Genomic DNA, 576,716 nt, shown 5'->3' on the forward strand with positions numbered 1-576,716 from the left:
GTGTGTGTGTGTGTGTGTGTGTGTGTGTGTGTAATAAAAATCTAGCCAAAAGTGTCTGTTTTCTCTGCTGTAGTAAACAGCTGGAAGTCTGATCGAGTCTGCGTCAAAGCTATAGCACAACCTTCCTTCCTCCTACACAGGAAATTGCATTTCCCACTTTCTGCCAAGCAGAGGAGTGAGGTGGGTGGGGCTGTGAGCCTGGGGGAGGAGGGTGGTTCTAAGCAGAAACATCGTATTACACACGAATACAGAAAAAAGAAAAGGGAATCCTGAGCTGAAGCTCTTTACTTCGGGAGACATTTAACTGTTTTTTTTATGGAGACTGCTGGTCTGGAAAATGAAGATCTCTTCTGTGGTCATAGTTCTCCTGACTAAAGCGTTCATTGGAGGTGAGCAACTTTTCTATTTGGTTGACTGGGTTAAAATGGAAAATAGTGTTTTTAGGTCATGATAGGAAATTTGGCAATTACCTTGAAGAGTTATGTGTTGATGGAGAGAGAGAGAGAGAGAGAGAGAGAGAGAGAGAGAGAGAGAGAGAGAGAGAGAGACAGCAAGAGAGAGAGAGAGAGAGAGAGAGAGAGAGAGAGGAGAGGATGTCACAATAAAAGATTGGGAAAACGTTCGTGAAATGAGTAAGTGTTAGAAAACACATTCCACATGACATGCATTTGAATCAGCAAATAATGTGTTTTCCCTCATCATTTTGTTAAAAACAAAATTTTCTCTGGTTTGTGTGACTTTTTCATAAGATGCAGCGTAATACTTTAGCTAAATAAATATATCTAGCAAATTATAGATTCTATCTAGAGATGAATAGTTCCCTTCTTAGTGGCTTGATGGCTTTGTGTGTCATAGAAATATGCTTACTGCAAATGGAAAGTTATGAAATTACTTGAAAAACCAGATGTTGCTTTTGTCATGAAACAGGCCATAAAGTCGGGTCCTTAATATTTCTTCCACTTAAAATGGACATATGCTTGCACTTGAGCCAAACACCACATTCAGATGTCTCATCCACAAACATGAACACAGTAGGAAAGAGATAATTGGGAACACCTTCCTAATATTGAGTTGCACCACCTTTTGCCTTCAGAACAGCTTCAATTCGTCAGGACATGAACTCTACAAGGTGTCGAAAGCGTTCCACAGGGATGCTGGACCATGTTGACTCCAATTCTTCCCACAGTTGTGTCAAGTTGGCTGGATGTCCCTTGGTTGGTGGACCATTCTTGATACACACGGGAAACTGTTGAGTGTGACAAACCCAGCTCAAGCTGGTGTGCCTGGATCCAACTACTATATCCCATTCAAAGGCTCTGAAAGGCACACATACACAATCCATGTCTCAGTTGTCTCAAGGCTTAAACATCCTTCTTTAACCTATCCCATCCCCTTGATCTACACTAATTGAAGTGGAATTGAAGGTGACATCAATAAGGGATCATAGCTTTCACCTGGATTCACCTGGTCAGTCTATGTCTTGGAAAGAGCCAGTGTTCCTTATGTTTTGTCTACTCAGTGTTTATTTACTGTACATACCCTTTGTGTACTATATATTTCAGAAGTGTGCCAGGCCATCAACATCACTGTCACCCCCTTCCCGTTTACGGTGGCCCAGGAGGGCGAGAACGTCACCCTGACCTGCCAGGTGTCCCAGAGACGTCGCTCCAGCAGCCTGCCCGTAGTCAAATGGACATTCCTGCCGGAACGTTCTTCAAGCGACAAAGAGTTCCTCATCGCCAGGGTCAACATGAGAAAGGCCAGGTTCTATGGGGACTATACAAAGAGCTTCCCCTGGCCTAAGTTGAAGCTGACAGTGGTCAAGCAGGGGAAGATTTTCGACCTGCTCATTATGAACATCTCAGTGGAGGACCGCGGACTCTACATATGCCGGGTGCAGGAGTTCAAGAAGCACCAGAACCGATGGAAGGCATCAACAAACTGTACGGCCGCCACCGAGCTTAGAGGTAACTATGGCTTTAGGTGTAGCACTGTCTGTGGTGCAGTAGAATAGAAATCATGCAGTTGGTGGTGGTAGTAGTAGTAGTAGTAGCAGCAGTAGCAGTAGCAGTAGCAGTAGTAGTAGTAGTAGTAGTAGTAGTAGTAGTACAGTGGTATAAGTAGTAATAGTAGCAGTAATAGTAGTAGTAGTAGTACAGTGGTATTAGTAGTAGCAGTAGTATCAGTGGTGGTAGCAGTAGTAGAAGTACATTTACATTGATATTTTAGTTATTTAGCAGACGCTCTTATCCAGAGCGACTTACAGTTAGTGCATTCATCTTAAGATAGCTAGGTGGGACAACCACATATCTCAGGCATAGTAAGTACATTTTTCCTCAATAAAGTAGCTATCAGCAAAGTCAGTGCAAGTAGTAGCAGTAGTATTAGTAGTAGTAGAAGTAGTAGTGTAGTACAGTGGAAATATTAGTAGTAGCAGTAGCGGTAGTAGTAGTAGTAGTAGTAGTAGTAGTAGTAGTAGTAGTAGTAGTAGTAGTAGTAGTAGTAGTAGTAGTAGTAGTAGTAGTAGTAGTAGCAGCAGTAATATTAGTAGTAGCAGTAGCAGGAGTAATAGCAATAGCAGTAGCAGTTGTAGTAGTAGCAGTTTTAAGACGGTGCCGGAGAACAATGCTGACGTATTCTGTATTCCGAACTAATTGTTTTTTTTGTTTGTTTCTTTGCGATGTTTGTAACTTAGTTTTCAACTTATTTTGCACATAATGTTGCTGCTACAGTCTCTTATGACCGAAAATAACTTCTGCACATCAGAACTGCGATTACTCACCACGGACTGCCAGAATCCTTTTTTCCCCCTTCATTTGCATGAAGAGAAGGTTGGAGAAAAAGGGGCCAGAGGGCAGGCTGCCTTCTGAGAATTTGTAGGCGATCGAATAAACCCCCACTTCCTTCCATTCTGCTAGCAAACGTGCAATCTTTGGAAAATAAAATCGATGACCTGCGCGGAAGATTAAACTACCAATGGGACATTCAAAACTGCAATGTCTTATGCTTCACGGACTCATGGCTGAACGACGACATTATCAACATACAGCTGTCTGGTTATACGCTTTATCGGCAGGATAGAACAGCCGTGCCTGGTAAGGCAAGGGGCAATGGACTATGTATTTTTGTAAATAACAGCTGGTGCACAATATCTAAGGAAGTCTCAAGGTTTTGCTCGAGAGTATCTCATGATAAGCTGTAGACCACAATATCTACCAAGAGAATTTTCATCTGTGTTTTTCGTAGCTGTCTACATACCAGCACAGACTGATGCTGGCACTAAGACTGCACTCATAAGCAAACAGGAAACACTCACCCAGAGGCGACGCTCCTAGTAGCCGGGGACTTTAATGCAGGGAAACTTAAATCCATCTTACCAAATTTCTATCAGCATGTTAAATGTGCAACCAGAGGGAAAAAACTCTGGACCACCTTTACTCCACACACAGAGACGCATACAAAACTCCCTCACCCTCCATTTGACAAAACTGACCATAATTCTATCCTCCTAATTCCTGCTACCAAGCAAAAATTAAAGCATTAAGCACAAGTGACTCGATCAATAAAAAAAAGTGGTCAGATGAAGCAGATGCTAAGCTAGAGGACTGTTTTGGTAGCACAGGAGTACACCACATCAGTCATTGGCTTCATCAATAAGTGCACCGATGACATCATCCCCACAGTGACTGTACGTACATACCCCAACCAAAAGCCATGGATTACAGGCAACATCCGCACTGAGCTAAAGGCTAGAGCTTCCGCTTTCAAGGAGCGTTTCACTGACATTTTCAACCTCGCCTTGTCCGAGTCTGTAATACCAGTATTTTTCAAGCAGACCACCATAGTCCATGTGCCCAAGAACACTAAGTTGACCTGCCTAAATTACTACCCATCTGTAGCACTCTCGTCTGTAGCCATGAAATGCTTTGAAAGGCTGGTCATGGCTCACATCAACATCATTATCCCAGAAACCCTAGACCCACTCCAACTTGCATACCACCCTAACAGGTCCACATCTGATGTAATCTCTATTGCACTCCACACTGCCCTTTCTCACCTGGACAAAAGGAACACCTATGTGAGAATGCTATTCATTGACTATAGCTCAGCGTTCAACACCATAATGCACTCAAAACTCATCATTAAGCTAAGGACCCTGGGACTAAACAACTCCCTCTGCAGCTGGATCAGTGATAGGCCTGATCACCGACAATGACAAGAGAGGTCAGAGACCTGGCCATGTGGTGCCAGGACAACAACCTCTCCCTCAACGTGATAGACTACAGGAAAAAGAGGACCGAGCATGCCCCCATTCTCATCGACAGGGCTGTAGTGGAGCAGGTTGAGAGCAGTTTGACCGCAAGGCACTACAGAGGTTAGTGCCTACAGCCCAGTGCATCACTGGGGCCAAGTTTCCTGCCATCCAGGACCTCTATACCAAGCAGTGTCAGAGGAAGGCCCTAAAAATAGTCAAAGACTCCAGCCACCCTAGTCATAGACTGTTCTCTCTGCTACCACACGGCAAGCGGTACCGGAGTGCCAAGTCTAGGTCCAAGAGGCTTCTAAACAGCTTCTACCCCCAAGCCATAAGACTCCTGAACAATTAATCAAATGGCTACCCAGACTATTTGCATTGCCCCCCCCCCCCCCACCCCCCCACCCACCCATATTTTACACCGCTGCTACTCTCTGTTGTTATTATCTATGCATAGCCACTTTAATAACTCTACCTACATGTACATATTAACTAACCGGTACCCCCACATATTGACTCTGTACCGGTACCCCCCTGTATATGGTCTTTCTATTGTTATTTTACTGCTGCTCTTTAATTACTTGTTACTTTTATTTCTTATTCTTATTCATGTTGATTTTTGTATTTTTTTAACTGCATTGTTGGTTAGGGCTTGTAAGTAAGAATTTCACTGTAAGGTTGTATTTGGCACATGTGACTAATACAATTTGACTTGATTTGATTAGTAGTAATAGTAGTAGTACAGTGCTATTATTAGTAGTAGTAGTAGTAGCAACAGTACAAGTAGTAGTAGTAGCAGCAGCAGTAGTAGTAGTATCAGTAGTAGCAAGAGCAGTAGCAGTAGCAGTAGCAGTAGTAGTAGCAGTAGCAGAAGTAGTAGTAGCAGTAGTAGTAGTAGCAATAGCAGTAGTACTGTAGTAGTAGCAGTAGTAGTGTAGTAGTAGCAGCAGCAGTAGAAGTGTAGTAGTAGTATCAGTATCAGTAGCAGTAGTAGTGTAGTAGTAGTAGTAATATCAGTAGCCACAGTAGTAATGCATTAGCAGTATCAGTAGCAGAGGTAGTAGTAGTAGTAGCAGTAGCAGCAGTAGTAGTAGTAGCAGTATTAGTAGTAGCAGTAGTATCAGTAGTAGTAGTAATAGTAGCAGTAGCAGTAGCAGTAGCAGCAGCAGTAGTGTTATTATCAGTGCTAGTAGTATTAGTAGTAGTAGTAGCAGTATCAGTAGTAGTGTAGCAGTAGTAGTAGCAGTAGCAGTAGCAGTAGCAGTAGTAGTGTAGTAGTTGTTGTTGTTGTAGTATTAGTAGTATTGGTAATAATAGTAGTAGTATTAGTAATAATAATAGTAGTAGTAGCAGCAGTAGCAGGAATAGTAGTATTAGTTGTAGCAGCAGTAGTAGTGTAGTAGTAGTAGCATTAGTAGTAGTAGTAGTTGTTGTAGTAGTAGTAGTAGTAGTAGTAGTAGCAGTAGTAGTAGTAGTAGTATAGGTAGTAATAGTAGCAGTGGTGGTAGTAGTATTGGTAGTAGCAGCAGTAGTGGGGTAGTAGTAGCAGTAGCAGTAGCAGTAGTAGTGTAGTAGTAGTAGTAATAGTAGCAGGAGTAGTAGTATTGGTAGTAGGAGCAGCAGTAGTGTAGTAATATTAGTAGTTGTAGTAGCAAAATTATTAGTATTAGTAGTTGCAGTAGCAGTAGTAGTGTAGTACAGTGGAAACATTCAAAGTAGTAGTTGTAGAAGCAGGAGTACAGTGCTAATGATAGCTGGAACCAGAACTGGCTGACCTAGTTTCGTGTTTCATTGATCATGAGAAGGATGAGATTGTGTCATGTGTAAAGGTCATGTTTTCATTGTGGTAATGAGTTCCATGGTTTTGAACAAGCTTGGAAAGAAGTGATACATGAGAGAGTATCTTGTCTTCTCTAAAGCTGATGTCAGCCCTTCTGTTCTGCCAGTTCGATGCACAACATTCTGTGAAAGAATCTAAGCAATATACACTGTAGCACAGCAGATGTAGCACAGCAGATGTAGCAAAGCAGATGTAGCAAAGCAGATGTAGTAAAGTAGATATAACAAAGCAGATGTAGTAAAGTAGATATAACAAAGCAGATGTAGTAAAGTAGATATAACAAAGCAGATGTAGTAAAGTGGATATAACAAAGCAGATGTAGTAATGCAGATATAGCAAAGCAGATGTAGTAATGCAGATATAGCAAAGCAGATGTAGTAATGGAGATATAGCAAAGCAGATGTAGTAAAGTAGATATAACAAAGCAGATGTAGAAAAAGTGGATATAACAAAGCAGATGTAGCAAAGCAGATGTAGCAAAGCAGATGTAGTAAAGTAGATATAACAAAGCAGATGTAGTAAAGTAGATATAACAAAGCAGATGTAGTAAAGTAGATATAACAAAGCAGATGTAGCAAAGCAGATGTAGCAAAGCAGATGTAGTAAAGTAGATATAACAAAGCAGATGTAGTAAAGTAGATATAACAAAGCAGATGTAGTAAAGTAGATATAACAAAGCAGATGTAGTAAAATAGATATAACAAAGCAGATGTAGTAAAATAGATATAACAAAGCAGATGTAGTAAAATAGATATAACAAAGCAGATGTAGCACACAGATGTAGCACAGCAGATGTAGTAAAGTAGATATAACAAAGCAGGTGTAGCAAAGTAGATGTAGCAAAACAGATGTAGTAGATGTAAGTAGATGTAGCAAAGCAGATGTAGTAGATGTAAGTAGATGTAGCAAAGCAGATGCAGCTAAGCAGATGCATCCTTTCTTTCTAAGCTACTACTTTGAGTAAATTGAAACTTAACCAGTTTTTTCCATGAAATCATTTGTGCCGGCTGTGACATTTGACTGTCCTGTCTGAGCCCAGGCAGACAGACTGGCGGAACAGCTGAGGTAAGGGAACACTGGCACCATCACCACCAAACACATTTTGACTTTGGCTATAGCCAGGATTTTCCCTGCGTATTATACACACATACAATTGTGGCTAGAAGTGAGTGAACTTGACAGTGAGAGAACAAGAGATAGTTGTATTATGAGACTGCCCAAAGTTGGTTGCCTAGACAACTGCATAGTAATGTGTAAACACACTCATTTTGCATTTACAGAGAGACTTTCAGGAGCAATTAGGGTTATGTGTCAACGGATTGTTTCACTCCACAGCTAGTTTGAAATGTCGCCAACGGTGCTATCGAATTAGATCCTATAGCTCATTTGGCTCATGTTAGGGCTGGGAATTGCCAGGGACCACAACATGTAGGTGCCGATACAATATGCATTGTGATTCTCCCGATTCTCCCTATTCTACATGTGTTGCAATTTGATACTGTGATTTTATTGCGATTTCATGTTCCAAACATATTGCTCACTGTTTGGGGGGGGTCCAAATAGTCTGGGTAGCCATTTGATTAGCTATTCAGGAGTCTTATGGTTTGGGGATAGAAGCTGTTTAGAAGCCTCTTGGACCTAGACTTGGCACTCCGGTACTGCTTGCCATGCAGAAACAGAGAGAACAGTAAATGACTAGGGTAGCTGGAGTCTTTGACCATTTTTAGGGCCTTCCTCTGACACCGCCTGGTATAGAGGTCCTAGATGGCTGGAAGCTTGGCCCCGGTGATGCACTGGGCCGTACGCATTACCTTCTGTAGTGCCTTGCGGTCGGAGGCAGAGCAGTAACCATATCAGGCAATGATGCAACCCGACCCAGGATGCTCTCGATGGTGCAGCTGTAAAACCTTTTGAGGATCTGAGGACCCATGCCAAATATTTTCAGTCTCCAGAGGGGGAATAGCTTTTGTCATGCCCTCTTCACGACAAAATCTTGGTGTGCTTGGACCATAATAGTTTGTTGGTGATGTGGACGCCAAGGAACTTGAAGCTCTCAACCTGCTCCAATACAGCCCCGTTGATGAGAATGGGGGTGCTCTGTCCTCCTTTTCCTGTAGTCCACGATCATCTCCTTTGTCTTGATCACTTTGAGGGAGAGGTTGTTGTCCTTGCACCACACGGTCAGGTCTCTGACCTCCTCCCTTTAGGCTGTCTCGTTGTTGTCGGTGATCAGGCCTACCACTGTTGTGTCATCAGCTAACTTAAGGATGGTGTTGGAGTCGTGCCTGGCCGTGCAGTCATGAGTGAACAGGGACGACAGGAGGGGACTGAACACGCACCCTTGAGGGGCCCCCGTGTTGAGGATCAGCGTGGTGGATGTGTTGTTACCTACCCTTACAACCTGGGGGCGGCCCGTCAGGAAGTCCAGGATCAAGTTGCAGAGGGAGGTGTTTAGCCCAGGGTCCTTAGCTTACTGATGAGCTTTGAGGGCACTATTATGCTGAACGCTGAGCTGTAGTCAATGAATCACATTCTCACATAGGTGTTCCTTTTGTGCAGGTGTGAAAGGGCAGTGTGGAGTGCAATATAGATTGCATCATCTGTCTATCTGTTGGTGCGGTATGCAAATTGGAGTGGGTCTAGGGTGTCTGGGATAATGGTGTTGATGTGAGCCATGACCAGGGTTTCAAAGCATTTCATGGCTACAGATGTGAGTGCTATGGGTCGATAGTCATTTTGGCAGGTTACCTTAGTGTTCTTGGGGACAGTATGGCACTATGGTGGTCTGCTTGAAACATGTTGGTATTACAGACTCAGACAGGGAGAGTTTGAAAATGTCGGTGGCGACACTTACCAGTTGGTCAGCGCACGCTCGGGGCCTCACGCGGTGAAAGATGGTGATGCAAAGAAGATGGATAAAAGTGAAGAAAGAGGATGTTAAAGGGAAGGATGTTTTGAAGGTTTTTGTGATGAGGACTTTTGTATGGATCATCACTGCATACTGGTATTAATTTCTTTTTTTCTTCTTCTTTACATTTGATGAATACTCTGACGTAGCCCAAAGTGACCCATTGAATTGGTCTATTGATTGCTGAAGACAGTATTTATCCCAGAATGCAAATCTGTCTTAGGGATGCTATTCATTCGATCTGTGTACCGTCACTGTGTGAGGATATAATGAGAGACTTCCTATCAAAAATAAAGGGGGAGCACATATGAATGGAATCAATTGAACAGTGAGAGACATTTCTTTGGCTCCAAGCAGTGCTGCAGATTCAGATTATTCATAGTATTCCAGAATGTGCAGCTGGCCTTTTGGCTCAGTGCATATTCATAATGTCCTATTGAAGTCATACTATCTGATTCATGGCAAAGAAGAGTCTTCTGCACCACGATACTGATTTCTGAAGGCCACTATCAAGTATATCCGGGACTCAATCAATCAGACTTGGGAACCAAGAACACATGATCGAGTGTAACTTCACCTAGATTGGAACATAGAATTTACAGTAAAAAAAAATGTGTGGCAAAAGAAGTACATGGCAAACACAACTACAGCAAATACTGAGCCAAGACTCATAGCTCGCTGTCATCTACCTCAGACTAATGTTTCAAAATAGTTGAATGTAGGCCATAATTATGGTCGGCACAGACAACGCAAGTGCTGCTGGTTTAGCATCAAGGGAAATACTCTAGAGGTAAACCCAGCGTAAGGGTCAGTGCTATCCGGGTTCCTTGGAACATCCCTACTCCAAACCTGACGCTAACCTTAACCATAACTCTTACCTAACCCTAACCTTAACCCTTACCTTGACCATTTTGCATTTCAACTTCAACGTGGTAGTCCCAATGATCTTGGATGGCACAGACCCAGTTGAAACCCTGTGGACAGGCTAACGTGCAGCACACCCAGACACCCAGCCAGGCTTCAGCCCAGTAACCCTGGAGATCTGGTGGCTAGCTAAGCTAAGGATGGCTGCTATGTGTGACAGAGGCTGTTGTCAGCTGCTCGCGGTTTAGAGTATTTCAGGACGACTCGGTGGGTGTTAGCTACCACTAGCAAGTGATTCAGGAAGAGGATCCAGAGGAGAGGATAACCTCAATGCTGTCGTCCTACGCCGAGCCACGTACAATTAGATGTATTGCAAATGTATAATCAGGCAGGACAGTTGACACACTGATGATCGTGGACTGTCCCTGCTTTCCTTTCAGTGCATGTCCTACCAGCGACCACGGCCAAGGAGAGTCTGTGGAGCCTGTTTGAAGGTAAGAACGTGACTCTCTGGTTCTCTGCATTGTACTTGACTAAAATAGCGCAACAACAATAAATAGGTCATAAATGGCAAAGATATTTCTGCATAAGTGACTAACAACTGAGACATGAGTCTTCAGGGTTGTACGATATTATGACTGTGACTAATCTGGTCGGTTTTGTGTGTTTCAGACGTGTACCTGTGCGCTGTGCTGATCTGCTCTGTGGGACTGGTGTGCATGTGCATGTTCACCGTGGCGGTGACCTGCCAATATGTTCAGAGGAAGAAGAAGTTAAAAGGTGAGTAAACACTCTATCCCTGCTCCTTCCCATCCAACACTGAAAGCACTCATCTGGGCCACATTACCAGATCATTTAAAGATAATGGACTCTGATATGTAAAGCCAAGGCATGCTTTTGATGACACGGCAGAATGTTTTTTTGCCCCTCATGTGCTTATGTTTTATCTCATTGCCTCATAGACAACTACCATTTGGTCAAGAGCCTACAGAACAGGTAAGTTTCATCATTCAAACTCAAGTAACTATGACTTATACTGTACTTTAGCCACTATGGTACACACAGACTCTTTTCATTCATGACCGCGATGGCTACTTACATTTCCCTGCTCTAATTCTGCTGTAAACATGCCTGTCTGCTGTCTGCAGTTCAGGGGAGACGGTGACCAGTCTAGTCAGTGTGTCTCCTGCTCTGCCCAAAAAGCAGAGGAGGTACAGGAGGAAACGAAGCAAAGCCCAGTCAGAGATACCACCAGAGATACCAGTTAAAGGTAAACAGACAGTCTCTCAACAACATCATACATCTGTATCACATTTTCCCTTACCCAAGCATGTATGTTTACTTAGAAGCCTATCTTCATACGCACAGTTGGGTATGTGGTCTGGGGGAGGGAATGTGGCTAAAGTAATCATCAAGCATAAAGGAGTTCTGAACATTCTCTTTCCTGATGCTAGAGATGTTGTGAATTATCTATGAAATATTGCTTTACTTGCCACTACCTTTTGAGCCCATATATGGATCAACTGTACCGTACGTGCGGGCATAGATAAACTGGAAATAGAGCAAAGCAACTTCTATATCAGTCTTTGTGATATCAGGGTGCTACCAGAAAAAGTTTATGGTCAACTAATCAAGTAAGACAGTGGATTTGAAGAAAGTAACGTCTATTCTTGATGATCATATTTTTGTTTCCCCTGGAGATGAATTGGCTGATGTTGGGCAGTTTTAAAGTGTTGCATCTGTCTCACAAGGAGTTCATGTCATGTCGTAGTAGTCTGAATGCCAACACATGTCAAACGTTGTATGTCTGTTCTACTCTGCTTTGACGCCTGTGTCCAAATCATCACTAATAAACGACAGGACGGGCACGTAAACATTGCAGACGGGGAACATTTTGCTTCTGGGTTTGGGTTTTAGGGGGGAAATGTTTCTTGTGACACAGACAATGTGTTCCCTATCTGCATAAAGTATGTATTCATTGTATTCTTCCACAGCACCCATAGCAAACAAAATCCCCAAACCCAAACTTTTAAAGGTACAGCCGATGAAAGTGGTCTTGGTAAGTGCTCTGGGGTAACTCCTGGTTCATACATACAATTTCAAAGGCAACAAGTTATTTCAGTAGAGGGCTGTCCAGAAATCTAAAATCTAATCTAAGTTTTACTTAATTTGATTTGTGTGAATATGTGACTGTTATCCCGAGGTCATTTTGTTCAGTATCAAATGATAAAAGACACAAGGTGAATAACGAGTATGCTTCTTCACCCGTTTAATCTTTCTCCTTGTCCCCTGCAGCCAAAGATTGCAGAAGAGAGCCTGACATATGCAGAGTTGGAGCTGGTCAAGCCCCTGCCGGACAACAAAGCCTCGTGCACAAGCACTGTGTACGCCCAAATCCTCTTTGAGGAGAGACAAGTATGAGAAACACACCACTTTTAGCCGAAGCTCATGTACAAAATGTTATATTTATGATCAGCATTATTGTTTTATATTATATTGAGTTTTATTTTTCTTACAAAGCCAAAATGAGATGAGATACAAACAGGTTTTCTATACTGTGTTGAATTTTTATTTTACAATTGACTTCTTTTTTTGTTGTTTACCTCCCAAAACATCTGCATGATGTCTGTCATCTTCTGCTATGTTATTACAGCAATACTGCAGCTGCAAAGGTTGACATTAAGGCAACAATTAGACGCCTGCCCATTTGTGTTATCTATGTTATCACGCAGCTCTTTCAACTGATGCCAAAGTCAACGGGCTCTTGGCGACACACTTGTACCCAGAGCTGTGATCACCTGTGACAGAGCAGTTTAACTGACTACAAACGAAAGGCCTTGTTTGGCTTGACTTGTATCACCAGGGTTTTCCTCTCACCTTACGATTACAAAGCACATGATTACTTAAGTTTTTTATTTTATTTTTTACTCCTGGTAAGAACAACACCAATGACCAAATGCCGTTTCTTTATCTCTCAAGATCTGCACAACAGCGGAGATTTTGTCTTCTGTTTTTTTTTTTTTTACTTTTCCGTGAATGTAAGTGTGTGTAAAAATGCTTAGTATGTTTAATGACCCCTTGGAAAACCGAGCAAAACAACAGTATTTTTTTCTCCCCCAGTGAACTTGAAATGCCAGACATCCAGGCACCATAACCATTCCCCATCCACCAGTTCTCTCTCTCATATATGAAGATCTATACATAGACTAATAATCACCAGAGTGCATTGAGACAATTCCATATAGGAAAAACAAATCCTTCCCACATCCATTGACAACAACGAAATCTTTCTATATCTATCTACACACATCTACACAATGGTTCAAAGTAACCTTCCTGGGGTGAGAAAAACGTCTTAAAACCTTTTTAAACTGTGAAAATTGAAGTCTCTTCCAAACCACGTTTGACTTAATGTGGAGGCCACTGCGTGAACCTCTAACTAGAACCATGTGTGAACGCTGAACTCTGCACTTTCCTCTGCACTTTTCCTTTGCCATTCGTTTCACCCGGAGAGTGCCGTCGCCCGCACTCATCAACAGTACTCTCCATTCCAGTTGGAGCGCCTCTGTTATTTGTTTTTGTCATTTGAAAATGACATCGTCGCTGTCTGATGAAAATCTCATAACTACATTTTTGCCAATTTAAATGTTTTTTTCATTTATTGAAAGCAATATGTCCCCTCAATGTACTCTAAACATTTCATGACTCTAGGACCAAGAAAATGTATTCAAAATAGCTTCTGAAGTTTCATAATTGTATGTTCATTAATGGGAAAATATGGTCATTTTTTCATTTACTGAAAAGTTTCTGTTTTGGAGATGAGGGTTCATCAGACAGCGACGATATATGTGTGTGTGTATAATGTATCATATGTGCTGTATAAACATAAAGTGGATGTACATGGTCAGTTGTTAATGGCATGTTGCTTTCTTTCAAACCTCAGGATATCACTTCAGTGAAAAGTCAATGATTATTCATGACATGTTATAAGGAAACGGGAAATTGAACAAGCAGCAGGTAAAAGATATGTTGTAGTTTGATCATACCTCCATGTGTGCTTAATTGAGGGAAATGGAGGGTGGGGTAAGGAGTGTCTCCTCTTGTGAAGGAGGAACTGTAATGAGAGAGAGAGAGAGAGAGAGAGAGAGAGAGAGAGAGAGAGAGAGAGAGAGAGAGAGAGAGAGAGAGAAGTGTGACAGGCCCAGACAGGTTGACAGAGGGAGCAAACAGAGTGACTTTAAATAGACACAAACAGTCTGCCTCCCCGCCCTGCACACAGATTAAACTACAGAGGCCAGTGAAAAATATGTGAGAAGCATATTTGTCTGTGTGTCACAGAGGGGGTCAGATCTCAAGTCTCCAGACATCACAAAGTTTCTGAATTGCAGTGTACAGTAAACATAGTGTAGCTGTTGCCTACATATATCCTGTGTGGTAAGAGAAATAGGTACCATGACTGTCAAAGTACCAGTCTGACATCTCTGACTCAGACTCAATAAGCTATAGGAAATAAATGGTTTAGGCTATTTAACCATGTCATGTCTCACTGCAAATTACCCACTGGCTCTGTTAAACACTCATTGTGTTCAAAGAGTGTTTAGGTCATTGGCTTACACTAAAAGTGTTGGGCCGTAACTAATGAAAACAGTTTGGTAACTGATCCCCTCTGGTCCCATGCTGATGACATCAGTCCTTAGTGACACACTATGAACGAACCATTACATTTTAACAGAATACAGAAGAGTACTATTTTCATTGAAGATGTTCTTCTGTATCGACAGAGTTGTTTCTTTTTCCACAATCACATCTGTAAGCAATGACACAGTATCCAACTTGTCTCACCACCAAGCCCTTCCATTTTCCTATACATAATAGCACCATTAGACACATTATATAACTTTTCCAAGTATAATTATTATTGATACTCAGTCAAGTACCTTTGAAGTAGCTCCAGAAACATGTATACAAGGAAGGGCTCTTTAAATGTAATCTTTAGACTGTATGACAGGGTTGTATTGAGTCAGAGGAGAACAAAACCACATCCATTCAGGACTTGAATAAACAGAACGACATGTTTCTGCCCATTCTTGACAGTTTTCCTAAACATGATGTCCAACAAACTCATCCCTTGAATAGGCTACATGGCTAATTTTGCTATCTTTGAAAGGAATTACAATACCAAAACAAAACAGCTCCGCAGTCAAAGACATGCCAAGAAAAGAAATGAGAATTGTACAGAAATACTCTGTGAGTATCATCAGACAATTAGTCACTTGGGGCCTTAAATATTTAACACATGATGAAAACTCTGTACCTAGTGACCCTACCAAGTTTCAGGTAAGACCCAAGTGCAGACTGTGTTGAAGTAACAATGTTTCTTGCAACAACAAGGGCAGTCAAACGACAGGTCAAGGCAGGCAGGGATCGATAATCCAGAGTAGTGGCAAAGGTACAGGACGGCAGGAGGATACTTGGTAGACTGGGGTGGCGGGGAGTCCAAGATGTCTTTAGCGGGAACCCAGCTCCTCTCCTCTGGGCCATAACAGTCAACCAGGTACTGCTCCGTGGACGAACCTTCAGGATGCGTCTCACAGTGTATGCTGGCTGGCTACCGATGACACAGGGGGGAGGGATGGGCCTAGAAACAGAAGACAAGGGGCAGTCAGACATGGTTTTGACTCTAGACCAAGCCAAGTTAAGGAAAATACGGAGGGTACGGGGCAACAGATGACAAAACAGCAGAGAGGCTAATGATCTTGGAGCGGGGAGGAAAAGTCTCAGCTTCCGGGGATGTAGCCGCGGCACTACAGTGGCGTGCCAGCGCCTCAGACTTGACCTTCTTGGATACCGGTCGGTGCAGCGGAAGCTTAGTAGCCCCTTACTGAACCCCTCCCAGAGGTCCTGGTACTCTGTGGAGCTGGCGGAGTGGTCCGGGGCAGGCAGAGCTGACTTCAGGCAATGAGTGTGGCAGGACTCCAGCCCACGATGGCACCAGTAGCCCAGGCAACCAGCAGGAATTTGATTGTCTCGCTGTGGTTCCGACACTCGTAGGTTGACGGGGGGTCTGGTGGGTGACCCGGCCTATAGAGCGCCTGTACAGCGCTCTAACACCCATGGGAATGGAGAGGGGTTGAGTGGGGATGCCCAGCTCGGACTCCAGGTTAACGTCCATGAGACTCACATCGGCCCCCGAGTCAATGAATACCTGGAGAGACTTGGACTGGTCACCCCACCGCAGGATGGCACAGAGAGGGGGGCGAGTAAGGGGAGACGGACATTATTCTTTAAGGCCCACCATAGTACTCACTCCAACAAATGAGCTAGGTCTCTTGAAGGGACAGGTCGATACAGACAACTCTGGGTCTCAAGTCTGCGTACGCGTTCGGCTGGAGATAGCCTGGCCCTGCAGAGCTGCATCGGCTCGGGAAGATGTGAATTGGACAGTTTCCGGAGGCTATTGGAGAACACGGGGAAGCTCAGATGGGGGCTGGAGGGGGGTGGAGACAAGTCAGGTGAAACAGATCAGGGAGAGACATACCCAATAGGGCAGTTACACAATAACAGAGGAAGAAAACCGATAGGCTGTAACATACACTGTCAGCTGGCACAGGGTTGGGAGTAGGAAAGCTAGACCGGACAGAACGGACTTCCTGCTAACAAGGGTGTGAACACGAATGGCTGTGTTCACACAGGTAGCCCAATTCCGATATTTTTCCCACTAATTGGTCTTTTGACCAATTATGGTCTTTTGACCAATTAGGTCAGATTCTTTCACAACAGATATTTTTTCAGAGCTGATGTCAAAAGACCAATTCGTGAAAGAAGTATCATATTTGGGCTACCTGTCTAAATGCAGCCGTTGTGTCCAGCAATTCAACCTCAGCACTTGGCCAATGTATGATTGATTGCTGAGTGTCAGTGTTTGACATTGTCAGCTACTGGAGGGTTTTCTTGAAATAAACAATAAGTAGAATCAGTGTGTATGAGTAGAATAAACCCATTAAAAAACTACATGAATAGGTTAGTTAAAACCCCAGTTAAGGAAATGCAGGTATGTGTGTTTATACTCAACTGGTTGTCTGGCTGTTACAGAGGAATCATCACCTGTCAAGTAAAGCAGAGCTCTTTTTACAGGGGAGGATGACAGAGTGAACACAGGTAAACAAGAGGCCCTTGTGATGTGCTGTCCTCCTGGGGACCAGAAACAGGATCCCATTGAAAGACACAATGACCTGGGGGATCTGTCTAGCTTGGTCTCTGTCTGTGGAAACCCAAAAAACCTGTGGACAATCCCCCCACCCACCCCCCCCTCATCCTCTTTCCCTCTCTCAATTCATTTCAATTTAAGGGCTTTGTTGGCATGGAAAACATATGTTAACATTGCCAGAGCAAGTGAAATAGAAAATAAACAAAAGTGAAATAAACAATAAAAACTTACAAATAACATAACACTCACAAAAGTTCCAAAAGAATAAAGAAAAACATAAATGTCATGTTAATCAAATCAAATCAAATGTATTTATAAAGCCCTTCGTACATCAGCTGATATCTCAAAGTGCTGTACAGAAACACAGCCTAAAACCCCAAACAGCAAGCAATGCAGGTGTAGAAGCACGGTGGCTAGGAAAAACTCCCTAGAAAGGCCAAAACCTAGGAAGAAACCTAAATAGGAACCAGGCTATGTGGGGTGGCCAGTCCTCTTCTGGCTGTGCCGGGTGGAGATTATAACAGAACATGGCCAAGATGTTCAAATGTTCATAAATGACCAGCATGGTCAAATAATAATAATCGCAGGCAGAACAGTTGAAACTGGAGCAGCAGCAAGGCCAGGTGGACTGGGGACAACAAGGAGTCATCGTGCAAGGTAGTCCTGAGGCATGGTCCTAGGGCTCAGGTCCTCTGAGAGAAAGAAAGAGAGAAAGAGAGAATTAGAGAGAGCATACTTAAATTCACACAGGACACCGGATAGGACAGGAGAAGTACTCCAGATATAACAAACTAACCCTAGCCCCCCGACACAAACTACTGCAGCATAAATACTGGAGGCTGAGACAGGAGGGGTCAGGAGACACTGTGGCCCCATCCAATGATACCCCCGGACAGGGCCAAACAGGAAGGATATAACCCCACCCACTTTGCCAAAGCACAGCCCCCACACCACTAGAGGGATATCTTCAACCACCAACTTACCATCCTGAGACAAGGCCGAGTATAGCCCACAAATGTCTCCGCCACAGCACAACCCAAAGGGGGGTGCCAACCCAGACAGGACGATCACATCAGTGACTCAACCCACTCAAGTGACTTACCCCTCCTAGGGACGGCATGAAAGAGCACCAGTAAGCCAGTGACTCAGCCCCTGTAATAGGGTTAGAGGCAGAGAATCCCAGTGGAAAGAAGGGAACTGGCCAGGCAGAGACAGCAAGGGCGGTTTGTTGCTCCAGAGCCTTTCTGTTCACCTTCACACTCCTGACTTAAAGGTTGAGACCGAGTTTGCGTCTCTCACATGGGTAGGCAGACCATTCCATAAAAATGGAGCTCTATAGGAGAAAGCCCTGCCTCCAGCTGTTTGCTTAGAAATTCTAGGGACAATTAGGAGGCCTGCGTCTTGTGACCGTAGCGTACGTGTAGGTATGTGCGGCCGGACCAAATCAGAGAGATAGGTAGGAGCAAGCCCATGAAATGCTTTGTAGGTTAGCAGTAAAACCTTGAAATCAGCCTTTGCCTTGACAGGAAGCCAGTGTAGGGAGGCTAGCACTGGAGTAATATGATCAACTTTTTTGGTTCTTGTCAGGATTCTAGCAGCCGTATTTAGCACTAACTGACGTTTATTTAGTGCTTTATCCAGGTAGCCGGAAAATAGAGCATTGCAGTAGTCTAACCTAGAAGTAACAAGAGCATGGATTCATTTTTCTGCATCATTTTTGGACAGAAAGTTTCTGATTTTTGCAATGTTACGTAGATGGAAAAAAGATGTCCTTGAAACAGTCTTGATATGTTCATCAAAAGAGAGGTCAGGGTCCAGAGTAACGCCAAGGTCCTTCACAGTTTTATTTGAGACGACTGCACAACCATTAAGATTAATTGTCAGATTCAACAGAAGATCTCTTTGTTTCTTGGGACCGAGAACAAGCATCTCTGTTTTGTCCGGGTTTAAAAGTAGAAAGTTTGCAGCCATCCACTTACTTATGTCTGTAACACAGGCTTCTAGCGAGGGCAATTTTGGGGCTTCACCATGTTTCATTGAAATGTACAGCTGTGTGTCATCCGCATAGCAGTGAAAGTTAACATTATGTTCTCGAATGACATCCCCAAGAGGTAAAATATATAGTGAAAAAAATAGTGGTTCTAAAACGGAACCTTGAGGAACACCGAAATTTACAGTTGATTTGTCAGAGGACAAACCATTCACAGAGACAAAGGCCAGAACTTGTCCGTGTAGACAAATTTGGGGTTCCAATCTCTCCAAAAGAATGTGGTGATCGATGGTATCAAAAGCAGAACTAAGGTCTAGGAGCACAAGAACAGATGCAGAGCCTTGATGCAGAGCCCCTCAGAGGAGGAAGGCTTTTGTATACTTGTTTGTCTTCAGCGCTGGACAGAAAATTTTTGAAGCTCTGATAGTTTGGCGCCTCAGTCCAGATAGGCGCCAGAGCCCCTCAGTCCAGAGGCGCCAGAGCCCCTCAGTCCAGAGGACGCCAGAGCCCCTCAGTCCAGAGGCGCCAGAGCCCCTCAGTCCAGAAAAATAGGCGCCAGAGCCCCTCAGTCCAGAGGTCGCCAGCGACACTCAGTCCAGAGGCGCCAGAGCTTCTCTGTCCAGCGCTGCCAGAGCCTTCCTCCTCTCCAGCATTGCCGGAGTCTCCCGCCTGTCCGGCGCTGTCAGAGTTGTCCGTCTGCCCAGCGCCATCTGAGCTGTTCGTCTGTCCACGCTGTCAGAGCCTACCTCCTCTCCAGCGCAGCCAGAGTCTCCCGCCTGTCCGGCGCTGCCAGAGCTCCCACCCCTCAGTCCAGAGGCGCCAGAGCCCCTCATTCCAGAGGCGCCAGAGCCCCTCATTCCAGAGGCACCAGAGACCCTCATTCCAGAGGCGCCAGAGCCCCTCATTCCAGAGGCGCCAGAGCCCCTCATTCCAGAGGCGCCAGAGCTCCTCAGTCCAGCGCTGCCAGAGCCTTCCTCTTCAGCGTTGCCGGAGCTTCCCGTCTGCCCTGCGCCGCCTGAGCTATCCGTCTGCCCAGCGCCGCCTGAGCTACCCGTCTGCCCAGCGCCGCCTGAGCTACCCATCTGCCCAGCGCCGTCTGAGCTACCCGTCTGCCCAGCGCCATCAGAATCGCCAGTCTGCCCAGCACCGCCTGAGCCACCCGTCTGCCCAGCGCCGCCAGTGCCGCCAGTCTGCCCAGCGCCGCCAGTGTCGCCAGTCTGCCCAGCGCCGCTAGTGCCGCCAGTCTGCAAGGAGCCGCCAGTGCCGCCAGTCTGCCAGGAGCCGCCAGTGCCGCCAGTCTGCTAGGAGCCGCCAGTGCCGCTAGTCTGCCAGGAGCCGCCAGTGCCGCAAGTCTGCCAGGAGTCGCCAGTGCCGCCAGTCTGCCAGGAGCCGCCAGTGCCGCCAGTCTGCCAGGAGCCGCCAGTGCCGCCAGTCTGCCAGGAGCCGCCAGTCAGCCAGGATCCGCCCGAGCCGCCAGTCAGCCAGGATCCTCCATTCAGCCAGGATCCGCCAGTCAGCCAGGATCTGCCGGAACTGCCAGTCAGCCAGGATCTACCAGAGCCGTCAGTCAGCCAGGATCCGCCAGTCTGCCAGGATCCGCCATTCAGCCAGGATCCGCCAGTCAGCCAGGATCTGCCAGATCCATCAACCTGCCTGAGCTTCCTCTCCGTCCCGAGCTTCCTCTCGGTCCTGAGCTACCCTCGGTCCCGAGCTACCCCTCGGTCCTGAACTTCCTCAGTCATGAGGCACCCCACAGTCCATGTGGGCCCTTTGTTGGGCTTAGTAGGCCTGGGTCGGCGGCAAGGGTCGCCAATCAAGGGACGCGAAGGAGGTGGACAGAGACTATGTTGGAAAAGGGTCCACGTCCAGCGCCAGAGCCGCCACCGTGGACAGACGCCCACCCAGACCCTCCCCTATGGATTTAGGTGGCGTCCGGGAGTCCGCTCCTTTGGGGGGGGTACTGTCACGCCCTGGCCTTAGTATTCTGTGTTTTCGTTATTATTTTGGTCAGGCCAGGGTGTGACATGGGGATTTATGTGGTTTGTTTTGTCTGGGGTTGTTTGTATTTATGGGATTGTGGTTAGAGCCGCACTCTAGGTAAGTCTACGGTTGCCTAGAGTGGTTCTCAATCAGAGGCAGGTGATTTTTGTCCTCTGACGTCCTTGGGTAGACAGAGGGATTCTGGAAGGACATCAAGGAATCTTTGTGTTGTCTGTGAATTTATAGCACGACTTTTGATGCTCCTTGGTTGGGGTCTGAGCAGATTATTTGTTGTGATTGCAAACGTAATAAAATGATGGTCCGATAGTCCAGGATTATGAGGAAAAACATTAAGATCCACAACATTTATTCCATGGGACAAAACTAGGTCCAGAGTATGACTGTGACAGTGAGTAGGTCCAGAGACATTTTGGACAAAACCCACTGAGTCGATGATGCCTCCGAAAGCCTTTTGGAGTGGGTCTGTGGACTTTTCCATGTGAATATTAAAGTCACCAAAAATGGCTTATGATTAGAATATTATCTGCTATGACTACAAGGTCCGATAGGAATTCAGGGAACTCAATGAGGAACACTGTATATGGCCCAGGAGGCCTGTAAACAGTAGCTATAAAAAGTGATTGAGTCGGCCGCATAGATTTCATGACTAGAAGTTCAAAAGACGAAAAGGTCATTTTATTTTATTTTATTTATTTATTTATTGTAAATTGAAATTTGCTATCGTAAATGTTAGCAACACCTCCGCCTTTGCGGGATGCACGGGGGATATGGTCACTAGTGTAGCCAGGAGGTGAGGCCTCTAACACAGTAAATTCACCAGGCTTAGCCATGTTTCAGTCAGGCCAATCACATCAAGATTATGATCAGTGATTAGTTCATTGACTATAATTGCCTTTGAAGTAAGGGATCTAACATTAAGTAGCCCTATTTTGAGATGTGAGGTATCATGATCTGTTTCAATAATGACAGAAATGGAGGAGGTCTTTATCCTAGTGAGATGGCTAAGGCGAACACCGCCATGTTTAATTTTGCCCAACCTAGGTCGAGGCACAGACATGGTCTCAATGGGGATAGCTGAGCTGACTACACTGACTGTGCTAGTGGCAGACTCCACTATGCTGCCAGGGTGACTAACAGCCTGCTGTCTGGCCTGCAACCTATTTCATTGTGGAGCTAGGGGAGTTAGAGCCCTGTCTATGTTGGTAGATAAGATGAGAGCACCCCTCCAGCTAGGATGGAGTCCGTCACTCCTCAGCAGGTCAGGCTTGGTCCTGTTTGTGTGTGAGTCCCAGAAAGAGGGCCAATTATCTACAAATTCTATATTTTGGGAGGGGCAGAAAACAGTTTTCAACCAGCGATTGAGTTGTGAGACTCTGCTGTAGAGCTCATCACTCCCCCTAACTGGGAGGGGGCCAGAGACAATTACTCGATGCCGACACATCTTTCTAGCTAATTAAATCTATATACAGTGTTGTAATGATGTGAAAATTGTTCAATTACAAAAGTGAAAATAAATAAACAAATATAGGTTTTTATTTACAATGGTGTTAGTTCTTCACTGGTTGCTCTTTTCTAATGGCAAAAGGTCACAAATCTTGCTGCTGTGATTGCACACTGTGGTATTTCACCCAATAGATATGGGAGAATATTTTCACATTCTTTGTGGGTCTGTGTAATCTGAGGGAAATATGTGTCTCTAATATGGTCACACATTTGGCAGGAGGTTAGGAAGTGCAGCTTCGTTTCCACCTCATTTTGTGGGCAATGTGCACATAGCCTGTCTTCTCTTGAGAGCCAGGTCTGCCTTCGGCGGCCTTTCTCAATAGCAAGGCTATGCACACAGTACATAGTCAAAGATTTCCTTAATGTTGGGTCAGTCACAGTGGTCAGGTTTTCTGCCACTGTGTACTCTCTGTTTAGGGCCAAATAGCATTCTAGTTTGCTCTGTTTTTTTTGTAAATTCTTTCCAATGTGTCAAGTGATTATCTTTTTGTTTTCTCCTAATTTGGTTGGGTCTAATTGTGTTGCTGTCCTGGGGCTCTGTGGGGTGAGTTTGTATTTGTGAACAGAGCCCCAGGACCAGCTTGCTTAGGAGGCTCTTCTCCATGTTCATCTCTCTGTAGGTAATGGCTTTGTTATGGAAGGTTTGGGAATCACTTCCTTTTCGGTGGTTGTAGAATTTAACGTCTCTTTTCGGGATTTTGATAATTAGTGGGTATTGCCCTAATTCTGCTCTGTATGCATTATTTGGTATTTTACATTGTACACAGAGGGTATTTTTGCAATTTGTATTCATGATCCTGGCAACTGGCCCTTTTTTGGAACACCATTTCTCTCTCTCTCTCTCTCTCTCTCTCTGCAGATCATCAAGCGTAATCTATCCAGCCTATTCAAAGGTTCACAAGGTGCAGTGGGCCTCGCTCAATTAAGTAGGTCAGTACGTCTGTCTGTCTTCATGACATGCATACATTTGCATATGGTCTATGTTAAATTCAGGCACTGAAGCGAAGTTGGTACTGTCTAACTGACGAGGGTAAACTATACCCTTACATTTTATTGACACCAGATTCAGTTTAAGTATTTACAAGCACCAGAGACGTTATTACTTTTCATAACATTTTTTATTAAAAAATCCTTCAGATTACATTTCTATCAACAATGACCTCCAAATATTTCATATACATGCAAATAAGACTGACCATAGATTTAGAATGTATCGATTTACAGCAGTGAGTGACATCATAAATACCTGTTCCATTCTTAGAACCATTCTCAGTAGAATACCAAATCATGGAATGGTAAGAATTCTACACGAATCTGTGCTGCTGAAGTTTTGGATCAAGGTAACATTCATTTATTTTCCATCATTTATTTTCCATCACGGTGCCATCTATTGGTGCTAAATGATACTGACTGAGATTAGTGTATCTTGAATGTGTTATGAAATACCCATCTGGCTAAAAATACACTTGTTGACAGGGTTGAGTAATGTCACTATAAGGTATGTGTGTGGCTTTAAGGTATGTTATGAACCATGTGACAGATTTCATAACACTGATTGGGCGAAGTCTGAGATGTGGGTCATAGTCTATGCTATTTACAAACATGGGAAGGGGACCAGATTGAAGGGGACAAGTTCATTTATATGCCCGACTTTTGACTGCGTCTTGATGTCTTTAAGTTGAATTACATTACTCTCTTAGGGCTCAATCTCTTTATCTCCAAGTAAAAGAAAACATGTTGTTTTTGCTTTTCTATTCCTGTAGGATGAGGGCCCACTTAGGTACTTATATGTACATGGAAGTAAATGTAGCAGTAAATGACTTAAGAAATATGAGAATATAACACGAAAATAGTCTAAGATTTTCCACCATTTATGTCTCAACATGACATGCTTATTTGTGCTTATTTCTTCTGAGTTTCAACTGTATGCTAACTGTGTACAGAATGTATACAGTAAGGTATTAACAGCAACAACAGTACACTAGCTCTTTCCCTGTAGGCCTCAGACCTAGTTATAAACCAAATTCAGTTGCTTGGTTACAAAGAAAAACGTGACAAAGCTTGCAGCACTCACAGTGTACCCAGACCAGGCTGACAGTTAAACACAGGGCCTCAGCTGCGTCCACTTAAAAACGTCGGAGCAATGCACTTCCTGGTTTTTATTTACATGGCTCTCGGTGGCTCTTATGTATAATTCACAGCCAGGGAGATGGAATGATCCTTGACAAACACGGCCGTAGCTTGGGAGAGTATTCCTGTGTCTTCGCTCTGGAGATTGCACCCTCTCTGGCTCTGCACTGATCTGGGGGTGGTGGACTGACTCCAATGCTGGTAAGAAACAAAATATCATATTTTTCTTCTATTCTATAAGTTCAGAACAAGTGAAACTTGATTAAAAGTCATATAGTTGATTCTAGTGTTGATGTCAGTGTTGTAAGAGGTTAGGTTAAATAGGGGGAATGTGAGAATCGGTGAAACTTATTTATAATTGTTCATTTAAAGACAAGCTATATAGTCAAATCAATGACTATTCACTCTTTTATTCTACTGAAAGGTGGGATTGAGAGTTGTTGTGGTCAACGTGCATGTTCATTCTCTGCTACAGTGGCAAACAGCCGGCTGTGTCATGTCCTTAGCTGTAATGTGATGAGCTTAGTTACATTGAGACAAGTCTATTGCCATGGATACAAGGGATTATGACAATATCTATTACATCAAGTTCTGGTTCTACTAGTAATTCCATTGTTCTACTGTCTACTTCATGTGTAAAGGAGAAATGAACAGCTTTGTTACGTTCCTTGAAGTAGTTAGGACCATAGAAAACTGAATAACATATTGATGGAACAGGTTAAAGCTTAACCAAGGAAACCACCTTTAATCCAACTTGTTAAACACTAAACTCATAACAAGTTGCACCTCCTTTATTTATTCAAGCACTATGGCCAAGGGCAACAAGCAGTCAAAAGAGCCCAAAGGCCGGAAGATCACCCTGAAGATGGCAAAGCTGGCACTGAAGCTGACCGTGGACGGCAAACGTCGGCTGGACCTCAGCAACATGGAGATCGCCAGCTTTCCCAAGTGCATCCTGAAGCTGTGTGATGTGGATGAGCTGGACCTGAGCCGCAACATGCTCAAGAAGATCCCTGACTCCATCGACAAGTTCGTCAACCTCCGCTGGCTGGATCTCCACAGCAACCAGCTGGACCACGTTCCGGAAGCTATCGGGCACCTCCAGAACCTATACAGCCTCAACCTGTGTAACAACCTACTGAGCAGTATAGGACTCCCCAACGAGATCGGCCTCCTGCAGAAGCTGAGGAGCCTCAACCTGGGCATGAACCTCCTTGAAAGCATCCCATCCTCCATTGCAGCCCTCAAGGAGCTGCGCCACCTGGGTCTGTTCAACAACCACCTGACCCGGGTGCCCGAGTGCCTCCGCAACCTGCCCCACCTTGAGAGCATCAACCTGAAGTGTAACCCAATCCCCTCGGGGGATGACAAAGGCATAGACCCCATCCAGAGGGTAGAATGTCTGTACCTGGTGAGGGAGAGCTGCCTGTGTGCCTCCTGCCTCAAGAAGGTCAAAGACGCCAGGCAGAGGTTGGACAGCAGGCTAAGCAGAGCCCCTGCTCATGGGAGGTCCATCTTCGCCGGCCTGATCACACCCAACTCGGTGGCGCAGGAGGACCAGGCCACCTGGAGGTGATTGAGGAACCAGGATTGTGACTAGATGGAGTACAGCTATGACCGGAAGTGACTTTTCATGGCAGGTTAGGATAGCCTCTAAGCTAACCCTAACCCTTTTCCTAACCTTAACCTAATACTCCTAACCCGATACATTATTTATCCTAATCTGCTGCGTAAGTTCTCCTAACCTGCTACAAAAAAAGTTACTTCCCGGGAAGCTCAATTCCACCAAGACAGAACCAGGAACCAGGTCCTCCATGATCATCAAAAGGTCACCAAGGACAGATTATTTAGTATGAGAACAGTCCAGGTGCTCCATTGCAATAGCTGCTTATTACAAACAATGTATATTAAGCATATCAGTAATTCTGGTAGACAAAAACATTACAGAGGTTAGTCATACATCCGTAACCACAGCTTTTTATAAGTGTTCTACTCTACTACCCTCTAGAGTTTGAACTACTGTAATGTTCTTCAACAAACTACTAGAAGAAAACCTGCCTTAGCTTCACTATACAGTATTCTCATTTGGTGTATTCTAAATCATTTCACATGTTTCTGTTAATAAATATGATTTCATTCTCATTCTTTATCTGATTATCTGTCTCCTCTGTTCCAGTAAGGAATCACACTAGGCCCAAGACAACAACATCCCAGACATAGTTTTTATTTTGTATTTTACCAGGTAAGTTGACTGAGAACACATTCTCATTTTCATCAACAACCTGGAGAATAGTTACAGGGGAGAGGAGGGGGGATGAATCAGACAATTGGAAACCTAGGAAAAAAAATATACATTACCAGTCAAAGGTTTTGGTGGTATACAGAAAATAGCTAAGTCCATTTTATGGCAAGGACAACTCAAATAAGCAAAGAGAAATGACAGCCTATCATTACTTTAAGAGATGGAGGTCAGTCAATATGGAACATTTCAAGAACTTCTTCAAGTGCAGTTGCAAAAACCATCAAGCTCTATGATGAAACTGGCTCTCGTGAGGACCACCACAGGAAAGGAAGACCCAGAGTTACCTTGTGCTGCAGAGGATACGTTCATTAGAGTTACCAGCCTCAGAAATTGCAGCCCAAATAAATGCTTCACAGAGTTCAAGTAACAGACACATCTCAACATCAACTGTTCAGAGGAGACTGCAAGAATCAGGGCTTCATGGTTGAATTGCTACAAAGAAACAACTACTAAAGGACACCAACTAGAAGAAGAGACTTGCATGGGCCAAGAAACACAAGAAATAGACAGTAAACCAGTGGAAATCTGTCCTTTGGTCTGATGAGTCCAAATTTGAGATTTTTGGTTCCAACAGTCGTGGGAACTCCTTCAAGATTGTTGGAAAAGCATTCCAGGTAAAGCTGGTTGAGAGAATGCCAAGAGTGTGTAAAGCTGTCATCAAGGCAAAGGCTACCTTGAAGAATCTAAAATCTAGAATATATTTTGTTTTGTTAAACACTTTTTTTCCCGACATGATTCCATTTGTGTTATTTCATAGTTTTGATGCCTTCACTATTACATTGTAGAAAATAGTAAAAAAATTAAGAAAAACCCTTGAATGAGTAGGTGTGTCCAGTCTTTGGACTGGTACTTTATGTTTGGCTTGACAATGACAGTGAAGTAGGCAAAAGCACAAACTGATCTGGGACCAGGCTGGCAAAGACTGCCAACACATTTCTGCACCAACAGTGACGGCTTGATAAGGTCTGTGCACACACCTCAGTGGAACAGCCTTGCTATTACCTATCTTCCATTTTAATAAACCCTTGAGACACAAGGTCATCACCATCTCCAACATTACACCGTATTTACCATACGGCTGCCTGGGGCTGATGCTGACCGGAGAAGTGCTGAGTCAACAAGAAGATAAAGACGCTAAATCGATAGATTAACTAGTTAGCCAACAGAAACTACACAGTATTGATCTGACCATTATAAGATCTGGTCACTATCAATGTTAAGAGGCGGTATCTTATAAGATCCTCCTTTCTGTGTTCTGTCCATGCAGCCTTGTCACAGGTGAGCAGTCTAACATGCTTTGCTTTACACACTGCTCACCACTGTGTCAGCGCTATAGGAAATCAATGCACCAGTACACACAGACACACACACATGCACACACTCACTCCGTCAGTCAGGCTGGCAGAATGCAGTGGAGCAGAAGCCGTGTGTGTGTGTGTGTGTGTGTGTGTGTGTGTGTGTGTGTGTGTGTGTGTGTGTGTGTGTGTGTGTGTGTGTGTGTGTGTGTGTGTGTGTGTGTGTGTGTGTGTGTGTGTGATGGACTTTAACACTCATCATTCAGACATACGTGGCAGCCAGTGCATACTCTGCTGTCAGAATGTTCCCCATCACATCCATTAGCAGATGAAATGATGGCCCTTGCTAATTGCCAGTGACAGGGTAATGGGGGTTTAGGCATTGTGTCGGGGAGAACGGGGGCTGCAGGGGCACATGGGAATCAACTTTGTCTCTACAGACGTTACAGGTTTGAACTAATAAGCCCCAATTGGATTTTTCACTGGTCAATTATGACTGTAGAATGAACTCAGCGTGGTTGGAGTCCACCTCCCACATCAAATTATTACCACAGATGTCTGTATCTGGTATAACTGAGTATATAGTATTAAATATTTAGAAGAAGATTAAAGAATGACTGGCACTGGAATAGCCCAAACAGTGGTTATAGGTTTTCATTTTCAAATTCAATTGCATCATTCATTACAGTAAGGGCCCACCCCAGATGTGACCCAGATTTCCATTCATCGCATCCTAAATAATTGTCAGTATAACAACAATCTGTGAAGTAATTTAGTCTATACCTGTTTGGAAACGACCCATTCATTTCTTTAGATGCCAGATATTTAATGAAGTGTAAATCCCCAGCATTCCGACTAACGCTACATTGAATATAATGAATACTATGTTTGGCACAGTGTCAACCATTAAAAAAATCCTCACTGTAGAAACAAACGGTGTAGATCTGCAAAGCTATCTGTCAATACAGTCACTGCCAAACACCCCCATAAGAATGGATGGCTGATTCTTGAACACACTGCAAATCAATAAGTCATTCTAAATCATCACACCTTTAACAGACAGCCAAGACAATCTCACAACAACTACCACACGTATCCATTATCAAAATGTACTTAGGTAAAAACTATTCATATCAGAGGAGGCTGGTGGGGGGAGCTATAGGAGGACAGGCTCATTGTATGGCTGGAATGGAATGAATGGAACAGGTCAAACATGTGGTTTCCATATGTTTGATGTGTTTGATACCCTTCCATTTATTCCATCCCAGCCATTCCAGTGAGCCAATCCTCCTATAGCTCCTCCCACCAGCCTCCTCTGATGAATATTTAACTTGAGAGCAAAGCTCTGGATTCCCATTTGTAGACAGCAGTAGCGCCAGTCAGCATATTCCAATTCAGTACAAGGACATGCATTGACACAAGAAGGCTACATGTGTATTATAAACTGGGTGGTTCTAGCCCTGAATTCTGATTGGTTGACAGCAGTGGTATATCAGACAGTATACCACAGGTATGAAAAAACATATTTTTACTGCTCTAATTACATTGGTAGCCAGTTTATAATAGCATTAAGGCACCTCAGGGTTTGTGGTATATGGCCAATATACCACACTCCCTAAGGCCTTATTGCTTAATTACTGTACAGCATTGTTAGCAGGTTTTCACACAGCTAGTGCTAAGCCATGATATTTCCCATTTCAAACAATCCATCTTAAACCACTAAACAACAATACAACATGTGATGCACCTCTGAAATAGACATAGGAGCCCATATTTCATGAGCAGCCCAGTGGTTATGACTGAACAAAAACAGCAGTGCCCAGCCCAACCCTAACCATAGTCCTATACGCTATCCATGGTGGTGAGGTTTTTATTGCTGTCTCATTTTGGGCTTGTGCTAGGGTGTGTGTTGCCCTCCCCCCTCTGGGTTCTGTAATAAGAGCATCTGTGGTCTACAGGGCAGTGCTGATTCAATTGCAATGGAGGATTTAAAGCTATTATCCTCCATACGGGAAGAGGAGCATGAAGAGGGGGAGAAGAGGAGGAGGAGGATGAAGAGAAGAAGTGAAGGATATCTGGGCTGCTGCTGCCTGACTGAGGGACATATTCTTAGAGAAATGCGGAAATAAGGGAGAGAGAGGGAGGGATGGAGGGAGAGAGACAATATTCAGAGATCTGGAGATGAGAGAGGCAGAGAGAGATAATATACAGAGATCAAAATATGTGAGGCAGAGCGAGATAGAGATCTAGAGATGAGAGAAGCAGAGAGAGATAATATACAGAGATCTAGAGATGACAAAGGCAGAGATAATATACAGAGATCTAGAGACAAGAGGCAGAGAGAGATAATATACAGAGATCTAGAGACGTGAGAGGCATAGAGAGATCATATACAGAGATCTAGAGATGAGAGGCAGGGAGAGATAATATATAGAGCTCTAGAGATGATAGAGGCAGAGACTCGAGAAAGAAAAGGAAGAACACAGAGGGAGAAGAAGAGAGAAAGTGAGAAAATGACAGAACATCTGTGAAAAACAGGGAAGCACACAGCTGTAGCCAATTAAGATGGTAGCTGCCAGCCAGCGAGAGGAAGAGTGAGAGGACGAGAGAGGGAAGACAGCAGCTCTACTCCTCGTGTGTTTCAGCCTCAGTGAAGCCTGCGCTTGGAAGGACATTCTGATCACACACAGGCATTTACCTGTCAGTGTGGTGTAGTAAGAGTGGGATGAGATCCCCCTCCCTCCACCCTCCCTACCACCGTGGTCACCCTGGCGATGAATAATGCAGTCGGGATGGGTGGAGGCCACTGAGCGTGTGCGAGGAGGAGGAATCCCTCCCCCTCAGCCTCAGCCCCCTAGCCTGCTGTTGCTGCTGCTGCTGTTGCCTACTGCAGAACGTCAGTGGTAGAGAGGAGAGAAGACAGGAGAGGCAGGACAGAGGAGAGGATGGTGTGTTGAGAAAGAGTGATAGAGAGCAAGAGGGGTGGGGTGCCGGACGGACTGACGGATGAACATGCCCAGTGTGGTATTCCTGCGATGACAGCTATGCTGAGTCCCAAGATTAGACAGACCAGGAGAGGTGAGAGAGCCGAGCGCGTTGTATTTTTCTCTACCACTACTACCTAACCATACTAGTACTACTACCACTACATATCTGAATGGAGCATATGGGCGGTACACACAGGTCGTTCTACTACGATGCTGTCAATGACATCATCATCTCCTGTTTCATCTTGATAATGCTGATCTGATGCTTGTCTGTCAATTGCTGCTTTTGATACATTGAATGGTGAACGTCAAAATGATGCAGGTGTGTTTAAATAGTGAATGTGAAAGGTGAATATCACTAGATATAGGGATAGGTCACTTTGTTATCTTTGTTCTGTTATTCTCTCTAAAGTAAGATTGAGAGTGTACGAGAAACGAAATGGATTAATTAAATAGATTCAATTAGCTTTGTGGTTCTAAGATACACACATTCTCTGCATAGATGTTGTAATTGGAATGTGATTGCTTCCTTTTATTCATTCAACAAAACACATGAAGAAATTCGATTTCAATTCCTGGAAATCTATTTCCTGGTCCATGGAAACCTCATTAAATAGCCCACATCGCAGCCCACATCGCAGCTGTTTCCTTCTTCTCCCTCACCATGTTTTTTTGGAATGAGAGATCCCACTACTGTACTATATTACACATCATGGACAGTACTGACAGCTAAGCTACAGGCACAGTAGTACACCCACACACACAGCATAGATAAGTACACCCCCCCACCCCCACCCCACCCACCCCCAATCCGAGTGGAGCCTGCCACAGTTTCTCCGGCAACGCAAACACTCCACTAATTCTCAATGGGTTAATACATTCATCCACCGCAGAGGAGTCAGTGGAAATGATGCACCTGTAACTCTACCAGCCCCTTCCCAGGCATCATAAATCACACAGCAACCAGATTCACGAAATAGAATTTCTCAAAATGGATTCCATGCTTGGAGAAAAAGAGCCAGGTAATTTGTCTTGTGGCTAATAAGTCTACCCATTGTGACGGGTTAATGGATAGCTATTCTTCGATGTGGAGAGGAGACACATACATCTATACCGTGTGATGATGAATACACAGCTCAAAAGTGCATTAAAAATAGCGACTGGATATCATAGGCTATAGTACGCGTGTGTGCAATGCAATCATGCAGTCAAAATTGTCTAGGGTCATGATGACTATCTCTGGGTTGAGTTTTCACCCACGTTGAAACATCACACTGTAAGGTAGGTATGAGATCAACAGGAAAACGGACACATTTAGTCTATGCCATTACTATGGATCAGAGCCATGTATTTAGCTAACGTGGCTGCATCATAATGCTCATTCTAGACATGATATTCCTCATGTAATGTTAATGGGGAGACAACATGGCTGCCATAGAATGTTGTAGTGTCATGTAAATGCATCATAACGCTCATTCTAGACATGATATTCCTCATGTAATGTTAATGGGGAGACAACATGGCTGCCATAGAATGTTGTAGTGTCATGTAAATGCATCATAACGCTCATTCTAAACATGATATTCCTCATGTAATGTTAATGGGGAGACAACATGGCTGCCATAGAATGTTGTAGTGTCATGTAAATGCATCAAAACGCTCATTCTAGACATGATATTCCTCATGTAATGTTAATGGGGAGACAACATGGCTGCCATAGAATGTTGTGGTGTCATGTAAATGCATCATAACGCTCATTCTAGACATGATATTCCTCATGTAATGTTAATATGAAGCCAACATGGCTGCCATAGAATGTTGTGGTGTCATGTAAATGCATCATAACGCTCATTCTAGACATGATATTCCTCATGTAATGTTAATGGGGAGACAACATGGCTGCCATAGAATGTTGTGGTGTCATGTAAATGCATCATAACGCTCATTCTAGACATGATATTCCTCATGTAATGTTAATAGGAAGCCAACATGGCTGCCATAGAATGCTGTGGTGTCATGTAAATGCATGTCTCAACTCTCCAAATACATGGCTCTGCTATGGATTAAATCATACAATGTGTAATTACTATGGGTTAGACATATATAGCATACGCTAGTAGCAGCACATTGAAACATGCTAAATAAACAGATTATACAGAGCACATATTCGCTGGCGCTTTTAGACATTAGCTCATTGATTGATGGTATTATTGAAGCTCACACACAATGTAAATGACTCATGATAAACATCCTTGGCAGACTATTCTCTGGGGTCAGGGGGTACATGATACATAGAATCAAGATGGTGGACCACCAATCTACTACTTGTTCATTGAAGAGAACTATAGATCATATGGAGGGGATAGCATGTGTGGGTTTGAATCCCAGGGCTACTGGGAGAGTGAATCATCCATTTGCTTAACTTTAAACATGAAAAGACCTAGTATGAACGCACACTCAATGAATTGCTAGTATTTTGTGAAAATGTTCACTTTGAACCACAGTCCCAATGTTACAGATTGAGTGAGACCACATTGTAGCTACACCCATGTCAACCCTATGGAAGGTATGAATCACTGTGAGGAGAAATGTCCAAACTGGCTCAGTGTAGCGTTTGGCCTACAAACACACACACACACACACACACACACACACACACACACACACACACACACACACACACACACACACACACACACACACACACACACACACACACACTGACTCAGATAATTGGGCAGTGTATTCCAAAGCGCCCACGGATTGCAACAGCTGGTGCGAACTACAGTACATTACATTACTATGGCAACATTTACAAATCATTCCTTCAGTCCTCTTGGACCCAGTTGGTTTATTCCTGTGGAGACAAATTTGAAAAGACAGTGTGGAAACTGGAAAACAAAACTCATGAGGTTTCCCCCAAATGTCCATATAGAAAACCCACAACGCCACTGTGTCCTGAAACACCACTGATGAAATACATCTGTCCAGAATGACAGAATAATGACTACAGTAGTGAAAGACCTTCTCCTAATAGTTCCAATTAAGACAATATTGCTCTTGTTCGATAATTCTTCGATATTGGGTTCTATTCAATCCGCATCGCAGAAGTTTCGCTTTACAGAATGATTGAAATTTAAAGGCAATGTTCCCACTTCGGCGGAGACTGTATTCACGGTAAACTCTGCATATGCCAGCTCAATCGGAAATGACCTTAACATTTCTTGCTCGGAATCTGTAACGCTTCAGCATTGAACAGATTTACTAGAGCCCATTGTATCTCACAATAAACCAATTCAAATTAATTCTCACAATAAACCAATTCATATTAATTCTCTCAATAAACCAATTCAAACAGAAGACCTCAAACAACACTCTACTAAACATGCTTATAGTCCCTGCAGGACTCTTGAGTGTACAGTATGCACTTACTCTAATAAGGCTTCCAGGGTAGAACACAGGGCTGAGTGGGGCCAGCAGTGCAGCCAGACACGTTGACGGAGGCAGAGAGGGATGGTTGTAGACAGAAAGAGAGAGATGGTTCATGTGATATACGGCCCCTGTTCCTCTTGTGAGTTTAACCGATTAGGAATGGAGCCAGGCAACGTTGGAGGTAGGAGTAGAGGGTGGAGTGATGACCAGGCTATAGTGGCCATGCTATGTTGTGCCACAGCCAAGCCCACAACCACAGAGTATAGTACACAATGACTGTAAATGAATGGACCGTTTGAACTATCAGTTCATTCCAATGAAACATGGTTGGTGGTGCCCGGGGATATGTCGGGAAGTGTCTCTTCGGGGTGTCTGCATCTATACCATAGCATTCCCCATCCTTAAGGTCAGGAGTTTTCTTTGACCATGTGAGAAACTCCTGGCCCCCCATCCCATATAGCAAGAAGAAGAAGAAGCAGAAGGAGAATAAGAGAGAAATAACAGAACAAACATTGATTTTCATCCCCCCTTCCGCCTCCAAGCCATCTGGGCATTGATCCTGAGTGTGTCACACAGGATGCTGGATTGATTCTTATAAATTATACATGATAATCAAATAGTTTTGTCTTGTTTGCCTTGCTGCTGTTTGGCTCCGTGAGATGTGTTGCTGAGTGGTTATTCTCTCAGGATTGTCTCTAGAAGCTGTATTCAGGGTTTAGTTGATTTGGGGAAATGGCATGATCAAAGCATGCTGTTTCCCACTAGTAATCACCAGATGTTACTGTCTGCACAGGCTGTACTGTATTCAAATCAAGTTTTATTGGTCACATACACATATTTAGCAGATGTTATAGCAAAATGCTTGTATTTGAGTTTAATAGAAATAACACCAAAAAAAGACAAATACTGCAAAGCTGCTTAGGTGCTAGAAGCAGAACTGCCATGTCTCTCAGCACCATCTTCTCTCTGAGAAAAATATTGAGTAATATTGAGTGATTCCTGTCATTTTTAATGTAGCTCATTTCATCAATTGCGTTGAATATAGAACAGATTGAAACTGATACAGGATGAGGGACAGCACGTGACTCCAGAGCCTCCTGACATGAACTGCATCTGAAACGGTCCTTGACTGAGCTCACATTACACTAAAACCCAGAGACAATCCCAGGAGGCCTTGTTATCTCAGTTCAAACAGGTTCCTGGTTCTATTGGTCTGCCAGAACTGACAATAACTCTCTACCAGGGGCTTTACATTAATCACTTATATCACCTGAGGCCTCTCATTTTTCCCTGTGCCGAGTGGGTCTCCAGCCACCGGGAGGAAGGGGGGCCTCAGCCTCAGCTCCAGGGCAGGACATGGTGTGTGTGGTATGTGCCTCACCATGGCAACCCTGGAGCGCACACACACTGTGTGTATGTGCCTGTCTCCCTGCTGCTTAAATGTGTATTTGTATTCATGTTTGTATGTGTATCTCCACTCTCCAGCCCGGTCCAAGAGCATGGTGATGGGAGATGTGTCCCGGGGCCCAATCCGCCCGTCCTCCCCCAGTCTCCAGGAGGGGGCTCTGAAAGCTGGCTGGCTGAAGAAACAGAGGAGCATCATGAAGAACTGGCAGCTGAGATGGTTTGTCCTGCGCTCCGACCAGCTTTTCTTCTACAAAGAGGAGGAGGAGACCAAGCCACAGGTACTGAACGTTCACACCTAAGCTCTTCTTCACGTTCTTACAGAGGTTAGCTGACATCCTTTATTTGGTTGAATGTGGGACCTTACTATAAAGCCAACGTCGCAGGTTCAGATCCTCTCCACAAATACTTTGCATGTCTGCTGTGGTTTTTCCATCCATTCCTTAGACACACAGGTCAAATGGCCAACAGAAAATAAAGATCTTTCTATACCATGACCTAGCCTGGATGGATTACATTGTCATCATGCCCTGCCTAGGAGGAAAATCAGGATAAAACATCATTTTAATACCGTCACTCAGTGTTGGTCATGAGTCATGACATCTGTTGGTTGACACTTTTTAATCACAGGTTGTCCATAGTCATCCAGCCAGAACTGATTTCTCTACACACACACCTCCCTGTGCAGTATTCAGGATGTGTGCGAGTGTCGATCTGGACGCTTTCCCCCCATCTAATCAATAGGAATCGGAGCAGGGCACTGCATAGGCACATGACACATCAAGGTCTCACACTGAGATGAAAGGAAATTATAATTGGAGGAAGGACATTTGCACAAAAGCGATCTATAGCCATTTCTCATCATGCAGAGCAGGTCATTAAGGAATGGATTGGTGTTAGAGCCAGAGAGTTTACTCCAAGACACATTCTGAAGGAAGAATAATCTCAGATCTTGAGTTACATTTTAGTTCTTCTCATTCATTCGTTCCCACCAGCAGTATTCAAGCTACATTGTAGCTTGGGAGATGTGCTTCTGGGCTGCTAGCCCTGCGCCAACGCTCTACCAATTTGTTGCCATGGCGACTAATGTGGTGACAGCTTGGCCTCTAGTTTGGCCATTTGGAAGATCGCAGCCTGTTTGATGTGGGATAGTGCCAGCTCCAGACTGGTAGGATGAGACCAATTTTCCTTCTGCGTAGTCTCTAATTAACAGGCCTTGATTAACAGGCCTTGTTAAATTACTATTGATCTGCATTTGATAATGTGTACATCTTCATCATTGGATAGATTAAAGAGATCAATATAAATAACGAGATCTTCGGTCTATTTTCTACCCTAATATTCTCATCATGATTTAATCAATATTTGTGATTTAATCGATTAGAGTCTCACTGAGGTATCATTAATCTTTGGTTTCAAATTGATCTATTCCCAAATGCTGCTGATTCCTGTGTTCCAGTTAAGTCCTTCTCGGTTTGTTCGTTCCAGGGCTGCATACCCCTGCAGGGCTGTCAGGTGAATGAGCTCACCGCCAACTCAGAAGAACCAGGGAGACATCTTTTTGAAATCGTTCCAGGTGAGGTGATCCATCAACACCAAACCCTCTCCTATTCTCACAAAAAAAATACATGTGCTGTCAAAGTCAGGCATCAACGCACAGAGCTGATATTTAACATTGCAGTTTTCTCAATACCGCTGTAGGCCAGCAGGGGGCAATGCTGATGTTTAACAACGGTGTCTGGTGTAGAGAATGTAGATGTAGGACACATACAGTACACACTACTGACTGGTAGATGAGCTTGCACTCAATGCACTGTGCAATTATATGACCAGCTAAGAATTGCTTTCGAAATCCTGTGGATGGTAATCTCTCTCATAACATAATTTCCAAACTAAGACTCCAGAATCAGAACTAATCTCTAAGAACACATTAATACCTCAGGGAGAAAAGAGAATCTCCTAGCCTTGTCCAGGCTTATCGACCCCAATACCTGAGTCTCGTGTCTATCAGGAGTCTGTTACTGTTGACATCCATACACAGACAATACACAGCGTTGCCTGGGGGCAAGTGTGCTGGAAAGACCCTACTCAATCAGCTCTTCAAGCTTTTGGTTGCTCTCAATAAGGCCAAATGATCATTTTCAATGAAAGTCACTCAGCGTATGCGAGTTAGCTACATCACTCAGTAAAGGGTATTTGCTAGGTGGTTTTTCCCACTGTTTATTGTTATCGGCGGGCCAGTGGGTCCCTGTGTGTTTTATTTATGCTGAGTAAATATTGCAGGAGAGTGTGACCCCAATCAGCCAAGTGTGGATGGGCCAGGCAGGCAGCACACAGTCAGACAAAGCCATTTCTGAAGACCATTAAAACAGTGTGACAGTGAGAATGGAAAGGGGATTGAATTTCAATCTGGTCTGTGCACTTTACATATCTTTCACTCCCAAACCCAACTCACCCCCTCCATACCGCCTACATCTAATGTTTACAAGATATTCAATCCTCAGGCCCTTGTTTCGTTTTTTTATCCCCCTTTGTTGTATTCTTAATCAGCTTAAATGAAAGCCCTTTTCGCTTCTCAGCTTTGTAATGAACAGCCACTGAGGGCTTAGGTTGACTTTCGCACTACGATAAAGATCCACTCTAGCACTTTAGGAAGAGGGGTTGGGAAACAGGGGATCATGGTAAACAAGTATTACTGTAAGGCTTCAACAGAGGCGCAGGGAAGCTTTCTGTACACTTCTTACAGTGGGTCCACAGGGAATAATACATTGACCCATATCAGCGAAATGTCTCCATACAGTATGGAGTCAGATCCACTTTGGACCGATGGTCCTATGTCCTCATTCATACTATCCATTTCAACACTGGTTCTGGCACAGAGCAGTGCCTGCAATTCGTTTAACAATTTGGCTTTTGACTGCAGGGGGTTAGAGAGCCCATAACTCCTGAGGCTACTGTCGGTATGGTGTTCATAGCACGTTTGATGAATTTCTCTTAGCACCTTTCGTTTTCTGTTACTGCGTCGCGTCATCCTTTCAGAGCAAGGCTGGGCAATAAGGGTGTTCCTGGGTCTCAGTTCACTGACTCTATGCATGAGCTCTGGCAATAAACACCCTTGCAGCTCGTGTTTGTTGTGGACACCTTAAAGGTCCTTGCGCTGTACAAACGAAAGAGAGGCAAAAGCCCCTGCAAACTGCGACTAACTCATCAAGGGTACAAGTAGCTGGATTTTCTTTGCGGTCCAAAATTTGGCAGGTGACGATACATTGATACATGATACATCTCCACTCATTTCCACAAGAACTTCTACATTGATAGACATCCTGTATGACCAAATTAACCTCTCTGATAGCATTTCTTCTGTCCTCATATCCACGGGTTTTATTAACCTCGTTTGGGAGGCCTCACACCTTTTCAAAGTAAAATATCCTGCTTATTTTAACTGTAAAATCCTTGGGACTTAGAAAGTAAGCAATGAATGAAAGCACAGCCAAATCCAACAATCCATTTTGGTTCAACTGAAAGTATACGGCTATGACTGAAAGCCAGTCAGATTATGACTGAAAATCAGATTAAGGAACAGTTGTAATAATCTGTGGTTTTTAAATGCTGTCTGTGCTTAAGGGAGCTACTCAAGGCTAAACTTCCCTTTGTGTTGGTCTCTAGCCATAAAGCCAGCTTGGAAACAACAGACAGGAAAGGATGGTCCACTAACACACACACACACACACACACACACACACACACACACACACACACACACACACACACACACACACACACACACACACACACACACACACTAAAGCACAAGCCTGGGTAAACGTGACTACTTCAGCTAATTCCTTATTGCAGGCTACTTGTTTAGCCAGTGCATGTGCAAACACACACACACACACACACACACACACACACACACTTGGAGCCTGTCCCCTGCCCCCAGCTCTCCCACAGAGTATTTAACTAAGTTCAGCCTTATCAAATATCTGTTTGTCTATCCCCTTCCCCCACACGTGCAACATCCATGGGTTTTATAAAGCACACCGGTAACAGTTCTAGACAAATGGACAGTCCTCCTCTCTAAAGACTTACAGTACTTCTGCTCTGAGTTCAGCTTGCTGTCAGTGCTGAATGTCTGTCTGATCATTCCTTGCAGACCAGGCTGACTCGGAATAGGGATAGACTACAACAAGATCCTTATAAGTCTCTATAGTTAATTGCTGTGTGAAATGACGTGATTCTGATTGGTTTATGACCTTGTTTACTTGAGTAATGTAACCCAGGTTGGAAAAGTAGACAATATTAATGCATACCTACATGTCATCTGAGCTTCAGTGTGAGCTCTTCTTACTTGATATGCATAAACTGTCAGCAACTACAACAATGGTTCACTTCATGACCCCAGATAGTGTTGCGTAAGAAATGGAAACGAGCTAAGTGCTGGGTTTAAGTCCCATGTTTACGGATGGAAACAAGCAAAGTGCTGGGTTTAAGTCCCACGTCTATGGATGGAAACAAGCTAAGTGCTGGGTTTAAGTCCCATGTCTATGGATGGTAACGAGCTAAGTGCTGGGTTTAAGTCCCACGTCTATGGATGGAAACGAGCAAAATATTGGGATTAAGTCCCATGTCTATGAAAGGAAATGAGCTAAGTGCTGGGTTTGAGTCCCATGTCTCTGAGCAGCATGCTGGAATTAATACAGGCCATTTATCAAACGTTTTTATCGAAAGCGACTTACAGTCATGCTTACAGTACCAGTCAAAGGTTTGGACACACCTACTCATTCAAGGGTTTTCTTTATTTTTTACAATTTTCTACATTGTAAAATAATAATGAAGACACCAAAACTATGAAATAATATATATGGAATCATGTAGTAATCAAAAAAGTGTTAAACAAATCAAAATATATTTTATATTTCAGATTCTTCAAAGTAGCCACACGTTGCCTTGATGACAGCTTTGCACACTCTTGGCATTCTCTCAACCAGCTTCATGTCTTTGCCTTGTTAAAAGTTAATTTGTGGAATTTATTTCCTTCTTAATGTGTTTGAGCCAATCAGTTGTTTTGTGACAAGGTAAGGGTGGTATACAGAAGATACCCTATTTTGTAAAAGACCAAGTCCATATTATGGCAAGAACAGCTGAAATAAGCAAAAAGAAATGACATGAACGTCAGTCGATCCAGTAAATTTCAAGAACTTTGAAAGTTTCTTCAAGTGCAGTCGCAAAAACTATCAAGCACTGTGATGAAACTGGTTCTCATGAGGACTGCCACAGGAAAGGAAGACCCAAAGTTCATTAGAGTTACCAGCCTCAGAAATTGCAGCCCAAATAAATGCTTCACAGAATTCAAGTAACAGACACATCTCAACATCAACTGTTCAGAGGAGACCGTGTGAACCAGGCCGTAATGGTCGAATTACTGCAAAGAAACCACTTCTAAAGGACACCAATAATAAGAAGAGACTTGTTTGGACCAAGAATCACGAGCAATAGACATTAGACCGGTGGAAACATGTCCTTTTGTCTGATGTCCAAATTGGACATTTTTGTGAGACGCAGAGTAGGTGAACGTATGATTTCCACATGTGTGGTTCTCAATGTGAAGCATGGAGGAGGAGGTGTGGGGGTTTGTGGGTGCTTTACTGGTGACACTGTCAGTGATTTATATAGAATTCTAGGCACACTTAACCAGCATGGCTGCCACATAATTCTACAGTGATACACCATCCCATCTGGTTTGTGCTTAGTGGGACTATAATTTGTTTTTCAACAGGACAATGACCCAAACACACCTCCAGGCTGTGTAAGGGCTATTCGACCGAGGAGAGAGATGGAGTGCAGCATCAGATGACCTGGCCTCCACAATCACCAAACCTCAACCCAATTGAGATGGTTTGGAATGAGTTGGACCGCAGGGTGAAGGAAAAGCAGCCAACAAGTGCTCAGCAAATGTGGGAACTCCTTCAAGACTGTTGGAAAAGCATTGCTCATGAAGCTGGTTGAGAGAATGCCAAAAGTATGCAAACCTGTCATCAAGGCAAAGGGTGGCTACTTTGAAGAATCTCAAATATAAAATATATTTTAATTTGTTTAACACTTTTTTGTGTATGGGCTAGTAGGACAAACTAGCCTACATCATCGTGTGATCCAACAACATGATTACATTGATACAGTACATTGCGGTTTAGACTCATACTACAGATCACCATCACAAAGCCGGCCAGCCAGAGGCTTCCCAATTGATTAGCAGGGTCTGTTTGTTTTCTGTGTGGGGACGGTGGAGGTTTGTTTGGTAAGGAAAGGAAGAGCAGCCCATCTTCCTGTCGCTCCACGCACAGCTGCACACAGCCAGGGAGGGAGAGCAAGGCAAGGCAACACAAGGAGAGCTTAGCTCTTCCTCTGGGACCTGCCTCTCCATAGGGGGGCTAGGGGATAGAGGGATTTGCTGCTGCCCATGTTAGTGAATGAGGGACCGTGTGAACGGATGAAAAATAAGAAGGGACTTGTTTTTGAGGTTTTTGTTTTTCCTGGCATCGAGCATGCCTTATTGGCACCGTCTGCCCAGTATTACCTGTTTGTGGATAAATATATACAACCTCCAGGAGGGCAGTGTGTACGTTCATGCCCCAGCTGTAGCACTGTCAGCTCCCCTCAGTGAAACATGGGAATGGGGCTGGCCTGCTGTAAGCCCACCGGGCTCAAACAGGAACACCTGCAAGGTAATGCTAGCTGCCTTTTTAGAGTTATATTTGGAAAATGTCATTTCATTTCATTTGAGTACATGTAATGTGCTGTAATTACAATGTACATTGAACAGCTATGGGTGGTTGAAGCCTAGTCTCATAGATTAGATGTAACATACTGTAGTAAATGTAAATCTGTGACACCCAAATTAGTATGATATGTTAGGTTTGGTATGGTTACATAAGACAGAACGTTACCTAAGGCATAAATTAAAGGAGGGTGGTTGGGTTGGACGTGAACGTCTAGCAACCCAAAGGTCATCAAGGACAATTTTAGCAACTATTTACTACTTTTTAGCTACTTTGCAACAACTTAGCATGTTAGCTAACCCTTCCCCTAACCTTAACCATTTTACCTAACTACTAACTCTAAACTTAACCCTAATCGTATCCCCTAACCCTAATCCCTAGCCTAGCTAACTAAAGCTACAATTCGTGACATAGCATACGTATTGCAAAATCGTAACATATTGTACGAATTGCAATTTGTAACATATCATGCGAATTGTAATTCGTAACATATCCTACGAAATGGATGATGGACATCCACAAATTAATACATACCACACGAAACGTAACATATCATACTAAATGGAGTGTTTCGGATTTACATACAGATCCATAGGAAATGCTATGAGACCAGTTTGGCGGTTGAGATTAATCTGTCTGTTGTGGATTTCACTTGTTTTGTCCATAGTGCAGTCTGTCATACCCCGACAGAAGGTGTACTTAGTAGGGGCACTAGAGGGGTTCAAAGAAGTGTTATCTTAAGTTCGTGGCTCTGTTGTTGTATAACATACTACAGTCAGGTTTTGTGAAGAGTCTTTCATTTCACTTGAAGGGTAAGCTTTTCTGATTATCCAACAAAGGTTGGACAATCACAATGGTCAACAGGAGTTAATCCACTCCCAATCCTCAGAATAATTCCCAGGCCAATTATTAACACTGACCACACACACATACCGTACACACACAACACCACTGCTTACCATTTACTGCAGTCAGTTAACTAAGCTCACACAGTAAAATCAGCGATAAGAAGAAATGTAATTTTCGCAGTAAAACCCATCCTTCATCTTCCACTAAGGATCCATTCATCCACAAGCACAGTTGGCAGTCTGACATTTACCAACCTGAGGGAATCATTATCATCAAAAAATGACCTTCACTGCAGTTTTCTGTGGAACATGAAGTGTCCTTTTCAAAATACCAGCCCTTCACTGTACTCTGTAGGAGTGAGACTTACTTTCATTAAATCCCAGAGCTCTTGTCTCCAAATCAAATCTTTTTACTTTCTTTCTTCAAACAGAGGATTTTCTTAGATTTGTTGACAGTCTGCCTGTCCTTGACTGATTTAGTGAAGCTGTCTTATCCGCCTGGCGGTGGGCTGGAGGGGAACTATTGGCTGTGTTCAGGCTCCTCTATGTCTGCGTCGGCAAGACATCTTTATCACTTGCTTGATTTCTCTCTTTCCCGTTGGCTAGGCAACCTGGTGGGAAGGGATCCATCTGGTCGACACTGTTATTAATGACAGGAACTGGGTCTGAAAAGCTTTGGCTTTCCTATCAGACCACATAAAGGAACAGCTTATTGAAGAAGTGCTTTTCAGGCTGTAGCGATATCAAGTCCTATGTTTTAGAACCGAAAGTGGCCAATAAAGACAAGACGGTTAGAAGGTATATTTGGTACAAGACAGTAGAAGGTATTATATTTGGTGAATGATATGATCATCTCCTACAGTGGGAGTCCATTTATTCTCTGCTTTATTGAAGTTCATATCAGGTGGCAGCAGCTAGCTGGGCATTATTGCTTTATTCCTGTCTGGTATATGAGTAAGTTGTTTTGAAGCAGAAGACAAGTGGGAACTACAGTATACCTTCACAGAACCAATATTCCACCAGTCAAATGATAGGATCGTAATGCAATATTTTATGAAGGCAAGGGAATTCTCATTACTTTTTACTCGGGCATAAGGGGTTTCAACTGATTCTAATACTATAGTAATATGGTAGCAATGCACTAACAGGAATTCCATCTATAGATGCTCTTAACTTGATCACACTTCTGTCGCAGAGAATTTTCGTGCTGCATCAGGAAATTCAAATGAGCCTTGTGAGTGGCTGAAAATTAGCAGTTCTCTTTCTCTCCATGCAGAGGTAGTCGAATCACTAGGATCAGGCTTACTATTAAAATCATATTCTCTCTCGATTGCACAAACTCTAGGCCTAGGCCCTGTTACTGCAACATTCAAATGTACAAACATTTATCTACAATTCAGCCATACACATCAACAACCGTTGTTTTATATAGAGTAATAACACAAGATAGACATTGGTCTCCACCAGACTACGGCGTACAAATGTCTAGTGTATCCTAAGGTTACAAATTAACTGTCAAAATTGAGTTCAATTGTGGCCTGGGATGGTTTAGCGGTTAGGGACGCTGCCTTCAGTGCGCACATATAGGCCTACAGTGTCACGCAGATACGATTCCGGCCCGTGCCCTTCTGGCACAAATAAATGAATCCCCTGATTGACTTGATGTAGTTACACATTTCAAATGTGGACAGTCCATGGTTGTTTTCCCCCTGATCTTGATAAGAAATTACACTTTTGGATAACGTAAATAGGAAACTATTAACAAATAAAATAATAACAGTCAGTAAGCTACACCAATGTTAATTTCAATTCATACGAATTGTCAAGTAAATTGCCACAGTAGATTTTGTGTGGTAACCAAGGAAATACTTTACAGAATACTTGTCAAATAGATAAATTGCCCTTAGTCTGTTAAAAAAGGATTAAGTTGTTGCGATGACAATACCAACCATAGGGCGAACATACAGTACATGACCAAAAGTATGTGGACACATGCTCACCGAACATCTCATTCCAAAATCATGGGCTATAACAACCTCCATTCTTCTGGAAAGGCTTTCCAGCTAGATGTTGGAACATTGCTGTGGGGATTGCTTCCATTCAGCCACGAGCATTAGTGAGGTTGGGCAGTGATGTTGGGCGATTACTAAAGAAGAACACGTTTCCACTACTCCAGAGTCCAATGGTGGAGAGCTTTACATCACTCCAGCTGACGCTTAGCTGAAATAGCCATATCCACAAATTGAAGGGGCGTCCACATACTTTTGTATATATAGTGTATCTTGAAAGACTTGGGTTGCAACAGGACACAAATATCATATTTTAGGGAGCGGTAAGGAGGTGACCAATAATAAGATAATAATAATTGAGATCAACTGTGCAGGTGAATTCATCGTGTATTGATGGTTTTGAGGCAGAATTTCGAGGCAGGGCGTCAATATTGGCATGTCCCAATGCCATGTATACTGAGTAGAGTCTATCTGCAGATCGCATACTACATGCCACACCCACTGTATGCCGCGAGGGTATCATTTATCTGAAAAGCCTGGAAGGGATGAGATCGCCAAGCCTATGGGTTTGTAGCTTCAACCCTGCAGCACACACACACACTTACACAGACCAACTGATTATTGGGCTGCTGAATGTTTTGTCTTTCCTTTTTGGTTTGTTTGTTCTTTTCCATATTATGTCTATCTCTGATAAACTGACCAGGAAAGGGATGAAAATAGCCCATATGTCATGTTCTGACCTTTATTTCCTTTGTTTTGTCATTATTTAGTATGGTCAGGGCGTGAGTTGGGATGGGCAGTCTGTTTGTTTTTCTATGATTTGGGGATTTCTATGTTTCGGCCTAGTATGGTTCTCAATCAGAGGCAGGTGTCATTAGTTGTCTCTGATTGAGAATCATACTTAGGTAGCCTGGGTTTCACTGTTTGTTTGTGGGTGTTTGTTTCCGTGTGTGTTTTTCACCACACGGTACTGTTTTGGGTTTCGTTCGTTCCACATTCATTGTTTTTGTATTTCAGTCGTGTTCATATGTAGTATTTCTTATTAAAAGAACCATGGACACTTACTATGCAGCATATTGGTCCTCTGATCCTTCTCGCCTCTCCTCTTCGGAAGAAGAGGAGGAAATCCCTTACACCATATTACTAAGGTTCATTGTCACGTTCTGACCTTTATTTCCTTTGTTTTTTCTTTATTTAGTATGGTCAGAGCATGATTTGGGGTGGACAGTCTGTGTGTTTTTCTATGTTTTTCCATTTCTATGTTTGGCCTGATATGGTTCTCAATCAGAGGCAGCTGTTTATCGTTGTCCCTGATTGAGAACCATATTTAGGTAGCCTGGGTTTCAATGTTGGTTTGTGGGTGTTTGTTTCGGTGTGTGTGTGTTTGTCGCCACATGGTACTGTTTCGGTTTGGTTATTTCACGTATTTGTTTATTGTTTTTGTATATCATAGTGTTCAGTGCTTTTCTTATTAAAATCGTCATGATCATCTTACTCCTCTTCAGACGAAGAGGAGGAAATCTGCCGTTACAGAACCACCCACCAAACAAGGACCAAGCAGCGAGGTAACAGGCAGCAGCAGGAGGAGCAGCACGATAAGGAGGAATGGACATGGGCGGATATTCTAGATGGCAAGGGTTGCTACACATGGGAGGAGATCCTGGCTGGAAGGGATTGCCTCCCATGGGAACATGTGGAGGCAGCCAGGAGAGCGGATGCAGCAGCTAAAGGGAGCCAGCGCCTTGAGGGAACACGGCTGGCAAGGAAGCCCGATAGCCAGCCCCAAAAATCTATTGGGTGGGGGCACACGGGGAGTGTGGCTAAGGCAGGTAGGAGACCTGCGCCAACTCCCCGTGCTTATCGTGGAGAGAGAGGGCGTTGTACCGGGCAGGCACCGTGTTATGCGGTGGAGCGCACGGTGTCCCCGGTGCGTGTGCATAGCCCGGTGCGGTACATTCCAGCTCCTCGTATCGGCCGGGCTAGAGTGGACATCGAGCCAAGTGTCATGGAGCCGGCTCTATGCATCTGGTCTCCAGTGCGTCTCCTCGGGCCGGCATACATGGCACCAGCCTTACGCATGTTGTCCCTGGTTCGCCAGCACAGCCCAGTGCGGGCTATTCCACCTCGCCGCACTGGCCTGGCTACAGGGAGCATTCAACCAGGTAAGGTTGGGCAGGCTCGTTGCTCCAGATCTCCAGTGCGCCTTCTCGGTCCGGTCTCTCCGGTGCCATCTCCACGCACCAGCCCTCCGGTGGCAGCCCCCCGCACCAGGCTTCCTGTGCGTCTCCAGAGCCCAGTACTCCCTGTTCCTGCTCCTCGCACTCACCCTGAGGTGCGTGTCCTCGGCCCAGTAACACCAGTGCCGGCATCACGCACCAGGCCACCAGTGCGCCTTCAGGGTCCAGTACTCCCCGTTCCTGCTCCTCGTACTTGCCCTGAGGTGTGTGTCCCCAGCCCGGTACCAACAGTGACGGCACCACGCACCAGGCCTACAGTGCGCATCGTCTGTCCTGAGCCGCCAGAGTCTCCCGTCTGTCCTGAGCCGCCAGAGTCTCCCGTCTGTCCTGAGCCGCCAGAGTCTCCCGTCTGTCCTGAGCCGCCAGAGTCTCCCGTCTGTCCTGAGCCGCCAGAGTCTCCCATCTGTCCTGAGCCGCCAGAGTCTCCCGTCTGTCCTGAGCCGCCAGACTCTCCCGTCTGTCCTGAGCCGCCAGACTCTCCCGTCTGTCCCTGAGCCGCCAGAGTCTCCCGTCTGTCCTGAGCCGCCAGAGTCTCCCGTCTGTCCTGAGCCGCCAGAGTCTCCCTGTCCTGTCCTGAGCCGCCAGAGTCTCCCGTCTGTCCTGAGCCGCCAGAGTCTCCCGTCTGTCCTGAGCCGCCAGAGTCTCCCGTCTGTCCTGAGCCGCCAGAGTCTCCCGTCTGTCCTGAGCCGCCAGAGTCTCCCGTCTGTCCTGAGCCGCCAGAGCCGCCCGTCTGTCCTATGCCGCCAGAGCCGCCCGTCTGTCCTGAGCCGCCAGAGCCGCCCGTCTGTCCTGAGCCGCCAGCCAGCCAGGAGCCGCCAGAGCCGCCAGCCAGGAGCCGCCAGAGCCGCCAGCCAGCCAGGAGACGCAAGCCAGCCAGAAGCCGCCAGAGCCGTCAATCAGCCAGGAGCTGTCACGTTCTGACCATAGTTCTTTTGTATTTTCTTTGTTTTAGTGTGGTCAGGGCGTGAGTTCGGTGGGCAGTCTATGTTTTTTGTTTCTATGGGTGGTTTCTTGTTTGGCCTGATATGGTTCTCAATCAGAGGCAGGTGTTAGTCATTGTCTCTGATTGGGAACCATATTTAGGTAGCCTGTTTTCTGTTGGGGTTTGTGGGTGGTTGTTTTCAGTCTTTGTGTGTCTGCACCAGATAGAACTGTTTCGGTTGTCACTTTTGTTGTTTTGTAATTTGAAGTGTTCAGTTTTTTGATTATTATTAAATTAAGATAAACCCTAACCACGCTGTGCTTTGGTCCTCTCCTCTATCTCCAGACGACAACCGTTACATTCATGAAATCAATAACTTGCTGACAATAGATAACATCCATATATTAGCCATGTCAGAGACTCACTTAGATAATTCATTTGATGATACAGCAGTAGCAATACAAGGATACACAGTTGAAGTCAGAAGTTTACATACACCTTAGCCAAATACATTTTAACTCTGTTTTTCACAATTCCTGACAATTAATCCTAGTAAAAATATTCCCTGTTTTAGATCAGTTAGGATCACCATTTTATTTTAAAAATGTGAAATGTCAGAATAATAGTAGAGAGAATTATTTCTTTCTTTATTTCTTCCATCACATTCCCAGTGGGTCAGACGTTTACATACACTCAATTAGTATTTGGTAGCATTGCCTTTAAATTGTTTAACTCAAACGTTTCAGGTAGCCTTCCACAAGCTTCCCACAATAAGTTGGGTGAATTTTGGCCAATTCCTCCTGACAGCGCTGGTGTAACTGAGTCAGGATTGTAGGCATCCTTGCTCGCACACGCTTTTTCAGTTCTGCCCACAAGTTTTCTATAGGATAGAGGTCATGGCTTTGTGATGGCCACTCCAATAGCTTGACTTTGTTGTCCTTATGCCATTTTGCTACAACTTTGGAAGTATGCTTGGGGTCATTGTCCATTTGGAAGACACATTTGTGACCCAGCTTTAACTTCCTTTTGATTTTCCCATGATGTCAGATTCTGCGCTTGATGATTTTATGAAATTGCTTCTTCCAATTATTGATAAACATGGTTGAAAGAGATGGGGCAAAAGGAGTGGGACTTACTGCAAATCGTGAAGTTATGTGACTAAACTCAACAAATAGAAGAAGAAACTGTATTATGAAGCCAAGATCTATGACATGAAGAATGATGAAAAAAAACTTTGGAGTACTTTAAATGGTAATATGGGCAAATTCAACTACATCTTTCATCGAATCAGAAACCATTTGGTTTTGTCAATTATTTTTATGATTACTTAATTAATGGCAAAGTGGGTAAGCTTAAGCAGGAAATGCCAACAACGAACAGTGAGCCATCATATTCGTGCATTTAAAAAATTATTATGAAAGAAAAGCATTGTAAGTTTGAATTTTGTAAAGTTAGTGTGGGAGAGGTGGAGGTATTATTGTTATCGATCAATAATGACAAACCTCCTGGCACTGACAACTTAGATGGAAAGCTACTGAGGATGGTAGCTGCTATAGCCACTCCTATCTGTCATATCTTTAATCTGAGCCTAGAGGAAAGTGTTTGTCCTCAGGCCTGGAGGGAAGCCAAAGTCATTCCACTACACAAGAGTGGTAAAGTGGCCTTTATTGGTTCTAACAACAGGCCTATCAGCTTGCTGCCAGCTTATAGCAAACTGTTGTAAAAAAAATGGAAGCTTCTCTAATGTCAAACATGTAAAATGTGGTGTACCGCAGGGCAGCTCTCTAGGCCCTCCTCTCTTTTCTCTTTTTGCCAATGACCTGCCACTGGCATTAAACAAAGTCTGTGTGTCCATGTATGCTGATGATTCAATCCTAAATACACTACCGTTCAAAAGTTTGGGGTCACTTGTTTTTGAAAAAAAAAAAAAAACAATTGTCCATTAAAAAATAACATTAAATTGATCAGAAATACAGTGTAGACATGGTTAATGTTGTAAATGACTATTGTAGCTGGAAACGGCAGATTTGTTATGGAATATATACACATAGGCGTACAGGGGCCCATTATCAGCAACCATCACTCCTGTGTTCCAATGGCACGTTGTGTTAGCTAATCCAAGTTCATCATTTTAAAGGCTAATTGATCATTAGAAAACCCTATTGCAATTATGTTACTGAAACTGTTGTTCTGATTAAAGAAGCAAAACAACTGGCCTTCTTTAGACTAGTTGAGTGTCTGGAGCATCAGAATTTGTGGGTTCGATTACAGTTTGAAATGACTAGAATCAAATAACTTTCTTCTGAAACTCATCAGTCTATTCTTGTTCTGAGAAAGGAAGGCTATTCCATGCGAGAAATTGTCAAGAAACTGAAGATCTCATACAACACTGTGGACTACTCACCTCACAGAAGAGCGCAAAACCCTCAAATGCTGATGCTCCAGATACTCAACTAGTCTAAAGAAGGCCAGTACCCGCAAAACACCAGTCTCAACGTCAACAGTGAGGAGGCGACTTCTAGTCAGAGTTGCAAAGAAAAAGCCATATCTCAGACTGGCCAATAAAAAGAAAAGATTAAGATGGGTAAAAGAACAACGACACTGGACAGAGGTACTCTGCATAGAAGGCCAGCATCCCGGAGTAGATTTTGCGGGGACTATTTAATGTTAACAACTCGTAAAAAACTCACTCATCCAATCTTTACACCTCTGTTCACGCACAACGTGCCAGATACATTCTTAAAGCAACAGTGTTCAGTACTCAACTGAGCTATGACACCATATTACTGAAAACAACATTTTTCATAGTCAACTTACACACAGCACTGCCAGCCAGTAACACTTACCCCACCATACATCAGGGGTATTTTCACAGTCCACAGGTCCAGAACAAATTCAAGGACACATGCAGTATTATTCAGAGCCAAGATTGCATGGAACTCCCTTCCATCTCATATAGTGCAAGTGAACAGCAAACCTGGGTCGAAAAAACAAACAAAGCAACAACTCACGGCACAACACCTCTCCCACATGTGACCTTCATGTTGTGTGTTTGTATTGACATGCAAACTCAGCAAAAAAAGAAACGTCCCTTTTCCAGGACCCTGTCTTTCAAAGATAATTCATAAAAATCCAAATAACTTCACAGATCCTTATTGTAAAGGGTTTAAACACTGTTTCTCATGCTTGTTCAATGAACCATAAACAATTAATGAACATGCACCTGTGGATCGGTCGTTAAGACACTAACAGCTTACAGACGGTAGGCAATTAAGGTCACAGTTATGAAAAATTAGGTCACTAAAGAGGCCTTTTTACCGAGGCATGAGGACTTCAGGTGTGGCCAGGGCAATAAATTGCCATGTCTGTACTGTGAGACATCTAAGACAGCGCTACAGGGAGACAGGACGGACAGCTGATCGTCCTCGCAGTGGCAGACCACGTGTAACAACACCTGCACAGGATCGGTACATCCGAACATCACGCCTGCGGGATGGGTACAGGATGGCAACAACAACTGCCCGAGTTATACCAGGAATGCACAATCTACATTTCGGTCCTGACTGTCCACAATAGGCTGAGAGAGGCTGGACTGAGGGCTTGTAGGCCTGTTGTAAGGCAGGTCCTCACCAGGCATCACAGGCAACAATGTTGCCTATGGGTACAAACCCACCAACGAGTTGAGGTTTTGTCTCACCAGGGGTGATGGTCGGATTTGCGTTTATCGTCGAAGGAATGAGCGTTACACCGAGGCCTGTACTCTGGAGAGGGATCAATTTGGAGGTGGAGTGTCCGTCATGGTCTGGGGCGGTGTGTCACAGTATCATCGGACTGAGCTTGCTGTCATTGCTGGCAATCTCAACCCTGTGCATTACAGGGAAGACATTAACCTCCCTCATGTGGTACCCATCTTGCAGGCTCATCCTGACATGACCCTCCAGCATGACAATGCCACCAGTCATACTGCTCGTTCTCTGGGTGATTTCCTGCAAGACAGGAATGTCAGTGTTCTGCCATGGCCAGCGAAGAGCCCGGATCTCAATCCCATTGAGCACGTCTGGGACCTGTTGGATCAGAGGGTGAGGGCTAGGGCCATTCCCCACAGAAATTTCCGGGAACTTGCAGGTACCTTGGTGGAAGAGTGGGGTAACATCTCACAGCAAGAACTGGCAAATTTGGTGCAGTTCATGAGGAGGAGATGCAGTGCAGTACTTAATGCAGCTAGTGGCCACACCAGATATTGACTGTTACTTTTGATTTGATCAGTGACACATTATTCAACTTCTGTTAGTCAGGTGTCTGTGGAACTTGTTCAGTGTATGTCTCAGTTGTTGAATCTTGTTGTGTTCATATAAATATTTATACATTTGCTGAAAATAAACACAGTGAGAGGACGTTTATTTTTTTTGCTGGGTTTATGTGTAACTGATAGATGTGCACACATTCCCCCCAGAAAGTGTTTTTAAATGTATGTAAACTGTAAAGTATTTTGTCTGTAATGTATTTTTCGTTGTATATCGGACCCCAGTAATACTAGCTTTTGCCTTTGGCGTTAGGTAGCCTAGTGGTTCGAGCATTGGGACAGTAACCGGAAGGTTGCTGGATCAAATCCCCGAGCTGACAAGGTAAAAATCTGTCATTTACCCCTGTTCGCCGGAGGCGTGGATGTCGATTTTGGCAGCCCCCTGCACCTCTCTGATTCAGAGGGGTTTGGTTAAATGCGGAAGACACGTTAGGTATAGGGAGCCTAATCAAATAAAAAATAGAATCCCTTAACACCTTGCGACGCAGCGAAAGTTATTTTAAAAAACATCTGAATTAATGGCGGACAAGATGTCCCCGCTTGGGATACCATTTTCCAGAAGAAAAATAAATCATTTTGCGAAATGTAAGTATAACGTTTGTTTATTCATAAAATTATGTTTTTTAAAAATCAACAAATTACTTTCATATGAATGTTTTATTAAAATTCTGAGTCACTGGTATTTATCCGCTTGTTGCCAAGTTAGCGAGCTAACACGTCAATTCAACATCTATTCCATGTTCAAAGTAATTTACTTGAAGTGACGTGTAAACAACGTTGATTCAACCAGTGTGTGACCAGATGGGGCGGACATGATAATTAGCTAGCTGGATCTCATCCTGCTTATCGTATGTTTAGATATGAACAACTAAACTAACTAATCGTAGATTCAGCAATGGGTCAATTGTGAAGAATCTGACCGTTTTTAAGTCATGAATTGGTGAACTTGCTAGCCAGTTAAAGACATGTTGCAAATATTTTTAAAATATTTTCAGGAACTAAAGTGGGCAACTGATCCCGTTTCACTCCATTGCATTGGCTTGGCAGAAGAAAACAGTCCTGCCCGACTCGTTTGGAGGTAAAACATTTTAACAACATTTGTTCATTGTGTATTGTTCAGTCTAGGCTTGCTAGCCAGCCAAGTTATTTGTGCGTTTTGTTGACGAGTCTGTTTTGCTAGCTAGCTGTATGCAGTGTCTGTTTACCTAGCTAACGTTTTCTTGCCACATTCCCTTCCCCTATCGTGTTGCACCATTGGGGTTGGTGTTACTAGTTAAAAATTAGAAGCTAAGTTATTCTACTCTTACTGTAAACAACTTGACCAAGCCTAAAAAATATGCAAAACTGTTAACAACGATTGCACATTAATAAAGGTAGTTGTGGCTTCATCAACTTGAACCAGTAACGTTACTGAAATTTGAGCAGTGAGGTTAATTACTCCCACCTTGTCTCTGCTTGTTCCAGGATGAAGGATCCCACCATGACACCCTGCAGATGTAAATAACTTGTTGTGAACTTCCCAGGCACCAGGATAATCACCATATCCCAGGATCATATTCAGGAGGGTTACATCACAATGTTAGTTAGATAGAAATAGATTCACCCGTGTTATTGTGTACCATGCAGATTTGTTAGGACATTGTAATTTATGAAGCTCGTTCTAAGATACAGATGTGATGTCTGACCCAGGGGAATGCACTGAACAAGTCTTCGATTTCGACCACAATTAGTTGAATTAGGTGTTAGTGAAGGGCTGGAACTAAAAATAATATATATATATATATATATATATAATATAATATACTCTGGTCCTGTCTATTTAAAAAAACAAAAACAAAACAAAAACACTGTGGCTGAACAAGTTTATGACTGTTGGAGGTTAATCTCCTTGAAATCCCTCACTTGGTAATTATTTATTTTGTACAATGGACTGTGTTTTAAGGATTCATGCACTGATACAGGAAAACCAATAAAAAAGTTAACATTTATTTAAAATTACAATTGTTGATGTCTCGTGTTTCTGGTTTTGAGGCTTGGGCATCTAAAGTTTCTGGTGACTGCATCTGTCTAATCCACTGCAAGGAGAGAAAGGCATCAGTCATATTACAATTCTGTATTCATTTAATTGAATATATATTTCTATTTGATATACATTTACATAATTATTTTGGACATGTTGTCCTTTATCACATGCCAGTATATGTTTTGTATACAATGCATTTAGCTTACATTAGGATGGAATAGCCTAGGCCTTCTTATCTAGTTAGAATGCATCATATCACCTTTTCAATATTAGTTATCAACTAATATAAATCTTGGAAATCAATGTCATTTAATAATATGCACGGGTGTGATAGTTATATGAATTACTCACAATGCAAGCCTACTCATTAGAGAAGTACATTATCAGCTCTAATGCAATATTAGCTTCACAGTGAAACCACTATTCTGGCTATTAATCATTCTTAAACAGTCAGCTAAATAACATATTTTACTATCTCAAATTGTAGCCTGTATAATATCATGCAGGCAAGCTTACAATGATGGAGCAGCAGACCAAGCAATATGCGAGAGGACGCTATTCCAAAGGATAATTATTCTGGTCGGTGTCAACTTCATTCATTAACAGGTACTGAGGAGATGGATTCTGTTACTTGTTTATTTGTGTCATATTTCCATTTTGAGATGATGACGAGATTGCTAGCACTAGTTGCTCACACTAGTGTCACACTTCGCAGCCGATGAGAGAGAGGAAGGACAGCTGTGAAAATAATAGCTGGAAAATTAGTCGGAAGCACAGTAGCATTTGGATGCATTTTAATAATGTAGAGAATGTTAGAGCACAGTGTAGAATTTGCCAAAACAAAATCTCATATAAGCCGGTTCTACGCACAACCTACACCGGCATATGCAAACTGTGCACCCAACTGTGGAGCTAGCTGTAGCGGAGCTTCGAGAGACTTGCGGGCCTGCTAGTGATAGTGGTGGAGCCAGCACCTCCACGTATCCACTCAGTCAAGTAGGCCTACTCTGCGACCCACAGCAACGCAGTCTTCTATGGACCAGTTTATGCCAAAGTCTGTAGCAAAACAAGAGCAAATTGATATTGCATATTGACTAAAATGATTTCCAGCCATTTTCGATCGTGGAGGACAAGTTTTAGAAATTATTATAGCAATAGTCTAAATCCAATGTACACAATTCCAAGCAGGAAAAACCTTTCAAAATCACTTATTCCATAACTGTACGAGAGCATACAGGCTTCAGTGCGGGAAATAGTCCAAAAAGCCACTGCAGTTTGTCTTACCACTGACTGCTGGACATCAAGGGTAACCACTTCTTACATGTCACCTCATTGAAGATTTGTTGATGTCTAGCTGTCTTCTGGACTGCTTTGAGTTCAGCGACAGACACACCTCAGAGAACTTGGCAGAGGAACTGTTGAGAATGGCAAGTAGATGGAAAAGTAGTCTGTTGTGTTAGCGACAATGAAGCTAACATAACCAAAGCCATGAAAAAATGTTAATGGACCCATCATCCATGTCTTGCCCACACAATCAACCTGTTTGTAAGATATGCTCTGAAGGTGATGAAGCCCACTGTGGACAAAGTGAAAGCAGCTGTGGAATACTTCCACAAGAGCACAGTAGTTGCTGAAAAACTAAAGTTTACACAATGCCAGATGGGGATGCCTGAGCTGAGGCCTAAACAAGACTACACTACAAGGTGGAATTCAACATTTTATTTGTTGAAGCAGTTTCTTGAGTCAAATGATGCCATTGTCAATGCACCTGTTGATGCTCTGACCCAAGAGGAATGGAAGGTGGTGGAGGAGGTGTATGGAGTCCTGGAACCCTTTGAGTCCTTTGAGCAGGTCACTGTGGAGATCAGTGGAGACAGGTACAATAAACAGTTATTACTACATCATTATTTAGTATTATATATGTATATGAGCAGTAGATGAGAATGTAGTATCAGTAGACAAAACATGAACCTGAACTAACAAGTTACTGTTTTCTCTTCTCAGCTATGTGACAGCCTCAAAAATGATACTCCCGTGTAAGGGTCTGCAGCGAATCACAGAGAGAAGCAAATGTAACCAACCACAGGACATGTGACAGAGTTCATGGACACCCTATGTTCATCAATGGACAGAAAATTCCACGGAATAGAATATAATCACGTGCTATCAGAAACTGCTGCACTTGACCCCAGGTTTAATAAGTTAGCCTTCAGTGATGCCACAGCGATTGATGAGGCTCTTCAAAGAATAACCTCAGCAGCAGGGAGGAACAGCCCAAGCAGTCAGCTGGCTCAGGCACCAGGGCAACAGGAAGAAGAGGGATCAGATGGAGCAGAAGCACCAGCAGTAGTGCCACAAACGTCTGCTGTTTGGATGCTGTTTGACGAGAGAGCAACTGGGGATGCAGCACAAAGGAATCCCTCAGCAGATGCCATAATGGAGGTCCGATCCTATTTGGAGGAGCCCCTCCTCCAAGATCTGCAGATCCATTGAACTGGTGGAAGAACAAGGCCTCTGTCTACCCATGGCTTACTAAAGTCATGACAGAGAGACTTTGCATAGTGGCCACATCCGTTCCCTCTAAAGAAGAGAGAGAAAATAGGGAACAGTTTGATGTATTAAGTCGGATGCTGCAGTTTTACACATTGTTATTTATTTGTATTTGATATGGTGCAATATTCTATTATTATGTTGTTCAGATTGTATTCATTTTGAATTGTTACATTTATATGCACTTTGTTCATAAACATTAAAAGTTATATTTTAAATGCAAATGTTTAATAGCATTCTTTTATCATAACAAACCAATGCATTTTTAAATACATTTGTGGTTAAGTATGATTTAATCATTTAATTAGAATTGTTTTAACACCGATCATAGTCAAACTATCGCAGACTGTTTGATTTGAAAAAATAAAAAACATTTTTTTTTAAGAGCCGTTTGGGAGCCAAAAGAGCCGTATCTTTTTGGTGACCTGAGCGGAACGAGCCGGCTCACTGAAAATAGCCGGATTGCCCATCACTAGCTCACACTGCTACAGTGGCTACAATGTGACTGTAAACGTTTCGCGCTCGGTGGAATTTAAATGCGTTATCACGTGATGCGGCCTTTGACTCGTTGCAAGTGGCAGTAACCTACTGGAAAAGTGCTACCTACTAAAGGTAGGTGCTTTTGGGGGCAGGTAGGCAGTATGTACTTAGCTGCTTTTGGGTTGGTTAAACAATAACAATAGGCTACACCAACATTGGTTTCCAGTCATACAAAGTGTAAAAATGATTGCACAGCACTGGCCGCGAGCCTTTAATGATTGGCTTTGAAGTGTGCTGCTCAGAAAACTGCCCTATGCCATTTCACAATACTTTAGCAAGCCATGAGAATACTTGATGGTATGAGGTCGGTTGTTTTGCAGCGTTTTGCAAACCATAGGTATTGTACTGCATTGTGCAGCCTACAAACACCACTTCCAGCTGCCCCCTGACAGCGATTCTACATTTTCGATATTCATTCAAATCATTCTGTGCGGGATTATTTTTCTTAAGCGACGAAATTGGTCATATTAAGATCCGACATCTGTACTTCATCAACATAATATTAAGTACCATATATGAAGTACTGACTGAATGAAATGACTGCATGTGGTAATAATGATGAAAATAATGATGACTAAAGAATTTCAGCTAGGTACTAGAATACAACACTGTATCTACACTCTTTCAAAAAGTGCTATCTAGAACCTAAAATGGTTCTTTGGCTGTCCCCATAGTATAACCGTTTGAGGACCCCTTTTTGGTTCCAGGTAGAACCCTTTTGGTTCCAGGTAAATCCCTTTCCACCGAGGGTTCAACATGGAACCAAAAAGGGTTCTCCTATGGGGAAAGCCGAAGAACCCTTTTGGAACCCTTTTTTCTAAGAGTGTAGGGGTCACATGAGTACACAGCAACTGGTCTGCTCAGTGATAAAGGTGTGAGTTTGCTGAGCTAGGTGACAAAGGCCTATAACTTTGAGGCACTGCTGTTTTCTATTTGGTTTTCCTTCCTGAAGCTAAATGCTATTGAGTAACATGGCAAGAGATACCATAACATATAACGACCACAATAAAATGACATCTCAATAATTATATCTGATTAATCACTTAAATGTGACAATTAGGGTCAATCAATTGAGACACGTCGTCTATATCGGTATTTCAATCATTCTGATACGTTTGGAGCTGTCACTGTATGCTAAACAAATCAACTCCACCATCTAGTGGTACTAACGGCAGTTACAACGTTATTTACTGATAGGTCTGAGATGAGATGAGGGCAGATGATAATTAGCTTGATTTGCTGAAAATCAAATCAGAATTTTAATTTAGACAATTCGATTTTTGAGGAGTCGGAGGTTGTTGACCAGTCACAATATCTCATACTGTAGCCTAGTACAGGGGTGGGATCTTGAAGGACACCATCTCCCCCTGTAGAGCTGTGGTATGGGGGAAAACATGGGAGGATATTGAAGTGGCTGCTGGACTCATCAACCTTAACATCAGTCCAGTCTTCCTCAAGATTGGAGTCTGGCAAAAACATGTACTTTTCAAAGACTAATTCCACTCATCTCTCTCTCCCCATCTCCCTCTTTCTCGCTCTCTCCATCTCTCGTTTATTCTCTTTCTCTCTCCATCTATCTATCCATCTTCTTTCTTTCTCTCCATTTCTCTCTCTTCATCTCTCTCTCTCTTTGCTCTTTTTCGTTCTCTCTCTTTCTCGCTCAGGTGGTCCAGGAGGAGAAAAGGACCGTGCTGCGCTCAGTCATGAGGCCTTTCTGCTCATGGCCAACTCTCAGAGTGACATGGATGACTGGGTCAAGGCCATAAGACGTGTCATCTGGGCACCCTTTGGAGGAGGTAAACTAGCCTGGCATTCCAAATCATTTTGCTCGGTTTCACGATTGTTTTTGCTTTGTTCAGGCTGGTTTAGCCGGGCTAGAGGTAAACTGCTTTGCCCAGAATTATATTACTCGACAGAATGATTACAAAATGCACTCTAAATCTCAGTAAAAGCATATTCTGGTACGGGCTCACATTATGCTCTTTGTATATGTCACTCAAACGTCTTTGTCTAGTGCTTTATGGGGTCAGTGGTTTGACAGACAGAAGATCATTTTATGACGTACTGTGCATTTTAAAAGTATTCAGACCCCTTGACTTTTTCCACATTTTATTACGTTACAGCCTTGTTCTAAAATTGATTAAATAAATAAAAAATCTTGGTCAATCACACACAATACCCCCATAATGACAAAGCAAAAACATTTAAAAAAAAAAAAAACAGAAATACCTTATTTACATAAGTATTCAGACCCTTTGCTGTGAGACTTGAAATTGAGCTCAGGTGCATCCTGTTTCCATTGATCATCCTTGAGATACTTCTACAAATGTATTTAAATTAAATTGATTGGACATGATTTGGAAAGGACCACACCTGTCTATATAAGGTCCCACAGTTGACAGTACATGTCAAAGTAAAAAACAAGCCATGAGGTTGAAGGAATTGTCCGTAAAGCTTTGAGACAGGATTGTGTCGAGGATCAGATCTGGGGTAGGGTTAGCACAAAATGTATGTAGCATTGAAGGTCCCCAAGAACACAGTGGCTTCCATCATTCTTAAATGGAAGTTTGGAACCACCAAGACTCTTCCGAGAGCTGGCCGCCTGGCCAAACTGAGCAATCATGGGGAGAAGGGCCTTGTTCAGGGAGGTGACCAAGAACCCGATGGTCACTTTGACAGAGCTCCAGAGTTCCTATGTGGAGATGGGAGAACCTTCCAGAAGGACAACCATCTCTGCAGCACTTCACCAATCAGGCCTTTGTGGTAGAGTGGTCAGACGGAAGCCACTCCTCAGTAAAAGGCACATGACAGCCCACTTGGAGATTGCCAAAAGGCACCTAAAGGACTGTCAGACCATGAGAAACAAGATTCTCTGGTCTGGTGAAACCAAGATTGAACTCTTTGTCCTGAATGCCAAGCATCACAGTGAAGCATGGTGGTGGCAGCATCATCTGAATGTCCTTGAGTGGCCCAGCCAGAGCAGGAACTTGAACCCAATCAAACATCTCTGGAGACACCTGAAAATGGCGGTGCAAAGATGCTCCCCATCCAACCTGACAGAGCTTGAGAGGATCTGTGTGCCAAGCTTTGAATGTCATACCCAAGAAGACTCAAGGGTTGTAATCACTGCCAAAGGAGCCACAACAAAGTACAGAGTAAAGAGCCTGGATACTTATGTAAATGTGATATTTTTTAAATATATTTTTAAAATACATTTGCAAAAATCTCTAAAATGTTTTTGTCATTATGTAATATATTTTAGAATAATGCTGTAATTAACCAAATGTGGAAAAAGACAAGGGGTCTGAATACATTCCGAATGCACTGTATGTTCAGAATAGAATAAAAGGTCCTACCAGAGCTTCATTTCCTCACTAGTCTGTCTTTACACCCTGTACAGTTGCTAACGTTGCACTGGAGGCTAGTCTACTGTATGCTACTATCCTTGACATGTGTCCAGAAATATAACTAGGCTAGGTTGTGTGGAGGCAGCTGGATGTACAGATATTATGTTACGAAAAGGACGTTATAAATAGGAGGATCACAGTATGTCTGTGATCATTGCTGTAACTTTAAACCAACCAACTCTCTGGAACTGGAAGGGAGGCACTGTATTGCAGCCAGTACTTGTGGCTTCATACATTACATTTTAAAAGGAGCATGCAATGCCGAAGATCACCCTTCTTTAGCCTGACATGTCTAATTCATGTAAATAGGGCCTAAACTTGAAACGGTTGGCTATCATTTTACATCAGGAGGATATACACGAGATTGCTGATAACAGCAGGATTTCATCTGTACAGTATTTGAGGCTTATTGACACGTTTTGTATTGGCCCCTGAATGTCCTGTTGCACTGGAGTGTATTTCGTTTCCATCGTCTCAAATTTACATGGCTGCAGGAATGCTTTCCAAGTTCACGCTCTCCATCAAGAATAGAATTGTTGCCAATTTATAGAACTGTCGTTAACAGGAATACTGCTGGCAGAACACGTGACGCTTCCATGTCTGTTATTTAAATGTTTCTGTGCTGACTATCTGCCACCAAACCTTTCATCTTTTGCCCACTTCTGCTCGGACACTGCGCTATTACCAACGTCTATAGATGTGTCATTACGGTCATTACGTGTTATTAGAAAACCAGTCATCTCGAGTGCACGCGCCAGACTGGATTGAATTACTTCGACCGTCGCTGCTTGGTAAATGTGGCTTTGGCATGTATGAAAAGCACGCTCTGACTCTGTGTAGCACTTGCTCGGTGACGTACCACGACTACTCTGATCTGTCAGTGTCTAGCGGTTGTGACTGTGTTGAGAGGCGGCGTTGCGCACAATCAGGTGAGATGCGGTGCGCGATTGATCGATGTAGATGTGAAGACTGTCTGAACTGTTTTTCCTTCATCTCCGTTTCTCCTTTATTTAATTAGCATTTTGTGTTTACTGTTCATCCAACTACTGAATGTTGACAAACTGCATATTGGTATTCCTGAAGATAACTTTCCATTGATTTGTCATTTTAATATGTTAAAACTTTTTAAATTGAATGAATGACAACCATCATAAAATAGTGAAATACAGAACCCTCTACTGTATGTAAACCATGTTTTTTGCCTGCAGGGATATTTGGCCAGCATTTAGAAGACACAGTCCAGTATGAGAAGAAATTTGGGCACCGCCTGGCACCTCTTCTGGTGGAGCAGTGTGTGGACTTCATAAAGGAACGAGGTCTGGATGAGGAGGGCCTCTTTCGGATGCCAGGGCAGGCTAACCTGGTAAAGGATCTACAGGAAGCCTTTGACTGTGGGGATAAGCCTCTGTTTGACAGGTAGATCTGCATTCGCTGATATTGAATGGCAAAAAGTGCTGACTTGCTATTTGTTCAGCTGGATGTAGAAGTGATGGCCACAGTAATGGTGGCAGTGGTCAATTATTGACAGTCAAATAAAATGAAATGTTATTTAGTCATGTTATTAGTGCTGAATACAACAGGTGTGGGTGGACCTTAGCGTGAAATACTTACTTACAAGCCCTTAAAAAAAGTTACAACATTTGGTAAATAAATGAAAGGAAAAATAGTAACACAATAAAATAACAATAGCAAGGCTACATACAGTGGGTACTGGTAATGTGCAGGGGTACGGGTCAGTCAAGGTAATTGAGGTATGTGCATGTAAGTAGGGGTAAAGTGACTATACATAGATAATAAACAGATAGTAGCAGTTTGTGTGTGTGTGTGTGTGTGTGTGTGTGTGTGTGTGTGTGTGTGTGTGTGTGTGTGTGTGTGTAGTATTTGTGAGTTTGTGGTTAGATTCCAGTGAGTGTATATCGAGCCTGTGCAAGAGAGTCAGTGCAAAAATAAGGGTATCCATTTGATTAATGGCTGTTCAGCCGTCTTGTGGCTTGGGGTAGAAAATGTTCAGGAGTCTTTTGGTCCCAGACTTGGCGCTCCGTTACTGCTTGTAATGCGGTTGCAGAGAGAACAGTCGACCCATCGTCGTGGGTGATCAGGCATATTACCGTCGTGTTGGAGTCTTGTGTGGCCTTGCAGTCATAGGTGAACAGGCAGTACAGGAGGGGACTAAGCACACACCCTTGATGGGCCTCCGTGTTGGGGGTCAGTGTGGAGGATGTGTTGCTGCCTACCCTCACCACCTGGGGGCGGCCCATCAGGAAATCCAGGATCCAGGTTCAAAGGGATGTGTTCAGTCCCAGGGTCTTTAGCTTAGTGATGAGCTTGGAGGGCACTATGGTGTTGAACGCTGAACAGCATTCTCATGTAGGTGTTCCTTTTGTCCAGTTGGGAGAGGGCAGTGTGAAGTGCAATAGAGATTGCATCATCTGTGGATCCGTTTGGGCAGTATGTGAATTGGAGTGGGTCCAGGATTTCTGGTATGATGGTGTTGATGTGAGCCATGACCAGCCTTTCAAAGTATTTCATGGCTACCGATGTGAGTGCTACGGGGCGGTAGTCATTTAGGCAGGTTACCTTGGTGTTCTAGGGCACAAGGACTATGGTGGTCTATTTGAAACATGTAGGCATTACAGACTGAGTCAGGGAGAGGTTGAAAATGTCAATGAAGACAGATGGTCAGTGCCTGCTCTGAGTACGCATCCTGTACTGTGATAGTGTATACACACGAGGCTGGTGAGGGGAGAACGGCTCATAACAACGACTGGAATGAAGTGAATGGAATGGTATCAAACATAAGTAAACCATGTGTACGATGTTTTGACTTCATTCCATTACTGCCATTACTATGAGCCCGTCCTCCCCAATTAAGATGCCACCCAGCCGCCTGTGAAACACACAATAAATCCCTCTACTGTTGGCCACTAAGGCTATAGCACTTGCTATTGGACTGATTCATGCAGTTAGTAGACCACTCTAGATAACTATTTTGTACCCTCTTGCAGTAACACTGACGTCCACACGGTGGCGTCCCTGCTGAAGCTCTACCTCCGTGAACTGCCTGAGCCTGTGGTCCCTTTCTCCAAGTATGAGGACTTCCTCTCCTGTGCTCAGCTGCTGGCCAAAGACGTGGAGGAGGTAAGAGACACTTCTCTGCACTAGTTCCAGTTCATGTTAGTATTCACACTATGACACCGAAGCCAAAGAACAGAACTGCTCTGTCATTCGATAGAAGCCAGTGTTCAAGTACATGTTGTCTATGTGAAGAAACAAGTGATGGTGATACTGTATGTTCTCATCTCATCTTTTAGGGTGTACAGGAGCTGGTCAAGCAAGTGAGCAATCTTCCTCCCGCCAACTACAATCTCCTGAAGTATATATGCATGTACGTCCACAAAGATACAACTCCTTCTTTTGAAGATCTCAAATATCTCATTTTACCACGGTGCCATTTTCATATCATTTTAATTCCATCCCACCGTGCCATGCCTTCCTTTGTAGGTTTCTTGACGAGGTCCAGTCTCACGCAAACAAAAACAAGATGAGTGTACAGAACCTGGCCACCGTATTTGGACCAAATATCCTCCGACCTAAAATGGAGGACCCAGTGGCTATTATGGAAGGTGTGAACTCTCATTCCTTTTATATTATACTGATATTAATAGGCACTGTATTAATCATATGAGACATTCCTAATAGTTTTTTTATACAACTGTCTGGGAGGTATGAGGCAGAGTAGATATAGTACATTAGCCTATGGAAAGCAGAGTACAGAGAAACGTCACTATTGCATGTTATCTATTCATGACTCATCTTGTCTATCTCTAGTTCATAAAACATGTCAAATCTAAAGTAGAGCAGCGCTGTACAGTATAGTTCCTTATTGTTTTTTTTTATTTCCTGTTAAGGGACCTCCCTAGTCCAAAGCCTCATGACCGTACTGATCAGTGAACATAACCGTCTGTACTCGGGGAGGGGGGAGCTGGAGGTCCCTGTTCCCCAGCCAGAGGTGACCCTCCAGGGCCAAAGGCTCCAGCAGCACAGCATCGGTGGCTGGATCTCTGAGGAGGACCTCCAGAACTGTCCCACCAACCCCAACGAGGACCTCGCCTGCAGCAGCGCCTCTTCATTGGACGCAAAGCTCTGTGCTGCCACCACCCCTCCACCTAGACTTGCTCCTTCAGGGAAGGGGGAGCCAGTGGTCAGCCCCAGCAAGCAGACCAAGAACCTTCCCTCCTGGAAGTACTCCTTCAAGGGCACCTCAACGCCACGGCCCCCTCCTCAGGCCGACGTCACCACCGTGTCCCCCAGTGGCAACTGGCTGATGAACGGGCTGTCCTCTCTGAGGAGCCACAGGCGCACCTCCTCGGGGGAGCGTGTCAGGGACTCCACCGGCTTTTCCCAGAGACTGTCCACCTACGACAACGTCACGTCTTCCTCCAGCATGGGCAGTGGCCCTAGTGTAGCCAGCACGCCTTGGTCTACCTCCTCCTGTGACATCTCCGCATCCGACTCAGGCAGCGAGCCCTCAGGGCTTAACTGTGGTAATGGGAAGGGTCTAGAGGAGTGCCAATGGCAGGAGCTAGCCTCACCCCAGGGCACGGGCCAGGGTCAGAGGGGAGGCTGGGTGGAGGAGAGAGTTGGAGATAGGGTCTCAGAGCAAGAGCAGGACAGTAGTGAAGCCATGGAGCTGTGTGTTAGCAGTGCAGGCTGCAGTGACAACGGGAACACCATAGCCAATATGGTGGTGCCGTCCATCGTGACGCCAGAAGACCTTGATGGAGGCCCCAAAGCACTTACCAGCCTGGTGGAGGGTCTAAAGGATGAGCTGAGGAAACAGAAGGTGGCCTACGAGACCAGGATCAAAAGGTAAGTCTGCAAGGTTATTTATTGTACTATGGGGGTTCATAAGTCAGATTTTTGAAAGAAACCTCTGAGAAACAGTTCATGTGAGCATAACAACCAAATATGCACTGTCTGAGTAGATTGATTCCGAGTGTCCCAAAAAATCAAAGGACTAGAGTCCTTAGAGACCCCTCTAAAATACTCAATATTGCTATAAATCTGTCAACAATCTTTCTCGGGTTACATGTATTGAGGAGCACCAGCTCTACATTTGTGTAAATCAACATATGTGTGTGTATTGACCCCTGCAGGCTGGAGGAGTCCAGTGCGGCGCTGTGTGCTCAGATGGAGCGTCTGGAGCAGGAGATGGAGCAGGAGAGAAAAAAGCAGCGGATGCTGGAGATCAAGCTCCGTAACTCAGAGCGAGCCCGTCACGACGCAGAGAACCGGAACCGGCTCCTGGAGAAGGAAATGGAGGACTTCTTCTCCACTCTGGGGGACCTGGCTCTGGGAGCAAGGACTAGTGACATTTAATAGCCCTGGTCATAGACCTCTATAGTCTCTTCCCACAGCTGAGTGCCATGAGTCTGGCAAGCGAGACTGACAACTACATGGACTCAGTGAATAATACTGCATGTTGTCCAACGCAGGCAGCTGCGTCTCTCAATGTTTCCTCAGGCCTCAAAGTGTGCCTATGACTACCATGAGTATCTATCTGGATGGAATTCCGTGTCGTTTGGTGACAAAGCCTCGGTCCTTGGTTTACTCTGGTCAACTCTGTCAGTATACTTTTAATGTAAATCAAAGGGTTTCGACTGCTATCATTATGACTATACAATAATCCCTGCTGTGTTAATCATATGCTGCCTACAACAGTACACAATATGCAAATACAACATTACCAAAGCTGGACTCTGCTAAGGACCAGGGTTGAAGCCACCATGTTGGTTTGGGGCACATGAAGCTGACTACTGCCCTCAAAGGAACAATGAAGAAGTGTGCTGGCTGTGCCTTTGCAGACTTTTTGAATTCAATAAAATAAAATGTTGCGTGCTTTTCCAGAGGTGTAGTTAGTCAATTACTGTCAATACTCGCATGGTACATGTATTGCTTAACTTTATCACTACTCCAAATTTGTTGAAGAGCCACATGACATCCTCAGAGTCACTTGCAGTAAGATGACAATCGCGGAGGTGCATAAAGATGGCGGCCCCCATGTACTTGCCGCGAATACCTCGTTTGATAAGTTCGCTGTATTGCTCTCCTGTTCTCCAGTGTTGTCGTTAGCACAGTATACATGATCCCAATTCTCGCTCCAAGACGGCGATTTAAAAACAAAGAAGTACAATGTTCTGATTTATTGGCGTGTTCAACCATGTCGCATATCCAGAATGTAACTTAGTGGTAAAACAATGAAGTCAAACCTGAATTCTGACATCTTTATGCACCGCCATTAATTGAACATTTTGAAAAATGGTGTATACTTTAGTGAATGTAACTGTGTTGTTGATCAAGCCAGCCCTGTAAATTGAGCCTAAACTAATTCTTAAAACATTGATATAGATTTGAATGGATAACAATTATATACATTTCCCAGAACATTCTCATGTGAGCGTTGCATGTGGTGAAACTGTTGATAGAATCCCCTTTTTCAGCAAATGATTACTGCTACTGCATAGAAATGTCTTGAGGCTTGAACACGAAACATGATTTGGTTCTTGAAGACCACTATAAGCAGTATAATAATGTGCATTCATTAAGGTAATGTGACTATTTTTTGTTTTGTTTTTACATTTTATACAGACCCTTTTCATATGCTGTTCACGAGGTTGTGTTTTGAAAGACGACCGTTATAGACAAGCGTCTAGTGTTCGCCCTGTCGATGATTGCAGTTGAAATGTGTATCTCTTAAAACAAACTTAGGCTGAATGTTTCTTATGTCTTTGATTAAAGATTTTAGTTGCTTATTTATTATGAATCTACACACTTGTAATGAATGGCATTATGGCAATCTAAGTGAATAAAGATGACAGGTGTCATTTCGTGACTGATACCTTATGTATGGGTCAGCAAGCTTGTGTTCAGTGCATCTTCTACTTAGTTCAGTGTCTTACTCACAATTCCAACACATTATACCACATATTAAGATCAAGCTCAAAAGAAAGACCTACAAATGCATGAGTCAAATTTTGTTTCTTTTATTTGCAGTACATGTTTGTTTTTTAAGTTGGCATCATCAGATCCCAGTGTTTTTATTCCAGTAGTGTACTTTTCATTGGCTGCGGTCAGGATGCAGAGCCAGAAATGTTTAACTAGTTGCATAACAAACCAGCACCTTATATATGAGTTTGTTTTTAGGCATTATTTATCTTTAACATTTTTTCCTTTATCATTATTTGGCCTTATCCCAATCAAAATCTATTGGCCATGTATGATATAACCGCCTCTGGCCATAGATTAAGGACTGGTTTAGGGCTGATTACGTAACATCATAGATTAAAAGTCACAAGGAATCATCCTTATTCATAAAAAAGGAAAACATGGATTGACAGTACCAAACATTTCTCTACCTTCAGAAAAATACAAAGTAACAGGCTAGATCCATCACTTAGTTTACTACTAGCATAATTTGCAGAAGGTATTGCACATGAACTGTAAAAACAAGGGGGGAAAAGAGGGGGGGGTGACATTTACATAAACAATTCTCTTTACATCTAGGTGAAGTACACACCGTACACAACTAGAAGTTTCCTAACATTGACAATATTACACTTTCAAATAAATAAATAACGGAATCTGTATTCACATGTCTTCGATAGCTAATCATGTGGGCAACTAGGTATCCAAGAACTTGTAGAAATTGAGTGTGAGGTAGTTCATCAAAGCCTACTTAAAAATCACAATTACAATTTTGAGAGATGTGATAGAAAAGCAAAAAGCCACAGAAAGTCAAACAATTCTGAATGTGTCCCTAATAATGCTGGGTTAAGAAACAGAAGAGCACTTAAAATAACAAAAAAAGTCATCATAATTATGAATTATAACACAGCTACTATAATAATGGTTACATGTGATTGGCTGTTATTCTGCATACCTTCCCCTTCGACAACACACTACATGGTATTTTACATTCTGAAACTCCATAATTTAGCACAGGCATTCTTCAACGCCACCGCATAACAGCTACACTGCCACAGCCACCATTCAGCGCAAATACATTTGGCTTAATATTGAGGAAATGAGGCAAAACAGTATGATAATTTTCCCCCTAAAATCATCAAGCACATTCTCATTATGCAAAGTAAAGCCGCAAACCATACGCACCTACCAGTCATTGTAATTTTTTAAAACGTATTTTACTTTGATGAAAGACCTACTTTGATAAAACTGCCCCCCTTTTGAAAAAAATTCTAATGTATGAGCTAAAATAATCAGAAGCATACATCATCCTCTTGACAGAACATTGACCGTAAAGTTGGAGACTTACCAATCCCAAGAAAATGTACAATACATTAACGATAAACGCCTCAAATGTGATTGACTTATTTGTGGAAACTACTGTAGTCATTATCAGGAACCGTTATTGACCTCGACACAACAGGACTACTCATCCTCTTCCGAGATACTCAGGAATGAATGCTTGACAAACTACAGGCACTTTTTCCTTTTAAACACTAAATTACACATTTTAAAAAAACACTAAGGACACCATTATTGCATACAGTTCAGAATCACTGATTCACTTGGGTTTTGAGGTGGTTCTGTAGCTATTGTGTGGTGTACTAAGCATAGGGTGACATTTATTTAGTGCATGCATACGTACAAGTTCTGCAAAGGGTTCAGCAAATTATCTTCTCTGAGATCCAGCTTATTACTTATGTATTGTACACTCATTGTCCAATTTGAAATGTTCAATACACTGCAAACTGCCTGCACACTTATATTACATGAATAACAAGAGCACAGATTAGGAACCTTGTTTCTTTAAATAGTTTGTTTCTGCGCTTTAAGCCTGCAGAATGTCCATCCCTCCAAAGACAACCAACATCACCACATACACAAGCCCTCTCTTTTACGTCCCTGTTTTGGACTCAATCGAAACACATTCTTCATATACCTTCAACCGTCTCAAGTCATGTATTCTAACTAGTAACATCCTATTTCTCACAAAGCTCTTCAGCATACTGCCACGTTTCTCAGTCCTAGCGTTCAACATAGGTTTACTCTTTCTTTGACAGTGGGGCTGTAGAAAAGAATCACTGGAGAATAACTGACCAGTGTAGAGGAAGCAGTGCCTTCAGCACTGACAAACAAAGAAAATGATCAAAAGCTCCTTAGTTTCCTTTCTTGGCCTATCTGCGCCATTTCCGTCATATACTGTAACACCCATAACATTGGAAAAGAAAATTCAGACAAAAATTCAACAACAAAAAAGAAATACTAAATGTCTTCTCTTACCAAAAGAGAAAATGGTTCAGGAATCTAACAGCATTTTGAGATATTTTAAGACTAAACTAATGAGAAAAGAAAAAAAGAAAGCGGTTTGATAAACTGTTTTGTTTTTTCAAGGAGGTAGTGACTCACGAGGAAAACTGTTGTTTTTTGTTTTTTTTACAAATAAATCTAAAGTATATCTCAAAATCCAACCCAATGGATATGCATTAAACAATATTCTATATGAAAGAGATTAGAATAGACAAAGAAATAATACTATTCAGAAGGGGAGTACTAAAATCATAAATGTATCAATTAAATGACGGTTAGAATGGCTCACTGCAAACTAAATTTGAAAAAAATATATTCACCATAAAATCTGTACAAACTCATTCTACATTGATATGGCCAGTTGAAACAGCAGTAGCTTATATAGAAGTAGCTGAAACTAAAAACAAAGATACAAAATGAAAGCATGTAAAACTCTTTTACAGACGTTCTCAAACTATCACCATTGGCCAAAACTGCAGCGTAGTGAAATCATAAAGTTCCTAGTTTAAAAATAAATTGATATTACAGCATGGACTAAAAAATATTAATAAAATGTAATAAAAATTACTCTGTAGTAGTACTTTAAGGAAAAAAACTTTTTAAAACTTTTTTTTTTTTTTTTTACAAACAAACAAACATCGAAACTGGCCTAAACTCTACACCATTGAAGGCAAGCGGAGGGACTGGTGGGACAGGGACCAGGGCAGGGTGATGGTCATCTGCAGCAGCCCAGCGGGTCCGTGTTAGAGGCCGTCTCCAGGCTGCTGTCTGTGTCCGAGGCCAGGGTGGGGTCGGTGGACATGGAGGACACATCGTTGGCGGACGAGGACGACGCAGAAGGGTGCTGCTGGAAGCTGCTGCTCACTGCTGCACCTGTGCTACATGTATGGAGAAACAGATAGGGGGTATCAAGTCAGACTTAAACCACCTCTGGTTAGGCAGAAATAGGAAAGGTTCTTCATTAAGAGCTGGAATAGAAGTCAACTACGGGCAGAGAGACAGTGCCAGTCTACATTTGTTGCTCCCACACATAGTACTCTAGAACCAGGAGATTTCTCTGACCATAAGACCTGACCAGGAACAGCTCTGGGCCCTAGTTATAGAGTATAACTATCAGAGTTTGAGTGCTAGTTTAGAGAAAACTCTCTAAACTAACCTAAAGAAGCTGGCTGTCCCCGGATCACTCCATTCTTTGTTCTCTCCTCCCAGTCCTGGACCTCCATGTATATCAAATCTGCAATGGATCACAAGATTTAGTAAAAATAGTGACTACAGTTGAACTTCTGGTAACTACACCAAAACCCCCAGGTTTTCCAGAAATTCTTGTCAGAAGATTCCTAGAATTAAGAGGGAACAAGTAGGCTATTTAGGTATCTTCCAACTGGAATTTCTGGAAAACCTGTGAATCTCAAGAATTTTGCAACCCTAAACATGAGACATAAACCTAAGAAGAACATGACAGACAGGAACATTGCTAGCATGATATGACACGGGAGTCCACACTTTTGAATAGAGCCAATAAACAGGGCTCTGCTAGACTCGGGTGTGAATGCCCTGTCGTCATTATCACGCTCCCAGAGGACGCAGGGTTAGATCACCAGACCAGGTTTAGATTAGACAGATAGGGAGGGGTAGGATGCACCATAAACACATCTCACTTTAGACAGCCATTTTTTTTAGGACAGACAGACAGACAAAGGGCAAAACCTGCATAAAACTCAAATATTAACATTGAATGTCCCACAAGAACATCTTGAGATGTAGATTCTTAGTAGAATAATGTGCAATTGTAATGTAACATAGTGGAAAATGTAAACATGCTCAAAGTGTATGAATCAAACCATGGGTAAGGAAAATGGCTTCTCTCGCTCTCTACTGTACCTTTCCACTCCTCCACCGTGTGCTCCCTCTCATCCAGCTGCTTGTCTGTGATCAGTGGTGGGGGCTGCAAGAGGAACAGGACAGGGCACAGTGTACTTTAAGTGAGGTGACATGGGGACTGTTGGCCTTCTCTTCACTTGGCTGAGTCACAATCAAATTTGATACATTTGCGCAAGGTGCTGCACTGCAGCCAAATCTACACGTCTCAAGGCCGATTTTGTCCGTTGTGAGGAATGCTTGGATGCGAGTGACTGAGTGGAGTGCAACATCTCATTCTCCACCCCCGCACTTTACGGTAGCCGGGGTCTGATTGGTTGACAGAGGAAAAACGGCAAGTGCACTCTCGGTGATGACGACCTGGCTGTCAATGGATGTCAAATCCAGAGCCCCTGCTTAAACAGTCAGGGAGTTTTATGATCTGATCCGGGCTAAGCTTTTCCCAGGCAGGCAACCTCACAGGGCTTTCATCATTTTGCGTGTGGCTGTTTTGACGTTCCCTCTTATTGTGAATCACCACTCAATGTGTATTTCGAGGCATATGCGCGCATAAAAAATAAAAACACACACACAGTAGATCTGAAGAGTCATGTTATTATCTAACGTAAGAGTAGGTCATTAACACAAGAACCACCCCTCCACACCCACATAATGGGCCAGTAAGTGCTTACCGCCTCCACTTCAGTTGGATCATACCACACGTTGATGTAGGGGTGCTGGAGAGCCTCGCTCACAGAGATCCGTTTGGATGCATCTATTACCAGCATCTTCGATAATAGGTCTCTGGCTTGACTTGCTGCAAGACAATTGAGACAAATAGAGAAATTAATGGCGTGAGCAAATTCCCCTTTCATTCCCTCGGCTGACATTCACTGTGCTGATAAATGAGTGTAGTGGGCCAGAATAGAGTCCCTTAGTCAAAATTGATCCAAATCAAAGCAGAGTAAGGCTTCAAACCACTACACAAAATACTATTCATGATCAGACTACTTTCCGTGGAATTTCCAATTGATCACATAAGTCGGACTCGATTAGTTAGTGCATATCAGAGACAGTGTTAGGCACATATTATACTTATATTCAGCAAATAACTGACTACTATATATGGGATATTCTAGTCATACAGACATGTATGAGACATTTTGCATCTCACAATGACACACCATACTGCAGTTTCCATGCTTGGAGTGTCCCCCAGTGGCGTGTGCTCTCCCTGCTTACCTTTCAGTTTGTTGTGCTCTGAGTCGGCTGGGAAGAGGACGTCGGGGAAGAGCTTCTCGAAGGTATAGCCGGCATAGCGGGGTCTGTTTTCCACATAAGTCCTCACTGACTGGTTGAGCTTCATCAGGAACTCCTGACTTGGAGTCCCCAGCTGCTCGATCACCTTGTTCCACTGATCAATATCTGACGCTCCAACATGTAAGAAAAACGCTGCAAAGGGCTTTTCAGAGGTGGAATATTGCCAAGGTTTGTGCTTGTAGTTGGGATAAAGGAGGAGGATGACAGACACTGGACACAGAGGCAAATTTCTTTCACTGTTGACTTTGTAGAACAACTGTGATTGAGGAACCAAGGGAAACCTGTTCGATCGCCTCTTCTCCAGTGAGACGGACACAAAGAAGACTGAAAACAGCCTCGGCGTGGGACTGTGTAATGGAGGTGAAGTGATCAGAACACTTTTCCCTTGAGTTGAAATGGCCGCCGACAGGTACAAACCCTTTCACATATACCCAACCCAGTGGAAAGTAATTTGGATGGAGTGAAAGGTCGCTGGTTTCAAATCCCTAAGCAGACGAGGTGAAAAATCTGTCGATGTGCCCTTGAGCAAGGGACTTAACCCTAATCAATCCTGTAACTCGCTCTGGTTAAGAGCATCTGCTAAATGACTAACATGTAAATGCAGTACAATACGCTGACCACCAGACACACACACACAAACAAACACATTTGTATACACACACACACACACAAATATTCACACACACAATGGAGGGACGACGAGGGTCCAGGGAAGGATACGATCTGTGCCTGGGAACAACACACTACCTCGGACCATTTCTGCCATGATGCAGCCAATAGACCAGACATCAACTGAAAAATGGAATGACAACCAAATTAGCATGCAGAACTCAAAGCAATGCAAAAAAAAATCAGATGAAAAATCATAAAACAAGGAAGTAAGTACGATGCAGACAAGGTGATGTGTGTGAATACCAACATAGAAAATGAAGGCATGCCAACTCTCATGTCAAACCGCTGTCAGTGTCCGACTAGGCAGTGCATCATGATAAGGTGAGGATTTTTTGCCTCACTATCTGGCATACTACTAAACAAAGTGGAAGTGGGCCAAAGAACTGCCTACATTGGCTTTCTTTTTTTACATTGGCCACATAGCATTGGCTTTCGGCTAGCAAGACACTGACACTCGAGGCCTGCAGAAACTGTATTATGACAGCAGAAATACATAAAACCCTCAAGATTTTTTACTATCAGTTTAATAGACCAAGGCCAATTTTTGATCATTGATAAAAGATCGACCAGTCAATCATTGATATTAGATATTCTGTTAGGACAGGGTCCATTTCTTATTTTCTGCCAAAATGGCTGCTTATCTTTGAAGAAGAACATCAAACAATATGATTTAAAAGGGTATGTTTTGCAATTGTGTTGGTAAAAAAATGAAAGCGCAAAACACTGTCGAATTCCATTTCAGGAGCTTGTTGCATAAGTCGGAAGTGCATCAAGCTACAGCACTGGGTGCTTTGTGGGATAGAGGGAAGGTGTGGGGGGGGGGGGAGTGGAGGTGTCAGGCATATCAGAAGAGAAATAGAATTTTGACAGTTGTTCTTTGACATGATCCATTGTAACAAGCCTTCAAAAATAAACTCTTGACATTTTTTTCAAATGCAGAACTGAACTGCTTCAAGCAGCACAAGGATACAATCCCTTCCTGGAAAAAGGATTTTGTGGCGAACCATTTCTGCCATAATGCAGCCCACAGCCCATATATCCACTAAATATGTGTAGCATAGAAAGGAGGAGAAGAAGAAAGGCAAAGCAACAAGTCAGCAGGAAAGTTCGGGTCGTTTTTAGACACTGCAGGGATGCCCATATTTTCAGGCAGTTTTTTTCCTCGTAATTAATCTTTGAATTTTATCACAGCGAGTCCAATGATTCGGAGATATCAAGCCCCATCACATCTGCACATTCTTGCAGTAAACGTTAATTGCTAAAGGCAAGCCAAACTAGGAACTGGATCACACTGACATCTAGTCCAGCTGCGCCCTCTCTGGACAGCCTCCTAGAAAACACAAGCACTACACCTACTGTGCACTGGCTCTCTATGCAGCAGGAAAGGAACCCACAACGCATAGCCAGGCGTGCCACCTACCCCTCTGACTGCGACACTGACACGGGAGGGGGGGTGTGGCTGTGAAGGTGGGTGTGTCTCAGGACCTTGTGGGCGGGGCATGCGACAAACAGTGTTCTGCAGCACACACAGCTCCGATTGGACGATCCCTCGGTCGCTCACTCACCGTTGGCCTGGTAACCCATGCCCAATATGACTTCAGGGGCGCGGTAGTAGCGGGTCACCACATACGGGGTCATCAGGAGTCCCGTGGCCGCTGTCCTGGCCAATCCAAAGTCCAGGATCTTCAGCGTGCAGTCAGACTTTACCACAATGTTGCTGGGTTTCAGATCCTGAGGTTGGGGGACAGGAGGGGGATACGCTTTAGAGATGGATAACTCTCTACCGATGCTTGAGTTCCATTCACACCACACCAGGCCAATGAAATTTATTTGTATTTATTTTATTCTCCAAAGGTGATTGTAAGAGAAGGGACAACTTTAGGAATACACAGGAGGACTGGGTCATATTAAGGTTGCTTGGCCAGGCAAGGTGTGGTAGTGTGTGCCCACCCTGTGTATGATGCCCGCGGCGTGAAGGTGCTTGATGCCACACAGCATCTGGTAGAGCAGATAGGACAGCCGCTCGTGGTCCAGCTCCATCTGAATCACCTGGCACAGGTTGGCATCCATCAGCTCCATCACAATATACCTGGGGACAGATACAGAGGAGAAGGAAGGGAGGGTGGATGACATTACACAGAAAGGTTTGCAAGTAAACACGTATACACTCACAAACGTATGCATACACAGGCAGACGCGCACAGATACACCCACACACATGAAAGAATATGAGCAGAGTGCACACATCTCACGCTCTCACACACACCAGGGCTTCAGACTGTGACCATTAGATTAGTTGAGTATCTGGAGCATCAGCATTTGTGGGTTCGATTACAGGCTCAAAATGGCCAGAAACAATCACCTTTCTTCTGAAACTTGTCTATTCTTGTTCTGAGAAATGAAAGCTATTCCATGTGAGAAATTGCAAAGAAACTGTAGATCTCATACAACGCTGTGTACTACTCCCTTCACAGAACAGCAAACCAGAATAGAGGAGTGGGAGGCCCAGGTGCATAACTGAGCAAGAGGACAAGTACATTAGAGTGTCTAGTTTGAGAAACAGACACCTCAAGTCCTCAACTGGCAGCTTCATTAAATAGTACCCGCAAAACACTGGTCTCAACCTCAAAAGTGAAGAGGTGACTCGGGGATGCTGGCCTTTTTCTTTGCATGGTTGGAAAGAAAAAGCCATATCTCAGACTGGCCAATAAAATGAAAGATTAAGATGGGCAAAAGAACACAGACAGACAAATCTAAGTTTGAGGTGTTCGGATCTCAAAGAAGAACATTCGTGAGATGCATAAAAAATGAAAAGATGCTGGAAGATATGCCATCTGTCAAGCATGGTGGAGGCAATGTGATGGTCTGGGGGTGCTTTGGTTGTGGTAAAGTGGGAGATTTGTACAGGGTAAAGGGGATCTTGAAGAAGGAAGGCTATCACTCCATTTTGCAATGCCATACCCTGTGGACGGCGCTTAATTGGAGCCAATTTCCTCCAACAACAGGACAATTTTTAAATTGTAATTTTATTTAACCAGGCAAGTCAGTTAAATTCTTATTTTTTTATATTTTCAATGGCGGCCTAGGAACAGTGGGTTAACTGCCTGTTCAGGGATAGAACGACAGATTTGTACCTTGTCAGCTCGGGGATTTGAACATGAAACCATTTGGTTACTAGTCCAACGCTCTAATCACTAGGCTACCCTGCCATCCCAAAGTACAGCTCCAAACTATGCAATATCTATTTAGGGAAGAAGCAGTAAGCTGGTATTCTGTCTATAATGGAGTGGCCAGCACAGTCACCGGGTCTCAACCCTATTGAGCTGTTGTGGGAGCAGCCTGACCGTAGGGTACTTAAGAAATGCCCATCAAGCCAATCCAACTTGTGGGAGGTGCTTCAGGAAGCATGGGGTGAAATCTCTTCAGATTACCACAACAAATTGACAACTAGACTGCCAAAGGACTGCAAGGCTGTAATTGTCAAAGGATTCTTTGACGAAAGCAAAGTTTGAAGGATACAATTATTATTTAAATTAAAAATCATTATTTATAATCTTGTCAACATCTTGACTATATTACCTATTCATTTTGCAACCCATTTCATGTATGTTTTCATGGAAAACAAGGAAATGTCTCATTTTTGACCCCAAACTTCTAAACGGTAGTGTGTATATATAAATAATGCGCTCTTTGAGAAGTAACAATCAAATAACAGCTAGTCAGGGAGAATCTAAAATAAACAAATGTTCACGGTCATTCAGGCCACATGTCCATTGATTTTGTTATAATGTTTGAGCAGAGGAACACAGCATTAGCCATGGCAAAATACATAGAATTGCAGGAAATTATCTTAAAACTGCTAAAGTGTTTCTCAGCTTGATGCCAAACTGTGTAGATTAAAAACTGCAAGTTACACTTCCTCTTCCAATAAACTGTGGGGAGGTCAAAATAATAACGGTCAACCAAATCTATTCATTTTAAAATGTTGATTACTTGTACTTGCCATTATCATTCACCCAATGATAAGACAAGATGTGATTCCTTTTTTTTTTTGTTGCTAAGATATGATGGTGGTCCCTCGGTCACTGGTTTTGGCTGGGCAAGAATAGTTTGAAAAACCCTGGTCTATTACACTTCTTAATAAAGCATCGTAAATGACTCAAATGTATTCTATTGTGTGATGCTGCAGGATACATACACGCACACAGGAGTGGGCTGCTCCTCCGTCATAGTGAAACGGGCTGTTTACCCCCCAGCCATGATGTTCATTTTTCTTTTTAGATCCAAATCAGAAAGACAGAGATTCTCAAAGTACCTCCCTCCGCTCTGAGAATGAATCACATTTCCTCCCATGCACTACAATGTACTAACCCTTCAGTTATCCCACAATAGACCCTGGTCCCCACTACACTGTACAAAAAAACACACATCCAAAATATACTGTTGGCCATTTCAGCACTACAGCCTACCAGGGAACAGAGATTATACAGCATTGCAATTTACCCTTATTGATTTTATAAGCAAAGGCGACGATGACGTTACTTACACATCTTGAAATTCTTCCAGTGTCTTCTGTGGCGTGAACACATTTAATAGGCCAATGATCTGTGGAGATATAAGATGCATCAGTGCATCATAGTTCTGTGAGCAGCGTATGTAGGAACATTACATTTCATGCTGACAATATGCTGCCTAAGGGCGCGCTAAAACTACAGAAGGGTTCTTGCGAAAATGAATAACACCACATCAAATAGACAATGACATTTTAGAAAAATGGAAACATCAAGAATTCATATAAGAGCTACAAGAGGATCGCAACATTCTAGAATGATCTGTGATGATCTTACATTTTGGTTCAATTGTACAAGAGAAAATGCTTTCACAACTTTCTATTCTATAATTTGGGGCAACTCCCTTTTCTACTTGCTGTTCCCTTTTTTCTCTCAGACACACAGATTCAGAGAGGTAAATAGCTTACGTTCTTATGGTTGACACATTTCATGAGCACCAGTTCTCTGTAAGCTCTTTTGGCATGGGTCTGGTTCTGGAAAGGCCGGCTGAGTTTTTTAATTGCCACATTTCTTTCAAGGTTGTGGTCATACGCTGAGCTGGAAACACAAAAATACAAATGTACGTCCATACTTTATGATGCATCTGAAGAAGGCTAGCATTAAATATTTTTTTTTTTAATGAAAGATGAGTTTTGTTCCATATTTCCCACATCATAGATCAATATCAGGGTCCAAATTATTGAAGTGTAATACTGGACCAATGGCAAACATATAGCATATGAACAAACTTAAAGCAGTTAATAACGTATCATAGTGACTTCCAATGCCATTTCAACCTACAGCAGCTAATAACGTATCATATTGACTTCCAATGCCATTTCAAGCTACAGCAGCTAATAACGCATCATAGTGACTTCCAATGCCATTTCAACCTACAGCAGCTAATAACGCATCAATATGACTTCCAATGCCATTTCAACCTACAGCAGCTAATAACGCATCATAGTGACTTCCAATGCCATTTCAACCTACAGCAATAACGCTAAATATTTCAACCTACAGCAGCTAATCATAGTGACTTCCAATGCCATTTCAACCTACAGCAGCTAATAAGGTATCATAGTGCCTTCCAATGCCATTTCAACCTACAGCAGCTAATAACGTATCATAGTGACTTCCAATGCCATTTCAACCTACAGCAGCTAATAACGTATCATAGTGACTTCCAATGCCATTTCAACCTACAGCAGCTCATTTTTTATTTTTTTTATTTTACCTTTATTTTACTAGGCAAGTCAGTTAGGAACAAATTCTTATTTTCAATGAAGGCCTAGGAACAGTGGGTTAACTGCCTGTTCAGGGGCAGAACGACAGATTTGTACCTTGTCAGCTCGGGGATTCGAACTTGCAACCTTTTGGTTACTAGTCCAACGCTCTAACCACTAGGCTACCCTGCCACTAATAACTTATCATAGTGACTTCCAATGCCATTTCAACCTACAGCAGCTAATAACGCATCATAGTGACTTCCAATACCATTTCAATCTACAGCAGCTAATAACGTATGAATCACATTGACTTCCAATACCATTCCAATAGCTGGCAAATTGTTATATTTTATAGTATGATTCAGACGAGATGTTCTTTCCCAAAGTAACACATACAGTTCTAACATAGCCACTGGAAAATGAGCATTGGGCTACAGGGCATCTCTTTTCCTTTCCAATTCACAGCTCGATCTACTCACCAGACAATCCCTTGTGCTCCGGAGCCTATGGGTCTTAAATTCTGGTAGCGCTTCAAAACCGTAAAAGTGGAATCCCCGACATCTAAACTGTAATACTCCTTTTCACGCTTATTCCGATTCATGATGAAATCTGGACAAAGTGTGTGTTTTGGGCATCCAAGTGGGACTTCTGTCTCAAGACCTAAGACAGAGGGAGAAGAAACAGAAAGATAAAAAAGCAATTAGCATATTATCAGCTTATTACCTGGACCTTCCAAGTCATAGCTGTCAATCTATGGGAGTACGATTGACAGAGGCTGCATTGTGTGTCAAAATTCATGAGGGGAAATTATTCAGTATATGAGAGAAATCAAGTCCTCCCTGAATAGCGATGACATTTGGGTCATCTAGGCTAGCGAGGGTATACTGCGTTACACATACAGTTAATATAAAAAGGTTTAAATGCATTAAAATACATTATAGTTCTGGGTTTATAGGATTAGCTGGTATTTTATATCCCATCATAAATCAATATACTGTACAAATTCATTCCAGGATTTGAATCACAGCTTTCAAAAATGTAAAACCAGAGCACTGCAGAGCAAAACATCAGCCCAGCAAACTGTCTGGTACCACCAATCAATTGTGGTCTAAACAGGGACCAATGTTTCAGCCACAATTGTGTTAGCCTAAGCTGGCTAAACCTTCAGCTCAAAAAATCCATTGCATACATCCTGCTTCTACAGCTTTAAAAACATCTCCAATATCAGAAAACAGAGAGGCATTTCCTGGGGGTTGTGGCAGTGCTTTGCTAGCATTTGAAATAGGGCTGTGTAGATACCAGTGTCGCAATACGTTTCCATGGCAAACATTAAAACAAAGCAGACCACACTGTGGTCCTTTAAAAACCTGCTGTATGTCAAATACTGTGTGGAGAGGCAGGGAAAATAAATAAATGTGACTCTGGATGACACTAAAAGTATGTTAATTTCTAACATTAGGGCTGTTTTGCTAAAGAAGTTAAATCCACTTTGTGTTTTGTTTCCTTGCCACAATAGTAACGAGTCGTCCGGGCTCGATTTTAACATAGAAAATGTAAAACAAACACAATGTCTTTAGATGATTGTTCGGGCGAGATATTGGCCAGCGCTAGAAAAGTTAATCACTAGCTTATAGAGAAATCCCACAGCTATCACAACAAGAGGGACTAGTACCACTGTCCGAAGTCCATTTGAGCATGCAGAAATGTATATTTAAGACTCATTGTTCAGGCAAATGGAAGGAAGTATTGAGGCAGAGAGAGAAAAGGAGAGCGGGAGGGAGCGCTGGATTTGATAAGGAGCTAGAAGAAGAAATCATTAGTCAAATCTAGAACATTTGTGCTGAGGACATTTTCACTGGCTGATGGCTGCACGGTCAACAGACCATGACTTGACCTCCATACTCCTATACAGCCACCCCCTTCCCCTTTTCCACATGAAGGGGCGTTCAGCAGGGTTTTTTCATCCCGGTTGAAAGGCATGTCAACGGCCTGAAGCCCTGCTATGAGATAGAGGGACTAAAACAGGGTTTGGAGAAGCCTGAACAGAATGCTTTGCCAAATTCAAAATGAAATCATTTCCATGCAGTCGCTCCATCCAATTGTGTGCTCTGGAGCAGAATGAATGGCGGTGTGAACAACAGGATGACCATAGCAATACAGTCGGATTAAATTGAATGATATGCGTGTAATTTTATTAAAACAACATGAATGACACTCTTTTTTCCCCACCACATTATCACCGGAATGTGAGCATTTTTATGACATGTCAGTTGGTCTTTAGATGTGAAACTTAGATGAGTGCTGCTTCAAATCACAGAGAATCTGAGAGAATATGTGATCAGAGGGAGGCAGAGAACCATAGCAATGAAGCACGTCGTCACGCTACATCATCTGATGCTGTTTCAAGGTCTCTCACTAATCACACATTCACGGTGTGGGGCATTTCAGTAAAATGGGGGCCATTTCATTTCAAGGAATAAATTAAATGCATAACTGGAAGAAAGCTGAACATGAAAATGGGTTGTTCAGCTTTCAAACCATTCAGGGCCATACATGACTCTCTTTCATAGAGCAATGCCCAGCTGGGGTCTACATCTAACCTAATTTAATATGACTTCTCACATTATCTATGTGTTTTTCTGGGATTCACCAGCCTACTTTTCCAGCTAATGAAGACACTGAAGCCTATCACCACTGAGAGCAGACATCAGCATTAGAAGCAATGTGCCAAAAGCCTCTGGCTTCATCTGTTATGGAGGTCATTCTTCTATATGACACCTGGAACGGTTAATGAAGGTGTCCAAAATCATTTAAAAACAACATGCGACACTAAACATCACCGAAATTGTATTAATCTTTACTTGAATAGATAGTCAAATTAAGATATTATTTAACCATATTTACATGATAAATAGCGTTCTTATTATAATAGATGGTTGTCGATGTGACCATAATATCGTCGATTCATTATTCTGCTATTCTTAGGTATATTGGATGAAATGTAGACAAATTGCAGTTATACACCTCTCACTTGTTTAATAGAAATCGACTTGACGCACTAGCAGCATACAATAAGTTAACTTGCACTCACAAGTTTATACTAGTCCATTGGTGGTAGGCTAATTCTCAAAAGCCCGTTTATGACCGAATGATGGGCTTGTGTTTCTTATTCATTTTAGAAATGATGATGTTACAAATCAAAATATAGCATGGCAAATGTAACCACGCCGTTGATGTTGTCAGTAGACTATATGCCGCGAAGATACTTAACGTTAGGTCGTTGTTACAATGTAGCACTAGCTGTTAGCAGGTAGTTAAAGTCTTAAAATGTAACGTTAGCGCATTTTGTAGCCTGTCGTGAGCGTTTAAGAATATCCTCATAGCCATCTTTTTTTTCTGCGGTGCATGTCTTTAAAAGCCAAAACTTGACAATATGGTCCAACTAGCTAATTGCAGTTATTTAATGTATTTTCTGTGTTCTTTTGCAACCCATCAGTGCTAATACCCTCCCCCCACTGCTAACAATAACATGTCTTATAAAGGTTTACTATCGAACTCACCCTACTCCAAAAGAAGGCGTTATAAATTCCAAAACTGTCAAACCGCGGTTTCTGGTCTTCCGTTGAAATAAACAGCAGAATGTTTGAAGATATTATATTATTTTTTTGCTTAGTAGGACAACCTCTGAATCCACTGCGTTTCCTTCCACTGGCAGGCCTGTGTCTGCAAAATACATGTGTACTACGTAGCCTAATCTTTGAGTCCGTGACACAGAGGCAGTTTCTGCCATTTCATACCGATGTCGTCGAAACCTTGCGATGTTTGACGGAAGTTGCCGATGAGAACTAGGTGACATTCAAGAGCAAATCGTCATACGGTGTTGTATATCCTGCGGTAGCCTACCTCTCACGGTATTAGTTTATGTACACTATGCATGACAAATTAGAGGCATTTCACCTCTGTGATCTCGCCATAATAAGCACCTACGCTCGTGCATAGAGCGAGAGAGAACCTACAGCAGCACCTAGATCTTCTGCTCAGATTCTGCCAGACCTGGGCCCTGACAGTAATCTCAGTAGAGCAGTGGTTTCCAAACTTTATATAGTCCAGTACCCCTTCAAACATTCAACCTCCAGCTGCGTACCCCCTCTAGCACCAGGGTCAGTGCACTCTCAAATGTTGTTTTTTGCCATCATTGTAAGCCTGCCACACACACACCTATATGATACATTTATTAAACATAAGAATGAGTGTGAGTTGTCACAACCCGGCTCGTGGGAAGCCGGGTGCAACAGAGCCTGGACTCCAACCCAGAATCTCTAGTGACACAGCTGGTAGGATATTCTGAGCGCAGCCCTACCCAGAAATCTGGCAGTGACTTCTGATTAAATTCAATTTTCACAGAACCACTTGTTGCAATTTCGATGAGGCTCTCTTGTTCAGATATCGGTAAGTGGATTGGAAGCAGGTCATGAAAGGGATAACGAATCCAGTTGTTTGTGTCGTCCATTTCAGGAAAGTACTGGCGTAATTGTGCACCCAGCTCACTCAAGTGCTTCGTTATAATCACATTTTACATTGTCCGTAAGCTTGAGTTCATTTGTCTTCCTGAATTGACCCCCCATAAATATAATGGACATATATCAGGAGCTGTGCCAGGCCCGCCAAGTCTGTTGACTCATCCAGCTGTAACGCATAGAATTCACTGGCTTGTATGCGAAACAGTAATTGTTTCAAAACATCTCCTGCCATTTCACTGATGAGTCGTAAAACAGTGTTGTTTGAAGGCATTGTCTGTATAGTTTTTGTTGGCCTTTTCCCCCAGCATTGTCCCAGCCATATCAGCGGTAGCCGGAAGAATCAAGTCCTCCACAATAGTATGTGGCTTGCCTGTTCTAGTCACTTGGTAGCTCACCATATAAGACGCTTCTAGCCCTTTCTTATTAATGATATCTGTTGCTTTTATAAAGTTGCAGTCAGAAGTTTGCATACACCTTAGCCAAATACATTTAAACTCCGTTTTTCACAATTCCTGACATTTAATCCTAGTAAACATTCCCTGTCTTAGGTCAGTTAGGATCACCATTTTATTTTAAGAATGTGAAATGCCAGAATAATAGTAGAGAGAATTCATCACATTCCCAGTGGGTCAGAAGTTTACATACACTCAATTAGTATTTAGTTGGCATTGCCTTTAAATTGTTTAACTTGGGTCAAATGTTTCAGGTAGCCTTCCACAAGCTTCCCACAATAAGTTGGGTGAATTTTGGCCCATTCCTCCAGACAGAGCTGCTGTAACTGAGTCTGGTTTGTAAGTCTCCTTGCTCGCGCACGCTTTTTCTGTTCTGCCCACACATTTTCTATAGGATGAGGTCAGGGCTTTGTGATGGCCACTCCAGTACCTTGACTTTGTTGTCCCTAAGCCATTTTGCCAGAAGTGTAGGAAGTATGCTTGGGGTCATTGTCCATTTGGAAGACCCATTTGTGACCAAGCTTCAACTTCCTTACTGATGTCTTGAGATGTTGCTTCAATATATCCAAATGATTTTCCTGCCTCATGATGCCATCTATTTTGTGAAGTGCACCAGTACCTCCTGCAGCAAAGCACCCCAAACAACATGATTCTGCCACCCCCGTGCTTCACGATTGGGATGGTGTTCTTCGGCTTGCAAGCCTCCCACTTTTTCCTCTATAACGATGGTTATTATGGCCAAACAGTTATATTTTGTTTCATTAGTCCAGAGGACATTTCTCCAAAAATTATGATCTTTGTCCCCATGTGCAGTTGCAAACCGTAGTCTGTTTTTTTATGGCAGTTTTGGAGCAGGGGCTTCTTCCTTGCAGAGCGGCATTTCAAGTTATGTCGATATAGCACTCGTTTTACTGTGGATATAGATACTTTTGTACCTGTTTCCTCCAGCATCTTCACAAGGTCCATTGCTGTTGTTCTGGGATTGATTTGCACTTTTTGCATCAAAGTACGTTCATCTCTAGGAGACAGAACGCTTCTCCTTCCTGAGCGGTATGACGTCTGCTTGGTCCCATGGTGTTTATACTTGCGTACTATTGTTTGTACAGATGAACGTGGTACCTTCAGGCGTTTGGAAAATGCTCCCAAGGATGAACCAGACTTGTGGAGGTCTACAAAAAAATTCTGAGGTCTTGGCTGATTTCTTTTGATTTACCCATGATGTCAAGCAAAGAGGCACTGAGTTTGTAGGTAGGCCTTGAAATACATCCACAGGTACACCTCCAATTGACTCAAATGATGTCAATTAGCCTATCAGAAGCTTCTAAAGCCATGACATAATTTTCTGGATTTTTCCAAGCTGTTTAAAGGCACAGTCAACTTAGTGTCTGTAAACTTCTGACCCATTGGAATTGTGATACAGTGAATTATAAGTGAAATAATCTGTCTGTAAACAATTGTTTGGAAAAATTACTTGTGTCATGCACAAAGTAGATGTCCTAACCGACTTGCCAAAACTATAGTTTGTTAGCAAGACATTTGTGGAGTGGTTGAAAAACAAGTTTTAATGACTCCAACCTAAGTGTATGTAAACTTCCGACTTCAACTGTACATGTCTTACTACTCAAAAGTCATCTTTGTAACTAAAAGTACTTGAATCAATAATAGAACCCATTGCCCTTTTTGGTTGTGAAGTCTGGGATCCGCTCACCAACCAAGAATTCACAAAATGGGACAAACACCAAACTGAGACTCTGCATGCAGAATTCTGGAAAAAACGTCCTCTGTGTACATCGTAAAATAAAATAATGCACGCAGAGCAGAATAAGGCTGATTCCCACTAATTACCAGAAAAGAGACGTTAAATTCTACAACCACCTAAAAAGAAGTCCCCTAAGCAACCTGGTCTTGGGGCTATGTTCACAAATACAAACAGAGCCCCAGGAATTGAATTGAGATTGGGTACCGGAAATCCCCAAAAGTCCCCACAAGGATAGCAAAACAAGGAAAATTCTCCCAGCTAATTATTCTCACTTTTTAACTGTGCATTTGTTCTCGTGGGCCTAAGCTATTTTAGGTTTAGGGGTTAGGTTCAAATCAAATTAAATGCAGTTTATTTTTCACATGCGCCGACACAAGAGCTGTAGACTGCATTGTGAAATGCTTACTTACGAGCCCTTTCCCAACAATGCAGTTAAAAAGTAAGAAAAATTGGTAAACAAACGTTCGCCAATTGAACAGAAGGGAAATGCGGTTTATCCACTCGCCAACCTAGTCTCATCTGGTATCCCACACACTGGCCTCTATGACGCCTCCTGGGATGAGTAGTATGTCCTTCGCCCCAACTAATTGCAGTAGAGAGAGAGAGAGAATGTAAGAAAGTAAAACAGATAGCAAGATAAAGAGAGTGTTGGTGACTTTAGCCAAACAACAATCACACATTATAGTCGAGTTTTATATATATATATTATTAACACGGGTTGGATTAGTAGAATTGAGCAGAACAATATGTGTATCACTTTACTATTGAAAGATTAGCTAAATGTTCTTGCCCACACCGATTGGTTGACCACTACCTTGCTGCTTGTCAAACAGCTCCTGCGTAATCCAATTGAGTTCTTATACCTGGAGTCTAAAAATAGTCAAAATTGACCGAAAACCCAGTATCGATACATCGCTACGTTTGTGTACAGAACATTATATTCAATGGAGAAAATTACTTATTTCCACGCTATCTTGTGATGGAATTATGGATAGATGAAAAGTCGTCTGATAGGCTAGAAAAAGTAGCGAATGAAGAGTACAACCACAGGTGGAATGCCGTGTGATGCTTGAGAAGATTACATTCGAGCTGGAGGTTTTCTGAAGAGGGATTTCTTCATATATTGAATGAAATTAGGTAAAGTTATGGGTTTAATGGATAGAATTGCACAAAAATATAGACCTACATCTATTCGACACAAATGTGATATTCTATGAATGTCTAAAAGTTCCGGGAACACGACCAATGAGTAAGTGAATGAATGCCGGTATGTTATCGGGAGGTAATTGTGGCCTGATCTTGTCATTAGGTATTTACAGTTTAATTGCAACATATTCCATCGACAGTTTCTAGACAATAGCCTGGTAGGCATGATCTTAACCTAAAGAGTTTATCGTCAGCGATAGTTTTAGCACATCCATTTAATTATTGGGCAAGTGATTTTGATATTTTGCCAGGATAAGAGTTAGTAAATATGTTTTAAATGTAACGACAGCATTAATATAGCCAGTTATCATGCCTTTATATTTAAAATATTTATATATTTTTGTACAAACTGTCCTGTTGCAAAAATAGACCTATATTTGTTTATTTTCAGAGTAAACCAATTGAGAACGTGGTATTTAGGTAGTGGGCGTACCCATCAATAAATCTCACTTTGTTGATGTCCTTTATACCAGCCTTCTAATCGAAGATACAGTATTGCCATTTTACTGATACCTGCTATTGCAGCAGTAGTGCTTACTCTCTTCTGTCAGAAAACACAACCTTCTGTGAGTTACAGTTGAGTGATTGCCTACCTACTTATTTTGGGATAAAATGAATCTTCAGTTTGCCGTTGTTTATGAGAAACGCTATTTTATAGGACTACTTTGAAAGTAATGTAGTCATGAAATAAGATGGCGAATGCTTAGTCTCGGCTTGTAAATGCAGTCCTGTTCAACTGCACCCAGGTTGAAAAACAATAAGAACTACTGTGTTCCTGTAGAGCATATACAATGGCTTTGTAGCAATTAGATCTCCCACTAAACCTGGTGTCTCCGGACAGTCTTTGTTGGCCCAGATCCATCCTTGATCAAATGCTGGTACAGAGCGTTTTAGGTCTCAGCTAACTCTGAGTATTGGTATGAAGATTACTGATTTAATTGGAGTTTAGCTACATTATGAATACCCATCTACCCACAGTTATCCCCGATTCAAAACACCAACAAGGCTACACAATATATTGTTTAACTGTAATGACGAACCCAGCATAATTAACTCCCTAGAGTATATATTTTTGGAGACGTTTCCACCTGCAGGAACCAGAGATGCTACACAATCAATTACATCGCTGACATTAATTTTATTATAGTTCTTTGTTATCATTTGATTTAGTTTATATTTTCAGTAATCAAGGTATGATTTTAGAGTGAAATGGGATACCACCTTGTTGTTCCATTCATCACTCAGTCAGTGTATAACTCCACAACTTTGAGGTTTAATTTAAAGAAAAGTAAACCAGCATCCCTCTAAAATAAGGTTTTATATGCACACAAAAACATAATACCTAATGGGTTGTTCCAACCTCCTTGCTCCAAAATACTTTTTCATGTATTACATTTAGTAATGTTTTTTTTTGTCCCAATTTCTTGTGGAACAACCTTAATTCTAAAATGCCTTCGCTGTTTAGTGAAATCGTACATGAGGTAAACTAATTTAATATGTCAGAGAACCTCAGCACTGTCACTTCTCATCTCAACGCTTCACCGTCACCTTGGTGACGAGAGGGAGAAAAAAAATCAAAGGCACAGAGAGAGCAGAGACATTAGAGCAAATCCTTCAGGCTCTGTGAAAGCCAATTACCGGTATTTGCCAACTGAAAGCTCAGTTTGAATGTGTGAAAGCCTGATGTGCGTGTGTGAGGAAGAGGGGGAAAGAAACAGAGGGGGGGGGCGAGGGTTGTGTGTCTGTATTGCCTTCCATTAGACCAAGCATTGGCCTTACTCATTGTACTCTAGATATTTATCCTAATATCTCTATATTCTCAGTGAAAAGGATCAGTTTGAGATAATGATTTATGCGATAAGACAGTACGGTTGTGTGGACCCTTTTTAAAACTCAGAAATTATTCTGGAAATGATTAAAGTTCTTACATTCAACAGTTTCACTGTAATCCAAATATCAGCTTCGCTTATTTTTTCACTTAGACTATGATGAAACATATATTGCTCATCAAATAACATCAGATTGAATTAGTCACATTCTTTGTAAACAGCAGGTGTGGACTAACAGTGAAATGTTTACTTACAGGCCTTTTCCCAACGATGCAGAGAAAAATATAATTGAGTCTATAATAGAGAAGTAAAACACGTAATAATAAATACACAATGAGTAATGAGCACTTGGTTCTATACACAGGGTATCAGTACCTAGTCAATGTGAAGGGGTACAAGGTAATTGAGGTAGGTACTGTACATATAACTAGGAATAAAGTTCGCTAGTACAGCGTTTGAACTTAAATAACAACAAATATTCCCCCCCCTTACATAATATATGACTGTATCTACCCATGGCTGTGTCCCCCAGGATGGGCACGTTCGTGACCCTGGCAGAGGTGCTGGAGGCCCGGGGGTCACCTCTGGAGGAGGATGAGGTGTGGCGTCTGCTTTTGGGCACCGCCGAGGCCTTAATGGACATCTCCCACAAAGGTACCTGGGCACATTTATATCCCATTGCTGACCCATGAAAATACCCACTGGCAGTTGCTAAAAGGATCTTTAGGTCTTAAAGGGATTGCTCATGGCCCATTAAACATTTGTCCGATGTTTGCAGACCTCAAAAGTGGTCTAATATGCCATGACTTCTGTTGTTACATGCCTCTTTATGCATTAGAAGAAATAGGCCTCAAACCTGAAATGAATGGGAAAGATAGGCACCACCATATCATATGGTGCTCTACTTCTAACATCTGACAAAAGTACCTTTTTGGAGTGAGTTATTCCTATAACCATGCAGACATGCAAGTTAATAGTATGTATTTTGTCTTGTTGTCAGGTCCTGGTAACATGTGCAGTGTACTGAGCCCCGGCTCTATGTTACTGTCAGCCAGTGGGAACCTTGCTTTTAAAAGCTGTGCCCGGTCTGGGGACCTGGGCTCCTTCACTGCTCCAGAGGTACAGGATGGACACGCTGCCTCCAACAGGACAGCCTCAGAAAAGGTAATCAATAAATCCTGCTCTTAGAGTAATCATAATAATAATAGATGTAATGAAAAGCGCTATATAAAATACAAGTAGAATCTCGAAGTCGGTTAAAAGAAATTGTACAATTTTTTTTTTTTAAATAATGTAATTGTATATCACTACTAGCATAGTTCCAGATCTGTCTGTGCTGTCTGGAAAACTCCTATGGTTATTGGCATGACATCTCACCACTGTTTTGGTTCTTGACTTTTGGTTTTACATGAATTCCTCTGGAAGGATTTTACTCATTTTTGTGTTTTTTTTTCCAGATGGTTGTATATTCCCTAGGAATGACCCTCTACTGGTCCGTTGATTATCAACTACCTCAAAACCAGCCCATTCAGCTGAGTAGCAAACTGAACAACCTGTTGCTGAGCATGTGTGAGGACACGGTCCAGAGACGAGCGGATCTCGTGACTGTGCTGGAGACCTGTGACCAGCACATCAAGACTGCTCAACTGCCCCCACCAGAGAAACTCATCAAACAGCTAGTAGAAGATGTGTTTAGGGACTCTGTGAGTTCACCCACATTCCCTTTTGGTTTATGAAATGCACCTCTCGTCAGTATAGGTATCACTGTACCTACCTGGCTGTTGTGTATGCAAAACCCTGGTCTACAGGTATACATTTGGCAGTCATACGTGAGTCATTATCTCTTAATTTTGTCCCTATGTTATCGATACGCTGAAATTGAGATCGGCCTTGCCCAGTTTGGTATTTATTTATCTTATTTTTATTTTACCTTTATTTTACTAGGCAAGTCAGTTAAGAACAAATTCTTATTTTCAATGACGGCCTATAGGGCGGCGCACAATTGGCCCGGCATCGTCCGGGTTTGGCCGGTGTAGGCCGTCATTGTAAATAATCATTTGTTCTTAACTGACTTGCCTAATTAAATAAAGCGTCCGTTGAAGCAGCGGTGGGGGAGACATGAAGTCATTAACATGAGCTTTTAGCTCTGTATGTCTTCGTTTTTGATTAGGGTAATACCACAGCACCCCGCTGATTTCTTAGTGATGTACACTAAAGCATGCCAGGGGTTACCCTACACTCCATGTGCCATCCAGCACGATGACATTATAAGGTCAAAGTTCCTAGAAATACGCTGGCATCCATATTGTGACACTACGGACTCTTGGCTGGCTTAAACCTCTATCTCGGCGGCGATCTGAAGCTGGGTTTGTGACATACGGTTATTTTTAAGGATAGGTCAGTGCAACTTTTCTAATTCAGTAGCTGCAATTTTATTTGGTTTTCTAGGTCAATCATGTGTCTATGGCTGAGAATGGTCCTCAACTTACTGACCGGAGTCAGATGGTCAGAGAGAGGATTCACAGTTTCTCAGGAAGTGCCTCGTACCATAAATCTACCTGGGCGCTGAGAAACAGAAGCAACTCAACATTCCAAGTCGAGCTCAGCAGAGGGTAAGAACCTAGCCGGCGCCTTTCAAACAACATAGGCTCATTTTGACCGTAATACACAAAGTATCAGCTTTACAGAAGTGTTTTTTTTTGAAGGGATAGTTCACCCAACAGTCTGTGGACAATAAATTAAAGAATCCATGTATTCTTTTTTTCTTACAGAATTGCCCAGGGGTTACGTCACAGAGAGAGTTACTGCAGCTATCAATTCCGTAACCCCTGTAGCCCTTACCTGGATGGCTTTCGCCGTGGCAGCATCAGACCTATACCATATGTGTATCTGAACGAGTCTACTGTCAGTCTTAATGAAAAGAAAGCCAAGGTATGATATCAGAGAGTCATGTGACATTTTGGGTTGAAATACCAGAATATATAGTATATATATATATATATGTATATGTATTTATATGTATACAATTGTGGATTCGGCTATTTCAGCCACACCTGTTGCTGACAGGTGTATAAAATTGAGCACGCCGCCATGCAATCCCCATAGACAAACATTGGCTGTAGAATGGCCTTACTGAAGAGCTCAGTGACTTTCAACGTGGCACCATCATAGGATGCCACCTTTCCAACAAGTCAGTTTGTCAAATTTCTGCCCTGCTAGAGCTGCCCCGGTCATCTGTAAGTGCTGTTATTGTGAAGTGGAAACGTCTAGGAGCAACAGTTTGGGGAAACGTCGTGGCAACAGTTTGAAGAAAGTCGTTTCCTGTTTCAGAATATGTTTCAGACAATGCCCCTGTGCACAAAGCATGGTCCATACAGAAATGGTTTGTTGAGATTGGTGTAGAAGAACTTGACTGTTCTGTACAGAGCCCTGGCCTCAACCCCCCATCGAACACCGTATGCGAGCCAGGCCTAATCGCCCAACATCAGTGCCCGACCTCACTAATGCTTTTGTGGCTGAATGGAAGCAAGTCCCCACAGCAATGTTCCAACATCTAGTGGAAAGCCTTCCCAGAAGAGTGTAGGCTGTTATAGCAGCAATGGGGGGGACCAACTCCATATTAATGCCCATGATGTTCGATGAGCAGGTGTCTACATACTTTTTGTCACATAGTGTAGTTCTTAACGTTTCCCTCTTTTTTTATGTGCAGGATGTGGGTCCAGAGTTTTTTCAAATGTTAGATGAGCCACTGGTTGTCTTGGAGCTGCCCGGATCCATTGTTGTAATTATGACTTTTCATCATCAAGAACTCCATCATCAAATGCTTTTTTTACATCATCCCAACTATCACCATCCTGTCTATCTATTCATCACTATCTTTCTGTCTGCCAATCCAGTCAAAGAAAGGGAAGTCTCATTCCACTATGAGGGAGCTGAGTGTGGTCATGCCAAACGGACAGAGCATCCTGGTCAAGTGTGACGTCAAGTCAGAAGGAGGGGATGTCTTTGATATGATTGTTGCCCACTCCAACCTGGTTGAACACGTCTACTTCGGCCTTGCTTACATTGATGGTAATTGACCAGGTTCACTAGTGTTTTTGTTTTGAATGGCTCTTGTCCGCTACCTGCTGATTTGTTGCTGTTTAACTACAGTTCTGAAAAAGTCTTTACATGGTTGATGTGTTAAACATGTCACTCTTTTTCATCTTGTCTCGGTTTTTAGATAATGAGTTTTTCTTCCTGGACAATGACACAAAGATATCCAAGGTTGCCCCCCATAGTTGGAAGAAAGTGCCTACGTCCACGTTTGTCCTTTTCTTCAGGGTCAAATTCTTTGTCCACGACATCGCTCTACTTTTGTAAGTACAGTACGACACATCCTCCTATGCTCACACTGTGTCGTATTGAAGGACGACCTATAGAAACCATAGAGGTCAGGCAACATGGTCCACCGATTTCTCTATGTAAGCATATTGTGGGTTTTTTGGCAGGCACAAGCTGACTCGTCACCAGTACTACCTACAGCTGAGGAAAGATATACTGGAGGACAGGTTGTCCTGCCATGAAGAGACAGGCCTATATCTGGGTGCCTTGGCTCTCCAAGCAGAGTATGGAGACTGCATGCCTGAGGTGTTTGCTACTTTTTATTTTAGTTATATGGTCATGAAGTATCTTTGATATGCTGTATCGCACAATTGTCACATGATTGGTCAAGGTCTAGGCAGGACTGATCTGCATACTTAAGTATCAATTGCCTTGTTAGTATTTTGTAATATTAGCTCTGGAAATGTTTCAGTTGAGTGATGACTAACTTTGTCTGATCTTTTCTAAAGGTTTATGGGAGGAACTACTATCGACCAGACCAGTACATTGCCAAGAGCGTCATGGAGAAAAGAGCCCTGCCTTACCTAAAGGAGGAGTTGCTACGGTTACATGCCAACAACTCCACGATGAGTACCGACGAGTCCGAGCTTGAGTTCCTCAAGGTAACATGAACCAATGAAAATGCTTCATAGAGTTCTATGTTTTATATCGTTATATTCATGTTATTAGTTTCATACTCAGTGGACTGATATTTGAATCATTACACCAAAGGCTGTGACACCTGCACAGTGGATTAATGGTGAACATATGGTAATATAGTATATTGCATAAATGTTTGGCTTGTATTCTTAGCCCGTGTGGTAAACTTGCACATCGGCAGTTCCCGGTTTCCACTAGATTCAACAGCCACAAAGTCAAAATATCATAAAAAAATCATGAAAACAAAATTGGCTTCTTGGTCTTAATTTAAGGTTAGGGTTGGGCATAAGGTTAGGAGTGTAGTTAGGGTTAAAATAAAATGTAATTAAGAGAAATTGTAGAAATAGGCGTGGTTTGTGGCTGTGGAAGCTAGTGACAACCCAGTTCTAACATCTAACTTCCCTCCCAGGCCACCCAGCAGCTTCCTGAGTACGGTGTTCTGTTCTACCGCGTGGGGCGCGAGAAGAAGCCAGTCATCGGAGAGCTGATCCTCGGAGTGTGTGCCAGAGGAGTCATAGTGTATGAGGTTAAAGATAGCTCTCGCTCCACGAGTCAGACTTTCCACTGGTGGGAAACAAGCAGTATCTCCTCCTCTGTGAGTATTATGCCTTAGATAATGCATAACTCAGGTTTTTAAAGTGGCACTCCAATCTCCTTTTCATCTCAAAAAAGAAACTCAGGTGTTAATCCTGATTTACTTCACAAAAGGCACATCTCAATCAGTGGTCCAGGTATCCTCATGACATGGCACAAGTGGGGGAGCCTTTCCTTTATATTCTATTCCTATATTCTTTTACCCCCTTTTTCTCCCCAATTTTCGTGATATCCAATTGGTAGTTATAGTCTTGTCCCGTTGCTGCAACTCCAGTACGGACTTGGAAGAAGCGAAGGTCGAGAGCCATGCGTCCTCCGAAACACAACCCTGCCAAGTCACACTGGTTCTTGACACACTGCTCGCTTAACCCGGAAGCCAGCCGCACCAATGTGTCAGAGGAAACACCGTACAACTGGCGACCGTGTCAGTGTGCATGCGCCCGGCTTGCCACAGGAGTCGCTAGAGCGCGATGAGACAAGGACATCCCGGCAAAGAAACAAGGAAACCCCTCCCCTAACCCGGACGAAGCTGGGCCAGTTGTGGGCCGCTTCATGGGTCTTCAGGTCGTGGCCGGCGCCGACACAGCCCGGGATCGAACCCCCCTGGCCTTTACCCATTTGTTCTCTATTGCTTCTCTATTGTTCTTCAAGCAAGGAGGGAGGCCGATGACATAACGGATTTCCATCAGACCAACTCCTTGAAGTTTGCAGTTGTGTTTAAAAAGCACTATTATGCTCAATGTATTTTTTTTACCCTTTTAGTGTGTGTATTTACTGTATTTATACTTGGGATATTAGTTTTCAGCAGTAAAAATATTTTCTTTTTTTTTATTCCTGGAGATTCATTTTAATAAAGGAAACTGAGAATATTGAAAGTGAATATAGTTAACTATAAAGTGTTTGTTTAGTCAGTGAATTTTGTAGCTGTTGTTTTGTTATTTCTGTAAATACCTTAACCCATCTTCGCTCTCTGTCCCACCACAGTGCCGGAAATTTGTCATCGAGAGCAGAGGGAGCGCGAGAAAGCACACCTTTGTCACCGAGAGATCCAAGACGGCCACGTACCTGTGCAACCTCTGCTCTGCCCAGCACAAGTTTCACAATGAGATGAACTCTCGCCAGCTCGGACACAGTCTGGCCTCAGGTCAGAACATTTTATGATGACATCATAACTGGTAAAGTCACATGGTAAAGAAAAAACTCCTGGCCCAAACCAATAACCACTTCTACATTCCTGTAAATAGTGTCCCAGTGACAGCTTGTTCTGATTCTATACAGTTTGTGTCCTGTTCTTGGTGAATCTTTTTTTGCCAGACCCTTCAGCCATATACAGTATATAGCTAATAAGCTATATATCTCGCTAATGTACCACGTGGGCTTAGTGATAGGCAAAACAGAGAAACTTCTGGATCATTGGATTATAGCACAGTTATTGGATCTACATCTAACTTGATTTCATTATAGCCACCTTTGACCAACCTTGATTTGAATGAAAGAGCCCTTTTTTCTTTCCAGAGGACAACATAGTGCAATATGCGGCAGTGTGTCAGGCACAGAACAGCCAGGTGAGCAGGAACTCTGAGACCGTACTGACAGACAGCGGTCTGACCACACCGCAGGACGGCTCCATGACCAAACTGTGTGATGACATCGCCGCCAAGATCGAGGCGCGGATCAAACAGCACCGTGTCCTCCACGAGCAGGGGTAGGAGTGATGGAGAGCATACCCGCTGGGCACAGGCGCCAGTTCAACATCTATTTTTGAATTACATTTGGTTGACTTGTCAACTAAAGTGACTTCAACATGAAATCAACAAATGTCACCATGTCACTGGATGTAGGTTAAAATTTGGGTGAAAAAAATGACAAAATCCCCTTATGTTGATGACTTTATGCAAATTCAATTGGTTTCCCACGTTGATTTAACGTCATCACATTGAATTATTTTGTTGAAACGACATGGAAACAACGTTGATTCAACCAGTTTGTGCCCAGTGGGTAAAGTATCCTTCCCTGTATTATCTCTGTCCGTATATACTACTGTACATTCCTTTGCATTTCATTTCTTGCACATTGTAAGTATTTCTATTTCCCTGCATGTTGTAAGTAATTTCTCCCTGTATAATTTTCAGCAGAAGGAGGCCATTGCCTGGGAACCTGTCTCCAGCCCTGTCTCGTGGGTCTGGGAAGTGTGGGTCAGAGGTCAACCCCATGTCCTCAGCAGGCAGAGGTATGGATAGATGATCAGCTCCTAAGAAAATTAACCTCTTAACACTGGGTAATCAGGTACAGGATCAAGTGTTCACATTCTGGAAGCGTTCCAAATCCGAGCACCGTGCGGAAGACATCCTCGCAACTGTTGTAGTAGCCTGTCAGTATCATCCACAGAGATGGCATACGGGTTTCTTATGAGGTGCTGCGGTCAATGTACAGTGATGCATTAAAAGGCAGCTGCGGTATTTCTGTCAACAGATGTTTTTGCCCAAATGAAGAGAGTCATACCAGAGAGAGAAGTCATTTGTGTGTGCTTAAAGAAAGACCCGAAGCTCGGCGTCGGTAAGTTCATCGCTTACAACATTTAGTCATATATCCATTAAAGCATATTTTGTAGAATAGAACTAAAATGGGAAAGTACTTTTATCTATTCAGGTGTTGTGATAGTTGGAGAAGACACGGTGGGGAAGTATGACCTGGGTGTCTTCATAGCATCCATCGTGCGGGGAGGACCAGCGGATAAAGATGGCCGCATCAGACCAGGTAGGTGACGAGGTTTTATTTCTGGGCTTGTTTTCACAAAGCTCACACCGGATTATGACGCCTGGGCACATTGGTGAACAATTCTCTTGCATGCCAGGTTTATTTTTAAGTTCTCATGTGAGCTTTTTCTCTTGACATTGCCAGTTAATTAGTCATGACTAGGGCCCTATCTACACTCTTAGGGAAAAAAATGGTGCCATCTAGAACCTTAAAGTGTTCTTTGGCTGTCCCCATAGGAGAACCCTTTGAAGAACCCTTTTGGTTCCAGGTAGAACCCTTTCTACAGGGGGTTCTACATGGAACCCAAAAGGGTTCTACCTGAAACCAAAAAGGGGTCATCTGGAACCAAACAGGGTTCTCCTATGGGGAAAGCCAAATAACCCCTTTGGAATCATTTTTACTGAATGTAAAATCAGCAATAAAAGAAACATCCTCACTGTCAACTATGTTTATTTTCAGCAAACTTAACATGTGTAAATATTTGTATGAACATAAGAAGATTCAACAACTGAGACATAATCTGAACAAGTTCCATAGACAAAAGAAATGGAATAATGTGTCCCTGAACAAAGGGGGGGTCAAAATCAAAAGTAACAGTCAGTGCCTGATGTGGCCACCAGCTGCATTAAGTACTGCAGTGCATCTCTTCCTCATGGACTGTACCAGATTTGCCAGATCTTGCTGTGAGATGTTACCCCACTCTTCCACCAAGGTACCTGCAAGTTCCCGGACATTTCTGGGGGGAATAGCCCTAGCCCTCACCCTCCAATCCAACAGGTCCAAGGCGTGTTCAATGGGATTGAGTTCTGGGCTCTTCGCTGGCCATGGCAGAACACTGACATTCCTGTCTTGCAGGAAATCACACCCTGAATGAGCAGTATGACTGGTGGCATTGTCATGCTGGAGGCTCATGTCAGGATGAGCCTGCAGGAAGGGTACCACATGAGGGAGGAGGATGTCTTCCCTGTAACACACATTGCCAGCAATGACAGCAAGCTCAGTCCAATGATGCTGTGACACACCGCCCCAGACCATGACAGACCCTCCACCTCCAAATCGATCCCGCTCCAGAGTACAGGCCTTGTTGTAACGCTCATTCCTTTGACGATAAACGCTAATACGACCATCAGCCCTGGTGAGGAAAGACCGCGACTCGTCAGTGAAGAGCACTTTTTGCCATTCCTGTCTGGTTCAGCAACGATGGGTTTGCCCATAGGTGACATTGTTGCCGGTGATGTCTGGTGAGGACCTGCCTTACAACAGGCCTATAAGCCCTCAGTCCAGCCTCTCTCAGCCTATTGCGGACAGTCTGAGCACTAATGGAGGGATTGTGCGTTCCTGGTGTAACTCGGGCAGTTGTTGTTGCCATCCTGTACCTGTCCCACAGGTGTGATGTTCGGATGTACCGATCCTGTGCAGGTGTTGTTACGCGTGGTCTGCCACTTCGAGGAAGATCAGCTGTCCGTCCTGTCTCTCTGTAGCGCTGTCTTAGGCGTCTCACAGTACGGACATTGCAATTTATTGCCCTGGCCACATCTGCAGTCCTCATGCCTCCTTGCAGCATGCCTAAGGCACATTCACGCAGATGAGCAGGGACCCTGGAGCATCTTTCTTTTGGTGTTTTTCAGACTCAGTAGAAAGGCCTCTTTAGTGTCCTAAGTTTTGATAACAGTGACCTTAATTGCCTAACGTCTGTAAGCTGTTAGTGTCTTAACTACCGTTCCACAGGTGCATGTTCATTAATTGTTTATGGTTCATTGAACAAGCATAGGAAACAGTGTTTAAACCCTTTACAATGAAGATCTGTGAAGGTATTTGGATTTTTAGAAATTATTTTTGAAAGATAGGGACCTGAAAAGGTGACGCTTCTTTTTTTGCTGAGTTTAGATGCAACTCCCAGTCTATTTTCGTATCCCCTATTTCTATGGTCTTTACAAATCTGAAGGAATTGGATAGGGGCTAAGGGTAACTGTTGATTCTGGACCAGGACTAGGTGGATACCAACAAAATTATTATTTATATGAAATGTTGTGGTGATGTTCTCCCTCAGGTGGGCGTCTGATCTCTCTGAACCACACCAGTCTGGAGGGCATGACCTTCAGTGAGGCTGCAGAGGTCATGCAGAACAGCCCACAGGAGGTCACACTTATCGTGACCCAGCCCAAAGGTACTAGAAGTGCGTATATACAGTACCAGTCAGTACCAGAGAATGACAAGTGTGCAAAGCTGTCATCAAGGCAAAGGGTGGCTACTTTGAAGATTCTGAAATATATAAAATATTTTGATTTGTTTACACTTTTTTTTTGGTTACTACATGATTCCATATGTGTTATTTCATAGTTGTGATGTCTTCACTATTATTCTACAAAATAGTAAAAATAAAGAAAAACCCTGGAATGAGTTGGTGTGTCCAAACTTTTGACAGGTACTATATATCTCTGCTCTGTTCAGGCTCATTTACTTTCCGTGATAAACTATATATTTTAAGTCGACTGGCTTTTCAGCTAGATGTTTTAGTTGGAGCTCCAAATGGGAATTTGCTTTTTCGTCCGCTCTGGATCATCACTACATACATGGCCAGGCTTTCGTTTTTAGTTGATAATTCCACATTTCAACTTTTATTACAATGTGGATTTTTTTTGTTGTGTTTATGTTGATGTGTCTTTACAGTTTCCTCAACACCCAACAACGTGAGATCTCCGCTATTGAAGAACTACGAGTCCCAGACCACTTTGAGGACGAACGTGCGCTCTGGGGAGGACGACCTGGATGAGATCGTGTCTGTCATGTTGACCCCAAAGACTGGCAGTAGATTGCAACTCCCTGATGTACGCATCCTCAACGCTCAGGTAACCAATGGCTACTGACCATCATCTCCTCCATGTTAAGGACAATTCTCTACATGTGCTAAGATTGGTTAACAATTGTATTCATTTTGTACACAAACAAGACAACGAACATTAGCAATCAACTCTACATAATGTCAATTAAATCAATGAATAGAAACAAATACAATACAATCGTGCCTTTGTTGTGAATTGTATCATCCATCTTAATCTTATCATGAACTCTTATTCCCTATCCATTTTCCAGGACTGCCGCTCCAGGTCTCCTTCCACAAACTGCTTCAGGGGTGGTGAGATCTCTGTGGAGCTGAAGAAGAAAGCTGGAGTAGGTTTAGGGATCAGTATCACTGTAAGTGAACTATTTCATGTAACTCCCTAGGACAGCGCTAGAAATGACTGTTGATATAACCTCACACTCCGGCCAGAGAGACTATTTCCCACCCAATATCCCAAGAGAGGGCCAGACAAGCTCCCATTTTTTTCCTCAACATCTGATCTGAGATCAGTGATCTCACGCCATTGTACGGAAGGGGTTTATTTTACTGGTCAGTGGTACTATAGTGAGATGGACCTACTGTACTTAAGTCTGGGATGGACAAATTAGTCAGGAAGTCAGCTGCTTCTGTGTCTCTGGGTAGTAATCCTTTAGACCCCTGGGGTTAATCACCTTGGAGAGGGAGGAGCTGGAGCTACTAGAGCCTGAGAGAGAGAGAGAACAGCCTTCCGAGACGTCATTAAAATGCCTGTTAATTCTCATTCGGCCTGACTGGGATTCGGATGATGTGAAGGTGGATCAGGGATGAAAGCATCCCACACCACACTCCTGGTGTGTCTGTTGGCAGACATTCTATTTGTTTACCCCCTATGTGTGAGAGACCGAGCGATAGATTGTATAAACATACTATATTCCTTTTAATCTTGATACATCCCTCTCACCTAGCAGCCTGAGGGCTCTATTTTCGGCTGGCGTGAAGCCAGCGCAATTGTCAAACACACGCCCTATTAAAATCGGCGCTTTTCTGTTTTCAAACCGTAGGGCAAGGATTGGTCATTTACATGTCTTATATGAGCTCGCTTGCGCAGAGGTGGGCGGGGTGTGTCCTTAAAAACGTGACCCAAAGTGCCAATTTCAGGCAGCACTGGTGGGGATATTTAAGACCAACCAAAGCTGATCTTACCGGTAACGTGGTTGGTTTTGGCATGGATTTGGACAGTGGAAACGCAGCTTATCCAGCCGTGACGCCCACTGCCAAAATGCAAATGGAACAAGAGATGTGCTTTTTGTGCCCGTAAACCTCCCATTTAGTTTAATCTGATTGAAAAACCAATCATAACCTCTCAGTGAAGACCATTTTCTTTTGTCCTGCCTGATGCATTTGCCAAGTAGGAAAGACGATTATAAAGGGTTTGACTCTTGAGACCACACACAGTCTTAAATCACCAAAGCGTTATTAAAATGTGTTTTATTTGTTTCTATGTGGGGTTAGGGTTAGTTTGTATGTTATTTTAACCTGCTCTTTTTTTTGCTTAAATAACCCTCCCTGTATCCTACTGTATATGCCCATCATGGAACTAGACATGAGATGATCCGGTCACACTCGTATTTAGAAACATTTATGTTATTTTCCTGTAACAATTACTTGTTTTCCCATTACATTTTTTATAGAAGCCCTTTAAGCTACACTTACCCTACTTGAACAAAAACTGGTTCAACAGCAATGTGTCTGCTGTCTTCCTGATCCTGGCAATGCATTAGTCAAGTACCCTGTCCATAAAAGGTTTCTAAGTGGTCTACTTGTGAGGCTTTTGCAGTATTCACCATTCACATAAGCCAACCTGCCGTGCATACTTTATTTCAAACTCCATTTTCAAAGAGCGCCTCTTGTCTGGTTACCAAAACAGGCAGCTCAAAACTTATTTAAGTCATTTAAGGCCATATCAACGGTATCTGGCTTATTGAGAACGTGCTCAACACGTGTAATAGAATTTACTGTAGCCTAGGATGTTTTATTTCAGGGGAAAGTGCACTGCGTAAAGGCCTATACTCGTTAAATCCAATTGCAACAATGTTGACTGTCAACGCTCCGAACATATTGAGCAAACATTGCATTTATTATTACTGTTGCTATTATTATTATTATTATTATTATTATTATTACTCATTACTGTAGCCTATGCTATTTAATAAACTGTATCGATCCACAATAAACCGGGAAGAGAATATTCCGTGCCCCCAGCCCAAATTACAGTTGATGACAACTCAAAGACCTTCAATAACCTACAGAACATGACAACGGCATGCGATATTAACCCATGATCGATTGACCAAGCCCTCGTCACATCTACAATTTATTTATTCGTCAAAACCCAGTCCTTTTGTGGCACTGCCAGCTATTGCGCTCATAATTCCCGCAGTGAAAATAGCACAAATATTCCCTACACACCCCTAAAACTGTAGCTCTACTGCCAGAGCTAAGATTTACCATGGCGTTCGGTTTGTTAAATGTAGAGCCCAGAGAGTAGGGACTTATTATATTAGCATGAAAATAATATGGGGAATTAACCCTTAATGGTACATTGTCATATTAAGCCACTTCAGCAATTAGTTAGATATGCAAATGTTATTGATGGTGTACAGTATATTGATAAACTTACATTTCAACCGAGACTGTCATGTTGTTGGATAATAACCTTGTGTTTCTGATTTGTCAGGGTGGTGTGAACACAGGCCTGCGTCATGGAGGTATCTACATCAAAAGCCTAGTCTGTGGAGGGGCTGCTGAGCAAGATGGCCGCATTCAGTCAGGTACAGTATAATGCTGAACAAGCGCTATTACAGTAAAGCACCTGGAATAATAATGACATTTAGAAGAACATTATGCTGGATTATTGCTGCACAAATTGAATTTAGATGAGTGAGATGTTGTGTGTGCTTGCATCTAACAGGTGACAGACTGCTGAAAGTTGATGGAATCAGGTTTCAAGGGTTCACATATCAGCAGGCTGTGGAATGTCTGGCAAAAACAGGAAAGGTAAAGGAACATCAATATCTCAGCGGCAACACCAGGGCAAGGCAACACCAGGGCAAGGCAACACCAGGGCAAGGCAACACCAGGGCAAGGCAACACCAGGGCAAGGCAACACCAGGGCAAGGCAACACCAGGGCAAGGCAACACCAGGGCAAGGCAACACCATCATCGTTTTGCCTCTGCGTTGGCCTTTAACCGAACTGTGTACAAAACTGAGTGCAAACAAACACTGACATTTTAACATGTGTTCTGATTATGTGCTGTTTATATTGTGCAATGTGAATATACCTGTGTATATTCAGAATACTCTTAGAACAAAAGGTGCTATCTCGAACCTAAAAAGGTTCTTTGGCTGATCTCATAATTTTTTTATTATTTTAATTTTATTTTTTTAACCTTTATTTTACTAGGCAAGTCAGTTAGGAACAAATTCTTATTTTCAATGACGGCCTAGGAAAAGTGGGTTAACTGCCTGTTCAGGGGCAGAACGACAGATTTGTACCTTGTCAGCTCGGGGATTTGAACTTGCAACCTTTCGGTTTCTAGTCCAACGCTCTAACCACTAGGCTACCCTGCCACCCCAATAAGAGAACCCTTTGAAAAACGCTTTTGGGTTCCATCTAGAACTATTTCCACAGATGATTCTACCTGTACCCTAAAAGGGTTTTAACAGGAATCAAAAATGGTTCTCCTATGGGGACAGCCAGAGAACTGTTTTGGAAGCCTTTTTTCTAAGAGAGTAGTTTAAAACTAGTTTCTGAAAGGTGCAGACTAATGAGAAGCATTAACTGTGATTTGTCTTTATGTAACCGTTTCCTGTCCAAGGTGGTGACCCTGGTCCTGGAGAGGGAGAACATGAGCAGCCTGCCCTGGGTGTCTTTGAGCCCAGACACAGGGTGCCACCTCTCCCCTCAGAGTTCCCACCGGGACATCACCCAGAAGAGGAACAACAGCTGCCCTGCCGTCATCACCCCCTACTTGGTCAAGTCCAAGCACTACAGCTTCGTGTCTGACGGTAAGGGATAGTATATCATCGACAAGGGAACTTTAGTGTAAGGGGAACACTGGCACTTCGAGGGACTGAGCTCAGAAGCATTGTCCCTGACTGAAGAAGGGATTAGAAATCAGTCAGACGAACAGGAGAAATCTGTTTAAACAAACGGACAAAAAATGACCAGCAGATGGTGTAAAAACAAGCAAGCACACCCACTGACAGGCAACTAAACCATCTTATCAGTATCTTATCAGTGAATACAGTAGGTCTATTAGGATTTTGTGAGAGAGAGTGTTACCTTTGACAGCTACCCATTCTGGATCCACACTCCAAGCCTCCCAAGGTGAACTCTGACACACTTCAATCCCCTAACCCCTCCACCCTACAGGGAACACTTTGGAGGTGACCTTGAATAAGAGGCTGAATGGCTTGGGCTTCAGCTTCCTGGTCCCTGAGCTCGAGCCCTTGAAAGGAGACTCGGGCAGTGGCCTTGTCCGGATCAAGAAGCTTTTCCCTGGCCAGCCAGCGGAAGAGAGTGGGCAGATCCAGGAGGGAGACGTCATCCTGGCAGTCAATGGAGAACCGCTGAAGGGATTGTCCTACCAGGTAAATATAGACTGGTGTGTAATACGATTGTTCAACCGTAGCTCCAGGTGTGAGTTGGCATGCTGTATATAGGGGTGGGTGGGAGCGTTTTGAAGACAGAGATATTGTGGAAATTGTAGCGTGAGAGAGAGGGTTTTTGTTTCACTCCGTGTGATTGATCTGTTCAATATTTCTGTACCACCACTCATTATCTTATAGGCTTTATAAGGCTTACTATACATTATTATGGCCATTTATCAGTCCATAATTGTGGATGTGACAGTGAGTGACGGTTGTCTCTCTGGCATGTAGAGGGTGGTCACGCTGCTGAGAGGCTCTTCTCCTGAAGTCCGGCTGTCTCTGTGCCGTCCTGCTCCAGGTAAACACATATACACATTCGGATGCAGGTTGATGTTTATTGCCATGAGTCTTGTCCTGGAGGAAGAACAGAGCGATTTTCTCTTAGATAGGCAAGCTGCAAAGTCGAAATTGGTTTTATTCATGAAAATTAAGACTAGCTTTTTAGTCTTAATTTAAGGTTAGGGTTAGGCATTAGAGTTAACAGTGTGGTCAAGGTTAGGCATTAGGGTTAACAGTGTGGTTAGGGTTAGGAATTAGGTTAACAGTGTGGTTAGGTTTAAAATCAGATTTTGTGACTTTGTGGCTGTGCCTCCAGAACAACATCCATGATGAAAAACACTAACCTGCTATCCGGATAGGGCAGACAACATAATCCTATTTACAGTTTTTCCTTTCACAAAGTAATGTCAGCATAGCTTTAATTCATTTAAATGTTACCTTTTTGTAAGACACATTTTTCATCTTTCACACCTAAAGAAGTTGTCGTTTTATGCAGAGGCTAACATCAAACTGCATGTATTTCTCATTCCTTCCCTTCCCATTTTGATATCTTCCAAGGAATTCTGCCTCCCATTGAAACGTTGTTTGGCACCTGAGTGATGTCACACCACAGTACGTGAGCACCAATGGGAGTTCAGGAATATACTTCCTGAAAGACAGAGAGGAGATCTTCGAGGAGCAGGACAGGGGAAGATCTGTCCAGATGAAAGAGTAGGACCGGGGGAGACGCCTGGCCCTCCCTACCTTGTAGCAGAGCCCTGGGCCTGACCTGACGGATTACAGAACCCACCTGGATGGTGGGTGGATAGGCAGTACCAGCACTGCAAGACATATCACAAGATGCCTCATAATGTCAGATTCAGTTTAAAGACTGCAAAAATGTCACCTGAATATTTATTAAATTATTATTTTCAGCATCTCTGCGTTCTATGAGTCAGAGGGGTTGGATGAGTCGCCCCGCAGACAAGAACCAACTGTGTCATGTTACAACAGCCAGGAGGCACTGCTGAGGTCAACTCGTGTGAGGTGAAGAAAATGCTAAACGATGGAAATCTCTTGCTACTTAGGTAAATAATAGTTAGTTTAAAGTCTAGTGACATTAATGTTTGAAATATATATATTCGGATCAAGGCAATGACCTTTTCTCTTTTCCAAGATTCTGTTGAACACCAGAAGAGGCGAAAGAGTTGGTTGGACTGGGGGCGTGGGGGTTCTACAGTGTGGAACCCTTGACGATAAGGAGAGAACTATTAAACAAGCTCAGTTGGTTTGAAGGTGAGGGGGACTGTATGGTGAGGGGTTCTGTGAACTGTGTGCTTTTCCCTGAATACGGATGTGGTTTCAGTTCTGGCACAGAAAGACAGACGTATACAAACATAGAAAAGGTGTATGGTTGAGGTACTATGGTCACATAGGGAGGCCTGATATAGGAGCAGGACTTAACCACCATCCTGCTTTAATAACCGGATAATAACCTGATAATAGCCTGATAGTCACCCGTGCATCACAGTGACGTCATTTTGAATATTGAGTAGCTCCCGGTGTGTTTATACTAGAGACCTACTGTTTCTTGTAGTGGCTGCAGCTCAATCCCCTCTTTCCGCCGATATAAGGTTTGCACCTATTCCATAACATGGGGCTTGTGAAAGCTGCCTTTTATTTATTTTTTTTCACATGAGAGGATCCAGACAAGAAAATCACATTTTCTATTTAATTGGAAATCAAACTCAAATCTTACTGTAGGCAATACCATCAGAATCTCACCCCAGATCACCTCCCATGAAGGGCATAAAGCATGCGCTATGGTCAAGTTCATATAGTATGCAATGTAGGTCAAGTCACCAAAAGTGCAAACATTTAGTATGCGGGAAAAGGGTACAGCCTGACGGTCTTTGTAAAGCATTGCATTTCCTTCTCCATACGCATTACCTTGTGTGCATCCTCCACATGCGCCATGGATCTCTCACTTGTTTGCAATAGGAACGGGAAATGGGAAAATAAGTTTAACGTTTCTCCACCTGTCTGTGTCTTATTTCAAAAAACAAACTTGACAACTTGAAAGCTCTGATTGCTAGGGTCATTTTAAGGTGTCAGTCTTGAAAATCTGTTTAGCCATTTTGTGACTCACTACCAAAACCAGATGTGACTGGTTTCAAATGGCCAAGAGAGGTCATGTACGCTCTTACTCCTGTCTAGTGGACAAACTGGGAATCAGGCAGGGGATATATTCACATAACTGGGTAGGCAGAGGCTTCTGCTTTCTCCTCATATGAATGTCATTTTTGTAATATGAAATATTATTCCTGTAATATAGAACATTGTTCCTGTATGACAAAAAAAGTTAAAGAAACCCTGTATATTACAGGGTTCTGTAATGTTTCTGACACATTTATTAGATACCCTCAGTTCTTACCTTTTCTAATAATTTGTTTGTAAGATTTATCGTTTTGAAACCTAAATGGTATTATTCTTTATGGGGGTAGTATACAATATTATGCATCATTTACCAAATGCCACTAGAGGGAGTCAGAGTTGAACAGGTTTTAAATACACCTCACTGTTATGTAGGGTTGGTTGTTCAGCAACAAACCCGACGGGTGCTCAACAGACGGTTGGCTTAGATTGTTGATAAAATGTAAACTATATTTTGTCTCCAATGTTTTCTTTAAAACATAAATAAAATTGCACAATGAGCACTTGTTGTCTCAAATACATTTTTACAGTTGTTGGTTAGCTAGCTGGCAATTTTCTTTGCCGTAGTAGCATAGACGTGACATCAGTCAAAACACCTCAAAACAAGACATGGTATCAAGAACAAGTTCAAAACAAGCTGAAACTAGGAACTTACGATTCACCACCTGGCAGTTTCTTGTCATTGTTGACAAGAATCTGAAACTGTCTTATCTGGCCATCCAGAACCATAACAACACACGCCTTCTGCCCCCTTTGAAGTGGACACATCGTCTTCGTGACGTTGCCAGCCAACCAGTCTATATATCCCCCTGGCGGTGTTCATGAGTAGAGATCAGGTCGTCAGAGTAAAACCTTGACAGTGGTAAGCCAGTTAAGGTGTGACCTGGGGTTAGTTAGGTGAAGTAATTTGGCCAATATCCACTGATACAGGGATCACATCTATTTAAGGTCGAACGGAACAGAGCTCTTACAGAGTGATCTCAGGCTTTCGCTGCCTGCTAGTGCAGCTATCAATTCACACATACGCTGTTAAAACATTCTAGTTAAATGGATCCCAGATTTGAACTAATATTTACATAATGCCCAGGGCTACATGGCCTGCCCTCTACCTTTTTACATTTACATGTATTATTCATTTATTATTTATTTATTCAACAGTGTATATTATAGCCTGGAGGGTGATCTCGGACAGATTGCACCACTAATGCAGTGCCTAATCAAAGAAAAGGTAAGCAATTAACACTAATTATTTGAGCCATAAAGGTATTGTCCACTGGGAGGCAGCATAGGGCTAAAAACGATTCACTACCCTCTGTTGCTGTCCCTATCTCATCTCTCCTTTGCCTCAAACCTAGGTTGGTTGGGGAAAGTCTTACCAAAGATGTCTCACTAAGAAGTCGTTTTGCTAGATTTTTGGTTTGTTATTGATCTTTTCCTTTCTTTACAGACGGAGCTACAGAACATATGGTGCAGCGTGGTGACAGCCCCTGAAACACATGAAATTAACATTACGTCTGACTGTTGATACACTCATACGTTCATCTTTGAATTAACTCCTACCTCTGTTTAGTCTAAACGTCTGCAGGATCCCACTGATTCTGACATGGTCCTTAGTACCCATCATGCAGTGTGGCTCTAAGTGGCAACGGCCTAAATTAGTAGCAGTTCAACCATGTGGATGTCTAGCTGTGACAAAGGCACAACAAACATAAGATTCTGGTCTTGTTTCTGAATTCTACTGTATTAAAGACCTCTTTTAGACATAATCGGCGGTCTTGTGTGTGTGTGTGTGTGTGTGTGTGTGTGTGTGTGTGGCGAGGACATTCTCACCTTTACTGTTAAGGTAAGGCTACAAGTTCTACCAACTAAATATAATCTAGCACTCTGGTACCCTGTAAACCATGGTCCATGTTGTATTCTACATGAGTCAAGTGTAATGGAGTATATTGCCCAAATTGTGAAGGGCTGCTGTTCATACAAGGATTTGTACATTGCTAGACATGACCGCCTTGTTACCTCAACACCGGGGCCCCCGCACATTGACTCTGTACCGGTACCCCCTGTACATAGCCCCGCTATTGTTATTTACTGCTGCTCTTTAATTATTTGTTACTCTTATCTCTTTTTTGTGGTATTTTCTTAAATCTGCATTGTTGGGTTAAGGGCTTATAAGTAAGCATTTCACTGTAAGGTATTTCACCTGTTGTATTCAGTGCTTGTGACAAATACAATTTGATTTGTTGACCAGATAGCCAGCGAGGTGAGACGTGTAGTCTCACCAACAGCACACGTGCTGGAATTATTGTGTAAGTGGAAGCTGGTTTGATGTTGATGTGTGCCAAATATGCCTGATTATAGTTTTTCTTTGGGGAGGTGCTCATTTTGGAAGTGGGCTGCTCATGTGACGGCTACATGGAGCAAGCTTTTGCAGAGACGCTGTTTACATACCAGCCCCACGTGGCACGCTTGGACAGCCTCGGGTGTAGGTGCAAGCTGGTGGTGCTGATATTTGGCAGTCTCGGCCATGTATACAGGCTTGCAGTGTGTGGCCTCCAGATTGTGTGTGTGTGTGTGTGTTTTGTATGTCAACACGCAGGGAGGTAAATTTAATGAGTTTAGCATCTACATGTTTTGTTTGGAAATCCAGTGGCTCCAAGGTGATGTATAATGTTCTTCACCAATCACCAGTCCCCTTTCAGACTGGCTTTGACCTCCAGAGTAGACTGAACGGTGTGTATCCCCCGGAGGAAATATGAGCCAGGGGGCCATTCACTTTTGGGGTTCTGGATAGGGGGGTAGAGATGAACCCCGTTCCCCCAACCAGGAACTCTTCAACTCCCCTCGTAAATAAGGGTTACTCTATTTCGGGGGAAACCCACAATTGGTTGATCAATATGGTTCCCATTTGGGCTCGTGTTCCCTCGTTTCTCCCCCTTTCCCCTCGTTCTCTCTTTCTCATTCTTTCTCACTCGCTGTTTCTTTCTCTGTCTCAAGTCGAGGTAACCTGGGACATTGGTGTTCTCCTCACTCTTCCCACTGAGCCAGATGAGAAGGCAATCAGTGGGTTTGGGGATCTTCTCTGTGGTTCGATGAATCCTCCACAATGTCTTCCATTGTGGTCACATTCTCCACAGCCACTGCCAGCGAAAGGCCGTTTTAATAGTGAGTGCTGCATGGTCATAAAAAAAGAAGTAGGATTCCAAGGAGGTTTGGTGAATTACAGCAGGAAAGTCATTTGGGACACAGGGTTCTGAATGTGACTCCCCCCGAGATCATGGAAATTAAAATCTCTGACTCAGTCCGTTTCACTGTGGGTGGCTTCGGGGTTGCAGACCTGACTTTATAACACATATATATATATATATATGAGAGAGAGAGAGTGCCAACCTTGCTGCTCCTCCAGAATAACAGAAAAAACCCAGCCAGATGAATGGACATGGTGTCGCAGTCTGGCAGCTCTAAAACCTTCTCCCTCTATTATGAGAGATTTTGAAAGATTCACTTTTTCCACAGCTCTGACGCACAATCCTGCCATCCGTCCATGATTGTGTGTGTTCTGCTTGTGTCTTTGATGTGCTTCTCACACAGCTATTTCCCCAATTAAAGTGACTGTGCTAATGTGTTAAGTGGCAAGCTTCGATTGAAGGGGGACACTTATTTTTGAGAAGGCTTCAAATTCATCACCTGCTGATGAGGCCAAAAGGCATGGAAAAAGCCATCGCCTCCGAGAAAGAAAATCACAAATGTTGAGATATTATTTGAGTGGAAAAAGACACCCTAATTGTGATTATAGCCTGACCACATACTTCATATTGACAATTGAAACAGTGCTAATTGTACATTATGAGTGGTAGCCGGCCAACTTGTAAGGTTTCTGGCTCATTCCAGCTTTGAGGGGGATGAGGAAAAACACAAGGAGAAAGATAATTGAGGTCACTGTCAATTAAAGAATGTTTAAAAAGGACCAGTGAAAGTGTGTCAAGTACAATACCTTCAACGGGTTGCAGGCTGAATTGGGGGGAGAGGAAAAATAGAGAAGGAACTATACAGGCTGGGCCTGGTGTCCAATGTTGACATGGTTCTCCGTGTGAGGTCCCTGTGATGACCGCACGTTAACACACAGGAGAGCCTTTCTATACATCCCGTAACGGAAATCCACAGCATAAGTCTCTCCACTTTAGGAAACAAAAACAAAGTCAGGGTGTTATGTGCACAGCAGACCCCGTTTCGGTATTGTGTAGGACGGGGTTGGCTGGGGGATGGGGTTGGCTTCTGGGGAGAGAGGAGGGCGACAGCTTTGAATGATGAAGTCAGGGTTTTGCGTTGCACTTACTTTGAGGTGAAAGACTTTTGCCCACAGAGGGGTTACATTTTTTTCAACTCGGTGATGAGTTTTCAAGCTTATAGTCATACTCCATACAGTCGTTTTGACTTTGTCCTTCTCCCACAGATCCCACGTCAGTCTTGCCTTTGGCTAAATAATACTAAAGGTCTTAGAAAAAACTAGGTGCACAGTATCCAAAATACTTCACAGATCCCATTTTCACTCACCTCTTCCTGAGGGGAAACATCTGCAGAATGGATCAAAGGACCTTAGGGAAGTGGAGGTTATTCCCCAAACACTGCAGTTGCTGCAGGTGAAGCCAAAAACCTGAAATATGGGCCTCAGTCAGGGTGAAACTGCTGCCATTACCTGAAACAGCCAATGGGATATGGAGAAAGGGCTTGAAGTAGAGGTTAACCTTTACCACAGATCTAGGATCAGATTACACTAATCTAACTTTAATATTATATCTGATCCCGTGTCAGTGGTAAAAGGGCATCTTCTATCTACTCCAGTGATGCGAACCTCCTGTTAACTCAAACTCAACAAAAGTTCAGTGTTTAGTTGGGCCTCTTTCCATCCCTCTCCCCATTCTACTTTTCTAGGGCCTCACTAAAGCCTATTTTCCACAGTCACAAGTTCGCAATCATGGAGTTAAACTCCGATGTTAGAGTTGAGTGTTGATTCTCGCCTCGACACAGGAAGCCTAGTACAGTAGAGCATTGCATGGGGACTTTAAAATACTGGGTTAATGGGGCGAACTTCCAGTTATATAAAACATGCTCCATTGCTGCCATATGGTGTGTATCCTCACAGACCAGTCCAGGATTATATGAGAAAATGTGCGAAGGAAATGTATCAAGGTGGCTTTTATCATTTTACAGTATGAAGAGAAAGAGGTGGGGAGAGAGAGAGCGAACACAAATCATTTCAACATAATGACAATTCAGGGTTCAGTCAGATCAGTGAAATAACACTATGCAATGACGATGCCATGTCCCTTTCATTCACGGGCACCCTCGCAGGCAGCATAGCACAACCAAAAAAACATGTTATCCCCAGGCAGGCCTCAGCTGGTCATTTCCATCCGCCATCCACTGCTTGTGCTCTCTTCCACCATACCCTCTAGGTTCTATACCATCGCTGCAGGGTATTACCACCCAGGGTCGTGGCCAAAGTAAACAGACAAATCGTGGGCCTCCACACTGAGCCGTTAATATCAGCCTGCGTGAAATGCAGTGAGACCACAGCGCTCCAACACTGCTTTTACAAGACCTCTCCCTCTCTGCCTCCTCTGAACGTCAAACCCTGAGAACCGGAATCCAAACAAGCAAAGTCAAATGAAAGACATTGTTTTTCCTCTGATCAGGAACACGAGAGCCTCCGGGAAGCTCAGAGAGGAGAAGAGAAGAAATTTAACGAGGCCTCGGAGCTTCAGTCCAGGCCGCTTTTTATTTGACTTTAAGATAATGGAATTGAGCTCAAAGAATCCTTTATATCCTTCCTCCAGCGTTCCCTTGCTCCCTCTCTCCTCCTCTAATGCTTCCCCCAGGACAAGAAGCAGGGCATGCCAGAACTGTAAATTCTAGCTCTGTATGTGTCCATCTCTCAGCATAGTACGACCAAATGTGTATTTGTACCCATAAAGATTCATGCTGGGGCTGTTTTGGGGCTGTTTTTGGGTGGCAAGTACCCTGGTCTTTATGATGGTCATACAATATAAATCATCAGGCCGTCCATGCAATGAAACACTGATGAATGAGAGCAGGTGGGTGAGTATCAGAGTGCTGTCAGAGCTACACAAAAGGAAATGTGGCTAATCGGAGTTGACCTCTGGGGTCACATTGTCTCCACCTGGATCCAGCCATGCAGAAAGCCTCAACATCCTGAGTGGAGGAGGCAGACAACGTGAATCGATCACTGTCAACACAAGTGTTTCCACCAGATGTCAGCAGTGCATTCACACTCATAGTACATGTTTAAACTGAGCTAACCACTCAACAACTGCTCACGGCCAATCAATGTAGGCAGGCATAGCATATTACTGTAAAGTCCTCTGGCACTGTGTGATAGACAGTTCAGTTTCATAGTGTTACTGTCTACTGTTAGAGTCCATGCATGGACGGCTATTATTCCTCTGCTGTGGTTATGTAAATAGAGGGGAAGGAGTCTTATTATGTAGTGGCAGGAATCATGGGACAAGCTATACTTTTCATGGCTGTTTGTTTACCACCACAGACAGATGTGGTGGTAAAGCCACTAAGACCGCACTCAGTCAGCTGTATAAGGAAATAAGCAAACAGGAAACCACTCACCCAGAGGCGGCGCTCCTTGTGGCCGGAGACTTTAATGCAGGGAAACTTAAATCAGTTCTACCAAATTTCTATCAACATGTTAAATGTGCAACCAGAGGGAAAACAAATTCTAGATCACCTGTGCTCCACACACAGAGACGCGTACAAAACTCTCCTTTGCCCTCCATTTGGTAAATCCGACCACAACTCTATCCTCCTGATTCCTGCTTACAAGCAAAAATTAAAGCAGGAAGCACCAGTGACTCGGTCGATTAAAAAAGTGGTCAGATGAAGCAGATGATAAACTACAGGACTGTTTTGCTATCACACACTGGAACATGTTCTGGTATTCTTCCTATGGCATTGAGGAGTACACCACATTAGTCACTGGCTTTATCAGTAAGTACATCGAGGACGTCGACCCCACAGTGACTGTACGTACATAGCCCAACCAGAAGCCATGGATTACAGGCAACATTTGCACTGAGCTAAAGGGTAGAGCTTCCGCTTTCAAGGAAGCTTACAAGAAATCCTGCTTTGCCCTGCGACGAACCATCAAACAGGCAAAGCGTCAATACAGGGCTAAGATTGAATCATGCTACACCGGCTCCGACACTCGTCTTATGTGGCAGGGCTTGCAAACTGTTACAGACTACAAAGGGAAGCACCGCCGCGTGCTGCCCAGTGACACGAGCCTACCAGACGAGCTAAATAACTTCTATGCTCGCTTCAAGGCAAGCAACACTGAGGCATGCATGAGAGCATCAGCTGTTCGGACGACTGTGTGATCACGCTCTCCGTAGCTGACGTGAGTAAGACCTTTAAACAGGTCAATATACTCAAGGCTGCGGGGCCAGATGGATTACCAGGACGTGTGTTCCGGGCATGTGCTGACCAACTGGCAGGTGTCTTCACTGACATTTTCATAATTTCCGTGATTGAGTCTGTAATACCAACATGTTTCAAGCGGACCACCATAGTCCCCGTGCCCAAGAACACAAAGGCAACCTGCCTAAATGACAACAGACCCGTAGCACTTACATCCGTAGCCATGAAGTGCTTTGAAAGGTTAGTAATGGCTCACATCAACACCATTATCCCAGAAACCCTAGACCCACTCCAATTTGCATACCGCCCAAACATACCTTCCAAACAGATCCACAGATGATGCAATCTCTATTGCAGTCCACACTGCCCTTTCCCACATGGACAAAAGTAACACTTATGTGAGAATGCTATTCATTGACTACAGCTCCGCGTTCAACACCATAGTACCCTCAAAGCTCATCACTAAGCTAGACTTCCTGATGGGCCGCCCCCAGGTGGTGAGGGTAGGTAGCAACACATCTGCCACGCTGATCCTCAACACTGGAGCTCTACAGGGGTGCATGCTCAGTCCCCTCCTGTACTCCCTGTTCACCCACGACTGCATGTCCAGGCACAACTCCAACACCATCATTAAGTTTGCAGACGACACAACAACGAGACAGCCTATAGGGAGAAGGTCAGAGACCTGGCCGGGTGGTGCCAGAATAACAACCAATCCCTCAGTGTAACCAAGACTAAGGAGTTGATTGTGGACTACAGGAAAAGGAGGACCGAGCACACCCCCATTCTCATCGACGGGGCTGTAGTGGAGCAGGTTGAGAGCTTCAAGTTCCTTGGTGTCCACATCAACAACAAACTAGAATGGTCCAAAAACACCAAGACAGTCGTGAAGAGGACACAACAAAGCCTATTCCCCCTCAGGAAACTAAAAATACTTGGCATGGGTCCTGAGATCCTCAAAAGGTTCTACAGCTGCAACATCGAAAGCATCCTGACCGGTTGCATCACTGCCTGGTACGGCAATTGCTCGGCCCCTGACCGCAAGGCACTACAGAGGGTAATGCGTACGGCCCAGTACATCACTGGGGCTAAGCTGCCTGCCATCCAGAACCTCTATACCAGGCGGTGTCAGAGGAAGGCCCTAAAAATTGTCAAGACCCCAGCCACCCCACTCATAGACTGTTCCCTCTACTACCGCATGGTAAGTGGTAAGTCTAGGACAAAAAGGCTTCTCAACAGTTTTTACCCCCAAGCCATAAGAATCCTGAATGGCTACCCGGACTATTTGCATTGTGTGATTCCCCCAACCCCTCCCCCCAGCCCCTCTTTTTACACTGCTGCTACTCTCTGTTTATCATATATGCATTGTCACTATCTATACATTCATGTACATACTACCTCAATTGGTACGAACAACCAGTGCTGCCGCACATTGGCTAACCGGGCTATCTGCATTGTGTCCCGCCACCCACCACCTGCCAAACCCTCTTTTACACTACAGCTACTCTCTGTTCATCATATATGCATTGTCACTTTAACCATATCTACATGTACATACTACCTCAATCAACCTGACTAACCAGTGTCTGTATGTAGCCTCTCTACTTTTCTAGCCTCATTACTGTATATAGTCTGCCTTTTTACTGTTGTTTTATTTCTTTACTTACCTATTGCTCACCTAACACCTTTTTTGCACTACTGGTTAGAGCCTGTAAGTAAGCATTTCACTGTAAGGTCTACACCTGTTGTATTTGGCGCACGTGACAAATAAACTTTGATTTGATTCGATCTGTGTATCTGCATGTCACAGGAGGTCGGGGCTCGGTCAGAATTGGCTGATAGTTGTTGACATAAACATGTGCCAGCAATCGGCAGGTGATGATGTCCCGAGTATAATGGGCCGACGGAACTGAACAACTCATGGAGCTGAGCCTCGGTGACATCACAAAGTTTCTAAACCCAAAGGCCCAACATCGAAAGACTTCCAGGAACGCTTGTGAAGCAGTCTCGGCAGGCCAGACTGGGGTTTGAGAAGTCAATGAGAGAAGTGAAACATTCTTCCTTAGTTGTTCATGTTCTCCAAATCTAAAGGCACAACCTAGATCCAAGTCAACGTCTTAAGTAGTTGAACATGTTATTACTCCAACCTTGTGAAAGTGACAAACTAACACCTTTTAAATTTTTGTCAAAAACAACTTTACATCGAAGGACTGACTTTAATTTGACGGCCTGCACATGTGCAGTTCAGCGCGAGACGACCTTTAGACCCGATGACGTGTTTCTGCGCATAAGCTTCGCTAGCCAACGTCGCCACGACATCCTCTACAAGCGTGATCAGGGATTTCTATTGGAGAAACAGTTTCTACATATCTTCACACTGAAATATCTTCGGTGACATGCTGGTGAAGGTCACCAACATAAATGGAAGGAGATGGGTGATGCGCTGAGATTCATGTCCGACTTTTAGATACATTCTTTGCTTACAGAAATCTTTTTTGAATTTGTAGGAGCACATGACAGGAGATTGTTTCACTCTTCTGTCATGATTCAATGTCATTTGGGACCCCCGTAGTTCCATTGTTTGTTATGTCATTAGTGATGTTCAACCAGATAGAATACATCATATAATTGGAATTATTTATTGCGTCATAGTAATTTACTGTAGCATGATTAACCTTACGAAATTGTGTGTGTGTGTGTGTGTGTGTGTGTGTGTGTGTGTGTGTGTGTGTTTGTGGGAGAGGTCAATATCCAGAGTCACTATGTATAAACCAATAGATGGTGCTAGTGATCCTCGTCTGCTGGCTGTACAATACAGTACAGTCAGTCTGCCTGGGACCAGGGGCCCTTATCCATTACCACAGCAGACTCCCCATCAGATAGCAGCAGTGGTTAACCATGGAGGTCCAGGAGAACTGTTGAAATAAGATTCTGTTTCTCAGTTCAATCGAGGAAAGGCTAACTGAAGGAACAACCGAGACGGAGTGCAATATGAAAATGCATTAAAATAGGAATGCTCTTCGGTGCCAGAGACCCCCCTGCTGGGAAAAAGGGGTTTGATGACAGGCCTTAAGCTGGTGGTGGAGAGGTGGTTGTTGGAAACAGCAAGTGAGAGAACAAGGGTAACTTGACATATAAATATATCCCAAGAGTTACGCCAATTGGTTGAAAGAGCAGAAGGTGATAATTGTGAGCCCATTGGTTAAACTGCAAGCGTGAGGAATGTGCATTATTGTGCCGTGCCCACAGGCTATAAGGTAAATAAGTGCATGACATTCCGAATGTCGCAAATAGAAAAGAGGAGAGTTATAACGCTATGATAACATTTGTAAACACTAACATATATCCTGAAGAAAAATATAAACGTAACACGTAAAGTATTTCATGAGCTAGAAATGTTCCAGATGCACAAAAAGTCTATTTCTCTCAAATGTTGTGCGCAAATTTGTTTACATTCCTGTTAGTGAGCATTTCTCCTTTGCCAAGATAATCCATCCACCTGACAGGTGTGACATTTCAAGAAGCTGATTAAACAGCATGATCAGGTGTAACTTGTGCTGGGGACAATAAAAGTTCACTCTAAAATGTGTAGTCTTAGTAAAAACGGTTCCAAAACGGTAGAACCATTTTGGGTTATATGTAGAATCCTCTGTGGAAAGGGTTCTTCATGGAACTCAAAATGGTTCTAACTGGAACCAAAAGGGTTCTACCCAGAACCAAAAAAGGGTTCTTCTATGGGGACAGCCGAAGAACCATTTTAAGTTCTAGATAGCACCTTTTTTTCTAAGAGTGTTGATGTTCTATGAGACTTGAATGTCCTTTCTCTACCATAAGCCGCCTCCAACGGTTTTTTGAAAATTTGGCTGTACATCCAACCGGTCTCCTGTATCCACGCCAGCTCAGGACCTCCACATCCGGCTTCTTCACCCGCGGGATGGTCAGAGATGAGCCAATCGGACAGCTGATGAAACTGTGGGTTTGCTCAACCGAATAATTTCTGCACAAACTGTTAGAAACCGTCTCAGGGAAGCTCATCTGCGTGCTCATCGTCCTCACCAGGGTCTTGACCTGACTGCAGTTCGGCATTGTAACCGACTTCATGCTAGAGAAGTGTGCTCTTCACAGATTAATTCAACTGTACCGGGCAGATGGCAGACAGTGTGTATCGAGTGGTGTGGGCGAGCGGTTTGCGAGCGGAGTGCCCCATGGTGGTGGTGGGGTTATGGTATGGGCAGACATAAGCAATGGACAACAAACACAATTGCATTCTATCAATGGCAATTTGAATGCAAAGTTACCGTGATGAGATCCTGAGGCCCATTGTCGTGCCATTCATCCGTTGCTATCACCTCATGTTTCAGCATGATAATACACGGCCCCATGTTGCAAGGATCTGTACACAATACCTGGAAGCTTAAAATGTCCCAGCTCTTCCATGGCCTATATACTCACCAGACATGTTTGGGATGCTCTGGACCAACGTGTACGACAACATTTTCCTGTTCCTGCCAATATCCAGCAACTTCACACAGCCATTGAAGAAGAGTGGGATAACATCACACAGGCCACAATCAATATTCTGATCAACTCTATGTGAAGGAGATGTGTCGCGTTGCATGAGGCAAATGGTGGTCACACCAGATACTGACTGGTTTTCTGATCCACGCCCCTACATTTTTTTAAAGGTATCTGTGACCAACAGATGCATATCTGTATTCCCAGTCATGTGAAATCCATCGATTTAATTCACTTATTTCAATTGACTGATTTCCTTACATGAACTGTAACTCAGTAAAATCTATGAAATTGTTGCATGTTGAAGGGCGGTGAGGAGGGCAACTCTCACATTGATTAAAGTGAGATTATTTTACACTTGTTACACTTGCTCCAGCAGTTTCCAGGAGTCCAAGAACAACACAAATAATTGTATCAAGAGGACAGAGTGCTGAGAGACTGCAGTGTCTGTCCGTTTTACACTCGGAATCCTATTTCCTCCGTCCTGCTAGCATGTAAAATGTGTCCTACTTTTAAGAGCAAAGTGCTTGGCTTTGAACACTCACAATAATTACTCACTCTTGCTGTCTTCTGAACCTCGTGTGAAGTTCCCAAAATTGTGGGCGATAATAAAATATTATATTTCCATGACTGCTCCTGCGACAATGACCACGGAGCCGAGGATATGAGTATACCTTCCATTGGCAAGTCTCTCTCTTCCATCTGCCAATGCTAAGGACACCATTATTCTCACTAACTAGATTCCACCCTCTGGCTTTGATGACAGTTGCAACTCGGCTTCACTTTTACGGTGACGTCTCCTTGCCAAGAGAGAAATGACTCTGAATATGCTGATTCTGCTATCATGTCAGGAGAAATGTGTCAAGTCCTGTTCTCACGATGATGAATGCCGTGCCTTCTCCAGGTACCTGTGTGTGGAGTTTCGTCATCGTTTGGTTCATCAGACGTCGAACAAATTGATGTTTTTTTCCCACACAAACAGTACCTTTAAGGAATATTTTGACATCAGCCTGAGACTTAACCAGTGAAGAGATAGAACATGTGAGCTATAGAAAAGACATATCGATGTCGGTCAAAGGTTCGGCCTTTATTATGGAGATAGATTTGTGATTTTTCTTTGTATTCTACAGACCACGGTACACATTGACTTTGTATGCTGTGTATTTACAAGAATTCTGGCACCAATCTATCTCCGTACTTTACTTTCTTAAAAAAAAGAATGAATCTCAGAGGCTTGTGGTTGCTCTCACTCACTATGAAAATGGTGGAGGAGGATAAATATTGAATAGATATTACTCAGTCCAACCCAAAGGTCAACAGTAATATATTAACCACACGCGATTATGATCCCAGGGGGTTTCCAAGTCATTCTGGGTTTTCCAGCGTTTATGGTCAGTATTGTTGTCTATTTGGCTGAACTATTTTCAACATTGGTTTTGAGTAAAGACTTTCATGGCTCCAAGCAACTTTTTGGACACATCCAGCATGACGGGGTTAAGGGGGTTGTGTGAGAAAGAGAGAGCGTTTACAGTAAATGTTTTCATCCGTTCAGTTGAACAAAAGGAAAAACACACACTTTAGCCTGACCTTTACAATGCTAGAGCCAGCATTTTTCTGGTGTACAAACGATTCAATGAGGGGACGTTCATAAAACACCATGTTGTTTATTGTTTGGCTACACCTTCCTCCTATGGAGGAAACCACAGCCATTTGTTAGCTGGTGTGGCTAATCATTTATGGAATGGTATTTATATGTTCAATATGGGGCCATTAGCAGCTGACTTTCACAGGAGGCACAGCAGGAGGGGACAGGGCTTTGTGTGCTGTTGTTATTCAGGCAACACACACACACACACCACACACACACTTTCTCTCTCCCAGAGCATGGGTGGTCATGGGCCAACTACAGCCCCAACTAACACCGTAGTCGTTGGCACGCCTCCCACAACACAGACACACTCCCGCTGCTCGACAAAAACTGCTCCAAATCGTTTTTGTCTTCCGATTACATACTCCCATTCCATAAGCTGTGCTTTGGTGGCTTGGTAACAAATGTCATATTGATCGGTGCATTTGTTTGGGTGTACTGCAGTATCCCTTATGAAGGACAGCTTTATGCACAGTAAGTTCCATACAGCCATCTTTAAAGGTCCCAATGTGAAGCACTCACCCACCCTAATGGCGGGCCCCAAAACAGGAAAGGCTCAAATTATGAGAACCACTTGAATTTTTGACAGACATGTTGAAGTGGAAACTCCATGCTGAAGGATTTGGCCTCTTGGATGATATTTGGTGAGTTGACCAATCCCCCACCCAGTAGTCATGACCACTTATTTGGGTAAAGAGAGCTCCAACGTGACTCTTTTCACTCACAGAGGGACATCTGTTGCCAGTAGCTACAAACCTCGTTCACTTTGGATTGACAGCATCAGTAAATCCTGACATATTATGCTTTCCTCCATTGGTAGATAATACGGACAGAAATACTTCTACAGTTGCGTATTGGTTCCATTTTACATGGTTAGTGTTAGTCAAAACAGCCTGGTGAATGTCAAGCTTATGGAAGACGGGAGGGCCTGCTTCTTTGGGATAATTTGCTCTTGGAGCCAGGTTGAGACACTCCTGTAGGCTATAGCAGTGATAAGATCATGACAGGAAAGAGATTGGCAAGACATACATAGGGCCCTGAGCTTTTCCCTGCCAGGGCATGTGATTAGAAAACACTCATGGTCCCAGCTACACTTCCATAGCTTTTATGTTAATGCTCCAATGAGCAACAACTGTCCCGGTTTAGGGACACCGATCCGTAGAGGTTAAATGCTCAGCCATGCTTGAAGTGTTCTTGTAGCAGAAAGGTAACAGGAGATGAGGAGTCTAGTTAAATGATATCTTTATAGCCAACAGACAAAATGCAACGTGAGGAAGAGGTTGGTTTTATACGGCAGCTGTGTAACCATACACAGAAAAGAGTGAAAGATGTGCTTATAGCAGTGTTTCCCAAACTCGGTCCTGGGCCCCCCTGGGTACACTTTTTGTTTTTTGGCCTACCACTACACAGCTGATTCAAATAACCAACTCACCATCAACCTTTGATTATTTGTGTCACGTTCTGACCATAGTTCTGTTATTTTATCTTTGTTTTAGTATGGTCAGGGCGTGAGTTGGGTGGGCAGTCTATGTTTGTTTTACTATGTTGGTTTTTGAGTTCGGCCTAGTATGGTTCTCAATCAGAGGCAGCTGTCAATTGTTGTCCCTGATTGAGAATCATACTTAGGTAGCCTGGGTTTCACTTTTGGGTTGTGGGGTTTTGTCTTCCGTGTTAGTACCACACGGGACTGTTTCGTTCATATCACGTTTATTGTTTTGTATTTTGTAGTGTTCAGTTTATGTAGTAAAATAAACATTATGGACACTTACCACGCTCCAAATTGGTCCTCCGATCCTTCTCGCAACTCCTCCTCAGACGAGGAGGACGAGGTTCTTTACAATTTGAGTCAGCTGTGTAGTGCTAGGGCAAAATGCAAAAGTGTACCTGGGAGGGGCCCAAGACCAAGTTTGGGAAATCCTGTTCTATACGATGTCACCATAACCTGGGTTCACAACATTATATGTCTGCTAGTTATTCCTCCTAACAAACTAGAATGGTAGAGAATAATGTTCAATTGATTGTTTTGCGTCGGTTCCAAAGCTGTCAAAAGAACCATTTTCCACTACATTCAGCTCTATAAAGTGCGAGAATAGCGGAATACAAGTAAATTAGCATGCTTCCCTGTTGGAACAACTTGTAAAAATGTCACCTTCACTTTCCAATTGTTCAGTTAAAGGTTGTAAAATAAGAGCTTGGAGTGTTTGTGTGTGTGTGTGTGCATGCTTATTAGCTGCCTGAGGTCTTTCATCAAGGTCCTTTATTAAGACTTCTAAGCTTCCAAAACTTGTCTCTGCTATCTTAAGATGGGATACACACGCCGCTCAAGGGTTTACTTTAGTCCCCATGTGATCAGTAAAACCTACTGTACATCCCTTTCTATAATATCCTTTTTCTGAACAATTGTTCACAGTACCGTTGTTTTGAGTCTGACGAGTGATGGCCAGACAGCTCGATCCAGGACAAGTTCTTGCTCTTGCCTAGACAACTCCTCATTTGGCACGACACACCTCAGTCTGAGCAACAGTGATATCGCTGTCCAGCCAACTGCACGGTACAGAAGACAACAAACATTTTTCCACATTTGCACACCCACACTCACCGAACACAAGTACACAAATAAACACACTCATACATACATGCAATACACACACAAAGAGTATACGCCTACTGTTCATAGAGCAATGCACAGTGACACTTCAAGTTTCCAAAAGATCATAGTGAGATTTTTTTTATAGCTCATGAATATGCAAATACTGTATATTGACCGCAGGTCATTGTTGGTGCTCACTTGAATGCCATTGGTCATTATGACGACATGTCTGCCCCAGAGGAAGCTGGTGGGAGGAGCTACAGGAGGAAGGGCTCATTCTAAAGGCTGGAATGCAATTAATGGAACGGTATCAAACATATGGAAACCACATGTTTGGCTCAGTTCCATTTATTCTATCCCAGCCATTACAATGAGCCTGTCCTCCTATAGTTTCTCTCACCAGCCTCCTCTGGTCTTCCAACCATGGCAAAATTGAGTTGAACTCTCTCTTGTCCTGCACAATTCTTTAGCTGTATTATTATTAGTAGTATTATTTATTTATTGTATACTTTCTTTTTTTGCGCAAATGTGTTTGTTTTGTACACTCAGTGTATATAAAAAAACATTCTGAACACCTGCTCTATCGATGACATAAACTGACCAGGAGAATCCAGGTGAAAGCTATGATCCCTTGTTGATGTCACTTAGTAAATCCACTTCAAATGAAGTAGATGAAGGGTAGGAGACAGGTTAAAGAAGGATTTTTAAGCCTTGAGACAGTTGAGACATGGATTGTTGAGACATGGTATGTGTGCCATTTCTGAGGGTGAATGGTCAAGGCGATTTAAGTACCTTTTGAATGGGGATATGGTAGTAGGTGCCAGGCGCACCGGTTTGTGTCAACAACTGCACCGCTGCGGGGTTTTCAAGCTCAAAAGTTTCCTGTGTGTATCAAGAAGGATCCACCACCCAAAGGACATCCAGCCAACTTGACACAACTGTGGGAAGAATTGGAGTCAACATGGGCCACAATCCCTGTGGAACACTTTTGATATCTTGTATGGTCCATGCCCTGATGAATTGAGGCTGTTCTGAGGTCAAAAACTGATGGCGTTCTTAATGTTGTGGACACTCAGTGTATGTAAGTCTGCAATGTCTTCTTTAATGTTTTAAAATGTATGTCAATTGTGAAGTATTTTAGTCTGTAATGTATTTTTTGTTATGTGTCGGACCCCAGGAAGACTGGCTGTAGCCATTGGCGTCAGCTAATGGGAGTCCTAATAAAATCAAATAAGTTATACACACGGTAGCAGGTCAGCTGGTTGAGCTCCTGGACATGCAACACTGCAATCGTTTTGGAGACAGCTCCCAAAACCTTGTAACCCGGCAGCTTCAGAACACATCTCATTTTTAGCCTCATTATTTGTCCATTTGCTTCCCCCCACAGGTCTTATCTGTCTCAACAGCACCTCTCAAAGTGTTGTGTGTGCGCGCAGCTAATTAAGTTTAAGGTGATAGACATGACTAAAATACATGAAAGAGCAAGGCAACCCCCCCCCCCCGAAGAAACACAGACTGGCTACCAAACACTTCAAACAGGTGCTGGGACATGCAACTCCGGAGCAAGGCCTGGGGTGATGAATTGTTAACGACGTCTGCAGAGCACATTTGAAAATGAAGATGTGAGGCGGAATATTTGCAAACGCTTTTGTAGACTTCATTTGTACAAGTCTGTCAAGACGACGGTTCAGTTCTCTGTACGAGGACTTCCATAACCTCGGAGCAGAGCTTGTACGTCTATTTGTGCACAAAGGAGGTAGGTGTGTCATGGGAGAGGAGAAGATTCTGGAAGTGTTCCTAAAGTAATCTCATCACGGGGGAAGGAAGTTGGCTCGGACCTCTGTATCTCTGGTCCAAGCTATGACAGGCTCTGGGGAGCTGGTTAAATGGGCAGCCGTAAGGGATTCCTCAGCGGGTGATTCAGTAGGAATCTAAGTTTTCACCCCTCAAACGAATAATACACCACCTCAAAGTGAAGACCAAAATCCCACTAAGACAGTGATCCATTGGAGGGAAAATCCCCCATCACCTTGATGTGAAGGCCTTCAAAGTAAAACCTGCAGAGCTCTTCAAACATATCCCCTGTGCACGAATGAGCTCCATTTCAAACCAGAAAGTGTTTTATTTGAATGAGCACTTGGGAAAGTAATTCTTACACTTTATTAATATCTCAAGACATAGAGCTGTACAGCTCAAGAGCCATACTTCATAGCACAGAAGCCAATGAGTGAAGAGATCCCAGTTCTTAATCTTGCATCTGGGATATTACTTGGATTTGAAACCTCTGTCTGGAGAAGATTTCATTTTGATAAACTGTATTTCCATAGCAGTGAGAGCACTACAGATGTAAGATCTTAATTTGAGCCAGTTTGCCACGGCACAAAAATCAACCTGCATCAACAGTACATGTAAAATAGTGTGTGGATTATAATTCAAATACATTTTTATAGGGATTGATCTATTTTTCTTTAGGCCAAATCAAGTCTGACATTTTAAAGTAGGTATTGCTAACTTTAGAATAATTTTTAAACCTTGAATACACTACAAGTGTACATTTCCTGCTGTGTAGGAAAATGATCAGCAAAAGAGTGATCATATTATAAGAGGGTAAGCATGATTCACATCTCTCCCTATCCAATTCCCGCACCCCTTCCCTTCCCCTCACAAGTCAACTAGAGCATTACTGTAGATGCTGCATTCAGGCACTACTCATTAAGTTTGAAGACGGTGTGTGTGTGTGTGTGTGTTAATTAAAAAAAAAAAAAAATTTACTCACTCCCCTAGCTAATAAAACATTCATAGGAGGTCAAGTATTCCAATGTATAGTTTCCCTGTGCCTGTGAGAGCTGGGATCCTGTGGTGAACCCATGGGGAGCACCATTCTGTCTGCAGACAAAGACCCACTGTTCCAACTATACAGCCAAAAACTATAAATAAAACACTCGCTACTGCACTGCTGCAAAGCTAATCAACAGTTTTTCTATTACTGTCAATTACTTCAGTATATGCATGTATGTTGGTGGTTTCTTTCTGTGGATATCACAAAGTGGAAAATACTGTTGTGGAAAGTTGTGTGGACAGAGTAATAGACGTGCGATAAGTAGTTAACTGAGGAGCTTTAGAATTGGCTGGCTTGTTTACACTCTAGTTCTCTTAAGAGAGAAAAACAAATATTGAATTTAAGTAGTCTTTCTACGAGCAAGTTGTAAAAACATTTTTTTTGTTTACTCCATATTATGAACCTTGTGTGCCCCTCACCTTCCCTCAGATAGAGGTGAAGTCTCAGAGAGTCCAACCATAATCTTCCATTGCTGATTGCCCAAAATCATTTAGCTACTGTAATGATTCAGATTTCACTATGCCAGAGATTGGCCAATGTAGCTAACCTTCCCTCTGAGAGAGCTATTTATTCAGCTCGTAAAAATATGTTTGACAAAAAACATCTCGTTACTCGATGTAATCAAGTGCAGGTTTAATTTATTTAGAGAGAAAAAAAAATCCTATGAATTCCAGGTAATTTCTTTTTTCTTGTTTTTAACTCATCAGGCATGTTGGGGGTTTGATTAAATGCAGGTCTATAGCCAGACAAATTCCTATTTTTTGAAGAACTACATATGTATTCAAGCACACATGTAGGTCTTGTTTTCCAACCCATGAGTCTTGTTTCGGCTTCATCCTGACTTCTACCAAACCTTTTGAAACCATCTGAAGAAGGAAGGCCAATAAAGCTCTGATGTGTGTTGTTGAGCCGATTTGAACACATTTTCAGAATACTCACATTTACACTAACTGGACAAGACTGGTCTGATTTCCAAATAAGAGGTCACCCTAATGGAACAACAACACGATCTAGTTCCCAAGAAAACACTTTCAATAACAATGTTCTTGATTTTAAGTTAGGGCCTTCGCAATGATGTCATGCTGATACAATTGAAAGGATTAGTATTATTATAGTATTATTATAGATTATTGGTATTTAAGACAATCTTGAGTTGCAAGACATACCTCAGTACTCAGTTGATTCTCTGATGTGCCAGAAATGTCTTATTTTCTCCTCCTGGCAATGGCAATTTGGTTGTAAAAACAATCATAGCCGTTTGCTCTCTCTGAAGTGGAGTGTAAACGAATATGACCCTGGGCTATTTGTCCAGTGTGTTTGACTAGTCTCTGACCTGTACTAGCACCTACTGTAACATCACCTCTCTCTTATCTCAGTATACTCTCTCTCTCCACACACACACACGCACACACGCACGCACGCAGGCAGGCAGGCAGGCATGCACTCACGCACGCATGCACACACACACACACACACACACACACACACACACACACACACGAAGGCAGGCACGCACGCACACATACACACAAAGATACAGTAATTGTACACTACACAGATAGAGTCGTGGTTCAGACAGGGCCGGGGTTCAGACAGGGTCAGAGTTCAGACAGGGAACACATGTCAGTGATGCATCGAAAACACATACAGTATTAATCTCCAACCAAATGACGACAAATGTGGTGCCTCTCAGATTGCTCATTGTATTAAGTCGAGGCCTTGTTTCATGTAGGCATAGTTACAGTAATAGCTGTACTAGTACTCAGGTGACGTTCAGGTCGTTCAGGGCCAATTGACAAGTCACACGGAGTCATCAACACCATGTCAAATGAACCTGCATGATGTATTCCCTCCAAACCCAAAACGGGCCTGGTTTCTTGGTCTTCACCTGTTTCTTATACCTTAGCCTTACATCCTGAAATGGACCTGTTGCCACAGAGAATAACATTTTTAATTTCATTTTAGAATATGCAGGAATGGTTCCCTCCTTCATGAATGTGACTTTCTTTTTAAGCGTGCCATTTTCTCCCCCTCTCTCTCTTTATCTCTATCACTCGCACTCTCTTTATCTCTATCACTCGCACTCTCTTTATCTCTATCACTTGCACTCTCTTTATCTCTATCACTCGCACTCTCTTTATCTCTATCACTCGCACTCTCTTTATCTCTATCACTCGCACTCTCTTTATCTCCCTCTCTTTCTCTCTCTCCCTTTATCTCCCTCTCTCTCACTCTCTTTATCTCCCTCTCTCACTCTCGCTCTCTTTATCGCCCCCTCTCTTGCTCTCTCTCTTTATCGCCCCCTCTCTTGCTCTCTCTCTTTATTGCCCCCTCTCTTGCTCTCTCTCTTTATCGCCCCCTCTCTTGCTCTCTCTCTTTATCACCCCCTCTCTTGCTCTCTCTCTTTATCGCCCCCTCTCTTGCTCTCTCTCTTTATCGCCCCCTCTCTTGCTCTCTCTCTTTATCGCCCCCTCTCTTGCTCTCTCTTTATCTCCCTCCCTCTCTCTCTCTCTCTATCTCTCTCTTTATCTATATCTCTCTTTATCTATATCTCTCTTTATCTATATCTCTTTATCTATCTCTCTCTCTCTCTCTCTCTCTCTCTCTCTCTCTCTCTCTCACGCTCTCTCTCTCTCTCTCTCTCTGACCAGTTCAGCTGTGCTTAGACTTAGATTCAGAGGGGGAATATCGGATGTAGTATCTCCTTGACAAAGGTTTAATTATGCTTCACTGTTATCTTTGCAATTGGATACACAGAAATCTACTGTTAGACATATGCGATGACGTCTTTTCAAGAAAGTCGTTCTGGCTTGATTTCAGATCTACAAGGTCATGCCAGATGATCACACAAAATCCACCCAGGACATCAGATAGCAATGTGAAAGAAATACCCTTTTACAGACAAGCTTCCTTTAAGCAGGGGCTGCCAAGTCGCAAATTAACGTTGATTTAGTAACAACAGAAGCCTTTTGTTTAGGTTTTTTTCTACATTGAGCACTTGGGTTTCCAGCTTGTTATTTTTCCAAGCATAAAACTTTCATGATGAAATAAGGCAGTGCATGGTTCGTTCTGGGGATGGACGATTTGCTGGGCTTGGCTCCTATCGTCGATGAACTTGACCCGCTGCATAGTGTGCGAACAGGACACTCACACTAATCTTAGTTATACAACTAAGCTGCTAAAACCGTCTTATTGTTTGGTATAGGACAGTCCCCTGCTGTTACTGAAAATAACAAAAAAAAGAAAATACAAATATCACATATGAACATTAAATCGACATACATTTATAAACAGACAAATCATCCACGTGGAAACAGTCCAGACATACCTCATCTGGAATCAAGCAGTTCGAATTACAAACACTGACATTGAGAACTTGAACCCGTTGTCTGAGTGTATCCCCCTCCGGTAGTGATAATCAAACTGTTGATGGTTGAGATTCCACTTATCCTGCTGAGGACTGTATTTTACTGACCTAATGAATCTGGATATAAACAACCGGAGGCTGCAGAGTTCAAACCCCACAACCCCCTTCCAGATCCCCAACCTCCTGTTTATCCTCTCCCCAACCTGACTTTTATTGGCCCTGGATTCAAAACGGCATCATTGAAGTTCAGGAAGGTTGAAGGAATGTGTCTAGACACTGGAGGTGACCGCTGTTGAGAGATGTGCTGTTGAGTCACACAGCGTGTGTCATCATGGACCAGTCTACTGATGAATGTCATTCACTACTACCAAGCTCTGAGGCTGGGCTTTGAATCAAAGCAGGAACAGATTGTCTCTATGATACCAGGCTGCTTGGGCATGTATGGTACAGTTAATAATAACACCCGTTATCAAATAAATATATATTTTTTATCTTTATTTAACTTGGCAAGTCAGTTAAGTCAGTCAAGAACAAATTCTTATTTTAAATGATAGCCTAGGAACAGTGGGTCAACTGCCTGATTTGTACCTTGTCAGCTCGGGGGTTTGAACTTGCAACCTTCTGGTTACTAGTCCAACGCTCTAACCACTAGACTACCCTGCCGCTCCAATAATATTGGAATATGCTTGAAAACATAAGGCAGTACTATGTATCGTAAAATGCAGCACTATGTACAGTGCCTTGCAAAAGTATTCATCCCCCTTTACGTTTTTCCTATTTTGTTGCATTACAACCTGTAATTTAAATGGATTTTTATTTGGATTGCATGTAATGGACATACACAACATAATCCAAATTGGTGAAGTGAAATGAAAAAAATTGTTTAAAAAACAAACAAAATTTCAAAAACCTGAAAAGTGGTGCGTGCATATGTATTCACCGCCTTTGCTCTGAAGCCCCGAAATAAGATCTGATGCAAACAATTACCTTCAAAAGTCACATAATTAGTTAAGTGAAGTCCCCCTGTGCACAATCTAAGTGTCACCTGATCTGACACATGATCTCAGTATATATAAACCTGTTCTGAAAGGCCCCAGGGTCTGCAACACCACTAAGCAAGGGGTACCACCAAGCAAGTGGCACCATGAAGACCAAGGAGCTCTCCAAACAGATCAGGGACAACATTGTGGAGAAGTACAGATCAGGGTTGGATTATAAAAAAATATCCAAAACTTTGAGCATCCCACGGAGCACAATTAAATCCATTATTTAAAACATTAAAGAATATGGCACCACAACAAACCTGCCGAGAGGGTCGCCCACCAAAACTCACAGACCAGGCATGGAGAACATTAATCAGAAAGGCAACAAAGAGACCAAAGATAACCCTGAAGGAGCTGCAAAGCTCCACAGCGGAGATTGGAGTATCTGTCCATAGGACCACTTTAAGCCGTACACTCCACAGAGCTGGGCTTTACGGAAGAGTGGCCAGAAAAAAAGCCATTGCTTAAAGAAAAAAATAAGCAAACACGTTTGGTGTTCGCCAAAAGGCATGTGGGAGACTCCCCAAACATATGGAAGAAGGTACTCTGGACAGATGAGACTAAAATTGAGCATTTTGGCCATCAAGGAAAACGCTATGTCTGGTGCAAACCCAACACCTCTCATCACCCTGAGAATATCATCCCCACAGTGAAGCATGGTAGTGGCAGCATGATGCTGTGGATATGTTTTTCATCGGCAGGGACTGGGTAACTAGTCAGAATTGAAGGAATGATGGATGGCGCCATGAACATTCTTGAGGGAAACCTGTTTCAGTTTCCCAGAGATTTGAGACTGGGACAGAGGTTCACCTTCCAGCAGGACAATGACCCTAAGCATACTGCAAAAGCAACACTCGAGTGGTTTAAGGGGAAACATTTAAATGTCTTGGAATGGTCTAGTCAAAGCCCAGACCTCAATCCAATTGAGAATCTGTGGTATGACTTAAAGATTGCTGTACACCAGTGGAACCCATCCAAGTTGAAGAAGCTGGAGCAGTTTTGCCTTGAAGAATGGGCAAAAATCCCAGTGGCTCGATGTGCCAAGCTTTTAGAGCTATACCCCAAGAGACTTGTAGCTGTAATTGCTGCAAAAGGTGGCTTTACAAAGTATTGACTTAGGGGGGTGAATAGTTATGCACTCTCAAGTTTTCTGTTTTTTTGTCTTATTTCTTATTTGTTTCCCAATAAAACATATTTTGCATCATCAAAGTGGTAGGCATGTTGTGTAAATAATACAAATATTATTTCCAGGTTGTATAAGGCAACAAAATAGGAAAAATGTCAAGGGAGGTGAATACTTTCGCAAGCCACTGTATTGTAGAAGGCAGAACTAAGTACTGTAAAAGACAGTACCACATATTGTGAAAAGCAGTCCACATGTTCATTCATTTGTATTGCCTCAAACCTTTTCAAATACAAAGTAAATACTTTTCTCTCTTTTCAGGTCTGCTGCTGTCCTCAGTATCCACAAACACTTGAGTCTGAGGGTCTTTTCATCCTCAAAAAGACCACACAAAACGTGTTATGAATGAAGAAATGAAATTACTACAATCAAGATCATCAACCTGGATATCAACCAGTACATAAGTATATTCAACTGATTCTTAGCTAAATCTCTTATCTTCTTTTGTCTGAGCCTGGACTAAAGGGACAACCCATAGTGAATGATGTCACACCAGAGGTACAGTGTGACATGGGTGGGAGGAGGCCACACAATGCAGGCTTATTGTCTCACGCAGGGCCTTCTCTAACAATATTTTTTCTAGACGGCCTTTTTCTTACATTCTCCACAGCATTTAGAGTCCAGGCAAATGCTTTCCCTGCTGAGTTGCAGAGCCAATGGGATTACTGCCGCCCATACAAACTATAGCCCTCCCTAACACCCAACCACCCGCCCCAATGCTGGCAAAGCACTATGCCCTTTTTGTGAGGTGCTTTTCACACGAGAGGGTTACATTTGACGGTTGATCTGAAAAACACATTTTTCAGTTATAGCGGGGGCTCCGTATTGGAAGAAGTAAACATATGTTGATGGTTAAATCATATAGTGTACAGTAGACGTCCTGTTAAATGTTTTTCAATGGAAGCCAACCGTTTAACACACTTTTTTATTTCCTGCTTGTGACATGATAGACATTGAAATGAATTGGGATTACACATTGAAATTGAGTCCCCTACCTCCCAAGGCAATTTCATGAAGTGAATATCTGAGTGAGCAATGTTTGGCTCCATCTTTCTGACTGACTTCACTCTTCAACATAGACCAAAAGAGAGACAGGAAACTTAAAAGAAAGTGGTTTGTGAGGTGTGGGATTTTTCTGTCGAACGCAGCAGACAACCTTTAGACTCCACTCATTATATGTTCAAGATATTTGATGTCAAAGGTTCATACTGGGGTTAGATCATAGCTCCAGGCAATGTGAAAAGGCCTGTAAGCGAGAGCATGCTCTGTGGAAGCTGTAATTAGAGAAATAAGTCAGACGAAACCTGAAATTAGCCCCAGTACAGTCAATTTGGGCACGTTGACAAGAGTGTGTGTGGTTTGATGTAGATATGTGAGGTTGGGTAGAGTCACTGAGACTGAGAGTTAATTGGTTCCCTTAGAATGGAAGACATCCGTTCCAATGGCTGACTATCCTACCATTGCCAATGCAAAATACTGCTTTTAGATCCATCTTTCACCAAATGATGCTACTGTACTCTTGACAACCAACTCACAAATATGCCCCCAAATAGAGAGAGAAAGAGAGCATTGGAGACAGAGGGAGACAGAGGGATAGGGATGGAGGGAGGGAGAGGGAGAGGGAGAGGGAGAGGGAGAGAGAGAGAGAGAGAGAGAGAGAGAGAGTTAAAGGCATATGGAGAGAGGGAGAGAGAGTTTCTCCATTCTGAGGGGTAACTAATGTTGAGTGACAGAGAGGCAGAGATCAAAGCTGCCCTGGTGCAGGGGGCCCAGTATTCACAGCTGTAAGAGGGGAAATCACATCGCTAACAGGCACACAGAGCAGAGCAGGGCTGCCGCTGGCTGGTTGCTAGAAGACTGGCTGACTGGTGTGGCTGGCTGCTAGATGACTGGTTGGTGTGGGTGGCTGGTTGGTTGGTTGGTGTGGGTGGGTGGGTGGCTGGTTGTTTGGCTTGTTGGTGTGGGTGCTAGATGACTGGCTGGTTGGTGTGGGTGTTAGATGACTAGTTGGTGTAGGTGGCTGCTAGATGACTGGTTGGTATGGCTGCTAAATGGCTGGTTGGTGTGGGTGCTAGATGACTGGTTGATATGGCTGCTAGATGACTAGTTGGTGTAGGTGGCTGCTAGATGACTGGTTGGTATGGCTGCTAAATGGCTGGTTGGTGTGGGTGCTAAATGACTGGTTGGTGTAGGTGGCTGCTAGATGACTGGTTAGTATGGGTGCTAGATGACTGGTTGGTATGGGTGCTAGATGACTGGTTGGTATGGGTGCTAGATAATAATAATAATAATATATCCCATTTAGCAGACGCTTTTGTCCAAAGCGACTTACAAGTCGGCTGGGGCCACTACTTTTACATATGGGTGGCCCCAGCGGTTCGAATGACCCACGACGCTGGCGCCATGCTCTTTGTGACTGAGCCACACATGGTTGGTGTAGGTGGCTGCAAGATGACTGGTTAGTATGGGTGCTAGATGACTGGTTGGTATGGGTGCTAGATGACTGGTTGGTGTAGGTGGCTGCAAGATGACTGGTTGGTATGGGTGCTAGATGACTGGTTGGTGTAGGTGGCTGCTAGATGACTGGTTGGTGTGGGTGCTAGATGACTGGTTGGTGTCGGTGGCTGAAAGATGACTGGTTGGTGTGGGTGCAAGATGACTGGCTGGTTGGTGTGGGTGGTTGATGTGGGTGCTAGATGACTTGTTGGTGTGGGTGCTAGATGACTGGCTGGTTGGTGTGGGTGGTTGATGTGGGTGCTAGATGACTTGTTGGTATGGGTGCAAGATGACTGGCTGGTTGGTGTGGGTGGTTGATGTGGGTGCTAGATGACTTGTTGGTGTGGGTGCTAGATGACTGGTTGGTGTAGGTGGCTGCTAGATGACTGGTTGGTATGGGTGCTAGATGACTGGTTCGTGTAGGTGGCTGCTAGATGTCTGGTTGGTGTGGGTGCTAGATGACTGGTATGTGTAGGTGGATGCAAGATGTCTGGTTGGTGTGGGTGCCAGATGACTGGTTTGTGTAGGTGGATGCAAGATGTCTGGTTGGTGTGGGTGTTAGATGACTGAATTGCTGGTGTAGGTGGCTGCAGGATGACTGGTTTGTGTGGGTGCTAGATGACTGGCTGGTTGGTGTGGGAGGTTTGTGTAGTTGTTAGATGACTGAATTGTTGGTGTATGTGGCTGCCAGATGACTGGTTGGTGTGGGTGCTAGATTACTGGTTGGTGTAGGTGGCTGCAAGATGACTGGTTGGTGTGGGTGCTAGATGACTGGTTGGTGTAGGTGTCTGCAAAAGTACTGGTTGGTGTGGGTGCAAGATGACTGGCTGGTTGGTGTGGGTGGTTGGTGTGGGTGCTAGATGTCTGGTTGGTGTGGGTGTTAGATGACTGGCTGGTTGGTGTAGGTGGGTGCTAGATGACTGGTTGGTGTGGGTGCTAGATGAGTGGTTGGTGTAGGTGGCTGCTAGATGACTGGTTGGTGTGGGTGCTAGATGACTGGTTGGTGTAGATGCTAGATGACTGGTCGGTGTAGGTGGCAGCTAGATGACTGGTTGGTGTGGGAGATAGATGACTGGCTGGTTGGTGTGGGTGGTTGGTGTGGGTGCTAGATGGCTTGCTGATATGGGTTTTAGATGACTGGTTGGTGTACGTAGTTGCTAGATGACGGGTTGGTGTGGGTTCTAGATGACTGGCCGGTGTAGGTAGTTGCTAGATGACGGGTTGGTGTGGGTGCTAGATGACTGGTTGGTATGGGGGCTTGATGACTGGTTGGTGTAGGTGGCTGCTAGATGACTGGTTGGTATAGGTGCTAGATGTCTGCTTAGTGTAGGTGGCTGCTAGACGACTGGTTGGTTTGGGTTTTAGATGACTGGCTGCTTGGTGTAGGTGGCTGCTGGATGACTGGTTGGTGTAGGTAGCTGCTAGATGACTGGTTGATGTAGGTGGTAGCTAGATGACTGGTTGGTGTGGGTGGTTGGTGTGGGTGCTAGATGACTGGTTGATGTAGGTGGCAGCTAGATGAGTGGTTGGTGTGGGTTCTATATGACTGGTCGGTGTAGGTAGTTGCTAGATTACTGGTTGGTGAAGGTGGCAGCTAGATGACTGGCTGGTTGGTGTGGGTGGTTGGTGTGGGTGCTAGATGACTTGCTGATATGGGTTTTAGATGACTGGTTGGTGTAGGTAGTTACGAGATGACTGGTTGGTGTGGGTGGCTGCTAGATGACTGGTTGGTATGGGTTTTAGATGACTGGTCGGTGTAGGTAGTTACTAGATGACTGGTTGGTGTGGGTGTTAGATGACTGGTTGGTATGGGGGCAAGATGACTGGTTGGTGTCGGTGAGTGCTAGATGTCTGGTTGGTAATGGTGCTAGATGACTGGTTGGTTTGGGTTTTAGATGACTGGCTGCTTGGTGTAGGTGGCTGCTGGATGACTGGTTGGTGTAGGTAGCTGCTAGATGACTGGTCGGTGTGGGTGCTAGATGACTGGTTGGTGTAGGTGGCTGCTAGATGACTGGTTGGTATGGCTGCTAGATGACTGGTTGATGTAGGTGCTCGATGGCTGGTCGGTGTAGGTGGCAGCTAGATGACTGGTTGGTGTGGGTTTTAGATGACTGGCTGGTTGATGTGGGTGGTTGGTGTGGGTGGTTGGTTGGTGTGGGTGCTAGATGACTGGTTGGTATGGGTGCTAGACGACTGGTTGGTATAGGTGCTAGATGACTGGTTGGTGTAGGTGGCTGCTAGATGACTGGCTTATTGGTGTGGGTGGTTGGTGTGGGTGCTAGATGACTTGTTGATATGGGTTTTAGATGACTGGTTGGAAAAGGTGCTAGATGACTGGTTGGTATAGGTGGCTGCTTGATGACTGGTTGGTGTAGGTAGTTGCTAGATGAATGGTCTGTGTGGGTGTTAGATGACTGGTTGGTTGGTGTGTGTGCGAGATGACTGGTTGGTGTAGGTGGCTGCTAGATGACTGGCTGATTGGTGTGGGTGGTTGGTGTGGGTGCTAGATGACTTGTTGATATGGGTTTTAGATGACTGGTTGGTATGGGTTTTAGATGACTGGTTGGAAAAGGTGCTAGATGACTGGTTGGTATAGGTGGCTGCTAGATGACTGGTTGGTGTGGGTTTTAGATGACTGGTTGGTGTAGGTAGCTGCTAGATGACTGGTTGGTATAGGTGGCTGCTAGATGACTGGTTGGTGTGGGTTTTAGATGACTGGTTGGTGTGGGTTTTAGATGACTGGTTGGTGTAGGTAGCTGCTAGATGACTGGTTGGTATAGGTGGCTACTTGATGACTGGTTGGTGTGGGTTCTAGATGACTGGTCGGTGTAGGTAGTTGCTAGATGACTGGTCTGTGTGGGTGTTAGATGACTGGTTGGTTGGTGTGTGTGCGAGATGACTGGTTGGTGTAGGTTGCTGCTAGATGACTGGTTGGTATGGCTGCTCGATGACTGTTTGGTGTAGGTGGCTGCTAGATTCCTGGTTGGTATGGCTGCTAGATGACTGGTCGGTGTAGGTAGTTACTAGATGACTTGTTGGTGTGGGTGGCTGCTAGATGACTGGTTGGTGTGGGTTCTAGATGACTGGCCGGTGTAGGTAGTTGCTAGATGACTGGTTGGTGTGGGTGTTAGATGACTTGTTGGTTGGTGTGGGTGCTAGATAACTGGTTGGTATGGGGGCATGATGACTGGTTTGTGTTGGTGGCTGCTAGATGACTGGTTGGTATAGGTGCTAGATGACTGGTTAGTGTAGGTGGCTGCTAGATGACTGGTTGGTTTGGGTTTTAGATGACTGGCTGCTTGGTGTAGGTGGCTGCTGGAAGACTGGTTGGTGTAGGTAGTTGCTAGATGACTGGTTGGTATGGCTGCTAGATGACTGGTTGATGTAGGTGGTTGCTAGATCAGTGGTTGGTATAGGTGGCTGCTTGATGACTGGTTGATGTGGGTGGTTGGTGTAGGTGGCTGCTGGATGACTGGTTGGTATGGCTGCTAGATGAATGGTTGGTGTAGGTGGCAGCTAGATGACTGGTTGGTGTGTGTGCTCGATGACTGGCTGGTTGATGTGGGTGGTTGGTGTGGGTGCCAGGTGACTGGTTGGTATCGGTGCTAGATGACTGGTCGGTGTAGGTGGCAGCTAGATGACTGGTTGGTTGGTGTGGGTGGTTGGTGTGGGTGCTAGATGACTGGTTGGTGTAGGTGTCTGCAAAAGTACTGGTTGGTGTGGGTTCAAGATGACTGGCTGGTTGGTGTGGGTTGCTGCTAGATGACTGGTTGGTGTGGGTGCTAGATGACTGGTTGGTGTAGGTTGCTGCTAGATTTCTGGTTGGTATGGCTGCTAGATGACTGGTTGGTGTAGATGCTAGATGACTGGTCAGTGTAGGTGTCAGCTAGATGACTGGTTGGTGTGGGAGATAGATGACTGGCTGGTTGGTGTGGGTGGTTGGTGTGGGTGCTAGATGACTTGCTGATATGGGTTTTAGATGAGTTGTTGGTATGGGTTTTAGATGACTGGTCCGTGTAGGTAGTTGATAGATGACGGGTTGGTGTGGGTTCTAGATGACTGGTTGGTTGGTGTGGGTGCTAGATGACTGGTTGGTATGGGGGCTTGATGACTGGTTGGTGTAGGTGGCTGCTAGATGACTGGTTGGTATAGATGCTAGATGTCTGCTTAGTGTAGGTGGCTGCTAGATGACTGGTTGGTTTGGGTGTTAGATGACTGGCTGCTTGGTGTAGGTGGGTGCTGGATGACTGGTTGGTGTAGTTCGTTGCTAGATGACTGGTTGGTATGGCTGATAGATGACTGGTTGGTGTGGGTGGTTGATGTAGGTGGCAGCTAGATGAGTGGTTGGTATAGGTGCTAGATGACTGGTTGATGTGGGTGGTTGGTGTAGGTGGCTGCTGGATGACTGGTTGGTATGGCTGCTAGATGACTGGTTGGTGTTGGTGGCAGCTAGATGACTGGTTGGTGTGGGTGCTAGATGACTGGCTGGTTGATGTGGGTGGTTGGTGTGGGTGCTAAATGACTGGTTGGTATGGGTGCTAGATGACTGGTTGGTGTAGGTGGCAGCTCGATGACTGGTTGATGTGGGTGCTAGATGACTGGCTGGTTGGTGTGGGTGGTTGGTGTGGGTGCTAGATGACTTGTTGATATGGGTTTTAGATGACTGGTTGGTGTGGGTGCTAGATGACTTGTTGATATGGGTTTTAGATGACTGGTTGGTATGGGTTTTAGATGACTGGCTGGAAAAGATGCTAGATGACTGGTTGGTGTAGGTGGCTGTTAGATGACTGGTTGGTGTGGGTTTTAGATGACTGGCTGGTTGATGTGGGTGGTTGGTGTGTGTGCTAGATGACTGGTTGGTACGGGTGCTAGACGACATGTTGGGATAGGTGCTAGATGACTGGTTGGTGTAGGTGGCTGCTAGATGACTGGCTGATTGGTGTGGGTGGTTGGTGTGGGTGCTAGATGACTTATTGATATGGGTTTTAGATGACTGGTTGGTAAGGGTTTTAGATGACTGGTTAGAAAAGGTGCTAGATGACTGGTTGGTATAGGTGGATGCTAGATGACTGGTTGGCATGGCTGCTAGATGACTGGTTGGTGTAGGTGCTAGATGACTGGTTGGCATGGCTGCTAGATGACTGGCTGGTTGGTATGGGTTTTAGATGACTGGTCAGTGTAGGTAGTTACTAGATGACTGGTTGGTGTGGTTTTAGATGACTGGTTGGTATGGGTTTTAGATGACTGGTCGGTGTAGGTAGTTACTAGATGACTGGTTGGTGTGGGTGTTAGATGACTGGTTGGTATGGGGGCTAGATGACTGGTTGGTGTCGGTGAGTGCTAGATGTCTGGTTGGTAATGGTGCTAGATAACTTGTTGGTGTAGCTGGCTGCTAGATGACTGGTTGGTATGGCTGCTAGATGACTGGTTGATGTATGTGCTGGATGGCTGGTCGGTGTCGGTGCTAGATGACTGGTTGGTGTGGGTTTTAGATGACTGGCTGGTTGGTGTGGGTGGTTGGTGTGGGTGCTAGATGACTTGTTGATATGGGTTTTAGATGACTGGTTGGTATGGGTTTTAGATGACTGGCTGGAAAATGTGCTAGATGACTGGTTGGTATAGGTGGCTGCTAGATGACTGGTTGGTGTGGGTTTTAGATGACTGGTTGGTGTAGGTAGCTGCTAGATGACTGGTTGGTATAGGTGGCTGCTAGATGACTGGTTGGTGTGGGTTTTAGATGACTGGTTGGTGTAGGTAGCTGCTAGATGACTGGTTGGTATAGGTGGCTGCTTGATGACTGGTTGGTGTGGGTTCTAGATGACTGGTCGGTGTAGGTAGTTGCTAGATGACGGGTCTGTGTGGGTGTTAGATGACTGGTTGGTTGGTGTGTGTGCGAGATGACTGGTTGGTGTAGGTTGCTGCTAGATGACTGGTTGGTATGGCTGCTCGATGACTGGTTGGTGTAGGTGGCTGCTAGATTCCTGGTTGTAGGTGGCTGCTGGATGACTGGTTGGTATGGCTGCTAGATGACTGGTTGGTGTAGGTGGCAGCTAGATGACTGGCTGGTTGGTGTGGGCGGTTGGTGTGGGTGCTAGATGACTTGCTGATATGGGTTTTAAATGACTTGTTCGTATGGGTTTTAGATGACTGGTTGGTGTAGGTAGTTACTAGATGACTGGTTGGTGTGGGTGGCTGCTCGATGACTGGTTGGTGTAGGTGTTAGATGACTGGTTGGTTGGTGCGGGTGCTAGATGACTGGTTGGTATGGGGGCAAGATGACTGGTTGTGTAGGTAGCTGCTGGATGACTGATCGGTGTGGGTGCTAGATGACTGGTTGGTGTAGGTGCTGGATGACTGGTCGGTGTGGGTGCTCGATGACTGGTTGTTGTAGGTGGCAGCTAGATGACTGGTTGGTGTGGGTTTTAGATGACTGGCTGGTTGGTGTGGGTGGGTGGTGTGGGTGCCAGATGACTTGTTGATATGGGTTTTAGATGACTGGTTGGTATGGGTTTTAGATGACTGGCTGCTTGGTGTAGGTAGCTGCTGGATGACTGGTTGGTGTGGGTTCTAGATGACTTGTCGGTGTAGGTAGTTGCTGGATTACTGGTTGGTGAAGGTGGCTGCTAGATGACTGGTTGGCATGGCTGCAAGATGACTGGTTGGTGTAGGTGCTAGATGACTGCTTGGCATGGCTGCTAGATGACTGGCTGGTAATGGTGCTAGATGACTGGTTGGTTTGGGTTTTAGATGACTGGCTGCTTGGTGTAGGTGGCTGCTGAATGACTGGTTGGTGTAGGTAGCTGCTAGATGACTGGTTGGTGTAGCTGCTAGATGACTGGTTGGCATGGCTGCTAGATGACTGGTTGGTGTCGGTGCTAGATGACTGGTCGGTGTGGGTGTTAAATGACTGGTTGGTTGGTGTGTGTGCAAGATGACTGGTTGGTGTGCCTGCTCGATGACTGGTTGGTGTAGGTGGCTGCTAGATTACTGGTTGGTATGGCTGCTAGATGACTGGTTGGTGTAGATGCTACGTGACTGGTCGGTGTAGGTGACAGCTAGATGACTGGTTGGTGTGGGAGATAGATGACTGGCTGTTTGGTGTGGGTGGTTGGTGTGGTGCTAGATGACTGGTTGATATGGGTTTTAGATGAGATGTTGGTGTGGGTTTTAGATGACTGGTCGGTGTAGGTAGTTGCTAGATGACCTGTTGGTGTGGGTGGCTGCTAGATGACTGGTTGGTGTGGGTTCTAGATGACTGGCCGGTGTAGGTTGTTGCTAGATGACTGGTTGGTGTGGGTGTTAGATGACTGGTTGGTTGGTGTGGGTGCTAGATGACTGGTTGGTATGGGGGCTTGATGACTGGTTGGTGTAGGAGGCTGCTCGATGACTGGTTGGCATGGCTGCTAGATGACTGGTTGGTGTAGGTGCTCGATGACTGGTCGGTGAAGGTGGCAGCTAGATGACTGGCTGGTTGGTGTGGGTGGTTGGTGTGGGTGCTAGATGACTTGCTGATATGTGTTTTAGATGACTGGTTGGTATGGGTTTTAGATGACTGGTCGGTGTAGATAGTTACTAGATGACTGGTTGGTGTGGGTGTTAGATGACTGGTTGGTATGGGGGCAAGATGACTGGTTGGTGTCGGTGAGTGCTAGATGTCTGGTTGGTAATGGTGCTAGATGACTGGTTGGTGTAGGTAGCTGCTAGATGACTGGTTGGTTTGGGTTTTAGATGACTGGCTGCCTGGTGTAGGTGGCTGCTGGATGACTGGTTGGTGTAGGTAGCTGCTAGATGACTGGTCGGTGTGGGTGCTAGATGACTGGTTGGTGTAGGTGACTTCTAGATGACTGGTTGGTGTGGGTGCTAGATGACTGGTCGTTGTGGGTGCTAGATGACTGGTTGGTGTAGGTGGCTGCTAGATGACTGGTTGGTGTGGGTGCTAGATGACTGGTTGTTGTGGGTGCTAGATGACTGGTTGGTGTAGGTGGCTGCTAGATGACTGGTCAGTGTGGGTGCTGGAAGACTGGTTGGTGTAGGTGGCTGCTAGATGACTGGTTGGTATGGCTGCTAGATGACTGGTTGATGTAGGTGCTCGATGACTGGTCGGTGTAGGTGGCAGTTAGATGACTGGTTGGTTGGTGTGGCTGCCAGATGACTGGTTGGTATGGGTGCTAGATGACTGGTTGGTGTAGATGGCTGCTAGATGACTGGTTGGTATGGGTGCTAGATGACTGGTTGGTGTAGGTGGCTGCTCGATGACTAGTTGGTATGGGTGCTGGATGAATGGTTGGTGTAGGTGGCTGCTAGATGACTGGTTGGTATGGGTGCTGGATGAATGGTTGGTGTAGGTAGCTGCTAGATCACTTGTCGGTGTGGGTGCTGGATGAGAAACAATCCAATGATTGTACATTGGCTATTAGGACTGATGGTAAATGCAGATTACCCACTCGTCGTTGGATCCTTACGAGGCAAACCTTCCAAACCTTCGTCCCCGATATCTCTGTCTCTTCCTCCTGCGAATGTCAGGGATGAGGGCCTTGTCGGGCGTCTGAAGTAAATCCTTCCCGTCCGACTCGTTAAAGAAGAAGTTTTCCTACAGTATGGGGTGAGTAATCACCGTCCTTATATCTCGAAGCCCTTTTCGGTCATAAGACACATTGGCAGAAACATTAAGTACAAAATAAGTTACAAATAACGCGAAAAAACGCACTCAATAGTACAATTCATTAGGAGATCCTAAAACGGCAGCCATCTACTATTATCATGATTATCGATATTACTGAGTATTTCATCAAAGCACTATGAGAATACGGATGCAAATCCAGGCCCCTAACAGAGTATAGCATCGTCTTAAATCCTGCTTAAAATCAAGCATTCCCATATGGATCAATGAAAAAAATATATTTCAAGGCACAAAAAAAGCCCATAATGCCAGACTTACTGTGTGAGGCCAAGAGAAACAATGTGCTTGGCCAGAAAAGTCTGTCTGAAATACACCAAGCTAATTCCATTCTCTCTCATGAAAAAATGGGCTGGAGGGAAGAGGAGGGGGGCACAACTTCAAAACTGGCTGGTAAATTACACACTTCATTCAAATAATTTGCATCCGAGCACTGATATATCACACATAGACTAGATTAAAAAATGGCTTAAGGGCAAATCTCATCCATTACAGTTGCGCAGGGCCAAAGTCACAGCATTACGGATTGATTTATAGACAGTCAAACGAAACGGTGTGGATGGGAGGGGAGAGAGCATTGCCAGTCGTCAGTCCATTTGGTGCATTAAAGTCAAGTGTAATGGTCTCACTGACTGAATGATGATGGGAAAATGGCCTCCCTGTTTGGGAGCCCTTGAAGTGATTGATTACCATGTGGATTGAATACAACGCTCTATGACCAATCACGCTTTCCGCAACTCATCGTAGGCATAAACAAAAGAGGGGCCATAGAGCGACTGGACCATTGGCGTGGCCCATTCCCCCTGCCTGAAGCAGATACAGCTGTTTCTCAGCCAAACTCACTGTGTCGTCCAAACAGAAGCCTCCAACAGTGAATAATGGTTGTAACTAAATAGCTTTGTCCATTTTTCAAAAGTGCCCAAACACATCAGGCTTGCTTGTTTTCAGATACGAATCTCACATTAAGAATGACCAACAATTCAATTAAAACTTGCTTTAAGTAATCAAAGCAATGAGTTCACGTTCTGGAAAGTGATCATCAACTGATAATAACTTGACATAGCGTCATAAGAGATAGAGAATGGTCCATCTCAGTAGATTGTGTGCATGAGTGCAATGGTAAGAGTTCATACGGTCAATTGTGTAAGTGACTGTGCTTTACTGTATTAGTTGTAAGTGTCTTGGCAGATATACTGCAGACTGATACAGAGGCTTAAAGATTACTCTGGGATTTGAAGAAAATGAGCTGAAGAAATAAAACCATCTAATGAGTGGATGTAACTTTGATTCAAGACTATATGGTTTCTTTCTCTGCCTAAGTGCTAAGGGATTTCCCCTATCTACAGCCAATTATTCCTGAGTTGAAGGGAAAAACTCCAGCGCTCCTTACTGAGGCAAAGATAACTTTGGTGTATTCATAAGTGGTCAGAGAATATACCTCAAGTCTAATTTTGCATCTATAATGATTTCTTGCAGTAATAATAACACACAAAAGTATTTTTGTAATTGGGTCACATGAAGCGAACGATGGAGGTGAAATCCATCATGTTGATTGCTGGCTCTGTCTGTGGGTTGAGTTTCTGCAGATGTAGTGGGTCTCAGGAGAGGAGCTGCACCGCTCAGCGAGTGCTGCTCGCACTGCTGAGAGCAGCTCTTTACCTTTGTTACTGAACCCAAATGTCTGAACCTCATTGATAAATCACTCACTTTTTATGCGGCGCTCCGACAGGCAATGGCACTGGGTCAGGCCTTTATTCAGAAATCAGACGTCTGAGCGGCCCGGCTGGACGAGACAAGGCCTGCAGAAATACACCCTGATGTGATCATTCTGTCAGCAAGCAGCCCAGGTGGTGTGTGGGGGGGGATAAACTACTCCAGTCCCACTCGGATGTCATCTATACCCAGTAAACCCTGCAATTTGCTGAGATTTGGGCCATATATTTGTCATAACAAATCCTTTCCAGGAGGCATTCCATCTTCTGTTGGCGTTGATCGCCAAATGTGCTGCTATGCAAATGCAGGAGCTGTTCCGGATATCTCTCTGGGAGAGGAAGGCTGTCTGTCTTGCTGTCTGTTTTTCTCAGAAGGAGGACATTGATGTGAACTCTTCTCTCTGAGTGTCCATGAGGGAGGTATGGCAGAGGACCCAGTCTGGTGAGGGTCTGTGTGATCACACATGGACATCTTGGCAGGGATCAGATGAGTAATGGAGGGGTTTTCATGGCCTTTGGACATCCATGACCAAATCAGTCAGAGCGGTCATTTAGTCCTAGCCAGCAGTAAGAAAACAAGTCGAGGGGAGATTGGTGTCCAGCCAAAAGCAACATGGCGAACTCACTGTCTTTCACTCCTTGATGAACGCCCCAGGCAGATATTCTGTGAATCAAAGCATTTTCTTCTGTCCCCCTACTTCATCTCTCTACCAGAGGTGATTCATGCATGCATGATGTCATACGGAATGCCATTTTTTAAATGGTCTTATGTGTGAGGGGCCATTGTCTTGGCCAGTGTCTGCTGTACTGATTAAAAAAATATGAAATGATGAACAGTTAAAGGTCCAATGCAGCCATTTTTATCTCAATATTAATTTCTTTCTCAATATTAATTTCCTTTCTGAGTAACAATTAAGTACCTTACTGTGATTGTTTTCAATTAAAATGGTCCAGAAGAAACAAAAATTGTTTCTTAGCTAAGAGAAATTTCTCAAGCAATCATTTGTCTAGGACTGTTTTGGATTGGTCTGGGTGGGGAAGGGAAAACTGAAAACTAGCTGTTATTGGCAGAGAGGTTTGGAACTCGCTTTCTTATTGGTCTATTAACTAATTTACCGCCTGGTGACATCACCAGGTGGTCTTTTCAAACAGCTCTTACACAATTTTCACAAGTTCACAGTATTATTCCAACCTCATTGTTACAAAGGAAATTATGGGTAGCTCTAATGGGAAGGGTCTACCATGATTGGGACACATGATGACAGCTGAGGCTGATATGATCTTGCTTGGGCTATGTAGTGAAAACCTTAAGACAATCCTTGCTTTAGTGAGTGCTTCAGGAGCAGGGGCCTTTTAGTGCTGTTGCAGGACATGTAACGCGTGGTGTGAAAGGCCCCAGTGATTCCCGTCGGGCCAGTAGAAGGTATTTTAATGGCTCACTGACCCCAGTAGCCAGGCTGTCACCACCTCTCTCACAGGGTCCGCATTGTGCTGCTGTTAACTAGACATCAAGACCCCAGAAACACAGGAGGCTCCAGCAGGGCCCTCCAACCGGGGGGCCACAAAAGAATGAAATGGAAGAAAAACAAGAGCACCTCACAAAAGGTCTTAACATCACATGGTTGGTTGGAAAGACCAGGAAGGGAGATATGTCTTTACATATCGGCATGCCACCGAAACATCAATTCTTCATGCAACTCTTCACTACAAGGGAGTGCCCTGTGCCCCAGTCATTGTGTGATCATCATGCCTATGTTTATCGGAATAGACATTATAGTTCAGACAGTCAAAATTAATTTAATTAGTTAGGTTTAGAGTGTAAATGCTTTTTTTAAATTGATGTATGGAAACCTTTAATAATAATATAATATAATTCCTGTGTTCATAGTTGCAATATCTAAAGTACTGTACATTTAACAGCAGCCAGCACATACAGCTATTCTACAATGTGGGAGATCTGCGGACTTGACTCTCTCGTTGGCTGGGCGCTGCAAAGCGTCACCATCTGTCACTGCTGAAGCAGTAGTCTACCCCCTGGTCTCTCTGTCAGTAAGAAAACAGTGTGGAGCAATACGCTGTGAAGTTTGCCATACGACTTACCGATTTAAATGTTGACCTCCAATCTACATATGAGTAAAAAGAAAAACAACTAATCAAGCACGTCCTGGAATTGCACTGCCGAGAGCTGTGGAGGATTTTTCTCACATTTTGGCACATTCAAACACTAAAGAAAGACGGTACTTGATGGAATAATTCGTTTTGCATCGAAAATATGACGAAGATATTATTACATCTGGTGCATTTGATGTTATTTTTTCATTCCGGTATCGGGGAAGTTTTATCAGAGGAGCCATTCGAAATTACGCAACAGGACAGCGATATCCACGAAACTACCGATGGCACCTCCTCGCGCGAAAGCGCACGGCGAGACATGGTCTCCATCAATATGTTTAAAGTCTATGAAAAGTACAGTAAGGAACCACAAAGCCATCGAGACGAAAATACTGTCAGAAGTTTTAAGGCTATTCCAGGTGAGTGTTCTCCTGCCCTATGTACGGCAGTAGATTTTATGTAGGCCTTTTTAATGTAAGATGTTATTGAGTGTCCCGAAAGCCGTCTGCTACATAAAATGTATTATTATTATTATTATTATTATTACATGTGCATATGTTACTGCATGACACTGTAATGTCACATAATCTAATATGGAGTGGCGGGCTGCTGTAGGTAGGATGCAGCAACTACAGTAGCCTATATCAGTTGGAACCGTACAGTGACATAAATATAATTTTGCAAGAGCAAAACGTAAATAATAAATCATAAATAAAGTTCAGCTACTGAATGTGTTTAATATAAGCACCCCCCATGCCCTGTCACTACTTGATACAAGCTCAATGTGAGAGTATAGGCTACTGTTAGTATCCACGACATATTAGACCAAAGCCGATTATGACGCCAATAGAGGCACATGGAAAATTCTTCTCGTGCGCTCCTAAGCATTTCCACATGTCTGAGACCTTTTCAGGGGCAATGTTTATATTTCAAACAGCAGTGGGAGTCAAGGGATGAAATTAAGATGATTGTTTATTGTAATCCAAATGTTGTGTATTGCAATCAGATCGTTATCATGCCATGTGGTAACATGCACTATAACCTGCTGTATGTGATGCTATTTCACCCAGAGCTATCATTCATTGTTTTTATGACATTATAGTTAGCAGAGAAAACAGTTGAAAGTAAGCTACATTGAAAAATAAAGTTTAGAATTGAAAATGCTGTCACCACATGTCTTTCCATATTCTTGTCTTTTTTTGCAGGAGTCTCAAAGAACACTGTGTGGTTCCATTTCAACCTGTCGTCCATCCAGGAGTCGGAGGACATCCTGTCCGCCACATTCCACTTCCTGGACCAGCGTCCCCGCCACCGACCCTGGATCTGCCGGCGCTCCCGAAGCGCTTCCTGTCGCCTTCAGTGGCATCCCCCGTCCCAGCTCCTCTTCCGAGGAACGTCCCCAAACTCTGCCTTTGCCTCCCTGCTGGGCAACGTCACCCTGCCCCCTCCCAGGAGAGGGTCCTGGCAGACAAGTGATGTCTCCGCTGTAGTCAAAGAGGCCCGCATCCTGGGAGTCTTCCTCATTACCGCTGAGTTTGACTTCGAGATGAGGCCCCAGAGGAACCAGGAGCGCCTTTCTCCAGCCGCCCTACCGTACGTCCTGGCGTATGCCAACGACATGGCCATATCTGAGCCCAACAGTGTGGCCATGACCCTGCAGAGGTACGGGCCTTTCCCTTCGGGCGAGGAGCCCACCCGGTCATCCAACGAATCTCCTCCAGCCTCTAGGCTGAAAAGAGAAGCATTGTCCCCCCTGGACCAAATACTGGACAATGACCTGCCTGAGGTCCATTTCAACACCCTGAAGAGCCATGAGCTATGGGAGAGCACTTATTTGGTTCCCAAGATCAAGCCCTCAATGAAAGATGGACAAAAGCATGGCCAGGAGAGCAGTGAGGGGTTGAATAAGCCCCAGGTGCTGAGCTTCGATGAGAGGACCATGAAGAAGGCTCGCAGGAGACAGTGGAGTGAGCCCAGGGTCTGCGCCCGACGCTACCTGAGAGTGGATTTTGCAGACATCGGCTGGAGCGAGTGGGTGCTAGCCCCGAAAGCCTTTGATGCCTACTACTGTGCAGGCACCTGCGGATTTCCTATTCCTAAGGTAAGTTAGCGTAGTGTTTTACTTCAGTGTGTCATGTAGTATTTATTTAGTAAATAAAATGTTCCATTGTTTTGAAAAGATGTTTGGAATTGCTTTAATTGATCAGATGATGAAGGGCATGCTGGATTAAATACACTACATGACCAAAAGTATGTAGACACCTGCTCATCAAACATCTCATTCCAAAATCATGGGCAATAATATGGAGTTGGTCCCACCTTTGGTGCTATAACAGCCTCTACTCTTCTGGGAAGGCTTTCCACTAGATGTTGGAACATTGCTGCAGGGACTTGCTTCCATTCAGCCACAAGAGCGTTAGTGAGGTCGGGCACTGATGTTGGGCGATTAGGCCTGGCTCGCAGTCTGCCTTCCAATTCATCCCAAAGATGTTCAATGGGGTTGAGATCAGGGCTCTGTGCAGGCCAGTCAACTTCTTCCACACCGATCTCGACAAACCATTTCTGTATGGACCTCGATTTGTGCACCAGACCATTGTCATGCTGAAACAGGAAAGGGCCTTCCCTAAACTGTGCCACAAAGTTTTCCCTTCACTGGAACTCAGGGGCCTAGCCTGAACCATGAAATTAGCCCAAGCCCATTATTCCTCCTCCACCAAACTTTACAGTTGGCACTATGCATTGGGGCAAGTAGTGTTCTCCTGGCATCCGCCAAACCCAGATTCGTCCGTCAAACTGCCAGATGGTGAAGCGTGATTCATCACTCCAGATATGGCGTTTCCACTGCTCCAGAGTCCAATGGAGGCGAGCTTTACACCAATCCAGCTGGCAATTGGCATTGTGATCTTAGGCTTGTTTGTGGCTGCTCGGCCATGGGAACCCATTTCATGAAGCTCCCAACGAACAGTTTTTATGCTAACGTTGCTTCCAGAGGCAGTTTAGAACTCGATAGAGAGTGTTGCAACTGAGAACAGATGATATTTACGTGCTGCAGCACTCGCCGGTCCCGTTCTGTGAGCTTGTGTGGCCTACCACTTCGCGGCTGAGCTGTTGTTGCTCTTAGACATTTCCACTTCACAATAACAGCACTTACAGTGGATGCCCCTTCAGCTCTAGCAGGGCATAAATGTGAGGAACTGACTTGTTGGAAAGGTGGCATGCTATGACAGTGCTATGTTGAAAGTCACTGAGCTCTTCAGTAAGGCTATTCTACTGCCAATGTTTGTCTATGGAGATTGCATGGCGGTGTGCTAGATTTTATACACCTGTCAGCAACGGTTGTGGCTGAAATAACCAATCCACTCATTTGAAGGAGTGTCTACATCTTTTGTATATATAGAGTACATGCCTAACAAACGTGATGTCATCATCATACTCCCTTGTGAAAGAGAATCCCTCTTAACTCCAGCTTCTTTCCCTCTCTGGCTCCCAGGTTGCCCGGCCCTCGAACCACGCCACCATCCAAAGCATTGTGAGGGCGGTGGGAATCGTTCCCGGCATTCCGGAGCCCTGCTGTGTTCCGGACAGGATGAGCTCTCTGAGTGTTCTCTTCCTGGACCCCAGCCGGAACATGGTGTTGAAGGTTTACCCCAACATGTCTGTGGAGACCTGCGCCTGCCAGTAGAACCACCCGGAAGGAGCCTCAATGCATAATGCATGAGCCAGAGTACAATGAATCAGACAGAGTGGAGCAGAAGAGACATTCAGTCAGTACAGTAAAAAAGACAGACATCTTTGGATGAGGCTGCGATGGATAAACCCACCGTGGAGGGAGATCTGGATTATAGATAAGGGTTTCTGGATTATAGATAAGGGTTTCTGGATTATAGATAAGGGTGGCGAGATGCAGAGAACGCCGTTTCTGATCATCAGATCAGTGTGATTCACACAGACATTTCCTTGTCATTCAGCAGCTCAACTGTAGTTGAATTTGGGCCTGTATCACTGTCAGTTCCAAGTCTTCAGCCATCCAGAGCTCCTGATGTATACACGGATTCCAAAGTAACTCAAATGATGGACCCTATTGCCATGTACTGGACTTCGGTGGAGGCTGGTGGGAGTAGCGACAGGAGGACGGGCTCCTTGCAATGGCTTGAATGCAATAGATGGAATGCTATCAGACACATGGAAACGACATGTACGACTCAGTTTCAGCCATTGCAATGAGCCCCTACTCCTATAGCTCCTCCCACCAGCCTCCACTGCTGCACTTAGACTATTGGACTCAGGTGAGCTTTAGATGTGATGTCTTCATACGGTACAAGACTCAAAAGCGGAACCTCTGTAAATAATAATGTAACTAATACAACTAAATAAGACTTATTTGTGTAAATAATTGCTGGGATCTTAAACTATGTTTTGCCTGTAGTGTTCACTAGTTGTGCAGTTTGAATTAATCTGTCAACATAAATGGTTAATACATGAGAGAATGTACTGTTATAGTAAATAATCCCATGTTGTTTTCTGACATGTCATGTTTGCATAAGTTGGAATCAGGAATCCATTATCATCATATTCAGCGAAGGAAATGGAGATAGACAGCACATTCCTGCCACCTGCTGTTTTGAAATAGAAAATAGTTTTCAAAAAATGGCCATTTGAAGAGGAAGACCTGATATTGATTGTTTTGATCTTATTGACGGAAAGATCGTGAGAGCTTAATTACTTATAGACCACTAGTGCAAAGTTATTACATTCAACATTTTCAGCATCATACTGTAGTTGATTAACGTCAAACTACCACAAAAGTCTTGAGAATATTGTGTAATTTCTATTCCAACATTGTGAATTGTGCATTTATCCTTTGTTTAGGCTTTGTCCGGTTTTGATCATGTGTGCTATAATTGCCCAAATATGGCCTAGATTGACTCAAAACTTAAATGGAAATAAACTGAATGCTCCATAAAGTGGAGTACATGAATAATGAGAACCCTGGGAGATTGGTTGGGGTTGTAATAATTTTATGATGACCTTGTCCTGAGTCCTCATAGGCTGTGTTTACACAGGCTGCCCAATTCTGATCTTTTTTTCACTAGTTGGTCTTTTGACCAATCAGATCAGCACTGAAAAAGATTGGATGTGAAAAACTCTGATGTGATTGGTCAAAACAACAATCAGTGGAGAAAAAAAAGCATCCTACATATTTACAGTATTAGCCAAGCAGCTAATATTAGAATGACATGAATGTTTAGGGAATAGGAATGCGTTACTCATTTCAGACTCAAATAAAGAAAGTACCTTAATCACCAAATCACTTGTTTATCTGGTGCATTCTTCTCTACGGAAAATGCATGTCAGAGGATATTTAACTGGCCTTTACTCATAAAGATGGGGGGGGGGGGTCTGCCTGAATGTGTGAGAGAGACAAACACACTGTTGGAAAGTGCCAGGACTCAGGCCAATGTCCTCAGACACATTGGCCTCGGATGTCACTGGATCCTGGCCACAATGTTTACTGGTGATGAAGAAGGTGTTCTACACAAATAATTCCCCTTGGAATATCGAGTGCTGCCAATTTAACCTGTAACTAACATTTCTAAGCAAATGTGTTAGTTTGACATCTTTATTGCTTATGTATCTGAAAGACTCTGAAGAAAACATGTCCTGTATCAATATGGGAAAGTTCTCACTGTGTATTTTTTTGCCTCTCCTAACTTATGGTGATTTCCGTCGGCCTCAAACTATGACCCGTTATTGGGAAGCAAGTGGGAAGAATTTAGCAAAGTGTTTGTCAGTGGTCTCGCAATTTCCAGCGCCTCGCTCATTATCGCAGTGTGTCTGTCAAATGTTTACAGAATATTCATTAACGGCAAGCGCCCTAATGATAACAAGGCCCAAATGAAGATACAGTATCAATGGTCGAGATAAGAATGGCTGTGCTACTATGTTGGTTGAAACGAGGCTACTGTTTACTCTAGAACATGGGAGCGGATCTCAGCTCTAGCATAGAAGAAGCTCAAATTCAACAGATCGTCACCCAAAGTCCATGTTAAATACATAGTGAGAACTGGGAAGGTAAAGTGTGTTGATTGGGAAGGATTTGCTCTGAAGATGCAATGCTCAAGGCGTTTCTTCTTCCAGATGTGTCTGAGTTTGCTGGTGTCCACGGGGTCCTGTAGATGCAAGTCACTGAACGATGTCCTCCAAAGTGAAGATCCTGAGGGCTTCACTGAGACTTCCAAGCAGGACTTTGTTGAAAAGGAGGAAATGGACAGCAGGTTACAGAGCTTTCTGGAAAACATGAAGGAAGGGTTTCTGAGAGAACTCAACTTATCAGATGTCCCACGAGAGCACATCAAGATATACCCGCCACCGTTCATGATTGAACTGTACAACAAGTATGCCTCCGACACGTCCGCGATGCCTCGTTCTGATGTCATTCGCAGCTTCACCGTTCAAGGTATGTACATAGGCAAGTCAAACAGGAATATTGGGGGCAAGACTTATGCCACAGGGTTTTTTTGGATCAGTTATCACAATATTTACATACATACAGTGGGTTCAGAAAGTATTCAGAAATATTCACACCCTTTGACTTTTTGGACAATTTGTTGTGTTACAAAGTGGGATTCAAATGGATTTAATTGTAATTTTTGGTCAACGATCTACACAAAGTACTCTGTTATGTTAATGTGGAAGAAAAATTCTAACATTGATGAAATATTTAGGAAAACTACAACACTAATATATCTTGATTAGGTAAGTATTCACCCCCCTGAGACAATACATGTTAGAAACACCTTTGGCAGCGATTACAGCTGTCTTTCTGAGTAAGTCTCTAAGAGCTTTGCACACCTGGATTGTACAGTATTTGCCCACTATTCTTTCTTAAATTCTTCAATCTCTGTTAGGTTGGTTGTTGATCATTGTCAGAAAGCCATTTTCAAGTCTTGCCATAGATTTTCAGGCTGATTTAAGTCAAAACTGTAACTAAGCCCCTCAGGAAAATTCAATGTCGTCTTGGTAAGCAACTCCAGAGTAGATTTGGCCATGTGTTTTAGGTTATTGTCCAGCTGAAAGATACATCTGTCTCCCGGTGTCTGTTGGAAAGAAGACTGAACCAGGTTTTCCTCTAGGGCTTTGCCTGTGCTTAGCTGTGTTCCGTATCTTTTTATCCCCAAAAACTCCCCTAGTCCTTGCCGATGACAAGCATACCCATAACATGATGCAGCCACCACCATGCTTGAAAATATGAAGAGTGGTACTAAGTAATGTGTTGTGTTGGATATGTCCTAAACATAACACTTTGTATTCAGGACAAAACGTTTATTTCTCTGCCACATTCTTTACAGTATTACTTACATGCCTTGTTGCAAACATGATGCATGTTTTGTCATATTTTGTTCTGTACAGGCTTCCTTCTTTTCACTCTGTCATTTAGATTAGTTTTGTGGAGTAACTACAATGTTGTTGATCCATCCTCAGTTTTGTCATACAGTGTCACAACCAGTAAACTGTGTAACTGTTTTAAAATCATCATTGGCTCATGGTGAAAGTCCTGAGCAGTTTCCTTCCTCTCTGGCAACTGAATTAGGATGGATGCTTGTATATTTGTAGTGACTACCATAACAAAGGCTTGCCATAACAAAGGGGTTGAATACTTATTGACCGAAGACATTTCAGCTTATCATTATTTATTTTTTGAATCATTTTTTTTCTTCAAACAAAAATCCACTTTGACATTATGGGCTATTGTGTATAGATCAGTGACATAACATCTCAATTTAAACAATACAAAAGTCAGGCTGTAACACAACAAAATGTGGAAAAAGTAAAGAGGTCTGAATACTTCTGAAGGCATTATGTTAGTACTGTATGCTTATTAAGCAAGCCTGTGTGCCTCTATGGCTATTGATTCAAATATGTGACATCAAATATGAAACTGCATATGCCTGTTGCCTACTTTCGCAGATGTTAGTCACTCTGCAAAAAATGGAACAAAGTCAAAACACAGACTGCTGTTCAATGTAACTGTCCCAAATCACGAAGAGGTCACCATGGCGGAACTCAGGCTATTCACCCTGCTGGATAATAGGGCGACCTCGCCCTCAACCTCCTCCAATCAGATCGGGGCTTCCATAAAGGTCTATGAAGTGGAGTATAAAGGAAACAATGTCACAGCCCACTTTGTGAATGGGAAAGAGGTCGTTGGGGCCCATCACTCTTGGGAAGCTTTCGATGTGACCACCGCCATCCAGAGTTGGGTCAAATCAGGCCGTGGGGCCAGTGCATTTGAAGTGGTGGTCGACAGGTGGGACTGTGGGCCTTTCAAAGGCGGAGGTTTTGACGTGAGCGTGGGTGCGGGGGATAACCAGTCAGCTGCTTTGATTGTCTTCTCTGATGACCTGGGGAGCAGGAAGAGAGAGGCCAAGAAGGAGCTGAAGGAGGAGATAGTCCATGAGGAAGAGACGGTCTTCTCAGGGAGCGACTGGCAAGGGCCCGACTTCAATGAGATCCCCGTGGACCTACACCCCAGGCGGAAGAGGCAGGGGGACACCAGCTACTGCCGACGGACCTCCATGCGCGTCAAATTCAAAGATATCGGCTGGGACCAGTGGATTGTAGCGCCCCCTGAGTATGACGCCTTTGAGTGTAGAGGGGTGTGTTACTACCCCCTGACTGAGGACATGACCCCTTCCAAACACGCCCTCATCCAAACCCTGGTCAATCTCAAGAACCCCAAAAAAGCCAACATGGCATGTTGCGTTCCCACAAAACTGGCCCCAATCCCGGTCATGTACCAGGAGAATGGTGTCATCACCTTGCGACAGATGTATGAGGAGATGAAGGTGGCAGAGTGTGGATGTAGGTAGTAAGAGGTAACATCCATGGTGGTTCCCTTTACCCTTTACTGTAAATCTGTACATTCCTGTTGTAAGATGCTTTTGAGTTCTTTTATTTAGTATACGCTCAGAAAATATATCAATAAAACCTGAAATTCAGTATTTATTAACTATGTATCATTATTGTAATGGTTTTAGAAAACAAAAGAGATGATAAATTGGATCTATTATGAAGTCAGTGTTCATCAATTGTTTGATATCTATAACAAAATTATCATAATCGAAAAGAGTAGACTTTGAAAGTATTTTTTGTAACAGGGCATTTCTGTAGTGTACGCAAGAGGCGTCACTACAGTACCTGGTTCGAATCCAGGCTGTATCACATCCGGCCGTGATGGGGAGTCCCACAGGGCGTGCACAATTGTCCCAGCATCGTCCGGGTTTGGCCGGGATAGGCTGTCATTGTAAATAAGAATGTGTTCTTAACTGACTTGCCTAGTTAAATAAAGGTTAAATAAAAATGACGATTATGACTTCTAAATTATTCATTTGAATTAAACATGTAGTGTTCTCATTAGTTTAATATTAGAGGCAGAAACTGCTCTATAGAATAGCAGTGTATTTCTCAGCTAAATATGTTCTACTGTATAAATTAATATTAATTTTGAATTTCTAAAGTTCAACTTTTGGGGATGAATTTCTTCTTTGAATAATGTGTACAGAGTGCCCTCTAATGGTGGACAATAAACTATTTTTTATGTATATATCTTACTCCTTCATTCATTCCTTACATTTTCTTTTGACTGTTTTTGTAATCATTCAACTAAAATATTGCACACATATCTAAATATTAAGTGCCCGTTGATCCCGACATACTTCCGTTGTGAACATTAGTCAATGCACAATAGTCAATACACATCAATGTATTCTAATCAGAGGTGATGGTTCACGTCCCAATGAAGCAAATGTTTGTCAGAGGATGAGGAAGCCTAGACACTTACATCACCGCTTCACAGTAAAAACAAATATAGCCCAGTCTTAATATACACTATATATACAAAATGTGGAAACCCTTACAAATGAGTGGATTCAGCTATTTCAGCCACACCTGTTGCTAACAGGTGTATAAAATCGAGCACACAGCCATGCAATCTCCATAGAAAAACATTGGCAGTAGAATGGCCTTACTGAAGAGCTCAGTGACTTTCAACGTGGCATCGTCATAGGATGCTAGAGCTGCCCCGGTCTGCCCTGCTGTTATAGTGAATTCGAAACATCTAGGAGCAACAACGGCTCAGCCGCTAGGTGGTAGGCCACATAAGCTCACAGAACGGGACTGCTGAGTGCTGAAGTGTGTAGCGTGTATAAATCCTCTGTCCTCGGTTGCAACATTCACTACCGAGTTCCAAACTGCCTCTGGAAGCAGCATAAGAACTGTTCGTCGGGAGCTTCATGAAACGGGTTTCAATGGCCGAGCAGCCGCACACAAGATCACCATGCACAATGCTAAGCGTTGGCTGGACTGGTGTAAAGATCTTTGCCATTGGACTCTAGAGCAGTGGAAACACCTTCTATGGAGTGGTAAATCACACTTCACCATCTGGCAGTCTGATGGACGAATCTGGTTTTGGCGGATGGGGCTGTTTTTCATGGTTCGGACTAGGCCCCTTAGTTCCAGTGTAGGGAAATCTTAACGCAACAGAATACAATGACATTCTAGACAATTCTGTGCTTCCAACTTTGTGGCAACACTTTGGGGAAGGCCCTATCCTGTTTCAGCATGGCAATGCCCCTGTGCACAAAGTAAGGTCCAAACAGAAATGGTTTGTTGAGATCAGTGTGAAAGAAGTTGACTGGCCTGCACAGAGCCCTGACCTCAACCCCATCGAACACCTTTGGGGTTGAGGTCACCTGTACATTCAAAAACGATGTGACATCTGATTTTAGCCTAGTTAACAGAGTCCACAATTGCCTAAATTAGGTCCTCCCCCCTGATGACCTCCTCACTATACATTTTTGCGCAAAGCATACCCTCCAAAAAGGGTCCTTTCATTCTGGATCCTTGGGACGTCCCTACCCCATTAAAATGGTTAGGGGTTAAGGTTAGGCTTAGGTAATGGTTATGGGTAGGGTTAGGGTAGGGATTAAGGTTAGGGTTTAGGATACGGACATCCCAAGGATCACGGATAACACTAACCCTCCCAAATGACACAGTGAACAATGTACTAGAGTCTTAAAATGAGATTCCAGGTCCTGATTGGTCATGAGGAATCGCCAGACGGGCTTATATAAGAATGGGTATTAGAAGTTAAGGCAAGATTAACGGTACACACCGTGCTGCAGCATTAGACGATATGTAGTTGCGTAATTCTGTGTTGTAAAAATTCCCAGTGATAAATTTCAGTTTTTGAACTCACTCAACCCTAAATTCTATTCACCGTTGATAAATTAACATAGGAGCAATTCAGTGAGTGAAAATCTGGATGCAAACATGCATTGTAAATAGTGAATATCTAAGTATTTTCAAACAAATGGTAATTCTTGTTCATTTTTATCATCATTGCTGTTGAATCTTCAGTTTCCGTCCTGCATTCTGTGTTTAAGGCAGCGTATCAGGAATACACACGTGAACACAAACGGTGTAATCGTGTCATCCACTCCGCGCCCCAGATATGGCCTCACAAAGCACGGCCCTATTCTCCATCTGGCCAAACCACAATGCTTTCATAAGTGATGGTGACTTTCACATGGAGCTTTCATACTAATCCGGTTGTCTTTCACTTCTTTAATCTGACCTAATATCTTGTCATATCTCATCCCTCTTTTTCAAGAAAATGAGTATGACATGATAGTGCATATCATAGAAATTCCCAAAAACGAATATGGAATGCAAAGGTTTCGTATTTGATGCCTAAAACGAAATACTGTACAACCACACAGAAACATTCACAGTAATAAAACAAATGAAATAAAGAAAGTGGAAGAAGGGAAACTCCAATAATCCTGTGGCCAAATATGTACATTATAATACCTTTTGATGTACATCTCCAGTTAAACATTTTCATCTGTTACTGTCTAGCGGATGCACCTCAGATAATACGATTAAAGGTTTATTGGGAACAAAAGCCTCTTACGTCATTGTTGCTGTCCGAAACCTGGTGGTTAAAACATTCTCTCTTAACAAAGGACCGCCCCTCCGAATGAATGGACAAAAAAAGCAGGATAACACAGATCAAATATAACATTCTCCGCAGTAATGGCAGGAGGTCGGTTCTCACCAGCACTGCTGGTGCTTCTTTGCCATGTTCTCTTTGGAAGCTCTTCCTTCCAGCCGGCTCTGGTGCTGGACATGGCAAAAATTCTACTCGACAACTACTGCTTCCCTGAGAATCTGGTCGGCATGCAGGAAGCCATTCAGCAAGCCATCAACAGTGGAGAAATCCTCAAAATATCTGACCGCAAGACCTTGGCATCTGTGCTGACAGTTGGCGTGCAGGGTGCACTCAATGACCCTCGACTAACTGTGTCCTTCGAGCCAAACTTTGTCCCGGTGATGCCGCCCGCCCTCCCTTCTCTCCCCACTGAGCAGCTCATCCGTCTGGTCAGGAACTCTGTGAAGCTGGAGGTCCTGGAGAATAACGTGGGTTACCTGAGGATCGACCAGATCATAGGGGAGGAGACGGCCGCCAAGCTTGGCCCGCTGCTCCGGGACAACGTCTGGAACAAGGTTGCCAACACCTCCTCGTTAATCTTTGACCTGCGCTACAGCACAGCTGGGGAGCTGTCCGGAGTCCCGTTCATCATCTCCTACTTCTCCGACCCAGAACCTCTCATTCACATTGACACTGTGTTCGATCGACCCTCCAACACCACTAAGGAGCTGTGGACTATGTCATCTATCATGGGAGAGCGGTACGGAAAGCGAAAAGACCTCATTGTATTAACCAGTAAGCGTACTATGGGTGCGGCTGAGGCAGTCGCCTACACTCTGAAGCATTTGAAGAGGGCGAACATTGTTGGAGAGAGGTCAGCCGGGGGGTCAGTGAAAGTGGAGAAGATAAGAATAGGAGATTCTGGTTTCTACATCACAATTCCAGTGGCCAGGTCAGTGAACCCAATAACAGGCCAAAGCTGGGAAGTGAGTGGAGTATCTCCCTCTGTAAATATCAATGCCAAGGAGGCTGTTGCTAACGCCCAAAATCTACTGGCTGTCAGGAGTGCCATTCCAAGGGCCATCCAGAGCGTCTCTGACATCATCAGGCAGTACTACTCATTCACAGACAGAGTACCGGCTTTCCTTCAACATCTGGAATCCACTGATTTCTTCTCTGTCATTTCAGAGGAGGACCTGGCGAATAAACTCAACAATGAACTGCAGTCTGTGTCAGAGGACCCTCGTCTGATGATCAAACTGACCCAAGATCACCCGGTTATCATTGAGGAAGACTTTGAACCTGAGAACATACCAGGTGATCCAGCATTTCTCAGGAACTTGGTGGATACAGTCTTCAAAGTACGCATCCTAACTGGAAACACTGGTTATCTCCGCTTTGACAAGTTTGGAGACGTGTCAGTGATGGCCAAATTAGGAGAGCAGATTGCCCAAAAAATCTGGGAGGCCCTCAAAGACACAGAGAATCTCATCATCGACCTGCGATACAACACAGGCGGGTCCTCAGCTTCCATGGGCATCCTGCTCTCCTTCCTCCAAGACCCGTCACAACAGTTCCACTTCTTCACCATATACGACAGGATCCAGAACACCACCACTGAGTTTAACACGCTTTCCGGCCTCCTAGGCCCACCCTACGGCTCGAAACGGGGAGTGTACATCCTGACTAGTCACTATACCGCCAGTGCAGGGGAGGAATTTGCTTATCTGATGCAGTCGCTGCACCGTGGCACCCTCATCGGGGAAATCACATCTGGGACCCTGATGCACTCCAAGTCATTCCAGGTGGAAGACACAGACATTGTCATCACCGTCCCCTTCATAAACTTCATAGACAACAATGGGGAGTGCTGGCTAGGTGGAGGCGTGGTCCCCGATGCCATAGTGCTTGCTGAGGAGGCCGTGGACCACGCCCATGAGATAATAGAGTTTCACAAGGAGGTTCTGTCACTGGTGGAGGGGACAGGGGAGCTCTTGGAAGTACACTATGCCATCCCTGAGGTCGCCAACAAGGTCAGTAGAGTGCTGCTCACCAAATGGGCCGAGGGCTCATATCGATCAGTGGTCGACTATGAGTCTCTGGCATCCCAGCTAACAGCTGACCTCCAGGAGACGTCAGGTGACCACCGGCTGCACATATTCTACTGCGACATCGAACCCGAGTCTCTGCATGACATGCCAAAAATCCCAACAGCTCAGGAGGTGGGTTACATCATTGACACGCTGTTCAAGATCGAGGTGATGCCCGGGAACGTGGGCTATCTGAGGTTCGATATGATGGCAGACATAGAAGTGATGAGAGCCATCGGCCCTCAGTTGATCAAACTGGTGTGGAGCAAGCTGGTGAACACGGACACAATGATCATTGACATGAGATACAACACAGGTGGTTACTCCACAGCCATACCGCTCCTCTGTACCTACTTCTTCGATGCTGAGCCCCTGAGGCACCTTTACACCGTCTTTGACCGCTCTACAACCACCATGACCGAGGTCATGACCCTGCCTCAGATCCAGGGTCAGAGGTACGGCTCCACCAAGGATATCTACATCCTCACAAGTCAAATGACAGGATCAGCTGCCGAAGTGTTCACGCGGGCCATGAAGGACCTGAACAGAGTGAAGGTGATTGGGGAGCCGACCCTCGGAGGGTCCCTGTCCAGCGGCACCTACCAGATCGGGAACAGTATCCTGTATGCTTCCATACCTAACCAGGTGGTCCTGAGTGCTGTTACTGGGAAGGTGTGGAGTGTCTCTGGGGTCGAGCCACACGTTGCTGCCCAGGCAAATGATGCTCTGAGTGTTGCACAGAAAATCATTGCAGCCAGGCTTTTAAATCAAGATAAAGGGAAATAGTGGTCATGTTTTAATTTCTCTTTCCTTTAAATGTTTACTTTGTTTGTCCTGTATTTGGAATTATGTTATTCTTCCTGTGTAATTTCTAACAGAAATGTTATTTATTATCATAATTTTTCTGTAACCTGAAATAATGTATCTGTGGTATAATATATCCACCCCAAGGAAAGCTATTTTGTTTCTCTTATTCGAAATCTTAAGATAGTAGATTGTACATTATTATTTAGGCACCTTATGAAAGCGTTATTTTTGCACCTGAAAATATACAGATCAATAACTGTTGCAGCACTGGGATGAAATGAGTTGCCTTCGATGAATTTGACCAACCCCTCTGTGCGTCATTTTGTTTGAGAAATTGGATTAGATTTAGAAGTAAATCCTCTTGTTTATATGTTATGAATATCTAAATGTATTTTTAATCTCTTTGATGTAACTCTTTGGGCTACATTTGTGTTGGCCTAAATATGGGTGAGGAAACAGGGTTGATATTTCATTTCACGGACTTCATTTGATTATCGCAAATACTTTATACTTCTATATTAATCTGCTTTTAAATGCATTTGTTATTTGTCCTTTTCTTCATTTGTTAAGTCATGCAATGTAGAGGAGTCTTTAGCCAGTCAGTAGAGGGAGCATTTCCTATACAAACCTGTAGTGAACTACTGTACTCAGTTCTCCTACTGTGTATTAGCATCAACGATAACCACATGAACTCATTATGAATAGTGTAATATCTGTTAACCTAGTTTCACGTAATTGGTCAAATGCTTGATTAAGTTCTGGGCTCATACATTTTAGGAGAAAAGACTATAGAACAAGGATCGGAACCGGAACGAAGAGCATCCCTTTTTATCATGATCTGCGGTACCATTTATGTTTACGTTGTCTGTCCACATGAAATTATGAATAGTGTCATGACCAAACGGAGGCCATATACTGTAGCTTAGAAGAGAAAACACAAATGTTCTATTTTACGCTGGTATAGTAGGTTGAATAGAACTGTAGAGCAAATGTTGTTGGTTCCTGGTAAGTTTCATTAGATTTTTAATCAACACTAAACTGTTAAATAAACTTGTGAGTTATTGATTACCTGAGATGAACTGTTCAGAGCTCAATGTCATATTTACAGACCATAATATTGGGTCAGCCAATGGGAAATTAAGAAAGGGGGGTTGGACGACTTGACTATATTATGTTCTAAGTTTTAAGTATAAATTCTAAGTATAAATTCTATGTTCTAAGTATAAATTCTATGTTCTAAGGATAATGCTGAGTGTGAGATTAGACTCCTAAATATGGTATAAGGACAGTCACAGGTAATATTACACTTAAGATCAACTTACTGACCAACAGAAGGCCTAATTATAAGGTACAATATATATATAACATATATATATATATCTAGTTATATCTAGTTAACATTGATCTTCAATCAGTGAGATGTTTTCTTCAAATGAAAAATATTCATAAATGTATACTATAATGTGAATATTTCCACCAAGTATAACCACAGCAGATATTTGTGTCTAGTCAAACCTTACCTCACATGCCCAGCAACAAACATATTTTTAACATCTACATCTTGGGCAACATGTTGCACCTACATTGTTAGCTTGTTATTGTCTTACCCAAGTACTCAGGATAATACGATTAAAGGTTTATTGTGAGGAAAAGCCTTGTGTGTTAACAGAAACTTTCAGGAGAAAGAGTCTCATTTGACCAAGGACCTCTTTGCAGACGTGCATTCCACCGCAGAGCAGCTACTACTGTGGTTTACTGCAATCTAGAAACCCGACAAGATGGCAAAGTCTCTCCTCTTGTTGGCATCGGTGGTGGTCTTCAGCAATGTCGCCATCCACAGTGCTTTCGCACCCGACCTGATTGTAGACATGGCTAAAATTCTCCTGGACAACTACTGCTCTCCGGAGAAGCTGACTGGCATGCAGGAGGCCATCGACGCTGCGAGCAGCAATACAGAGATCCTCAGCATCCCTGACCCCGACACTCTCGCCTCTGTCCTGACCGGTGGGGTCCAGAGTACCATCAACGACCCCCGACTGGTCATCTCCAATGAGCCCAACTATGTCCCTGCGGTGGCCCCTGCCCTGCCACCCCTGCCACCGGACCAGCTTATCGGCGTGCTCCAGAGCTCCATTAAGCTGGAGGTCTTAGAGGGCAACATCGGCTACCTGAGGATCGACCACATCATCGGGGAGGAGTTGGCCGACAAGATCGGCACCCTCCTCCTAGAGCTGGTCTGGAAAAAGATTCTGCCCACGTCCGCTCTGATCTTTGACCTCCGCTACACAGGCAGCGGGGATCTGTCTGGCATCCCATACATTGTGTCTTATTTCACCGACGCCGAGCCTCTGATTCACATCGACAGTGTGTACGACCGTCCCTCCGACACCACCACCGAGATGTGGTCCATGCCCACACTGCTGGGCGAGAGGTACGGAACCAAGAAATCCCTCGTCATCCTGACCAGTGCAAACACCAAGGGAATTGCAGAGGATGTCGCCTACTGTCTGAAGAACCTCAAAAGGGCCACAATCGTTGGGGAGAAAACTGCTGGCGGGTCCGTGAAAATTGACAAGATCAAGATTGGGGACACAAACTTCTATGTCACAGTGCCCTCGGCTAAGTCCATCAACCCCATCACAGGGAAGTCTTGGGAGGTCACCGGTGTGACGCCCGATGTTGAGGTCGATGCTGAAGATGCCCTGGCTGTCGCCATTAAGATCATTAACCTCCGTGCCGAGATCCCTGCCATTCTCGAGGCAACTGGCACTCTGGTGGCCGACAACTACGCCTTTGAGAATGTCGGAGCAGACGTTGCAGAGAAGCTGGCAGCAGCGAGCGGTGAATACAACTTGATCTCTTCAAAGGTGGATCTGGAGACTAAACTCTCTGCTGACCTCATGACACTGTCTGGAGACAAGTGCCTGAAGACCACACACAACACCCCAACCCTGCCACCAATGGTAAGACACATTTGATGTTGTATTGTATTTCTAGCCTATGTAATACATTTATCTATAGAGAATACTTTTATGTGAATCCAGATAGCAACTTTTTAATGAATATTTGCCTGAAAAAAAAAATATATTGAATTTCAGTATTAATTAGGGGGACAATTTTGAGACATTTATGTTGATTTCAGAACCCATCTCCAGAGATGTTCATTGAGCTGATCAAGGTCTCCTTCCACACGGATCTTTTTGAGAACAACATTGGCTACCTGCGCTTTGACATGTTTGGTAACTTCGAGGAGGTTCAGGCCATTGCCCAGATCATCGTGGAGCATGTGTGGAACAAAGTTGTTAACACTGACGCTCTGATTGTTGATCTCAGGTACAGATGTAGGATCATAATTTGATCACACCGTTGCAGAAGAACTTTCCTGCAATGCAGGAAATGTCAAACTAGTTGTGTGTATGAGGTTTAAAAAGGCTTCTGAAGTTTGTAATTTTGATTTTCCCTTATGAAAATGTATCAACCCTTACAAAAATGTTAGTTAATTATAATCCCCATAATAATTCACATTTACTGTTGCGGCATGATTATTTTCCTGCTGTGGCAAACTGGCTCAAATTAAGATCCTACATCTGTAGAACTTCTCTTTATAGTGAAAATCAAAGCTCAAATTACGAGCATAGCAACTAGAGGAACACATTTATGTTCACCAAGATGAACAGAGTTACAGAGTGGCTTACCATTTCATTGGGTTAAATGGGGACAGTTGCACCATAGGGAAAGTTTTTATTTACAACATGTTCATCTCTTATATTGAATGAGTTTGTGTAATTGATTTTGCAGAAACAACGTTGGCGGGGCCACTACTGCCATTGCGGGCTTCTGCTCCTACTTCTTTGATGCAGACAAGCAGGTCTTGCTGGACAAACTGTACGACAGACCGTCTGGCACCACTAAGGAGCTGTGGACTCTACCTGACCTCACAGGTTAAAAAAACTCAAAAGTTTCATAATGTGCACTGTATAATGAGTTTATCGATTTGGATTAAGCAGAACACAACTGTGCACTGTCAGCAGATGAAAATGACTCTCATCTTCTCTCTCAGGTGCGAGGTATGGCTCTAAGAAGAGCCTGATCATCTTGACCAGCAGAGCCACGGCCGGCGCTGCCGAGGAGTTTGTCTACATCATGAAGAAGCATGGTCGGGCCATGATCGTGGGCGAGACCACCAACGGTGCCTCACATCCCCCTGAGACCTTCCGCGTGGGCGACAGTGATGTGTTCCTGAGCATCCCCACCACCCATTCAGACACAGCCCAGGGCCCCGCCTGGGAGGGTGCCGGGGTCACCCCTCACATCCCCGTGCCCGCCGACGCAGCCCTGGACACCGCCAAGGGCATCCTCAACAAGCACTTCGCCGGTGCAAAGAAGTGAAGTCTCCAACTGTGGATGTTGGCAGCCAAAGGCGTTTAGGATCTTATGTTCTCAGAGGAGAGAAGTGTGTAGGGTACCGTTATATGTAATTGACCAAATTTAGGCAACCAGCCTCTGCACCTAAGCCTTCTTTCTGTAGCCTGTTCTCGTTTTGCAAGAAAATGTGAGAGGTTCTGAACCAGTTTGTGGTTTGTTTTTACTTATAGTTTTTACTTCTGAAAACTACTGTGATTGCAGAATGATTTAAGAAAGTGTGAGTGAATTTAAATGTTATACTGAAATGTGACTCTTAAAGGAGTGGTTCAGAAACTATGTTTGTGTTTGAGTTACTGATCCACTAGCCTTTGTGGCAATGATTTGTCAAAGCAGCTTCGATCTTTGACTATCAAAAATAATGTGAATTGTAAATGTGCGAGAGCAGGAATGCTGAAACTAGTTTAAAAAGCAGCGTTGGATCAAACGCTGAAATATTTGTAATGACATATTTGCTTTTCCTATGATATTCTTATATAATTTCAAGTAACATTGTTAGGACCTTTACAAACAAATTGTCCTGTCTGTTGGGGGAGAATTCTTAAATTTGATGCAGGGTCTTTTTGCTGTGTATGGGAAGTAGTGTTGTGTCCATACATAGTGACTTGCCATGTGAAGACATTTGGGTTGTATCAATTCCAATGGTGGGACACAATAAAGGCAATGGAAACACAATAATACATATGTGTATTGTTTTATAACAGAGGTTAGGAGTTGATCAAGAAAACCAAGCAGCGTTTTATATTATATAACACCAAACACATTATAATTACTACAATTCCTACCAGATTTTCTCCCGATGGCAATTAAACACACCACCAAAATGGAATCAATCCCAGCCATTGTTACACAACTTTCCGTTACAGCCTCTTGTAATAATCCAAACCAACAAATTAGTGAGATTATGCCTGAGATAAACTGTGTTTCAGCTCTAAGTAGCAAAAGCTTTTTACAAAAACTACTCATTCAGATGAGAATTTAAAACCGGAGAACAATTATCAGTCTGTCAATTCAAGTCATACTTACCCATTCTAGTTGCTTTCTGCAGTATCAATTTGGTCTGCAATACACAAACACAGTTTATTAGTACTCTGTTAGAGGATATATTAAATCAGCCAATATAATTAAATTTACTCCCTTGGTCTCTTTTCAATCTACACCATTCTATTCAACCACTGGGATGCAAATCCATTCCACCCAGAAGATGGCAGTGCAGCTGTAACATCTCAGAGGCACACACAGATACTGATCAGTGAGAGAGTGAGAACAGACCAGCTTTTGGCGAGCACATTTTCAAAACACAAGGATTTAACAGGATACGTTATGCAGGGAATACCATGTACATGAACACGTGCAGAGCCGAGGGACAAGAGAGACAACACAACACTACATAAAGAGAGACCTAAGACAACAAAACAGCCAGGCAGCAACACATGACAACACAGCATGGTAGCAATACAACATGACAACAACATGGTAGCAGCACGAAACATGCTACAAACATTATAGGGCACAGACAAAGGCACAAAGGGCAAGAAGGTAGAGACAACAATTCATCATGCAAAGCAGCCACAACTGTCAGCAAGAGTGTCCATGACTGAGTCTTTGAATGAAGAGATGAATGAAGCTAATCACAGACCACATACAGTAGCTAAAGTTTAGCTGTGTATGTGTGTGTGTGTGTGTGTGTGTGTGTGTGTGTGTGTGTGTGTGTGTGTGTGTGTGTGTGTGTGTGTGTGTGGTGTGTGTGTGTGTGTGTGTGTACAGTATGTGTGTGTGTTCTGTATTTCATGTACTGTATGCACTGTACTGTATTGTACTATATGTTTCCATTGTGTGAAAAAGTAGATAGAGTAATGGGAAAAATGATCAATGGAGAAATACATGTTATGACAGACGTCTGGTTTTCCTGTAGTCATCACATTCATTTGATAATTCTTACTTTACTTGTCTCTGGAGGCATAACTTTGCTTTATAGCTGACTCATGTGGTACCTGCAGCAGCTTGCTGGCTATGGATTAAATACTGTGGACATCACTACAGCTTCTGCCTACTTGGCTCTTAAACATTCAGCCTCTGAGAGAGGATGAGAATGTGCCAATCAACATGTGTTCATTACAGTCCCAGTAATTGCATGTCATTATAAATGTGTAGGCTAATTACATGACAATTACATAGTCACATCATTCCACAGTGCTAATTAACTGGAAGGGCCAGCCCAGTAAACAAGGGTTAAGGTAGGTTACAAGTCAGTGGTAACCTACAAGAGGTGAGATTTTATCTTGAATAAATCTATTAACTTTGTTTGTCTAGAGAAGTATACAGAAACAATAGATATAGCTGCAAGCAGCAATGAACGGGGTTCACAGGATGACAGAAAGGGAACAAGATCAGTTGGATAACTGTAACGGCTGTCGTGGGTTGAAGAAGGTGAGGACCAAGGTGCAGCGTGGTAAGTGTTCACCTTTTATTATGAATTGAACACTGAATGGAAAAACAACAAAAGAGATTGAACGAAACCGAAACAGTTCTGTCTGGTACAGAATACAAAAACAGAAAACAACTACCCACCAACACAGGTGGGAACAGGCTACCTAAGTATGGTTCTCAATCAGAGACAACAATTGACAGCTGCCACTGATTGGGAACCATACCAGGCCAAACACATAGAAATACAACACACAGAACAAAACATAGAATGAAAAACATAGAATGCCCACCCCAACTCGCGCCCTGACCAAACCAAAATAGAGACATAAAAAAGGAAGTAAGGTCAGGACGTGACAATAACAAAGCAAGCACACTATCATTTAGGAACTATCTTCCTTTATGTGCAATCAGTGAAATCATTACCATGTTTATCTCTTAAAGGGATATTTTGGGATTTCTTGATCAGACAATAGGCCTTACATGTCATCCGTGTGTAAGCCCAACAAGGTGGGAAAACATAACAGCCCAATAAAGAAACAAACATCTCTCTGGTAAGAAGAAGGGCAGGGGTGTATGCCTTATGATTGACGAGACGTGGTGTGATCATAACAACACACAGGAACTAAAGTCCTTTTGTTCACCTGACCTAGAATTCCTTACAATCAAATGCAGACCGCATTATCTACCAAGAGAATTCTCTTCGATTATAATTACAGTTGAGTATATCCCGCCCCAAGCAGTCAAGGACCATGTCACCTCCCCCCTACCTGACACCTTAGACCCACTCCAATTTGCTTACCGCCCCAATAGGTCCACAGACGATGCAATCACAATCACACTGCACACTGTCCTAATCTATCTGGACAAGAGGAATACCTATGTAAGAATGCTGTTCTTCGACTACAGCTCAGCATTTAACACCATAGTACCCTCCAAACTCGTCATTAAGCTCGAGACCCTGGGACTCGACCCCGCCCTGTCCTGGACCTCCTGACAGGGTCTTGGACTTCCTGACGGGCCGCCCCCAGGTGGTGAGGGTAGGTAACAACATCTCCACCCTGCTGATCCTCAACACTGGGGCCCCACAAGGGTGCGTTCTCAGCCATCTCCTGTACTCCCTGTCCACCCATGACTGAGTGGCCATGCACGCCTCCAACTCAATCATCAAGTTTGTAGACGACACTACAGTGGTAGGCTTGATTACCAACAACGACGAGACGGCCTACAGGGTGGAGGAGGTGAGGGCCCTCGGAGTGTGATGTCAGGAAAATAACCTCACACTCAATGTCAACAAAACAAAGGAGATGATTGTGGACTTCAGGAAACAGCAGAGGGAGCAGCCCCCTATCCACATTGACGGGACAGTAGAGGAGAAGGTGGAAAGTTTCTAAGTTCCTCGGCGTACACATCACGGACAAACTGAAATGGTCCACCCACACAGACAGCGTGGTGAAGAAGGCGCAGCATCTCCTCTTCAACCTCAGGAGGCTGAAGAAATTTGGCTTGTCACCAAAAACACTCACAAACGTTTACAGATGCACAATCAAGAGCATCCTGTCGGGCTGTATCACCGCATGGTACGGCAACTGCTCCGCTCACAACCGTAAAGCTCTCCAGAGGGTAGTGAGGTCTGCACGACGCATCACCGGGGGCAAACGACCTGCCCTCCAGAACACCTACACCACCCGATGTTACAGGAAGGTCAAAAAGATCATCAAGAACACAACCACCTGAGCCACTGCCTGTTCACCCCGCTATTATCCAGAAGGCGAGGTCAGTACAGGTGTATCAAAGCGAGGACCGAGAGACTGAAAAACAGCTTCTATCTCAAGGCCATCAGACTGTTAATAAATAGCCATCACTAACATTGAGTGGCTGCTGCCAACATACTGACTCATCTCTAGCCACTTTAATAATGGAAAAATGTATGCAATAAATGTATCACTAGCTACTTTAAACAATGCCACTTATATAATGTTTACATACCCTACATTACTCATCTCAAAAGTATATACTGTACTCTATACCATCTACTGCATCTTGCCTCTGCCGTTCGGCCATCGCTCATTCATATATTTTTATGTACATATTCTTATTCATTCCTTTACACTTGTGTGTATAAGGTAGTAGTTGTGAAATTGTTAGGTTAGATTACTTGTTAGATATTACTGCATGGTCGGAACTATGAGCACAAGCATTTAGCTACACTCGCATTAACATCTGCTAACCATGTGTATGTGAGAAATACAATTTTTTTATTTTATATAATTTTCTTATTTTCATGACAAGCTTATTAGTTCAATAGCTATTGATGAGAGAAAACCGTATATACAATATAAAACTAACTTTACCATGGTGCCGAACCGAACCATAGCCTATGCCTACCGGTCCTCTAAAAAGTTGGGTAAACAATACTTTCTGGTTTTTTTTACATTTTGAGCAGCTGAACAACAAACCGCACAGACAACCGGTAGAGTTTAAAGCTGTAATATGTAACTTGTTGGGCGACATGACCAAATTCACATGGAAATGTGAGTTGTAGATCTGTCATTGTCAATGAAAGCATGTCTAAGAAGTGGTAGATCTCTTCTATGTGCAGTATTTCTATGCTTCCCATTCTTACGTTTCGTTTTAGCATCTCCACACTATACTTGCTTGTTTTGACACAAACTGAAATTAGGCGAACTATTCACATTTTTGCAAACAGGAAATGACGACGCGCTTTCTGCATAGTGCACCTTTAAATGTAATTTTATTAAACATTCTTGTAAAGAACAGTTATAGGATTGTTCAGCCATTAGTTTCAGGATGTATATACACATTCATTGTGTATTACAGCCTGATTAATCAGACTAGTCTTATGCTGGGATGGGCTGTGAAAAGGCTAGTAATATGCACAGGAACGGTGAGTGAGTAAAATCACTGGGAAGCCAAGCCAGAGAGAAAAGACATATTACAACCTGCAGTGTGTATTGTGATAATTGCATTGTTTGCTCTATAACCTGTTAGTTTATATACCTTGCAAACATGATATATAGGCCTAAGGCCGAGACAATAAGAAGACACAGTGCCAGAATAAATTCAACCACGTATTTGTTTCATCACAAAACTGGAGAGCAACCTCTGTCAGGTGATTTCTGTGATTTCTTTCCGCTTGTGTGCGTTCATGCAAGAAGATGTTGACTCACCCTACTTGAAGAGAAACACCAATGCCCTCCTCCTCTCTTTCATGTTGATGAAACGTTCTGTGATGCTGTCATACAGTACACACTTACATTTTAGTTGTCCTAGGCTACCTGGCTAAAATGTTTGCTCGCCAGCTTAAATTCCTTTCATGTGCAACATTAGCAAGTGAACATTAGCCTTCTAGATCTAGCAACATATTGAACGTCCATCATCTCAGGCCAGGAGCACAATGTATGAATTTATGGCTGGATCAGAATCGCTGTTATAATCATTGGCCAGTACGGAGAATTCAGTAAAACAACGAGTCAATCTTCATCCATGGCTAATTTAGGAAATGGCCAATTTTAGCTAGCTAGCCACCAGGGGACAACACAACGAGATGCAACAATTCAAGTTGTTTCTGTCAATGACATATTGCTCTCATTGTGATGTGATTGGAGTGAAGCCAAATCCAAACTAGCTTCCCATTACATTTTTTTTGGTGCTCCAGGACCATTCACAGTTGAGCCCACTCAGTTCAGCTCAATGTTGATTGGCTATTATTTTATCCTTATGACTCATACCATACTCAATAGAGCCCAACAGCAGATGTGTCATAATACCATAACACCTAGCAGGGATTTTTTTTATTTAACTAGGTAAGTCAGTTAAGAACAAATTCTTATTTACAATGACGGCCTACCCCAGCCAAACCCAGATGACGCTGGGCAAATTGTGCGCCACCATATGGGACTCCCAATCACAGGCAGGTGTGATACAGTCTGGATTCGAACCAGAGACTGTAGTGATGCCTCTTGCACTGAGATGCAGTGCCTTAGACTGCTGCGCCACTCTGGAGCCCATGGTGGTTCCTAATAATTTTTCCACCATTCATTTTTCCCATAGGGAATTTTTAAAACACCTAAAACTATGTTTTGTGTATGAATATCCTGGCGTTACATTTCGATAATCATGTAAATCTCTCTCGGACAAGTTGACTTTAATCAACATATTTGGCTGTATTTACTCTCAGATTCTAAAATGATAATTAGCATCAAAGTAGACATCATACAAGACTACAAATCCCTGCAAGCTCCTGCACGTCATCTCTTCAGCTGAGACCTTTGCTAATAGGGATTGTCAATTGAAAACGTGCACACAACAGTTCACAGAATTATCAATTGAAAAAAATGTTGCCAATTTATTAATTATTAAATGTAGCCAACAATAGATAATTAATCCAGAGATTCTTACCTTTGCCTCGATTTGGCAGTTTCGTCCAGATCATGGCATTTGTAGTTCTTTATGATAGCCACATTAGCAGCTAATTAGCATTTCATGGGAGGGGGGGGGGTTAAATACAGGCAAATATATTGATAAAAGTCACGTTGTCCTATAGAGATTTAAATCAAAATGTCTGGCCAGGGTAAACCTACAAGAAACTCAGCCCTTATTTTAAGTGTTTCTAAAATCCCCTATGGGAAAATGGATGGTGGAGAAAAAAAATTGGAACAATTTCCTTGTTTGACTGCTAGGTTTTCTGGGTATAATGACTCATACTGTGGTACTCTATTAGCCTACAATAACATTCTGGACAGATGGGATTTTGGTGTTAAGATGTCAGTGGATGCTGTAGCTCATCATTTCTTCCTTGTTTTATAGGCAGGCATATGTTTCTCCAAAGTTAGCTTCTTGAGAGGGAGGTGCAAGATGAAATCTCGACCTTTTTTCGTTTTTTTTCTCTAGGCAGAAATATGAAACCTCGTTCATTTCTGCCATGTTTGTTCCCGAGCTCCCAGTTCTTAACATTGCACGTCTCCATTTAGCTTTTTTAACCAACATTATTTTGACAATTTTCACAGGAAACTTGTCTTTTTGTGAATTATCCACATATATTCTAACACGTTGAAACATTTTAGATTTGTTACTCAAATACTCCACGATTGTTTTATCATGCGAATATGACACGATGATATCGGAGAGTAAAATCTCTGAACAAATTATTTTCTACGTTTTCAAAGGATAATAAAGTGCTGCAAGTTTTGGTATGGTATATTCGCCTTCACCAACACGGTCTGTATTGTTTGGAAACTAAGAGCATCGGTTTTCTATGGCGCAGCCTTGACTGTCTTTTTGGCGGTTATGCATCTCTGCCTAGATAAGTCATTTCAAGACTTTGTGGATTTGAGACAGCATTGACTTAGTTCCATTGAGGTATTGGAGTATTTTGCGTTTTTGGCGGGGGAAAGATGGCGAGGTTTTGGAGAAAAGTGTCTCTTGCCCTACTTTTCCTTGGATTTTTAATGTTTACTTTAGCATCTGTAAATGCTGAACCTGAGCAAGAAGTAGAAGAAGAAGGGGAGGAAAGTACATGTCAGGGGGCTTTTGACTTGTATTTTGTGCTTGACAAGTAAGTAACTGTCTAAATGGCATATTTATTATTATACTGCATAATAAACCCAGGGAGCCGTTTTATTGAGATGCCAAGCCTCGCTCGTTACACGGTATTAAGTCATTACTAAACAGACAATAGTGTACAGTGAGCTCCAAAATGTTTAGGACAGTGACACGTTTTTTGTTGTTTTGGCTCTCTACTCCATCACTTTGGATTTTAAATGATACAATGACTAACTATGGGGTTAAAGTGCAGACTATCAGCTTTCAATTAAGGGTATTTTCATCCATATCGGGTGAAATTACAGCACTTTTTGTACATTTTAGGGAACCAATAGTATTGGGACAAATTCAGTTATATGTGTATTAAAGTAGTAAAAAGTTAAGTATTTGGTTCCATAGCACGCAATGACTACATCAAGCGCGTGAGTCTACACATTTGTTGGATGCATTTGCTGTTTGTTTTGGTTGTGTTTCAGAATATTTTGTGCCCAATAGAAATGAACTGTATATAATGTATTGTGTCAATTTGGAGTCAGAATGTCAAATCACATGCGCCAAATACCATGAAATGCTTACTTACAAGCCCTTAACCAACAGTCAATGTAAATAGTCAATGGGGGGGGTCAATGTAAATAGTCCATTGGCCATTTGATTAATTGTTCAGCAGTCTTATGGCTTGGGGGTAGAATCTGTTAATGAGCCTTTTGGTCCTAGACTTGGCAGTCCAGTACCGCTTGCTGTGCGGTAGAAGAGAAACAGTCTATGACTTGTGTGACTGGAGTCTCTGACACTTTTATGGGCTTTCCTCTGACACTGCCTATTATATAGGTCCTGGATGGCAGGAAACCTGACCCCAGTGATGTACTGGGCCGTACGCACTACCCTCTGTAGCGCCTTACGGTCAGATGCCGAGCAGTTGCCATACCAGGCAGTGATGCAACCAGTCAGGATGCTCTCGATGGTGCAGCTGTAGAACTTTTTGAGGATCTGGGGACCCATGCCAAATCTTTTTAGTCTCCTGAGGAGGAATAGGTTTTGTCGTGTCCTCTTCACGACTGTCTTGGTGTGTTTGGACCATGATAGGTTGTTGGTGATGTGGACACCAAGGAACTTGAAACTCTCGACCCGCTCCACTACAGCCCAGTCGATGTTAATGGGGGCCTGTTCTAGAGGTCGACCGATTATGATTTTTCAACGCCGATACCGATTATTGGAGGACCAAAAAAGCCGATAACGATTAATCAGCCGATTTAAAAAAATATATATATTTGTAATAATGAAAATTACAACAATACTGAATGAACACTTATTTTAACTTAATATAATACATCAATAAAATCAATTTAGCCTAAAATAAAATGAAACATGTTCAATTTGGTTTAAATAATGCAAAAACAAAGTGTTGGAGAAGAAAGTAAAAGTGCAATATGTGCCATGTAAAAAAGCTAACATTTAAGTTCCTTGCTCAGAACATGAGAACATATGAAAGCTGGTGGTTCCTTTTAACAGGAGTTTTCAATATTCACAGGTAAGACGTTGCAGGTTGTAGTTATTATAGGAATTATAGGACAAATCCTCTCTATACGATTTGTATTTCATATACCTTTGACTATTGGATGTTTTTATAGGCACTTTAGTATTGCCAGTGTAACAGTATAGCTTCTGTCTCTCTCCTCGCCCATACTTGTGCTCGAACCAGGAACACATTGACAACAGCCACCCTCGAAGCAGCTTTACCGTTTATCGTTCCACAAAAGCCGCAGCCCTTGCAAAGCAAGGGGAACAACCACTCCAAGTCTCAGAGCGAGTGATGTTTGAAAAGCTATTAGCGCGCACCCCGCTAACTAACTAGCCATTTCACATCGGTTACACCAGCCTAATCTCGGGAGTTGATAGGCTTGAAGTCATAAACAGCTCAATTCTTGAAGCACAGCGACGAGCTGTTGGCAAAACGCACGAAAGTGCTGTTTGAATGAATGCTTACGAGCCTGCTGGTGCCTACCATCGCTCAGTCAGACTGCTCTATCAAATCATAGACTTAATTATAACATAATAACACACAGAAATATGAGCCTTAGGTCATTAATATGGTCGAATCCAGAAACTATCATCTCGAAAACAAGACGTTTATTCTTTCAGTGAAATACGGAACCGTTCCGTATTTTATCTAACGGGTGGCATCCATAAGTCTAAATATTCCTGTTACATTGCACAACCTTCAATGTTATGTCATAATTACTGTACCGGAATTCTTCGTCCTCCTCTGACGAGGAGTAAGAAATGTCGGACCAATGCACAGCGTGGTATGTGTTCATGATGTTTATTGACTGAACACTGAAAATACAAAATAACAACGTGAAATAAACGAAAACCGAAACAGTCCTGAAAGGTGCAGAAAACACTAGATAGAAAAAAACACCCACAAAACACAGGTGGGAAAAGGCTACCTAAGTATGATTCTCAAGCAGAGACAACGAATGACACCTGCCTCTGATTGAGAACCATACCAGGCCAAACACAGAAACACAACATAGAAAAAATAACATAGACTACCCACCCCAACTCTCGCCCTGACCATACTAAAACAAAGACATAACAAAGGAACTAAGGTCAGAACGTGACAATTACGTAAAATTCTGGCAAATTAGCCGGCCAAAACTGTTGCATATACACTGACTGCGTGCAATGAACGCAAGAGAACTGACACAATTTCACCTGGTTAATATTGCCTGCTAACCTGGATTTCTTTTAGCAAAATATGCAGGTTTAAAAATATATACTCCTGTGTATTGATTTTAAGAAAGGCATTGATTTTTATGGTTAGGTACAGTGCAATGATTGTGCTTTTTTCGCAAATGCACTTTTGTTAAATCATCCCCCGTTTGGCGAAGTTGGCTGTCTTTGTTAGGAAGAAATAGTCTTCACAGAGTTCTCAACGAGCCAGGTTAGCAGGCAATATTAAGTAAATATGCAGGTAAAAAAATATATAAGGAATTGATGTTTATGGTTAGGTCCACATTGGAGCAAGACAGTCCTTTTTCGCGAATACACACCACATCGATCATAAGAAATGCAAGACACTCTAGATAAACTAGTAATATCATCAATCATGTGTAGTTAACTAGTGATTATGATTGATTGATTGTTTTTAAACGATAAGTTTAATGCTAGCTAGCAACTTACCTTGGCTTCTTACTGCATTCGCGTAACAGACAGGCTCCTCGTGGAGTGCAATGTAATCAGGTGGTTAGAGCGTTGGACGAGTTAACTGTAACCTTGCAAGATTGAATCCCCGAGCTGACAAGGTAAAAATTTGTCATTCTGCCCCTGAACAAGGCAGTTAACCCACCGTTCCTAGGTCGTCATTGAAAATAAGAATGTGATTTTGCCTAGTTAAATAAAGGTCAAATCGGCCAAATCGGTGTCCAAAAATACAGATTTCCGATTGTTATGAAAACTTGAAATCGGGTCATTCCGATTAATCGGTCGGTCTCTAGCCTGTTCGGCCCACCATTTCCTGTAGTCCACGATCAGCTCCTTTGTCTTGCTCACATTGAGGGATAGGTTGTTGTCCTGGCACCACATTGCCAGTTCTCTGACCTTATGTAATATATCTGATCTAATTTGGACATATTTTAGATAAGTTCTCATCTGGTAACACAACTCGTAGAAGATGTATTATTCAATGTTGATAGATTTCTATGTGTGCAAACTTGTGTGGCCCTGATGATAAGGATGTTGGTGCTACTAAGCAAAGTTCCTAACTTCAAACAACCGGATGCTCGTTAGTGACATCCCCTCATCCCTCAGGCCTGAGCTGTTTATGAGATGCACAGGCAAGTGTTTTTACAACACCAGTATCGCAATACTAGGAAGTAAGGAAGCAAAGGAAACAAAACATGAAGCAGACTCAAGTCCTAGTGTTGGTGGAAAAAACTGTCTTGTGTTGTCACCCAGAGTCACATTTGTTTTTTTTGCAAGCTATAGCACACCCTATTTTGCAAAAGTATGTTTTAATGGACCATAAAGTTGACTCTGCTTCATGTTTTCTTTTTTGCCAAGAAGAATCTGGTGTCATAGTATTGCAACACTTGTATCGTGACAACACTAGCACAGACCATATTCTGATTGAGATGTAGATTAAGGGCATTGCCCTTTGTACTTTAACTTGGTCATTGGGTTCCTGACCAGACCTGAACAGGAACAACTCTGGGCCTTAGTTGCATCCCATAGGACCGGGAGTTTTTCCTCCGGGTCTGGCTCTTGTCACACTGCATAGGGCTACAACTAGGATACAAATCAAATCAAATTTTATTTGTCACATGCGCAGAACACTGGAGTGGCTGGAGTCAACACTTTGGTCTCGAGTTTCTTTGAATATAAATCCTGTAAATTTCACGACTTAGTTTATGGAAAAATCTCCCTCAGCCAAGTGGTCACCGAATAAAGGAAAACGGACCATGTGGATATCATGAATCATTACTGTTAAGGTCCAAATGGGTAGTGGATCAAAGAGAACCAAGCTAAAGCTATCCCTATGTTGTGGTGTGCTATAGGCCTACTGAAGTATGACCATATAATTAGTCATTTAATAAGATCTCTATGGGTATGACTTTGAGCTTAATCAGACTGGTAGGCCCTATCCTGCTGTTTTATATGGAACACAACTAAATGTATTGTTTTAGGGCATGTTTCTATCACTGCAGACCAGTACTGATGCCAAATGTTCTGCATAATAAAAATCATCAAAACTCACTCCCTACCACTGTGGCTAATGCTCATCAGATGTTATGGGAAAACACCCTAGTTTTACTATTGGTCTGCTGACATCACTTCCTTGCCCTTACTTGCTTATCTGTAACCAGTTCGCTGCAGCCTGCAACAAACACTCAAACTGGGCAGTTTTATCTCCATCTCTTCATTCAAAGACTCAATAATGGACACTGTTACTGACAGTTGTGGCTGCTTTGCGTGATGTATTGTTGTCGCTACCTTCTTGCTGCCTTGCTATGATGTTGTCTTAGGTCTCTCTTTATGTAGTGTTGTCTCTCTTGACGTGATGTGTGTTTTGTCCTATATTTATATTGTATTTAAAAATATATATTTTTTCTCCCAGGTCTCCATCCCCACATGAGGCCTTTGCCTTCTGGTAGGCCGTCATTGTAAATACGAATTTGTTCTTAACGGACTTGCATAGTTAAAGGTTAAAGAACAACAACAACAAAAACACATTTCCATCCACAGTTTTTATGTGAGTAAAGTCATACTGTATAAAAAATAATCACATCAGCTGTGATGGAAACAGGAAGTTTCGGGTACATTTGCTATTTAACGCAACAGTATTTGTGACATAACTATAGGTAGAGTTGAAAAAGCTATGGAAACACATTGAACATTTGATTTTTATTCGGTCCTTGAACACTTAAGTGAAAAGGTACATTTTGTGTGCAATTCGTCATCACGCACAGAGTTTTACTCGCAACAAGTCTGTTTAGTGGAAGCTGGTGGGGAAATTCGCATATTTTCTTAATGCAGATTTTGCGGAATATTTGCGTGAAAATCTGTCGCCATTCGGAAGGAAACCTAGCTACTGCCACCTGTATTTACCTCTTGTAGGACGTAAAAACTGGCCAACAGAACATTCACTGTTTAGAAGACAAGATAATAATGCTAGAAGCTCTGATGCCCTAGCAGATTCCTACAGCCATACTGTGTGTCTTGACCCGCTTGGCCTTGATATAATTGTTTTCTGATCAAGCTATGGGACAATAGGAAACAATTATATTTGGCACCTGTGTTTTCCCAATAGAAGCTGCATGTAGCAGCCATTTGTTCTTCCTTTTCAAGTCTACGTCATTCTTCACAAGAATGTTAATCATTGCTAAATGTTTTTTTTCCACAGGCCAACAATGAAGTTGGGCGTTAAGTTGTGATCATTTTTAAAATCCAAGCCAACCCGAACTACATCTGGAGTCTATAAATAATGTAAACATGTCAAGACTTTCTCACTGTGGAATGTGTTGTTTTTCTCTCTCCTGGACCATGGTGCTGCTCTGGCCTCCATAACGCATCAGAAGAAGCCTTTGGCATGTGTGTTTTGCAGGAATAAATGCCTTGTTAAAGGTGATGCACTATGAAAAAATCGTGCCGCCATTTCCTGGTTGCTAAAATTCTAAAAGATAACCTAATTTCAGTTTATGTGACAAAACAAGCAAGTATAGTATAGAGCAGGGTTACCCAACTGGTGGCCCGCGGGCCAAAATTGGCCAGCGGGTGATTTTATTTGGCCCCCAAGTTTTTTTTAATTATTATTTTATTGTTGGACATAAAAGACTGTAAACATGCCAGCAAATCAGCTCCAAATGATTTTCATTTTGGAAATCTGTTCCAAAGTATTCCCACGTGTAATAGACAGATATACAGTAAGTGATCATATACAAATGTCAGCAAGGTTTGAAATTATTCTGTTTTAGTTCAATCTTGTGTCCGTTTGGTCAATTTGCCGTTTACAAATTATTTGTAATTATGTTCCCGAACCCCTGACCTTCCCCTCAAGAAAATAATTGGCCCGCGGCTGAATCAAGATGATGATCCCTGGTGTAGAGAATCATTGTACCATCTAAACCGCTGTGAAATATATTTTCCATAAGCCTAAGTATTGTATTTTTGTATTGTACAAAGCCGCAAGTAAAAGATGCAAAACCTAAGAACGGGAGCCATAGAATTAATGCACATAGAACAGATCTACCGCTTCTTAGACTTGCTTTCAACGAGAATGGCAGATGGATAACTCACATTTCTATGTAAGTCTATTTAGAGAAAATAATATTGCACCCAGAGAAAGAGGGTGAGAAGAAGAAAGAGAGAAAAAAAGAAAAAAAATCCAAAAGGGAGTGAGAGTAAAGAAAGATTGCAGTTGGAAGCCTAGACACAGCAAGTAGGCCTCAAGCTAAAAGTAGGTTAATGGCCTCTCCGTACAAATCTGTGTGCATAGTCAGTTAAATTGGAGTAAGATTATTGCTTCGCAGACTGGGGTGGTTCTTAACATGCAGCAGGCCCAACTGGAAAGGGACCCTACAGCTTCATGGTGTTGTATTTTCCTCTCAACACTTAGAAGCGTGAGAGCATAGCCGTTTACTGAACACCTGGGTCTGACAGAGCCTTTTCCCCCGCATGTTTTCTGACATCCCTGGCCTAGACCGAATGCACACTCTCTCTGTCTGTCTCTTTCTCTCCCTCACTCACTTCATTTTGCTCATTGTAGTGATGAGTTTTCACACAGTCAGCGGAAAGAAAGGCTTGATTAAAAAAAAATATATATTTATATATAAATGACTCTGGGCTTTCTTGTTTAAAATAACAAATTCTCTCCCTCTCAGACATCTAGCACAATCCTGAGTGTCCAAAGGTGTTTGGAAACAATACAGCTACAGCCGTCCGATCAAACGCTGTAGTAAACTAAATAGAGGTTGTTTATGGCCTTGAGGCCATAGCCTGTCATTGGTCTTATGTCATTTGTCTGTTGTGCTCGTTGGTCTGTTATTCCCCAGGACAGATTTCAGTGGGTTGGTTAGAGCACAGCCCTCACCAATCCTGATCTATTTGGGCTGTGTGGGCTGAAGGACAAAAAAAATGGACTTGTGGTTGGAGATCCATGGTGGATCTTTTCTGCTTCCCCCAGCAGCAGAGACATTAAAGAGCCAACACGTGGTTTTAATTATCCCAGTCATCCGAATGTTACCCCGCTCACTCTCTCTCTTGGCTATGGGGTTCCATCAGTTTCAAAATTAGTTTCATATGGCCCGACATGTGCCGTTTACCATGTACGTATAGTCAGAGGATTTATCAATTATATAACACTAGACAAAGGAAACGTGCACTCTTTTTGATATGATATAATCTCAAACTCCTGTCATCAAGAGCTCAGTCATTCAACAAAGCTGTTGAAGCTTGCAATAACAACATCCAAAACTTTTGAACTGTGATGGTTTGACTCAGTCTATTAATATTGTATCAAAGAAAAAGTACCACAACATTTTCTTCCAGGATCTCACAAGACAATAGCCCACTTCCTTTCCTAATGCTGTTTATACAGGTGAGAAAACTGCAAGCTAGACTCCCATCCCACGACTGCCTGGTACCTCAGAAAACATTCTTGTCCAACACAAATAATATCCATTGTGATGCAAAAAAAATCAAACATCTCCAAGGTGGGGAGTCCTTAGCTTCACTCCTCTTAGAAAATCACTGAAACACTCCCTATATGGCTGTACTGTACATGAAAGAAGCCATTTTGAGGTGTCATATTTCCCCCGTAGTAATGAAAGGAACTGCATGCCTGACAGATTGGCTCTTCCCTCGGGTCAGAGCAGTCCGACTGTGTGTGTTCAAGCCCCTTCAGATGAACACTGTTTATTCAGAACATTTGTTGAACATCCAAGTGGGACGCTCGCCGGCCTCCTCCACAAGTTCTATTTGGTTGAGGTTTGTTTACTTTGACAAGTATTGTCCTCACAAGGTGCTTTGACTCTGTTGAATGCAATGTTTGTAAGGCTCCTAAAGAATATACTCAACCCGAGCTGCACAGTATGTCATGCCTGTTTATCCTACACATTAACGACACAAATATACACCAAGAAAACCAGTGCGGAGTCTAAACTGGGAAAACATGTTCATGTTATGTCTGGTGCCCAGATTGTAACTATTACATCAGACATCCATGTGAGGCTTCGTCAGCAGCATTGTCGCATTTCAGGCTACTGCTCCATCCATCCGCTAACAGCGGTTTGGTTCAGTTCAATAAATTAGATCATTTCCCGTGTGTAGTATTCTTCAGTAACGAGTCACCACCACAACCCCCAGCCAGGTCCCTTCCGTCCCGAACTAAGAGGAAATGAAGCTCTTCTCTGTGGAGAGCATTCAGCTTTCATAGGGACTATTTTATAGGGACTATTACTTGGTCCTCAGATGTGTCCTAACTCACTTTCCTCCTTTTCCCTAATAAATGGGGTTAGTTTGTGTCAATAGAGATTCTTCTGCTAATGTTCAAATGGCTTGTGTTTTCCATGACATATTGTTTGGCCAATCAGCTTACTGATAACCTCTGTTAGGATTTTGTGTTGACTTTATATGTCACAATAGTACAAACATTTCCTGTACTAGGAGATGTTGGATAAACATTTAGGAAATGTGTCACGTGGGTTTAAACAAGGTTAGGTTGTAGGATATAACTATTCCTCTGTTTTCTTTCTTTATAAGATCTGGCAGTGTCAAACACCACTGGATAGAAATCTACTCCTTTGTGGAGCATCTAGCTGAAAAGTTTATCAGGTAAGTGAACATCACAAAGATATTTTGTTGTCAATCAGGGCCTGAAGAGGCAGCATGGCTAGTTCCTGCACAGAGGTGAGTTGAATCGGGACTGTCCGATTGGCTGAGGCCACGAGCTGGAGGTGATAGCGATCTCTCATGTGAGGGTGGGCGAAAGCCAGACTCTGCGGCGTCAGCCAGAGAAATAAACAACACGCATGCTGGAAAATAGCCCTTCATCGCCATCAGCATGGGAATTCTGTCAAATAATTTATTTATTCATAGGAAAAGTATCTTCATTGCTGCTTGGCCTGTAGTTGCAGGATCCATCCAACAAGCTTTAAGAGAAGCAGCACTCGACAACACATAACCCCCTCCCCCAGCAAAAAAAAAATGATTTCCCCAATGTAGCACAGACTGTCCATGTGCTCATTCACTTACCAACCAACCGCGGTAATGGCATGTGTCATGAACATAATGGCAGCTCGAGAGCTTCAATCTGGAGGACAAAGACATACATGACCAGAGTGCACAGCGATGTCAGCTAGCTATTCCCTTAACGTCAATAGCTAGTAAGCTTCCTCCGATTGGGTGGTATTGTTTTTCCCCCTTCACAATAGTCTCAAAAACAACATATGAATGCACCAAATTGGGTCCAAAGTCCTTGTGAACATGGCCCATAAACCATCAATAGGATAGAACTAACCACAGAGAATTCAGTGATTTATGCTTGAATGCATGGACATGTTTCCATGTGAGATTTTTTTCATCCTAGGGATACGTCCTTGCATGTCACAATAAATACATGAAATCAATAATTTGGAGAGTGTGTCCATTGTGTGGTCCCGATTTTTAGTTTGTTTGTTTATGTGTTGAGTTCTAACATAGTATGGCCTCTTTGAGGCTTGACAAAAGGAATTGTTGAACGGTTCAGGACCACCATAGTATCTGACCGTTGTTTGTGTGCTGTGTTGTTTTACAGCCCAATGTTGAGAATGTCCTTCATTGTCTTCTCATCCAGAGGAACCACTCTCATGAAACTGACAGAACACAGGTACACTGAAAATATTGGTTAAATGCATCCCAAATGCCACTTTATTCAGTTTATAGGGTGCATTTTGGGATGCATCTGTTTTTCTTGTATGGGGAATAGAAGTGGTGATGACTATTTTACTCAGTAATGACATTTAGACATCAGACCAAGACAACAACAAAAATGATAACGTGGTATTTGTGTTGTTTGTCAGGGTGGAGATAAGAAAAGGGTTGAATGTGCTGAGAAAAGAGATACCTGGTGGAGACACCTTCATGCATCTGGGCTTGGAAAGGGTATTTATCTGCTCCTGACATGGTCTTACTTTATCATGTTATACACCTGTTTAACATTTTTTTTTTTTAAATTTAACATAATGAGAAGACTAACATTGTCTTCTCCTTTCAGGCAAATGAGCAGATACACCATGAAAACTTTGGTGAGCTTCCAATGGCATCTGTCACTAGGGTTAGACAGGAAAGAGCACTCTATACTTGGCAATGTTGAGGTCATACAATTGATTGACCTCTCCGTTACAGGGACAGCAAGTGTTATCATTGCCTTGACTGATGGGGAGCTGAACGAACACCAACTCGTCACTGCACAACAGGAGGTAGGCAAATTGGATTGATATAACATTCACCTTCCTGTTGATGTAAAGGAAAGACAATGTTAAAACAATGTTCTCTGGTGCTGATTCTTGGTTTCCCCCCCACAAAACAGGCAGAGAGAAGTCGGTCTCTAGGAGCTATGGTGTACTGTGTTGGAGTAAAGGACTTTAACGAGACACAGGCAAGGGTTTAGTTTGCAGTAAAACATGCATGTCCTACTCCTCTGTCTAAACACATTTAGGAACCTGTTGTTTACAGGAAATTATATACTGTAATTACATCTAGTAATACGACGCACTCAATATTATTTCACAACAATGATTACAATATGTGCTATTTACATTTAGTAACCCATTTGTAGACTATGTATCCCATAATTGCATCGACCTACACATCTTGAACCCGAGTTTGCTTGTGAGGTTTACAGGGCTACTTATACGCCAGGCTGAGCGGTAATGAAATTGGGCGTTTTGACTTGCATGCAAACGATTACCATATTAGCTAAGGAAGCGAGCTTCAGAGTCATGCAGTGTTTTAACTGGATTTTGTATGCATCGTTCTACCACCCAGATTGACTTTCACTAAATGGATATAACATACTGCACTTTTCCCTTCATCAAGGTTGTTTAGGCCTCTGTCCAATGTCCATTGTTCATCAGGATTGTACGTAGTGTCCCTATCATTGTACTGTTATCCCCCCTAACCTGGTCATGCATGTAGAGAGAGATGAAGGTACAATCACCATACAATATAATTATATGGTTATTTTGTCTCAAATCAAGTGTTCACTTCACTTCACTCTTTACCGAAGGTGAATGGGTCATGATGTGTGTGTCTCTGGTTCCTGAGACAGGAGCCAGGAGGAAGCACTGGGTCTGTGTAAATTAAACCTGTTCTCTCTATCTCCCTGTAGCTGGCCACCATAGCAGACACCATCGAGCATGTGTTTCCTGTGATGGGCGGATTCGTAGCCCTACGAGGAGTGATCGACTCGGTAAATACACACTGGCCAGGAAGGAGAGACTTAGACCTGTTTCACGAAACATACAGTACCTTCAGAGAAATATCAAATAAAGTTGAAAGGTCAAAATAGACTGTTGTAAATGTAGCCTATAGCTACTGAGTGTCACAAATGTGAAGAACCTGTCTCTTATTTCGATACAGAATCTTCACAAGATATGAGTCACCTTTAGCATATTTAACCTTGTCAACTCAATCATTTTCTCCTTCTCCAGATCATCAAGAAGTCCTGTATTGAGATCCTAGCTGCAGAGCCCTCCAGTGTTTGTGCAGGAGGTGGGGTCCCTAAAGGATCAAAGCAGAGCAGCGCTAGTTCCCTGTCATTGCCTAAGTGCTGTGTTCATTTCATTAAGGGGCCAGGCTGGTGCCCTTCCCTCTGACTGGGGCTCAGCTGGCTCGTAGTCATTATGGCACACTGTAGCAAAACATAGAAAAACATTTTGAAATGGAAAACGGCAGGTAGCCTCACGGTTAAGAGCGTTGGGCCAATAACCGAAGGTCACTGGTTTGAATCCCTGAGCCGACTTGGTGAAAAATGTGCCCTTGAGCAAGGCACTTAACCCTAGTTGCTCTGGATAAGAGCATCTACTAAAACTAAAATGTGTTTCTTATTGGAAAATTCTGTAGGTTTTTTGGCCATTTGGTACCTAATGAATGGGACCCTGATCACTCAAATGACCCCAACAGGCAGGAATCCCCATTGGGGTTAATGGAGGGAAGTGTATTGGGAATCTTGTAATGAAAGGGTCTCTAAATGGAATGTCCATGTTTAATTTATGCTGGCCTGCCAAATGGAAGTCAATTTGATCAATGACTAAAAAGCTCCATAAGACCTGTGTACCCCGAGCATGATGTTTTCTGTATTTTATTTAACCGATGTCGACAAGTCAGTCTAGTTACTCTTGCATGCTACCCAACATAATTGTGCAAAGTCTGATAGCCTATGATCATATTACATGTATAGTATTTTTCTAAACTCAGGGTGTGTCTTATTTCCAGAGAGCTTCCAGGTAGTGGTGAGAGGAAACGGTTTCCTTCACGCCAGGAACATAGAGCAGGTGTTGTGCAGCTTTAGACTCAACGACACCCTCACCATTAGTGAGTACCTGCTTCCATTTACACTTCTTCTACTGTAGGCTGAACCAGGTGTTTCATACCAATGTGTGTTTCCAGCTGTGACATGCATGAAGAACTACAGACGATTGAAGAAACAAAACGTATTTAAGTAAACAGAGTGTTTGGCTCTCTCCATAGATAAGAAGCCTGTGGAAATCGAAGACACCTTCCTGCTGTGTACGGCACCGGTTATGAATGAAGTTGGGCAGTGAGTACCTTTTTAAAAAAAATACAATTTTTTAATCCGTTTTGAGATGGTCAGAGCTATCACTGATTTTAAGCACTGTAGGATGAGTGTGTGTTCCCTCGCATTTCTAGCCGATCACCCCCCAAGCCCTCCCACATAAACACACTACCAGAAGAAGCCTGCTATTCATTAGGGTGTCTTAATGGACTCTGTCAGGGCTAAAATCCACTCCTCCTCTATTCTCTTCTCTCTATAGGCCAATGAGTTCATTCAGGTCGAGCCTCATTGGTTAGAGCCCTGTGTTTTCATAATGAGGACAGTGTTATGGTTGCCCCATCACAGGTGGCTGGTGGCACCTTAATTGTGGAGGAGGGCTCATGGCTGGAACGGAATTAATGGAATGGTATCGAATGTGGTTTCCATGTGTTTGATACCATTCCATTTACTCCATTCCAGCCATTACTATGAGCCCTCCTCCCCTCAGTAGCCTCCTGTATGCTCCATAATCCAATAACAGATACATCCATCATCAGGCTGCCTCATTTCTAATGTAGGCCTCAGAATCTCCAACATCAACAAACCACTTCAGAACCCAATTTTTAAGAACTTATTGGATCAGATCATAAATTGAGGAATTAGACAGCAATGGTAAAAGACTTAAGGCTCTGAGGGCTCTTTTGACCTTGGGACGAGACAGTTTAAGGGAGACATTAAATAAAAGTACATGACGTACTTTCCAGCCCACAAACTCTCTCTCCCACCCACACTTTGTGTTCCCCCAGACTCAAAACCCTGTTACTCTCCACTCCTCTATTCCTCTCATCTCCCTCCAGCCCACACCCCATTCCCCTGCCTGCCTTACTCTCTCCTCTACCCCTCCAGCCCTCACCCCCTTCCTGCCTTACTCTCTCCTCTACCCCTCCAGCCCTCACCCCCTTCCCCTGCCTGCCTTACTCTCTCCTCTACCCCTCCAGCCCTCACCCCCTCCCCCTGCCTGCCTTACTCTCTCCTCTACCCCTCCAGCCCTCATCCCCTCCCCCTGCCTGCCTTACTCTCTCCTCTACCCCTCCAGCCCTCACCCCCTCCCCCTGCCTGCCTTACTCTCTCCTCTACCCTCCAGCCCTCACCCCCTCCCCCTGCCTGCTTTTCCCCTCTACCTCCAGCGTTCTTCTCTACCCTCACCCTGCCACCTCTCTCTCTCTCTCTCTCTCTCTCTCACTAACAGCTCTGATCAAAGCAGCAGAACGTCTGCCTTGTGCAGACCCTGCCCTTTCATCTGCTTGTTTAACAGATGTCTGACACCACACAGCCAAGACTGGCACTTCCTGTCTTCCTCTCTGTCTGGTATTTTATTCCTGAACATCCAGTTTCTCTACTTCCCTCCTCCTACCCTCTCTCCCATTGTTTTTCACAATTTTTTCTCCTCGTCTTTCATCTTCTTTTAATCTGTAGAGTCATCTAGCAGTTAGCACCCCATGGTCAAATGGATCATTCTCCCCTCACACACATGCACACGCATACTCATATCTCCACAAAATGTGAACATGGCCCAAGTCCAACTGACCATATTTTTCCCTTGATCGTTACTTCTTTCAGGGATAAGAGTGGAGTCTACGCAGCCTTTTGCTGGCACTGAATTTAACGCACGGACTCCAGACAGCCAAACCAAATAATGCTTATCAGTCCAAATGCCCTAGTTCGCATATCCTGTTGATCAGTCTGCGTGCTTTGCAACCCTAGAAAATGCAGGGAATTCCAAATTAGGCATTTTATCACCAAAGTTTGAGAAGTTTTCCAGGCTCCCTGAGGTCACATGTGAATAATTGTTTTGCACCCAGAAGAGAAAGGTACTTGCAGTAGTTTTTGGAGATGTGAAGAAATGTGGGCATCAACTGTTTTTGATCTGGCAAGGTTAAAAAAAACTCTCTTGGCTGAAAAAGGGTTCAACCAACTTTGATACCAGTGACCTACTTAGTCTCAGACATGTAATAACATGTCTGCGCATTAATAGTTTTGTTTGTTGGGCGCAAAGCACTCTTTGTGTGGCACCTTGGCACTGGACAACTGTGCCCTTTTGCCATTCAGTGGTCTTGGGCAAGCAGGTCTTAACTAGCCTAATTTGTCTGTTTTTGTGTTTCAGGGTTGTTTATCTACAAGTGAGCATGAATGAAGGCCTGTCGTTCATCACTAGCTCTGTACACATCACCACCACAGAGTGTGTAAGTATGCTCTACCAATCACATTACAACTACTACTCAAAACTTACTAGAAATTGTCTAATGTTGGGAAACAATTATCCAATTTCCATGATTTTGAATTGAATCTTTGGTTTGTTTCTTCTATCTGAATCGTGTTCTGTTTTTTTATTTCTGCTTCCTCCTCCTCTTAATGTTAGTCGTAACCTTGTCTTAACTCTGTCTTTTATCTTCCCTGGCAGTTTGATGGCACCATCCTTCTCATCACCCTCCTGGTTCTGTTCCTGTTAATGGCCGTGCTGTTCATGTGGTGGTTCTGGCCCCTCTGCTGCACTGTGGTTAGTGTAACCCTCCATTAAGTTGGTTCAATATGATGCCGATAATTGGCCATGTGTTATTTTACAGGTGTAGGATTTTAATTTGATCACCCGGTTGCAGGAGAACTTTCCTGCAATGTATGACATTTAAAACATGTGGTGTATTTGTGATTTGAAAAAGCTTCTGAAGTTTGTTATTTCCACTTGGAAATTTCAGACATGATTTTTATATCGAATGTATCAACCCCTACAAAAATGTCCATTCATTATAATCCACATAATAATTCAAATTTCCTGTTACTGCAGGATTATTTTCCTGCTGTAGCAAACTGGCTCAAATTAAGGTCCTACATCTGTATACTGTATAGAGTAGACCCTATAGCAGAATAATTTTCATTGGAATGACTTATGTAATTACCGTAAACAAAGTAACCTGGTTCAATCTAATGGCAATTATGTTGTTATTGTTTGGAAGGGCTTTTACTTACCAGAAAACTTTACTTTAAACGTTTGTAACAAATTTCTTTCAGTTTTGCAGTTCATCCAATGATACATCTGTGGTTTTCCTTTTGTTGAACATTCTTTATTTGGACAATAAATGATGATTGCCACATCTAAACTGCCTGCTAAATCTATTTTTCAACTATAAAAAATCATGTTTCTTTGCAGGATACTTTTCCTGATGTTCAAGAAGAGCTGAATTGTTTTTCCTTGTTTTTCTGGTTGTCTTGATACAAGTTTCACCATCCAATTATGTCAGATCTACAGGAGTGCAACTTTCGCCACGGCGATACATTCAGGCACATGGGAAATATTATAATATGACAAATATTAGTCAGTTATTGCATTCTATCCATGCTGGCTTTCTCGGGCTACCTGAGACCTGAAACAAGATAGGTGGGATGGGACACAGGCTGTAGCCAATTGATTCATGCGCAATTTACCTCAATGGATAATGAAACACTTCAGCCACTACATTTTTATTAGACACTATAGTTTTTTTGGTGTCATGTCATTACATCCAGCTGTTTTATCAAAACAAGATTATTAAATGGATACGCACCCTAGCAGGCGATTGTCTAATCTATTTTCTATGCAAACGTTCTAAATGTCGAAAAGAAAAATCACTGGAAACATAGCTGGTGCCCAACAATTGATATTAATGTGACTTTCTCCCCTGAACTTCCTGTCAAGGTGATCAAGGAGCCTCCTCCACCACCCCCTCCAGAGCCAGTAAGTCAGCCCTTAAATCTCTGAAAGTATACACATGCATTAAAGACTATACACACACACACTCAGTCACACACAGGGTCTCAATCATAGCACAGGCCTATTAGTGAGCCAGGGAACGCATCATCAAGCTCAGTGGGGTCCAGGCTCAATATGTGGGGTCTATGCTCAAAAAGCAACAGTATTCTGATGAAAAATCGAAGAGTAAGTGACAAAATGTTAAGGGATTGCAGTCATGAGGCCTTTTCAGGGCATTTCGCCACAGAAGTTGATTACAAATAATAAGTCTTTGTCACATTTTCCATGGATGTGACACAGCTGTTCGTGAAGCAGAGGCATTATATTCTATTGATCTCTGATGCATGAATGGCCTAAAGCGCTTACTAATTCTCTATTTTTCTCTCACTGGGAGTCTTTCAATTCTATTTCCTTTTTGGCGGAATTCTTGTTTTACTTTCTGTGAAGCTATTTTGTTGGTGAATGAAATAAGCTTTCATACAAGGCAAGTGAGATAAATAGCTTTTTGTAGACGCTTACTATCGTGGCCAAGAATACGGGAAAGATGCATAATATCGTAACACATGAACAGAGACAGTAGAGACAGTAGATCTCTATTATAATATGACAGACCAGCTAGATCTACTGTATCTATTATACTATGAAAGACCAGCTAGATCTACTGTCTCCTATCTTTTCTCTCCGCCAGGAATCAGATGATGAAGATGGCATGCCCAAGAAGAAGTGGCCCACCGTGGATGCATCCTACTATGGAGGAAGAGGAGTCGGAGGAATCAAACGAATGGAGGCGAGTTGGATATAATCCACTTTTGACATTGAAATTGTCAAGAGTCTTTATCCTCCATATTTCCTCACAAACACACCAAAGTTGGAACTTTATTATAGACTACATCACTGCCCGTGTGTAGTATGTAAAACCCCTTCTGTGGGTACTGTAGGTCATATAAGCTGTGTTCCACTCCTACAGGTGCGCTGGGGAGGGAAGGGTTCAACGGAGGAGGGGGCTAAACTGGAGATGCCCAAGAACGCTGTGGTGAAAATGCCCGAGCAGGAGTTTGAGCCTTACGAGCCCAAGCCCAAGAAGGCCCACAACAGGAAGCCAGCCGCGGATAGGAAGTGGTACACTCCCATACAGGTAGAAACACACTTATCTTCTCTTTCCTTTCTTCGTTTCTTTCTAAGACTAGTATGTACACTCTCTTCCTCACTACCGCTACTTTTATAATAGGGTACTGTGTAGTATGAAAGAACATATTGGCCAAGAACACTTACCAGTTTGCTAGCTAGAATTTATTTTTGACAGTATTCACTGTAGTTGTTTCTCTGTCTCTTGTCGGCAGGGTAAACTGGACGCCATTTGGGCCCTGTTTCGCCGCGGTTACGACCAGGTCTCTCTCATGAGGCCTCAGCCAGGAGAACATGTGAGTACTAAAGCCTTAAAAAACCCTGGGAGCCCAGCCTTAGTCCAATCCCTCATTAGACAGTCCAATCCCCAAAAAACGCCCCCGCAGTGGCCGACACCTCACCAGTGCCAAGATTCATGACCAGGCAGAACCCAACACCTGCTTCAAATCAGCCATAAAAGGGAAATAAACCAGGACTGTGGACACACTCCAGGAAGTTCCTCTTAATGTTTTAAAATCTCTACTTTCACATGTTTTAACTTTGCAATGCTGACCCTTTGTATCAAAATGGAGATTGGAGTTTGGATTGAAGTTGGTTTTGCTCTAGATATGCACTTTGGAGGGCTGGACTATCTGAGGGACTGTATCCCATAGATCTCCCATAGATCTCTTTCCTTTGAGAGCTGCAGCGAGCCTGTTGAGATGGCACCTCTCCAGGTCCTAGTTAAAATCATGCGTTATTTGCAGAAAATCTTCAATAGCCCTTTTTAAGTGGAATTCCACATTTAAAGAATATTCTCTCGGCCAAAAATAGGAACTGAGAAGACATGACTGTACTTCCAGATAAGCTCTCAACAACGACACGGGAAATCAGCAATCGACCGCAAAGAGGAACAATGATGATTAGCGTCCTTCAGATTTCTCTCGGACAAAAAGATGTCGATACTTTGTTCAAAGGGTTTGACCCAGAAAAGCTTTTAACAATCGCCACCTGCAAAGGGTTACGTGACGCAATGCTTACTCCAGCGGAATCGTTTCCATCCCTCCGTGTAATGGCGTCGCCTACTCTAGTAATTTGCGGTCGGTTACGAAGAAGCACAAAAATTCAGAGGCAGGCCTACTTGTACTGGTGTAATATGTATTTTTTCCTTCAGGGAGGAATGAACACACATACAAGGCAGAGGAGCTCTTTTCTTTCCTGTGTAAAGTGTTACCTGAGGAGAACGGGCCATGCTTGTTGGTAGCACAGCTCTTTCACTCTCTCACAGACACAGGCCATATTGGTGTTCACAGAACATGTACAGGCCTTGTGTGTTCCGTTGGATCCATTTGGCCAAGGTCAGATCTGGTTTCCCGACAGACATATTTCAGTCTGTTGCTATGTTGCATTTTATCACCACGCAGATTGCTATGACGACGCCTGTATCCTGAATGGCACTATTGAGAGAAGCCTTGGCTAAAAGCCTTTCCAGTACAATTCCATAAAACACGACTGAATGCTCCTCGTATCCACAGTAGAAAGGCTGATCTATCAAGCCCAGTTTCCTTTGATTTCATCAGTTTACAATAGACCTGCTATGTCCCCTAGTCTATGCAACCTATGAATACAACTCACGTAGCTATTGATCTAACTCCATGACTACTGAAAAACAGAAAGGCGGCATCTGTTGCTCTCTCTTTCTTTCAATTTCAACTCATGAGGCTTTGTTGGCATGGGAAACATATGTTTACATTGCCAAAGCAAGTGAAGTAGATAATGAACAAAAGTGAAATAAACAATAGAAAATGAACAGTAAACATTGCACTCACAAAGGTTCCAAAAGAATAAAGACGTTTCAAATGTCATATTATGTATAAATGCAGTGTTGTAATGATGTGCAAAGAGTTCAAGGGAAAATAAATAAACATAAATATAGGTTGTATTTACAATGGTGTTTGTTTTTCACTGGTTGCCCTTTTCTTGTGACAACAGGTCACAGATCTTGTTGCTGTGATGACAACAGTGGTATTTCACCTAATAGATATGGGAGTTGATCGAAAATGGACTTGTTTTCGAATTGTTTGTAGGTCTGTGTAATCTGAGAGAAATATGTGTCTCTCTAATATGGTCATACATTCGGCAGGAGGTTAGGAAGTGCATCTCAGTTTCCACCTCATTTTGTGGGCAGTGTGCCATAGCCTGTCTCCTCTTGAGAGCCAGGTCTGAATACGGTGGCCTTTCTCAATAGCAAGGCTATGCTCACTGAGTGTACATAGTCAAAGCCTTCCTTAAGTTTGGGTCAGTCACAGTGGACAGGTTTTCTGCTTTCTAATTTGCTCAGTTTTTTTGTACATTCTTTCCAATGTGTCAACTAATTATCATTTTGTTTTCTCGTGATTTGGTTGGGTCTAATTGTGTTGCGGTCCTGGGGCTCTGTGGGGCCTGTTTGTGTTTGTGAATCGAGCCCCAGGACCAGCTTCTCTCCAGGTTAATTTCTTTGTTGGTGATGGCTTTGTTATGGAAGGTTTGGGAATCGCTTCCTTTTAGGTGGTTGTAGAATTTAACGGTTATTTTCTGGATTTTGATAATTAGCGGGTATCGGCCTAATTCTGCTCTGCACGCATTATGTGCTGTTTTACGTCGTACACATTTTATATTTTTGCAGAATTCTGTATGCAGAGTCTCAATTTGGTGTTTGTCCCATTTTGTGTATTCTTGGTTGGTGAGCGGACCCCAGGTCTAACAGAATCTGTGCAGAAAATATAGGTCTAACAGAATCTGTGCAGAAGATCTAGGTCTATCAGAATCTGTGCAGAAGATCTAGGGGCTGCTGTAGTCACTCCTTGGTTGGGGACAGAAGCACCAGATCATCAATAGACATTTGACTTCAGATTATAGTAAGGTGAGGCCGGGTGCTGCAGATGATTCTAGTGCCCTTGCCAATTTGTTGATATATATGTTGAAGAGGGTGGGGCTTAAGCTGCATCCCTGTCTCACCCCCGGCCCTGTGGAAAGAAATGTATGTGTGTTTTGCTAATTTTCACTGCACACTTGTTGTTTGTTTGCATGTATTTTATACTGTTGTATATTTTTACCCCAACACCACTTTCGATCAATTTGTATAGCATACCCTGATGCCAAATTGAGGTGAAAACTTTTTTAAATCAACAAAGCATGAGAAGACTTTGCCTTTGTTTTGGTTTGTTTGTATGTCAATTAGGGTGTGCAGGGTGAATCTGTGGTCTGTCGTACGGTCATTTGGTAAAAATCCAATTTGAAATTTGCTCAGTACATTGTTTTCGCTGAGGAAATGTACGAATCTACTGTTATTGATAATGCAGAGGATTTTCCCAAGGTTGCTGTTGATGCATATCCCCCAGTAGTTATTGGGATCAAATTTGTCTCCACTTTTGTGTATTCGGGTGATCCTTGGTTCCAAATATTGGGAAAGATGCCATAGCTGAAGATGATGTTAAAGAGTTTAAGTATAGCCAATTGGAATTTGTGGTCTGTATATTTTATCATTTAGTTTTGGATACCGTCGACCCCACAGGGTAATTTGGGTTGGGGGGTTTGTATTTTGTTCTGTAGTTCATTCAATGTAATTGGAGAATCCAGTGGATTCTGGTTGTCTTTAATAGATGATTCTAAGATTCGTATTTGATCATGTTTGTTCGTTGTTATAGAGCCAAAAACATTGGAGAAGTGGTTTATCCATAAATCTCCATTTTGGATGGATAATCCTTCATGTTGTTGTTTGTTTAGAGTTTTCTAATTTTCCCAGAAGTAGTTAGATTTCTGACGTGCTGTTTTCCCGTCGTGTATTTCTGTATTTAGTGATTCACAATAGTGACGGCGTAGGCTCAGGTTTTCTGGGTCCCTATGTTTTTGGTTGGATAGGTTTCTCAATTTATTTCTTAGGCATTCTTCATCAAACCATATGTCATTGTTGTTCATTTTCTCAGGTTGACTGCTTGAATTTTTTGGGATTTGATAGGGAAGCTGAGAATGGTGAGGTTTTCTACTGCCAAGTTTACTCCTTCACTATTACAGTGAAACATTTTGTCCAGGAAATTGTCTAGAAGGGATTGAATTTGTTGCTGCCTAACTATTTTTTGGTATATTTCTACACTACTTTCCTTCCATCTATAGTATTTCTTAATATTGTGCAGTTTCTTTGGCTTTGAGTGTGAGTTCCTCTTCTCTCTCTCTCTCTCTCTCCTTCCCCCCTCCTTCCCTCTCTTCCTCCCTCCCTCCCTCTCTCTAACTTCCTCCCCAGCTTTACTGTGGGATTCTCTGTGCTGGTTTAGGACACCCAGACACACTCCTTGTTTGCTTAGTTTCGGTTGAGTGTGGTATAGTGCAGTGTGTGTGCGCTTGTGTACTGTGAGCACAGTCCTACAGGGTATGATTATCTGTGCATAGTCTGGTTTAGTCATATCCCTCTCTCTTTGTGCAGCCCTAGTCTTAATTCGCTGGCTCCACACCGCTACATAGGACCACAGCTATGTCTCCAAATACTCTCAACTTCTCAGCGAGCTCCTACATAGAACATCATGTGTTCGAGCAGATCGCCTCCTGAGGTTACATTAGAGGCTTTGATTTAACGTCTGACAGAGTGTTCGCAATGCGAAGGACCTGATGTAATAGTGAGCAGAGATGACCGCGCGATTCGTCTCAACCAGCGGGGGCACATGACAACCATTCTGACGTAACACAGGCTAGTCTGTTTTATGAGCTCTGGGTTTTAATGGTAGACGTTAGAAGAGGGAGGTTTGAAGGGGCATCTTTGTTTTGCCTTTGTACTGTAAGTTCCGTTTCAAAGTCTCGCACCAGATTCTTCTATTGGTCTTTCAATCAATGCACGCTTGTACACCCCAATACATGTCAGATGTTTTTAAGTTATGTACCCAGTAGGTCCCTCAGGTCCTCTGGCACTGGCCTTTTAATTATCCTAAAGCCTAGGACCAAGATGCACAGAGGCATCCATTAGTTCTTATGCCCCCAGCCTCAGGAACAGCCTGCCAGAGAACCTGAGGGGGGCCAAACCCGTGGACATATTTAAAAGATAACTTAAAACACATTTTTTTTGCTTTTCCTTAGGGTGCCTTTTATTCGTTCAGTTTTAATGTAATTATTTTGTTTTTATCCTCTTATGTTTGTTGTGTAGTAAATATTTCAGTTTGTATTTATTGTTTTCATTTGATTTTGTCCTGTGAAGTACATTCAAATCAAATCACATTTTATTGGTCACATACACATCTTTAGCAGATGTTTTTGCGGGTTTAGCGAAATGCTTGTGTTCCATGTCTGAAATGGGCTGTATAAATAAAGCTTGATTTGATTTGACCACAGTGGTTCAATGTTATGAACTCGCAGAAAGGTTGCTAAAATGAGCCTCTCTCAACGGGTCTGCAGAGAACGTATGCACTGAGAATGAAAGAATATTTGATTCGAATCCATGACCCTTCTCATGTTCTCATCCTGTTATTGACTTGATTGAATGTCAGAGACCGAGTTTGTTTACCAGAGGATTTCTGTATTTTTTTCTACCCTCATATATCATTTACAAGTCAAGATGAATGGAATGTGTCCTCTGTTGTTTTCATTGATGTCTTGCCAATGCAGCCACTCAGGGTGTGTGTGTGTGTGTTTGCATATGTTAAATGGCTCTACAGTATGACCTAGTAAGTCCATGTCTGCCTAGCTGCGTGGGGAATGGAAAAGGGGCCACTGGGATGTCTGTCTGTTAAGGGCATAAATCTGAGTGAGACCATATACCGCCAGAGTGCACTGTAAGACACCACTGTGGTCGAAGTTAGGGGTTCTCACTATGTAGGGAAGTAGCTGTGGTGGACCAGAATAGGGAGCAAAAGTTTATGCTGCAAAAGGAACGTATTGCTTTGAATTGACTCAAATCACAGCAACCCCCCCACCCCCTTCTGTCTCTACATTGCTCTCTCTCTTTCTCCATATGGTGCTATAAACAACTTGGGGTTATTGGAAAGCGGCCACAGTTTCATTGGTAACAGAACATTGGAACAGTTTCATTGGAACAGGACATTGGGCTGGGAGGAGAGGGTGGAGAGGTCACAGCAGGGGCTGATGGGTAAGACACCTGTGTACTGTACGTGAGGGTGGGCTGGACCACGTGGGGGAGGGGAGTGGGGGTGCAATGTAATCTGAGTTATGTCTTTACTGTAGCTTAATGGGGTTCTGTATACCTCCTGACTTTTAGGACATTGATCACCATATAATCGGATGTTACGGGTCTCTTTCCCCCCAGGGTCGATGCATCAACTTCACCCGGGTGAAAGACGAGGCAGCGGCAGCAGCCAAGGCCCCTCCTCGGGCCCATAGCCCCCCTGCTCCAGACTACCGTCCCCTGATCCGCCCCACTACACCGCCGCCAGCACAGACCAGCTCGCCCCCGCGGGCACCGCCCGTCAGCCAGCTACCCCCGGGGCCACCCCCCTCCCGCACCCCCCCAGGGCCCCCCTGCCCCCCTCCCTCGCGCCCCCCACCGTGCCCCAACAACAGACCATGAAAGCGATTTAGGGACCCCACTCCAATAAAGCAATAGTCCCCGCTGCCAAAGATGCTCCCTCAACCAAAAATAAACATAGTATTTATTTGAGTTGGGGTGAATTTAGCAGGAGATGTAATGGTTTGTTGCTGGACAGCAAAAGATTTAGTCATAGGAGGAAAAATACTACAATGGATGAAATTTGTTTATCAACTACTGAGTATCCGATGATGGTAAGTGTCAAGGTGACAGTAGAGTAGACTGGGCCTTTGTGTGGCTTTAGTTATCACTGAGTCGATTTACTTTCAACCACAAGGATTGGATTTTTTCTAGTATGACAAACCTGCTGTCAAACCAATCTAGATGAGCTTTTTGCATCTCTCTTTTGTGAATATTTACATATAGCTTTTTAGATCTCTCTTTTGTACATTGAAAGATTTCATAAGGGCAAATTGTTTAGGGGGTCACACAACAGGGCTTGATTATGTTTTTTTCTCTGATGTCCAAATTAGTTAAACTCAGTTTTAGCCAGTGGTGAAAAAAGTAACGAAGTCATACTTGTGTAAAAGTAAAGATACCTTAATAGAAAATGACTCAAGTAAAAGTGAAAGTCATCCAGTAAAATACTACTTGAGTAAAAGTCTAAAAGTATTTGGTTTTAAATATACTTAAGTATCAAAAGTAAATGTTTTACTTTTGATGATTGTCTTGTTTTATTATTTTACGGCTAGCCAGCGGCACAGTCCAACACTCCAACATAATTTACAAAAGAAGCAATTGAGTTTAGTCAGTCCTCCAGATCAGACAGTAGGGATGACCAGGGATGGTCTCTTGATAAGTGTGTGAATTGGCCATTTTTTCTGTCCTGCTAAGCATTCAAAATGTAACTAGTACTTTTGGGTGACAGGGAAAATGTATGAAGTAAAAAGTACATTATTTTCATAAGGAATGTAGTGGAGTAAAAGTAAAAGTTGTCAAAAATATAAACAGTAAAGTAAAGTACAGATACCCCTAAAAAAAAAACTTAAGTAGTACTTTAAAGTATTTTTACATAAGGACTTTACACCACTGGTTTTATCCCATGTGAGTTAGTCCATATTCCCATTGAGAAACCGATTTTCATGACTCCCATTTGGTAGTGTTGCCGGAAGCTATAAGCGTATTAGCATAAGTTGACACTGAGATACTTTTGATATGGACTGAACGCGTAAAATGTGTATATTTTTTTGATTAGTAAATGGAAAATCATACATAGCGTAGGAGATCTGGCATTTTTAAACACTTTGTTGGTCAATATCTGAGGGTGAACCCAGGTTTACCTAAGTTAATATTGGTAATTGTGCACATTGAATGCAGTTCAGATATGGCATTATTTTAGTTTGTTTTTATCCCTTTTGACTCATGAACCTCTCAAATCAAACAACCAAAGTCGGGTCATTGTTCTCTCATCAAGTTTTTACATTCCCAAAACTGTACACTAATTTGATACATTGTATCGTTTACCTTTTTGTTTTTGACCACAATCACATTGCAACTGCAGGGCAGTTCACCACGTCTCTAATTTATTAACCCCCAGACCTAGAGGAGGGTACTTGAATACGACAAAGGTGTCCACTGACACACTGTGCATGTAAACAAACTATTCACGCAACTTCATACGACAGCGTTTCTCAACCCCAGTGGTCTATAGTCCGGCACTAGGTCATGGAATATTGCTTCCTTAGTGCAACTGTACTTTATCTAAAAGCTATTAAAAACATGGTGAAATCGGAGGGATTTTTCTACGAACCAACACCGATTCAGTCCCCAAAGGAGGAAAAAGTACAGCATGCCAGTCCTTGGTACAGACAAAGGTTGAGGAACACTATTAGAAATGTTTTACACTCGGTACCTTTCAGGATTTTTCTACTTAGATTTTTCTACTCTCTTTGTATAATGTACTTCATTCGATTATGTACTATAATACCATTGTGTTACTATATTCCTTTGATATCTTGTAGCACTGCTGAAAGCGGGAGGATGATGATGATGATGATGATGATTAAGAGGTGCATACATTTACTTTGTTTTTATTGGTACAATAGCACAAATAAAACTAAAAAGGCACCCAAGTGTAATATAAAAGTTCTGCTTTTTGACAATGATGAAAGCCCTCCATTTCATTGACTGGATTGATGGCTTTTATTAGTACATCACCCCACTCAAGCAATGAAACAGTAGTTAGAGGAACAAGCAACATTATATACACCTCATTATTATGTCGGGTTTTTTATCTCTATGCTTCAGAATGACCATTAGGACCATTGTGGAGTGGTGTTCTGAGAGAAAAGAAACTCTGAGATGCTAAATGTTAACCATTCTTTTACATGTTAACCATTGTTTTTCATGTATTAATGGGAGTACTGAAACAAGTATGGAAAGACATTAATGTGTTCAATGTTTTTTTTAAACAGTATTAATAAAGGTTGACTTCCAAGCTTATATATGTGACTAATGGGTTGTTTTTATGTGTGTGCGTCAAAATCCAATGAAAAATGTTATTGGCTGCGTACACATATTTTGCAGAGGTTCTCGTGGGTTTGGCTACATGTCAATATTCATAAAACAATACACGCAATCTGAAAAATGTAAAGAAAGGAATTAAGAAATATTAGAACGAGTAATGTCAGAGTCCAGAATATAAATATATATGTAAATGATGGTGTGTATGGACATTATGGGCAGTATATGACAGTATATTAATTATGGACTGTGTGTGTGTGCGCCCATGTGTGTGTGTGCATGTATGTGTGTGTGTGTGTGTGTAGACAGTATATGAATTATGGAGTGTGTGTGTGGGAGAGGGAGAGAGACCTGGCTGAGGTGAGTGAGGTCAGCGATGGTGCTGGAGTGAGGTCGATGATGCTCCTCGGTGGTCCTCACCCGCCTGTCGATGGTGGGGTGAAAGGGAGAGCTGTCCACCTGGGCCAGGGTCTGTAGAGTGGCTGTGCCTGCCCTCCTCACCTCACAGACAGAGGAGCTCAGACAGGCCAGCAGGGAGAGCACCACTATGGAGGGAAGAAACATTTACAACGTTGTTACTGATACACCAGTAATACTTCAGCCACTTGTTGACATGTCTTCTACTGCAGTGATTGTGAGTTTTATTACGTCACAAACAGAGCAGGCAATAAGCTTAACGTACCACAATACTGTAGACAGTTCTCTCACCCCAGACAAATGACACATATAAGATCATTCTCAGACTGTGCCAACAAACTCTATGTAAAGTAAAATGAAATACAGCAAGCCTTTAAATGATGGGAATTATGAGAGGCTCTGTGTTGTAAAAGAAGCCATCACTGACCCCATTTGAACACGCTCTTTGGTGCTCCACCCAGAACATTTGGATAGGAGACATCGGTAAAGAGAGGCAGGCCTACCCAGGGACTGGCCCACCCTCTACTTCTGCCACACACACACACACATTCAGCAGCTTCTGTATGATCCACTATGTCATTTAAATAACTATGATATGGAGTTGTGGTCACTTCACATGTCACATTCACAGGGCCCAAAGAGGTTGTTTGTGTAACCTTGGAACATCTCATTTGTCAAGGACCGCATATTCATTCAGAGCTTCAATTGTATACCAAAAATAATGATCATTTCCACCCAACTTTAACCAAGCAATGTGCTGTCCAACTTTGTTTACGTGTGTAATTGTACTTCCAGCTAATTACACAATTATTATTTTCTCATGAAGATCAGAAGACATTTCAGACCAGAAAACATATTGTTCATGCTGGTCTACGGCTCTGGGAATATTCATCATCAAAATGAAATCCCTTCTTGGGAATATTGAGCAATAAGCAGTTACAGCTATATAATTGCATTATAGTCTCGCAGAACACTTGGGTCTTCTGAGTGGCGCAGTGGTCTAAAACACTGCATCTCAGTGCAAGAGGTGTCACTGCAGTTCCTGGTTCAAATCCAGGCTGCATCACATCTGGCCGTGATTGGGCGGCACACAATCGGCCCAGTGTTATCTGGGTTTGGCCATCGTTGGAAATAAGAATTTGTCCTTAACTGACTTGCCTGGTTAAAAATATACCTATTTCTTTAAACTACAGTAGATGTGGAAGAGGGTGCAGGCCAGGGCCGTGCCCCTCCTCTCCCGGGGGTGAGAGAACGCATTGCTGATAAGGGATGAGGTTTTGGCCGGAGGCTGGCAGTACTTCTCCCAGGCCTTTATCAGCATAAATCACAGTCTAGCCCCACTCACTGTGGTGGAGCTTTCCTCACAGCCCAAAGCCAAAACATTATGGCCAGGATGTACATTGTGAAAGGAACGTGATTGATGAGGACCACTAGGATGTGTATTACACTGAACAAAAATAAATTCAACAATTGAGTTACTGAGTTAAAGTTCATATAAGGAAATTAGTCAATTGAAATAAATTCATTAGGCCCTAATCTATGGATTTCACATGACTGGGAATACAGATATGCATCTGTTGATCACAGATACCTTTAAAAAGATGGATCAGAAAACCAGTCAGTATCTGGTGTGACCACCATTTGCCTCATGCAGCGAGACATCTCCTTCACATAGAGTTGATCAGACTGTTGATTGTGGCCTGTGGAATGTTGTCTCACTCCTCTTCAATGGCTATGCGAAGTTGCTGGATATGGTCATGGTCAATGGATAACATGGTCAAACATGGTCAATGGATAACATCTCTGGTGAGTCCGCAGGCCATGGAAGAACTGGGACATTTTCAGCTTCCATGAATTGTGTACAGATCCTTGCGACATGGGGCTGTGCATTATCATGCTGAAACATGAGGTGATGGCGGCGGATGAACGGCATGACTTTGGCCTCAGGATCTCGTCACAGTATCTCTGTGCATTCAAATTGCAATCGATAAAATGCAATAGTGTTCGTTGTCCATAGCTCATGCCTGCCCATACCATAACCCCACTGCCACCATTGGGCACTCTGTTCACAACGTTGAGATCAGCAAACCGCTCACCCACATGACTCCATACATGCTGTGTGCCATCTGCCACACTTCTCCAGCGTGCCAGTAGCCATTGAAGGTGAGCATTTGCCCACCGAAGTCGGTTCCGATGCCGAACTGCAGTCATGTCAAGACCCTGGTGAGGACAATGAGCGTGCAGATGAACTTCCCTGAGACGGTTTCTGACAGTTTTTGCAGAGATTCTTTGGTTGTGCAAACCCACTTTTTCATCAGCTGTCCGGGTGGCTGATCTCAGATGATCCTGAAGGTGAAGAAGCCGGATGTGGAGGTCCTGGGCTGGCGTGGTTTCACGTGGTCTGCGGTTGTGAGGCGGATTATGGTAGAGAAATGAACATTCAATTCCCTGGAAACAGCTCTGGTGGACATTCCTGCAGTCAGCATGCCAATTGCACGCTTCCTCAAAACTTGAGACATCTGTGGCATTGTGTTGTGACAAAATGACACATTTTAGAGTGGTGTTTTATTGTCCCCAGCACAAGGTGCACCTGTCTAATGATCATGCAGTTTAATCATCTTATTGATATGCTACACCTGTCAGGTGGATGGATTATCTTGGCAATTGAGAAATGCTCACTAACAGGGGTGTAAACAAATTTGAGAGCAAAAGCTTTTTGTGCATGTGGAACATTTCTTGAATCTTTAATTTCACCTCATGAAACACGGGACCAGCACTTTACATTTTCGTTTATATTTTTGTTCAGCGTAAAATAAAATACCCTGTGAAACTATCATGGACTTTTGGTAAAATATCCTCAAATAGCTGCCCAGTATTCCCAAAAAGGTTTCTGAGATAGCTTTCTCGTTGTGAATTTGGCTGCCCTTTGTCTGGAAAAATACTCCATTCGAAAAACTATTCCCATTTCCTGTTTATTCCCTGCTATGCCTGATATCAGAGTGTTTTAAACGGATTACCATAATTACCTGACAAGGTGATGAAACTGTGGTAATTTACCCCTGAGGGTTGGAGATTACAGCCCCCCCAACCCCACCCAACCTCTCTTGTTGGACCAGTAAATCCCCTGGCTTTTTGTTTATGCATCAAGACCAAGCTGAGAAACCACGTACATGAACAGTTAGTGGTCTTTTTTTTCAGTCTAACCCCAGGCTGAGAGGAATGTGCTGATGATTCTGTTTTTTCTTCAGCGTCTCACATTACAGCCCAGACTGAAGACTGAACCTCCCTGACCCAATCCTTATTCCTGCCTCCTTCCCTGCGCTAGTATTGTCATTAACCCTCTATTTCGATGCCCTTGTATCCAGAGAAACTTCACACTGCACACAGAAGAAGGAAAGCTGTCGAGTAAGCAGCCCACTGAGCACAGATGTCAGTTCAATGTTAGTTCAATGTCTTGGTTTAACGGTCAAATAACGTGAATTCAACGTAAAAAAATATGTGATTGGATTTAGGTTAAATGTTGAGTTGATTTCCCTCACATTGATTACTTTTTGGAAATCCATTCAGTTTCCCACATTCATTCAACATCATCACGTTTCCTTTTTTGGTTGAAATGATGTGGAAACAAGGTTAATTCAACCAGTGAGAGAGCACAGTATGCTTTGCATTCAAATCAGTGTTTAAAAAGGCCAAAGTTAGTGTTCATTCTCTATGTTAATATGTGAAGAAAGAAATGTTTGGGCAGTAGACTACATTAAAGTTGTTATTCTCTTGTCAAATAAATCTTTCTTCAAAACATCTTATTTCAATATGCTGGGAATTAACTGTTTTTGCTTGTGTCTTGCTGTTTAGCGCAGGTAAGACAGTAGATTGGAAAGTAAATTGAAGCTGAATTTGGGTTTTGAATTCCCTGAATTCACTACTGTCTGGCAACTCTTCTCAGAATATATTGTTTCATCCTTTTTTCTTCAAAATAGCATGACTTAATCATGAGGTTTTGGGCATCATCAGTTGGAAAAACCCAAATACTTCAAGGCCACAGCCAAGTTAAGCATGTGGTTCCTACTCTCTCTCTTTCTACTCTCTCTCTCTCTTTCTCCTCTCTCTCTTTCTCCTCTATCTCTCTTTCTCCTCTATCTCTCTTTCTACTCTCTACTTCTTTATACTCTCTCCCTCTTTCTACTTTCTCCTTCTTTCTACTCTCTGTCTTTCTCCTCTCTCCCTCTCTCCTCTCTTTCTCCTCTCTCCCTCTTCTTACTATTGCTCTCGCTCTCTGTCTGAAACAGCAGCCTCCTCTGAGTAAATGCACAGTCTTGGGTGATTCGTGTTTTGTCCTATAGAAAAGCATGAGCAACAGTGCAGACACTGTTCCATTCCCACGAGTAGTAGGTCTGGGCCTAATGTTATTGAATGTTGGAATTATAATGTTTTTCTTCTCTCTCTTAACTTGAATGAATAAGAGTCTTTCTGGTCAGTGGGATTATACATTGAGCGTTCAGTAACAAGCAGGATTCCTCAGATTAAAAGTTAGGCAGCAAAAATGCCAGCTTGGCTGTGAATAGTATTACAGTACTGTGATGCAAACGTGGCACCCACATCTGCCCCCAGCATCCCACTCCCACTCCCCCTTTCTCCCTCTCCTCTCTGCCAAAGGGCTGAGAGAGAAAGAGAGAGAAAGAGAGAGCGAGTGAGTGAGACAGAGAACGAAAGAAAGAAAGAAAGAAAGAAAGAAAGAAAGAAAGAAAGAAAGAAAGAAAGAAAGAAAGAAAGAAAGAAAGAAAGAAAGAAAGAAAGAAAGAAAGAAAGAAAGAAAGAAAGAAAGAAAGAAAGAAAGAGCACACCGACTCCTGCTGGTAGAACTGGGATATGCTCTACAAAGTCACACGCACGCACACACAGTTTATGTCCCCCCTCCTCCTCCCTTGTCCACTGACAGAACAGGACAGGAGAAACAGAAAACAGAGATAGATAATGTAAGAGGGGATACTAGCTGGGGAAACTAATTGGAAGTAGGTGCAGAACCGTGCCTCGGACGGCTCTGGCTAAGCTAGACTGGTTATGTTGACTCAAACGGTTGTCAGACATTTTGTCAAATGGCCGCCGCTGCCTGCTGGATTAAACTGACTTTTTTTTCTCTGAGAAAAACAACCACAAGACTGCAAAAATAATTTTGGCATGGTAGGACTTTACTGAATAACTCTTAAAACACACACACACACACAGTGAATGAAATGAAATGTGGATACTGCCCATTGGGAGTAAAGAGGTCCACTGGGCAAGCCATCAATATCCAGGACTCCAACAGAAACATATGCTGCTATTTCCCGTCCTTACACAACCTCCATAGAAATTAACATAACAGACTGCATGTACAGAAACATAAAAAAAGAGCACCATATAAAATGGTGATGGAATAGACCCTTAAAGCAAGCATCAATCAAATTCAATCCCTCACCACAGTCTAAAAAACACAGAATGAAAATGAATGCGATCTGATACATTGAAATGTTGACACAAACCTACAGGTAACTTCCAAAATAAAGGAAACGCCTGAGGCAACGTATACTGAAAGAAGGTACTTGCTCACAGGTGTGGTTCCTCAGTTAATTAAGCAATTAATATCCCATCATGCTTAGCGTCATGTTCCAGACACGTGTAGAATCTATGCCAAGGCACATTGAAGCTGTTCTGGCGGCTCGGGATGGCACAAAGCCCTATTAAGACGCTTTATGTTGGTGTTTCCTTTATTTGGGCAGTTACCTGTACATTTTCCACTATCTCCATCATGCGGTCTGCGGATAAATATTTAGGCCAGTTGCAATTATGTTGTTTTCCCCTCAAGAATGTAACCCTCTACGGGCCCATTCTACCCAATGGTCTCGCAGTATCCTGGAAACAGCAGCACATCCCCAACCACAGCACTCTGAGCGTCCCAAATGACATCCTATTCCTCAATACGTAGTGTGCTACTTTCGGCCAGGCTCAGGTAAAAAAGTAGGGCACTACATAGGGAATAGGGTACCATTTGGGATGCAGGCCTACCTTAATTCTACAGACAAATACACTGTCACCCTATTAAAAACAATCACATTAACAGATTAGCTGGCAGAGTTTTAGCAAATGAATCCAGGGACCTCAGGATTCTCCTAAGGCTCTGGCTATCAGTAGCTCAGAGGGTGTTGGAGTTGGTTAGGGTTGGCGTCAGAGCAGGAGCCAATGCGCAGTGTCCTCATTGGTCCATAGGGCCGGGATAGAGGGTGAGGAGAAGCTTTATTAGGCCTGGGGCAAGTGTTTCATTACGGGGGATGTTATTAATGTTGTTTGTGTTGTTGGTTGTTGGGAGTGTTTGGCTGGCTTGCAGGGCAGGGGGCTCAAGACTTAGACAGGGAGCTGGTGCCACAGCCTTAAGGGCAAAGGATATCTGGCTCTAAGATAGAACGAGTCCACATCGAACTCAATAGCTTTACTACAGTAAGGTGAGATGGACACCCTGTTCTGGCTCCCGTCCCTGTCCCCTATAATCCAGTAGGGACACAATGTGTGTCAGTGAAATATATGTTAAGTTCACAGGTGTTGATTCCTGTAATTGGCTAATTGGGATTGACTTATGACTTTTGATGGTGTGATATTGTAATATGTTGCATAGTGAGGGTGGATGGTTTACTTTAAACCTCTGTATGCTAATTCCATTGCTATATTCAAAGAGATCTGTGTAGAGAGGTTAGGGAGTTTAAACCCGTTTAGGACCGGGGTTTGGTCATTGGGTCCACAGCCCACTTCCTGGAAAGACAAGGTGTCCGGCATCTGCTGTTGTCCTCCCCTGGAGTCACTGAGACCATGTGACGGCATATCAGCCCATGGAATGCTGCTCACCTCAACACAGGTTTATGCACATTGTGTTGAGGTGAGCAGCATTATGAGGTGAGGAGCATTAGGTAAGCATTTAGTGAGCGGTGGGGGAACGTTCCAGGCAGCTGGCCACGAGGAGATGGCAGCAGATTAGCATTAAAGCCCCACTAACTCCCCGGACCTCCAACCCCACACACACTGACTCACATGAACTGTGTTCTGCAAGATCTGCTGCCCTGACAGGATTGCTTCTTCTATTCTGGTCAGAAGGCTCTGAAGGCCTTCTGTTATTCTGGACAAAGAGCTGCCCAGTTTGCACAAGATCATAGAGCAACCCTACATGCCCTGCTCCATAGCCCTCCGCCACGAACAGCTGTGACCTTAAAATTCTTCTGCCCCGTTGACGATGCATACCGATGACATTTGCTGTAAGTCGGCCCAAGCACAGAAGGGATTTACACAAGGAGTAAAACATGAATTGGTTGTGCGCCCGATAAACAGAACCTGTCCACCATCATCTAATATTTTTTGAATCACTCAAATCCTTCATGTATGTTCTTCAACATGCCTACAAGCTATCCCACAAGATTCAGTCAGAGCTCTTTCTCAGAAACGGCAGAAATGGGTATCCCTCTCCCTTAGTATGTTGATACTGCTCGTTCTGAGAAACTGAGAAATTAGCCCATTTCTAATGGGGTAATTGGGGTAAATTACAGTTAAATATGCCTACGCAGACTCCAGATTGCTCAGCTGAGCACCTCAACACATTGAAAACTGTTTTGAGCACGTTTGTGCATATTTGATAGGCTCATTCTGGGTCTGTAATGGCACACAGTGTAGAATGGCCTGATTCCACTCAGGTCCTGGCAGGGCAGCCAACCACAAACTTCTCTTGAGAAATTCCATCAATAGGGCCTTTTTCAGGGATTTTCATCCGCCCTGTAGTTTGTATTTGCTTTAAGAGGGAGAGAGAGAGAGTACTGTGTATAGTGTGTGTGTGTGTGTATAGTGTGTGTGTATGTGTGTGTATAGTGTGTGTGTGTATAGTGTGTGTGTGTGTATTGTGTGTGTGTTGTGTGTGTGTGTGTGTGTGTGTGTGTGTGTATGTGTGTGTGTGTGTGTGTGTGTGTGTGTGTGTGTGTGTGTGTGTGTGTGTGTGTGTGTGTGTGTGTGTGTGTGTGTGTGTGTGTGTGTGTGTGTGTGTGTGTGTGTGTGTGTGTGTGTGTGTGTGTGTGTGTGTGTGTGTGTGTGTATAGTGTGTTTTCTTGTGCATATGTACATGAGCGTCATACATTGTGAAGAATATGAAAAAACCTCAGTTGACTTGTGAAGAAATGTAACCTTACTGTATGGTGTTACAGTCTACTGAGGATTACTCAATACTGTCTGTTGTAGTACTTCTGGGACTGTGTAGTGACATTAGGATATTATGTGTGACAGTAGGTTGAGTGGAGACAGCCAAGCGGCAGATCTGGGGACAGCAGAAATCACAGATGTCCTTGGCTGACCACCTCTGGTCCATGTCCTCGGGCCAATTCCAATTCAATACTGGGAATAATATTATATTCATTCATTGTCCATCAGCCTCATGTTACATAAATGGTGTAAACAGTAATGGAAAAGTCTAAACACTTTTGAATCGATGACTAAATCTGAACATGGTGTATGTTCCTAATACGTTTTATCTCCAGGGAACACTTCAAATATAAGCTCTCTCGGTTGAAGGAATCGGCCTGCAGCCTATTACTGTACACCGGTTTCCAAGCCAAAAATCCTCCTTGTTCTAACATCTTGTGCATAGTGCCATCTAGTGGTGATGACAAACTAGTGACTGTTTATGAGTCAGGCTGTCTGTTGTGCATGTTGCACTGGCTATAACGCTGAACAGAAATATAAAGCCAACATGTAAAGTGTTGGTTCCATGAGCTGAAATTAAAGATTCCAGACATTTTCCACATGCACAAAAAGCATATTGCTCTCAAATTTGGTGAACAAATTTGTTTACATCCCTGTTAGTGAGCATTTCTCCTTTGCCAAGATAATCCATCCACTTGACAGGTGTGACATATGAAGAAGCTGATTAAACAGTATGATCATTACACAGGTGAACCTTGTGCTGGGGACAATAAAAGGCCACTCTAAAATGTGCAGTTTTGTCACACAACACAATGTCACAGTTTTGAGGAAGCGTGCAATTGGCATGCTGACTGCAGGAATGTCCACCAGAGCTGTTGCAGCCTCCAACGTCGTTTTAGAGAATTTGGCAGTACGTCCAACAGGCCTCACAAATGCAGACGACGTGTAACCACGCCAGCCCAGGACCTGGTGAGCACATGTGGCTTCTTCACCTGGGGGAGTGTCTTAGGCCAGCCACCCGAACATTTGATTAAACTGTGAGTCTACACAACCGAAGAATTTCTGCACAAACTGTCAGAAACCGTCTCAGGGAAGCTCATCTGCATGCTCGTCGTCCTCACCAGCGTCTTGACCTGACTGTAGTTTGGCGTTGTAACTGACTTCAGTGGGGAAATGGTTGATCGTGTATGTGATGTAAACAGAGAGGTCTACTTTCTTGGGGACATGTATATTGACTGGTTTTCATCAAGCTTTCCGCTCAAGAGGAAGCTTCTCACTGTAACCAATGCCTGTAAACACTAGAGGAACAATATCACCCACCTGTATTGATCACATTTTTACTAATACTGTAGAACTCGGTTCTAATGTGGTTTCCGTAACCATTGGATGCAGTAATTGGATGCTATATCTAGGAGAACCAAGGATTCAAAAGCTGGGCCTAAAATAGAATCATACAAAAAGTTTTTGCTGTGACTCTTGTGGCTGATGTTGGTCTGATGCGATTAATAAGGAGCATCCAGACGCTGCACTTGATGAATTTATGACATAGCTTCTTCCAATGTTTTAACATACACGCCACCTGTTAAGAAATTTACTGTTCGAACTGTTAAGGTTCCATGGATCGATGAGGAATTGAAAAACTGTATGGTTGAAAGAGATGGGGCAGAAGGAGTGGCTAACAAGTCTGGCTGTACATCTGACTGGCTGACTTACTGCAAATTGAGAAATTAAGAGCAAGAAACTGTATTATGAAGCCAAGATCAATGATATAAAGACTTCTGTAGAAAGAAAAACTTGTACTTCACATGAAATTATGGGCAGAAAGACCAATTCAACTACATATTTCATCGATGGCTTACTCATCACAAAACCTTTTGATGTTGCCAATTATTTGTATTATTACTTCATTGGCAAAGTGGGCAAACTTAAGCAGGAATACTAACAGCGAATAGTGAGCCATCATATTCATGCATAAAAGAAACAAATGAAAGAAAAGCATTGTGAGTTTGAACTTTGTAAAGTTATTTTGGGACAGGTGTAAAAAGTATTGTTTTTGATCAATAACAAATCCTCCTGGCATTGACAACTGAAACAGAAGGCTACTGAGGATGGTAGCTGACTATGGCCACTCCGGTCTTTCATCTGAGTCTAGAGGAAGGTATTGGTCCTCAGGCCTGGACAGAAGCTAAAGTCATTCCGATAACTAAGAGTGGTAAAACGGTCTTTACTTGTTCTAACAGCAGACCAATCAGCTTGCTGCCAGTTCTTAGCAAACTTCTGGGGGAAAAAATGGTGTTAGACCAAAGGCTCAGCATGCTTATAGAGAGGGGCACTCAACATGTACTACATTGACACAAATGACTGATGATTGGGTGAAAGAAATGGATAAGAAGATTGTGGGAGCTAAACTGTTAGATTTCACTGCAGTCTGACATTGACCATAACCTGTTGTTGAGAGAACACACACTACCGTTCAAAGTTTGAGGTCACTTAGAAATGTCCTTGTTTTTGAAAGAAAAGCAACTTTTTTGTCCATTAAAATAACAAATTGATCAGAAATACAATGTAGACATTGTTAATGACCATTGTAGCTAGAAACGGCTGATTTTTTTAATGGAATATCTACATAGGCCCATTATCAGCAACCGTCGCTCTATCAGGTACCAAGGTAAGACCCAAGTGCAGACTGTGTGAAGTAACAATGTTTATTGTAACAGGGGCAGGCAAATGACAGGTCAAGACAGGCAGGGGTCGATAATGCAGAATAGAGGCCAATGTACAGGATGGTAGGCAGGTTCAGGTCACGCGGAGGTCGGAAATCCAAAGATGGAACAAAGGACGGCAGGCAGGCTCAGGCAGAGTGGTCAGGCGGGCAGGTACAGGGTCAGGACAGGGAAGGGTCAAAAACCAAGAGGATGAGGAAGAGAAAACGGCAGGAGCTGGTAGGCTGGTAGGTTTGAACAAACAAGAACTGGCAACAGACAGAAAATACACAGGGGATAATGGGGAGGGGGGGCGACACCTGGGGGGGGGGGGGGGGCAATCATAAAGATAAGTGAAACAGATCAGGGCGAGACAGTACCTCCCCCCTCTAGGGACGCCACCTGGAGTTCCACCTGGCAGATATCTGGTTGACTGGGGTGCTGGGGGTGAAATTCGGCGATGAGGGCCGGGTCCAGGATGTCTTTAGCAGGAACCAGCACCTCTCCTCCGGGCCATAACCCTCCCAGTCAACCAGGTACTGGAAACCCCTGCCCCGTGGTCGAACCCTCAGGAGGCGTCTCACCGTGTACGCTGGCCGGACATCGATGACACAGGGGTTTTGAGACTGCACTTGAAGAAACTCGACATTTTCCGTATTGACTGACCTTCATGTCTTCAAATAATGATGGACTGTAATTTCTCCTTGCTTATTTGAGCTGTTCTTGCCATAATATGGACTTGGTCTTTTAACAAATAGGGCTATCTTCTGTATACCTCCCTGCCTTGTTACAACACAGCTGGTTGGCTCAAACGCATTAAGAAGGAAAGAATTTCCACAAATTAACTTTTAACATGGTACACCTGTTAATTGAAATGCATTCCAGGTGACTACCTCATGAAGCTGGTTGAGAGACTGCAAAGTGTGCAAAGCTGTCAACAAGGCAAAGGGTGGCTATTTGAAGAATCTCAAAATTAAAATATATTTTTATTTGTTTAACACTTTGTTTACTACATGATTCCATATATGTTATTTCATAGTTTTGATGTCTTCACTATGGTCCCTGAAGGGTTTTATGAACATGAAAACGATCTAAACCGTATGCCATGGCCATCTTAGTCACCAGGTCTAAACCCAATTTAAACCATTATGGGAGCTTCTGGTGAGGAGCCGAAGAGAGGTTCCCACCATCAATAAAACACCAAATTATGGAATTTCTCAAGGAAGAATGGTTTCGAATCCCTCTAATAGAGTTCCAGCCACTTAGAATTTATGCCAAGGCTCATTGAAGCTGTTCTGGCAGCTCGTGGTGGCCCAACACTTAATGTTTACCACAACAACTACAAATACCTAGGTGTCTGGTTAGACTGTAAACTCTCCTTCCAGACTCACATTAAGCATCTCCAATCCAAAATTAAATCTAGAATCAGCTTCCTATTTCGCAACAAAGCATCCTTCAGTCATGCTGTCAAAACCCTCGTAAAACTGACTATCCTACCGATTCTGGACTTCGGCGATGTCATTTACAAAGCAGCTTGCTGTCCTCTGGCTACACCATGGTGCTACCCTACAGAGTGCTTCTGAGGCTACTGTACACCAGTGTGTTTTAATCAATTATTTGGTGACATGAATATATTTAGTATAGCTTTATCTAAAAATAATAACTTTAATGTTTCACAATTATTATTAAATTAACCGAGGATGGTCGACTGAATGCTGCATATCCTGTAACTCAGCACAACCTAATCTGGGCGTAGTGGAGGATCGAGGAAGAGGTCAACTAACGTGGGTGGTATTTCCTTCTGGATCAGACAAGCCCAGCCAAACACACAAGACCAGACCAGAGCCTGCTCAGCAGTCATACCTTCTCACTGGGCGAGGCTCACTGGACTCATCAGGGACTCCAAACATACCTTGTTAGAGCCAGAAAGCCCAGTAACCCACCAACATCATTGTGTCCCATCAAAGTTCAATTTGTTGAAGATATGATCACAATTAAGTGTTCCGGTTCTAGAAAAGAAAATGACTGACAAGTAAATTACATAATGTTAGAGAATAGTATATTCAAGTAAGTCAGAGATAATGCAGGGGTTTGTGAACTCTTCAACACAGAGGTCAGGGAAATCAGAGCCTTATATGGCTTTCAGCAAAAACATACCCATGGTCTTTAGGGTAACAGCATGGTCTGTCATTCATGTTAAAGACAGGGAGTACAGCTGAATGATGGGGATCTGAGCAATAAGACTGGAAATACTTGAATTAGTGGGAGTAGAATAGATTGCTTAGTCGCCCCATGAGGAGCGTATGCCATCATCAACGACTCTACCGAGTACTCAACTTCATACTCTCCGGTCTTCTGCATTTATAGTCCAGGAGTAGCCAATCTTTCTGCTTCGTGTCACGTCTCCAAGTGCTTTTCGCTCACCCTCTCTTCCTTTATCTTATTTCTATAGAAGAAATGAAGTGCTCATGTTTCTTTAGTGCGCCACAAGAGAATTTCAGTCTATAATCAATACACAAAATTATACTGTATATCCACAAGATGGCAGTATGACCTAAATCAATTACCTGATCTTGCACTGTGTGGGGAGAGTCCAGGAAAGTTCATTCAATAAGTATTGAACTTTAAAAATGGATCACCAAAGGAACAAGAGAACACAAACATTTAAACTAATAAAAATGTACTTTGGTTGTTATTCAGAGGTTAGTTAGGATATTCTGGTCCAAGGCCACATACAGATTTGGCTACAGGATAAAATGAAGAGAGATTTCCTTTAACAATATTGTAATTATGTTACAGCTAAAAACAAGGTTGAAAATCAGCTTATAAATGTACACGTCACTTGTAAACAAGTTGTTGTAAGCATTTTTAATTATCAGAAATCTCATATAATAATTACTTATATTTTTCCAAATGACTAAATATACATATCTTTATACATCCTTGTGGACATCAACAAAAACACAATTTGCATGTTTCTGCTTTGAGCAAGGCCTCTTGATCCACCCTGGTGAAAATGCTTGATTAAAATGCAATGGCTTATTGGTATCTGAGGTCCGAGAGGAACATAAAGCAGTGTACATGGTGTCCTAAAGTAACCCACAAAATAACTCAAATAAATATTCATGGCCATATTACCAGCTTTAGTCTACTGCATGACTGAGTCCACCTGTGTACCACGACTAATATATGACTTTACAGAAACATACAAATGAAACTCCTGATCTGACCCCCATATGATCAAACATGTATCATGCATACAAAACATACCTGTACATTCTTACTAAAACAGAAAGCATGTCCGATTAATTGCCTGCATAAGGGATCTTTCCTAGACTTGAAATCTCTCCCAACGACTGTGATGGGAGGTTCACAGGCCTCAGAAAACTGAAGGAAGAGCAGAGAAGTCGCTCTCTCCTGCTCCCCTGGCCTGGATCGAACCACGGCCCTTGTGTGATGTCATTTCTCGGTGGTATCAGATTTGTCCTTACTGGCAACATCGTGCAGCTCCCTCACATAGATTACATTGAGGTTTCTATTTGTGTGCTGTCCGATGTAGGGACTGTACATTGATGTTAGACCGACGTATCTCGTTACCTCTCATAGCACTAAATGAACCTAGATGAAGCAAACATTTGAGCCACATTCTGCAAGGACGGATTGAGACAAGATGAAGCAACACAGCTAACAGAACATGGGTCTCTGCTGTTTTACACAGAAGAGGTGGGAGACTTTTTTTTTTTTTTTTACAAAGGCCCTATTGCAAAGTTAGGTATTTTTCAGAGCACAAATGGATGTGCTAACCTTCACACAAGGTGTGTGTGGGGGGGGGGGACAGGGCCAAGCCAATTCACGCAAGGTACATGATTGTTATAGTGAGGACATCCCCATTAAAAGAAGTGGCCATTTGAACACTTTTATAGATGGGACAACATTTCAAAACAGAGGTGAAGGCAATATGAAACCCTGAACAAGATCAAAGGTTGATTGTACAACAACAAAACAATCTGAACATAGCAGGCTCCTATGTTGTGTTTCTGAGAACGTTTACATAGTCATAGCTAATGCTACTGTATATATTAAATAAGGGGAGAATCAAAAAGGTACGAGGTCTATCTTGCATTGCACATACATTGTAAGTTGAGAGAAATACTCAAGTTTGCATAAAGATTAACAAATATATTCCCAGCACAGTCATTGATCAACTGTTTGATCTAAAAGTTGGATAAAGTTCAAATGCCAATACAGACAAACCTAAAATCCTTAAAGGGCATAGCATGCTAGCAGATACCCATAGACTTCCAGTCAGAGCGCTAACACTAGTTAGCATTGGCTTGTGAAACTACCTTTAACTTTCTTCATACTAAACACAAAGGCATAAAAATAGTATCCGCAAGTTCATCCGACACTGGGGAAGTAGATAAATTGCCTCATTGCCAAAATATCCCTTTAAATGATAGCATAACCATGATGACAATAACCTGGTAACAAGTCTTCCCACCTCCAGCTTAACTATCCACCACTGGGGTATCTTGTTTATGTTATTTTGATGAGGCCATACAAGAAAGAGGCACAAGTGCTTAGAGAGAGATGGAAAAGCAAACGACTGATGTGAAGGGTAAAGGAGCACCTCATGTGCAGCGAGGTGCCACCCGAGACAGCCAGAAAAGCACTGTTCCTCTTCCATGACTATATACTAAAACAGAGAGACGTTCTCCTATCATCTTCACTGTAGCTCGAGCTTCCTATTTCACCTCAGGATTGTAATGTGGCACAGCATACAAGGGCTAGGCTCTCTAATCAGTCACTTTACAGTACATTGACAAATGGGAGCGTGGGGGGGGCGCATGCAACCATTAGGGACAACATGGGGCTAACATCCATGGAAACACCAGTTGTACATTTGAAATGCAATAACTGATAGAGAGACAGCTGATCGAATAACGCAGCAGTATATTTAGCATTTGTATAGATCTATGAAACGATTATTCCTGAATCTAGAGACAGAAGGCTTTAGCAGTAAAAATAGCATTTCCCCCCCTAAGGATTCTGTTTTGTTTTCTTCCTTGAAGGCACACAAACTACCACGCAAGTACAAATAAACTGTGCAAAAAAGCTTTGTTTTGAGATTAACTCAAAAAAAGAAAGAAATCAATGAGAGAAAAAGTTTTGTATATCACTTAAGGGAGGATGATGGGAAGTATCCATTACAGGGTAGCAGAAAAGAGAGCAGGGACAGAAAAACATGTGCTTTACAAACTATGTAAAAGATTCTGCGATTTCAATTGGCACTTGGTTAGTGCAGACGCAGACCCCTTGCACATGCCGTGCGGTGCACACCTGCAGTGTCTCACATCTGGAGGGCAATTCTGCTATGATTTACTTTAAAGTTAGTGTGGTGAGTGACAGTGAACACCCCTTAGGGTGAGTGGTCTGGTCTGAAACGTCTGGATTGATCAACCAACCGTCCTATAGAGAAGTGAACACACTGAAAAGAACCACACTCTTTAATGGTAAACAATGAAACATTGAAAAGCAGCACTTCAGTCTCTCCCTTCTGTTGTTCATCTCTTAATTGTAATGCCCCAAATCACCTCTCTGTTTTACAGATCAGCGGTAAAACCATTATCCAGGGCTCCTCTGTCGATCCTCCTTTCATCTGGGACCTAGTTAATGGGGGCCTGCGGGTTAACGATGACCTGGATAACAAAGTCCTTCTGGATCTTAGTGTCCTGCAAGCGGGTCTTGTCCGTGAGCAGCTTGCCTGAGAAGAACCAGCGCTGGTGGGCCGTGTCAATGTCCTCCTGGGCCTGAAGCTGCTTCTTCAGCTGCCCGATGGAGTCGGCCATGCTGGCGCTGAGGCGCAGGTCCTTGCCCGTGGAGAGGCGCACCTTGAGCTGGAACTCCTTCTTGGGGGCGGCTGTGGGCTCGGGGCTGTCGCTGGGGTCCTCGTCGCTGCGCTCGGAGATCAGATTGACCGGCGGGGCCAGGCAGTAGACGGGTAGCTGGTAGCGGCTACCCAGCTCATCATAACACTCTGTCAGGGAGCCTGGAACACAGACAGAGGAAAAAAACATGTTCCGTTGCTAAATGTGTGTTACTTCACAACTGCTCAGGAAGTGGTCTTGACTCAGGCATGAATCAGAGAAACATGAATCAGATTTCATAATCAGGTCAAGAGTTGTGCAAAAACATCATGGTGTAATATTACCATTGTTCCAAATGTACTGACAGTTCAAGTCTATTCAGATTTCAAATGTGCCCCCAGGTTATCATAGCTTGCCCATATCTTGCGTGTGTGTGTGTGCTTCACCGTGAGGCAGTGTGATGCTGGCTCCGTCCACTATGGCCTGAGCCAGCTCGTGGTCGTTGCACTCCAAGGCGACGGTGGCTGCCTTCAGAGCATCCCAGATCTCCTTTCGGCCCTCGAAGGCCGGGGCTGTGTCCCAGAACTCATCCCTCTTACTGCGGAGCTGGCCGTCCGTCATGGGATAGTCACTCTTCCACTTGGGCTTGTCCTTCTTCAGGGGCTCATTGCGACCTGCAGGGAGGGACACAACAAAAAGTCACATTGTTAGAAGGCTTTTCTAATATCAACCTACAGACTACGTACCAGAATATCGCTACACATCACTGTTTAGTGCATTGAAACGGGTACAGTTTTAGTCACATGCTCAGTAATATATACTGGGTTACATCTCTCTAAAACCCTATATGGTTACATCAAGGGCTAATGTCAAAGTGCCAGATACCCATTCTAGCCTATTTGTTACAAAATATAGTTAAGCTAAACACTTCCCAAAGTTAGATCGTAGGCATGTCCAAGGCAAGGGCATCCACATGGTAAACGTGTTAACTCTAGGTTCTTATCTGGGCATGGGGATTATCTGGGTATTTACAATCTAGCATATGATAGGGAATGTCTGCTGCATATATCTGGCCTTTTGACGGTTTTCGGAAGACATGATAGGGCAATGGGAGTACCTCCCACATCATCACTTCTGTCAAGGCTGCAATCCAGGTTCTTTGCCTTCCTCCAATTAACTGTTGGCCACTAAGCCATTTCTATTCCAAGTCACTGGGCTCTGTCATATCCTCACATGATCTCTCCTATTATTGCTATGCGGATGAAACTCAACTACTCTTCTTCCTTCCATTCTGACACCCAGGTGGCGTCTCTGCGTGCCTGGCAGGTATCTCAGCTTGGATGTCGGCCCACTACCTCAAGCTCAACAAAACGGAGTTGCTCTTCCTCCTGGGGAAGGCCTGCCCAATCCAAGACCTCTCCATTGTGGTTGACAACTCCACGGTGCTCCCCCTCCCAGAGTGGAAAGAACTATGGCCTGACCCTGGATAACATGCTGTCGTTCTCTGCAAACATCAAAGCAGTGACTTGTGCCTGCAGGTTCATACTCTACGACATCCATAGAGTATGACTTTTCCTCACACCGGAAGCGGCGCAGGTCCTAATCCAGGCACTTGTCCTCTCCCATCTGTAGTCTCGACTACTGCAACTCTGTTGGCTGGGCTACCCGCTTGTGCCATCAAACCCCTGCAACTTACCCAGAACGCAGCAGCCCGTCTACTGTCCAACCTTCCCAAGTCCTCTCATGTCACACCGCTCCTCCGCACACTCTGGCTTCCAGTCGATGCTCGCATCAAGACTCTGGTGCCTACCCACGGAGAAGCAAGGGGAACTGCCCCTCCTTACTTTCAAGCTATGCTCAAACCCTACACCCAAACCAGAGCACTCCATTCCGCCACCTCTGGTCTCTCGCCCCTCCCATCCCTAAATGTGCTCTATACTCTATGTTGTGGTCTCACCTCGCTCTGTATGTGAGCGTCTGCTAAATTACTCAAATATTAATTTCCAAGTACAAGAGTCTAGATAGCCTATTACCTAATGAGACTTACCAGCAGCCATTGATCTCAGACGCAGAGTGAACAACACCCATTAAAGAATGTTAGTAGAGGGGGCTTAGACAATGTGGGGGGCATCATCATGACACAGTCATGACCATGGACGAAACTAGAGCAACAATGTCGTGGTGTCTGTCAATGCCTGGAATCTCATTATAATAGGATAGTCTATCACCTACGTTCAATAAGGTCATCATAATACCATATAAGCAAGTTGTACAAGACACAGAAGACTAGAGCTCTTTAAAAAAAACGGCCCTAGAAAGATACTTAATAATCTAATAGACGTTACACGTTGCTCTGGCTATGCCACAGCAGGCCTTTGCAGCATTAGATATTACATGAGGACTAGTACACCCAGCAATAATAAACCCTCTTCCACATCATCATGACCAAAGTCCACCCCTCTCTCTACCAGATTCAAGGCAGCCAGGTGAGCCACACAACATAAACAAGACCAATCTAGGCTCTGCTCGTTTGCATGACAGAGCAATGGAGGCATTCCCGAGAGCGGGGGGGTGTTTGGACAATAAAATTCCACCTCCGGCGCCATACACAGTCCGGGATAGCGTAGAGTGAGTGTGTGGCAATCTCAGTTGCACTGGGCGTTCCCATCTCCAAACGTTTCACTGGCACAGATGCAACAGTTAACAAGACATTTATGGAGCATTTGGGCCTGCCTGTCTGGAGAAGTTTTCCCTACATTGCTAGCAAAGAACCCCCCCCCCCACACACACACACACACACACACACACACACAGCTCTCTATACCCTCAATCGGGGTTTATAATTAGAATATGCAGACAGTATTACACCATGTACATCTGAAAGATAATCCATGCTTAGCGTTGGATTAGCACTGCACACCTATCGTGGAAGCCAGGAAAACACTTTTCAGAATGTGGTATGGAGAGGTAGGTCCCGGCCTCCAATGAGGACTTGGTGTCAAACTGAGCAGCTGAGTTTTATAGTTGGCACCAGAGTGTGACTTTGGCTCGGTCTGTCACATGGTACTAAACGGGCCCAGTTAGCTAACAAACGAGTGTTTGAATGGTCAAAGAGTCTGCTGAGGCGGCGATTGTTGTCCTAACATGATCAACGGTATCTCTGGTATCTCATTGACAACTAGGCTAACCAAGTGCAGCAAGGAGGGGCAACAAAGACAGTTGCCAAGTATTTAAAAAAGGGTCACCTTTCCACCAAACAAATTATTTAGAGTGCAGGTAGCTTACGAGGAGTAGACGGTAGTTCAGTGTAGGATAAACAGGGAGTAGAGTGTAATAATCTTCATACTAGCACTCAAGCAGAGTAATGGACTAGTCTATGAGTGTTGTTGGATCAGGCAGCATACAGGACAAGGACACAACTGTGTGTGCAATACTATGTGATGTCGTAAGGCAGGGTATCCCAAACTCGGTTCTGGGGCCTGTTTTGGTTTTGTCCCTAGCTGATTCAAATAATCCAAGCTTGATGATGAGTTGGTTACTTGAATCAGCTGTGTAGTCCTAGGGGCAAAAAAACAACAACTAAATGTGCACCCAGCGGAGGCCCCAGGACAGAGTTTGGGAAACTCTGCCGTAAGGGACATCATATACTGTCCGTTCAACTCAACATACATGCTGTCTTGGGAAAAAGGACTTGTAGACTTTCCAGTCATCGTATAGCCTAGACTAGGCCTCTGGGAAAAAAGTGAATAGGTCTAATGTGTTGCCTTGATTACCAGCTAACGTTTCAACATCAGATTAGCAAATAGTTTGGAAACGTGCAGGACTATTTCCAGGTATGCAGATATTGCAGCACTCGGTTTTAAGGAGCACCTCCACCCATCATGAATCCATGTTGCCGCAGCATTAGAGAAGCATTCCAGAGACATGACGCAATAGCAGGGTGTGCTCCTCATGTGGGGCTTGTTGAGGTTACGAAGGGGCAGATAATGCCACACTGGGGTGTTGGTAATATGCATTTTACAGACAGGACTGCATTGCAGATCACGTTATGTATTGTTTCAGGACACGAAGATACACTTGTGATGTAGCGGTGGGCTGTATGTGGCTGTTAAAAAGTATAATCTTGGGACTTGGGTTCAAAATAATAGATTACAATCTTACATCATAGCACCTCACTCCCCCGATAACACTAAATATAGGGCGGATCTGTTCCTAGAGGCCTACGGCCTGCTTTCACCCCTACAATGTCAATGTTGAAGTAGGCCAATTTCAGCCCTGAACCAACATTGCAAGTTAAAAGCATATCCGCAAGACTAGGGAGTACCCATTTCACAGACAGTACAGAACAGCCATGTAGGAATGAATTCTATGAAAGTCAAAACGAGGCCTGGGCCAAGCACAAATTCACTGTGAACACGTATAGTCACCCCTGTAATTGACAATCTTGTCGCCTTTTACAAAACACAGTCCTCCTCGACATTCTGCGGCTAAAGATAAAACTTGGCCTCGCCTGCCAAACCTCCACGGAACATCCAAAAAGCTATTAGAAAACTGCTATCAACTAGGCTTAGCCCCAGTTGCTAGACAACTTTGATGTGGATATACAGCTCCACAGTGGAGGTGTCATAATACCCATTAAAACCTAGCAGTCAAACAGGGAAATGGTTCCAATCATTTTCCCACCATTCATATTTCCTATGGGGAATATTAGAAACACTTAAAATAAGGGCTTTGTTTCGTGTAGGCTTACCCTGGCATGAGGGATAAGGGGACTTGTATCAATTTATATTTTTATATCACCATAACCATGTAAATCTCTCTTGGACAAGGTGATGTATCAATATAGATAGAGAGAGATATATAAGTCCCCTTAACCCTCATGCCAGGGTAAGCCTACACGAAACACAGCCCTTATTTTAAGTGTTTCTAATATTCCCCATGGGAAATATGAATGGTGGGAAAATGATTAAAACCATTTCCTTGTTTGACCGCTAGTTTTTATGGGTATTATGACTCATACTTCGGTACTCTATTGAAAGCAGGTGCTTCCACACAGGTGTGGATCCTAAGCTAATTAAGCAATTAACATTCCATTATGCGTAGGGTCATGTATAAAAATTCCCAGTTGGGCATTATTTTGGCTACCATGGTGATAAGAGATCTAAGTAACTTTGGAAGAGGGGTCTTAAATGAGCATAGGGCCGTTTAAAGGGTGTGTGTGTCATCAGATCTCAACCCAATTGAACACTTCTGGGAGATTCTGGATCGGTGCCTGAGACGGTGTTTTCCACCATCAACAAAACACCAAATAATGGAATTTATTGTGGAAGAATATACAAGTTGAATAAAGTACGTATTAATAATTATTTTCATAAGAAAAGTGCTGCATCACTCAATATAGGTTCAGGACACGCAGAATCTATGCCAAGGCACATTGAAGCTGTTTTGGCAGCTCAACGCCCTATTCAGACACTATGTTGGTGTTTCCTTTATTTTACATGTAACTACAACATGACTTGGCCAAGGTTATAATTAAACAAATGCTTACACCCAAATTAAGTTCTACACCAAAGAATAAAACAATACTTCCACCCACATCTCACTGATCATCCCTAAAGCAAATACCTCATTTGGCTGCCTTTCCTTCCAGTTCTCTGCTACCAGTGATTGGAATGAATTGCAAAAATCGCTGAAGTTGGAGAATTATTTCTATCACCAACTTTAAACATCAGCTAACCGATTGCTGTACATCTGTAAATAGCCCACCCAATCTACATACCTCATCCCCATACTGTTTTATTTACTTTTCTGCTCTTTTGCACACCAGTATCTCTACTTGCACATCATCATCTGCTCATTTATCACTCCAGTGTTAATCTGCTAAATTGTAATTATTCGCTCCTATGGTCTACTTATTGCCTACCTCATGCCTTTTGCAAACACTGTATAGACTTTTTTTTCCTACTGTGTCATTGACTTGTTTATTGTTGGCTTGTTTATTCCATGTGTAACTCTGTTTTTTGTCTGTGTAACTCTGTATTTGTCTGTGTCACACTGCTTTGCTTTATCTTGGCCAGGTCGCAGTTGTAAATGAGAACTTGTTCAACTCGCCTACCTGGTTAAATAAAGGTGGGGAAAAGAAAAAAGGCAGCAAGTCGTCCTTAACTTAGCACCCTGGTATTAATTTCTAGCCATAATGGGAGACATGGCACTGAGAAACATCGGACTTCTCCTTGCTTTCACATGGCACACTGCATGCCGGCCTGGTGCACACAGCCCCGGTGGAACAGTTGTCGTAGGGCAGTGGTTCGCAAACCTCTCCTCAGGGACCCCCAGACATTTCACAATTTTGTTGTAGGCCTGAACTCACTCAGGCCTGAACTCGCTCACTGACTCACACAGTCAAGGGCTTGATACTTAGTTGACAAGTTGAATCAGGTGTGCTAGCTCTGGAATAGATCAAATACATGGAATGGCTGGAGGTCCCCGGGGAGAGGTTTGAGAACCACTGCTGTAGGGCACATGACACGACTTGTTCTTATTACCGGCCTGGGAGTGCCTCTAGTCTACCTGCATCAAACACTCACTGCTCGTAAGGTAGCGTTTCACAAACTTGGGCTGCACATTTTGGTTTTTGCCCTAGCACTACACAGCTGATCACCATTTGAATCAGCTGTGTAGTGCGAGGGCAAAAAACAAAATGTGAACCTCTTGGTTTGGTAAACACTGTCCTGAAGCCTCTACAAATCATTGTTGGCTCTTCTGTCAACTTTATCGACGAGGTCTTCTGATATTTTTTGTTTTTATTTAACTAGGCAGAACAAATTCTTATTTACAATGACGGCCTACACCTGCCAAACCCGCACGATGCTGGGCCAATTGTGCGCTACCCTATAGGACTCCCAATAACAGCCGGTTGTGATTCAGCCTGGATTCAAACCTGGGTGTTTGTAGTGACCCCTCCAGCATTGAGATGCAGTGGCTTAGACCGCTGCGCCAACTCGGGAGCCCTGTTGTATAATACACCAAGGAAGTCTAATGGCACATTGAGACTAAAGCCCGTACAGTATGAAGAAAGACAAACTGCTTCTCCAATAGAAATCCAGATCACACTTGAAGGTGATGTTGGCTAGGAAAGCTCATGAGTAGAAATGCATCATCGGGTCTTCACTTATTGACTTCTCAAACCCTGGGATGGTCTGTTTCGCAAGCTTTCCCAGAAGTCTTGCGATGTTGCGCCTCTGGGTTTAGAAACTGTGTTATGACAGTCCCACAGTCCAGTGTAAGATTGCATTTTCTAAATTAGGCCGAGGTGTTGATAGGTCCTATGTGGCAGAGGGATCTTACTGCTTTCCGTGTCCCTTGGAAGTTTCCAATTTGTGTTTCATTAGACCTAAGCTATTTGGAGCCTGTAGCTTTAGTCTTTATGCAAAGTGCTTTAGCAGCAATCTACATTCCATCAGTCACTAAACGCCAACAAACTATAACAGGTTAAACATGGCAGTCTGCACCTATATTTCTGCAGAAAATAATCTTAGCAAGGTAATGGACTTGCACATGAAAAATCAAGATAACATTGTTGGTGAAGAGTCAGCTCAACTACTATGATGTATTATTGACAGTCAACCAATGGTGTTTTCCCTGATCAAATCAGGTTTAGCCTAGTTGTGTTGGTAGCTATTTATACAGCCATCGGTTGGTACATTTTAGTAATTTAGCAGATGCTTTTATCCAGAGCGACTTACAGTAGTGAGAGCATACATTTTTTCTGTACTGGTAGAGGGGTAACAGGAAGTAACTCGTGTCCATTTGTGTCCTGCAAGATGGGGGAAGGGAAATTACAAATGTATCCTACAGTTATTTGGGCACAGTCCAGATTGGATACCCGTGTTATTAAGAGTGAGAACCTTAAGGACGAAATCCATATTTCTCTGGGGGTTAATATGTTGTAGTAATGAAATGGGTAGACACGGTACTACATGGTAAACATTTACCACGTAATGTGTTGAACTATGTTCCTATTCGATGCACTCAGACAACAAATTTACCATTACTTACTTCCACGTTTTCGGTGTGCTCTTCCACTGCTTCTGGATGATCCGTGGTCCTGTGTGTCCTCACGTTCTCGCCCAACACATCCTCCCATGATTATTATCAGTTGGCTAACTATGTCGGGGCCCCATTATTAGCCAACCGCTACCTAGTTCCAAAACAATTAGATACAGCTAGATCCACTGTACAAAATTATCTCGCTCGGTCAAGGTGCTTTTCTTGATAGTAGAGTCCACAAATTAACGTTAGATTGAATGTGAACACTGGTCGCACAGCTAAATTGTAAGCACGGAAGAGCAGGCTAGCTACTTCTGCTTTATTATTGTTTGATGCGATCCAACATTCCAAAAGGAGTAGTCACGTGCAGACTCGCTAGCAAGCTAAACGGGATAAATGTCAACAGTAATTGATTCCATTATGCCTAGACTGCCCTCTATACATTCTACTTAGACAAGTTAGCGTGCCAACTAGCTAGCTTCGTGGACAACAATTTGCTAAGCAATTTGTTAGCAAGCTCACATTAGATCGCTGGCTTGATAACTCGCACACCACCATCCGTCGTTGCGCGAGACAGCCCTAGCTAATTTAGCTAGTTAACATTAGTAAACAACCTTTCACGTACTCACGACCAGGTAAGTATTCTAAACGGATAGCTTAGATTGTAAACCAAAATGATTGTTGATATGATTCTCCGTTTAACACCGTGGTCAATTTCAAACCTTTCTAATTTTTCTCAGGCAGGTTTTTAAATCCCCTTGTCTTCCTGGTGCGGGTAGCAACAGTAACTTTTTACGCCTGCGCGTGCTCAAGGCCAGGGGTGTCAGATTGTGGCACGTCACGACTTCCTCCAGGGGTGGGGAGCATCCCTTGAACAAATGAAAGTCCTCAACCATGCCAAAACTAACTTTATATACATATTTTTTTTGCAGATGAACGGTCAAATGATAAATAGAAATATAAACATTTCCATATAAAATTTCATTAGAATATGCACATAGCCATGCAATTCCACAACAATGTTATGTATTATTTGGTTAGTAAAGAATGTACAGCTTTAATACATTGCAAAAAAATGTTTTGCACATTTATGCATGGGGTTCAATATCATATTTGATATTATTACTTTTTTTGTGACTGCTCTCAGGGTAATCGCAAGAACTTTCCACGCATGCTCACTTCAGTTTGGTTGAACCAAGGCTGTTCGTGATGGCTGCGGGTAGTGCCTTGCTAGTGGGCTTGGTAGAAGAATTTGTTTCGGGACAACAGGACAGCAAGGCCGCAGACACCGCAACAGGTATTTCAGCCACCTTTCTCTCTGATTTGGTTTTTGAGATGAACGTCATTGAACGATACAGAAATCGCGCGTGACTGGTGGCCCAGCATGACTTCTGGCTAGCATGCTAGCTAGCAGCAGGCCATCAAAACTCTTAACGTTACTTTCTGTGTTTAACCCGTCATTGGTTCAAGTGCATACTACAAAAACGGACAACAACATCCTGTTCAGTAGCTAGACTCTGAACCTACTTCCCTGTCCCCTAAAAGTGTCTGCATGATATATCCTACTCATTGTCCACTTGTCTTTCCTCTGGCTGAATAAATGCATTTTCCTTTGATTAGGACTCAAGGCTGGACAGTTTACAATACTACAGTTGGTTGAAGCGTTGGGGTAATGTTTAAGTTACATTAATCATTATTGTCCCAGTCACTATCATTGTCATCAACTTCAATGTCATGCCGTTTCAGCCAACACTAACACGCTGACCATCTTGTCTCTGTGCAGCTTGCATCTGGCCAGCTCTCAGCCCCAGACCCGAGCCCGTGGTGTCCAGCTCCTCTCCAATGTCCTGCAGCAGTGCCATGGAGACCTCACAGAGAGAGAAGGTAAACAGCACTATAACACATCTGTGTCGTTTTGGTTTGTGGGTGCTATATGTCCTGTCATTGGCTATCGATTATCGTCTATTTGTTTTGCCCTCAGTGGACGTCCTTCTAGCGTTTTATGAGAACAGACTCAAGGACCACTATGTCATCACACCACATGTCTTAAAGGGGATGGAAGCGCTGGTAAGTCTCAGTCTTAGTAGCCTGATGTTAAGTTTGACGTGAATGTTAGATAGAAATGTGAATATTGTCAAACGTGAACTGACAGACAAGAGTATATCTGGCCTATTCCTGACCAACGTTTTGAAATACCCTCTCAGACGAAATGCTCAGTGTTGCCGCCTGGGTCTGCGGTGTCCATTCTGAAATCACTCTTCCAGGACGTTCATGTGCAGGTGAGCACATCCAACCTGCCCTGTCAAGTGTCAACTCTCCTAAATAATTAGCATACAGAGAGAGCCTCTATGTTTCTTATACTGCATTACCCCTGACCCTGTTTCTGCTTTCTGTGTCACCACAGTCCCTGATGCTGGTGGAGCGGTCATGTGTTTACAACATCCTTACCCAGCTTATGGAATCCAGGGAGTCAGGTAAGAGCTGAGGTAGAGTGGTAGCTATCATGGAGAAACCAGCATGCTCTGTATGTTGCTTATCTGCATGTTGTTGAATTGATGGACCACTTTCCCATCCCACAGAGCTGAAGGGCCTGGGTGCAGACTTTGTCTTTGGGTTTGTCCAGTCAGTGGATGGGGAGAGGGACCCACGCAATCTTCTCCTGGCCTTCCAGATCGCTAGGAAAATCATCCATGGAGGCTATGATCTGGGTGAGAACACACACGTTGTTATTCCAGACTTTACAAACGTGTTTTATGTACCTTTCTAGTTGTGCTGTCGTCTTGTGTTTCAATGTTGCTCAGGTTTACTGGGCATTGAGTGAACTTGTAACACTTTCGTCTTCGTTTAATTGCTTCCTCAGTAATGAGGTGAAGGCAGGTTGTATTCAATCAGGAACAGGGAAATGACATTGCTTGAGGAAATTGATCAGCTGTGTCTTAGGATAACGTGCTCTAACGACAAGCAGGGAAAAAAGACCCTCTAAACGTGTGCGGCACACAGGTGACCAAAACTCACCATCAACACGGTGTCCGGTAACAATAGCGACACGGTGTCCGGTAACAATAGCGACACGGTGTCAGGTTACAATAGCGACACTATTGTCCAATAACAAGGTAACAATAGCGAGGTAACAATAGCGACACGGTGTCAGGTAACAATAGCGACACGGTGTCAGGTAACAATATCGACACGGTGTCCGGTAACAATATCGACACGGTGTCAGGTAACAATATCGACACGGTGTCAGGTAACAATAGCGACACGGTGTCAGGTAACAATAGCGACACGGTGTCAGGTAACAATAGCGACACGGTGTCAGGTAACAATAGCGACACGGTGTCAGGTAACAATAGCGACACGGTGTCAGGTAACAATATCGACACGGTGTCAGGTCAGGTAACAATAGCGACACTGCGTAACACGGTGTCGGTAACAATAGCGACACGGTGTCAGGTAACAATATCGACAATAGCGACACGGTGTCAGGTAACAATAGCGACACGGTGTCAGGTAACAATAGCGACACGGTGTCCGGTAACAATATCGGTGTCAGGTAACAATAGCGGTGTCAGGTAAACAATAGCGACACGGTGTCCGGTAACAATATCGACACGGTGTCCGGTAACAATAGCGACACGGTGTCAGGTAACAATATCAACACAGTGTCAAGGCGTGATATGAACCCTTGACTTTTTGTTGTAGATTAACCATGTCCTGGTTACGAGAAATGAAGCATTGGCTTCTGCTTGTTTAGTCTGTGGTGAGTGACGGATGGACAGAGATTAATTGAAGCTGAGTCATGTTTCGGAAGTGAACATAGTTTAGTCTCGAGTGCTGCTCGTGTTGTTTAGACTACCAGTGTCTTTCTCTCCGGTAAATGAAATTGTATCTGCAAATTGCAGAGATTAGGGTGAGAGCTAGCCATATGGAGCAAAGTTCCCGAGTCACTGGTTTAGATTGCACATCCTGTTCAAGCATTTCTGCTTGTACATGTTGGATGAAACGTATGTCTTGAAGCATACCAACTAAGTATCACTGTGAATGATTTTATAAGGTGATTGCAAAAATATATATATATATATTGCGTGGTGCCGCAACAACATTTTTGTGCGACCAAATCATGGGCTGGTGTCACCAACTGAAAGTGTTAGAGATTTAATACATGTATTATCTAACGATTCCTCAATCCGTAGATGCTAATATTATGTCTGTGTTTCTTTATTCAGGTAAATTCACAGAGGAGCTGTTTGAAGTTACATCCTGCTATTTCCCCATAGACTTCAGCCCGGTAAGTGTTTGTTTGTGCAGCTGTTGTGGACTTAGACCCGCCAGATGAACCTACCCAGGAGACAATGCGTATGTGACTCGCTGTCCTGTGTGCTCTGATACCTGAGCCGTGTGACACCGACTAGCATCTGGCAGAGGATTATAGGAAACGGATAAGCCCCGAGTCTAAACACTTTGACAGACAGCTTGTATTATTCCTTTTTTTAAATTCAGATTGAGCTTGATAGTGGAGATCACTCAGAACAGTACTTGATGAACATTCATTTTTAAGAGTTAAGAGTATTAAGGAAGGTCTTTTGATGAGCTGGAACTAAGTTCATTCAATAAATACAAACAGAATGTTAGTTGTTCCGTGTTTTGAAATGGTTGACATCCATGGCTGTCTCTGTGTCGCCACCCAGCCACCCAATGACCCCCACGGCATCACCCAGGAAGAGCTGATCCTCGCCCTGAGGGCCGTGCTCACTGGAACACCACGCTTTGCAGAGGTGGGAAGACGTACTGTCCTGCACACTACACACAATGCGTCGTCTCTTCCCACATCTGCCGTGTCTGGCAGAGCGAGACCACACAACATATGGCCTTTTAGAATGTTTAAAGGACATCAGATATAGTCTTTGTGTATGGTTGTATGTTTGTGAGAGACAGAAAGTGAACAAATGAAAGCGTTTAGGTGTGTGTGTAGTCATGATTTGTTGATTGTCTCGCTTCAACAGTTCCTGCTGCCGCTGATCATTGAGAAGCTGGACTCAGATGTTCAGAGTGCCAAGGTGGACTCCCTGCAGACTCTGGTAAGACCATGTTTGTCACCTCAGACCATCTTTGTGGTTTATATATGAAGTAAATGGCATTCATGTCTTAATGAGCTGTGTTTCATCCTCGTGTTGCAGACTGCCTGTGCTTCTGTGTATGAACATAAAGAGCTAGCCGAATTCCTACCAGGCCTTTGGGCCTCGCTGCGCAGGGAGGTGCGTTTCAATGAAACCTGGGGGGCTGGCAACATCGAAAATTACTATTAGAATTGTGTGAAAGTGTCTCGAACAGTACACAAGGCATCTTGATAGTCTGAATGGAGAGTTTGATTGGCCTCCATCCCTGTGCAGGTGTTCCAGACAGCCAGTGAGAGGGTGGAGTCCGCTGGTCTAGCTGCCCTCGGTGCCCTGACAGCCTGCATCTCCCGCTCCGTCCTCAACTCTGACTCTGAGGACTACCTCGATGTCTTCCTCGACTTGGTCCTCAAAGGTAACCCCTCAAACAAATCTGGTTCTGGGAACAGGAGCCAACTAATGTCGAAGGTGTTTGTCTATTTTGTTATTGTGTGGGGTCAGTGTATTTGGAAATGTGTGAGAGGGAGACGGACTTGGCAGTTGTTCTCCTCAGTGCTTACCACAGGAGAGGTGTTGAGAGGAAAACAGAGTAAACTAGAATGCTATTTGGCCCTAAACAGAGAGTACTCAGTGGCAGAATACCTAACCATTGTGACTGACCCAAAATTAAGGAAATCTTTGACTATGTACTGTGAACATAGCCTTGCTATTGAGAAAGGCCGCCGAAGGCAGACCTGTCTCTCAAGAGAAGACGGGCTATGTGCACACTGCCCACAAAATGAGGTGGAAACTGAGCTGCACTTCCTAACCTCCTGCCAAATGTATGACTATATTAGAGAGACAGATTTCCCTCAGATTACACAGACCCAGAAAGAATTTTAACAAATCCAATTTTGATAAACTCCCATATCTATTGGGTGAAATACCACAGTGTGCCATCACAGCAGCAACATTTGTGACCTCTTGCCCCAAGAAAATGGCAACCTGTGAAGAACAAACACCATTGTAAATATAGGTTATACTTACGTTTTTTTATTTTTCTATTTGCACATCATTACAACACTGTAAATATACATAATAACATTTGAAATGTCTTTATTCTTTTGGAACTTTTGTGCGTTTTAATGTCAACTTTTTTGTTTATTTCACTTTTTGTTTACTATCTATTTCACTTGCATTGGCAATGTCAACGTATGTTTCCCATATCAATAAAGCCCCTTAAATTGAAACCTTTTTAAAATTGAGAGAGCAAGGTGGGGGAGATGAGAGACATCTCCACAGTGGCAGCTTGGCAACAGATGATGGCAAATAAATCTCCGGCTCCTTGCTACCTGTCTGCTCTCGATGCTTACTCGCAACCTTCCACCTTCGACTCACCACACTGTGCGTTATTTACACCCAGATAGGTTTAGGTATACACACTTCATATAATCCAGCTCAATGTCCTGATACCTAGACTATGTGGATGTCTATAAGTACCTAGGTGTCTGGCTAGACTGCAAACTCTCCTTCCAGACTCATATCAAACATCTCCAATCCAAAATCAAATCTAGAGTCGGCTTTCTATTTCGCAACAAAGCCTCCTTCACTCACGCCGCAAAACTTACCCTCGTAAAACTGACTAGCCTACCGATCCTCGACTTCGGCGACGTCATCTACAAAATAGCTTCCAATACTCTACTCGGCAAACTGGATGCAGTTTATCACAGTGCCATCCGTTTTGTTACTAAAGCACCTTATACCACCCACCACTGCGACCTGTAAGCTCTAGTCGGCTGGCTCTCGCTACATGTTCGTCGCCAGACCCACTGGCTCCAGGTCATCTACAAGTCTATGCTAGGGAAAGCTTCGCCTTATCTCAGTTCACTGGTCACGATGGCAACACCCACCCGTAGCACGCGCTCCAGCAGGTGTATCTCACTGATCATCCCTAAAGCCAAAACCTCATTTGGCCACCTTTCCTTCCAGTTCTCTGCTGCCTGCGACTGGAACAAATTGCAAAAATCTCTGAAGTTGGAGACTTTTATCTCCCTCAGCAGATGTTTAAAGTTGGTATCTGAGCAGCTAACCGATCGCTGCAGCTGTACATAGTCCATCGGTATATAGCCCACCCAATTTACCTACCTCATCCCCATACTGTTTTTATTTTATTTACTTTTCTGCTCTTTTGCACACCAGTATCTCTACCTGCACATGTTCATCTGATCATTTATCACTCCAGTGTTAATCTGCTAAATTGTAATTTCACTCCTATGGCCTATTTATTGCCTACCTCTTCATGCCTTTTACACACAATGTATATAGATTCTTTTTTTCCCTACTATGTTATTGACTTGTTTATTATTTATTCCATGTGTAACTCTGTGTTGTCTGTTCACACTGCTATGCTTTATCTTGGCCAGGTCGCAGTTGCAAATAAGAACTTTTTCTCAACTAGCCTACCTGGTTAAATAAAGGTGAATTAAAAAATAAAATACACGCGCCATCACCAATGTACCAACCCAGCCTAATGTTTTGTAGACTGTCAGCACCACCTGTGTGAGCCGGACCTGAAGCTGGTGTGGCCCAGCGCCAAGCTGCTGCAGGCCACCTCTACCGCCTCCTACAGGGCGAGCCACAGAGTTGCAGCCGCCATCATGCCGTCCCTCATAGAACAATACAACAGCCGAACACAAGTGAGTCACACCAGCCAGCTAGGTCGTTACATTTCCGTCAGTGTTGACGCTCGTCTCCCATTCTTGACTGTTGGTAATGATTTGAGTCAGTTCCGCGAGTCAGATTTCTCACATTGTGTGTTTTGCTGGCTTCCCACATAGTCAAAATCACAGTGTTACTGCATTGTAAGTTATGGCCTTTTGCTGACCCAATATTGCCACAGGACATGTAGGCGGCCCAGCCTGTTGTAAGTATCTTGGTTCTGGCTTGGTTCCTACAGAAATCTTAAATATCTGTCTGTGTCCTCCCCCATGTAGTGTGCTCAGCGGCGCACCCTACTGGAGGTGTTACAGGGCTTCGTCCAGCCAGCGAAGTCTTCAGAGGGTAAGTGTAACGTTCATTACTGTCCCGCTCTCTGTGCCACGTTCATTAAGAGCCATGCGTCAGTCCAGGTAACATAATAAAATAATCTCTATCAAAACCTGTCTGACATGTCTTTTTTGTTGTTGTTGCATGGGCTAACTCTCAATCTGCCACATCCTCCTATGTTGGCCTTGCGCATCTGCGGTGGAAGGCGGCCGAGCTACAGCAGTGTTTGTCAGCCCATGAGAAATTGGTCTTCTCACGAAAACGTCTGTAATGATGGTGTTCTCTGTTTTGCTCTACGAGCCCCACAGCATGGGACTCGTTTAAAGTCAGTAACTCTGATGTGCCAATTTCTGTCTGTAATTTATGGCCTTTAGTTTGAGCTACAAAGTAATTTGACTACACTATGGAAAGGGGTGACTCGTACAAACACGATGGTTTTCTTCATTTTGCTCTGACCCCACAAGTGTCCCTGAACTCGTCAGACTATTACCCATACAAACCAATGGAAGTACGCAGGTAGTTCTGTGGGTTAAATATTTTGTCATCGCCGCCCCCACCCCCCAAACGGCTTAGCCTTTTAGAGATTTAATGTCCCCTGTTCCTCCTTTCAAGTTCTGCCTCTGTATCTAAACAAGTGATTTACACTGCTTCATTTCAGGGCTCCATTTGGAAGATTATTTGAAGCAGAACGCCGTTAGAACTTGCCCAAGCATAATAACAATTCATGCTTTAGGAATGATGAAAATATCCAGCCATCTCTACTGTACAATAACTCAGTCCCTCATGAACTGTTCCCTCCTGGTTTGTGTGATATGTGGCGGTGTGAATTATTCTATTAACCTTTTCCCACCACTCTCACACCTCTCCTTCTCTCCCTTTTCTCTCTTCCTCCCTTTCTCCTTCCCTACTTTCTTTGTCCCTCTCTCTCCCCCCTCATCCTCTCTCCTCTCGCCAGATGAGAGTGTGCTGTTGGACTTCAGGCAGTCTCTTTGCAGTATAGTGTTCTCTGCTCTGTCTGAGAACAGTGCTGGGCTCCAGATCACATCACTGCGTGTGCTCACTGCCCTGAGCCAACAGACAGGTGAGACTCCTGACCTCGCAATCCCTCTTCCAATTAACATATACCTGACCAACACATTTGAGACCCTTTGAGCTCATCTCACTGCTACACAGGATTGAATTGAAGTCAGAATGAGTCTTTGTTCACATGCTGTTCAGCTTGTGGGATAGAGAATACATTTAATTGGCCATTCACATTGTGCTACATCTCCCCTTACTATGCTGAGACGTATCGGTTGACCTCTCACCTCTCTCCTAGTCCTACTATTAGAGTCAGATGTGGAGCTGGCTGTTGACCACCTCACCAGGCTCATCCTGGAGGAGGAAGATGCTAAAGTCAGGTTAGTACCTGTTTTCAGTTCTTCTGGGAGGGCAATCAGAAGTCGGTGGCCACGTTTACACAGGCAGCCCACTTCTGATCTTTTTTATTTCACTAATTGGTATTTTGACCAATCAGATAAGCGCTGATAAAGATCTGATGTGATTGGTCAAAGGCCAGTTAGTGAAAAATAACCCATCTGAATTGGGCTGCCTGTGTAAACACAACCTATGTGTGCCTAATCAATTAACACAAGGGTTTGGTTCTTCTCTCTGCCTCTCCCTGTGTGTCCAGCCTGGCTGTGGTTGAGTGTGCAGGGGCTCTGGCTGGTCTGCATCCTCTAGCCTTCATCTCTAAGTTGGTTCCACGGCTGAAGGGGGAGATCTTCTCAGGTGGGTTAGGGTCAAAGGTCAAAACAAAATAATGTAAACAAAGGTCTTTATCATTACGTTCCTTCAATGACATCATTCCAACCGGAGGAGGGTTACTGAACTGAACCCTTTCCTGTCCTGTTCCCAGAATCCATGGCACAAGGTGACTGCGCCACGCCGTCCCAGGAACATTCCCAGCAGGCCGTGCGTCAGCGGTGTTTGACGGCGCTGGCTGCGGTGTCGTCCCGGCCCAGTGTGGTTCAGGAGAGCACACCTGTCCTGCTACAGGTTCTCACCTCCTCACACACTGGTATGTGTCACTACCACACACTCTTCTGTCTTTGTATAGGTAGACCTTTTCTAAATATGTCTTATGTTTCGTTGTATAGGTAAACTCCCCTATCTCTCTGTTAAAGCTGCAATATGTTAACGTTTTGGGCGACCTGACCAAATTCACATAGAAATGTGAGCTATAGATACGTTATTCTCATTGAAAGCAAGTCTAAGAAGTGGCAGATCTCATCTATGTGCACTATTTCAATGCTTCCCATTTCCTTTTTGAAATTTACTTTTGGTTTTGTACACCAGCTTCAAATAGCTGAAAAACATCATTTTTGTGGTGGTTGAAAATATATTTCCCAGCAGTTTAGATGGTACAATGGTTCCCTACACTATACATTGCTTGAACTATTAGAATTCTATCAACCAGGAAATGGCGGAGCAATTTCTGCATATTGCACCTTTTTGTATAAGTAGACTCTGATGACAATGAAGATGTAATATCACCCCCAACAGGCACTGGCTTATTTTCATTGGAGGAGGTCATCTCTGTGTGCCACAATCTGCAAAGGATAGCAGAGCATGCCCAGGACACTGAAGAGACCGGCCATGTCTTCCATGACATCATCATTCCGCGCCTGCTCGGACTGGCCTTGCAGGCAGCTATGCGGGGTGAGAATATTCTGTCCAACTAATGGATTCAGGCCTCTGCAACACATTGTAATGTTTGAATTAATGTAACCTTTATTGAACCAGGAAGTCCCTTGAGATAAGGAATCTCTTGTTCAATGGAGAGCTGTTCTGAAAATGAGTAGGTGTGTTTTGGCAAACCTATGCAAATTAAATGCAGAAGACCACTCTTTTTGACTGTTTTTTTCTGCTCTGTTTTATATGTGAAGGGTCCTCAGACCATCCGAGTCCTTTAGTGGAGGAGTCTGTCCTATCAGCCATGGTACCAGTCATCAGCACCACCTGTGCCCGACTACAGTCCCAGTGAGTTGGCATCACTGAGAGAGCCAGCCACCCAGTCAGACGAGAGACACACACACACACACATAATTGATGACGGCACATGTAATATGTCATATGTAAATATGTTGGCTTGGTGCAACCACTAGGGTTGTAAAACTCTAGGAACTTTTAATACATTCCTTGGTTTTCCCCAAACTCCTGGTTGGAGGATTCCCAGATTCAGGAGGAAACAGGCAGGAAATCCAGATTCCTACAACCAGGATTTCTGGAAAACAATGGGAGTTTATTGAAAGTTCCCGGAATTTTGTAAACCTAAGCTCTGCTGTGTCACCAGACTGGCAGGCCAAACAGCCACGCGGGCGGTGTCCCTCTTCCTGGATGGTGACATGTCCTTCCTGCCAGAGAATGCCTTCCCCTCCCAGATCCAGCTCCTGAAGGTCAGGGTTCAATGCTAAAGACACCCAGACATCTCCTTTATCAAAATACACTACTACTGAGGATACTCAAGGGACAGGATGCATGCTGTCTATTTATTGAATGGGTTGTCCTTTGACCTTGTCCTCCAGAAGCAGGCAGGTGACTCCTGGAGCCAGTCCCAGATGGTGTGTCTTCTCATGGGTTGTGTGTGCTCACTGCCACGGAGTGTAAGAACGCCCTAAAATGTCTACTACTCATCACAGGGCCTCAAAACCACACTCTAACCGTTTTTGTACTGTTAAATGTTCATACAATGGATACGGGTTTAATGCGTTACGCCGGATACTCGTGTGTTGCATTCTTAAGATATCCTGACATTGAATGGCTTAATTTAGCCCGTTATCATTGACCCGACTGACCGTGTGTCCTGGACAGGTGGAGGTTCCACAGATTGACAGGCTACTGTTAGAACTGGAGGAGCTGAGCTGTACCTGTGGCCATCCCTTCTCCTACACCTCAGCTGCCAAGTGCTACGCTGGGCTGGTCAACAAGCGGCCTGCAGGTGAGTCCTCCAGTCCTGTCCTTGATCTGAATGAGGATTGGTCAAGTGAATGTTGGTGAGACGGTATATTTAATGTTGTGTGTTTCTACAGGAGAAGCCCTGGACTCTCTGATAGACGGGACGTTAAAGAGGATCTCCACTGAGCTGGACTGTGCGTCCTCCTCGGTCCGAACGCAGGCGTTCACGCTGCTGCTCTGGGTTAGTATATTTTATCCGTTTACATCAGTTTCTATGATTTCCATGTTCTCTTTTATTCTCCGTTCCCCTCAGCCCATACTTAGCTTACTGAACTCCCCACACTACGACCCCCTCCCGTGTCTCTAGACTAGGGGTCTCTGATACTCCTACGACCCCCCCCCTTGTGTCTCCAGATTAGGGATCTCTGATACCCCTACGCCCCCCCTTGTCTCTAGACTGGGGATCTCTGATACTCCTACGATCCCCCGTGTGTCTCTAGACTAGGGCTCTCTGATAGTCCTACGACCTCCTCTCCTTTAGGGTGAATGGTGACTTGCCAATTGTATGGTTTTCTGTCCATTCATGAAGTTGTGAATGGCTTTCTTGTCTTTAGGTGGCCAAGGCTCTCCTTCTCCGCTACCACCCTCTGTCCACAGCCCTGACTGACAAGGTAAAGGACAGGAGTCCTCTGTCCTCCTACACAGTCTGTCATTTAATTGTTTTGTCTCTTCTCCCCTAGGAAAATATCTATACCTCAGTAACCTCACACACACAGAAATAACCCTGTGTCGTTCTCAGCTTTTCTCCCTGCTCAGTGACTCAGAACTGGGTTCGTTAGCTGCCGATGGATTCTCTCTCTTGATGAGCGACTCGCCGGACGTCCTCAATCGCGGTTGCAATGCCGACGTACGCATCATGTACCGCCAGCGCTTCTTCACCGAGAACTCGGCCAAGCTTGTCCAGGGCTTTAACTCTGCAGCCCAAGGTACCGGAAATGGACACATTTTCAATGCACTACAGATACTGGCCACGTGTTGAAACTTGTTAACCAGTTTGTGAGAGTCCTGTTCATTGTACCGATTCTTAACTTTCCCTTCCTTCTCTCCCTCTACAGAGAAGAAGTCTGGCTACCTGAAGGCACTGTCTCACATAGTGAACTACCTACCCAGACAGGTTCAGCTCACTGAGCTACCAGCAGTAAGTAGAGAGGACCAGTGAAACAGTATAGATAAGTGCCAGACAAGGGAGCAACTTAAATGTATTTTTTCCATGAATATATTCCTTAAATCTGAAATCTAAAACACATATCTGAGAGGGGTGTGGTATATCGCCAATATACCAAAGCTAAGGGGTTGTTCTTAGGCACAACACGAGGTGACTGGATACAACCCGTAGCGATGGATATTGGCCACAAACCCCCAAGGTGCCTTATTGCTATTATAAACTGGTTACCAACGTAATTAGAACAGTAAAAATAAATGTCATACCAGTGGTCTGATATACCACTGCTTTTAGCCAATCAGCATTCAGGGCTCAAAGCACCCCGTTTATAAAATTCTTATTTTATACATCTGTGATGAGCATTATATCCCACTATGGTACTGTTACAGTGCCTTCAGAAAGTATTCACACCCGTTGACTTTTTCTACATTTTGCTGTGTTACAGCCTGAATTTAAAATGGATTACATTACAATGTGTCAGTGATCTACACCCAATAATGTCAAAGTTGGAATTTTTTTATGATTTTTATTTTTTTAAAGCTGAAATGTCTGGAGTCGATAAGAATTCAACCCCTTTATGGCAAGCCATACATTCAGAAGTAAAGATTTGCTTATTAACAACTCCCATAATAAGTTGCATGGACTCTGTGCAATAATTGGGGTTAACATGATTTTTGAATGACTACCCCATATCTGTACCCCACACATACAGATAATTGTAAGGTCCCTCAGTCAAGCAAAATGATGTCACCATTGCCCTTGAATCTAAGCAATGTTGTGCTGTTATTTTTATTGACTCTGCTGACCATTCCATTCTTGCAGGCCGGCTAAGGAGTATTGGTGTCTGATGGGTCTTTGGCCTGGTTTGCTAACTACCTCTCTCAAAGAGTGCAGAACATCTGCTGTCTCAGCCACTGCCTGTAACCAATTAAGTACCCCAAGGCTCGATCCTCGGCCCCACACGCTTCCCAATTTACATCAACAACAAAGCTCAGGCAGTAGGAAGCTCTCATCTATTTATATGCAGATGAGTCAGCTGGCCCCTCCCTGGATTTTGTGTTCAATGCTCAACAACAAACCTTTCTTAGCCCTTAACCCGAGTGGCACAGTGGTCTAAGGCACTGCGTCTCAGTGCTAGAGGCATCACTACAGACCCTGTTTCGATCCCAGGCTGTATCACAACCTGCTGTGATCGGGAGTCTCATAGGGCGGCACACAATTGGCCCAGCGTTGTCTCGGTTAGGAGACGGTAGGTAAACCCTCCCCTTTTGGCCCTCCAAAAAATACAACACTCGTGAACTTCCAAAACAAAGGTCATGTGGTTTGGTAAGAAGAATGCCCCTACTTGTGCGATTACTACCTCTGAGTGTTTAGAGCTTGAGGTAGTCACCTCATGCAAGTACTTTGGAGTATGGCTAGACGGAACACTGGCTTTCTCTCAGCACATATCAAAAGCTGCAGGCTGAAGTTAAATCTACACTTGGTTTCCTCTATTGCAATCGCTCCTCTTTCACCCCAGCTGTCAAACTAACCCTGATTCAGATGACCTTCCTACTCATGCTATATTACTGAGACATACTTTATAGATCGGCAGGTAAGGGTGCTCTCGAGTGGCTGGATGTTCTTTACCATTCGGCCATCAGATTTGACACCAATATTTCTTATCGGACACATCATTGCACTCAATACTCCCCCCTATCTGAGATACCTACTGCAGCCCTCATCCTCCACATACAACACCTGTTCTGCCAGTCACATTCTGTTAAAAGGTCCCCAAAGCGCACACATCCCTGGGTCGCTCCTCTTCAGTTCGCTGCAGCCAGCGACTGGAACGAGCTGCAAAACAAACTGGACAGCTTTATCTCCAGCTCTTCATTCAAAGACTCCATCATGGACACTCTTACTGACACTTGTGGCTGCTTCGCGTGATGTGTTGTCTCTACCTTCATGCCTTTGTGCTGTTGTCTGTGCCCAATAATGTTTGTACCATCTTTTGTTCTTCTGCCATGTGGTGTTGCTACCATGTTATGTTGTCTTGTCTGAGGTCTCTATGTAGTGGTGTTTCTTTTCGTGATGTGTGTTTTGTCCTGTTATATTTTTAATCCCAGCCCCTGTCCCCACAGGAGGCCTTTTGGTAGGCCATCATTGTAAATAAGTGTGAACTGACTTGCCTATTTAAATAAGACAAAAAAAAGACCAGGGATATTTTCCAATGCCTCAAAGAAAGACACCCATTGGTAGATGGGTCAAAAATAAATGACTTAAATCCATTTGTCGCATTTTGTAACACATCAAAATGTGTGACTACTTATTGAAGGAACTGTATCTTAAAGATGTTATATTCTTCACTGTTTGGTCAGCTCCTGCCCCTCCTGCTAGAGGCCCTGTCCTGTCCAGACCAGGCGGTGCAGCTGTCCACCCTGTCCTGCCTGCAACCTGTCCTCATGGACCCCCCCTCCGCCCTCATCACTCAGCTGGAGGCGCTAGTAGGCCGCACCCTCACCCTCACCACAAGCCCTGCTATGGTATGTATCATACTTTGTCACTTAGTGTATGTGGACGCCTGCTCGTCAAACATCTCATTTCAATATCATGGGCATTAATATGGAGTTGGTCCCCCCTTTGCTGCTATAACAGCCTCTTCACTCTTCTGGGAAGGCTTTCCATTAGATGTTGGAACATTGCTGGGGGGGGATTGCTTCCATTCAGCCACAAGAGCATAAGTGCGGTCGGGCGATTAGGCCTTCATCCCAAAGGTGTTCTTCCACACCGATCTCAACAAACCATTTCTGAATGGACCTTGCTTTGTGCACGGGGGCATTGTCATGCCGAATTAAGGGCCGTCCACAAACTGTTGCTACAAAGTTGGAAGCACAGAAGCGTCTAGAATGTCATTGTATGCTGTAAGATTACCCTCCACTGGACCTAAGGGGCCTAGCCTGAACCATGAAAAACTGCCCCAGACATTATTCCTCCACCAAACTTTAGTTGGGTCTACGCATTGGGGCAGTCAGCGTTATCCTGGCATCCGCCAAACCCAAATTCATCCATCGGACTGCCAGATGGTGAAGCATGATTCATCACTCCAGAGTCCAATGGCGGCAAGCTTTAAACCACTCCAGCCGACGCACAAACTGTTCTTGTGCTGATGTTGCTTCCAGAGGCAGTGTGGAACTTGGTAGTGAGTGTTGCAACCGAGGGTGGACTATTTTTGCGCTCTTTAACACTAGGCGGTCCCGTTTTACAGTTAACCCGGGCACCTCTAGCAGGGCAAACAGACTTGTTGGAAAGGTGGCAGGCTGTGTCGGTCCATGCTGAAAGTCAATGAGCGCTTCAGTAAGGCCATTTGACTGTCAATGCTTGTCTATGGAGATTGCATGGCTGTGTGCTCAATTTTATACAGCTGTCGGCAAATGGTGTGTGTGAAATAGCCAAATCCACTCATTTTAAGGGGTGTCCACAGGGTATGTTATGAGACACCACACACTGCCAATCAACAGCAGGCAGACAAACACACTATCATTATAAACGTGACATATGCCAATGGGACAAGTATTGAGAAACCTAAATAGGAGTCAGATCTGAGCATCAGGCAGATATGCGTTCTCTCTGTGACATTGGCGTTGTCGCACAGACCCTGTATCTTATTATTCTCATTCCTCTGTGCCAGAGGAAGTTGATTCAGCCGTGTCCCCGCGAGCATTCAATAATATGCCATTTAGTAGACACTTATCCAAAGTGACGTACAGTCATGTGTGGTCCCGGGAATCTAACCCACTATCACTATAACCCACAATACATCTGCAAATGAAATGCTGCTTGACTGTACCGGTGTGGTCTTTAACCTGAAATGCAATTGTCATAAACCGCAGAATGCAACTCAGCGTTTTTGAAATCTGGACTATTCAGTTGCAACATGAACCAAGGTAACCTTGAGTACCATTGTCCCCAATCCCCATACAGTGCTAAAACACTTATCTTCACTCACGAAGGTCGTTTTTTTTTTGTCTCTCTCTCCTTGTCCTCACAGAAAGTGCGGATAGCCTCTCTGCGCTGTATCCATGCCCTCTCCCGCTTTCCAGAACATGAGGTAAGACTCGGTCCTGGACTGCACAGAACCTCTGTCAGCCAACTGGCCACACAGATGGGGCTTTAATAACCGATTCCTATAAATTGGTCATAAACAAACCCACCCTTCCTCTGGCAGATCATGCCTTTCCGTGCGAGGGTGCTGCGTGCCCTGGCTGTGCCCCTGGATGACCTCAAGAGGATGGTGAGGAGTGAGGCGGTGGTGGCACGCAATGAATGGTGAGGCATTAGCTTTCCTCAAACATTCTCACAACTACAAGGGTTAGTCATTTCAATCTTGATGTAACATTGGTGAATCCTGTTCCATTTAACAGACCAGAAGTCAATGACACAAAAGCTTAACAGTGAGAAACAGGTCCTGAATTTCTCTCCATTGTCAATGGAAGTTTATTACAATGTGTGTCTCATGTGAAGGTTCCTACTGGGGAGTCCAGGGGGAAGGTGAGTTTGGCCCCACCATTACGGACTGGTTGTGGGAGGGGACAGAGGGACCGCCTGCTCCTGAGGAATAGGCTTTGGATCCAGGCATGGGACCCTCGTTTTGCCCTTGGAGTCTGGGGCATCTCACCACCACCACCCACGGGGCATCTCACCACCACCACCCACGGGGCATCTCGCCACCACTTCATCTTTTACACGTCCATTTTTTTTGTACTGCTACTCTGACCACCACTGCATGGTGGCGTGGACCTATAGGTGACCGTCCACCATGGAAGGACTCACAGCTGCACTGAAACAAGCTTGGTACAGAGAACCATTTCTAGCTACAATATTATGCCTTGAAATTATAATTTGCAAGTCTAACAGTTGATCTCACCCTGCCAGTTGTGTACGAGAGCTACTGATTTAAGTACATTTGACGTAATTGACCATCTAACCATAGAGGACGAAATTAATGTGTTTAACATCACTCGCGAAGATGCCATTATGAAGAGTCAACATTGTATTCGGTATTGGAAGGATTGATGCGGCTGGCACATGGTAGGCTGCACATTTAATTTCACTAGGCTAACTTTGAAACTCACAAGAACATGCCGAAGATATGTGGACAATATTTAAATGTCTAACTTAAGCTGTCAATAAAACCATTTTTTGTAAATGAATCAGTGCTTTAAAATCAAGAGCTCAATCAAAGAAGCTGGATGAAGTTTCCAAAAACAATCCTTTATCAAATATTAAAACAATACAAGCTAATATCAATCGTAATGATACAGAGAAACAGTTTCTATTGGTCATGTCACAGCAGCCAACCACATGCCCCTCCCGTTACAGGCTGGCCACAAGAAATATCCCGACCATTCTAGGAATTCTAACTGGTGGCCATATTCGAGACCAGCAAGGAGGAAATCTGCAGCTTCCAAGAGTGTATGACCATGTTAAGTGATCTTAATGTTGGTTAAGCCGGGTGTACACTACACACCTTTCAGAATTAACGTCGCTGAGCCTCTCAAATTAAAAACCTCAAGGATCTAACCCATTTTTTTCTAATTCAATTTTCACCTAAAATGACATACCCAAATCTAAACTGCCTGTAGCTCAGGACCTGAAGCAAGGATATGTATATTATTAATTCCTTTGAAAATAAATGTAGGAGAATAACACAGATCTGGTCAAATATTTTTTTTAAACTTTTTTGTATTCTTTGAAATGCAAGAGAAAGACCAATGTATTATTCCAGTTTAGGTGCAATTTAGATTTGCCACTAGATGGCAGTCTCTGCAAAGTTTTAGACTGATCCAATGTGCTTAATTGGTTTGATACATTTTCAAGTACCAAGCTGTGCACTCTCCTCAACAATAGCATGGTATTCTTTCACTAGTAGCTACTGTAAATTGGACATTGCAGTTAGATTAACAAGAATTTAAGCTTTCTGCTCATCACCTTAGCGCAACCATCCCCCGGGGGGAGGACACTGATTCCGTAGAGGTTAAATAACCACTTTCCTGTAGTTGTCTTGCCAACGTAGGGTTGCGCACGAAACGATGTGGCACAGACGGGGGGGTTAAACACTACAAGAGAATTCACTTGTTTGTGAGGATTCTAGATACCACGCTCTCTCGCAAAAACAATATTAGATTTAATGTAGCTACAACGAGCTGTCTCAACAGCCTCAAACGTTTTCAGTCAGACTTTCACGCTGTAGCCAAATTGTATTTGTATGCTATTTTAATATAATTAACCAATGATATCCGGCCACAGCTGTCCATGATTACAGACCTGTGTCTTTTGACACTATATAAAATGAGTCATCTCGCAGTGTTTGTCATTATACCCTGATGAAAACAGCTTGTCTGTCGAAACGTTGGACATAAATAGTTTTGCATCTGAGCTCCTAGAGTGTGCGGCTCTTAAAACTTTCACGCTTGCCATACAGAGTTGAAATATCTAGCCAACATTTTGAATTTAATAACATTGCTTGTGAACTTCCGAGCTGTAACGACTTGACGCTTTGGTTCAAGGGAAGTACAAACGCGTACTAATAGTATTCATGGCTCCAGCACCTACACATTCTGTGTGATGAGAGCTCGCCAGTGAGATGACGTTTTGCATTGGCTATTGCTTATCACCATTCTCAAAACTTGTTGCACATCTCACACTACAAGATCATTGCTGATTTTGTGCCGATAAAGTAAAACCCATGTTTGAAAATATCGATCTCAAAAACTTGACCGGGACAGCTATCGGGACCAAAACCGTGCAGTGTACACGCAGCTTTTTAGTGGAGAAATCAATGTGGGAGGTTGGATAATAGTAGAAAATACATTAAACTGTACTTTGCATTAGTGCCTGACAATTAACAAATAGAAAACAGGTTAAAGATTTAACATAACAAGGCACATAGCAATGTTTTGACAATTCCTAATATTGACAGGGGCACTGCTCAGTAACATGAACACCATAATCTAACTCGAGCCTGAATGGTAATGTTGTTTATGTGATTCTGTCAAAGTCTCCAGACTACTCACCCATAGTTGGACAATGGCCAAGGCATGTGGTTATCTAGCTGAACCGAGCCTTTGGTGGAAAGCTGTTCTTTGGCACTGAAAAAGTCCAAACTGCTTTTTCTGTGACTTCAATACAATTAAAAAGCACACACACTTCACATCAACTTTGGACAACATACCTAACAGTACAAAAACAGTCAGGCCACAAGACAAGTAGACTATTAAAGACAGGACCATGAGTTCACTTCACATGACAGTGACTGGTGGTCCGATTAAGGTCCCTGGACTCATGGGCCACAATCAACACCAAATAGTCAACTCCTCAGAGGCTAAAAGAAGTCTTCTGTCTAGCCCACCATCCAAGGGATAGGGGTATAGCAGTGATTATGGCCCATAAAGTGGAGATGAGAAACTGTCCAGCAGCGAGTAGTGGGAGGTTAGATGGTCATAGGGTCTCTTCTGGTGAGAGCCCGAGGGCATTCCCATATCAGTCCTTCTTCATGGGGAACGTGGCTCGACGGTAGGAGGACTCTGGTCAACCAGTGACTGTGGGAAGAGGAAGACAAACCAACTCTGTAAGAACAATCATGTATGTTTCACAACAGCCTAAAAACAAGGCTTACCTTGTCTCTTCCACACCAAACAAAACTTTCCAATTGTTTATTTTCCCATAGTGGTATGGATTTCGGAACACCTTACAAAAGAGAAACAGGCTTTACTCACTAATTCCGAACTGGTACACCATGTTGATATTTTGGTAAACCCACAGAGTCCAATAAGCCTCACCTTTCCTTTCTCCTTTAAACGTCTGATTTCTTTCTTGTTGATGTGTCTCTCCACACTGGTCTCTCCTCGAGTGATGAGGATAGCATGCCACAGGGTCAGACCTCCCAGAGCAACTGCCACCGAACTGCAGGGTGTACAAACAGTGATCACGACCATCTGTCAATTGTACAGTCGTGGCCAAAAGTTGAATGACAAATATTGAATTTCAAAGTCTGCTGCCTCAGTTTGTATGATGGCAATTTGCATATACTCCAGAATGTTACAAAGAGTGATCAAATTAATTGCAAAGTCCATCTGCCATGCAAATGAACTGAATCCCCCCCTTCCCAAAACATTTCCACTGCATTCAGCCCTGCCACAAAAGGACCAGCTGACATCATGTCAGTGATTCTCTCGTTAACACAGGTGTGAGTGTTGATGAGGACAAGGCTGGAGATCACACTGTCATGCTGATTGAGTTCAAATAACAGACTGGAAGCTTCAAAAGGAGGGTGGTGCTTGGAATCATTGTTCTTCCTCTGTCAACTATGGTTAACTGCAAGGAAACACGTGCAGTCATTGCTTTGCACAAAAAGGGCTTCACAGGCAAGGATATTGCTACCACTAAGATTGCACCTAAATCAACCATTTATCGGATCATCAAGAACTTCACGGAGAGCGGTTCAATTGTTGTGAAGAAGGCTTCAGGGCGCCAAAGAAAGTCCAGCAAGCGCCAGGGCCGTCTCCTAAAGTTGATTCAGCTGCAGGATCGCGGCACCACCAGTACAGAGCTTGCTCAGGAATGGCAGCAGGCAGGTGTGAGTGCATCTTCACACACAGTGAGGCGAAGACTTTGAGGATGGCCTGGTGTCAAGAAGGGCAGCAAAGAAGCCACTTCTCTCCAGGAAAAACATCAGGGACAGACTGATATTCTGCAAAAGGTACAGGGATTAGACTGCTGAGGACTGGGGTAAAGTCATTTTCTCTGATGAATCCTCTTTCCGAATGTTTGGGGCATCCGGAAAAAACTTGTCTGGAGAAGGTGAGCGTGGCCACGACTACCATCAGTCCTGTGTCATGCCCACAGTAAAGCATCCTGAGACCATTCATGTGTGGGGTTGCTTCTCAGCCAAGGGAGTGGGCTCACTCACAATTTTGCCTAAGAACACAGCCATGAATTAAGAATGGTACCAACACATCCTCCGAGAGCAACTTCTCCCAATCATCCAGGAACAGTTTGGTGACGAACAATGCCTTTCCCAGCATGATGGAGCACCTTGCAATGAGGCAAAAGTGATAACTAAGTGGCTTGGGAACAAAACATCAATATTTTGGGTCCATGGCCAGGAAACTCCCCAGATCTTAATCCCATTGAGAACTTGTGGTCAATCCTCAAGAGGCGGGTGGACAAACAAAAACCCACAAATTCTGACAAACTGCAAGCATTGATTATGCAAGAATGGGCTGCCATCAGTCAGGATGTGGCCCAGAAGTTAATTGACAACATGCCAGGGCGGATTGCAGAGGTCTTGAAAAAGAACGGTCAACACTGCAAATATTGACTCTTTGGATCAACTTCACATAATTGTCAATAAAAGCCTGACACTTATGAAATGCTTGTAATTATACTTCAGTATTCCATAGTAACATTGACATATTTAAAGACATCGAGGCAGCAGACTTTGAAAATTAATGTCATTCAAAACTTTTTACCATGACTGTACTGAACACAACTCAAGATGAGGTCTATTTGAGAACACACACAGAACAGCCATAGCAGTTTACCACAAAACAGTTGACTATCTACTATAAAACCCTAAACTTTTAGCGGTTACAAATTTGTCTCACCTTGTCAGCACCCAAATGAAAATGACACCATTGTGGACCATCTTTTCCCTGAAGGAAAACAGTGCTGGTGGGGTCTGATAGTAGCTCTAGAAAGAAAGCAAAACCAAACAATGTAAAGACCCTACATGAAAATCAGTTTAATTGTGGGGCTTGCACAGCAAAAAACCCCAGCTTAAATTTTCAACCTTCTATTTAAGCACACTACTACTCCTACACCGTTTAAGCTAAAAACGCACCTTAAAATGTGTAGAATGGCCTCACTCGAGTTGCAGTTCAATTAGTAAATGTGATACCAATGGGTATTCCACGGGGTTAAACTAGAGCTCGACCGATTATGATTTTTCAACGCCGATACTGATTATTGGAGGACCAAAAAAGCCGATACCGATTAAATCGGCCAGTTTAAAAATATGTATATTTGTAATAATGACAATTACAACAATACGGAATTAACACTTGTGTATAATGAAACATGTTCAATTTCGTTTAAATAATGCAAAAACAAAGTGTTGGAGAAGAACGTAAAAGTGCAATATGTGCTATGTAAGAAAGATAACGTTTCAGTTCCTTGCTCAGAACATGAGAACATATGAAAGCTGGTGGTTACTTTTAACATGAGTCTTCAATATTCCCAGGCAAGAAGTTTTAGGTTGTAGTTATTATAGGACCATTTCCCTCTATACCATTTGTATTTCATTAACCTTTGACTATTGGATGTTCTTATAGGCACTTTAGTATTGCCAGTGTAACAGTATAGCTTCCGTCCCTCTCCTCGCTCCTCCCTGGGCTCGAACCAGCCACACAATGACAACAGCCACCACATCGAAGCAGCGTTACCCATGCAGAGCAAGGGAAACAACCACCCCAAGGTGGTCACACCAGCCTCATCTCGGGAGTTGATAGGTTTGAAGTCATAAATAGCGCAATGCTTGACGCAAAACGAAGAGCTGCTGGCAAAACGCACAAAAGTGCTGTTTGAATGACTGTTTACGCGCCTGCTTCTGCCTACCACCGTTCAGTCAGATACTTGTATGCTTAGTCAGATTATATGCAACACAGGACACGCTAGATAATATCTAGTAATATCATCAACCATGTGGAGTTAACTAGTGATTATGATTGTTTTTTTTATGAGATAAGTTAGCTAGCAACTTACCTTGGCTTACTGCATTTGCATAACAGGCAGTCAGTCTCCTTGTGGAGTGCAACGAGAGAGAGGCAGGTCGTTATTGCGTTGGACTAGTTAACTAAGGTTGCAAGATTGGATCCCCCGTGCTGACAAGGTTAACCCACCGTTCCTAGGCGTCATTGAAAATAAGAACGTGTTCTTAACTGACTTGCCTAGTTAAATAAAGATGAAATAAAGGTGTAAAAAAATAAAAAATCATAAAAATCCGCGCCCAAAAACACAGATTTCCGATTGTTATGAAAACTTGAAATCGGCCCTAATTAAATCGGCCATTCCGATTAAAATCGGTCGACCTCTAGGTTAAACCACCAACCACAAAAAGCCTAATCACAAACAGTAGCTGGGTTAACAAAGGAGCACATCCACAGTCCTCAGAATGCAACTAGTGGCAAATCAGCAAAACTCTAGATGCCAAGTCTGTAGCCAATCATATAGCCAAGGGACCTAGAACTAACTACCAATCACAGGGGACTTTGCCTGGCTTGAGGAGAGAGCTGCAGTCTCACTGGGCACATAGAAGGCCCCATACTACACATTGAGACGATTGCCTAATTGTTGTCAAATGTTGATTGTTAATTGACAGTGGGACCCAGTGTTGCCCAGTGGACCTTTGCAGTCTGTCAATCTGTAGTACTACCCTCTACAAATTAATCTGCAGTTTTAATTTTGGTGAACACACCAGGGCCCGGTTTCCCAAACAGCCTTAAGATGCTTTTGGAAAACCAGGCCCTGTTCTGAGTGCTGTGATTTCAAGAACCTTTTGTACTACATGGCCAGACTGAGAAGCAGTCTGTCGCCTACTCTTATCACTGGCTCCCTCTGTGGCTCCCCATTCACACTGCTAATAGATCAATGTCAATACACACACTGGTTACATCCCAAATCGCACCCTATTCCATATGTAGTGCACTACTTTTGACCAGGGCCCACAATGCTCTTGTCAAAAGTAGTGCACACACACACACACACATATATGGAATAAAATGCCATTTGGGGGACAACAGCCAAATGCAGGAGAGAAGTTAGTGCCATTGACTAGATAAATCAGACCTCATAATAGTGAGAAACTATTGACTAGACTGGTTATGGGTTATCATCATGATACCTCTGTAGCTAGAGAGAATTTATCACACAGCGATGGAAGCATTTTTAAAATCTAAAACAGTGAGGTGTTGCCTAAGAGCCATAGAATCTGTTACTATATAAACTCACATCTTACCATGGTGGACTGGTGTCAAAACAGTAATTGATCTTGATCCCGGAGACTTTAAATTGCATTAGACAAACATCCATGAGCCTTCTCAGTGGACTTGACAAGAAACAAGTGTATTTAATTGCTGTTAATGTTTCATCTGATGTCTTTGATTCCTACATTCCAAAGCTCCCTGGGAGCTCCGTTAGCCAGCTTTACTTGGCTGCTGTTTTTTGCCTGTCTCTTTAGCTAAACTTGCGGCAGCTCAACTTGACATCATGCTCAGAATATATGGCCTTTCGCTTACCTATACGACAAGCCCACGCCTCACCTAGCACATAAGAGAAGGAAAAATGTGGCAAAGACATGCCAGACTATCCAAACAGTCATGAACCAAGCGGCCTCACTCAATCAGGGTGTTTGGTCCACATGTCAATAACAAGGCATGATTTACGCGGAGGGCAGTACTCCGAATACTCTTTGAAAGTCAAAATGTCAAGCCTTCTAGAACCTCTAAGAAGCTGACATTCTTCCGTCTGTTGATCTCCCTCACCTCGACAGCGTTGTAAGCCTCTATGAACATTTCTTTGCTGCTGACGCTGCAGTACATGCAGCCCATGGTCATGTACAGGCAGAAGGAGAAAAAGTAGCGGTGGTTGAAGTGGCCCACACAGTTGTTGAGCCAAGCTGGCGTCACAAGGCAAGTTAAGGTCAAAGTTAATGAGGCAGATCTAACAAAGATTAAAAAAAATTGGAATGCGAGAGATTAATCAATTGAATGACTGTCCCCCCCTTGGGTTTTAACATGTATTAAATTCAAATAAAAAGATTACACAAAAAAAGGAATCTGACAGATGAGATGTTGAAAACTGTTTGTGGGTCTCGATAGAAAGGATACGACAGTGGTGATCCATCTTCAGAATACACCTGGAATGAAAGAAAGTCGCTCATTGTGATTGACTTGCACCATGGACTAGAGCTAACCAGTAGAGGTTTTGTATTTCTTGATGACGTCATCTAACGACTGACAGAGAGTCTTGAACTTACGTATTGCAGATGCTGCAGTGGTGAGTCCTGGCTGGTTTGGGGACGATGCATTTCTTACAGATGGTCACTGACGGTGTATCACTTTTAACCTGAGAAACAAACAAAAAAAAAGGAAATAGAAGACCGTTATTTCACAACCACACCTAAAACTGCCTATTGCCTGTCTTCACAAAACCAATTTTCTGCAGGCATTAGAGCAGGCACCTCACCTGTGGTGGGTGTCCAGGGGAGGTGGTGGTGGCCTTGTAGTAGTGGAAGAGGACCATCATGAGGACCCAGTGGCCATAGGTGAGGTGCCAGATGATCCACAGTAGGGGGTAGGTGTTGAGGATAACAGGCAACAGGCACAGGTAGACAACGACCACCACAGAGCTGGTGAGGGCAATCACCAGGCACACAAATACCTGGGAACAGAGGAGAGGAGGACACGGACAGAGGGAACAACTCATGAGGGAGCGTGAAAGGCGAAAAAACTGTGGGGAAAAAAATGGAAGAGCAAAAAGGTTAATGTAACCAAACATGGGATATTTAAATAACTTTCCTTTTTTAATTAACTACATTAAAACAAACCTATTTGACTGTACATCTACAGACAGGGCAGCAGATAGCCTAGCAGTTAAGAGCGTTGGGCCAGTAACCGAAAGGTTGCTGGTTTGAATTCCCAATCCAACTAGGTGAAAAATCTGTTGACATGCCCTTAAGGCACTTGACCCTAACGGTTCCTGAAAGTTGCTCTGGATAAGAGCATCTGTTAAATGACTCAAATGTATCAGAAAGGTGATCTATTGACTTACCACCCCAAACCAGCGAGTCACAGTGTCCACAATCCAGTAGATGGGTTCAAAGACACAGTCCAGGTAGGTGTCAGAGTTGGTGAGGCTGTTGAAGTAGAGGGAGTTGAGCAGCAGCTTCCAGTAGCTCCACAGCTCTCCTAGCTTCCTCCGGGGCTTGCTGGGGCGCACCCCTCGCTTAGGACACAGCCGGCACCAGTGCAGGCAAAGGCTCATCATCCTGGAGAACTGCCACCTCCAGCTGCGCATGGCCCAGTCTTCCAGAGACACACAACACAGAAGCAGGTGGAAAAACTACTATGACCGGAAAGAAGAACTTGGAATGTACAGTCATTCATATTGCAGATGATGTCATCGGCATCACTCTTTGAGAAATACAACCCACGGTTGAGTGGTAACACTCCCAGCTCGACACATACTGCGACTTCGGAGACCAGGGTTCAATTCCCGCATCCACCCTTCCTAATGTGTTCTTCTCCTCATCAAGATCCTCCATTAATTCTAATCTGTCTGAATAAAACATGTGTACAATACAAAGAGGGTGGAATTCTACTCTCCTTAAAAAATACTTTAGAACTCTCAGTTAAAGGGATACTTCAGGATTTTGGCAATGAGGCCCTTTATTTCCCCAGAGTCAGATGAACTCGTTGATACCATTTTTAAGTCTCTGTGTGCAGTTTGAAGGAAGATGTTAACAAGCTAAATTGCTAACTGCATTAGCTTGCGAAACTACCTCCATCTTCCTTCATACTGGACACAGAGACATAAAGATGGTATTTGCCAAAATCCTGAAGTATCCCTTTAAATGCTTAAACAACAACCAGCTCTCCAAGACCTAGAAAAGCTCATCAAGAGATGTCTGCTCAGCGCAGTCTTCCTCTCCACAGAGCGACGACAAGGCATTAAAGTAATTAAAACCAGGTGAGTGCCGTTTCCAATGGAACCAAACGATGCATGTCCAGAAAATGGGACAGGGCTATCAGGTAATGAGTGTGTCCACTCTCACAAAACTTACAATGTTAATAATTCATTAGAAATACAGTTCTGTGGCCGAGCCTTCTATTGAAAGACCTTGGGTATGCAAAACCAGTAACCTTATAAGACACCAAAAGCCCAAGGATGAATTTCCTAAGAGGGGAATAAGTGGACAGCCATTCGGGGCATCAATTTCATGAAAGTGAGTATTAGTTACACTGATAAGGGGGAAACATTGGTTAGGCTCTCCAGTACACTAAGGCCATACACATTTTGTTAAATGTTTTACAGATGATTATTTTTTGAGTGAGGCGAGTGAACAACAAAACAGAAGTAGACCATCTTGTTAACATACTATAGCAACCTTAGTTCAACATCTAGCGACCAAATATTTTTGCCTTTTGGGAGGCTACATTAGGCAAGGTTTAGCCATAACTAGAGGGGAAGTTGTTTCCCTCTTCACTGGAGGCTTGGGGAAATCATTTTTCGCTTTAAATTGTGCAATTTCCAGAAAAGTGAAGAGAGGCATTCATTCCAACTTTTAATTACATTTGTATGGCCGAATCATCATTTATAATGCTGGGACCTTCACTGTGGCCAGCTGTTGGCCTACAACTGCCCCCTCTGTTGTCAATATGCAGAGTATGTAATCCCCCTTTCCAACCTGCGCAGATAGAATGACAGAAATCTAATAATGCCAACAGGTGACCATGAGGTCACCCAGTATTACGGAGATCATTGATCAGCATATGGCAGCATGCCAGTCATAGAAAAGCTGCGTGGAACTGGAAAAGATTAGGGGTGATTTCCTGCCAAATCGACAGGCTGTTGTTGACTACCTACCAACTACACATGAATTTCCAAAAGGTAGAGTTCAGTGACATATTGGAACAAACCAGTATGAACAAAATGTGAACATGCAATCAATCTCTAAACCTGATCATCACCATCAGAAAGCTTGTTTTTCCTCAATCTCAGATTAACCCCTTAATTCTCAGTTTTAAAACACAACAATTAAGCTCTTTAAGGCAGTGAGGGCAGTCTATGGCAACTTCCAAATCTGCCCAGCAAGGAAATGGTCTCCTCTGCTCTGCCAGGGTAAAAAGACTTGCCCCTGTCTGTCCCTGAAACGGGCTTAGCATATTTGTGTGCAGCACAGGCCTTGCAACTGGCAAGCTGCACTGACAACTCTAAACAGACACGTCAGTCTGTTTGATGCTTCTGCTCAAGACTTTTCTCTCTCTGTGCCATTGCTGTCTCTTCGTTCTGTCCTCGGGGTAAACATTTACACCAGTGTTGACAGCACTGGGCCCAGGGAATGATGGAGTTGTTTATTGGGGTTTTTGTACTCCAGAAAATGGCCTCATTCTACAATCCGAAAGGATGCAAATGACATTCACATATTAAGAAAACAATCCGCAAAATAGAATGTTAATGCAGTCAGGACTGAACAGTACGTTCTACATCCTAAAGTACTACATTTCTATGATCACATTCACACCATCAACACTCAAAATATTTGGAATGTCTGCAGCTCTGCGCTGACTGCACAACTAACATAGCCCTAACTTCTTTCTAGTCTTCATTTTACAGGGTTCTCTAACGTTAAAAAGGGGCAATCTGCAGTTACTACATACATTTTTGGACATCAATTAATTACATTTACCCATCAATTATTGAAGAATTTCACTTATAAATGTCTCATGAGCTTAGTTCAACTGTCGCACCCCATCCTGAACCATTACTCAAATGTTTTAAAACAAACCCTATATAGCATCAACGTGGTTAAAACGATCATTTTAATGCCATGGATGGCTCAGTCATTGTGTCCATAGCTCTGCTGATTAATTTGAGATTGAGAGCTAACATTTCTCCAGACCCATTTCTCAGACTTTTTCCCGAAAAAGGTGGCAGGACTAGGGGACTATGTTTCTTGTTTCAACCTCCGATTGCCGCTTTAAGGCACAGACAAGCATTCTCACTGTCACGTTAATATTTGTTGCCGCTGGCTACCACAAACAATGTTGATAGGGTGCCACCAGCCTGGCAATCTTGATTGCTCAGTTTTCCGCTGGCAGGCCGCTCCATGACATTTGATTACAATCTGAGATGTGTGTTGATTGCAAAATATTACCATTTTATGATGGCTCGCTAGCAGCGAGCTATGATAACTAGCTGGCTAATTACTAGTACTGACACCATTGATATGCCAATAATCAAAATATTTCACTCACCTTATCTCCCGAGAAAATAGGACCAGCTAGGTTAAATGCATTGACATTCAAGTCATTATAACTGTGAAATGTTAGCTACACTCAAGAGATTTCGCAAAGTGAGCAAAACATTATAAATCGCGCGCGGAAGCAGACAATCTTATTTTGTGTCAAAAATCCTCGAGACGTCGTACCCCTTCGGGCATGCATTGGATCTTGGGAAATGCATTTTTTTTTGTACTTTTCAAGATGTCAATAAAACCGTTCCCTGCTAATCTGTTGATTGATTCAAGCTGCGCTACATCATCCATACTTTTTGAATTTTCACGTTTCATGACTACCATAAATTATATCTGGAAACATTTCTTATTAGAGGAGAAAACAGCGTTGTCTCAAAATTGATACTCCAAGCAGGAAGTGGAGACGTCATATGACTAGAAAGATACGGCATCTGTGCAGATACCTATTTTCTGGTCAAAAATCGGTATTTGCTGTTCTTTAAATCTTAAGAGTATAAACATCACATTGAACTAACATAGCTAGATGCATAACAGCAAATTCAAATGCGTGTACTTGCTGTCATAACTAGTCAGAAGCCGTCAACGTTGTTTTTTTTTTTTTTTCTCGAAGTCGGCTTTCTGACAAACAACATTCAGCATCAACGTAGTCTCCACCCGGCACAGCCAGAAGAGGACTGGCCACCCCTCAGAGCCTGTTTCCTCTCCAGGTTTCTTCCGAGGTTCCTTCCATTCTAGGGAGTTTTTCCTAGCCACCGTGCTTCAACATCTGCAATGCTTGCTTTTTGGGGTTTTACGCTGGGTTTCTGTACAGCACTTTGTGACATCGGCTGATGTAAAAAGGGCTTTATAAATACATTTGATTGATTGATTGACCTGCATTAATACAAGCACACTGCAATATTTGCAAAATATATATATCAAAATAATATGAGGTTCCTGCACTTAAGAGAAGTGGGGTTTTTTCTCCAGATTTTAACAGTACATGGCCAAGATTTTCAAACGTTCATAGATGACCAGCAGGGTCAAATAATAATAATCACAGTGGTTATAGAGGGTGCAACAGGTCAGCACCTCAAAAGTAAACGACCAGGTGGACTGTGGACAGCAAGGAGTCATCAGGCCAGGTAGTCCTGAGGCATGATCAACATTTTGTGGTTCTTGTCAAGATTCTAGCAGCCGTGTTTAGCACTAATTTAAGTGTATTTAGTGCTTTATCCAGGTAGCCAGAAAGTAGAGCATTGCAGTAGTCTAATCTAAGTCTAAGCATGGATTAATTTTTCTGAATCATTTTTGGACAGAAAGTTTGAGATTTTTGCAATGTTACGAAGATGGAAAAAAGCTGTCATTGAAATATTCTTGATAACGCAGTCCTTCACAGTTTTATTTGAGATGACTGTACAACCATCAAGATGAATTGTCCAATCCAACAGAAGATCTCATTGTTTCTTGGGACCTAGAACTAGGTATCTCTGTTTTGTCCGAGTTTGAAAGTAAAACATTTGACGCCATCCACTTCCTTATGTCTTAAACACAGGCTTCCAGGGTGGGCAATTTTGGGGCTTCACCATGTTTCATCGAAATGTACAGCTGTGTGTCGTCCGCATAGCAGTGAAAGTTAACATTATGTTTCCGAATGACATCACCAAGAGATAAAATATATAGTGAAAACAGTAGTGGTGCAAAAACTGAACTTTGGGGAACACCTACGTTTACAGTTGATTTGTCAGATGACAAACCATCCACAGAGACAGATAAGATCTAAACAAGGACAGAACTTGTCTGTGTAGACCAATTTGGGTTTCCAATCTCTCCAAAAGACTGTGGTGATCGATGGTATCAAAAGCAGCACTAAGATCTAGGAGCGCGAGGACAGATGCAGAGCCTTATAGTTTTTTATATTTCCTGGGTCAAAGTTTGGATTTTTCAACAGAGGCTTTGTTACTGCAACTTTTTGTGAGTTTGGTACACATCTGGTGGATAGAGAGCCGTTTATTATGTTCAACATAGGAGGGCAAGCACAGGAAGCAGCTCTTTCAGTAGTTTAGTTGGAATAGGGTCCAGTATGCAGCTTGAAGGTTTAGAGGCCAATACTATTTTCATCAATGTGTCAAGAGATATAGTATTAAAAAACTTGAGTGTCTCTCTTGATCCTAGGTCACGGCAGTGTTGTGCAGACTCAGGACAACTGAGCTTTGGAGAAATACGCAGATTTAAAGAGGAGACCATAATTTGCTTTCTGATGATCATGATCTTTTGATCAAAGAAGTTGAATTTATCACTGCTGAAGTGAAAGCCATCCTCTCTTGGGGAACGCTGACTTTTAGTTAGGTATGCGACAGTATCAATAATACATTTAGGATTGGCTCTATATAATAAGGTCATCGCCAAAGTGCACAGTACACAGGTGCACAACAAATAATAACCCTATTAGACAATGAAGACATGCTTTGTGGTGCACATGGGCAAATGGTCAGGTTGTAAATGTTACCTTCTCTTATTCCAGGATTACATCAACTGTGCTGAGATCAGGGTGGAGTTCACCTGTCGTCACTTCACTGTGGGTGTTTTAATAGGATCCCCATTAGCTGTTGCAAAAGCAGCAGCTACTCTTCCTGGGATCAACACAAAACATGAAACATGACATAATACAGAACATCAATAGACAAACACAGAACTACATAAAAAAATGTTTTTACAAAAAAGCATAAGTCGCCTACATATCAATGCACGCACACAAACTATCTAGGTCAAATAGGGGAGAGGCGTTGTGCCGTGAGGTGCTGCTTTATCTGTTTTTGAGACCAGATTCCCTGTTCACTTGAGCAATATGAGGTGCAACGGAGTTCCATGCAATGGCTCCATATAATTATGTACGCTTGAATTTGTTCTGAATTTGGGGACTGTGAAAAGACCCCTGGTGGCATGTCTGGTGGGTTAAGTGTGTGTGTCAGAGCTGTGTGTAAATTGACTATGCAAACAATTTGGGATTTTCAAAACAATGTTTCTTCTAAAAAGATGAAGTGATGCAGTCGGTCTCTCCTCAACTCCTAACCAAGAGAGTCTGGCATACATAGTATTTATATCAGCCCTCTGATTACAATGAAGCGCAAGACATGCCGCTCTGTTCTGGGCCAGCTGCAGCTTAACTAGGTCTTTCCTTGCAGCACTGCACCACATGACTGGACAATAATCAAGATAAGTCTAAACTAGAGCCTGCTGGACTTGCTTTTTGGAGTGTGGTGTCAAAAAAGCAGACCATCTCTTTATCACGGACAGACCTCTCCCCATCTTTACAACCATTGAATCTATGTTTTGACCATGACAGTTTACAATCTAAGGTAACACCAAGTAATTTTGTCTCCACAACTTGTTCAATAGCCATTCCATTCATTACCAGGTTCAGCTGAGGTCTAGACCTTAGGGAATGATTTGTACCAAATACAATGCTCTTAGTTTTAGAGATGTTCAGCACCAGTTTATTACTGGCCACCCATTCCAAAACAGACTACCAATGAAAGAGTTGTAAGCATCAGGGTCTCCAAATGATTCATGCTAGTATAATCCTTATTTCCTCTTTCTCTCAGAAACGTGAGGTCAACACTGTGCTCTCTGACATCATCAAGCACATTATGCCGGATCGTGCCTTTGAGGATGCCCATGCTCAGCTCCAGTCCGTGATAAGGAAGATCCTCACCTACTTTCATGACTTCTCTATACCTCTTCTCCATGGTACGACTTGGTTTGATATTCTCCAGTCTCACACAATCACTCATGTTTGTCAATGGATCGATCTAATTAGTTTCTCTATGATTCTCCCTTAGGAGCGTTTCCTTCCCTTCGTGGACATGTCCCAGAAGGACAGCGTCAGGGTGGAGGTGTGTCTCTCCATCATGGACATCTTCATCAAGTACATCTGGTTTAGGCAACACCTTCATTAATGTCATGCTACGTGGCTAATGACACCCAAGCTAAATATCTCTTCAACTCTTTTCTATGTGAACTTAATTTGCTTCTGTGCATGTATCCATGTGTCTATCCCGAATGTCTGCCTGTGTCTGTCCCTTCAGACACCAACAGGAGCACACTAGAGACCCTGTTATCCTCAATTCTCTACTGCACGTCTGTAAGACCATGCACGACTCTGTAAAGTAAGTAGTGAACTGTGGGTGGGTGTGTTATAAAGTGACCCTACACTCTCTGTGTCCTTTAGCGCACTGACTCTGGAGGATGAGAAGAGATTTGCCTCTGGCCTTTCTGATCAATGGCTTCATACGCATGGTGAGTGTCTGACTGACTACCCCACCTCTGGGTCCTCATGCACTACTTCTCCTGCATTTCCAAGGCTGACAAACAGTGATCCCCCCCCCCCCTCCACGTGAGAACAGCCAAGGGGCCAACCATACCCCCTCATAAGCCCTTATCTACATCGTCTTATCTGTGTGTGCACAGACATAGACGCGACACCAAGACCACACCTAGACATGGTTGACCTTTATTAACTTGTATGTAGTTCTGTAATTGCAATACAAACCAACTTCTTTTGACAGTTGATATCGATCTAGTTAAACGTTGTAATAATTTTCCAAAGGTTACACATAGAGCGCATACTGTATATGCACTCAGCTTATTGTCTTCTTTTCAGGCTGTGAACCAGCTGGCCGTGGAGACAAGCCATGTTATGAGGGGGAGCCACTCCCATGAGACTGCTGCTTTTGTCAGGGTTTGTCACACCACAGCACTATCTACAGTACCAGTCAAAGTTTGGATACACCACATTCAAGGGTTTTTCTTTATGTTGTAAAACTATTTTCTATATTGTAGAATAATAGTGAAGACATCAAAACTATGAAAAACAATTATGGAATCATGTAGTAACCAAAAAAATGTTAAAACATATTTTAGAGTTTAGATTCTTCAAAGGAGCCACCCTCTGCCTTGATGACAGCTTTGCACACTCTTGACATTCTCTCAACCAGCTTCACCTGGAATGCTTTTCCAACAGTCTTGAAGGAGTTCCCACATATGCTGAGCACTTGTTGGCTGCTTTTCCTTCACACTGCGGTCCAACTCATCCCAAACCATCTCAATTGGGTTGAGGTCGGGTGATTGTGGAGGCCAGGTCATCTGATGCAGCACTCCATCACGCTCCTTCTTGGTCAAATAGCCCTTACACAGCCTGGAGGTGTATTGGGTCATTGTCCTGTTGGGTCATTGTCCTAAGTGCAAACCAGATGGTATGGCCTATTAATTTAAGGATATAGCCTACAAAGAAATACATTGTGAAGCATTTGGGAGTGAGGTCCTGAGCACTCAGGAGCATGTTTTTATCAAGGATCTCTCTGTACTTTGCTCCTTTCATCTTTGCCTCGATCCTGACTAGTCCCCCAGTCCCTGCTGTTGAAAAACATCTCCACAACATGATGCTGCCACCACCATGCTTCACCGTAGGGATGGTGCCAGGTTTCCTCCAGACGTGACTCTTGGTTTTGCGACTGCACTTGAATAGTTCCGGATTGACTGACGTCCGTGTCTTAAAGTAATGATGGACTGTCGTTTCTTCTGTATACCACCCCTACCCTGTTGTTGCTGTATACCTCCCCTACCCTGTTGTTGCTGTATACCACCCCTACCCTGTTGTTGCTGTATACCACCCCTACCCTGTTGTTGCTGTATACCACCGCTACCCTGTTGTTGCTGTATACCACCTCTACCCTGTTGTTGCTGTATACCACCGCTACCCTGTTGTTTCTGTATACCACCACTACCCTGTTGTTTCTGTATACCACCCCTGCCCTGTTGTTGCTGTATACCACCGCTACCCTGTTGTTGCTGTATACCACCCCTACCCTGTTGTTGCTGTATACCACCCCTACCCTGTTGTTGCTGTATACCACCGCTACCTTGTCACAACAACTGATTGGCTCAAATGCATTAAGGAAAGAAATTCTACAAATTAACTTTAATTGAAATGCATTCTAGGTGACAACCTCATGAAGCTGGTTGAGAGAATGCCAAGAATGTGCAAAGCTGTCATTAAGGAAAAGAATGGCTACTTTGAACAATCTCAAATATAAAGTATATTTTGATTATTTGTTTTGGTTACTACATGATTCCATGTGTTATTTCATAGTTTTGATGTCTTCACTATTATTCTACAATGTAGAAAATAGTAAAAAAAATAAAATAATAATAACTTTGAATGAGTAGGTGTGTTCAAACTGAATCAGAGAGGTGTGGGGGGCTGCCATAATCGACATCCAAAGACACCCGGGGAACAGTGGGTTAACTGCCTAGCTCAGAGGCAGAACAACATATTTTTACCTTGTCAGCTTGGGGATTCGATCCAGCAGCCTAACCACTAGCTTTAACCACTAGTCTAACCACCTGCCACCTCATGCTTGCATACATTTTAAGTACGAGTGGTCCTGGGAATCCAACCCACTATCCTGATGTTGCAAGCCCATGCTCTACCAACTGAGCTACAGAGGACCATATGATATTGATTTCTTAGAGTAGACTTCAGAAATATAGAAGAAAGTGAAATGAAAGAATCATTGGAGTCAAAGTTGCTGCTTATACATGTTCTTTGTATTTTTCCATAGAACATGTTTTACTTAACTGTCCTCTCGTATCCCATCATGTTCTTCCTCTTTGTGCCATAGAGTGTTCGTAGACAGGGTAGTCTAGCCTTTTCTCTGTTTGGCTGCCTCTTGGCTCATGGGGAGCTACGTAACAACAAACTCAACCTGTGGAATCTGAGCCACACACGCACCTCCGTGAGTGTAAAACAGGCAGTTTTAGGTGCAAGAACAAAACATGGATAGATATTCACTATCTCTATATACACAACACAGAATATGGTTTATGTCTTAGTCGCCCTCTTTTTCTTGACAGGTGAGGACACTAGAATTCATCAAGCGTCAGGCCCAGCAGCCAGACATGGTTCAACACCTCACCCTGCAGTCTAGGACCTGAGGCCATCAACTACATCCCCTGTCCCATACATCTACAGTGCCTTCAGAATGTTTTCACACCCCTTGACTTTAGCATTTTGTGATACAGCCTGAATTTTAAAATGATTACATTTGGATTATTTTGTCACTGGCCTACACACAATACCCCATAATGTCAAAATGGAATTGTTATTCAAAATGTTTACAAATGTATAAAAAATATAAAGCTGAAAAGTATTAAGTCAATAAGCATTCAACCCCTTTGTTTTGTCAAAAATAAATCAGTTCAGGAGTAAAGATTTGCTTAACAACTCGCATACGTTGCATTGACTCCCTCTGTGTGTAATAAGTGTAACGTGATTTTTTTTGAATGACTTATCTCCGTACCCCACACATACAATCATCTGTAAGGTCCCTCAGTCGAGCAGTGAATTTCAAACACAGACTCAACCACAAAGACCAGCGAGGTTTTCCAATGCCTCACAAAGAAGGGCACCTATTGGTAGATGAGTAAAAAATAAAAAAGCAGACATTGAATATCTGTTTGAGCATAGTGAAGTTATTAATTACACTTTGGTGTATCAATACACTCAGTCACTACAAAGATACAGGCGTCTTTCCTAACACAGTTACTGGGGAGGAAGGAAACCACTCAGGTATTTCACCATGAGGCCAGTGGTTACTTTAAAACAGTTACAGAGTTTAATATCTGTGATAGGAGAAACTGAAAAAATGGATCAACAACATTGAAGTTACTCCACAATACTAACTTAATTGACAGAGTGAAAAGAAGGAAGCCTGAACAGAATAAAAATATTCCAAAACGTGCATCCTGTTTGCATCAAGTAATACTGCAAAAAAATGTGGTAAAGCAAGTTAACTTTTTGTCCTGAATACAAAGTGTTATGTTTGGGGCAAATCCAATAAAACACATTACTGAGTAACACTCTCCATATTTTCAGGTATAGTGGTGGCTGCATCATGTTATGGGCATGCTTGTAATCGTTGAGGACTGGGGAGTTTTTCAGAATAAAAAATAAATGGAATGGAGCTAAGCACAGGCAAAATCCTAGAGGAATACCTAGTTCAGTCTGCTTTCCACCAGACACTGGGAGATTAATTCACCTTTCAGCAGGACAATAACCTAAAACAGAAGGCCAAATCTACACTGGAGTTGCTTAACAAGAAGACAGTGAATGTTCCTGAGTGGCCGAGTTACAGTTTTGACTGAAATCTACAAGACCTGAAAATGGTTGTTTAGCAATGATCAACAACCAACTTGACAGAGCTTTAAGAATTTTGAAAATAATGGGCAAATGTTGCACAATCCAAGTGTGGAAAGCTCTTAAGAGACTAACAGCTGCCGAAGGTGCTTCTACAAAGTATCAACTCAGGGGTGTGAATAATTATGTAAATTAGATACCTGTATTTCATTTTCAATAAATTAGCAAACATTTCTAAAAACATGTTTTCACTTTGTCATTCTGAAGTAGTGTGTAGATGGGTGAGACAAAAATTTTTTTTATCAATTTTGAATTCAGGCTGAATAAGTCAATGGGTATGAATACTTTCTGAAGACACTGTACATCCCCTGTAGGGATTGTCTCACCTTAAAACTGCATCTGTTTAGTGCCCTCTAGGTGTCAACTAGGCCCCTGGAGGACTATACACTTGCAGATTTTACAATATTTCATCAGTATTTAATTTGGACCTAGTAAACTAGGTTTGTTGCCTCCAGCCAATAAGTTACATCAATTGATCAATTAATTGCCAGATTGATATGAAACTCCCTCAAGTCTAGACTGATCCTAGATAGGAAGAGCTCCTTACTATGCCATGAACGAACATTATAGATACCTGATTCATACAGTGACGTTAAACTTTACTCCATTTCAAATGATTGTATACTTGTGTATTTCTACTGAAATGACGTTTCTCCATTCTGCGCTAACATTGTATATTATTGTAATAATGTCTGAAAAAATAAAAAATCGTGATATTGGGTATTTGTTTTGACTCCTCCGAAAACAACCAACTCATTCAAGCCCAGCACTCTTTAAAAAGACTGAGGACAGAAAAGCTATCACCATTTGTGTTTATTTACTCAATTAGTGAATCATTTAAAAAGGCAAACAACCCCCATTTGCATTCAAATGAAATAATAAAAAAAAAACAAATGTTATGTTCACCATGCTGGCTTGCTTGCCAGAGCCCCGGTCTGTCAAAAAAAGCCTTTGATCACACATATTCCTCAACTCCGGTAGTGTTCCCTAAATATTCTGCGCATTACCGTACCTACTCACACACCAAAAGGAATAATATATATTCAGGCCTTTAATGCTATCCAGGCAACTTATCTTGTTGAGTTAGTGCATTGAATAATGATGTAACCAATGGCATGAATTTATTTTAAGCTGAGATATTTGTAGTGATCCTTTGTGGCTCAGTTGATAGAGCAACACGCTAGAAAAGCCAGGGTAGTGTGTTCTACTGCTGGGACCATCCATACGTAAAATATACACACGGAGTAGCTTTGGATAAAAACGTCTGCTAAATGGCATATGTTATAGTAGTAACACTTATGGACATCATGGCTGTTATCAAAGATGTAACATTATAATAACAATACCTGAAGGATGTGTCTGTTAGCTTGGAAGAGTCACGTGAGAATTTTAATAGCAGTTACAATTCCAAAATAGATAAGAACCTTTCACCACTCTTAAACATGAATTCAAGAAATTCCCAAAACACATAAAGTTAGCAGTGGAAAATGCCAAAGAACTGGCTTAAACAACCACTGTATACTCTATACACGTAAAAGGAGTCTTCATGTTGGATACTGGGGTATATTTAAACCAAACCATGTGAGATTAATAATTAAGCTTCTGGATATAGACAATATAATTCCACAGTAGGCTGGGATTTTTAAAGTTTTTTTATCTTAGTATTTTCAAATTTCTTTTTTTTTTTCTGGTCTCAAACATCTGGACCGACAAAATGGCACAGTCACCAACTCAATCTGACAATGTATCGGGGGGGGGGGGGCGATGTATTAGAAGACTTCAACGTAACTGATTCGCATTCACATGAACATGCCAAACACATTTAACACACACAGGTATATGACCTGAGCATACCCATCTACCAGTGGAGGTTGCTGAGGGGAGGATGACTCCTAATGATGGCTGGAACAGCGCTAATGGAATGGCAAACACATAGAAACCATGTGTTTTATACCATTCCACTCGAGCCATTACCATGAGCTTGTCCTCCCCAATTAAGGTGCCACCAACCTCCTGTGCCATCTACCAGTCTACTCCTGTCGACGTAAACACACGTAATCTTTCATATGGATTATGAGTAATGGTCAAGTCCGGCTTTAGCTTGCAGCCAGGTGTACGATGCCTGACAGGTATGCCTCTCTACACCATGCAACTACCACATTACAAGTTGTTTATAGTAATTCTTGAAGACAAATTACTACCTGCACCTGTGGAAGATGCATGGTATATGAGGAGAAAAAGCAGCACTCCCTAGAATGAAAAGGGTTTCTTTGTTGTTGTAGTATACCATGCTGATGTGTTATTTTACGAGTTGAATTATGGCTGAAATAAATACACAGCCATTGTTGAATCTTTTCTGTCCCTGTGGATGAGAGAAAATAAGTCCAGGGAAGGAAGGATTGCAGTTGCTCTCTTATCCTTTTTAAAGAAACAAACCTACACAGAAAATTGTCCAAAACGAAGAAACAAAAACTATATAAAAAACAAACATAACTCAAACGGAAGGAGTTTGCATTTTGGCGCAGTCCAGGCAGTGCTGAGGGGGATAGTTTGGCCTGCTCTTTGTTCGGGTTCTTGTTGGATGTGGGGTCAGCCTTGCACTACCCTGTGCTCTCAGTCCAGCTCAATGGGGCTGCCGTGCTCCTGTGCTTCCTCTCCCTCCTCATCCTCACCCTCACCTGAGCCCATCAGGCTGTTCAACAGGTTTCCTGACAGATACAGAACACACTTGAATGAAACAAACATACCGTTTCACCAAAGCAGCTTTCAATGGTGATCAGAATGAGTTTGTAAAAATACTGCTTAGTTCATGCCTGGTATTTAAGAGATGACAGTCACAAGCACTTACCTAGCAATCCACCATATGATGAGGACTGTTTGGGTGGCACCCCGAAGAAAAGCTGTCCTATCCTGTCGAGATACTGATGCAGCAGGCAGTCAATGTAACAGGAGGGGTAGAGGAGAAGGGGGGGGGGATCATTAGACACCATGCCGAGTTACATTGCTACATGAGGAACACTCATTAAAGGGTCAAGCTCACCTCATTATACATAGGGTCCCTCTTCAGGGAAGGCTGATACTGCTCACATAGCACCGTGAACACTGTTAATTTGCCTCTGCAGAGGAAAACAGAAAAAGTTGAGGCACATTTATGAGAACCTGGAAAAACAGTGTTTTATTCCCTGAAGGTTTTGGTGGTTGAATAGATAAGGCCTTACCCATCCACGGCCAGCAAGAGAAACCAGATAAAGTTGAGCAAGGGCTGCACAAAGGGAGGATCCTTCTCTATTGAGGGGTGTTTCTGTGTATATGTGCTGAACACTACAGACGCACTGTTTTTGTTCTTTAAACAGAGGAACCTGAGCAGGAAGAGGGGGGGGGGCAGAGGTGAACAAGCAATTAAACAGCAGAACAAGCAGCTTTTGTTGACAGAATGAAAACAGATGAGGGTGCAGGGAGACAGACTTACTGCAGGACGGCCTGTGCCACAAACATGTCCACCTCACTGCGAAAGCCCCGCTGTGCTGAGTACTCCACCAGCATCTGGGCACATCCCTCTCCATCAGAGGAGTGCAAGAAGTGGTAGCGAGACTCACTGTAGTTTTGCTCTAAACAGATATAATTATATCATATGCAACCTCTGTTCAAGGAAACATGAAAATGATAACCTTGCAGTTTAATGTTCAGAGTTTTCTACTGAATACCTTTCCACAAGGTGACTGCTAGGAGCTGATGCAGTTTGGGGGCGCCCAGCTTCCCTGAGCCACCTGTGGACCACTTGAGTGCGCGGGACACAAATGCTACTCTCTCTGGGGAGTTGGGGTCCATCAAACTGAACAGTTTAGCCAGGTGCTCTGAAATTACAACCCAGAGGAGCTTAACACAGCGACTACGGCACACCGACACTAACTGTGTTCAAACTGTTTAACTACAATTCATTATATACACACACACACACACGTTAGCTCACCTAAGTCTTCGTCCTCCACCTTCGCCTCAGATTTCTCCAAAGACTCTAGCACCAACATTGACAGGTCTGCAGCACTGTTAAGCTGTGTATGACAAAAACCTGTAATTTGCCACAGAACTCACAACTGTTTAGCTGTGGATAATTAAATTTGCTATAGCCAATGCCACAAAAACAGCCGAAATGCAGTGAATGCCCCAGTGTCATGACTTCTTATACCTGGTTGTAGCTGAAGAAGAGCTGGGCACCATTGTACATCAACTCCCTGGCATCGGTGTGCTTTGCTTGTGAAATATACCTGTGTCAAACAGAGATGGCAAATGTCATGTCACTGACAAACTGAATTGAAACCAGGCTAAGCAAGTGACAGTATCAATCAAATGTATTTATAAAGCCCTTTTTACATCAGCCGAGTGACAGTATGGATGTTAGTCTGGTGGTCCCCCTGCCTATGAAATAATGAGGGCTGAAAAGTAATACTCAGTCACTGGGCCAACATTTCTCAATACACAACAGTGAATCGCAGTTAACTGTCAGTTACTAGGCACACACAGTTCTCATGTGAAGTTAGGCTACCTGTCATGACAGTCAAAAACATTGAAGTACAACAGTAAGTGAATGAATTACACCCAATGACTGATCAGACCATCGCTATTAAAATAGTGATGGAAGGTTAGAAACCATGGGCAATACCAACACACATAGCTAAATTGATTGTGAATGTGTAGCAAAGACGACTAGCTAGCTAACGTTAGCTGGTTAGGACATGTAAGTTAGCTAAAACAAACTAGCCTGCTCACGTTGGCTAACTACACACACTCTAGCTAGCGAGATAGCCAGCTAGCGTTAGCTACTACTTGTATCTGACATGATTGTTACTGGGCTGGAGATGACAGTCTGATTATCAGTGTGTCAGGTCAGTGAACTATATCTTTACTAAACAAAAAGGTACACGTATGGGTAACTAGTTAGAAAAACGAGATGGACTGGCTAGCTAGCTAGCGTATATTGCGACATTAGCTAGGCTGCTCGCGTGCTGTGTCCCATTTTGTGACTTGGAGTGATTGACGCAAAAAACTGTCCAAACAAAAAGAAGGACTGACCCGAGTGGGTGGGGCAGTACCTTGAATATACCAATCATACACTAAAATGTAGGCAGCAAGGTTAACAAGCATAACGATCTGGAAAGGGGAGGCCCAAAAGCGAACTAATAATCTCACCGGGCTAACGAAAATTGAAATTTCTTACCTAAAAAATAAGGTTCTGTACATCTGGTGAGCTTCATAGTAATCTCCCTTTTCAACACTGGCTCGCAGTTTCCCTTCAACCCGCTGCGTTCCTCCACGGTTTCTTGCATTGGAGCACTTCAGAGCCTCCTGCTCCGACATCATTATTGTTTGTTCCCAGCAACTCGGCCCAACAACCAAACGTTGACACTGACAGTGCAGAAAGCGGATACACAAAAAATACCTAGCATTGACCCATTTTACTTGCCGTAGTTAATTATGGTTATGGCACAGACAGAATGGGTAACACAGACACGCCACAGGGGTTATAAAGCTGAAGCATCCGTTCAGAACGTTTTCTCACCACCAAATATGGTAGAGAGAGGAAGTCCAGTGGCAAGTAGTGGGAGAGGATGGAACTGGGTGAAACTGTGTCGACATTCTGCAAATGTTCTCATCGATGAAACATCTGATCTCAATACATTTTCTGTTCCCAAAACTAAAATCTGTTACGGACACAATGCATTAAGTTTTATAGACTTTACCCTTTGCCAAAGTCTTAAAAAATAGCGCTGTTTAGAAGGAGTGCAAGGTTTGTGCACATGCGCACTTCACAGAGGAGGCGTTCCCTGAAGGAAATCTATAAATACTGTATCTTTGGCTATGACCTTGTGTTGTTTACATCCAAGTCAGGTACTATCAAATAGAGTCTGGGGCGTTAGTGACCAGATTCCCTGCTAAAGTTAGACCACTTTAATTTCACTAATTTGGGGTTTTAACACATTTTCACCGTTTTATTACAGTTACCTTTTTTATGTGATATTTTTTTTTCTTTTTTTTTAATCTACGGTCACAATGAGATAAGGTGCAGGCCAGTTTAGTTGAGTCCGCCACTAGCACAGTCGGTGCAGTCAGCTCAGCTTTTTATAGAGACAGTGCCTCGGTCTAGGTCTGACAAAACTTAACATGGCAGTGTTGGCATTAGCAGTCTCACTGGATAAAATACCTCCTCCGTTCCTGTCGTTATTGAAAGAGATTGTGATCAGTGGAGATTTTAGCATTTAAATCTTGGTGGGGCAAACAAACAAAAACATGTTTTCGATGCCAGCAAAGCCATGACACAGCACTAAACAATACATTAATTGCACTGTAACGGTTTCAAACGGTGCCCACAGACTGTTAGGGCCTACATAAAGCTGTCCCAACAGCAGAGCTTTCTTTTCAGCACCATGGAGTGAATCCTTACCACTGCTACACCTGGCTATCTGCTACACCTGGCTATCATTTACGGCCTTAAAAAAACATAGCTGATATGGCTGACTTGCTTAAACAAATGTGGTTTCTACTGACAATTAGGATGTACAAACTATGGCATAAGGGGACAACGAGCAGATTAGAGGCAATCCGTAATTTCGATTAAGACATAATGAGCGAGCTAGGATGGACATAGTCAATGTAACTATTTGTTCAGCACTTTTGAAATGTACAACAACATAATTCAGAACATGGGCTGTTCTTATAGTATTCTCTCTGTACACCAAGTCAGAACCGTAGGATAAATAAAGGGGGCATATAAGCAGACAATGAAAACTCTTACAATATTCAATGATTACATTTCTCTAAAACAGGCTATAGGGAGAAAGGGACCAAATTATTAGGGTGAGGCACATAGGCTGCTAACAGCTTACTACACAACATACACTTACTATTACTTTCTTAGCTACAGTATACATATCTCCCTGGCATATTACATAATTTATGCAGCAGCATACAATACATTTTTGGACTCACCTTGTTGTGCCTTGCTCACTTGAATAAGAAGGCGCGGCTGTCCTTGTGTGCAAATTTTGTCAACACAATTTGTCATCAAGGTCTGGCATTCTCTGGATTTATGGTGCTTTCAAGACAACTGGGGGGGAAACAAGGTTGAATCATGACGTCAGTGATCTTCAGGTCGGTGCTCTAGAAAGAGGCCTGAGTTCCCAACTTGGAATTCTAAGTTGGATGACCGTTCAAAACGTATTTTCCCAGTCTGAGCTCGTTTTTTTCTGAGTTCCCAGGTGTCTTGAACTCTGAGATTTTCCAGTTCCGAATTTCCAGTTGTTCTGCACCCGACAGAAATGTTTATCCTTTTATGCTTGGAAAAGAGACCCTTAAACCCAGACTTGGACCACATCCCACTCCACTGAATAGCACACTAGTGATTGGCTTTAGTAACGCTTTCAGTTAACCGCCACTGATTCCTTCCAAACCACTCATTGTTGAACTTGTCCAATGGCCGATGAGCATGGATAAGTTTTATCTATAATTTCTCTTCATATGACAAGGATTGAAAAGGATTTTCCGACGTGATTCATGATGATGACTGCTTGCTAGATAAGATTTTGAAAGTATGATGTTGACCAGATCATTCCATTAAAGCTTTTTTATACCCCTTTTTCATGGTATCCAATTGGTAGTTACAGTCTTGTCTCATTGCTGCAACTCCCGTACGTAGTCTGGAAAGGCGAAGGTCAAGAGCCGTGCGTCCCCCGAAACACAACCCAACCAAGCCGCACTGCTTATTGACACAATATCCACTTAAACCGGAAGCCAGCCGCACCAATGTTTCGGAGGAAACACTGTAAACAGGCAACTGTGTCAGCGGCAGACCACCATAGTCCCTGTGCCCAAAACACTAAGGTAACCTGCCTAAATGACTACCGACCCATAGCACGTACGTCTGTAGCCATGAAATGCTTTGAAAGGCTGATCAAAGCTCACATCAACACCATTATCCCAGAAACCCTAGACTCACTCCAATTTGTATACCGCACCAACAGATAGACAGATGATGCAATCTCTATTGCACTTCACACTGCCCTTTCACACCTGGAAAAAGGAACACTTATGTGAGAATGCTATTAATTTCACTACAGCGCAGTGTTCAACACCATAGTGCCCTCAATGCTCATCGTTAATCGCTAAGCTAAGGCCCCTGGGACAAAACACCTCCCTCTGCAAATGGATCCTGGACTTCCTGACGGGCCACCCCCAGGTGGTAAGGGTAGGTAAAAACACATCTGCCACGCTGATCCTCAACACAGGGGCCCTTCAGGGGTACGTGCCCAGTCCCCTCCTGTAATCCCTATTCACTTATGACTGCATGGCCAGGCACGACTCCAACACCATCATCAAGTTTGCTGATGACTCAACAGTGGTAGGCCTGAACACAGACAACAATAAGACAGCCTATAGGGAGAGAGGTCAATGACCTGACTGTGTGGTGCAAGGACAGCAACCTCTCCCTCAACGTGGTCAAGATAAAGGAGATGATTGTGGACTACAAGAAGAGGATTACCGAACACAACCCCATTCTCGTTGACGGGGCTGTAGTGGAGCAGGTTGAGAGCTTCAAGTTCCTTGGCGTCCACATCACCAACAAACTAACATGGTCCAAGCACACCCAGATGTTCTGAAGAGGGCACAACAAAACCTATTCCCTCTCAGGAGACTGAAAAGATTTGGCATGGGTCCTCAGATCCTCAAAAGGTTTTACAGCTGCACCATCGAGAGCATCCTGACTGCTTGCATCACTGCCTGGTATGGAAACTGCTCGGCATCCGACCGCAAGGCACTACAGAGGGTAGGGCATACTTCCCAGTACATCACTGGGCCATGCTTCCTGCCATCCATGACCTCTATACCAGGCGGTGTCAGAGGAAGGCCCTAAGAATTGGCAAACACTCCAGCCACCCTAGACATAGACTGTTCTCTCTGCTACTGCACGGCAAGCGGTACTGGAGCGCCAAGTCTAGGTCCAAGAGGCTTTTAAACTGCTTCTACCCCCAAGCCATAAGGTTCCTGAACAGCTAATGAAATGGCTACCCCGCTTCTACTCTATGGCTACCTCCCCTTCTACTCTGCTGCTACTCTCTGTTATTATCTATGCATAGTCACTTTAATAACTCTACCTACATGTACATATCACCTCAATTATCTCGACACCGGTGCCCCCGCACATTGACTCTCTTCCGGTACCCGCTGTATATAGCCCCGCTATTGTTATTTACATCTGCTCTTTAATTATTTGCTATTCTTATCTCATACTTTTTGGGGGGGTATTTTCTTAAACTGCATTGTTGGTTAAGGGCTTGTAAGTAAGCATTTCACCCTAAGGTCTACTACACCTGTTGTATTCAGCGCATGTGACAATTAAAATTTGATTTGATTTGAATTTACTGTGTTAAATGAGGACTCTCCTCCTGGTTACAGTAGTGACCAAATCCCCCTCCGCATCCCATTAAGGCGGAGGTATTGCTAAAATTTATGACCTCAAATTTGAATTTACGGGAAAAACATGACTGCGTTTTCGTCTTTTAAGCTTCTAGCCATGAAAACTATGCCGCCTACTCAATCACTTCCAACATGTCTCCAAACCTACACATCGCCATAGTCATACCCTGGATCTAGTTTTGTCCCATGGAATAAATATTGTGGATCTAAATGTTTTTCCTCATAATCTTGGACTATTGGACCACCATGTTATTACGTTTGAAATAGCAACAAATAATCTGCTCAAACCCCAAACAAAGATTATCAAAAGCTGCGATATAAATTCTCTGACAATCCAAAGATTCCTAAATGCCCTTCCAGAATCCATCCACCTACCCAAAGTCTTCAGAGTACAAAAATCAGTTAACCACCTAACCAAGGATCTAAATTTAACCTTTTCGTAATACCCAGAACTGCCAGGACATAGGATTTCTTTAATCCTGTATCTTTCGACACATTCACAAAAATAGTAATGGCCTCTAAACCTTCCAGCTGCCTACTGGACCCTATTCCAACTAAACTACTGAAAGAGCTACTTCCTGTGCTTGACACTCCTATGTTGAACATAATAAACATCTCCCTATCCTTTGGATGTATACCAAACTCACTAAAAAATTAAATATAAAGCCTCTCCTGCAAAAGCCAAACTTTTTTATTAGATTTTTTTTTACTATCGGCCTATATTGAATCTCCCTTTCCTCTCAAAAATGTGAGAAAAAGCTGCCTTCCTGAAGACAAATAATGTATACAAAATGCTCCTGTCAGGTTTTCGACACCATCATAGTACTGAGAATGCACTCATGAAGGTGGTAAATTACCTTTTAATGGCGTCAGACCGAGGCTCTGCATTTATCCTCGTGCTCCTAGACCTTAGTGCCACTTTTGACACCATCGATCACATTCTTTTGGAGAGATTGGAAACCCTAATTGGTCCACAAAGACAAGTTCTTGCCTGGTTTAGATTTTATCTGTCGGAAAGTTATCAGTTTGTCTCTGTGGGTGGTTTGTCCTCTGACAAATCAATGGTAAGTTTTGGTGTTCCTCAGGGTTTTAGGACAACTGTTGTTTTCACCATATATTCTACCTCTTGTTGATGTCATTCAGAAACACAATGTCAACTTTCATTGCTATGCGGACGACACAATTGCCTACCCTGGAAACCTGTGTTTCAGACATGAGGAAGTGGATGGCGGCAAACTTCACTTTTAAACTCATACAAAACAGAGATGCTAGTGCTAAGTCATAAGAAACAAAGAGATCTGCTGTTTGATCTGACAATTAAATGTGATGGTTGTACAGTCGTCTCAAATAAACTGTGAAGGACTTCTACGTTACTTTGGACGCTGATCTTTCTTTTGAAGAACATATCAAGAATATTTCAAGGGCAGGATTTTTACATCTTCCTAATATTGCAAAAATCAGAAACTTTTGTCCAAAAATTAATTAATGCTTTTGTCACTTCTAGATAAGACTACTGCAATGCTCTACTCTCTGTCTATCTAGATAAAGCACTAAATTAACTTCACTTAGTACTAAATACGGCAGCTAGAATCTTGACTAGAACAAAAACATTATATCATATTACTCCAGTGCTAGTCTCTCTACACTGGTTTCCTGTTAAGGCAATGGCTGATTTCAAGGTTTTACTGCTGACCTACAAAACATTACAAGGACTTGTTCCTACCTATCTCTCCGATTTGGTCCTGTCGTACATACCTACACGTACGCTATGGTCACCATACGCAGGCCTCCTTATTGTCCCTAGAATTTCTAAGCAAACAGCTGGAGGCAGGGCTTTCTCCTATAGAGCTCCATTTTTATGGAATGGTCTGCCTATCCATGTGAGAGATTTTGCGCCCCCTCTGGCTCTTGTGGTGGACAAGAGTTTTGTGGGCTATACTCAGCCTTGTCTCAGTGTAGTAAGTTGGTGATCTGTTGATATGGTGTCAGTGGTGTGGGGGCTGTGCTTTAGCAAACTTGGTGGGATTATATCCTGCCTGGTTGGCCCTGTTCACCAGATGTGCTACCTTGTCGTGCTGCTGCTCCAGTTTCAACTGTTCTGCTTGCGGCTATGGAATGCTGACCTGTTCACTGGACGTGATACGTTGTCCCCAACCTGCTGTTTTCGACCCTCTCTCGCCCTCTCTCTCTCCCTCTCTACCACACCGGCTGTCTCGATCTCTGAGTATTCGGCAATGGAAAGCCAACTGAAATTGACTTCTGAGGTACTGACCTGTTACACCCTCTACAACTACTGTGTTTATTATTTGACCCTGCTGGTCATCTATGAACGTTTGAACATCTTGAAGATTGATCTGGCCTTTTAATGGCCATGTACTCTTATAATTTCCACCCGGCACAACCAATAGAGGACTGGCCACCCCTCAGAGCCAAGGTTTCTTCCTAGGTTCATGTCTTTTAAATGGAGTTTTTCCTAGCCACTGTACTTCTACATCTGCATTGCTTGCTGCTTGGGGTTTTAGGCTAGGTTTCTGTAGAAGCACTTTGTGACATCTGCTCATGCAAAAAGGGCTTTATAAATACATTTGATTGATTGAAATGTCAGCTAACATGAATACATACAGTACCAGTCAAAAGTTTGGACACACCTACTCATTCAAGGGTTTTTCTTTATTTATACTATGTTCCACATTGTAGAATAATAGTGAAGACATCTAAACTATAAAATAACACAAATGGAATCATGTAATAACTAAAAAAGTGTTTTATAAAAAAATATATTTTATATTCTTCAAAGTAGCCACCCTTTGCCTTGATGACAGCTTTGCACACTCTTGGCATTCTCTGAATCAGCTTCACCTGGAATGCTTTTCCAACAGTCTTGAAGGAGTTCCCAAATATGCTGAGCACTTGTTGGCTGCTTTTCCTTCACCCTGTGGTCCAACTCATCCCAAACCATCTCAAGGGAGCATGATTATCCACAATAGTATTAAAGACATATGCAAAAAGGCTGAAAGATAAATCAGATTCAGGGATAGCGGAAATATAATCAAGATCACATGTAAAAAAAAAAAACTGTTCACTGTAGTTTTTAAATAGCCTCTTTGTGATGACACAAGGCTCAGAATTTTGTATCTCACATCTCTAACACAAACAACTGGGTAATGGTCTCTAGTGTCTTGCGTGAAGACACCAGTAGAAACACACGGAGTATACCAAATTTGTAAAAAAAATGTTACCTTTATTTAACCAGGCAAGTCAGTTAAGAACAAATTCTTATTTTCAATGATGGCCTGGGAACAGTGGGTTAACTGCCTGTTCAGGGGCAGAACGACAGATTTTTTACCTTGTCAGCCTTCCGGTTACTAGTCCAACGCTCTAACCACTAGGCTACACTGCCACCCCACATTAGCAACAGCTTCTTAATATTGACTTGCACCTCCCTTTTTTTACCACAGAACAGCCTCAATTCGTCAGAACATGGACTCTACAAATTCTTGATACACATGAGAAACTGTTGAGCGTGATAAACCAAGCAGCGTTGCTGCAGTTGAAACAAACAGGTGCGCCTGGCACCTACTACCATACCTTGTTCAAATTCACTTAAATGTTTTGTCTTGCCCACACATACACAATCCATGTCTCAATTGTTTCAAGGCTTAACAATCATTCTTTAACCTGTCTCCTCTCCTTCATCTCCACTGATTGAAGTGGATTTAACATGTGACATCAATGAGGGATCATAGCTTTCACCTGGTCAGTCTGTCATGAAAAGAGTAGGTGTTCTTCATGTTTTGTACACTATGTATATTACTCTGGTGTATTTGTTCAAATAAGATCAATCAGAGTTGACTTTGAAGGATCTTTAGGGTTGGGCCGTGTAGGCTTAGTCACCAGCTGGTTTAGGTTTAGTCAGGTTTTTCATCATTATACATCTTTTAGATTGTCTGAAGCCTGCATTTACCGATCATAATTTAGGTCACTCAGGATAATAACTTCCGACTTAGTAAAAGAAGACAACAAAATAGTTAACTCCTCAAGTGCACAAAGGTTAGCCGAGGGAGGAAGACAGACCCGTATAACAGTTATGGATACATTTTTCCCCAGACAAAGGCTTGAAGATAGGAGCAAAAAAAGTTGGCAGAGGTAAATGGATTTCAGTTAACAAGAAATGCAAATATGTTTTATACGAATGGCCACCCCACCACCTCTACCCTCTCTGTCAGTGCTGAACACATTATAACCCTCAATATTAAAGCTGCAATATGTCACTTTCTGGGCAAGCCGACCAACTTCACATGTTTATTATAGTTCTGTAATGCTCATTGAAAGCAAGTCTAAGAAGCGGTAGATCTGTTCCATGTTTTGTTTTTTGAGTCTTTTACTTTCGGTTTTGTACACCAGCTTCAAACAGCTGAAAATACAATATTTTTGGTTTTGTAAAATATATTTCACACGGGTTAAGATAGTACAATTATTCTCTATATTATACTTGCTTGTTTTGTCACATAAACGTATATTAGGTGAACTATTAGAATTTAGCAACCAGGAAATGGCAGAGCTATTTCTGCATAGTGAATCTTTAATATCAGAGTCCAGAATATTCCAAGAGTTCCGAGTTTCAGTCAATACCAGAGTGTCTGGGTTCATCTGCATAGCCCAGATCTTGATGTAATCTAGTTTAGGAAGTACAGTCCTAATGTTCAGATGCATCAACCCAAGTCCCTTACGATGTTTAAAGTCACGAGAAATCTCCAACTTTCAGTAGGCGGTTGCAGGCCCTGTCTGATGGTTGATATTGATATAGTTGGTATGGCTATAAAATTGCATAGAACTGCACCATTTGGTCTATCCCTATTAGTAATAGAGGAAGGAGTAGAAATTGGAATGACTTTTCCAAGGTTAGTACCATAGGCCCTGAGGCCGCGGCCAATGTCAATATGAGGAACTCTCAGAGTAACCAATGATGGAATGTTATAAACTGAACTACGTGGGTTTTGGTTGCTATCGTGCAATAGCCCAAGCCCTCTACGTGATTTGAAATCCGAGGGGGTATTCAAGTTTATGGAATTCACATTGCACTGGGTGAGAAGACTACAGATCTAAGAGTGGAATTCAAACGAATGGGTACAAGATTACAACTGACAACACCCCTGGCCGTATAGACAGTATAGACAACCCCCCTGGCAGTATAGACAACACCCCTGGTAGTATAGACAGTATAGACAACACCCCTGGCAGTATAGACAGTATAGACAACACCCCTGGCAGTATAGACAGTATAGACAACACTCCTGGCAGTATAGACAGTATAGACAACACTCCTGGCAGTATAGACAGTATAGACAACACTCCTGGCAGTATAGACAGTATAGACAACACCCCTGGCAGTATAGACAACACCCCTGGCAGTATAGACAACACCCCTGGCAGTATAGACAACACCCCTGGCAGTATAGACAGTATAGACAACACCCCTGGCAGTATAGACAACACCCCTGGCAGTATAGACAGTATAGACAACACCCCTGGTAGTATAGACAACACCCCTGGCAGTATAGACAACACCCCTGGCAGTATAGACAGTATAGACAACACCCCTGGCAGTATAGACAGTATAGACAACACCCCTGGCAGTATAGACAACACCCCTGGTAGTATAGACAACACCCCTGGCAGTATAGACAACACCCCTGGTAGTATAGACAGTATAGAGAGTATAGACAACACCCCTGGCAGTATAGACAACACCCCTGGCAGTATAGACAGTATAGACAACACCCCTGGTAGTATAGACAACAGTACGGCGATGACGCTTACTAAGGATGGGAGGTATTACCTGAGCGGGGCTTAGTTTGTCTCTGAGTCAATATTATAAGAGTATAGAATATACCGTGTATATAATAGTATATTTTATCACAACCTCAATAAAGATTATATCACAAAAAGCTTAGTGTGGTTAGGCCAGAATTTCTATGCTGTTGTTCATGAGTTCTTCACCGGTCCACTGATGACTCATTTCCAATGAGGATTTACCCGTCACAGATGATCCATTATACAGTATTGACTAGATACTCAAGTGGCCAGTCTAACAATGAAATAAGCGTCTTAAAAATGGATGACTGTCTGGAGCCGGCAAGACCAAGTGGGACCATTCTAGTCAACGAGAGGGCAGACACGCTGTGAACAATGGGCACAACTCAGATATGTGTTTTTTCTCAAAGTTGCCGGGATGTCACGTGTCCTACTTACATCAGTACACTCGTAACAACCTAAACATTACTCAATTCGTAACATATTGTACGAATTGCAATACATAACATAGAAATTATAATTCGTAACATATCATACAAAATGTATGGACATCACAAATAAATACCATTCCAAACGTAACAAACTAATTTCAGTGCCCCGTATTTTTGTTGTTATGTCTACCCAGGAGTCCAGGTTGCACGAGGCCATGGCTCCAGCAGACCTGCTCTGACTTGGAGCCAAGGTTAGGCCACTGGTACTTTTCAGCATGCTTTTACATAACAATGGCTAACTGTGAACATGGGTTTACATCTTTGATGGTTAACGCCTTCTCAAAAAGCAATGGTCTTGATTATGCAGTTATTGATCCTGCTCTTCACAAGTCCTCACTCTCAACCCTAGATATGGAAACACTTCCAAAGTATGAAAATCAGGGTGTATACACTAGTGTAACACTGCTGTTACAGTCAAAAAGCAGCATGCGTCGTATTTACTGAGCAGCTCCATGGAGAGAAAAAAGCTACTCTTTGCTACTGCTGTCCCTCCCTTATTGTTGAGTATAGCGACCCCTACTGGGCGAGAGATACTACCACCCCAGACGACTAGCTACGACAAGTGACTGCTGCATTTGAGAATTCTGCACGAGTATTTTCTTCTCTGTTCAGTCTAGGATATAAAAACTGTCCATAGAGCATTATTGTCATTTACTGGACTGGACATGATGGGTCAGAATCAGTGTGAACGGGGGCACACTTCAGGAAGATGGGTGGAGAATCAGACTTTAACCAAGCTGTGCCTGTGGGGCATGATAAAACAAAACATCCACATTTTTTTGAAACTTCTCAGTCTAACATTTCCTTTCAAAGTTATTTAAAAAAGCAAAAATACTTTTTTGAATCAATGACCGTTACTTTACAACAACTGGAAATGAAGGTCTTTATTTGAACATTTCTTACAAGTTACAAAAGACAAAAATAAAATAATATTTAAAAAAAAAACCTGTATAGTTCCAAGCCAATTTTACAAATAGTCTGAAAAGCCTTTACAAAAATATAGTACACAGATTGCTAAATCAGGACAAACAAATAAATAATGAGATTTACAACTGGGCACTTGTAGATTATCGATAAAAGGTTAATGGTCAAAGCCTGATTTCTGTGGCTGAAGGGACCAGTGCAAGATATCCCTAACTTACTTACTTCCCTTTAAAAAACAAACATTTAAATAACTGCAGCATATACATCTTTCAAAGCATTTGACATTAGTAGACTTAAAATGACATACTATTGACAAAATGTACACGTCTACATTATTCGTAAGAGAACATGCTAAAACCTGGTTTAACCATGTGCGAGAAGGGGCTCAACACTCAAGAATCCAGTTTGGTCTCAGAATACGTATAGCTCATGTCTAAATAGACTGAGGAAAAAATGTACTTGAAACATTTTTCAACCAATAGTAAAGCACTGATTGTTATCCAATCATTTTTTGCATAATATGCCTCCAGTCATCCGCAGAACATTCAAATGTAGGCAGGGTGGTCTGCTCGGTGCCATCAGTTGATACTGGGCTGACCGTGCACTCTGAAGCGGTAGAGGCAGGTGTACTCCGTGTGTCCCCAGTTGGACAGCACCCGAACCTCAATGGTCTGATAGGCTATATCGTTCTCCTCCTGTGGATAGATGGCAAAGGACACTCAGTTTACACTCAAGTAGCAAGACCTATAACTTGCCAAGTCACCATCTCTAGTAGTGCTAGAGATAAATGCCATGTGGACAGTGTCAGGAAAGCTACTCTGAAATCATAGTTTACCAAACTACCAATTACTTAAGATGCTAAAGCAAGCTAAATATACTGTAGTTTACTTAACTAAAGATACTTTGAAACAGTAGTTCAATACATCCTAGCTACTTTGTGATAAATTATCACATCTAAATCTGAAATGTCATAGACAAACAATTGCAAGAACAGATCACTCTGGAATCAGATTTGAACACAATGTGTAATTGAGCCTATTAAACACAAAAATGTGTTTTCACGTGAGAATTAGGAAGGTCTGATATCGAAAAAGGACATTATTTCATTTTTTTTGTTGTAAAAACAGTGTGTCGTTCCAGTAGTTAGTTACTTTTTTTGCAGTGTAGCAGTATAAATACTGAAAAAAACCCACCAAGATTTGAAAAAAGTTCATCTACCACCAAGCTACTGCAAAATGTAGTTAAACAACATGTAGTTCACTACTCCCCAACACTGCATGTGGACTACTTACATAACATCTACATCTGACCAATCAAGCCCATTGAGGCAGTGTTAAGTGTACTTACGGTGACAGGATAAGTCTGTAGCGCGTCCCCATCCTCCTGGTAGGTATAGCTGCCAAGTAGCTTACCCTCCTCCTGGTATTCATCATCCAGACCCTGGAAACCGACGACACAGTTAGAAAACAGCAGAGAGCTACAGCAGTAAGTGGGTCAATCAGTACTGCTTCACCAGAGCACATTCACAGAAAACGTGACTGACTTGAGCATCTACTAGGTGTTCTTCTGAATGGCTTGTAAAGACAGAAATAACAAACATGTGGCATGTTAAATTGGGTAAGCAGTGTGGCTTACATAGACGTTAAACTGGCGTGGGGCGCTGTCGATGTTGCCTGTTGGCGACAGGTCTTTGGGGATGTGCTCCAATGAGAAAGCAGAGGGCACGATCCTCATGGAGAGACGCATCACCAGGTAACCATGGGAACCCTGAAACGCCCAGCAGTTCCCTGGATGGACATCGGGCTTCAGTGGAAAAGAGAGAGAGAGAGCATTGATCAGACCAGTGGCTGAATGTGTTGGCTAGGCAGTATCAGGAACTAAAACTCTCCCAATATAATCCATTAATGAAATCACCAAGCCATCAAAAGACTAGTCCTCATGTGGTGACTTGAGTCGTACCTGTATGACCACACGAGGAGACTGTGAGAAGTACCAGAGTGGGAGGCCGAAAAGACTCATCAGTGCCGTCTTTGTCTCAAACGTCTCAGAGCAGCGAGTGCCCAGGATGTTGCCACCTGCACACACGTAGCAATGATGTCACTTTCACGACCGTGCACAATGTCAGCCACCCTCACAACGAGGGCATAGCTGAAGCCAGTCATAGCAGAAACAGTGTACTGTGCAAAGCCAAAACATATCATTCTAAATAATAGGCAGTAGACAAACAGTCAACGTAGGTCTCCACGCCCCACCACCACAACAGCTGTGAAACTTTACCTCCAGACTCCAGAGCGTAGTCCACCAGGCCGGTCCGATCCTGGGAGTAGAGTTTCAGAGCATTCTTCACCATCAGCTGCACATGCTGGAGGAGCAAGAGGAGAACAGAGTTGTTGGGTGAGGAACTGGAATAATGCAGACAGACAAGAAATAAGTAATTGAGAACACCAAAACACTGAATCTAATTTAAAACGATATTAACAAAAAGTATATATGTCCTCCCGAGTGGTGCAGCGGTCTAAGGCACTGCATGGCAGTGTTGCGCCGTCACTTCCGGCCGTGACCTAGGCTGTGTCACAACCGGCTGTGACTGGGAGTCCGATAGGGCGGCGCTCAATTTGCCCAGCATCATCCGGGTTAGGGGAGGGTTTGGCCCGGGGGAGGCTTTACTTGGCTCATCGCACTCAAACAAACAACCTACCTCCTCGGACATCCCGGCCCCAACAGTGTGCATCACGGTCTGAGAGACCGTCTCAGTGCTGAGCATCTCCTGCCTGGCCCTGTTCTCCTCAAGCTGCAGGCTCACGTTCTGCAGGATGCTGAGCTCCAGGGAGGCCAGAGAGGCCTGCAGGTCTGCCCCGCTCACATAACGCTCAGAGAGCCACTGCATTAGCGACTCAGGGAGTTCCTTCTCCCCGGGTTTGGAATCTCCGGCCTGCTCACTGCCGTAGAACAGGATCCACAGCTCCCGCCTCACCTGCTCAGACACCTGCTCAGACACCTGTCACGACCACAGAGGTCAAGGGTCGACAGAGGGATTTATACAAAAGATCTCCAGAAAAAAAATATTATGCTGAGATTCAGTCAGATATAATATTGAGTGTCTATACAGGACCAGCTATTCAAAGCAATGGAAGAGGCCATCTGGAAAGGCACATGCTGGAGCAATGCATGTATAGAACAGAGAGAGAGCGCAAGCAACTCACCATGTCATGGAGTTGGTCCAAGCGGTCCCCCATGCCCTGGCATCCCATCACCCCCTGCAGGTCCTGCCGAATGCTCCCCAGTGCCGCCTCCAGCCGTTGCACCTCCGCCAGCAAGGCATCATGGGACTCACTGTCCGCACCCACAATTGAAGGGCACACACAGGGAGCAATATTCAACACAACTCGTGATTTCATTCAATTATTACAATCCAAAGGGTTTTGTGCTGAACTCACCTGACTGGCGCAGGAACTGGCGTGGCACTGGCAGTCTCAACTTGCCTCCTCTGCACCTCCTGAAGACATCATCAACATAACATGGATATATGACAACAAATACATTTTATACAGCTTCTACAGTAAGGTCTGTACATTTATATAAAATATTTTACCTCTATTTAACCAGGCAAGTCGATTAAGAACAAATTATAATTTACAGTGAGGGCAAAAGGCCTTCTGTGGGGATGGGGGCTATACATAGAACGTAGTATAGGATCTATGGATGTGTACCTCTGTCTTGGCAGCCAGTGTCTGCAGTAGAACCTCTAGTTGAGCAAGACGAGACTCTTGGCCCTGCTGCTGCACCACAACCTGCTCCTGCACAACACAGGAAGAGATCAATGAGCATCACAACCTGCTCCTGCACAACACAGGAAGAGATTAATGAGCATCACATCCTGCAAAACACATGAAGAGATTAATGAGCATCCCTGCACAACACAGAAGAGATCAATGAGCATCACATCCTGCACCTGCATCACATCCTGCACAACACATGAAGAGATTAATGAGCATCACATCCTGCACAACACATGAAGAGATTAATGAGCATCACATCCTGCACAACACATGAAGAGATTAATGAGCATCACATCCTGCACAACACATGAAGAGATTAATGAGCATCACATCCTGCACAACACATGAAGAGATTAATGAGCATCACATCCTGCACAACACATGAAGAGATTAATGAGCATCACATCCTGCACAACACATGAAGAGATTAATGAGCATCACATCCTGCACAACACATGAAGAGATTAATGAGCATCACATCCTGCACAACACATGAAGAGATTAATGAGCAGAGGTAAAAAAAAGAAAAAAAAAGTATGTACATATATTTTTTTAAGTTACCCAAGTAAGTGGACCAAATTATATACTCATTTACTTTTCATTACAAGCACAATTACTATCTGCTGCCTGAAATGGACCCCTGACAACCCAACCTGGAGAATCACCTGTTCCCTCTGCAGTACTGCATCCTTCTCCATCTCTCTCCTCAGTAGGGTGAGTCTCTCCTCCAGCAGGCCAGACACCCACAGCCCCATGCCGTCTCTGTCCGCCTGGGTGTCCAGCTGCTCTCGTAGAGAATGGTAGAGACCCAGCACTTCTCCGTGCTGCTGCTCCTGCCTCTGGCCTCCTCCCTCCACCTTCTCCCACAGTTGGGCCAGCCTCTGCTCCAACTGGGCCAGACGCTCAGAGTCCACAGACACGGCCACACTGCCTGGCTGTTCATATACAGGGGAGGGGGATAGGGGTCAGGTCAGCTATACAGAGTATCAGACCTTATCCATAGAATTGGAATGTCTTAAGGAAGCTGACTGGTTGATTGAATTATGTGCATCAACACCCCTGCTACCTGTGAGACAGCTGGTGGTAGTGGTGGTGGAGTCATGGTGGACTGCCCGTCTTTGGTCTGGGCTTGGGCAGAGGTGAAACTGAGGGTGTAGGCCGTCCTCCACTCAGTGACGTTAACGGCAGGCAATACAGATAGCAGGCTGGATGGACCCCAGTGCCACAGAGCTGGGAGAACATCGAGAACGGAAGATTTAGGAGACGGAAGAGGTCACAGTGGGTGATTGTTCAGTACTATGGATAACCAGCATGAGAGCGGTGCTACTCACCCAGGAGGATGAGGAATGGGAGCAAAATCAACAGGAGTTTGAGGAGCTTGGCAGGGTAACTACGACAACAGAAAAACACTTGTTAGTGTGATCACATATTATGGAGCTCCAGCCACTACCACATACAGGTGACTAGCAAAATAACGGAAACACTACATTTTATGGTGGCGTTTCCTTTATTTGGGCAGTTACCGGTTCCTTGAGTATTACTCTCAGGCCCAAGAGACTCACCGTGTCAAGACAAAGACATTGAGCAGAGAGATAAGGGTAACCAGATGGTACCATCCAGTCCCAAGCCACCAGAAGACCCCCGTCGCTGCCTTGCCTGTACACACAAAGACAGACAGGGAGCAGATTAGTGAGCGTTCTTCAGGAGGCGGGAGGGGTAGATGAGGCACGTCCACACAGCACTAAGGATTAGAGAATCAAGTACATTCCCCAGATGAGGTAAGAGACGAGGACATAAATGCAGTGCAACAGGTTGCGGGGTTAGTTACAGACAGAGGTGATAAAGAAGGCCGAGCAAAAAAAGTGTTCTCTGTCAGCGTAGATGCACAGTACAGCAGAGAGGAGCCTTTTTTTAAGGAGAGCACAGCTTTAGCAAATCGCACGACTCCATCAAACTCCTGTACAGTGTGACAAATCGCTCCCATTCTTGGCGCCAACTTTAAAATGCCCAGAGAGACGGAAGCAGCAGGCAGAGGGGGGGTATCAGTTCTGCAGACAGTCTCTGCAGTTTCCTAGCCTAACGCATAGAGCAGTGAATTAGAAATGATGAGACGCAAAAGAAACGGCAGCTAGTCATCTTAAATGGGAAAAGGTTAGAGAGATAGATCTACTCCAAGCCACCATTCTAAATGGGTTTCACGTTAGGTAGGCAGACACACAAACTAGCCATGGGGAGACTAGGACTAGGAGGTATCATGCAGGGGTGTATCTGGAGGCTGGTTACACACGGGAAAATTATGACCTGGGGACCTAACTGCCAACCAGGGAACCGACAGCATCCTCCTCATCACGGCCCAGACAGCTGAGCCTGCCTCCTGCCCAACCCACAACACACTTGAGCCTGGGGACCAAAACATAACTTCATCTACTTACATACAACAGTAAAATAAGGACTAAATGTAGAACTTGTTCCAAGTATATCAGGATGGGCCAGAGTTTGCTGGATTAATAGGTAACCTGTGTAAACCGCGGTGAGCCACAGTGCTCCCAACACGTGGTGTGACCGGGAGGCCCATGTGGTGTAGGTTGCGTGTGTCTCCGCGTGCTGCTTCCGTTTGCAGTCATCACCTATTAGCATCAGCAGGGTGGGTGAGCAGCAAAGGCAGAAAATAAAACATGAAAATAAAAATGTTTTGAGAGAGACAGAGGCAGGCTAAAAAGGCAGGTAGCCTAGCGGTTAAAAGCTCTTGGCCAATAACCAAAAGGTCGATGGTACGAATCCCCGTGCCAGCAAGGTTGAAAAATCTGCCGTTCTTCCCTTGAGCAAGACATTTAACCTCCCAACAACAACAACAACTATTCCCCAACGTCGATTAAGGCAACACCTCTCTGATTGAATGCATTCAGTTGTGCAACTGACATTTCCTCTACCAAGAGTACACTAACAAGAAGTACGTGGCAGGTGTGTGTAGTCACAAAGGTTATGAGAAGAGTTCCATGACAAATCATACCAAGTCACATTATTCTATTATTCACAAAAAACACATCGTCTTGTAGTACATAGTCAAGGGTTCATGCACAAACAACTATATCGGTGTGGAGGTCAGTTACTCACACAGAGAGCCAATCGGATTCATGTGCTTCCCGTCAGTCCCCAACTCCTTTACATGCATGCTTCCGCAGTAGCTGGAGAGAGCTGCAACCAATAAGAAATAAAATCAGATAAAAACTAGCACAACTACATATCGATGGAGCATCCCTCTTTCCCTTCCTTCACCTGAGCGCAGAGCGAGAGAGCAAATTTGCATGTCACCAGGGCAATAGCCAAAGCGAAGGTAGCCCATTTGTTTGGGAGATCTGTGGGGTAAAAGTGCCATACAAACACCCAAAAAGGAAGGTGGAGTGATGTTAAAAGGAGTGAGAAAGCTGTAGGCAGGAAAAGCTGTGGTAGTGTCAGCCTCTGTCCCCATGTTGAGAAAGATAGAGGACAGTACAGAAGCAGGTGACGAGAAGTTTTAGGTTAGTCAGTCAGCAGTGAGAACCACCATGGTCATTCACACAGCCACTGCAACCTCCAGTGTTAGTGCAGATTCAGTACAGTGCAAGAGATTAGTGGACTGCAACCAGGGGTATTCCTAACATCAAGTTTCAACCAGTGATAACTAAGCACAGTCCCATGCAAATCATGCAACACCTGATTTGTGGATGCCCAACCCCGATGAATAATCGTTCAGCCTCTTTAGCACTCTAGCGACTCCTTGTGGCGGGCCGGGTGCCTGCAGGCTGACCATGTCGTCAGTTGAACGGTGTTTCCTCCAACACGTTGGTTCGGCTGGCAGGTTAAGCGAGCAGGTGTTAAGAAGCACGGTTTGGCGGGTCATGTTTTCGGAGGATGCATGACTCGACCGTTGCCCGTTAGGGAGATGACGAGACAAGATCGTAATCACAAAATTGGGGAGAAAAAGGGGCCAAATAATCCAGATTGCATGATTATGTTGAGCTTTAGCAAAGCATTGTCAGATTTCCTGACAGCCTATGCAAATCATGTGGTGGTAGCCTATCTCAGCACTACACCGCTGTTAAGAGTGCAGGAAAAAGTTGAGACCCACCTAAAACGATGAATTATCCGTTATCCGCATTATTTATGACACAAAAGTGGGATGCTGCAAGGCAGATATGAGAGAGAGAGTGAAAGGCAATGCTGGCGCTGTAAAGACAGCAAGAAGCCGAGCCGGCGCAGAAGCTGATACCTTCACCATTCTTGTGTGTCCTCATCAGTACACTCTTTAAGAGCAGCGAGAAGACGTATGCCACAGAGGCTGCTGCCCTCCTGCTCACACGCACACAGGTGTCCGAGACGGACACCAGCAGACCTGAATCAAACCAATTCAACTTGATTGAAAATGCACAAAATCACAATGAATGTCAAATGTAAGAAAATGAAAATTGACACAGTCATGCATCAGCAATGACAACAACAACAACCAAAACACTGTGGATGATATGCCTTCAAATGGAATGGAAAGGGAAAACACTCCCAGATACAACACATGCAGTACTGAGCGCATACATATTATAGTACTTGGCTCTCACCCGTTTTGTGCTTGCGGCTCTTGTCCCTGGCGTAGACCGTGGAGGGAGGGGACGTACAGGGGGCTGTCAGGGCCTGGTAGCTGGTGGCAGAGCAGGCACCAGTGGAGGACAAGGAGTAGGTGCTTAGAGCCTCATGTCTGTCCGAGGGGAGAGGGAAGTCCTTACAGAAGCTACCGTTCACCATGGAGGTCTGGGTCTGTACAGAGTTAATGTCTCCGTTGGTCCTACACATACTGTGGTCTACCGCCATGGTCCGCTCTGTAACGCACAGACAGATTTGATAATGAAACACAAAATTAGCCTTTTAAAAAGGAATCCATTCAAAACACTAATGTCTCAGGCATGACAAGTAATTGTGATCGATAAGGTCGGAAAAAAGAAGACCTTTATCTTCAGAAGCTTCATCCAAACCCCAGAAGCTGCCGACCAGCGTGCGCTCCTGGATGCACGACTCGTCCAGCATGGAGGCGTCACTGGCGGTCACGCTGCTGTTGTGCTGCCGGGAGCCATGCTGGCTCTTACGGGGCGTGGTGCAGAGCAGAGACTGGGTGCAGGAGACAGAGTGCTGCTGAGACCTCCTGCTCTTCAACCCCCTGGGAGAGGGAGAAGTGAACAGTCAGATTAGACATGGAAACCATTTGTTGTAACACGCAGGCCCAAATCCATAGAAGGAACCCCAGGGCAGCAGCAGCATCACTTACTTGGACTCTCTGCGACTGGCTCCTCCTGCGCTGAAGGAGGCACCGTGGTACACATTGTGGTTCAGATTAGAGTCGAGGCTGTCGTCGCCATAGAGACCAGTGATAGTGTGCAGACGCAGGCTCCGCCGAGACATCCTGGGAGACTCGAAAACACTGGAGTGATCATGTGCTCCTTCTCAAAGTCCAGGGCTGTTGTTAAGAAGCTGGAGCTGGGAAAACAAGGACGAAAACAAGGACGAGAAGACAGGAATGCATTTAGATGAAAATTCATATAATATTATTATTTTCTAAGCAACAGTAAATAATTTGATTGGCAACATCAATGATTCTAATTCTAAAATCATACGTCACGCAAAAATACCAAAATTACATCTGAGTATTTAACTTCCTCTTCTTCTAGCATGCAAACAAAGCATGGAAGGCGCAATTGTTCCCCAATGGCAGCAAACATTTTACCGTAATGGCACGGTCACCCTTTGCTAGTAGTGCAAAGCTTAAGTTGAGAGGCTGCGGTTGTTCTATTCCCCTGTAACCACACAGGGCTGGTTTGACAGGAAATGAGCACTGATGCTCCCCCATCACAGTAAAGAACACAGGAAGAGAAATGAGGCCACATGATGGGGCCTTCTCTAAACATGGTGATATTACAGCAAGAGTTGGGGACCTACATCTACTGGCATCTGCTATAGACACACTTCTCCCATATTTCTTGCCCAGAGTTGGCCCAGATTTCAACAGAGACGAGTTATGCTCAACATAGCCATACCAAGAAAACTGTTGCTGCCATCTCTCAAGGAACAATCCCGGCATTCATATTGTTCGCCTTTGAAACCGTTTCTAAATCTGTACACGCGACTGAAACGATCATTGGGCAGACTGAAGTCCCTGTTGGGAATAGCACAACGGCAGTACAACGGAACGGTAACTTTCCATATAACAATGCATGACAGGCTATTACAGCCTGAAACCTAATCTCTATAATAAAACACACACACACAGAGCAAACAGGAGTAACCCTGCCTGCTGTCTAAAAATAGGCAAGCGCACAGACAAAGAACATAATGAAAGAGGATGATACATACAGATCCCCCCCCCACGTCACCCAGCTCACCAGAGTCCACCTCTCGTCACCATCGCTCATCCCAGAGAAAAGCAGACAAACATCACAGACACTCACCCAGACACTCACGCGAGACAGGAGATTAGGTAGCTTAACACTACTTAATACTGTATGTAGCCAATGCTTCGTGTTTACTTCCTGTTGCCAGCGATAGACAAGCCTATTAGAGATTCAACTCCCCTCCCTTATCCTCTCCTCCCGTCTCTACAAAACAATGACACCAATCCATGAATTATGCACTTTGACATGAGTGATGTCAGTCCTTAGGTGCAACTGACTGTACAACAAAAAGGAGACTTGTTAAATTAAAAAAAAAAAAGTTACATATTGGGATGTTATTTTTGATGATATATTGTATTGCAATATTATTTTTGCACTAGTGGTCTTACCTGCACCAAAACGCCATAATTTTTTCCTCCATAACTTTTTCTAAAATAGAGAGCCAATTTGTTTAACACTTATTTCCATGACTGATCAAAACTCATTCTCATGGCTGCCTCATGTTGCTCTGCAGCAGACATGGTGAGTAACATGTTTGGAACATGATCGAATCGCAATACACATCGTATCGGCACCTAAGTATCGTATCGTGAGGTCCCTGGCAATTCCCAGTGTCCATATCAGTGTCACAGAGCTAATATCGAATATGATTTCATAAACGAAAGGAGAAACTCTCCAGGGCCCTTGCCCATGTAAAGAACCCAACAAAGCACCCTGCTCTCCGGTTCTTTCCCTCCAGGTCTTTCCATTCATGTCCTAAATTAAACCGACAGGATTACAGATGGCCTTGGCAGAGCCAATTATGTGCTTTCCGCTGCTTTGTCTGTTGCTCCTCCTGCCCCCTGCTAGGGGCGCTCTATGCCCCTCCGTGGGACAGCAGTGAGTCCTCAACAGTCTCACCCAAATCCCCAGTCTGGGCCAGGGGAGCCAGACCCAGGACAGCTGCAGTGAGACCAGGCTTTTTTAGTTCAGACTAGAGTAGAGGTCTTCTCGGCTCCAAAAAAGTTGCACGCGGACAGACCCCGGGACAATCAGACCCAGACGGACCCGACGACAACAAGACCTAGACCCGATCCGTACCCTAATGGACCAGTGCCAAAACATTATAATAATAAATGCTCCCTGTTCAAGAATAGGTCTTTATATATGTTGGCTCGACCTTCTATAAGTCAATTCATAGGCTACGCAGAGCAGTGGTCAGGTCCATTCGGCTGTAGTTGCAGAGACCCAATGACAAACAAACATGACCCGACACTGAGGGAAAAGTTTTCATTTTGGACCTGGACCCGTGAACACCTCTGAAACAGACATTCAATCATGACATATAACGGTTACTCGACTCCATACACACTAATAATAATTTGATATTAAACTGATTATTGCAGTTGTCATGTAAACTTCATGACAACTTCTGCTTATTAAGTTCAAACTCTAAATAAGCCGTTTAAATCGGAGTTCCAGCGCTGGCGCCAGTCTCCCTCTTCTCCGCCAGCCGCCCCCTCTTCTCCGCCAGTCTCCCTCTTCTCCGCCAGCCCCCCCTATTCTCCGCCAGCCCCCCCTATTCTCCGCGAGTGAAGGGAGTTCGGAAAAACTGAAATTATGCCTTTTACAAATACTTTTCACATATAGGGTTCCAAAAATAACATGGTGGCTGTGGTAGAACGTATATTTTGATTGGCAATTTCCTTAAAATCAAACTATTATATTTCTGATGATTCACAATATTGATCGTGTGCATGTAACAGTACACTGTGATACAAATAATCAACCGCAGGACTCCGGAAAAACAGAAACTGCTATGTAGACAGAATAACTCAATGCCATTATCATTGCCTGACACACTTAATTCTTCCGTTGCTCTATAATTCACTACATACTTCAGTCTGCCATAATCTAAAAATTGTTTGTTTTGTACAAGCAGGATTGTACAAAACAAAGTAATCAGCGATTGGATCAGTAACCAGTATCAAAAGGCAATGACAATTTCAAAACGTTGCTTTACCCACGTGTGTTCTGGTTCTGGCCCAAACCATCAGTTTCTGGACCCAATCAGACGGTTCGAATGCGTTCTATAAGGGTCCGGGGGTGGAGTCAAATTGCGGTGAAGAAACAAACGAGCGTTTCGCCGCAGCAATGAGTCTGGGTAACCAGGCAACCATTCTTGGTCTATCACAAATTTTAGGGTTAATCGATGGCCCAACTCCCGAAAATGCTAAATAGAGCTTAAGGGCCGATACCAGTATCGCGATACTTGTTAGTATCCTGGCAAGGAAACAAAACACAAAGCAGATTTCACTTATTTTGGAAAGCAGCCCTCATGTTGGAAGAAACATGTCTAATTTATTGTCCAAGCTATAGTGCACAATATTTTTCATATAACAGTTTGTTTAAAGGACCGAAGAGTTAACCTCATCTCACCACACAGGTCTACATTTATTTCCAAAAGCATGTCTATAATGAAGTATGCCCAACTGTTGTCTGAGAAGCTCGTAAAGCATATGAGGAGGTTATATCAGGTCTTACTCTTCACATAAGAAAAAGACCAATAAAGAATGAGAAATACAATTACAGAATTCACAACTAAGAAAGAAAACGCAGATTAAATAGAAATGTCGACACCCTTCAACAGTTGAACAAGTTGAAGCTTGAATTATAGCATAATAAAAAACACCTGGTCTGCAGAGATAGCTGCCCTGAAATCCAAACAATGCTGAGCAAGGTGAAATTGTGGGGAAAATGCTTGCTTGGCAAATTCGGAAAGAGGACCAGGAATGTACCATCTACAGCATTAAAAACCCCAATGGAATTTCTGAAATTAACTCAGTCTTTAAAACATTTGATCAAACCGTATCAATCTGAAAGTTCAAAGAGAGACAAATTCACTAATAAGCCCAAATGTACAAATTATAACTGAATCAGAGAAAAATTGTATGATAGGGAAATGTTTCCCTAAGTGAGCTGGTGGGGGCGATAGACTACAAAATGGGAAATCTCCTGGTGATTGATTCCCAGTGAAATTTTACAGACACTTTCATCCCAAATCACTAAAGCCTGTTACATATGCTAACAGCAACTCTAGAGAAAAACGTTCTGACTGTTTGGCTTCAAATCACCTAACTTCAAAAAAGATAGATAAGGATGGATTGTCATTGCGGAACCTTCCGCCCAGTATAATTTTTGAATGTGGATTATAAATAAATTGTAGGCATTGGCATTTCGCATAGAAATAGTACACTGAACAAAAATAAAACAACATGTGGTGTTGGTCCCATGTTTCATGAGCTGAAATAAAATACATTTTTACACAAAGCTTATTTTGCTCAAATTTGATTTGTTAGTGAGCATTTCTCCTTTGCCAATATAATTCATCCATCTGACAGGTGTGGTATATCAAGAAGCTGAATAAACAGCATGATCATTACACAGGTGCACCTTGTGCTAGGGACAATAAAAGGCCATTAAAATGTGTAATTTTGTCCCAACACAATGCCACAGATGCCTCAAGTTGAGGGAGCGTGCAATTGGCATGCTGACTGCAGGAATGTCCACCAGAGCTGTTGCCAGAGAATTTAATGTTAATTTCTCTACCATAAGCCGCCTCACAACCACAGACCTTGTGTAACCACGCCAGCCCAGCTCCACAACCAGCTTCTTCACCTGCAGGTCTCATCTGAGACCAGCCACACAGGCAGCTGATGAAACTGGGTTCGCACAACCAAATCATTTCTGCACAAACTGTCAGAACGTCTCAGGGAAGCTCACCTGCGTGCTCGTCATCCTCACCAGGGTCTTGAACTGACTGCAGATCGACATTGTAACTGACTTCAGTGGGCAAATAGTCACCTTCAAATGTCCACTGGCACACTGGAGAAGTAGGTTCTTCACAGATTAATTCCAGTTTCAACTGTACCTGGCAGATAGCATGTAAGGAGTCATGTGGGTGAGCGGTTTGCTGATTTCAATGTTGTGAACAGAGTGCCCCATGGTGGGGTTATGGTATGGGCAGGCATAAGCTACTGACAACGAACACAATTGCATTGAATCGATGGCAATTTTAATGCACAAAGATACCGTGACGAGATCCTAAGGCCCATTGTCGTATCATTTATCCGCTGCCATCACCTCATGTTTCAGCATGATAATGCACAGCCCCATGTCGCAAGGATCTGTACAGAATTCCTGGAAGCTGAAAATGTCCCCGTTTTTTCATGGCCTGCATACTCACCCATTGAGCATATTTGGGATGCTCTGGATCGACGTGTACGAAAGCATGTTCCAGTTCCCGTCAATATCCAGCAACTTCACACAGCCATTGAAGAGGAGTGGGACAACATTCCACAGGCCACAATCAACAGCCTGATCAACTCTATGCGAAGGAGATGCATGAGCCAAATGGTGATCACACCAGATTCCGACTGGTTTCCTAATCCACACCCCTACCTTTAAGGTTTATGTGACCAGCAGATGCATATCTGTATTCCCAGTCATATGAAATCCATAGATTAGGGCCCAATGAATTTATTTCATTTGACTGATTTCCTTAAATGAACTCAGTAAAATCACTGAAATTGTAGCATGTTGCATTTATTTTTGTTCAGTGTAATAAAAAACTTGATTCACTTAGATCAAACAGGGTTCATAAGGAAAAGGATTTCTTCAGACCAGGAACTTGAACTTTCCAAAAGTGGTAGTATCATTGGATGCTGAAAAAGTATTTGATAGAGTGGAATGGGCATATTTGAGGGCAGTCTTTAAAAAAAAAACACACATTTGGTCTGGTATTTATTTCCTGGATTGAGCTATTGTATAAATCCCCCAAAGCAGGTAGAAGTACAAATGGACTAATCTCAGCTCCATTTAAGTTAAGAGGAACAACACAGGAATGCCCTCTGTCCAGTTATTTATTTTCTTTAGCCACGGAACTCCTAGCATCAATAATCAAACCTATTGCTCAATCCTGGGAATAGAGATTGGTGGATAACAACATGTGATATCATTGTATGCAGATTACATTTTACTGTATTTATCTGAACCAGAACATTATGTCAGAATTTATTTTGCAACTGTTGGACACGTATGGTACTGTGTCAGGATTCAAAGTAAATTAGGAGAAAATTAGAAAGTGGGAATTATTTCAGTTGACTTTTCAAACTTGGAAAGTAGATTTCAGTGGAAATGGCCAAAGGCACATGACATGGGTGTTTTGATACCAAACAATTTGGAGGAGGCCTATAAAATATTAGATAAGATTCAATCCGATGTTCAGAGATGGAGAACTCTTTCTATTTCCATGTTAGGTAGGGTGAACATAATCCAAATTAATATATTACAATGGTTGATGCATTTATTCCAAGCCTTACCAGTTCCATCCAACTTCTGTAAGAAAATAAATGGCCTACTCTCCAATTTTATTTGGAATGGCATGAACAAGAGCCAAATTGAATGTTTTACACTTACCTTAAAGCAGGAGGTCTTGGACTGCTTCCTATGATAATGTATTACTGGGCCACACAACTGTCTTCACTTAAACAATGGACAGCAGACTATCCTGGTGCTTGGAGGAGTATTGAAGCCATAAATGTAATACCACATGAATTAATATATATATATATATAATAATAAAAAAATAATAAAAATTATAATATATATATATATATATATATAAATACCTACTTTGGGTTGGTCCAAGGCTTAAAAGAAAAAAATACATCCCAATGATTTTCATTTAAATTTGGGAAAATGTACATAAATTCATGAAACGGAACAAACCCATAGCGCCAGGCATTCCTTTTTGGAACAGCCCAACATTATCTCCAGCATTTAAAGACAAATACCTTTAAGTCCTGTTCCCAAAGTGGCATCATACATTTTGAGCATATGTATTATAATGGCTCCCTTTCATTAAATAAATGACAAGAAAATGTGGGTATCTAAGAGCAATTTCTTTAAAAATTCTTACAACTAAAAAAATTGTGAAAAAAAATACAAAAAGAAGCTGCAACGCCAAAGTTGACTGCAAAGTTAGTGCATTCGTAAAATATTCAGACCCCTTGGCTTTTTCCATATTTTGTTACGTTGTAGCCTTATTCTAAAATGGATTCAATTGTCCCCCGCTCAATCTACACACAATACCCGATAATGACAAAGCAAAAACAGGTTTAGACATTTTTTCAAATGTATTAAAAATAATGAAATATACACTGCTCAAAAAAATAAAGGGAACACTTAAACAACACAATGTAACTCCAAGTCAATCACACTTCTGTGAAATCGAACTGTCCACTTAGGAAGCAACACTGGTTGACAATAAATTTCACATGCTGTTGTGCAAATGGAATAGACAACAGGTGGAAATTATAGGCAATTAGCAAGACACCCCCAATAAAGGAGTGGTTCTACAGGTGGGGACCACAGACCACTTCTCAGTTCCTATGCGTCCTGGCTGATGTTTTGGTCACTTTTGAATGCTGGCGGTGCTTTCACTCTAGTGGTAGCATGAGACGGAGTCTACAACCCACACAAGTGGCTCAGGTAGTGCAGCTCATCTAGGATGGCACATCAATGCGAGCTGTGGCAAGAAGGTTTGCTGTGTCTGTCAGCGTAGTGTCCAGAGCATGGAGGCGCTACCAGGAGACAGGCCAGTACATCAGGAGACGTGGAGGAGGCCGTAGGAGGGCAACAACCCAGCAGCAGGACCGCTACCTCCGCCTTTGTGCAAGGAGGAGCAGGAGGAGCACTGCCAGAGCCCTGCAAAATGACCTCCAGCAGGCCACAAATGTGCATGTGTCTGCTCAAACGGTCAGAAACAGACTCCGTGAGGGTGGTATGAGGGCCCGACGTCCACAGGTGGGGGTTGTGCTTACAGCCCAACACTGTGCAGGACGTTTTTCATTTGCCAGAGAACACCAAGATTGGCAAATTCGCCACTGGCGCCCTGTGCTCTTCACAGATGAAAGCAGGTTCACACTGAGCACATGTGACAGACGTGACAGTCTGGAGACGCCGTGGATAACGTTCTGCTGCCTGCAACATCCTCCAGCATGACCGGTTTGGCGGTGGGTCAGTCATGGTGTGGGGTGGCATTTCTTTGGGGGGGCCGCACAGCCCTCCATGTGCTCGCCAGAGGTAGCCTGACTGCCATTAGGTACCGAGATGAGATCCTCAGACCCCTTGTGAGACCATATGCTGGTGCGCTTGGCCCTGGGTTCCTCCTAATGCAAGACAACGCTAGACCTCATGTGGCTGGAATGTGTCAGCAGTTCCTGCAAGAGGAAGGCATTGATGCTATGGACTGGCCCGCCTGTTCCCCAGACCTGAATCCAATTGAGCACATCTGGGACATCATGTCTCGCTCCATCCACCAACACCACGTTGTACCACAGACTGTCCAGGAGTTGGCGCATGCTTTAGTCCAGGTCTGGGAGGAGATCCCTCAGGAGACCATCCGCCACCTTATCAGGAGCATGCCCAAGCGTTGTAGGGAGGTCATACAGGCACGTGGAGGCCACACACACTACTGAGCCTCATTTTGACTTGTTTTAAGGACATTACATCAAAGTTGGATCAGCCTATAGTGTGGTCTTCCACTTTAATTTTGAGTGTGACCTCCATGGGTTGATAAATTTGATTTCCATTGATAATTTTTGTGTGATTTTGTTGTCAGCACATTCAACTATGTAAAGAAAAAATAATTTAATAAGAATATTTCATTCATTCAGATCTAGGATGTGTTATTTTAGTGTTCCCTTTATTTTTTTGAGCAGTGTATTTACATACTTATTTACATAAGTATTCTGACCCTTTACCCAGTAATTTGTTGAAGCACCTTTGATTATAGCCATGAGTCCGCTTGGGTATGACGCTACACACTTGGCACACCTGTATTTGGGGAGTTTCTCCTATTCTTCTCTGCAGATCCTCTCAAGCTCTGTCAGGTTGGATGGGGAGCATCATCGCTGCAGCCATTTTCAGGTCTCTCCAGAGATGTTAGATCGGGTTCTCGCTGGACCACTCAAGGACATTCAGAGACTTGTCCCGAAGGCACTCCTGCGTTGTCTTGGCTGTGTGCTTAGGGCATTGTCCTGTTAGAAGGTGAACCTTCACCCCAGTCTGAGGTCCCGAGCGCGCTGCAGCAGGTTTTCATCAAGGATCTCTCTGTACTTTGCTCCGTTCATCTTTGCCTCGATCCCAACTAATCTCCCAGTCCCTGCTGCTGAAAAACTTCCCCACAGTATGATGCTACCACCACCATGCTTCCCCGTAGGGATGGTGCCAGGTTTCCTCAAGACGTGATGCTTGGCATTCAGGCAAAGGAGTTCAATTTTGGTTTCATCAGACCAGAGAATCTTGTTTCTCTCTGCGCAGCAGTCTAAAGCACGGCATCTCAGTGCTAGAGGCATCATTACAGACCCTGGTTCGATCCTGGGTTGTATCACAATCGGCCGTGATCGGGAGTCCCATAGGGCGGAGCACAATTGGCCCAGCGTCGTCCAGTTTAGGGGAGGGTTTGGCCTTCATTGTAAAATATGAATTTGTTCTTAACTGACTTGCCTAGTTAATTAAAGGTTAAAACTTCAAGCGGGCTGTCATGCGCCTTTTACTGAGGAGTGGCTTCCGTCTGGCCACTCTACCATAAAGGCCAGATTGTTGGAGTGCTGCAAAGATGGTTGTGCTTCTGGAGGGTTCTCCCATCTCCACAGATGAACTCTGGAGCTCTGTCAGAGTGACCATTGGGTTCTTGGTCACCTCCCTAACCAAGGCCTTTCTCCCCCGATTGCTCAGTTTGACCAGGCAGCCAGCTCTAGGAAGAGTCTTGGTGGTTCCAAACTTCTTCCATTTAAGAATGATGGATGCCACTGTGTTCTTGGGAACCTTCAATGCCGCAGAAATCTTTTGGTACCCTTCCCCAAGCCTGTGCCTAAACACAATCCTGTCTGGGAGCTCTACGGACAATTCCGTCAAACTCATGACTTGGTTTTTGCTGTTCCATGCACTGTCAATTGTGGGACCTTATATAGACAGGTGTGTGCCTTTTCAAATCATATCCAATCAATATAATTTACCACAGGTGGACTCCAATCAAGTTGTAGAAACATCTCAAGGATGATCAATGGAAACATGACACACCAGTCTCATAGCAAAGGGTCTGAATACTTATAAAAAAATAAAATAAAAACATTTACATAAATTTGCAAAAATGTATAACCTGTTTTCACTTTGTTATTATGGGGTATTGTGTGTAGATTGAGTAAAACAAATATTTTAATCAATTTTAGAATAAGGCTTTAACGTAACAAAATGTGAGAAAGGGAAGGAGTCTCTATACTTTCCGAATGCACTGTAAATCATTTCAAATTCCTTATATTAAGCAAATGTGCACAATTTTCTTGTTTTATTTACAGAGTCACAGGCACACTCCAACACTCAGACATAATTTACAGACAAAGCATGTGTTTAGTGAGTCTGCCAGATCAGAGGAGGTAGGGATGTTCTCTCGATAAGTGTGTGAATTGGAACATTTTCTTGTCCTTCTAAGCATAAAACATGTAACGAGTACTTTTGGGTGTCAGGGAAAATGTAGAGTAAAAAGTACATTATTTTCTTTAGGAATGTAGTGAAGTAAAAGTAAAAATTGTCAAAAATATAAATAGTAATGTAAAGTACAGATACCCCCAAACACTACTTTAAAATAAGTTTTACTTTAGTACTTTACACCACTGCTGCAAAGTAGACTTATCTGGCAGAAGTATATCATGAGTAAGTATATCATTTGTATCTATTACTTGTAATTTGCGAACGTTGCCATAAAATGAGCAGCAGCTGTACAGAGAAACATTGCTAGACCGGCAAAGACAGCACATTCAGCAGTCACTAGACTCGCAATTAAAAGGGCCAGATGCACAATTAGAAGGGAATTAACCATCGACTTGGACTCAAAACATCCAATTGCATTGTTTCTCTATGAACAATTGTACATTTGAGAGTGATTTAAAATACTAAAACCAGTTAAAATTAAACAAAGAAAACAATTTACGAGAGAAAAAAACAAACCATTTTTTGGGCCCCCTTAGAGCTGTTTTTTAACCATTATTTTACCAGATATATTGACAGAAAACAGTGCACTATTTTCACTTGTACACCAAGGACTGGGGGAATAGTTGCAGGGGATAAAAGAGAAGAATGCCTATTTGAAAGATAGAAAAAAAATAATTGTAGCTCCCGACATGTTTCATCCCCCCCCCCCCCCCCAAGTAGCTCTCATGCTAGAAAAGGTTGGAGACCACTTGCCAAAAACTACCCAATCTAAATATTATCTATCCCTCAGGATTGGAAGTGTTCACAAAATTCCAGTCATTAAAAATCTTAATTCCAAAATGTCTAACCCCCAACAAAGTGGGAGAAATAGCTACTAGTGTTGCTTGTTCTTTCCTCCAGAATTTGCAACACACAACCAGCATATTTGGTCAATTGTGAAGGAAGAATGCCAAATGTCACTTCAGTAGCCTTTTCAAACTTGAACCAATCAGTGAGGGAGATCGATTAAGCTGAACCGCGGTGCACCAGTCTATGGGCAAAAGTGTATCATCTCCCTTCTCAAATCGAAATCAAATGTGACTTGTCACATGCTTCGTAAACAACAGGTGTAGGCAAACACTAACATGTTATTTTCCAAAAATGTAGAGTGAAAGAAAACAGTGACAAGGAATAAATACACAGTGAATAACTAAAAACAGTGACTGATGAACAGTATTCTGCGAGGTCGGCCATGTTGTCTTGGCTGAATGGTGCATCATTCGGAAACATACACCTTTTTTCCATATAACATATTTTTGAATTTCAGACTAGTCTTCATTTAGGGCGACAGTTAAATCGTTGATATGAAAATAAACTCATTATTCCACATTATTAGCCTACATCACTTGTGTTTTGAGCCGAATTCAACATCGACCACAGTAGGACACCACAGTTGCGTTCAGTTCGCGTAAACGTTTGCTATGTTGCAGAATGGTTAGTTCTGAACGACACGTTTCACCAAAACGTCATTTTACGTTTTTGATGTGACTACGTTTGCTCTCGTTTTGTGGGTGTGGCTTGAAGCAATGCGTGGCCATAAAAGGGAAGTGGCCATACTGCCAGGGTTAACCAAGCCAAACCCTCCCAGTGTTTCAACTGGTCATTTAGGACAGCAGTTTCCGTTCAATTGAACTATCCAGAACGAAAAACTTACTCAACGCCGCCCTGGCCTACACCCGGAATACAGCCCGGTTAAAAAACGAATGCAATCACTTTTCACCCGATACAATCTCCTACACAGTGACACCCCGGGACAGATAATCGAATCCCCTCAATCAGCGCAATGTTCAAGGGAGGCTGAGAGCCCCACGCCCAATAGTAATTTGCGGTGGGCGGGATTACGCGAAAAATGAACTGTCAAACAACAGTATCTCTACTTGCACACTCATCTTCTGCACATCTATCACTCCAATGTTTAATTGCTATATTGTAATTATTTCGCCACTATGTCCTATTTATTGCCTTACCTCCTTTATCCTACCTCATTTGCACACACTGTATAAAGACTTTATTGTATTAATGACTGTTTATTCCATGTGTAACTCTGTTGTTGTTTGTGTCGCACTGCTTTGCTCTATCTTGGCCAGGTCGCAGTTGTAAATGAGAACTTGTTCTCAACTAGCCTACCTGGTTAATGAAGGTGAACACATATATATTTAAGACTGTCTGGATGTTTCCACTTACCTGGCTGGGCTGATGGGACAGGTGATGCGCAGTGATTTATCAGAACAGTAGCATTTCTCCGTCCTATACCTAGCGTGAAGGTGTACATTAGCTAACTAACGTTAGTTTGACAAAGATGCTTGCCAAGCTCTCAAAATAAAACTAATCTCCGAATCCTTACAAACCAAAGTAACGTTTCATTTACACGCGAGTCTCAATATAACCATTAACAATATCTCACAAGAGTAAGGTTATCGACATTTCTCTAATCTCTACTATTTCGCGGACCACGGTGTTGGTGACTGAACCACATAAATTATATTCTGATGTTTCATGAAGGCGGGAAATAAACTTCACTGGTGCTTTATCGCCACCCTGGTCTGGAGTAAAACAGGGTACTTTTGTTTTCTTATCTACACGGACAACAGCTTTTTACGTTATTTGAAGAATCTAAAATGACTGCTGTGCATTTTTCACTACATTGAATAAGAAATAGAGAATGGTTGTGATTTGGCCACTTTGATTTTGAAGTACATTTCGTGAATCGGAAATAAAATACCGTTAGAATTGGCCTGAGTAATGTAGTAGCGAATAACTACTGTTGTCAAAGCTGGAAGTTTATTAGCTAGCACAGGCTGAAAAGATGGCGGAATTGGAAGTTGATGTGGTGCGTAAATATAATGTCGGGGAATCAAAGAGAATTTGAATATAGGAAACGTAGAAAAGTAGCATACAGTGATGGAAATGCCCCTTCTTATCTTGTAGGAGTTTTACGAGAGGCGGGCTTGCTTTGACATTTCATTCTTTTGGATCAGAAGGATCTCAAGGTGGTAATTTCTGGCGTTTCGTGGGAAGTCGATGCTGCAGAGATTTAAAATATTCCTGGAGTGATTGATGCTTGTCGGATGAATCGTGGGGTGAAAGAAGAAAAAGTTATGTTCTTTTGTTTTTTGATATGGTCTCTCCTTACTCCAGTGCAGTTGGGATATATAAACTACAAAATCAGAGCATTGGTTCCAAGACTAATGCAGTGTGACCACTGTAAAACTTTTGGACATGTTTCAAGAGTTTGCAGAAGGGAGAAGCCGAGATGTCCAAGTTGTGGAAAAGATAACATCATGTGTTTTGAAAATGTGACATGTTGTAATTGCGGTGGGAACCATGAAGCCACGTCTTTGGAATTCCCCACAAGGGTGAAAGAATGAGGTGGCCAAAGTCAGGGCTGTCCAGAGTTTTCATTTGCAGCAGCTGTTATAAGGGTTGAGAGTTTGAGTGGGCTTGAGGATCTCCTGAGAATCGAGCCTGCATTCAGTGAGTTCCAGGAGACCCTCTTCAGCCAAGCCTCGGTGGGCCTGGAGCGCGGTGTCCAGTCCAAGGAGGTCAACGAGAAACCGGACACAGGCATCTTACTGTTTCTCCCAAGGCTGTCTCCACACTTCCTGCTCAAGCCTGCACAGAAGTGCATATACTTGGCTTATACACAGCCCCCCATGGATAACTTGTCAGAGGGGTTGTTTTTAGTACTTCCCGAGAACTGAAGTTGTCTCACTGCTATGAAAGCTTAATGTAAACTGAAAATAGCTTGACATTTTGTCTACTGGTATTTCTTTCCTGTAGCCCTCACAGATTCCACATCCACCTGTATAATGGGGAGAGCCTGCTTTCCTGTGTTTTGCCCTTATTACGAGACTAAGGTGTATGTAAGTCATTCAGTTAAAGGACCCCACTAACCTATGGAATTGGCTGGAGGGGCTTCAGGTAATTGTTATATGATTTATGAAAATAACTATTGGAAGTTGACAGATTTTATTATTTTTCATTACATGATCAGCATGTCATCAATGGTCCTGTATAACTCCGTTGATAGAGCATGACGCTTGCAACGTCAGGATTATGGGCTCGATACCCGGGACCACCCAAACGTAAAATGTATGCACTTATGACTATGTCCCTGTGGATAAAGGAGTCTGCTAAATGGCATATAATATATTATCAATGATCAATGTGTTTTGATTTCCTGACAGAAACCAGGAGTTCCCTTTGGCCAGAGGAACCCTAATCACTGACTGTTACAAAGACTTGGGCTTCATGGGTTTCGTCTACACCCTGGTCACTAAGTCAATCAAGGTAAACCCAATACACTGCTTTTACGTCTCCATGTTTCCTCAAGTATCAAGCACAGAGCCTCATCTTGACCTGTTAGTCATTTCTGCAGGCATCTTCAGAAAATTCTGGAAACTGCCCAACTTCGAGTGATTTTCTCTTTCCATGCGTCCACCATTTGTACCAGTTTTGGATGCTGTGGAGAAAGTCTGACAATCATATCCAAGCTACTGCCTTATGTTCAGAAAGTTAGATGCAGACTTTTAGCCTCATAAGAAGCCATTCTGTTTTGAAACGTTAACACTTCTTATTGAAGTTAAAAAATGTAACCATAAGAGGTTGTTAACAGGTTAAAACTGTTCAGCTCGTACTGACCCTTTCCTTTGTGTCCTTGACAGACTACAAGGCTTCCACCTACATGAAAGTGTGCCAGCTGGTTGTGAAGGTGGTCAATGAAGTCCCAGCTGGTGGACACCCTGGCCCTGCAGATCAGCAAGTCACGGCAAGGAGGCCCTGCTGCCCAAAGTGGGCCTGGGCTGCCTCATCGTCCTCCTGCAGAACCAAAATCAGGGCACTGTTGGCCCAAAGAATTTCATCACTTTGTCATCTCCGGCCCTATATTGTCAAAAATGTTGTGTTGCTTCATTGGCGTTCTTTGTTGTCTTTGTGCTCTTTAGAACCTCTGGCCAGATGTGTGCTGTGACTTCTTTGGTCCCCACACTCCAGGCCACGGCATCAGGCCCTTACTCTGCTACCTGCTGCCTGGTTCACGCCGTTGTCTCCTCCAGCACTGGTGAGTAGACGGTTGTACGGTATCCAGATGTTCATTCCTTCATACTGTTTTTTGTACCATACCGGGGTATACAGTATTACCAAATGTGCACACAAGGGGAGCTATAAAAAAACTGAGGCAACAGGGATCTTGATCCAAGAGGGGATTGAAAGTCTCTGCTCTAACCAAGAAGATTGATCTTAATCTAGCCACTTAGCTAGCAAGTTAGCAAACCAAATGCATAACCGAAGCCTGCACTGGATATCATTTATTTGACACATTTTAGATTTCTTATAGTTATACTTAACTTATAGTTATAAACAGGGGCGTAGCATGTAGCCCTCGCTAGGCGGAGGTGCCCCCAACCAAAAACATTTAAAATACTTAATTATTTTTACAGTATTAAAAAATAATTCCATTGGTATTTCTAAATACCCCGGTATAAACTCTATATTGCCTAAGCCTAGTGAATATCAGTGCTATACCTGCATCTGACTAACTATAGGATCAGTTCACCCTCCTCAAAGCCATTATGTGTTTCTTACTTTTTCTTACCCTCTGCTGTCTTTTGGCTGCAGATCCTCAGGGACTCGAGACAACTCCTTCCTGCTGAGCCTGAAGCACCCGCTCCCCTCCCTGAGGCACACGGTTGTGAAACAGCTATTGGGAATTGTCACCTCGGGACAGGAGGGCTTTGACCGGGCCTTCCTATAGGAGGCTCTGTTGGAGCGCATGAAAGAGGACGGCCCCGAGGTGGTGGCTGCAACTTTGAAGGCTCTGGAGGTGAGTGGCTGGAACATTAGATTTTCAGGTACGTTCATATTGGAATCTACTAGGATTAAACCTAACTCATCCTATATATCCTCCTCAGCTCTTTCTTGATCCAGAGGTTTTATGTCTACCCACTGCTGCCATGCGTAGACCTCTCAAAGGCTGGGAACTGGTTAGTACTGTTCTCACCTTTTAAAATGTACATCAATCCCCAGGTATCTCCGTATCCATAGTATGATAGTGAATGGGTTCCATGTGTTTCCTCATAGGTGTCCACAGTCGGAGGCAGTGAGGGTTCTGGAGGAACCCAGACTGGTTGAGGGGATCTCTGACCTGAGGGCCCGTGTCATCAGGATCTATTGCCCTTCCTTGTGGTGATCTCGGCCCTGCTGGACTCCCCAGACCTCCAGATGGCCACTTGTGTGGCCCAGTCTCCACCCTCTTATACCAGCACCACCGCACTCAGGGCTGGGCCCATGGTAAACACATAAGACCATGGAGTTTTACAATAAAGGTAATTTGTTTTGTCTTTGATAACACTTGGAAATGGCTTACTGAGAATGCTATGGAGGATACTTTTGTAAACAGAGGGATCAGGTATACTCGAAACTCGCTGCCACTAATATAAAGTTCTGCTTGTTAGGATTATTGACTTCCAGACATTAAGGTTGTCTGTGTACTAACTACATCCTATATCTGCTCTCAGCACTCAAGGACGTGATGGAGAGGATTTCTCAGCCAACCAGCATCTCAACACTGACCAAGAACATGTCTAACATGGACCCCTTCTCCAAACGCAATGCTATGAGTGATTAGTAAACATTGTTGGCGTATCCAAAGTACCATTTGAAACAAACCTGCCTTGCTTTCTTGAAACTAATATGATGATTTTTGGATCTCTCCGTGACCTAGCTCAGGTAATATCCCTTTTTGCAGCTCGAAATTTGGATTAACATGCTGGTTTCAAGAGGAAATTGTCATAAGTAACACAACTCACCCGTGACCTCATTTGCATGTCTTCTAGCTGGTTGAAGCTGGCTGGTGTGGTAGTGGCCCAGCGGGGCAGCCTGTGGGAGAGGGCAGGTATTCATGGTGCCGAGCCAGACCTTACTGCAGGGCCTGGGGGACGTGAGTGAGACCCAGCACCTCCACACCGCCCGGTGTGTCTACTCCCTGCTGGAGCCTTCAATGCTGGAACTTACCCAGAAAGACATGCCTCAGGTGAGTGGGGGTGGCAGTTTGTACAACTACATAAATCAGAGGTTTCCTTTTGGGATATTTACGTTACATCTTTCTACGATTTTCATCCTCCAATTCCTTAACCCATTCTATGCTTTTCTGTACTGTTGAAATTGGTCTGAAATGGTTTACCATCTTTTCCTCTTGTGTTGCCTGCAGCAGGAGGATATTCATGGAAGAGTACCTGTAGAGGGCAGGGCAGAGAGACAGCGTATGGGGTGCTGCTGGTGTCACTGCTTAGAGGACTCTTATCCAGTCTCAATTGCCACGACGCTTCCTTCAAAAATGTTCCTTTTTCGAAAGCAATTGCTTGCATATTGTTTTTCATCATGTTCAAGTATAGGCCTAGATATCACCAGTTACTTTAGCCACTTGGTCACACACTGAGTAAGAAGGAAGGAGGCTGACAGACGGCTTGCTTCCTGTCTGGATTTCCTGTCAAGTGAGACATGGTGGAACCCAGAGAACCTGGACACCAACACGTGCTGCTACCGCCGACTGCTGTGTCGTGTGTTTGATATCATCGTCCTGGGGGTTTGACCTGCTGGTGGAGAGCAGTAAGATCAATGCCATCCTGCAGACCCAGGCCCTCTGTGGGCAGCGCCCTCCTCAGCGCCCAGCAAGGGAAGACCCTCCCACTGCTGGCATTGGGCTCATCACCAGGTAGCCTTATTGGTGTAATCTATATTTTAACCAGACATGGATCGTTTTATTGTATTCCCTGTATAGAGTTTGGCACAGTCTGAAAATGTCCTGGTGTTTATCAGTGGTCTGGGGTGAGAGAACTGTCTACAGTATTGTGGTACGTTAAGCTTATTGCCTGCTCTGTTTGTGACGGTGTAATAAAACAATCACTGCAGTAGAAGACATGTCAACAAGTGGTTGAAGTATTACTGGTGTATCAGTAACAACGTTGTAAATGTTTCTTCCCTCCATAGTGGTGCTCTCCCTGCTGGCCTGTCTGAGCTCCTCTGTCTGTGAGGTGAGGAGGGCAGGCACAGCCACTCTACAGACCCTGGCCCAGGTGGACAGCTCTCCCTTCACCCCACCATCGACAGGCGGGTGAGGGTGAGACACACACGTGAATACTTAATTTGTATTCTCAATTAAGCATTGTTAGTACAAAGTATCAAAATAAATCCTAAACACACACCTATTTCGTCTTCTATTCACATTAAATGTTATTATAAACACTCTTTCCAAATCGATGTGTTTCTGTAGGCCATGAGGAAGTTCTGTGAGGAGGCTGTAACAGGGACAGGCAAGGCCCAGGACAAGATCTGCTAGTGGGGTTGGAGGAGCTGCTGCTCAGTGGTCAGGTGGCCAGCTGCCCTGCCTACACCTCCAAAACCATACCGAGGGCTCTGCGAGAGGTGAGTGGACAGGGAGTGACAACAGACATTTAAGAAGTCCTTGCTGGAATGTGAAAGATTGAAATAACTCGGAGGGCTCTTTATATGGGAGCTCTCATCTGGGTGTTGGAGGTTTTTGTAAAGCCATATATTTTATATTCCTGTCTCCTTTTCTCCTCATTCTGTGCCGCAGCCGGAGCCTGCTGGAGCAGGCGGGCTGGGGGAAACCCACCATTCTAAAGGACAAAGGCCCTGCTCATGCAGCTGGTCCTGGGGAAGTACAATGAACAGGCAGCCCCCCACCTGATTAAGGACCAGGCCTGCATGGAGCTCTTCATTGAGGCCCTGGGCACGGTGTCTAAACCCTACCCTGATATCCCCTGCTTCCAGATCATCGCCCTATTACAGGTACGCTACTGTAGCAGCATACTCTGTGATGCAATGGCTGTATGCTACTTATTTCCAATATTGTAGGCACAAAAAAATAAAAATAATAAAACGTTCAGAAAATTCTCCAATGACAACCCTCTTTAAAAAAATAAATAATAATAATCTATTTCAAAATGTTTTCTCCCATTTGCTCATACTGAACATGACCCTGTTGTTGTCACATCACCAAGGCATTCTACTCAGCCCTGTGAGATGAGAAGGTCCAGCAGAGACTCCTGGGGGTTTGACCCAGCAGGAGTGCTGTCTGTGCCCAGACCGTTGTCCGTGTCTTCAAACGGGTGAGGAGGAACCTTTGCATAATGCATCTACTCGCACCACACTAGATGCTAATGCTATCCTCTCACTGTAGAGTGCTGTGGACGGCATGCTAGTGGCTAACGAGCTAGAACCGCAGGCGCAAGATGCTGCAGAGGGGAGGAACATCTACTCTAACTGAGCCTACAATAAGACTTAGCTAGATGCAATCACCTCAATGGTTGCAATGCAATTTGACTTGAGTCACTGTGTTTCTATGCCTTTTTACTTAGGAAGGCCAGGACACTTCTCAGGCAGTGCCAGAAGAGGGCGCTGTGTCCTGGGAGAGGGTGACTCATCCTAGAGCTGCTGCAGCACAAGAAGAAGTTGCAGAGGCCTCAGATGCTAGTTCCCGCTCTCTTCAGCCTCCTCTCGTAGGTACAACCAGCAACGCTGTCTCTCAGTGCCTTGGCCTTAGCTAGGCCAGCCATGTGTCCAGTTACCTACACTGGCATACTATTTAGAATACTACAATGGATGTTGGGACATAGACCAAGTGATGCTCCTCTCTGGCCACTCAGGTGCCTGGAGACGTCAACCGTGGAGCAAGACAACCTAGAGTACGCCAAGCATGTAGGCCATGTCTGTTCAACGTCTACCAGAAGTTCTCCCCCGACGGAGGACCCATCAGCAAAGGTGAGGAGACGGAGAGACCCTGCTTTAGCCCAGGTGCACCCCCGAGGCTTTTAGGGGGGGTGTGTATGTGACTATGTTTGTCCTCCACACACAGATGTGCTGGATGAGTTCAACGTGGAGCATTTCTCAGCCATCACGGAACCATTTCTCAGCTATTAGATAGCTTTTTTCAGTCGAAAGTGTGCTCCCAATGACCTCTTGACTCCGCCCCATCCTTTTCCAGGAGAAAGTCCTGCACTTAAGGCAATCACGTTCATGGGCACCAACATCACGTGTCTGGACGACGCCTAAAGCTTTCAGGTCATCAACAACACCACTAGGTCAACCAACTAGCGGTTGGTGACGTTGGATAGCTACGACCTGTCCCATTGTCTCACTTCCACTCATCATCTAATAAGCTATGGATGTTAATTATATGGAGGTTTGGTTAGCATGATACAGTGCATTCGGAAAATATTCAGACCCCTTGACTTTTTCCGGCATTTTTTTAACGTTACAGCCTTATTCTAAAATGTATTTTAATAAAATGTTCTCATCAATCGACACACAATACCCCATAATGACAAAGCGAAACAGGTTTTTAGACATTTTTTTTCTAATTTATAAAAAATAAAACCTTATTTACCTTAGTATTCAGACCCTTTTGCTATGAGACTTGAGCTCAGGTACATCCTGTTTCCATTGGTCATCCTTAAAATGTTTCTACAACTTGATTGGAGTCCTCCTGATTTGGAAAGGCACGCACCTGTCTATATAAGGTCCCACAGTTGACAGTGCATGTCAGAGCAAAAACCAAGACATGAGGTCGAAGGAATTGTCCGTAGATCATATATCTCAGACTGGCCAATAAAAATAAAAGATTAAGATGGGCAAAAGAACAGACACTGGACAGAGGTACTCTGCCTAGAAAGCCAGCATCCCGGAGTCTCCTCTTCACTGTTGACGTTGAGACTGGTGTTTTGCGGGTACTACTTTAATGACGCTGCCAGTTGAGGACTTGTGAGGTGTCTGTTTCTCAAACTAGACACTCTAGTGTACTTGTCCTCTTGCTCAGTTGTGCACTGGTGCCTCCCAATCCTCTTTCTATTCTGGTTTGAGCCAGTTTGCGCTGTTCTGTGAAGGGAGAAGTACACCGCGTTGTACGAGATCTTCAGTTTCTTGGCAATTTCTCGCATGGAATAGCCTTCATTTCTCAGAATAAGAATAGACTGACGAGTTTCAGAAGAAAGTTCTTTGTTTCTGGCCATTTTGAGCCTGTAATCGAACCCACAAACGTGGATGCTCCAGATACTCAACTCATCTAAAGAAGGCCAGTTTTATTGCTTCTTTAAAGTTTTCAGCTGTGCTAACATAATTGCAAAAGGATTTTTTTAATGATCAATTACCCTTTTTAAAATGATGAACTTGTATTAGCTAACACAACGTGTCATTGGAACACAGGTGTGATGGTTGCTGATAATGGGCCTCTGTACACCTATGTAGATATTCAATTAAAAATCAGCCTTTTCCAGCTCCAATAGTCATTTACAACATTAACAATGTCTACACTGTATTTCTGATGTTATTTTAATGGACAAAAAAATTGCTTTAAAAAAAAAACAAGGACATTTCTAAGTGACCCCAAACATTTGAACGTGTATGTGTGTATATATGAAGGCGGTGGTCAGCACTCTGAAGGCCCTCGCTATCCCACAACTACCCAGGTACACAGACTACATTTCTGTGTTTACAGTAGATACAGGCAGCACAGTTCAGACCAGTGCATTTGGCAGTTCAATTACTCATATTTCCTATTTTCCTACAAACACTTGTATTGACACACAATACACCGTAGGTATACTGGTCACTGTTGATGACCGTAGTCTCTTTCCCCTCCTCCTGTTTTGTCAGGCTGATGCCGGCAGTGCTGCAGACTCTAGACATCACCTCTTTCCTCTCTGCTAATGAGATCTACATGCTGAGTGCCGTCACAGCCCTGCAACACGTCACTGAGACCCTGCCTCACTTCATCACCCGGGACAATAGGACACCGCTACAGGTAACGTCTACTATCCCAGAACACAAACATCCTTCTGTTTTTGTTTTTTTACATAATACATCTAATGGAACGTGTTATACTGAAATTATGTGCCGGTGTAACAGCGTAATGTGACTTGACTGAGGCGGCTGGCAGAGAAGGCCGCCACCACCACCCCACAGCTGGCCGTGTGACTGGCCTCCCTCAGGACCACCGTGGCCACCAAGGTTCCCTCCCAGGATCCTGCTGTCAACCCTCGAAAAAGTACTAGAATAAGATGGACTCCAAACAGGTATGTGGTGCCTAACCTACAGTAGCCTGTGTGATATGTTATCCATTATGTATTTACTCCATCCTTACATGTTCACACTGTGTGGTCATGTACGGTATTGATTTGGTACAATTATGAGTGTTTCATTTTCACACAGCCAGCTTGATCCCCTGATGGGCATCTTGAAAGAGCACATTGGTCACATGGGGAAGGATCAGCTGACCTCCCACCAATCAGAGCTCACGTACTTCCTGATTTCTTTGGACTTCCGGGCCCAACACTGCCAGGTCTGGTTCTGTCCCATGAATTGATGACCGTTTGTACGAAAGACATCGCTTTGTTTTGACTACTGTTTGTTTTGCAGGGTGATCTGGAGAAGACTAAGGAGATGGAGCGCGATCTGATTGACTGTCTCCTGGCCTTTGTCATGAAGCTGTCTGAGGTCTCCTTCAGGCCACTGTTCTTCAAAGTAAGAGTCCTTATGATCCCAACTATCTTAGATGTTATGTATGCTGTTTTTTTTTTCTTTGACTGTAAGCTGATTCCCAACAGCCGTAGCTCACAGTGTAACTGCAACTTTCATCTGCTAGAGACATTTTTTTTTAAACTTCCAATGCAGGTCTTTGATTGGGGCATGACTGAGAACGCAGCCAAGGACCACCTGCTGACCCTCTACCGCCTGTCGGACAGCATCGCAGACTGGCTCTAGTCCCTAGGGGCTCTCCATCCTGTTCGCTGGTCACCTGGTCAAGCCCTTCTCTGACTTGCTCCGCCAGACCAACATCACTAAGACAGGTGGGTCTCTGCTCTCTCTCCTGTGTGGTTACACACTCTGTTAATCTAAGAGCTCTAAAAAGGGTCTGGATTAGTTTGGCTTTGCTGTAAAACAAGACATGCTTGATGGGGATTTTCCAGGTTCACTGCTGGTTCTTAATAACAAATGTGAAGGATAAACGCAAGGCAATGTTTTTTTGCTCATTTTGTCTTATCATTTTCTTTTTTTAATTATTTCACCTTTATTTAACCAGGTAGGCTAGTTGAACAAGTTCTCATTTACAACTGCGACCTGGCCAAGATAAAGCAAAGCAGTGTGACACAGACAACAACACAGTTACACATGGAATAAACAATAAACAAGCCAATAACACAATAAACGGGTCAATGACACAGTAGAAAAAAATAAAGTCTATATACAGTGTGTGCAAAAGGCATGAGAAGTTAGGCAATAAATAGGCCATAGGAGTGAAGAATTACAATTTAGAAGAATAACACTGGAGTGATAAATGAGCAGATGATGATGTGCAAGTTGAGATACCGGTGTGCCAAAGAGCAGAAAAGTAAATAAAAACAGTATGGGGATGAGGTAGGTAGATTGGGTGGGCTATTGACAGATGGACTATGTACAGCTGCAGCGATCGGTTAGCTGATGTTTAAAGTTGGTGAGGGAAATATAAGTCTCCAACTTCAGCGATTTTTGCAATTCGTTCCAGTCACTGGCAGCAGAGAACTGGAAGGAAAGGGGCCAAATGAGGTGTTGGTTTTGGGGATGATCAGTGAGATATACCTGTGTGCTACGGGTGGGTGTGGTTATCGTGACCAGTGAACTGAGATAAGGCGGAGCTTTACCTAGCATAGACTTATAGATGACCTAGAGCCAGTGGGTCTGGAGACGAATATGTAGCGAGGGCCAGCCGACTGGTGCATACAGGTTGTAGTGGTGGGTGGTATAAGGTGATTTGGTAACAAAACGGATGGCACTGTGATAGACTGTATCCAGTTTGCTGAGCAGAGTATTGGAAGCTATTTTGTAGATGACATCGCAGAAGTTGAGGATTGGTAGGATAGTCAGTTTTACTAGGGGAAGTTTGGCAGCGTGAGTGAAGTAGGTTTTGTTGTGAAATAGAAAGCCGATTCTAGATTTGATTTTGGATTGGAGATGTTTAATATGAGTCTGGAAGGAGAGTTTACAGTCAAGCCAGACACCTCGGTATTTATAGATGTCCACATATTCTAGGTCAGAACCGTCCAGGGTGGTGATGCTAGTTGGGCGGGCAGGTGCGGGAAGCGAACGGTTGAAAAGCATGCATTTGGTTTTACTAGCGCTTAAGAGCAGTTGGAGGCCACGGAAGGAGTGTTGTATGGCATTGAAGCTCGTTTGGAGGTTAGATAGCACAGTGTCCAAGGAAGGACCAGAAGTATACAGAATGGTGTCGTCTGCGTAGAGGGGGATCGGGGAATCACCCGCAGCAAGCACAACATCATTGACATATACAGAGAAAAGAGTCGGCCCGAGAATTGAACCCTGTGGTACCCCCATAGACTGCCAGAGGTCCGGACAACAGGCCCTCCGATTTGACACACTGAACTCTGTCTGCAAAGTAGTTGGTGAAACCAGGCGAAGCAGTCATTAGAGAAACCAAGGCTATTGAGTCTGCCGATAAGAATACAGTGATTGACAGAGTCGAAAGCCTTGGCCAGGTCGATGAAGACGGCTGCACAGTACTGTCTTTTATCGATGGCGGTTATGATATCGTTCAGTACCTTGAGCGTGGCTGAGGTGCACCCGTGACCGGCTCGGAAACCGGATTGCACAGCGGAGATGGTACGGTGGGATTCGAAATGGTCAGTGATCTGTATATTAACTTGGCTTTTGAAGACTTTAGAGAGGCAGGGCAGGATAGATATAGGTCTATAGCAGTTTGGGTCTAGTGTCACCCCCTTTGAAGAGGGGGATGACCGTGGAAGCTTTCCAATCTTTAGGGATCTTGGACAATTCGAAAGAGGTTGAACAGGCTGGTAATAGGGTTGCAACAATGGCGGTGGATAGTTTTAGAAAGAGAGGGTCCAGATTGTCTGATTTGTACGGGTCCAGGTTTTGCAGCTCTTTCAGAACATCTGCTATCTGGATTTGGGTGAAGGAGAAGCTGGTGCGGCTCGGGCGAGTAGCTGCGGGGGGGGGGCGGAGCGGAGCTGTTGGCCGGGGTTTGAGTAGCCAGGAGAAAAGCATGGCCAGCCGTAGAGAAATGCTTATTGAAATGTTTGATTATCATGGATTTATCGGTGGTGACCGTGTTACCTAGCCTCAGTGCAGTGGGCAGCTGGGAGGAGGTGCTCTTCTTCTCCATGGACTTTAGCGTCCCAATAAGTTTTGGAGTTAGAGCTACAGGATGCAAATTTCTGCTTGAAAAAGCTAGCCTTTGTGTGTATTGGTTCCTGACTTCCCTGAACAGTTGCATATCATGGAGACTATTCGATGCTATTGCAGTCCGCCACAGGATGTTTTTGTGCTGGTCATGGGCAGTCAGGTCTGGAGTGAACCAAGGGCTATATTTGTTCTTAGTTCTGTATTTTTTGAAGATGGTGAGGAAATTACTTTTAAAGAACGACCAAGCATCCTCTACTGACAGGATGAGGTCAATATCCTTCCAGGATACCCGGGCCATGTCAATTAGAAAGGCCTGCGCGCAGAAGTGTTTTAGGGTGCGTTTGACAGTGATGATGGGTGGTCGTTTGACCGTGGATACAGGCAATGAGGCAGTGATCACTGAGATCCTGATTGAAAACAGCAGAGGTGTATTTGGAGGGCAAGTTGGTCAGGATAATATCAATGAGGGTGCCCATATTTAGGGTTGTACCTGGTGGGTTCCTTGATGATTTGTGTGAGATTGAGGGCATCTAGCTTAGATTGTAGGACTGTCGGGGTGTTAAGCATATCCCAGTTTAGGTCACCTAACAGAATGAACTCTGAAGCTAGATGGGGGGCAATCAATTCACATATGGTGTCCAGGGCACAGCTGGGAGCTGAGGGGCGTCGGTAGCAGGCTGCAACAGTGAGAGACTTATTTCTGGAGAGATTCATTTTTCAAATGAGAAATTCGAACTGTTTGGGTATAGACCTGGAAAGTATGACAGAACTTTGCAGGTAATCTCTGCAGTAGATTTGAACTCCTCCCCCTTTGGCAGTTCTACCGTGACAGAAAATGTTGTAGTTGGGTATGGAAATCTCTGAATTTTTGCTGGCCTTCCTAAGCCGGGATTCAGACACGGCAAGGACATCAGGGTTGGCGGAGTGTGCTAAAGCAGTGAGTAAAACAAACTTAGGGAGAAGGCTTCTGATGTTAACATGCATGAAACCAAGGCTTTTTCGATCACAGAAGTCAACAAATGAGGGTGCCTGGGGACACGCTGGGCCTGAGTTTACCTTCATCATGCATTCCTTCCCTTGTTCAGACGAAGCCTTCTTTGACACAGAGGACAACATTGAGAAGAGCTGCCCGCTGCTGGAGTACATACTGGACTGCCTCCATAAGATCTGCCTGTACGACACAAAGCGCTTCGTCAGCTCGGAGAGAGCCAATGCCCTGATGACCCCTCTGGTCGATAAGGTCAGCCTCACTTCTCCCTCACATTACTTTAATAAAGGACTCATCCACAAAAATGGCCACCATTACAATTGAGGGACTTCCTAATATGGATGCCTTACACAAGTCCCAATGCTCTAATCTGTTCTTGTGATCCCCTATTACCCCCGTATAGTTAAACACCCTAGGTGGAGAAGAGGTTTACCATACCAGAGTCACTAAGCACCTGGTGCTGTGCGTGGGCCACTTCTGCTTTGCAGAAGTGGCCCACAGGAAGCGGCGCAGGTCCTAATCCAGGCACTTGTCATCTCCCGTCTGGATTACTGCAACTCGCTGTTGGCTGGGCTCCCTGCCTGTGCCATTAAACCCCTACAACTCATCCAGAACGCCGCAGCCCGTCTGGTGTTCAACCTTCCCAAGTTCTCTCACGTCACCCCGCTCCTCCGCTCTCTCCACTGGCTTCCAGTTGAAGCTCGCATCCGCTACAAGACCATGGTGCTTGCCTACGGAGCTGTGAGGGGAACGGCACCGCAGTAAGGCTCTGATCAGGCCCTACACCCAAACAAGGGCACTGCGTTCATCCACCTTGGCCTGCTCGCCTCCCTACCACTGAGGAAGTACAGTTCCCGCTCAGCCCAGTCAAAACTGTTCGCTGCTCTGGCCCCCCAATGGTGGAACAAACTCCCTCACGACGCCAGGACAGCGGAGTCAATCACCACCTTCCAGAGACACCTGAAACCCCACCTCTTCAAGGAATACCTAGGATCTAAAGCAATCCTTCTCACCCCCCCCCTTAAATGATTTAGATGCACTATTGTAAAGTGGCTGTTCCACTGATGTCAGAAGGTGAATTCACCAATTTGTAAGTCGCTCTGGATAAGAGCGTCTGCTAAATGACTTAAATGTAAATGTAATGTAAATGTAGTAGACGACACTCGGTGGTAGACCCTCAACTACAAGATCCTGCTGAAGACACGACACAGCTCGGCCAAGGTGAGATATCTGGGACATGAGAAGGCTTTGAGAATTGCTCTTTGCTATGAAGCTTTAAAAAAAATAATAATAATCATTTGAATTTAAAATAATTGCAGTATGGTTGGTGTAACTTTAATGTGTTTGAGTTAATGTTTAAGTTTATTCTTTGAACTGTATCTAAAGATATTTCTTTAGATTTATTTGCATATGTAATTGTATTGGGTTGTGTTGAATTACGCTTTTTGACTGCAAGTCCCAGAATGCCTTGCGAGAGGAATGAGTGATAACGCACCAATTATGTGCATCTTACCTGCATCTTACCTGCATTGCTCTGTACCAAAACAATTGTTGTTAAATGTAACGTGAACCAGTATTCTTACTACAGTCATTACTGTACGACCAAGAATATGTTTTTCGTGACGTGGATCCTGTGTTCTGCCTTACAAACAGGACAACGGAATGGATCGCATGCAGCGACCCAAAAAAACAACTCAGAAAAAGAGGGAAACGAGGCGGTCTTCTGGTCAGACTACGGCGACGGGCACATCATGCCCCACTTCCTAGCATTCTTCTTGCCAATGTCCAGTCTCTTGACAACAAGGTTGATGAAATCCGAGCAAGGGTAGCATTCCAGAGGGACATCAGAGACTGTAACGTTCTGTGCTTCACGGAAACATGGCTCACTGGAGAGACGCTATCCGAAGCGGTGCAGCCAACGGGTTTCTCCACGCATCGCGCCGACAGAAACAAACACCTTTCTGGTAAGAAGAGGGGTGGGGGTGTATGCCTTATGGCTAACGAGGCATGGTGCGATGAAAGAAACATACAGGAACTCAAATCCTTCTGTTCACCTGATTTAGAATTCCTCACAATCAAATGTAGACCGCATTATCTACCAAGAGAATTCTCTTCGATTATAATCACAGCCGTATATATCCCCCCTAGCAGACACATCGATGGCTCTGAACGAACTTTATTTAACTCTTTGCAAACTGGAAACCATTTATCCGGAGGCTGCATTCACTGTTGCTGGGGATTTTAACAAGGCTAATCTGAAAACAAGACTCCCTAAATTTTATCAGCATATCGATTGCGCAACCAGGGGCGGAAAAACCTTGGATCACTGTTACTCTAACTTCCGCGACGCATATAAGGCCCTGCCCCGCCCCCCTTTCGGAAAAGCTGACCACGACTCCATTTTGCTGATACCTGCCTACAGACAAAAACTAAAAAAAGAAGCTCCCACGCTGAGGTCTGTCCAACGCTGGTCCGACCAAGCTGACTCCACACTCCAAGACTGCTTCCATCACGTGGACTGGGACATGTTTCGTATTGCGTCAAATAACAACATTGACGAATACTACGCTGATTCGGTGTGCGAGTTCATTAGAACGTGCGTTGAAGATGTCGTTCCCATAGCAACGATTAAAACATTCCCTAACCAGAAACCGTGGATTTGCGTGAAACTGAAAGCGCGAACCACTGCTTTCAATCAGGGCAAGGTGTCTGGTAACATGACTGAATACAAACAGTGCAGCTATTCCCTCCGTAAGGCTATCAAACAAGCTAAGCGTCAGTACAGAGACAAAGTAGAATCTGAATTCAACGGCTCAGACACAAGAGGCATGTGGCAGGGTCTACAGTCAATCACGGACTACAGGAAGAAATCCAGCCCAGTCACGGACCAGGATGTCTTGCTCCCAGGCAGACTAAATAACTTTTTTGCCCGCTTTGAGGACAATACAGTGCCACTGACACGGCCTGCAACGGAAACATGCGGTCCCACTCCAATTTGCTTACCGCCCAAATAGGTCCACAGACGATGCAATCTCAACCACACTGCACACTGCCCTAACCCATCTGGACAAGAGGAATACCTATGTGAGAATGCTGTTCATCGACTACAGCTCGGCATTCAACACCATAGTACCCTCCAAGCTCGTCATCAAGCTCGAGACCCTGGGTCTCGACCCCGCCCTGTGCAACTGGGTACTGGACTTCCTGACGGGCCGCCCCCAGGTGTTGAGGGTAGGTAACAACATCTCCTCCCCGCTGATCCTCAACACTGGGGCCCCACAAGGGTGCGTTTTGAGCCCTCTCCTGTACTCCCTGTTCAACCACGACTGCATGGCCACGCACGCCTCCAACTCAATCATCAAGTTTGCGGACGACACAACAGTGGTAGGCTTGATTACCAACAACGATGAGACGGCCTACAGGGAGGAGGTGAGGGCCCTCGGAGTGTGGTGTCAGAAAAATAACCTCACACTCAACGTCAACAAAACTAAGGAGATGATTGTGGACTTCAGGAAACAGCAGAGGGAACATCCCCCTATCCACATCGATGGATCAGTAGTGAAGAGAGTAGCAAGTTTTAAGTTCCTCGGCATACACATCACAGACAAACTGAATTGGTCCACTCACACAGACAGCATCGTGAAGAAGGCGCAGCAGCGCCTCTTCAACCTCAGGAGGCTGAAGAAATTCGGCTTGTCACCAAAAGCACTCACAAACTTCTACAGATGCACAATCGAGAGCATCCTGGCGGGCTGTATCACCGCCTGGTACGGCAACTGCTCCGCCCTCAACCGTAAGGCTCTCCAGAGGGTAGTGAGGTCTGCACAACGCATCACCGGGGGCAAACTACCTGCCCTCCAGGACACCTACACCACCCGATGTTACAGGAAGGCCATAAAGATCATCAAGGACATCAACCACCCGAGCCACTGCCTGTTCACCCCGCTATCATCCAGAAGGCGAGGTCAGTACAGGTGCATCAAAGCTGGGACCGAGAGACTGAAAAACAGCTTCTATCCCAAGGCCATCACTGTTAAACAGCCACCACTAACATTGAGTGGCTGCTGCCAACACACTGACACTGACACAACTCCAGCCACTTTAATAATGGGAATTGATGGGAAATGATGTAAATATATCACTAGCCACTTTAAACAATGCTACCTTATATAATGTTACTTACCCTACATTATTCATCTCATATGCATACGTATATACTGTACTCTATATCATCGACTGCATCCTTATGTAATACATGTATCACTAGCCACTTTAACTATGCCACTTTGTTTACATACTCATCTCATATGTATATACTGTACTCGATACCATCTACTGTATTTTGCCTATGCTGCTCTGTACCATCACTCATTCATATATCCTTATGTACATATTCTTTATCCCCTTACACTGTGTATAAGACAGTAGTTTAGGAATTGTTAGTTAGATTACTTGTTGGTTATTACTGCATTGTCGGAACTAGAAGCACAAGCATTTCGCTACACTCGCATTAACATCTGCTAACCATGTGTATGTGACAAATAAAATTTGATTTGATAAGAAACTTTCGTATCAAACCCGACGTCCCGAGTCATTACTTAGAAGTTAGTTAATCTAAAAATGGTACTTATATGTTACCCAGAAATGATTTGATATTGAGATACAAACATCTGCATTGGACCTTTAAGACCACGATTAGCTGGTGTGTTAGAGCTAGGTCGGCACAAAAACCCACCTGCAGCTCTCCAGGACCAGGAGTGATCATCCAGTGACTTTATTGTCCCCTCCCCCGTCAGGTGCGTTTCTCTACCCTGCTGATGCTGCTGGGGCTGCCTAACTAATCCGAGGGAGGACTACATGGTCCTCCTGCCAGGGACTGCCCCCTTCCTGAACTCATGGAGGGTAGGTTGACTGTGTCATAACTGTTACGACAAATGAGTGAGGAGGTGTGGAGTCAGGCGCAGAGAGCAAAAGATGTGGGAAAAAACACGCTTTAATGTCCAGGAAAAATAACATGAACAAAAGTAGGAAAACAAATGATCAGAAATAATAACGGACAGCGCGAAACCCAAAATACAAACAAAAATACACTCAAACACAGAACAGACGAACGAGCCCGCACGAAACAGAAGCCGGCTGAACAAACTATATATAACCCAACCCTAACAACCAAACAAGAAACAGGTGATACCAATCAGACAAAACCAAAGGAACACAGAACAATGGATCGGTGATAGCTAGTAGACCGGCGACGACGACCGCCGAGCGCCACCCGAACAAGAAGGGGAGTCACCTTCGGTAATATTCGTGACAATAACTTGTACACAACCTGTTTTCTATCTCCGCTGTTGTACTGTTTTGTAATGTTAGCATATTAATACCTGTCTGCCTGTTTGTCCATCTTTTTTTCTGTGCAACATCGTTTCATTCCACTTCAACAGATGTGGAAAACCTCTTCAAATGGGCATATTGTATTATGATCTGTAGCTATAATGTGATAGCAAATGGTTGCCGCACATTTTTTTTATTTTGCTTGTAGCGTAGCTACAAAGGATTGTTGCTCATAATGTGTGGTTTGGCAGAATGCAAACCTCCCTAATGTGCCTCCAAGGTGGGTGAAGAAAGTGGGTAATAGCAGGGTTGGGTAATGGAAGCTACGTAATGATGTGTTTAGGGTAGTTAGTGAAAGCTTTGTTGGTCGATGGCCACCATTTTGTGAGAGAATGGTACTGGAGGAGATGGCTTCCGTTTTAAGGGCTCCTAACCGATTGTGCTATTTGTTGTTTTTCACGTTTGTAACTTATTTTGTACATAATGTTTCTGCCACCATCTCTTATGCCCGAAAAGAGCTTCTGGATATCAGAACAGCGACAACTCACCTCGAACTGGACAAAGATTTTATTTTTTACGAGTCGGACGTGAAGGATTTACTCCAGATACCCGACCAGGCCCAAGTCCCCGTCATTCCTATTGTTGGGTTCTCAGAATATGAAAATATACTTATCTATGTCACTGATGGAGTGCTGAGGTTTAGAGAGCCTACACCAGAATGGTTATAGGAGGAAGGTATATTGTGTGCAATTAAGCTTGGAATGTGTTGAGTGCAGGGAAGCGATTACATGTGGCAGGCATTGATAAGGGGAGAGGGCCATGGATTAGTGATGGAGGGGCATTGAGGTAAGGTCACCTTAAGAGAGAATAAAAGTTTATGGCCCGTATCACTCGTGTCCTGCCTAACAGTAAAGAACGATGTTTGTACAGATGGGTAGGAGGAGATTCAGCCTATGAGGAACGCTTAAATATCAGTGCTTGTGTGTGAAATGTTTTGTCTAATGCAGCTATATTGATCCTCTGGGAATAATAAACTTGGTTTTATCTTTCATAATGTCAGAGTTTTTTACACTGAGAATTTGAACCTAACAGTATGAAGAAAAGACGCCGATATAGGGGATGTAGGTCCAGGTGCCTTGTGAGAATTTGTCGGCGAGTGGGTAACCCGCCTCTCATCCGTCCTATTGGCCAATGTGCAATCATTGGAGAATAAACTGGATGAGCTCCATTCAATACTATCCTACCAACAGGACATTAACTGTAATATCTTATGTTTCACCGAGTCTTGGCTGAACGACGACACGGATAATATACAGTTGGCTGGTTTTTCTGTGCATCGGCAAGACAACAGCTGCCTCCTGTGTCTATTTGCCAATAACAGCTGGTGCACGAAATCAAATATTAAGGAAGTCTCAAGGCTTTGCTCGCCTGAGGTAGAGTATCTCATTATAAGCTGTAGACCACACTGTTTATCTCTATTTTTCTTAACCGTCTATTTACCACCTCAAACCAATGCTGGCACTCAGACTGTGTAAGGCCATAAGCAAACAAGAAAATGCTCATCCAGAGGCAGTGCTCCTAGTGGCCGGGAACTTTAATGCAGGCAAACTCAGTTCTAACCGCATGTCACATGTGCAACCAGAGGGGAAAAAAACTCTAGACCACCTTTACTCCACACACAGAGATGTGTACAAAGCTCTCACTCACCCTCTATTTGGCAAATCTGGCCATTCTATTTTACTGATTCCTGCTTACAAGCAAAAACTAAAGCATGAAGTACCAGTGACTCACTCAATATGAAAGTGGTCAAATGACCAGATTCTAAGCTACAGGACTGTTTTGCTAGCACAAACTGGAATATGATCCGGGACACATCCTGAGGATACCATATGTCACCGGCTTCATCAATAAATGCATCCCCAACCAGAAGCCATGGATTACAGGCAACATCCACACTGAGCTAAAGGGTAGAGCTGCCGCTTTCAAGGACGGAACTCGAACCTGGATGCTTATAAGAAATCCTGCTATGCCCTCAGATGAACCATCAAACAGGCAAAGTGTAAATACAGAACTAAGATTGAATCCTACTACACCGGCTCCTATGCTCGTCGGATGTGGCAGGGCTTGCAAACTATCAGACTACAAAGGGAAGTCCAGCCACGAGCTGCCCAGTGACACAAGCCTACCAGATGAGCGAAATGACTTCTATGCGCGCTTCGAGGCAAGCAACACTGAATCATGCATGAGCGCACCAGCAGTTCTGGACAACTGTGATCACGCTCGCTGTAGCCAATGTGAGTAAGACCTTTTTAAAAAGGTCAACATTGTAAGAATATTTTGAAGATAAATACACAATGCAGAGGGCGAGAGTACTAATGGTCAATAGGGAATTGTCACTGTAAATAGTTGGTCTTCAGTTGAACAGCTGTTTAGAGTCTGTGGAATGTCAGTCCTGTACTCAGAGCTATGTGAGCCACGTTTTCATTGGTCTGTACATTGAGTCTGGAGCAGTATACTTGTTATTTGGCCATTGGCCCAGTTGTACTGCAAGGACTTCTGATTGGTCAACCCCAGGCTAGGGTGGGGGGGGGGGGGGTTAGAAATGTCATCCTGTTCCTTTGTTCTGTGGAGAAAAGCTGAGGACAGGGGAGACTGCACATCTATCTCCCAGCATAACATCTATGATTTGTCATTCTCAAATCTACTTTTCTCTCATTTGCTTTGGGGTTGGTTATTGAATAACATCAACTGCTAACCATTCACTAGGCCGCAGGGCCAGGCGGATTACCAGAACGTGTACATGTTTCAAGCAGAACACCATCGTCCCTGTGCCCAAGAACACCAAGGTAACCTGCCTAAATGACTACCGACCCGTAGCACTCACGTCTGTAGCCATGAAGTGCTTTGAAAGGCTGGTCATGGCTCACATCAACACCATCATCTCAGAAACCCTAGACCCACTCCAATTTGCATACCGCCCCAACAGATCCACAGATGATGCAATCTCTATTGCACTCAACACTGCCCTTTCACCTGGACAAAAGGAACACCTACCTGAGAATGCTGTTCATTGACTACAGCTCAGTGTTCAACACCATAGTGCCCTCAACTCATCACTGAGCTAAGGACCCTGGGACTAAATACCTCCCTGTGTAACTGGATCCTGGACTTCCTGATGGGCCGCCCCCAGGTGGTAAGGGTAGGCAACAACACATCTGCCAAGCTGATCCTCAAGAAATTCCACAAATTACTTTTTATAAGGCACACCTGTTAATTGAAATGCATTCCAGGTGATGACCTCAAAGCTGGTTGAATGCCAAGAGTGTCCAAAGCTGTCATCAAGGCAAAGGTTGGCTACTTTGAAGAATCTCAAATATAAAATAGATTTGGATTCGTTTAACACTTTGTTTCATGGTTACTACTGTGTTATTTCATAGTTTTGATGTCTTCACTATTATTCTACAAAGTAGAAAATAGTAAAAATAAAGAAACCCTTGAGTTTTGACTGGTTGTGTACATATCACCTAGTTGCCTTTACTCCCACACTGACTTGGTACCAGTACTATATATAATATATATATATATCCTTATTTTATTGTTGGTCTTATTTTTAACTTTAGTTTATTTAGTAAATATTTTTAAATGCATTTTTTGCAACATTTTTAACTTGTAAGTAAGCATTTCACAGTAAGGTCTACTACACCTGTTGTATTCGGTGCATGTGACAACATTTTATTTGATCTCCTCCCTGCTTACCGCTCGCTGTATGTGTGTTTTCTGGGTTACAGACGAATGTGAGAAGGTGGAGCATCAAGTCCAGAATATCATCCACGAGATGGAGAACATTTTGGGAGAGCCTCTTCTGAGTTATTTATAATCTGCGTCCCACTCCCCACCTCTTGACCACCAAACAAGGGCCCAGATTGGCCCCTAGCCCACTATGTAGTCCCCCTCCATCAGAAGCCTGAGCCTCAGCCCCTGTCCCCAGTTTAGCCATTATCTGTTTCCCAGAACCATGTATCAATCCTGCCTCAATCATTCATATCGATATCCGGTACAAAGATGTATCACGTGGGAATGAGAATAGGAATATATTGATATTTTTTGTTTTTTCTGTTTTCCCATAACGAAAAGCTTTTTATGGCAACTATTTAACTCATTACATTTTCATACAATCTAACAAAACCAAATGTGTAGGGTTGGATGAGCGCGTTGTGGTTGGAGGAGAACACTTACATTTAGTCAAGGCGAAGATGGGTGACAAAGTCCACCGAGGCGAGTGGACTTTTCGGGTTTGGATGCTGAAATCATTTTGTGAGTGGACATTTGTTAATAATTTTGTGAGTGGACGAACGAACGCGGGTAGCCTACAGGAGCACATTTGTTAATAAGCGATTGTTTGACAATCAGATGAAAACATTGACTGTTTGGGTTTATGCCACATTAAAAAGCATAGGCGGCGTGTCCATAAGGCTAGGATAATCTAAGATTTCCCTAAAGTAAATTGAATTGCCAACGTTATATAGCCTAATTAGCTTTCTCCTGTCTATACAGAAATAAACAAATTCGTTCTAACTTGGCCACTAAACCAGAAAGCATAATTTGGCCACAGAGGCGAATTAGCCTCTTTTAAATAAATATATATATATATATAGCTTTCTTATATATTATTTGTCACATGCGCGGAATTCAACTGGTGTGGATTGTTTTAGTCGGAAGGTCCGCAATTGGGGCAGCGGGCGCTGCAAATCCCAAAATAGGTGATTGTTGAGTTGCGACTGTAGGTGAAAAGCAGAGATCCAGCCAAGCATATCGCAATATTTAAAAATACAATCACCGAAAAACTGTTTGGAAAGCAAATGGTTATTGCTGTAAATGTATTACTTTTAGTTATAAAAACTCTTAGGCTACTGTTCGCTCAATTCAGTTATCTTATTGACACCAGCAGAGAAGATCGGCCATATCCCGAAATACAAGGCGGAAGATTAGGTTATGCAATTTTTAATTCTGAGTGGAACAAAGCCGCTAACCCTTGATGATACTGGGGCGGTGCCGAAACTTTAACCTCTAGACGTGGCCCGTTACAGCGGACATAGGCTCCCAGTTGGGTTTAGGCTACTGTATCACGCTCAAGCCGGGGTGTCGTCACACTGATGGTGTGCCTTTTGATTTCAGTGAACAATTTGATAGTGCAAGCAACTCCTGAGCTGCTCTCCTGTGCTCCTGTACAGTGTGTCCGGACGCAGGATAATGGTCCTTATAAAGAGCTCGAGAGGATTACAACTCGCCTTCCGAATTTATAAGCGAAGTCATCACTCAGTTGGAATTATTGGAGCGCCTTTTTCAAAAGGACAGGTGTGTACTGTAGGTAATTTATTATAGTCTATTGATAGGTATACCATTCGATATGTTATCGAATAGACTTAATATACTACCGTTCAAATACAATAAACTATACATTTGTGATATATTATGCGTTGCTATAATACACAGTCCTATTAACCTATATATATTGCAGCCGAGGGATGGCGTGGAGAAAGGACCAGACCTCATTCGCTCCGCCGGATTGGTGGAAAAGCTCAGAGCGCAAGGTGACGTCCTGATATTGCGTTTCACACTCATTCTGTGATGTAGGCTATAGGTAGCTACAGTGCAGAAAGGAAGACACTTGTGCTGAATAAAATTGTGAAAATAGATAATGTACAGTGAAGGGTATCTGTTTACAATCTGTTTTCTGTAAGCTATTGATTTGATCAAATGAGTAAGTGATCTCTCTAAGATCAGTCTCCAGATATCTAACATTTTGTTTTACTTGGCTTGGCAGAAGTGTTGAGATAAATAATTGAACATATTGGGGATCAGTTTGAAACCTGGTGTCAAATGACAATAGCATTTACACAAGCGAACAGCATGATTGACTTTCCATGACCGCATTCAATTCAGAGGAGGCTGGTGGGAGGAACTATAGAAGGACGGACTCATTGTAATGGCTGGAATGGAGCAAATGCTCAAACAAATAAAAAAAAAAAACAAATGTCACATGCGTGACTTACTGTGAAATGTTTACTTACAAGTCTTTAACCAGCAATGAAGTTTTAAGAAAAATAAGAGTAAAGAAAATATTTACAAAATAAACAAAAGTTTTTTGTTAAAGTAACACAATTAAATAACAATAACGAGGCTATATACAGGGGTACCTGTATCGAGTCAATGTGGGGGTTTCCATATGTTTGATGTGCTTTCCATATGTTTGACGTATTTGATACAGATCCATAAACTCCATTCCAGCCATTACAATGAGCTCATCCTTCTATAGCTCCTCACACAAGCCTACTTAGGTTCAATTCCAGGGCAGTTCTGAACCATAGGCTCGGGTACAAAGAGAATCCTTTTGGGGAAAAATACACCTGAACTTAAACTTGAGATCATGACCAGGATATCACCGAACAGGAGTGGTGTCCTTTGGAAAGACTACCAGTGAGACTGACCTGTCCTCGGAAGTGTTTAGTCATGAGAAGTCTTCCTGGGAAGGCGTGAGAGGGACTGAGGGATCTGTGTGATCCAAGTGGATTAACATGTGAGCAAGATCTGTCTGTCTGTGTCCCTGTGTCAGCTTCTGCCCATGTGTGTGTTCACGTGAGATCAGAGACATCCTAGGCACCCTCTCTGTTTTATTCATGGAACACATTACAAGGGATCTGATAGGCCTAGCTCTCCTGACCTTGCATAACTCCCCCTTCCATGAGTGTGTGTGTGTGTGTGTGTTTGGGTTATGACAATGGTATCCTCCTGCACACAGTATGCATGCCAGTGAAAGTGTGCTCACTCACTCACCCACCAGCAACAATTGAGGGCACTTTGGGGGGGACAAGTGCTCTGTCAATGCTTAGCCTGCCCGTGTGCTCCACAGAGAGAATATCAGACAGACATCTCAACCAGTAACATAGTAACAAACACTGTAAAATAAGTAATTTATTTAAACTTTGAGAGAGCTCATTTACATTGGCAAAATGGGGAGGATTCAACATTTTGCATCTAGGCAAAATGGAGGAGTTGTTTTACATTGCAAATAAGCTTAGAGGCAAGGATTAGGTCAGGGGTATTCAACTCTTGACAGGCCTGAGCAACCCCAGTGCTCGGGGCCTGATTGGGGTCACACTTATGCCCCAGTCCCAGCTAACACACCTGACTACAATAATCAACTAATCATGATCTTCAGTTTAGAATGCAATTATTTTAAATCAGCTGTGTTTGCTAAGGATGGGGGGAAAGTGTGACACCAATCAGGCCCCCGGGGCCTGGAATTGCACAGGCCTGCCCTATGCGGTCCAGAGCCTGCTGGTTTTCTTTTCTACCTGCTAATTAATTGCACACTCCTGGTGTTCCAGGTCTAACTCAGTCCCTGATTAGAGGGGAACAATGAAAATGCAGTGGAACTGGCTTCGAGGTCCAGAGTTGAGTTTGAGGGGACTATGTTATAACATGTACATCACATGTCAAACTCATTCTACTGAGGGCCGAGTGGCTGCGGGTGTTTCGCTCTTTGCTTGTACTTAATTGATGAATTAAGGTCACTAAATTAGTAAGGACCTCCCCTCATCTGGTTGCCTAGGTCTTAGTTGTAAGGAAAAACCAAACCGGCAGACACTAGGCCCTCCATGGAATGAGTTTGATATGATGTCCATGAATGGTACATTGTAATTACTATGGTGATCCATTGATACCTTATTAATGAGAGTGTGGCTTTTCTTTTCAAAGTGATGCATTGAGAGCTCCTTGATTCATTTTGACACTAGATTAACTGTAAGTGCATTGACTAATACATTTCCTTCGGTGACTGTTGTGTTGCCCAATCTCATCCTCCGCAGGCTGTGCAGTCAAAGACTATGGCAACGTGACGTTTGAGGAGGTGGCCAACGATGAGCCCATAGGCAATGTGAAGAGACCCAGAGCGGTGGGCAGCGCAAACCAACGTCTGTCTGCTGCCGTCCACGCCGTGAAGAATGACGGACACACTGTGTGATGCTGGGAGGAGACCACAGGTGTGTGTGTCATATCCGCTCATATTAGAGCAAGAGCCCAGTGTCAATAACCAGCCAAAATTCACAGGATTGTGGGCAGGGTGTTTTTCCTGACTATATGATATGGAATTCACTCATGATTGTGTCCAGTTTGGCGATAGGCTCGATCCAGGGGCATGCAGCAGCTAAGAAGGACCTCAGTGTGGTATGGGTGGACGCCCATGCAGACATCAACACACCCCTGACCTCCCCTACAGGCAATATCCACGGACAGCCCATGTCCTACCTCATCCACGAGCTGCACTCCAAGGTGATCTCTCTATCCTTCTCTTCTCTCCTCCTATTCCCCCCAAAGGAATCCCCAAGTTTTAATATTTCAAATACTGTACCATAAAACATGTGGTTGTTTTGCCCTGCAACAGAGTTGAATATGTTAGATCAGCCACGCCTTGGTATTCGCAATACCAGTATTTACACTGTTGTGCAATGTCAGTTAGTTGAGGATTTACTGGAAGACTTCCTCTTCCTGTGCATGTCTTTGATCATCATACATTTTTTAGGAACTGATTATAAAATTACAAATGTTGATAGAGATTAGTCATGTCAGTTGTTTACATTTTAGGTGGTGACAGTCTATATCTTTTTAATTTAACCAGGCAAGTCAGATAAGAACATTCTTATTTACAATGACGGCCTACCGGGGAACAGGTGGGTTTACTGCCATGTTACGGGGCAGAACAACACATTTTTACCTTGTCAGTTCAGGGATTTGATCCAGCAACCTTTTCGGTTACTGGCCCAACGCTCTAACCACTAGGCTACCTGCCTGCCCCAGAATTCTACATGGGTGTGAGCTACAGTTCTCGATGCGGACTTGTCTCCTTTTCTTTGATTGATTAGATTCCAGTTCTGCCCAACTTCTCCTGGATCAAGCCATGTGTATCAGCCAAAGACATAGTCTACATTGGCTTGAGAGACGTGGATCCAGAGGAGCAGTATGTTTTTGCCTGTCATTCTGACTCATACATCGTATTATATAACCTTCCACTACATCCATTTGTTTACTGAAGAATGAAAAACTCTTCCGTTTGTAGCCATATCCTGACGTTGCTGGGTATCAAAGGTTACTCCATGACAGAGGTGGATCGCCTTGGAATATCCAAAGTGATGGAGGAGACATGTGACTACATCTTCTCAAAGTATAACCGCAACAATTTCATTGTTTTAATTCCTTGCTATTAAATGGTAGACTACATCGGACACTGATACATCAATGTGAATATTGTTCTGATGGCAAAACACTGATTTGAATGAATTGATTTAACAGGGTGAAGAAGCCCATCCACCTGAGCTATGACATCGATGCCCTGGACCCATCCATCTCCCCGGCCACAGGAACACCAGTAGTGGGAGGACTGACCTACAGAGAGGGAGTCTACATCACAGAGCACATCTGTCAGACAGGTGAGCGATCTCACACACACACAGTAGCGGCTGCTCCAATGTAGTGTCTGTGGTCAGTCAGGTGTGTGTTGAGCTGCGTTTTGTCTCCACAGGGATGCTGTCTGCTGTGGACATGGTGGAGGTGAACCCAAAGAGAGGCAAGACGGAGGATGAGATCAGCTCCACGGTCAACACTGCAGTAGATCTGATACGTGGCTGCTTCGGAAAGCTCCGGGAGGGAAACCACCCTGCAGACTACAAGATGCCCCTGCCTTGAGCTGCCAACTACCACAGAGCCTTTGATTACAGTGAAGGGCTGTGGTCAGCACCACCTTTCTGCACTTCAAAGTCATCTTAAATCTTTTTCTGTAATCCAGTTAAATTGCCCTTTGTATCAAATCATGGAGAAATTAAAATAGATACCATATTATTTTTTTCATAACTGCTTCAGGGTTTTGGTTGGTATTAATATTGTACCCGAGGTAATATAGGAATACTTCTGCAGTTCCAGTCAATTGAGTCTGGTCTGGACAAATGTCACACGTACACTGTAGTCTTCAGTGAACACTTTATTTAGAAAACACAAATCTCACATGTACAACATCTGGCCACACATCCCATTATTACATTTCAAAGAAAATAAGGACTGCACCTTGGAGCAGAGGAGGCTGGTGGAAGGATATAGGAGGATGGGCTCCCGTTGTTTCCATTCCAGACATTGTAACGAGCCGTCCTATCGCCTCCCACCAGCCTCTTCTGCTTTGGAGTGTATGTAGCCACATTCTCTAAACAGATTTCCCAGGGTCAGCAAAGGCTTAAACTGTGGAGTGATGCATGGGATTAATAATCCTAATGATTCTTAGCACCATCTTTCATTCAGAGATGAAATCCTTTGATTATCAGACCAATGAATGATTAGGTAGGAGCTTTGCTTCTGTAACAAAACGGATGAGTCAGCACTTACAGACTGCTGGATTTCACCAAGGCAGAACGAGGAGTTGGAGAGACGGGAGGAACAGAGGGACTCAGACACAGTGTACCATTGGCTTGAATGTCAGTGTTTATCTGTGCAGCAGTAATGTTTGCCCTGGAGTGAATGACCTCGGGGCTGTTGCCCCATGGCAGACATGGCAATGGTATAGAGGAGATGTGGGGCAGCGATATTGAAAGTTCATTTACAATTGTGTGGATATATGCAGCATTTACCATTAATGCAAACATTGCCTTCTGCAATAGGGATCAAACACTATTGTCCTGAAAATGGCCCCAAGTGTGATAATAGCCCAGACCCTGTGCATACTGTACTTTTGATGGTAACATTGAACAAGTCTTTGCCCTCACATTGATGCTTTCCTATCGAATACCTCAGGTAGTACTGCCACATTAAGGCGCATAAACAACTACAACGGTCATAATTTAGAAGCCTGGCCTGCATATAGTATCATCCTAATAACTAACCCTGATTGTCATAGTGCAACCAACCAATAAACCTCCATCCTTCCCACGAGCCCTCTATCTAGCCCCAGTCCAACCCGACACCTGTTAGAACATCCATTTTGTGGCTCTGGTCAACATCAACCCCTGATTACAGGATCATTGAGATGTCCCCCCATTGAAGTTGAAGGTCTATGTGGGGTCATCTGATAATGACCTGTTGAGGAGGGAGAGGGGGACAGTGACAGTGCATTTATAACTGGTCTTGGTCATCTGTGTGCTGGGAAGCAGTGGGGGGGGGGGAGATTGGCGTGGTGGTTAAAAGGAGTGGAGGAAGGGATTGGCGTGGTGGTTAAAAGGAGTGGAGGAAGGGATTGGCGTGGTGGTTAAAAGGAGTGGAGGAAGGGATTGGAGTGGTGGTTAAAAGGAGTGGAGGAAGGGATTGGCGTGGGTTAAAAGGAGGAAGGGATTGGCGTGGTGGTTAAAAGGAGGAAGGAAGGGATTGGCGTGGTGGTTAAAAGGTGGAGGAAGGGATTGGCGTGGTGGAGGAAGGGATTGGCGTGGTGGTTAAAAGGAGTGGAGGAAGGGATTGGCGTGGTGGTTAAAAGGAGTGGAGGAAGGGATTGGGTGGTTAAAAGGGTGGAGGAAGGGATTGGCGTGGTGGTTAAAAGGAGTGGAGGAAGGGATTGGCGTGGTGGTTAAAAGGAGTGGAGGAAGGGATTGGCGTGGTGGTTAAAAGGAGTGGAGGAAGGGATTGGCGTGGTGGTTAAAAGGAGTGGAGGAAGGGATTGGAGTGATGGTTAAAAGGAGTGGAGGAAGGGATTGGCGTGGTGGTTAAAAGGAGTGGAGGAAGGGATTGGCGTGGTGGAGGAAGGGATTGGAGTGATGGTTAAAAGGAGTGGAGGAAGGGATTGGAGTGATGGTTAAAAGGAGTGGAGGAAGGGATTGGCGTGGTGGTTAAAAGGAGTGGAGGAAGGGATTGGCGTGGTGGTTAAAAGGAGTGGAGGAAGGGATTGGAGTGGTGGTTAAAAGGAGTGGAGGAAGGGATTGGCGTGGTGGAGGAAGGGATTGGAGTGATGGTTAAAAGGAGTGGAGGAAGGGATTGGAGTGATGGTTAAAAGGAGTGGAGGAAGGGATTGGCGTGGGTTAAAAGGAGGAAGGGATTGGAGTGATGGTTAAAAGGAGTGGAGGAAGGGATTGGAGTGATGGTTAAAAGGAGTGGAGGAAGGGATTGGCGTGATGGTTAAAAGGAGTGGAGGAAGGGATTGGCATGATGGTTAAAAGGAGTGGAGGAAGGGATTGGCATGATGGTTAAAAGGAGTGTTTCAGGTAGAGTAAAAGAGTAGGGCACACCAAAGCAATGTTTAGGAAGTTGAACGGAATAAGCAGCTGTGTTGCTTGCTCTAATGAACTTAATATCTTGTATCAAAGTTCCTGTTAAGGGTGAGAATGAAATAAAAAAAGTTCCTCAGGTTAAGACAGCTGTGCAGTCGGAGTGTGCAAAACCCATGACGGAAGGCACAGACTGGGAGCGAAGCGCTTCGGACCCACTGGTGAACCACTCACACACACACTTCAACTACAAATACATGTGACATCACATGAGCAGCCAGAGCCTCAGTGAACACTGAGTTTTGGAGAGGAGGACGAGAGGTCAGAGGGCACTTCACAGCCCACAGAGCCGAGAGTCAGGAGGGTCCAGGAAGAAAGATGAGAGGAGAAAAGCGTATTCCGTTGGATCATTCTGACTCGTTCAGAGTGCAACGCCTTCTGAACTCCTGGCCTCGCTCGTGCATCCACTTGTTAGACACTGGAGAAGGAAGAGGAAACCAAGTCAGGAGGACCCACTTAACTGCTGCAGCAAACCGTTAGCGGACCTGACACAACCGTCTCACTGCCCTCGGGGCAGACCTCTAGTTCTCAGGGTGTAGGAAATAGGATGTAATGAGAGACAGGTCGGCTCACCCCACTTGTTGCCCACTAGGACAGGGCAGGCTGCGTGCCGCGTGCTGTAGTCACCCTCTCCACTGGCAAACAGGTTATACCAGAACACTGCACTTCCCTGAAAAGAACAGTTTACACATACACAAAGCTCTTTATTTAGCATCAACATGTCAAATAAACCCCATCATGCACTTAAAAGTGAACACCACAGCTGTGCGTTTCACCTTTTTGGGCAACACTGCAGCTCCCACATCAGTAAAGACAGTGGCTCCCCCTGAAGGTACGTCGCTCATCTGCAACAGAGAGCATCGTCAAGCCATCCCATCACACCACTTTAATACGAGAGCTTTATAAAAAAACAACTAATTGAAACCCATTTCTTTTTAAATGGAACCTTTGAAATTAGATTCACACATGGGTAAAACGGAAGACCCAAAATTGTATCCAAATCTATGAACTAGAGCTGAAATAGTGAATTGCTTAATACTAACGTAAATGAGCCAGGTGGCGATGCGGTTCCCGGTGCCCAGCTCCTTAAATGCATCCGGTTCATCTTTCTACAAAGACATGGAACATACACAAAGGTTCAATAACACTTAACAGTGAAGTCGAGGAAAAACTCCCATCCACATATGAACCCACTAGCAACAGTTGATGCACGTGTGCCAGCCATCAGTCACCCACTGGCTCTCAGTCATACAGCATAAAGGTCATAGTTCCCTGACCAGAATAGAAAGAGAAGCCTTGTTTACCCGTCCAAAGTCAAAGTGGGGCTCGTATTGCCCGCCCACGCCGTAATTTGCCACCTGAGGAGAGATGAACAGAGGACAAACTCAGTGACAGATGCTGTGTTGTCATTAGAGACACTCATATAGTCCTTTGGTAGTTTCTTCCTAAGTAGATAACAGCAGTAAAATGGATTTCTTTTGCATTCATTGCTTGCACTGAGTACTGTATAAAGGGAAAGGGGGATACCTAGTCAGTTGTACAATTGAATGCATTCAACTGAAATGTGTTTTCCACATTTAACCTAACCCCTCTGAATCAGAGAGGTGCAGGGGGCTGCCTTAAACCGACATCCACGTTTTCAGCGCCCGGGGATTCGATCCAGCAACCTTTCGGTTACTGGCCCTACGCTCCTCCGACCCGCCAGTGTATATTCACATCATTGGTTGCTAAACTAGATGTACTGCCAGGGTATCCCCTCCTGCCAGTGCTCCAGTCCTACTAAAGTCCCTCAGCCACACTGATGTTCGGTTGTGTTACCTGTAGCTCCTCTGCAGTCTTGACATTCAAGCCGGTGATGTCCTCAATGCGCTGGTTTATCTTGTCCACTACTGGATCTTCGTAGGCGGTTAGCCATGCACTGTGATGAGAGACGGAGGGTTTGAGTCGTAAAATACATATTTATTTAGCATCAAAATTGCAGCCAGGCAGCTGAATAATGTTATTCTAGATTAGTGTGTCCACAGTTAACAGTTAAGATAGCAGCATGGACAGCATGTGGTAGTACTGTTGGTTAGAAGGGGTATACAGATGTAGGATCTTAATTTGATCACCCTGTTGCAGGAGAACTTTCCTGCAATGCAGGAAATGTAAAACTTGTAGTTCCATTTGAGGTTTAAAAATGTGTCGGAAGACTTGATTTTCCCTTACAAAAAAAAAAATGCACCGATCCCTACAATTATGATCCACATAATAATTCACATTTCCTGTTGCTGCAAAATTGTTTTCTTGCTGTAGCAAACTGGCTCAAATTAAGATTCTACATCTGTAGAAGGAAACAGGCTGGTTGAAACAGGTGAAAGGGAACTCCATATTTATCCAGTCTCAGAGTAAAAACATCAAAAACTAACTGTTTCTCACCAAGGAAGTTGGGGCATTTATGAGGAGGAGAGACCATTTAGGAGTTAGGGTTATTAATTTAAACAAACAGACCCCAGGCCCCTTCTGTCCCTCTGTTACAGACCTTGCCGTTTGAAATGTATAAATATAGATTGAAAAGCTATGGGAGTAACAGAAGATGCTGGTAAGAGTCCAGCAGGGAGCAGAGTTGACTGGGGAGACCAAGATCTCATCCTTTCATTGGGTAGGGGCCAAGCCTCACTTCAAAACATGTCGAGTCAGACAGGCCCACGTCTCAGGCGCTGTTTACACGCCCTCATTTAACATGAATGTGTGTGTCCTTTGTTTAATTAGCGTAGCCTGTGCATGTTATAAAGATGAATAGGAAATGCCTTAAAAATTGCCTCCATCTATTCATTCTGAAGTATATATGTGTGAGTGTCTTCACTGGATGACAGGGTTGGAAGTGCTGTCATTAGAGTCCGGACAGAATGCTGGCTCACATCCTTAGATATAAATACTCCATCAGCTGCTATATAAGCTGTATGGTTACAAAAACATGTTCTGTATCGGAGTGCTTCATTAAACCATTCATCTAACAAGAAGAAAAATCTAGAGCCTAACCAAGAACCCTGATAAATAAATGCCCTTAAGATAATTCATAAACACATTGAGCAGGTATTATGAGTTAAATGCTGAATAAATTTGGCTAATTTAGGTTAATTGGCGTAATGAAGCTGAAATCTGGTGTCAGAGGAACAGAGGAAGATCACCATGTTTCCATTTGCTCATCAACTGCAGTTAATCTATTTCCACAAGGGGACGCTCTATAGCCACACCACATTAAGCAGGCTTGAAGGGAACAAATAGGCAGGCAGACCCCTTTCGACAAGAGGAGATTCTACCCATACACTGAAACGTCATTCTGTAAGATACACCAGAGCCTGCACCAAGATAACAGGAAAACTCCTGTTTTCAAAGAAAAAGAGCAGGAAAAACTGTGCTTGCCACTGCATGGATTGGGTTGCCATGTCAATAATGTCAATCATCTGATGGGTTGGAGAGGAGATGAAGTGATGTCATTGCAGTAGGAGAGGAGGGGAGAGGTAGGTGTATCCGTAAGTAAAGTTCCACAAAAGGGGGTGAGAGGTAGGGATGAGCAGGGCAGACAGGGCCTTATGCAGGCCCCTCTCTGTCACCTTTGACCCCTTACCTCTTGGAGACCAATGGGCTGTAGTGAGTTTCCCCAGTTTGGGGGTCATGCACGGTGGCACGCCTTAGCTAGTATCCCAGACGGTTCACATTACAGTCACAGATCACAGTGAGGAGGACAGAGACAGAAAGATAGAGACATCACTGAATGATCAAGCAACTGTATGAGAGACAGACTGACGCTAGGCCAGGGCATGCGGACCATCAGGTCTAAAACCATTGCAGTACACGACTTGCAACTTGTAATGGTCACAGCCAAAACTTAAATGAGACATTACCGAAGGTAGAAGATATTAAACTGGCCTGGTCGCACCCGGACTACTGTTAAGGGAGTCATAACAAGCAGGTACTGGGACTCCTGTTCCTCCCTCTTGTTATGTTCAAAGCAGTGGCGGGACATCTTGGCAAGAGCACGGGCCCAGAGGGACTGAATTATACCTTCAAAATCAACCTCGCTTCCAATATACCCAAAGTGTCTACCATCTCACAAGAATGTTACTTGTTCCAGCAACATTTCTCCAAACATACAAACGGTCCATTTACAATCCGTTATAATCCCTCTACGCTTAAATCGCAGAGTTCCCGATTAGCTGTTGTGCTCTTGCCACGGTTCCTGCCCAAGCAGAAGGAGAGGATGCGGGGTGCGGAGGGGTATGGGGTACAGCACTGTGCCCATCCCTGCCTGCTGGACTTACCTCTTGCTGATGCGATAGTGGGCGGTCTCCAGCACACCAGTAATGGGGTTGGAGATGGTGGCCCGGCGCAGCTGTGGAGCCAACAGCCAACCGGCAGAGAGGACATGGGTTACAGGGACAATCCCTGTTACACACTGACTGGCTGCTGGACCCACATACACTACGAGGCTACATTAAGTCTGTGCTGTGTGTCCCTGCTGGGCCCCCTTACCCTCTCCAAGAGCTGAACTCTAGCTTGAGTTATGGATCTCTATCATTGACATTAATACACGATTCATGCAAAAGTCTGAGTTATGTGTTGATATGAAGCTATAATTCAGTTATTACCACTCGATTCAGTTATGACCATTAGAGGTGATGTTCATTGCCGAGTCAAAACTCACCTCTAGATCTAACAGAGGTATCAAATACTACTGTATGTGCCAAACAAATGGGATGTTGCTCTTATCCAGCCAGTTTGTAACAAACAAAACACACGGGAACACAGTCAGGTCCTCGTGCAGGGCGGGCATTCCCAGTCTTCTTATGGCAGCATGCATCTTAGACACATTCGAATGTCTACCACACCTAGGGTTGCATCATTTCCCCAAAAACTTATCCTTATTATAATTCTGGAAAACCACACGCCAGACCCAGTCTTCCCCCGGAGGTTGAACTTTGAACTCACCCTGGGTTTGGCCAGCTCTTTAACCTTCTCGATCTCGCTATTGGAGAGGATGTCATGGTAACGGATGATGCGTGGGCGGTCCCACTCGTCCTCCTGCTTGACAGGACCCAGCACGTACAGGGGGTGGTGGTTGTTGTCAGAGTAACGACAGAACATACGACTCTGGCGACGAGGGGTCTGAAAGATGGAAGAGAGGGATACAGATCATACATGATCACAGAGGGCCACCCGAACTCCCCCCACACACTCTAAAATAACATATTTTTGGGCTTAATGGAGGTCAATTTACAGTGCATAGATGTATTCAAATAAAGTATTTCAAGAGGACTAGGACTTAAAATACATAGCCATTAGAAGCTGTGCATGCAGAGTGTGTGTGTTAGCCAGTGGAGGCTGGTGAGGGGAGGACAGTTCATAGTAATGGCTGGAAAGGATTGAATGGAAGCAAACAAATGGAAACTATGCGTTCGATCCCTTTCAATTAATTCAATTCCAGCCATTACTATGAGTCTGTCCTCCGATTTAAAGTGCCACCAGCCTCTGGTTAGTACAGTTCAGTGGAGGCTGCTGAGCAGAGGACGGCTTGTCACGTTCGGACCATCGTTCGTGTGTGTTTTCCTTGTTTTAGTGTTGGTCAGGACGTGAGCTGGGTGGGCATTCTATGTTGTGTGTTTGGTTTGTCTGTTTCTATGTTTGGCCTGCACTGGTTCTCAATCAGAGGCAGGTGTTAGTCATCGTCTCTGATTGGGAACCATATTTAGGTAGCCTGTTTTGTGTTGGGTTTTATGGGTGATTGTTCCTGTCTTTGTGTTTGTGGCACCAGATAGGACTGTTTTGGTTTTTTCACGTTTCTTGTTTTTGTAGATTGTTGTATTTTCATCTTTATTAAAGATGGACAAAACTAACCACGCTGCATTTTAGGCCGCCTCTCTTTCCCCAGAAGAAAGCCGTTACACGGCTCATAATAATGGCTGGAACAAAGCAAACGGAATGGCATCAAACACATGGAAACCAAGCGTTTGATGTATTTGATACCATTCCACTAATTCCGTTCCAGCCATTACCATGCAACGGTCCTCCCCAATTAAGGTTCCACCAACCTCCTGTGGTACAGTTAGTGGCTCTCACCATCTTGATGCCTTCGCCGCGACACAGCTGTTCATATTTCCTCCTCTCAGGCAGGTAGTCTGCAGGTCGTCCCTTCTTGTCAGATGCCTCTCTCTTCTCCCTCTCTCTCTTCTCCTTTTCCTTCTGGCCCTCCTCCGCCTCCACCTTGTTCTGCTTGGCCAGCTGGTACTCAAAGTACTTCAGGTTGCCGTTGGCTCGCTGGTGGGCAGAGTCTGAGAAACACAACAGACTCGGTTAGGACAGAAGATGAGTCTACTCAGTATTGACCTGCGCAGAACAATCAAGACATGAAAAACAAATATCGTACACATACTTGGGTGACAGTACTTAAATGCATTTCAGTAATCTGACTAGGTGGGACTGGTGAAAGCCAAAGGGAGTTAACCCCGCTTTCAGTTATAGATTCAGACAAAGTATCAATTTCAAAAGTATTCAGACAGGCCCGTGGCCTTATATAATGTACAAGTACTACAGCAGTCTCCACTCACCCAATTTGAGTAGTCTCTTGGTGTAGTCCAAGGCTCTCTCTAGCTCCCCCTGCTGGTAGATGGAGTAGCTGAGGTAGTCCAGGATGGTTACCATGTCCACGCTGGACTCCTCTCCCCCGTCCAGCTGTTTCAGGGCCTGCTCCATCCACAGCTCTGTGTGGTAGTAGTCGGCATCAGAGTAGGCGATCTTCCCCAGCTCAAAGCAGTCCTCCACTGTCATAGGGTTCATAGCGACATCCTTATTGGTTCCTGTGTGAAGATGTTAACATCTGCAGTGACACACACATCTCCATCTCAGCAGCATTTGCATGCAGTTCACTTATATGGCATTTCAAGCATCCATGTGGACTAAATGGGGTGCTCCACTGCATGTGGTGAGCACGGTGCACGATTTCCCCCTGCAACAGTAGGAGCAGCCATCACTGAAGCTCTAACAGAACCTCTGCCGGCAACACGTCCACTGCTAATCCAGTCCTGGCTCCCACCGCATGCCCTAAGCCCAGAGTCAGCCTCTCCCTGCCTGGCCCTCACTAGGCAGTTCCCGCGTGGAGATGGTGAGCGTGTCTAGCCAGTAGATGCCCTAAGCCCAGAGTCAGCCTCTCCCTGCCTGGCCCTCACTAGGCAGTTCCCGCGTGGAGATGGTGAGCATGTCTAGCCAGTAGATGCCCTAAGCCCAGAGTCAGCCTCTCCCTGCCTGGCCCTCACTAGGCAGTTCCCCCGTGGAGATGGTGAGCGTGTCTAGCCAGTAGATGCCCTAAGCCCAGAGTCAGCCTCTCCCTGCCTGGCCCTCACTAGGCAGTTCCCCCGTGGAGATGGTGAGCGTGTCTAGCCAGTAGATGCCCTAAGCCCCTAGCCTCTACGTCCCAGCCCCACTCACCAGGAAGCTCTCCTGAGGATATGGTGTGCGTGTCCAGCCGGTAGGTGTCCTGAAGCCTCATCAGGGCCTTGGCTGCCCCCGTCTGGTCGTCATCATTGGGGAAGTACTGTCTCTGGATGGTCAGGTTAGAGATGAACCCTGGAGTACGGGGAAAGAAAGATGGTTAGGAACCTCAATTCTACCATCTTCACACAGGGTGGTATAGATGCTAGGAGAACAAATGGTATGACATCAATGCTTTAGCACTAGCCGCTGAGTTTAAAACTATGGCGCACTACATGGTTATATGTGCCAATAAATCAGCACAATCTACTCTGAAGCTAAAAATGGGATTGTGTGTACTCTGCTAATGAACATACATACAAAACAATAAATATTGGAGAGCAATGTACAATACGGTGAACTTCGCAAAACGAGGAAGTGATTGGAGGCTGTCATCTATGTGCGCCTCTTTATGTGCGCCTTCATTCATCTCTGTAGAAACAGACCCTCTTACATCACTTCAGTGATTGCTTAAAATGCAACATGACTGATCACATTGTTTTTATTTTATTAAGTTGTCAAATTAGCACTTAGCAATAATTGAATCTGTATACATAGCATTTATAGTCATTAGAATAGAGGCGTGTGAGTAGCCCTGACCATCAGACATGTCCTTGAGAACCAGGCTCTCCAGCTCTCCCCACTCTGTGTTAAGCCTCTTCATCAGCTTGAAGGCGTTGACCGGGTGGCCCAGGAAGCCTTCTGGGTCCTGAGTGGCTGTGGCCGACAACACATCCAGCTTCTCAGCCCACCTGGACACACCATGGAGGGAAAAGGCATTCAATATAGGCTACTCCTCTTGACCTGCGCTGTTGGAACTGAAGAATTTCACTGTTCCCTGTGAATCATGTGACTAATAAACAAAGAAAGAAAAAAACAAGTGACAGAAGCAAACGGTGAATCATTTTCATATGCACGTTTACATGACATGCAACTTCATATATGCACACACCCCCCCCCCCCGGAAGGCAAAAAAAGAGAACAGTTATATCATGTCCTGCACTTGACACACCCTGTTTATTGTGCCATCTTCATAGCCAGAGAAACTAGGTCTCTGGTTAGCCAGGCCCATTGTAAGCTAGAGACATGGCAATATGACACCCTCTAAAGACATGTTACAGATACAGGTAGTGTCGTGAAGCAGGATATGTACACCACAGGAGGCTGGTGAGGGGAGGACAGCTCAGGGTAATGGCCGGGATGGAGCAAATGGAACGGTATCAAACACCTGGAAACCATGTGTTTGATATATTTGATACCACTCCACTGATTCCGCTCCAGCCATTACCACGAGCCCATCCTCCCCAATTAAGGTGCCACCAACCTCCTGTGGTGTACATTCCTCTCTTTGACAGTCTTTATAGCATGGTGCCTTGTGGGAGAGAGCAACGTGACCAAGAAAGAGTGAGTAGCTATCTGGGTATTGGGGCTCTCACTTCATAACCTGCCAGAGCCTGTGACTGTGGGAGAAAGATGGAGAGATATAAAAGAGACTGCCTATGCACCGGGGCTCTCTTCTCACTTTATAACCTGCCAGAGCCTGTGACTGTGGGAGAAAGATGGAGAGATATAAAAGACTGCCTGCCTATCTCTTCTCACTTTATAACCTGCCAGAGCCTGTGACTGTGGGAGAAAGATGGAGAGATATAAAAGAGACTGCCTATGCACCGGGGCTCTCTTCTCACTTTTTGACCTGCTCTAGTTTGTCCTCCTCAGCTCTGATGTAATCCTTTAGAGAGGTGACCAGGTCCTTCTCTGTGTACAGCAGATCGGTCATCTGACCTAGTGAACACAGTGAAACACAGGGGTCAAAAGTTGTACTAGTTCTTCTATGCGTTGAAAATTTTAGACATGTTTGTAATGTTTATGTCGGTGATAAACAACGTTTTTCAGAGGGAGCAATGCCGTTCAAGCAAATGTTTGTGACCAAGACAGGCTGGAAGCGATGAAACTACTGAATAAAGGGATCAACAGAGAGATGTTCATGAAAGGAGAGGACATTTAACCTACCGATGGAAGTGAAGAAATCTTTGTCAGCAGAGGATGTGTAGAATAGACAGGTCAACAACACACAACAGACTCCCCTCAACGCCATCTTTACACTGCTGCACAGGGGGCTGTCAAACGAGGTAGATGAGTTGTTAGTCCGCTACATATCATATTAATACCTGTGAGAGGTAAGGGCACTTGGACACACTATCCACTGATGATCTCATGACAGGAATCTTCTGAAAGACATATTTGTATGAAACTAACAGCACCAATTAAAATACTTTTGCAAGTCTCGGCATGCTAAGTGGCTGAACAGAAGCTTGTAAAAATGTGTTGCCCACGCTGGGGATACGGCTTTGCCAGACTTGCCTTCAGAACCCACCAAGTGAATATACAGCCACTGCCAGCTCACGCACCCTGCATGACCCTTTTCACTGCGCTCACAAGGCCTTCGTTCTTTACACAACTACTACTGTGTCAGCCATGCTGCTGCTAAAATAAAATAAAAACACTTAATAGACTCAAAGCAGGGATTTTAAATTGCTTTGTCTATAAAAAACACGTTTTAACTACATATCTAGCTAACAGGTCAGTACTCCGTTTGACCAGAGGGCATTTGAGGCTTTAGGATGACAGAGTACAAGCCGGACAGTGAGAGCAGCAGCTGCATCCCAAGGAGAGCAAGGAGCAGAGGGGGCGGAGGCCGAGGTGGAAGGGAAAGGCTTGATTTCCCTTTTGGGTCGCTCAAGTATTTACGACGGGCAATCAAATACCCGGGAGAGTACACAAGTTCACACAAACGGCTGGCAGTAGGTGCTGTAAATAAATAGGCCAATGAGCTTCATTTCCTTTTATGATGGTCTGGATTTGATTTTGGATAGGTAGGTACCCTTGAAACAGATGTGCAACAGGTGAACAGAGGCCCAGGGCAGATGACCTATCACCCAACCCTATCTAGGTAAATGGAAAGTAGGTCTTTCATCAAAAGGTCAGGAATGTGTGAGATGTGACCCAACAAGACTACACAGAGCTATTAGATTAAGAAAACTGGTGAGGACATGCAGAGGTGATGCATCTGTGTCTGTTACTACTGTTCACTGAAATACATTTTAATTGTTATATAATACATTTAAAATTCAATGGAGAGTATGGACGTCCCAAGGCTCCCAGACAGCAAGGACCCTAACATTGTGGAGAGGTTCAAACCAGGGAGTATAATTCAGGGAGAAAAGACTGCCACGTACATGCCCCTCCCCCATCGCAGGGATTTTTGGGAGCACCATCAAAATAGATTCCCTAGCCTTGGAGTAAAACCATACTGCCAAAAACTAGAGTTGACTGCAAATGTATGTTTTAACACATTTTTTTATGGGCTTGCAGATATGTTTCTGAACGTTCTAATTAGGAAATTATCTACTCTTGAAACAGTTTCGGCGTTGCAACATGTGAAGAAATCTTTGTCAGCGGAGGATGTGTGACATGTGTGCAACAATGTATCAACCAATTGTTTCCAGCAACATGTTGTTGTCACACGTAGCAAGCAAATAAACACTAAGGAGATTTTAAAAATAAAAAACTCCGCACATAGCTGCAGTAAAATTTAGCTGCGACACAAAACTTTCGGTTTTATACCTTAACACATTTGTTCCTACTGTACAGCAGGCCAAATATCAGCTTAGATAAAATAACTCAAATCTATTGTTCAATTTACAACAACGACGTGACTGGCAATTTTACAATGTAAAATAGCGGTAACATCAAGGTGTTATTTCAGAGAGGGATGCAGCAGACCAAAACGAATGGTCATAGTGGCTAACGTTCCTCTAATACTTCAGTGAGCAATATCATGCAGTAATTTGGAAAATCAATTACATATTTCGGTACCTTATTCCGCTCAGCACTGCTTTCGGAAGAGGGTTAAAATCCCCACGTCGAATGCCACCGCTGTTTTCTCAAAATCCTCGGTATTTTGAACTGGGCTGCGGTTAACTGGTAGGTTTATGTACCGGTTTCCATTTTCTCTTTATTGCCATTATACAGGATAGTAAATATCGCCACCTGGCGGTTGGATTTAAACAGTGAGTAAAATACAGTTGTGCTGTGTAAATCTGTGCCCTGGTTTTAATGTCTATGGTAAATTCACTCAAAACTACTCCAGTCAGTCTTTCAATAAAACAGCATGTTAAAAAAGAGGGAAAAGAAATAACATGTTTAAGGCTAGTTGTTTTCCTTTGTTTTTAAATGTTGTTTAAAAAACATTTAAATATATATTTTTATGTTGTTTTTAATAGAATTTGTTTTGTTTTTCATCCACGAAATGTCACCATTAATTAATAGTTAGCTAATAATTGCATAATAATATATGTAATTGGATGGTTACTACTATCATTATTCATTTATACAGTCTACTGGTTTGGACTCTTATTTTGAAGGAAGAAAGAAAAGCGTTCTACAAAAGTAGAAGATCCACAGGGTCGTCGCTAGTCAACACAGCCACAAAGTCGTATGACCTATTTCTACAATTTCTCTTATTAAAATCTGATTTTAAGCCTAAACTTAACCACAAGGCTAAATTATGTTTAGCCATAATCTTAAATTAAGACCAAAAATGAGGGGGGGGGGTAGCGTAACCCGGAAGTGCTTCATTGGTGGTGTAACATCATAGGCGAGCCGTGCTTTCATCGAAGTTGCCAGCTCGTTAGTCGTCTGGTCGCCAGATATGCTTTCTAAAACCATTGGTTGATGTAAGGTATGAATTGTAGCGTTTTAACTGACGTTTCCACCCATTGACCCAAGAACGGACGGGCCGCCTGTATGCTATCTAACATGCTAACGTTAGCTAGCATTTCCTTGAGAGTCGATAGGATTGCTTGATATATTTTTGCACGGTTACCGACTGGCATAGACAAACCAACAGTGTGACTGAAATAACCGTTTCTGCCCAGCATTTGTTCATAACGTCACTGTGCTTGTGCTGTAGAAGAGGAATCGGTTTTGTATTTTACTAGTCCATTTGGCTAGATAGTTAGCTACCCAAGGCCAGATAGGCATTACGTTTAAGGAAAGCGGTCATCATCATGGCCAGTATTGACGTGAGTACAAGCAAAGATGGATCTGTCAACGGGCACACGTCATGGGCTTGCAAATCACAGGAGTGCCAACTCTCTGACATCCTTCTCCCAGTACAGTCAAGTATCAACACTGACATCAGTCAGATCGACAGAGACACACCAAACGGGTAAGACACCTTGTTTATCTTCTCCACTGACAGACAATCCCATACCGCAGTGACCTCGTCAACCTTTAAATGACCACACATAAATGGTTTATGCATGCCTTAACTCATTGAAACGTTCCAGGAAGCCCCAGACGGTCATAGTTAGCAATCTAGACTAACTTCCACTCTTTAGAATAGTTACAGCACCGATATTAAAATCCTTGATTTTCTTAATAAAAATACTGCTACCCTTTGACATTTTGATCACTCTCTTGTTTGTCCTCAGGTGTGTTCCAGTGCTCCTGGAGCAGGTTGAGCAGGGGTCTCCGTGTGTCATCACCCTGTGCTGTGCACCCCACTGCCCTGCCCTCATCACCAGCCTGCTGGTGACCAGCGAGGCCCGCACAATCGAGGTCTACTCCCAGGCTGGGGACTACTGTGGCACCAGTCGCGGGGAAACAGACCCCAACACACAGCCTGACAGGTGTATATTTATTTCTATAAATTAAAAAAGTTTGGTGTCATTTAGAAATGTCCTTGTTTTTGAACGGAAAGCAACTTTTTTTTTGTCCATTACAATAACATCAAATTGACCAGAAATGTCAACATTGTTAATGTTGTAAATGACTTGTAGCTGGTTATGACTGATTTTCTAATGGAATATCTACATAGGCAGACAGAGGCCCATTATCAGCAACTGTCACTCCTGTGTTCCAATGGCTTGTTGTGTTAGCTAAGTTTATCATTTTAAAAGGCTAATTGTGAAGAGGCGACTCCGGGATGCTGACCTAGGCAGAGTTGCAAAGAAAATGACGTATCTCAGACGGGCCAATAAAAAGATTAAGATCTGCAAAAGAACACAGACACTGGACAGAGGAACTCTGCCTAGAAGGCCAGCATCCCGGAGTCTTTTCTTCACGGTTGACGTTGAGACTGGTGTTTTACAGGTACTATTTAATGAAGCTGCCAGTTGAGGACTTGTGAGGCGTCTGTTTCTCAAACTAGACACTAATGTACTTGTCCTCTTGCTCAGTTGTGCACCTCTTTCTATTCTGGTTAGAGCCAGTTTACTCTGTTCTGTGAAAGGAGTAGTTGTACGTTGTATGAGATCTTCAGTTTCTTGGCAATTTCTCGCATGGAATAGCCATAATTTCTCAGAAAAAGAATATATTGACGAGTTTCAAAAGAATGTTCTTTGTTTCTGTCCATTTTGAGCCTGTAAACGAACCCACAAATGCTGACGTTCCAGAAACTCAACTAGTCTAAAGAAGGCCAGTTTTATTGCTTCTTTAATCAGAACAACAGTTTTCAGCTGTGCTAACATAATTGCAAAAGGGTTTTGTAATGATACATTTGCCTTTTAAAATGTTAAACCTGGATTAGCTAACACAATGTGCCATTGGAACACAGGAGTGATGATTGCCGATAATGGGCCTCTAGATATTCCATTATAAATCAGTCGTTTCTAGCTCCAATAGTCATTCACAACATTAACAATGTTTACACTGTATTTCTGATCAATTTGATATTTTAAAGGACAAAAAATGTTGCCTTTCAAAAACAAGGACATTTCTAAGTGGCCTCAACTTTTGAACGGCAGTGTGTGTATATGTAGGGAATATGTAAATAATAGCCCGTGTGTAGAATAATGCCAAATATGAAAAGAGTATTACTCATTTCTACCTTTTTGTGTACCTATACATGATACATCACCATGAAGAGACTGACATTCATATCCATAATTATGCATTTCTGTGTAGTACAGATCAGGGACACATGATGAAGTTCTATTACTGCAATACTGTAGTTCAACAACCCACTTTAATTTTTTTTTTTTAATGTTAAGTTAAGCTGTCATGTCATAGCTGCCATTCTTTCTGCAGACATTTTTTAAACTTAATCCAGAGCAGATATTTACGCTTTTGGGAAGTGAGGTCACATAAAAAAACAGACAGATTTTTACAGAAATTCTGTTACCAAACTTTGCATCTGCAGTTTGTCCAGTAAATGTTGTTTTTGTATAAACATCTCTGAGTAAATTATTAAAAGCATTCCTTGTGCATGGAGTTGTATGGTTTAACTTAGTAATTCATGTTTTTTTGTTTGGCATACATTTTAAAGTGAAAAATGGGTACAGTATGATAATTGGGTGTAATGTGGTATGTCCTTATTAAAAAGTATATATATTTTTGCTTTTCAGTGCAGAGAGGGGACCCTTCTACAGGAAACACTTCATATTGGAGTCCCCTGCCGCATCATGTGAGGTGAAGGTATGCATGTCAACCACAGCTTTCAAATCAACAGTAGTTTCTGTTACTACTTCAGTCCCGTTCCTGTTTATTCTCTACTAGCACATAGCAATGGTTCTGGGAGCATGAAATCCATTGACTCATCCCCTTTAACTGTCTAGTTAGTGTTATTATGGGTCGTGCCATTTCTTGGGCTAACCTCTGTGTTTTCTCAGCTGCTGTCTCTTGGTGGGCGAGGGAGCGTGGCTGTGGCTCGGGTCGTGTTGGGCCTACAGACACTGACACCTGTGGACTGCTCTCTGAGCCTGGGGCCCAGCATCGACATGCTCCGTGTGCAGTCTATGGTGGACGAGATGGGCGCCAGCCTCTCACCGGGTGCCCAGAGCCTCATGAACATGGTCCAGTTTCAGCAGAAGGTGGGTTCTCTGCTGACGTCAATGCACCACAGTCACCAATACCAGTCAATAGAAGCCTCAGTGGAAAATGACGCAGTCCGAAATGGCATAGGAGACACTGGCTCGTATTGTATTGTATTGTTCATTCTTCTACCCACCAAGATGGCTGTCAGATAGCGAGAAGCTCAAGACTAGTGAACAGAGAACACCGAAGACAATCGCTGTATTGTATGGTAAATCAAGCTTTTTGGTATTTTTTTTTTTCCAGAACAAAGCTGACTCACTGAGTGGGTTTCTGCCCCTCCTCGTGAGCAGTGGGGCTCTCTCTGCTCTTGCTAGAGTAACTAACGGACCCTCTTCAGCTCCAGCTGACATCCAACACCCCTCAGTCAACACTAGCCTCCAGCCAGATGAGATGTCTGACTCTGCCTCCTCAGAACCATGGCCCCAGTCTCGTGCAGCCTGCGATACTCACACCGGCCTGGCAGACATGATGTCACCCTTTCTTAACGGCCAGCCAGGAGGACGGAGGCCATGCATCAGCCCTGACTTGCTCCCTATGCTGCAGAGTGTGTGTGGGCAGGTGACGCAGCTCCGCATCGAGGATGCCTCAAAGACATCCAACGGCCCGCGGTGAGTATGATGACTGGTGGTGGGTCTAACTACAATGTCAAACTCCCTCTGAACGTTTACATGGTGTGGTTGGAGTAGAATGGTGTCCAGATGTTGTGGTTAGGAGTCAAGTGGATGGGGGATGTCAGGGCTGACCATGTCTGTCTGGGTTTGGTAATGTTTTTGGTAATGGTTCTGGTGGCATTGTGGTGTGTCTGTTTATGTTCCAGGAAATGTTTGTGTCTGTAGGACTGTGAAGGTCTTGTTGTCAGGGAAAACACCCGGTCCAGTGACACCTGTGAGGATAGCGAGGATATGTTCAAGGGCAATGTTAACATGGGAGGGCGACAGCACCAAAGGGAGGTACTTTAATTCTTCTGAAAACCTATTCTGTGATGGATTGTCTTGCAGGCAGGAGCATGCATGCTGCAGAGTGCTGGAGCAGGTCCTGGAGAGATGTCTGGGCGAGATGGAGAGGAGGCTGATGGAACACATGGACCAGCGACTGGATGCCATGCAGTTGCGCCTGGAAACGGCCTTACTGCAGACCCTGGCCCTTCCCCTTAACCACCTCAAGACCACAGCACCCACGCCTGACCAGCCTCAGGCCCTGCACTAACTCCATCCCAACTCCGGCCTCTACCCAAGCCACAGCCCCTGCCACATCCCCTACCCAAGCCACAGCCCCTATCCTCTACCCAAGCCACAGCCCCTGCCACATCCTCTACCCAAGCCACAGCCCCTGCCACATCCTCTACCCAAGCCACAGCCCCTGCCACATCCTCTACCAAAGCCACAGCCCCTGCCACATCCTCTACCCAAGCCACAGCCCCTGCCACATCCTCTACCCAAGCCACAGCCCCTGCCACATCCTCTACCCAAGCCACAGCCCCTGCCACATCCTCTACCCAAGCCACAGCCCCTGCCACATCCTCTACCCAAGCCACAGCCCCTGCCACATCCTCTACCCAAGCCACAGCCCCTGCCGCATCCCCTACCCAAGCCACAGCCCCTGCCCTGTGTGGCATCCTCTACCCAAGCCACAGCCCCCATGTAAAAGTAGTGGCCCCAGCATCCCAAAAGCTCTGCTAAATGGGATATATTATTATTATATTACCCAAGCCCCCACTGACTTTAGCCCATTGCATTTGTTCCATCCCCTACCTTATCCCTATCCCCCACTGACTCCAGCCCCTACCTTATCCCCTGCCCCATGCACAGCCCCTACACTGGCTGCGACCAATAACCCACACCCAATAACCTGAACCCAATCACCCAACTCCCCAGAGACAAGCTGCTTATTTTACTGTAGTTTTACCACTTGTGCATGTTTGTAAAATAATGTCTAACTGTTGTAAATTTGTCTCCCTTTCATATTCTGTGTATTAACAGACTGGTTTAAATAACTGCACTGTATGATCAAGAGTGAAAATAAATATATTTATACTGTAACAAAACTACAGAATATGTTTATTTTATGTGCAAGGGTAAAAAAAAAAAATTATTAAGAATCTAACGAAACCTGCTCTCCAGTCCACACCTGCTAAACATATTCATTCCTCTGTAATGTAAAACATTAAATGTTTATGTTGGTAAAGGAGAAGCACTAGGTGGAGCCGTTGGTTTCGTGTCTTTGGTAGGACTCCATTACTACATTACAGAGGGCTCCATTGCTGCATCCTTGAACAGGTCACCACACCCCGGGCTGATCTTTCCGGGAAAAGCTCAGCTGACTAAATATTTTAAGCATTATGTGAAACATGAATTTACCAGAATGATGTGCTGGATGTTTGGCGTGGATTACCGTACCAGCTAAATCAATAACTATGTCCGAGAACAATAATCATTTGTATAAATCATGATCATGCATCAAACTGGATGGAAACAGTTGAATCCCACTGGGCACAGACACAGTAAAACATTTAGTGGGAGAGACACCATGTGACGTCTGCCACTGCCTGCTTTAACAACCCTGGATGATGTCTGTCTGTGTTGTCCTCACTCCTGATCAGTCTACACTCATCCAGTCTACACTCATCAGGTTACAGAGTGGGCCAGTGTTTTCCTCCAGGATCTGTAGACTAGACATGTATACTTCAGACCGCTTCGAACTACAGAGCCGTAGGTCAGTGCTGGTTGACTGGACCTGGCAAGGCAAAAGTAGGGCAAAGCTTCCTGTGAGCAAAGGGCAGGTCCTAGTACACTCACCAAGAAAAGCATGTAGAGTGGTACCAACTGTATCAACACTATCCAACTGCTGGTGCTGCTATTCTGCATGGCAATGAAGGGAACTAATTCAAACCTGTTGTATTAGGATCTTTATGAAGTGTAAAGTAGTGGGAAAAAATCAACACAGCTTTTCAGTACTGTAGCCTACTATGTCTTGTGTGCTCTTGGAAATGAATACTCTATTTGTAACATACAGATTAGGGCCTGTATGTCACTGAGTAGGAGTGTTGCTCTATAGGATCAGTTTTGCCTTTTAGACGTGTGACCATGTTTGCGGCATTGACAGGTGGGACCTGATCCTAGGTCAGTACTCAGAGAGGCTTTATGAATACAAGCCCAGAGCAATCAATATTTTAATTATTTGAATACAACAGTGAAAGGATGGCCTCCGGCCTGTCGGTAAGAAACTCTCCTCAGATCGACATAATTCAGATTTATTGTACTGTTAGTTTTAATATTGCAGATATATTGTATTGTTAGTTAGCACAACAGTATTCTCATTTGGCCCCAAGCCCGACACTGATATTAACCTGGATGGATGAGTCATCCAGTAAACTAGTCTATTATTAAAACACGCTCATCACATCCTCAGCATTCATCTACACTGTAACTGTAGCCTTTCAGGGGGTAGTCTCCATCCCCACTAACACATAGACTTACATTGACATCAGATCACACAGTCTGACTAATGGGACATTTACACTATTTCTAGAAACCTTGAGCTATCCTTTACAGTACATTAACCAAACATTTAATCAACGAGGCCTCTGTAACTGATGTCACACGGTGTGTGCGTCCCAAATTGCACCCTGTTCCCTATATCATGCACTACTTTTGACCATATCCCTAAGGGCCCTGGTCAAAAGCAGTGCACACTTCATAGGGAATGGGGTGCCATTTGGGATGCTTGAAAGGTAAGAGTGAGGTCGTGTTTTCTATCTAGGATTTGAGCCCAAAGGACATGTAACGGAAAGGATACTGTCGAATTATTACGTATTACGTAACGTGTGGGTCTAATCCTAAATGCTGACTGGTTGAAACTGCCTTCCAGACGGTGTCTATTCCACAAGTTAACGTAATTGATCCTTCTCTATATATAAATCACCTCATACTGTGGTTAATTCACATGACACTTAATGTCGCACCTTAAGCAGTTCGCTGAGGATATATGGATGACCATAATAAAATGTAAGAGATGACCAATGGCTTGAGAGTTGACCTAATTCTGTCTGTGTCTTTCCTTTACTGCAAATCAAATCAAATGTTATCGGTCGCGTACACAGATTTGCAAATGTTATCCCAGGTGCAGCTAAATGCTTGTGTATTTTAGCTTCAACAGTGCAGTAATACCTAGCAATACAAATACAATACACAAATAATCCAGAAAAATGTAGAAATGAAGAAATATCCGAACGAGCAATGTCAGAGACAGAAATATATACAGTATATACACTGAGTGTACAAAACATGAGGAACATCTTCATAATATTGAGTTGCACCCGCCCTTTTGTCCCCAGAACAGCCTCAAATTGTCAGGGTATGGACTCTACAAGGTGTTGAAAGCGTTCCACAAGGATGCTGGCCCATATTGACTCCAATGCTTCCCACAGTTGTGTCAAATTGGCTGGATGTCCTTTGGGTGGTGGACCATTCTTAATACACACGGGAAACTGTTGAGTGTGAAAAACCCAGCAGTGTTGCAGTTCTTCACACACTCAAATCAGTGTGCCTGGCACCTATTACCAAACCCCGTTTAAAGGCACTTAAATATTTTGTCTTGCCCATTCACCCTCTGAATGGCAAACGTACACAATAACCTGTCTCCGCCCGTTAATTTACACTGATTGAAATGGATTTAACAAGTGACATCAATAAGGGATCCAAGCTCAAAAAAATAAAGGGAACACTTAAACAACACAATGTAACTCTAAGTCAATCACACTTCTGTGAAATCAAACTGTCCACTTAGGAAGCAACACTGATTGACAATACATTTTGCATGCTGTTGTGCAAATGGAATAGACAACAGGTGGAAATTATATGCAATTAGCAAGACACCCCCAATAAAGGAGTGGTTCTGCAGGTGGTGACCACAGACCACTTCTCAGTTCCTATGCTTCCTGGCTGATGTTTTGGTCACTTTGAATGCTGGCGGTGCTTTCACTCTAGTGGTAGCATGAGACGGAGTTTACAACCCACACAAGTGGCTCAGGTAGTACAGCTCATCCAGGATGGCACATCAATGCGAGCTGTGGCAAGAAGGTTTGCTGTGTCTGTCAGCGTAGTGTCCAGAGCATGGGGGCGCTACCAGGAGACAGGCCAGTACATCAGGAGACATGAAGGAGGCCGTAGGAGGGCAACAACCCAGCAGCAGGACCGCTACCTCCGTTTGTGCAAGGAGGAGCAGGAGGATCACTGCTAGAGCCCTGCAAAATGACCCCCTGCAGGCCACAAATGTGCATGTGTCTGCACAAATGGTCAGAAACAGACTCTATGAGGGTGGTATGAGGGCCTGACGTCCACAGGTGGGGGTTGTGCTTACAGCCCAACACCGTGCAGGACGTTTGGCATTTGCCAGAGAACACCAAGACAACACCAAGGCAAACTCGCCACTGGTGCCCTGTGCTCTTCACAGATGAAAGCAGGTTCACACTGAGCACATGTGACAGACGTGACAGAGTCTGGAGACACCGTGGAGAACGTTCTGCTGCCTGCAACATCCTCCAGCATGACCGGTTTGGCGGTGGGTCAGTCATGGTGTGGGGTGGCATTTCTTTGGGGGGCTGCACAGCCCTCCATGTGCTCGCCAGAAGTAGCCTGACTGCCATTAGGTACCGAGATGAGATCCTCAGACCCCTTGTGAGATCATATGCTGGTGCGGTTGGCCCTGGGTTCCTCCTAATGCAAGACAATGCTAGACCTCATGTGGCTGGCGTGTGTCAGCAGTTCCTGCAAGAGGAAGGCATTGATGCTATGGACTGGCCCGCCCGTTCCCCAGACCTGAATCCAATTGAGCACATCTGGGACATCATGTCTCGCTCCACAGATTGTCCAGGAGCTGGCGGATGCTTTAGTCCAGGTCTGGGAGGAGATCCCTCAGGAGACCATCCGCCACCTCATCAGGAGCATGCCCAGGCGTTGTAGGGAGGTCATACAGGCACGTGGAGGCCACACACACTACTGAGCCTCATTTTGACTTGTTTTAAGGATATTACATCAAAGTTGGATCAGCCTGTAGTGTGGTTTTCCACTTTAATTTTGAGTGTGATTCCAAATCCAGACCTCCATTGGTTGATAAATTTAATTTGTGTGATTTTGTGGTCAGCACATTCAACTATGTAAAGAAAAAAGTATTTAATAAGAATATTTCATTCATTCAGATCTAGGATGTGTTATTTTAGTGTTCCCTTTATTTTTTTGAGCAGTGTATATAAACACCTACTCATTCAAGGGTTTTTCTTTATTTTTACTATTTTCAACATCGCAGAATAATAGTGAAGACATCATAACTATGAAATAACGCATATGGAATCATGTAGTAACCAAAAAAGTTTGAAATTAAAATAGATTTTATATTTGAGATTATTCCTTTGCCTTGATGACAGCTTTGCACACTCTTGGCATTCTCTCCACCAGCTTCCCCTGGAATGCTTTTCCAACAGTCTTGAAGGAGTTCCCACAATATCAATATATATATATATATATATATATATATATATATATATATATATATATATATATATATACACCTGCAAGTTTCTGGACATTCCTGGTGAGAATGGCCCTAGCCCTCCGATCCAACAGGTCCCGGATGTGCTCAATGGGATTGAGATCAGGGCTCTTCGCTGGCCATGGCAGAACACTAACATTCCTGCCTTGCAGGAAATCACGCACAGAATGAGCAGTATGGCTGATGGTAGTGTCATGCTCGAGGGTCATGTCAGGATGAGCCTGCAGGAAGGGTACCGCATGAGGGAGGAGGATGTCCTCCCTGTAATGCACAGCGTTGAGATTGCCTGCAATGACAACAAGCTCTGATATGCTGTGACACACCGCCCCAGACCATGACAGACCCTCCACCTCCAAATCAATCCCGCTCCAGAGTACAGGCCTCAGTGTAACGCTCATTCCTTCGACGATAAATGCAAATCCGACCATCACCCCTGGTGAGACAAGACCGCAACTCGTCAGTGAAGAGCACTTTTTTACCAGTCCTGTCTGGGTCAGAGACGATGGGTTTGTGCCCATAGGTGACGTTGTTGCCGGTGATGTCTGGTGAGGACCTGCCTTACAACAGGCCTACAAGCCCTCAGTCAAGCCTCTCTCAGCCTATTGCAGACAGTCTGAGCGCTGATGGAGGGATTGTGCGTTCCTGGTGTAACTCGGGCAGTTGTTGTTGCCATTCTCTACCTGTACTGCAGGTGTGATGTTCGGATGTACCGATCCTGTGCAGGTGTTGTTACACGTGGTCTGCCAATGAGGACGATCAGTTGTCCGTCCTGTCTCCCTGTAGTGCTGTCTTAGAAGTCTCACAGTACGGACATTGCAATTTATTGCCCTGGTCACATCTGTAGTCTTCATGCCTCCTTGCAGCATGCCTAAGGCACGTTCACGAAGATGAGCAGGGACCCTGAGCATCTTTCTTTGAGCACGTCTGGGATCTTTTGGATTGGAGGGTGGGGGCTAGGTCCATTCCCCCCAGAAATGTCCGGGAACTTGCAGGTGCCTTGGTGGAAGAGTGGAGTAACATCTCACAGCAAGAACTGGCAAATCTAGTGCAGTCCATGAGGAGGAGATGCACTGCAGTACTTAATGCAGCTGGTGGCCACACCAGATACTGACTGTTACTTTTGGAATTGACCCCCCCTTTGTTCAGGGACACATTATTCCATTTCTGTTAGTCACATGTCTATGGATCTTGTTCAGTTTATGTCTCAGTTGTTGAATCTTGTTATGTTCATACAAATATTTACACATGTTAAGTTTGCTGAAAATAAACGCAGTTGACAGTGAGAGGATGTTTCTTTTTTTGCTGAGTTTATGATCCAAACCATAATCATGCCATGGTCATAGTCCCAGTCTGTGCATAGAGCAGCCAAGCTGTGTACACTGGCCTTTACTAGATGTGTATAGTTCAACCATCAACATTCATGCAGTCAGAGTTAGGATTTTCATATCAGTAAGGAACACCACTTTTTTAAAAACCATTTTATTCCCTCTGTGAAATTGTCGTCAAAACATACCAAGAGAAATACAATTAAAACACATCATCAATATCAACAACAAACCAGATTAAGGACACCCTTCACTTCTTCTCTCTGACTGAGGAGGGTTCTCTGTGCAAGGATGTTAATAGAGTATAAAAACAAACGTGATGGCAATAATCAGTGTCAATGAGTGTGGAAGTATCTTTTTGACTCATACATGAGGACAAATAATACTAAAAAACTAGCAGGGGTGCTAAAATATGTCTTTATTAGCCTGGACACATTTGAGCTCCCAGGGTGGTAGGTGTGGGCCTCACAGACCTCTGTAGTTTGAGGGGAGTGGAGGGAAGGGGGACACACTAGTAGTTACAGGTTCTAAGGTAGGGTGTGGCTCCAGACACACCCGGTTTAAGGTCCGTGATTTTCAACACTGAGAACCAGCTCATGGTTGCTGAGAAGTCAAGGGTCAATCTCCTCTGGGACGACGGTGAGCATGATGTCCTCGTTTCCCCGCCGGACCACCATCCGCAGCGTGTCTTCCCTCTTGATGGAGCTGCTGACGTCACTGGCCGAGGTGATTCGCTGGCTGTTGATGGTGATTATGACATCACTCTCCTGCAGGCCACCTCTGTAGAGGAGAGGGAATGTAGCAAAAAAGAAATGTCCTTTACTGATAAAGTACGTTAGGCTCTATAAGCAGTGTGCACCATTAGATCTCTCAATCCACAGAATATAAATATAGCCTCTTAAATTTGAGAGAAGGGAGTTTTCCCCGTTCCAAAAAAAGCTAAATGAACTTACAGAGGCAGTAACATTCTTGTTAGACACTGTGAGAAAATAAATCTGACCATAGTCTCTGAAAAATCTAAGACCATTTTGCTAACCTTGGTACCACAAACTCCACCAGACAAAAAGAAAGCTATTCATTTCCTTGAGTGGGAGACCACCGCCTCAGCACAAATTATTTTATGTGGCCACAAAAAATATACAGAGAGTGCATTCTGTAGACTGCTCTGTCATGCTGTTTATGTGGTCATGAAATGCTAATTCATTGTGCTATGAGGTCAGTCTAATTTTAAGAGTAGACGACAATGAACTCTTAGCAACCTTAATGAGAGGGATGGAGACTTAGCCAACTACCAAATGAGTCGTTAAATGCTCCTGTCCTAATCTAAGGTCGAGGACTTGAACTGTTCTGTTCTCAGTACACTCTTAGAAAAAATGGTTTCAAAAGGGTTCTTCAGCTGTCCCAATAGAAGAACCCTTTTTGTTCCATGTAGAACCCATTCGTCAAAGGTTCTCCCATGGGGACAGCAAAGAATCCTTTCAGGTCCTAGATACTACTTACGTCTCAGCTGGTGTTTTTGGGATGACCTCGATGACATATGCCCCTGAGGTAACATCGGGGAAGTCCGATTGTCTCTCCTTCAGCTCCTTTGCAAGCCTATGGGAAAGGAACCAATGAAAACAGAGATGTGTTTAATGTAACGCAGGTATTTGGAAGAATTTCATTCACAAGATGAACCAGGCTGTCTGAAACTTACATTGGTGTGAGAGTCATCATCCTCACACCGATATATTTCTTACTTGTTGATAATTTCCCTAAAGAAAAGAGGATAAATGCTGCGTTAGCATGCACATGGTGATAAACATTGAAAATTCAATATGCAGTACCTGGTCAAAACCATGAAACTTTAGATAGGTCTGGCCCAATAAGTGGGGGGGCAAGACTGAGTTTGGGAAACCCTGGTCTAACCGATAATAACCGTAAACTTAAAAATAAATTGCCAAAATTGTCTTAATACATTCATTTTAAGAGGGGGAGATTTTATATATACATATATATATATATATATATATATATATATATATAATATATATATATATATATATATATATATATATATTTTTTTTAAACTTTATTTTCAAGTAGATAAAACTAACCCAATAGCAGTTTTGTTTATTTTATTTGTACTTATTTATTTTATACATGAAGAGGGTAAAGTTGGTTTTATGAGCAGAACGGCACAATTAAAATATATTTTTAAAACAGGGGTTTCACCAAACCTGAGTTATATTCATTAGGTATGTCATTGGTAATTTTCAAAGATGCATTAATTTATGATGCATTACAAGCTCAAAACAATTGTTGAAAAAAATGACAACTATGACAATAACCGTGGTCAATTGCGTGACAATTTATCGTTACCCCAAAATTCCATAATCGTCACAGCCCTACCTTTAGATTGGTAATCTGTACCTTTAGATTGCCTGTCATGGGACTCTGCCAGGAACTGACGGATCTTGTCTGATGGGATGGCGAAGGAGATTCCTGCTGTCACCTTCAGTGTGTTGATCCCAATCACCTCTCCGTCCTGAAGACAAAACAACACACATTATTAAAATACATCCTCCAGATGTGTCATAGATTTACAATGAAAGGTCCAGTGCAGTTAACAACGTGATTTCCTGTGTTTTATATATATTTCCACACTATGAGGTTGGAATAACACTGTGAAATTGCGAAAATGATGATAATACCCTTTTGGTGTAAAGAGCTGTTTGATAAGACCACCTGAAATTTCAGCCTGTTTTGGTGGGGTGGAGTTTTGGCCTGCCTTGTGACATCACCCGGTGGCAAATTAGTTAGCAGACCAATAAGAAAGAGACTTCCAAACCGCTCTGCCAATAGCAGCATATTTTCAGCTTTCCCCTCTCCACTCAGATCACTCCCAGACAGTTTTAGCTAAATTCTTGCTTGAGAAATTGCTCTTCGCTAAGAAGCTATTTTAGTATATTTTAGACCATTCTAACTGAAAACAATCAGAGTAAGGTACTTCATTGTTACCCAGAAATGATTTGATACTGAAATAAAAACAGCTGAAATGGACCTTTAAGACCATTCTGAAAGATGTAATTTATATCAATAAGAAATGATATCTTACCAGATTGACCAGGGGTCCGCCAGAGTTCCCATACTGAAAAGGAACAACATTCAGGTTAAAAGGATGATCAGATGGTATATCTACAGCTCCTTCGTGTGTAACGGGGCAAATAAGGGGGAGCTACTGTTGTGTGTTCCACAACTAAATATCCACTAAATATCCACAACTAAATGTTCCACAACGAAATGCCCTGCAGTGACAGCTGTGTTCCACAACTAAATGTTCCACAACTAAATGCCCTGTGTGACAGCTGTGTTCCACAACTAAATGTTCCACAACTAAATGCCCTGTGTGACAGCTGTGTTCCACAACTAAATGTTCCACAACTAAATGCCCTGCACTGACAGCTGTGTTCCACAACTAAATGTTCCACAACTAAATGCCCTGTGTGACAGCTGTGTTCCACAACTAAATATCCACAACTAAATGTTCCACAACTAAATGCCCTACACTGACAGCTGTGTTCCACAACTAAATGTTCCACAACTAAATGCCCTGTGTGACAGCTGTGTTCCACAACTAAATATCCACAACTAAATGCCCTGCACTGACAGCTGTGTTCTACAACTAAATGTTCCACAACTAAATGTTCCACAACTAAATGCCCTGCACTGACAGCTGTGTTCCACAACTAAATATCCACTAAATATCCACAACTAAATGTTCCACAACTAAATGCCCTGCACTGACAGCTGTGTTCCACAACTAAATATCCACTAAATATCTACAACTAAATGTTCCACAACCAAATGCCCTGCACTGACAGCTGTGCTCCACAACTAAATGTTCCACAACTAAATGCCCTGCACTGACAGCTGTGTTCCACAACTAAATGTTCCACAACTAAATGCCCTGCACTGACAGCTGTTTTCCACAACTAAATGTCCTGCACTGACAGCTGTGTTCCACAACTAAATATCCACTAATATCCACAACTAAATGTTCCACAACTAAATGCCCTGCACTGACAGCTGTGTTCCACAACTAAATGTTCCACAACTAAATGCCCTGTGTGACAGCTGTGTTCCACAACTAAATATCCACAACTAAATGTTCCACAAATAAATGCCCTGCACTGACAGCTGTGTTCCACAACTAAATGTTCCACAACTAAATGCCCTGCACTGACAGCTGTGTTCCACAACTAAATGTTCCACAACTAAATGCCCTGCACTGACAGCTGTGTTCCACAACTAAATGCCCTGTGTGACAGCTGTGTTCCACAACTAAATGCCCTGTGTGACAGCTGTGTTCCACAACTAAATGCCCTGTGTGACAGCTGCTTGTGTGTGTGCTGATGATGTGGATGTATCACTCACGTTGATGATAGCGTCCGTCTGGATGTAGTCCATGTCAGAGTTCCTCAGGCCCAGCTCCTTGCCTCCTCTCTGGGTGGTGCTGACGATACCTGTGGTGACCGTGTTCTGCAGGGAGAAGGGGCTGCCGATGGCCACCACAAACTCACCAGGCCTCAGGTCAGCTGAACGACCCAGCAGCAGCACTGGCAGCTTCATCTAAACACAGAGACACAGGACTCAGATCAGTCAAGATGTGTATTCTATAGAGTGCATTCTGAACAGAAACAGTTGGCATGAAGATACAGTACTAGCTGTAGCTACAGTACATTCAGTATCTACGGTAACAAGACCACCCCTCTTTTGAGACATCCCGGAAGTGCCTTTGTTACATCCTGTTTGTTTATGCCCGACGGGCGCCAGTTGAAAAGCAACAAACATATGGTGGTCAACATAGCGTTCCGTAAATCCACTGAGAGGAAGTGACGACATGCCCTGATGTCTGCATACTCTGCATGCTTTATGAAAAGATATCAAGGCAATGAATTGCCACTTCCTCCATCTCACTGACACAATCTACAACAGACAAAATCCATCAACAATGACAGGAGAATGGATAAGAGTTATACAGTTGTCACTATGGCTGGACCTACACTAGACCTAGATATTAATAGGTCGGGACAGGGCAGGGGGGGCAGGATGTGGCGATGGGTCATGGGGATACAGCCACAGGTATATGGGGAGAGGAACCATTGGCCCCCTACCCTGGACTCAGTGCTCCAGGAATCCAGACCTGACATCCAGAACTGACTCAGGAACAGCAGGCTGCTCCCTGGCCGACAGCCCTAAGCACTCTGCCAGATGGGCTGGAAATGGGATAAACTGACACATTCCAGGAAGGAGGTCAGGTGGATGGAATGGGAAAGACTGGGAGGAAGGGCTTTTGGCACACAGTGTCAGTGTGTCTGTCTGCCACCCAGCAGTCAGCAGGTTATCTGTCACACTGGTCTCTCAAGATCCACTGTGAAATTAGACGTCTGTCCAGGTAAGGACGAGATTGCTTTAAAACTGGCCACTAAGGGCAACAGTGAGCTCTATTGCCATCAAGTAGGCTTGGGTTATGCTAGAGCGTTGCGGAACTTAAGCATTCAGAATGAATGCCTAAACCTTCAAAACGTTTGATTCTGCAGTGAGACTGCGAAAGCTTGTTGGGTGCATTCAAAAAGTATTCAGACCCCTTGACTTTTTCCACATTTTGTTATGTTACAGCCTTATTCTAAAATTGATTAAATAAAAAAAATCCTCATCAATCTACACACAATAGCCGATAATGAAAAAGCGAAAACAGGTTTTTAGATAAATCAGAAATACCTTATTTACATAAGTATTCAGACCCTTTGCTAGGGGACTCAGAATTTAGCTCAGGTGCATCCTGTTTCCAATGATCCTCCTTGAGATGTTTCTAAAACTTTATTGGAGTCCACCTGTGGTAAATTCCAATTGATTGGACATGATTTGGAAAGGCACACACCTGTCTATATAAGGTCCCACATGTCAGGGCAAAAACCAAGCCACAAGGTCGAAGGAATTGTCCGTAGCGCTCCGAGACAGGATTGTGTCGAGGCACAGACCTAGAGACGGGCGCCAAAACATTTCTGCAGCATTTAATGTCCCCAAGAACACAGTGGCCTCCATCATTCTTAAACGGAAGAAGTTTGGAACCACCAAGACTGTTCCTAGAGCTCGCCGCCCAGCCAAACTGAGCAATTGGGGGTGGTCAGGGAGGTGACCAAGAACCCGATGGTCACTCTGACAGAGCTCCAGAGTTCCTCTGTGTAGATGGGAGAACCTTCCAGAAGGACAACCATCTCTGCAGCACCACCAATCAGTAAAATGCACATGACAGTCCACTTGGAGTTAGCCAAAAGGCACCTAAAGGACTCTCAGACCATGAGAAACCAGATTCTCTGGTCTTATGAATCCAAGATTGAACTATTTGGCCTATATGCCAAGCGCCACATCTGGAGGAAACCTGGCACCATCCCTACGGTGAATCACGGTGGTGGCAGCATCATGCTATGGGGGATGTTTTTCAGTCAGGATCGAGGGAAAGATGAACGACGCAAAGTATGAAGAGATCCTTGATGAAAACCTGCTCTAAAGCGCTCAGGACCTCAGACTGGGGTGAAAGTTCACCTTCCAACAGAACAACGACCCTAAGCACACAGCCAAGACAATGCAAGAGTCTCTGAATGTCTTTGAGTGGCCCAGCCAGAGCCCGAACAAACAAAAACTCAAACAAAAACTATTTTGAGAAACAGGTGTGCCAAGCTTGTAGCGTCATACTCAAGAAGACTCAAGGCTGTAATCGCTGCCAAAGGTGCTTCAACAGCGTACTGAGTAAAGGGTCTGAATACTTATCTAAATGTGATATTTACATCTTTTTGTTGTTGTATTAATTTGCAAAAAATTCAAAACAAACTGTTTTTTCTTTGTCATTATGGGGTATTGTGTGTAGGTTGATGAGGGGGGGGGGACAACTGAATCCATTTTAGAATAAGGCTGTAACGTAACAAAATGTAGGAAAGGGGGTCTGAATACCTCCCGAATGCACTGTAGATCAGAACAATAGAACAGCCCAAGCTACTGAAAAGATTTCTCAAGTCAGGATTACATCTACTACACCTCTGGAGGAAAACAACTCCTGTACAGCAGAGTACTCTGTGAACTACCTCCAGTACCTGGAGCACATCACTCTAGTCTAGTGAGATAATGATGTGGGCTTGAGTGACCCAGTTCTCTCTGGACAGTGAGGCAGACTGACAAACAGGCAGTTTTTTGCATTCCATGGTGTTGTACTCACAGATGCATTATCAGATCACCCGTCTCCCAGTAACAACTCTGCCCCCTCTACCCCCTTCCACCCTTCTCTTCCATCCCCCTCCAACCTCCTCTACCCCCTCTATCCTCCTCTACCCCCTCTATTCTCCTCTACCCCCTCCACCCTCCTTTTCCATCCTCCTCCACCCTCCTCTTCCATCCCCCTCCACCCTTCTCTACCCCCTCCACTAGAGGTTAACCGATTAATCGCAATGGCCGATTAATTAGGGCCGAGTTAAAGTTTTCATAACAATCGGAAATCGGTATTTCTGGGCGCCATTTTTGCCGATTTTTAAAACATTTTAGTTTTACACCTTTATTTAATCTTTATTTAACTAGGTAAGTCAGTTACAACACATTCTTATTTTCAATGACGGCCTAGGAACGGTGGGTTAACTGCCTGTTCAGGGGCAGAAAGACAGTTAACTAGTCCAACGCAATAACGACCTGCCTCTCTCTCGTTGCACTCCACAAGGAGACTGCCTGTTAAGCAAATGCAGTAAGCCAAGGTAAGTTGCCAGCTAGCATAAAACTTATCTTATAAAAAACAATCAATCTTAATCACTAGTTAACTACACATGGTTGATGATATTACTAGATATTATGTAGCGTGTCCTCGGTTGCATATAATCTGACTGAGCATACAAGTATCTAAGTATCTGACTGAGCGGTGGTAGGCAGAAGCAGGCGCGTAAACATTCATACAAACAGCACTTTCGTGTGTTTTGCCAGCAGCTCTTTGTTGTGCATCAAGCATTGCTCTGTTTATGACTTCAAACCTATCAACTCCCGAGATGAGGCTGGTGTGACCGAAGTGAAATGGCTGGCTAGTTAGCGCGCGCTAATAGCGTTTCAAACTTCACTCTCTCTGAGCCTTGGGGTGGTTGTTTCCCTTGCTCTGCATGGGTAACACTGCTTTGATGTGGTGGCTGTTGTCGTTGTGTTGCTGGTACGAGCCCAGGGAGGAGCGAGGAGAGGCACAGAAGCTATACTGTTACACTGGCAATACTAAAGTGCCTATAAGAACATCCAATAGTCAAAGGTTAATGAAATACAAATGGTATAGAGGGAAATAGTCCTATAATAACTACAACCTAAAACTTCTTACCTGGGAATATTGAAGACTTGTGTTCAAAGGAACCACCAGCTTTCATATGTTCTGAGCAAGGAACTTAAACGTTAGCTTTCTTACATAGCACAAATTGCACTTTTACGTTCTTCTCCAACACTTTGTTTTTGCATTATTTAAACCAAATTGAACATGTTTCATTATCTACTTGAGGCTAAATTGATTTTATTGATGTATTATATTAAGTTAAAATAAGTTAATTCAGTATTGTTGTAATTGTCATTATTACAAACACATTTTTTAAAAATAAATAAATCAGCATCGGCTTTTTTGGTCCTCCAATAATCGGTATCGGTGTTGAAAAATCATAATCGGTCGACCTCTACCCTCCACCCTCCTCTTCCATCCTAAATAATAAATAAGATAAAGTAAAAAATAAAAAGTAACAATAAAATGAGATAACAAAAACGAGGCTATATACAGGGGGTACCGGCACCGAGTCAATGTGTGGCGGTGCAGGTTAGTCGAGGTAGTTTGTACACGTGACTACGCATAGATAATAAACAGCGAGTAGCAGCAGTGTAAAAAAAAGGGGGGGGGAAGGGGGTCAATGTAAATAGTCCGGGAGGCCATTTGATTAACACAGAATCTTCATTGGTGCTCGGTTTCTGCAAGGATGCAGGGCAGTGAAACTAGTCTCACTTTGTCTGTCCCTGAGTGTGTCTCGATGTAACAGGACCTTACGACTTGATGCAATGATGCAGCCTAACGTTTCCTTGACTTTCCAGTTTCCATTGCGCTCCTAAGCTAATAGGATACCTTGTCAGCACTCAGTGACTGGGATGATATTTGCTGCTGAGCCCCCTGTACAGTGCCAGTGTGGAACGGTGAGAGACAGGCCTGTGTGTGTCAGTGGAAATGACCAGACTGTCAGAGAGGTAAACATCAGGGGGGAACGGGGGGGATAATGGGTGCAGAAGGGATTGTCAGACCTGGCAGCCGTCTGCAGGGAGGATCCACTAGTCAAGGCTGCTGTCTGTTGCTGCTAGAGTGATTGACGAGGCACCTGTTGGCACAGTGTGTGTGTGTGTGTGTGTGTGTGTGTGTGTGTGTGTGTGTGTGTGTGTGTGTGTGCGTGCCTGTCTGCTTGTGTGTGTCAGCTTGTTCTGTGTGTTTCTGTGTTTCTGTGTGTCTGTGTGTGTACCTGAGTCAATAGGGACTGAACAGTCAGATCACCAAGAGAGTTAGACTTGTTTGCTCAGTACTGATAAATGCTGAAATATAATTTAAAAAATAAAATATACTGTATATCGTACACAAGAGGACTGTGACTGCCAATAAAATCAGTGTCTTATACACACACAATAAATCCAGAGCTAGATGAGAAATGATTATGTCCAGGGTCAAATTGTTTGCAGACATCCAAATTAGTCAATTTGAGAAGCAGCTTGTGTTTCTATTTGGGATGAACAACACTGTAAAGGTATCAACAGATTCATCAGTCTGTATTCAAGGCCAATCACACATGCTTATGGAAAACTTCATCTTCTACTGCTACTGTCTCCTGCCAGGAAAGAGGGCACCTTACTTTTTCTCCCTCACTTCTCATTAATAACCTTTAGCCGTGGGCGCGCAAACGCACACACACACACACACACACACACACACACACACACACACACACACACACACACACACACACACACACACACACACACACACACACACACACACACACACACACACACACACACACACACACACACACACACACACACTTTTTATAGCTACTGTTTACAGGCCTCCTGGGCCATATAGAGCATTTCTCAGTGAGTTCCCTGAATTCCTATCGAACCTTGTAGCCATGGCAGATAATATTCACATTTTTGGTGACTTTAACATTCACATGGAAAAGTACACAGTCCCACTCCAAAATGCTTTCGGAGCCATCATCAACTCAGTGGGTTTTGCCCAACATGTCTCACTGCCACAGTCATACTCCGGACCTAGTTTTGTCCCGTGGAATAAATGTTGTGGATCTTAATGTTTTTCCTCATAATCCTGGACTATGTGACCACCATTTTATTACGTTTGCAGTCTCAACAAATAATCTGCTCAGACTCCAACCAAGGATCATCAAATGCCGTGCTATAAATTCTTGGGCAACCCAAAGATTCCTAGATGCCATTCCAGACTCCCTCCACCTACCCAAGGACGTCAGAGTACAAAATCAGTTAATCACCTAACTGAGGAACTAAATTTAACCTTGGGCAATACCCTCGATGCAGTCGCACCCCTAAAATCAAATAACATTTGTCATAAGAAACTATCTCCCTGGTATACAGAAAATACCCGAGCTCTGAAGCAAGCTTCCAGAAAATTGGATGAAGATGGCGCTACACCAAACTGGAAGTCTTCCGACTAGCTTGGAAAGACAGTACCGTGCAGTATCAAAGAGCCCTCACTGCTGCTTGATCATCCTATTTTTCAACTTAATTGAGGAAAATAAGAACAATCCAAAATGTATTTTTGATACTGTCACAAAGCTAACTAAAAAGCAGCATTTCCCAAGAGAGGATGGCTTTCACTTCAGCAGTGATAAATTCATGGATTTCTTTGACGAAAAGATTGTGATCATTAGAAAGCAAGTTACGGACTTTAAATCTGCGTATTCCTCCAAAGTTCAGCTGTCCCGAGTCTACAAAACACTGCCAGAACCTAGGATCAAGAGAGACACTCAAGTTTTTTAATACTATATCTCTTGACACATTGAATAATCATTGCTTCCAAACCTTCAAGCTGCATACTGGATCCTATTCCAACTAAACTACTGAAAGAGCTGCTTCTCCACCCACCAGATGTGTACTGGATGTGTACCAAACTCACTAAAAGTGGCAATAATAAAGCCTCTTGAAAAAGCCAAACCTTGACCAAGAATATATAAAAAACTATCAGCCGATATCAAATCTCCCATTCCTCTCAACATAAAAAAAAAGCTGTTGCACAGCAACTCACTGCCTTCCTGAAGACAAACAATGTATATGAAATGCTTCAGTCTGGTTTTAGACCCCATCATAGCACTGAGACTGCACTTGTGAAGGTGGAAATGACCTTTTAATGGCCATTTACTCTGCATCTGTCCTTGTGCTCCTAGACCTTAGTGCTGCTTTTGATACCACTGATCACCACATTGTTTTGGAGATTGGAAACCCAAATTGGTCTACACGGACAAGTTCTTGCCTGGTTTAGATCTTATCTGTCAGAAAGATATCAGTTTGTCTCTGAAGATGGTTTGTCCTCTGACAAATCAACTGTACATTTCGGTGTTCCTCAAGGCTCCGTTTTAGGACCACTATTGTTTTCACTATATATTTTACATCTTGGTGATGTCATTCAAAAACAATGTTAACGTTCACTGCTATGCGGATGACACACAGCTGTACATTTCGATGAAACATGGTGAAGCCCCAAAATTGCCCCCCCTGGAAGCCTGTGATTCAGACATAAGGAAGTGAATGGCGGCAAATGTTCTACTTAAACAGAGATGCTAGTTCTAGGTCCCAAGAAACAATGGGATCTTCTGTTGAATCTGACAATTTTTATTTTTATTTCACCTTTATTTAACCAGGTAGGCTAGTTGAGAACAAGTTCTAATTTACAACTGCAACCTGGCCAAGATAAAGCATAGCAGTGTGAACAGACAACACAGAGTTACACATGGAGTAAACAATTAACAAGTTAATAACACAGTAGAAAAAAAGAGTCTATATACATTGTGTGCAAAAGGCATGAGGAGGTAGGCAAATAATTACAATTTTGCAGATTAACACTGGAGTGATAAATGATCACATGGTCATGTACCGGTAGAGATACTGGTGCGCAAAAGGGCAGAAAAGTAAATAAATAAAAACAGTATGGGGATAAGGTAGGTAAATTGGGTGGGCTATTTAACGATAGACTATGTACAGCTGCAGCGATTGGTTAGCTGCTCAGATAGCAGATGTTTGAAGTTGGTGAGGGAGATAAAAGTCTCCAACTTCAGCAATTTTTGCAATTCGTTCCAGTCACAGGCAGCAGAGAACTGGAACGAAAGGCGGCCAACTTACCATCCTGAGACAAGGCCGAGTATAGCCCACAAAGATCTCCGCCACGGCACAACCCAAGGGGGGGCGCCAACCCAGACAGGAAGATCACATCAGTGACTCAACCCACTCCAGTGACGCACCCCTCCTAGGGACGGTATGAAAGAGCCCTAGTAAGCCAGTGACTCAGCCCCTGTAATAGGGTTAGAGGTAGAGAATCCCAGTGGAAAGAGGGGAACCGGCCAGGCAGAGACAGCAAGGGCGGTTCGTTGCTCCAGAGCCTTTCCGTTCACCTTCACACTCCTGGGCCAGACTACACTCAATCATATGACCCACTGAAGAGATGAGTCTTCAGTAAAGACTTAAAGGTTGAGATCAAGTTTGCGTCTCTCACATACTGTAGGGAGGCAGACCATTCCATAAAAATGGAGCTCTATAGGAGAAAGCCCTGCCTCCAGCTGTTTGCGTAGAAATTCTAGGGACAATTAGGAGGCCTGCATCTTGTGACTCCTTGCTGTCCCCAGTCCACGTGGTCGTGCTGCTGCTCCAGTTTCAACTGTTCTGCCTGTGGCTATGTAACTCTGACCTTCTCACCAGACGTGCTACCTTGTCCCAGACCTGATGTTTTCAACTCTCTAGAGACAGCAGGAGAGGTAGAGATACTCTGAATGATTGGCTATGAAAAGCCAACTGATAATTACTCTTGAGGTGCTGACCCGTTGGACCCTCTACAACCACTGAGATTATTATTACCAGGTCATCTATGAACATTTGAACATCTTGGCCATGTTCTGTTATAATCTTCACCCGGCACAGCCAGAAGAGGACTGACCACCACTCATAGCCTGGTTCCTCACTAGGTTTCTTCCTAGGTTCCGGCCTTTCTAGGGATTTTTCCGAGCCACCGTGCTTCTACACCTGCATTGCTTGCTGTTTGGAGTTTTAGGCTGGGTTTCTGTACAGCTCTTTGTGACATCAGCTGATGTAAGAAGGGCTTTATAAATACATTTGATTGATTGATTGTATCAAGGCCACAGCTGAGCGTACAGACCCACAAATACCTATTCCACTTCCTGTAGTGTAACAACCCTTCCTGTCCCCCAGGCCAGAGCTGCTCTTCACATTGGGATACTCTAGCATTCAAACATGGTGAGAAAATACGATCGAAGTCTCTCATAACTCTAAGCCTATAAGTGTACGATATAACATTGGGAAAAGACTGATAACACCATAGCCAAGTTGGCTTTTCTGAAGGCAAGGAATTGCATTTGGTGACATTTTACGTGTCTCTACAATCGTTTGAGTCCACAGGATCCATCTGTGACTGACCTGGACATTCCTAAGGGGTCACCCTGGTCTGGCTATCTTCTGTCTGAGGAAAGACAAATGGGAAAATGGGCTAACTTTGAGGCCATTGGACTTGAGAATGTGTTTTCTTTGGCTGGTTCCTTTCTGGCACTGACCATAGCAAGTATGAGCATCTGAAGTGATTCACCATTTCCCTCTCTGTTGATGTGGTCTTTCTGCACCAGCTTTAAACGGATGACAAATGCCCTCTGAGGCTGCTGAAATGGGGAGAGGATGAGATAAAGACTAACACACACGTGTGTATATATATATATATATAACAATGGGTTTTATATATATATATATATATATATATATATAAAACCCATTCCAATAAAGGCTAATCAAACCCAGATTTTGACAAGAATGTCAATGTTCAGTCCAGGCAGAAGGGGAAGCTTGTGACTGGCTGTTCTTAGATCAGGGACAAGCTCAGTAAATCATACTCAAACCCTCAGACTATGGGATTACATTTCAGGACCTGATTCTGGGCAAGTTAGCCAGCCCTGGGTCACGGGGCTCCTTCTCAGAGCTCTACTGGTTGTTACAGTGAATTTAACAGTTCCAGACAAACTTACCATGTCACTTTCTTTCCGGTTATTAAGAGATATAGCAAATCTATGCAGACAGAAGTAATGTTGGTTACTGAGAACTACACAAATTGCCTCCTTCTTTCCAACCATTAGGAACTGGAAATACATCGTATCCCAGAGATTTATAATCAGGGAATGTCCCTGAGGGAGCAAAAATAACCTAATTCAGAGCCAAGAAAGAAACACAAGCCTGGGAATGCCGGCAGAGATATATATTGGGCTGTCTTTCATCTCTGTTCTGCACCACTAGAGTGTGACTCTCTTTTGTCTAACAGACTCCAGTCCAGTTTACTTTTCTCCAATTGAATAACACACATGTTGCAAATTTACTCTCAAGTAACAGAGTGCAGGCTTTGACCTAGTTTGCATATGTCTTACTGCACGTCATGAAAGAATGCAAGGATGAGTGATGACTTTGTTGATGCCAGGTAGCGTCTCCACTTAGAAAATTCCATCTCTCTCTTTGTGCTCTTGTTTGATTGGCACAAATTGACGAGGTGGATCAAACCACAGGTATGAAGGGTCTACCTATGGGCTGGGATGGGCCGGCTCCTTCTCTGCTCTTTGGTTTGAATTAGTCATGGAACATAAAAAAAATGCAACATCTGCTGGATGGAGAGAGAGCTGAATGGTAGAGTTTAAACATCTGTTTCGTTTACCTAACACTTGTTTACTTTATCCAAATGTTTGGATTGATTCACCTCCATCAGTGCGGGGGTGTTGAGACGACTCTGTCTCCATCAAGAAGATTCAACAACATTTCTCAATTGGATCTTCAGACCGAATCCTAACTTGATGTCTGTCAAATCTCTCATTGACACCAATGAATGATTGATGTGAAACAAGTTGTGTAACGCATGCAAACCCCAAGTTATAATTCAGGCTATCATTGTCAACAGTAGCAGTATAAAAGAGGGTTAACTCGGACGACAGAGTTAGGCAGCATCTCTTTACTGATCAGTAGAAACAAGTTCTTCATGACCTTATCTGATATGAATGCATACAGTATCAAGCCACCACCTGTGAACCAAATGGTGCCAGGACCTTCCTCTTTCCAGTACATCTGACTACTCCAACAACCTTCATAAAAACAGTTCTTAAGAGGGGAATTGGACAGCGGTACTTTGATAGATTTGAAGAAGTTGTATACCATGTACTACTACTGTAAAATACATCTCAAGGCAGTTCATTCAGTATGATGGGTTAATGCCCTCCAGATTGTGGTTATAGCACAATTGGGAACCTTATCCTCCTGTATGCAGGAAGCATGGATCCAGGAAAATGTTCTGTCCTGTTCAGATCCAGGAGAATGAAAAGGTCAGCTGAGGTCCACAGCTGAGGTCCACTACACTGACTTTTCAATATAGATGCTTTATTAACGTGCACATAAACAATGGACTCTTACGGATAACAGCTCTTTTCCATCATCCACGCTTTGGCGGCATTGAGGGAATATAATCAATGGTCCTTTGTGCCCATAGAATCCATGTTGGACGACAACCAAATCTAGACTCCGCTGTGTTTCTGCTGAACAAACACACCTCACAGACACGAAGACTGGAATCTTTAAGAAAAGCAAGAGAGCATAATATTGGTTTAGGTGTCTCGCATAAGACTGAGATACGACAGGTCTGTGTATGTGTAAACTGTCTTCCAATGGCACAGCACATCAGTTCACAACACGAACTACATACAAACCCAGCCACCACAACAGAGCACCAGCCAGAAAAACAATGGCTTCTCTTGTTGTGTGGACTGTGATTAACTATGGCGCTCCTGTGGTTTGACAGAACTGTACATAGCGTTGGGATGTGACTCATCCATAGGTAGTCACTTAGTGACACTTCAAGATGGACACATTTCCCCAACCAGTATCTATTTGTCCTCAATAGAGAACTTCAACAGCACAACAGGTGTCAAATCTATGGGCTCATTTTCTATTTTCGGCTAGGCGGAACTAGTGTCAAACGCACGTTAGTTTGCAATCTTGTCATGTAAAAACTGGCGCCCTAACACCAGATTCGGCAATTTACCTGTCTTATATCAGCTTGATTGCGCTCAGATGGGAGGGGTGGAAATATTTGAGATGTGTCCTTCAAAACATGATCCAATGTGCTAATTCCAAGCAGCGTTCATAGGGATATTTAAGACCAACCAATAGCTGGTTTTAACGGTAACGCAGTTGGTTATGTCATGGATTTTGACAGCTGAAACGTAGCCTATCCAGCCGTGACGCACACTGCCCTATCCAGCCGTGACGCACACTGCCCTATCCAGCCGTGACGCACACTGCCCTATCCAGCCGTGACGCACACTGCCCTATCCAGCCGTGACGCACACTGCCCTATCCAGCCGTGACGCACACTGCCCTATCCAGCCGAGACGCACACTGCCCTATCCAGCCGTGACGCACACTGCCCTATCCAGCCGTGACGCACACTGCCCTATCCAGCCGTGACGTTACTGCCCTATCTAGCCGTGACGCACACTGCCCTATCCAGCCGTGATGCACACTGCCCTATCCAGCCGTGACGTCACTGCACTATCCAGCCGTGACGCACACTGCCCTATCCAGCCGTGACGCACACTGCCCTATCCAGCCGTGACGCACACTGCCCTATCCAGCCGTGACGCACACTGCCCTATCCAGCCGTGACGCACACTGCCCTATCCAGCCGTGACGCACACTGCCCTATCCAGCCGTGACGTTACTGCCCTATCCAGCCGTGACGCACACTGCCCTATCCAGCCGTGACGTTACTGCCCTATCCAGCCGTGACGCACACTGCCCTATCCAGCCGTGACGCACACTGCCCTATCCAGCCGTGACGCACACTGCCCTATCCAGCCGTGACGCACACTGCCCTATCCAGCCGTGACGTTACTGCCCTATCCAGCCGTGCCCTATCCAGCCGTGACGTTACTGCCCTATCCAGCCGTGACGCACACTGCCCTATCCAGCCGTGACGCACACTGCCCTATCCAGCCGTGACGTGCCCTATCCAGCCGTGGCGCTGCCTATCCAGCCGTGATGCACACTGCCCTATCCAGCCGTGACGTGCCCTATCCAGCCGTGACGCACACTGCCCTATCCAGCCGTGGACGCACGCCCTACACTGCCCTATCCAGCCGTGACGCACACTGCCCTATCCAGCCGTGACGCACACTGCCCTATCCAGCCGTGACGTTACTGCCCTATCCAGCCGTGACGCACACTGCCCTATCCAGCCGTGACGTTACTGCCCTATCCAGCCGTGATCCAGCCGTGACACTGCCCTATCCAGCCGTGACGCACACTGCCCTATCCAGCCGTGACGCACACTGCCCTATCCAGCCGTGACGCACACTGCCCTATCCAGCCGTGACGTATCCACTGCCCTATCCAGCCGTGACGCACACTGCCCTATCCAGCCGTGACGCACACTGCCCTATCCAGCCGTGACGCACACTGCCCTATCCAGCCGTGACGCACACTGCCCTATCCAGCCGTGCCCTATCCAGCCGTGACGTTACTGCCCTATCCAGCCGTGACGCACACTGCCCTATCCAGCCGTGACGCACACTGCCCTATCCAGCCGTGACGCACACTGCCCTATCCAGCCGTGACGCACACTGCCCTATCCAGCCGTGACGCACACTGCCCTATCCAGCCGTGACGCACACTGCCCTATCCAGCCGTGACGCACACTGCCCTATCCAGCCGTGACGCACACTGCCCTATCCAGCCGTGACGCACACTGCCCTATCCAGCCGTGACGTTACTGCCCTATCCAGCCGTGACGCACACTGCCCTATCCAGCCGTGACGCACACTGCCCTATCCAGCCGTGACGCACGTTACTGCCCTGACGCACACTGCCCTATCCAGCCGTGACGCTGCCCTATCCACACTGCCCTATCCAGCCGTGACGCACACTGCCCTATCCAGCCGTGACGCACACTGCCCTATCCAGCCGTGACGCACACTGCCCTATCCAGCCGTGACGCTGCCCTATCCAGCCGTGCCACACTGCCCTATCCAGCCGTGACGCGCCCTACCAGCCGCCCTATCCAGCCGTGACGCACACTGCCCTACTCCATCCAGCCGTGACGCACACTGCCCTATCCAGCCGTGACGCACACTGCCCTATCCAGCCGTGACGCACACTGGACGCACACTGCCCTATCCAGCCGTGACGCACACTGCCCTATCCAGCCGTGACGCACACTGCCCTATCCAGCCGTGACACTGCCCTATCCAGCCGTGACGCACACTGCCCTATCCAGCCGTGACGCACACTGCCCTATCCAGCCGTGGACGCGACACTGTCCTATCCAGCCGTGACGCACACTGCCCTATCCAGCCGTGACGCACACTGCCCTATCCAGCCGTGGACGCACACTGCCCTATCCAGCCGTGACGTTACTGCCCTATCCAGCCGTGAAGCACACTGCCCTATCCAGCCGTGACGCACACTGCCCTATCCAGCCGTGACATTACTGCCCTATCCAGCCGTGACGCACACTGCCCTATCCAGCCGTGACGTGCCCTATCCAGCCGTGGACGCACACTGCCCTATCCAGCCATGACGCACACTGCCCTATCCAGCCGTGACGCACACTGCCCTATCCAGCCGTGACGCACACTGCCCTATCCAGCCGTGACGCACACTGCCCTATCCAGCCGTGACGCACACTGCCCTATCCAGCCGTGATCGCACACTGCCCTATCCAGCCGTGACGTTACTGCCCTATCCAGCCGTGACGCACACTGCCCTATCCAGCCGTGATCCAGCACACTGCCCTATCCAGCCGTGACGCACACTGCCCTATCCAGCCGTGACGCACACTGCCCTATCCAGCCGTGACGCACACTGCCCTATCCAGCCGTGACGTTACTGCCCTATCCAGCCGTGACGCACACTGCCCTATCCAGCCGTGACGCACACTGCCCTATCCAGCCGTGACGCACACTGCCCTATCCAGCCGTGACGCACACTGCCCTATCCAGCCGTGACGCACACTGCCCTATCCAGCCGTGACGCACACTGCCCTATCCAGCCGTGACGCACACTGCCCTATCCAGCCGTGACGCACACTGCCCTATCCAGCCGTGACGCACACTGCCCTATCCAGCCGTGACGCACACTGCCCTATCCAGCCGTGACGCACACTGCCCTATCCAGCCGTGACGCACACTGCCCTATCCAGCCGTGACGCACACTGCCCTATCCAGCCGTGACGTTACTGCCCTATCCAGCCGTGACGCACACTGCCCTATCCAGCCGTGACGCACACTGCCCTATCCACTGCCCTATCCAGCCGTGACGCACACTGCCCTATCCAGCCGTGACGCACACTGCCCCATCCAGCCGTGCGCACACTGCCCTATCCAGCCGTGGCACGCACACCGCCCTATCCAGCCATGACATTACTGCCCTATCCAGCCGTGACGCACACTGCCCTATCCAGCCGTGACGCACACTGCCCTATCCAGCCGTGACGCACACTGCCCTATCCAGCCGTGGACGTTACTGCCCTATCCAGCCGTGACGCCGACTGCCCTATCCAGCCGTGACGCACACTGCCCTATCCAGCCGTGACGCACACTGCCTTATCCAGCCGTGACGCACACTGCCCTATCCAGCCGTGACGTTACTGCCCTATCCAGCCGTGACGCACACTGCCCTATCCAGCCGTGACGCACACTGCCCTATCCAGCCGTGACGCACACTGCCCTATCCAGCCGTGGACGCACACTGCCCTATCCAGCCGTGACGCACACTGCCCTATCCAGCCGTGACGTTAATGCCCTATCCAGCCGTGACGCACACTGCCCTATCCAGCCGTGACGCACACTGCCCTATCCAGCCGTGACGCACACTGCCCTATCCAGCCGTGACGCACACTGCCCTATCCAGCCGTGACGCACACTGCCCTATCCAGCCGTGACGCACACTGCCCTATCCAACCATGATGCACACTGCCCTACACATGGAACAAGAGTAGCCTGACGTGCTTTTGGTGCCTGTATACTTCGTATTTAGAAACATAAAAGACTAACGTTTTCCCCCTTTTATTTGATTAAAAACCAAGCAACGCCTCCTCTCAATTAAGGCTTTTTTGTCTGCCCAATGCAATCGCCTAGTAGTCAAGACTGTCGATAAAGGGTTTGGCTCCTGAGACCGCTTGGAAGTAAATCTTAGTCACCAAAGCTTTAATAAAATATCAAGTTTAAGAGGAGTAAAACTTTGAGCTGACATTCCCTTTTAATCTATGCATTGTAGGCAAGCCCACATTATTTTAGACATGCAGGTCCCGTTTTGGTGTGCGTAAAAGCCTCCATAGTCTATGTTGTTTTAATATTATATGCCCACGGTGTCACGGTAGTCATATGGAGGAGACCAAGGCGCAGTGTGGTAAGCGTACATACTTCTTTAATGAAAGAAAGAACACTGAACAAACCGTGCCGCTAACATAGCTAGTGCAGACAGGCAACTAAACATAGAATAAGAACCCACAAACTACCCAAGGAATATGGCTACCTAAATATGGTCCCCAATCAGAGACAACGATAAACAGCTGCCTCTGATTGAGAACCAATCGAGGCAACCATAGACATATAAACACCTAGACTTACAAAACCCCCATGACATTCAAAACCCCCTAGACAATATAAAAACTAAACAAACCACCCTCGTCACACCCTGACCTAACCAAAATAATGAAGAAAACAAAGATAACTAGGGTCAGGGTGTGACACATGGGGAGAGATTATGGTGCCTATAAGTGTGACATAGCCTATTTAAAACAAGTTGTTGTTTCGTTTTGTTTAGAATTTGATTATAAATATGTTCTCTTTTTAGCCCTTATAAATAATGAATTTAATATTGTTAATTGACCACGTTTGGCATGTCCCTACTCAGCCATAAATCAATTTGCAGTAGGCCTAGCCCCTATATTATTGGGAATTATATTGAAGCCACGCAATTACTTAGAACAATATGGTCTGCAAATGGGTTCAAGTTCATTTATTTAGCAAAGATGGGAAAGGTCTACATTTTGTTAATTTGTTTCTGTTAACCATTTGATTAACCTTGGAATTGATTCCAAGGCAATACATAAAATAACGTAAATACACAACCTGAAGCAACCACATATTTGGCTATGGAACACGTTCTGATTGGCCAGTGAGGGACCAAGCCTCGACAAACTCACGACTTGTTTATTCATCAACACATCCCTTTCGTGCCAATGCCAGCAAGTGCGCCGACAATGGTGACAGGGAAAATAGCAAAAATATTTCTGACACACCCCTGAACCTATGATCCTGAGCTTACGCTTCGAACGCACCGACAGCATCATTGCATTTTGGTACACCAGAATTAGATTTATTTCTAATGAAAAATCCAACGTGCACAATCGAGAGAAAAAAAAAACACCGAAATGAATGTAATTCTGGTGTACCAAAATGCAATTACGCTGTCAGGTGTGTTCAAAGAGTTAGGTTTGTTAAAATAGAGCCCTATGCACTCTACAAGCCTATAGCCTTAAACCTATTCCCCTCTGATATCAGCTTTAGCCCCTGCCAATCCAAGCATTACGATTAGTGAACTTCCTCAGCCAAGTCCCTAGGGCCATAATTATACAGTGTGCAGATAGAATCAGCGAAAATTTTAATGCACTCCTGAAAACATGTTTGATCATTGTCAATAAGCTATGCAATGGAGGACTGTAGGTGTCATGGAGGACAGGTAGATTGCCCCCGGTGATGCGTTGTGCAGACTGCACTATCCTCTGGAGAGCCTTGCGGTTGAGGGCGGTGCAGTTGCTGTACCAGGCGGTGATACAGCCCGACAGAATGTTCTCGATTGTGCATCTGTAAAAGTTTGTCAGGGTTTTGGGTGACAAGCCAAATTTCTTCAGCCTCCTGAGGTTGAAGAGACGCTGATGCGTCCTCTTCACCACACTGTCTGTGTGGGTGGACCATTTCAGTTGGTCTGTGATGTGTACGCAGAGGAACTTAAAACTTTCCACCTTCTTCACTGCTGTCCCTTCAGTGTGGATAGGGGGTGCTCCCTCTGCTGTTTCCTGAAGTCCACGATCATCTGTTGATGTTGAGTGAGAGGTTGTTTTCCCGACACCACACTCTGAGTGCCCTCACCTTCTCCCTGTAGGCTGTCTCGTCGTTGTTGGTAATCAAGCCCACTACTGTTGTGTCATCTGCAAACTTGATGATTGAGTTGGAGGCGTGCATGGCCACGCATTCATGGGTGAACAGGGAGTATAGGAAGGGGCTGAGCATGCACCCTTGTGGGGCCCCAGTGCTGAGGGTCAGCAAAGTGGAGATTGTTGTTTACTACATTCACTACCTGGGGGCGGCCCCCCAGAAAGTCCAGGACCCAATTGCACAGGGCGGGGTTGAGACCCAGGGCCTCCATCTTGATGATGAGCATGGAAAGTACTATGGTGTTGAATGCTGAGCTGTAGTCAATGAACATCATTCTTACATAGGTATTCCTTTTGTCCAGATGGGATTGGGCAGTGTGCAGTGCGATGGCGATTGCAGATCATTTAGATCAGTTATCTTTGCCTTCTTGGGTACAGGAACAATGGTAGCCATCTTGAAGCATGTGGGGACAAAAGACTGGGATAGGGAGTGATTGAATATGTCTGTAAACACACCAGCCAGCTGGTCTGCGCATGCTTTGAGAACGCGACTAGGGAAGCCATCTGGGCCAGCAGCCTTGCGGGGGTTAACAAGTTTAAATGTTTTACTCACGTCAGCCAGTCCTTGTTAGTGGGCTGCGACGGTGGCACTGTATTATCCTCAAAGCGGGCAAAGAAGGTGTTTAGTTTGTCTGGAAGCATGACGTCGGTGTTCGTGACATAGCTGGATTTCTTTTTGTAGTCAGTAATTTCCTGTAGACCCTGCCACATACGTCTCATGTCTGAGCTGTTGAATTGTGACTCCACCTTGTCTCTGTGTTGACATTTCGCTTGTTTGTTTACCTTGTGGAGGGATTAGCTACAATGTATATATTCAGACATTTTCCCAGACCAATTTCCATAGTTAAATGCGGTAAATCGTGCTTTCAGTTTTGCGCAAATGCCGCCATCCATCCACGATTTCTGGTTAGGGTTTAAATAGTCACAGTGGGTACAACATCTCCAATGCACTTCTTTATAAACGCAGTCACAGAGTCAGAGTATAGGTCGATGTTGTTCTCTGAGGCTGACGGGAACATATTCCAGTCCGCATGATCAAAACAATATTGGAGTGTGGCTTCCGATTGGTTGGACCAGCGTTGAATGGTTCTCGTCAATGGTACATCATGTTTGAGTTTCTCCCTATAAGACGGAAGGAGCAAGATGGCGTCGTGGTCGGATTTGCTGAAAGGAGGACGGGGGAGGGCTTTGTATGCATCGCGGAATTTAGAGTAGCAGTGGTCAAGGGTATTGCGCATGCGCATAGCGCAATCAATATGCTGGTAGAATTTAGGTAGCCTTGTTCTCAAACTTGCTTTGTTAAAATCCCCAGCTACAATAACTGCAGCCTCAGGATGTATGTTTTCCAGTTTGCATATAGTTTGCATACAGTTTGCATATAGTAAAGTTCCTTGATGGCCATCTTGGTGTCTGCTTGAGGGGGAATTTACACAGCTGTGACTATAACTTACGAGAATTCTCTTGGTAGGTACTTGATTGTAAGGAATTCTAGATCAGGTGAGCAAAAGGACTTTGAGTTCCTGTATGTTGTTATGATTACACCATGAGTTGTTAACCTCTTGATGCTATGGGGGCGCTATTTCATTTTTGGATGAAAAACGTTCCCGTTTTAAACAAGATATTTTGTCACAAAAAGATGCTCGACTATGCATATAATTGATAGCTTTCAAAAGAAAACACTCTGACGTGTCCAGAACTACAAAGATATTTTCTGTGCGTGCCCTAGAACGTGAGCTTCGGGCAAAACCAAGATGAGACGGCATCCAGGTAATGAGCAGGATTTTTGAGGCTCTATTTTCCATAGTCTCCTTATATGGCTGTGAATGCGAGAGGAGTAAGTCTGCCCTTTCTGTCGTTTCCCCAAGGTGTCTGCAGCATTGTGACGTATTTGTAGGCATATCATTGGAAGATTGACCATAAGAGACCACATTTACCAGGTGTCCGCCCGGTGTCCTGCGCCGAAATTGGTGCGCAAAAGTCAGCTGCAAGTATTTTTCCATGGAATTTAGAGAAGAATGCAAGCTTCCACGAACGATACATCAATGAAGAGATATGTGAAAAAACACCTTGAGGATTGATTCCAAACAACGTTTGCCATGTTTCGGTCGATATTATGGAGTTAATTCGGAAAAAGTTTGACGTTGTAGGTGACTGAATTTTTGGTTCATTTCAGTAGCCAAATGCGATGTACAAAACGGAATGATTTCTCCTACACACAGACGCTTTCAGGAAAAACTGCGCATTTGGTATGTAACTGAGAGTCTCCTCATTGAAAACATCCGAAGCTCTTCAAAGGTAAATGATTTTATTTATTTGGTTATCTGGTTTTTGTGAAAATGTTGCGTGCTAAATGCTACTCAAAATGCTAAGCTAGCTTAGCATACTCTTACACAAATTAGTCAATTTCTATGGTTCAAAAGCATATTTTGAAAATCTGAGATGACAGTGTTGTTAAGAAAAGGCTAAGCTTGAGTGCAGGTGCATTATTTTCATTTTATTTGCGATTTTCAGAAATCGTTAACGTTGCGTTATGCTAATGAGCCTGAGGCTTTAGTCACGATCCCAGATCCGGGATGGGGAGTTTCAACACCCCCGCCCTAAAGCATACACCCCCGCCCTTCCTTTTCCCAGAGAAGTGTTTATCTCTGTCGGCACAATGCATGGAGAAGCCCGGTGGCTGAACCGATTCCAACAACATATCCTGAGTGTGCCATGTTTCTGTGAAACAGAGAATGTTTGTAATGGTCGTCGGTGGAAGAAGGTGAGGACCAAAGCGCAGCGTGGTACTTGTTCATGATATTTATTTAAACTGAACACTATCAAACAAAGAAACAAAAAAGCACAACCGAAACAGCTCCGTCAGGTGCAAAACACACTAAACAGAAAATATAATCACCCACAACTCAAGGGTGAAAACAGGCCGCCTAAGTATGGTTCTCAATCAGGGACAACGATTGACAGCTGCCTCTGATTGAGAACCATACCAGGCCAAACACAGAAATACCAAATCATAGAAAAAAGAACATAGACTGCCCACCCAACTCACGCCCTGACCATACTAAAACAAAGACATCACAAAGGAACTAAGGTCAGAACGTGATAATGTTACTATCTCAGATGTCTCTCTGGAAGGCAACCCTTGCTCAAATTTCGTCTACCTTGTTGTCAAGAGACTGGACATTGGATAGTGGTATACTCGGGAGCGGTGTGCGATGTGCATGTTTACGGAGCCTGACTAGATGGCCGCTTCGCCTGCCCCTTCTGCGGCATCATTGTTTTGGGTCGCCTACTGGAATTAGATCTATTGTCCTGGGTGGTGGTCCGAACAGAGGATCCACTTTGGGAAAGTCGTATTCCTGGTCGTAATGTTAGTAAGTTGACGTTGCTCTTATATCCAATAGTTCTTCCCGGTTGTATGTAATAAGACTTGAGATTTCCTGTCCTAACAATGTAAGAAATAATTCATTAAAAAACAAAATATTGCATAGTTCCTAAGAACTCGAAGTGAGGCGACCATCTCTGTCGTTTCAGCCCTGTGTTTGCACATGCTCAGAAGGAGTGGCTTCAGCAGCCATTTGACTAAAGAAACGACTGGGGATGAGCACAACGACCCAGATCCACATTTAGTCAATCAGTCACTGAGCGGGGAGAGAAACAGAGCAACAGAGAAACAGAATCCTGTCCTTGTTGCCAACAAGAGACCATTTCTCTTCACTGTCTGTCAAAGCCTGTACAGACTCATCCTTTGACGCAATGGAAACAGGAGCAGTGAGCGAGCCACGGCACATGCAGATATATGCCTCGCAGGAGTACGTCTGTGTTGCTCCCACTCCGCTTTGAGGACGGTCCTCCGCCATCACACCAACGCAATGTAATCTTTCCACCTCACGCTCCAAGACAGGGTCAGGGAGTTTGACCACTCTGTCTGGAAGGGGTCCGTCAGTCCTTGGGTTCCCTCCTAAGGGTTCTCTTTGTGTTTTTGGTGAGGTTATTACAGTGTAATTGTCGGTTTAATGACTTTCGACAATTTAGGTTTCTAACTTATAAGTACTTGAAGTCATTATGGAAGTAAAAATACACTGTCTATGCTCAGAGACAAACAATAAAACCTTTCAGAAGTGGATTTATAATGTTGACACTTTCAGTTGCAAATCACATAAAAAGTGACACTCTATTGAGCAGCATCCAGGAGTCAGCCAGAGGCTTGTCTGGGAGGACAAGTAACGTGGCACAGGAGCTGGCCAGTGTAGGGGAGTAAGACACCCTATGCTCCAGATACACCTCTTCAAACACACACACACACACACACACACACACACACACACACACACACACACACACACACACACACACACACACACACACACACACACACACACACACACACACACACACACACACACACACACACACTTCCCCCAGTCTTCTGGGACTACTAGTTCATTGGAACTAAGCCTGGGACTGGTTCACACACACAGAGGAACATTTTCCTCCTTGACACCCAAACAGCTCTAACCCTCAACTGGGTGATTTTGGTAATAGTAGGGAGAAGCAGCCATATAAAACATAATGTTGACCCCTAGTTATTAGAACAAACTGGATCAAAGATGAAAAACTGTTCATTCAATCTAAATCATACCACAAAAATACCCTATTTTCACAGATACACATTCTCACAATTCATCATGTTTGTTGCTGAGGTGTCTTATTTGAATGATCCGGCCTAGCTCAAATTAAACCTAGCCGGCACCAAGAATGTTTTGAAAAAGTATTTTCATGCAGGGATTTGTCAGCCATAAATTAATCCAGTCTGTGTGAGCAGATGAATGACAATCTATGAAAGACTGATGCTATTTGTCTTGACCATTCAGAGCCACTGTTAAAATCTCTCCATCACATTCCTGTTCTCTGGCACCATCTCAGAGAGAAAGCGAGAGAGAGAGAAAGAGAGAAAGAGAGAGAAAGAGGAGGAGAGGGAGAGAGAGCAAGAGTGAAAGAGATAGGGAAGGAGGGAGTAAAAGAGAGAGAGAAAAGGGAGGTTGAGGTAAACAGAAGCACCGGTGCATTCAGAGACTCCTGAAGAAGAGAGGCTTGGAGAGCGGTAACAGGCCTTACCGGGACGTCGATCTTGATGAGGGCGATGTCGGCCTTCTCGTCCACGTCTTTGATCTTGGCGTCGAAGGTAGCGCCACTCTTCAGCTCCACCTTCACCCGGTGCTTATTGGCCACCACGTGGGCGTTGGTCACGATCAGGCCGTCCTCTGATACCACGAAGCCAGAACCACTGGCCACCGCCACCTCCCGCTTAGAGAATACCATCCTGGGAAGAGGACAGAGACAGGAGACAGAAACAGGAGACAGAGGACAGAGACAGGAGACAGAGGGCAAAGCAGGGAGACAGAGGGTGAGACAGAGAGACAGGGTGAAAAATAGCGAGACAGGGAAACATCCTTCATTGGTTTTCACATAATACTGTTCCACCTAAGACTGTTTGTAGTGCCTGCAACCAAGCTCTGTGATGTCCTGTAGTAGAATAATTTCAGAAAATCGGCCAAAGTACATGTTCTGCAATATCTGTAAATCCACATGTCCATGAGCAGAAGACCACATGGTACTACAAAACATACTGTATACCATTTAGCCCAAAGCCCCTCTTAAAGATCCCTTGAACAAATTTTCTGATGATGTGTTTATCAACAGGAGGGCAGGAGAATGTTTGTGTTCTCATAGCAACAGCAGGATCAACTTTGTAAACAATTTATACAAGGTCCTGAGTCAGGCAGACAACTATGTACACAGCTGTGACAGGCAGGAGATCTGGTGGTTGATCTACAGTGTTTAATATAGGTCTATACTTGTCTAACACTCCATCCACTCCTATATACCTTAGAGTGAAATTGGTCACTTTCTTATCATAACTTTTACTGGGAAAAACTGCATGCGATACAGTACCTGTTCTACTGGGGTCAGTGTGTGTGTGTGTGTGTGTGTGTGTGTGTGTGTGCTTGGTCTGTCAGAGCTGGCCATCCCACATACAAAAATACTGTTTACTATAGAATACTACAGTACTTACTATAGAATTCTGTAGTAAACTGTAGTATACTGTAGAATAATATACTACACACTGTTGTATTCCTCGATCACGTGTAGTACGTAATATAGCATTTGGTAGTATACTGTAGAGTACTACAGTAGTATCCACAATAAAATACACAGTGAATACTACATAAATGTCAACAAAAACACTACAGTCCACAAAAACACAACCCTAATTTGTGCCATAAGTGAGAAACCTACATGCCAAGTATACAGCATATATTGTGTTCCCTACAGGTTATAGAAAAGAGCAGAAGCTCTGACCTCTCCGTTCAGAACCCAGTCCTACCTATAGGTTATGGAACATTAGCTCTTTTAGTACCTCTCCAGGAGGAGAAAGACCACACTTCTATGTCAAAGATAATAAAACAAAACCACTTTCGTAAACAGTACAGTAATGTCCCCAAAAATACTACAGTAAACACTACAGTAAATAACTGTCTGCAAAAACACTACAGTAAATACTACAGTATATACTGCTCCTTTTTACTACAGTATGTATACTATAGTAAACTGGAAATACTACAGTATACTACAGTAAATATTACAGTATACACTATAGTATTTTTTCATGTTCGATGTTTCTATGTTGGTGTGTGTGTGTGTGTGTGTGTGTGTGTGTGTGTGTGTGTGTGTGTGTGTGTGTGTGTGTGTGTGTGTGTGTGTGTGTGTGTGTGTGTGTGTGAATGTGATGCAGAGAAGAGAGGTTCTTACTTGCGGTAGAGTTCAATATGAACCACAGCAGGAGCAATCTTCTCAACCACGTCAGCAATAAAGTTGTATCTGTGGCGCAGACTGTCTGGATTCTCCTGGCCTGGAAAACATCAAACACATACAGGATTATATATTTGCCACAAGTCCCGAAATATTTCCAAATACTTCTGGGTAGGAAAAGGATTATTTTGGCTTGGACTGGAACAGTGGGCATATCTATCTGTATAAAATGTTTGCTCAAAGTCTAATATATAGTCTAGTGTATATATATATATATACATATATATATATATATATATATATACACACTACACTCAGTAAAGTCTACAAGTCTACACAAGCTGTTCCCAAACTCCCAGGGATACGCGCAATGCCATCCATTTATATTTTCCAATAGGGCTATACATTTGGGTGAGGTTTTTTTCTCGCCTGAGTAGCCTTGTTTCACTGCCACAAATAGAATTAAACCATCTAGTGTTCACCGAAATAACAACACAATGTCAAATACAGGTAGCCTTGTCAAATAATTAACATCCAATCACATTAACCATTACTCTCTCGCGAGAATTTCACTATGGGTCCGTATGTAGCCAAACGTAGCTGCTGCTCATGTTAGTATCTGTAATGATGGCGCAAAAGCCATGGCAGGGAGACAAAGTGGAGTGGTAAGGCGCGTGCAAGCAGTTGCTCCCAACGCCATTTGGGTACACTGCAGCATCCACGGAGAGGCTCTTGCTGCCAAGGGAATGCCTGGCAACTTGAAAGACGTTTTGGACACTATAGTGAAAATTGTTAACTTTGTTAAAGCACTTCTTATGGCTGCAATCCCGTTAACGGGATGATATGACAACAGCCAGTGAAAGTGCAGGGCGCCAAATTCAAAACATCAAAAATTTCAAAATTAAAAGTCCTCAAACATACATGTATCTTATACCGTTTTAAAGGTAGTCTTGTTGTTAATCCCACCACAGTGTCCGATTTCAAATAGGCTTTACGGCAAAAGCACCACAAACGATTATGTTAGGTGACCACCAAACCACAATAAAAACAGCCATTTTCCCAGCCAACGAGGAGTCACAAAAAGCACAAATAGAGATGAATTCTCTCTGGATAAGAGCGTCTGCTAAATGACTTAAATGTAAATGTAAATTTAATCACTAACCTTTGATGATCTTCATCAGATGACACTCATAGGACTTCATGTTACACAATACATGTATGTTTTGTTTGATAAAGTTCATATTTATCAAAATATGAGTTTACATTGGCGCGTTACATTCACTAGTTCCAAAAACATCCAGTGATTTTGCATAGCCACATCATTCAACAGAAATACTCATCATAAATGTAGATGATAATACAAGTTATACACATGGAATTATAGATATACCTCTCCTTAATGCAACCGCTGTGTCTGATTTCAAGAAAACTTTACGGAATAAGCAAACCATGAAATAATCTGAGACGGCGCTCAGAAGAAATAGTCACAATAGCCACCATGTTGGCGTCAACATAAACAAGAAATTATATGATAAATATTCCCTTACCTTTAATGATCTTCATCAGAAAGCACTCCAGGAATCCCAGGTCCACAATACATTTTTGTTTTGTTCGATAATGTCCGATATTTATGTCCAAATACCTCCATTTGTTAGCGCGTTTGGTATACATATACAAATGCTCATTCTGGTCAGCATTACGTCGGACAAAAACTTTAAAAAGTTATATTACAGGTCGAAGAAACATTTCAAACTAAGTACAGAATCAATCATTGGGATGTTTTTAACATATAGCTTCAATAAAGTTCCAACCGGGGTATTCCTTTGTGTCTTGATGAGCAATGGAACGCATGTGGGAATGCGCGTGATCAGAAAATGGCTGACTGCCAGTAAACCTGATAGATTATGCTCTTCTTCAGTCTCACAACACAGTAGAAGTCTCATTCAAATTTCTATAGATGGTTGACATCTAGTGGAACCCCTAGGAAGTGCAACATCATTAATATCTCAAGGGGATTTCACTGGGAACTGTGGTGAATACATACCAAGCTCAGATTTCTCACTTCCTGTTTTGATTTCTCCTCGGATTTTGCCTGCCATATGAGTTCTGTTATACTCACAGACATCATTCAAACAGTTTTAGAAACTTTAGAGTGTTTTCTATCCAATACTAATAATAATATGCATATATTAGCAACTGAGACTAAGGAGCAGGCCGTTTACTTTGGGCAACATATTCATCCAAGCTACTCAATACTGCTCCCCAGCCATAAGAAGTTAAAGCAAGGCCCCTGAACTCTTGTGTATTTTCTGCACTATGCAATGATATGGGCAGCGAGAATGTAACGCGTTTACAACAGTGCTGGTTTTCAAGGGGCAAAGTATTGACATGTTTTTTTTAAATTGAGAGACGAGCTTAAAGATTTCTTTACTGACCATAATTTTCACTTGTCTGACCGCTTGCATGATGACGAATTTCTCACACAACTGGCCTATCTGGGTGATGTTTTTTTCTTGCCTGAATGATCTGAATGAGCTGTTAAGACACTGATGCCCTTTGCAACCACATACCAATGTGAGAGTGGATTCTCGGCCCTCAGTAGCATGAAAATTAAATACAGGCACACTGTGTGTGTAAAATGATTTAAGACTGAGAATCTCTCCAACACAACCCAACATTGCAGAGTTATGTGCATCCTTTCAAGCACACCCTTCTCATTAACCTGTGGTGAGTTGTTCACCATTTTCAATTAACAAATAAGGTTTTATATGTAAGATGGTTAAATAAAGACCAAAATTATTGATTGTTGTTCTATTATTATTTGTGCCCTGGTCCAATAAGAGCTCTTTGTCACATCCCACAAGCCGGGTTGTGACAAAAACTCACTCTCATTCTTATGTTTAATAAATGTATAATATAGTGTGTGTGTGGCAGGTTTACAATGATGGCAAAAAACAACATTTGAGAGTGCGCTGACCCTGGTGCTAGAGGGGGTACGCAGCTGGAGGTTGAATGTTTGAAGCGGTACGGGACTATAAAAAGTTTGGGAACCACTGCTCTACACTATACTCTTATAAAGGAACTTTAAAGAGTGCAGGGGAACTCCTAGCATCACTATACTGTATAAACATAAGCATATTCTCTATTGATAACATCCAGATCGGTAGTGCGAGGGACAGAACTCAGCTGAATCTAAAAAAGGGAAATTGGAACATCTGCTTTGAGGCTCCGTATTGTACTGCATGATCAGTCCAGCTGAAGATCTTCTGATCTCCTCACTGAGCTTATAAAACTCAGGAAGTTACACAAATCTGAAGTTTTATAACCATAACACTTGATTTTTACCTTGCGCAACCTTTGGTTACGGAACAGCTGCAGTGCGTGCAAAACATGTGCAATTATTCCTTCACCTCCTCCCTTTGGGTCTGTGTCGGTCCAGTCAAATAATATCCCTAGGCCTATCCTCCATCTCCCCCTCTAATAAATAGCATCTTTCCAAACCACCTCGCAAACTGACAAAATAGTTCATATAGGTTGTGTGGTTTGGTCTCACACAACCTATGATAGGCAAAACAATAACTGGTGTCTCCCCCTTTTATCTTACATTCCAACAATAATGCACTGCAGAAGGGCTGCTGAACTGGGCTGAGCACTCCCAATCACCCCAACCACAACATCATGGACATTCACAATGAGACCTGTGGAGGCTCCTCAGAGGAGGAAGGGGAGGACTATCCTCCCCAGTGAATTTCATACAAATAAAAATTGTAAAACGTTTAAAAATATATAATTTTTAGATAAAACTATACTAAATATATTCATGTCATCAAATAATTTATTAAGACACACTATTTTGTAAAGAAGGTCTACAGTAGCCTCAACAGCACTCTGTAGGGTAGCACCATGGTGTAGCCGGAGGTCAGCTAGCTTCCTTCCTCCTCTGGGTACATTGACTTCAATACAAAACCTAGGAGGCTCATGGTTCTCACCCCCTTCCATAGACTTACACAGTAATTATGAGAACTTCCGGAGGACGACCTCCAACCTATCATAGCTCATGCAGCATGAACTGCAATGTTGTCCACCCAATCAAAGGATAAGAGAATTAATCTAGTACTGAAAGCGTATACTACAGCTAGCTAGCACTGCAGTACATACAATGTACAATTAGAAAGAAATACAGTAGTTGAACAGTTTTGAAGAAATGAATTACTTCCAAAATGAAAGAGTAGAAAGAGAGAAATAGAGAGCGAGAGAGATTGTCATATTTTTTTCACTTTCATATTCACTTACTTAGCTAGAAAATGCAGCTAGCTAGTGTAGCCTACTGAATCACCCTTCTCAAACAGAGGGATGCTGTGTTAACTAGCTGGCTATGACTTTCCAACACAACACTGAAACTCTTCCAAGTCAAGGTAAGCTTTTGGTTTGACAAATGTAATGTCCCGGGGGCCCACCTGGGTAACTGCTTACTGACTGTTCACTAACGTTACTGCACGATTGTAGTTCTATTAGCTATGCTGACTATGATGTTACTTTAGCTAATATGGTGACAACGATGTAGGCTGTGTGTAGAGGTTATGGTATGGTTTGGCTTGGAAAGGTTTTTTCGCCTGGTCACATACAGCTGATGTACAGTATGTGCCTTGGCTTATGGTAGGGAAATTAACATTCCTGCAGTCAGTATGCCAATTGCACGCTCCCTCAAAACTTGAGACATCTGTGGCATTGTGTTGTGTGACAATTTTAGAGTGGCCTTTTATTGTGCCCAGCACAAGGTTGCACCTCTGTAATGATCATGCTGTTAAATCAGCTTCTTGATATGCCACACCTGTCAGGTGGATGGATTATCTTGGCGAAGGAGAAATGCTCACTAACAGGGATGTAAAACAAATTTGTACAAATAATTGTTGCTAAATAAGGTTTTTGTGTGTATGGAAAATGTCCGGGATATTTTATTTCACCTTTTGAAACATGGGACCAACACTTTACATGTTGCATTAATATTTTTGTTTGGTATCGATTTGCATATTAGATTCTGGCAACATCAATCCAACAGGTCATGACAGCCTAGTCTGTGTTTGTTTCATTAATATTATCTAAGGCTATAAGGACTTTCACTGACCTCAAACCACCCAGAGAAGTGGACTGTGGTATGTGCTTGAGCCATAACAGCCTATATGTCTCCAGATCCAGCCTCCACCATTATGACTAGTCAACTTCTCTGTAATAATTCTTGTCATCATGTTGCCGAAAAGAGTAAGAGAGAGGAGAGAGTTCTCTCGACCTTACCTGCACACAGAGACATGCACTCAGGCACGCCATGTGCAATGGCTTTCAATCAAATCACATACAAATACTTCAGCTTTGATAAAAGGTCAAAAGATCAGTTGTAAAATTGAGGACACTCTATCTTTCTTAATCACTATCAGTCACACCAGCTATTTTGTGCACTGAAAGCCTATAGCATGATCGAACAGATACAGGCACACACAAACAAACACACCCCCCAATTGAATCACATTGGTATCACGTGGAGCGAGAAAATAATAGCCCTCTAACCTTACAGATGTGCGTTTCTCTGCCAAGTGGAACTCCTGATTATGGGGCATGCCATGGCCTGTCTGTCTATTCTTCCCCACTGATGGTTTCCTGATGAGTCCATCAGCTATTTGACAAGGGGTGCTTGGCTTGACTGGCTGTCAGGCTGCTTTGGCCCCTCTCACAATCTGAAGTGAGTACATAAAGAGAGAGACACAGAGGCTGGCAGGAAGTGTTATGTCTTAGTACTGTAAACATGGTCAAAGACAACTGTGTGGAATAGATCTTCCTCGATAGGTTCTTCTTTATTTGACTACAGCAACCGTTTTGCATGATTGATGGGTTTCTTGCAGAATCTGTGAGTCCATATCCCAGTGCCATCCATTTTATCACCAAACCCCCATACACTACCCACCATTGCGACCTGTACGCTCTCGTTGGTTGGCCCTCGCTTCATACTCGTCGCCACACCCACTGGCTAAAGGTTATCTATAAGTCTCTGCTAGGTAAAGTCCCGCCTTATCTCAGCTCACTGGTCACCATAGCAGCACCCACTCGTAGCACGCGTTCCAGCAGGTATATCTCACTAGTCACCCCCAGCCAATTCCTCATTTGGTCGTCTTTCCTTCCAGTTCTCTGCTGCCAATGACTGGAACAAACTGCAAAAATCTCTGAAGCTAGAGACTCATATCTCCCTCACTAGCTTTAACCACCAGCTGTCAGAGCAGCTCATAGATCACTGCACCTGTACATAGCCCATCTGTAAACAGCTCATCTATCTATCTACCTACCTCATCCCCATACTGTATTTATTTATTTATCTTGTTCCTTTGCACCCCAGTATCTCTACTTGCACATTCATCTTCTGCACATCTACCATTCCAGTGTTTAATTGCTACGTTGTAATTACTTCGCCACCATGGCCTATTTATTGCCTTAACTCCCTTATCTTGCCTCATTTGCACTCACTGTATATAGACTTTTTGTTTTCTTTTGTTCTACTGTATTATTGACTATGTTTTGTTTATTCCATGTGTAACTCTGTGTTGTTGTATGTGTCGAATTGCTATGCTTTATCTTGGCCAGGTCGCAGTTGCAAATGAGAACTTGTTCTCAACTAGCCTACCTGGTTAAATAAAGGTGAAATAAAAAATAAAAAAAAAAAAACATTTTAAATACTTGAGGATTTAGACCCGGCTAACACGTTTCAGAATAGATCACAACCTCTGGTGAGCTAGTGCCCTGGTCTTAGCAACAATGTCTGTCAACCATCCAGCCCTCCCCACTCATGTGACAAGAGTGTCCATGTTTGCCCATGGGTATTTTAATCAAGCATCCACTGTTATTCCCATGGTGCTGTGGACATCAGTTGCTTAGGAGTTCTTCCATGTTACCCCCACTCTCGCTTTTGAAGGCACTGGGTGGTAATGGGTTGCAGGCTGAAGCCTCTGACTACCACACACACGCACCCACACCCACCCACACCCACACCCACACACACACACACACACACACATTGACTCTGTCTCATCCAATATTATGTTGGAGGTCTTGACGTTGCCAAAGCTCAACCCCAGACTTCAAGTGAGTTTATGCGAGTGTGTTTGTGCACCTTGGCTGCCGTGCTCACCACTAAACTAATGTTTAACCTGTTGTGAGCTCCTTACATTTTAAAGTGTATGGAAAAAAACCAGCTTTGAAGCAATGTTTGAATGTGTCTGAGCGATGGTCAAATCCAATCATGTAAACAACAGGTGTAGACTAACAGTGAAATGCTGACTTACAGGCATTTCAACAATAGAGAGAGAAGATCTTTAAAGTAATAGAAAGATCATAACACAAGGAGAGAGTAATGATAACTCGGCTATATACACGAGGATACCAGTACCGAGTCTATGTGCAGGGGCATGAGGTGATTGAGGTAGATAACTACATACAGGTATGAATAAAGTGACTAGGCAACAAGATAGATAATAAGCAGTAGCAGCAGATTATGCTATGAGTCAGAATAGTTAGTGCAAAGGGAGGGGTCAATGCAGATAGTCCGGGCAGCCATTTGATTAAATGTTCAGCAGTCTTATGGCTTGGGGGTAGAAGCTGTTAGGGAGCCTTTTGGACCTAGACGGTTCTCTGGTATAGAGGTCCTGGATGGCAGGAAGCTTGGTCCCAATGATGTACTGGGCCGTATGGACTACCCTCCACTCTGCTCGGCCCTCCATTTCCTGCACTCCACAATCAGTTGCTTTGTCTTGCTAAAGTTGAGGGAGAAGTTGTTGTCCTGGTACCACACTCCCCAGTCTCAGGCCTTCTCCCTGTACACTGTCTTATCATAGTCGGTGATCAGGCCTACCACCATCGTGTCATCAGCAAATGGTGTTGGAGTTGTGCGCGGCCACACAAACATGGGTGAACAGGGAGTACAGGATGGGACTAAGCACACACCCCTGAGGGGCCGACGTGTTGTGGGTCAGTGTGGCGGATGTTTTCTTGTCTACCCTCACCACCTGGTGAGGAAGTCCAGGATCCAATTGCAGAGGAAGTTGTGTTCAGTCCCAGGTTCCTGAGCTTAGTGGTGGGCACTATGGTGTTGAACTCTGAGCTGTAGTCAATGAACAGCATTCTCAAGTAGGTGTTCCTCTTGTCCAGGTTGGAGAGGACAGTGTTGAGTGCAATAGAGATTGCGTCATCTGTGGATCTGTTGGGGCGGTATGTGCCTTGGAGTGGGTTCAGAGTGTCTGGGATGATGGTATTGATGTGAGCCATGACCAGCCTTTCAAAGCATTTCATGGCTACAGATGCAAGTGCTACGAGGTGATAGTCATTTAGACAGGTTACTGTGGCATACTTTGGCACAGGGAATATGGTGGTCTGCTTGAAACATGTAGGTGTTACAGACTAGGTCAGGGAGAGTTTGAAAATGTCAGTGAAGACACTTGCCTGCTTATCAGCGCATGCTCTGAGTACACATCCTGGTAATCCACCTGGCCCTGTGGCCTTGCGAATGTTAACCTGTTCAAAGGTCTTATGTTAACCTGTTTAAAGGTCTTACTCACATCGGCTAGAGAGAGCGAGATCACACAGTCATCTGGAACAGCTTGTGCTCTGTCACTGTCTGTCACTGTCAGCTGTGGAGCAGTTTGTCACAGCACTCTCCATCATGACACTCGAGAGCTGAGCATCATCAAGAGCAAATAAATAAACAGGCATTAACATAGTATTAACTAACTTAGCTACCAATTAACTAAACATGTCTCAAATTTGATTTGAACCTCTCGAGCAACAAAACATCTTATTGTTGGAGATTTCATTCACACTTCTTTCCATTCAAAGGGTATTAAGACACCATTCCATTCACTTTCTACTGACAGAGTTTAGTTGATTTTATATCCATGCCTGTCAATCACACATATACAGTGTATATGGAACAAGTCACCTCATGAAGAAATGGGCTACAAAACATGGCTCAATGACTGTCGAATTTGACCTAGATCTTGATCTGTTTAGAAGTTATACAATCGACTGACTTCACGAGGCCCAGATGCCATGATATCATAGGTTGGGAGCAGCTCATGTAATGGCTTTATGACAGAGTCCTACCATATCTTTGGCTTGGCTGAGCGATCCTGTCCTCAGTTATTGAGTGAAACAGCTCTTTTTTGAGGTATCAAGGTAAGCCAGTCCTCTGACCTGAAGGTGCTAAACAGAGTCCCAAAATCTGGAAAGGAGTTTTGTGTTCAAAAGTTGGGAGAGGGAGGAGAAGAATGAGGGAGTGATGAGTGGGTAGCAGGAGTTAGATACTCGCTAGGGTTCTACCTGGAACCAAAAGGGGTTATTCAATGGGTTCTCCTATAGGAACTGCCGATGGAACCCTTTTTGGTTCTAGATAGCACCTTATTTCCAAGAGTTTACTGTAGCAGAAAGCTGGCTAGCACAGAATGATGGTGTGTTCATAGCTGTGTGTGTGTGTGTGTGTGTGTGTGTGTGTGTGTGTGTGTGTGTGTGTGTGTGTGTGTGTGTGTGTGTGTGTGTGTGTGTGTGTGTGTGTGTGTGTGTGTGTGTGTGTGTTGTCAATGTGTACCTTGAGGCCAAGCATCACAACTATACACATCCCAAAAGCAGAAAGACAGTATTTATTTACACTTCATACACCAACTTCCCAAGAAAGCCTTGTTAGATTTCAACAGATTTTGACCCTGGGTCAATAGTTAGTTAAGACAGAAAGTTACTTCACGCAAAAACTAAAGTATGGCAGTTGGTTGGGGTGGATGAGTAGGCGTGTAACGTAAACGTCTTGCATCCTAAGGGTTCCGTGTTCAAATCTCGTCAGGACAGTTTGAGCTACTTTGCAACTACTTACTACTTTGCATCTAGCATGTTGGCTAACCCTTAACCTAATTGCTAACCTCAACCCCCAACCTAGTTAACGTTAACCAATAGATAGATGACGTTAGCTACAACAAATTAGAATTAGCAACATATCATATATTTTGCAAATATGTAACATATTGTAAGAATTGCAATTCGTAACATATCATACGACATGGATGATGGACGTCCACATATTAATAAATACTATACGAAATGTAACATATCATACTAATTGGAGTGTCCCAGGTGTATGTTTACTACGTTCAGGTCGGCATGTGAAGCCCTACCGGTTAATTAGTCAAAATAACATGGACAGGGAAGAAAACCTAAACAGCCACGAAGGCACACCATTGAAATGTCAATTAAATTGCTCGTAAAATGTGTTATTAACCAACACATTAAGATATTTGTTAGATATGGTATCTCCTTGTGAAAAACATGTCAATTGAAATGTCAATTAAATTGCTCGTAAAATGTGTTATTAACCAACACATTAAGATATTTGTTAGATATGGTATCTCCTTGTGAAAAACATGTACGACACAAAAGCTCTATCTGGTTTAACCTTAGGCTACTGGTGAATGTGTTGGGTGTGATTGTTATACGTCTTGACACATACTGGCTCTACCACTGTGCCAGGCTACAGTTCAGACAGATCCAGTTGAACTCGGTAACATGTTATTTCGAGAGATGGGATCTTTTAACGAGCAAGCAATTATGACATTTCAACGCAGACCAATTCAAAGGATAATATTATTTCTATTTGGTCTTTGTTGGACCTTTTATGCATTATGATTTTACGCACAATATTGCACTTGCTGTGGCTTTTATCAAGACAACCAGTAATTTGTTATACATTGTGTTGAATTCCAATACCTTTGCCACAGGTTCCTCTCTGTATGAAGATGACCGGTGGCTGCTGCAGCTTCAGAGCCCGATTACTCACTCTCTTCAGTTCGCAGATGTTTTGGTAGGACACCCCGTCGCTGCCGCACACCGGGTCCGAACCTTTGCAGACGCACACACCGCTTTTGCCCCGACGCCTCACTGTGGCGGACACCCCAATTCCGTCCGTTATCGAGCATTCCATGCCCTCTCCGCACTCCGGGTCCCCTAATCTCCCTGTGCCGCCGCATGCCTCACCCTCTTCGGACGCACAGACCGGACAACAGTCGCATTGGTCAAGTATGTCGCCGGCCATGCAGTCCGCAGGGATCGGGGGGCATAGAGATTTGTCACATTTATCTGGACAGCCGATGACATATCGCTTGGTTCTTGCCTCGCAAACTAAAGGAGCAAGGAGAAAAGTTGCGCAGATGACCGACCAAATCATTGTTAAATATTAAATTGAAAAAAAAGCAATGTTGTCAAAAAAAAGAATTTTCAAACGTTTCTACAAAAATGTTTTATCTGCATAAATAATAAACGATGCATAAATGTGAAAATAAATGTCAGTCGCTTTTCACTAAACTGTGCTTCGTTAGTCTACTGCTGTCAGACAACAAAGTTGCTGTAACTCCCTCTGTGATGTTGCAGAGTTTATAAAGGCAACAACACGTTGTAGCAATATAAACAAGACAGGCGATGGGTGGGCTCTACTGACGTGCAGAGGGTTCAGTACATATGCCTCCTCCACCCGCCCTGTTACTGAGGCTATGTCAGAGCATCAGAATGTACCCTGAGTTCATTTCAAACTGATCATACATTGCTTCATGCAGTTGTTCAAAGAAACAATGGCAATACACTTTTGCTCTTATAGTAGCATCGCCTACCCATTAATTTCCACAGCATATAACTGAGTTGTATAGATTTAATTACTGCACTGGACTTGGCCTAATTATTGTTGTGGAAATTCAAAGATGCCCAAAGCAATTGCATGCTCTTTGATAATTGATTTTTCCTTTGCCATACTATCAATGTTCAACAATCTGGTTACGTAAAACAAAAGCCACTATATATGCTTGGTGTAGTTTTTTTTTTACATTATAGAATCCTCAGCAGTTGAATTTACAGCCGGGAAAGTGATGAAGTGAAAGCAAAGGTTATCATAGTTCAGTATATTTGGGGTTGCAGTCCTTGATTTGTTGATGGTCTGGGTTTGGGTAAGGGCCAGGCAAACGCCTACAGTATGTTATGTCCGTTAATGTTAGTCCATGATTCTGAGAACCCTAATGTCTACGTCAGTATTCTGGAATGCTCATCCATTCCATGGCATAGTACTGGAATCCAAAAGCAAATATAATCACTTCCATGTGCTGTTTGTAATGGATTGATCGAATACCCTCTAATCCTAATGCACTTTAAACGACAGATGCTTGTAATGGTCTTTGAAGAGTTTCTCTCCCACAATGCATCATTTCCAAGGGTGCTGAAAACCTAACGCTGGTTTTGTGTTCGTTGCCATTACCACTCTCATTGCGACTAAATGGGATACAGTTTTTGTCAGATTACAATTTATGTAGCAGGTTAGAAGAATTTATGCAGCAGGTTAGGATAATTATGGTAGCACGTTAGGAGAATTAGGTTAGGTTCAGGTTAGGAAAAGGGTTATGGTTAGCTAAAATGTTTCAACTTTTGATATTCATTTGACAAAAGCTGTATTCTTTCTAGCCATGACTGAGGCCTTTTTTTGTTGTTTATTAACCTTTAATTAACTAGACAAGTCAGTTAAGAACAAATTCTTATTTACAATGACAGCCTAGGAACAGCCTTGTACAGGGGCAGAACAACAGATTTTTAGCTCAGGGATTTGATCTAGAACGCTTTTGGTTACTGGCCCAGCGCTCTAACCACTAGGCTACCTGCTGCCCCAAGGCAACAGGAACAACAGTGAACGGGAACAGGAACAACAAGAGCTTGCTCATGTTGTTTTAAGTGTCGACAGCTACAGTGAATGTAACACTAAATCCCAGGCAGTTATGCTGGAGAAACCACCCACTCTTCACTTCTCTCATCGCCACTGGGAGTGAGAGCGTTGGGAGTGTTTGGGAGCTGTGTTGATCACTTGTAGGATCTGAATAACTAAATTGAAAAATATGAATTATCATTTTGTTATAAATCTAATCTGACAGATTATGACAGGACATTGTTAAGTATAATCCCAATTAGATTCTTGAGGATGCCACTGCAGAAAACAACTAACATCAACGAGTGTCAGAGTTGACTGAATCGGAGCGTCCTTAAGGGCCTAGCTTACGAGAACTCACACAGTGCTGCTGGTCTGAGAAAAGTGATTCTGACCCACTGGCATGTTCAGGGATCGTTTATGGGACCCTCGACATCTCATCACAGTTTACGATGTGAGTGATGCTGGAGGGGAGTCAAACAGAGCTCCGGGAAACATCCTCCACTCCTCTCTATCCCCCTCTCCATCCCTTCATCCATGTCTTCCGAACCTGGCTGTTCCAGCACGTATGAGTCACACCCGCTCGCCTTTCACAGCCCCATCATCAACACATAGACACACTCCAAATGGCCCACAAAACGAATGAGTCTCAACCCATTCCCATCAGCACAGCTCTGCTCTATTTGTGGTTTTGACTACCACCAGCAGAAACATTACTTTACTGTAGCTTATGTAATACTGTGGATGTTGATAAGTAAGAACGTTTGTGTTCATTGGAGGGACAAGACACTATGAATGTCTTATATCAGCCAGGGGGAGGTCATTTCAGCATGGTTAAATTGCAATGCTCTATAATTAAGTAATAAGGCCAGAGGGGGTGTGGTATATGGCCAATATACAACGGTTTTCAGCCAATCAGCATTCAGAGCTCGAACCACCCAGTTTGTAATGATATTTCTGCCAGCCGAGACACCTCAAGCAGAACAAACAGGGTTTTGACTTGAAGTATTTGGTATTTTACTCGGATCCCCAGTAGCAGCAGCTACTCTTCCTGAGGTCCACACAAAACATGAAACATAATACAGAACATCATTAGACAAGAACAGCTCAAGGACAGAACTGCATACATTTTTAAAAAGGCACACGTAGCCTACATATCAATGCATACCCACAAACTATCTAGGTCAAATAGGGGAGAAGCGTTGTGCCGCGAGGTTTTGCTTTATCTGCTTTTTGAAACCAGGTTTGCTGTTTATTTGAGCAATATGAGATAGAAGGAAGTTTCATGCAAAAAGGACTCTAAATAATACTGTACATTTTCTTGAATTTGTTTCTGGATTTGGGGACAATGAAAAGTCCCCTGGTGGCATGTCTGGTGGGGTAAGTGTGTGTGTCAGAGCTGTGTGTAAGTTGACTATGCAAACAATTTAGGATTTTCAACACAATGTTTCTTATAAAAAGAAGAAGTGATGCAGTCAGTCTCTCCTCAACCCTTAGCCAAGAGACACTGGCATGTATAGTATTAATATTAGCCTTCTGACTACAATTAAGAGCTTAACTAGGTCTTTCCTTGCAGCACTGGACCACACGACTGGACAATAATCAAGACTAGACAAAACTAGAGCGTACAGAACTTGCTTTTTGGAGTGTGGTGTCAAAAACAGTTATCTCGTTCCCCACCCTTGTCCAGGACATATCCTGTTCACCCCCCACGTTCCTGGTGCATGCCATGCTGCTGCCAGTGCTACAGTACATCCCCATTACAGCTGAGAAACAAGAACCAGCAGCAGTTTGAGGGAGAAAGATGTACAGTAATACTGCATCCAGGTGCTGGATGTCAAAGAAAGTCACATTAGCCACAAGAGACAATGTTCTTTACTTGATTAAAATCTGACCACAACACTCCTAATCGTCATTGTCCTGTCCCCAAAATATATTGGCAGTGGTTGGGGGTGTTGGTTAACCACAGCTGGCTGTAGAGAGCCATCTTTCTGTGGGAACACATTTGTTCTTTATCCTGAACCGTACTAGTGGGCAAAAGATCCAGCTGAGCTCTACCATTTATCTTACATTTACATTTACTACCATTTATCTTATTAGGTGCTGAAGTATTGCTGGTCTATTAAATTGATTAAGAAGCTTCTACCAAGTGCTGACGAAGCAAATGTAGTTATTTCTTATGGAAGTGAGTCTAAAGTTGCACAGGGAGACAGCAGTGTAGTTGGAAGTTTATAGGTTTGTGTTGCTCTTAGCCAGAGCAATTAGGGTTAAGTGCCTTGCTCATGGACACAAACAGATTTTTCACTTAGTTGGCTTTGGGATTCGAACCAGTGACCTTTTGTTTACTACCCCCAAAGCTCTTAACTGCTAGGCTACCTGCTATCCGCTAGGCTACCTGCTACCCGCTAGGCTACCTTCTCCCCGCTAGTCTAACTACCCATCCGCTAGGCTAACTACCCACCCGCTAGGCTACCGGCCACCTGCTAGGCTACATGCCACCCGATAGGCTAACTACCCACAAGGCTAACTACCCATCCGCTAGACTACCTGACATTGTTGCCAAACTTACATCATCTCTTGTAACATTTATTGTTCACTTTCAATTTAATCTGGGAGTGCTTATTATTTTTACAGCGGGAAATATATAATACATGTGGGGGGAATTAAGTTAATTGCAGCAATGCAATGACAGAGTGGAGAGTTTACCATTTCAGGATAATTGAACTACTCTGTTTTGTTTTATACATTATTTTGGTGGTGGGGGATTTGGGCTGTTTGTGTCTTTCTCCTAATTTGAATCATGGGAGATGTGAAAAAAGAAACTGGAAGCCAGGAATGCAAAGCAGTGATTGGTTGAGCAGGAAATGTCTAATAATAATGATGATAATAATAACACATTTAATAACATAATAACACACTTTATATAGTGCTTATCAAGGATCCACATTTGCTTATGTCACATGTAATGCATGGAGCTTCTCAGAACCAGTCTAATGCATATATTTCTGAAAAAGATGTAGAAGTATATCTATAATATTCAGTTGCACTTTTGCACCATTACATTGGAACACACACACACACACACACACACACACACACACACACACACACACACACACACACACACACACACACACACACACACACACACACACACACACACACACACACACACACACACACAAATAACTGTGGTTACTTAACATATTCTGGCACAGCGATGAATCGATGAGGGAGGGAGGGAAGCTTCCTGTGTTCTCTGGTTGTGCAGATGTTAGGTTCCAACCACTCCCTCAGTGAGATCTCCATTAGGCACCCAGAACCAGTGTGGAGAAAGCCTCAGAACCCCAGAAAATGAGGATGATCTAGAGCTGGACCCAGCCATTGATAGGCACTGGGTTGGACCATGGAGGCTCTGCTTTGGTTACAGAGTTCTTCCAGCTGTTTATGTTATCCTCAACTCACTTAGAGGCCTCCGTTAGGGGCCATGTCATCATTGCTGACATCATCACTTCCCGGCACAGGCCCTGGGATCAGAACACACCTGATGCGTACAACTGACCCTGACGGCCAAGGGCCAGCAGAACAGACCTGGGATCAGTGGTCAGAGACCTGCGGTCTTCGCAGCATCATTACACTGTGGTGTCCAGCCTGGATGTCTAGGTCCCTAGTTCCCCATGTCCTGACCAAGGTCAACTGTATTCACTGCAGTCATCAATATAGATTTCCCAGAGGTTTCTTTCCAGTTTGTGTTCTTTAGAGTGACACTATCTGACAATACAAGCCCGTTAAGTGTGAACTTACGAGAACTAATGAAGCACTACGAATGTCCCTTTGAATCAAAGTCAGAGTTATTCAAACATGAACTCAACAATGGAGACAGATTCCAATTGTTAGGTCCTGAATCTAATTTGCTGCAACAACAAGCACTGGCTGAACTCATTCCCTCCCAGTAACATCCAAACTCTCGGAAACCTGTTCCAATATGTTTAAGCAGTTTGTTATTTCTGTGTTTTTATTGGAAGTATGTTCGTTTAACGAGACTCAAATGGGAGCAGAAGAGGAGTGCCATTTTGTTCCCAATCCAAACAAGAGCTTCAGAGCAGGATTTCTTTCATTATACCTACGCATCATAACATTGTGACCATGAGTCATGCCTGGCCTGCTCCGAGGGCACAATGTATTCCAGCTGTTTTTTCCTACGAGAAACCAGGGGCCTCTCAGTCACAACAGACAGCTCTCGCCAACTGCTCAGTGTGAGGGACAGGCCATCTCCAGGTTCAGGCAGAGTTTTGTGGATGGCTTTCCCTCTCTATGGGCCCTTGTCAAACTATATAGGGAATTTTTTTTGCAGTTACTGGCCCAACACTCTAACCACTAGGCTACCTGCCACCGCGAATGGGCTGCCATTCTGGATGCAACCTTAGGGGTAATGATGTCACCGTAATCATTCATACCGATAGGATTCACATTAAGACCACAGTGTGTAGTTCAGAAGCCCAAACAGTAGTGAATGAGATAGATATTTACTAAATATTTAGATGTATTCACTCTCCATGGGGTCGGTAGAAAGCGGATTCTTCCGGTTTTCAGGGATACAGTATTTTCAACCTTACTTCTGGCGTTTCCTTTAAGCCTGCTACGTTAGGTTAAGATGTATTAATAATACAAATATTTCCAATTGACAGTAAACCTCTATCAACCATCTCAGTTGACCATAGATGCCTATAAACAATGCCAATAGATGGCGCTAGAACCCTGCTTTGCCGGGTTCTTTCCTATGGTCTTACCAGGCCTTGAAATGGCAACTGTTGACGCTGTAAATTGGTTACACCTCTAAATTCAATCTAGTTACACGCTGGAAAATGTGGGGTTACAAAAGAACATAGCAGACATTGTATTGAATGCAATAAAAAGATTTGATCAAATAAGGACATGTAGTGTCAATCTACAGCCAACACAAAAATTACACTATTTACATGACTTGAGTCAAATCAAACATGACGCAAAAAGTCACACCAACTTGAATCCATTGATTTATTTTCAAACTCCACTTAATAAATAATGCACACGATTTAAGAACATCAGGTACACAATTAAAAGGGTCAAAATAGCTTCTTGTTTTTTTTCCTCTATAGAAAGAACGCAGGCACTTTAGCAGCTGTTACAGTAAGAGTTGTGCAACACAGTAAAAACAGGAAGAGCACACAGCTGAGGCCAAAGGTCAAACACTCCTCCCGTCTTCCACCATATTGGCAACGCAGGTACCCTATGTCTCCCCCACAGACACACAAACAAACCGTCACAGCATTGAGAAAAGTAGTACAGTACTCATACAGTAGAAAAGAGAAGAGGATGTCGAAGAAACACCCATAAAACAGATCAAGTGTAGCGGGCAGATTATCTGCCCACATTGTATCCACAAAGTGCCAGTTAAAAGGCCCTACCCACAGGCCTATAGATGTACTGTAACTGTGCATATCTATCCTCCTGAGGGAGAAGTCACTATACAAATTCATGCTCACGTTGACAGGCACATAACATTACAGTTCAGGACTTACATTTGGCAAAACACATAGGTGTGACAGTGTGTGTGTGTGTGTGACTGATTGAGAGAGAAAGAGAGAGTCTGAACGAACACAACAGGTGTAACTTTCATTAGAACATAAGGACTTAAAGCATTTCTAAAGGATGACTAAAAACATAAATATACACAAGACCCACTCACTCCAAAAAACACCTGAAAGCAAGAATGGCGCATGGAATTTCGACAGGTTATTTTTAAGATTCTGGTTTCATATTTCATCAGGTGCTTCCATAACGGCATGCTTTGGATAAAAACTAAATGGTCTGCTTAAAATCAAATATATTTAACATCTTAAAAGTACATACAAATCTACACCATTGTGTGTATGAGTGGGGTTGTCTCATTGTCGACAGTTACAAATTTTTAGTTTACATAACTGTCAATAAAAATAACACCTAGCGCCTCTTTAAATTAGGCCCAACAACCCTGATAACAGTAAATCACGTGACGTCAGGGAGAAGGAGGAGAAGGTGGAGAAACGTGAGCAGTGAGTTTCTCAGCAGAGTAAGCCAAATCAGTAACCTCTTTAGCCAATGGACAGGGGATGATGTTATTGAATCATACCACACAATGCCAACACCAAGAGAGAAAGAGCAACACCCAACAGAAATATCAACAACGAAAGAGAAAGAGCAACACCCAACAGAAATATCAACAACAAAAGAGAAAGAGCAACACCCAACAGAAATATCAACAACAAAAGAGACTGAACTAAAACCAAACACCTGACGAGGTCTCCTTGCCCTGACACATCACGCCATTGGCTGTGTTAAGAGAAGCTCTCGATACAGGGGTAGAGTAGACGATCACCAATCACAACCAGGGACCACTTCCTGTCTTCCTGAGGGCCAGGTCGGCTCCGATTGATTCAGCTCCATTTTTTGGTAACTTCTGATTGGCTTTCCGTTTGTCGTTGGTGATAACTGTCCAGTCCGCTTTGTGTCAGTGTGAATCCACCTGCATCCACATCCAATGAGCAGGTTCTGTGCATGGGGAGTGAAGGTCAGGTGGTGGAGGGAATAGGGGAGTGGGGTTATGGGTGAGAGCTTGCGGTGTCTTATGAGGCAGGGGCTAGGGGTCAAAGGTCAGGGGTTAGACTAGAGGCTCACACCTGGCTGACATGCAGGTCTGAGTCCTCGAAGCTGAGGGTGGAGATTTCCGGTTGGTCGCCCTCTACTTCGCTGCGCCGTCTCCATGGCGACAGGTCCTCCCGGTCGGCGTTGGTGTGGTACAGGGATGAGGCGCTCACTTGGACAGGCGGGGGGTCTCCTGGAGGGAGAGGCGGGAGCGGGGTGGTGCCCCCGGGTGGCCTCGCCAGGGCAGCAGGCCCATGAAGTCCTGGCTGTCCCAGGTAAGGGCCCGGGCCCCCCTGGGGCTGGGGGTAGGGTGGCTCTGCCTGGACTGGCGAGCGAGGGGCGGGGGGTCCCCCGTGGTTGCTGCTGCAGTAGAAGCTGGAAGGGATGCTGGTGGTAGAGTGGTCGCTGTGCTCCTGCATAGTGTAGGAGAGGGAGGGGTTGAGGGAACGGACGGAGGAGGGGGACAAAGTCATTCAGATTCAGAAGCACTGGACGCAGGGGACTCAGTCAGGTCAGTCACAGTGCTGTAGTGAAGGCAGTGGCACAGGGTGGCAGGGCAGGGCAGGGCAGCAGCAGCAGTAGTAGTAGTAGTAGTAATAGTAGTAGTATCTACAGTGGTGCTGGTGCAAAAGGGTTACAGTAGTGGAAGCAGGAGTGAAACAAAGGCAGCAGATGTAGTTGGAGGAAGAGGAAGCAGAATAGCAGCAGCAGCAGAAGGGATGGTACAGTAGAGCTCACTTGGGGAATGTTAGTAACTCACTGTCACATTTTAATCTCTGAAAAACACGACAGGGAGAAAAGACACAACAACGAAAACAGACGCCCAAAAGTTAGTGAAAAGATGACCAGTTACAGCGAGCGAAAAAACTGTTTAGGAGTATCTCGTTTTGTGTGAAAATATTAGATGCGTGAAAATATTAGATGATGAGGAAGTGATAGATGGAAAAAGTGACACAGCATGAGAATCCAGGAAAAATGGGCAGAGGGATGACATTAGGATAGATGGGTAGAGCTCGGAGAACATAAGTATGTGTTGAAGGGGTGGGGTGCATGAGGACATGTTGACTTGAAATCACAGTATTACTGGGTCATTAGAGAACATGAGAGGCTTCAAACTACTAGACATCACAGGAGGCTGGTGGCACCTTAAATGGGGAGCACGGGCTATACGGAATGGTATAGTAATGGCTGGAACGGAATCAATGGAATCGAACTCCATGTGGTTTCCATGTGTTTGTTGCCATTCTATTCACTTCATTTCAGCCAATACTATGAGCCGTCCTCCCCTTAGCAGCCAGTGCTAGTAACAAGAGACTCTAAAAGCAATGTGGCAATGTTAAAAAGTCTCAAAGTTGGCAAGTGTAAGATGTTGAAGTCAATGAATGAATGAATGAATGAAGATATAATGGTCAACCTTGAGGATTGCTGTGTGTGTTTCTAGGAGAGGTGGGGGAACATGCATCACCAGACCGAGCTAGCAGCTATTAGACCTAGCTAGCAGCTACCAGACCTGGCTAGCAGCTATTAGACCTAGCTAGCAGCTACCAGACCTAGCTAGCAGCTATTAGACCTAGCTAGCAGCTACCAGACCTGGCTAGCAACTATTAGACCTAGCTAGGAGCTACCAGACCTAGCTAGGAGCTACCAGACCTAGCTAGCAGCTACCAGACCTAGCGAGCAGCTACCGGTAACTGTACTACAGGCTACTTCACTACAGCTTCCCAAGCTACATTGGAACCCAGTGACGCAAGACGGTTCTATATGGAATAATTTCTTGCACAAGGAGGCAAGATGACTGTATTATCTGTATAAAGGAACAGACATGCAGACTGGAGGTCAGAAAATCAGTTCGAAATGCATTAAAGTGGGATTTTTTTATTCAACTAGGCAAGTCAGTTAAGAACAAATTCTTATTTGCAATGACAGCCTAGGAACAGTGTGTTAACTGCCTTGTTCAGGGGCAGAACGACAGATTTTTACCTTGTCAACTCGGGGATTCAAAGTAGCAACCTTTCGTTAACTGGCCCAACGCTCTAACCACTAGGCTACCTGCCGGATGAGGATGGAGGAAGAAGAGGCAGAAGGTACTGAAAACCAACAATGACATAGAGGGGTTTTTCAAAGAAGCCTGGTCAGGACCAGACCATACTAAGCTCCGGAAGGAGGAGGAGGAGTGAGGTCACGTGGACCAGGCGAGTTAGTCTGACCAATCAATGGCAGATTAGATTATGCCTGTCCAGACCAGTTAGGATGGAGAAGGGGGAGGGGCTAATGATCAGCACTCAAGCATGATATGGAAGTTATCTATTAAATGGGCTTGCTTGAGAGTTTCAGAGGGGATTAAGCAATCATCAAAGCTCCATTCCACTATATTAGACTAGGGCTGTGTCCGAAATGGCACCCTATTCCGTATATAGTGCACTTATTTTGGGTCCTGGTCAAAAGCAGTACACTAAATAGGGAAAAGGGTGCCATTTCAGATGCAACCTAGGACTACGTCTGCAAAACAAACAGAGGAAGCTGCTTGACTGACACAGGGGCTCACATACGTGCTGCATTCACCATTGCGGAATGTATACCTCTGTATACAAGGGTTCGACAGCCGACGGGCCTGACGCATCTGCAAGAACACAGTAGTGCACATCTTCATTAGAAGAGAAAGAATGGGAGGAGGAGGGGGAGGACATTACGGCTGAGAGAGGAAGGGATTAGAGAGAGAACAGGAGAGGGGCTGGGGTGTGTGTGTGTGTGTGTGTGTGTGTGTGTGTGTGTGTGTGTGTGTGTGTGTGTGTGTGTGTGTGTGTGTGTGTGTGTGAGTTAGGGTACCCGTTGGTTGGGGGTTTGAAGTGTGGATCTAGCTGCATCACCTGGTTGTGAGTAGAGATTGAATACTGCCTTGTGTACGATAATGATGTCAATGCAAAAATAGAACATGGAAACCAACAAAACAATTAGGAAAATCAAGGCGGCACACAGGTACAGAAATCTAACTGTGATGTCCAGTTTGTAAGATGGGGTGGTGGGTGGGTGAATGGGTTATATCCAAACCGGATTTTAATGTTTGCTCTTCAACATACAGAAACATCTGGAAACTAGAGACACGGATGTAGAATCAAACATGGATTTCCTCCAAAGACAGTAAAGTATCTCCCCTTCGAGCAGAGATCTCCAATACTGGTCTACAGGACGTGCAGGCTTTTACTCTGACCCAGCACAAACACACCTGATCCAACTAACCATCAAGCCCTTGGCTACAACTAAAGTGTCGACACCCCATTGGTCATGCAGAACCAGTATGCAGGACCAGTGGCTCAGGCCCAGCCCCAGACTGAATACGTACAGAGGCAGCTGAGCGTCCAGGCCCCCGCTGGGCCACAATGGCTCCTGAGATGGCCTTGATCCAGCTGTGCATCTCCTCTGGACTGTCCGACTAGAAAGGGAGGAAGAAGAGGAGACACGTAGGAAACAGAGAGAAAAGGAGGAGGTCACTGGGTGACAATGGCACCTATCTCTTCGTCAGTTTTGCTGGAATGAAATCTATATGATCATCTATTACTCCGAGAAAGAACATGTCCCACCTGCATGTAGAAGGTCCTTGAGCTTGTGACGACTTCAAATAGATTGTCCCTCTGCATTAAGTCACTGGATGGAAAGAGATGACACCACATTCAATAATATTCCAACATCCCAGTGACAGGAATCACTGGGTGTGAATGCAAGAGCGCATCGCCATCAAAGGGCGACGGTAAGCTCACTCTGTTGGTCCATGTCCAACATGTATTCCTATCTGTGAGCACGCTACAGTTGTTAGCCATTTCTGCGTCCCAAATGGCACTCTATTCCTGCAGTGTTCTAAATAAGGAATAGGGTGCCATTTGGGAGACATGCCATGTCCGTTCACTTTGGCACTATGCCTGTCAACGTCAATAGCCAACCTGTTCAGCTCAGTGACTAAAGTGGAAAAGACACTGACCTCTGTTTGCACTCCTGAACTTTGTGAACCTCTTTCAGCGGGATCACACGCAGAGGCTCCCTCTCCTGAGAGAGAGCGAGACAGAGAGCGAGAGACAGAACATTTATACAAGACGTAATTCACCTGACAACATGACAACATGGCAACAACTAAAAGTAAAGCCTAATGGAGCATGACAACCCAAGTGCTAGTTCCTGATGTTCATTGAATAGAGAGTACACAGAGATGGTAGAAGGGTAGTATTCATGATCATTGGCATTATGCTATACTAATAGGATCCCTGTCCAGATTAAAGCCTAATAACTGTATGCAATTCTTTCTCTCATCCTGCTAAACAATAAAGCAGGGTAGAGTTACACAGGGGAAGCCTCCAGAGGCTCTGGCACAACGGCAGCACGGACACACACACGCACACACACACACACACCACACACTTAGAAATGTCCTTGTTTTTGAAAGAAAAGCACATTTTTTGTCCATTATAATAACATAAAATTGATCAGAAATACAGTGTAGACATTGTTAATGTTGTAAATGACTATTGTAGCTGGAAACAGATGATTTTTAATGGGATATCTACATAGGCGTACAGAGGCCCATTATCAGCAACCATCACACCTGTGTTCCAATGGCACGTTGTGTTAGCTTATCCAAGTTTATAATTTTAAAAGGCTAATTGAGCATTATAAAACCCTTTTGCAAGAAACTCAAGTACAGCGCTGTGTACCCACTCCCTTCACAGAACAGCGCAAACTGGCTCTAACCAGAATAGAAAGAGTTGAGGACTATTTAATGAAGCTGCCAGTTGAGGACTTGTGAGGCATCTGTTTCTCAAACTAGACACTCTAATGTACTTGTCCTCTTGCTCAGTTGTGCACCGGGGACTCCCAATCCTCTTTCTATTCTGGTTAGGGCCAGTTTGTGCTGTTCTGTGAAGGGAGTAGTACACAGCGTTGTACGAGATCTTCAGTTTCTTGGCAATTTCTCGCATGGAATAGCCTTAATTTCTCAGAACAAGAATAGACAAGTTTCAGAAGAAAGGTCTTTGTTTCTGGCCATTTTGAGCCTGTAATCGAACCCACAAATGCTGATGCTCCAGATACTCGACAAGTCTAAAGAAGGCCAGTTTTATTGCTTCTTTAATCAGAACAACAGTTTTCAGCTGTGCTAACATAATTGCAAAACGGTTTTCTAATGATCAATTAGTCTTTTAAAATGATAAACGTGGATTAGCTAACACAATGTGCCATTGGAGCACAGGAGTGATGGTTGCTGATAATGGGCCTCTGTACGCCTATGTAGATATTCCATAAAAAAAATCAGCCGTTTCCCGCAACAATAGTCATTTACAACATTAATCATGTCTACACTGTATTTCTGATCAATTTGATGCTATTTTAATGGACAAAACATCTTTCAAAAACAAGGACATTTCTAAGTGACCCCAAACTTTTGAACGGTTTGGACGCAAAATCCCTAAAGGGAACACCCCTGTCTCCCAATAACACCACACACACACACACACACACACACACACACACACTGGCTCAATTACAGCATAATCTCTATAAGAGACGTATCTCTGCATGTCTTTGGCCCTGGGTTAGAGGCACTAATGGTACTTTAGTAGGAGAGGATGGAGAGATGAAGTGGTCTGGAGAGAGAACACACCCAGGCCGAGCCGAGACATCCAATAGTGCTCGCTAGATCTGCACTATCGTCTAGGATTAATGTGTATTCCCGGTAATACACTTGTTTCCCCCGTGGACCATCTTGTACATAAAACATCCTTCATCAAATCAAATCTTATTTGTCACATATACATGGTTAGCAGATTAATGCGAGTGTAGCGAAATGCTTGTGCTTCTAGTTCCGACAATGCAGTAATAACCAACGAGTAATCTAACCTAACAATTCCACAACTACTACCTTATACACACAAGTGTAAGGGGATAAAGAATATGTACATAAAGATATATGAATGAGTGATGGTACAGAACGGCATAGGCAAGATGCAGTGGATGGTATCGAGTACAGTATATACATATATATATATATATATATATATATATATATATATATATATTTTTTTTTTTTTTTACCTTTATTTTACTAGGCAGGTCAGTTAAGAACAAATTCTTATTTTCAATGACGGCCTAGGAACAGTGGGTTAACTGCCAGTGAGATGAGTAATGTAGGGTATGTAAACAAAGTGGCATAGTTTAAAGTGGCAAGTGATACATGTATTACATAAAGATGCAGTAGATGATATAGAGTACAGTATATACATATACATATGAGAAGAGTAATGTAGGGTGTGTAAACATTATATTATATTAAGTGGCATTGTTTAAAGTGCTAGTGATACATTTTTACATCAATTTTCATTATTAAAGTGGTTGGAGTTGAGTCAGTATGTTGGCAGCAGCCACTCAATGTTGGTGGCTGTTTAACAGTCTGATGGCCTTGAGATAGAAGCTGTTTTTCAGTCTCTCGGTCCCTGCTTTGATGCACCTGTACTGACCTCGCCTTCTGGATGATAGCAGGGTGAACAGGCAGTGGCTCGGGTGGTTGTTGTCCTTGATGATCTTTATGGCCTTCCTGTGACATCGGGTGGTGTAGGTATCCTGGAGGGCAGGTAGTTTCCCCCTTGTGCAGAACTCACTACCCCCTGGAGAGCCTTACCGTTGTGGGCGGAGCAGTTGCCGTACCAGGCGGTGATACAGCCCGACAGGATGCTCTCGATTGTGCATCTGTAGAAGTTTGTGAGTGCTTTTGGTGACAAGCCAAATTTCTTCAGCCTCCTGAGGTTGAAGAGGCGCTGCTGCGCCTTCTCCACAACGCTGTCTGTTGGGTGGACCAATTCAGTTTGTCCGTGATGTGTACGCCGAGGAACTTAAAACATATTACCCTCTCCACTACTGTCCAGTCGATGTGGATAGGGGGGCTGCACCCTCTGCTGTTTCCTGAAGTCCACAATCATCTCCTTTGTTTTGTTGACGTTGAGTGTGTGGTTATTTTGCTGACACCACACTCCAAGGGCCCTTACCTCCTCCCTGTAGGCTGTCTCATCATTGTTGGTAATCAAGCCTACCACCATAGTGTCATCCGCAAACTTGATGATTGAGTTGGATGCGTGCATGGCCACGCAGTCGTGGGTGAACAGGGAACCAGGAGAGGGTTCAGAATGCACCCTTGTGGGGTCCCAGTGTTGAGGATCAGCGGGGTGGAGATGTTGTTACCTACCCTCACCACCTGGGGGCGGCCCATCAGGAAGTCCAGTACGCAGTTGCACAGGGCGGGGTCGAGACCCTTGATGACGAGTTTGGAGGGTACTATGGTGTTAAATGCTGAGCTGTAGTCGATGAACAGCATTCTCACATAGGTATTCCTCTTGTCCAGATGGGTTAGGGCAGTGTGCAGTGTGGTTGCGATTGCGTCGTCTGTGGACCTATTGGGGCGGTAAGAAAATTAGAGTGCGTCTAGGGTGTCAGGTAGGGTGAAGGTGATATGGTCCTTGACTAGTCTCTCAAAGCACTTCATGATGACGGAAGTGAGTGCTACGGGGCGGTAGTCGTTTAGCTCAGTTATCTTAGCTTTCTTGGGTACAGGAACAATGGTGGCCCTCTTGAAGCATGTGGGAACAGCAGACTGGGATAAGGATTGATGCTGGTCTGCGCATTCTCTGAGGACGCGGCTGGGGATGCCGTTTTGGTCTTTTCCTGACACCCAAAATGACTTGTTACCTTTCTAATGCTTGGCACAACAGGAAAATGGTCCAATTCATGCACTTATCAAGAGAACATCCCTGGTCACCCCTATTGGCTCTGATCTGGGGGACTCACCTGGCTATCCGTAAAAATGTATTTTTTTTAAATGGTGCCATCTGGTTTACTTAATTATTAATTATTTAATTAATTATTAATACTTTTACTTTTAACACTTAAGTATATTTTAGCAATTACATTTACTTTTGATATTTAAGTATATTAAAACCAAATACTTTTAGACTTTTACTCAAGCAGCATTTTACTGGATGACTTTCCCTTTTTCATTTTCTATGATCTTTACTTTTACTCAAGTATGACAATTGGATACCCACCACTATGTCTTAATAAAACACCATTTTCCACCACCATTTTCAGATTTTCTGACAATTTTGTCACGCCCTGATCTGTTTCACCTGTCCTTGTGATTGTCTCCACCTCCTCCAGGTGTTGCTTATTTTCCCCGGTGTATTTATCCCTGTGTTTCCTGTCTCTCTGTGCCAGTTCATCTTGTATGTTCAAGTCAACCAGTGTGTTTATCCCGTGTTCCTGCTTTTTCTATTATCTTTAGTGGTGAGTTTGTACAGCCTCCCCCAGCTCCCCGAGAACCCCGCTTACCTCTTCCGGAACAATATTCTGGTACCTGCCAGGGTTTTCTTTCTCACTGCTCACTTATTTTTGAGCTACAGCCATCTTCGTTTCCTTCAGTACTTTCAAAGATACCGTATATTATTATGCTAATGTCAAGAAGGGCGCTCTCCTGGACAACGGCAGTTTGGGTGCAACAATCCGCCATTTGTTGTCATCTGGAGAATTTCCTGGCAGAGGTGAGGAAGGTATTCGATTCTCCGGTATCCGGGAGAGAGGCGGCTCGAAATCTTCTTGAATTACGTCAAGACTCCTGTAGTGCGGCAGACTAGGCTGTTGATTTTCGCACGTTGGCCGCTGAGAGTGCCTGGAATCCGGAGTCCATTTTCGATACCTTCCTTCATGGACTATCTGAGGTGATAAAAGATGAGCTAGCTGCTCGGGAATTACCGGTGGACCTCGATTTCCTCATCCCCCTCACCATTAGAATTGATGGATATCTAAGGGAATGTAGGAGTGAGAGGAGGTCTGGCTTAGGTCACAATCGTTCATCCGCAGTGGCTTGCTCATATTCAAAGGAATCCGGATGTCCCCGAAGGCTATTTTTCCGAGAGGATCCGAAGCCCCCCAAGCTCCCTCGAGAATCATCGATGACGGGTGAGCTTGATACACCAGAACCTATGCAACTGGGAAGGGCTAGGTTATTGTCTAGGGAACGTTCCCGCAGGCTAAGCTCCAATTGTTGTATTGTGGAGCTGTAGGGCATTACATAGCCACCTGCCCAGTAAAGCGACCTGAATCCTTAGTAGGTACAACTACTCTGGTGAGTCTGACTGGGAACCCTCTAAGTCCCATTACCCAAACTCCTTATGTGAGCTTGCTGTGGGGAGACTAGTCTCAGTCTCTCCGGGTGTTTATTGACTCTGGGGGAGATGAGAGTTTCATGGACGCTACCTTGGTATCAGAACTAAGTATCCCTACTCAACTCCTCTCTGTTCCCATGGATGCCAGGGCACTAGAGAGCCGCTCCATTGGTAGCGTCACAAACAGCACAGTTTCCATTAATATGCGGGTATCTGGAAATCACAGTGAGTCAATTCAGCTCCTCCTCATTGAGTCCCCTCACCTACCTGTTATTTTGGAGTTTTCTTGGCTCCAGAAGCACAACCCAGATATTGACTGGGTTCCATCCTGGGTTGGAGCTCGTTCTGCCATTAACACTGCCTAAAGGCGGCACAGCCTTCTCCGAAACGTCTGCCTCCAGGGTTAAGTACGGTCTTGGATCTCTCTGCCGTGCCCACAGGGTATCATGACTTCCTGGAGGTTTTCAGCAAGGCTTGTGCTACCTCCCTTCCTCCACATCGTCCTTACGATCGTGCTATTGACCTTCTTCCGGGAACCACACCGCCTCAAGGCCGGCTATATCCTCTGTCTGATCCTGAGACCAAGGCCATGTAGGAGTACATGTTCGACAGGTCCTTCAGCGCCTCCTGGAGAATCAGTTGTTTGTAAAAGCTGAGAAGTGTGAGTTCCAATGCTCCACAATCTCCTTTCTGGGATACATTATTGTTGAGGAAAATGTTCAGATGGATCCGGAGAAGGTGAGAGCGGTGGTGGATTGGCCCCAGCCCTCGTCCAGGGTGCAGCTACAACGGTTTCTGGGATTTGCACATTCCACCGCAGTTTAATTTGGGGCTACAGCAACCTGGCGGCTCCCCTCTCTGCACTCACCTCTCCCAAGGTACCGTTCACATTGTCTCCAGCAGTGGACAAGGCTTTGGGGAGCAGCGATTTACTACTGCTCCCATCCTCATCCACCCGGACCCGACTTGCCAGTTTGTGGTTGAGTTTGATGCTTCCGATGTGGGAGTAGGGGCCGTTCTTTCCCAGCAATCCGTCCAGGACCAAAAGCATCTTCCCTGTGCCTTCAGGTCCCATCACCTCAACTCTGCGGAGAGGAAATATGACGTTGGGAACCAGGAACTCCTAGCGGTTAAGATGGCTCTGGAGGAGTGGAGAGACTGGCTGGAAGGTGCGGAACATCCAATTCTGGATGGACGGATCCTAAGAATTTAGAATACCTCTGCCCTGCCAAGCGCCTCAACCCAAGGCAAGCTCGTTGGGCTCTGTTAATTACCAGGTCCAATTTCACCATCTCCTACCGCCCAGGGTCAAAAACCGTGAAGCCGGACGCTCTTTCCAGTCTATACAGTTACACTGCCACACTCTCTGAATCTGAGACCATCCTCCCAGGCTTCTTATTTGACAGCTTCTATTGTTTGGGGAATTGAGGCTCTGTTCCGGAAAGCACCGGTCTCAGGTCCTAGAACGGGCTCACTCCTCCAAGCTTACCTGTCATCTTGGTACTCGTCGAACCCTGGCTTTCCTTCGTCAACGCTTCTGGTGGCCCACCATGGTTCCTGATGTCTCGGCCTTCGTCGCCGCATGCATGGTGTGCACGCAAAGCAAGACTCCGCGGCAAGCTCCGTCTGGCCTCCTACAGCCACTCCCTGTCCCTCATCACCCCTGGTCCCATATTTCTCTGGATTTTGTCACTGGGCTTCCTCCGTCAGGTGGCAACACCGGTTAACAGATTCTCCAAGGGCGCCCATTTCATCCCTCTTCCGAAGTTACCTTCAGCCAAGGAGACGGCCCACCTTATAGTGCAGCACGTCTGCCGAATCCATGGACTCCCAGTTGAGATTGTCTCGGACTGGGGTCCTCAGTTCTCGTCCAAGTTCTGGAAGGTGTTCTGTACTCTTATCGGGTCGTCAGCCAGCTTGTCCTCTGGGTTTCATCCCCAATCTAATGGCGAGTCGGAGGGAGCCAATCAAGATAAGGAGATGGCACTCCGTGGTCTTGTTGTCAGTAATTCCACCACCTGGTCTGGGTGGAATATGCCAGGAACACTCTCCCCTGCTCCGCCACTGGACTATCCCCCTTCGAATGCTCCATGGGGTATCAGCCCCCACTCTTCCCAGAGCAAGAAGTTGAGGTCAACATACCTCCAGCCCAGAAGTTCATCCGCTGTCGGCGTACCTGGAAAAGAGCTTGGACGGCTCTTCTCAAGACCATCTCCAGGTATTGTCAACAAGCGGACCGCCACCGGACTCTGGCTCCTCGCTGTCAGGCAGAGGGTATGGTTGTCCACTTGGGCGTATGGTATGGTTGACCTACCCACTTGGGTAGAAGCCCATAAACTTTCCCCCATCTCATTGGTCCTTTCCCCATTTCTAGAGTCATTAGTCCCACGGCTGTCCAACTGCTGTTGCCTTGTACCCTCCGTGTTCACCCTACTTTTCATGTGTCCAGGATTAAGCCCTTGTCTCACAGTGTTCTGTTTCTAGGCCCATCACTCCCCCCTGAGTCATCGATGGCCAGCCAGCGTACACGGTGAAACGCCTCCTGAGGGTTCGACCACGGGGCAGGGGTTTCCAGTACCTTGTTGGCTGGGAGGGTTATGGCCCGGAGGAGAGGTGCTGGGTTCCTGCTAAAGACATTCCGGACCCGGCCCTAATTGCCGTCACCCCGGTCAGCCAGGTATGCACCCAGGTAGGACTCCTGGTGGCGTCCCTAGAGGGGGGTACTGTCACGCCCTGATCTGTTTCGCCTGTCCTTCTGATTGTCTCCACCTCCTCGAGGTGTCGCTTATTTTCCCCGGCGTATTTATCCCTGTGTTTCCTGTCTCTTTGTGACAGTTCGTCTTGTATGTTCAAGTCGGGGCGGCAGGGTAGCCTAGTGGTTAGAGCGTTGGACTAGTAACCAGAAGGTTGCAAGTTCAAACCCCTGAGCTGACAAGGTACAAATCTGTTGTTCTGCCCCTGAACAGGCAGTTAACCCACTGTTCCTAGGCTGTCATTGAAAATAAGAATTTATTCTTAACTGACTTGCCTAGTTATATAGAGGTTAAATAAAAAAGTCAACCAGCGTGTTTTTCCCGTGTTCCTACTTTTCCTATTCTCTTTTTGCTAGTCCTGCCGGTTTTGACCCTTGCATGTTTCTGGACTCTGTATCTGCCTGCCTTGATGTCGAGCCTGCCTGCAACTCTGTACCTCCTGAACTCTGAACTGGTTTTGACCTTTTGCCTATACATGACCATTCTCTTGCCTACCCTTTTGGATTATAATAAATATCAAAGACTCAAACCATCTGCCTCCCGTGTCTGCATCTGGGTCTCGCCTTATGCCCTTATACATTTAAAATGCTGCATACCCGTGGCTATACGTGGTGTGTAACATTCTAAATTGTCCAAAAATCTGTTAGGGCCAATGGGAGACAAGCTCATTCACTACACAAGCCACTCCTTATCCTAAAAACGTAGGGAGTAAAGGAGGGAGAAAACTTGTCCCTCTTGTCTGAACTCGTTCTCTACCTCTCAGACCACGAGAGAGGAGGTGCAGAATGTGAGTGGGACAAACAGATTTATCAACAATCTTGCATTCATCTAGCTACAGTACAGAATAGAAATGATGAGAATCTGGGCCAGCATGGATGATGAATCAAAACCCAGCTTGTCCATTTGGAAGTCCTATTTATTAGTAGCTGTGCCAAGAGCTTTGGGAGCCTGCAACAATGCACAGACCTGGAGTCGGCTCTTATCTAATCTGTGTGTGTCTGTCCGGAGCTCTAGGGGTCTGTGAAACACAGGTGCAAAACAAAGACGAACTGCTAGCCAACGGGGTCAGGCAGCTCCTTTGAATTGTGTGTTGGCGTGGGCGGCTGAAGGTAATTTTGTGTGGAGTGTGTGTCACCTTGCTCACAGCCGCCCACAGAAGGAGGAGAGGACAGAGACACATTCCCACTAACCAGGTCTGACTTAAAGTAACTGACTGCGTTCTCCTCCAGTAAGAAGTATCTCCTCTTCCAGTTCTTCATCTGCGGAAGAGAAAGGAAAACATTACAGATGGCTGGCAACATTTCCTGCTCCTCCAAAACCTTTTGACTTGCTAAGAATTCTGCTAATTGATAGCTATTCCGACATTGTATAGGGCCACTGGTTGCTTTAGAATGTCTGGATTACTGTGGTTAATATGTTCCATTAATAGATTAGCTAAGAGAAGTTAGGTCAAAGGCAGGACAACGATAAGGGACATAATTTAGCCTATGAAACAGCTGGTCAGATGCCTGCTCCTATCCAACTCCAACACATCATATTCCTATAGGTCGACAAACACACACAGCCAGGAATTCCGCTAGTATAAAAAGCTTGTTGCTGAGGGAGAATCCCTCTGAGCTTGTGGTGTACTCATTAGGAACCACACGGCAGAAACGTTTTCCATTGCGTTCCGTTACGACGCGACCATGGTCCTAGTGCGGGCTTCTAGAGTTCTCCCACTGTCTGTACCATCTCTACTCACCACGGCTCCCTGCTTCACACAGTATCCAGCCTTGATGAGCGCCTGGTCCTGCGCCCCTCGCCCCAGGAAGTAGGGCAGCTGGCAGTGGGCCTTCCGCTGGCCCCCCCGCTCTGCTCCGTTCTGCCCTCCGTCGCCCTGCTCCTGCACCGCAGGACACACACAGGTAAGTGTACAAACACACACGCATGGGAGTATATCGGACACACACACACACACACACACACACACACACACACACACACACACACACACACACACACACACACACACACACACACACACACACACACACACACACACAAATACACACACACAAATATACACACACACAATCCCATACGTGTGTGTGGCAAGCCCCCCACCATATCTTCATCTCCAGTGACTATAAATGTGTGTTTACAGCAAACAATAATGATAGCGAATTCACTGGCTGTTCCATAATCTGAAGTTGAGGCCAGACCACTGCACCGCCACTGCCCACACAGGAAGTGACATCATAGCTTGTGCATCTGGATGTAACTTTTCACTTTCAGCCCGTGTTTTTTAAGAGGCCTTGCTGCATACCATATACCAGCACAAGACAGGATATGACTGGTACCGCTCATACGTACCAGAAAACACACCACACAGTGAGCTCCTCCTCAGAGGAACATTAAGTTCAATGTCTGTCACTATCTAAAAGATCGCCTGATCCCCCATGGACATTTCTATTCAGTCAGACCATCTATTTATATAGCTGATTAACATGGCTGAAATCAAGTTACTAAGGGAACAAAAACTCAGTTATGGAATGTTGCTTGTTACTGTCCCAATTTGACAGATTTGACTGAACTGTTCCAAGCCACAGCTGAGCAAATGGCCTTCAAACATATGTCAGATATGTCTATACTCATGTTAAGGGTTGCAGATTTTCAGAAACTCCCCCAGGTTTTCCAGAAATCCCAGGTAAGGGAATCCAGGATATCCTGCTTATTCCTGCTTGATTCCAGGAATATCCCAACCGGGACATCTAGAAAATCTGAAAATGTTGGTAAAGTTTCATGAATGTTTGCAACCTTACTCATGTTTGGTTAGGGCCTGGTTCGTGCTGGGCCAGACTGGTGCATCTTCCTTACCTGTGTGGCAGTGATGATGGGTACTCCACCTATGATCTCTGTCTTATAGGAGATCTGCTTTGTGGCACCCAGCCCCTCCTGGGTCATCTCTGCACTGGGCTGGCCATCCCCCGACTTTGGCACCTGGAACATGTCAAATAAACATCAACTCCCAGAGTGCATCGGGCCAACATGCCCCAAAACCTTGTTAGATGTGTCCCTCAGCGGTCTCTGTAGTGACATGATGATGTACTCCCTGCCTGCTCGTTAGTCTATTTTCCATCAACTCTAGCCTGGGGGCTCAGAGAGAAACTGCTACACTGAGTGGTGACTGGGGTAATCGATTGGTGTGTGTGTGTGTGTGTGTGTGTGTGTGTGGTGTGTGTGTGTGTGTGTGTGCGCTCAGGCCAGTGCACACACACACAGTCAAACATTGACAGCCGTCTGTAGAAGTGTGTGGTACAACATGTATGAGTGTGTGTGCGTCTGTGTGCGTGACCTTGTTGAGTGGACTGTGAGACAGTGCCAGCGGCAGGACTAAACTCAGTAAAGAGAACATGAGTCAACAGAGTTTGATGAGACTTCAATACAGTGCGTGTATTGTGAAGTTATTACATAACTTATTATTATGTTACTTTATACTTAACGCCCAGTCCATGTTCCATACATGGATGTGGTTTAATTAAGCAATAAGGCACTGGGGGGGGTGGTATATGGCCAATATACCAAGGCGAAGGGCTGTTCTTAGGCACGACGCAACTCCCAAGGTACCTTATTGCTATTATAAACTGGTTACCAACATAATTAGAGCAATAAAAAAAATGTTTTGTCATTCCCGTGGTATACGGTCTGATAAACCTTGGCTGTCAGCCAATCAGCATTCAGGGCTCAAACCACCCAGTTTATAAGAGGAATTAGAGAGGAACATCCTCTCCAGTGAATCCCAGTGAAAGTACACTGTTCTGTCCTGTCCTGCACTGTCCTGTCCTGTTCTCCCCCGTTCTGTTCTCCCCCGTTCTGTTCTGCCCTGTTCTGTTCTGCCCTGTTCTGTTCTGTCCCATAACTTCCTTTTCTGTAGCAACAGTCCGTGACTCAGAGCACTCGCCTTCCCCTTTGTCCTGTGTGCTTTGGTGTGTGTGTGTGTGTGTGTGTGTGTGTGTGTGTGTGTGTGTGTGTGTGTGTGTGTGCGTGCCTGTGTGCTTGCTTGCCTGTGTGTGTGTTTGCGTTTACATTTGTGCAAGGCGAGTGTGTGTGTATGTACATGCCTGCCTGTGTGTGTGTCCATGTGTGTGTCTGTATCTGTGAGGGCTAGTCAGATGGGCCCTCAGTGACACAGTAAGAGAAAAGATCCCCCGTCCAGAGGGGTTTGGATGCCCTGTAGGAAACAGACAGGGATTCCTGGGCCCAGCAGATGAGTGCTTCATAATGTCTTTCTCTCCACTGTTGACTTGACAGTAGACACACGTGAGGTATGCCGGCCTTGTCATCCTCCTCCATCCCACTCACTCACTCACGCCAGCTGAACTGGGATAACACATCCTAATTCTGAATCACAGGTCCTTTCCTAGCCGGTGTTGAGATGGAAGCGGTCTTGTACTACGGGAGACTTATGACAAGAGACAGGGCAGGGGACTCACTGTGATCTTGGTGGCGTTATTGAGCACGTTGACCCACTCTACCAGATCCTGCTGATCATTGGCCTGGAGGTAGAACTTCCTCATACCAGCATTGATGACTGGGGAGAGAGAGAGAGGGGGGGGCAGGAGAGTGAGGGGGGGCAGGAGAGAGAGAGAGAGAGAGAGAGAGAGAGAGAGAGAGAGAGAGAGAGAGAGAGAGAGAGAGAGAGAGAGAGAGAGAGAGGAGGGGCAGAGAGAGGGAGGGGGAGAGAGGGGCAAAGAGAGGGAGGGGGAGAGAGGGGCAGAGAGATGTAACTAAATGTGAGAAAAGTCAAGGTGTGTGTCCCAAAATGTGTTCGGGCCGCCATATGGATGGTGTGACACAATTGCGGCGCCTCCAGAGGCTAAATTGTGCTCCGTACTGCATTGCCGTGCACCTCCCAAATCAATAGCTCCGCATTGACATGACTGGTTGACGGTAGGTGGGGCGGGAGGTCCTGTATAAACACAAACTCACTTCCCTGACAACTTCCTTCACAACACCTCTGCCTTGCCTTCTACAGAGGCACTATCACCGTAAACGCTGCATGGCCAATGCAGACGTTGGATTGACCATGCAGCGCCTTTAAGCGCCACAGCAGCAGTTCTGTCAGTTAGGCCCATTAGCAGAGTTTAATTATGCATCTCTGTATTTCAGTAACATATTTCTGCTAAGTAGTCTGACACATGCTGTTTAGAGTGCTCGGCTGAGTCCCATGTTCAGAATCCAGAGCGAGACATTTCCATTTTCCCTATCAGGAATAGGGTGGCATTTGGAACACAACCTTTGTCAGACAGTATTATGTTTCCCATCCCTAACAGAGACATAATACCAGTGGACTGTCTTCCACCGTCCTTTTCTAGGAGACATAATACCAGTGGACTGTCTTCCACCATCCTATTCAAGGAGACATAAAACCAGTGGACCATCCTATTCATTCCACCTTCCACCATCCTATTCAAGGAGACATAATACCAGTGGACTGTCTTCCACCGTCCTATTCAAGGAGACATAATACCAGTGGACTGTCTTCCACCGTCCTATTCAAGGAGACATAATACCAGTGGACAGTCTTCCACCATCCTATTCAAGGAGACATAATACCAGTGGACAGTCTTCCACCGTCCTATTCAAGGAGACATAATACCAGTGGACTGTCTTCCACCATCCTATTCAAGGAGACATAATACCAGTGGATCTTCAAGGAGACATAAAACCAGTGGACTGTCTTCCGTCCTATTCAAGGAGACATAATACCAGTGGACCGTCCTATTCAAGGAGACATAATACCAGTGGACTGTCTTCCACCATCCTATTCAAGGAGACATAATACCAGTGGACAGTCTTCCACCATCCTATTCAAGGAGACATAAAACCAGTGGACTGTCTTCCACCATCCTATTCAAGGAGACATAATACCAGGAGACATAATACCAGTGACTGTCTTCCACCATCCTATTCAAGGAGACATAATACCAGTGGACAGTCTTCAAAGGAGACATAATACCAGTGGACTGTCTTCCACCATCCTATTCAAGGAGACATAATACCAGTGGACAGTCTTCCACCGTCCTATTCAAGGAGACATAATACCAGTGGACTGTCTTCCACCATCCTATTCAAGGAGACATAATACCAGTGGACCGTCCTATTCAAGGAGACATAATACCAGTGGACAGTCTTCCACCATCCTATTCAAGGAGACATAATACCAGTGGACCGTCTTCCACCGTCCTATTCAAGGAGACATAATACCAGTGGACAGTCTTCCACCGTCCTATTCAAGGAGACATAATACCAGTGGACTGTCTTCTACCATCCTATTCAACGTTTCCGTTTTGTGATCCTCACAATGATTCACCAAAGTGCACCAACCCACACACTCAAATGCAAATGCACGTGCATACACACACTAGACTCAGTCAGGGCTGAGGTAGGTTTTCTTCATACTTTTACAGTCAGGTAATCCTAAAACTACAGTACTGGAATAGATTGATGAGACTATCCAAAAGTGGACCTGGATCATGCAAATACCTAGGTTAAAAATATCCCAGAGTTTTAGAGAGGGGGTTCCGATTTGGACTCCAGCATCCTGTCATGCAGGAAAGACCCCCACCCATGCCCCAAACTCGACACCCCCGCACATCGAACAACATGGTTGGGTCGAGCCAGCTCTTGGCGGTCACCGGTGGGTCATCCTACTGCTTCCTTCTATTGAGTGGGGGAGCTACTGTATACTCCTGACTGGGGCCGCTGAGGGACAAAGGGCCTGTTGAACAACAGCACGTCATACAGAAAATGGTCCCTTTCAAACCCCCGCGAGGGAGGGGGGAGGGAATATATAGAAAGAGGGGACAGGTGAACAGTGAAACAATTACTGACGGGGGGCTCACATCATCGACCTTAGTGAACTAAATAAAATCATTCTAGTTCAATAACTAAAGGTCAACGGTGTCTTTGCTACAAGCTGCCCCCCACTCCCCCCCCCCACACTCCCTGCCCAGTGCCCCCCCACTTTCCTCCCAATGCTTCCTCGTTCACAGAACCCCCCAGACAGCACACTCCTAGAGAGACAATACATAAACATACTCCTATACACAACTAGCAGTAGTGTTTTACAAACACTGAATCAAATCCAAAGGTTTTAGGACTGACCGAAGCAGAACTCCGCCTTTGGTCGCAGCTTTGTGGCATCACTCACCTAGAGGGGGGAAGAGAGAGAGCGAGAGAGAGAGCGAGAGAGCAAGAGAGTGAGAGAGAGAGAGAGAATGAGACAGATGTTCACACCTAAGGCTGTGGTTGGCCATGTCTGTGTCTGTCAGACAGGATTTCATTCAGTAACATTATTGGACAACTTGACTGACCTTGGAGATGTAGGTGAGTTTGAGGGAGCCAACATTTTCAGCTCCTTTGGGCAGGTTCTAAACAGAGGATTCAACAGTGATGAAGACATTAAACGATTTTCAAGTCTTGTAGAAGGAGATGGAAACTAAACTGAAATTAATAATTCAGAGCCCAGGGCAGCATCAATAAATTATATCATTTTTTGAGGGCATAACCAAGTCTTGTCTTTGTACAGGTATTCCTCACTGAGCTCCCACTCCCCGCCAAACAGATGACATGCATTTAAATGATCTGTAAAACATTAAGTCTGATTGTTTCTGTTCACGCCAACATCTGGGGGAGGGAAAGACAGACAGACGGACGGACGGACGTCTGGACAGACGTGTAACTCGACTCGGTTTCCCCAGATGTAGCATCATCGCCCCAGCCGACGACACACACATTTCCTCTTGATGGCCCAGAGTAGTCTGGCCAGACCAGACGGATCAATCCAGTGCAATACTTTATGAGATTAGGTCAGTCCAAACAGAAGCAACTATTAAATTCATCCTACCGCTAATGTTCTACTCCAATGCATACTGTAAGTACATAGGGCCGTGTCAGCTGCTGCCCACTCAAGAAATGACATCAGCCTAAATGCATGCGTTGATTAAACACACAGACATTAGAGACTGATGACTTGAGGGAGGTGAGAGCATCATAGCCTAACTCATGATCTCCTCTGTGAAATGTACAGTACCAGTCAAAAATTTGGACACACCCACTCATTCAATGTTTTTTCTTTATTTTCTACATTGTAGAATTATAGCGAAGACATCAAAACTATGAAATGACACATTTGCAATCATGTAGTAAACAAAAAAAAGTGTTAAACAAATCAAAATATATTTAATGTTTTAGATTCTTGAAAGTAGCCACCCTCTGCCTTGATGACAGCTTTGCACACTCTTGGCATTCTCTCAACCAGCTTCACCTGGAATGCTTTTCCAACAGTCTTGAAGGAGTTCCACATGTGCTGAGCACTTGTTGGCTGCTTTTCCTTCACACTGAGGTTCAACTCATCCCAAACCATCTGAAATAGGTTGAGGTCGGGTGATTGTGGAGGCCAGGTCATCTGATGCAGCACTCCATCATGCTCCGTCTTGGTCAAATAGCCCTTACACAGCCTGGAGGTGTGTTGGGTCATTGTCCTGTTGAAAAACAACTAGTAGTCCCACTAAATGCAAACCAGATGGGATGGCGTATCGCTGCAGAATGCTGTGGTAGCCATGCTGGTTAAGTATCCCTTGAATTCTAAATAAATCACAGACAGTGTCACCAGCAAAGGACCCCCACACCATCACACCTCCTCTGCCATGCTTCACGATGGGAACCACACATGCTGAGATCATCCGTTGACCTACTATGCGTCTCACAAAGACGCAGTGGTTGGAACCAAAAATCTCAAATTTGGACTCATCAGACCAAAGGACAGATTACCACCGGTCTAATGTCCATTGCTCGTGTTTCTCGGCCCAAGCAATTCTCTTCTTATTATTGGTGTCCTTTAGTAGTCGTTTCTTCGCAGTAAATCAACCATGAAGGTCTAATTCACGCAGTCTCCTCTGAACAGTTGATTGTTGAGATGTGTCTGTTACTTGAACTCTGAGAAGCATTTATTTGGGCTGCAATTTCAGAGGCCAGTAACTCTGATGAACTTATCATTTGCAGCAGAGGTAACTCTGGGTCTTCCTTTCCTGTGGCGGTCCTCATGAGAGCCAGTTTCATCATAGTACTTGATGGTTTTTGTGACTGCACTTGAAGAAACTTTCAACGTTTTAGAAATTTTCCGGATTGACTGACTTTTATGTCTTAAAGTATTGATGTCTTAAAGTAATTGCTTATTTGAGCTGTTCTTGCCACAATATAGACTTGGTCTTCTAGCAAATAGTGCTATCTTCTGCATACCACCCCTACCTTGTCATAACACAACTGATTGGCTTAAATGCAATAAGAAGGAAATAAATTCCTCAAATTAACTTTTAACAAGGCACAACTGTTAATTGAAATGGATTCCAGGTGACTACCTCATAAAGCTGGATGAGAGAATGCCAAGAGTGTACAAAGCTGTCATCAAGGCAGAGGGTGGCTACTTTGAAGAATCTGAAATATAACATATATTTTGATTTGTTTAACACTTTTTTGGTTACTACATGATTCCATGTGTTATTTAATAGTTTTGATGTCTTCACTATTATTCTACAATGTAGAAAATAGTAAAAATAAAGGTGTGCCCAAACTTTTGACTGGTACTGTATGTAGTCAATAACTACACTATGTCTGTTCTGCATATTTGTGTGTGTGCTTCTGTGTGTGTGTGTGTGTGTGTGTGTGTGTGTGTGTGTGTGTGTGTGTGTGTGTGTGTGTGTGTGTGTTTACCACCCTGCTGTCCTACCTGTGGGTTGTCCATGTACCACACCAGGCTACCCTCCTTGGTGTCCAGGATGAAGTAGCGTCGGAGGAACTTGCCGCTGTTCTCATTCTCCTCAATGTCCAGGAAGCCACAGATCCGGTTCTGCCGATCCACGTAAGGCATCTCCCCACCTCAGCCTGCTCATTCCACTGTATGCTGAGGAGATAAGGAGAGGAGGAGAGAGAGAGATAAATAGAGGAGAGAAAGAGAAGTGGACGTGGAGAAAGAGAGAGAGAGAGATGAGATGATAAGTGTAAGAGGAGTGGGGGTGATAGAGAGAGAGGGGGTGGGGGGTGGAAGAAAGATAGACGAGAGCCAGAGAGAGAGACAAGAGAGCGAGCAGGAGTGAGAGTCTGTCTCTCAGCTAAGCAGCCAAAGAAGAGATGAGCGAGTCTTGTCTACAGTTTTTGTCAGCGGTACACGATTACTACGCCGTCCTACAACGCCATTCTGTACGCCATTCTGTATGCTGAGGAGATAAGGAGATCATCCTACTACATCATTCTACAACCGCCTTCTACTACATCATCCTACTGCATCATTCTACAACACCATCCTACTACATCATCCTACAACACCATCCTACTACATCATCCTACAACACCATCCTACTACATCATTCTACAACCGCCTTCTACAACACCATCCTACTACATCATTCTACAACCGCCTTCTACAACACCATCCTACTACATCATTCTACAACCGCCTTCTAGAACACCATCCTACTACATCATCCTACTACATCATTCTACAACCGCCTTCTACAACACCATCCTACTACATCATCCTACTACATCATCCTACAACCGCCTTCTACAACACCATCCTACTACATCATTCTACAACCGCCTTCTACAATGCCATTCTACAACACTATCCTACTACATCATTCTACAACCGCCTTCTACAACACCATCCTACTACATCATTCTACAACCGCCTTCTACAACACCATCCTACTACATCATTCTACAACTGCCTTCTACTACATCATCCTACTACATCATCCTACTACATCATCCTACAACCGCCTTCTACTACATCATCCTACTACATCATTCCTACTCTTTATGGGACATGCACAGTCAACATTCCCTCCCTCCTTCACTTCCATCAGACTCTACCTCCCTCCATCCCTCCACCCCACTGATGAGTTCAACACAGACTATCTTTATAATTTCCTCTCTGGAAAAAGTTGTTTCTGTCCATAAAGTATAGAGGAAGTGCAGGAAAAACAGGTCATCTAAATGTTAATGTGGTAACATTCAGTGACCTTCTCCACTTTCCCCCTTAGGCTAGTCGAACGAACTACGGCCCAACTTCTCCCGGCACAGTCCTTGTCCTTGTCTCACTGTGTAAAGATTTAAGAAGTGCATCTGCTGATGATCTTGATGATATGTTGGCGATTAGATTCCCCAAAAATGCATTGGTTTTAACATGACACTCTGAATACCAGAGGCTGTCCAAACCAGGGTCGTGTTCATCAGGTACCAAATGGAAGAAAACAGACCAAACTGGGAGGGACTACCTGGAACTGTCCAATAAGACATGCTCATTTTAGTTGCAAAACGTTTTAACATTTTATGTGGCCAAGAACATGACCATGGTGCTGTAGTGAGGCCATTCAGGTGGGGTAGCCTATATGGCAGGGATCCCCAATTACATTCAGGCATGGGCTGATTTTGCCTTGAGCGGATGGTTGAGGGGTCGGAACATAGTTATAAATATTTGTACACTGAAAATTGACTGCAAGAATCCCAATTACAACGGAAACAAAAACAAAATAATTTCTAACCTTGATTAGTGATTACAGTGCCTTGCGACATTTATTGTATTTCAAACTTTTTTAACAAATCAAAAACTGAAAAATTGCCCAACCCCCTTAAGAACTTTGCGACCTTTCAGGCATTTCATGGTTAAAATTGATGGGAAGATGGATGGAGCCAAATACAGGACCATTCTGGAAGAAAACCTGATGGAGTCTGCAAAAGACCTGAGGCTCGGACGGAGATTTGTCTTCCAACAAGACAATGATCCAAAACATAAAGCAAAATCTACAATGGAATGGTTCAAAAATAAACCAACATATCCATCCATCTTCCCATCAATTTTAACCATCTTCCCTGGGGATGGTGTTCCAGGTGTTAGAATGGCCAAGTCAAAGTCCAGACCTGAATCCAATCGAGAATCTGTGGAAAGAACTGAAAATCTGCTGTTCATCAAATGCTCTCCATCCAACCTCACTGAGCTCGAGGTCTTGGTAGCTGTTTTGCAAGGAGGGGAATTGGAAAAAAAGCCGGCTTTCAGTCTCTCAATGTGCAAAACTGATAGAGACATACAGTGCAGGGGCATTTATACGGAGACTTATTACAGCTGGATTGTATTTATCATCATTAGTCAAAACATTGGATCATTCAGAGATCGCTACAAAGTATTAACTTAAGGGGGCTGAATAATTTTGCACGCCCAATTTTTCAGTTTTTGATTTGTTAAAAAAGTTTGAAATATCCAATAAATGTCGTTCCAATTCATGATTGTGTCCCACTTGTTGTTGATTCTTCACAAAAAAATACAGTTTTATATCTTTATGTTTGAAGCCTGAAATGTGGCATAAGGTCACAAAGTTCAAGGGGGCCGAATACTTTCGCAAGGCACTGTACATTGGGATACGATCGCATATGCCTCTCTATTTATGCGTGGGAATCCTTGGGCACAGAAATCCTTTCACTTCAGATTTCCTTTCACAGCTCATTTCCTGGTGATTTTACAGTGTTTTATGTACAACAACGAAAATGATTAAAACAATTTAAAAAATGCTATATGGTGTCCCTGTGGTGTTGTGTACCAATGTGGCCCTGTATAGCCAAACCATCCAAAGCCTTTAGACATCAAAGGGCCCAGGCCCCTGAGTCCCCAGCTCCTGTTTGTGGTGTTGAGAGGTTAATGGTACTTAAAGCTAGTCCCAGCCACCCACCCACCCCCACACACACACACAACGTTGGCACACAGACCAACGGTCCACATTTCCTGCCGCCTTGGTCCGTCCAGGGGGAGGAAGTGTGAGCATGGCTAAGGCCTGGGCCTATATACAAACAAGCCGCTCCATGGGATCACTCCAAGGCCAGTTTCCCATGTCGCCCCCCCACATTGGAGGAGAGTTTGGTGTTCAGAGGTTCTGCTAGGTAATGACGTGACCTCTGGTCCAGGGGGAATAACTAACATGCAGCGTGAAGGTTGAGGTTTCAGGCTGATGGACAGGAACAGTATAGTGCTGGTAAATTAACACACTGGGATTAACAAATTAATCCTGGTCAGGCACCCTGGAGATGCCACACACACACACACACACACACACACACACACACACACACACACACACCACCACCACCACCACCACCATCCTACTACAGCATCATACAGTATCTTATTACATTATTCTACAACACCATTCACAAATCATTTCTTCAGCATTGAAGATTCCCAAGAACAGTGGCCTCCATCATTCTTAAATGGAAGAAGTTTGGAAACACCAAGACTCTATCTAGAGCTGGCCACACGGCCAAACTGAGCAATCGGGGGAGAAGGGCCTTGGTCAGGGAGGTGACCAAGAACCAGATGGTAACTCTGACAGAGCTCCAGAGTTCCTCTGTGGAGATGGGAGAAATGTCCAGGACAACCATCTCCGCAGCACTCCACCAATCAGACCTTTATGGTAGAGTGGCCTGACAGAAGCCACTCCTCAGTCTCTCAGACCATGAGAAACAAGATTCTCTGGTCAGATGAAACCAAGATTGAACTCATTGGCTTGAATGCCAAGTGTCATGCCTGGAGGAAACCTGGCACCATCACTACAGTGAAGCATGGTGGTGGCAGCATCATGCTGTGGGGATGTTTTTCAGAGGCAGGGACTGGGAGACTAGTCAGGATCGAGGGAAAGATGAACGGAGCAAAGTACATAGAAAGGTCCTGCTCCAGAGCGCTCAGGACTGCCGACTGAGGCGAAAGTTCATCTTCCAACAGGAGAAACGACCTATCTAAATGTCATTGAGTGGCCCAGCCAGAGCCAGGACTTGAATCCAATCGAACATCTCTGGAGAGACCTATAAATAGAGGTGCAGCTACGCTCCCCATCCAACCTGACAGAGCTTGAGAGAAGAACGGGAGAGCAAATACAGGTTTGCCAAGCTTGTAGTCATACACAAGAAGACTCAAGGCTGTAATTGTTGCCAAAGGTGCTTCAACAAAGTACTAAATAAAGGGTCTGAATACTTATGTAAATGTGATATTTAAAAAAAACTGTTTTTGTTTGTCATTATGGGCTATTGTGAGTAGATTGATGAGGGGAAAAAACTATTTGATCCATTTTAGAATAAGGCTGTAACGTAACAAAATGTGGAAAAAGTCAAGGGGTCTGAATACTTTCCGAATGCACTGTAAGTAAAAAAATAAATTGTGTTATCTGTACTTTACTTTTTATATTTTTGACAACTTTTACTTCACTACATTCCAAAAGAAAATAAATGTACTTTTTACTCCACACATTTTCCTAACACCCAAAAGTACATTTTGAATGCTTAGCAGGACAGGAAAATGGTCAAATTAACACACTTATCGAGAGAACAACTCTGGTCATCCCTTCTGCCTCTGATCTGGCGGACTCACTAAACACATCTTATTTGTTTGTAAAGGATGTCTAAGTGTTGGAGTGTGCACCTGGCTATCCGTAAATAACAAAACAGGAAAATAGTGCTGTATGGTTTGCTTAAAGGAATTTGAAATTATTTATACTTTTACTTTCAGTTTTGATACTTAAGTATATTTTATCAATTACATTTACTGTTGATACCTAAGTATATTTCAAACCAAATACTCTTAGACTTTTACTCAAGTAGTATTTTACTGGGTAACTGTAACTGTAACGTTAGGTGGAAGAAGGTGAGGACCAATGCGCAGCGTGGTAAGTGTCCATCTTTTTAATAAAGTAAAAGAACAAAAACAACAGTGAACGAACGCAACCGAAACAGTTCTGTCTGGTGAATACACAAACACTCAACAGAAAACAATCACCCACAACTCAAAGGTGAAACCGGGCTACCTAAGTATGGTTCTCAATCAGGGACAACGATTGACAGCTGCCTCTGATTGAGAACCATACCAGGCCAAACACAGAAATCCCAAATTATAGAAAAAAGAACAGACTGCCCACCCCAACTCACGCCCTGACCATACTAAAACAAAGACAAAACAAAACAACTAAGGTCAGAACGTGACAGTAACATTCACTTTAACTTGAGTCATTTTTGTTATCTTTAATTTTACGCAAGTATGACAATTGGGTACTTTTTCCACCACTGGGTGAAGTTAATGAAGAAAAAGAGGAAGAAAGAGTCTGCAGTGAGGTGTGTGTGTGTGTGTATGTGTGTCTGTGTGAGATGAGGAAGCAGAGGCACATGTAGTAAGAGGTAAGAGAAAGAGAAGGGCAATTCCACTTTAAAATGCATTCCAAACAAAAGCTATTGAAAAGCTATTGAACCATACAACTCTATGCACAAGGACCATTTTGAACAATGTGCACAGAACATTTCATAAAAACACATTGACTGGAAGAACTGTGCAGATAAAAAGTTTGGTAAGAGAACTATGGTAAAATCTCCCTCAGTTTCTTATGCGACCACATTTTCCAAAAACTTAAATATCAAATCAAATCAAATTGTATTTGTCACATACACATGGTTAGCAGGTTTTAATGTGAGTGTAGCTAAATGCTTGTGCTTCTAGTTCTGACAGCACAGTAATATCTAACAAGTAATCTAACAAATTCACAACAACTACCTTATACAACTACCTTAAAGGGATGAAATAAGAATATGTACATATAAATATATGAATGAGCGATGGTCGTACGGCATAGGCAAGATGCAATAGATGGTATGAAAGACAGTATACACACATATGAGATGAGTAATGTAGGATATGTAAACATTATTAAAGTGATTATCGATACCTTTATTAAATCAATTTATTAAAGTGGCCAGTGATTTGGGTCTCTATGTTGGCAGCAGCCTCTCTATGTTAGTGATGGCTGTTTTAACAGTCTGATGGTCTTTAGATAGAAGATGTTTTTCAGTCTCTCGGTCCCAGCTTTGATGCACCTATACTGACCTTGCCTTCTGGATTCCGCCTCGCTCCACAGGTAGTATCACATTTTCATTTCACTTCATTACAGTACAACGGTTTGATTTGTTTGATGGTAGCTAGCTAGCTACTACATAGCCGTCTTTGTATCTAAGACAATTGTGTAGTCTGGAGCGATTTTCTAGGTTAGCTAGCCAGCTATTGTCGTTCTTTTAACGTAACGTTACGTAATCAACACTGCTAGCTAGCCAGCTAGCCCCCGAATAGCAGCACTGTAGAAACTATTACACTCGACGGAACGACTTGATTAGTGTAGTGTCAACAACGTAGCCACTGCCAGCTAGCCTACTCCAGCAGTACTGTATCATTTCAATCATTTTAGTCAATAAGATTCTTGCTACGTAAGCTTAACGTTCTGAACATTCGATAAGTGTAGTCCACTTGTCATTCCAATCTCCTTTGCATTAGCGTAGCCTCTTCTGTAGCCTGTCAACTATGTGTCTATCTATCCCTGTTCTCTCCTCTCTGCACAGACCATACAAACGCTCCACACCGCGTGGCCGCGGCCACCCTAATCTGGTGGTCCCAGCGCGCACGACCCACGTGGAGTTCCAGGTCTCCGGTAGCCTCTGGAACTGCCGATCTGCGGCCAACAAGGCAGAGTTCATCTCAGCCTATGCCTCCCTCCAGTCCTCGACTTCTTGGCACTGACGGAAACATGGATCACCACAGACAACACTGCTACTCCTACTGCTCTCTCTTCGTCCGCCCACGTGTTCTCGCACACCCCGAGAGCTTCTGGTCAGCGGGGTGGTGGCACCGGGATCCTCATCTCTCCCAAGTGGTCATTCTCTCTTTCTCCCCTTACCCATCTGTCTATCGCCTCCTTTGAATTCCATGCTGTCACAGTTACCAGCCCTTTCAAGCTTAACATCCTTATCATTTATCGCCCTCCAGGTTCCCTCGGAGAGTTCATCAATGAGCTTGATGCCTTGATAAGCTCCTTTCCTGAGGACGGCTCACCTCTCACAGTCCTGGGCAACTTTAACCTCCCCACGTCTACCTTTGACTCATTCCTCTCTGCCTCCTTCTTTCCACTCCTCTCCTCTTTGACCTCACCCTCTCACCTTCCCCCCTACTCACAAGGCAGGCAATACGCTCGACCTCATCTTTACTAGATGCTGTTCTTCCACTAACCTCATTGCAACTCCCTCCAAGTCTCCGACCACTACCTTGTATCCTTTTCCCTCTCGCTCTCATCCAACACTTCCCACACTGCCCCTACTCGGATGGTATCGCGCCGTCCCAACCTTCGCTCTCTCTCCCCGCTACTCTCTCCTCTTCCATCCTATCATCTCTTCCCTCTGCTCATACCTTCTCCAACCTATCTCCTGATTCTGCCTCCTCAACCCTCCTCTCTTCCCTTTCTGCATCCTTTGACTCTCTATGTCCCCTATCCTCCAGGCCGGCTCGGTCCTCCCCTCCCGCTCCGTGGCTCGACGACTCATTGCGAGCTCACAGAACAGTGCTCCGGGCAGCCGAGCGGAAATGGAGGAAAACTCGCCTCCGTGCGGACCTGGCATCCTTTCACTCCCTCCTCTCTACATTTTCCTCCTCTGTCTCTGCTGCTAAAGCCACTTTCTTCCACTCTAAATTCCAAGCATCTGCCTCTAACCCTAGGAAGCTCTTTGCCACCTTCTCCTCCCTCCTGAATCCTCCTCCCCCTCCCCCCTCCTCCCTCTCTGCAGATGACTTCGTCAACCATTTTGAAAAGAAGGTCGACAACATCCGATCCTCGTTTGCTAAGTCAAACGACACCGCTGGTTCTGCTCACACTGCCCTACCCTGTGCTCTGACCTCTTTCTCCCCTCTCTCTCCAGATGAAATCTCGCTTCTTGTGACGGCCGGCCGCCCAACAACCTGCCCGCTTGACCCTATCCCCTCCTCTCTTCTCCAGACCATTTCCGGAGACCTTCTCCCTTACCTCACCTCGCTCATCAACTCATCCCTGACCGCTGGCTACGTCCCTTCCGTCTTCAAGAGAGCGAGAGTTGCACCCCTTCTGAAAAAACCTACACTCGATCCCTCCGATGTCAACAACTACAGACCAGTATCCCTTCTTTCTTTTCTCTCCAAAACTCTTGAACGTGCCGTCCTTGGCCAGCTCTCCCGCTATCTCTCTCAGAATGACCTTCTTGATCCAAATCAGTCAGGTTTCAAGACTAGTCATTCAACTGAGACTGCTCTTCTCTGTATCACGGAGGCGCTCCGCACTGCTAAAGCTAACTCTCTCTCCTCTGCTCTCATCCTTCTAGACCTATCGGCTGCCTTCGACACTGTGAACCATCAGATCCTCCTCTCCACCCTCTCCGAGTTGGGCATCTCCGGTGCGGCCCACGCTTGGATTGCGTCCTACCTGGCAGGTTGCTCCTACCAGGTGGCGTGGCGAGAATCTGTCTCCTCGCCACGCGCTCTCACCACTGGTGTCCCCCAGGGCTCTGTTCTAGGCCCTCTCCTATTCTCGCTATACACCAAGTCACTTGGCTCTGTCATAACCTCACATGGTCTCTCCTATCATTGCTATGCAGACGACACACAATTAATCTTCTCCTTTCCCCTTCTGATGACCAGGTGGCGAATCGCATCTCTGCATGTCTGGCAGACATATCAGTGTGGATGACGGATCACCACCTCAAGCTGAACCTCGGCAAGACGGAGCTGCTCTTCCTCCCAGGGAAGGACTGCCCGTTCCATGATCTCGCCATCACGGTTGACAACTCCATTGTTTCCTCCTCCCAGAGCGCTAAGAACCTTGGCGTGATCCTGGACAACACCCTGTCGTTCTCAACTAACATCAAGGCGGTGGCCCGTTCCTGTAGGTTCATGCTCTACAACATCCGCAGAGTACGCCCCTGCCTCACACAGGAAGCGGCGCAGGTCCTAATCCAGGCACTTGTCATCTCCCGTCTGGATTACTGCAACTCGCTGTTGGCTGGGCTCCCTGCCTGTGCCATTAAACCCCTACAACTCATCCAGAACGCCGCAGCCCGTCTGGTGTTCAACCTTCCCAAGTTCTCTCACGTCACCCCGCTCCTCCGCTCTCTCCACTGGCTTCCAGTTGAAGCTCGCATCCGCTACAAGACCATGGTGCTTGCCTACGGAGCTGTGAGGGGAACGGCACCGCAGTACCTCCAGGCTCTGATCAGGCCCTACACCCAAACAAGGGCACTGCGTTCATCCACCTCTGGCCTGCTCGCCTCCCTACCACTGAGGAAGTACAGTTCCCGCTCAGCCCAGTCAAAACTGTTCGCTGCTCTGGCCCCCCAATGGTGGAACAAACTCCCTCACGACGCCAGGACAGCGGAGTCAATCACCACCTTCCGGAGACACCTGAAACCCCACCTCTTCAAGGAATACCTAGGATAGGATAAAGCAATCCTTCTCACCCCCCTTAAATTATTTAGATGCACTATTGTAAAGTGGCTGTTCCACTGATGTCAGAAGGTGAATTCACCAATTTGTAAGTCGCTCTGGATAAGAGCGTCTGCTAAATGACTTAAATGTAAATGTAATAGCGAGGTGAACAGGCAGCGGCTCGGGTGGTTGTTGTCCTTGATGATCTTTTTGGCCTTCCTGTGACATCGGGTGCAGTAGGTGTCCTGGAGGGCAGGTAGTTTGCCCCCGGTGATGCATTGTGCAGACCGCACTACCCACTGGAGAGCCTTGCGGTTGTGGGCGGTGCAGTTGCCGTACCAGACGGTGATACAGCCCAACAGCATGCTCTCGATTGTGCATCTGTAAAAGTTTGTGAAGGTTTTAGGTGACAAGCCAAATTTCTTCAGCCTCCTGAGGTTGAAGAGGCGAAGTTGATCCTTCTTCACCAAGCTGTCTGTGTGGTTAGACCATTTCAGTTTGTCCGTGATGTGTACGCCTAGGAACTTGAAACTTTCTTCTCCACTGCTGTCTCATTGATGTGGATGGGGGGTGCTCCCTCTACTGTTTCCTGAAGTCCACGATCATCTCTTTTGTTTTGTTGACGTTGAGTGAGAGGTTGTTTTCCTGATACCACTCTCCGAGTGCCCTCACTTCCTCCCTGTAGGCTGTCTCGTCGTTGTTGGTAATCAAGCCCACTACTGTTGTGTCGTCTGCAAACATGATGATTGAGTTGGAGGCATGCATGACCATGCAGTCATGGGTGAACAGGGAGTACAGGAGGGGGCTGAGCACGCACCCTTGTGGGGCCCCAGTGTTGAGGATCAGCGAAGTGGAGATGTTGTTAACTACCTTCACCACCTGGGGATGGCCCGTCAGAAAGTCCAGGTCCCAACTGCACAGGGCGGGGTTGAGAACCAGGATCTCGAGCTTAATGATGAGCTTGGAGGGCTCTATGGTGTTGAATGCTGAGCTGTAGTCAATGAACAGCATACTTACATAGGTATTCCTCTTGTCCAGATGGGATAGGGCAGTAAGCAGTGTGATGCCGATTGCATCGTCTGCGGACCTGTTGGGGCGGTATGCAAACTGAAGTGGGTCTAGGGTGGCAGGTAAGGTGGAGGTGATATGATCCTTGACTCATCTCTCAAAGAACTTCATGATGACAGAAGTTCAGTTATCGTTGCCTTTTTGGGTACAGGAACAATGGTGGCCAACTTGAAGCATGTGGGGACAGCAGACTGGGATAGGGAGCGATTGAATATGTCCGTAAACACACCAGCCAGCTGGTCTGCGCATGGTCTGAGAACGCGGCAAGGGATGCCGTCTGGGCCAGCAGCCTTGCGAGGGTTAACGCGTTTAAATGTCTTGCTCACGTCAGCCACAGAGAAGGAGAGGGGGGCCCGCAGTCCTTGATAGCGGGTCGTGTCGGATGCACTGTATTATCCTCAAAGTGGGCAAAGAAGGTGTTTAGCTTGTCTAGAAGCAAGACGTTGGTGTCCTTGACGTGGCTGGTTTTCTTTATGTAGTCCGTAATTGCCTGTAGACCCTGCCACATAGGTCTCATGTCTGGGCCATTGAATTGCGTCTCCATTTTGTCCCTATACCGACATTTTGCTTGTTTAATTGCCTTGCGGAGGGAATAACTACACTGTTTATATTCTGCCATATTCCCGAACTCTTTCCATGGTTGAATGCGGTGGTTTGCGCTTTCAGTTTTCCGCGAATGCCGCCGTCTTTCCACGATTTCTGGGTGGAGATAGGTTTTAATAGTCACTGTGGGTACAACATCTCAAATGCACTTCCTAATAAACTCACTCACAGAGTCAGCGTATAAATCAATGTTATTGTCTGAGGCTTCCTGGCACATTTTCCAGTCCACGTGATCAAAACAATCTTGAAGCGTGGATTCCGATTGGTCAGACCAGCGTTGAATGGTTCTAGTCACGGGTACATCTTGTTTGAGTTTCTGCCTACAGGACGGTAGGAGCAAGATGGAGTCACGGTCGGATTTGCCAAAGGGAGGGCGGGGGAGGTCCTTGTATGCATTGCGGAAGTTAGAGTAGAAGTAGTCCATTGTTTTTTAGATAGAGTCCAGGGAAGTTATTTCAGGGCTGTCGAGGTATCTGCTTGAGCGGGTACAACAGTCAATGAAGCGGGTACAACAGTCAATGTGCTGGTAGAATTAGGTAGCCGTGTTCTCAAAATAGCTTTGTTAAAATACCCAGCTACAACAAATGCACCCTTAGGATATATGGTTTCCAGTTTAGATAGAGTCCAGGGAAGTTATTTCAGGGCTGTCGAGGTATCTGCTTGGGGGAGGTATACACGGCTTTTCATAAAAAAAAATTGTTTGTAATAATGACAATTACAACAATACTGAATTAACACTTATTTTAACTTAACATAAAACATCAATAAAATCAATTTAGCCTTAAATAAATAATGAAAAATAGTTCAATTACTGCATAGTTTCCCAGGACTTGAAAGGTGACATGGTTTATGACATGAAAAAAAATATATTTGGGTTATTGAACTACAGTAAGTAACTGCCATTCAGTGGTGTGAAGTACTTAAAAAAATGTAAAGACATTTTTTTTGTGGTATCAACTGAAAATGATTTTTCAACACCGTTTAAAAATAATAATGACAAAAACAAAGTGTTGGAGAAGAAAGTAATATGTGCCATGTAAAAATGTGTGTCATGTAAAATATGTGCCATGTAAAAAAGCTAATGTTTAAGTTCCTTGCTCAGAACATGAGAACATATGAAAGTTGGTGGTTCTTTTTAACATGAGACTTCAATATTCCAAGGTAAGAGGTTTTAGGTTGTAGTTAATATGGTATTTATAGGACTATTTATCTCTATACCATTTGTATTTGATATACCTTTGACTATTGGATGTTCTTATAGGCACTATAGTATTGCCAGTGTAACAGTATAGCTTCCGTCCCCCTCCTCGCCCCTACCTGGGCTCAAACCAGGAACACATCGACAACCGCCACACTCGATGCATCGTTACCCATTGCTCCACAAAAGCCGCGGCCCTTGTAGCGCAAGGGGAATAACTACTCCAAATCTAAAAGCGAGTGACGTTTGAAACAGTATTAGAGCACACCCAGCTAACTAGCTAGCCATTTCACATTGGTTACACCAGCAATTAGGCTGATAGGCTTGAAGTCATAAACAGTGCTGTGCTTGTGAAGAGCTGCTGGCAAAACGCACAAAAGTGCTGTTTGAATGAATGATTACGGGCCTGCTGCTGCTCAGTCAGACTGCTCTATCAAATCAGACTTAATTATAACATAATAACACACAGAAATACGAGCCTTTGGTCATTAATATGATCGAATCCGGAAACTATCATTTCGAAAACAAAACGTTTATTATTTCAGTGAAATACGGAACCATTCTGTATTTTATCTAACGGGTGGCATCCCTAAGTCTAAATATTCTTGTTACATTGCACATCCTTCAATGTATGTCATAATTACGTAAAATTCTGCACAAATTAGTTCGCAATGAGCCAGGCAGCCCAAACTGTTGCATATACCCTGACTCTGCGTGCAATGAACACAAGAAAAGTGACACAATTTCACCTGGTTAATATTGCCTGCTAAACTGGATTAGTATTTATAACTAGAGATTATGATTGATTGTTTTTTATACGATAAGTTTAATGCTAGCTAGCAATTTACCTTGGCTTCTGCTGCATTCGCGTAACAGGCAGGCTACTCGTGGAGTGCAATGGTTAGAGCGTTGGACTAGTTAACTGTGAAGGTTGCAAGATTGAAACCCCTGAGCTGACAAGGTGAAAATCTGTCATTCTGCCCCTGAACAAGGCAGTTAACCCACAGTTCCTAGGCAGTCATTGAAAATAAGAATGTGTTCTTAACTGACTTGCCGAGTTAAATAAAAAGTATTCAAAAATATATATTTTATTTTTTAAATTTAAATTGATTAATCGGTCGACCTCTAGTATCTACTATACTTTACTATTTATATTTTTGACAACTTTTACTTTTACTCCACTACATTACTAAAGAAAATATGTCCTTTTTTTACTTCCATACATTTTCCCTGACACCTAAAAGTACTTGTTACATTTCGAATGCTAGGATAGAATTATGGTCCAATTCACACACCTATTACAAGAACGTGTTGTCATCTCTACTGAATCTGATCTGGTGGACTCACTAAACTCAAATATTGCTTTTGTAAATTACATCTGCGTGTTGGAGTGTGCCCCCGTCTGTCCGTTAATGAACATAAATAAAACAATACTGCCACCTGGTTTGCTTAATATAAGGAATTTGATTACCATTTACTTTCCCTCAAGTATGACACTTGATTACTTTTTTCTGCCAATATACTTATGTACATTTAAAACCAGATACTTTGAGACTTTTACTCAAGTAGTATTTCACTGGGTGACTTTCATTTTCTATTAAGATATCTGAACTTTCAGTCAAGTATGACAAGTGAGTACCGTTTCCACCACTGCCACTGTCCGATGGGCAGAATAACACAGTAACTCTGCAAAAATAATTCCATAGCTCTTTATGAACTCTTGAAACAATCCAAACAAGACAATGTAATTCACAAAGTAACATTCATTTAGTCAATTCAAGTTTTCATCGGTCTTAACACACCCGAAGGTGTCCGTGCTCCCAGGGATCTATGGGAACCTTCCGCCTCGGAGAAAGCCATGGATAAGGTTGTGTTAAACTTTTATGATATCCATCATATGGTCTGCCATCCAGACAACGCCATACATCGGGATTGAGCCCTCACGCTGGGCCTCGGCACCTGCAAGTCGCTAGACTCATCTTAATCAATGACCATCTTCGTTCACATTTGCTCTCTTTCTATTTTTTCACAACACCCTTTTCAATCTGTTCAACCAGAAATCAAAGCCATTAATTATGCCTCATTTTTAAGATGTATAATGGTTGAAGAATGTCTTAATTTCCTTAAAATACATTCTCAGCTTTCATTTGACACCCAATTAGATATGCTCCTATGAACTTCCCATGTTGGTGCTCATGGCTCCTTCACATGGAACTGCCCAGAGCTCAGTCGTTCTCAATCTCCAGACATTTCTACGGGGGTTAGTGTGTCAAGAAGACAGGTCTGAGGCTTTTGGACAGATACGTGAAACCATAAAACCACTCCATGTGTCCATTCAGTCGTGACATGATGCTCCTTGACTGGGTCTCTGGATATGGGGATGAATGCTAACAGCACAGATCCATTACAGCTCGGGTGTTAATGGACCATTCACTGGATTCCCTTGGCAATACACTCAGAGGGCTAGCTCACTTCTTCCCTCGCTCCATCTGCTTCCCTCCTCCCTCTGACTTTATCCCTACTTACACCTCTGTCTGTCTGTGTGTCTGTGTGTCTCTGTTGTGTGTGTATGTGTGTGTGTGTGTGTGTGTGTGTGTGTGTGTGTGTGTGTGTGTGTGTGTGTGTGTGTGTGTGTGTGTGTGTGTGTGTGTGTGTGTGTGTGTGTGTGTGTGTGTGTGTGTGTGTACAGCTGTGACTCAGTCCTAGCCTCCCAAATCTCATGGTTGCCTGAACACATGCCCTCTAGGGGATTGGGCTTTTGGTATTATTTTTAGGACCAGAAAACAGAGAGAGAGCGAAAAAGAAAATAGAGAACCTGAATATGTGGCTGAGGTGACCTTCCACATTTTCATAGTCGACCATAAACACGCACGCACCCACAGCACACGTACAAGGCACACACACACACTGAACTTTTACTCATGTCCTTGTTTCCAACCGCTCTGTAACCAATACCTATCAACACACACACTCCTACATTGTCACATGCTTACTTTGGCTTGTCACTGATAGGGACAGTATAAGGGAAAAGGAATTACAGCGCAATAAAAGGTGTGGTTTATGAATTACAGTATATAGTATAAGCTCAGGGCCAATCAATGCAACACTGAAGGGAGTGAAGAGGGTATTTCGGCCAAATTCCATTTCCTCTTACTTCATACCTGCACTAGTATGTTGCTAATTTCTTTGGCCAAAAAAACACACCGTGTGACTCTTTGAATAACTGAAAACCCCAAACCATAACAGTGGTGTGTCTACTATGTTATAGCATTGTGCATGTTTGGGGTCTAGAAGAAGACACCTCTGCTCTGAATAGTGCTCTCAAGATTTGTATTTCCAGATCAACTGGAAGCGTCTTTAAAATACAACAAACAACAAACAATTGAACAATTCGGAATCGAATAAATGCTAATTCACCCAAAATCTCAGATGACAAAATGCTGAATTGAGACAAACAACAGAATGCTCAAGTCTTGTCTTTTGAGCTGAACACATTGGTTCGTTCCTTGTGAGCGAGGTTGCCCCAAATACCGTTAGAGTAGAAAGAGGAAAAAGGATATCTGCTCTAATACTGTTCAATTCTACACTGGTAGTTAATTACATACAGACGGCACGCTATGCAGCTGAATTCTGCTGAAGCTAACCTAATCCTCACACCTCTGGCCGAGGAGGAGGCTTATAATGTTGAAGAGATTTACATTGCTGTTTAGGCCTAGCTAGTTGTGCACTGCTGGTACAAAGACAAGCAGTGGCATCTGTGGACCAGAAAAGAATAATACTACAGTATACTACATTCACCCCTCAAAAACACTTGTGAATACTGCAATATACTACAGTCATGTCCGCAAAAACCCTATATTGAATACTAGTGTACTACAGCCATGTCAGCAAAACACTACGGTGAATACTGTGGTAAAGACCGCAAAAACTCTACAGTGAATACTGCAGTAAAGACCGCAAAAACTCTACAGTGAATACTGCAGTAAAGACCACAAAAACACTACAGTGAATACTGCAGTAAAGACCACAAAAACACTACAGTGAATACTGCAGTAAAGACCGCAAAAACACTACAGTGAATACTATAGTATACTACAGTTATGTCCGCAAAAACACGAGTCTATGGACTGCAAAATGTGTGACCTAATTTAATGTGATCTAATCTAATGTGAGCTAAAAAAATAAATAATTATCTGACAGCAATCCTGTCTCAAATGACATCTTATTTCCCATTATGCACTATAGGGTTTGGTCAAAAGTAGCACCCCCCGTATTGACATTATAAACATGGGGAGAGGGTGTGAGTGTTTGGAGTTTAGGCAAACCAACCACAAGCCCAAAACAAACATGGGTCTGACTCTGAACTGTATGACAACAAGACAGCAATAGGGAAATAGATGTCATACATTTTAAAGACCATCTCATCATTCTGACAAATAGGAGACATTAAACGGTGAGTTGCTAGGCATGAAGAGGGAGAGTGAAAAAACAAACAAACACACATTCATACAATGTGTGCAATCAACCAATGAGAAGGCTTATGTGTAGCCATCCTCTATCACCTGAAACGGATTAACATTCTCTGCCATTGTATGGAGCTGGGTGCAATGAAAACCACAGAATTTGCATCCCTTTATGAAGACCTACATAGCACACTGCCCCGAGAGCACCTAGAGGTAATTCAAACCTTCCAAAGCCAGCAGTAGCAGTAAGTCTTCCTATACAGTCAACTAAGCCAATGATTGTATTCAGTGACAGGAAAGGGAAATAACACATCCTTGAATGTGAACCAGTTGTATGAGTGGGTGGTTGGTGTCACCATAAACATTAAAGGCCAATCACCTAGAAAAACATCACAAGTACAGGTAACTGCCAAAATAAAGCAAACACTTGAGTAAATGAGGGACACCAAGTATATTTAAAGCAGGTTCTTCCACACAGTCGTGGTTCCTGAGTTAATTAACATCCCATAATGTTTAGGGTCATGTTCACTTGTTAATGAGACCCTGGCCTCAATGGTGACCCACCCTGTATAAAAAAAGTCATAAAAAAATAAAAAAAATATAATGTATAAAATTTCCCAGTTGCCCATTATTCTGGCTACCGTGGCTAGAAGAGGTCACAGTGACTTTGAAAGAGGGGTCTCAAAGTAGCATAGGGGGTTTTAAAGAGTGTGTGTGTCTCAGTCACCAGATCTTAACCCAATTGAACACTTATGGGAGATTTTGGAGTGACGCCTGAGACAGCATTTTCCACCACCATCAACAAAACACTCCAATTATGGAATTTCTCGAGGAAGAAGGGTGTCACATCCCTCCAATAGAGTTCCAGACACTTGTAGAATCTATGCCAAGGCGCATTGAAGCTGATCTGGCGTCTCATGGTGGCCCAACGTCCTATTAAGACGCTTTATGTTGGTGTTTCCTTTATTTTGGCAGTTACCTGTATGTTTCACATAATAATATTAGCTACAATAGGCCTAACCATGCTATTACACAAGTGAAACATCTGGAGCTCATGATATTTAATCGAACTCTTGTTATGAGAAACAAATCTACCAATTGACATTTAAAAGGGGGAGAATCTGGCATATTGATACAGATTGAGGTATGGCTGGCTGGTATTGATATCAGATAAGCTAACACAGATCATACCGTAAGTATAGTAGTCTAAATAGCCTAGGCTACAGCGCATGAACGTGTTGTTTGTGAATGTGTAAGATGTATAGTCAGTCTACTGTTATATAGCAGTTCGTAACAATAACAGACGGAGGATAGTTCAGCATTTTACACAACCATAACACTTTCCTGATATGACGAGCAACACATCGATTTATATCATTCAATAAACAAGAGTGTAACATGATGATTTAGGAAGTAACTTCAATTCTAAAGATATATTCTGCTGATACGTGTATTGATACTGTGTATGATCGACTGAAGTCCGCCACTGGAAAAGTGGCTAAGAATATTTACATTCAGGCTGCGTTCAGAGTGCCTCGCGCGCGCGACATGCGCATACCAATCTACATTGTATCCCAACATCGAACGCTCCAACAATAAAAGACATTTGTGAATACTTACATATTTATGTTCTTTCGGAAATCCTATAGGTCGCTTGAGAGATCTTTTAGGATGAACCGAGAGGAGTTTCAGCCCATCTCTCCACGGATATTTCCTACATATCCCAATGCTTGGGTAGAGGGCAGGGGCGTGGAGCAGAGCGATTACAAAAAATGTTGGGTGCCGCAAAGAATTATGGTAGGAGTAGTATTAATATTTGTATGCAGCAGGCCAACCTCTATGAGGCCACATTATTCAATTGTATTCAACTGCCTTAGTTCAACTGTAAATCGCTTTGGATTTAAAAAAAAAAGTGTCTGTTGAATGGCATATACTGTATTTCAAACTTCTAATGGCACAGATTAATTCAAACCTATCATACTTTTGCATATTTGGTATATTCTATTCTATTATGTTGACTTCTATTCTATTCTACTCCATTTCTGATCCCTTACATTCTATTCTGTTGACTTCTATTCTACTCTATTTCTGATCCCTTCTATTCTATTCTGTTGACTTCTATTCTATTCTACTCCATTCTGATCCCTTACATTCTATTCTGTTTACTTCTATTCTATTCTACTCTGTTGACTTCTACTCCATTCTGATCCCTTCTATTATATTATATTCTATTGACTTCTATTCTATTCTACTCCATTCTGATCCCTTATATTCTATTATGTTCCCTGAAAAGCCACTAAGGTCATTTGCCAGCAGAATTCAAACCTATTAAAGGCTCTTATATCCCCTCTAAATAAACTCTTTCACATAGCCTCCCAGTAAAAGAGGATGCCTGCAAGAGATACAATCCTTTGATCCTTGGCCAGAGTACCCTAGTTATTTCCTGATCAACACTTTCCTGACAGATGAGGACATGCACTTTGATGGAAATATGTGCCATATATCCCTCTCTATTGTCACTAATTGGGGTGGAACCTGGGACTGGATTAATGCAAAAAAAGAAAACAACATCTGGTTTACCATTTTACATTTCACAGGGGAACTTCCTAGCCCTCAACTGGTCCTTAATGTGCAGCGAGTTGCTCTTGGATGGAGAGCATTTCCGCGTTTAGACAGTAGGGTCTTTGTGAAGATGTGAGTTTAAGAGAGTTTAACGATGTGAGCAAAATGCACAGTCATGCTAAAACGGGCAGACAGTGTGACCTACAACCCTCTCGTACCCACTCACACTCACCGTGGAAGCTGTGCACTGCATTTCCACTACAGTGCATTTCTAGTCTCTCTAACCTAAAAATGGGATCACAGGTTCAAAAGAAGAGATCTGGATATACTGTAGATGAAATGTGTTTTTGAGCCATCGCTTAAGCAGTCCATGACAGTCCCTTGTGATTTGAGGACAAGACTGCAGACACCCGTTTTTCTATGGCAATTAGCTCACCGAAGTGGTCAGTAAATTATGCACAGCATCCAATCCTGACATGATGGGTGTTGCACAGTAGTTGAGAGTGAAAAATAAAATACTACAGTTTTCTATAAAATATTATAGTACGTACTATAGAATTCTATCAAATTCTGTAGTGAACCATGGTATACTGTAAAAGAAAACTATAGTATTCCTCAATCATGTGTGGTATTCACTATATAATTTTGTAGTACACTATAGAATGCTATACTCCACACTGTAGTGTCCCTTAATCATGTGTCGTACTTACTACATAATTTTGTAGAATACTATAGTAAATACTACAGTATTATCCACAAAAAGACTGTAGTAAATACTACAGAAATGTCTGCAAAAACATTTACAGTTTCCATCAAAACACTACAGTTTTTTTACTATAGTAATGCTACAGTATTTAATTTGCATATACCCCACCCATTCCCCTCCCCCAATTCCTGCCACCCATGAATGAGAAACATACATGCCAAGTATAGACAACACTGATCTTTTATTTTTTTCCTAAAGATTGAAAGGACCAGAAGTGCTAAACTCTCTGTTTAGACTCCAGACCTACCTACTGGTTATGGACAATTTGCTGTTTTTGTATTTGTCAGGTCGGTTTCCTCAAGGACAAAGACACCATTTCCATATCAAAAATATTAAAACAAAAACACTACAGTAAATACTACAGCATATTACAGTCATGTCTGCAAAAACACTACAGAGAACACTACAGTATATAAATATAGTAATACCACAGTATTTATACCATAGTAAACTATTGTATTTGTTCATGTGGAGTTGTTGGTTACCAGAGCCACAAAGTGGGTGGGGGAAATTTTACACAGCCTTAGGCAGCATGGAGCAGCAGAGTAACCACTTCTGAATCTGCAATGGTCCGGTCTGAAACAACTACTCAGTGCTGGACCAGGGATGGGATGGTCCACGATAGGAGCTACTGGATTGAACTCTTGCTTCCTTCAGGGCAGTCTGCCCATGTGAAAAAACATAAACTACAGAGAAACCATGCTTTTCCCTTTTCCCCATCCAATTGGAGCGCTCTTGAAAACAATATCCATGTATGGAACATACTGTATTTCCTGAGTGGGTGAGCTGAAGGACCTGAGTTTCTGTACTCTATTTTGAGCAATAGAAAGTTTAGGTCAGTGGACAGCTTAACAATAAGTGTTTTATGAATGGTGCAATTTGCCATTCCTGCTTACGTTTTGTAAATGAATCAAACAAGCATTTGGAATTGAGATGTACGTGTCACATTTTAGTTGAACTGGCATCACTCATACAATTACAGAAATGAGAGATTTGGAGTCTTGGCAGGCCCTGCGAAGGACCTGCTGACAGTGTAAAACTTTACATCTTACAAACAGCCAATCACAGCATGTGCTCCTGCCAGGTGTATATACAGAACCAGTCAAAAGTTTGGACACACCTACTCACACCTACTCAGGTTAAATAATAAAAAAATAAAAAAAAAAAACGAACACTAGCGAAGACATAAAAACTATGAAATAACAGATGGAATCATGTAGTAACCAAAAAAGTGTTAAACAAATACAAATATATTTTATATTTGAGATTCTTCAAAGTAGCCACCCTCTGCCTTTATGACAGCTTTGCACACTCTTGGCATTCTCTCAACCTGCTTCATAAAGAATGCCTTCCAAATGACTTGAACGACTTCCCACATATGCTGAGCACTTGTTGGCTGCTTTTCCTTCACTCTATGGTCCAACTCATCCTAAACCATCTTAATTGGGTTGAGGTCGGGTGATTGTGGAGGCCAGGTCATCTGATGCAGCACTCCATCACTCTACTTCTTGGTAAAATTGCCCTTACACAGCCTGGAGGTGTGTTGAGTCATTGTCCAGTTGAAAAACAAATGATAGTCCCACTAAGCACAAACCAGATGGGATGACGTATCACTGCAAAATGCTGTGGTAGCCATTCTAAATAAATCACAGGCAGAGTCAATAGCAAAGCACCCCCACACCTCCTCTGCCATGTTTTACGGTGGGAACCACACATGCAGAGATCATCCGTTGACCTACTCTGTGTCTCATTAAGACACAGCGGTTAGAAGCAAAAATCTCATATTTGGACTCATCAGACCAAAGGACAGATTTCCACCGGTCTAACGTCCATTGCTCATGTTTCTTGGCCCAAGCAAGTCTCTTCTTATTATTGGTGTCCTTTAGTAGTGGTTTCTTTACTGCAATTCGACCATGAAGGCCTGATTCACGCAGTCTCCTCTGAACAGTTGATGTTGAGATGTGTCTGTTACTTGAACTCTGTGAAGCATGTATTTAGGCTGCAATTTCTGAGGTGCAGTTAACTCTAATGAACTTATCCTCTGCAGCAGAGGTAACTCTGGTTCTTCCTTTCCTGTGGCGGTCCTCGTGAGAGCCAGTTTCATCATAGCACTTGATGGTTTTTGCGTCTGCACTTGAAGAAACTTTCAAAGTTCTTGAAATTGTTCGGATTGACTGACCTTCATGTCTTAAAGTCATGATGGACTGTCATTTATTTTTGTTTATTTGAGCTGTTCTTGCCACAATATAGACTTGGTATTTTAGCAAATAGGGCTATCGTCTGATATCCTCCCCTACCTTGTCACAACACAATGCATTAAGGAAAGAAATTCCACAAATTAACTTTTAACAAGGCACACCTGTTAATTGAAATGCATTCCAGGTGATTACCTCATGAAGTTGGTTGAGAGAATGCCAAGAGTGTGCAAAGCTGTCATCAAGGCAAAGGGTGGCTACTTTGAAGAATCTCAAATATAAAATATATTTTGATTTGTTTAACACTTTTTTGGTTACTACATGATTCCATGTGTTAATCTATAGTTTTGATGTCTTCACTAGTATTCTACAATGTAGAAAATAGTAAAAAATAAAGAAAAATCCTTGAATGAGTAGGTGTGTCCAAACCTTTGACTGGTACTGTAAATACAAACCATGTTTATCATTCACTAGAGTTCACCAATAAACCTCAGCTTTCCTGGGCAACTCTACCTGTGTGTTTCCTCACTCAGCTGTACATGACCCTACAGTACCTCCACTGGTCAGAATGTTGCCCACTGACAGTCAGCATTTTTCTGACACAGAGAGACTCATCACTCTGCTTCCTGGTTGAGTAGAGACCTGAACCACAAGGAGCAACAGTTATAAAGCCTCCAGACAACCTATTGGCCAACAACTTCCTTCAAAGAGCTCTCTTCCAGGGCAGGGTTTGCAACACCCCTTGTGGTTAGGATACATTACAGCTGGCACAGATTGCATCCCAAGTGGCACCCTATTCCCTTTATGGTGCACTACTTTTGACCAGGACCCATAGGACCCAGGTCAAACTGTATAGGGAATAGGGGTGCTATTTGGGACACAACCTCAAACTGCCAAGTGATGTGAAAGTGCATGAATCATATTACTATAATTGTGTCCCTTGTACCTCGACAGACCATTACCTGTCTCAGTGGAAGAAGCAAGTGTCCAAGACGACTATTTTACCGGATTTTGGTCAACGGGCAGAGCATTTAGCATGGTTTGGGTTAAAACAGGCTGCGTGCCTAACAGATTGTCTCTGAAGTGGCTTTCTTCTTTGTTATCAAGGCTACCCCGCTAAGACAAGTCCTCCTGGATACTTTTAATCAGACAGGAAGTATGATGTTTACGTGTGATAACGAGCACCATGGTGACTGTCTGGCAGGGGATCAGACTGCAGCGAAGGCCAGGGCAAAGGTCACAAAGATGGGCAAGCTGAGGCCCCTCACTTTAAACACCTGCACACAGAGGGAAGAGGTACAGCAGTTCAGATAGTAGACCCCTCTAAATACAACAGAAATACAATGCCCTGTTAGCTAGTATCCAAGTCAAACCTTGTGAAGTTTCTTTGTTTAAGCTACATTTTCCCCCCAGAAATAGCAATTTACTTGTATCCAACGAATGTGAAAAATCACAACATTGCAATTCTCATATCATTAAAGTACTAGACCCTATCTCCTGTCCTGAAATCACACAGCCACCGATTCCCTCCTCCCTGTTCCTGCATCAATCCGTCCTCAACCTTCCATACCTGGCTCTTGCAGGTGCGCTTGGTCAGGCCAAACTCCTGGTTGATGGGACCACTGTTGAACTCCTGCCACTGGCCGTGCACATGGGCCTGCACGTTGATCTGATAGGACAAGGCCCGCTCTGTCATCATACTGAAAGGATGCCTTTCACACGCCCGCACAGACATGGCAGGGTCCCAGTGTCTCAGTCTCTGCAGTGGATACACAGGTACACAGCCATTCACCCGTCAGTCTCTGCAGTGTTTACTGGTGTAATTTATCTGCTGGTTATTACTTATAACCCTGTCAGAGGAGGCTGGTGGGATGAGCTATAGGAGGATGGGATCATTGTAATGGCTGGAATGGAATTAATGGAAAGGAGTCAAATGTGGTTTCCATTCCATTTAATTTAATCCATTCCAGTCTTTACAATGAGCCCATCCTCCCACCAGCCTCCTCTGAACTGTGCCGTAGGCACTCAAGACCAAATGTCCCAATTTGAGATGCAGCGTTGATGCACCCTGACCTGCAGAGAGAAGCCATGTGAGTCCAGCTCTCCCATGCTGGCTGCTTTAAGCAGGAAGTAGAAGCCATACAGTCCAATGGTTCGCGTGCAGTATTGAGGCTCCTGTAGGACGACACCAAGACAATATCGCCAATGACTAACACAACTGATTCCTTTTCAACTTGCACCATTTTGCAGTTACAGAGTTAAGTGAGATGGCCTACCCTCTCAATGACCATGCCGAAGCGCACTGCTTGTTGGGAGAAATCTGTTACTTGCATGTCTCCTCCACTGTGGAGCTGGGATGGGGGCGAACGAGGGAGAAAAAGGGCTACGTCCAGGAGCAGATTGTCAAACAGTATGTTTGACCAATGATCCTCTTATATTCTTAGTTGTGCCTGTCTACATGAACTCACAGCGTAGTAGTGCTTGGAGAAGATGAGGAGCAGCCAGGACTGAGGAAAGACATGGATCTGCTGCATCTCCTCAAGATTGGCTCCTGGAGGGGGTCAAAGGTTAGGGTTCGCCATCAAGCAAACACTCACTGGCCAAAATATCACTCACATTTACCCTTTCACTCTAACACAAATGAATTCCTAACAATTCAAAAGTAACTATGTGAAAACAGCTAATACCTAAACATAATCAGAACCCACCAATGATAATCTATTGCAACTCGTCTGAGATGCATTTAATTTTAACAAATACAATCAGTTCCTCACGTCAATAAAAACAGAAAAGACATCTGCAGTTTCAGAATGAATCAGAATCCATCTAAGCAAAGGATGAAAACGTGTTATTTGCCTGGGAACATGCCCACTTGGCCCAGGGTGTGTACTGTGTATGATTTGATCAGTTCTGCTTATCAGAATCATACTGGTTAGAGTCACGTTGCGTGGTTCTTTAATATCAAACTGTTTTTTAAACTGGCTGCTCTCCTATGGACTGCTGGTCTTCTGGCAACAGGCAGCAACACATTTTATGTGTCTCCAGCTGCATGATGGTTCGGACACGGGTACCAGAGTGATGTAGTCACATACCGAGGCCACGGCCAACAGGTCTGGCTTTAGTTTAGAGTCCTTCCCCTTACACCATTGCAACATAGTAATGATGAACACATTGTACTATGAAAGGCCTTGTGTACACAAACTAATGCACAAACTTAACAAATAAACGTAACAATAGCAAAACAGACTTGATGTTTTCTAGGTTTTAGTGTTATGTCATCGAGCTTTGAAAGGTCGATGGACTTGGCGTTGTCACTCACGCTGAGTGATGCCATGTAAGCGAAGGGCCCGGAAGAGAACGGTGAACCTCTGTCCCACAGGCTGTTCCAAGAAGACGCCAGCCCTTGGCCAACTGGAGTGAGAGAGCGTGAGAGAGATACATAACGAGAGATAAGCTTGTGGGGCAGTGAAGTTATATGTCTACCATTTAACATTACATTTAAGTCATTCCAGAGTCAATGTTCAAACAAACAGGCCTAACATGTTACTCACGGACACTACGAATTCCCTCCACTTGAACGACATACAAATAAACTTACGCCTGATGACTACCACCTTGAGCTCTGTGTGATCAGTACCTGGAGAAGAAGGTCATAATGAACCGATGAGAGGGAAGGATCTGAGCTGCAGGGTTGAACTGTAGGAATACCCAGTATAGCACTGTCTTCAGGAGCTGGTACTCACAGGCAGCAAAGACCCTGGAGAAGGCGATAGAAAACCAACATTGTGAGTTATGGCCAGAATAGGGTGTTGTTTAAGTTGGACCTTACTCTAGCAGCTACCTGGGTGAACTTAGGGTCTTGTGGAGGAGTTCAAAGGGTAAGTCTCTCAGGTAGATGAAACATGTCAACTCAGTCACCAGGTAAAGCTCCAACCATCGCTCACACGCTCTCTGAAGACTGGTCTCCTTAAACTGAACCACACGGAAAAATAGGCAAACACACACACACAAAAACATATACCATCATGCAAAACGTCACATAGACAAACGTGGATGGACATATTCAGACAGCAGTGCATTTATGTGATTGAGGTGATTTGGCTCCCCCTAGTGTATATTTTTGAGCAGTAACTTTTAGTACTACTTCACACACCTGTAGCTAGTGCAGCTTACCTTGCAGGACACGCGATGAAAGATACACACAGTGGAGGAGCTGATCTTATTTATCATCTCTGTTAGGCACCTGTCAATCACAGACATATTGTCTGTCACCTCATAATAAACTTCTGCTTTATTTACGATACACTCACATGAAAACATACTATAGTGTATACTATGGTAGGAATAATGTAGTGTTTTTGTGGACTTTACTATAGTGTTTACAGTTTGCTATAAGAAACACAATATATGGTCTATACTTGGCTTGTAGGTTTCTCACTTACGGGTGGCACAAATTGGGATATGAGGGAAGGGAATGGGTATATGCCAGTTAAATACTGTAGTATTTACTATAGTGGACTGTAGTGTTTTTGCTGAAATTTCAGTGTTTTTTTGTGGATAATACTGTAGTATTAACAATAGTATTCTACAGTATACTATAAAATTCAATAGTAAGTACTGAACAAGGGATACTACAGTGTGTAGTATAGTACTCTACAGTATACTACAGTTTACTACAGAATTCTATAGTAAGTAGTGTAGTATTCTATTGTAAACTGTAGTGTTTTTTTTATGTGGGCACCCAGGGTGACTAAGTGACCGGGTGCGACTCTTGTAAGGGTGTTGGTGATTTCAAGCTTACAGTACATTCAGAACAAGCTGAGGAAATAAGGCCAATGTCGACATGGATTCATCTCATTCAAACCTATCCCCACCCAGTTTCATGGACATGAATCAACCCCTTCAACTGGGCCAAATTAGGTCCCACAAGAGATGGGCGTGTATTCTGGAGGCATCATAGTATCACAAGTTATCCAATGTGACATACATGTATACAAGCAGGGAAAAGTGAATTGCTGTTCCTCCTTGACCTTGTTTTTGTTGAAAAGAGGATTAACCCGTTTTGGCTGAGTGATGGCCCGTCTTTGCACGCCACAGCATTGTTTTACAACAGAGTGATCCTCCCAACGGTGTTGCTGGACAGTGTTGCGTAGCGACGTTCAAACATGGAACTTGGTGACCCACAGGGGTGCACGTACTTGTTCTAACCCAGCACTAGCATGTCAGATTCAACTACTCATCAAGCACTTGATTAGTTCAATCAAGTGTGTTAGTGTTACAAATATGCACTCCTATGGGTTCCCCAGGACTAGTAGTGTGGTGTGGTAGTCCGTCTCACCTCTGGAAAAGGTGTGGCAGGCCCAGCAGGGCGGCGGTAGAGAGCACCCCCTCTCCCCAGTGTTCAGGACATGCCTCTGGGTTATAGAGGGTCCTGAGGGCAAAGGAGAGGGCTGGGGGAAACCACAGGGTTAACAGTCTGACCATTAATTTCATTCATCAGCCGTGAGTATACTTTATGAGGGATATGGGTACATGAACTGTCATTAAACCAAATGTACTGTTTGTCAATGGGAATTAGGATTTACTTATTGGTCCCCGAGGGGGAAATTTGTCTTGGATGTATGTCATGGGTGTATGATTCTTGTAGCTACCCTCTTTGGTGACGGTGGCTTCTTTCACAGGGAGTTGGAGGACGAGGGGGCCTGCGGGTTTCTTCCCATTCTGTTTGTCTCTGCTGGAGTTGCTGCTGCCAGGTCGGCTGTATGCCTTGTCTTTCCCATTCTTACCACTTCCTGATCCATGCAAGAAGAGGCACATGCTACAACTACTGTACTTCTGAAGCAATCAGATTACATACAGTTGAAGTCGGAGGTTTACATACATCTTAGCCAAATGCATTTAAACTCAGTTTTTCACAATTCCTGACATTTAGTCATTGTAAAAATTCCCTGGCTTAGGTCAGTTAGGATCACCACTTTATTTTAAGAATGTGAAATGTCAGAATAATAGTAGAGAGAATGATTTATTTCAGCTTCTATTCCTTTCATCACATTCCGAGTGGGTCAGAAGTTTACATACACTCAATTAGTATTTGATAGCATTGCCTTTCAATTGTTTAACTTGGGTCAAACATTTTGGGTAGCCTTCCACAAGCTTCCCACAATAAGTTGGGTGAATTTTGGCCCATTCCTCCTGACAGAGCTGGTGTAACTGAGTCAGGTTTGTAGGCCTCCTTGCTCGGACACACTTTTTCAGTTCTGCCCACATATTTTCTATAGGATTGAGATCAGGACTTTGTGATGGCCACTCCAATACCTTGACTTTGTTGTCCCTAAGCCATTTTGCCACAACTTTGGAAGTATGCTTGGGGTCATTGTCCATTTGGAAGACCCAGCATTAACTTCCTGACTGATGTCTTGAGATGTTACTTTAATATATCCACATACTTTTCCTGCCTCATGAAGCCATCTATTTTGTGAAGTGCACCAGTCCCTCCTGCAGCTAAGCACCCCCAAAACATTATGCTGCCTCTCCCGTGCTTCACAGTTGGGATGGTGTTCTTCAGCTTGCAAGCCTCCCCCTTTTTCCTCCAAACATAACGATGGTCATTATTCCTGAGAAGTATAACGGCTGCATGATCACATGGTGTTTATACTTGCGTACTATTGTTTGTACAGATTATCATGGTACCTTCGTGCGTTTAGAAATTGCTCCCAAGGATGAACCAGACTTGTGGAGGTCTACCATTTTTTTCTGAGGTCTTCGCTGATTTCTTTTGATTTTCCCATCATGTCAAGCAAAGAGGCACTGAGTTTGAAGGTACGCCTTGAAATACATCCACAGGTACACCTCCAATTGACTCAAATGATGTCTATTAGCCTATCAGAAGCTTCTAAACTTTAGCCATGACATAATTTTCTGGAATTTCCCAACCTTTTTTCAAAAGGCACAGTCAACTTAGTGTAAACTTCTGACCCACTGGAATTGTGATACTGTGAGTTATAAGTGAAATAATCTGTCTGTAAACAATTGTTGGAAAAAATTACTTGTGTCATGCACAAAGTAGATGTCCTAACTGACATGAAAAAACTATAGTTTGTTAAGAAGAAATTTGTGGAGTGGTTGTAAAACAAGTTTTAATGACTCCGACCTAAGTGTACATAAACTTCTGACTTCAACTGTATTTACACAACTGTACACAAAGACACACTTAAAGATACACCTAAGATGCAAATATAGCAATGATAAGGCAGTGAAAAAAAAGAAAAACATCAAGAAAACATCAACTGCACAACACTTGAAAGGACCAATTTATTGGTTTTATTTACTGAATGAGAAAAATGAGACCTATATGCTGAGGGAGAACACAATAATCTAATCACATACTGTATGTCTTTGTGGAAGGGACTAATGGAAACCAGCTGTCTGAATTCCGAATTGTCTCTATAAAACATTATATAGAGGTGTTAATTCCTCACAAATTTCCTAAAACTGTCGTCAGAGGACAAGCATTTGGCACTAACTTCTGTGAATAGGGCCAACCCAGCTAGCACATTTTGTTCTGAGAACCATATGTTTCTTAGAGCTTGGGGAGAGCGTGGTTGTCCTAAGGTTATTTTGCATACAACCTTCCCACAACTTTCTAGGAATGGTGCAGGTTAGTTGCTTGGCTTTGGAACATTGTCAGCACATTTAAGGAACTTGACAAAAAATGTTATTTTCTTGGTATTTCATTACTTAACAGAACATTTACTAAACGTTCAAACATGGTGACATTTCATTTCAATTTTGGTAATGTTCTAGGAACGTTTGCCAACTGATTTGACATTGAGAATGTTCTCAAATAGTCCAGAGAACGTTAAGAAACAATGTTTCTAACATTTCCTACAAGTTTCCTCACAAGTTTCCTCATAAGATCTAAGGGCCCGGGGCTGGGTTTCTACTAAGCTAACATATGGAATTGTTTTAAGAAGGTCATACCAACGATCATTTAGCTATTTTATTTGGAATTTATTGACCCCTGTAAGTATCAAAAATATATATATTTTTAAAAGTATTTGATAATCTCTTAAAAACCAATGGGAAGAGGACTTAGGTGAGCAACTTTCAGATGAAATTTGGCAGAATATGCTTCAGAGAATACATTCTTCATCGATTTGTCTACGAGAGATTTAAAAAAAAAAATGTATTAATTGGCTGCATTGGTCAAAGTCAAAATTATCCAAGATTAGATCAGAAATAGATCCCACGTGTGACCGACGTAAGCAGGCTCCTGCTACTTTATTGCACATGTTTTGGACAAAAGTGACGGATTTCTGGATATCCATTTTTGAGATGTTTTCTAATTTAGTGGAGGCCTATAAACCATCTGCTTTTTTTTTCATTACTTGGAGTGGCACCACAGAAGGCCCCTCTAAACAGTTCTGTGGGCAATATACTGACATGTACTACTCTTCTAGCTAGACGTCTTATACTATTTAAGTGAAAAGATAGCTTTCCTACTACTTTTAACCATTGGATAAAGGAAGTTATGCATCATCTCAAACTAGAGAAAATGCACTACTCCGTTAGGAGATCTGCAATTACATTTGATAATATCTGGCAACCTTTCCTATCCTTTGTAGAAGACATGGACCCAGTTAGACATGGACAACATAAACCAACCCAAGTTAGAATTTGTATCACTATTTTTTACTCTTCTTTAATTTTTGTTTGATTATATTTGAGTTGTTTTTGTTATTTGATTATATTATAAAAATTCTATTTAAATTCTTTAAGTCTGGTATTGGGGTGGGGCTCTGTTGGAGAATGGGGGGGGGGGGCGTTAGGGTGGGTTTGATTTGGTAGGGGATCTGTGTGTATTCTGTCTTCCACCTGTTCTGTTTGTATTATCTGTATTATCATAAAAAATGCCAAATAAACATACCTTTGAGAAAAAGAAAAAAAAACACAAAATACTTATTGCTATTAGCCCAAACAAATGCATTGAATAACATATTAGTGAATGCTCATTGATTTTCGTGATGCACGGACACCGACTCTAGGTGTTAAAGTCATGTTCTCAAATTGTTCTGTGAACTATAAGAAAACTTTCTGTAAAAACCACAAGAAAACGTTCTGACACCATGCCCACAACGGGCGCGTGCGTGCGATCACATGCGCCATCGTGCACAAATTGATTTTGTCCCCCCACACCAAACGCGATCACGACACGCAGGTTGAAATATCAAAACAAACTCTAAACAAATTATATTAATTTGGGGACAGGTCGAAAAGCAATTGCTAGCTAATTTGTCCTATTTAGCTAGCTTGCTGTTGCTAGTCAATTTGTCCTAGGATATAAACATTGAGTTGTTATTTTACCTGAAATGCACAAGGTCCTCTACTCCGACAATTAATCCACACATAAACCGGTCAACTGAATAGTTTCTAGTCATCTCTCCTCCTTCCAAGCTTTTTCTTCTTTGGACTTTATACGGCGATTGGCATCTAACTTTCATAATGAGGTGATTTACCACAACTGACCGACCGACCTCAGTTCATCTTTCAGTTACCCACGTGGGTATAACCAATGAGGAGATGGCACATGGGTACATGCTTCTATAAACCAATGAGAAGATGGGAGAGGGACTTGCACCGCGTTCAGCGTCACAAATAGAACTGACTTCTATTTTAGGGCTTGGCAACACAGACGCTTGTTGGTGCGCGCGAGCAGTGTAGGTGCAATGATTGAATAACATGTATGTGTACATTTATTCTGCAACGCATGCGACGCGGGCGGTGTGGTCAGAATCTAGAAATGTTATTTAAAAACATATACATTCTGTTCTCAGCATCAACAAAACACTATCCTCTTTCTTTGTTTAGTGCGTTCAGCTCCATTTGGTGACACAGTGGAATCCATGGATAGAGGACAGTAGATAATAGGTTTGAATCTCACTGATGCCGTGTCACAATAAAAAAATACATGTGTTTGTGTAATTAATGCCGAAAGAAGATGATTTCTATGTATCATATCTGTACTTGGAGTTCAAAAAAGTTACCCCAAAATAAGCTAGCAGTGTTATTAAAAGTCTTATTGAAACATTCCTCAAAAGTTTTAAGGAAGTTATTAAAAAACTACAAATAACCTATAAGTTCCATTCTCAGAACATTAATAAAACCTCCTAGGAAACTTTCAAAGGAACCAGAGTAAAATGTTCTCAGAACCTCCCTGCAACTTAAAATAAACATTCACAGAAAAGACAACATTTTCACTTCAGTTCTCAGAACGTTTAAAAAAAACGTTCAGTTTTTTCAGTGAGGAAACTTATGGATTCGTTCCTAGATCCAATGGGAAACGGAAAATGTAAGTTTCCACAACTTCCAAGGAGCCAAATGTGCTAGCTGGGAAGTCCGTCTCCCACAACACATAAGACCAGAGAGAGGATGCAGAGACATTAGGGTTGTAATACTCTTATCTCCAGCACACAGCACAGATAACGCTAAAAAGTATAGCAAAGTCAGTAAGAGATGCAGAGATACTGTAATCAGATCAGAACTCTGGCCTCTGGGAGACACATTTAAGAAGCGCACCTGCTCTGTCCTGAAGGCTCCTTGCCCTCTGCTGTCTGGTTGACATGTAGAGGTTGCTTAGGGTGCCTGACTTGGTGAGATTAGGGCAGTGCAGCTCCCACTGGCTTCCCAGGCACTCCAGCACCACGTCTGACAACAAACAGACAACACACTGAGGCAGGCAAGTTTTTGCTTTTGTTGTTGTTGTTGACGTTACGTATGCTGACAGCTCCCACTGCTACGGTATCATGACCTTTCATGGCACATTTTTTAACTGGGGGTCGTCAACCTTTCAGTGACACAGCACCTTCCAAGCATTTTGTTACTTTACTTTAAAAATGGTACATTATATGTTTCGCCTTATTAAAAATAGCAAGAGGGGATAAAATAAATGGAAACAGCATTCATGGAGAGAGAGCGAAAGAGAGAGAGAGAGAAAGAGGGAGAGACAGAGAGAGAGACAGAGCTGCATTTCCTGACAAAATGTAAAAAATATATTTTTAAATTGAGTGTCATTTCCCCAAATTTGAACCCCTTGTTCAAGGTTTCAAAGACCTTTCTGGTGAGAATAGGCTACCCGTCCTGTTGGGGGAGGACGCAGAGAGCTGTGGGTTGGCAGCGCACTACATTGCCGCCTGCCATAAGATGAGGGACAGTGTCTGACCGACCAACCAACCTGCAACATGTCCCCTACGCTTATTGTTATTGTTCAATGTATGGTTATTTTGACCCTTGATTATTGTTGTTAATGTTGTCCCGTTGACAAGATTGATTATTATTATTTTAATTATGTTAATATTGTAAATCTCCAAAGTAAGCTTTGACAATTAGTACATTGTTACATCATGCCAATAAAGCATATTTAATTTTAAATTGAGAGAGAGAGAGAGAGAGAGAGAGAGAGAGAAAGAGCGAGAGAGAGAGAGAGAGAGAGAGAAGAAAGAGCGAGAGAGAGAGCGAGAGACAGAGAGAGAGAGAGAGAAAGAGAGAGAGAGAGAGAGAGAGACAGAGAGAGAGAGAGAGAGAGAGAGAGAGAGAGAGAGAGAGAGAGAGAGAGAGAGAGAGAGAGAGAGACAGACGGACAGGCGAGGAAAAACCTGGTTGGTTGTAATGGACAACACTGCGGGACAGGAGGTAGAACAGGTCCTCTGGTGTAGCCTTGCTGGGATGACCTGGCACACTACATAACAAATACACACAAAAACACATCATCCTAAGCACACAAATCAAAAACTCAAATGGTAAACACCTAACTCATGGAAAATCATCTAACTCTTATCAGCAACTTGAAAAGGCGAACTAACACAAGGTGAGCCCTTCAGAACACAACCATTTTGTCCCAATCAGAAGTCACCCCTCCCGTCCAGCCCAAACGCTCCCAGCGTGACCATCTCACCAACTCTACAGGTGGGTCTGCCCCCTTTATGGTGGCCATTGTGCTCCACACAAAAGCAGACCAAATGAAAGATAATCATGTTCCAATGTGGCATGCAGCCTGCTCCACACTGGTTGCATGCGGCTGGCAGCAGGCCCCAAATGTCCGATCAACTGTCCTCCCTCTGTCTCTTCTTCTCTATGGTTGTCAGTGTGTGCCCTTCCGGGCCTGGCAGCGTACCAGCGTCTGGGGCTTCTGGGCAGGCTGGTGCTCGCTGGGAGGGTAAGCCTTGGCAGGGGGGGCTCATCATGAGTGCAGGGCTGTGGAGAGTCAGCTGGAAAACAAACAGACGGGAGAGGGGTGATACACAAGGGGGGTTTGGACTCAATAGTAGACACATACGACTCTGTGACAGTAACAACGGCAGACTTTCACATTAAGTTTGGAGGTGCAATGATGGATTGGCATTGAAATTGTTGTGATACTGTAAACACCCCCCCCCCCCAAATGATCCGTGTTGAATAAAAACCTCTCGTGTTCAACTTGACTCTGCATTTTGCATCCCAATGTAACCTTTACAAAGTATTCATAATAGTTTAGTTTATCGGCGATTTTTTCCCCTGTGACTCTCCTCTGCTCTCACAGATGCACACAGCGTATCTGGAAGATGTCAAAGGCCTAATTGTCTCTGGGATGGCACTGCCAGTCTAGTTGGAAACCGGCTGCTGTCAGATCTCTCCAGGTGCCAATCTCCCCATAACTTTGCCAGTTTCTCAACACCAGGTTGGCGTGGTTGGCATCAATCGGGTCTAGCACCCCTCCTGGTAGGCAGGGCTCTTGGTTGGGTCACACTGACATTGGCACTGTGGACACAGCATGCCACGTACAGATTTCGGCTGGCTTAGAGCTCTGTGGTAACATTGGAGGAGTACCTCTTGAAGAACCAAGGCCCTCTGCCAACCTCAACTAATCTTAACACTGTTAATACTGTACCCTTCAAGACCTTTATCTTAGGATAATAAACTTCTGTCAAACTGTAGCACATAGGTCTCGCACACACGCACGCACGCACGCACGCACACACACACACACACACCTGTCCTTATGGTCCTGAGTGATGTGTTGAGGGCCACTCTCATGGTTCTCTCAGCTTGTGCTTGCCCCAGCAGATCACTGCCAAGGGGGTGGCGCAGCTGCCAGCGGTTGGTGTGGCCTGCTTGTGTCCTTTGACGGCCACGTGAGGAGGCAGACAGCTGGACACAAATAGGAACCAGTCAAAATAACAAGATATGATAGAAAATATAACCATATTGGTTAAAATAGAAATGTTTGGTACACATTCATGCACATCTTATCCCTATAGTCCCTCCATGCACCAGTCTCATGCAGCTCTCAGGTAAAGACTGATTACTATAAATCATTGGTTGCCTGTCAGGATTAGGACATTTACGATGTAACCTACTCAGTTTGACACAGCAATAATCGTGCTTCTGTTCTAGTCCTTCAACTACCCCGCTAGAAGTAAAAGAAAAATGTTGAACTATCAGTACTGGGGAGTATAACTCTACATGTCTCTCACCATTCTCTCTAGGGACAAATGGCCTCGGAATGCCTTGACCGGAGCCTTCAACACTGATCTATGCACAGCAAGATCGGGAATGTGCATTTAGCAAAGTGTCGTTAATAACGGTTAATCACAGAGTTAAGTATTTTTTTTATGTCTTCTGACTTACACGGGCGGAAAGCCAGACGTCACACCCCTATGAAATAGAGGGTTTCCGAAGATTTTTCCAATAGAGTTGCCCGAGCTGCATCCACCTCTATTCATAGGCAATATATGCGTCATCGTCGCCATACGGGATCCCCCTCACTCCAAAGACAGAAAAAGGACCCTTTGGAAAGTGCGACTCTGTTGGCAAAAAAACTGTCAAAATCTTTCATTCGTAATAGAATCAAGATGTTCTAAAAGTGACAGGTGATTATTACGCACACACGGTCCGATTCATTGACCATTGAAATTGATCTGTACTGCCATATTATCATAGGGACCACGTCTAGGCTAATATCCGTTACCCAGAAGTAAAATTATCGCGGAAATTGTCACTTCGCCGTTAAGAAGTGAATCTGTACAAGATATATTACGTCTATTCCTATACGTTAGGCCCCACATTAAAAAGCATTTCCCAGTAGATGTCAATGAATTAATTTTACTCTCAATTGAAAGTCACAATCTTGTGCCCAAAAACCCCAGTCAGTCCAGAAATTAATTGAGTGAGAGATATTATTTCCAAGTCAATCACCGCTGTGTATCAATTAATTTGAAAATAACATAATTACCAACTAGCGGGATCTTCGTCAAGTCAAACAGAATAGAAGTGCACAAATACCCAAATTCACATTTCAAACCAAATTACATTTAACGTTACATGCATGTTACACCCAGTGGGTGTGGATACAATACAACTTCACACATCAGATGTAGGCAATAATCTCATATTGAGGGCGGCAGGGTGGCCTAGTGGTTAGAGCGTTGGACGAGTAACCAGAAGTAACCAGAGTAGCCAGCCTCTAAACTCCAGGTCTACCCACATCGAAGAGGCTACGGAATCACAGAATATCTTTACTGTATGACTCCCTGATAAAATAAAGGTTAACCAACATCTACTGTTATAAATCGGTCCAGGTGAGTTTCCGAGTGCTGATTAAAGTAAATTCCACGATGAACTTCACATCAACGGAAGCACATAGGTGGATTTCAGTTTCGTCAGCAAGGTGCATGGGACTCTACAACAGCAAATATTGTAAATACAGTAAACATGTATTCCATGTACGAACTACTGTAAGTACATCGTTAGAGTTGAGATTAGTCAGCGCCTTCCATGAGGAACCTACAACAGTAAATATTTACGTTGAAAACGTACCCGCCCACATGACCATCAGCCAGACATTCAAAAAATGACAGACTTTTTGACTACATTTTTTTCTGATGAATGATGCTCCTATGAGGTATCTGATGAGCGTGTTCTGATCAGAGGCATCATTTCATGCAACTGGTCCATCAAACTGTGCCTTCAAACTTTCGCTTATTTGATGGCGACCTAGACTTTTCTAGGACAGGTGAAGACATTTTCAACAAGCCTACAGAATGGAAGGGGAGACCAGGGTTGTTGTCACACGTTTTACTCTCATGTGTATTTCTCAGCACCAGTATATCTTACAGGACTCGTTTCAATATTAGGAGAAAGACCAAGGTATTGGGTTGAAATGGGGACCCTTTTTATCCTCTTGTCTTATCCCAACATAGAGTTATAAACCATCAAACACACTTTGTCCATTTGTGACAATCGGCCCCATTGTGGGGTTGGTTATCACAATGTTAGCCCCCCCTCTTCCCCTCGGACATCGTTGCAGAAGAGCACATTGTGTTTTTACTATGCTGCTGGATGCTCCTCAACTCGGCTACAAAAACAATAACAATGGTGGTGGGGCGGCCAGTGGCACGGTTTCCCCCTACTGCGGATTCCATCTTTATCAAGGAAAATACCAATCCCCTATGGGAAAAATGAATGGTGGGAAAACGATTGGAACCATTTCCCTGTTTGACAACTAGGTTTTATGGGTATTGCTGTGGAAAATTCGATCCAAAGATTAAGACAGAGACAATTTAATGATATAATAGAAACATCCTTAATACAAGCAGCAGCAGGGGAGATCCACCTCTGATTTCACAGGGAAGAACTCCAAGAATAAAGGGTTATATGTCCCTTATATAGTGGGAGGTAATAATACAATCACACTTTCAATAGAAGCAACCGTTCCGGAACACAATGGCCTTGTGTTAGGTTGCAGACTTACCAGGAGTCTATGAAAGGCATAAGATCACAGTCCAACACAGAACATATTCCTTGAGAAGTTACAACAGCTCACCCCAAATTCTGCCTCCACAATTCCCACTTTGATGCCATGGAAACCGTAAGCATCATCATACATAACATACAGTATCTGAGCTGTCCCGACAGAATTGAAAACCTTCTGGTTGATGGGAAATTGGCATTTTACACAGAAAGGGTGGTCTGAATGAAACTCAGAAAAGGTCATTTAATAATAATAATCTAGGGAAAAGGGAGGTTCGTAGGGATCGGGGACCTTTCGATGGCAGTAGGCACTACCATCTCCAATAGGGCAATTTGGATTCCCAATAAAGGGTGAATCAGTGGCGAGATCCGTCAGGTCATTCAAGTTGACTTTGGTGGTCATGACCATCTGGTTGGGAAGAGATTCTGCTGTTTCACATAATCTCCTCACCAAGGTCACCAGGCATGAGAACAGGCAGAGTGATAGCATAAGGACTCCAACCAGGCCTCGGAGACCTTGCAACACGAGAGTTCCAATGTGCCCCAGTCTAGTTCTCACCCATGCAAACAGATCCCAACCCCACTCAATATCTCACTTGTTTACAGTAGCTGCCACCTGTCTGATAGTTGCCACAGACTTAGCAACCCCAATGGAGGAATCAGGGATGTAAATACAACACTCTGTCCCCACCACCGCACAAGCCTCCCCCTTATCCGGTTGGAGAATATCCAAAGCCAATCTATTTTGTAAGACCATGGTACGTGTAGCTACAAGTTCAGCAGTTAATGCTTTCAATTCAGTGGCAGTAACATTACCCAATCTTTCTACTTCATTGGCTAGTTCTCAAATGGAATCAAGCACAGTTGTCATGCCATAATTTGGAAGTAATGCAGAGAAAACCTGTTTTGTGGGGCCAGCGACAAGGGTTCTCCTATACAAATGAGAAAAGGGTGATTTTGGGGACTGGGGTAGCACGCACAGCAGGAACAACATAGGCATCATAGCAGGATCCTGACCAATTCATAGGCAGATAATAGTATACTTTCCCCCAACTGGAGACCGGTTCCATTTGCTATATAACACAAATAACCTGGGGGAGATTAGGCCAGGGTGATGGGTTGCTTGTGCAGAGAAGTGGGACTATTAAAATAAAATATTCTCATATTAAACACCCCATCCTCCACCCAATCAAGCGCTCTGTTTGTAAGGTCACCTGCTTTGGTCCACATCAATATTTCATAAGCACCTAGGGGTATCGCTAGTAATGGCATAGTCTCAGCACTGTCTGGTAACAATCCACAACCCTAACAATCTGATCCATTCGGTAGTGCAGAGATATTACTAGCTCATTTTAAGAAAGTGTTTAACCCGGGGAAAACCCCATAACGTTCATGTCCTCTTTTTCTTCTCTTCTGGTCGGCGCGGTCATCGGGTCAAGGTTCAGGTCAGCGGGGTAGTCTACTTCTGGCCTTCCCCCTGTGGAAGCCGGGCCTCGTTGGAGCAGAGAGGATGGGGAGAGGCTACTAGCTCGGAGTCTGCTACCATCCAGAAGATGGCCGCAACCACAATGGCTGCAAATCCCAGGGTACGCAGAGTTTCCCTACTTCCCTACTTCACCTTCCAATATGACAATGACCCTAAGCACACAGCCAAGACAAGGCACGAGTGGCTTTGGGACAAGTCTCTGAATGTCTTATAGTTTCCCAGCCAGAGCATGGACTTGAACCCGATCGAACATCTCTGGAGAGACCTGAAAATAGCTGTGCAGCAACGCTCCCCATCCAACCTGACAGAGCATGAAATTATCTGCAGAGTAGAATGGGAGAAACTCCCCAAATACAGGTGTGCCAAGCTTGTAGTGTCATACCCAAGAAGACTCGAGGATGTAATCGCTGACAAAGGTGCTTCAACAAAGTACTGAGTAAATGGTCTGAATATTTATGTAAATGTGATATGAGTTTTTTTTTTTTATAAATTAGCAAACATTTCTAAAAACCTATTTTTGGTTTGTTATTATGGGGTATTGTATTGATGAGAGAGAAAAAAAACGTAATACATTTTATAATAAGGCTGTAACGTAACAAAAGACAAAAGTCACAGTCCAACACAGAACATATCCCTCGAGTAGTTACAACAGCTCACGTATGACTCATACTGTGATACTCTAATAATTGTATAACTATCCCAAGATATACCACAGCCTGTCCTTTCCATTTGGAGAAAATTAAGCTTGGTGGGCAGAACAAGCAAGGAGGTGGGCAGAACCAAGCACGAGCTAGCAAGATCGTATTGGTGCGTTCTAGCATTAATTTGCATATTTCCGTTAGGGAACACCTACTATGTGAAGTGCTCATGTGCAATTACCCAATTCGCCTTTGCACTCCTTCTAAACAAAAACCTTTTTAGAAACTTTGGCAAATGGTCAAGTCTGCAAAATGTCATCCACTCTGTTCATAACAGATTATTGTTTTGGGCACAGAAAACTGTATTGAGATCAAATAATTAATTGATTAGAAAATATGCTGAAAAAAATCGGCCCAGTTCCGTCTCACTCCATACTCTCCCACTGCAGGCCGTATTTGGTGGCGAGTGGAATTCCAACCGGATTCTTTAGCTTTATACATCGTGTGAAATAATTTTCTCCTTGTTCTATCTGTGCTATTACCACAGAGTTTCTAATCCCAGAGGTGCAACATCGTCAGACTTCCAGGAACGCTTGCAAAATAGACCAAGCAGACCAGGCGTGGGTTTGGGGTTTAAGAAGTCAATGAGAGAAGTGAAAAATTCTTCTTTAATTGTTAATTTTCTCTAAATATAAGGCACAACCTAGATTTGAGCCATTTCTTAAGTAGTTGAACATGTTTTTACTCCAACCTCGTGAAAGTAGCAAACTGACACATTTTCATTTTCGTCAAAAACAACTTTACTCGATATCGAAGGTGTGCCTTTGATTTGAAGGCCTGCACATGTGCAGTTTGTTGCAAGACAACCATTAAACCCGATGACGTGTTTCTGCGCATGAGCTCAGCTAGTTAGCATCACCATGACATCACCTACAAGCGTGCTCTGGGATTTCTATTGGAGAAGCAGTTTCTGCCTTCATACTGTACTGTCATTGGTATTTCCTCTAGGTGTGAACGCAGTCAGCCCAGCCTTGTGCCACCTGGCAACAGATTCCTACATAAAGCATCCTCCATTCAGGCTGCAAAGGGAAATGGATTCCCTAGAGAAAGCAAGAAGAAGATGGTTGTCAGGAGTAGTGCAATATTATCATAAGGAGATGTATACTTGGAAAACGGAGGAGGAATGCAGGGAAAAGGAGAGGGAGAGGAGGTCTAAGGGAGAGACTGAGCTTGAAGAGGGTGAGCTTGAGTCGGATAAAAATGGTGGGAAAAATGGAGATGGCTTGTTTAAGAAGAATGGTAGAAAGTGTCAGAAGAGGGAGCGGAAGACAGGAGGAGAAATGAAAGTGTGTAAGGGGTGCGTAACTGGTGGCAGGGAAGTCAAACGCAGGAGAGCAGAACTTGGTGAATAGCTGGAGCAGTTTATTATATAAAAGTAACGGCATACAAAACAACAAATACATGGGTACAAAACCCGTAGCGCACCAGTAACACATAGCATGAGTACTTACAAATAAACAATTCCCAACAAGGACATTAGGGAATTGAAACCAGGTGTGTGAAAACAAGACAAAACAAATGGAACATGAAAAATGGATCGGAGATGGCTAGAAGACCGGTGATCGACCTCCGAACACCGCCCGAACAAGGAGAGGAACTGACTTCGGCAGAAGTCGTGACAGTACCCCCTCTTGACGCACGGCTCCAGCAGCGCGCCAACACCGGTCTCGGTGACGACCCGGAGGGCGAGGTGCAGGGTGATCTGGAAGGAGACGGTGGAAATCCCGCAGCATAGAAGGGTTCATCACGTCCTCCTCCGGAACCCAGCATCTCTCTTCCAGACCGTACCCCTCCCAGTCCACGAGGTACTGAAGGCCCCTCGCCCGACGTCTCGAATCCAGGATGGATCGAACGGAGTACGTCGGTGCCCCCTCAATGTCCAGAGGGGAGGGAGGAACCTCTCGCACCTCAGATTCCTGGAGCGGGCCAGCCACCACCGGCCTGAGGAGAGACACATGGAACGAGGGGTTAATGCGGTAATCAAGGGGAAGCTGTGACCTATAACATACCTCGTTCACTCTCCTCAGGAATGTAAATGGCCCCACAAACCGTGGACCCAGCTTCCAGCAGGGCAGGTGGAGGGGCAGGTTTCGGGTCGAGAGCCAGACCCGGTCCCCCGGTACGAACATCGGGGCCTTACTGCGGTGACGCTGAAGATGGACATGGGCGGCGTCCCATGTTTCCTCCGTGCGCCGGAACCAGTCATCCACCGCAGGAGCCAGAACCGGCTGATACCCCAATACACACAGGAAAGGAGAGAGGTTAATGGAGGAGTGGCGGAGTGAGTTCTGGGCCATCTCTGGCCACTCCCTCCCCTGGCCGGTCCTGGCAGTAAAACCTCAGAAACCTACCCACATCCTGGTTAACTCTCTCCACCTGCCCGTTACTCTCAGGGTGAAAACCTGAGGTAAGGCTGACCGAGACCCCCAGACGTTCCATGAACGCCCTCCAGACCCTCGACGTGAACTGGGGAGCCCGATCAGACACTATATCCTCAGGAACCCCATAGTGCCGGAAGACGTGAGTAAACAGGGCCTCCGCAGTCTGTAGGGCCGTAGGGAGACCGGGCAAAGGGAGGAGACGACAGGACTTAGATAAACGATCCACAACGACCAGGATCATGGTGTTACCCTGTGAAGGTGGAAGATCGGTTATGAAATCCACCGACAGGTGTGACCACTGCCGTTGTGGAATGGGTAAGGTTTGTAACTTACCTCTGGGCAGATGCCCAGGAGCCTTACACTGGGTGCACACCGAGCAAAAGGAAACATAAACCCTCACATCCTGAGCCAAAGTGGGCCACCATTACTTCCCACTAAGACAGCGCACCGTCCGACCGATCCCAGGATGACCAGAGGAGGGTGACATGTGGGCCCAATAGATCAACCGGTCGCATACAGCAGATGGAACGTATAGACGCCCAGCTGGACACTGAGGGGGAGCGGGCTCTGCACGTGACGCCCGCTCAATGTCTGTGTCCAGCTCCCACACTACCGGCGCCACCAAGCAAGAGGCGGGGAGTATGGGAGTAGGATCCATGGGCCGCTCCTCTGTCATACTGCCGGGACAGTGCGTCTGCCTTAACGTTCTGGGAACCTGGTCTGTACGAAAGGGTAAAAACAAAACAGGTGAAAACATGGCCCACCTTGCCTGGTGAGGGTTCAGTCTCCTTGCGGCCCGGATGTACTCCAGATTGCTGTGGTCAGTCCAGATGAGAAAAGGGTGTTTAGCTCCCTCTAGCCAATGTCTCCATGTCTTCAAGGCCTTGACGACAGCCAACAGCTCCCGGACCCCCCCATCATCATTTTTTTGCTTTGCCGGGCTGAGCTTCTTCAAGAAGAAGGCAGAGGGGCGGAGATTCGGTGGCGTACCCGTGCGCTGAGAGAGCACCGCTCCTATCCCAGCCTCGGAAGCGTCTACCTCCACTATGAACGCCAAAGAGGGATCAGGATGGGCCAGCACGGGTGCCGATGTAAACAGAGCCCTTAGTTGCCCAAAAGCCCTGCCCGCCTCAACTGACCACTGCAGACATACAGTACCCCCCTTCAGCAGTGAGGTAATGGGAGCAGCCACCTGACCAAAACACCAGATACATCTCCGGTAGTAATTGGCAAACCCTAAAAATCGCTGCACCTCCTTTACCGTGGTGGGAGTCGGCCAATTACGCACGGCTGAAATGCGTTCACTCTCCATCTCCACCCCTGATGTGGAAATGCGATACCCTTGGAAGGAGACGGCTTACTGAAAGATTAGGCATTTCTCACCAGGAGATTTATCGCACAAACCCCCCATCGATGGAGGGTAATTGAGTCGCCTTCTTTTTACAGAAGGCAAGAGCCAAATCGGCATAGTCGGGGGTGATCGCACAGTGGAGACCTGGTCTGGACTTTCCACCGTAGTAGTACCAACGGAAACCCCTACACACCTCCCCGAGCACTCTTGCGACCACCCTGCAAGAGCCCTCTGTTGCCATGAAATGGTGGGGTCATGACGAGCCAACCAGGGAAGACCCAGTACCACGGGAAACGCAGGAGAGTCAATGAGAAAGAAACTGATTCTCTCCTCATGACTCCCCTGCGTCACTATGGTCAGGGAGATAGTGGCTTCCCTGATTAGCCCGGTTCCCAATGGTCGACTATCCAGAGCGTGTACGGGGAACTGTCTAACCACAGGAATAATGGGGATCGCTAAACTAAGAGTGAGCGCTCTTAGAAAGGTCAACAGTCCACCAGCACAGGGAGTGTGAGTCAACATTGTAGATAGCACTACCAAGCAAGTGGCACCCTGGCGGACGTAAAGGTAATGGCGGACTGAACGAAGTTATGTAGAGCACCTCAAGATAAAACGTAATATTCAATATTGGCAAGTTAGACTAAAATATTAGCACTACATAATCTGGTGGGTGATAACCTTCAATCTGGATAATAACACATAACAAATCTTAAGACTAGAGACATTTATCGACAAATATTACGAAAACAAGCAACACCCAAACATGACGGAGAGTAAGACAGGGGAACGCATTTCAAAACGGAAACGTGACTTCTACAGACACAGACGACTTAATATTTTCACCACCGGGAATGGTAAAGGTCAAAACCGATCTGTTAAAATCAATAAATGACAAACTGGGTATACTTGAGTTAGTTAGTAAGGATGTAAAAGAGTTGAAGGCAAGCCTCGAGATGAGTGATGAAATAGAAAAGGGACAGTCAATAAGATTGAAACCTAAATGAATTAAATTAAAAAGGAGAACACCGTTCTAAGAGAAGCCTTACTGGACATACAAACTAGATCAATGAGAGAGAATCTGGAACTTACAGATATCCAGGAGAAAGAAGGGGAAGTTCCTGAATCTGTAGTTAGAGAGTTCCTCCTTACAGCGCTTCAGATCCCACACCGAAGTTGTCGACAAAATCCATATTGAACGTGTACACCACTTCGGGCAGAGAGGGCAGAGGTATGAACGCCCAATCGTTGCCAAATTTGCTTCATTTAAAGATAAAATATTGGTTAACAGCCTGGGTAAAAGACTTGCTAGGACCAAAATTGGCATGAATGATCGGTTTCCGAAGGAAATTGCAGAACGGCGCAAAGTTCTGTATCCAATTTTCAAAGAAAATAGATTAAAAGCGAAATGAGTAGCTCTCCGCGTTGATAAACTATATATTGATAACCAGTTGTTCAGAGACACAAAGACGACTCCATGGTTATTTTAAAATTTACAAAGTTCTCATAGATGAGGAAAATAAACACAATTCTAGCCCGGTTATGGATTGTAACAATACAATAAAACAAATATAGCTTTTCTATATATACTGTATATTCACATATAACTAATTGAACACACAAGCACTAATTCAACATAGGTAAGATATAAACTATGTAAACAGAAGGCACAGTATGTGTGGATGGTGTGGTGTGTGTTTATTTTGATTTGTTATGTTTGTGAGTTGTGTGATTGAGTAATGAAATGGTTGCATATCCCAGAGCCAATGTATTGCTGTGGACCGGGGTATGAGAGAGCTTTCAATGTTGTTCAGATGATGGATATACTTTTATAATGAATTATACGTCTTATTTATCTATTGTCCTATCATGGTGGAACAGTTTTAAAATAGATGATACATTTGATTTGTTATTGTCCTATCATAGGGAGCTACATTTTTAAAATAAATAATATTTAATTATTTATTTATGATGTCTTGTTATGTCTATTTCTAACCTTCTCTGTCTCTCATTCCTCAGCTGTTCCATCTGAACTAGCTCTTTCATACCCTGTTCTCTCTTCCCCCTCTGATTAGGTCTCTATTTCTTTCTCTGTTCCTGCTACTTTCAGTGTCTGATTCTTGTTTGTGTTTTTTGATGCCACCTTGTCCTGTCCTGTCGGACTGCTGAATGACCCAGATACTAAGGAGAAGTCCCTAACTGTTTTAAGTGGTCTGTATGCAGCCAAAATGATGGTCAGAGACCAAGAGCAGCACTGCCCCCTCAAGATTCTGAGCCTGCCTGGCAGGGTTGGTCCTGCAAAGCCAAAGCCCCCTAAAGGGAGAGCATACTACACAAGGAAATTCTCAAAGCTGCTAATGAGAACCTTGATGACCTTGTATCTAACCGGTGGGGATTCCGGTGGGGTTCCCCTACCCAGGCAGTGGCAGTGCTGGCAACACTAGCTGTAGTAACCCATGGGGAGGGGTCACACTCGGACATTCAGAGAGGGGGTATATTATTGTGACCCTAGTGGCACAGAATCAAAGTTGGACTGCATGGAGATGCTTGGGAATATGGTCAATACGGGTGACCGTATTGTGGGTGTTTCAGGGAAAGGTGTACATTTGACCTCCATCATCTAGGATGTGACAATGGTAAATAAAATCTCTCAATTTTTGCCTATTTTTTTGTGTGGTCTTGCAGGCCTTCTCATGCAGCTGCAACTGCAAGTGCATGTGTAAATCAAGACCTATCTTGTGTTGGGCTCTGGGGTGGTGCAATTGTTGAGTAAGTGAGCTTATTTATGTTTGTGTGGGGGTATGGGTTGAGTGTGTGTGGGTGGGTGTATGTGTGTATCCCACAAATGTTGCGAAGGAGTAAAAGTTGTTAGGGACAATAGAGGATGATCCACAGCTATATATAATACAAATCGAGGTGAGGGCGATGGAAATGCATTTGGCAGTTAATCTTCTTCAATTCGGTAAATGGCACTGTGTGATCCTTTCAAAGGATGGATCCCAGTCGGTTATGGGATACAGGGGGTCGAGGGTGGTCTGCCGGGTTTTGGGATGACAACCCAACTCGGGATGAGGAGGGCTTTTAGCGGGTGGAATAGTAGGGACCAATTGGAGGTTTACTTAGTAGAAATGCAAAGATCATGGTACAGCTATATAGACACTCAATCCTCATGTTACTTTTTAATGGTACGTTTACAAACATATATTTTGATAAAAATAATTGAAAGTTGTGGTGAAATAAGTATAGCCAGTTACAATTGTAATGGCCTAGCAGATAATAAGAAAATACAATCAGTATTTAACTGGCTAAAAGAGAAGGAATATAATATTTATTGTTTACAGGAAATCCATTCAACAGTTTTAGATGAAGTTTTGTGGAAAAAGAACTGGGGGGGGCAAAATATACTTCTCCCAAAGAAGAAGAAGGGCAAAGAAATTCAAAAGGTGTGATGGTTTTAATTAACAATAATTTTGATCCAAATGTGCAAATTGTCCAAACAGATCCTCAAGGTAGATGGATTATTTTAAATATGTTATTGGACAATAAACAGATATGGCTTATTAACCTATACGGTCCGAATAATGATGATCCAAGCTTCTTTGAAAATATATATAAGAATTTATCAACTCTACAAGCAACACTAGACTATATTATTATGGTGGGAGATTTTAATATGGTCTTAAATACCTCTATGGACCGGAAAGGAAATCACACTACAAACTATCACCCTCAGACACTTAAGGAAATCATGAATGTCATGGATATATTGGAATTAGTGGATATATGGAGACTTAAATACCCTGACCTAGTGAGATATACATGGCTTGTCGCCTTTATTACTTTCTTATACCATTCTCTCTGGCACCAAAAGTTTAAAAAGTGTTGATAGGAGACAGAATGCGGTCGGATCATCACATAATTGGCATATATATTACCCTTACAGAATTTCCACATGGGCGAGGATATTGAACATTTAATCAAAGCCTAGTAGATGATAAATTGTTTAGAACTAGGACAGAATAACTTATAACTGACTTTTTCAGACATAACATAGGTACAGCAGATCCCCTTACTGTATGGGACACTTGAATGTGCTTTTAGAGGCAATGCAATTCAGTACTCATCTATAAAACAAAAGCAATTTAGATCAAAAGAGTCCATATTAACAATGGAAATTGAACGACTAACAGTACAGTTAGATAGCAATAAAAACGGTACTATAGAGGCACAGAATAAGTTAGAGGAAAAACTAAAAGAAATGGAGGAACTTATTCAAAAACGATCCAGTGTAATATATTATAATAATAAAGCGAACTGGATGGAATATGGGGAAAAATGCACCAAATTATTTTTCAATCTTCAACATAGAAATGCTACCACAAAAAAAAGTATTAAAGCTTGTTACAAATGATGGAGTCACGCATGATTCACCAAATTATATTTTGAAAGAGGAAGTACTTTAAGAATATGTTTCAATTTCAGGCTCCTCCATCTCCACTAACTGAAACTAATTGTATGGATTTTTTTCCTAATAATAATGTAAAATGAATATCTGTACAGAAAGACTCATGTGAAGGCCAAATTACAGAGGAGGAACTACTTGAGGCAATTGGGGCCTTTAAGGATGGGAAAACTCTGGATGGGCTGGATGGCAAACCAGTGGAAGTATACAAAACTTTTTTGGGTATACTCAAAGGACCATTATTGGCTTGTTTTAACCACTCCTATATAAATGGTAGATTATCAGACACGCAACAAGAAGGTCTGATATCATTATTACTAAAACAGGACCCAAGTGGTATATATAAAGATCCAGTCCATTTTAAGCAATTGGAGACCACTTACACTTCAGTGTTGTGATGCAAAAATCCTAACAAAAATGCTTGGCACATAGAATTAAAAAAGTATTGTCAGATATTATTCATCCTAATCAAACAGGTTTTTTTACATGGATGATACATTGGAGATAATATAAGACAAGTACTGGAAACAATAGAACACTATGAAATATCGGGGACACCAGGCCTGGTTTTCATAGTTGATTTTGAAAAGGCTTTTGATAAAGTACGACTGGAGTTTATATATAAATGCCTAGAACATTTCAATTTTGGGGAATCTCTTATAAAATGGGTTAAGGTTATGTATAGTAAACCTAGGTGTAAAATAGTAAATAATGGCTACATCTCAGAAAGTTTTAAACTATCATCTTTTAGATGCACTATTGTAAAGTGGCTGTTCCACTGGATGTCAGAAGGTGAATTCACCAATTTGTAAGTCGCTCTGGATAAGAGCGTCTGCTAAATGACTTAAATGTAAATGTAAATGTAAATCTAGAGGAGTAAAACAAGGTTGTCCACTATCGGCATATCTATTTATTATTGCCATCGAAATGTTCGCTGCTAAGATTAGATCAAACAATAATATTAAGGGATTAGAAATCCGTGGCTTAAAAACTAAGGTGTCATTGTACGCTGATGATTCATGTTTAAAAAAAAACACAATTAGAGTCTCTCCAAGGCCTCTTAGAGGATCTAGATACTTTTGCTATCCTCTCTGGATTAAAACCAAATTATAATAAATGTACCATATTACATATTGGATCACTAAAAAATGCACATTTTACATTACCATGTAGTTTACCAGTTAAATGGTCTGATGGAGAGGTGGACATACTCGGTATACAAATCCCCCAAAAAAGAAATGATCTCACTCCAATACATTTTTATAGAAAGTTAGCAAAAATCGATAAGATCTTGCTACCATGGAAAGGAAAATACCTGTCTATTTGTGGAAAAATCACCCTGATTAACTCTTTAGTTATATCACAGTTTACCTATTTGCCTATGGTTTTGCCTACACCTCGTGACCTGCTTGATTATATGAACCAAAAAATATTCAATTTTATTTGGAACGGCAAGCCAGATAAAATTAAAAGGGCCTATGTATATAACGAATATGAATTCGGAGGGCAGAAATGATTAAATATTAAAGCATTAGACCTCTCACTAAAGGCATCAGTCATACAAAAGTTATACTTAAATCCAAACTGGTTCTCTAGTCAATTGGTATGAATGTCTCATCCTATATTCAGGAAGGGCCTTTTCCTCTTTATTCAGATTACACCTGCTCACTTTTGGTTGTTTGAAAAGGAAATAATGTCCAAAATATCTTTATTTTTTAAACAAGCCTTAGAAAGTTGGTTGCAATTTCAGTTTAATCCACCTGAAAGGACGGAACAAATAGTACAACAAATATTGTGGTTAAATTCAAATATACTAATTAATTTAAAAAAACTATTTATCAAAATTACAACCAATTAATTGCAGCATTACCACAAAAATGGAAGAGGCAAGTAGAAGGGGAAAAAAGTAAGGAACTTGTATGTCGGCCCTGTATTAAAGAACATAAATGGTTAAAGAAAAGTATGATAAATAAAAACATATACCAATTTCATGTAAGGACCAAAAAACTGACAGCTGTGCCATATAAATTGCAAAATAGTTGGGAAGAGATTTTCGATGTACCTATTCCATGGCACATGGTTTATGAATTGATACTCACAATTTTTCAATTTAAATTACTATACAAAATTCTTGCAACTAATAGAATGTTATATATACAGTATGGGGGATACAATCTTCCCAGCTCTGCAGATTCTGCTGTGAGGAGGCAGAGTCATTAGATCATTTATTTTGGTATTGTCCATATGTAGCTCGTTTTTGGTCACAGATCCAGGAATGGCTGAAGAATTGCAACATTTGCCTAGAACTAACACTACAGATAGCAATACTGGGTGATTTGAAAAGCCATAATCAATCAATAATATAATCATTATTTTAGCAAAAATGTTTGTAAATTAAAAATAATCTGTAGAAGCTATGAGAATAGGAAGTTTCAATTATTTTGTGAAGCATCACAGCACAGTTGAAAAATATATGGCAAATAGAAATCTGAAATGGATGATGTTGAGAGAAAGATGGGAGGGATTGAGTGGAGCTGAAGGGTGGGACTAATAACAAGATAAACAATGTAAAGCACACGGGATCTGTAGAATGTCTGTAGGTTCGGAACTTTTGTGAAATAGCATAGCTACAAATAGAAATCAAACTGGATGGACATCAGAAATAGAGGAAGGACTAAGAACAAACAAGAGAGAACTATTGTAAAGTAGACTGTGTCTGTAGAGTGCGTATAAGATGCATAAGGTAAAAGCAGAAGTGTTTATTAGTTTACTCCAATTGGGGGATCGGCAGTAGGGTTTGCGAGGAATAATAATAAAGGTATATTATTTTTTAAAGTATGTCTGTCTATATAGGTATGTGTATGTACAGTATATACAGTGGGAGAATAAGTATTTGATAACCTGCAAAATCAGCAGTGTTTCCTACTTACAATGCATGTAGAGGTCTGTAATTTTTATCTTAGGTACACTTCAACTGTGAGAGACGGAATCTAAAACAAAAATCCAGAAAATCACATTGTATGATTTTTAAGAAATTAATTAGCATTTTATTGCATGACATAAGTATTTGTTACATCAGAAAAGCAGAACTTAATATTTGGTACAGAAACCTTTGTTTGCAATTACAGAGATCATAGTTCTTGTAGTTCTTGACCAGGTTTGCACACACTGCAGCAGGGATTTTGGCCCACTCCTCCATACAGACCTTCTCCAGATCCATCAGGTTTCGGGGCTGTCGCTGGGCAATATGGATTTTCAGCTCCCTTCAAAGATTTCATATTGGGTTCAGGTCTGGAGACTGGATAGGCCAGTCCAGGACCTTGAGATGCTTCTTACGGAGCCACTCCTTAGTTGCCCTGGCTGTGTGTTTTGGGTTGTTGTCATGCTGGAAGACCCAGCCACGACCCATCTTCAATGCTCTTACTGAGGGAAGGAGGTTGTTGGCCAAGATCTCACGATACATGGCCCCATCCATCCTCCCTTCAATACGGTGCAGTCGTCCTCACCAAAGAATTATGTTTCCACCTCCATGCTTCACGGTTGGGATGGTGTTCTTGGGGTTGTACTCATCCTTCTTCTTTCTCCAGACACGGCGAGTGGAGTCTCATCAGACCACATGACCTTCTCCCATTCCTCCTCTGGATCATCCAGATGGTCATTGGCAAACTTCAGACGGGCCTGGACATGCGCTGGCTTGAGCAGGGGGACCTTGCGTGTGATTCATGATTTTAATCCATGACGGCATAGTGTGTTACTAATGGTTTTCTTTGAGACTGTGGTCCCAGCTCACTTCAGGTCATTGACCAGGTCCTGCCGTGTAGTTCTGGGCTGATCCCTCACCTTCCTCATGATCATTGATGCCCCACAAGTTAAGATCTTGGAGCCCCAGACCGAGGGTGATTGACCGTCATCTTGAACTTCTTCCATTTTCTAATAATTGCGCCAACAGTTGTTGCCTTCTCACCAAGCTGCTTGCCTATTGTCCTGTAGCCCATCTCAGCCTTGTGCAGGTCTACAATTTTATCCCTGATGTCCTTACACAGCTCTCTGGTCTTGGCCATTGTGGAGAGGTTGGAGTCTGTTTGATTGAGTGTGTGGACAGGTGTCTTTTATACAGGTAACGAGTTCAAACACGTGCAGTTAATACAGGTAATGAGTGGAGAACAGGAGGACTTCTTAAAGAAAAACTAACAAGTCTGTGAGAGCCGGAATTCTTACTGGTTGGTAGGTGATCAAATACTTATGTCATGCAATAAAATGCAAATTAATGACTTAAAAATCATGCAATGTGATTTTCTGGAATTTTGTTTTAGATTCCGTCTCTCACAGTTGAAGTGTACCTATGCTGAAGTGTACTACATGCGTTGTAAGTAGGAAAACCTGCAAAATCGGCAGTGTATCAAATACTTGTTCTCCCCACTGTATATGTACATGTATGCTTGCGTGTATGGAAAAATATATTTACAAAAAAATGGGGGACTGGAAATGATGCAGACAATTACATTGGAAGCAACATTCTTTCCACAATATTAAGCTGATCCACCCCATAAAAAAAAAAAAAGAGCGAGCGCTCTGACAACAATATTCCCAATTGAAACGACGAGCGCCTTATGCTGGGAATCCGGGGAAAATAAATAAATAAATAAAAATCAGGAAAACAAACCGGTACAAACAGTTGGACAACAGAGGACTCTGGACAGGAGTGGTGCAGACTCACCTGGGGTGACGCCAGAGTGCCCTGCCTGCTGCCTCGAATCCCAGAGAGACCAACCTGGCACCGACCGGCAGTGTGCCCTCTGCAGCCACAATGGTGCACGAACTGGAACCCCCTCCGGTCTCCCTACGCACCGCCCCTCCCAGCTCCATAGGTTCAGGAGAGGGGGTGCGAGTGGATGGAACCACCAGACCCCAATCTTTTTTTCTTTTTTTTTACCCCTTTTTCTCCCCAATTTCATGGTATCCAATTGTTGTAGTAGCTACTATCTTGTCTCATTGCTACAACTCCCGTACGGGCTCGGGAGAGACGAAGGTTGAAAGTCATGCGTCCTCTGATACACAACCCAACCAGCCGCACTGCTTCTTAACACAGCGCACATCCAACCCGGAAGCCAGCCGCACCAATGTGCCGGAGGAAACACTGTGTACCTGGCAACCTTGGTTAGCGCGCACTGCTCCCGTCCCACCACAGGAGTCGCTGGTGCGCGATGAGACAAGGACATCCCTACCGATCAAGCCCTCCCTAACCCGGACGACGCTAGGCCAATTGTGCGTCGCCACACGGACCTCCCAGTCGTGGCCGGTTACGACAGAGCCTGGGCGCGAACCCAGAGTCTCTGATGGCACAGCTGGCGCTGCAGTACAGTGCCCTTATCCACTGCGCCTAGACCCCGATCTTAACGTCCGTGGGTAGCCAGCAGATTGTCCAGCCGGATGGACAGATCCACCAGCTGATCTAACGTGAGGGTGGTGTCTCTGCAGGCCAACTCCCGACGGACGTCCTCGAGCAACCTGCAATGGTAGTGGTTGATCAGGGCCCTGTCGTTCCATCCCGCATCTGCAGCCAGGGTCCTATACTCCAGGGCAAACTCCTGGGCGCTCCTCGTTTCCTGCCTCAGCTGGAAGAGGCGCTCACCGCCTTTCTACCCTCGGGCGGGTGGTCGAAGACAGGTGAACTCTGTGAAGTCCTCCAACGCCGCATCTCCATCTCCCCCACACGGCTTTGGCCCACTCCAGAGCTCTCCCTGAGTGGCATGAGATGAGGGCCATCAGCCTCTCCCTTCCCAAGGGAGCCGGGTAAACGGTGCCCAGGTATAGGTCCAGCTGTAACAGGAAACCCTGGCATCGTGCTGCCGTCCCATCATACACCCCGGGAAGGGCAAGACGCATCCCACTGGGACCGGTTGCAGGGAGAGTGAGTAGTGGAGGTTTGGGTTGCGTTGTTGAAGGCGCTGGAGGACCTCCCTGTCTCTCCCAACGGTCCAGAGTCTGGATAACTTGATCCATGATGGCGCCGAGATGGTGGATTACTTTCGCTTGCTCCTGGATGCGCTCCTCGACCCCTATACCAGGGGTATCTGTTCCTGCTGACTCCATAAGTGGTCGGGAATTCTGTAAGGGGTGCGTAACTGGTGGCAGGGAAGTCAAACGCAGGAGAGCAGAACTTGGTGAATAGCCGGAGCAGTTTAATATATAAAACAAACAGCATACAAAACAACAAACACATGGGTACAAAACCCATAGCGCACCAGTAGCACAAGTACTTACAATAAACAATTCCTGACAAGGACATGGGGGAAACAGAGGGAAAATATACAACATGTAATTAGGGAATTGAAATCAGGTGTGTGTGAAAACAAGACAAAACAATTGGAACATGAAAAATGGATCGGTGATGCCTAGAAGACCGGATTACGTCGACCGCTAAACACCGCCTGAACAAGGAGAGGGACCAACTTTGGTAGAAGACCGTGACAAAGTGAATGAGGGTGAAGTATCGGAAGTGGTAGGTGTGGTGAAGTTATTGGAGACCGAGGTATGCACAGAGTGTCAGGAAAAAGATGAGTCTGTGACAGTAGGAGTGAAGTTTATGGAAAAAGTGGACTCTTGCCTTTTGGCTGATCCATTTGTGGTTTCACGGTGGGTGAAAAAATAATTGGTGAGGGTAACCAGAAGTGGTCTAGTGATAATTGTTTGTGTTTCTGTTGGTCAGAGGGAGAAGGCGCTCGGAGTAAAACAAATGGGGGCAAGAAAAGTTAATTGTTTTGCTCTCAAGAAAAGGGCACCAATGGAAGGAGTAATAACTGGGGTAGTAGTAAATTTAAACGTTGACCAGCTGAGGGGAAAGATTCCCTGTGTATGTGGTGCTCGTCGTTTGATGTGAGGCAAACAAGGTGGCGAGAGTAGGGAAACAGAAGAGTCATTGTCTGTTCTTTTGAATTTTGAAGAGTCTTTGCCCGACAAAGTGAAGTTTGGTTATATAAGTTATCCTGTACTAGCTTATGTGCTGAATACATGACAGGTGTCAAGCTTATGGGCCTGTGGCAGCAGTGTGTAGGAGGGAGGGTCTAAGGTGTGAAAAGTGTGCAGAAGGGCATGAGACAAAGGAATGTGTAGTATTTGGGGAAGTAGTGGAATGTGTTAATTGTAGGGGTGCCCATGGAGCTGGGGATCAGAAATGTCCCGTGTGAGAGAGGCAGGTTGAGTAGTGCAGAAGTTGTCATATGCTGAGGCAGTGAGGAAAGTAGAGGACGATGGGTTAAGGGGGAAGAGTGGTGAGAGTAGTAGAGACATCCCAGTGTAGAGGGATAGGCCAAAAAGTTATATAAGTTTCAGTAAGATTGGATTTTTAGCTTTTATAGCAATGGTTATCAACTCTACTGCAGGGATGGAACGAAAGTCACAGAAAATTGAGGTTGTGGTGGAAGCTGCAGAGAGGCATTTGGGTGTGTGAGACTTGACATCAGAAGAGTTACAGGGTGTGTTAAGTGGTGATGCCCCATCCTTTCAGGATGATGGCATGAGGTAGGAATAAATACATTTAATTAGTGGAGTAGTGTTAATTTGTTTTGTTCATTTCATTTTATATTAATTTTAAGTGTAGTGTTAGATGTTAGATGTCTTTTCAAGCAAAGTATAAGGGAGTTGTACTCCAGTCTTGTAGGTGGCGGTAATGCAACAAATTGGATGCCAACCTCCATTAAACCTCATAGAAGAAGATGAAGAAGAAGAAGAAGGAAGGCTGCAAAGGCGTCGGTTTGTTAACTCGATTTAATGGCTTGTCAGTGGAAAATAAAAGTGGAAAATATGCGTACTGTCTTAATAAAACACTATTTTCCACCACCGTGCTAGGGGGGGCTAATGCTACTTCCTGATGGTGGGGGTTAAACAACAGGGGGTAAACAACAGACTCATGCGGTGTGCAACATCTGTAAATTGTCAGAAAATCCCAAAATGGTGGTGGACAATTGTGTTCTATTAAGACAGTATGCATATTTCCCCAATTTATTTTCCACCGACAAGCCATCGGATTGAAATTGAGTTAAGGAGGAAATCAGCACCTTTGCAGCCTGAATGAAGGGCGCTTTATGTATGAACTGGTCGCCGGGAGCACATTCATCCCAGATGAATACCAGATGATAGTGAGGATCCATAGTGCACACTAGCAGATGCTCAGGCTAGGGGGGACCAGCTTGGTTGTCTTTAGGGTTGGTTGTCACAGTGATAATTATTCCCAATCGTTAGTGGTGCTGTGTAGAAGTTTTAAGCTTTAACATTTGTGAATTATTTGAAAGAACTCATCCACCTAGTCAATTCATGTCAGCATGACAAAACGTTGAGGTAAGGGGAATTTATGTGTTTTGGAGGTGAAAGTAAAAATGGTTATCAACACATCACACCAGGGTAAGCCTACAGAAACACAGCCCTTATTTTAAGTCTTTCATAAATCCCATATGGGAAAAATGAATGGTGGAAAACAATTGGAACTATTTCCCTGTTTGACTGCTAGGTTTTATGCGTATTATGACACCTCCACTGTGGGGCTGTATACCACATCAGGAAGAACGCCGCCCTCTAGGGGTCTTGGGCTATGGTCTTCCCTATTTTGAGCTCATTCGTGCATATCACGTTATTCAAGATGGTCACCGCCTTTCAACGTGTGTTGCATTATGGGGATAAAAATTGTCTGACTTGCATGACGACTGCATGAACTTTACAGAAATGATGTGATCAAAGATCAGCAAGTTTTGACTGCAGTCGACTTCAAGTTTCTGCAGTTGCTCTTCACCAACTTCCGCCTGCAGCCTTGCTTTGCATTGTCGGAGGCTCTATTGTTAATCAGTCGTTAGGGAGTTTTTGTTTGACCCAATCGAATGTCACCAAAGACATGACTGAAACAGGCACCTACGTAATTCATACAGTTAAAAGCCTATGTACAAATGAATGGAATATTTGAGTCTCTCTCCCAGGAGTTGATTGTACAATGAACACACGTATGATTTCAGTTCATGAGTGTGTGATATGCAGGTTAGAGACATTTTTAATTAGACATTATAAAGAACAACTTGTATGAACAATGGCAATATTGCCATGTTGACCTAAGCCTTGCTGTTGGAAAACGACATTAGTGTCCAACTTTCGCCTGTCGCAGATGCACCTCCCCCGACTTTCATCTACAGTTGTTTGCTTTCACCTTACCACTCAAACAATCCCAGTGGCTTTCATTTTACACTGAGCAAAAATACAAACGCAACATGTAAACATGAGCTGAAATAAAAGATTCCAGAAATGTTTAATTCTGCACAAAAATATATTTTCTGTCAAATTTTGTGCACAAATGTGTTTACATCCCTGTTTGTGAGCTTTTCTCCTTTGCCAAGAGAATCCATCCACCTGACAGGTGTGACATATCAAGAAGCTGAATAAACAGCATGATCATTACATAGGTGCATCTTGTGCTGGGGCCAATAAAAGGCACTCAAAAATGTGCAGTTTTGTCACACAACACAATGCCACAGATTTATAAAGCCATTTTTACATCAGACGATGTCACAAAGTGCTATACAGAAACCCAGCCTAAAACCCCAAACAGCAAGCAATGCAGATGTAGAAGCACTCTGTCATTTCGTTCTGTGAGCTTGTGTGGCCTACCACTTCAAGGCTGAGCTGTTGTTGCTCCTAGACGTTTACACTTTACAATAACAGCACTTACAGATATCTCAAGTTTTGAGGGAGAGCTCTGACAACACCAGAGCTGTTGTCAGAAAATTGAATGTTAATTTCTCTACCATGTTGTATTAGAGAATTTGGCAGTATGTCCAAACCAGCCTCACAACTGCAGACCACATGTATGGCGTTGTGTGGGTGAGCAGTTTGCGGATGTCAAAATTTTGAACAGAGTGCCCCATGGTGGTGGTGGGGTTATGGTATGGGTAGGCATTAGCTATGGACAATGAACACAATTGCATTTTATCGGTGGCAATTTGAATGCACAAAAATACCATGATGAGATCCTGAGGCACATTGTGAGGCCATTTTTTTAAGGTATCTGTGACCAACTGAGGTATATCTGTTTATTTTTTATATTTTTTATTTCATCTTTATTTAACCAGGTAGGCTAGTTGAGAACAAGTTCTCATTTACAACTGCAACCTGGCCAAGATAAAGCATAGCAGTGTGAACAGACAGCAACACAGAGTTACACATGGAGTAAACAATTAACAAGTCAATAACACAGATTTATTTTTATTTTTAAAGAGTCTATATACAGTGTGCAAAAGGCATGAGGAGGTAGGTGAATAATTACAATTTAGCAGATTAACACTGGAGTGATAAATGATCAGATGGTCATGTGCAGGTAGAGATACTGGTGTGCAAAAGAGCAGAAAAGTAAATAAATAAAAACAGTATGGGGGTGAGGTAGGTAAATTGGGTGGGCTATTTACCGATGGACTATGTACAGCTGCAGCGATCTGTTAGCTGATCAGATAGCAGATGTTTAAAGTTGGTGAGGGAGATAAAAGTCTCCAACTTCAACGATTTTTGCAATTTGTTCCAGTCACAGGCAGCAGAGAACTGGAAGGAAAGGCAGCCAAAGGAGGTGTTGGCTTTAGGGATGATCAGTGAGATACACCTGCTGGAGCGCGTGCTATGGGTGGGTGTTGCCATCGTGACCAGTGAACTGAGAGCTTCTGGTCAGCGGGGTGGTGGCACCGGGATCCTCATCTCTCCCAAGTGGTCATTCTCTCTCTCTCCCCTTACCCATCTATCTATCGCCTCCTTTGAATTCCATGCTGTCACAGTTACCAGCCCTTTCAAGCTTAACATTCTTATCATTTATCGCCCTCCAGGTTCCCTCGGAGAGTTCATCAATGAGCTTGACGCCTTGATAAGCTCCTTTCCTGAGGACGGCTCACCTCTCACAGTCCTGGGCGACTTTAACCTCCCCACGTCTACCTTTGACTCATTCCTCTCTGCCTCCTTCTTTCCACTCCTCTCCTCTTTTGACCTCACCCTCTCACCTTCCCCCTACTCACAAGGCAGGCAATACGCTCGACCTCATCTTTACTAGATGCTGTTCTTCCACTAACCTCACTGCAACTCCCCTCCAAGTCTCCGACCACTACCTTGTATCCTTTTCCCTCTCGCTCTCATCCAACACTTCCCACACTGCCCCTACTCGGATGGTATCGCGCCGTCCCAACCTTCGCTCTCTCTCCCCCGCTACTCTTTCCTCTTCCATCCTTTCATCTCTTCCCTCTGCTCATACCTTCTCCAACCTTTCTCCTGACTCTGCCTCCTCAACCCTCCTCTCTTCCCTTTCTGCATCCTTTGACTCTCTATGTCCCCTATCCTCCAGGCCGGCTCGGTCCTCCCCTCCCGCTCCGTGGCTCGATGACTCATTGCGAGCTCACAGAACAGAGCTCCGGGCAGCCGAGCGGAAATGGAGGAAAACTCGCCTCCCTGCGGACCTGGCATCCTTTCACTCCCTCCTCTCTACATTTTCCTCCTCTGTCTCTGCTGCTAAAGCCACTTTCTACCACTCTAAATTCCAAGCATCTGCCTCTAACCCTAGGAAGCTCTTTGCCACCTTCTCCTCCCTCCTGAATCCTCCTCCCCCTCCCCCCCCTCCTCCCTCTCTGCAGATGACTTCGTCAACCATTTTGAAAAGAAGGTCGACGACATCCGATCCTCGTTTGCTAAGTCAAACGACACCGCTGGTTCTGCTCACACTGCCCTACCCTGTGCTCTGACCTCTTTCTCCCCTCTCTCTCCAGATGAAATCTCGCTTCTTGTGACGGCCGGCCGCCCAACAACCTGCCCGCTCGACCCTATCCCCTCCTCTCTCCTCCAGACCATTTCCGGGGACCTTCTCCCTTACCTCACCTCGCTCATCAACTCATCCCTGACCGCTGGCTACGTCCCTTCCGTCTTCAAGAGAGCGAGAGTTGCACCCCTTCTGAAGAAACCTACACTCGATCCCTCCGATGTCAACAACTACAGACCAGTATCCCTTCTTTCTTTTCTCTCCAAAACTCTTGAACGTGCCGTCCTTGGCCAGCTCTCCCGCTATCTCTCTCAGAATGACCTTCTTGATCCAAATCAGTCAGGTTTCAAGACTAGCCATTCAACTGAGACTGCTCTTCTCTGCATCACGGAGGCGCTCCGCACTGCTAAAGCTAACTCTCTCTCCTCTGCTCTCATCCTTCTAGACCTATCGGCTGCCTTCGATACTGTGAACCATCAGATCCTGCTCTCCACCCTCTCCGAGTTGGGCATCTCCGGCGCGGCCCACGCTTGGATTGCGTCCTACCTGACAGGTCGCTCCTACCAGGTGGCGTGGCGAGAATCTGTCTCCTCGCCACGCGCTCTCACCACTGGTGTCCCCCAGGGCTCTGTTCTAGGCCCTCTCCTATTCTCGCTATACACCAAGTCACTTGGCTCTGTCATAACCTCACATGGTCTCTCCTATCATTGCTATGCAGACGACACACAATTAATCTTCTCCTTTCCCCCTTCTGATGACCAGGTGGCGAATCGCATCTCTGCATGTCTGGCAGACATATCAGTGTGGATGACGGATCACCACCTCAAGCTGAACCTCGGCAAGACGGAGCTGCTCTTCCTCCCGGGGAAGGACTGCCCGTTCCATGATCTCGCCATCACGGTTGACAACTCCATTGTGTCCTCCTCCCAGAGCGCTAAGAACCTTGGCGTGATCCTGGACAACACCCTGTCGTTCTCAACCAACATCATGGCGGTGGCCCGTTCCTGTAGGTTCATGCTCTACAACATCCGCAGAGTACGACCCTGCCTCACACAGGAAGCGGCGCAGGTCCTAATCCAGGCACTTGTCATCTCCCGTCTGGATTACTGCAACTCGCTGCTGGCTGGGCTCCCTGCCTGTGCCATTAAACCCCTACAACTCATCCAGAACGCCGCAGCCCGTCTGGTGTTCAACCTTCCCAAGTTCTCTCACGTCACCCCGCTCCTCCGCTCTCTCCACTGGCTTCCAGTTGAAGCTCGCATCCGCTACAAGACCATGGTGCTTGCCTACGGAGCTGTGAGGGGAACGGCACCGCAGTACCTCCAGGCTCTGATCAGGCCCTACACCCAAGCAAGGGCACTGCGTTCATCCACCTCTGGCCTGCTCGCCTCCCTACCATTGAGGAAGTACAGTTCCCGCTCAGCCCAGTCAAAACTGTTCGCTGCTCTGGTGGAACAAACTCCCTCACGACGCCAGGACAGCGGAGTCAATCACCACCTTCCGGAGACACCTGAAACCCCACCTCTTCAAGGAATACCTAGGATAGGATAAGTAATCCTTCTCACCACCCCCCCCCCCCCCTTAATGATTTAGATGCACTATTGTAAAGTGGCTGTTCCACTGGATGTCAGAAGGTGAATTCACCAATTTGTAAGTCGCTCTGGATAAGAGCGTCTGCTAAATGACTTAAATGTAAATGTAAATAAGGCGGAGCTTTACCTAGCATGGACTTGTAGATGACCTGGAGCCAGTGGGTCTGGCGACGAATAAGTAGCGATGGCCAGCCGACTAAAGCATACAGGTCGCAGTGATGGGTGGTATAAGGTGCTTTAGTAACAAAGTGGATGGCACTGTGATAAACTGCATCCAGACTGTATTCCCAGTCATGTGAAATCCATAGATTTAGGCCTAATTTATTTATTTCAATTTACTGACTTCCTCTAATGAACTTTAACTCTGTAAAATCAATGAAATTGTTGCATGTTGAGTTTGGGCCAATTTTGGCAATTGATAGGGTCTTCAACTTTTGTTTTTCTTGGCTAATTGTTCCTTTGGGATATTGGACAGCACCTAGTCAAATGTACAATATAAATGCAATTTTATTGATTGATTTATTATTCATTTCAGCACACAATTTGCCTTCAGTTTGCACATTTATTTACATTCCAGGAGCTTCAACCACTGAATGAGCGATATATGAACCGCTTCGACACCCCCCAAAGAGGACGCCTCTCACCAACAGTCCAATGAAATGCGAAGGTGTTTGGTCTTGTCGGCTTTTGAACCAATCACAACGAAGAATACTGCTTCGCAGCGCTCGTTCACTGTCACATCCAAATATGTAGCTTCCTGATTGGACCATAGTGTTCTAGCGGCTAGGTGACAGTGCGGTTGGAAGCGAAAGGGAGGGGGAACCCGAATGCAAGCCTTCGGTGTAACACAAGAGGAGACAATTGAGTTTGAGATAGCTTCAAAAAGGGGATATATCAGACGTAAAACCAACATTATCAAAATAACTTTGTTACACAAAAAACACAGGACTTTGTGTGGTTGTTGACTGTCCTCTAGCTTTCATTACTACAGGCAATTTAGCCTTGTTTATATTGTAAGGGAGGCCCAATCTGCTGCGGGAAGCGGACGCCTTCGGAGTGTTGTTGAGTGGTTCGGTCTTTTCGCGCACCTAGTAAGTGAGGCTGTTGTATGGTTGTATTCACTTACGTTTTATGAAATATACAGTGATTTTCAAACTACTTTAAACCTTCAAATCAATGTGAAAAGTGGATGTTCGTCAATCATGTTTCGTCTGTTGATACTAACCTGATAGCTAACTAGCCAAGTAGCTATTTCGTTACTATACTTAGCTAGCTAAATTGTTTTTTTCCTCACTTTCTAGCCACCACGATAATGTGATAACTAAATTATGTTAGTGTTAGCCAACTATTATTATATTAATGAACAACGCACAGGACGTTTAACTTTTTGCAGATGGCGTTGGCGTTATTTAGCTAACGGTAGCTAGCCAGCGCACTATCACACGACGTTAATGGCTAAGTTGGTTAGCTAGCTAACGTCGCAACTAGCTAGCTCGCCATATGGGTCTGTTTTGGTATCAACACTAAATTACTACTACAACTCCCTAGGTCAATATCATGATATTATCGAGGCTAGTTAGATAACGTTAACTTTGCTTCTATGTACTGCTGCTAGACACCCTATATGTTCTTCAATAACGTCAGCTGATTGATTTAGCTAGCTAACTGTATAGTGGCTAAGCTAACTGTGGTGTATTGTTGCTAACGTTAGCTAGTTGTACACACATTGCGTTAGCCACATCCAGAGCAGTTGATGCTGCATTAAAGTCTAATCGGAACGAGGAAACTGCGACTTGTTAACTGGTTGTAGTCATACACGTGCTGCGTTCAACGATTCGGAAAGTCGGACATTTCCGAGTTTTCTAGTTCCGGTTAGTATGCTAACGCGGCAGTAGTCTCAGTTTACTCAAGCTGATAATAAAGATCCCACTAACGCAAGGGTTCCCTAACTTTTACTGCACAACTGCATATTTAAACTAGAAAATGCAGCATACCTCACTTGGAAACATTTGATTCCCTAGTTAAAGCTGTGTTATGATTCACACAATTTTTGGTCCGGCAGGCTGTCTCAACACAATGACATGAAGTGTAAGGGGTCCTTAGTTGACACAAAGGTTGTATTCTATGCCCATTTGAAGATGAATGAGACAATTGGAAGCTGGGGATGATTAGGTGGACAGATTGGGAATTTAGCCAGGACACTGGGGTTAACACCCCTACTCTTACCATAAGTGCCATGGGCACTTTAGTGACCACAGGCAGGACACCTGTTTAACGTCCCGTCTGAAAGAGGGCACCCTACATAGGGCAATGTCCCCAATCACTGCCTTGGAGTATGAGGATATTTGTTTTAGACAAGAGGAAAGAGTGCTCCCTTCTAGCCCTCCATTACAGTAAAAGTACATTTCAACCACAATATTGTTATTGCGTAGATGAGAAATGGCCTATGATGATGGCAACTAATGCATTTTATATTTTGTGTCCGTCCCAGAGAATATGAAACAGATGCCACAATGACATCGAGATTTGGTAAAACCTACAGCCGTAAGGGCGGCGATGGATCATCATCATCCAAGTTTGATGAGGTCCTGTCCAACAAGAGAGCAACGCTCAGCACCAAATGGGGCGAGACGACATACAAGGCCAAGGTCAGCTCCAAGCGCCCGGGCCAGAGGAGTGAGGTGGCAGAGCAGCCCAAGAGGCCCAAACTCTCAGATGAGATCTCTGAGGACCCCTTTGGCTTTGACAGCGATGATGAGTCCAAGACGGTCACCTCTCGCTTCCCACACGCCAAGGCCTCCCCAGCCAAGCCGGCATCAGCAGAGCCGCCTCAGGCAGGGAGGCCAGGCTTCTGCCTGGAGTCCAGGAGCAGCCAGCAGAGCAGCCTTGTTCCCAGTAAAGCTACCTCTAGCATGGGTAGTGACAGAAGCCAATTGAGGGTCACAGAGGACACAGCCAGGTTCTTCAACACCACCACCACAACAGGTAGGAGGAGCCTCGTGTTGCAAAGTATGACTACTAATCCAATGTAGAATCAAATATTGGGCCAGAAGACCTTTGCTTCCAGGGGGTGTAAGGGATAAATGGCTTGCAATGTGGCGGACTCATTTGTTAAGATCAAATGTTGTGTGCCGTGTCAGCCAACTTTGGTTATAATTATTGAAACAGTTATTTCCTGTCATTGATTTCATGCACATTTATTTTTAAGGTAGTTATAGGACTGAGTACCAAATATTTTGATGGTCTTTAGTGATCCAATATTAGTAATCCAATATAGTAAAAGATTTGTAAAGAATAAATTAGTTGTGCTAGTGAGTCTACAAAAGGAAAATGCTAAATTAAGTTAGGATGCACTTGCAATTCGTCTTGTTAATTTAGGACCATATGATGTCATCCAGCCATTTGATTTAGACAGCAGATTGGTAGCTGACCTTAGGATTCAGACAAGTAGTCATTTAAATTGAACAGCAATTTAACTCTTTACAATCATCGTTGTAAGCTTTTGACTTTGGGAAAACTTTGATAGCCCAAATCTTGGAACAGAAAAACATCTAATCTGGCAGTGTGTTTTTGGAGCAGGCTTCAACAGGCTGCCAGGAGTGAGTTTAGCTTACCCTCTGGACTGGAATAATGGGCACCAACTGTCAGCCTAGCAGGTGGCTCTTGTGGATTACACCCAAAGCACTCGCTGGGGAGAAGCAAACCCATCAAAATTTACAGTCTGCATTATGTTGATGCTCTTCTCTAATATGAAACCGGTCCACTTGACGGGTACAGCCTCGTTTTAGGAGGCCATCTCCTCTATGGCAGGTGGTTCTGATTGTATTCCGCATTGCTAAGCAGACACGCTGAATGTTATTTACTGCCAGAGGCAGCAACTTATTGCTCTAGTTACGGGCCCGTTTCAATGCAATGCTGCCTGCTGTTGTGTGCCCTTGTCCACTGCAAAAACACTATCACATCATTTGTCACTCCTCCATATGGCTGTATGCCCTCTGTGACTCTGTCATTCAAATCAGTGGCCCTGGAAGTTGTCTAGGCTTTGAGTCACTTAGAGAATGGGCTTGTTTGACACATTTCTGTAGGCATTGAAGTTGCAGGCTCAGGTATGGAACAATAGCCACAAGCATATCCTTTGTGATGCAAGTTAGCGCTAGTCACATGATGAGTAAAAGTTCTGTCAGTCTGAAAACTGAACTGAAAGTATTACTCATTGGCACATTTTGCAACAGCACTGCCACATTCCTACACAAACCCAGGATATCCTCCAAGGCCCAGTGTTCACTTGTCCACCCATAGAAACTCTCTACTTGTTTGTCTTGCGGAGAAATCAATATGAGCAGATCCGGGGTTAAAGGAAACTTCACAGCTGGGACTTGCGATCAGACTGATGTTAATACTTATTGAACCTCGTTTAAGGATTCATCAAGCAAAGCATTCCGGCCCTTTTCTTATGTGGCTAATTATTGAAAAGCTTAGTTGGATCTAGAAAACTTTTTAACTCAGAGGTGCTCAGTCTTTAGCGACAATGGCGTGATTGTCTTTGCATTCAGAGTGTGTCCAGACAGCGATCCCTCAAGTACCAATTGCATAATAAACCAGGCCTGTTACGGCTCTGATTGAAATCTAATCAGGCATTTTCTCAGTCCGATGATTTTTTTTAGTGCAAAAGATTCTAAAAATAAAACTTTCCCATTAAAAAAATATTTAGATTTACAGAGGTGGAAGGGTAATTCAAAACAACCTGTTCATCAAATGTCTTGGCATGCTCAGCAAAAACCACACCACCCTGAATTAATGACAGAACCCAAGTTATTTTGAAGTAAAATGTAGATGTAGGATGTCTACTTACTATCTTTCTTGTGATAGGATATTTCTCATTGATATGCCAAGCTCAGTTAAAGGGGTACTTGGAGCTCAGTTAAAGAGGTACTTGGGATTTTGGCAATGCCATTTATCTACTTCCCCAGAGTCAGATTAACTCATGGATAATTGCGCTAGGACTAAGAAGTTGCTAACTAGCGCAATTGCTAACTATCGTTAGCGCAATGGCTGGAATTAACCTCTAGCGTCGAGCAATCCCGTATCCGGGAGCGTAATCATAGCCTCAAGCTCATTAGCACAACGCAACGTTAACTATTCATGAAAATCGCAAATGAAATAAATATATTGGCTCACAAGCTTAGCCTTTTGTTAACAACACTGTCATCTCAGATTTTCAAAATATGCTTTTCAACCATAGCTACACAAGCATTTGTGTAAGAGTATTGATAGCTAGCATAGCATTAAGCCTAGCATTCAGCAGGCAACATTTTCACAAAAACAAGAAAAGCATTCAAATAAAATCATTTACCTTTGATGAACTTCGGATGTTTTCAATGAGGAGACTCTCAGTTAGATAGCAAATGTTCGGTTTTTCCCAAAAGATTATTTGTGTAGGAGAAATCGCTCCGTTTTGTTAATCACGTTTGGCTAAGAAAAAACCCCGAAAATTCAGTCATTACAACGCCAAACTTTTTTCCAAATTAACTCCATAATATCAACAGAAACATGGCAAACTTTGTTTAGAATCAATCCTCAAGGTGTTTTTCACATATCTATTCGATGATAAATCATTCGTGGCAGTTGCCTTTCTCCTCTGAACCAAATGGAAAAGTGGACGCAGCTGGAGATTGCGCAATAATTTTGACGTAGGACACCAAGCGTACACCTGGTAAATGTAGTCTCTTATGGTCAATCTTCCAATGATATGCCTACAAATACGTCACAATGCTGTGCTGCAGACACCTTGGGGAAACGACAGAAAGTGTAGGCTCATTCCTGGCGCATTCACAGCCATATAAGGAGACATTGGAACACAGCGCATTCAAAATCTGGGGCATTTCCTGTGAAATTCCATCTTGGTTTTGCCTGTAGCATTAGTTCTGGGGCACTCACAGACCACAGATCTTTGCAGTTTTGGAAGCGTCAGTGTTTTCTTTCCAAAGCTGTCAATTATATGCATAGTCGAGCATCTTTTCGTGACAAAATAGCTTGTTTAAAACGGGAACGTTTTTTAATCCAAAAATTAAAAGAGCGCCCCCTATATCGAAGAAGTTAATTGTATTAACACTAGTTAGCATTGGCTCGTGAAAATACCTCTAACTTTCTTCATACTGGACACTGTGGTATCCACATTTTCGTCTGAATCTGGGGAAGTAGATATATGGCCTCATTGTCAAAGTATCTCTTTTCAGGATTTTTTTTTGTCAGACAGCTTTTCAATTTTGTTTGCATGTGGTGCACATATGTAATGTCGTACGCAATTTTTGAGGACTACTTTTGCCTCGTGGGTGCTACTTTCAGAACTACTGGCTAAAAAGTATACAGAAGTGCAGGAGAATGAATCTCTTCAATTCCATGGACATTTTGGACTGAGGTGTCAGCTCTTGTCAGTGATGAACCGTCTATCTTCTGTGACTGATTTTGGAATTCCGAGCCTTGGAAGGATTAGTTTGGGACTTGTCAAAAATTATCCTAGGGAGGAGACTAAGGCAAGGATCATCAGCCAGATTCAGCCGCGGGCCGCCAGTTGGGGAACCTAGTCCTAAGGTATATTCTGTGCACTATTACCCTAGTCCTATAGCCTAGCGAGCCTAAACATTCCTTAGGGAGGGGTATATACCAGAATCTGAATGCAAGTGGTATGTAGCAACCTATTGGAACTCAACTGCCAGTATAGTTGTTTAGCAAGCCATTATTGTCCCACCCAGTAGGTTTTAAAATGCATGTAAATAATTACAAGAGCCAGTGTAGTCAATGTCCACACTGTCATCACGTGTAGGCTAACCCAGTCTCCTGATGTTGTGGTGACTTAGACCAACAGAGTTGGAGACATTTTCTGACTCAGCATTTTTTCAGCGTTGTGCCAAAAGCTTTACCAGGGTGTGCTGGTCCTCTCACAGCCCTAGCACTTAGTTAACACTCTCTCATACATGGTTGAAACCACCTTCCAATGTAACAATGGCACCGATGTCGTAGTGTGGCAGGCGTCAAGATAGCTTGAATTTATCTGCTGTATGCTACAACTGTCAGAGACATTAACTGCTTAATGCTTGAAACAGCAATATGTAACTTTTGGGCAACTTGACCAAATTCACATAAAAAAAATGTGAGTTATCGATCAGTCATTCTCATTGGTAGCAAGTTTTAAAAGCGGTAGATCTGTTCTACAGTGCATTAGGACAGTATTCACATTTTGTTACAGCTGTATTCTCAAATGGATTAAATAATTTTCTTATCAATCTACACACAATAACCCATAATGATTACGCAAAAACAGGTTTCTAGACCTTTTTCTGAATGTATTAAAAAAAACGGATACCTTATTTACATAACTATTCAGAGACTCATAATTGAGCTCAGTTGCATCCTGTTTCCATTGATCATCCTTGATGTTTCTACAACTTGATTGAAGTTCACCTATGGTAAATTCAATAGATTGGATATGCTTTGGAAAGGCATGCCTGGTTATATAAGGTCCCACAGTTGACAGTGCATGTCAGAGCAAAAACCAAGTCATGAGGTCGAAGGAATTGTGTGTAGAGCTCCGAGACAGGATTGTGTCAAGGCACTGATCTGAGGAGGGTACCAAAACCTTTCTGCAGCATTGAAGGTCCCCAAATACACAGTGGCCTCCATTTTTTTAAATGGAAGAAGTTTGGAACCACCAAGACTTTACCTTGAGCTGGCTGCCTGGCCAAACTGAGCAATCGGGGGAGAAGGGTCTTGGTCGGGGAGGTGACCAAGAACCCGATGGTCACTCTGACAGAGCTCCAGAGTTTCTCTGTGGAGATGCAAGGACCTTCCAGAAGGACAACCATCTGTGCAGCATTCCACCAACCAGGCCTTTATGGTAGAGTGGCCAGACAGAAGCCACTCCTTAGTAAAAGGCACATGACAGCCCTGATTGGAGTTTGCCAAAAGGCACCAAAATCCAATAAAATCACATTCTATTGGTCACATGCACATGGTGAGCAGATGTTATTGTGAGTTTAGCAAAATGCTTGTGCTTCTAGTTCCGACAGTAATATTTAACAAGTAATCTAACAATTCCACAACAACTACCTAATAAAGGGGTGGAGTAAGTATATGTACATATATAAATACCCAATCTGGCCCTCAAACCATCAGTCACCTAATAATCCCCAGTTTACAGTTGGCTCATTCATCTCCCTCCTCTCCCCTGTAACTATTCCCCAGGTCGTTGCTGCAAATGAGAACGTGTTCTCAGTCAACTTTCCTGGTAAAATAACGGATAAATAACAATATGTAAATAAATGGATGCGCGATGACCGAGCAACATAGGCAAGATGTAATAGATGGTATAAAGTACAATATATACATATGAGTAATGTAGGATATGTAAACATTATTAAAGTGGCATTATGAAAGTGACAAGTGATCCATTTTTTTAAAGTGGCCAATGATTTCAAGTCTGTATGAAGGCAGCAGCCGCTCTGTGTTAGTGGCTGTGTAACAGTCAGATGGCCTTGAGATAGAAGCTGTTTTTCAGTCTCCGGGACCCAACTTTGATGCACATGTACAGACTTCTCCTTCTGGTGGGGTGAACAGATGGTGGCTTGGGTGATTATTTTCCTTGATGATCTTTTTGGCCTTCCTGTTTCATCGGGTGCTGTCGGTGTCATGGGGGGCAGGTAGTTTTCCCCAAATGATGCTTTGTGCACACCGCACCACCCTCTGGAGAACTTTGCGGTTGTGGGCGGTGCAGTTGCCGTACAACGCGGTGATACAGATCAACAGGACGCTCTCAGTTGTGCATCTGTGGAAGTTTGTGAGGGTTTTAGGTGACAAGCAAAATTTCTTCAGTCTCCTGAGGTTGAAGAGGTGATGTTGCGCCTTCACCACACTATCTGTGTGGGTGGACCATTTCATTTTGTCCGTGATAAGTTCGTTAGTGTACACAACTTCCCACCTTCTCCTGTGTTGTCGATGTGGATAGGGGGGTGCTGCCTCTGCGGTTTCCTGAAGTCTAAGATCATCTAATTTGTTTTGTTGATGTTGAGTGAGAGGTTGTTTTCCTGACATCACACTCTGAGTGCCCTCACCTCCTCCCTGTAGTCTGTCTCGTTGTTGATAATCAAGCCCACTACTGTTGTCGTCTGCAAACATGATGATTGAGTTGGAGGCGTGCATGACCACGCAGTCATGGGTGAACAGGGAGTACAGGAGGGGGCTGAGCATGCACCCTTGTAGGGCCCCAGTGTTGAGGATCGGCGAAGTGGAGATATTGTTTTCTGCCTTCACCACCTGGGGGTGGCTCATCAGGAAGTCCAGGACCCAATTGCGCAGGGTGGGGTTGAGACCCAGGGCCTCAAGCTTAGTGATGAGCTTGGAGGGTACTATGACGTTGATTGCTGAGCTGTTGTCAATGAACAGTATTATTAGATAGGTATTCCTCTTGTCCAGATGAGAGAGGGCAGTGTGATGGTGATTGCATCATCTGTGGACCTTTTGGGGCGGTATGCAAATACACGTGGGTCTAGGGTGGCAGGTAAGGTGGAGGTGATATGATCCTTAGTCTCAAACACTTCATGACATAAGTGGGTGCTACGGGGCGATGGTCATTTAGTTCAGTTACCTTTGCCTTTATGGGTACAGGAACAATGGTGGCCATCTTGAAGCATGTGGGGACAGCAGACTGGGATAGAGACAGATTGAATATGTCCATAAACACACCAGCCAGCTGGTCTGCACATGCTCTGAAGATGTGGCTGGGATGCTGTCTGGGATGGCAGCCTTGCGAGGGTTAACACGTTTAAATGTCTTACTCACGTCGGAGAATGAGCGGCCACTCCTTGGTAGCGGACCGCGTCGGGGCCACTGTATTTTCCTCAAAGCGGGCAACGATGTTTAGTTTGTCTGGAAGTGTCATGTTGGTGTCATTGACGCGGCTGGTTTTCTATTTGTAATCCGTATTTGCCTGTAGACACTGCCACATACGTCTCGGGTCTGAGCCACTGAATTGCAACTCCACTTTGTCCCGATACGGATATTTTGCTTGTTTGATTGCCTTGTGGAGGGAATAACTACAGTGTTTGTATTCAGACATATTCCCAGTCCTATTTCCATGGCTAAATGCGGTGGTTTGTGTGTTCGGTTTTGCACAAATGCCGATTTTAATAGTCACAGTGGGTACAACATCTCCAATGCACTTCCTTATAAGCTCACTCACAGTCTAAATAGATATTATTCTCTGCCCGGAACATTTCCCAGTCCGTGTGATCAAAACAACATTGAAGCGTGGATTCCGATTGGTCCCACCAGCGTTGAGGAGTTCTCATCACAGGTACATCCTGCTTGAGTGTCTGCCTATAGGACCGGAGGAGCAAAGTGGAGTCGTGGTCAGAATTGGTGATGGGCGGGCGGGATAGGGTCTTGTATGCATCGCGGAAGTTATTGTAGCAGTAATCCAGTCTATTTCCTGCAAGAGTGCTACAATCAATATGCTGATAGATTTTAGGTGGCCTTGTTCTCACGTCTGCTTTGTTAAATCCCTAGCTCTAATAAATGTTGCCTTCCAGTTTGCATGGTGCATGGTGTTCTCTTGGGTGATATGGGTGGCTTTTGATTGTGAGGAAGTCTAGGTCATGTGAACAAAAGCTCTTGAGTTCCTGTATGTTATTACACCATGAGTTGTTAATCATGAAACATACACCCCCGCCCTTCTTACCAGACCATGGGAAACAAGATTCTTTGGACTGATGACACTAAGATTGAACTCTTGGCCTGAATTCCAAGCGTCACGTCTGGAGGACACCTAGCACCATCCCTATGGTGATGCATGGTGGTGGCAGCATTGTGCTGTGGGGATGTTTTTCAGCGGCAGGGATTGGGGGAGAGTAGTGAGGATCGAGGGAAAGATGAACGGAGCAAAGTACAGAGACATCCTTGATGAAAACCTGCTCCAGAGCGGTTCCAACTGTACAACGACCCTAAGCACTGAAAGTCCTAGAGTGGTCCGGACTTAAACCCGATCGAACATCTCTGGAGAGACCTGAAAATAGCTGTGCAGCGATGCTCCCCATCCAACCTCAAATCAAATCAAATTTTATTTGTCACATACACATGGTTAGCAGATGTTAATGCGAGTGTAGCAAAATGCTTGTGCTTCTAGTTCCGACAATGCAGTAATAACCAACAAGTAATCTAACTAACAATTCCAAAAATACTGTCTTATACACACAAGTGTAAGGGGATAAAGAATATGTACATAAAGATATATGAATGAGTGATGGTACAGAGCAGCATAGGCAAGATACAGTAGATGGTATCGAGTACAGTATATACATATGAGATGAGTATGTAAACAAAGTGGCATAGTTAAAGTGGCTAGTGATACATAAAGATGCAGTAGATGATATAGAGTACAGTATATACGTATACATATGAGATGAATAATGTAGGGTATGTAAACATTATATTAGGTAGCATTGTTTAAAGTGGCTAGTGATATATTTTACATCTCCCATCAATTCCCATTATTAAAGTGGCTGGAGTTGAGTCAGTGTGTTGGCAGCAGCCACTCGATGTTAGTGGTTGCTGTTTAACAGTCTGATGGCCTTGAGATAGAAGCTGTCCCAGCTTTCCTGGTCCCAGCTTTGATGCACCTGTACTGACCTCGCCTTCTGGATGGTAACGGGGTGAACAGGCAGTGGCTCGGGTGGTTGTTGTCCTTGATGATCTTTATGGCCTTCCTGTAACATCGGGTGGTGTAGGTGTCCTGGAGGGCAGGTAGTTTGCCCCCGGTGATGCGTTGTGCAGACCTCACTACCCTCTGGAGAGCCTTACGGTTGTGGGCGGAGCAGTTGCCGTACCAGGCGGTGATACAGCCCGCCAGGATGCTCTAGATTGTGCATCTGTAGAAGTTTGTGAGTGCTTTTGGTGACAAGCCGAATTTCTTCAGCCTCCTGAGGTTGAAGAGGCGCTGCTGCGCCTTCTTCACGATGCTGTCTGTGTGGGTGGACCAATTCAGTTTGTCTGTGATGTGTATGCCGAGGAACTTAAAACTCACTACCCTCTCCACTACTGTTCCATCGATGTGGATAGGGGGGTGTTCCCTCTGCTGTTTCCTGAAGTCCACAATCATCTCCTTAGTTTGGTTGACGTTGAGTGTGAGGTTATTTTCCTAATACCACACTCCGAGGGCCCTCACCTCCTCCCTGTAGGCCGTCTCGTCGTTGTTGGTAATCAAGCCTACCACTGTTGTGTCGTCCGCAAACTTGATGATTGAGTTGGAGGCGTGCGTGGCCACGCAGTCGTGGGTGAACAGGGAGTACAGGAGAGGGCTCAGAACGCACCCTTGTGGGGCCCCAGTGTTGAGGATCAGCGGGGTGGAGATGTTGTTGCCTACCCTCACCACCTGGGGGCGGCCAGTCATGAAGTCCAGTACCCAGTTGCACAGGGCGGGGTCGAGACCCAGGGTCTCGAGCTTGATAACGAGCTTGGAGGGTACTATGGTGTTAAATGCCGAGCTGTAGTCGATGAACAGCATTCTCACATAGGTATTCCTCTTGTCCAGATGGGTTAGGGCAGTGTGGTTGAGATTGCATCGTCTGTGGACCTATTTGGACGGTAAGCAAATTGGAGTGGGTCTATGGTGTCAGGTAGGGTGGAGGTGATATGGTCCTTGACTAGTCTCTCAAAGCACTTCATGATGAAGGAAGTGAGTGCTACGGGGCGGTAGTCGTTTAGCTCAGTTACCTTAGCTTTCTTGGGAACAGGAACAATGGTGGCCCTCTTGAAGCATGTTGGAACAGCAGACTGAGATAGGGATTGATTGAATATGTCCGTCAACATGGGTGAATGGGTGAAATTCCCGCTTGTAGCGTCGTACACAAGACTCGGCTGCAATCGCTGCCAAATGTGCTTCAACAAAGTACTGAGGGTCAACAAAGGGTCTGAATACTTATGTATATGTCATTAATTTATTTTTAACTCATTTGTGCAGATTTATAAAACTGTTTTTGCTTTTTCTTCATGGAGTATTGTGTGTAGGTATTTTTTTTAAACAATTTTAGGATAAGGCTGTAACGTAACAAAATTTGGAAAAAGTCTGTCTGAATACTTCTTGAATGCACTGTATGTGTGCTATTTTTATTCTTTTATGTTTAGTTTTTGCGTCTTTTACTTTCATTTTTTGCACGCCAGCTTCAAACATCTGAATTATTTTTATTATTGAAAAATAAATATATATATTTTACAGCGTTTTAGATGGTACAATGGTTCTCAACACTTGTTTTGTGTCACAAACTGAAATTAGTCTTATTATTAGAATTTTAGTATCCAGGAAATGCCGTAGCGATTTCGGCATATTGCACTTTTAAATCGTGGTGCTAATACACTGTGTTAATAGATTGCCTTTCCCCCCCCAGCCAAGCCAAGCCAACCCTGCTGGTCCAGCGAGGGTGCGACTGTGGAAAAACACAGCTATTCATGGTACTGCAACGCCTCGGAAAGTGACAAGAAGCCTATTGCGCAGACCACCACCCTAAAGAGCGAGGCCAAGGACTCTTACGACAACTGGGACGCAGTGATGGGTCTGAGGCCCACCTCCCCCACCCCAGAGCCCCCCAGAAGCCCCCCTTCGTCAATGTGGAGTGGTGAGTGGGGCTATGGTCTCAGTCTGGCCAGGCAGGACAAGACCTCTACAGAGCCCACTCCCAGTGACGTTGTGGGCCTGGGGGACTTCGAGATCCCGATCGAGCCCTCCGAGTCCCAGGACTACTCCCAGTCTCTGCTCAGGGTCAGCACCCACTGCCGGACATACCGCCGGCCCAACAAAGGCAAGCAGGCCGGGGACTCTGACAGTACCAGTAGTACTAGCACCAGTACAGCCTTCAGTAGTGGGCCCGGATCTGGCCCTCTCGAGACCAACAATACAGAGAACAGCAGCAAGCCGGCGGGCCGCGGGCGGACGAGAGACTTCACAGTGCTTCACCCGTCCTGCTTGTCGGTGTTTAACGTCACCATTCAGGACAGGGTCATGGAGGAATACACCCCCGCTGCCACCGTGGCTGCCCCCCTGACAGACCAAGGAGAGACTGGCCGCCTGAGGAAGAAGACCGAACCAGCACCAGCTAAACCCACCAGGTGACCTACTGCTACCTACCTACTTACCGCTAGACTGGGATAATCACTGTTGTTGTTAGATTATGATGTTTGGGCTATTTCTGCTCCCTTCACTGAGTCATAACAATGAGGTATGTTTCTCTCCCCCTGTGGGAATAATCTGCACACTGCAGTATAGGCTATGATCTCAAATGTGTGTTTGGATTTTTCTATTTTCCTGATAAACATGCATCCTTCCATATCTCGCACCTGCTCAGACATTGGATATGTGTAGGTTGTTCTAACTTCTCTCTCTGCTTCTCTCTACCAGGTTCAGACCCACACAGAGCAAGACCAAGAAAGACACCAAGTTGGACTTTTTTGGCTTTGAGGAAAACGAAGCGGGCCGTGGTGCCACCCAGGAGGAAGCCAGTGCCGACCCTGTGGCATCCGGCAGCTCCAACTACAAGATCAAGTATTTTGGCTTTGACGATATGAGCGGGAGCGACAGCGACGAAGACGAGGGCTCCCAGGCCAAAGAGAGGAGGAAGGCTAAGAGGGCTGCCGCGGCTGCAGCCACAGCTTATGCTGCCTCTGCTGCTGCCATGGAGATGAGGGTGGACAGCCCCCTGTCCGCCAGCGAGGAGCTGGACAGTCGGACCAGCAGCCACTCAGGTCAGGCACAGGGCCTCAGGCGAGGCCAGTAGTAACACACACACACACACACACACACACACACTCAGACAAGCATCGGTACAGGGCAGACTCAGTCAAGGTCAATTTCAAGAACATGGATTTCTCTACACACACACTTCTAAAGCCTGGTGGACACGACACAACTTTCAAAATCCTAACGTCGCTGAGCTTCTTGCGTTAAACAACCTTCTTTCCTGTAGTTGTCTTGCCAAAGTAGTGGTGCGCACTAAACTATGTGGCACAGATGGATCACACTGCACGATTCTTCACTTGGTTGTGAGGATTCAAGATACCAAGTTGTCTCACAAAAACAAGGATGTGCTTAGATTTAACGTAGCTACTAGCTGTGCAGTAAAGTAGCATAAGCATTCTCAGACATTCACGCTTGTCATACGGAGTTGAAATATCATTTTGAATTTGAATTGAATAACATTGCTTATACATTTCAGAACTGTAAAGATTTTACCCTTTGGCTTTGGTTAAAGGCAAGTACAAACACATACTTGTACTAGTCATCGCTCCAGCTCGAGTCTACACATTCTGGGTGATGCGAAACAATGTAATTTCACTGGCTTTTTTTGGCGAGCTCTCATTGGCTATTGCTGATCACCGTTCTCAAAACTTGTTGTTGCTCATATCACACTACAGGAGCATTGCAGATTTTGTGCTGATAAAATCAAATGTTTGAAAATATCGGGACGTCTGGAACTGCTCGAAGACTAGATTGGTATCCCTCAGATTGCGTCTCTGAACCGCACGCATTAAACGAGCATCCCACTTGTCTGGGTCAGCAACACTGAACAACGCACCAACTGTTGGTCCCATGTTTCAAGAGCTGAAATTAAAAAATCCCTGAAAAGTTCCTTTAAGCACAAAAAGCTTTCTCTCTGATTTTGTGCACAAATTTGTTTACATCCCTGTTAGTGAGCATTTCTTATTTGCCAAGATAATCCATTCACCTGACAGGTGTTGCAAAGCAAGAAGCTGATTAAACAGCATGCTCATTACACAGGTGCACCTTGTGCTGGGGACAAGACTACTAAAATGTGCAGTTTTGTCACAACACAATGCCACAGATGTCTCATGTTTTGAGGGAGTGTGCAATTGGCATGCTGACTGCAGGAATGTCCACCAGAGCTGCTGCCAGATCATTTAATGTTTATTTATTTACCATAAGCCACCTCCAACCTTGTTTTAGATAATTTAGCAGTATGTCCAACCCTCCTCACAACCGCACACCATGTTTATAGCGTTATGTGCATCAGCGGTTTGCTGATGTCAACGTAGTGAACAGACTGTCCCATGGTGGTGTGGTGTTATGGGAAGGCATTAGCTACAGACAATGAACGCAATTGCATTTTATCAATGGCAATTTGAATGCACAAAGATGCCTTGACGAGATCCTGAGCCCCATTGTCGTATCATTCATCTGCTGCCATCACGTTATGTTCAGCATGATAATGCACAGCCCCATGTTGCTGTACACAATTCCTGGAAGCTGAAGATGTCTCAGTTCCATTTCCTGCATACTCACCAGACATGTCACCCATTGATCATGTTTGGAATGATCTGGATTGACGTGTTTAGCAGCGTGTTCCAGTTCCCTCTAATGTCCAGCACCTTGGCACACCATTGAAGAGGAGTGGGACAACATTCCACAGGCCACAATCAACAGCCTGAATAACTCTATGTGAAAGAGATGTGTCGCGCTTCGATTTATGAGGCAAATGGTGGTCACACCAGGTACTGTTTTTCTGATCCACTCCCCTACCTTTAAAGTATTTGTGACCAATCGATCCATATCTGTATTACCAGTTGTGAAATGCAATGATTAGGTCCTAATGAATTTATTTCAATTGACTGATTTCCGTATGAACTCTTAACTTTGTTGCTTTTTTATATTTTGTTCAGTATAAATTGTGGCCAAAATTGTGTAGTGTACACCTTGCTAAAGCTAACATATGGGTTTCTACTAAGCCAACAAGGAATTGTGTTACCAACGATCATTTAGTGATTTGATTTGGAATTTTAGGGCTGCTGTAAGTATACAAAATTGTCAAAATATTTTGAACCCTTGAATTTGCCTTTACTGCTATTAGCCCATAGACATGCTTTGTACATGGATAAACGGTCACAGAAAAAGCAAAAGGAAGTTCGTCCGGGCATGTTTGTCTTATATCTGAGGGAAATACTTCATTTATTTATTACATGTATTGACCCCTTAGTTTAGTGCCTAAAGCATCTACATATATACTTCCATTCATTTTTAAAAACTGGTACCTGGCTACCTTTTAGACTTGTCTTCAGAGGCTTGTGGGCATCCTAGTGCAAAACAACCGACATGTTCGTGAGCGACTCACCTTTCCATAGAGGGATTAGTGTGTAGCCCAAACTGTTCGGACGTCAGGCGAGTGCAGTGGATTGAGACGCAGCCCATGTTAAAAAAAAATAAAAAAACACGTCTAGCTTAACCTGATGGATTTTGATGTGGATTTTTTTAAGGACGCTAATTAGATTTCCGCGGGGCACGAACATCGACTCTTGAGAGTTAACCCTAATTGCTTCTGTAAGTCGCTCTGGATAAGAGCATCTGCTAAATGACTCAAATGTAAATCTACTATACTCAAACGATTTAGGCTAGTAATGTCTTCGTCACAGATCTTATAATTCACGATAGGATTCTGTTTATGTAGTTCTATGGACTTGGTAATGAACTGTGATGTTCCCGTCCATTTCTAACACACCTTTTGGCATGTCCCCTGTAGATGTGATGGACTTCCCAGAGGACAACTCTGCCTCTGTGGGCCTAGAGATGCCCAGGAGACCTCAGGCAAAACAGGTGGAGAAATCCAAGGAGACCAATAGGAAGATCTTCAGTGGCCCCAAAAAGGTAAGAAGTGTTCTATGGCAACTCTCCCTGCACTCAAGTCCAGGATCGTGTTCATCAGGCCACAGCGACACATCTCAGTGAAACGTTTTCCAACGGAAAACAAAAAAGCTATTTTTATTTGACATGGCCAGGTAGTTCCCTCCCTGTTTCAGTCTGTTTGGTGCCCAATGAACTAGACCCAGAACGTTCATCAGAGAATGAGTAGACTACACTCTGTATGCGCTGCTGAGATGCCAGGCCAAAACGGCTTGTTGGATTATTTGTATGTGGATGAATGGAGCGATGAGAGCTGTCACTGAAGGTCTCTGGTCCTCGGTACTGAAGCGCCCCCACCTATGGGACTCCACTCATTTAGCTGGAGTTGCATACCTAACAACGATCATTTATTTTATTTTTTATTCATCCAGAGAACCAGTAATGCCCGTTCTCCAATCTCGCTTAGATGGACTTCATCTGTAAGTGCTCCACTATTGATCTTTTAAGGACAAGGCCATGTTTAGAATGGAATGTGAAATCATTTTGTGGAAAAATCAGACACATTTTATGTGTTGAGGTTGTTAAGTACAGGTTATAGGTCATACAATGGTTCATATAGTCATTATTTGTGGATGCAACTTGCACATTTTAGGTGTATTCTCATAAATCTGTCTTTGCATTCGGGCTACTACAAACCTGTGGAGTGCCACGGTGCCTTCCAAGTCTTTGCAGGTGTTTTCTGCTCAGAGATTCCTCACACATAGCCCTGTAATGTACTCCATGCAAGTAAAATAATAAAAGCGCTGAACTCATTTGAAAAACAATAGCCCTCCAAAAGGACCTGGCTATTCATGAGTAATCAAAAGGCAGAGTTTTCTATTGCATCTGGCCCAACTGCAGGGGTAGTGAAGTGGCACTCTGGCGCATGCAGTTTACATGGACATGTCCTGAATTGCACACGCTTCTCTATATAGTGCACTATTTTTGACCAGGGCCCCGTTGTGCACTATGTAGGTAATAGGGTGCCATTTGGGGCATAGCCTGTAACTAAAGAACCCTTACAAAAAACCGATTTGAATTGGATGCATAACAATCTATCTTCTTCTCATGCGGTTTGCTTACAAATGACAGAAAAAATGCTGCTGTTTTGCATAATAATCCAACAATTCCCTCTTTCATTCATATAACCAGTTGTGCTTGATGCATTATTTGTGTATGTACATTTTGGGCCTCTGTATTTGTCTCTTTAAAATGTATGCCAAACAACAACCAATGATTGTCAAGTTTAACATGCTATGCACAAGGACGATTTATAACAATTTCCACTGAATTTGAAAATAAACACATTTACTTGAAGAACAGTGCAGATGCAAAGTTTGGTAACAGAATGACGGTTTTCTCTGTGCGTTCATTCTGTTACCAAGCTTTTCATCTGCACTGTGCTTGAAGTAAATGTGTTTTAGTCGAATTTTCGGTGTGCCTTGTGCATGGAGTTTGGTTTGACGTACGTTTTAAAGCGAAACATCGGAGTCTCCGCATCATTCTGTTACTGTAGAGTTGCCCGTATGCCAATCTGTTGATTTAGGCTGTCAGATGTTCGAGGTTGATTTAATGGCCACCATCATTATCATGTGGTCTCTGACTAATTCATGTCAGTTCTGTATATGGGCACCTAGCACTGCTCCAGTCTGGATGAGTGGATGTGGCTGAACAGCGAGTGTGTTGTTTATTGAGTAGCTCTCTGTCAGGCTGGTTAGGGCTCTGTCTGCTGCCTATGGACAATCCAAGGCTGCCCTTCCCTCCCCTCTGTTCACAACACACTTCTAGACTCTGAGCCAGGCTGGCTCTCCTACATTAATCATGGATATGATACATCTACCGACTCTCATTTTGCCCCCACTCTTTTCAACTCTTTGTCTATCTTCCTCACTCTCAGTCCTCTAGTTAACTTGGCTGTTTTTTCTCTATCTCCCTGGTGGTTGTCCCCAGGCTGTGATTTGGCCCATATCTCTCCTAAAAGTCTTGCTATTATTGCTTTATAGATTTTTCTAGGATTCCTCTTCCTGTTTTCAATCTGTTATTGTGTCTGGTTCTGCTGAAACAACCTCTCTTCCTGTTTGTGTGCCTGTTGCCTAAGGGGAGGCTTATGGCTCCTGCCTTCTCTTGGATTGGCTTTGAGCTCCAATGTTTGTGCACAAGATGGATGTTGGGCATTTTTATACATGCAACAGTTGAACCTAAGAGCTTGTGTGCTCTCATTGCGCCGTGAAAATGATTTCTGCAGGCCAGGCGTCGGTAACAGGATGCATGTTGGTTGGGTGGGTGGTGCTGGCCCGCTTAAAACAGCAGCATTGGATTGCAGGAAAACTCAGAACATTTTTAACCTACCTTGAGCGCTATTCTCCTCACAGGGTTTAACATTGTGGGTGTTAATGATGGTTGGTAATGACTCATTTCAGACAGTTAAAAGTAATTCAATTAGAATCAGGGTTCTCCCCAAATAATATATGTATATTTTTTTTGTCTTTTTTGCTCTATATTGCAGGATATGGCAGTTACGCCGTACTCTGCATATCACCGTGTTAAAATATCCTGCAGAGAACCCGAAGAATGCGCCACAGGTTATTTATAGTGTCAAGCCCAATTCTCTCCTCGGTAGAGATGCACAGGTGTTTAAAGTCCCAGCATTCCCCCACTCCTCATCATAATCATTCTCACTCTGGCTTAATGACTTCAGTGGCTCACCGACAGCATGGCGTAGAAGACTGGGCTGAATACGGTAGAGAAAGAGGCAATAATCTTGTCAGATACCTTGCTGTTGGTAGTGTACATTCCAAATGGCACCCTATTCCTTTATATATGAAGTACATTAGGGGCCCTGGTCACATATTGTGCTATGTGTGGTGTAGGTTGTCATGTTGGATTCATACATAGTAATGCCCTCTGTCTGTTTCCACACGTTCTGTGATTGTCTTTAACAAAACGAACTGGTTTCCAGGGTTGGGTTGGCTGATGGCTGGAAGGAACATTAAGTGGATTTTTTTCTGTTTTCTTTCACAACTTTGTTTTGGTGTTTTAACGACAGCTTTTAAATCTGAGGCTCATTTGAGGTTTAACGGCATTCGCGCGTGTGTGAGACGGTGTGGTCATGAGTCATACAAGTATGTTTGCATGTGGTGTGTTCCACGGTATCAGAATCACTAAGCCGGGATTCCGATTTTTCACTTCAATGTATACCAAACAAAAACGATTGATTTCAGTTTAACAAAGCATACAACTACATGCACAAAGACTACTTTGGACAATTGACAAACTTTGTATATGCACAGTTCTTCCTGTAAATGTTTTTGTAAAATATTCTGTGGTGGAAGTTGTTGAAAGTAGTCCTTGTTCTATGGTTAAACTTTGATTTAAATGTTTTTTGATTGGTTTACATTTTTTAAGTGACAAATCGGAATCTCAGCGTATTTCCGTTATCATGGAATTGCCCATCTCTCATAAGACCAGAGCAGGGCTGCTGTTACTGTCTTGAGTGGTCCTGGAGCACAACAGCTGATGGCTGGTTGAATGGTTTAATTGAACCCCACCTACAGCTTTAAATGACAGCTCCTCAGTCTTCTGCTAAGTGTCTGTGTTTACTTCCACTAGTCTCAGAGGGCCTTGGTCAAACATGACGTAATTTTGCAGTGTTGGGGAGGGCTCAAGTGTTCATTTCCTTGTATCTGACCTTCTCGTGTTTGTTTGTGTGTGTGTGCGCGCGCGTGACCGATAAGTGCCCATGTTTACAGAAAATGTCTTTTGTCATGAGCTCACACTCCCATGGGGGTGGGGTGCGGGGTGGGTGTTGAATCTTCCTGTCTGTGTCCTCTTGATTAGGATCATTGTTAAGAGTAGAGGGCCTAAATGAACGTCTCCTTTCATTGTTTCCTGCAGTGCTCTGTCCTCCGACAACAATGTCTGTTCTATTTCTCCTTTTTCTTTGATTCATTATTAATATCCCAGCAACAGGCTGAGCCAATGGGCTCCCTTTAAGCAGAGAGGAGGTTTGCGTGACTGTGTGCATACCCATGCCTGTGTGTGTATGTACACAGCGCTGGCTGTTGTCTCCAGTCAGTCCTGCTGTTTGAGCAGTCCTGACTGCCTCTGGTGGTTTAATAGGCATTCATTTAGTTTCTCTCTCTCTCTCCCTGGGGCTTCTTTGTTATAGGAACCAACAAAGGCTGATGTCTTGTATCCAATCTGCTCTCTGTATATTCTCTCTCTATCGTCTCTCTCTAAATGGGGGTGCGAGGGAAAAGTTGTCCTTGGTTCATAGAACCGGGGTTACATCAGTCACCTCCGGTAGCCGCTAGATGCGGTTATAGTGAACAGCTGTTTCTGTTTTCTTCCTACAAATATGGCTGTCTTTTGAACGGTTTATGCTACAAAATATTTTGAAAGATAAAACTCTAATGAACACGTACATACTTTCTTATCCGTATTTTTTTTTTAAATGCACTGTTGGTTAATGGCTCGTAAGTAAGCATTTCAATGTAAGGTCTACACCTGTTGTATTTGGCACATGTGACTAATTTTAATTTGATTTGATGCGTAATGTTTCCCTCTACAATGCCCACAAGCCGTTAGAATTGAGTGGACAAGACCAGGTGCTAAATCGGACTGGGGGAAAAATAACAATCAATGATGTTGTTTTCTACATAGAAAATCATACAACATCATTGCCTGATGATCTTCTGAACTTCCCAATACCTTTCTGATGCATTTCAGTCCCTTCAAACCATATTTATTTCAGATGAAAATAGTGTCAGAAGTACGATCAGACTGATTTGTAATAGACTGGCATAGTCCCAATTAAAAAAATTACATCACTTCTTTTGACATGGTGGGGTCACAAAGAAATGTTTATCAAAATGGGGTCACGGGCCACCACAGTTTTGGAACCCCTGCTCTACTTTGACGAGTGAATTGAGGTGCTATGTTGCAAGACATTGAGATCACGTCTAGTATCAGAGATCACCTCGAATTATGAGATATTGACTCTACTTTGAATCAGCTTAGTTGTTTTTAAACACAGCATATTGTTGCATTTGGGTTGTAGTGTGTGGTGATCAATGATTCTCATTTGATGTATTCTAAGTAACACTGTTCTAGCAGGAAGGGCTGAACTGTGATGGAATGTGAAGTAACCTGATGGACTTACCTCATGTGTTTCTGTTTCACCTGTAGTCTCCCACTAAAGCTGTGTACAATGCCAGACACTGGAACAGAGAACCAGAGGAGCTGCCCCCGCCACCTTTACTCCGTTCAACCACTGCACCCGTGAGTAACCCCCCCCTAATCACCACCCTAGTTACCGGTGTCACCCACCAACCCCACGCCAAATACTAGACCTGGCACTCCCATCAGCCTGCCTATCCAGCTAGTTTGAGGTATGAGATTTCTGCAGTTGGTGAACACTGCACCACAAACTCTCATTTCTGTCTCATTCTCTCTTGCTCTCTCTGTTCAAGTACCAGCAACATGGTGAACACTAATGCAATTTTCCATACCCTCGACCCAAAACTTCCATGCGACACTCCCTTTCCATCCTCACTCTCACCCTCCATCCACCACCAACGATGCTCCAGTTGGCCTCTTCACTGTGGTTTACCACCTTAAGGCCACTCCACTTAATGGTGTGTCCCAATTGGCACCCTATTCCCTTTTTATAGTGCACTCGGGTGCTATTTTAGGATGCACCCTGCGTCTGATTCATTTTCCATATGTCATTAGATGCATGTGTGGCACCGTGCCATTTCCTGGAATTCATTATCCTTTTAAAAATGCATCACAGCTCTGAACGCTCTTTACCGATAATGTTAGGACGGCTCTGAACGCTCCTCCGTCTTACCAATGATGTTAGTACCGCTCTGAACGCTCCTCCTTATCCGTAATGTTAGCCATATATTACAGGTCCTTTTAACTCCCTCATCCCTTGCCTTCCCTCAAACTGCTAGAAGAGACTCGGAGCCTGTGTGTGGTGTGAAACTGAGTGTTTTTACTGGGCCTTATCTGGCCTTATGTAAGGGGCAGTAGGCTGTTGGCTGGTGTTCAACAGCATGAATCAGCAGCAGCGCAGTGTACTGAGCTGAGAGCAGGTGGCTGTGTGGTTCTGCTTGTCTCCCTCTGACCCACTCTCTACTTCTGCCCTTCTCACTCACTCTCTCACACACACACACACACACACACACACCTTCCTTATCCTCTCTTGTTTCTCTCTCGCTCATTTCTTTCTCGTTCTATCTACCAGGCTTGCCAGTCAAGCGGGGGCAGCAAGGACTCTACTAACTCTCACAAAGACGATGGCCTGTTCAAGGCACCGCCATGCCCGCCTCCCAAAGTCATCAAGTCTGTGTCGTTCCCCACTGAGCCCTACCAGGACATCGTTACTGCACTGAAATGTAGGAAAGAGCACAAGGAGGTGAGCTTCTGTTCTACCTGGCAACCCATCACTTTAGCTGTGTTCGAGTACTCATACTAACCGTACTATTTGAGGTAAATTTAGTATGTAGTATGCTTATTGGTCATAGAATGGATATAGTTAGAATGCCAAAAGTTCCGGGATGTCGTATTAAATTTGCCAAAATAAGAAGTATACTAACAGTGGACACTATTCCCATGTTTTTAGGGCCTGTAATGTAATTCTTCAGAAAACGGCGTAAAATATGCAGCTGAAGTCCAACGAGAGCCGATACAAATTCTTTGCTGTAAATAATTGACAAATAAAATAATGACTTTTCAAGTAAATTACCTTACACGTTATGTTTGCTAACAATCTGTTAGCTAGGCTATCATTACTAGCCACATAGCATATCATTACAGCAGTATGTACCGGGATTTTAGCTAGCTACCTAACGTTAGTTTGCTACTAATGCATTTAACTTGCCAGTATATTAACTATATGCTATCTAACTAACTACCCAACGTTTATTGATTATTCCAGTCATTCTTAAGTGGTATAGTTGTGTGTTCTCAATGGACATTTGGGTGCTTTCGTAAATTCACTCTGGCTAGCTACTCCGATTTCAAAGCACTCTCGTCACTCTCGAGTGTACCAGAGCTCAGAATAACTGATGAATTTACTAACGCCCAGAGCGCACTCTGGCACTCCAGATTGAATTGAAGAATGGACCCGAAGTTGTGAAATGTCTAGCTAGTAATTTGTTATGCTAACAAGAGGTTGCATAGCGACAGCATCAACTTCTGGGAGACAGGTGTAGCGCTAGTACACTCAACTGAAAGGATACCGTTCGTTTACAGTATACTAAAATTAACTAATTAATATGTTTGTGTGTGTGTATACATACTCATTTAGTATGTAGTATGTCAGTATGGGTATTCGAACACAGGTTGTGTCTGGAACTCAGTATCTATGAAGTACAGCCTATAAGAACACAAGCGATTGTCCTGGGGCTGTATGTATCAATCATCTTGGATTAAACATGCTGATCTATGATCAGTTTTGCCTTCCAGATCATAATGAAAAAGTTTTATTTGGACAGGGCGACCTGATCCTTGGTCACCTAATGAATATGGGCCCTGGTTTACAATGTTGAAAATGGAGTTAAACAAAAGCACCAATTCAACTGAAAGGATAATGATCAGACATATCTTGTTTGGTCAGGTGTAATTCATCGTATTTAGAAATAGCCTCTTGAAACGAATCAGTGAATTCTGATGCTGTGTATCGATTACTCCATACCTCCTATAAGACAGTACTGCAGGATCCCTGAATCGCTAAACAGTGGTTAATGTAACCATCTGTAGTTGTTTATCTTATTACATTGGTGTCTTGCATGCTAAGCAGTGTGAGCCCTTCTAGGAACTGCAGTGTGGGCAGTTCCATAGACAGGAGCAGTGTAATGGGCATCTCACATCTTTAAATTCCATCTGCAGTTTCATTTGCTGTCTTGTGTTTGTGGTCTTGGCTCCTGACCAACAAGGCAGGCGGTTGGTGGGTGCATAGCTCTGATGCTGGGAATAGCAGGACTGGGCTTAAAGCTTGATCTAGTACCTACGTTATGTGATTTGATGAACCCAACAACTCTTTGTCCCAGCTATACACGGTAGTCCAGCATGTCAAGCACTTCAACGACGTGGTGGAGTTTGGAGAGAACCAGGAGTTCACAGACGACTTCGAGTACCTGGCCACCGGCCTGAAGAGTGGCCAGCCCCTCAACACACGCTGCCTTAGGTAAGACGAGCTTCCACTAACTGCTGATACAGGGTCACATTCTTTGGCATCTTCATTATGGTTAAGGTAATGATTCATGGCAGTAAAGGGCTTGATGATCTTGCAGAGGCAGTGACCCCCCCCCCCCCCCTCTGTTCAATTCAATAAAACAGTATTTATCTGTCCTCTCCTGCAGTATCATTAGTCTGGCCACCAGGTGTGCCATGCCCAGCTTCAGGATGCATCTGAGGGCCAGGGGGAAGGTGGCCCAGGTCTTCAAGACACTCAACGACGCCCCACAGCACCCGGTAAGTGAAGCCCCCTGCCTCTTCAGAGACGGTGGCTGACTTGACTTGGTTTCTGTCAGATCAGTGGAAAAGCTCAGTCCGTTAACTGGAGCCTGCCAGGTGACAAACGGTTTTCGTGCTTGGTGACAACCTGCGTAAGTGACACCACTTTAAAAAGTCAGGATATCAGGTTCACATATCCTTTCTCTGTCCTCGCCCCTCTAGAACCTGTCCCTGTGCACAGCTAGTTTGATGTACATACTGAGCCGAGACAGACTCAACATGGACCTGGACCGGGCCAGTCTAGACCTGATGATCCGCCTGCTGGAGCTGGATGGGGACCACTCAGTGGCCAAGGACAACCAGCTCACCACCAAGGAGATGTCAAAGGTCAAGGAGAAGATCCGCAAGCTGTGCGACACGGTGCACAACAAGCACCTGGACCTGGAGAACATCACGGTACGGGTCTCCCGTATAGAGAGAGTCCTCCTTGGGTCATATTCATAGGCAACTAAAAATGTTATGTAATGGAAAACACATTTTTTTTGTTTCCTATTGGACAAGTTCAGGTGGTCCTTCTCGGTTTGTCTGTTCTTTTTCCATAATGAATACGACCCTGGTTTTTGCTTAGAGGATGGAGGCTAGCTGCAACCCTCTGTCCTCCTGTCTTTTTATTTAACCTTTATTTAACTAAGCATGTCCGTTAAGAACAAATTCTTATTTACAATGACCGCCTAGGAACAGTGGGTTAACTGCCTTGTTCTGGGGCAGAACGACAGATTTTTAACTTGTCAGCTCGGGGATTTGATCTAGCAACCTTTCGGTTACTGGCCCAACGCTCTAACCACTAGGCTACCTGCCGCCCTGTCTCTTTTGCGTTGTTGGGGGGAAAAACCCTCAGTCAGAGGTATCTGTAACCGTTAACAAAAAAACATGACTTATAATAACATTTTTATATAGATAGTACCAGTCAAATATTTGGACACCTACTCATTCAAGGGTTTTTTATTTTTACTACTTTCCACATTGTAGAATAATAGCGAAGACATCAAAACTATGAAGAAACATATATTAAATCATGTTGTAACCCAAAAAGTGTTAAACAAATCAAAATATATTTGTATTAGCCACCCTCTTGGCATTCTCTCAACCAGCTTAGTCACCTGGAATGCTTTTCAATTAACAGGTATACCTTGTTAAAAGTTAATTTGGCTGAAATGCATTAAGAAAAGAAATTCCACAATCAGTTGTTTTGTGACAAGGTAGGGTTGGGCTTACTTAGAAATTTCCTTGTTTTTGAAAGGAAAGCTTTTTTTACCTTTTTTTTCGTCCATTAAAATGACATCAAATTGATCAGAAATACAGTGTAGGCATTGATAATATTGTAAATGGCGATTGTAGCTGGAAACAAAGGCTTTTTAATGTATTATTCACATAGGCGTGAAGAGCCGGCTCCGGGATGCTGGCCTTCTAGGCAGAGTTGCAAAGAAAATGCCATATCTCAGACTGGTCAATAAAAGATTAAGATGGGCAAAAGAACAAACACTGGACAGAGGTACTCTGCCTAGAAGGCCAGCATCCCAGAGTCGCTTCTTCAGAGTTGACTTTGAGACTGGTGTTTTGCTGGTACTGTTTAATGAAGCTGTCAGTTGAGGACTTGTGAGGTGTCTGTTTCTCAAACGAGACACTCTAATGTACTTGTCCTCTTGCTCAGTTGTGCACCTCTTTCTATTCTGGTTAGAGCCAGTTTGCTCTGTTTTGTGAAGGGAGTAGTACACAGCGTTGTACGAGATCTTCAGTTTCTTGGCAATTTCTCGCATGGAATAGCCTTCATTTCTCTGAACAAGAATCGACTGATGAGTTTCAGAAAAAAGGTCTTTGTTTCTGGCCATTTTGAACCTGTAATCGAACCCACAAATGCTGATGCTCCAGATATTCAACTAGTCTAAAGCAGGTTCGTTTTATTGCTTCTTTTAATGAAACAACTGTTTTCAGCTGTGGGAACATAATTGTAAAAGGGTTTTCTAATGATCAATTATAAAATGCTAAACTTCGATTAGCTAACACAATGTGTTATTTGAACACAGGACTGATGGTTGCTGACAATGGGCCTCTGTACGCCTATGTAGATATTCGGTTACAAATCAACCGTTTCCATCTACAATAGTCATTATTTACAACATTAACAATGTCTACGCTGTATTTCTGATCAATTTGATGCTATTTTAATGGACCAAAAATGTGCTTTTTTTCAAAAACAAGGACATTTCTAAGTGACCCCAAACTTTTGAACGGTATTGTATTTGGTAAAAGACCAAGTCCATATTATGCCAAGAACAGCTCAAATAAGCAAAGAGAAATGTCAATCCATCATTACGTTAAGACATGAAGGTCAGTCAATCCGGAACATTTCAAGTTTCTTCAAGTGCAGTCGCAAAAACCATCAATCGCTGTGATGAAACAGGCTCTTATGAGGACTGCTACAGGAATGGAAGACCCAGAGTTACCTGTGCTGCAGAGGATAAGTTCATTCGAGTTACCAGCCTCAGAAATTGCAGCCCATATAAGTGTTTCACTGAGTTAAAATAAGACACATCTCAACATCAACTGTTCAGAGGAGACTCAATCAGGCCGAATTGTTCAGAGGAGACTGCATGAATCAGGCCTTCATGGTTGAATTGCTGCTAATAAACCACTACTAAAGGACACCAATAAGAAGAGACTTGCTTAGACCAAGAAACACAAGCAATGGACATTGGACCGGTGGAAATCTGTCCTTTGTTCTGATGAGTCCAAATTTGAGTTTTTGGGTTCCAACCGCCGTGTCTTTGAGATACAGAGTAGGTGAACGGATGATCTCCGCATGTGGTTCTCACCGTGAAGCATGGAGGTGGTGTGATGGTGTGGGGGTGCTTTGCTGGTGACACTGTCTGTGACTTATGTAGAATTCCAGACACACTTAACCAGCATGCCTACCACAGCATTCTGCAGCGACACACCAGTCCCACTAAGCGCAAACCAGATTGGATGTAATTTGTTTTTCAACGGGAAAATAACCCAAAGCACACCTCCAGGCTGTGTAAGAGATATTTGACCAAGATTGAGAGTGATGGAGTACTGCGTCAGATGACCACAACCACCCAAACTCAACCCAATTGAGATGAGTTGGATCGCAGAGTGACGGAAAAGCCGCCAACAAGTGCTCAGCATATGTGGGAACTCCATCAAGACTGTTGGAAAAGCATTCCAGGTGAAGATGGTTGAGAGAATGCCAAGGGAGTGCAAAGCTGTCATCAAGGCAAAGTGTGTCTACTTTGAACAAAACTTTGAACAAAACTTTGAACAATACTTTGAACACTTTTTGATTACTACATTATTCCATATGTGTTATTTCATAGTTTTGATGGCTTCAATATTATTCTACAATATAGAAAATGGTAAAAAAAAAACAAAAAAAACTCTTGAATGAGTAGGTGTCCAAACCTTTGCCTGATACTGTACGTATACATTTAAAAAAAAAATGGTGACCTATCCCCTTGTAGAAATGGACGAACAGTCGACTGACGCTGGTTTTGCACAGTAGAGCCAATGGAAATCATGTATTTGAATTGGGTCTGGCAAACTGCAAAGTTTAAACAGTTTGATCTGATTAATTTGGACGTCTGACGTAATGACAGGGCCTTTTGATGTCTGTCTTTTTTCCCTCCCATCCTCTATAAATATCCTCTCTGCTGATGTTGTAGTCGGTGTCCCACATGGCAACCTAATCCCTATGTAGTGCACAACTTTTGATAAGGGCCCATCGGGCTCCAGTCAAAAGTAGGGTGCCATTTGGGATGCATCCCCTATTCTTCAGAGAGCAGACTGACCATTCTCCTCAATGCCTCCAACTTATTTTCATTCGTTTAAGCACTCTTTATATTTCTGACTGTTCGCATCCATGTTGAATTAATCATTAGATTCTCTTATCGTTTGAGCTCAACAGTTTGCTTTAAAATATTTAAGTGTTAGAAAGCTTATTTTTATCGACAATGTAATTAGAGACGGCAGTATTGTTTTGGTTGGATTCAAACGCCACCTGCATGCAAACTAGCTTCTCCTGGCACCCCCCTTCACTGGAAGGAAGGAAGTCATATTTTTGTTCCTGTTTCTCCTCCTGTTATTGTCTGTCATAGTTGGCCTCTTTAAATCACAGTACACGGTCAGTAATGTCCATTTTATACCCTGTATGTGTGGTGTAAATGTGTTTTCATTACTCCCTGTGTATGTGTTTGTGCACGCAGACGGGGCATTTAGCCATGGAGACCTTGTTATCGCTGACTTCCAAGCGGGCCGGGGACTGGTTTAAAGAGGAGCTAAGGCTTCTGGGAGGTCTGGACCACATAGTGGATAAAGGTGAGCTAGACCTACACCACATTACCCTGAAACTGTTTGTTCTGTGTCTAGGCTAAACACCCCGAAGGGATTTGTATTGAATGTTATTAGTATTTTATGTGTGTTCCTTTTCATTATGTTTGTCTGGATACAGACAGCCCTGTTGAAGCTCACTCATGACTACCTGTGGGGAAATCAAGGAGATCTCAAATGGTGGAATCACTGTGGCAGTATACTAATGTTCAATATGGCATTGCTTGAAGCTCAATGTCAAATTCAAATCTCCCTACCATCATATCTAAGCCAATATGACACAATGTTGAATATTCGCAAATCAATTGAATTGGAGTGACGCAGCACACTCCCCGCCTCTCGTCATGAGCAGTCTGGCTGTTACCAACAACCACACATCAGACTTTGAGCAATTTAGTATTTTCTGCGCTCGCCTAGCTCAAATTCTGGACTTTGAATTAAAACGAGAATGTAGCGTACATAAAGTTACCATTATATTTCATTTTTTTAGATTGACCAAGTTTGTAGGTGTAACAGCTTTTATTAAATGTATAATTTATCCCTTACGTGCTCATTTCTGTCTTTAAGAACCAACGAGGTTCTACCTTTGTTTAGCATTTCTGACAATGCTAAGGCATTTCTGACAATGCTAAGGCATTTCTGACAATGCTAAGGCATTTCTGACAATGCTAAGGCATTTCTGACAATGCTAAGGCATTTCTGACAATGCTAAGGCATTTCTGACAATGCTAAGGCATTTCTGACAATGCTAAGGCATTTCTGACAATGCTAAGGCATTTCTGACAATGCTAAGGTCTTTTCAGCCGAAACTGAGTTCGAAAACCGGACGAAAGCAGTTGGGTTACGCAGCAACAGTGCTATTAGCTAGCTAACACCAGTTGTATGAGAGGCAAGCTACAAGCAAAGGAAGCTAGCTTTATTTTGCTATGGAAGGTTTTTCACATGGCTGAAGTCATCTGTCTAAACTGTTGGCCTTGATACTTGCATGTAATCAAAGCACAAACACAAATAAGAGCAGCCAAGGATATTCGCTATATTGCCATTAAGGTAGCCAACTAACATGAGCCAGGAACGTTAGCTAGCTAGAAACCAACAAGGCTCTAACGCGTGCTGTATTTTGACATTCTTCCACAAAGCCCAGCTAGCTAAAGTATGTAAAGTTATTAGTCAACACCAAACTTTGGGAAACTGCCACACTGCTAATGTATAAAACACGCAATGGGTGTTGTTCATGTTACGTTAGCTAACGTTATTACATACACTGGTCAATCTGGCTTACTTCGCCATGTAGCTAGCTAATGTTATGCAACCCTTACCTTATGCATTGATTCAGTACACTCCCTTTGTCAATGCAATTTTCTTAATGTCATAGTCACCACAACACGTGGATTACAATCAGTGTCAAGTTACTTTTCAATATGTTCTCTAAAACCTGAAGTTGCCATCTAAGTGAAAAGTATCCTTGGGGTGGGAGTGCACCCAGGTGAAACAACACAAACATTGCTTGCTTGCGTGACCTTTGCGTATTCAAAGGATGATGCCATGCATGGTAACCTGGTTGGCTGTGTGACTGTTTTTAGACTTTTTGTATTTATTTTTTATTTTTTACCAAGCAAGAGAAATCAACATTCATTCAGTACTGCGTGAATGAACAGAAACATTGCGCAACGAAAGCTTCCTGTCATTACCAGACTGTCCTTTTGAAATAGTTTCAAGATAACTCGTTCATGACAGGGTTTGTAGCGTAACATTTAATGTCACCGAGATTGAAGGTCCTGGGTTTGCCTCTCGGAGGAGACATTTTGACCATTCACTTTAGTGTATAGTTTTGACACCCTGCTCCCAGCCCCAACACACAACAGTGCACACACGGTCTGTGCTTATTTTCACTTATTACATTGCTCTTAAAAGAGCTTTGTTGAGTGGCTATAGACGGGGAGTGTGTGTGTGTGTGTGTGTGTGTGTACGAGTGCGCACGTCTTGCTTCTATGGAGAAGAGAACGGTGGAGACTTGAGAGACCAATGGTTTGAGACCGTTTATCTTATGCAACCTGCCTACACATTGTTTGAAGTACAATAGACTAACATAGCTCCTGTAGTGGGTCAAAGCTGTGTGCTGGGAAACCTTGGTAGAGCATGGGTGGAGCATTGTGGTGCTCATGTGAATTTCCTTCATTTTCCGGCATCAGAGCAATGCATGACTGAACATCGAATGAAATGGCCACCAAACAAATCCACAGCTCGGACACTTAGTCACGATCACCCTAATTGGCAGCACCTAAAGTGCTTATCAACCAGGCTCAACGTCTGGACATGTTTGCTGCTGCCACCAGGGGGAATGGAGTGTGGAAGTGGTAGTAAGCTGTAGTCTGCCATCTACCTAACCTATTCCATAACACAATGAAACAATGTTCTTAAAAGGAGTTGTAGCTGGGTGGACATTTTGGCTCAGCGATACCAGAATGGATGGGGATAAGAGATCAATGGAACACAGACTGTTGGGGGATAGAACACGGACGCAGTGATTGGTGCCTATTCAAAACAAAGCTGGTCAAATGAGGTGGATATTAATCAAATCTGTCACTACAGTGCTTTGCAAAAGTATCCATCCCCCTTTGCGTTTTTCCTATTTTATTGCATATCAATCTGTAATTTAAATAGATTTTTATTTGGATTTCATGTAATGGACATACACAAAATAGTCAATTGGCAAAGTGAAATGAAAAAGTAACTTGTTTTAAAATTTAAAAACGGAAAAGTGGTGCATGCATATGTATTCACCCTTTGCTATGAAATTAGATCTGGTGCAACCAATTACCTTCAGAAGTCACATAATTAGTTAAATAAAGTCCACCTGTGTGCAATCTGTCACATGATCTCAGTATATATACACCTGTTCTGAAAATCCCCAGGGTCTGCAACACCACTAAGCAAGTGGTACCACCAAGCAAGCGGCACCATGAAGACCAAGGAGCTCTCCAAACAGGTCAGGGACAAAGTTGTGGAGAACTACGTATCAGGGTTGGGTTATAAAAAGAAATATCTGAATCTTTGAACGTCCCACGGAGCACCATTAAATACGTTATTAAAAAATGGAAAGAATATGGCACCACAACAAACCTGCCAAGAGAGGGCTGCCAACAAAAACTCATTTACCGGGCAAGGAGGGCATTATTCAGAGGCAACAGACCAAAGATAACCCCGAAGGAGCTGCAAAGCTCCACAGCGGAGATTGGAGTAGCTGTCCATAAGACCACTTTGAGCCGTACACTCCACAGAGAGGCCAGAAAAAAAGCCATTGCTTAAAGGAAGAAAATAAGCAAACACATTTGGTGTTCGCCAAAAAGCATGTGGGAGACTCCCCAAACACTTGGAAGAAGGTACTCTGGTCAGATGAGACATAAATTTAGCTTTATGGCCATCATGGAAAACGCTATGTCTGGCGCAAACCCAACACCTCATCACCCCAAGAATAGCATCCCCATAGTGAAGCATGGTGGTGGCAGCATCATGCCGTGGGGATGTTTTTAATCGGTTGGGACTGGGAAACTGGTCAGAAGTTAAGCAATGATGGATGGCGCTTTATACATGGAATTTCTTGAGGTGAACCTGTTTCAGTCTTCCAGAGAATTGAGACTGGGACGAACGTTCACCTTCCAGCAGGCCAATGACCCAAAGCATACTGCTCAAGCATCACTCAAGGGGTTTAAGGGTCAACATTTAAATGTCTTGGAATGGCCTAGTCAAAGCCCAGACCTCAATCCAATTGAGAATCTGTGGTATGACTTAAATATTGCTGTAACCAGCGGAACCCATCCAACTTGAAGGAGCTGGAGCAGTTTTGCCATGAAGAATGGGCAAATGTCCCAGTGGCTAGATGTGCCAAGCTTAGAGACATAGCCCAAGAGATTTTCAGCTGCAAAAGGTGGCTCTACAGTATTGACTTTGCGGGTGTGAATAGTTATGCACGCTCAAGTTCTGTTTTGGTGTCTTATTTCTTGTTTGTTTCACAATAAAATATTTTGCGTCTTCAAAGTAGTAAGCATGCTGTGTAAATCAAATGATACAAACCCCAAAAATCTATTTTAATTCCAGGCTGTAAGACAACAAAATCGGAAAAATGGCAAAGGGGTGGATACTTTCGCACGCCACTGTATTTGTGTTTCTAGAGGCCCACAGTCTGGTTAAAATCCAATTTGGCTGTTTTCAATCCATAATATTTCTAAGTTGTAATTTTCAGATTTAGCATTTTTTGCTAAATGCTAACTCCTCTTCTGATAAGCTGTTGGGCATAGCTATGATATAGACATCGGCAGTGGTGGGAAAAGTACCCAATTGTCATACTTAAAGTAAAGATACCTTTTATTAGAAAATGACTCAATATTACTAGAGTGAAATGATTTGGGTTTAAATATTCTTAAGTATCAAAAATAAAATTGTAAATCATTTCAAATTTCTTACATTAAGCAATTTTCTTTTTTTAGATAGCCAGGGGCGCACTCCAAAAACAATCGAAGCATGTGTGTTTAGTGTGTCTGCCAGATTAGAGGCAGAAGGGATGACCAGGGATGTTCTCTTGATAAATGCGTGGATTGAACCATTTTCCTGTCCCGCTAAGGATTCAAAATGTAACATACTTTTGGGTGTCAGGGAAAATGTATGGAGTGAAAGGTAAATTAAAAGTTGTCAAATATAAAGTACAGGTACCCCAAAAAAACGACTTGAGTAGTATTTTTTTACTTAAGTATTTTACACCACTGGAAATCGTTGGTGGTATTTGAAGTCGTTCTTAGGTGTAATGCAGTTGATTGGTGGTGATGACATGAACGTATTAGAGTCGACATTAGAGCTTTGCTCCCTGAGCCCAACGGACCCCGACATTATACAGTAGGTTAGGGCCGGGTAGGGTCTAAGTTGCTCTGGTTAAGTGATATCTTCATGTCTCATTAAGATCAGAACATGATGCAAGAAGTGCTTCAACCTTGTGAAATATAGAGGGAGATTATTTCACAAATGTTCCTTGAGTTTTGTCGGAGTTGAGTGACAAGTCGTTAACTGCTCTCTTATGTCTCTTCATTGAGCAGAGCAGCCCAAGCGTAGCTGTTGCTATGGAGACTGAGCCATCCATACCAGCATTATAGTCAGATTTGTACCCCAACGTAATGTGAAATACACATATAAACAATGGAGTCGGGAGTTGCCAGACTTCACAATATATTATTACCATACTTCGATGCTGATATGTATTGAGATTCACACGATTCTGTATGTGTTGCGATTCGATACTGCGATTTGATGTTCCAAACATATTGCTCACTATGTATGCTGCAGAGATGAGAGGGCAGTAGAAATTTCATTTTGGTCAGTCATGGAAATAAAAGTGCTGAAAACATGTTGGCTCATTATTTAAAAAGATGGAGAACAAGCTATAGGATGATAAATACCGGTGTTTTGGCACAGGCACAACCGACTAGCACTAGCTAACGCTACCCAGCAATTTATTTTTTACATTGAGTTACAGTATTGCTATGATATCGTCCAAAATAATATTGTGATATGTTTTTTTTATATCACTAATAAAGAATAGCCTAAATGTAGGCAAATTTTGATGGCAGGCAATGAGGATATTTTCGATCTATCTTCCAAGGGCGGACTTGGCCATGACGTGGCATTTCCATTGTTTTGGTCAAACTCTTACCTAATTTAGGTGGTTGTGGTTGAACTGACTTTCCTTGTTTCTGCAGTAAAAGAATGTGTGCAGAACCTGCGCCACGAGGATGATGAGGAGAAGCTGATGGCGTCACTGTGGGGAGCTGAGAGGTGTCTACGGGTGTTGGAGAGCGTGAGTACACATACTAATGTCTTGGACACTTCTGGCTACCAGAAGGCTGGATTCCTAATCGGGGCCCCGCTCATAGCGCTTCCTAGATCGTATTTAATGGCATTTATAAAGTATCCATGGAAAATATTGATCTTAGTAACAGCTGCTCATGCCTCCTAAGCCTACAGTTGTGCTCGGTTTCAATCTCAGCCCGAGTACAGAGTGAAAGTTTAGATTGCAGGTCTGCTGAGGCTAGATTAGTGTGTGTGTGTGTGTGCAAACCTGGCACTAAGCCTGCGCTTATTGATCAACTCAGTCAGTGAATCCAGTGGGAGTCTTCTAGAAGGGGCTCTGTGTGCAGTAATGCGTTCACTTGATTTGAGATAAAGTGTTGTATTTCCTCTGTAACTCTGTTGTTGCTCTGTGCAGGTAACTGTTCACAACCCAGAGAACCAGGGCTACCTGATCGCTTATAAGGACTCCCAGCTTATCTGCTCTTCAGCCAAGTAAGTGGTCTGTATGGATGCGCGCACACACACATTGTGTGTTGTGCATTAAGCTCCAGACTGTGTATTGCATTTATCACCTGTATCGCCAGACAGCATCTCATTGAGGTTGAGGGGTCATCCTGTTCCCTACATAGGGGCCCTGGTCATGAGGGTCATCCTGTTCCCTACATAGGGGCCCTGGTCATGAGGGCCGGCAGAGTGGTTAGAGCGTTGGACTAGTAACCGGAAGGTTGCAAGTTCAAACCCCCGAGCTGACAAGGTACAAATCTGTCGTTCTGCCTCTGAACAAGGCAGTTAACCCACTGTTCCTAGGCCATCATTGAAAATAAGAATTTGTTCTTAACTGACTTGCCTAGTAAAATAAAGGTAAAATAAATAAAGGAGGTTAAGGGGTCTTCCTGTTCCCTACATAGAGGCCCTGGTCATGAGGGTCATCCTGTTCCCTACATAGAGGCCCTGGTCATGAGGGTCATCCTGTTCCCTACATAGAGGCCCTGGTCATGAGGGTCTTCCTGTTCCCTACATAGAGGCCCTGGTCATGAGGGTCTTCCTGTTCCCTACATAGAGGCCCTGGTCATGAGGGTCATCCTGTTCCCTACATAGAGGCCCTGGTCATGAGGGTCTTCCTGTTCCCTACATAGAGGCCCTGGTCATGAGGGTCTTCCTGTTCCCTACATAGAGGCCCTGGTCATGAGGGTCATCCTGTTCCCTACATAGAGGCCCTGGTCATGAGGGTCTTCCTGTTCCCTACATAGAGGCCCTGGTCATGAGGGTCTTCCTGTTCCCTACATAGAGGCCCTGGTCATGGGGTTGAGGGGTCATCCTGTTCCCTACATAGAGGCCCTGGTCATGGGGTTGAGGGGTCATCCTGTTCCCTACATAGAGGCCCTGGTCATGAGGTTGAGGGGGTCATCCTGTTCCCTACATAGAGGCCCTGGTCATGAGGGTCTTCCTGTTCCCTACATAGAGGCCCTGGTCATGAGGGTCATCCTGTTCCCTACATAGAGGCCCTGGTCATGAGGGTCTTCCTGTTCCCTACATAGAGGCCCTGGTCATGAGGTTGAGGGGGTCATCCTGTTCCCTACATAGAGGCCCTGGTCATGAGGGTCTTCCTGTTCCCTACATAGAGGCCCTGGTCATGAGGTTGAGGGGGTCATCCGGTTCCCTACATAGGGGCCCTGGTCATGAGGGTCATCCTGTTCCCTACATAGAGGCCCTGGTCATGAGGGTCATCCTGTTCCCTACATAGAGGCCCTGGTCATGAGGGTCTTCCTGTTCCCTACATAGAGGCCCTGGTCATGAGGGTCATCCTGTTCCCTACATAGAGGCCTTGGTCATGAGGGTCTTCCTGTTCCCTACATAGAGGCCCTGGTCATGAGGTTGAGGGGGTCATCCTGTTCCCTACATAGAGGCCCTGGTCATGAGGGTCTTCCTGTTCCCTACATAGAGGCCCTGGTCATGAGGTTGAGGGGGTCATCCTGTTCCCTACATAGAGGCCCTGGTCATGAGGTTGAGGGGATCATCCGGTTCCCTACATAGGGGCCCTGGTCATGAGGGTCATCCTGTTCCCTACATAGGGGCCCTGGTCATGAGGTTGAGGGGATCATCCGGTTCCCTACATAGGGGCCCTGGTCATGAGGGTCATCCTGTTCCCTACATAGGGGCCCTGGTCATGAGGTTGAGGGGGTCATCCGGTTCCCTACATAGAGGCCCTGGTCATGAGGTTGAGGGGGTCATCCGGTTCCCTACATAGGGGCCCTGGTCATGAGGTTGAGGGGGTCATCCTGTTCCCTACATAGGGGCCCTGGTCATGAGGTTGAGGGGGTCATCCGGTTCCCTACATAGGGGCCCTGATCATGAGGTTGAGGGGTCATTCTGTTCCCTACATAGGGGCCCTGGTCAAAAGTTGTGGGTGCCATTTTGGATGCATGCCATATAGTGGGCCACTAACACCCACACAATTCAGTCTTCTTTGGCTACAGAAATGCAGCGGACTCCTCACTGACACTACATTGTGTTACACAAGTAATTAATGTGCAAAAGTGTCTGTATGCAGCTGTATTGGGAATTGTCAGTTTTCATTATGCTGTGTGTTGGGTTCTGTTTTGACATTGTCAATCACGGCATTTCCCCCTCGTCCTGCTCCTATGCCCGTCTGTAAAGCGGACTCCGCCCCGTATACGTTTTCCTTACCTACCATCTCCCTTTCAATACCCCGCCTCTCCCCTCGTATGGTTCAGCCACCCCACAATCGTTCCAGTGCCCCAACCCCTCCACCCCTCGTCCCACCACAGCCACTGTTCTCCGTCTTTATAACTGAATTAGCCCTGTCCCAGGCATGGTTCGTTGCCTGCAGCCAGGGCCTTGGTCGCTCTGCTCAGGTTGCTAACCCCTGCGTCACCCCTGGTGACATATCCTTGCACCCCCATTCAGGAGGCCTCTCCGACTGGGTCAACAAAGAGCCGCTCTGACATCGCACACTGCAGCTTCATTGGCCGCATTCAGCCGGCCGCGCTAATTCGATTACGGGGCGAGAAATCGGAGGGGTCGAGCCACACAGCAGTACACAGCAGCGCAGAGGCCCTCATTAACAGCCCCCCCCCCCCCCAAATAATATATTAACTCTGCCTCTGCTCTCCTCTCTGCCTTAACGGATGATCCCCCATTATTTCAAATCTCATTATTGTTTTTATTTTGCATGAAGCTGTTTTGCTGCTGGTTAGCCATGCTGCAGTCATGCACGTCTGTTGCTAACCTTTTGTTATGGTTAAATTCACCCTTCGTTCTCTCCTGCTTCGCACTGCCTTTTTTAAAATGTATTGTCGGGGATGCTGTCTTCCTAATGGTGTAGGCGTATGTCTAAAGTGGAGTCTGAAATTGACACCCTTAATAAAGATGAGCAATAATGACTATCTAAAATAAATATACACCCCCAAATATACTGAGCTATATTGTATGCTCCCAAAAATTGGGAAATATATTATTTAAGACTAATACAATTGCTCAGATTTTTTAAAGTTCTCAAACATTTTTAGTATTTGATGCCATATTCCTAGCATGCATTGAATACATCGATCTTGTGACTCTACAAACTTGTTGGATGCATTTGCAGTTAATTTTGGTTATACATTTTGTGCTCTGTCAAAATGAATGGTAAATCATGTATTGTCATTTTGTAGTCACTTTTATTGTAAATAAGTGTGGAATGTTTCTAAACTCTTCTACATTTAATGTGAATGCTGCCATTACGGATAATGCTGAAGGAATCGTGAATAATTATGCCTGAGGAAATTAGAGGGTCAAAGATCATACCACCAAGACATGCTAACCCTCCTGTTATTGCTAATGGTTAGCGTTTCTGGCGGGTAATGGTCTTTGACCCTCTTAACTTGCTCACTCATCATTATTCACCAATCGTTAAGGATTATCTGTAATCATGGTAGCATCCACATGAATGTAGGATTTAGAAACATTCTATTCTTATTTACAATCAGTTACTCAAAAATGACAAATTTTACCATTTCTATTTGGCACAAAATAATCTGAAACACAACCAAAACTAACTGCAAATGCATCCAACAAGTTTGTGGAGTCACAAGCTTGATGCAGTCATTGGGTGCTAGGAATATGACATCAAATACACAACATTTGACTAGTTGATGAGAATCTGTAGAGGTGTCTAATTTTGACCCAATACCTTTAAAAAAAAGTTTTTATAAATTCTCTCATCTCTATCTAGACAATTGTATTAGTATACAAAATTTCCCCCTTTTTTTTGCATGTAATATAGCTCAGTATTTGAATTGTGTATTTTATACAGTCATTATGGCTCATCTTAATCAAGGGAGTCTATCATTTCGGACCCCACTATATATGTAAAGAGACACAATGTAAACGTGTGTTACTGCATTCAAATAATTTCATACCAGTTTTTCATTGGTTTACAAGCACTAGCTTTTCCCGCGTTGTCTGAATAATACAAAAACCCAATAGGAACAATTGTTGCCCTGAAGAAATCTTTGAAGCTTATTTGCCAGACACACACTGACGATGTGGTAGTGTTTAATTCAGTATCAAGTCCCTCCAGAGCTGTCTTCCAGACCCTTTCAGTCCAGTCTGTCAGCCAAACAATCCTCCCATCAAATATTAAGGCTATTATCTCCCAGCACAACATCAGAAGGCTAAAAGTTCAATGCTGAAATATGAGAATCTTCAAACTTGAGTGGACGTAAGGGGCCGTAAATGGAAGTGCGCTATATAGCTGACTCTGGTTCAATACTGTTGTGCTTCCTTGGTACATAAACTAATGAATAATCAATTTTCCCTGTGTGGGGGTATTGACAGGGCTCTGTGGCACTGTGAGGAGATGATCCAGCGCTATAGCCGTGAGATGGGATTGAACAGCTCCTTGTGTTTGGCGGGCACCGCCCTGCCCTACGCCAGCCACAGCAATGTGGGCAAAGCCGTGGAGGACTGCATGAGGGCCATCATCGGCGTGCTGCTAAACCTCACCCACGACAATGGTGAGGCGTGCGCGCACACACACTTGAATATAGAGACACACACACTCCGTGGCTCACACAGTATCATCTGGACACAGAATGAGCAGGCGGTGCCAATGCCACTGTGGTGGTCGTATATGATTATGGTTATTGAGGACATAAGCATACCTACACCATCTTGGGCACTGGGAAGCACTCGCCGCTCCTTCACAGAAGTGCGTTAATGCTTCCAAAATGTGTTAGGCACATAACTGTTGATGAGGCCCCATAGTGACTGTGTCCTACCCCGTGTGTGTAGAATGGGGAAGCACGAAGACAGGCGAGCAGGAGGACATGATGATGACATCGTTGAACTGTGTGCTCCGGGTCCCACAGTACCTTCCTCAAGAGCGGAGGTTCGACATCCGAGTACTGGTGAGGGGGGTGTAGTAGGGGTTTGTATAGTTCGGTTTGCGTGTAGGGGGGGGTTGTGTATAGGTGTATAGTTCGGTTTGGGTGTGGGGTTAGGTAGTTAGGTGTTTGTGTGTATAGTTAGGTTTGAGGGTGTGTGTGTGTGTCTATTTCTTCAGTTTGACGTGTGATGATTCTCCAGGGGCTGGGTCTGCTGATCAACCTGGTGGAGTACAGTGCCAGGAACCGCTACTGCCTGGTGGAGATGGCGATGGATGGAGGAGCTCCCTTCAACTCTGTCCTGGTGGCTGACAAAGAGGAGCTCAAGACAGAAGGATCGCTCACTGCCATCGCTGCCCTGGTGCAGGTGGGTTAGAGAACTGAAGGGTGTGTGTGTTTGTGGGCTCATAGGTCATATTGAGATCTCATACACTTCAATGAGCAATAATGCGATCTCCCTTAGGCATAGATATAGAATAATATATTTTATTGGAGTTATATATTCAGTACCAGTCAAAAGTTTGGACACACCTACTCATTCAAGGGTTTTTCTTTATTTGTACTGTTTTCTTACATTGTAGAATAATAGTAAAGACATGACAACTATGAAATAACACATTTAGAATTATGTAGTAACCAAAAATGTGTTAAACAAGTCAAAATATATTTTATATTTGAGATTCGCCAAAGTAGCCACCCTTGGCCTTGATGACAGCTTTGCACACTCTTGGAATTATCTCAACCAGCATCATACGTTAGTCAACTGGAATGCTTTTCAATGAACAGTTGTGCCTTGTTAAAAGTTAATTTGTGGAATTTCTTTCCTTAATACATTTGAGCCAATCAGTTGTGTTGTGACAAGGTAAGGGTAGTATACTGAAGATAGCCCTATTTGGTAAAAGACCAAGTCCATATTAGGGCAAGAATCGCTCAAATAAGCAAAGAGAAACGACGGTTCATCATTACTTTAAGACATGGTCAGTCAATCCGGAACATTTCAAGAGTCTTTAAGTGCAGTCGCCAAAACCAACTGCTACGATGAAACTGGCTCTCATGAGGACCGCCACAGGAAGATCCAGAGTGCCTTATTACTATTATAAACTGGTTACATACGCAAATATTGTTTTGTCATACCCCTGATATACCATGGCTGTAATCCAATCAGCCTTCAGGGCTCGAACCACCCAGTTTATAAATGGATTTATACCATGGCATTGTTGAATATTGATTGGCTTGATGTGCATTCTAGAGCGTGCATTATTTCCCTATAACACATGGTTTATTTGCACGGTAGAATTCAATGGCTATGCTCTGTTTGAGCTGCTTTTGAAAAGCAAAAGTCAAATTGAAAACATTGTTGAATTAGATTTTCATAATAGCTAGTGCTGGTTTTGGTTGTCTAGGCAACTACTGTCGCTATCTCATAAACTTGCTAGCTACTTCAGTGAATGTTGAACACGTCTACCTGCAAAATAAGCACATTAACAGCAGTAAATGTGTTAAATTATAGCCATGGTATAAAAGGGATAATCAGCTTGTGGCTCTGCGTTGTCTGGAAAATACTGCATCTCTGTGGGAGGTCAGTTCCACTCCGCTAGCTCGTCCTGGAACACACCTTCCACGCCGTTCATTATTTTCCAGAGAACTCCTAGCCCCTCGTTGATTATCCCTTACATAGACTATTTGCTTTGACTCCCTTTTTATCTTTCTTGCAATGGCTCTATGCACACTCACTAAACTCTACCCATGCTCAGATACTACACTTGACACTCCAACACACACAGACTACATCCGCTCACACACACATGCATGTTGACGCCAAACACACTTTCACACTTTCACTCTTCACATTACACTGCTGCTACTCTGTTTTATTATCTATCCTGATTGCCTAGTCACTTTTACCCCTACACACACGTACATATTAACTCAACTACCTCGTACCCCTGCACATTGGTACCGCTGCTCCTTGTACAGTGGGGCAAAAAAGTACTTAGTCAGCCACCAATTGTGCAAGTTCTCCCACTTAAAACGATGAGACGCCTGTAATTTTCATCATAGGTACACTTCAACTATAACAGACAAAATGAGAGAAGAAATCCAGAAAATCACATTGTAGGATTTTTTTAGGAATTCATTTGCAAATTATGGGTTGGTTGATTACTGATTTACATGTACGTGCGACCTTTTCTGACCCGATTTGTGTTTGTGCCCTCAGCTCTTCCTCCAGCGGGAGCAAGCGGCCATCGCGGCAGAGGCGGAGACGGATGACTTCATCAATGATGTGCCCAAGCCCAAGCTGGACCAGAGCGGCGAGTGGCAGGAGTCTGGTGGCGAGATCCAATGGGTGGCATCAGAGAACAACAACGCCAATGCCGTCAGCGAAAAAGAGAAGGCCAAGAAAGAGGAAGAGAACGAGGAGATAGACCTTACCAAAGGTAATGACCTACTTGGTTAAATAAACGCAAAATAAATCTATAAAATATAACTGAGTGTAATGTAATAGATGCATAATGGCATCTAGGTAACTCTGAAAAGAGATTCAGAGGAACCCATGTTTGGATTATAGGTTAGGAGCTGTATTGGTTATTCTATTAATATTTTGGTGACTGACACTTTCTCCCTTCTCCCTCCATCCCTTCCTGCTGCAGCTCTTCAGCATGCTGGGAAGCACATGGAGGACAGCATAGTGGCCTCCTACACAGCACTGCTACTGGGCTGTCTCTGTCAGGGGAGTCCGGTAAGGACACTCTCCTTGCACTCCTGACACTCACACTGCCAGCTCTGAGTGGCATGGCTGCTCTACATAATCAAATAAACTGTTATTTAAATTGCAGTTCAAATCGGGAACTGCAATTTACAGAAAATCATTTAAATGATAAAAACACAATAGGCGATGAGAGATGAATAAAGAAACATAACGAATGTCGATAATAACAGTGAAATCATTGATCCATTCTCGACACAACTGTCTAACCCTGAACCGATGCAGCAACTTCATTTTGAAGCAATGAGACAAGGTCACATCACATAATGGGTTGTATAGACCTAGTTTGGCCTTGTTCATTATTAGACATGCGGACTTTAGGCTACAGTTTACAGTGCATTCGGGACCCCTTCCCATTTTGCACATTTTAAGTTTAGAGCCTTATTCTAAAAATGGATTAAATGATTTGTTTTCCTCATCAATCTACACACAATACCCCATAATAACATTGAAAACAGGTTTGTATACATTTTTATACATTTATAAAAAATTCAAAACAAAACTTAATTACTTAAGTATTCAGACCCTTTGCTATGAGTGAGCATCCTGTTTCCGGTGAGCATCCTTCTGATGTTTCTACAACTTGATTGGAGTCCATCAGTGATAAATTCTATTGATTGGACATGATTTGGAAAGACACACCTGTCTATATAGGTCATGTCAGAGCAAAAACCAAGCCATGAGGTTGAAGGAATTGTCCGTAGTGCTCCCAGACAGGATTGCGAGGCACAGATCTGGGGAAGGGTACCAAGACATGTCTGCAGCATTGAAGGTCCCCAATAACATAGTGGTCTCTATCATTCTTAAATGGAAGAAGTTTGGAACCACCAAGACTATTCTTAGAGCTGGCCACCCGGCTAAACTAAGCAATCGGGGGAGAAGGGCCTTGGTCAGGGAGGTGACCAAGAACCCGGTGGTCACTCTGACAGAGCTCCAGAGTTCCTTTTGTGGAGATGGGAGAACCTTCCAGAAGGACAACAATCTCTGCAGCACTCCACCAACCAGGCCTTTATGGTAGAGTGACCAGACGGAAGCCACTCCTCAGTAAAAAGCACATGACAGCCCGCTTGGAGTTTTCCAAAAGGCACCTAAAGGACTCAGACCATAAGAAACCAGATTCTCTGGTCTGATGAAACCAAGAATGAACTCTTTGGCCTGAATGCCAATCGTCATGTCTGGAGGAAACCTGGCACCATCCCTAAAGTGAACCATGGTGGTGGCGGCATCATGCTGTGGGGATATTTTTTAGTGGCAGGGACTGGGAGACTTGTCAGGATTGAGGGAAAGATGAACGGAGCAAATACAGATATCCTTGATGAAAACCTGCTTGAGACTGCTCAGGACCTCAGACTAAGGCGAAGTTTCATCTTCCAACAGGACAACGACCTTGAGCACACAGCTAAGACAACGCAGGAGTAGCTTCTGGACGAGTCTCAAGGTTCTAGAGTGTCCTGGACTTGAACCCGATTGAACATCTCTGGAGGGACCTGAAAATAGCTGTGCAGCGATGCTCCCCATCCAACCTGACAGCCTGAGAGGATTTGCAGAGAAGAATGGGACCAACTCCCCAAATACAGGTGTGCCAAGCTTGTAGCGTCATACCTAAGAAGACTTGCTACAATGCTATAATCGCTGCGAAAGCTGCTTAAACAAAGTACTGAGTAAAGGGTCTGAATACTTGTGATATATATATATTTTTTCTAATACATTAGCCAAAATGTCTAAAACCGGTTTTTGTTTTGTCATTATGGGGTATTGTGTAGATTGAGGGTGGAAATAATCCATTTTAGAATAATGCTGTAATGTCACGAAATGTGGAAAAGGAAAAGTCAAGGGGTCTGAACACTTTCTGAATCCACTGGACATTACATTTTGGCCATTTATCTTAACGTAGGTAAGGCGAACTAATCCATTGTGTACAGCATAGCGAGTGCCGAGGTCACCCCATTATGCATGTTAAACTAGACTGTCGTTTCCTCATGTACCCAACGTTCACTTCAAATACCCACATCACCATTTAGACAAGTTGACTCGTCTGCGATGGCTCGTTCGAACGTCTGCAATAAACATCCGTCATCTGTGTCATTTTAAAGCCTCTCTCAGGGACCATCAATGGTTTCCTTCAAAATTGCCATCTTAAAAGTTTCACGGCCCGACTGTGGAAAAGGAAAATAAAAACTGTGATAATGTTATTCTGGCTTTAATGGCTATTTCTCTTTTGAAGATGTTATTAGTGATCCAATGATGCCTTGAGAGCTCAGTACATCTGCAGTAATGGACTCTCTCTCACTGAGTCTCCCATAGGGCAGTTAGGTTGTGATTGATGTGCCATGGACGTTATCCCTCTCTGATAAACCTGTACCAGTCCCAGGCTGTAGCTTTTATCTGGACAGGGCTCTGTGTTCTATCTCGTAAAGGTCACGCCTCAGACTTTAAACAAGACTTTTGTCTTAAAACAAAATGACTGTGGCCTGGCTGGTCTAGCGGTCCAAGGCACTGCCTGTAGAATACATACTGCTGCCAGAATGGGTCCAAACCCGGCTCATTGTTCTTTCAGCGCTCTCCAACTTTTACTCGCTACCTCTGTCATCTGTAATAAAACAAAAACAAATATCAAACAAAATAACTAGTTGGGTACACTGGAAGGACTGGACAAGTTCCAATGACTGAATTCCTAAGTTTTAGCCTAAACTTACTGAATACGGCTTTTAATGGAGGAACCGCATCAGAGAGATGGATGGCTGAGTGGACCGGCCATTCTAGCGCCTCTGTACACAGAACATCGGCCATCAATTTCTTTTCTCGACGATTCTACATGTCGTATCACCACCATTCGTTGACACCCAGCATGTAATCCACTGCGCATGACTCACCCTGGTTATGGTGGCTACGGTTCTGGTGCGTCTTCCCTCGAAGAGATGATTTGGACATGGAGATTAGTTTATCACTAGAATTACTGTTCGCTGACATTCTATATCTGCCTGCTGTGATTGAATATCATCAGAGATTGGACATGAGTAGAACTAACAAAGGTTTCAATGCTGATTCATAGTCTTCTCTTTCAGATGAATGTGACTACTGTGAGGGAAAGCCTGCCCAAAGGAGATTTCTCAATAATGACAGAAATGCTCAAGAAGTTCCTCAATTTCATGAATCTTACAGTAAGTTCTCTCACATATAAAAACTGACTTTTTTTTTTTTTTACCTTTTTAAAACTCCTTTTTCTCCCCAATTTCGTGATATCCAATTTGTAGTTAGTCTTGTCCCATTGCTGCAACTCCCCTACGCACTCGGGAGATGCGAAGATCGAGAGCCATGCGTCCTCCGAAACACGGCCCTGCCAAGCCACACTGCTTGTTTCACCCGGAAGCCAGCCGCACCAATGTGTCGGAGGAAACGCCATCCAGCTGGCGACCGATGTAGACTTGCAGGTGCCCGGCTTGCCACAAGGAGCCGCTAGAGTTCAATGGGACAAGGAAATCTCGGCCAGCCAAACCCTCCCCTAACCCGGACGTAACGGGTCTGTAGTGATGCCTCAAGCACTGCGATGCAGTGCCTTAAACCACTGTGCCACTCGGGAAGCAAAATGTCTGTTTTTAAATGTCTTTATTGTGGCTTCTTCATTGTGTCATTGAGCTTGTACAGGCTCATGAGTAGTATCCCTCTCTGGTTCCTGTAGCCTTATGTTTAAATAGGGATGTTGTGTGGAGAGTGCTTCAGTGTGTGGTAACTGACCTCTGCTCTCTCACTCACCCTCTCTCTTTCACCCCCCCCCTCTCTCCATAGTGTGATGTGGGCACCGCAGGGCAGAAGTCCATCTCTCGGGTCATTGACTATCTAGAGCACTGTTAGAGGCCTGGCTCTGCAGAAAGGGCCCACACTGGTCACACTGGGGACTTACTGCTCGCCTCACACAGAGACCAGGACAGTTGGGTGGACCCTACCCCAGAGACCACCCACACAGCCTGCTAATAACGACCACCCATCATTGTCATCCCCACGTTCACTATACAAACTGTGATGGTCTCCCCTCACACACGTGAGGCCTGAAGCACTGTTTCAGCATTCCACCTCTCCTATTATTATGACGTCTGCTTGGAATAACCAGAGAAGTAAATCCAAAAAAACATCCGTTAAATTCTTGACTTTGTTCTCAATGTTGGGTTTTTCTGTTCCCTCATGAAAATATAATTTATGATTGACTCATTGATATTCATTCAATATGATTTTTTTTCTTTAATTGATTTCCCCACTTGTGCTATTCAGGTTGTACATTTATATAAAAACTCCTTGTATTCCAAATCAATATCTCCCCTCCTTATTACAGCTATCTGCCTGGACATGTTTTTGTGGAAGGGCCAGACTGTGACATAATTTCCTCCTTTGTTTTGGGTTTTGTTTTCTGTCTGCTGTAAAAGATGGCTCTTTCCCTGCCTTCTTCCTCTGTTAACTTTCAATTGTCATCGAAGTGCCTGAATTCCCCCCTCTGAATCCATAGAAAGAGTTGGGCAGTGACCCACAGAACTGGAATAGGAGCCAGAGCTCTCAGCCTTCTTTGAAATGCTGAAAGCCTCCAGAGCCCCATTGACCCGCTGCACTGATGCCATTGTATTGCTTTCACGACTGTTCTGCTTTTTTGTGTTCTAAAAACATCTTTGTAGTTGAATGGGGGGTGTCGAACCCACCAGGCACAGACGTTAACGGATATCTGTTACATTTGGTTGAGTTATCAACTAATGTGAAATCAAAAAGATTTCACTAGGTCATTGGATTTAGGTTCAAAGTTGGGTGAACAATAGATTAAATACGTTGATGAGTTTTTGCAAATCCAATCAGTTTTCCACGTTGATTCATCGTCATCACATACATTTTGTTGTTGTTGAAATTATGGCGACTACGTTTATTCAACCAGTGTTTTGTCCAGTTCAAATAGATTTGAGTTCTCTTTCAAAGTGCACAAAGAGGTGAGGGTGAGACAGAATTGTTAGTTTGGTCAGTCCCTCACCTCTCGGTCTGTCCAAGTCAATATTATCAGAGATTCTAGCTCTTCAAGGACAGACCTGAAATGGTCCCCATCTGTAGTGTTCACTAATGTACGAGAACTACATAATTTAGCTTATTCTTACCCCCATTATTAGTTATGGCAAACAGAAAAGTATGGATGTTTGTGCCTTTGAATTTGGACGGGAGAGCCTCTGTTAGTCTGAATGACCACAGTGCTTCACCTACCAATTGAAGGCTGTAGAACACTTCACAAATTGTTGGTTTCCAATCTTGCCAGCAACACTTCTGTCTTTGAATAAATAAAAAACCAGTCCCCTTTTCTCTGCAATGTTTCAATTGCTTTATTGAGGTTTCCTCAGTTAATTTCAACATAATAAATCAGCGGGACTGGAAGCCTACCATATTTGTAGCATTTCAAACTAAGCACTAGAACTGATAAAATGACTATTCATGAACCGCGCCTCTAGAGGTTGCTGTACCCATACTCTATCTAAGTTTCATAACCGGTGTTCTCAGTTTTGTTAATTTCAGGCCAGATTAGGACTGCTATCGGCTTTAGAACAGTGTCAGCTACTGCATTGGTCATATGCTGTTTCCCATAGATTTCTCCCATAAAACTAATATAATTTTATCCTTCCTTGGATGTTGTGGTTGTTGAGGCTAAGATTTACATTTTCTAAAGTTGCATTTATTCTCATTTGGTGTGTATTTCCGTGTCGTTTTGTTTCTCATGGCTGTGCTAAGACACACACCCTCATCAGTACTTTCTAAGCTATTTCAACACTTCTAAAGTTTACAAGAGCTTTATTCACAAATCTGGAAATGAATGGAATAATGTAAATACATTTGTAAATATTGCCTATTGGAAATTAGAAACTGTAGACTACTTTTCTTAATCCAATCCTATTTTTATTTTATACAGCATTTCTCAGTTATTTGAAAGTCAGATTAAAAAGGTATACAAAGCCAAATGCAGGAACATGATCTTTGTACCAATTTCAAGAATGTCTTTGGTTACCTGTATATAATTTTAACTAGAATAAAAATTGCTACTTTCAGTATACCTGTGTCTGATAATTTTTGTACACTTCTGTACGTTTTGTATCATGTTTTGGAATAATCTATTGCCCGTTTTTACAGAGCATAAACTGGCCCTATAACTTTCGGACATGCGAAAGCCTTTAGATAAAGCTCATATTGGTGCGTAAATGTTTTTTTAACTTCAGCCAGATAATCTACATAAGGTTTCAAACAAGAATCAACATGTTTTGAATGAAGAAAAAAAACATTAGTAAACACAAACAAATACAATCAGTTATTTTGTGCCACTAGTTCTCTCCCACAGGTTCATAAACCCTCGCAGCTCTGTCTTCTGTTCTTCGAAAGGCGTGCGCATCACGTTTCCACTGTCTCTACATATATTGTATGTACCTGGCCCAGGTAGCTTTACAGTTGCGTCTTCTGTGGAGTTTATTGTTGGCCTTCCCGTTGGGGCCGTATCCACCTTCGCCGTGCTCTCAAATTCAGTGGTGCTGAATTCCGCTACGGAGGGCCTGTCCTGCAACAAGTCGCTGAGCGTCGATATGTATATCTGCGCCATCTGAAGAGTCTCTGATTTGGACAGCTTCTTGTCGCTCTCCAGGTTAGGGATAACGCTCCTGAGCCGGTCGAAGGCAACATTGAGGCCGAGCATCCTCCTCCTCTCCCGGGCGTTTGCCGCCATGCGCCGCCGCCTTTGCGCTCTGTCGACGGTGCTCTTGTCCTGTTCGATGTATCCGAGCCCTGGCAATCTGAGTTCCCCAATAGCGCACGTGTCACATTCGCTCCTGCGCTCTGCTCTCTCCTCTATCCAACTGGTCTGCACAAGAGCTCCATGTGGCAGGTCTATAGGATGCACTTTCAAATCCGCAACAGTGTCTGCGTTTCTGGAGATGTATGGCGCAAATAGACTTTTGCGGCGTTGCATTGTCCTGACTAGGGTATAGATTCAACAGTGCAGACGTAACTGAATTTCTAGACCCGTGGCTTAAAAAAAGTTTCTGGTGTGAGGGGAGAATTTATTGACAAACGCCAGAGCTTGTGAGGATGCTATGGGCGTGGCAAGGGTCGTGTGCGCGTAATGAATAGAGTTAGATCCCTTTGATAATGTCAGCAGGAAGTCTTATTAACCAAGTTCATCAAAAGTGGATTAGGTCCATCTGAGTGATCGCTGTGCGCATGGGGCTTGGCTGGGCTCTATGCAGAAGAGCGATCAGGCCACTTTTTTAGAGCTCGTTGTCTAATAGTTTTATTAAGATTTATCCTATATGCTAATATCTTCTCTCCCCCCCCCCCAAAATGCCAAAAACAACGTTTTCATAATTGCAACCATGGGAAAATATAGATTTGATGAAATAGACTTTTAGGAGAAATCATAGGCCTTCATTTACATAGTCACACATGGATTTGTAGGCTGGATCATTTAATTCAAGGGTGTAGCCTTATGCTCACAAAAGAGAGAGAGGGGAAAACCTTGGGTCACATGTATTTATACTTATTTATGTAAAAAGCTAAATGAACAGTAGGATAACGGACAGGCAGGCCACAAACGCAATGTGTATAATCTCATCCGATTTAGCGCTGTCCACTAAAGCGATGTGGGCCCTATTTTCTCTGCGCACATCAGCACTGCGGTAACCCACGCCTTCCTTGCTCTGGCAACTGCCTCTTCAAAAATCTGTAAATAAATAATACACACATATTGTAGAGTGGTCTCAGAGTTGGATAGTTGGCGAGCTCCAGCAACACGTGGTAGGAGGTCCTGACAGTTGTTGGCACACTCCTCATATTAAACTTAATGAAGCGTCTCATTGAACCGAGGAGGCAGGCCTGCGATCAAACCCCTCCGGACGAGTAGATTAGAGCCCCCCCCCATGACGAGGGTAAATTGGAGTGCATACATGCCTGTCAGAGCAAGACAAGAAGAAATGAGACCAAATTTCACTGACGGGATTATCCGTGGAGGGGAAAAGGGGAAAAGCCTCTTCTTTTCAGTGTTTGCCATCACCAACAAAAGACGCAAACCGGACGCACGAGCCAAGTGTTGGAGAGAGGCACACACTTGTCAGAAGTCATTCAATTCGGCAGCGCATCGAGTAAAGTAATGAAACAAGCGCATTCTAATGAAAAGGGATTTACCTGGAAATTATAATCAAACTATTCGAGTTATTCCTAATATGCGCATTTTAATAGGCCTAAAACAATTCACTTGATGAAATTAGTAGGCCTATCTGATTTAAGACGGAAAATAATTGTGGCATGTTTATTTGATTAATCATGGTAGATTGCGAATAAACCATTGCTTTTAGCGAAGAAGTAAAACATTAGTATATCCGTTATTTTCACAAATTAGCCTAATCTTAAACCTAATTAGCATTTTACTGGGAGAAGAAAAAGAGGGCATTCATCTAGGCTTATTGGAAATACACTTAGTTCATAACAGCAGAGGAAACAGAACCCATGGTCATCATCAGTGATGTAAAGTACTTAAGTAAAAAATACTTTCAAGTACTACTTAAGGAGTTTTTTTTGGTATCTGTACTTCACTTTACTATTTTTATTTAATGACAACTTACTTTACTACATTCCTAAATACCAAGAATGTCTGGCTATCATAAAACGTCTACCTTTCCAATCCTTCTAATTTTATCCTAATCATGGACTGTGGACATTCTGTCTCATTTTCAAGTTACATGGAAATTAAATGAGTAAATTAACATGATTTTTCAATTTAGTGGATAACCACTTTAGGGTGCTATTTGAATTGCTTTACGGTTTCTCACTTCTGTCACTTGTAACTATTTGATTAACTTTTCCATAAGAACATACAATTGCTGTGTGTTACATTGTAAGTGGTTCTCCTTTCCATTGAATTTAAGGTTAGGGCCAGGAGATAGTTTGTTTAAGTGTATTTTTTTGTGTGGGACATCTTCCCTCTTTTTCTCAATTGGTAGTTACAGTTTTTTCCCATCGCTGCAACCCCTGTACGGACTCGGGAGAAGCGAAGGTCGAGAGCCATGCGTTCTCCAAAACACGACCCTGCCAAGCTGCACTGCTACTTGACACACTGCTCGCTTAACCCGGAAGCCAGCCGCACCAATGTGTCAGCGGAAACACCGTACAGCTGGTGATCTAAGTCAGCGTGCATGTGCCCAGCTGCCACAAGGAGTCGCTAGAGAGCAATGGCCAAAACCTCCCCTAACCTGGACGATGCTGGGCCAATTGTGTGTAGCCTCATGGGTATCCCGATTGCGAACCCGGATCTGTAGTAATGCGTCTAGGACTGCGATGCAGTGCTTTAGACCACAGCGCCACTCGGGGGGCCCTCGTTTAAATGTTCCTGATAGTCTGTAAAGGTTCTACAGATGGACTATCCAAATAAAGTGTTACCAAAATCACTATTAACATCTTGTTCCACTACTGTGTCACTACTAGACTAGTGAACATGTTATTTCCTCAAGTTTCTAACTGTAGTTATATAATCAAACAAATAATAAGCTAATACAAAAGTAATTCCATTTTTTAAAATGTGTTATTAATGGCATATTAAATGACATATTTGTACTTTTTTGTTAATCCCTTTGAGGCCTTGTCTTCATTCAGTTTTGACGTATCTTCAGCAGTGGCGGACGGTGCTGTTTAAGATGAGGAAGGAGAATATATTTTGTCTTTATGAGCATGGCCTCATTTCTATTATCGCATATTGAATGAGTGTCATTCATATTCCATTCACCCAGCTCAATGTAACATTGGTAGGTGTAGGCTACTACATGATACAAACATTTCCCTTTACCCATCATGAGGTTGCTACAACCTATGAATGCGGTTGCTACAGTCTATGAATGCAAGTTTACAACAAAGGTGCACAGGTTGAGAGACAAATTGTAATCAAAATGACAGACAGTGACACATTCAATACAGCCTTGTACACCCTTGCCTGCATTTAGCTAATCTGGGGTTTAATCATTAGTCCAACAGCTGTCAACAAGAGCTTCTATTGGACATATTCAGATATGGTTATCGCCCTTTCGTTCTGTTTGCTTCCGTTTAAGAAACGTTTTTCAACAGAATCGGCAGAATGAATGCACCTCTGATCACACGCAAACACACTTTCATAGCAGCCACATACAAACACCTCTGATCACTTTGGTCACTGTATAATTCCTTCTCGCATCTACACGCTCTCCTCCTCTCACCATTTCCCTTCTCTTGTGGAAAAAACATAAGCTGTCTGTGACCAGGTGAATGTTGTTAATGTTACTTAATGTTACTTACCCTACATTATTCATCTCATATGCATACGTATATACTGTACTCTATATCATCGACTGCATCCTTATGTAATACATGTATCACTGGCCACTTTAACTATGCCACTTTGTTTACATACTCATCTCATATGTATATACTGTACTCGATACCATCTACTGTATCTTGCCTATGCTGCTCTGTACCATCACTCATTCATATATCCTTATGTACATATTCTTTATCCCCTTACACTGTGTATAAGACAGTAGTTTAGGAATTGTTAGTTAGATTACTTGTTGGTTATTAATGCATTGTCGGAACTAGAAGCACAAGCATTTCGCTACACTCGCATTAACATCTGCTAACCATGTGTATGTGACAAATAAAATTTGATTGATTTGATTTGAAAAAACCTTTCCAAGCCAAAACTTCATATCAGAACTGCTAACCACTACACACAGCCTACACCGTTGTCACCATAGCTAACGTCATAGTCAACATACAGCAGCTAATAGAACTAACGTGTTAGTAAACCTGCTATAATCATGCAGTACATTGTACAGTCAGCAAGCAGTTTAGCACTCACACTTGACTTGGAAGAGTTCCAATGTTGGGTAGCCATAGCTAACATAGCATCCCTCTCTGTTTGAGCCATGTGTTTCAGTAACATCATTTTTTAAATGTTTCACTATTTCCTCCCCCTAAATTCACTGAGGAGGATGGTCCTTTCCTTCCTCCTCTGAGGAGCCTCCACAGATCTTCAGATCCTCTTTTTTTGTTGCAGCCACATTTCTCCACCACGTAACCTTTTAGAAAATAAAGACAAGCACAAGTGAAAACCAATTAAAAGCCATTATCAATCTTCGACTAACAGAGGTGACATAAGACAACACAGAAAAACATTTGATAAACAATGTTAATCTTTCCAACAATGGCCTCCAGTTTTCAGTCTTAAGTCGAGGGAGTCCTTGGCAACAGGTCAAAAGAGGTAAGTAGAATGGGTAGGTATACCATTATGAACATCCTACAAGCACATATTCCTTTTAGCTAACATGACAAAAACAGAAGCTTTATAGCTACATTTCAATGGGGATAGTAAACAGCTAAGCATCAAAGTAGTTATAAAACATTAAGGAAAGTTAAACAGATAATGCCAGTATAAGGGCTACGAAAGACGGGATGACAAAGGATGTAAGATGTTACATTAGGGATTGTCAAAAATAGTAGCTAGCTAACAACAACCAACTACTTCCTGTTTTTTATTCTTCTGCGGTTGCGTAAAGACGGTGTAGTTTGGCTGTAGTGTTCCCAGCAAACAGGAAAACCTTGTGTTTCGGCGTGATGTTATCCCACTGATGTTCTGGGAATGTTCTAAGAACGTTGCGTGATGGCCCCAAGGGAACATTCTCTGGGGGGCCTTTGTGTCGTTCCCTGTATTTGCAGGATGTCACTGAGGACCGTGTCAGGTCCTTTTTAGGACGTTCTCAGGACTTTCATTCTACTACTCCTTAGGACGTTGCGTGATGGTCCCAAGGGAACATTCTCTGGGGGGCCTTTGTGTCGTTCCCTGTATTCGCAGGATGTCACTGAGGACCGTGTCAGGACCTTTTTAGGACGTTCTCAGGACTTTCATTCTACTACTCCTTAGGATGTTGCGTGATGGTCCCAAGGGAACGTTCTCTGGGGGACCTTTGTGTAGTTCCCTGTAAGTAATCAGGACATCACTGAGGACCATGTCAGGACCTTTTTCGGATGTTCTCAGGACTTTTTATAGGTCCCGGTTTGTCCCGTGGATGTACTTGGGACGTTGTGTCATGGTCCCCTAAACATTGTTAGGATATTGTGTCATTGTCCCCTTTTGTCTTGTTCACGGTTGTCCTGGGGATGTCCCCGAGGGCGTTTTTTAGGACGTATGCCCCCTGAACTTTCTTGGGACATTGTGTTATGGTCCCCTGGATGTGTTTGTCACGCAAACCATTACAGTGCCTTGCGAAAGTATTTGGCCCCCTTGAACTTTGCGACCTTTTGCCACATTTCAGGCTTCAAACATAAAGATATAAAACTGTATTTTTTTGTGAAGAATCAACAACAAGTGGGACACAATCATGAAGTGGAACGACATTTATTGGATATTTCAAACTTTTTTAACAAATCAAAAACTGAAAAATTGGGCGTGCAAAATTATTCAGCCCCTTTACTTTCAGTGCAGCAAACTCTCTCCAGAAGTTCAGTGAGGATCTCTGAATGATCCAATGTTGACCTAAATGACTAATGATGATAAATACAATCCACCTGTGTGTAATCAAGTCTCCGTATAAATGCACCTGCACTGTGATAGTCTCAGAGGTCCGTTAAAAGCGCAGAGAGCATCATGAAGAACAAGGAACACACCAGGCAGGTCCGAGATACTGTTGTGAAGAAGTTTAAAGCCGGATTTGGATACAAAAAGATTTCCCAAGCTTTAAACATCCCAAGGAGCACTGTGCAAGCGATAATATTGAAATGGAAGGAGTATCAGACCACTGAAAATCTACCAAGACCTGGCCGTCCCTCTAAACTTTCAGCTCATACAAGGAGAAGACTGATCAGAGATGCAGCCAAGAGGCCCATGATCACTCTGGATGAACTGCAGAGATCTACAGCTGAGGTGGGAGACTCTGTCCATAGGACAACAATCAGTCGTATATTGCACAAATCTGGCCTTTATGGAAGAGTGGCAAGAAGAAAGCCATTTCTTAAAGGTATCCATAAAAAGTGTCGTTTAAAGTTTGCCACAAGCCACCTGGGAGACACACCAAACATGTGGAAGAAGGTGCTCTGGTCAGATGAAACCAAAATTGAACTTTTTGGCAACAATGCAAAACGTTATGTTTGGCGTAAAAGCAACACAGCTCATCACCCTGACCACACCATCCCCACTGTCAAACATGGTGGTGGCAGCATCATGGTTTGGGCCTGCTTTTCTTCAGCAGGGACAGGGAAGATGGTTAAAATTGATGGGAAGATGGATGGAGCCAAATACAGGACCATTCTGGAAGAAAACCTGATGGAGTCTGCAAAAGACCTGAGACTGGGACGGAGATTTGTCTTCCAACAAGACAATGATCCAAAACATAAAGCAAAATCTACAATGGAATGGTTGAAAAATAAACATATCCAGGTGTTAGAATGGCCAAGTCAAAGTCCAGACCTGAATCCAATCGAGAATCTGTGGAAAGAACTGAAAACTGCTGTTCACAAATGCTCTCCATCCAACCTCACTGAGCTCGAGCTGTTTTGCAAGGAGGAATGGGAAAAGATTTCAGTCTCTCGATGTGCAGAACTGATAGAGACATACCCCAAGCGACTTACAGCTGTAATCGCAGCAAAAGGTGGCGCTACAAAGTATTAACTTAAGGGGCTGAATAATTTTGCACGCCCAATTTTTCAGTTTTTGATTTGTTAAAAAAGTTTGAAATATCCAATAAATGTCGTTCCACTTCATGATTGTGTCCCACTTGTTGATGATTCTTCACAAAAAAATACAGTTTTATATCTTTATGTTTGAAGCCTGAAATGTGGCAAAAGGTCGCAAAGTTCAAGGGGGCCGAATACTTTCGCAAGGCACTGTATAAGTGATGAAATGGTATGTTCAGCTAAATGAAATTATTACACTCGACATGATCACTTTATACTGACTTTTCAATATGACCCCACCTAGGGGTTTGATCTCACGTCCTTGGGATTTGGTGTATGCTGAGATTTCTGCTGTGCCACAAAGTCTGTCGAATTACAGAAGTCCCCTGCACGTTCATTACCTATAATATATCTCTGCACTTAGCGAAATAGTGCCATCTGCCCTGCTATTTTAATTATAAATTAATCTGACTATTCTCTATTTCAGCGTTTGGATTTTCAGTATACTTTCCTAATGTTGTTGGATGTTATTAGATTTTAATCTAACTCCTAAATCACTATGATAAATATAGTAGTTTTTCTTCAGGGTATTTTTTTAACAGATCTGAGATTTACATAGAAGTGCAACGCCAACAGGTGAAATAAGTAATTGATACGTAGCAGGAAGATCAGACAACAAAGAAGTTGTGAGTTCAAATCCCAGGCGAGGACACTATAAAATAACAGTTTATGTATGAATGAACATACACAATGTAATCATGTACGTCAAATATGTCAATTGAAAACACTATGTTAAAAGCATTGTGTGTGAAGCTAGGGTGTGTGAGTCCTAGGTAGAATAAAAATGGGGGGGTTCTTTGCAACCATCAGGTGGTGTCCCCGGGACAAACCAGTAACTAGACAAAATTCTCCAGGGGACCATGACACAACATCCCACAAAAGCCCCCAAAATAGTGGTAATAGGTTACCCTCTTAACAAGTGAATGTGTAATGTCAAGTAATCAGTGCTCTCTCTGTGTGGAGTCTATGGTACACTATAATTAAGCAATAAGGCCAGAGGTGTGTGGTATATGGCCAATATACCACGGCTAAGGATTGTTCATATGCACAACGCAACGCAGAGTGCCTGGATACAGCCCTTAGCCGTGGTATATTGGCCATATACCACAAACCCCAAGGTGCCTTATTGCTATTATAAATTGATTACCAACATAATAAAATGAATATTATTTGTCATACCTGTGGTATATGGTTTGATATACCACGGCTGTCAGTCAATCAGCATTCAGGGCTCAAACCACCCAGTTTATAATAGTGTTTATATATTGGCTACAGAGTTCATGTGTTTTATAACTGCACTGCACAGTCAGTAGATTCAATCTAATGTGCAATCTTCCTTCTTTACCAGTCCATATCACTCCATCCCTCCATTCAGTATATTTGAACATACAGTATCTGACTCTGTTTTGGCAAAGCCCATCCATTGAACTAACTAAATCAAAGTTAAATTACGCTAAATTGTGTGCAGAGGCCAGGACTTACACTTTGAAACAGCTTCTAAGAAACAGTTTGGCTGGCCTTGGCAAGTCCTCCGCGCTGGGAAATGAGATGTGTTTTTATCCAGCTTCACCGCAGTGAATGAAGCCCAATCAGACTGGTACAGAGGGGAGGCGATCCAAGCAAATGCATTTTGTATGGAAGCCTTTTATTACATCTAACAGTTCCCTCTCTCTGAATTTTGTCAATATCTCTTTCTATCATTACCGTGTTCAATATAGCAGGCCAGAAGGGTTTGGGTGACTAGAATATATAGACCAGTGGTATTCAACTCTGACCCTAAGAGGTCCAGAGCCTGTTGGTTTTCTGTTCTACCTGATAATTCATTGCACTCACCTGGTGTCCCAGGTCTAAATCAGTCCCTGGTTAGAGGGGAACGATAAAAAAAACAGTGGAACTAGCTTTGATGTCCAGAGTTGAATTTTAGGGCATTAGGCTAAGCAGAGGACACACATGCACAACATTCCCTCCTGTGGAGGCTGGTGAGGAGAGGACAGCTCATAATGATGTCTGGAATAGAGTCAATGGACTTGTGGTTTATATGTGGTTGATACCATTTCAGTGACTCCAGTCCAGCGATTACTATGAGCCGTCCTTCCCTCAGCGGCCTCCACTGATTCCCTCCTGTTGCTATCTGTGAGCTTGATGTGTGAAACACGCCTCTAACAAATATCAACTATCAACTACTGAGCTATCAGTGTGCCAAAGAAATAGGGACTGAATGGGATGACCCCCATGAATATTCTAAAAGATGGATTAGCCACAAATGGGACCAGTTCCAATGGCCCTGGTCAAACGTAGTGCACTAAATAGGGAATGGAGTGCCATTTGGGATGCAACAATGGCTTGGATACAGGGTTTCAAATCAGAATACTGGATTGCTGTTAAAATTCCAAGAGCTGGTAGGCCTACATGAAAACATTTTTATTTATGCACGTTTCGAAAGGGCATAATTATTTTAACAGTAGAGGTGAGGATGAGAATACTCTGAAGGTAGAAAAGCACCTCGGTTCTCTTTCAGAACATCATGAACCTCAACTGTTATGACAACCTTTGGGGAAAGAGAGAACAATTCAGAGAATTGTACAGATATTTAGCAGATTTCATCGCAGGTGCAGTGAAATGCTTATGTTACTAGCTCTTGTTTTCACTTCCATGCATTTATCAAATACCTTTTATTGATACTAAAATATGTTTTCTTTGAAAACCAAATGAAGAAGATTAAGAGACATTTCACGTTTGAAAACCAGACTTTGATATTTTTATGCACAAAGAAGTCAAGGCTAGTTTGAAAACACATTTCTATTTGTAGTTTATAGAAGAGATCTGTATTTAAAATAAAAAATAACATTATGTATTATAAATGGGGAACACTGCATACTGAGAGCCAGCGGTTGCCAGATTGGAGGGTTTATTTATTAGCCTGTGGGCATAAGACACACTGGTGGTGTGAAGCCAATTAAATTGGGGATCAATGTTTTCTCTTTCCACCAGAGCTCTGCTTCTTTCTCTCTGCTGCGTGCACTGGTTTCTCTCTCTCTCTTCCCACCTCTCTCTCTTCCCTTCCCTTCTCTCTTTCCACCTAACTATTTTCTTTGACTTTCTCTCTCTCCGCCTCTCTTCCTCTCTGTCTACTCCTGAGAAACATATAGGATTCCTGTATTGTATCTACTTTAGGCTGCATCAAGGAGTCGTTCATTTGCAAAATACATTTTCAAGTCTGTACATCATCCACTGGGATCAAATTTCTGCTTGCTTTCAAACGATTATTATGGCAGTGACCATGTATTATTAACAATGTGGATTAATGGTATTACGAAGCAATTGATACCTAACGGTGCCTAACAGCCTAAGTGCCTTCAGAAAGTATTCATACCACTTGACTTATTCCATATTCTGTTATGTTACAGCCTGAATTCAAAATGGATTACGTTTCTATATATTTTTCTCACCCCTCTACACACAATACCCCATAATGACAAAGTGAAAAGATGTTTTTAGAAATATTTGAACATTTATTGAAAATTAAATACAGAAATATCTCATTTAAATAAGGATTTCCACCCTTGAGTCAATACTTTGCAGAAGCACCTTTAGCGGCGATGAGTCATCTTGGGTATGTCTGCATCAGTTTTGCACATCTGGTTTTGGAAATCTTCTCAAATATTTTCTTGCAGGTTTTCTCAGCAATCTTCAAGTCCTTTCACAGATTTTCAATGGGATTGAAGTCTGGGCTTTGGCTGGGCAACTCAAGCACTTTCACATTCTTGTTATGAAGCCATTCCAGCATTGCTTTGGCTGTATGCTCGGGGTCATTGTACTGTTGGAACGTAAATCTTCGCCCCCCACCCTAAGGTTGTTTGCACTCTGAAGCAGGTTCTCATCAAGGATTCACCTGTGTTTGGCTCCATTCATTGTTCTCTCTATCCTTACCAGTCTTCCAGTCCCTGCCACTGAAAAACATTCCCATAGCCTGATGCTGCCACCACCATGCTTCACGGTAGGGATGGTGTTAGATGGGTGCCTGGTTTCTCCAAACCATAGCGTTTTGCATTTAGGCCAAATTCACATTTGTTTGATGTCAGAGTCTTTCACTTGCCTTTTTGCAAACTTCAGGCATGTTGTGATGTGCCTTTTTCTCAGGAGTGGCTTCTGTCTGGCCACTCAAGCTCAACTTGGTGAAGTGCTGTAGAAACTTTACTACTGGCAGGCTCTCCCATCTCAGCGAAGGAACTCTGTAGGTCTGTCAGAGTTGCCATTGGGTTCTTAGTCACCTCCCTGACCAAGGTCCTTCTAGCATTGTTGTTCAGTTTGGTCGGACGGTCAACTCTAGTCAGAGTTTCCCAATCATGGAGACCACTGTGCTCTTGGAAACTTTCAACACTCTAGAAATAGATTTATACCCTTCCTCAGATATATGTCTCATCACAATTATGTCTCTGAGATTTACGGACGGATCCTTGGACTTCATGGTATAGTTTCTGCTCTGACTTACAATGTCAACCGTGGGACCTTATATAGACAGGTGTGTTTCTTTCTAAAACATGTCCAAACCATTGATTTGGCCACAGATGGACTTCAATCAAGATGTACCAACATTTCAAGGATGATCAAAGGAAATTGGATGCACCTCTGCTCAATTTGGGGTTTTGAGGGTTTGAGGGTCATAGCAAATGGGTGTGAATACTCATGTAAATGATATATTTCAGTATTTCATTTTCAACAAAAACATTTTTTTTAAAGAAACATGTTTGCACTTTTTCATTACAGGTTAATGTGTGTAAGAGGGTGAGAAAAAAGCAACAACAAATGGTGGAATAAGTCAAGGGGTATAAATACTTTCTGAAGGCTCTGTATGTGTATGTATTTGTAGCCTTATTTATGCTGCATTCAAGTGGGAAGGTGTTATTTACCACACACGACTTGGAAAAATAGTCTTGAACAGCCCTATAACTGGTAATTACTAGTGGGAAACTTGTCTATCATCTCTGAGCTCTGACTTCTCCCACATGCAGACCTCTGACGTACCCTACTAAGGAAATGACCTCATTGACAGTGTTTTTGGCAGTTACATTTATTTTTACCAAAAAAAAGCATGTTTTTTAAACACTATAATTTGTTTACAAGAATGACAGCTGTACCTTTAGTTTTTGGTTTACGCAGCTGGTTGGCTATTAGCGTTTCTCAATGAGTTCAAAGTACGTGAATGCATCCAGCTGGTATTTACGACTTCACCACTTTTAATTACCACCTTCCCACTTGGTTATGAACACAGCATTATGTATGTTTGTGCGTATCCAGACGGTGTGAATATGGCTTTCTGCTTGTCGTTTTTCTGAGTGAAGAAGATGCAGCCATCTTAGGAAACCTGTTAGGTTGCTCAGTCAGTGAGTTAGCACAAAATGGATAGACAAAACAATATCTTGGAATCACAGGAGGTTGGTGGCACCTTAATTGGGGAGGACGGGCTCATGGTAATGGAGCTGGAGCGGAATAGTTGGAAAGGTATCAACTACATCAAACATGCCTCCACCGCTTGGAATATATTCTTATTGTCACACTTCAGTATTCACGTGTTGGGTTTAAGCCTGGCACTGGAGTATAAGAATCACATTACTTTCACCAACTAGTGTGCTGGGTACTGGGCTGAGCTGAATCTCGTGAAATTGGTCAACGCTATTCCTGGAAATGTATAAGTAATGTGCTGGCGTCCCCAGTAAGGTTTGTGAATTTGTCTTGTGCAGATAAATGTTGAAAAATTAATGAAGAGTCATTTTGTCTCTCTCTCTTTCTCTCTCTTTTCTCTCTCCATATTTCTCTCTCTCTCTCTCTCTCTCTCCAATATTTAATCACAGAATCATACACAGACACACAGTCTCCTCTCACTCATCCACCCTCAAAGACACATTCCCCCCCCCCCCCCTCTCTCTCTCTCTCTCTCTCTCTCTCTCTCTCTCTCACACACACTCACAATTAATCAAAGACACATTCTCTCTCTCTCTCTCTCTCTCTCTCTCTCTCTCTCTCTCTCTCTCTCTCTCTCTCTCTCTCTCTCTCTCTCTCTCTCTCTCTCTCTCTCACACTCACACACACACAATTAATTCCCATTCCCAGTCCCATTTCCCCTAACCTTAACCCTGCTCTGCTCTGCTCACCAACAAATCTAGAGTGAGTGAAGAGAGGCGGGGACACCCCCGCTCTTTGGTGCCCATGGACTGTGGTGCACGGTGTGGGTCTGTGTCCCGCAGTGCTGGCCCACGATGTTAACAACACATCAGGATAGCCAGTCTTTTCCCATCAAAGAGCACATAGAGGATGACTAATCCTCGAGATTACATTAACTGCCCACCTCTCTCCTCTTCATAGCATGTGTTCTGTACAAATGCTAATGTGTAAAATCACAATCCCACTCTTCTTTTGAGTGTGAGGTGTGGGGCTGGAGTTGTGTTTTAGTTTGTGTGTGTGTGTGTTTATGTGTCATTAAATCCATTATGGGGAAAGATGCCCACAGCCTGGTGCGGATCCTCTGATCCATCTCTGAATGCACCGGCGCTTCTGTTTATCTCGCCCCTTTTCTCTCTCTCTCTCTCTCTTCTCCTCTCTCTCTAGCTATGCCCCCTGTCTGTTTATACTCTCTCTCTCTCTCTCTCTCTCTCTCTCTCTCTCTCTCTCCTCCTCTCTCTCTAGCTATGCCCCCTGTCCGTTTATACTCTCTCTCTCTCCTCTCTCTCTCTCTCTCTCTCACTCACTCACTCACTCACTCACTCACTCACTCACTCACTCACTCACTCACTCACTCACTCACTCACTCACTCACTCACTCACTCACTCCCCACCCCTTCAGACAGGCAGTAGGAAAACTACTGACATTAGCAGGGAGCCTAGACCTCCAGACAAGCAGAACAACTACTGACATTAGCCATATTATTACAATTAGCAAGGCAGGCTCGTCATTTAGACAGGCAGGAGAGCAGAGGAAAGCTAATAGGACTAGCACGAAGTAGGAGTGAAGCGCACAGAACATGATTTTCCCTCCAATTCACCCACAGACTTTTCCTTGAATTATGCATTTTCATGTTTTTCATGTGCAATTCAGTGTTGGAAGGCCATACTGTACAGTAGATTCCATTTTGTAATTCATTTTAAACTTCTAGCTTCAAATGGTATGTATGGACTTCAGACTTGGAGTAGAATCAACACCTACCTGGTTACCAAATTCTGCTTTCAGAACCCCCTCCTATTTAGAGGATTCCTCCAGCAATGTAATGGAAATTAATTGGAAAAGCTGTGAAATCTTCATCTTGGTTTGACATGGAGGAACAACACACTGTTCCACCCCACATGTCATCAGCGTCACATCTCTAGCATATTCACACAGGAGGACAATTCATTTCAGAGCAAAACCAAGGCTCTCTGCATCTTCCCCAACCACAAACTATTTCCAAAATGAGGCCGGACCCCAAGGACCCCTATTTGCATCCCCCTGTATAATTGACTCAGAGAAATGTTTTGAGGAGTGTTACCCTCATACCCTCGAGCACTGTGTGTCTGTAACAGAGATGGGACATATTTAGGGTGCCAGACAGATGTGCACCTCCACTACACGGTGTGGATGGATCGATGGATAGATGGATACTACACCATGTTGATGGATGATTTGTAGTAAGGGTAGATAGATAGGCCATATTCTGAATATCTACAGTGTGCTGTGTTGTTTAGGCCAGATGGATGAGCTATTCAGAATGACTAGATGGCTTGTGCTTTGGGTAGATGTATGGTATTTACATACATAGCGTTGAATAGATGGATGCACCATACTAAGTTATGGTTGGGTGGTGGAACAGATATAGTTGAAGAACTCTACTGAAGGGATGTAGATGGTAGAAACAGAGAGTACATTTTCCTGCTGGTTAATTCCTCTATCTATATGCAGTGAGCTGTTGCATAAAATATCAAATAGTTTGACAGCATTTTTTGGGGGAAAGGTTTTATAACGTGACCCTTTCATCTGTGTCTCACTGCGTTTCCAGAATGAACGTGTAGCACCTCTTCTGATCTGTTAATTATGGATAAAGCCAGGATGGATGGGAGAGAGTTCAGAGCTGGTGTCTCATATATGTCAGATCCTATTATCAACCTTGTCTGGTGTGAGAGGAGGCCTCGACCACTCCTATCAGGGAGACAGGGCACACTGACTGTCAAACAGCAGGAAGCATGCTCTCAAGGCTGCTGGTTTGAATCCCCGTCCCTACTAGGTGAAAAATCTGTTGATGTGCCCTCGAGCTAGACACTTAACCCTAGTCACTCCGGACTAGAGCGTCTGCCAAATGACGAAAAACAAACAAAACTGTCACGTCTGGCCTCATTCTCTGGTTTTCTTGTTGATCTCACCAACTATTCTCCAATTAACTTATGGCTCATTTGACGTGCATCTCCATCTTTTCCTCTCTCATAAAACATGTTTTCAAATGTGTTCGTCACTGTTTGCTGTTCAGGGTGTTGACCAAAAATGTTCAGACATTGGAGAAAAACAATATTATTGTCTGGAAAGTCAACCGTTCAGTCAGTCAGATTTCCAAAGCTTTCCTGTTTATCTGTGAATCCTTTGACATAGAAAATGTGTCAAATAGTATCATTTTTATACCAGCCCCAGACTAGCATTTTATTCCAACCTCGGAACAGTGTTGGGGAGTAGACTACATGTAGTTCGTAACTAGTCATTTAAATACATTTTGCAGCAGCTTGGTGGTAATTGAACTAAATTACAATATTGGTAGTGTTTTCAGTAGTTAATTACTTTTGTTTACCATGCAGTGGTGTAGCTAACTACTGGAACTACACACTACTTTTTTTGCAAAAATAAAATAAAATATGGGTGAGCTGGGTATGAATTTCATTCATTTTCGGCATCAGACCTGCCTAATTCTCACCTGAAACATAGCAGCTGTGTTATAGGCTACAATGCACAGTCTGTTAACATCTGATTCCATAGTGATCTGTCTTGCAATTTGTAGTCTATGACATTTGAGATTGAGATATGATAATTTAGATGTAGTGAACTACTTTTTCAAAGTAACTTTAGTTAACTAAACTGCATTTTTCTGATGGGCAGCTCTAGTGTAGCTTAACTTCTTCCAGTGTGAAGTAATTGGTAGCTTGGTAAACTACATTTTCAGAGTAGCTTCCCCAACTCTGCCTCTGAATGACCTAAAGCTGACATTACTGGAAGATTTTAAAGAATTGCTCTACAGCATTTTTATTAGTATTTAGTCTCTCACCATATATAGGACAAGGGATGTTCCTTCAGTGGGAACTGCCTGTGCTGAAGAAGTTACAGTGCTTCCCTCATCTGTCACCAGTGGGGTGACGCAGGCCTGGGCTGCACCAGAGATATACGGTCCAATTTAGAGTCTCTCTCTCTCGCTCATCCAGTATTAACAGGGCTTCTTTGTGTTTTAATCACCCTCTCCATCATCCTTGGGCCTGGTCCTGGACTTCCCAGTGGGTGGCCACCAGGCATAGCCCCAGCGTGTCCCTGGACCACGAGCTGTGATGGCACGTGTTGTATGGAGTGGTGTACACCCAGGCCAGACAGACTCCATTTTGGGGATCTTTGAGATGATTTCATCAATTTGCCATTGGATGGTGCTGTGTCCCTGGGAAACTGCATACAATCACGTAAACGTCGGGAGAGGCTGGGTCCGCCACGGAGAGGGGGATAGGAGCCATTCAAACCGAGCCTGCATCCCAAACCACACCTTATTCCCTAAGTAGTGCACAACTATTAAAAAAGGCCTGTAGGCCATTTTGAAAAAGTCTGTTTCTTCCAAAATGCCATGCCCAAATCCCACCATCATTCAATATAGACTCATAAGCAATTTACTGACAATATGTTAATCAGATAGTGTTCCTCTTCAACATTAATTATCATTGTCTTAATGTTCCTTATACATCTGTGATGTGAAGACATTAGAAATGCTCTGCCCAAACCGTCACTGCATTTCAAGTTCTTGTCACCCTATGATGTGTGCGTACTGGTTTCCCTCAAGGAAGATATTCAGTAGGAGGCATTAGTGTGGATCCAAGAATACATACTACTATCCTGTGGTGTACATTCAATACTTTTCAACAACAACAGACCTCTTTCTTGGTCTGCGCACCGATTGTCCACCCTTCTCCCACATTGTGCTCTTGCACTCTTTCTCGCATGGATGTAACAAAGATGGAAACCAATGCTTACACCAGTCCTATTAAATTCATGCAAAGGGGTATACAGTGCATCCTCTTGCCATTCTCTCAGTCTGGAAACCTATGGGTATGGACCAGTTGTTCCCGAATTGCTCTTTGGGGCCAGTAGTGGGCACTATATCCCCTCGACAAACGCACACAGACAGTAGTGCTCCACTGTTCCAACACTGTTGGCAGGAATTCTTAGCCGCAGAAGGAGGAGTCCTCTCTTTTGGAAGTGATGTCGGCTCCTCACTCACAAATTCTTTGTTTGATCTATGTCCGATAATACTTAAATACGTCCTCATAAACATTTACTTCCTGTACATTGGGCTCCCGAGTGGCGCAGAGGTCTAAGGCACTGCATCTCAGTGCATAAGGTGTCACTACAGGCCCTGGTTTGAATTCAGGCTGTATCACATCCGGCTGTGATTGGGAGTCCCACAGGTTTGGCCAGGGTAGGCCGTATTTGTAATAACAATTTGTTCTTCACTGACTTGCCTAGTTAAATAAAGGTCAAATAAAAATCCTCAATCAGGCCAGGATGATGGAGAGATAGATTACAGCACTATAATATTCCATGTGAAAATGATCGACTACACCTCATGGTGATCCTCTCACGACAAAATGCTTGTCTGTCAAGATGTTTTTGCAGAATTTCTTTTTCAGTTCTGCATTCAGAACTTACATGTCTTGAGTTGGAGAGGTTTAAAGTAGTTTTAGGTCCAGGTTTGTGTTTTGCTTCAGGTGTGTGTGTATGTTGCTTCGGTTGTGTGTGTGTTTATATGTTGTTTCAGGTGTGTGTGTGTGTGTGTGTATATGTTGTTTTGGTTGTGTGTGTTGTTTCAGGTGTATGTGTATGTTGCTTCGGGTGTGTGTAGGTGTGTGTATGTTGTTTCGGTTGTGTGTGTGTGTGTTGTTTCAGGTGTGTGTGTGTGTGTGTTGTTTCAGATGTGTGTGTGTGTGTTGTTTCAGATGTGTGTGTGTATGTTGTTTCAGGTGTGTGTGTGTGTGTGTGTGTGTTTCAGGTATGTGTGTGTTTCAGGTGTGTGTGTGTTTGTTGTTTCGGGTGTGTGTGTGTGTGTTGTTTCAGGTGTGTGTGTGTATGTTGTTTCAGGTGTGTGTGTGTGTGTGTGTTGTTTCAGGTATGCGTGTGTTTCAGGTGTGTGTGTGTTTGTTGTTTCAGGTATGTGTGTGTTTCAGGTGTGTGTGTGTTTGTTGTTTCGGGTGTGTGTGTGTATGTTGTTTCATGCATGTGTGTTTCAGTTGTTTGTTTGTTGTTTCAATGTGTTGTTTCTGTTATGCATGGGTAGTTGTTTGAAGTGTTGCTGTTAAGGTGTGTGAGTGTGTGGAGACTCTGTCACATGTCAGACCCATAATTCCTTTCACCTCCATACTGCCACTGACGTGTGATGGATACTGTGTGTGTGTCAAAGGAACGGTACAGCACAGGGGGAGGAGATGAGCTGTCCTCACAGGAGAGAGATATTCATATCTCTCTCCATCCATTCATACAGGGATGCTATCATTATTAGCATTACACTTGGGGCAGGCAGGCTATTTGAAAGGCAGTGCACTCCGAATATTTGACAAGCAAGCGAGCATTCAATGGCACAGGCTCTGTGATGATGATGTTCCACTCAGTATTCAACAGCTCTGCTACTGGATTGTACCACTGTGATTCCTCTTCCATCCAGACCCATTTTCTTTCAGCCTGAGCCTGGCCTCATTACCATTTTAATATATGTTTAAAATGGACTAACAATATGATCATCTAAAATGCGTATAAGTATCTATCTATGCGGTTTTGACAAAGTGCACATGTTCATTGCCATGCATAGGTGTCCACTGGTTTTGGTGTCCCTGACCTTAATTGTTTGCTACCAAATTGATTGCTTAGGTTAAGCCAGGTGTGGTGAGTTAAATAATTAGCACTCAGCTCACCTGTGTTTTCAATCTCCCTGAGTAGCTCTAATCAGGTTCTTTTAATGCAGCTGTTTATGGCTGCATTTAAACAGCCACCCTAAGAACCCAAATCTGATTTTATTTTTATACACAATCTTTTCTCCGCACAAACAGGAGCAATAACGGCCTAGTTCACACATGTCTTGCAGCAGCACCCTCAGCACCCCTGCTTCCCGCTGCTATGCATTTGACCCACATCAGATTTGAACATTCACACTGACATAGCCTCTGAAGTAGCACACATATGCAATGTCACTCTTCCTTTAGATTTTGGGGGGTTATCATGGTAAAGGCATGTGAAAAAAAGAAAGAAAAACGCACTTCAGAGCAACACCAAAGAGTGTCCAGACAGAGGTCACATATGGAGGATGGGGTTTGTATGAGGATTCAGATCCACATATAGAGGTGGCGTACATCGGGAGTCAAAAGATCAGATTCCAAGTGTTTTTTTTTATTGTTGCCGTTTACACATTAGAGATAAAATCATATAGGCATCAGATATACTCCATAGTAGTTTGTTTGTTGCATCCTTGGTGTTCACTGTCCTGGGTGACTCCCTTTAGTCCTGCCAAGTTGTAGCTTGCAGATTGTAACGGGCTAATGTATATAATTTTTTGGAGGGGGGCTCTCTGGAGGTTGTGGGCCCTCTGGAGGTGGTGGGCCCTCTGGAGGTGGTGGGCCCTCTGGAGGTTGTGGGCCCTCTGGAGGTTGTGGGCTCTCTGAAGGTTGTGGGCTCTTTGGAGGTTGTGGGCCCTCTGGAGGTTGTGGGCCCTCTGGAGGTGGTGGGCCCCAGGGCATGTGCTCTGCATGCCCGTTCGGTATTCCAGCCCTGGTTTTGCTCCATGAAGTAATCCAACAATGTGTACGCTGCCATCTTATCTATTTCAAATGTTCTCTCATTGATTGAGACAGGTGAGTGTCATCATGACATGCGGCCCTGCGGGGTGGATACTACCTGTCTCAATCAATGAGAGAAGATTTGAAAGAGACAAGATGGCAGAGCACGCATTGTCGGATTACTAGATGGATCAAAACTTTTCTTTTAATTTAATAACGGAACATTTTATAAATTCAAATGAACTCCCTGCAACTAGACATGGGCATTTAGAAGACATTGGTTGTCTTGCAAGTCGGGCATGGAAGTATAGACAAGTTAAGGTATGCTAAATATGTGCTACACTTGTTAATAACACCTATCAAACAGCTGGAACAGAGTAAAGGTCTGATTAGGCAACATTTTAAATTGGGGGAGGGAGGGGGAGAGTTAGGCTCTGTTCAGAGCTGGAAATGCATAATCCCTAATTATGCTGTTTAGCATTTATGCCTAGTCTTAGCTGCAGTAGGAACTTGTAATGAGAAATTATTTGCTAACTTATTTTCCTGTGTTTGAGTCTACAGCTATCTGTTGTAACTAAGCAATGATCTTCTACCTTTTGACCTGTTTGACTGCCAGTATCAAATGTCTGCCAGTGTCGACTCTTATAGTTCAAGTTTGACGCCAGACTGAGCCGAGGGCACACTGATAATGTCTGTGTGATTCTTACCAGTTGATGTTGTGACTTGATTGAATGTTGCTTCTATGGACAAATGTTTGAGACAAGCCATGTATCCTGAAATTCTTAATCTGCAATAAATACGGGTACAGTTTTTCTACAACCATGGGCGTTCCTCATTCCCACCTATCACCTCCCTTCGCTACTCTGGGTTCACTATTCTATACTAAGCCAGGCCTGCAAGGCGCTACCAGCTTGGTTAGCTGCTCTGGTAATTAATCATGCTAATTCTGAAGCTAATTGACTCATTAGACCTGGATCCACATGGACCAGAGATTGGCTTTCCAGAGTCTTGGCATACTGCCTCCCTGCCAGCTTTTTCTGCCTGCCTATTTGGGAAACCTGGGCTCACAGTGGGAGTCTGCCCAGAAGTCTCCGTAATTATCTGCTGCAGTGTTCCCGGTTGGTCATGTGGTGGGTGGCAAGAGGTGGGCAGAGTGGAGGGAGCCTGTTTGGGCAGAGTGGTAGGGGTGGCAGGCTTTGGAATATGATTCAGTGGAGCGGGGAGAGCAAGAGAGAGCGAGAGAGAATCGTGAGGACAGGGAGGGTGTGGAGAGAGAAGAGAAAAGGAGAGAGGGAGAGCTCAGCTGTGTGGTCTATGTGCAGCTACGATAGAGAGGGAGAGCTCAGCTGTGTGGTCTACGTGCAGCTATGATCGAGAGGGAGAGCTCAGCTGTGTGGTTTACGTGCAGCTGCGATCGAGTGGGAGAGCTCAGCTGTGTGGTCTATGTGCAGCTACGATCGAGAGGGAGAGCTCAGCTGTGTGGTCTATGTGCAGCTACGATCGAGAGGGAGAGCTCCTGTGTGTGGTCTACGTGCAGCTACGATTGAGAGGGAGAGCTCCTGTGTGTGGTCTATGTGCAGCTATGATAGCGACAATTGCCAACTGGCTGACCTTTGCAATTGAGGTCCAATCATCGTGATTAAATGCTGCACCTCCACCTCGTCTCTGCATGTACTGTATACTGTATCTACAGTGTGTGTGTGTGTGTGTGTGTGTGTGTGCATTCATTCATGCAGCAATGATGCTTGTTTACCTTACTGGACAGCGTATTCTCTACATTAAGGCAGGTCGTGTCCGCAGCAGCTCATGTGTGAAATTCCATTAATGTTGGTGGTGGATGCACTAGAAACTCCAGCCTTTACCAGTGTTTGTATACACAGACTCTGTAGCCTGGGTTCTAATGAATCCTGAGTATGGGGTTGTGGGGTCCCCTCAGGGGACTGGGAGGTGCTAGCCTAGCCTCCAGGCTCAGTCTCTGCCCTTCTGAACACCAAGCTGTGATGTAGACATTGATAGCATGGCAAATCAGCCCAGATAAGTATGTCTGCTAAATTATGTAATACCCTACCTCGTTAGGAGCAAAGCACTCCTCTGAGTGATGTGTGTGTGTGTGCGTGCATGCGTGCATGAGTGTGCGTGTGTGCGTGTAGCAGGCATGAGTCGGTCATGGTCTGCGCGAAACCTCCAAAACCAGTGTCTGCCCTCAGCCCAAGGGGACAATTTCCTCTTGGTCTAGCGGTCTAAGACGTTGGTTGCTCCTTTGGGAGACCCCAGTTCATTACACGTGTGTGCATGCGTGTGAAGCAGAGCGCGAGGGAAAGACAAAATGTGAGAGGAGAGAACATGAGAGAGGAGAGAACATGGGTATTCTTATGAATATTGTATGTGAAGAGCAAATCTGTCTACATACAATACGTATACATGTCTCCAACTGTCAGGAGTACTATTGCCTCAAGTCTCGGCTGAAGTGTGTGTGTGTGTGTGTGTGTGTGTGTGTGTGTTGGAGCACCTCAGATGGCAGTGTGAGAATGGCGCTAATGAAAAGAGATTGGCTTTCTCAGGGTGACGTGACAGACAGGAGGGGCCAACATAACAGCAGCAAGGCTTCTGCTCCCTTTCCCTGACGAATCACATTGGCCCTAAACAGCGAAAGTAGATGTTAATCCATATAATAACATATAAAACGCCGATATAATTCTTGTCAAATTGGGAAAGAGGGAAAGCACACATACAGCTGCGTCAGAGGGTATTCACATCCCTTGGCTTTGTCGTGTTACAGCCTGAATTTAAAATAGATTCAATTGAGATTATTTCACCGACCTACACACAATACCCCATAATTTCACAATGGAATTATGTTTTTAGAAATTCTTACAAATGAATAAAACATTTAAATGTTAAATGTCTTGAGTCAATAAGTATTCAACATATTTGTTATGGCAAGCTTAAATAAATTCAGCATTAAACATTTGCTTAACAAGTCACATAAATTGAATGTGTGCAATAATAGTGTTTAACATGATTTGGAATGACTACCTCATCTCTGTTCCCCAGACATACAATTATCTGTTAGGTTCCTCAGTCGAGCAGTGAATTTCAAACACAGAGTCAACCACAAAGACGAGGGAGGTTTTCCAATGACTCGCAAATAGGGGCACCTACTGGTAGATACATTAACATACATTGAATATCCCTTTGAGCATGGTGAGGTTATTAATTATACTTTGGATGGTGTATCAATACACCCAGTCAATACAAAGATACAGGCGTCCTTCCTATCTCAGTTGCCGGAGAGGAAGGAAACTGCTCAGGGATTTCACCACGAGGCCAATGGTGACTTTAAAACAGTTACAGAGTTTAAAGGCTGTGATAGGAGAAAACTGAGGATGGATCAACAACATTGTAGTTACTCCTCAATACTAACCCAAATGACAGTTCCCCCTGTTCTGCTGCTCATTCCGTTCACAAGTTCCAGAGGTCTACGTCACGGCTTTTTAGGTGACACTGGATCATTACCACCAACCCCAGACTCATTACGCACACCCTGTTCCCATTCCCACTGACTAGTATGTGTATATATGTGCCCTCTGTTCCTCATTGTCCTTCCATGCTACGTGTTATTGTGCACTTATTTTACTGGCCACTGAGTTCCGCAGCGGACTGAGGGAGGAGGTACAGTTGGAGTTAGCCTGCCATGATGACTACCTGTCACTCAACCAGCTCATCAGCATGGCGATTCGTTTGGACAACCTCCTGCGCTCCAGCCGAAGACCTGCAGAGAATCCGGAGCCCATGGCTACACCTGCTCCGTGGCCAGAGGATGGAGGTGGGCTCTGCACGTTTGCCCGAGGCAGAGCGTAGGAAAAGGAGGAATCTGGGCACCTGCTCATATTGTGGAGAAAGGGGTCATTTCTCTCCGACCTGCCCTCTATCCACTAACAGGCGAGGAGGTGACAAGCCAGGGCATTCCCCTCCTCCAACACAGGTAGGATGCAAGATCTCCCCTCCTTTTCTGTCAACTCAACCAGTGTGTTTTCCCATAAAATTCCCTGAAACCCCTAGCCCCTCCGTAGCTCTGATTGATTTCCAGAGCTGCCACTGCATTACGCATTCCTTTGGTTCCCCTACAGTCACCCATTTCGGTTTGAGCCCTGGATAATCGTCCAATAGAGACATGGCTCGTACATCACATCACTGTTCCCGTTTTTCTGCTAACCCATGACACTTATTTAGAATAGATCACCTTTTTGATAGATAGTCACCTCCACGCACCCCATTGTTTTAGGTCTCCCCTGGTTGAGTTGGCATAACCCTGTTATTTCCTGGTCCGAGGGGAGACTGCTGGGTTGGTCGCAGGACTGTCAGAGGATGTGTCTCGCGTGTCTGTCAACACCACTACGGTGGAAAGTCCAGACCACGCCTCTCAAGTGGAGTTACCGGAGGAACACCAGGATCTGCACCGGGTTTTCTCTAAGACCCAGGCTACACGCCTGCCTCCTCATCGCCCCTGGGACTGTGTCATTGACCTGCTGTCTGACACAGCCCTCTCGAGAGGACACGTCTATCCCCACTCCTATGCGGTGACCGAGGCCATGGAGACCTACGTACAAGAGAGCCTCCAGAGGGGTTTTATCCGCCCCTCTACGCCACCAGCCTTCTCAAGCTTCTTTTTTGTTAAAAGAAAGATGAGGGACTGCGCCCCTGCATTGATTATCGAACTCTGAATACAGCCACTGTTAAGTTCAGCTATCCTTTACCACTCATCCCAACCATCATCAAACAAATGCATGGGGCACAGTACTTCATGAAACTGGACATGAAGAGCACCTACAATCTGGTGCACATTTGTGTACCTCATGATGGCTTTTGGCCTGTCTAATGCTCCTTCAGTCTTCCAGGCCTTTATTAACGTATGGTTTCGGGACATGCTGGGACAGGGCGTAGTGCTTTATGTAGACAACATTTTGGTATATTCTGCTGACTGAGCCCAGCATATCTCATTAGTCAGGTCTGTGCTGGGAAGAATTTTGGAGCATGATCTATACGTTAAACAAGAGAAATGTTTGTTTTTCCAGCGGTCCGTGTCCTTTTTGGGAGATGGAGGAGCAGCGCGTCGGCGCAGTCAGGTCATTGCCCATCCCCAACTCTGTGAAGGTAGTCCAGTCAGTCCTGGGGTTCGTCAAACTATTTACGGAGGTTCATCCAGGGCTTCAGCACGGTGGTCGTGCTCCTTAACTCCCTGCTGAGCGGCTTCGTTGGACGGCGGAGGCGTAGAGGGAGTTTGAGACACTGAAGGCACACTTCACCACTGCTCCCGTGCTGGCACATTCTGAACCCTCACTTCCCTTCATCGTCGAGGTGGATACCTCCTTAAGTAGGAGTCGGCGCAGTGCTCCAGAACCCCTCCAAAGATGCGGCCCTGCGCCTTTCACTCCAAGCAGCTGAGACCCGCCCAGAGAAACTACTAAGTAGGGGACCGGGAACTCTTGGTGGTCAAGAAGGCTTGGAAGGCGTGGAGGCACTGGCTGGAGGGGTCCAAAAACTCTTTCCTGGTGTGGATGGAACACCGTAACCTGGAGTGCATTAGGGCAGCGAAGAGGCTAAACTCGAGACAGGCCAGGTGGGCTCTATTCTTCGCCAGGTTCCAATTCACGCTTTCTTATAGGCCAGGCTCAAAGAACGTGAAGGCGTACACCCTGTCTTGTCTCTATGACACAGAGGAGAGGGAGGGAGAGGAGACCCCCATCATCCCTCCGTCCTGTATCATCGCGCCAGTGGTGTGGGACGTGGACGCTGACATACGGCAGGCCATGCGTTCAGAACCTCCACCTGCACAATGCCCGGAGAACTGCTCCTATGTGCCCACGGGTGTGCGGGACCGCCTTCTTACCTGGGTGCACAGGGTGCCTGTGTCGGGTCATCCTGTGATAGGCCGTACCTTCGAGAGGGACGTCAGGGTTTACGTCTCTTCCTGCTCCATCTGTGCCCAGTTTAAGAAACCCAGACACCTCCCTTATGGAAAGCTCCTTCCCCTGCCAGTTCCACAATTACCCTGGTCTCACCTCTTGCTGGACTTTGTTACTGACCTTCGCCCCTCCCAGGGGAACACCACTGTTCTCGTAGTTTGTGGACCGGTTTTCCAAAGCCTGTCACCTCCTTCCTCTGCATTGGCTCCCGTCGGCCATTCAAACCATGGAGGCTCTTTTTACGCACATCTTTCGGCATTACGGGATCCCGGTGAACATTGTGTCAGATTGTGGCCCTCAGTTCACCTCACACATATGGAAAGCATTCATGGAATGCCTGGGGGTCACGGTCAGTCTCACCTCCGGGTACCGCCCTCAAGCTAATGGGCAGGTGGAGAGGGTCAATCAGGAAGTGGGCAGGTTCCTGAAGTGTTACTATCAGGACTGGCCGGGGTAGTGGGCGGATTTTCTACCTTGGGCTGTGTACGCACAGAATTCCCTCTGCCACTCCTCCACTAACCTCACTCCTTTCCAGTGTGTGTTGGGGTATCAACCGGCCCTGGCAGCTTGGCATCCGATCCAGACCGAGGCCCCTGCGGTGGATGAGTGATTTTGGCGCACTGAGGAGACCTGGAACACTGCGCACACTCGTCTCCAGCCGGCTGTGCATTCGCACAAGGAACAGGCCAAATGCCACCGCAGTGAGGCGCCTGTCTTCTCTCCAAGCAACTGGGTCTGGCTCTCCACAAGGAACCTGCCCCTCCAACTGCCCTGCTGAAAGCTGAGCCTGCGGTTTGTGGGGACATTTTAAGTCCTGAGGAGGGTTAATGAGGTAACCTACCGTTTAACTCCCTGCTGATTACCGCATTAACCTGACTTTTCATGTGTCTCTCCTCAGGCCAGTGGTGCCTGGTCCCCTCACTGAGGCTGGACCCAGTGACGCCCCGCCTCCTCCTCTGCACATCGAGGGAGGCCCTGCGTACTAGATCCGTGAAGTCCTGGATTCGAGGTGTCGGCGGGGCTTCTCTAGTACCTCATCAACCGGGAAGGGTACAGCCCAGAGGAGCGGTGCCGGGTTCCTGCGGTGGACATCCTGGACACTTCGTTGACCAGGAATTTCCACCGTCTGCTCATTCCATTCACCAGCTCCAGAGGTCTACGTCACCACCCTGGATTCATTACCACCAACTCCGGATTGTCTTGTCTTATTATGCACACCTGGTTCCCATTCCCCCTAGTTAGTATGTGTGTATATATGTGCCCTCTGTTCCCCGTTGTCCTTGTCGGTTATTGTTACCATGTCCGTTGGTCCTATGAGTGCCTGTGCTGTTGTATCGGCTTTCATGCTACGTGTTATTTTGCACTTATTTTACAGGTCTTTTCCGTGTATTATTTAGAGGTTTACACCTCACACTTTTGTTTGGGTGGAGTAAATAAAAAAACCTAGTATGTATTCCTGCGCCTGTCTCCAATCATTAGACAACGTGACACACACGTTGGAAAAAAGGAAGCCTCTACAGAATTAAAAAAATATTCCAAAACGTGCATCCTGTTTGCAATAAAGCACTAAAGTAAAACTGCAAAATATGTGGCAACGAAATTAACTTTATCTCCTGAATACAAAGTGTTACATTTGGGGCAAATCCAACACAACACATCACTGAGTAACACTCTTCATATTTTTAAGTATGGTGCTGGCTGCTTCATCATGTTATGGGTATGCTTGTCATCAGCAAGGACAAGGGAGATTTTTTTTAGGAATGAAAGAAATGGAGTAGAGCTAAGCACTGGCAAAATCCTAGGGGAAAACCTGGCTCAGGCTGCTTTCCAACAGACACTGGGAGACAAATTCACCTTTCAGCAGAACAATAACCTAAAACACAAGGCCTAATACACACTGGTGTATTAGTTGCTTACCAAGACGATATTGAATGTTCCTGAGTGGCCTAATTACAGTTTTGACTTAAAATTGGCTTGAAAATCTATGGCAAGACTTGAAAATGGCTGTCTAGCCATGTTCAACAAACAAATTGACAGGGCTGGAAGAATTAAAAAAAAAATAATGTGCAAATATTGTAAAATCCAGGTGTGCAAAGCCCTTAGACTTACCCTGAAAGACTCACAGCTGTAATCGCTGCCAAAGGTGATTCTAACTCAGGCGTGTGAGTACTTATGTAAATGAGATATTTCTGTATTTCATTTTCAATACGTTTGTAAAAACATGTTTTCACTTTGTCATTATGTGGTATTGTGTGTAGATGGGTGAGAAAAAAAATCTTAATCCGTTTTGAATTCAGGCTGTAACACAACAAAATGTGGAATAAGTCAATGTATGAATACTTTCTGAAGGTACTGTATAAAATAAAGTGTCTATTCTTAAAATGTTCAATAAATCCTTTCACCATTTCATGCATTAGCAGCCAGCAGTATAGATGAGGCGCTCTAGGCAGGCTTAACATGCAGCTCCCTGCCTAGCCCTCCACAGGGAATCTCTAGGCATCACACAGCTGTGCCACTGTGTCTCCATAGGGAATCCCAGGGCAGACACAGCCACACACAAGGTGTGGAATCTAAATGTTTTGGGGTGCTGAAAACTGCTTAAGTTTGTCTAGACAAGGCGATGAAAACTTTGAGCGTGAGAGGATTTTGAGCTGCCGAGAAGCCAAAATCCTTATTTCTGTTCTAGAATAAGGTGGGGATCTAGGATTCCCAGACAGGCTGTGCAAACCTCTCTGCTAAATAAGGATGTCTTGGCGTTGATTTCTTCCATGTGTGGAGACATAGCAAACACCTCACGAAGCAAAGACATAACAACAAGTGCTAGGGCTGTGCTGCTGGCTGCTTGCTTATCTGCTTGTATTAGCCTGAGGAGAATATATAACCAGCTAGTGCAATAACCTTTCATACATTTCAGTAAGGCATAATCACCTAAGCACTCAACGTGGTAGACGCCGTTTCAATCTCGCCGTATTCAGACAGCCTGTGACATATTCCGTCAGTTAGTGTTGTCCCAATGTACCCACTCAGGCATAATGACAGGCAGGAGGCACAAAAACACTTTTATTTCTGAGAGAGAGAACAAGATAGATGGGGAGAGAGAGAGAGACGGGAGCGAGAGGGATGTACAGATGCAAATTAATTAATTCAGTTGCCTTCAAACCTGGAAGCACAGATTGACTCATGGCTCGAAGACGCGCACACACAAACATGCTCAGACGCAAAAACAAAAGCAATCAAAAGGTTGTTTAATAGTCGTTTGTTATACCCAGCATTGACAGTGTGTGTGTGTGTGGGGGGGAATTGCTTAGCTTCGAGGCCCTCTGGAGCTTGCATTCCCTGCGGCTCAAAAAACCATTAGTTCTCATCCTCACTGTCAACACATCACCAAGCTGTTTTATCTAACAACCATCCCAAGCACATTTCAAATCAAATCAAATTGTATTAGTCACATGCGCCGAATACAACCTTACAGTGAAATGCTTACTTACGAGCCCATAACCAACAGTGCAGTTTAGAAAAATATGGCTAAGAATAAAAGATAAACGTAACAAGTAATTAAAGAGCAGCAGTAAAAAAAATCACATAATATATACAGGGGGGCCGGTACAGAGTCAATGTGCAGGGGCACCGGTTAGTTGAGGTAGTATGTACATGTAGGTAGAGTTAATTAATGTGACTATGCATAGATGACAAGAGAGTGGCAGTGGTGCGGAGAGGGGAGGGGGGGACAGTGCGAATAGTCTGGGTAGCCATTTGACTAGATGTTCAGGAGTCTTAGGGATTGAAGGTAGAAGCTGTTTAGAAGCCTGTAGGTCTGTTGTGTTTACTGTATTATTGCCACCCCGGCATTCGTGACCGCAGTCAAATTCCACATGACCGTTGAGTCACGGTAATCTTCTTTTATGCACTCTGGACATGTGTTGGTAGTACCCAATTCGCTAACAACCGTCAGGTTGCTAATGGCCTGGTACTCAGGGCTCTGTTGTCTCTCTAACCCAGGCCTGGGCAATTACTTTCCATGGAGGGGCACATTAGAATATATTTTTGCCAGAATATATCTAGGGTCAGAATCATATTACAGGATTATACATCATGTGTATGACTGTGTTGACAGATATATCAACTATAAATCACGTCTAGATATGCTACATATTTGACTTTTTTAACATGCACAGAAATAAACCCCATCCATGTTCTCCTTTTGGCAGGTATTTTCCTTATTAAACCTGCAATAAACTACATGGAGGGGAAAGTACACTGTACATTCAGCACCACGGACAGAACTCTTCTTAACTAGTATGCACAAAAACACAAGAAAGAGGGAGAGCTCAACATTACGTTTAAACTACTCAATCAGTGTGAGGAGTGAAGTCTCTGATGGGCATTGACTAGAGCAGTGAAGTCAGGTATAGTTTCTGATGTCGCTATGAGCAGGATTGCTGAGAGGTGAGAGATGATCTGTGCCTTGACTTGTTATATTTCATCACTCAAAATGTCTGATCACATACATAGGTTGACCCAAACAGTACAAACATCTTCTGAGCATGACTCCTAATCTTTGGAAAGTTGTGTTCATTGAGAGTTGCATAGAACCTCGTCAGTGACATTGCTTTGAATAGTTCTCCAATCACTGCATCACACAGAAGATCGATAAGCTCAAGTTGCAGGTCAGTGGGAGCGTTATCCACATTGACAGTGAAAGGAGAGGAAACCACAGCATGTCATTTTTCAACACTTTTAAATCCTCAAAACGAGAAGAAAACTCACCACTCAAAGCACTCAGCAGAGATGTATACTTCTCCCGCTGGTCATCTGATAGGGAACAGACTAGTAGTGTCAGAAGGTGGGTCAGATTGTTGGCTTCTATTTGCCGAGTCAGGAGGAGTCATTTTCCATTGAAGGCTTTAATAAAAAGGCTGTACATCTGATGTGCAAAAAGCCCTTCCCTTGTAGTTTGGAATTCAGTTCATTCATGAGGGCCATGATGTCCACGGTGAAGGCAATATCAGCCAACTATTATTTATCTTGCCGTCGAAGCAAATGCACTATTTCCTTTAATTTGCAAAAACTCAGCAATCTCCGACTTCAGGTCCCACACCCTTTTAAGCACCTTCCCCAACCAAACTCAGCCATCTCACGTTTGTGTGGTAGGGGAGATCTGCATGACCCGACTCTGTCTCTTCCAACAGTGAGACAACTACCTGTGGTTTAAAGATTTTGCTCTTAAAAAGTTTACCACATTAGTGACTGTCTCTACAACATGGCTCATTTTCAGAACACATTTACAGAGCACCTCTTGATGAATAATGCAATGCAGGAAAATCATTTTCTGATCTGGGTTCAGCTCAGCTACTTGATCTTATATCCGTTTCAAAAGGCCAATGTTTTTTCCTGTCACGTTTGGGCACAGTCACACTGGATAACTTCTCACAACTCAGTCCCAGCTTTGCCACACACTTTAACCTCCGACAATAAGTCTTTCCCTGTGGTTGTGCTCTTCATTGACTGCACTGAAGAAAGCACTCCAGTAATTTCTACGTCTGGGGTTTTGCCTTGAATTGAGAATAGTCTGATGGGTGAAAATATGTTGAACAGCTTGTGTGCAGCCTGAGGGAAGGAACAGAGCAGACTTTTTTTGCTACTTTTTCAAATCCCATAGTGATATCATGCAGTCCGTATATGTTTTGATTTCTAAGACATTCTAAGGTTTGTGACGTTCACAACTAAAGTTACCAAACAACTCTAAATCTAGCATATAGGATCTATTTCAAATGATCACTTTTATGCTCAACATAGCCACGTCATATGCACACTCTCTCCAGAATGGGAAAAACATAATTTCTATTTTATTCAGTTCAATTATATTCTTCTTACTATATAATCATATAATATAAAATAATAGCATGGAACTTATAAGCATATCTTGTCTGCTAAATAAATGAGCCTACAGCCTATGGCATGGTGCATAGCCAGATAACATACAGTAGGCCAACTCCTATTCTGTTCTCCTGAAATACATTTTCTTCATGTCATAATGTTTCTTTTGACCTGAATCAAATAAATAAGGGATTTATTGTGATGGTGTATTTTAAATTGATTTCTTAAACTTTCTTAAATGTAGATGTTCCAAACGCGAGCATCAGCGGCTTGTATGTGTGGAAGCCTGGAGATGTCAATCATGTTTATGTTAGTTAACGGTCAATTACGGTGAGACCGGCAGTCATTTGCATGACATTAACCGGCTGACAAAATGTCATGCCAGCCACAGCTTTATCTGTCTGGACCAGCTAGGCACAGGGCAGAAGTAATGAGAACTAAATTGTGTGGTAGGCTCTCTGACCCCCAGCTCTATGAGCCTATAGTTCAGTGCCCTCAGCTTTATGTGCACTGTGGGACTGTCACTGTGCACTCTGAACCATAGATATAAAGGTTACGAGCTCATGTCCAGTGTGGCGGCGCCCCCAGTGAACTGGAGGATCAAGGAGACACGCATGAACACACTTACACTTGCACACACACACAGTAGTGCATGTTTGCAGATGCATGTACACACACACACACACACACACACACACACACACACACACACACACACACACACACACACACACACACACACACACACACACACACACA

At 43.8% G+C, this 576,716-nt stretch overlaps 22 protein-coding genes, 2 long non-coding RNA genes and 2 pseudogenes across 48 annotated transcripts; 16 read left to right on the forward strand and 10 right to left on the reverse strand.

The window, feature by feature from the left end:
* The first annotated feature begins 206 nt into the window (after positions 1-206).
* Positions 207-13,774, forward strand: LOC135505083 (V-set and transmembrane domain-containing protein 4-like). The gene is made up of 8 exons (XM_064924156.1): positions 207-389; positions 1,563-1,967; positions 10,308-10,361; positions 10,540-10,647; positions 10,830-10,863; positions 11,016-11,137; positions 11,862-11,926; positions 12,163-13,774. Exons 1-8 carry the CDS (start codon positions 338-340, stop codon positions 12,286-12,288), a joined length of 966 nt encoding a protein of 321 aa, XP_064780228.1. The 5' UTR covers positions 207-337; the 3' UTR covers positions 12,289-13,774.
* A 218-nt stretch (positions 13,775-13,992) lies between these two features.
* Positions 13,993-44,298, reverse strand: LOC135505084 (uncharacterized). The gene is made up of 2 exons (XR_010450215.1): positions 44,114-44,298; positions 13,993-15,505 (listed from the first exon to the last, which is right to left on the reverse strand). It is a non-coding gene; the product is annotated as an uncharacterized LOC135505084 (long non-coding RNA).
* On the forward strand, positions 24,658-26,835 carry LOC135503756 (leucine-rich repeat-containing protein 18-like). Its single transcript, XM_064921896.1, has 2 exons — positions 24,658-24,899; positions 25,503-26,835. The coding sequence occupies exon 2, from the start codon at positions 25,507-25,509 to the stop codon at positions 26,272-26,274; it is 768 nt and encodes a 255-aa protein (XP_064777968.1). The 5' UTR covers positions 24,658-24,899; positions 25,503-25,506; the 3' UTR covers positions 26,275-26,835.
* LOC135505082 (rho GTPase-activating protein 22-like) lies at positions 31,166-68,628 on the forward strand. Of its 2 annotated transcripts, XM_064924155.1 has the most exons (10): positions 31,166-31,373; positions 36,200-36,399; positions 37,607-37,694; positions 59,994-60,125; positions 62,945-63,152; positions 64,742-64,874; positions 65,048-65,121; positions 65,238-65,359; positions 65,645-66,605; positions 66,893-68,628. In XM_064924155.1, the coding sequence occupies exons 1-10, from the start codon at positions 31,331-31,333 to the stop codon at positions 67,113-67,115; spliced, it is 2,184 nt and encodes a 727-aa protein (XP_064780227.1). In that variant the 5' UTR covers positions 31,166-31,330; the 3' UTR covers positions 67,116-68,628. The 2 variants fall into 2 exon arrangements, 1 of the variants encoding a protein (XP_064780227.1); XR_010450214.1 differs by lacking the exons at positions 59,994-60,125; positions 62,945-63,152; positions 64,742-64,874; ... (2 more) ...; positions 65,645-66,605; positions 66,893-68,628 and adding exons at positions 54,212-54,294; positions 54,681-55,209.
* A 135-nt stretch (positions 68,629-68,763) lies between these two features.
* On the reverse strand, positions 68,764-84,413 carry LOC135505085 (mitogen-activated protein kinase 8). Of its 3 annotated transcripts, none has more exons than XM_064924158.1 (12): positions 84,255-84,413; positions 81,174-81,354; positions 79,894-80,023; positions 79,462-79,520; positions 76,866-77,004; positions 76,481-76,646; positions 74,964-75,035; positions 74,166-74,348; positions 73,616-73,740; positions 72,948-73,011; positions 72,223-72,300; positions 68,764-71,939 (listed from the first exon to the last, which is right to left on the reverse strand). In XM_064924158.1, exons 2-12 carry the CDS (start codon positions 81,293-81,295, stop codon positions 71,782-71,784), a joined length of 1,296 nt encoding a protein of 431 aa, XP_064780230.1. In that variant the 5' UTR covers positions 81,296-81,354; positions 84,255-84,413; the 3' UTR covers positions 68,764-71,781. The 3 variants fall into 3 exon arrangements, with proteins under 3 accessions (XP_064780230.1, XP_064780232.1, XP_064780231.1); XM_064924159.1 differs by having other exon boundaries at positions 71,809-71,944; XM_064924160.1 differs by lacking the exons at positions 74,964-75,035; positions 84,255-84,413 and adding an exon at positions 75,886-75,957 and having other exon boundaries at positions 81,174-81,349.
* Positions 84,414-90,993: 6,580 nt separating this feature from the next.
* Positions 90,994-107,243, forward strand: LOC135559404 (tyrosine-protein phosphatase non-receptor type 13-like). The gene is given in 25 exon segments (XM_064993561.1): positions 90,994-91,114; positions 91,461-91,624; positions 91,918-92,163; positions 92,909-93,087; positions 93,232-93,391; positions 94,170-94,241; positions 94,357-94,531; positions 94,683-94,818; positions 94,951-95,089; positions 95,293-95,445; positions 95,892-96,077; positions 97,061-97,220; positions 97,592-97,781; positions 98,209-98,306; positions 98,549-98,632; positions 98,726-98,833; positions 100,884-101,000; positions 101,504-101,682; positions 101,927-102,028; positions 104,392-104,485; positions 104,626-104,711; positions 105,534-105,723; positions 106,091-106,308; positions 106,600-106,666; positions 107,206-107,243. Coding segments are annotated over 25 exon segments (3,462 nt in total).
* A 41,072-nt stretch (positions 107,244-148,315) lies between these two features.
* Positions 148,316-153,801, forward strand: LOC135505086 (growth/differentiation factor 10-like). Its single transcript, XM_064924161.1, has 3 exons — positions 148,316-148,887; positions 149,674-150,569; positions 151,959-153,801. The coding sequence occupies exons 1-3, from the start codon at positions 148,629-148,631 to the stop codon at positions 152,148-152,150; spliced, it is 1,347 nt and encodes a 448-aa protein (XP_064780233.1). The 5' UTR covers positions 148,316-148,628; the 3' UTR covers positions 152,151-153,801.
* A 147-nt stretch (positions 153,802-153,948) lies between these two features.
* On the forward strand, positions 153,949-158,049 carry LOC135505087 (growth/differentiation factor 2-like). The gene is made up of 2 exons (XM_064924162.1): positions 153,949-154,925; positions 156,437-158,049. The coding sequence occupies exons 1-2, from the start codon at positions 154,577-154,579 to the stop codon at positions 157,336-157,338; spliced, it is 1,251 nt and encodes a 416-aa protein (XP_064780234.1). The 5' UTR covers positions 153,949-154,576; the 3' UTR covers positions 157,339-158,049.
* Positions 158,050-160,564: 2,515 nt separating this feature from the next.
* LOC135559405 (retinol-binding protein 3-like) lies at positions 160,565-163,336 on the forward strand. The gene has a single exon (XM_064993562.1). It carries the CDS (start codon positions 160,565-160,567, stop codon positions 163,334-163,336), a length of 2,772 nt encoding a protein of 923 aa, XP_064849634.1.
* Positions 163,337-165,108: 1,772 nt separating this feature from the next.
* On the forward strand, positions 165,109-168,435 carry LOC135503757 (retinol-binding protein 3-like). Its single transcript, XM_064921898.1, has 4 exons — positions 165,109-166,320; positions 166,500-166,690; positions 167,156-167,298; positions 167,418-168,435. Exons 1-4 carry the CDS (start codon positions 165,136-165,138, stop codon positions 167,744-167,746), a joined length of 1,848 nt encoding a protein of 615 aa, XP_064777970.1. The 5' UTR covers positions 165,109-165,135; the 3' UTR covers positions 167,747-168,435.
* Positions 168,436-174,938: 6,503 nt separating this feature from the next.
* LOC135505088 (anthrax toxin receptor 1-like) lies at positions 174,939-202,918 on the forward strand. The gene is made up of 18 exons (XM_064924163.1): positions 174,939-175,784; positions 185,030-185,101; positions 186,063-186,134; positions 186,328-186,409; positions 186,522-186,552; positions 186,653-186,726; positions 186,837-186,905; positions 187,638-187,718; positions 187,960-188,020; positions 188,744-188,842; positions 188,999-189,068; positions 191,188-191,266; positions 191,485-191,580; positions 192,754-192,792; positions 193,496-193,594; positions 193,775-193,942; positions 194,148-194,228; positions 200,198-202,918. The coding sequence occupies exons 1-18, from the start codon at positions 175,624-175,626 to the stop codon at positions 200,456-200,458; spliced, it is 1,695 nt and encodes a 564-aa protein (XP_064780235.1). The 5' UTR covers positions 174,939-175,623; the 3' UTR covers positions 200,459-202,918.
* A 14,198-nt stretch (positions 202,919-217,116) lies between these two features.
* On the reverse strand, positions 217,117-228,959 carry LOC135505092 (ubiquitin domain-containing protein 1-like). Of its 2 annotated transcripts, XM_064924171.1 has the most exons (4): positions 228,189-228,959; positions 227,876-227,946; positions 220,577-220,804; positions 217,117-220,312 (listed from the first exon to the last, which is right to left on the reverse strand). In XM_064924171.1, exons 2-4 carry the CDS (start codon positions 227,937-227,939, stop codon positions 219,930-219,932), a joined length of 675 nt encoding a protein of 224 aa, XP_064780243.1. In that variant the 5' UTR covers positions 227,940-227,946; positions 228,189-228,959; the 3' UTR covers positions 217,117-219,929. The 2 variants fall into 2 exon arrangements, with proteins under 2 accessions (XP_064780243.1, XP_064780241.1); XM_064924169.1 differs by lacking the exon at positions 227,876-227,946 and having other exon boundaries at positions 228,189-228,955.
* A 59-nt stretch (positions 228,960-229,018) lies between these two features.
* LOC135505089 (MMS19 nucleotide excision repair protein homolog) lies at positions 229,019-247,169 on the forward strand. Of its 2 annotated transcripts, none has more exons than XM_064924164.1 (31): positions 229,019-229,476; positions 229,800-229,848; positions 229,963-230,063; positions 230,161-230,246; positions 230,384-230,458; positions 230,584-230,653; positions 230,759-230,887; positions 232,406-232,467; positions 232,868-232,954; positions 233,183-233,257; positions 233,357-233,434; positions 233,570-233,708; positions 235,814-235,968; positions 236,266-236,332; positions 237,273-237,398; positions 237,636-237,717; positions 237,990-238,087; positions 238,215-238,376; positions 238,862-239,017; positions 239,245-239,338; positions 239,652-239,754; positions 239,884-239,961; positions 240,170-240,296; positions 240,388-240,494; positions 240,868-240,924; positions 241,053-241,239; positions 241,369-241,451; positions 243,836-244,000; positions 245,506-245,565; positions 245,683-245,783; positions 245,979-247,169. In XM_064924164.1, the coding sequence occupies exons 1-31, from the start codon at positions 229,389-229,391 to the stop codon at positions 246,007-246,009; spliced, it is 3,078 nt and encodes a 1,025-aa protein (XP_064780236.1). In that variant the 5' UTR covers positions 229,019-229,388; the 3' UTR covers positions 246,010-247,169. The 2 variants fall into 2 exon arrangements, with proteins under 2 accessions (XP_064780236.1, XP_064780237.1); XM_064924165.1 differs by having other exon boundaries at positions 239,887-239,961.
* LOC135505091 (palmitoyltransferase ZDHHC16B-like) lies at positions 246,708-259,209 on the reverse strand. 3 transcript variants are annotated; one of them, XM_064924167.1, is made up of 10 exons: positions 259,065-259,209; positions 255,345-255,598; positions 254,760-254,954; positions 254,551-254,639; positions 254,402-254,430; positions 254,057-254,190; positions 251,123-251,208; positions 249,296-249,419; positions 249,133-249,203; positions 246,708-249,055 (listed from the first exon to the last, which is right to left on the reverse strand). In XM_064924167.1, exons 2-10 carry the CDS (start codon positions 255,588-255,590, stop codon positions 248,947-248,949), a joined length of 1,083 nt encoding a protein of 360 aa, XP_064780239.1. In that variant the 5' UTR covers positions 255,591-255,598; positions 259,065-259,209; the 3' UTR covers positions 246,708-248,946. The 3 variants fall into 3 exon arrangements, with proteins under 3 accessions (XP_064780239.1, XP_064780238.1, XP_064780240.1); XM_064924166.1 differs by lacking the exon at positions 259,065-259,209 and adding an exon at positions 258,551-259,040; XM_064924168.1 differs by lacking the exons at positions 249,133-249,203; positions 259,065-259,209 and adding an exon at positions 258,551-259,044.
* A 3,796-nt stretch (positions 259,210-263,005) lies between these two features.
* Positions 263,006-265,757, forward strand: LOC135503758 (VPS35 endosomal protein-sorting factor-like). Its single transcript, XM_064921899.1, has 4 exons — positions 263,006-263,051; positions 263,192-263,269; positions 265,212-265,325; positions 265,444-265,757. Exons 2-4 carry the CDS (start codon positions 263,228-263,230, stop codon positions 265,522-265,524), a joined length of 237 nt encoding a protein of 78 aa, XP_064777971.1. The 5' UTR covers positions 263,006-263,051; positions 263,192-263,227; the 3' UTR covers positions 265,525-265,757.
* A 1,826-nt stretch (positions 265,758-267,583) lies between these two features.
* On the reverse strand, positions 267,584-272,360 carry LOC135505093 (Golgi to ER traffic protein 4 homolog). The gene is made up of 9 exons (XM_064924172.1): positions 272,001-272,360; positions 270,972-271,050; positions 270,756-270,837; positions 270,490-270,639; positions 270,255-270,393; positions 270,004-270,144; positions 269,826-269,901; positions 269,634-269,706; positions 267,584-269,493 (listed from the first exon to the last, which is right to left on the reverse strand). Exons 1-9 carry the CDS (start codon positions 272,141-272,143, stop codon positions 269,399-269,401), a joined length of 978 nt encoding a protein of 325 aa, XP_064780244.1. The 5' UTR covers positions 272,144-272,360; the 3' UTR covers positions 267,584-269,398.
* An 11,067-nt stretch (positions 272,361-283,427) lies between these two features.
* Positions 283,428-305,711, reverse strand: LOC135505094 (SUN domain-containing protein 1-like). Of its 15 annotated transcripts, none has more exons than XM_064924177.1 (21): positions 305,432-305,711; positions 292,555-292,763; positions 292,238-292,446; positions 291,854-292,111; positions 291,511-291,633; positions 290,376-290,456; positions 289,778-289,888; positions 289,563-289,661; positions 288,824-288,917; positions 288,593-288,651; positions 288,328-288,491; positions 287,927-288,196; positions 287,193-287,279; positions 286,920-286,978; positions 286,686-286,815; positions 286,181-286,480; positions 285,760-285,844; positions 285,442-285,557; positions 285,118-285,285; positions 284,830-284,922; positions 283,428-284,177 (listed from the first exon to the last, which is right to left on the reverse strand). In XM_064924177.1, the coding sequence occupies exons 2-21, from the start codon at positions 292,686-292,688 to the stop codon at positions 284,061-284,063; spliced, it is 2,757 nt and encodes a 918-aa protein (XP_064780249.1). In that variant the 5' UTR covers positions 292,689-292,763; positions 305,432-305,711; the 3' UTR covers positions 283,428-284,060. The 15 variants fall into 15 exon arrangements, with proteins under 15 accessions (XP_064780249.1, XP_064780252.1, XP_064780247.1 ...); XM_064924180.1 differs by lacking the exon at positions 305,432-305,711 and adding an exon at positions 295,681-295,858; XM_064924175.1 differs by lacking the exon at positions 305,432-305,711 and adding an exon at positions 295,677-295,858.
* A 3,346-nt stretch (positions 305,712-309,057) lies between these two features.
* LOC135559406 (HEAT repeat-containing protein 1-like) lies at positions 309,058-320,110 on the forward strand (annotated as a pseudogene).
* A 364-nt stretch (positions 320,111-320,474) lies between these two features.
* LOC135505098 (uncharacterized) lies at positions 320,475-328,832 on the forward strand. 2 transcript variants are annotated; one of them, XR_010450216.1, is made up of 3 exons: positions 320,475-320,669; positions 324,245-324,350; positions 328,568-328,832. It is a non-coding gene; the product is annotated as an uncharacterized LOC135505098 (long non-coding RNA). The 2 variants fall into 2 exon arrangements; XR_010450217.1 differs by lacking the exon at positions 328,568-328,832 and having other exon boundaries at positions 324,245-325,833.
* A 649-nt stretch (positions 328,833-329,481) lies between these two features.
* On the forward strand, positions 329,482-334,685 carry LOC135505097 (arginase-1-like; annotated as a pseudogene).
* Positions 334,686-336,835: 2,150 nt separating this feature from the next.
* On the reverse strand, positions 336,836-346,711 carry LOC135505099 (prolyl 4-hydroxylase subunit alpha-1-like). Its single transcript, XM_064924189.1, has 14 exons — positions 346,586-346,711; positions 346,261-346,357; positions 345,176-345,327; positions 344,534-344,671; positions 343,657-343,905; positions 343,169-343,380; positions 342,041-342,217; positions 341,374-341,444; positions 338,888-338,987; positions 338,374-338,427; positions 338,113-338,178; positions 337,846-337,914; positions 337,643-337,739; positions 336,836-337,487 (listed from the first exon to the last, which is right to left on the reverse strand). The coding sequence occupies exons 1-14, from the start codon at positions 346,668-346,670 to the stop codon at positions 337,417-337,419; spliced, it is 1,638 nt and encodes a 545-aa protein (XP_064780261.1). The 5' UTR covers positions 346,671-346,711; the 3' UTR covers positions 336,836-337,416.
* A 2,489-nt stretch (positions 346,712-349,200) lies between these two features.
* On the forward strand, positions 349,201-354,051 carry c18h10orf88 (chromosome 18 C10orf88 homolog). The gene is made up of 6 exons (XM_064924190.1): positions 349,201-349,805; positions 350,071-350,268; positions 351,985-352,054; positions 352,249-352,449; positions 352,697-353,061; positions 353,452-354,051. Exons 1-6 carry the CDS (start codon positions 349,645-349,647, stop codon positions 353,657-353,659), a joined length of 1,203 nt encoding a protein of 400 aa, XP_064780262.1. The 5' UTR covers positions 349,201-349,644; the 3' UTR covers positions 353,660-354,051.
* A 6,674-nt stretch (positions 354,052-360,725) lies between these two features.
* htra1b (HtrA serine peptidase 1b) lies at positions 360,726-401,176 on the reverse strand. Of its 2 annotated transcripts, none has more exons than XM_064924191.1 (9): positions 400,490-401,176; positions 389,705-389,804; positions 388,010-388,214; positions 364,741-364,935; positions 363,422-363,454; positions 362,716-362,851; positions 362,021-362,078; positions 361,825-361,920; positions 360,726-361,104 (listed from the first exon to the last, which is right to left on the reverse strand). In XM_064924191.1, the coding sequence occupies exons 1-9, from the start codon at positions 400,944-400,946 to the stop codon at positions 360,936-360,938; spliced, it is 1,449 nt and encodes a 482-aa protein (XP_064780263.1). In that variant the 5' UTR covers positions 400,947-401,176; the 3' UTR covers positions 360,726-360,935. The 2 variants fall into 2 exon arrangements, with proteins under 2 accessions (XP_064780263.1, XP_064780264.1); XM_064924192.1 differs by having other exon boundaries at positions 362,737-362,851; positions 400,490-401,174.
* A 6,305-nt stretch (positions 401,177-407,481) lies between these two features.
* LOC135505103 (pleckstrin homology domain-containing family A member 1-like) lies at positions 407,482-449,496 on the reverse strand. Of its 2 annotated transcripts, XM_064924194.1 has the most exons (13): positions 449,357-449,496; positions 430,835-431,008; positions 428,421-428,477; positions 428,212-428,257; positions 425,538-425,635; positions 423,922-424,044; positions 422,807-422,947; positions 422,256-422,324; positions 413,095-413,159; positions 412,700-412,763; positions 412,462-412,551; positions 411,671-411,741; positions 409,149-409,534 (listed from the first exon to the last, which is right to left on the reverse strand). In XM_064924194.1, the coding sequence occupies exons 2-13, from the start codon at positions 430,973-430,975 to the stop codon at positions 409,291-409,293; spliced, it is 1,209 nt and encodes a 402-aa protein (XP_064780266.1). In that variant the 5' UTR covers positions 430,976-431,008; positions 449,357-449,496; the 3' UTR covers positions 409,149-409,290. The 2 variants fall into 2 exon arrangements, with proteins under 2 accessions (XP_064780265.1, XP_064780266.1); XM_064924193.1 differs by lacking the exon at positions 411,671-411,741 and having other exon boundaries at positions 407,482-409,534; positions 449,357-449,495.
* Positions 449,497-454,467: 4,971 nt separating this feature from the next.
* Positions 454,468-484,283, reverse strand: btbd16 (BTB (POZ) domain containing 16). Its single transcript, XM_064993563.1, has 22 exons — positions 484,135-484,283; positions 476,127-476,215; positions 474,372-474,651; positions 473,941-473,968; positions 473,276-473,454; positions 472,975-473,167; positions 472,794-472,928; positions 466,285-466,441; positions 465,429-465,522; positions 464,911-464,993; positions 463,835-463,963; positions 458,911-459,051; positions 458,598-458,709; positions 457,433-457,502; positions 457,101-457,231; positions 456,897-457,016; positions 456,579-456,661; positions 455,728-455,810; positions 455,536-455,610; positions 455,333-455,434; positions 454,830-455,018; positions 454,468-454,536 (listed from the first exon to the last, which is right to left on the reverse strand). The coding sequence occupies exons 1-22, from the start codon at positions 484,281-484,283 to the stop codon at positions 454,468-454,470; spliced, it is 2,691 nt and encodes an 896-aa protein (XP_064849635.1).
* Positions 484,284-493,565: 9,282 nt separating this feature from the next.
* Positions 493,566-543,404, forward strand: LOC135505104 (wings apart-like protein homolog). Its single transcript, XM_064924196.1, has 20 exons — positions 493,566-493,864; positions 495,265-495,758; positions 506,207-506,924; positions 507,214-507,557; positions 510,344-510,468; positions 515,671-515,763; positions 516,734-516,904; positions 518,541-518,677; positions 518,853-518,964; positions 519,169-519,402; positions 523,227-523,338; positions 529,095-529,192; positions 529,601-529,677; positions 534,025-534,203; positions 534,481-534,596; positions 534,775-534,939; positions 536,791-537,010; positions 537,224-537,312; positions 540,405-540,500; positions 541,126-543,404. Exons 2-20 carry the CDS (start codon positions 495,287-495,289, stop codon positions 541,189-541,191), a joined length of 3,624 nt encoding a protein of 1,207 aa, XP_064780268.1. The 5' UTR covers positions 493,566-493,864; positions 495,265-495,286; the 3' UTR covers positions 541,192-543,404.
* Positions 543,405-576,716: the final 33,312 nt, after the last annotated feature.

This window comes from Oncorhynchus masou, chromosome 18 (assembly GCF_036934945.1).
Source record: "Oncorhynchus masou masou isolate Uvic2021 chromosome 18, UVic_Omas_1.1, whole genome shotgun sequence".
NCBI classification, from domain to species: domain Eukaryota; kingdom Metazoa; phylum Chordata; class Actinopteri; order Salmoniformes; family Salmonidae; genus Oncorhynchus; species Oncorhynchus masou.

Coding starts and splice junctions, on each gene's coding strand:
- LOC135505093 (XM_064924172.1), bottom strand. CDS start 272,143: ATGATGTCGGAGCAGGAGGCTCTGAAGTGCTCCAATGCAAGAAACCGT. Junction 269,707..269,825: donor GGGACCCTATGTATAATGAG/GTGAGCTTGACC, acceptor CTGCTGCATCAG/TATCTCGACAGGATAGGACA. Junction 269,494..269,633: donor ATCATATGGTGGATTGCTAG/GTAAGTGCTTGT, acceptor TGTATCTGTCAG/GAAACCTGTTGAACAGCCTG.
- LOC135505103 (XM_064924193.1), bottom strand. CDS start 430,975: ATGCCTTACGTGGATCGGCAGAACCGGATCTGTGGCTTCCTGGACATT. Junction 425,636..428,211: donor AAAGGCGGAGTTCTGCTTCG/GTCAGTCCTAAA, acceptor CTCTCTCCCCAG/TCATCAATGCTGGTATGAGG. Junction 413,160..422,255: donor GTTACTTTAAGTCAGACCTG/GTTAGTGGGAAT, acceptor GCTCTCTCTCAG/GAGAGGGAGCCTCTGCGTGT.
- LOC135505092 (XM_064924169.1), bottom strand. CDS start 228,276: ATGGGAGGATGTGTTGGGCGAGAACGTGAGGACACACAGGACCACGGA. Junction 220,805..228,188: donor AGCACACCGAAAACGTGGAA/GTAAGTAATGGT, acceptor CCCTCCCTGCAG/GTCGCAATGAGCCCCTGAAG. Junction 220,313..220,576: donor CAGCATCACACTGCCTCACG/GTGAAGCACACA, acceptor TCTGTGTTCCAG/GCTCCCTGACAGAGTGTTAT.
- LOC135505087 (XM_064924162.1), top strand. CDS start 154,577: ATGCAATGCTCAAGGCGTTTCTTCTTCCAGATGTGTCTGAGTTTGCTG. Junction 154,926..156,436: donor TCGCAGCTTCACCGTTCAAG/GTATGTACATAG, acceptor CTACTTTCGCAG/ATGTTAGTCACTCTGCAAAA.
- LOC135505094 (XM_064924177.1), bottom strand. CDS start 292,688: ATGTCTCGGCGGAGCCTGCGTCTGCACACTATCACTGGTCTCTATGGC. Junction 288,652..288,823: donor AATGTCTTTGTCTTGACACG/GTGAGTCTCTTG, acceptor CTGTTGTCGTAG/TTACCCTGCCAAGCTCCTCA. Junction 286,816..286,919: donor CCAGTTCCTGCGCCAGTCAG/GTGAGTTCAGCA, acceptor GGGTGCGGACAG/TGAGTCCCATGATGCCTTGC.
- LOC135505089 (XM_064924164.1), top strand. CDS start 229,389: ATGGCTGCGGGTAGTGCCTTGCTAGTGGGCTTGGTAGAAGAATTTGTT. Junction 232,468..232,867: donor TCCCCATAGACTTCAGCCCG/GTAAGTGTTTGT, acceptor GTCGCCACCCAG/CCACCCAATGACCCCCACGG. Junction 237,399..237,635: donor TGCCCTGAGCCAACAGACAG/GTGAGACTCCTG, acceptor CCTCTCTCCTAG/TCCTACTATTAGAGTCAGAT.
- LOC135505091 (XM_064924167.1), bottom strand. CDS start 255,590: ATGCGCAGCTGGAGGTGGCAGTTCTCCAGGATGATGAGCCTTTGCCTG. Junction 254,640..254,759: donor CCCCTGGACACCCACCACAG/GTGAGGTGCCTG, acceptor TTTGTTTCTCAG/GTTAAAAGTGATACACCGTC. Junction 249,420..251,122: donor TTCATTTGGGTGCTGACAAG/GTGAGACAAATT, acceptor TACACCCTGCAG/TTCGGTGGCAGTTGCTCTGG.
- LOC135505086 (XM_064924161.1), top strand. CDS start 148,629: ATGACGAAGATATTATTACATCTGGTGCATTTGATGTTATTTTTTCAT. Junction 148,888..149,673: donor AAGTTTTAAGGCTATTCCAG/GTGAGTGTTCTC, acceptor CTTTTTTTGCAG/GAGTCTCAAAGAACACTGTG. Junction 150,570..151,958: donor GCGGATTTCCTATTCCTAAG/GTAAGTTAGCGT, acceptor TCTGGCTCCCAG/GTTGCCCGGCCCTCGAACCA.
- LOC135503757 (XM_064921898.1), top strand. CDS start 165,136: ATGGCAAAGTCTCTCCTCTTGTTGGCATCGGTGGTGGTCTTCAGCAAT. Junction 166,321..166,499: donor CCCCAACCCTGCCACCAATG/GTAAGACACATT, acceptor TGTTGATTTCAG/AACCCATCTCCAGAGATGTT. Junction 167,299..167,417: donor GACTCTACCTGACCTCACAG/GTTAAAAAAACT, acceptor CTTCTCTCTCAG/GTGCGAGGTATGGCTCTAAG.
- LOC135503758 (XM_064921899.1), top strand. CDS start 263,228: ATGAGGGGGAGCCACTCCCATGAGACTGCTGCTTTTGTCAGG. Junction 263,270..265,211: donor AGACTGCTGCTTTTGTCAGG/GTTTGTCACACC, acceptor TTTGTGCCATAG/AGTGTTCGTAGACAGGGTAG. Junction 265,326..265,443: donor TGAGCCACACACGCACCTCC/GTGAGTGTAAAA, acceptor TTTTCTTGACAG/GTGAGGACACTAGAATTCAT.
- LOC135505082 (XM_064924155.1), top strand. CDS start 31,331: ATGACAGCTATGCTGAGTCCCAAGATTAGACAGACCAGGAGAG. Junction 31,374..36,199: donor GATTAGACAGACCAGGAGAG/GTGAGAGAGCCG, acceptor TCCACTCTCCAG/CCCGGTCCAAGAGCATGGTG. Junction 63,153..64,741: donor GATAAGCCTCTGTTTGACAG/GTAGATCTGCAT, acceptor ACCCTCTTGCAG/TAACACTGACGTCCACACGG.
- c18h10orf88 (XM_064924190.1), top strand. CDS start 349,645: ATGGCCAGTATTGACGTGAGTACAAGCAAAGATGGATCTGTCAACGGG. Junction 349,806..350,070: donor GACAGAGACACACCAAACGG/GTAAGACACCTT, acceptor GTTTGTCCTCAG/GTGTGTTCCAGTGCTCCTGG. Junction 350,269..351,984: donor CCCAACACACAGCCTGACAG/GTGTATATTTAT, acceptor TTTGCTTTTCAG/TGCAGAGAGGGGACCCTTCT.
- LOC135505104 (XM_064924196.1), top strand. CDS start 495,287: ATGACATCGAGATTTGGTAAAACCTACAGCCGTAAGGGCGGCGATGGA. Junction 523,339..529,094: donor GGACCACATAGTGGATAAAG/GTGAGCTAGACC, acceptor TTGTTTCTGCAG/TAAAAGAATGTGTGCAGAAC. Junction 537,011..537,223: donor GGAGATAGACCTTACCAAAG/GTAATGACCTAC, acceptor TTCCTGCTGCAG/CTCTTCAGCATGCTGGGAAG.
- LOC135505083 (XM_064924156.1), top strand. CDS start 338: ATGAAGATCTCTTCTGTGGTCATAGTTCTCCTGACTAAAGCGTTCATT. Junction 10,362..10,539: donor TCTGTGGAGCCTGTTTGAAG/GTAAGAACGTGA, acceptor TGTGTGTTTCAG/ACGTGTACCTGTGCGCTGTG. Junction 11,927..12,162: donor AGCCGATGAAAGTGGTCTTG/GTAAGTGCTCTG, acceptor TGTCCCCTGCAG/CCAAAGATTGCAGAAGAGAG.
- LOC135505099 (XM_064924189.1), bottom strand. CDS start 346,670: ATGGCGTTGAGGGGAGTCTGTTGTGTGTTGTTGACCTGTCTATTCTAC. Junction 342,218..343,168: donor GCGGCGAAGGCATCAAGATG/GTGAGAGCCACT, acceptor TCCATCTTTCAG/ACCCCTCGTCGCCAGAGTCG. Junction 338,988..341,373: donor CACTATCGCATCAGCAAGAG/GTAAGTCCAGCA, acceptor CTCTCATCACAG/TGCATGGCTAACCGCCTACG.
- LOC135503756 (XM_064921896.1), top strand. CDS start 25,507: ATGGCCAAGGGCAACAAGCAGTCAAAAGAGCCCAAAGGCCGGAAGATC.
- LOC135559405 (XM_064993562.1), top strand. CDS start 160,565: ATGGCAGGAGGTCGGTTCTCACCAGCACTGCTGGTGCTTCTTTGCCAT.
- LOC135505085 (XM_064924158.1), bottom strand. CDS start 81,295: ATGAATCGGAATAAGCGTGAAAAGGAGTATTACAGTTTAGATGTCGGG. Junction 79,521..79,893: donor AATGTGTCAACCATAAGAAC/GTAAGCTATTTA, acceptor ATATCTCCACAG/ATCATTGGCCTATTAAATGT. Junction 73,741..74,165: donor AGAGCACAACAAACTGAAAG/GTAAGCAGGGAG, acceptor ATTGTCTTGCAG/CAAGTCAAGCCAGAGACCTA.
- htra1b (XM_064924191.1), bottom strand. CDS start 400,946: ATGATTTGGTCGGTCATCTGCGCAACTTTTCTCCTTGCTCCTTTAGTT. Junction 364,936..388,009: donor TCATCAAGATCGACGTCCCG/GTAAGGCCTGTT, acceptor CTCTGTGTTTAG/ATGAAGCTGCCAGTGCTGCT. Junction 362,079..362,715: donor TACAGATTACCAATCTAAAG/GTAGGGCTGTGA, acceptor TCTTTTCTTTAG/GGAAATTATCAACAAGTAAG.
- LOC135505088 (XM_064924163.1), top strand. CDS start 175,624: ATGGCGAGGTTTTGGAGAAAAGTGTCTCTTGCCCTACTTTTCCTTGGA. Junction 186,410..186,521: donor TGCATCTGGGCTTGGAAAGG/GTATTTATCTGC, acceptor TTCTCCTTTCAG/GCAAATGAGCAGATACACCA. Junction 187,719..187,959: donor TACGAGGAGTGATCGACTCG/GTAAATACACAC, acceptor CTCCTTCTCCAG/ATCATCAAGAAGTCCTGTAT.
- btbd16 (XM_064993563.1), bottom strand. CDS start 484,283: ATGGAGCTGGGAGGGGCGGTGCGTAGGGAGACCGGAGGGGGTTCCAGT. Junction 476,216..484,134: donor GCACTCTGGCGTCACCCCAG/GTGAGTCTGCAC, acceptor CTTTAAATGAAG/CAAATTTGGCAACGATTGGG. Junction 472,929..472,974: donor GCTGGGTTCCGGAGGAGGAC/GTGATGAACCCT, acceptor GTCTCCTTCCAG/ATCACCCTGCACCTCGCCCT.